The sequence below is a fragment of the Manis javanica genome, chromosome 6 (assembly GCF_040802235.1).
Source record: "Manis javanica isolate MJ-LG chromosome 6, MJ_LKY, whole genome shotgun sequence".
Lineage (NCBI taxonomy): Eukaryota > Metazoa > Chordata > Mammalia > Pholidota > Manidae > Manis > Manis javanica.
The window spans coordinates 52,100,024-52,636,353 of NC_133161.1; the positions used below are offsets into that span (position 1 = coordinate 52,100,024).

The window sequence follows — 536,330 nt, forward strand, 5'->3', positions numbered from 1 at the left end:
GATATCGAAATTCATTTCACTTCTTTTACTCTTTTTTTTAATGTAGTACTAAGGAATTTAAAATTGCATATGTGGCTTGCATTGTATTTTTTTTGGACAGCACTGGTTTAGAGATAAGGTGAAATATAGATGCCAGAAGAAACAGCGAATATGGTGAGAAGTGGTTGTCTTTGGGGAAGGAACTGGGAGATTGTGGAGGGGTGGAGCAGGGATTGCTGTTATTTATTCTAAACCTCTAATATCATTTGACTTTTAAAATTTGTGCATATATGACTATTGAATACAATTTAATTAATATATGAATATATATTTGGACAGTTTCCCCTGTTAGTCCATATAGTTTACCTAATCTTTTAGGAACTGTATAATATTCCATTATATAAAATCACTGTAATTGTCGTAATTAGTTCTTTATTTTTTTATATATACTTATACTGTTTCCAGATTCTTTGTTTACTTTACTATTTCAAATGTCCCTTTAATGAATCTCTCTAACATAGATCTTTCCCATATTATATCTGTAAGACAAATATCCAGAAGTGGGCTTCTGAGATAAAGGGTATATGCATTTAAAGTTTTGATAGACCTATGAAATTTCTCTTCTGAGAAATTACACCAGTTTACACAAACAATACCCGCTTCTACACACTTTGGTCAAAATGGAAATATCAAATTTTTTTAGCCCTCACTCTTTTGTTATTTAAGATGTTGAGCATCATGTGCATGTTTTATTGGCCATTTTTCCTCACTCTGTTCATGTCTATGCTCACTTTTGTTTTGGGTTTTCTTTACTTACATGATTTTTAAGAATGGATAGCTACTTTCTTGATGGATTCTGAGGGCTGTTGTAAATGGGAAAGATGTTTGTCCTCCTAAAAGAAAAGTCCAGAAGTGTCTGATGAGGAAACACGTAAGAATGTTTCTGTTGGTGACATTTCATAATTGTCAAAAAAAAAGTCATTAAAATAAATAGAACCACAGGGGTCCCAGGAACACAAACAACTAAATAACCCTTCTAGAATCATGATTGATTATTAGGGTCAAAAAGATTGTTTTGAAAGGGAAAGTAATTGTGTGGCAAGAAACAAATTGATTTTTAGTTTTTAGATCTGCACTACCTTTTTCCTGAACACTTTAATTTCATTCTGTTTTCATAATTTGTCTTCAGCCCTAACCTTATAAAAGTACTGTTTCATCCAGTCTGAGTATTTACACACCCACATATTCTGCTTTTATAAGAAACTTTGAAATGGCTTTCCTCCTCCACATTATGCTTCCCCTTTCCTCCCTAGCAGACAGCCTTCAGGAGCAGCAGTTGCTGCAGAGACGGGGTTCAGGCACTTGAAGATATGCATGGTCTACTGAGTTAAGGTAGAAGGACACACGCAGGTGTTAAGAGTCATCATCATTCTGCCAGGGGAAAAAAGCTATTTCTGACATAGCAGCAGCTAGGGATAACTTACCTAAATAACTTCTCTTTCCCCCAATTTAATAGTAATATGTCTGCATAAAAATAAAGATGAAAAATGTGTCATGGGGTGGAGAGTATGGGATGCTTGTGTAAGGTACTACAAAACCAAATTTTGTAAACGTACAAAATCAAAGTTTCCATTTTTTCTAAGTTCTACCATGATGTAATATGTATATTAAGTCCTTTCTTATTCCAGTATTATGTTACTCTTTGTTAACACAGACAAGTAATAGTATACAATCTAAAAAGAAATATCTCTTTCCATTGTTTGTAGACAAACAGGACCAAAAGCCTCCTATGATGTCAGAGAATACATGCCTTTGTCACTAAGGAGGTCCCTCCTCAGCCACCCCAGATAGCGGGTTGGATCCTCCCGCTCTTAAATATCTCTGCCACAGGGAGGGCTCCGTGACCGTCCTCAGAAAACCATTGTGTATCAAACCCTCTTGCAAGTCAGAGGGTCTTGCTTCACTTGGTTAAGGTCATTTCCTCTTCTATTCTTTATGCAAACAGACCAGAACACTATTTATAACCTAATAATCTGCCACAGGCTTCTTTTATCACTTCTACCCTGGCTTCTTCAAACTAAAAGAATCCTCCTTTGTAATACTTTTTTTTTTTGACATCTTTGAATGACTTAAAGCTCCTTTTTGACTTATCTTTTAATATGCACTAAAATTATTCTCCTTTGAGTGCTGAAATTTGCAACTGAGTGTTTAATTATTTTAATGTAAATAGTGATAAAAAGAAAGATATGGTCTTCTTTTGTCATTGCTGAAAACCTCACCCTTTTCTCTTCTGCTCCTAACCTCCAACCTCCAGCTCCAGCCTCCTTAACAACAACCTTTTTACAGGGTTTATAATAACAATTCAACAAACATTCATTGTTCCAGAAGTTTTTTTCTAGTGGAACACTCCAGAACAGAACAATCCATTGTTAACAACAGCCCTCTGTGAAAGTCTCCTGATCCAGGCACCAGAATTTTGTTAGGAAATCTGGTAGGGCTCATCCAGACACTCGGAGGATCCTAACTTCTGAAGACAAATGAAAAGTCGTTAGAGACTGAAGGAGTGTATACCATGGAATCAGAGCTTGATATAACTTACTATGCAGTTAACTCCAGCATAATTATGTACAACACATTATCAATGATTTGCACTAGGCATTGTTCCTCCTGCCTAAGGTTAGTGAATCAAGCGCTTATCCAAGGATGGTCATGAGAATTGCCTTCTTTCCATTCTGGTTTAGATCTCTCGTCTATGTTGCTATGCTTTGCTAGTCAGGGTTGGGTGGCCAAATTCTTGAAGAATTTTATTCTCATCCTCTTCCCAAGTTTGTTCTAGAGGTTTTGCCAACTGCATGGCTAAGGAGGCTTAGCCTCTCACCAAATGAGTGCACGGTAAGCCTGTTGCTTGTCACTTATTACTGAGAAATAGCTTGTCCTTTTCTCTTTATGCATGCCCTGTTCTGCTCTGTTCTTTTTTCCTCTGGCTATCTGACACTGTGCTCTGTCCCACTTTGGCTGGAAAAATTACTCCCTGCTTTTTTTCTCCCTTTTTCTTAGGAATAGATGTTGTCCCCTTAGTTACAGAACAGGTTCAATAAAGAAAATTTAGAAAACACCAAAAATCACAAGAGAAAAACTATTCATAAATCCACTACCCAGAAATCATTGTTAAAATTTTAGAATATTAATGTCTATATTATGTTTATATATACGTATTTTAGAAATATATACACATATATATGCATTTTAATTTCTATTACAAAAGAACTATACTATGCTTCCTGTATTATAATATTTAAAAATTTGGCAATATGTTATTTTCATCTCCCCATATTATTTATATCAAAATATATTTTACAACATTTTTGATTAATAGATTTTATTGTTTCAATTTTATGGGCACAGATTAATCATTCCCACTTTTCTGTCACATATAATATATTACAATGAACATGATTGCACAGACAACTTTGCACTCATTTGACATTTTCTTCCAAATAAATCCTAGAAGTGAAATTGTAGAGTCAAAGGGCATGCACATTTTAGAGGCTTTTGACAAGCATTGCCATGTTTCCCTTCATAAAGGTGGTACCAGTTTGCTGCCCAGGAACAGTGTGTGGAAGTAGCCATTTCTCAAGATTGTAGTCAAGAGAGGGCACTTAGCTTTTTAATCTTTTTCATTTCAATAGGTATAAAATGGTATCTCAGTTTTTAATATGGCATTTCTTTGATTATGAGTCTGAATATACTTACACGTTTCTTGGTCAGATAAACTTTTTTTGTGATTTGCTTCTTTATTCTTTCTTTTGTTCATCTTCTGATTTCTTTGTGTTGCCACATAAACTTTGTGTTGAGACATAAACAGTAACTTACTGGCAACATGAGTGGCTGTTAGCCTGGAGCTAGACTGTCTGGACCCAAATCCCATTCTATCTCTTATTGGCTGTGTAACCCTGGGTAAATTACTTAGCCTCTCTGAGCCTCAATTTTCTGATTTACCTTAGAGGGTTGCTGTGAGGATTAACTAATATATGCAAAGCGATTAACATACCGGAACACAGTAATTGCTAAATATCTGTGAGTTATTATAAATACTTAAGATAACCTATATATTAAGGATACTGCCCCTTTATTACACATGTTACAAATACTTTCCCCAATTTTTCTTAACTTTGTGTATTACTTTTTACCTACAAAATCAAATTTTCCATACTTTCTAAGTTCTACCATGATGTAATATGTATATTAAGCCCTTTCTTATTCCAGTATTATGTAAATGTCACCATATTTTCATCTAGTGTTTTGTTTACTTCCTCATTTGTTTGTTTCATTAAAATTTTTTGAATTATTCAACCAACATGGAATTAATTTTGGTAAATAGAGTGAGATCAGATACCAATATTAATGCTTTTAAAAATCCTGGTACTATTTATTGAATAATCTCTAATTTTCCTATTTATTTGAAACACCACTTTTATTATATGGTGAATATTTATATGTACTTGTGAGTTTCTGGACTTTGTACTCCATTTCACTGAGCTTGCTATCTCTCCTATTACCAATGCCAAATTATTGTAGCTTTAAAATTATCTTATTGTCTGGCAATGAAGATGCCTCCTTTGTTATTACTTCTTTTAATTTTTTTAGCTAGTACATCTCAATACCTTTGGAACAATTTTTTTCACATCTCAAACATCTTTTTTTAACAGAAATTTGAATTAAACATCTAATTATTGTGAAATGAATTGACATCTTTGCAATGTTGACTTTTCTCATTCAATAAGCTAATTTACATCTATTTAACACATATTTTACAAATTTCACTAACATTTTGTTTTGTTTTTCCACCAAAGCTCACATAACAAAAGTTTTGTTTTTTAAAAAAAAATATAGTCCTCTGTAATTCATTTTAGATTAATTCCTACATGCATTATGTTTTTGTTGTACCTTGAGAATAGAATATATTCCCACTATATATAAAATTTGTGATTTTTAAAATTTACACTGTGTATAGGGGAACCTTTTCTTTCTGTATATTTTGCAACTGGTTGTTGTACCAAACTGTCCTCTTTATACTGATAGATGTTATTTGAGATGTTTTTTACTAACAATCATATCCTTTGAATTTTATTTTTGTGGCCCCTTCTGTGACACATTTTTTTCTTGTGTCATTACTATGTAAACTTCTAAAACCTTGCAGTGACTATGAACATTTTTGTCTTCAGTTTTTACTGAGAATATTGGCTGTTCATTGAAGGTAAGGCCGTGTTTGGTGTCATGACTAAGAATAGATTTTTCACTGGGCAAAGTCATGAAGGCCTATCATATCCGTGATAAAATCATTTCACATTCCTTGTGGTTGCAATTACTCAAGGGTGGAACTCTTTTACCCTTTTGTGTCTAGCATGGCTTAATCTGCATGTATTATATGATCTAATTCTCCTAAAAGCCTTATGAGGAAGATATTGTTATCCCTATTTTCAGATGAGGAAGCCAAAATTCAGAAGAATATACAAGTTGCTTAATCCCCAATCACGCAGCTACCACATGGCAACAGTGGCTTTTGAGCTAATTCTACTTGTTTTCTTCCCAGTGTTTTATAAATGAATTCATAAACAAATTGCACCACTTTGTGAAATCCAAAAGGAATATAAAGAAATATGTAGTATTAACTCAGTAGCTCTCAAACTTTACTGTTCATGAGAAACACCTGGAGAGCCTTACAAATATGGATTCTGGGTCCCTACTTTCAGAAATTCCAGTTGCTAGGGGCTGGGCTTTGGAGCCCAGGGGTTTGCAGTTTTGAAAGAGGAAGTCCACAAACCCTCCTCTAAAAAACAATATAACTGTGTAATTAGGGCTATTGTGTCAGTCAATCAATCATATCTTGTAACTCTTTGGTGAGAACAAGTGGCAATCAGAATCTGCATATGCCCAGACCTAATGTAATATAACAAGGCACTCCCTGCCAGCTCTTCTAAGGGTCTATTCTTTTTTTATTTTTTATTTTTTATTTTTGAGAGGACACCTCTCATATTTATTGATCAAATGGTTGTTTACAACAATAAAATTCTGTATAGGGGACTCAGTGCACAATCATTAATCAACCCTAAGCCTAACTCTCAACAGTCTCCAATCTTCTGAAGCATAACGAACAAGTTCTTACATGGTAAGTTCTTACATAGTGAATAAGTTCTTACATGGTGAACAGTGCAAGGGCAGTCATATCACAGAAACTTTCAGTTTTGATCACGCATCATGAACTATAAACAATGAAGTCAGATATGATTATTCGTTTGATTTTTATATTTGATTTATATGTGAATCCCACATTTCTCCCTTATTTTATTATTATGTTTTAAAATAAAATGCTGAAGTGCTAGGTAGATGCAAGATAAAGATAGAAAGCATAAGTTAGTGCTGTAAGAAGGCAAGTGTAGATGATCCGGTCTGTGCCTATAGACTAAGTATTAATCCAAGCTAGACATGGGCAACAAAACATCCACAGATGCAGAAGATTTCTCTCAAAACGGGGGGTGAGATTCTAAGCCTCACCTCTGTTGACCCCCAATTTCTCACCTGATGGCCTCCCTGCGACTGTGCCTGTCTTAGGTTGTTCCTCCTTTGAGGAATCTTACCTGTCTCTGGCTAACCAGCCGTCTTCCGGGGCCATACAGGGAAATGTAAAGATGGTAAGTGAGAGAGAAGCAATATTCTTTGAAAAGGTTAGCTTTTTACTTCTTTGCAGATTTATGCCCTGTGGCTTCTATGCCCAGCACTTGTCTTGAGGTATCTTTACCGCTGGAAGAATTATGATACTCGGTAATTTTAAATATGAGGCACGAATTCTGCTAAAGGGCTATAATTAGGAAGGAGGAAGAAAAGCTTTAGAAGTAGCAGACAGAAGAAAACATGAGAAGATTGATGATTTCTTTGACATAACTTCTTGTAGAGTAACATAAGCATGTATAGGTTTTAACAAACTAGTAATTTGATTGCGTACACACATTAACAGAATAGGAATACAGATACATAACAAAAGCAGACCTACAATTACTGGCCATATCCAGTGAAACCAAGAAAACCAGTTAGGTAACCCAGGCATTTATGAAAACTTATCAATAATATGATGGATATTGTCTAACTGATTTTGAATAGTTTGAGAAAAATCAGACAAATTAAAACAACACATTCCTGGAAACTGTTCACATCCCATATGTTCTTTTAACAATAGATAGTCTATGGTAGCACGATTTTGAAGCACTGCAACTCGCACTTCTCCTAATTCTTGGTTGAGTTCCGACAATATAGAACTAGTCAAATTTGTTGTTTTACTGTATGCACAGGCCAGCTTAGATATCTCCTTCTGCATTCCAATGGCAAGTCCAGGAACCGGTGGGATGAATGCAGCTACAACTGCAACAGCGCCAGTATCTTTGTTGAAGCTTTTTGATGGTCATGTTCTGGAATGACTCTTCCAGAGGATGTTGATGTTGGAAGTTCTTCATATCGTATCTTAATTCGCTTTCTGGGTAGCCAAATTAGGCTTTGATCCTCTGTAAAAACACAAACTAAGGGTCTATTCTTATACAGTAAAGTTCTCCTAGATCAATCATCGCCTACTTTGTTTAAATCGAAGAAGAAACCCCTTGTCCTGGCTGAGTTGTGTGAAAAGTAAGTATTTTATTGAGTAAAATTTTGCTAACTGTATCTACTATGTTGAGGGAATGATTTTCTGAACCATCTTTTGCTAGGACCCTCATTTTACCCAAAAATAATTAAATAGTTTCTCCAATTTGTTTGTTCTTCATCTATTGCCACTTCAACCAAGTTCTTTTCTGGGATTCTCCCTTTTACGCATGATTTAAGCCTGTAAATTTGGGAGCTTTTAAAAGAAGTTAAGTAATTTTTCATTATTAGATTATGATTATAAACTAACCACTAAACCCTCAGTCTAATCAGGAAGAAATGCCTTGCATGTACATCTAGGACACGTATACTCTAGTGGCATACACAGATACAGACTGAGTACATGTGGAAATTATTAACTACCTGATCATAATTAATTACTCAAATTTGCCTGTGTTTCTTTGTACTACAATTTTCCTGTTAGAGATGAGATTTTATATACATGTTAGGTCAGGTCTCTCTTCCTCATACATGGCCCATATTTTCAAATATTAAATAAAAGCAATCATAATTTCTAAAATTATGGATGGGAATTGATTTTATTATGGTTTTTGGAATGCATACCCAAGGAGACAGTGACAGCAAAAGTTTTTCACCTGGTGGGGTTCACTGAGAGACTGTTTTCATTTACTTCAAAGGATATCTTATTTTGAAAAAATCTCTGACCACAATGTACCTTAATTCACAGGGGCCGGAAAGCAGGAGGTACCTGGTAGAAAAGGAGGCTTGGCAATTGCCCTAGCAGTTCCCAGCTTTCAAGAGGTTGAACGATTACAACTGAGCTCTTTATGAGACGCTCCCATACTGATGAGCTGATCCAGATACTCTACACAGTAGGTGCCCAGATGTCCTGGAGTCTAAAATTCACCATTAGAGATGATTTTTCCTGATAAGATAGTTCTCTTTTTGCAGTTCCTTGGGTAGATGGTTTAATTAGTCTCTGATTTCTTGATTTATCAGAATGACTTCTGCCTTGATGGGACCATCAGGGAGGAAGGTAGGGAAAGATGAACTGATGAGGGTAAAGATCCTAGAAAAAGTATGAAAAAACCCATGCTGGAGCCTGCCTAGTTTCTGTGAGCCAGCCTTTTAGGAATTGATGTCTCCGCTGCTTGTTTCTCTTGACTCTGCCATTCTGTGTCCCCTGAGCCAGATGGTCATTTCTGAGAGGTTTTCTCAAGTCCTGGAAGAAATCCTTCCAGGCTAATTAAGCTTTTGTTTCCTTCTTGGGCATATGTAAATTCTGATTGCCACTTGTTCTCACCTGGAAATTTTGAGGATTGTTCTTTGCAGGGGAGTGAGTGTAATGGTAATGCTTCTGCTGCTTTTTAGGTCACTCTGATCCAAGAAAATTTGAGGACACTCCACCCACAATAACATGTCATCGAATATAATGCAATTGCCAAATGGCTCCCACCCTCCTTTCAACTCTGCTTCTTGGCAGATGGGCTCATTACAGTACTTATCTTTTGGGGAAGAGCTAGGAAATGACTTCCTACTGATTAGTTGACACTTGGTCAGTTCATTAGTCAGTTGTCTACACATCAAATAAATAAAAATGCTTGAAAGTTTTTAAATATTAAAAAATTTTAAAGTATTAGTTTCTAAATAACCTTTCATTATCCTAACTCTATAAGTTGCAGCATTAAAAATTTTAAACCATGCTTATTCCACTATGGTGTAGCTTATTGCACTTAAAAAATTGTCACCTGAGGTTTCCTTTAGAATTTAAGTCCTTCCGTATCTTCCTTCCTTTCTTCCCTCCTTTGTTTCCTTTCTTCTTTCATTCACTAAAACTTCATTGCATCTCCTGCACTGTCCTTAAGGAACTCAGTTGGGTGGGGATTTGGAGGAGAGTCTTAGCCAGTTTTTTAGGGTTGCATAGCACAGAGGGCTGTTAAATACCAACAATTCTTCCCTCCTGAGAATAGAACACTAACCTTTAAGCTCATTTTCAAATAAAAAATCCCATTTCTCAAAGAGTAGCCTGCCCTAAATGAGTCATTTGTTTTTTGCCCCTTTGTTATCACAATAAAACAAAATTCATGAATCACTTGAGTGTTTTGCTGTCACCTCAAGCTGTCATCTACTCATCTGGGCCACTTCCCTAAACGTTTTGAGGTCTTTGACACCTGGAATCCCTATCCCAGCCATTCTCTTTGGGGAGCCGTAGTGGTCACATGGCTGATCCTTCCAGTGTTCCTTCTCTTGGAGACCTCCTCAGGTCCAGTGATCCTCTCACCATCTCCATTTCAGCTTTTCTGGCCCCACTTTGGATTACACCGTCCAGCGAGGCTGCTTCACTCATGAAGTCTTCATGGCCGACACCCTCTGTGATTGCAGCTTCTGACCTCCCTGCCCCATCACTCCTTCATTCTGCCAGCTCTTGGATCTCACTGGGTCCTTCAAGTCCTTCCGCTTCAAGTGGATCAGTCCTCTTTTGATTTCACTTTCTTTCCTGGGCAGCATAGACCTTACTGTGTATCCATCTGGTGTGTGTTGTGTGTTAGGACGTATGCTGTATCTATTGTATTTCAGATTATCTGTTTTTACTGATATAAAATGTATATGCAGTAAAATGCACATATCTTAGAGGTAAAACCTGAAAAATTTTTGCATATGTATATATCACCTATGTAACCACCACCCAGATCAAGATAAAGAGTATTTCCATTACCCCATAGAATTCTGTCCACCTCCTTTCCAGTTAATAACCACTGTCTAGTTGTAATCAGTATCATGGCCTTTAATTAGCAGAGATCAGTTTTGCTTATTCTTAAGATTTCTATAAATGGAGAAGTGTCTGCTTCATAGAAATCAAGATCGAAATAAATTGCTACTGGTCCCCATATGGTGAGCATTGGATTTTTAATGTGTTCCATTAGCTTCACACACACACACACACACACACACACACACACACACACACACACACACACACACAAACACTCACAGCTAATAATAGAGAGGGGAAAAAATCCTTTTCTCCATATGTTACTGAGGTTTTTGACCTTCCTCAGAGTTGTCTGTCCCTGGAGACCCTCCTCTATCACTCTTGGCATCTTGTGTCTTTTGGCTTGGTGTCTTGGTTCTCAGGTTGCATCCCAGAAAAGGAAAATAGTCCTTCTGTGTCTTTACTTCTCTGACTCCCTGCTTAAGAGGAATGCAACTGGGCCCAAACACAAACGCCTTTGGTTATGGACAAAAGATGCTTGTGGGGAGCCAAGCTCCAATGCAAACAGGGTTACATAGCTGCAGGGTAAGCATAGTAATACCTTGATTTGAGCAGAGAAGGAAGCACAGTAATTTTGACTGTGCATATTCCTTTAAGCCTTCCAACATAATAATGCACAAGGTATCATTGGTCCAACTTGTCTAGGGCCTATGTTGTATGAAAGAGAAATACAATGTCAGGATCCAGAGGAGTCAATCACATTTCTTGTTTATCTCAATCTGTTTGTAGTCTCCAGATGACTTTTTATGTGCTCCCAGAAATCCGCCCCTTGTCCTCTTTTCTCCTTCCTCCACACATTCTCCCTGGGGTATTTCATCATTGCTGTGGATTCAGCCATCATCTCTATGGGTGTGACCCCCACATATGTTCATCTCAATACAATCTTGGACTGAGCCCTTAACCCTAATTCACCCTTTCTGGATATCTCCACATGCATGTCCCATGGCATCTGAAAGCCTGTCCCAAACTGGTCCCAACTGGACACAGACCCTCCTCTCCTCCAAATCTGTTCACCCTACTGTAGTCTATGTATTGATAAGTGGAGTTTCCCCATTCCCTTGCTTGTGAGTTCTGCCTCATTAAGTTCTCCTTGATCTGTCCCTTCCTCTCTGCTTGTACTGCTACTTCTCTAGTTCAGGGCCCACCATCTCCTGCCAGATCATGCCTTAAGGCCTCCCTGTTCTGTTCCCTTCACCTGCCCTGCTTCTACTGCCAGGGGGATCTTTCCAACACCATATCCAATCATATCCCTCTCTTATTCAAAATGCTACAGTGACATCCCATTTCAACCTCTTAATTTTGTAGGCAAGACTTTCCTGATTTGGTCCCTGCCTGGACTTATCACTCTCCCTTCAAACTTGGAGCTCCAGTGATGCCGAACTGTCAGAAATTCTCTGACCATACTACATGCTATGTCTTTGTGCTGTGGTTCACTTTTCCTGAAATGTTCTCTTCCTATCATCCACATGGAAAGAGTAGGGTGGCCTCAATGTTATCTACTTTGTGAAAGCTTCCCTAATTCCCTATCCTTTAAGCATAGAGTCCTCAGTCCTACAGACACAAGGAAAAGAATTCTGCAAACAGTTTGAATGAGCTGTCGCAGCTCTATGGAGGCAAGCATTTTCCTGTATTGTAATTATCTCCATTCTCTATCTCCTTCCCATATACAAATTCCTACAGGGAGAGTGTTTCTTGTTCAGCCTTACTAAAACATGATGCTCAGAATCATTTGTTGAATGAATAAAGAGTGTAGCATTGTGCTGGGGACTTTGCAAATAAGTTGGGCATCATTTCTACTTTCTTAGACTTGTCTGTGGAAAGAATGATGAAGACTGGAAAGGTAAAATATTAAGCAATAAATAGCTATTCCTTGGGAAATAGTAACCTTGGGGTTTTGAATGATAGATTAAGGGCCTTTTAAGGTAGTGTGTGATGGGAGAGACTCCAGGAAATTACCTCCTTTTTCTGTGGAGACTTCACAATTGGAGCGGCTAGGCCTTCAGGCCCTGGGGCTGGGGTGATATGAGGGAGCCTCTTCGGGGTGGGGGTGGGGGGTTCCAGGCACTGGGTATGTTTTTGGAAGAGGCTCCTTTGCATGAGTAGAATGTTGTGAGGAAGGCACTTAAGCAGATTTGCCTAAGCAGAGGCAGGATGGGCAGCACAAGAGTCAGATAAGCAATGGGATGGCGAGATAATTCAGGGCACACTGTGAGGAGATTTCTTGTGTCTAGTTCCTTTCACCACTGAGGACAGAAATGAAGTCAGGAAAAGCTTACTCTGCCCACTTCCCACTATATATATATATGTGTGTGTCGTGTGTGTGTGTGTGTGTGTGTGTGTGTGTGTGTGTCACACACACGCTTACTCATTCACAAATTCACAGTATTTCAACTGAGAAAGAATGTGAAATCACAGTATCTGAGAAAACTTTGGGAAATTATTTGATGTCATCTCTGATGTTCATTATCATCCTCTGGATGTGAAAAATTACAATTTGTGTAAGTGCAGCTCACATTCATGTGTATGTATGTTCAGCTTGTGTAAAGCACAAAGCTGGCAAACTTGCTGATGGCATTATTAGCTTCCTGTAATATAAGTAATTGAGCACCAGACAGGTTAAGTGACTTGCCTTTGATCAAAGAGTAATTTTGGACAAGTTACTTAAACTTCCTGAGCCCCAGTTTTCTTACCTCTACAGTAGGAATGATAATACTATACTGAATATTGTACTATTATCGCCAATTCTTTCCTGCCCGTCCTCCACTGTGTCACAGCTATGTTAGAAAAGAGAGTCAGAGTAGGTCTCAACCATGGGTATTATTCCCCAGGGGTCTTTGAAAATATGTAGGACATTCTTGATTGTCACAGTGACTAGAGGGGTACACTACTGACATTTAGTGGGATAGATTCACTTTGACCACAGACTGGGTCCTGATGGGTCCAAGTCAATCAGGGTAAGCCTTCCCCTTTGCCACAGTGAGGGGTGGATGTACTCTTACCCATATGGAACTGCCTTCCAAGATGGGAAACTGTGAAGGAGCTCTAGGAATATAAAGAAATGTTAGCAAATGGCCTCACTGGTGTTAGAAGTTTGGCCCTTAATCATACCCTGCCTTGTACTGTTTCTACTGTTTCTGGTGGGATCATCTTGTCTACTCCTACTGTGCTGAGGGCAGAGCCCACATCTTCCAGTGCTTTATTCTCCATAGCATGAAATCCACTGCTTTGTGCATAAAGTATTCTCAATAAATAGTTGCTGAGTTCAATTGAATAGGTAGAAATTAGTATCTAGCTTAGAAGTGTGGATTTAGGAGAAAGTTTCTAGTTCCTATGGACACCATTGAACTGAGACCAGCCAAAGTACAGTTGGACTGGATCAGTAATTTCTTACACTTTCAGGGTTAGAAGGGACACCCTACTTTCCCATCTGTGCAGCAGTTCTGGGCATCTTTTAAACAGGTCGTATTGATTGTCAGTCAGGGACAGTAAACCGCTGCCTTTTTCCCAGAGGTATCTGGAAATGTGGTAGGGGCATTGGGGCATTTTGTGTTGTCACATGAGTGGGGGACATCTATGGCACTTAATGGGCAGGGGCCATGGATTCTAAATGATTTCAAAGCAAACGAAAGTTGTGCACAATGAAAAATTTTCGTTTCAGATGCCAATAGTTGTCCCTTTGACAAATACTGACAACTGGCACTCATATAGGAAGAGTAACTGGATGATGGTCACCAGTGAATAATGTTTACATGAGATACATTTCAATTCAATATAGAAAGACACTTTCTCTTTTTCTTTTTGTAGCCTTATTTTCCCCATATAAATATTAACAGTTAACAGAAAACTTCTATATATATTTGCACATTTAAACATTTTTGAACAAAAAAATCTATTTGCACATTTAAACATTTTTGAACAAAAAAGCTCACTTTGTCCATTGTTCTTTGCTTTTTTTACTTTACAATATTCCTTGGATATATTTCTATATCATCAGATGTAATAATAATAATAGTGATAGAAATAACAATTGCTAGTATTTATTCAATGCTCACTATAAACCGGGCACTGCCTAATTGCTTTATATATTATAACTCATTTAATTCTCGTCACAACCCCTTTGAGATAGGTACTGCTATTAACCTCAGTGGTAGACTGATCCCAAAGTTCCCCTCTCCCATGATCTCTGCCTCCTTGTGATCATACCCTTGTATAATCTCTTCCTCTTGAGTGTGGGTGGGATCTGTAGCTTGCTTCTAACAAACAGAATATGGCAAAGGTGATGGATGTCATTCTCATGATCACATAATGTTATGTAAGGCTCAATCTTGCTAGCAGACTAGCTTTGGAGACTCTCTTTGCTGGCTCATTGAAGGAAGTGGCTTTGTTGCATGGAACTGAAGCCACCTTCTGCAAACTGAGGACAACCTCTAGGATCTGAGGGTGTCTCCTAGCTTACAAACAGTAAGAAGCAGGAGTCCTCAGTCCTGCAGACATAAGGAAATGAATTCTGCGAACAACTTGAGTGAGCTTGAAAACAGATTCTCCCCCATTTAGGCTTCCAGATGAGAACACAGCCCAGATGGCACCTTGATTGCAATTGTATGGGACTCTGAGCAGAAAGCCCAACTAAGTCATGCCTAAACGCCTGACCTGTAGAAACTGGGATAATAGATGTGTACTGTTTTAAGCCTCTAAGTTTGTGATAATTTCTTATAGAGCAGAGGAATATAATCCAACCCTATTTTACAGATGAGGAAGCAAAGGCACAGAGGAGCTAAATTACTTGCCTAAGGTCATGTATGGCAAAATTGGTATATGAATCCGGGCAGAGTCACTCTGCTGGTCTGCCTCCACACAGAACTGTCTTATTCTTTAATCAACTGGAAGGTCTTACATCATATGGATAAACTATAATTTATTTATCCATATTCCTACTGATAGACATTTAGATTATTTCCTGTTTGTGTGTTTTTTTTTATTTGTGTATTTGAATGAAAGATATGCTGTAATGAACACCTACAATTTTTGCCCACTTTTATGAATATATCTTTAAAATAATCCTTATTGGTAGAATTACTGGACTAAAGGTTATTTGTATTTAAAATTTTGATAGAATGGCCAGTTTTCCTCCTAAAAAGATCATACCAATAGGGGGAAACTTTCTGTCAGAACTGCCCAAAACTGGAATGGGGAGATTTTTGGGCAAAGATGACAAATGAACCCACATTTCCAGTTCTTTCTTCCTCCCCAAACCACTTAACAAAAAAAAATTTTTTTTAAAGGCACAAACCTACAAGCATGGTAGAATGAAAGAGGAGGCTAAGCAAAAATATTTTGAAGGTGAAAAGTAGTTGGACAAGTAGTTGCTGACTTAGCAGACCTGGGAAAGGTGAAACCTAGGCGGTAGTGGGAAAAGTTGAGAATTCCCTTATCTAAACTTCAGAATCCCCTAAAGACTTTGGAATTGGAAGCACCATATATCTATGGAACTAGAATGAAGGGGGACTCCTAAAATCAATCAGGTGACTGATAGAAAAGCTGAGAAATAGTTAGAGTCCTGGACCCTTCCAACAATTCAGTGATTCTAGATCGTTGCCTCATCCCTACTCCAGCCTTAGCAGAAGCCTAGTTTTTTTCTCTGGAGATGATAAAAAGCACAGTCTTTGGACCAAGGACTCAAGCATAGTTAAAGACAGTTGTAGAGATATTGTCCAAAGACTCCCTGGGGCTCTTAGAATTCTGTCATCCAGAACCCCAGCTTCCAAACAGAACAGAAGAGTGTACTTTGGCGTATCTGACCAGCCCAAGAAGAAATACCTGATGTTTCTGATGTTGGAGGCTCTCAACAAACAACCCAGCTAGATTACACTGCAATAAAACCAAAATTGGACAAATACCTCAAAGGCCAGAGCTTCCAATTTTTTTTATTTCTTTTTTTTCTTTTTATTTTACTGAGGTACTTATAATAAAGTGCACAAGTCTCAGTGCATAGGTCAATGAGTTTTGATGTGTGTATAAACTTACATAACTCTCACCTAAGTCAAGATATCAAACATTCTCACTATGCTTTTTCTTTTTTCCCCCTCACCTATTTTACCAATTTTAGTCAGTTTTTTAATCCCTAGTTAATATGAGCAGAAACCAAGGAATACCAGACTTCTGAGAACAGCCTTTAATGAAAGAGACCAAAATAGTCAAATAAACAACTGGAGAAAGCTAACTCAGAAAGGAGGAAAAAAAGATATTTATGCAAGGAGAAGAATCCTTCAAGGAAAAAAAACTATTATTAATGTTTTTAGAGAAAGAAAATATTTTAACCATAAGATGAAAATAAGATACTGGAAAAAGCAATTAATAGAACAAAAATAGCTTAGAAATTAATAAAATGATACCAAAAGTGATTATTTCAATTGAAGGGTTGTAAGATAATGTTGAGGAAACATCATAGAAATTAGAATAGGAAGAAATGGTACATAGAAAATGGGGAGAAGACATAAAGATAATTAGAAGATCAGCCTGGAAAGTGCAGTTTCTGAATAAGAGTGTCTGAAAGAGGGAACAGAACAAACTGAGGAGAGGGAATCATCAACAAGGTAATTCAAGCACATTTCCCAGAACTGGGAAATAAATTCCCAGCCCGAAATTACCTGTTGAGTGCCCAGCACAATGCAAGGAGATAGACCCACACCCCAAGGCACAGCATTGTGAAATTTCAGGACATCTGAGACAAGGAGGCAATCTTTAAAATTTCAAGGGAGACAAAAGAGTTCACATACAAAGAACAGCTGTCAGAATGACCCTAGACTTCTCAGCAACACTAGATGCTAGAATACTTTTAGAATCAAGTGTGAAGTAGAATAAAGATATATTTAGTCTTGAAAACATTCAAAGATTTTACCACCCACGTAACCTTTCTCAAGAAGCTACTGTGATATGAGCACCACTAAAACAGTGGAGAAAACCAAGAGTGAGACAGGAGATGTAGGAAACGGGAGAAAGATGAAGGGAATCTCCAGATGATGGTGAAGGAAGTTCCTAGATGACAGCTGTGTACCGGCAGGGAGGCTAACCAGTTCGTGTTAGACTGAGCCAGGAGGCTCTAGAAGAGGCTTATTTAAAGAGGTGAAATGGCTAGAATATCTTATGTGTATGAATATCTTTAGAGGAAATTCAGACATTTGACAGAAAATCAGTTAAGTTCTGATACATACATTAAAATATGTATGTATATACATTAAAAGGCAAAAGCCGAGACTTTTTATTCGTTCCAGAGGATGTGTAGGAAAGGAAAAGCAACCATGGTTTACCTCATGCCTCAACTCTGGGTAGTGTTTAGTTATAATAATGTAAACACTAAAAAGTGATGATCTAACCAAAATCACTACATAAGCTATATTGGAATAATGAAATGAGAAGTGTATATTTTGGGTGGGAAATAAGGGAACAAAACCATCTAACATTGTGGATAGTTAATGGAGAATGCCGAATACTGAAAAAATCAAGAAATGATAATATAAGGTTAGTCATAGACACAGAGGTAAAATTTTCTAAAAGAATTATCTTAAAAAAAAAATTGAAAGTGTATGCCTCCAGTGAGGAACTTCTACTTTTCTTAGCTATCTTGTGGAACTATTCAATTCCTTAAATTGTGTGCATGTGTAACTGATTAAAAAATTTTTTTATAGAGTATGCTGCCTCAGAAGTCTTCTTTATCTCTGAAATGGTGAAAACCTTTTAGGAAAGTGACATAAATGTGACCCAGGCATCCTGAGGGTGATTAGATGAAATTTCCTTAGATTTTCTTCCTGCCTGGAGTTTGACAAGCTAATGATTTTCAGTTGTGCAGCCATTTATTTCCCATTGATCTGGGGAAAAGTTCTACCTTAAGCTGAAATATGGCTGCAGATAATTTCTACTGTTGGTTCTAGTTTTACTACTTGGGACACAAAAGACAAGTCCAACCCCTCTTCTTTTATTAGCCTCCCTGAAAAATTAGTAGATTGTCAGCATGACAAACTATTCCCATTTCACAAACCCATTTGCATGATTTTTGGTCTTCTCACATCCTGTTCAACTCCCTGTGATTACATTCCTTCTAAAGAGTATGTGTGTTCTTGCACATGCAGAACAGAACAGAATATTCCAACTGTGGCTTGACCCCAGGATGCCTCCTGGCTGTAGATCTTAGTGGGTAAGAATGGAGACTATAGAGCCAGCTAGTGGATTTGATCCAGCTTTGACACTCCTACCTGTGTGACTTGGAATGAGTAGTATAACCTCCTCTGTCCTTCATTTGCCCTCATCTATAAAATGGGGACAATACAGTATCTGCCTCACAGTGTTGTGAAAATTAAATGATGTGATACATGCCCAGAACTTAGAACAAAGACGGACGTACAGTAGGTATTCAGTGAATGTTAGCTATTAACTTGTTCCTTAGAATTGTTCTATCAGTGTAGCCCAAGACATCTATTAATAGAGAAAACAAACAACATATTTACTGAGTACCTGCTCTGTGCTAGATGCTGGAAATGAGGAGAGTAAGACCAGCCCCCTCTATGAAGGAGTCCGTAGTCTATCACCGTGTTGATTCACTGTGTTAATTAGGAACTAAAGTCCTTTACACTTGTTGTTTTTTCATTTTAGAAAAAGCATAACATTTGAAAAATGAATTATTTTATCAAAGGTATATATACACATTGTCTAGAAAGTTAAATAGTATTAAAAAGCTTATAGCAACACACAGTCTTTCCCTACAGCCCTCCTCACACCCCTTCAGTGCTCCTTTCTAAAGGCAACCACTTTTGATTCTTTAGGTCGTTTTTTCTGGAGTATACATCTTGGCACTTCCAAATAATATTCCTATATTATACTGGCTTTTTAGACGCTTTCTATTTGGTAGATAGGCATTCTACTCATATACTATCTTCCCCTTTGTTCTGTGCTCCACGCTCCGGATAATATGTTTTGATTAAATTGACTTATGTGCTTAACATAACTTGTCTATGTAAACACAGTCCACAGTTGAGCATTGTGCACTATGACTATTTCTTTTTTTCTGGCATTTCCTGAAATTGTTGCGTTTACACCCCCGCCCCCCCCCCATTTGCTTAATTGTCTTTATACCTACCTCCTAATAGACACAAGGTCAACCAACATTAGGCAATCTACCAGTCTCTTTTTTCTTGAATAGAGCCCCCATTTCCACCTTCCTCCAACTCTATTCTACCTGGGTTCAGTGCTCTCCATGCTGTTGACAGAAATGTCATCCTGGGGCCTCCCTTCACCATCAACCTTGGAATTCCCTGTTTTTCTCCCAAGTTGGATTCCTTGTTTCTTCCTCTTTGTTGGTTTATGATTTTGTTTTGGTGGAGAACATCCTCTAGTAGTCAGGCAAAAAATGATCCTCCCATTGTCCCCAGTGTTCTGAAATTCACAATAATGTTTCTGAACATTGTTCTGGGCCCTCAGTGTCCCTTTGAGGAAATTTGGAAACTCATATTTTTCACTTCTAAGAAATTCTCTTGAATTATTTTATTGATGATTTTCTCCCTATTTCTGAAACCCTTATTTTCTGTTCCCTCTTTCTGAAATTCATATTAATCAGTTAATGAAATCCTGGATTGGTCTTGTAATGCCTTCATTTTTTTTCTGTCTTTTCTCTCTGCATTTTACTTTTCTTTTTAGTAAACTCAACTTTATTTTCTGACCCTTCTTTTGAGTTTTTCAATATTACCATCATGTTTATTAATTTCTAATACCTCTTTTTTCCATAACCTGATTGCTCCTTTTTATAGTTTCCTATCCTTATTTTAAGGGTATATGATTGTCTATTATTTCCCTGAAGTTATTGAGTGACACTTTTTAATTTGTTTTAATTCCTGTATATTTTGTTTCCTCAAAATTTATTTTATCTATTTGTTTTGTTCCCTAGTTTTCTCTTTCTGGGCCTTCCTTACATATCTGGTAACCGTTGGATGTCTGTTCAAGATTAGAGGACCAAAGAGCTTGTAGATGGGGCTTGTTGACTGAGCTTCACTGTAGCATGATCTGGAAGAACTGTTTATTTTAGGAAATCTCTGATTCAGTTTTTTCTGGTCTTTTTTCTTGGGCTGGTAACATTTTCAGAAAGAAACTTTTCTTATCTTTTGTCAAGGTTACAAGTATGCTGCCAGTGTAATGGTAGCCAATTAAGGAAATAGGGCTTGGAGTCTCAGCATTTTGTGATCACTAAATGCCCTTGTTTGTGGTACTGTTCCCCAACCAACAACTGGGCCAAATGATCTCTGAACCATCAAGAGTTTCTTCAGAAAATAAACCTGCTATCTTCTCTGGGGTGGAGAAGAGCAGATACAGAGCAGGGGTAGGATAGAAGGCTGTAATTGCTTCTCAAACTGCCTTCACTTAGCTCTTTTTAGGTTTGTTCACCTTAATGCTCATTTTCTGCAGTATCTGAGACTGCCAGTTTCTGAGTCTTTGAGGACTTTGTACTGTAAATTTCATTGGTTTTCAGTTTTGTCATTGTTGGCTTAGAACTCAACATTCTATGATGTGCTAAGTTACTTCAGCCCTAACTATATATAGGCTGCATTATACACCAGGATTGCATTTCTTTTTTTTTAACTGAACTATAGTTGACATACAATATTACATGAGTCTCAGATTTACAACATGGTTACTTGACAATTACATACATTAGGAAATGCTCACCACATTAAGTAGGATTATATTTCTTCCTCTCCCTCCCTTCCTCTCTCTCTCTGTTTTCTTTATTTTCTCTCTGGATATTGGCCTTGCTGGATTGATCTTTAATTTATTGGCCTTTAATTTAAAAGAAAAAAAAACACCTTTTTTTTTTTCTCTTTTGAACCTCTTTCTCTTTCTTCTATTTTTTCTGGGAGATTTACTCAGCTTTACTACTCAACCCTTCTATTGAGCTTTTCATCTCTGCTATCATATTTAGAATTCCCAAGAGCACTCTTTTTCAAAATAGTGTCTTATTGCATGGATACGATATTTTCTTTGATCGCTCTGAGGAAACTAATACTACCTTAAAGCATTTTTTCTACCCCTTATTTTTTCATTTCGCCTTCATTTCTTCTTTCTATTAGTTTGTTTTAGTCTATTTCTCTCAAAGGTGTACCTTTTTTCAAATGTCTTATATTTAAATTTCACTTATTTTTAAGGGAGAAGTGCTGAAATGCTGGTTGGAAATTTTATGTAGGTAGGGCTTATTGGCTGGGAGGCTTTTCTGAAGAGAGATCTGGCAGTGCTCTTGATTTTTTCCACTGGAGGACCTTTAAATGTCAGTATATGCAGAGGGTGGGGTTAGGTTTCTTTTGGGATATTCAGTTTCCCCAGAGAGGAGTTGTCCAGTCTCTTGCCTGGAGGACATAAACCTGCCTGGTGGGTATTCTGATAGTTGAGACTTGGAAAGTTTGGCAAAAGGGGCGATGTGTGTGGGAGTGTGTGCACCTGCATGAGTCTCTCATCATCTACTATGACCCTTTCCCCTAACTCACTGTTTTCTGTTGGCATGTCACTCTGCCCACACCTGTGACTGAGGTCCCACCTGCAGCCTCGCTTGGCTGCTTAGATTCTTTTTCCTCAATAATTTTTTTGTAATGTCATTTTAATAGGTTTTGGGGAAATGAACACAAATCTTTAATTCTTTTAAGTAGAAATGGAGTTCTGCCTTTATGTTTATTTTTACCTACTCTGGCTAAACCATGTCTTCTTCCAGAACTTATGTAATTGTTTACGTGGAAAGTTACTCCTTTGGGTCTTGTTCAATTTGAAAGGGCATATGGGATTTTGATTCTGCCATTTAATATAAGAATGAGAGTGCTCAGGTGTTGGGCTAGGCTCCTTAGGATTCTGGATCAATATGCTAACTTCCGCAGGATAGCTGTGGGCAAGAGAAAGGGGATTGGCATAAGCAGCAAGCGTGCATGCTGTGTGTGTGCAACTCATGTGTCTGCTGAACTCACACAGCACACGCTCATCTTCATCTGGGGGCCCCTGGCACCGGGTGTGTGCCTTTGGATAGCTGTGATGTCTCTGTGGCTTTATGCTATGCTCTGCATTTGCTGCTACAGGTTGCCAGGTTCCCCTTTGTCCTAGGGAGGGTTTCTGAAGAAAGCAGAGGTGGTGCAACTTTTCCTTCTTAAAATCTTGCATGCAACTGATGGTTTAACAAGAATTCATAATCTACTTAACATAGTGGGGACAATAGGCAATCTGGCAATTCAAACTGCCGTTGCTGTTTGTGGGAATGGGAATAGAATTCTATTAAAAAATCTCAAAAACAGACAAATAAAAAGCTTAAAGCACAAATAGTTTACAAGCTCTATTTGGCCATTCTGGAACTCAGTGAATGACTATGTGAAAAATCTTTCTTAACTAGTCACCAAGCAAGAGATACCCTTTGTTAGCCTACCTTACAGTAACATCATGATTTTGAAAGTAATGAAACAACTTTTAAAAACCTGTCCTATAAATCATATTAAAGTGTAGAGGAGGTTTTTACTAATTCAGACTGGTCATCATCCTGCTGGTTCAAAGTGATCCATATTGTCAGGTCTAGGGTTTTCTTTTGAATAACCAGTGGATGCTTTAATGGAGCATGAAGAATTCGTTGTTCTCATCTAGAGCCCAGGAGGCTGGTTTGTTGTCAGGGCAAAGCTCGGGTGTTGTGGGGTGGGATGGGAATAGTGCCTGGGCAAGGCTGGCAGCAAGTCCTCAGGTCTGTGCCCTGTCTCCCTCATGTGTCCACCAGTCTCCATCTACAGGGCAGAAGGGAAGGGAATGTTGATTTACCCTGGACTTGGCAAAAAAAACATCTGCTAAGAGAATGGTGTTCATTTGGGAATAAAATATTTGTGACCCACAAGTTGCGTAGGTGGCATGTGGAGTTTTTATAACAGTTCCTAGGAAGCCATGCACTTTTACCCCATGATTATCCACAAGCATGCTATTTATTATTATTAACTTCATAAATGTTCAATGGACTTTTTTGTAGCAATGGTATTTATAGAATTCATTTTTAATGTTTTACTTATCTGTGCTGTAGTTTATACTTACGTAGTCAAAAAATCCTGAATTGTTTTTGTATTGCCAAATCCAACTACTATGACATCATAGCTTGCTAATATGTTTTCTAGACATAGGAATAAAATTTACTCCCAATAAATAGTATTGCAATTATTAATGTCCTTAGAACTTTTACCTTTTAAATAAAAGGTACGAATAACACCAGGATGCCTATTAATATGTAATTTCCTTCTCAGAAAAATGAACCTTTAATTTTAACTAAGGTGAGACAAAATTCCTTTATGGAAGTTAAGGGATGAAAGATACAAAAAAAAATGAGCCCCACTTCTCAGCAACTAAGCAAACTGAGCTGGAACTCCGGGCAGACTTGTACAGGCCGAAGCTCAGATAGAGGGCCCCTAGCTGTGGGCATCTTTGGTGAGGCAGAGAGGAGAAAGTCAAGTAGCAAGGATCCCAGAGCATGTGAAATGCTGTGCTAATTTATTTTTCTTTTTGTAACCATTTATCATGGTTCATTAGCCATTGCAAAATGAACCACAGTTCATTAACCACTTGCAAAAATTTATTTTTAATCTAACGCCTTCAACTTAATATTGGGAAAAAGAGTGGCAAATATAAGAAGTCCTCACAAACATCATGGAGCTTGATAACCAAGGCAAAGGAGTATTTCCTCCGCTGCCCAGGCCTACTCCTTCTCAGTGAATATCAGCATCATATAAATGCTGCTTTTTAACAACAAAAATGCTTTCTGCACTTTTGACAGTGACGTACTTCTTAGGACGCACACCAATTTGCTAGAGCTCAGGGCATGTTCATGGGAATGGATCTGGGCATCTGACCTTACCATTCACTGTCCGAAGTCAAGTGTGAATGGAGTCAATTGTAATAAACACAGCAGGAGAGGTAAGTGCTGAAAAGGCACCGTCACAAGTCCACAGTGGCCTGGACAAAGCTACCAGGTGAGGGACATGCTTGATTAATGAGCTTTGAAAATGCCAGTGACCAGCAGTACCCGAGAGCAGATGAAGGTACAGTTGGAAACTACACTTGTGTCCCAAATTCCCATTCACCTTTCAGTCTCGTAATCTTAATTACAGCTGCTGCAGTTGAGTGCTCCAGGGAGCAGAGGCTGCACATTCCTTTTCAGAGGAATGTCACTGTTGAATTTACTACATGGAAAACCCTGAAACCCCCCAGGGCCTTCCAAAGATAGGTGAGATTAGTCAGTGGTGACATTTACAGGGTTTTTGGTCCTCCCTCCCTCTTCTCAGGAATGACAAAAGTTTTTCTCCTTTCTGCTTAGTAAAATTATCTCCCTTGAGGATTTTCACCTTTGGTTAAATTCTATACTGGATTTATTGGATTTTATTGCAAAATAAAAAATTCTAAATTGCCCTAGCCAACTTGGAGAGGTGTTTCAATCATGTTGATAATGGAAAGGGCTAAATGGGAGCTATTAACTGCAAAAAATTGGGGTAAATTAGTGGAGAGTTGAAAGGACTGAATCCTTTCATAGCTGAAAGTATGAAATTTCTCAGCCCTCCATTTGGGTGATGAATTCCACACAGTAGAAACCAAGGAAATATTTATATAAATACAGCAAAATTCTTTTCTAACCACGGGAGTAGGTGTCCAGAGCTCACCTGTGCTTTGTACACTGATGAAATTTAACCACAGGTGACTGGCAACAGAAATATGCTAACTCAAAAAAAAACACCTAGTGAGAGTCAGAGCCCGGTAACCCAGGGTAAGACAGGGTGGCTCGTTCTGTTAGTTCATTCAGTAAATCACTCATGCATCCATCCAGCCATCCATTTCTCCTTCTTTTCCTACTGCAGGGCCTTTGGTGTCTTGAATGCTCCTCGTAGCACTACCTCCTAGTCTTCCTTCAGATCTCAGCCAAACTTCACTTCCTCAGGGAAGCCTCCCCACTGCCTTCACCTCCACCTCTCCAACAGATGAGTCAGGTTTTCACTGAACTGCTCTCTGTGGTATATGATAGACACTCAGTAAATATTTGGTGAATGAATGAGCAAGCTAATCTATTCATCCCTGCATTCTTTCTTTTGTCTCTTTATTAAGCCAAAGCTGTGTGAGAACCCTGGCCAGGTGTGCCAGGCTGGCAGGAGAGCTATCCTCTACACCTGAGAACTCAAACAAGCCAGGACCCACCCTCTTCAATACCTGAGGGAGCTGAGTGTGAGAGGGACTTCATCCTGGGTCTAGGAGTGGAAGGTATGGAACTAACCAGAAGAGAAGAGAGATAGGAAACTAAGTTTACACTGTGCCAAGCTCATGTGATTCTTAGAATCTGAAATCCTTTCCTGGTAAGGAAGCTGTGGCCTAGAAAGATTAACTGACTTACTTTAAAGTCACAAAATTGGTGAACTTGGTTCTCTGAGATTTCTTTGAATTGATTACATGTAGTTGTGGATTGAGCTATAGCAACCTGCAGTGTGTTTTGGTGCCTTGGATTTGAAGGGGACAAGTTATTTCCAGAGAAGGAAAAGGACCCAGAGTGTGGATCCTAGAGGAAGCATCTGGAAGACAAAGGGACCCCTCCGAGTCTCAGGGCTTTTCTACCCTGGGGTCGTGGTGGAAGAGAGGTTACCAGCAAACCTACAAGAAGAGCATTCTGGGAGGGGGCTATTCCTTCAACAGTTGATTTACCCATTGTAGAGTTTTAGCAAAAAGTAAACTTCTTATGACGGTGTACAAATTTCTGGGTCATTCCAGTTCCTGCACACTCATCCTATTTAACTCAGCTATTCCATTTAATAAGCAATCAATTGTGTATTTTTGAAGTAACTGCACCCATTACAAATCCCTTTCACAAACACTAGCTTGCTTGGCTCCATGACACTCTTGTGAGGAAATTGAGATTCTTGGTTTGCCCAAGAGTCCACAGCATGTTAGTGGAAGAACAATGGCTTGAATCTGGGTCCCTGACCCAGATACTATACTGTGTACCATAGGGGGCTCCAATGAAAGAAATGTTTCTCCAGCAGTCTGGAGACATATAGTGAAGTGTGACAGGGATTTTGAAAGTACTCAAATTTCATTTTGAATCATCAGTCTATGGGTCATCCTTCTCAGAGGCATGCTTTACTTCTCTGGACTTTCCTTACCACATACTGCAGCAGGGAACAGAGGTGAGCAGCAACCTATAAGGATAATGAGTGTTAGCAATCAATTACACAGCATTTACTATGTGGCAAACACCAAGTGCTCCATATACATTAGTTTGTTTAATCTCACACTAACTCTGTGAGATAGGTACTATAATGGTCCTCATTTCACAGGTGTGGAAACTGAGGCACAGAGTAATAAAGAAAATTAAGGTCTCACAGCAGCTTTATTACCTGAGGTCTGTCTTTTTTTTCTTTTTTAATTAAAGTATCATTGATAAACAATCTTATATTGGTTTCAAGTATACGGCACAGTGGTTCAACAGTTAGCCACATGATTAAATCCTCACCCCCACTGGTGCAGTTGCTATCTGTCAACATAGGAAGATGTTACAGAATCACTGGCTGTATACTCCCTGCTATTCTACTATTCCCATGACCAACTCATACTTGATTGAGAATTTTTGCGCCCCTTTATCCACCTCTTCCTCCCCAACCACCAATCCCAACCCCTCCCCCAGGGTAACCACCAGGCTTCTCAGTGTCTATGAGTCTACTGTTATTTTGTTCATTTTGTTTTGTTTTGGTTTTAGATTCCACAAATATGTGAAATTGTATGCTATTTGTCTTTCTCCACCTGGATTGTATCACTGAACATAATACTCCCTAGGTATGTTGTCACAAATGGCAAGATTTCTTTCTTTTTTATGGATGAATAATATTCTGTTATATATATGTACTACATCTTCTTTTTCCATTCATGTATTGATGGATACTTTGGTTGCTTCATTATTTTGACTATCATAAATAATGCATCAATAAACTAGGGTGCATATATCTTTTAAAATCAGGGTATTTATTTTATTTGGATAAATTCCTAGAAGTGAGATTACTGGGTCATACTGTATTTCTATTTTTACTTTTTGGAAGAAACTCCGTAATGCTTCCCAATTGACATTCCCACCAACAGTGTAGGAGGGTTCCCTTTTCTCCACATCATCACCAACATTCATTATTTCTTGTCTTTTGGATGGTGGCCATTCTAACTGCTGTGAGGTGATATCTCATTGTGGTTTTGATTTTCATTTCCCTGATAATTAGCTATGTGGAGCATCTTTTCATGTGCCTGTTGGCTATCTGTATTTCTTCTTTGGAGAAATGTCTATTTGGGTTATTTTTAATCTGGTTATTTGTGTTTTTTTGGTGTTGAGGTGAATGAGATCTTTTTTTATTTTGGATGTTATCCCCTTATCAGATAAATTGTTTAAGAATATATTTTCCCATACTGTAGGTTGCCTTGTTGTTCTATTGATGGTGTCCGTTGCTGTACAGAAGCTTTTTAGTTTGATGTAGTCCTACTTCATTTTTTATTTTGTTTCCCTTGCCCAAGGAGATTGGTCCACGAAAAAATTGCTCTTGCTTATGTTCAAGAGATTTTTGCCTATGTTTTCTTCTAAGAGTTTTATGCTTTCATGTCTTACATTCAGGTCTTTAATCCATTTCAAGTTTACTTTTGTGTATACAGTTTGACATTAATCCTGTTTCATTCCCTTGCATGTACCTGTCTAGTTTTCCCAACACCAGTTATTGAAGAGACTGTCTTTCTCCATGTCTATTTATGGCTCCTTTATCGTATATTAATTGTCCATACATGTGTGGGTTTATATCTGGGTTCACTGTTCTGTTCCATTGATCTATGAGTCTGGTCTTGTGCCAGTATGCCAGTACCATACTGTTTTGATTACTGGAGATTTGTAGTATAGCTTGAAGTTAGGGAGACTAACAGAGTGTAATTTCCCCAGCTTTGTTCTTCTTTCTCAGGATGACTTTGGCTATTTGTGGTTCCATATGAATTTTGGAATGATTTGCTCCAGTTCATTGAGAAATGCATTGGCATTTTGATAGAGATTGCAATGAATTTGTAAATTGGGCAGGATGGTGTTTTTGACAATATTAATTTTTCCTATATATGAGCAGGGGATAGATTTCCATCTATTTGTGTCTTCTCTAATTTCTTACATCAGTGTCTCAGTACAGTTCTTTCACCTCCTTGGTTAGGCTTATTCCTCAATATTTTATTCTTTTTGATGTAATTATAAATGGAATTGATTTCCTGATTTGTCTTTCTGCTAGGTCATTGTTGGTATATAGGAATGTAACAGGCTTCTGTGTATTAATTTCATATCCTGCAACTTTGTGGAATACAGTTATTAGTTTTAATATTTTTTTGGTGGAGTCTTTAGATTTTTCTATATATAATATCATGTAATCTGCAAATAGTAAGTTTTATATTTTCCTTACCAATTTGGATACCTTTCATTTATTTATCTTGTCTGATTGCCATGGCTAGGACTTCCAGTACTATGTTGAGTAGAAGTGGTGAAAGTGGATATCCTTGTCTTGTTCCTGATCTTTGAAGGAAAGTTTTCAGCTTTTTGCCTTTGAGTATGATGTTAGCTGTGGGTTTGTGATAGTAGCCTTTATTATGTTGAGGTATGTTCCCTCTAAGCCATTTTGTTGAAAGTTTTTTATCATGAATAGATGTTGAATTTTGTCAAATGCTTTTTCAGCATCTATTGAAATGGTCATGTGTTTTTGTTCTTCTTTTTGTTAATGTGGTATATCACACTGATTGATTCACAAATATTTTACTATCCTTGCATCCCTGGAATAAATCCCACTTGGTCATGATGGATGATCCTTTTGACATATTTTTGAATTTGGTTTGCTAATATATTGTTGAGGATTTTTGCACCTATGTTCATCAGGGATATTGGTCTATAATATTCCTTTTTTGTAGTGTCTTTGTCTGGTTTTGGTATTAGAGTGATGCTGGCCTCAGAATGAGTTTAGTAGTATTTTCTGTTCTACTTTTTGGAATACTTTAAGAAGGATGGGTATTAGCTCTTCTTTAAATGTTTGGTAGAATTCATCTGTGAAGGTATCTGGTTATGGAATTTTGTTTGTTGGGAGTTTTTAAATTACCAATTAAATTTCATTAATGGTAATTGATCTGCTCAGATTTCATATTCCTTCCTGGGTCAATCTTGAAAGGTTGTACTTTTCTAGGAATTTGTCCATTTTTTCTTGGTTGTCCCAACTTATTGGCATATAATTTTTCATAGAATCCTCTGACAATTCTTTGTATTTCTGTAGTGTTCCTTTTTTTTTTTTTGAGAGGGCATCTCTCATATTTATTGATCAAATGGTTGTTAACAACAATAAAATTCTGTATAGGGGACTCAATGCACAATCATTAATCAACCCCAAGCCTAATTCTCAACAGTCTCCAATCTTCTGAAGCATAACAAACAAGTTCTTACATGGTGAACAAGTTCTTACATAGTGAATAAGTTCTTACATGGTGAACAGTGCAAGGGCAGTCATATCACAGAAACTTTCAGTTTTGATCACGCATCATGAACTATAAACAATCAAGTCAGATATGATTATTCATTTGATTTTTATATTTGATTTATATGTGAATCACACATTTCTCCCTTATTATTATTATTTTTTAAAATAAAATGCTGAAGTGGTAGGTAGATGCCAGATAAAGGTAGAAAACACAATTTAGTGCTGTAAGAGGGCAAATGTAGATGATTAGGTCTGTGCCTATAGACTAAGTGTTAATCCAAGCTAGACAAGGGCAACAAAACATCCACGGATTCAGAAGATTTCTCCCAAAACAGGGGGGGTAAGGTTCTAAGCCTCACCTCTGTTGATCCCCAATTTCTCACCTGATGGCCCCCCTGTGACTGTGCCCATCTTAGGTTGTTCCTCCCTTGAGGAATCTTACCTGTCTCTGGCTAACCAGTCATCTTCTGGGGCCATACAGAGAAATGTAATGTTGGTAAGTGAGAAAGAAGCAATATTCTTTGAAAAGGTTAGCTTTTTACTTCTTTGCAGATTTATGCCCTGTGGCTTCTATGCCCAGCATTTGTCTTGAGGTATCTTTACCACTTGGAAGAATTATGATACTTGGTAATTTTTGATATGAGGCATGAATTCTACTAAAGGGTTGTAATTAGGAAGGAAGAAGAAAAGCTATAGAAGTAGCAGACAGAAGATGTAGTGTTCCTTTTTAATTTCTGATTTTGCTTATTTGTGTAGTCTCTCTTTTTTCCTGATAAGTCTGGCTAGGGGCTTATATATTTTGTTTATTTTCTCAAAGAACCAGCTCCTGCTTTTACTGATTTTTTTCTATTGTTTTATTATTCTCTATTTTATTTATTTCTGCTTTGATCTATACTATGTCCCTCCTTCTATTAACTTTGGGTTTCATTTGTTCTTCTTTTTCTAGTTTCTTGTGTTATGTGTTTAGACTGCTTATTTGGAATTATTCTTGTTTCTTGAGGTAGACCTGCATGAATATGTACTTCCTCTTAGAACTGCTTTTGTGGCATCCCACACATTTTGGACTGTTGAATTTTTATTTTCATTTGTCTCCATGTATTGCTTGATTTCTGTTTTAATTTGGTCGTAGATCCATTGATTATTTAGAGGCATGTTGTTTAGCCTCCGTATGTTTTCATAGCATTGTGTTCTGAGAAACTACCTGATGCAATTTCAATCTTTTTAAATTTATTGAGGCTCTTTTTTTGGCCTAGTATGTGATCTATTCTGGGGAATATTCCATGTGCACTTGAGAAATATGTGTTTGAGTAGAATGTTCTGTATCATTTTACTACTTTTGTTTTAACTTCATACTTGCTTCGTAAATAATTGATCTACTGCCTTTACTGTGGGTTTATTTTTGCTGGTGAAAACTATTTAGGCTTAAGGACATTTCCATCTATACAAGTCCCTTTAACATATCCTGTAATGCTGGTTTAGTGGTGGTAAATTCCTTCAGCCTTTGTTTATCTGGGAAATTTTAAATCTCTACTTCAAATTTGAATGACAGTCTTGCTGGGTAGAGGATTCTTGGTTGAAGGTTCTTCTGTTTCAATACCTTAAATATTTCATGCCATTCCCTTCTCACCTGTAAAATTACTGCTGAGAAATCGTCTGATAACCTTGTGGGGTTTCCCTTATAAATACTTATTTTTTTCTCTGGCTGCTTTCAATACCCTTTCCCTAACCTTATAATTTGTCATTTTAATTATTATATGTCTTGGTGTTGTCCTCCTGGGGTTCCTTGTGTTCCTTTCTGCACTTCCAGGACATAGGTGTCCATTTCCTTCCCCATATTGGGGAGGTTTTCAGCAATTATTTCTTCAAAGAGACTTTCTACCCCTTTGCCTCTCTCTTCTCCATCCCTTATTATGTGAATTTTGTTTCATTTGAGTTATCACAGCTCTCTTAGCATCCTCTCATTTCTAGAGATTCTTTTTTTCTCTTTCCTCAGCTTCACTGTTTTCCTGTTCTCTGATTTCCATCTCACTGTTTCGTCTATTTGCAGTGATCTATTGTTCATTCCCTCCATTGTATATTTCATTTTAGTTATTGTATTCTTCAGCTTTGAGTGGCTCTTTTTCAAGTCTTCTCTTTGTTGCAGTCCTCCCTGAAATTGTCAATACTTTTCCACAGATGAGTGAGCATATTTATGACTGTTACTTTGAAATCTTTAACAAGAAGACTGGTGATCTCTGTTTCATTTAGCTCTCTTTCTGGCATTTTATCCTGTAGTTTTGTTTGTAACGTTACTGTCTATCTCAGTCTGCCACTAATGGCAGTTTGCCTTAGCTGGGCCTTTGTGAACCAAGCAGCAGTGCTTCTGCTGGGATCACTGTGAGTGGGGCTGCCCTCTGCCTGCCATGTAGCAATGGTGATGCTGTTGGGATAACAGGGTGGGCAGGGTGGTTGTGTAGCTCTGGGGTCAGTGCATGGCACTGGGCTGGGCCACCCACAAGGAGGAAGGAGGGCTTGGAGCTGGCTCCCACATGTGCCTCCCAAGTTGAGCTGAAATAGGGCTGAGAAGGCTGTGAAAGCCACCCTCTGCCTGCCAGGCAGCAAAGTCTGACACTGCTGTGCTGGGCAGGCTGGGCTAGTGGGTCGGTGTGCAGGGAAGTGCCTTGTGGCTGAGCCAGTGAGGGGATGGAGCATTTGGGGTTCTTGCAAGCACCCCACCAGGTGGGCTAAGGGAGGGCTAGGAATGTGTCTTCCGCCTGCTCTTTCTCCTGCAGAGAGAGCTTCATCCAACCCTCACCCCTTTGGCTCCCTTCCTGCTGCTGGTAAGTCTTTCAAACTGCTGCCTCTGTGTGGGGTCCCAGGGGGACTGACAGAGCATTCCTGTCCTACAGAAGCAGCAGGAGTCTCAGTCTCCCAGCATGCTCCAACTCTCCTGGTGTCAAGCCCTGCTATCACCAAAGCCCTGTGCAAAGTGGACTTGTATTCCCAATCCCCAGAGCAAGGTGTGCAGAGGTCCTGAATCCTTATCCCCTCCTCACTCCATTCCTCTTCCTCCAGCCTGTGGGTTGGGATGGGGGGAAGGGCTGGGATCCTGATTGATCCCGGTTCTGCCACTTTACCCTTTTCTGTGTGGTCTTCTCTTCTTCCCCAGGTGTAGATGATCTGTTCTGCAGTCTTCAGGTATCTCCAGGTATGGTTCTATTTGCTGCAGTTGCTTCCTTGGTGTGTGGGGGAGGAGGTTTCCACCTTGTCTTCCTACTCTGCCTTAGTTTCCCCCCCACCTACCCCCACTGAGGTCTGTCTTCTCAATCACGACATTTTATTTTTAACCTGGCTTTTTATCTGTAAGATTATTAAGCCATTGAAGTACATAGGAAAGGCCTCAATATTGCATTTTAGAAAATATTCTGAAAACTGCATTTTAGAAAATATTTTGGAAACTCTGGGTTTCAAAAAAGTGCTTTTCTTTCTAAAGTAATTTTCTAGAAAATCACACTTCTTGAATAGGCAATCCATACACATGATGTTTGGAGGTTTACTTTCTCAGTTGTGTTTAAAGTAGAAAGATATAAGATATAATGTAGCAAGAGCCCCAGCTCTGGCCTCAGCTATGTCTTCTGTCAGGATCAAGTCACATCTGGGCTATCTGGCAAACTGGCTGGGCATCCACTCAGAAGTCAGAGGGTGGGTGGAGTTATCTGGGAGAGATGAATGCCTGAGGGAGAAGGAGCTTGGCCCCACATTTAGGCTTTGTGAGGTAAAGGATTCTGAGGAAGAAGTGGTGATTTCCTCAACTCACATGGCAGAGCCCCCCATGGAGTAATTTCTGAGTCCTTTGGTTTGAAGGGAACCCAGTAGGCTGAGGTAAAGCCTGCAAGGGCTGTTTCTTTGAATGTTCTGGAAGACATTGAGAACTGCTTGGGGACCCTCTCTTTTCAGCAGGCCGGGATAAGATGAGCGCCTCCTTCCTCAGCTCACCCAAGATCCCCCACAGTGTTAGCACCTCTGTTCCTTGGGATCAGTGATGAGGGTGTCACTGAGGCAGTAGTGCCTTCAGGGAGGTGGCCCCACAGTGGGTGTTAGAGGTAGTGCTTTATAGGCCAATCTCGCCGGGGGCTCCGGAGCAAGAGAGGAACAAAGCTCAACTCCACAGAATGGTAGCTGCACATAAAAAACACATATGGATGATAGAAAAAAAAAAAACCAAAATAAAATCCAAAAACACATATGGGATAAAATGTTGCTGCTTCTCTGCACAGGGCATTCTCTTGTCTTGATTCTTTGCTCATGTTGTTCTCTTTGCCTGGACTGTCCTTTTTCCTTCCCTTTTCCTGTCCAATTCCTGCTTATCCTTTAAGACATGGTCAGGTAGCTCCTATCGTAACCACTACTCTACCCTTGGCCACTATCCCTGTATGTCTGTCATTACCTGACTTGTATGAGAATTATCTGCTAATGGATCAGCCTGAGACCATGAACTTTTTCTGCTTAGGGATAGTTTTGATCAGTTTTGTAGTTCGTATGTCTGGCTTTTAATAAATACATTGAGGAAGTATAGAATTTCTTCAGGATGCTCTGAACTGCACTAGAGTTACAATTTGTCCTTGTAAAATATCCATCAGTGATAGTTTAGGCCATCTAATCAGGTACTTTGCAAGCTAGAGAATCTGCCTTTTGGTTGAGATTGGGGCTAAATGCCTGCTAAACTCTAGGTGATTTTGACTTAAAAGTGAGCATATCTGGAACAGACTGCCCTGGAAAATGAGCCACTTTGGCACATCACTGTGACCATTTAATTATCTTGCATATCCATCAAAGTACAGGCTATATTACTCAAGTTTGGGGTATTAAAAAAAACACAGTTGAGAAATCTCATCCTGTCTCTATAAGGGAACTGTTTAATAACACCAAGTTAAGATAGCTTGGAGAGAGAATCCACATTATTGTTATTTTTTTTCCCTCATACTATTTTTCTTTTTTTCCTAATGTTTTTCTCCATTCCAGCCATGGTGCTTTAAATAATTTGACATGGGTATAAGATTGGGATGTAGAATATGAGTGAATGTGAGGGGATAAGTAAATGCCTAATTGTTTCTAAGTGACAGAGAGGAAATAGACAATCACTGGTACACTTCCGGCAAGTAACCCTGTCTTTTTAGAAGATTGTCACAGAAATGAAAAAAAAAGTTTGAATTCTCTGAGTAGGTTCTGCTTTGTGTAGTTCCAACTAAATGAACTAAATTTGGACTTACAGATTACAAGTCTACATGTAATGGTGCAAGTTGAAGGTTTTACACTGTGTAAAAATGGTAATTTCCCCCCTTTGGAAGGCAAGGAGTCAGGAATGGGAGGGGTGGGTGGGGGAATCAATGTGTAGGTCAAAAATTTGAATTTAAGTGCAATCTTGTTAGTCATCACTTTCATTTCTGTCTTCTAGGGAAATCTGACACAGCTAGAAAGCAATGGAAAATACTAAGGGTTGCATCAAATGTTGAAGAGGAACTGATCATACTATGGAGATAAAAATGATTTATTTAAGGGGGATTTAAAAAAAGCTAGTTATTTTAAGGTAGCGGGCTTCTTTGGGGAAAGCTAACAAGGCTTCCAGAAGCCAACTTGTCCCTTGTTAGCAATGTTGGCACCAAGTTAGAATGAGGAGTGGATATGTTTTGAAGCTATCCCTTTTCACTTGGCACAGATATACCAGAGCAGACTGAAAATAAAATTTCCATCCCTTTTCAGGACGTTTCCCTCTAGAGAAGGTTCTAGACACTGTGGAACAGTGTCTACAAATAGATTTAGCATGGTTCAGTTTTGCCTTAATTCTGTTGGGTAAGTGGTTTTCTTTTAATCATTCTTAACTCTGTAATACCACTCTACAGCATTACTGTGTCTTGGGAGGTTAGAAAGGAAGTAAAAGATGTGGCCTCAGAAGGCTCATGAGGGAGAAACAACATAATAATGATAACTAACATTTGTACAACACTTGAAAACATAAAAATCACTTCCCATTACTTTACCTCATTAGTTCTCTCCACAAACACATCATGGCTTTACTATCTCTATTTTACAAATGAGGATGGTAACTTGGAGGAATTAAGGGACTTCCCCAGTATAGCATTTCAGTAAATGACAGAGTCTGAACTTAGAAATGGTATTTTGACTTTAAAGCTGTTTCAGACTCCATTGCAAACTGGCAATTATAGTCCAGTATCTGTATAAGTGCATGCTGATAAGGCTTCATGAATGATCAGAGCAGAATAGGGTTCCTCAAGGCTAATATTTTGGGGGAGGATGCAGTGCAAATGGATTTTGGAAGGGGTCAAAGGAGACCTTGCTGTGAGGAGAAGGGGGACAGGAAGTGACATGGGAGGATATCAAGGGCAGTAATGAGCTGGACTTGTGGGTCAGGGAAAGGAGATAGACCTTCCCAAGCAAAAGAGACATGGATGGGAATAATGAGACAAGTCTAAGGATGTGCATATAAGGGATAGGAGAAAAGTTAACCCTGGAGTTTTCTTTCCATTGCCTCAGGGAGCCTGTGGTGGAGGTTGCTATGAGCACTCCTAAGAACATGTTCTGCACTGGTGCCTCAATGGGTAGAAAAGGGGGTTACCAAATGAATTATATATAGAAGTTGTGCAAGGGAAGTTCTTATGCAAAATGACTAAATGTGCTCCATTGCCCTGCCTGGTTACTAGTAAACATAGCATATGTGCAAAATTTGATGGGAGTTCAAACATTGTCTCAGAGATTGCTCAGAGAATAAAATGAGCATAAAGTTGTTCTAGAAGACAAAGAAATTCTGGGTTACTTGCAGCAGTTGATGACAATCTGTCCCTCTGTCATAGTGGAGATAGTTTTAGCCATATCCCCATCAAGCATTTCTTATATCTTATACTGACACCTTAGAACTTAGGGGAGACTGGGTGACAGAGCCCCTCTCAAGGGAGGAACTGAGAGCTTCAGGGTGGGGAAAGAAGAGAGACCTTGTGCAGACCTGGATGATCACTACAGTTAGGTAACTTTCTAGCCACAAATCATTCATTAAATCACTGAATTCACAGGACCAGTATCACTGTATGTTTGGGTCACTTCAGTTATGCTGAGATCTGGGCCCACAGGGTTGGGGGTGGCTGCTGGTCAGATCAGGGAGACTTCTCTGCACAGCATCACAGGCACATGAGAGGACTCTAGACTCATGGGAGACAACCCCTGTCACCTACAGTGGTAGAGTGGGGATGCCTACAGAGTCTGGACAGGGAGCTGGGGTACAGAAGTTCTCTGCCTCTTCCTCTGCAGCTTCCAGGTAAGTCCCAGGGAGCACAGAAGAAAGAGGCATTCTAAGAGGTAGTGCCTGTCTGGCTGCACCCATTGTCTCATCTAGAGGGTATCTGCCTAATTTTAGCACAGGGTTTAGGGTTTGCTTATCCATTTTAGCTCTAGAATCAGGGAATGTGCAAGTTTTCTAACCTCTTAGCGGTTGATTTTCCTCTGTAGAATAGGGAGAATAGTAAAACTGGTAAAACCGTGGTGAGGAGTGAATAAGGTAATGCATGTGTTGCAAGTTGGGTTCCTTGGGACACAGACTGAGGTGGAGGTTTGCGTGCAGGAAGGTTATTGAGAGTTCTCTTGGGATCAATACTTTTGGGAAAATGCAGATAGCATTATTGGGCAGAGGGAGAAGTGAACCATGGTGCAGCTGTAAGAAAGCCTTTGCTAATCCCACGAGAGGCTGTGCAGCTGCAATAGCCCTTCAGAATTACCTGAAATTGAGATAAAAGGGGTCAGTATTGTGCCCTCACATTGATCAGTCATTGGATGTGAGCTGACCGCAGGAAGGGGGTGGGATTATGGCAGAGGGCAAAGCCTTGAGAGGGATTCCAACATAGCTGTTAGTGGCTGGCCCTTCCAGCAGGTAAGGGAATGGATGCGTGGGCCCCGAATGGCCACACATGCCCTGGGCAATGCACACGGACTCCCTGCAGTTCATTCTTTGCACCTCCGCTTCATTTGCTCCATCTGGTATGTTCTGGGAACAGCTCCTCCAGGATTCTGGTGAAATTTTTTTGCTGGGGAAACTTACAAGAGGAACTGGTAGAAAGAACTAGAGCCTTTACCACAGAAGCTGCTCTTAAAAGGCTGTAACTGATACTGTATGAGGAACATGAAGGGCAGCCACACCTTATCATTTAAATGGGAATTACTTTATCCCCTGTGGAAGCAGGCCACTAACAATGCTATTAATCTTTGTTGAGCCACTTAATCTTTGTAGGGTTTATGTCCTCCCATCTGAAGGACGTGTGTATTACCAAGGCCTCCAACATGTTTGCTGCATCATGATCCTCAGGTCCAAGTAACATACTGTCATCAGTAGAGTGGACCAATATAATGTTCTGCACGATGTCTAGGTGGCCCAGGTTTCTTGCACTACCTTTTGACAGAGAGAGTTATGACTGTCCCGGGGCAAGGCTATAAATGTGTACTGTTGCTTATCCCAAGCAAAATACTGTCCCTTATCTTCCTTTCTGATAAGAGAGGAAAAAGAATGCATTTTTCAGATCTGTGATTGCAAACTATGTACCTGAGGCAATGGTAATCTGCTCTAGCCAAGATATCATATCTGGCATAGCTGCTGCAATTGAGGCTAGTGCTTAATTGAGTTTGCACTCATCCAGTCATTCTCCAGGAGCCACCTGGCTTTTATAGAGGTCAGACTGGTGAATTAAATGGCAATATGATGTGGATCACCACCCCTGTATCCTTTATATTTACCATTGATTCCCTTTGAGATGTGATACTGTTTTCAATTTATTATCTTGGTTGGAGAGAAGATGGGACATTTCAGATGCTTCCACTTGGTTTTCCCACTATGATATATGGGGTCGCCCACTCTAATGGGGAACCCTGTCATTCAATGTCAACCTGTGTTCTATGTCCAGCAGTCCTCAAAATGTTTAGGATTTCCCCTTTTCTTGGCATACAATTACCTGAGTAAATGACCATAGATCTCTTAGGGAAGGATTGATCTAATCATTGCTATATATACTTACCACAGTGCTATAGGGACCTCCTTCCTAGGGACCTTGCCTCTCCTTCAGTCAGCAGCTTCTAGGTCAGAACACTGGCTCAGATCCAGAAATTGGGGTAAGGATCATGACTTTTCAGTGGGTTGCATGTAGTCTCTTGATCACCCAATCTTGATTTCTGTTGTTTGTGTAGATTGAACAATACCCTTATTGGCTTGCCCTAGAAATTCTGTGTTCTATTAACTATCTCCAAGAATTATGGCATTTGTGGCCAACTTGCTTCTGGTGGTTAAGAGTGGCTATCTGACCTCTTTTCAGGATCCTACCATCTCCATTGTTACCAGTAAGTCCAGTTCTGAAATAACATCTACTCCCAGCAGCCTGGCCCTACAGATTATGGGCCCTATAGAAACTTCTCAGTAACATTGGTGCCCCTCTCACTAGAGCATTCCTTGTCACTTTGGTGAACAGAGTATCTTCTGGGCTCCCCTGGAACAAACGCTTCTTGTGCATTTTCTCATCTTGGTGAATCTCCTTTAGCATGCCTACTCCTCTGAGCCCTTTGATCTCTACTTCCAGTGTTTTCTATGGCAGTTCTGGCATTCTACTTTACTGCTTTCTCCAAACATCTAGAAACATCCGAACATATTTTTAGGTTCTAGTTATATGTTTTCTTCAAACATATTTTCCCCAAACATCCTAGAAATGTCTTAGCACTGTCACCTGGGTTGTTAGATCCTCTGTCACAAATACAGTGTTCTAGTTCCTGCTGGCATGTGCTAGCTAGGTCCTACATTTTATTTGGGGGTATACTTCCTTCCTTTTCTTAGAAAACCCAGAACTTCCTCAACTGGGTTATGTTGTGATTTACCCTAGTTACTGTCTGATAGCCAAGGTGGGAAGTGGAAGTAGATCCAGAGAGGCTCTATCAGTTACCTATTGCTGTGTAATAAATTGCCTTACAAATCTAACATCTTAAAATAGCAAGATTTATTTCACAATTTCTGTGGGTTAGGAACTTGGGCATGGTTTAGCTGTGTGTTTCTAACTCAAGGTCTCCAATGAGGTTGAAGTCAAGATGTTGCCAGCCAAATCAGGGTCATGAAAGGAGCCAGCTAACAGGTTGTATTAGTCATAATTTTCTAGAGAAACAGACCAATAGGATATACATACAGGAAGAGATTTATCATAAGGGATCAGTTCATGCAATTATGGAGGCTGAGATATCCCATAATCTTCAATTTGTAAGTTAGAGACCCAAGGAAGCCAGTCTGAGTTCAAAGGCCTCAGAACCAGAGGAACCAGTGATGTAGATTCCAGTTCAGGTGTCAAGGTCTGAAAAGAAAAGAGTGCTGAGAGCAGAAGATTAATGCCCTAGCCCAAGAAATCAATCAGTAAGAATCAGATTCTTCCTTCTTCTACCATTTTGGTTTATTCAGGCCTTTAAAGAACTAGATGATGCACCTACAACTGGGGAGGGAAAACTGCTTTACTGAATCAACTGATTCAAATTAGTGTCAAATCAGAGCCAGTGCCCAGTAGTCCCTGAAAGATCTAATGATTTTCTTTTCCCCATTGCACATATACCCTGGTAGAAGGCTGCAGGTTCCTTTGCGGAAGGTCAGGAGGAAGACAAGCAGGATACGTTTTCAGTAGTGCTTCCTGGTACTCAGGGAGGCCCAGCCTTCCCTTCCTTTGAGGAGCTCCGAGTCTGCAGACCAGCTCTGACTGGGGAGTCAGTGGAGGGACCATGGCTCACTGTTCTTATGAGTTAGGTTAGACTTCTATTCTCTTGACTTAGAACTTTCTGCTTATACAAATCAAGTGGCAGTTTAGTAAGCTTCCTAAGTATTTCACTTCCAAGAACACTATCAACTAGCCAGTGCCGTATGTCTGCAATGGGACATACTATTCTCATTGCTGCTGTCCATTATAGTCGTCGTGCCCACCTTGCCTCTGCTGCTGAGTACTGCCACTTGGCCCCTGCCACCCCAGGGTCCAATTAGTCCCATTGCATTTAGGTTTCCTGATTGGGTGGCTGCATTTTCCACTGTAAAATCTGGCTTATAGAGAAGAGCAGTCATGAACCCCCTCATGGATGCTGGGGCTCCTCTCACCAACTTATTTCTCACAGTCATGGTAAAAGGTATGTCTGGACTCTCCCAGTATGGGTGAATAGGTCTTAAATGACAAATCCACTCTAACATTCCAATCTAGTATTTCAATCTCTTCTGTGTTAAATCAAGCAGGTCAGGACTTTCCAATTTACTCACTGTGGGACATCTTTTGCTCCATGTTTCAGCCAACCAACCAAACCTTTAGGGCCTTTTTAACTCCCCAAGCTGCAACATTAAATGCAGAATTTCTACTTAGTAAACCCATTTCCTACTTTATATTCCTTCCACCATTATCCCACACCCTTAGTATCCATTCCTACTAACTGTTCCCTTCATCTCTATCTGTACAAATTAGAAAACTCAAGTAGCTCTTTTGAAATATAAGTGCACTTCCTTGTGAGTCACATTTCATACCTCATCTTCAGGGGACTCTGGGACTCGTGTCTAGTTTTAAGTCTAAAAGCAAAAAAGAGTGCTGGAGGTGGGTCCTAAGGAAACTTAGCATTGCCTTTCATGGCAATTGCCTCAGGGGAGGCCAGCACAGTTTCCTTGGACAAGGCAGAGTTAATCCCCTCAGGCAGAGGTGGAAAGGCCTGTATTACTAATGGTGGGGACACCTTTTCCATTGGCAAAGAAGATTCATCAGAATTTAGGAACAATGTCCTTGGCTTCATCAGGGTCTCCCCACATGTCCCCATTCCAACTATCCCATTATTTCCCAACCAATGCTCTCACTTTAACAGTGGAGTCCTTGAGAATATGAGGGTTCAACTTGTATTGTAATTCAATCAGCAGGATAAGACATTTGATTTTAAGCAATTTCAGCTCTACAGCTATAGAAACTAGAGTTTCCTTCATAGCACACATAGAAGCTCTTAGGTCATTTATGTTGTGTTTGAGCTGGAAGTTCAAGCCCCTGAGCATTTTTCCACTTGTTCAGTGAGATTAGGAGCAACTGACCAATGTCATTATATTCATTAGGTTTCCAGCGATGCTTGAAAATATCATATACAGAGTCACCTACCTGGTTGCTTCTTCTAAGTACTTGACAGGAATATATGATGCAGGTATTTTGCATATCTCTATAAATAGTTTATGCCATGGACTTTTAGTGCTCTGTTTACTTCGGGAAATAGAATCATTAGCATCTTTAAATCTAATCAGATTAGAGAGCCAAATTCAGAAACCCTAAAACTAATTATTTTCAGTGTAATTCCTTGTTATTTAATAAAATGAGTATTCTTATCACTTAAGCTATGTTTGATTGTCTTCTGTCACCTGCAGCCAAAAGCATCTATCATAATTGATAGAGTAATGCCAACTGACCAGGGCCATTAAAGTATAGTTTATAAGGTGATGAATTGCTGATATAATTTATTCTTTATTATCAGCATGTAATTTACATAAATTAGCAGGTCTGTTGTGTGACATGTATGTCAAAATATCAGAACTGTCCAGAGCATGACCCACATTCATTCAGGCCTTACCACCTTGAACCACAGAGAACGTGCATTTTAACATTCAGTCCTTACTTTAGTAATCCCATGTTTGTTCTTTAGAAAACAAACCCCAAGAAGGGACTGGTATGAGGAAATAGAAGGCTGACTAAAGGCTAGACAGCTTCTTGTTTCTGACACTGGCCTGGATGTACTTGCACTAGGAAATGGATACGTGTGGATACGTGTAGCCCCAATGGAAATGGTGGGAGAGAGTAAGTTTCAGGAGAGGCAGTGAAGTGATAGGAAATGACCAGGTAAAGAATGTCAACCCGACTTGAGAGATGAACAAAGGAGTTTGGGAGCACTCCAGTGTTTTAGCCTTGGGTTAGATGCCCCCTGAATTCCTATGAAATGTTGCTGTTCTGCATGTGAGCAATTCTGACAGTGAGGCCCACCAACTTAGGCAGCCACCCCTGGATTTGGTGCTCTTCATGGCTAACACTTGTGTTTGTCACTGCGTTTCTCCACCTCACAGGTGAACACCTTTTGCGGCCTCTGTCCAGCTCATAAGCCAATAACCTCCCTGTTTTAGGAACTGATCCCTTTCCCTCATGTGGTCCACAGGCAGTCAGGGGGTGTGGGTGTAGCTGGTTGGTGCGGTGTGTGGATTCTGATTCCAGCCTCACCAGTTGTTTTCTCCATGGGGAATTTGTAGTCATGAAACGCAGGCATTCACTATAGTTTCATCTACAATGTGTAAACTTAAGAGCTGTGGAGTGGCCATCTTCTGCCCACAGTGAATACAGATAAACAAAAAAGGTCAGTCTGCAGAGAAAGAAGGACAGTTTTCTCCTTGCTTCTAGTCTGGGTCTTTCCCTTGAGCATATGTTAGACATTTTATCTTTGTTTCTCATTTGGTTGCCCTATCACATCCTGGCTTGCATTGGCATTACTGTTTTGTATATGTATTGCTTATCTTTTGAAGTATATTTATTCAAAGGCTTTTATTTCCATGAGTTAGGACTTGATCTTATTTACAATCAGCAGTCGTTTTGGATTCATCAACCAGAATGTTATAAATGCTGTTATTCGAGCCCACAAAGATAGTACTAGAGCAGAGACCAGAGGAGCTGTGACACCTGGGGTTTAGTAAATGCTCTCTCCTTTTTCCAAAGGGGCCCATCGTCCTCATGTGAGCAGGTTTTGTGCTTCACTGAGTATACATTTATTCTCTCTGCCTTTGTTCTGTTACAGTCTTTTTGTATAACCTTGCTCTTGCACTTTCTCTGGAAACTCTGTTGCCAAGAAACAGGGAAAGGCCAAAGCTCTTGATGTGAAACCCAATGCTAATAAGAGAAAGGGAGAAGAGAGTTGGCAGACATCAGGTGTGCTTTTAGCCTGCTTAAATCCACACCGGAAGTGATTTTTTAACACCAAGAAGATCAAGGAACTTGGGAAGGGTGCAACCATGACTAGGGTAGTAAAGTCCCTCTGTACCAGGAGTTTTACAATAGTGAAAGTGGGACTGGTGCTTAGTTGTTTGTTGGCTTGAACACGAAGTCAGCCTGACAGCGTCTGGTTTCAATTCAAGCATGGGCTTTGAATAGCAATGAAAAGTGGTTTGGGAACAATGGAAATTAACACATGTATTTGGTACTAGCATGATGGGTGTTTAGATTTTTATTTTTATCTTAAGTTATTATAATATTTAAATCTAAAATTACTTGGACATGAAACTCAGGCTGTCATATCCACATGTATGACTGGTATCCAACTAAATACCACAATTTTACATAATTTCTGAAATTGTTAAAATACTTAGAACAAATTTTTTTTTCTGGTACTATAACCTTCTCAGTGACTATCATCCCACTTTACAGTATGCATTAAAAAAATACATGAATCTGTCCATGAATGACTATCTAAATGGTAACTTAGAAAAGTAAATTTTAATGTGTACTAAATATGTATTAAGGTGCATAGTGATTTGGTTAAAATTTAGATTCTGATTCATTCCGTAGGTCTGGGTGAGACCTGAGATCCTACATCTCTAGCAAGTTTATAGGTCGTGCTTACACTGTCAATCTATGGACTGTATTTTGAATAGCAAAGATATAGAAGATTGGAGAGAAAGAGCTTCATACTGATCAGCATCCTCTGGTGTGTTTGCTTTTATGTCAAGTCAGGAGGCAGGTGAGCTAAACGGTGAATGCAGTAGGAGGTTTGGAAACTTGGGTCCTAGTTCTGACCCTGTCACTAAATAGTTCCATGACTTCCGGCAGTTAACTTACCCTCTTTGGACTTTAAATTCCAGCCCTGTAAGTGAGGAAGTGGGACTGGATCACGTCGCAAGCCGCTCTGAGGAAACCAATAGCTCCACAGAGATACAGTCAGGACCCCTCCCGAAGAGGGCGTGGGGCTAGTGTGAGGAAGTGGAACAGTGAAGGCAATGGAGAGGGAGTCATTATTCAGAAAGACTGGAAACAACCAGGAGTGTGTCTTGTAACTAAGAAGGTGGCTTTAAGAAGGATGCAGCTGTGGATTGTGTTAAGTGCTTATATTCAATTGTCACTCCCACAGTATTTAAGGCCAGCATGTTTCCCACTCCTGGGATTTTAACATATGCATTTTCTAAATAAGTCTGAAAATTAATTCTGGATCTGCCTTCTTACTGGTGGTATCTAGGGTACTTAAGATCATCCTTAATGGCAAAGGAGGAGGAAGGGAAATACCAACCTAATGAGTCAGGAGCCACCCAAGCTGTCCCACTGTCCCTGGGGTCTGATCTGCTCTCCCTCTTTCCCACTGGTTTCCCCAGTGGACATTTACCCCCAGGGCCTCCTTGGGATTGGGGAAGTAACTGACTCATTCAGCTCCTGCTCTTGGGCAGAGCCCCAAGAGAAACTGATGGCCAAAGTCTGACCTGGGTGAGGCATACCTGGTGAGCTCTCTCTATGTCCTCTATTTATTTCCAAGATAGAAGGGAGGGAGAAAGGAAATTTTTCCAGTGGCATATTTTTAAAAACCATTATAAAAGTGATAAAGACCGGTTCAGAACTGTTTCTCATCATCCAAAGCTGTACATTAGAATCAGTTGTAGTGTGGTAAGAAAACACCCACTCTCAGAAGTCCTGATTTAATTGACATGGATTGGAACTCAGGTAGTGTTTGTGTTTGTTTTTCAAGTTCCCTTGATGTTTCTAATGTGCAATGAGGCTTGAGAACCAGTTTAGCAATTAGGCTCAGCATGTCCCCACATCTTTGAGAGCATGGGTGGACAGTTTTCCCTGAGTCCAGAAATGCTTGGTGAAAGCCTGTGATGGATGTAGATTATTTTTAATTATCTTTAATGGGACAACTATTAAGTTAATTTTCTGTCGAAAACTGGTGTGCTGCCAGGCTTCTGCAGTGTTTCAGCCTCTGCAGTCCCAGGTGACTGATGGCTCTGTTGGGGGAGATGCAAGGCAAAACAGAGGTTTTTAGGTAGCAGGGCTTCGAGCTGGTGTTGCAGGGACCCAGCAGTGCTTCCCTAACTGCAGCACACATGCAGTATTTTAGCTAAGCATAAGCTCTCTGGATGTCAGGGATGGTGTCTGTCTCATTTTGCCAGATGATAGGCAAATATTATGGAATATTGCTGCTGTATCTTTTGCTTAGTAGTGGAATTCAGAGCCAGATCTCATGAACTCTGAGATTAGGTTCCACAGTGGGGCTCAAGTGTTTTCTCTTTCCACTACTTTATCTCTCATGGTTTTGAAGTGGATCTGAATATGCTACCCCTCAAAGTACCAATTTGTCATGATTTATTTTGAGCTAAAGACATTTAAGATTTCAAAGTTGCAAAAAGAAGCCTACCTGGAGTTACTGGGACTGCTTCCTTTCATTGACCTTCAGCAATTCCATATATAGTCTTAATAGTCTGTCATTGGTTTTAACATTGAAAATATCTTTCCCATTTTTTTTTTCATTTGTACTTTAACTTTGTCCATAATGGCCCTCATTGAACAGAAGTCCTTAATTTGTTTCACTTTGTTTGCCCTTTTCCATGCTGAACTATACTAACCTGTTTTACTGTCTTTGTTGTTTACTAAATGATATGACAGTGTCATGTTAGATGGCTTGTCTGTTCACTTGCCCCTCAGCTGTTGTACATTATTTTTTTCTGAACCCCTGTCAACTGTAAATTATATGTTTAGCAAAAGTTAGGGTGGGAAATGGCACCCTTTTGCTGTAATAGAAAACACTGCAGCTAATCAGGAACATTTGGAATGTCAAGACATTTCACTTAAGTCAGATGTTCACATATGAATACGATGTGTGGTTGTGCCAGAAGTCACATCTCCCTCACCTCGCAGCCTGCTTATGGAGCCCACTGAGCCCTCTGAAGGCAAGCAACACACAGCTCTTTGGCCAGCAATTTAAGTGAGACAGGTGTGTGTCTACTCTCATGGGGGGATTTTTAGGGGTGAGTGTTCACTGAATCATACAATGTGAGAACAGGAAAGGACCTTGGGGATCATCCAGTTCTATCCCCTCATTTTACAGTTACAGGAACTGAAATCTAGGGGAATAAAGGGGCTTATCCAAGTCATATAGCTGTCAGTGAATCGCTGACACTGAAACACAAACTCTTGACTCCTGTTTTGTGTATTTCCATTTTTCTTCCCTAAAAGGATGTCAGAAGTCACTTATTTTGGAGGGTTCTGGACCAGAGCTAGGACTTAATCTAAGAAATAAGTGGTGTCCAGAATTTGGATTTACTCAACTTCTCCAACCTTTTCTCTTGCCATTCTGGGTCAGTCTCCACCTTGATCGTCTACTGTTCCATGCTCCTCTTACCTTTAAGCCTTTGCTCATGCTGTGTTCATGCATGGTCATTCCTAGTATCCCCTTCCCTATTCTTTCAGTCCAGCTTACCCTTCAAGTGTGCATCCTTTGATGCTCAGTCCTACCTCTTCCGTGCCATGCTAACCAACGTTATTCTCTCCCTTCTTTAGACTTTCCTAACAACTGCAGACTATACGAGGTACAATGGAGGCTTGATCATAGACTGCTTTTTTTTTTCCTGGAATGTTTCTATTGTACAACTGACTGAGCAAGTCACTTAATGTCTTTGCCATTTAATGCCTCATTCAATTTACTCTCTAAAAAACAAAAAGAAAAAGAAAATGTGATCAAGATCATTTCTAAGGTTGCTTTTATATCAAACATTCTATGTCTCCATGAGATTTTAAACTACTCAAGGAAAAGAACTCCATCTTCTATTTCTCTTGTAATTCCTTTAGTCTAGTGGTTCTCAGCTGGGGACAGTTTTGCTCCTCAGGGGATACTTAACATGTGGAGATACTTTTGGTTGTCTCACACTGCAGGGGTGGGGGGTGCTATGGCATCTAGAGTATAGAGACCAGGGAGGCTGATAAACATTCTACAAGGCACAGGACAGTCTACCCCGCAGCCCCCCACCAAAATGGATGATCTAGCTCAAAGTCTCGGGCAAGACTGAGAACCCTATTTTATCTCTGACCCAACACCACAGACCCTGACTAAACCCTTTCAACTTTCATTCAAAAGAATCACCCGCATTAAAGGGATCCTGTTGGATATGGAGCTGTCATGGGCAGTGGGGGTGGGTGGGGGTGGGGGAGGATGCAGAAAGGAAATTGAGCAGTTATATAAAACTAATGCTAAGTCAGAGAAGAGAATCTAATTTCCCTTAATAAGAGGGAGAAGGGAGTATGATAATGAAGGAAATGTTGGATGGATGAAAACTGAGAGCTGAAAAGTTAGTTTGTAGGAGGTATTGACTGAGGAAAGTATTTTTCTAGACATAACTGCTTGTGATTGTGGTAAATAGTGGTAAAGATAATATTGGAACACATGAAGGAAACTTCTGGGAACTATAATTTATGTTGTCAAGAAGACTTGTGTTTATAGTATCTTCTATTTTTACCTTCCCTGGAAATGAAGTCTGTGTGATGAAAGTAGCGTTAATTTATATATGAGGCAAGGAAATTGGTTCCATGGACTCTGGGCTCTGATATGAAAAAAAGAAAAAGAAAAAAATTGCAGGCTCTCTTTCCAGACCTCTCCTCAGGGTTTTCTGGGGCTCAGAATGATGCGTGGCCAAGCACTTCTGAGGACTCCTCTGGCCTTGCCCCTGGCAGCGCTCCCAGCATTCTCCCGCATCGTGTCATGTCTGTCATTCTTTTAGACTGCAACATGCAGGAAAGCCAAGCTGTTATCTCTTTGTCACTCTCCCCTTTCCTCTCCTTCACTAAATCAATATAATAAAAAGCATGCTGGACATACAAAATAAATAGCTCCTCCAAAGTTGAGATTAGAGGGGAAAATCTCTGACCCAACAGCTCTCCTGAAATAGACATCATTATTCTCAATCTCTTATCTCAAGTACTTGGCAGAAGACTGCATTGTTTGTTAGTTCTCCCAGCTACCAGAGGTATTTGGCAAGGTTTCTGTTTGGATTTCATTTGGGGAAGAAATGCTTAAATTAAACATTAAAATTCATGAGAATATTTCAGTTCCTTGTTAACTCTTCTAATCACAATTGCTTCAAGTGAGGTGTTATTTGTGGCTCTTCACTGAGGAAAAGCTCTCCTGAGGGGAACTTCCAACAGTTCATTTCAGGAGCTCTCTGAGTCTGTGGTCAAGTTGGGTGCATTGTAAAACAGGCTGAACTATATGTGTTAGCAATACCCACGAACTGTCTTTTATAGCTCAGTTTCCTCTCTTTTGTCTGAGATTGTAAATTGGGTCCATAGAGAGTGCTTATCAGCCAATCATGCCTAAATTCTTTTCCCAGGTATTCTAGTAAAAGAAAAATCAAATAAGGGAATTAAAGAACCTCTTTCTCTTTTCAAACTTTCCTGTAAAGTCCTGTGGTAAAACATTCTGGGGCAAGGGCTGAATATCAGTGTAACCAGGTAGGAATCTACATACAGTAGAAATTTAATAATGTGTATTACTTCTACTGCTGTACTTTTTTGGCAGATGGATTCATGGCTATCTTTATAGAATGATCTGGAAAACTCACAGGAAGGACTTAAGGAAAGGTAAATCCTATAAGTGTGACTGCACATTTTGTGGCCCAGTCACTGTTTCCGTCAGTCTGGAATGTCGTTTTTGCATCCATTCTTCAAGGTTGCCTTTTTGAATGTTTGTCCCACTTCCCTTATATACCAACTAGCAGTGTATAAGCAACTGAGTATAAGAAACTTGAATTGCCACCATAAGCCCCTTTGTGATCAATGCATGTATTGGTGTGTCCCTGTCTGGGTTTTTTTCCCCTCTTCCCCCTTTTGTGGTCATTTAAAAACTGTGATGCCAAAAGAGTCTGGATGGCTCTTCTTTTGGTCTCTGGTTTTGCTTTCATAGATCTTTTATGCTGTCTTGGCTGAGTGCAGCTTAGAGTGGTTTTACAAGTAGCTACCAATAAGCCCAGAATGGGAAAAGATGAGTAAAAACTCTTACTCTGAAAGCAGGGTTGTGGACAGGGAGATCCCCTTTATACTTTATGAGAATGCGTGACTTAGCAAGGCTCTATTTAAAAGTTTTCTTGGTCCTGTATGGAAAGGAATGGCCCAGGTACTAGCTCTCTTCTTGTACTCATTAGGAAATTGTTTCTGCTTACCAATTGATTTTGAGTATCTTCCTGTAATTCTGTTCTTTCCCTGAATATGGAGGATAATTACTTTTTCAAATAACTTGAAGAAGCATGTAGTAGGCAGAATCCTAAGATGGGCCCCAAGATTCTGCACCTCCCCTTTCCATATAGATGCCCTGCATAATGGATATGCAAGACTATGAATGTGATGAATTTTACTCTTGTGATTTGGTTATGTTACATGGCACAGTTAACTGTAAGGGGAATTATCTGGTGGGCCTCCCTAATCACATGAGCCTTTGAAAGCAGAGAGTTTTCTCCAGCTGTCACAGAAGACAGAGTTGCAGCAGGAGACAAATTTGAGGTGTTGGTGCTGATCTGTGAACGCAGGGGCCACGTGGTAAGGAAGGCGGGCAACCTCTAAGAGCTGAACATGGTTCCCAGCTGACAGACCTGATCCCAACAGCTGTCAGGAAATGAATTCTGCCAAAAAGCAGAGAGCTTGGAAAAGGACCCAGGACTCTAGACGAGAATGCAGCCCCACCCAACACCTGGATTTCAGCTAGTTGAGACCCTGAGAAGAGAATCGAGTCACATTATCTCCAGACTTCTGGCCTATGAAAATTGTGAGATGATAAATGTATATTTTTTTAAGCGGCTTAAACTTTATATTTAACATTCACACGGCAATGGGAAAGTAATATGAAGAACGAAAAAGTCTCTGAAACATAAAAGCTAAGTAAAACCAACATTCCTATGTTTGGATTTAAACAAAGTTACTGCGATAGTTAATTATATGTTTCAACTTGGCTAGACTATTGTGCCTGGTTAGTTGATTGGTCAAACTCTGAGCTAGATGCTGCCATGGAGGTTGCATTTATGATCAATGACTTTAGGTAAAGGTAAGTGCCCTTCATTACATGGGTGGGCCTCATCCAATCAGTTGAAGGCCTTAAGAGCAAAAACAACTTAAAAAAAAAAAAGAGCAAAAACAGGTTTCCTAGAGAAGGAGGAATTCTACTAGACTGTAACACTGAAATCCTTGCCAGCACCCACAGTGCCATGAGCCAATTCCTTAAAATAACTTTCTTCAGATGTATCCTATTGGTTCTGTTTCTCTGGATAACCTTAACTTCTGGATGCAGTCATAAACTCAGGAGCCTTTAAGGACCACAGAGATGGATGAAGTGTGCTGGGGGTTAATTTGAAGACAGTGAGGTGTTTCAAAGGAAGCAGCTCACACACAGTGTCAGACATTGTCACCAGTAGACAGCACAGGCCTAGTACAGAAGCCAGAAATCTAGAATTTCAGACAAAATTGCCCAAATTCTAAGTGTAGATTACTAATTCAAAAATACATATTTTTAAAATATTGAATATATTACCAGGAAACAAGCAGACATATCCAGAATATGGGTTGTCCTATAAGACACACCATGTCGGTTTCCTTCAGTAAGTCCAAGTCATCAGAAAAAAAACCCAAAAAACTGCTATACAAATACAGAGAAAGAGTCAAAGAGACTCAGCAGACCTAAAAACCAAAGGCAATGAGTGTCTGCAGCTTGGTTTGAAAAAAAATTATCTATAATAGACATTTTGGGGACAGCATGGAAATCTAAGTATGAACTGGATGTTAAATAATATTAGGAATTTCTAGTTAATTTATCTGACTGTGATAGTGGTATTGTAACTATATGAGTGAAGTTCTTAAATTATTTTAGAGATGCATGCTGAGATATTTAGGCTGACTTGTAATATTGTTTGTAATTTACCTAACATTCTTTTCTTTCTTTCCACACACACACACACATTAAAATGTTAACAATGATTTAATCTACATACTGTGTATATGTGTGCTTATCGATGCATGCCTTGTATTTGTCTGCATGTTTGAAACATTTTATAGTAATTTCTTAAAAGCCACTGAGTTGAGTAAACTGCACATTGTATGTGGACCCCACTGGGTTCCCATTGTAATTGTGATTGATATGGTTGGGTCAAAGAATTACAAGTAATCTGCAGGTTAACTCGTTTTCCTTTCCCATGCTTCTATGAAGGTGGTATGGCTAGCCTATCATCTTCGTGTATTTATGTATGTCTCTCCCTCTAGATCTGAGTTTTCTTGGGCTGCAAAGGGAATTTATTCACCCATTTGTTTTGGTGTCTGTCAATACAATTCTGCTGAATGGATAAAGTAATTAAAGCCTGGGAAACTATACCAATAACAATGATGATAACTATAGCAGCTAATATTAATTGAGCCCTTAAAATGTTCCAGGCTAGGAACCTCAAAACAATCTCATGAACTGGGTTGAATTAGGTACTAATGTAGTATTAGTCAGTTCTCTTTTACTATGAAGAAGGTAAGCCTCCCATGGTCCCCCAATAATTGAAATTTGTTCAAGACCTCACAGCAGAAAGATGAGGCCAAGCAACCTGGCACCAGAACCCCCTTCAAATACAACTCCCCTTCATGCCTCTGAGGTCTCCTTAGCTGTCTAATACACAAAATTTCAGTAAAGTAAGTTTTGCCACATTCTGCATGGCAAACAGGGAATTCAGGAAGACCGGCCGTGAGAGAGAGGAGGCGGGACTGTGACGCACTGTGCATCTGAGCTGAGGGGCAGCGGCTGTGGGTTCCACACACAGCTGAGTGCAGGGGCCTGTGGGTGTTCAGTGGATGTGCGGGAGAAGAGGTGGACACAGGAGCAGCACAGGTCAGGTGGCCCTGGGTTCCTGCACGCTGAGCAGCCTGTGCAGGATGGCCAGGGTAGCGCTTCCCTTCCAGAGCCCTGGGCAGCCGCCATCCTCCTTTCCCCTGATGGCCCTGCCTGGCTGGGTGGGGGCACTGGCCTTATTGAGTGTCAGTGACTTCCAAGGAGAACGGCTCTTCTGTCTGCCAGGCCTCTCGGGGGTCTATAGCAGGTCATCTGATGAGGACCAGTTGTGCCTGTCTTATCACCCCCCCAAAAACCACTGCAAGGCACATGTTGAAATCATTTAGCACATATTCCTAAAAACATTAGTAAGTGGGGCAAATCTGTTTATATTTCTTGCTGTTGACTGGTCAGGAAAAATTAAAAAAATTTTTTAAAGAGTGTCAGGGATTAGGGTCTCCACACCAGGCTGTCTGTTGGAATTGGTCTCCTTTACCTGAAACCTCATTGCGGGAGGAGTTGCTCTCCCACAGTGGTCTCCTCCTGCTTACCTCAGGTCTATTTTACCACAAACATGGCTCATTGTGCCCATCTGTTCTGGCCCAGCACTGCCCTCCACCCCCCACTTGCTCCAGGCTGCTAGCCCTGCTAGCTGCATCCACTTCCCAGAGCCTGCCCCCCCAAACTCCCCACGCAGAGAGGGGAGGCCCAGGTGGAGATCGCCTTTTCAAATTAATAAAAATTTAGGCATTTCACACTTGGTTTGGGCTACACTATGTGGAAAGTACTATATTCACAAGTCCCAGGGAGCAGGACACAGACATCTTTGGGAGGCAATTATTCTGCATAACACAACTAGTGTTTGGAATAGATAACAACTCCTGAACATTATTCTCTTATTTGTTTGCTTGGAATATATTTTCAGATAATGACAGATCCAGATGATTCTTAGTTACGACCAAACAGTCCTCTTCAGTTAGCACCACAATCTCTCTGAATTGTGGTTAAATTTAGTTACCTGGTAACTTCAAAAGGTTTTTGCTTTTATTTATTTTACCAGAACTGCTCTTTCCAATTCCTAAACTTTAAACTGTTCTTCTACACTCTCACTGTAAATTGTCTTCTTGTATTTTTCTTTTTTTGCAAATTTTGGGGACAAAACTCATTAAGAATTTACTTGGATGAAATAGGAGTGAGTATTTACAAAACACATAATCTTGTTAAAAGCCTAATGAAGCCTGTCATTTAAATGTGCATTATTTGCCATTGTGTTTCAAGTAGCCAATTTTTTTTCTGAATAAAAGAGCACAGGAGCTTAAATTTTTCACAACAGTGAAGGGTAAAATAATATCCTTACAAAGGTAAAAAGCTTACTTGATGTTCTGACATTTTTCAAATAGGTTAGAATTTTGGAGTTTTTAGTCTTAACTCTAGATCAATTCCAACAAAGTTTGTGACATATGCATTTTTTTAACCTCACAAATTACAGTAAGGTTACATGGTAATATATGAAATATAAATACTTATTTTAATAACTATAAGGGACAATTTGGTATGAGACATATTTCCTTTTACAGAATATCTTACCTATTTTAAGAAGTGAAATGCAAGGTCTTCCATTTACAGTAAGCAGCAAAGTCCATACAAACAGGGTGGCTATTTGTATATTGGGGGAGAGAAGGGAAATTCCTGAGAGAGTTGCTTTTCCCAAATTGAGTATTAACATAAAATTATCTTTAGTTTATAAATTACTATTAACTATGTTTTTAGTTCAAATGTATTTTTCCCTTTCACAAATCACTTCAGTGGGATCTGAATTAATCCAAGTTGAAATGTTTTAGGAATATTTGGGAAAAATTCAGGAAATGGCCCTCAAACATTTTGATATGTATAAATCCAAGAGAGCAATATAAGGCAGATTATTGGGGGCCATGTGGACAAAATACTTCTGTGATTTTTTTTTTGAGAGGGTATCTCTCATATTTATTGATCAAATGATTGTTAACAACAATAAAACTCTGTATAGGGGACTCAATGCACAGTCATTAATCAACCCCAAGCCTATTTCTCAACAGTCTCCAATCTTCTGAAGCATAACAAACAAGTTCTTACATGGTGAACAAGTTCTTACATAGTGAATAAGTTCTTACATGGTGAACAGTGCAAGGGCAGTCATATCACAGAAACTTTCAGTTTTGATCACGCATCATGAACTATAAACAATCAAGTCAGATATGATTATTCGTTTGATTTTTATACTTGATTTATATGTGAATCCCACATTTCTCCCTTATTTTATTATTATTATTTTTTTAAATAAAATGCTGAAGTGGTAGGTAGATGCAAGATAAAGGTAGAAAACATAATTTAGTGCTGTAAAGGCAAATGTAGATGATCAGGTGTGTGCCTATAGACTAAGTATTAATCCAAGCTAGACAAGGGCAACAAAACATCCACGGCAGCAGAAGATTTCTCTCAAAACAGGGGAGGTGAGTTTCTAAGCCTCCCCTCTGTTGATCCCCAATTTCTCTCCTGATGGCCCCCCTGCAACTGTGCCTGTCTTAGGTTGTTCCTCCCTTGAGGAATCTTACCCGTCTCTGGCTAACCAGTCATCTTCCGGGGCCATACAGGGAAACGTAAAGTTGGTAAGTGAGAGAGAAGCAATATTGTTTGAAAAGGTTAGCTTTTTACTTCTTTGCAGATTTATGCCCTGTGGCTTCTATGCCCAGCATTTGTCTTGAGGTATCTTTACCACTTGGAAGAATTATGATACTTGGTAATTTTCGATACGAGGCATGAATTCTACTAAAGGGTTGTAATTAGGAAGAAAGAAGAAAAGCTATAGAAGTAGCAGATGGAAGAAACATGGGAAGATTGATTATTTTTCTGACATATCTTCTTGTAGAGTAACATAAGCATGTATAGGTTTTAAACTACTAATTAAATTGTGCACACACATTAACATAATAGGAATACAGTTACATAACAAAAGCAGACCTACAATTACCAGCCATATCCAGTGAAATGAAGAAAACCAGTTAGGTACCCTAGGCATTTGTGAAAACTTATCAATGATATGATGGATATTGTCTAACTGAATTTGAATAGTTTGAGAAAAATCAGACAAATTAAAACAACACATTCCTGGGAACTGTTCACATCCCATATGTTCTTTTAACAGTAAATAGTCTATAGTTGCAAGATTTTGGAGGACTGCAACTTGCACTTCTCCTAATTCTTGGTTGAATTTCGACAGTATAGATCGAGTCAAATTTGTTGTTTTACTGTATGCACAGGCCAGCTTAGATATCTCCTTCTTCATTCCAATGGTAAGTCCAGGAACCGGTGGGATGAATGCTGCTACAACTGCAGCAGTGCCAGGATCTTTGTTGAAGTTTTTGATGATCATCTTCTGGAATGACTCTTCTAGAAGATGTTGATGTTGGAAGTTCTTCTTCATATCGTATCTTAATTCATTTTCTGTGTAGCCAAATTAGGCTTTGATCCTCTGTAAAGACACAAACAAACCCTTTGCCCACACTTTGATATGACCTTTATACCATTGTGAAGAACCTATTGGTATTTCTGTGATTTTTCAGCCATCTTAAAACAGTACCTGGAATCTGCAGGCATCGAAATGTGTCCATTTATTAAGTGGAAATAATTCTTGTAAGGCTTATCTTCTTTTGCATTTCCCCCAATACTTCCATACCCCATAGACCCCCCACCAAACACAACCAGGAATGGAATGCTCCATTCTTTCTTCCACAGAAGATTGCCAAAGATAACCTCATTGGTCTGGAGTCTAGAATAGGAAGAGAACTGCTTAAGAAAATTATGGTAGGACCTTAGTTGGCACACAGTTGAGAAAGTATCACAGGTCTCTAAAACATGCTGTTTTTCCAACTAAGCTGTTTTGTTAACTAATTAACATTTGAACTCAGGGAAGATAGGACAAAAATAGGAGGGGTTTGTAACCTCTGCAGTCCCTTCTTAATCCCTTCTCTTTGCCCTGGATCCAGAGTAGAAATGAAAAATAAGAGACTGACAAATTGCCAATACTATTTTTTATTCACTCATTCATTCAGCCTTTTAGATTGGAGAAGGGATATTTAAGAGCTCTTTTCAAATACTTGAGAAGAAAAAAAAATTAAATCCCTATATTCACCCCTTACTGTGGTAAATAAATTCTAGATGAATGACAGATTTACACAAAGTCAACAACAAAAACCCAGAAGGATGCGTATTTTTATCATGGTGAGATAGGAGAGAACTTTCTAAGCATAACATGAAACCATAAAGTCCTAAAGAAAAGGGCTACAGATTTGACCGCATGAAAATTTAAAATGTTTACATGGCAAAATATGCACTGAACAAGTTAAATGACAAATGAAAATGTGTAACATGTATAGCATATCGAGTTTATATTTTTAATATATATGTAAAAAAAGAAAAAACCCAGAGAAGAAACACTAATAAGTAAAAAACCTGCTAATATAAAAATATAAATAAAAACAGAAATTTTGTATGTATAGATATAGATATACAAGTATACTTTTTTTTTGAAAATCAGATTCATCAAGATGAAGCAATCTGAAAATGTTGAACGTTTGATGTTGGTGAGAGTAGGAGGAAACAGCCTCAGTGGGAGTATTAATTCTCAAAATTTCGAAGGGAAATCTGATATCTCTCAAATGTAATAATGTGCTTTCCCTTCTACACAGTAATTTCCTTTTACCAAGAGATAAGAGCTTGGCAGGGATGCTGAAAGCAAGGAGCTCAACCCCTTCATGTTCATTGTCCCTGGAAGTGCCGAGAATCTGTGCTTAGAATGGAAGGTCACATCTGTTTTCTAGATGCAACGGTCATCCCTTTGCCTTTCATAGTTGAATTACACAACTGGAACAGACTTTTAGGGACAAGCCCATCAAGAGTGAAAATGCGCAGAGGCTGTCTGGTTTTGTCCTTAGTCATCAGGATCCCATGTAGATGTGGGATAGAATGAAACTTGTAGTGGAAAAACATGTGCCCTGGATGCTGGAATTGAGGCAGCATCTCTCTCTGCCTCTGTGAGGAGGAAATTTAGCAATTCTGATAAAAGTCATGTTATCTGAGTGGTTTGGTTAACACTGAGATGCCATTAGGTAACTGCAAATAATGCGCCATGTGGAACTAAATGCCATTCGAAGTTGGGGGAAGTGTGCATATCTTCAGGGCTAGTTTTACTCCTGAATAAACAAGATAATTAAACTTGGTGTTTTATTTGCTCTTATGGATTGGAAATTCTAAAATTCTATGTTCGTGATAGAGGTGTTAGCTAAGGCTACAGTGTAAATCACACTGTGATATATAAATGTATCAAATCAACATACACAATATTATATGTCAATTATATCTCAATTGTTAAAATCTGCGATGAGAAGTTCTAAAAATTCTATGTTCAGATGGGATAGTAACTTGTTTTGTGTTACAACTAAAAATAGAAAACACTATTGCCAAGAATTTTCAGGAGACTAAATGCCATAATATGTCTTTCTTCTCTTCTCATTTCTCTATTTCTCCTCCCTCTCTCCCTCCCACCCTCATCCACCCAACAGCTGCCCACAACCGCTTCTGTCCAGGCACACTTAGAAAATATCTACCTATAGTGGTTTACCATTATTAAAGTCAGAAGCCCCTCTCCTAAGATTTATATTCCTTTATAGGTATTAACCTAAGGGCGATGCAAACAACCATTACCCACCATTCATGTACACACAGGTGTAAATCCTTTTTGAGCCACCTCCTGAGCCTGGTCTTCTGGCTGCCCAGATGGTCAAACATTCCAGGCAAAGGAGCAGGTGAGAGGTGTATTCAGATGGCATTGTTGAACTTGTGGGCAGTCTGGCATCCAGTTTAGTGCAAAGGAAGCTTTGCTCTAGCATATTTGAATGTTTGAAAAAAGGCCAAGACAAAATATTTTAAGTGAGAGAAAATAATTTTAGATGGCTTATCTTCTCCAGTTGAATTAAATTGACTGCAGCTAATTAACTTCTTAAACTTAGTTCAAATACTGCACATTCCTCCTCTTTGATTCTGTCTTTATTTGACCCTTCTCCCCACCCCCCAATCAGTGTTACTTCTGGGTTTCCTCTGTTAAGTCACATCATCATGTTGAATAAACATAAAAATCATGCTGCTATTGTAGTGTTCTCACCTGTACCCCACAGTCATTGTAATTCTGTCTGTCCTAGTGATTGCTCCATGCTTTTGTCTTGGAGTGTGCTTTTGTAGTGTCCTTTCAGGGCCTGTGCTAACCCACAAGGCACCTTTCTGTGAATGAAGTAAAACAAGTGCTCCCTCAGGGGTAATGCAGTCCCAATCTCAGGACCATGGTGGAATATGAATTATATTTCATTCACTGTTTGCCCCCTCAGCCAGGTGCCCTTGTGCAGTGGACAGACCTTATAATGGTATGTGGTCACTCTGCCTCCTCCTACTTCTCTTGCTCTAAAGTATAAGAAAGATGGAAAGTTAGGGAGAACAATGTGTGTGGTGCAGGGAGGAAAAATTTATGCCAGTCAAATGCAATATTGGGCCAAATCTGGTCACAAGAACTGCATAGACTCTTTATGCATTCATCTTTCTTTTTATGTACTCCCAGTAGAATGTTAAAACAGCATTCTTTTGCTCTCAGCATTTTGGTTGAGGATCAAATATGCCAGCATCCCAAAGAGAGGTATTGGACCACCTATCCAAGCTATGCTTAGAGACTGTGACTTCTCTTCTGCTGGGAGTAGGCCCTGGCTCCTCCAAGTGATAGATACAATAAGAGTGATAAGAGATGCTATGATTGTCTTTGGAGGGACTTGTCAGTGGGGAGTTGTGTGGGTATGTGTGTGTGGAGAGGGGTTCTGCCATTTTCAACCAACTGTAACCCAGAAGCTCACAGAAAAGTTGTCATGTATCCCTGGAGTGTGGGGATCAACTAAAAAGTCTGCAGAGCAGAAATTGTCTCTAGCTTGCTGCTTTAGAGCCCTGGAGTGGATGCTTTCATTGGTAGTGAGCTGTACTTCCAGAGTTTGGTGAGCAGGGATGTTTCCCCTTGGTCAGATGATGACCCCATGGAAGGGACCAGACTGGGTCATTTTGTAATGGATTCTACCCAAAAGGACTGCCTGGAGGGGAAAGATGAGCCCCAACAGATGGGGCTGACTTATCAGAAACCCTGGGGCAGGAGAACAGCCTCTGTCTTTGGGGAATTCTTACCTATGATAAGTTTTTAAAGAATCCATAAAATGCTTCAGAAGGGAGAGAACGGCATTTAAATTTTGTACCCTGAAAGGGCACTAATGTTAAAGCACAATTCACCAATCAAATGGGGTTTTTCTCCCCCTTACCTTTCCGGCATACCAGGCTCCAAACCTGGAAAGGTCAGAACCTTGCAGGTCAGGCTGGGAGATAAGCAGAGCAAGCAAGAAGGGAAAAACAATCGCTCCTCCTCCCTCTGCCGTGGTAATTTCCTGCTGTGGGGTAGGCCAGAGCTGAGGCAGGGGAGAAACTTAAAATTAAGTAAATATTGGAGTTTGGTAATAGACTGGGTGCTAAACACAGTTGATGGGTTTTTATTACTGTTGTTACTGAGAGTAACTGGAAAAGCCATGACGTGTTCTGGAGGTTTTTTCCAGGAGTAGAGAAGTGCAAATTGATAGAATTAGTTTCATGGGATGATGGTGGAAAAGAACAATGTTGCTTTCTGCTTCCACCTTTCCAAGTTTCAGTTATTTACAGAGCCAGTTCTGTATTAAAACAAAGTCTTCCTTGCAGAGAAGTATGTAAATATTCTGGGTCCCTTCCTCCTCACCTTCTCAAGGATGTCAATCCCACAGTTATCTCCTTCCTCTTATGCATCATTAACTTCTCCCTCTCTGCTGGATCTTTTCCACCAGCACATAAAAATGATTTAATATTACTGATTTTAAAATAATGACGCCCATCCCCCTTAGTGACTGCTCTGTTCCCTGTTTCTCTTCACTGAACAATTCTTGCAAGAGTTAGCTAACTTCATGGTCTATGTTTCTTCATCTCTTATTCTCTCCTCAGCCCACTCCAATGGGCTTTCATCTCCACCGCCCACTGAGTGGGCTTTTATCAGGATCAAAAGTTCTCTATCTGCATCTTATTTGGTTTTTCAGCTGCTCTTGATATGGTTAACCAGTTCCTCCTTCTTGGGACATGTTCTTCTCTAGGCTTCTGCATTATCCACTTACTTATCTGGGCTATTCCTCCTCTGCCAGCCCCTGTCCTTGGCCTCTTTTCCTCTGTCCAAATTCTCTTCCTAAACCATTGTGCTTAGTCCTGAAGGCTTTATTGAGTGCGTATGCAACATATTTCCATCACTGCAGAAAGTTTTACTGGCCAGTGTTGATCTAAAAGGAGAAAACAAACGCTCTCATTTTTAAGTGAAGTAGATTTAAATCTGACACAACCGAAATAAAGAAAAAAAGCAGGAGTGATTGTATATTCATTTAGGAAAACATTTTTTGGTTCTAAGTGACAGAAATGCAATCAAATCATCGTAAGAGAAAAGCAAAGTGTTTGGCTGATATATGCTGAAAAGTTGAAAGGTACAGGGGAGTTTCAGGTGCAGCCTAATTGAGGGCTTAGCCAGTGTCCCAGGATCCTACTTTCTGCTCTCCACCCTCTGAGCTGGCTCCACGTTCAGCTCTGCATACTGTCTCCTCATTCCCGTGCCAGCAGCATGAAGCGCCCATTGTCGCAAAACCCAGTTAGGAGAACTCATTTCCTTCACAGCTGCCCCTGAATCTTGAGACTGAGTCTCTCTCTCTCTGTAGTCTCTCTTCCTCTCTCTCTCTCTCTCTCTCTCTCTCTCTCTCTCTCTCTCTTCCTCTCTCTCTCTCTCTCTCTCTCTCTCTCTCTCTCTCTCTCTCTCTCTCTCTGTGTACATACAGATCTTTTATAAGGAATTGGCTCATATAATCATGGAGGTTTATAAGTCTCAGGACCTGCAGGGTGCTTCAGCAAGTTTCAGATCTAGGAGAACTGATGGTTTAGTTCCAGTAAGAGGCTGGCAGGGTCGAGATTCAGGAAGAGCTGATGTTTCAGTTTGGAGCTGATAGCAGGGGAGCTTAGCTCTTACTCAGGGCAGGGTTGGCCTTTTTGCTCTATTCAGGTCATCAGTGGACTGGATTAGGACCCCCACATTAGGGAAGACAATCTGCTTTACTCAGTCTGCTGATTCAAATGTTAATCTCATTTAAAAAAACCTATCACAGAAACATCCAGAATATTTGACACAATACCTGGGCATCCTGTGGCCCAGTCAAGTTGACCCATAAAATCAGCCATCACAGTCTCACTGGCCCATGGTGCTTTTTCCACCTCTGAAACCCAAGTATAGGGTCATCTATATATGGGTTTAGAGTAGAGGTAAGCTAGTTCTTCCATAGGAAAATTGCAGGACTCTTGCCCAAGAAGGCAGAGTGGAAGTGAAGGGCAAAAAGAGAAGTCGTTAGTATATGCATTTGGAGGCTAAAATGAGAAAGAAACTAAAGAAACATTAATTGAGAGATTGTTATGCACTGGACACTGTCTCCATAGCTGATGAGCTTACTGAAAATTTTCCAATTTTAATTTCTTCAGCTATAGATTTACAATGAGCAAAAAGCATCTCTTTCTCATCGCCCTTTACCCCAACTAACAGTAAGAAAAAGTAAGACCATGTTTCAAAAGACATGAACTCTCCTTGCCTCCATGGGAATGAACCCGCTTTAAAATGCGGTATTTCTGATAAAGAGAGAAAATTTGCTGGAAGGTTATAGGTCATTTTGGAGATAGAAAATTCCTAAGAGCATTTCTCTACATTTTTTTTTCTTTTAAATTCCTGAACTATCTAGCTAAGGATAAAAAAATGTAGTGAAGTGAGATGGAAGAATTTGTGTAAGTATGATATGATTTCTTTCTTAAAGATTCACATTTAAATCTTTGTAAAAATAATTTTTAATTCTTTGTTTTTTAAAGTAGGTTTAGAACTATTCAATTTCTTAAATGCAGAACAATTCAATAATTAGAAGATTTAATTTCTTTAATGGGTTCAGAACTATTGGGATTTTTAATTTCTTTTTGCATCCATTTTGGTAATTTTTAAAAAAAGGTTTTATCCATTTCACCTAAAATTTTAAAATAAAGTAACATAAAGTTGTTCATAATGTTCTCTTTTCTGTTAAATGTCTGTAGTGATGATCTCTTTTTTATTCCTGATACTGGGCTTTTATGTTTTCTCTCTCCTTTTTTCTTGATCATTTTTACCAAGGGTTTATCAACTGAATTAATATTTTCAAATAACTAAATTTTGGCTTTATTTATTTTCTTTATTATATGCTTCTTATCTATATCATTGGTTTCTTATCATCAATATTCCTTTCTTCTATTTTCTTTGGTTTTAATTTGTCTGAGATGGGAATTAGGTTTACTGTTTTTCAGTCTTTCTTCCATTCTTCCCCCAATACGCACTCTGCATTGGAAATATGAACTTCCTTTTTGATATTGCTGTTTAATTTGTCACTTTCATTATCATTCCGTTCATAATGTTTTCTGTTTTTTCTAGATTTTTTGATCCTTGAGTTATTTGGAAGTGTGCATAATTTCCAAATATTTGGGGAATTTTTAAATTACCTACTCTTATTTATATTTTAATTCCATTGTAGTTGGGGAACATATTTTATATGGTTTGAATTTTTTGAAAACAACTTAAGACTTCCCTTAAAACCAGCACAGAGTATATTTTGTTAATGTCTAGTATTAACATGACATCAGCTGCCTTGGTCAGTGTCTACATGGTATATCTTTTACCAACCTCTCACTGTTACCCCTTTTGTATCTCTATATTCAAAGTGATTCTGTTGTTAATAGCATATAGTTGGATTCAGATTTCAAAAAAATTTATTCACTCTAAAAATCTTTTTAAAAATTTTTGATTGTTTGGCTCATTTACATAAATAGAATAACTAATATAGTTGGGTTTAAGCCCATCATCTTGCTATTCATTTGTTTGTTCATATGTTCTTTGTTCATTTATTCTTCTTTTTGGATCAATCAAAAGTATTTTATTAATTTCTCTACTCCATTCTTAGATGGTTAGTTATAATTCATGGCATTTTTCTTTTAGGATTTCTCTAGAGATTATAATATGAATCCTTGATTTACTATAGTTTGTCCTATTATTGTCATATATTTTATTTATATATGTTATATATCCCACAAGACATTATTAATTGATACATGAAAGTCAATAGTATCCTATTTTTACCCACATATTTACATGTTCTGATGATCTTCATTTCTTCTTTTAGTTCCATATGATCATTTTCTTTCATTGTTTTGTTAATGTGGGTCTGCTGGTGAAAACTCATTTTTATTTTTCTGCGAATTTCTTATTTTGCCTTTGTTTTTGTATAATATTTTAAGTGAGTATAGAATTCTACGTTGGTAATCTTTTCTTTTCATACTTTGAAGATAATATTCTATCATGTCCTGGTTTCTATAATTTATGATGAATGATCAACCTTTAGTTTTATTGTTGCTCCTTTGAAGTTAGCATATTTTTTTTCCTCTGGATGCTTTTAAGATTTTTTCTCAATCTCTGATTATTCAAAGTTTGATAAAAATATGTCTAAGTGATTACTGGAGCCAGGATGGCGGCATGAGTAGAGCAGTGGAAATCTCCTCCCAAAAACACATAGATCTATGAAAATATAACAAAGAAAACTCTTCCTAAAATAGAGACCAGAGGACACAGGACAACATCCAGACCACATCCACACCTGCAAGAACCCAGTGCCTTGAGAAGGGGGTAAGATACAAGCCCCGGCCCGGCGGGACAAGAGTGCCCCTCCCCCCGGCTCACAGCGGGTGGAAAGAAACCGGAGCGGTTTTTTTCTTTGGCGAGTGCTTTTTGGAAGCCTTAAAGGGACAGGGACCCCAGTGCTAGGGAGGCAGGGAGGCAGGACCGGTGAGCGGGTGCCTGAGACTGGCGCCTGGGGACAAAGAAAATTGTGCATTTTCCCCAATACTAGGGAGGCAGGGTTGCGGGACCGGTGGGCAGGGGCCTGGGGCCGGCGCCTGAGGACAAAGAAAATCACGTGTTTCTCCCGTTTTTTTCTTTTTGGCAAGTGCTTTTTGGAGGCCTTAGGGGGACAGGGACCCCAGTGCCAGGGAGGCAGGGCAGCAGGGCTGGTGAGCAGGTGCCTGGGACTGGCTTCTGGGAACGGAGAAGGTCGCGCATTTCTCCCTTTTTTTTTGGCGAGTGTTTTTTGGAGGCCTTGGAGGGACAGGGACCCCAGTGCTAGGGAGGCAGGGCGGCAGGACCGGTGGGCAGGTGCCTGGGACCGGCGCCTGAGGACAAACAATATCATGTGATTTTCCCTTTTCTTTTTTTTTTTTTTTTTTGGCGGGTGCTTTTTGGAAGCCTTGAAGGAACAGGGACCCCAGTGCTAGGGAGGCAGGACAGCAGGACCAGTGAGCGGGTGCCTGGGACTGGCGCCTGAGGACAAAAAAAAATCGTGAGTTTTTTCCATTTTTTTTTTTTTTCTGTTTCCTCTCTCATTGTTGCTGTTGTTGTTTTGGTTTGGAGAGTGCTTTTTGGAAGTCTTAAAGGGGCAGGACAGGACACTTAGACCAGAGGCAGGGAATATGGGTATCTCTGGGCACTCTAACCCCCTGGGCAATAGGGAGCACAGAGGCCACTTACGCAGATAAATAGCCTCCCGGCCGCTCCCCCTCCAATGGGGCTCCACCATTTTGGAGGAGGAGCCCCAGCCAGGCCATGACCACAGCAACAGCGGAGATAAACTCCATAGCAAACAGGCAGGTAGCAGAAGCCCTGTCTGCATACAGCTGACAAGCATACAAACGGGCAGGTAGCAGAAGCCCTGTCTGCATACAGCTGACAAGCATAAGCCACTAGAGGTTGCTATTCTCCCAGGAGAGAGGAAGGCCACAAACCAACAAGAAGGGAAGCTCTTCTAGCGGTCACTCGTACCAGCTCTGCAAACTATCTCTATCACCATGAAAAGGCAAAACTACAGGCAGACAAAGATCACAGAGACAACACCTGAGAAGGAGACAGACCTAACCAGTCCTCCTGAAAAAGAATTCAAAATAAAAATCATGAACATGCTGACAGAGATGCAGAGAAACATGCAAGAGCAATGGGATGAAGGCCGGAAGGACGTCACAGATGTCAGGAAGGAGATCACAGAAGTGAAACAATCCCTGGAAGGATTTATAAGCAGAATGGATAAGATGCAAGTAGCCACTGAAGGAATAGAAGCCAGAGAACAGGAACGTATAGAAGCTGACATAGAGAGAGATAAAAGGATCTCCAGGAATGAAACAACACTAAGAGAACTATGTGACCAATCCAAAAGGAATAATATTTGTTTTATAGGGGTACCAGAAGAAGAAGAAAGAGGAAAAGGGATAGAAAGTCTCTTTGAAGAAATAATTGCTGAAAACTTCCCCAAACTGGGGAGGAAATAATCGAACAGACCATGGAATTACATAGAATCCCCAACAGAAAGGATCCAAGGAGGACAACACCAAGACATATAGTAATTAAAATGGCAAGGATCAAGGACAAGGAAAGAGTTTTAAAGGCAGCTAGAGAGAAAAGGTCACCTATAAAGGAAAACCCATCAGGCTAACATCAGACTTCTCGACAGAAACCCTACACGCCAGAAGAGAATGGCATGATATATTTAATGCAATGAAACAGAAGGGCCTTGAACCAAGGATACTGTATCCAGCACGACTATCATTTAAATATGATGGCGGGATTAAACAATTCCCAGACAAGCAAAAGCTGAGGGAATTTGCTTCCCACAAACCACCTCTACAGGGCATCCTACAGGGACTGCTCTAGATGGGAGCACTCCTAAAAAGAGCACAGAACAAAACACAAAACATATGAAGAATGGAGGAGAAGGAATAAGAAGGGAGAGAAAAAAGAATCTCCAGACAGTGTATATAGCAGCTCAATAAGCGAGCTAAGTTAGGCAGTAAGATACTAAAGAGGCTAACCTTGAACCTTTGGTAACCACGAATCTAAAGCCTGCAATGGCAATAAGTACATATCTCTCAATAGTCACCCTAAATGTAAATGGACTTAATGCACCAATCAAAAGACACAGAGTAATAGAATGGATAAAAAAGCAAGACACATCTATATGCTGCTTACAAGAAACTCACCTTAAACCCAAAGACAAGCACAGACTAAAAGTCAAGGGATGGAAAAACATATTTCAGGCTAACAACAGTGAGAAGAAAGCAGGGGTTGCAGTACTAATATCAGACAAAATAGACTTCAAAACAAAGAAAGTAACAAGAGATAAAGAAGGATACTACATAATGATAAACGGCTCAGTCCAACAATAGGATATAACCATTCTAAATATATATATGCACCCAATACAGGAGCACCAGCATATGTGAAGCAAATACTAACAGAACTAAAGAGGGAAACAGACTGCAATGCATTCATTTTAGGAGACTTCAACACACCACTCACCCCAAAGGATAGATCCACTGGGCAGAAAATAAGTAAGGACACACAGGGACTGAACAACACACTAGAACAGATGGACCTAATAGACATCTATAGAACTCTACATCCAAAAGCAACAGGATATACATTCTTCTCAAGTGCACATGGAACATTCTCCAGAATAGACCACATAGCAGCTCACAAAAAGAGCCTCAGTAATTTCCAAAATATTTAAATTCTACCAACCAATTTTTCAGACCACAAAGGTATAAAAGTAGAAATAAATTCTACAAAGAAAACAAAAAGGCTCACAAACACATGGAGGCTTAACAACATGCTACTAAATAATCAATGGATCAATGAACAAATCAAAATAGAGATCAAGGAATATATAGAAACAAATGACAGCAACAACACAAAGCCCCAACTTCTGTGGGACGCAGCGAAAGCAGTCTTAAGAGGAAAGTATATAGCAATCCAGGCACACTTGAAGAAGGAAGAACAATCCCAAATGAATAGTCTAACATCACAATTATCGAAACTGGAAAAAGAAGAACAAATGAGGCCTAAAGTCAGCAGAAGGAGGGATATAATAAAGATCAGAGAAGAAATAAACAAAATTGAGAAGAATAAAACAATAGCAAAAATCAACGAAACCAAGAGCTGGTTCTTTGAGAAAATAAACAAAATAGATAAGCCTCTAGCCAAACTTATTAAGAGAAAAAGAGAATCAACACAAATCAACATAATCAGAAATGAGAATGGAAAAATCACGACAGACTCCACAGAAATACAAAGAATTATTAAAGACTACTATGAAAACCTATATGCCAACAAGCTGGAAAACCTAGAAGAAATGGACAACTTCCTAGAAAAATACAACCTCCCAAGACTGACCAAGGAAGAAACACAAAAGTTAAACAAACCAATTACGAGCAAAGAAATTGAAACGGTAATCAAAAAACTACCCAAGAACAAAACCCCAGGGCCGGACGAATTTACCTCGAAATTTTATCAGACACATAGAGAAGACATAATACCCATTCTCCTTAAAGTGTTCCAAAAAATAGAAGAAGAGGGAATACTCCCAAACTCATTCTATGAAGCCAACATCACCCTAATACCAAAACCAGGCAAAGATCCCACCAAAAAAGAAAATTACAGACCAATATCCCTGATGAATGTAGATGCAAAAATACTCAATAAAATATTAGCAAACAGAATTCAACAATATATCAAAAGGATCATACACCATGACCAAGTGAGATTCATCCCAGGGATGCAAGGATGGTACAACATTCGAAAATCCATCAACATCATCCACCACATCAACAAAAAGAAAGACAAAAACCACATGATCATCTCCATAGATGCTGAAAAAGCATTTGACAAAATTCAACATCCATTCATGATAAAAACTCTCAGCAAAATGGGAATAGAGGGCAAGTACCTCAACATAATGAAGGCCATATATGATAAACCCACAGCCAGCATTATACTGAACAGCGAGAAGCTGAAAGCATTTCCTCTGAGATCGGGAACCAGACAGGGATGCCCACTCTCCCCACTGTTATTTAACATAGTACTGGAGGTCCTAGCCACGGCAATCAGACAAAACAAAGAAATACAAGGAATCCAGATTGGTAAAGAAGAAGTTAAACTGTCACTATTTGCAGATGATATGATACTGTACATAAAAAACCCTAAAGACTCCACTCCAAAACTACTAGAACTGATTATCAGAATACAGCAAAGTTGCAGGATACAAAATTAACACACAGAAATCTGTAGCTTTCCTATACACTAACAATGAATCAATAGAAAGAGAAATCAGGAAAACAATTCCATTCACCATTGCCTCAAAAAGAATAAAATACCTAGGAATAAACCTAACCAAAGAAGTGAAAGACTTATACTCTGAAAACTACAAGTCACTCTTAAGAGAAATTAAAGGGGACACTAATAAATGGAAACTCATCCCATGCTCATGGCTAGGAAGAATTAATATCGTCAAAATGGCCATCCTGCCCAAAGCAATATACAGATTTGATGCAGTCCCTCTCAAATTACCAGCAACATTCTTCAATGAATTGGAACAAATAATTCAAAAATTCATATGGAAACACCAAAGACCCCGAATAGCCAAAGCAATCCTGAAAAAGAAAAATAAAGTAGGGGGGATCTCACTCCCCAACTTCAAGCTCTACTACAAAGCCATAGTAATCAAGACAATTTGGTACTGGCAGAAGAACAGAGCCACAGACCAGTGGAACAGATTAGAGACTCCAGAAATTAACTCAAACATATGGTCAATTAATATTTGATAAAGGAGCCATGGACATACAATGGCAAAATGACAGTCTCTTCAACAGATGGTGCTGGCAAAACTGGACAGCTACATGTAGGAGAAGGAAACTGGACCATTGTCTAACACCATTTACAAAGGTAAACTCAAAATGGATCAAAGACCTGAATGTAAGTCATGAAACCATTAAACTCTTGGAAAAAAACATAGGCCAAAACCTCTTAGACATAAACATGAGTGACCTCTTCTTGAACATATCTCCCCGGGCAAGGAAAACAACAGCAAAAATGAGCAAGTGGGACTACATTAAGCTGAAAAGCTTCTGCACAGCGAAAGACACCATCAATAGAACAAAAAGGAACCCTACAGTATGGGAGAATATATTTGAAAATGACAGATCCGATAAAGGCTTGACGTCCAGAATATATAAAGAGCTCACACGCCTCAACAAACAAAAAACAACTAACCCAATTAAAAAATGGGCAGAGGAACTGAACAGACAGTTCTCTAAAAAAGAAATACAGATGGCCAAGAGACACATGAAAAGATGCTCCACATCGCTAATTATCAGAGAAATGCAAATTAAAACTACAATGAGGTATCACCTCACACCAGTAAGGATAGCTGCCATCCAAAAGACAAACAACAACAAATGTTGGTGAGGCTGTGGAGAAAGGGGAACCCTCCTACACTGCTGGTGGGAATGTAAATTAGTTCAACCATTGTGGAAAGCAGTATGGAGGTTCATCAAAATGCTCAAAACAGACCTACCATTTGACCTAGGAATTCCACTCCTAGGAATTTACCCTAAGAACACAGCAATCAAGTTTGAGAAAGACAGATGCACTCCTATGTTTATCGCAGCACTATTTACAATAGCCAAGAATTGGAAGCAACCTAAATGTCCATTGGTAGATGAATGGCTAAAGAAGATGTGGTACATATACACAATGGAATACTACTCAGCCATAAGAAGTGGAAAAATCCAACCATTTGCAGCAACATGGATGGAGCTGGAGAGTATTATGCTCAGTGAAATAAGCTAAGCGGAGAAAGAGAAATACCAAATGATTTCAGTCATCTGAGGAGTATAAGAACAAAGGAAAAACTGAAGGAATTACAGCGGAATTACAATCCCAAAAATGAACTAACAGGTACCAAAGGGAAAGGAACTGGGGAGGATGGGTGGGCAGGGAGGGATAAGGGGGGGGGAGAAGAAGGGGGGTATTAAGATTAGTATGCATGGGGGGGAGGGAGAAAGGGGAGGGTGGGCTGTACAACACAGAGAGGACAAGTAGTGATTCTAGAACATTTTGCTAAGCTGATGGACAGTAACCGTAATGTGGTTGTTAGGGGGGACCTGATATAGGGGAGAGCATAGAAAACATAGTATTCTTCATGTAAGTGTAGATTAAAGATTAAAAAAAAAAAAAGAAAGAAAGAAAGAAAAGGGGGATTACTCCTTGATAGGATAAAACTATTGGTAAATCAAAGATCAACACATGCTTTAAATATCCTTAATGTTGATCACTTAAAGGGTGTCAGATGATCAGCTATATAGGTACTCTCTTCTGATAATATTCCTTTCTCTTAATAAAAAAAAAAAAAAAGCAGTTCCTGTGTGCTGACCTCCAGTGAGTTCTGCACAGTGGTATAGAGGGCATGTCAAAGTGTCGGCAAAGGGTCTGTTTGTTTCCATGCAGAAGATCAAGGCCTAGCTTGGATACCCAGAAAATGAACTAAGATACGATATGAGGAGGAGCTTCCGGCATCAGCACTCTCTGGAGGACTTGGGCCAGGGGATGATCATCAAAAAGCCCCCACAGGGATCTTGGCGATGGTGCGGTTGTGGCTGCATCCACCCCACCGTTTCCTGGACTTGCCATAGGAATGAGGAGGGAGATGTCTAGGCTGGCATGTGCATACAGTGAGACAACGAATTTGACCGGATCTGTACTGTTGGAACTCAACCAGGAGTTGGGAGGGGTGCAAGTTGTAGCACTCCAAACTCTTATGACTATAGACCATCTACGGTTAAAAGAACATATGGGATGTGAACAGATCCCAGAAATGGGCTGCTTTAATTTGTCTGATTTCTCTCAGACTGTTCAAGTACAGTTGGACAATATCCATATCATAGACAAATTTTCACAAATGCCTAGGGTGGTTTTCTTGGCTTCACTGGAGATGGATGGTAATTATAGATTTCCTTTGTTCATGTCACCGTATTCCTATTATGTTAATATGTGAGCACAAATTAGTTAGTAGTTTAAAACCTATACATGCTTAAGGTACTCTACAAGAGGATATGTCAAAGAAATAATCAATCCTCCCATGTTTTCTTCCGTCTGCTACCTCTATAGCTTTTCTTCTTCCTTCCTAATTACGACCCTTAAATAGACTTCGTGCCTCATATCGAATTTACCGAGTATCATAATTCCTCCAGGTGGTGAAGATACCTCAAGACAAGTGCTGGGCATAGAAGCCACAGGGCATAAATCTGCAAAGTAAAAAGCTAACGTTTTCAAACAATATGGCTTCTCTCTCACTTACTGACTTTACCTCTCCCTGTATGGCCCCGGAAGATGACTGGTTAGCCAGAGACAGGTAAGATTCCTCAAGGGAGGAACAACCTAAGACAGGCACAGTCGCAGGGGGGCCATCAGGTGAGAAATTGGGGATCAACAGAGGTGAGGCCCAGAACCTCACCCCCCCCCCACTGTTTTGAGAGAAATCTTCTGCATCCGTGGATGTTTTGCTGCCCTTGTCTAGCTTGGATTAATACTTAGTCCATAAGCACAGACTTGATCATCTACATTTGCCCTCTTACAGCACTAAACTATGTTTTCTACCTTTATCTTGCATCTACCTACCACTTCAGCATTTTATTAAAAATAAAAATAATAATAATAATAAAGGGAGAAATGTGGGATCAACATATAAATCAAGTATAAAAATCAAACGAATATTCATATTTGACCTGATGGTTTATAGTTCATAATGCGTGATCAAAACCGGAAGTTTCTGTGATGACTGCCCTTGTACTGTTCACCATGTAAGAATTTATTCGCTATGTAAGAATTTGTTCACCATGTAAGAACTTGTTCGTTATGCTTCAGAAGATTGGAGACTGACGAGAATTAGGCTTGAGATGGATTAATGATTGTGCATTGAGCATTGACCCCCCTATACAGAATTTTATTGTTGTTAACAACCATTTGATCAATAAATATGGAAGATGCCCTCTCAAAAAAAAAATATGTCTTAGTGTCCTTTTTATTTATCCTGCTTAGAATTTGCTGAGCTTCTTGAATCTGTGGTATAAAGTCTTACCAAATTTGGAAAAGTTTTGGCCATTATTGTTTCTGCTCCAATTTATTTCTTCTCTTCTGTTATTCTAATAAAATATGGTAGACCTTTTAATTTTGTTCTGTATGTCTCTCATGCTCATTCTTTCTATCTGTGCTTGAATTTGTATATTTTCTATTGTCCTGTCTTACAGTCTACTAATATTGCCTTCTTTTCTTTTGAGTCTGTTGTCAAATGCATCCAATATGTTCTTAACTTCAGATATTGTATTTGTCAGAGAATGTCTGATTCTTTTAGAGATTTTTTTTCTTTTCACATTTCCTATCTTTCCATCTATTTCCCCCCTTTTCTTCTATTTTCTGTAATATATTAATCGGTTAAAGTTCTTGTTTGTTAGATTCAATATCTGGATTATCTGTAGGTCTTCTTCTATTGTTTATCTTTTCTCTTGATTATAAGTCACAGTTTCCTGCTACTCTGCATGTCCAGTAAATTTTTATTGTTTGTTAGACATCGTTTATAAAAACACTGCATAGGTACCAGATGATGCCTTACACTAGAGAGGATTTCTACTCTCCCTTTTAGGCAGATAGGATGAGATATTTTTTTTATTGAGATAGATAGGGTTTAAGTTGCCACTTTAGTAAGACTTAGCCTACTTCTGGTTTTTTCCTGTAGTTCAAACAGAAAAGTGCCTGCAAGAACTATGTCTTCTCAGTTCTAAAAGACTGTGGTATTTAGTGCTGTACTTTAGAAGTTTTGAACTTAGCACTTTATCCTCCCACTCCTTGCCCATCACAACTTCAAAATCTGGAAGATGTTCTAAGGAGTGCCTGGGTATGTGTTTGAAAGGCAGGACCTCTTTCTTTAGTTAACCTTTTTTCTCCATAGTACTATGAAACTAAAAGGGATTGTAGTATGCCTTTTGGAATTCTTCAGCCAAACTTTCCAGCCTTCTTTGCATAGCCCTTGAACTCAGAAGATATCCCATGGGGAAAACCAGCTGTGTGTTTAGCACTTCTCAAGTTTCTAGTTTCTCTCACCAGCATGACTACCAAAAAACCTCTCTGGTTTCTCTTTCCTCACAAATATTCTTCTTACAAGCCAAGGCTAATTATTAGTCCATACTCAGAACTGTCAAATGTCCCCAAAGAATAAAACAACTGGTAATTTACATAGCCCTCATTCCTTCCTCATTTACCAAGACCCTTAAAAATGTTAATTTTGTAATCTCTATGGCACTTTCTAGTTGTTGCAATGGGAATTCTAGTTTGCCATGATCTACTACATTTTACTCAGAAACAGAAGTCCCCTGATCCCTATGTTTTGAGGACAAAGGCCCACCAATGTGGTTACAACTTCAAGAATTGAAAAGGGCCATGGCCTGCCTCTAGTACTTGGATTCTAAGACATGGAAGTTTACATTGGTGGTCTGAACTTGGGCTCTGTATTGCAGAGACACTGAGAAAATAGCATGGCCTTGGGTTCTATTGCTAGACTTGATGCAGGCAAGAAAGTTGTCAGATTGAACTATGGCTTTTGAATGGATTGTGTAAGTTTGCGGCAATAATCATAGCTAGCAATCAAAGTTGACTGAATGCTGAGACTTCTCCATGTTCTAGGCTATAAATTCTTATGTGGTCCAAAGGTAGGAAAGGAGTCACCCTACCATACCTTTTTGTAGGTGGTGTTTAAACAAGATGAAATTTGACTCAGAAAATTAAATAAACCTGTGCTCTGTTTCACAGAGGGACACATACTTATTACAATGCTTATTTGTAATAGTATGACCAGGTAACTGCATGCAAGATTGATTCTGAGCTGTGAGACTCTGAATATGAATTTTTATGAATACCTTAATAATTTTATTTTGATTATATTTATCTTTTAAATGTGTATATACATGTGCACAAGTTATACATATGTGTGTGTATATATGTATTTGTATGTATGTATATAATATATACTCTAATGTCACTTTTCACTGATTATTAATGTAATATGGGGATTTATGATTTCTTATTAAATTATGCTTTTAAATTATTCTTTTTCAAGAACAATATTGACAGTTTAAACTAGATCCACACATTTTATACCATGACTTTACTGGTATGGTTTCTTTCTTTGCTTCATGTTTTGATCAGTTGCCATCAAATTATTTCTTCTAGAAGATATACTGGCATTTTGTAAGTACTTACATGCCTGACTTTGTCTCCTGTTGTCTTTATGAATGAAAAATAATATTGAAATCCTCAGGTTGCAAAGTTTTACTTCCAAACCTCCAAAGCAGCAGTTCTCAAGCTTGATTATATGTTATCATCTTCTGGGAGCCTGAGTCCCATCCCAGAGATTCTGATTTAATTGGTCTGAGATGTGGCCTGGTTATCAGGATTAAAAACAAAATAAAACAATAACAACAACAAATAAGCTTGGGCTCCACTCTAGGTCAATTAAACCTGAATTTCCAGGAGTGGAGCTTGGGTATCAGCAAACTCTCTCTGCTTTGTGTGAGAAACTCAGGTTTGGCCTCCACACTGTCAGTTTCCAGCAGTGCTGATTTTATTCTTTATTGCTATCAATGTGGATTAGATTTTTTATTTTGTGTCTTAAGGTGTTTTGCAATCCTTTTTTACCTGTCATCTCTCTCTTTTTGTCTTATTCTACAGTCCGTGCTGCCTGATCTCTTCTTATAGCTTGTCCTTCTTTTGCTATGGATGTGAGTCATTTTACATTTTGTGAAATTGTTTTCTGAAATTTTCTGTTGCATTTGGTAGGAAATCATTTTTGGAGGCGTGTTTTTCTTCTCTCTCCCCAGAATGATGCTCCCTTTCCCTTTTTCCTTTTTTTTTTGGTGAGACCCGGTTTTTGTTGTTACTCTGGTTTTCATTGTAGATGCTTTCTTTTTTTTTTTCTCATCTTAAAAAAGGCAAAACTGATCTCATTAGCCCCACTCTCAGGCAATGTGGATGATAGGTGTTTACTTTTCTCAAATCCCCTTCTGTAGTAGAGTTGTAAACATTCCCATTTCCCAATTCCAAAAGTCTGGAGGTTTTCTCTCCACATTGTTTTGCTTTATGAGGAAACATCTTCGACTTCTATTCACCTGGCCCTTTCATACTCTGATGGGCACAATATGCTTAAAAAAAAACTTTTTCCAGCATCACCCTCACCACACCATTTTTCTCCATCATCCGCCCAGAGTGCTTTCCTTGTGTGGACCTGTTTTCCAGGAAGCTCTGCACCCACACCAGAACACATCTGCTTTCTCCTTGTTGGTTGTTTTCTGGGTTTTTCCATGTTTGCCAGATGGTGACATGGACTGAGGAGCATTAGCCACTCCTGAGAGTGACACCAGTGGGCCAGGGAATGGCTGGTGTGCTTCCTTGGGGGTTCCTGCCTGGTTCTCAGAGTCAGTGGCCTATCAGGGGGGACAGATCTGAAGTACCTGCCTGTCTTTATTCAGACAGATGAAATAAGTTGGGGTAACACTGAATGGGCTGTTTTCAATCTGTCTGGGCCTAGATTATCACTAATATAATCAACAAAGCAACATATGCAAGGTGAAGAACACTGTCAGTCAGCAGCTGGAAGAAGCTGCAGGAAGCGCTAGTGGGGCGCCATTTCAAACTGGAAACCCAGGCGGAACATGAGCATGGTAACTCCATAGAGGTGAGATCCAAGGGGGGACTAAGACAGCAAGTGAATAGGTTTTGCAGTTGTCCACGTGATGGTGTTACTGGGACAGTGACCCTGAGAAGAGAGAGGAGGGAGCAGATGTAAGAAACATTTCAGAAGTATCATTGCCAGGACATGGATCTTGAGTAGCTGGAGCAGGAAGAAAGGGGAAGAGCAGGCGACCAGCTGAGGACTCCACCTTCCCGAGTGTCTGTTGGCCAGAATAAAGAAATGCCTGTCTGGCCTTTTTAGAAATGGCATGTTAAGGTCAAAAGTAAACAACAATTATTATTTAGCTTTATCCATTCACTAGTAAGCATTTATTGACTGCTGCCATGTATCAGGCAATTTGCAAGATCCTGGGGATACAATATTTAGTGAAAAAGGACACAGTCGTTGCCCTCCCAGAGCCTTTAGTCGAAGCATCAATCAGTGCCCACGCATCATAACCTGGGGTGCCTGCGCTGCATGACCTGAACCCCTTCTATGAAAACATGACTAGGGAAAGCTGAGGAAAGACGGGGTGGAGGGCTGGGCAGAGTTCCAAACAGAGAGAACAGGTGACACATTCCTAAGGGATCCAGCTGATGGAAGAGCCCCAGTGTGGCGGGAACTCAGAGCAGGATCAGAGCAGGCTCGAGGAAGGCTGGGAGGGCGAGCAGGGCCTTGCGCGCAAGAAGGCGCCTGTCATGCTGCTGGCGCCGCACTGCTCCGTGCTGCAGTGCATATTAATATCGGTTTATCAGACTTGTGCAGAGGTGCTGATCTGGTCATCCTAAGTGAGCAAGAGGCTTTTCTATACTACCTATGCAATTCTATAATATATGATGATTGATAAAATGATTAAAACATTTTCTTCGTGTAAAGCTGCTATTAATATTTTATCTGGCTTGAAAGGTCAAAAGTGGCTCAATAAATCTATATTATAAGCTTGACCAAAGCCATCTCTTCCTACAAATCCAGTAGATTTTACAGTGAGGAAATCTCTGGACCAGACCTCATTTCTGGAAACAAGCCCATGAGCATTCACTCGTGCACCTGTGCTGGGCACGTCAGGACTTACGAAGCCTCTGCATCTCAGTCTTCAACAAATGCATGCTGGTCTGTGGCCACACAGGTGATTCCTATTCACCTATGTCTTTTTTTTCTCCCCATTTCCCTGCAAGTCTTATCTAACCTAGGTTAAGCCAAAATGGAAAAAATTATAAAACCCATCAGAAAAAAATAAATCTTGATCCTGTGCGGAAGCACATCAGATGTTTTCCTGATGGTGGTTCCTTGAGCATGGTTGATAGCGCTGTCAGAATTACTGCAGGCTGATTTTCCCCTCCACTTTAAAACTGGCTTTTCCCCCCTGTTAACTGATTGGTTGAATGATTGATTGGTTGAGCTTGACTTATTTCCTAAATTTGGGCCTTTATGTGAAGTTACCCCCAGCAGAAGTTCACTTTTCCATCTACATCCTTGCTAGACATCCCAAACCCCAGTACTTTTCTCTTAGTCTGACCTTTTAACCTTTCCCCCATCCCCTCGTGCCTCTCTCTGTCTCTGTCTGTCTGTCACTCTCGCTGTTCTCCGCATGTTTCTCGCTCCGGCTTTCTCTTTCTTCTAACCCCTTGCCCCCACTCTCTTTCTCACTCACGTTGTCTGCCTCTTTTTTTCCTTTACTCTTGCTCCCTCACGCTCAATCTCCCTCTCTCCCTCTCATTGTTTCTCCTGCAAGTTGTAAAATGACCTCACCACATTTGTAGTTTCACCTACCACCTGCACAGAGGTATCTTCTCTATATTTATAGCTTTGGGGCTCTTTGAGTTGCTAATAACAGAAACCAGCTCTGACTAGATGCAAAAAAAGAAGGGGAAATTTGTTGGAAGGTCACTGAAACGTCTCACAAAATCAAGTTGAATAATCATGAACAGAAATGGCTCTAGAGTCCACTGCTAACACATGAACTTAATACCACTAATTCCCAATCTCCTTGTTTTTCTATTCCTTGTTTCAGCTTCCTGGGAGAGGAACTCAGATACAACTGGGGATCAGTCAGATCTGTACAGGGGGCAGGATTGCATTATGCAGCTGAGACCACTTTCTGCCCAAGTCTGTTGAGCCTGTTGCCAGTGTTCGTAGCCTCGGCAGCAGCCCACATAGTTGTACACTGATATATCAATCTAGTGCTGGTTTTCTGTCTCTTGGAACAATAGACCCATTTGGATGAACCATAGCAGTGACTCATCCTCCCTCTCACACTCTCTCTTCCTCAGTGGGATTCACTCCCACTGAGATGATAAACCTCTTGCCTGGTCCTCTAGCTTGAATGCTGTCAACAAACCTTGACTACCCTCATCCCACACTACACATCCAGTAATAATATAAATCCAAATCAGTGTGTAAGGATAAAGAGAACCCAGCAAATCAGAAAACATGAAGCTCAGGGGACAGTTACAAATAAATTCACAAAGATTTTTTCAATTGGAATTGGTCTTTGGTCACAGTGCCTACAAAAGTTTACTGAAAAATAAGAATTGCCTAATTATTCATTTATTCAGTCATTTAAAAGATTTTCTGAGAACCGATTCTGTGCCGGTTTCTCCTGGAGGAGCATGAGGTGAGGAGCATTAGACAAGTCCCTCCTCTTGGCTCCTCTGGTGTAGCAAGGATGATCAGAAACACATTAAAGAGTCTCTCAGAGCGAAATGTCATTTACACCTGTTTTAAGTGCCCCAAAGGAGAGGTACAGGGACTATGAACACAGATAATGTGAGGCCAGGGGAGTCTTTCCCTGATGAGCTGATGTTTGCAGTGAGATCAGACAGCTGGCAGTGAGGGTGTCAGGGTGGAGAAATTGAGAGGGCCTTCCAGGCAGAGAGAGTAGTTGTTCAGGTGGGCTCTAGTCCATTTGAGGAACTGGGAATCATGGGAGAGCAGAGATGGACGAGGATCAGGGTAGGATGGGACAGCCGGCAGGGCCCGCCCTTGTGAGGTTACAGGTTACAGATTTTTGCTGAGAAGCCATTGAGGGCTTTTTAAGCAGTAGTACAACAGAATCAAATTCAAGTTTCAAAACAGTCATTCCAGCTGCTGTGTGGCAAATGAATTGGAAGAGCCTGAGAGAGTCTATGGACAAAGTGAGGCACACATTGAGTGAAATCTGGAAAAAGCTATTGTGAAATGTCTGCATAGCTGTAGGATTGGCAGAAAGCCAAAATTCTTTGATAATTTTATGGCTGTTTTCATTTTGAACCTGTCAATTATCACAGTTTAGAGGTTGTATGAATAAAGTAGTAATAACTTCAAGACAGATATGTTGAATAACTAGGATTTTCTCCAGGTGGTGAAATGGTAATATTGTGTATGAATCTAGGAAAACTCATAGGTTTCTGGCTTGAGAAATTACTCTGGGCCGCACCTTGAGGAATCTCAAGGTAAATGCTTGGTGTGACTGCCTATGCTATTCCTTATTTCTGTTTGAGAGTAGGTTATCTCATGAGAAGGGGCCATTCCGGTCAGGCTTTGTCTTCAATCAGTCAAACTTCTAACTCAGCGTGCATATTTAATTGATTTCTTTTGTCATGTACCATATTGTTGATAATATACCTTTTATTAATGCTCTTATTTTTTCTAAAGGAAGGCCTATAAATATCATATTTGGGGTATTGCAGGAAATACCAAATTTAGGTGCTTAAGTCATTATGAAAGTTATCCTTCAAAACTCTGGTAGTTTATGACTCACTGTAACTCAAGTTTATTAAAAACATATTGAGACATTTCAAAAGTAGCATTTGAAACATTGGCTATTGTTTATGATGTTGGGAGAGTTGGAAACAATCTGAGTATCCATTGCTGGAGAATGGGAAGGCAAAATGGGGTAGACACAGAGATTAGAAGGAGAGACTAGATGTCCACACAGCAAGAGCTGTGTTTAGTACACAGTTATGTGAATGGGGAAGATGGGCTTGAGTCTGAATATTTCAGACCCACAATACGATTTAATTCCCTTATGATATTTTAATAATTTATTTCTTTTCCTTCTTCCTTCCCTTTACCTTCCCTTCTCTCATTCAGTTAATGTGTTTTGAGTCTCAGCCACCATGCTTGGCACCAAGGATACTGTAAAGAACAGCATAGATGTTGTTTCTCCCCCAGTGCAGTGAGGAGACAGACAGGAACAAATAATCACATAAACAAATGTATGGGTATAAACTGTGATGAATTCCTTGAAGAAAAAATACAAGTTACTGAATGGAAGACCAGGGTAGGCCTCTTTGACAAAGTAACATCTGAACTGAGATCTAAAGAATGGTATTTCACCAGAAGAAACTGGGAGAAGAGCATTTCAGTCTGCAGTAATAGCATGTACAACAGAGCCAAAGAAAACAAGGCCTGGTATCTATGAGAAAATGAAAGGAGGTTGGCTGGCATAGGTGTACATTATGAGGGAATGTGATGGAGAAATACATGGAGACCAAGCCAGTACAAACCTTTTAGGTCTTGTTACTAATCTTAGATGTTAACCCACATGCAACTGGCATCTGTTGACAGGTTTTGAGCTGGGGAGTAAAATGACTTGATTGACATTATAGGACTATGTCTTTGACTGCTGTAAGGAGAAAGGATTTGGAAATGGAACAAGAATGGATGCAGGAAGAACCAATAGGAGTCTTAGACAGAGGGGTAGTAGTAATGCTGGAGAGAAGTGGGGGATTTGAGAGATAGTCTAATGGTAGAATGTACAGAACTTGGTGTTACATTAGATAAGATGATGAGAGAAAGGCAAAATCAAGGATAACTCCTAGGTTTCTGGCTTGAGCAATTAAATAAATATTGGTATCATTTACTGAGTGAGACAGGCTGGCAGAAGATCACATTTTCAAGAAAAGATCAGGAGTTCCATTTCAGACTTGTAAATATTCCTGTGTAGTTGTGCACAGTTGGTTATATGGGTCTAGAGTTGAAAGAGCAGTCAAGATTTGATAAATAAATGTAGGAGTATGAAAAACAGAAAACATCTTTAAGTCCATTAGAACTCATGAGTTAACCAAGAGGGAGAGTGTATAGTGAGAAGAGAAGAGGACTCAGGGTAAAATCCCGAGGACATACAATGTTAGAAAAGTAAGAGCTGGGAAAGGACATTGAAAGACAGAGTCAGGGAGAAAAATCCTAGACGTCATTAAAGGCAAGAGAAAAGAATGTTTTGAGAAGAATGTGGTTGCTAACTGTGTTGAATGATGCTGAGGTACTGAGTGAAATAAGACTGAGAAAGGTCCACTGAATTTTGCAACACGAAGATCATTAATGACCTTGATAAAAAGAGTTTGAAGGAGAAAGGAAGGACAAAGCCTGTTTCCAGTAGAATTCATTGTGAATAGGAAGAAAAGAAGTAGAGGTAACATGTATACACAAGTCTTCCAAGAAGTTAGACCATGAGGGAACATGAGAAGATTAGTTACTGTATTGGATACTCATGTTATTTCAAATACTTGCTCCACTTTTCACCCCAGCCCCTGCCTCAGTAAGCTCTGAGTAACAAACAGTCAACCAGCTTCCCAAAGGTTTAACTTGACAATACTTTGCCTTGGGCCCCTCCTACTTTGGGACTTCCTTGTTTTGTGGCTGGAAACTCCTGAGAGAAACTTTTCTGCATTCATACCTGTACATCCCAGAAGCCAGGGGAGATAACACCCAAGGATGAACCCTGACCGGAGGGCAACGGGAGCCGATGGATAAATGCCCTCCCCTTCCATCCCCTGGGTGGATGATTTTGAGGCACATTTCTTAAGTCTACCCAGAAGGACACATGAGATTGAACATCAGATGCCTCTAAAGGTGCTAAAAGAAAATATGCATCTATTCATTGTCTTTACTTTTTTCGCTTTTGGCCTCTTTCCCCCCATGTTAGGATACTTCTAGATAAACCACCTTTCTGTATGCTAGCTCTTGACTCATACTAGGATGTGATGGGAAGGATCCAGTAGAAAAGGAAAAGGACACAGAGAAGGGAAGGGATAATTAATGTAGCAGGTGAGAGGAGGTGGGACCCAGAGTACTGTGGAACAACTGGCTGTTTAAAGGAAGGATATTTCCTCAGTTGTGAGAGAGGAGAGCAGGTGAAGTGAATCTGGGGCAGATCTGTTTGTAGTTTTCAGATTGTGCAGATGAGAGTGTTCCTGTCTGTATTAGTCAGGGTTCAACCAGAGAAGCAGATTCAGTAGATTATAGATATAGATGATATAGATACAGGTATAGATATAGATAGATTTATTGCAAGGAATTGGTTTGTATGATTGTGCGGCAACTCCAAAATCCACAGGGCAGGCTGTGAGGAAGGGTAGGCAGTTAACTCTAGAGCATGGGCTGAAACATCCAGAGGCGGAATTTCTTAATCAGGGAAGCTTCAGTTCTTCTCTTAAGGCCTTCCCATTGATCAAATCAGTCCCATCCAAAGAATCTAGCATAATCTCCTTTAGTGAAAATCAATTGATTATGGATTTTAAGCACATCTTCTAAATTGTGAATTAATTGTGAATAGGATTACAGCGCAACCTCTTGATCAGTATTTAATTGAATAGCTGAGACTGTAGCCTAGACAAGTGGACATATCAAAAGACCTTCACACTATTTTTAGCCCTTGGAGCTGAATTATCAAATAGGAAATTTTGCAATGATGGAAATGTTTTATATCTGCATTGTCCAATAGAAGAGCCACTAGCCATGAAGACATATTGCTGTTGAACACAGTGCCTAGAATAGTTGAGAAACTGAAGTTTGAATTTTATTTAATTTTAATGAATTTAAACTTAAATAGCCACATGTGTCTAGGGGTTACTATATTGACATGCAGCTCTAGAGCATAAGGCAGGGTCATCAGTTGAGATATTATTAGCTAAATGTAGTAAGTTGGTTGACCAAAACTGACCCCTAAAAGCCTAGCATGTTCTCATTTACCCTTCAGTCTACACAGTGGGAATTTCTTAGTCACAGCTACCATCTCTGATATGGACCTTGCAGTCTGCCCATATTACAGTTTGCAAACATTAGCAGTAAACATGAGATTGTGATTCTAGCTGAGCAGCTCACCACACAAAGCAGGCGTGCATTCCAGTATGGAGCAAGTAATCGTTTCCTGTATGCACAGAGCCTCTTCCAGATGGCAGACACATTATAAACAACAGCAGTCCACATACTATATCATGTTCTCTGATTAATGGATTGCATTATATCTTATCAGCACAATGAAAACACATGTGGTAGGAGAAAGATTCCTTCTATGACAAAGAAAAACTCAGAGGTTTCTTGACAATAGAGAGCACACAGGCCAATTCTCTAAGCACAATGCAATGAAATTCACACTTAGCAATAACAATAAAACTATTTATATTTGGAAATGTAAAAATATTATTCTAAATAATTCTTGGATCAAAAAGAACTCAAAACTGAAATTAAGATTTGTTTAAATAAACTGATAGTGAGACTTCCATATATTAAAACATAGAGAACACAGCCAAATCCACATTAAAATGCTTTTCTTAGATAGCTTTAAAATGCCTTTTTAGAAAACTGGAGAAAAAAGAAAACAGATTCATTATTTCATTTCTAGAAGCTAGAAGAGCATCAAAATAACCCAAAAAAGAAGAACATAGTAATAAAAACAGAAAGAAATGTTGACTAGCAAGGGGGTATAGCTCAGGGGTAGAGCACTTGACTGAAGAAATGTTGACTTGATAAGTAAAAGCTAGAGTTTATTCTTTAAAATATTCCTATTTCTGGAATATTTTACATTAAATAAAAAACAGAAATAAATAGTTTTAGGCATGAGAAAATACAAGTAAGGATGTATGAAAATGTTTGTATGATTATAAATAATAGCAAATGTTTGTTGGGAGCTTTCTATGTCTCAGGTAATGTTGAAAAAACTATGGTTAAATAAACTATTTATACAATAGAATATTGTACAAGTATCAAATGGAAAAAAGTAAATCTACACCTATGACATTGAAAGTTGTCCACAACATATTGAAGAGTAAAAAAGGCAAGTTACAAAAGTGGATACACATATGATTTCATTTGGAAAATATATATCTACCTGTATGTATCTATACCGATACATGTATTTTAATATCCAGAACAATGTAGGGATAGAATTGAATCAGGAAAGAGACTTTCCCATTCTACTTTACCCATTTTTGTATTGTTTATTTTTTTTACAATGGGCATGTATTACATAAGCACATAGATGATACTTTTAAAACCACTGCATTTGTTAAGCAGTATCAGTTCCTAAGAGACTGCTGGTTGAACATTATCTCATTTACGGTTCCAAGTACGGTATGCAAAGCAAGTCTGCTGTAACATTTTCTCTTTTGCTTCATACTACTTATCACCGACACTTCAGTAAGAAGTGCTTTGTCCTGTACCTGGCGTATTTAGTGGTAGTGTTCTTCCAGCACAGTCCTGAACTAATGAATCTTCATAATGGCACATGTTGACCCAGGGAATGAAGACTTGTGGATCTCAGGATGCCCAAAGGGACCAAGCTGAAATAGGCAAGAACTGCAGGCTCATGACCCCAGTGGATGATGGCTGTGCAGTGGGACTGGGGCTGTGGCCGTCTTTGTCCAACAGGGCAGAGGCCTAGGGGGAGGCGGGTGTTCAGCTCCAGAATGACTCCACTGTAAAGTATTGTGGCCAGTCAGCCAGGCTTGGCACGCAACCTGTTTTATAACTTAGTCAGCAGATGTTTTTATTTTTCTTTATGCTGATTTCATATCTGACTATCTCTTGCTTCTGGCATATCCATTGTATTTGTTATATTTCTGTTGAGGATTTTTAAAGAATTTTGGAGATGGTCTTGACTTGTAATTCTTTCTGAACAGTAGTAGCAACTTTTGAAGTTACCAGCAAGCTATTCCTCCATAGTTATCTGCAAAATATTATTATTTACTTTATTGCTCATTCTGTGACTTACAGGCCTAAAGAATCTTGAGCTCAAAAGGGACCATTGGGATTAAATCATTAAACAAAGCTAATGGAGATCCTATAATGCTCCTGACCTCATTTAACAGCTCTTGGAGCTTACCCTCCTCAGCAGCAGTGCTCCAACTTCAGCGTGCAGCAGGATCACCAAGGGAGGTTGTGAAACACAGATTGCTGGGTCTTACCATAGTTTCTGACTCAGTAGGTCTGGGGTGAGGCCTGAGGATTTGCACTTCTGACAAGTTCCCAGGCTGCTCTAGAGAACCACTGCTCTGGTTTTATACACTATACAACAGAAATTTAATGCCAGCCACAAAGGCAAGCCTCATATATAATTGTAATTCTAAAATCCATATTATGAAAGTAAAAAGAAACAAATCAGGTTTAATCACATATTATTTGACCTAATAGATTCAGGATATTATCATCTTTCAACATGTAATCAATATTATAAAAGTTATTGGTGACTTACTTTACTTTCTTCTGCAGGATTAAGTCTTTAGACTCTAATGTGTATTTTGTACTCACAGCACATCTCATTTGCGGCCAGCCACATTTCAAGTGCTCAGTGGCTGGCAGCCCCATGTTGGACTGTGAAGTTCATATAATCTAGTGAGTTTTAGCCATTTTTCTGCCTGAGCACACTTAAGGGATATGATACATTCCCAAAAGTAATAGTGATTATTTCATTATCATTATTAAAAAATAATCACTAAGGCTACCTTTTCTGGAAAATACAGGCAGGCCAAAAATACAGGCAGGCTAGCCCCTCATCCACTTGTATTAGGGGCTGATGGAGCTCTTGAGAAGATGCAGCAGGTATACCATACCCAGTGAGAATACTGTAGTTTTGTCAAGAAGGTCAGTTCTAAGTGCAGCACAATGTCCTAACACCCAATCCTGTGGATCCATAGGAGAAATGGCTGAGGAAGCAGAAAGAACTGTGTCACAGTGCCTTGCAGACAATTAGGGCACCACCAGCATGGTTTGGGGATCTCTCTAATAGAGTGGGTTCCAGCGTCACAGGAGGGGGAAGTTGCATGTTCTTCCTACAGCTTACCAGAGAATGCTGCACAGCTTTGACATGGGAGGGGCTCCAGTACCCTAGGTGTGGCGGGAGCAGCACTGCCCAGACAATGGCAGAGCAGAGGGATGGCCTGAAAGAGATGCCCTTGTGCAGTGAGTACATTGGAGGAACTTTGGGAATATCTAGAAACACTTGTAGAATGGAACTAAAAAGGGGGTGTTGAGGCCCATATAGGCATGTGGGACAGAATCAGCAGTACCTGGTTTATTATCGTTAGGGTGACTTCATCATGTGGATAAGTTCTATAGGGATACAGAAGGTTAGCTAGGGGTGTCAGAGTAGGCTACATAGACCAGGTCAAACTTAATCTAGGCCTGGTGGTTTTGGATGTATGGAGATGGAGGAATTGGGTGGGACTTCAGGCAGAGTTAACAGCTTGGGAAAAGGCCCAGGTGTGTAAGAGGCATTTTGGCAAAAACAGTTTGAAGGAAGACAAGCAGAGCTAGGGCTGTAGAAGATGGGCAGGGCCAGACTGAGCACAGAACATCAGGCTTAGAATTTTGGTCTTTTCTTCATAGGAGATGGGGGAGGGAACCGTTGAAAGTTTTTGAACAGGGCAATGTTATGACTTGCTTGTTGTTTGGGGAAAAGAATTTGGTAGCTGTATGTAGAATAAAATATTTTGAGAACAGACTAGGAGCCAAGACCAGCCTTATTGTCCACAGGAGGGATAAGGAACTACCTGGGCCTAGAAGTGGGGTTGGGGTGGGAGCAGAAGGAAGGTTGAGAGACTGCAGAAGTAGAACAGATAGCAGTGTGCCTGGGAGGGCTGCAGGGGTAGGAATGAAGGAGGGAAAAAGAAGGATTGAAAGACAGATGTTGAAATGGGACTTGTAATCAGGGCAGCAAGGAATGAAAGGAGTAGAGATTGGGAGAAAGGAGAGAGAAGTGGGACAGAGAAACAGAGAGAGGCACTGGAGAGAGGAGAGGGGAGGAAGACACAGGTGATACCAGAGTTCTGAAGCCAGCAGCAGCTGTGCAATGGCGACATCTTTGACAGAAAGAGAAAAACCCTCAGAGGAATCTGGTTAACTCAGTTCAGATCTTGGAGTTGTCACCTCACTAGGACCATGCATTGAACTGAAGGCCCATGGCTCTGTTTGTTCTGACTGTGACCCTTTTCTGGTAGTTATTGGGAGAACTGTGGGCAGCAGAACAGATGTCCTTGGTGAGACAGTCCATTTATAAAGTGATAAAATATCCCTGTTCCTAGGAGACATATTCTGCCATGTTCTTCTGAGAGAAGGAGAGATACCTAACTCCTGGTCAGGTCAACTAATGTCCAGAAAAGATTTTTAATTTGACCCACAGCAAAAAATTAAATTTAATTTTACCCAATTTTAGGTTGTCCTTGGAGAGGCAGTGGCTCTCTGCCTCCCTGCCCAACCCCCAGGACAGCAGCATCCGCCCTTTGTTGTCAGTAGCCACCCAGGGGAGACTGCTGCCTGGCATCGTGGGCGCATCCCAGAGGCGGCCATGGCGGCAGCTTGGCTGGTCATTTCACACTCTCAGCCCCACGTAACACACATCAGCCAGGCATTCTGCGGCACTCCCAACCCACAGATTCGAAGCCCTGATGTAGAGAAATGGCTAGAAATAGTAGCAAGAATGATCTGCAGGGAAAAGTACAAGCCCTTCCTTGATACTGCTGAGCCCCCAAAAGGAGAAAAAGTACCCTATAATAAAAGGAACAGGTGAAAAAAGAATTTTCCACTTGTGCTTCATTTTGTCTATGGATGACCTTTAGACCATTTCATAATTATTCTTTGGCATGCCCTGTGAAATTGAGAACTTAAGGTATTAGAAAAACTCATTTAAAACCCTGCAATTTGTTTGCTAAGAAATTTACCCTTTTGTTTCTCCTGGGAGAAATTGAACAGCTCTGGACTGTTGACAAACATTCCCTTTTGCTGTCCTCAATTCTCCTGAAGCCAAAATGAGGTAAGTGAAATTTTCTAAGCAAATATATAATTACCCTAATTTGCATACTGTTTGCATAACTAGGGATACAGGAATTTTTCTGTGAGAGAAACCCAACCACAGGACGTTCTTGGATTTCATCTTGTATCTAATTTTCCTGCCGTAGACACACAGTGCTAAGAAAGTTTTCCCAGACATACCGTAATCTGACCACCCCACCATCCTCCAGCCTTCCTTTGATAACAAAATTAAATTATTCAAGCTCTCATCCTGCACAATAGTAGGAAATCCATTCTCTTTCAGAATATCTCAGAGGACTTCAAAAAGTGATTTATTAATCACAGCTTCTGAAGCCTTCAGCTTCTCTCTTCTGAATTTGCTTCAAGAATATAGTTCCTCCTTCATTTATCATGGCATTGCTAACACAACCTAAATCGCAATGATTATTCAGTTTCCTAAAGATGAAGATAGCAAAGAGAATTACAAAGCACAAAAGAAAAACGTAAGGCCCTCAAATACCATGATCCTTTTTGTGATTCCATTTCACAATGAGTCCTTTTTTCTCCTTTCCTCCCTGGGCTCCCGCTGGTCATTGGAATCCATTGTTTCACTCACATCTTCGCTCTTCCCCACCATGGCCCCAGGTCCCAAGTTCTGCTGAGGAAAGTGAAAATCCATTAATTAAAGCAAACTGATAGAAACAAACACTTCTCTTCCCCAGAAACCCAACTCACAACTCTCTGCTTTACAAAGATTCCTTTTTACTTTACTAGGATGAGGCTCACCTTTCTCCCCAACTTTCCCCATTTCAAATGAGCCTAGGTCTTACCTCAGACAACCAAAAATTCTTTTCAAGCCTTCCTAAAAAAACCGGTATTTTCCTTTAAAAATAAATCAACCACTTCCACCTAGCAACAGTCATAATTCGTAGGCAGATTTTTGCACCCCCAAAAAGCATTCTGAAATATTTACTTCTTTTCTGCTTACAACACCCTTATTTATATTTAATGGATGGGAAATAAAAAGAATGGCTATCTCATCATGGTCTGATTTGCATTTTGGTTATGATTAGCGATATGGAGCATCTCTTCATGCACCTGTTGGCCATCTGTATTTCTTCTTCAGAGAAATGTCTGTTCAGGTCCTCTGCCCATTTTTTAATTGGGTATTTGTTTTTTGTTGTTGAGGCATGTGAGTTCTTTATATATTTTGGATGTTACCTCCTTATCGGATATGTCGTTTACAAATATATTCTCCCATACTGTAAGCTGCCTTTTTGTTCTGTTGATGGTGTTCTTTGCCGTACAGAAGCTCTTTATTTTGATGTAGTCTTGCTTGTTTAGAGGGTATTATGTTCAGTGAAATAAGCCAGATCTACAAAGACAAATACCATATGATTTCACTTATTTGTAGATTATAAAAACAAAGCAAAACAGAATGAACAAAACAGCAGTATCATAGACACCGAGAAGTGACTGGCTGTTACCATGGGGAAGAGGTTGGTGTGGATGGGTGGGGAGAGTGAGGGGATTAAAGGTGCACAAAAATCCTCAATCATAATATAAGTTGGTCACGGGGATAGTAGTACATGGAGAATATGGCCAATGATTCTGTAACATCTTCCGATGTTGACAGATAATAACCACACTAGAGGGGGTGAGGATTTACTAATGTGGGTAACTGTTGAACCACTGTGTTGTATTTTTTGAAACCAATATAAGATTGTATATCAATGATACTTCAATAAAAATTAAAAAACTAAAAAGAAAAGTGCTATCTTTGGAATTCGAGAGAATCAGTAAGGACAAAAGAGCCAAGAAAGAAATTTATTATAAATATTATTCAAATTCTTTAAACCATGTGAAGGAAAATAATGTAATGGAAAAACTGCATTCTTGGGATTTAAGCAGATGACAGGCCTCCATTCAAGTCAAGTCTAATCACTGTTTACTCTGTGTCCTTGGGCAAATTACTAACTTTTGTAAAACAGGAATAAACATACTTATAATATATATTGTTATGAGAATTGAGAAAGCTTATGTAAAGGACTTGGTATATAGTAGAGGGCTCAATAAAAATTCCTTCTTGTCTCATTCCTCAGACTAGTTAACCGCTATTGTTCACTAATATAAACCCGTGCTTCCATTATTTAGGACTAACAGATAGAAGAAAATGTTCCATTAGGTAGTTTAGAAGCCAACCTATTGAATCTCTCACCTTTTCTCCTTTCTTCTTGTCCCCCGTCTTCTTGTTCCTCTTAGCATCTCTCTCACCTGCCTGGTTTTTTCTATTCGCCACCTCCATTTCTCCTTGATGTCTTGTACTCCTTGCTGCGTAATGGGAAGCTGTCCTTGGATGGAGCTAAAATATAATTTGTGCTTATTTTAATTATTGAATAGATATTATTGAATTTATGTTTCCTTTTCTTCTTACTCCAAGTAAAAATTTTAAAGTCATCTTTCAAAAAATGAAGAGAATAAATGAAGTGGTTTTTAAGCTCATTGATCTCAGTTGATTTGTGGGGGTTGGAGATGGAGGGTTGCTGGTTCTCAATAACAAAGAGGTTCCTTAGACTTGTTCCTTAGTTCCTTAAACTATTTTGTTGCCAGGCAGCTGCGTCTGGGAGGTCTCTCCCTGCACACGTGGTGAAACCTCAGCCTGGATGGGAGAAGGTTCTTGACTCTGAATAAGAAAGAATTCTCAAGCAGGTCAGAAGAGTGTAGGTAAGGGAGAAATTCATTAAAGTGAGAGTAGCAGAGAATGGCAGCTGCCTTGCAGGCAGCAGAGAGCAGGGAGGAGCAGAGAGAGGAAAGGGAAGTTCATTGTACTCCTGCTTGGCATAGGGCAGATCCCTTGCCAACTCCTAAAGCCAGGGTCACCTGGTATCCAGTGTCTGAATGTGGTGTGGAAGCTAAGTCACTACCACCCCAGGATTTGGGGGAGCCTCAGAGCCCTGGATGGAATGAGATCATGTTCTGAGAACTTCCCAAAGACAAAGAAAGGAGATTTTCAGGCAGGCTACCAAACTGCACGATTGTACAGCTGCAGTTCTGTCCAGGTCACCCAGGTGATGGGAACTTGCAAACCCAAATCAGAGTTCTCAGCAGCCCCTCCCTACTTAGCTGGAATAGCACAGAGACTTGTGCTTAAGTCTGGAAAATAGAATGAAATATCCAAGTGACAAAGACACCATTGGAAGAGCACAGAGACAAAACACAGTAAGTTGAGCAGTGAGGAGGCTTTATTTAAAAGTACATATTTGAAGAAGGGGAGTGCGGGCAACCTTAGGAGGCACACTTAAAGGTTTGGGGTTTGGAGTTTTATAGGGCCTTTGGGTAGGGGTCAGCATAAGGCATGATGTATACAGGTGATTCATAATTCCTTTGAAGTTTTGTCTTAAGAATAGGGTTATTTTGGTGACTGTGCTGGTCCAGATCTTGGCATTCTTTATCCACAAAAGTTCACTTATGCTTCCTAGGTCTATTAACGGTCCCAGTTACTTAATTGATTAAGGGAGGGAAGAAGAGGAAGAACAACCTATAGATTTAAGTTAAAGAATAAGCTGGGCCTTTTTTTGCAGGCTAAGTAGATTTTATAATGGCATGATCCTTGTCCCATTTCCCTTCTGTACCTCAACTTTGCTTCCTATTTTGTTTTATTATTAGTTATTCAGTAGTCACACCCACATACGTGGTAGAGCAAACAAATAAACAGAAAATCACAATCACTTTAAAATTATCCACCCAGGTGTTGAAAATCTAGGCATCATCCCTAATGTCTCTCCTTTGTTCTTACCCCACAGCACAGGGTAATGTACCAAAACTGTGGCCAGGCAGGACCCAAGCCCTTCCCCCACCCCAGATCACCGGCGGGAGGAAGAGAAACGGAACAGGAAGGGAGTGGAGGCCTGGGACTGATGAATACCTAGCTCTGGACATCTGTGCTGGGAGCACAAACCTACATTTCATGGTGTTTTCATGATACTCGTGTGATTACTGGGTTGGAAAGCTAATACAGGCAGAATTCCTAGAGAAACTGAGGTTCCAGCAGCTTGTGGAAAGCAGGGATCCATATCTGGCTGCTCTGGGACAAAAGCTTATACCTGTGCCCTCGGCCCACTGGCTCAGGCAGTGGAGACAGGCACAGCAGCTGGGAGGTGGGGAACAGCTCTTTCCTCCCCCAGGCACCAGTACCGCTCCCCTGCGACCCCCGACATTGCTTCAGGGGCTCAGCAGCTCCAGCGTAGAGCTTCTGGACACTAGAGGGCGCCATATACAAACATGAAACACCAAAGGAACCTGGTCCAGAGTAAAATTAGTGTAACTCCAGAGAAAGATTTAAATGACATGGACCTTACGACTCTTACCCCACAGCAACCTGTCAGGAAGTCCTTTTGGCTCTACTTCCAAAATAGATTCTGTATCCATCCACTTTCTTCTATTTCTATGGCCATCATTCTAGCTTCCTGGCTTCTCAAGAAGCCTCTGAAGGATTGCTCTTCTGTATTCCTCACCCTCAACAAAAATCTCTACAATAGCCAGAATAGAGTTGTTAGACTTAACAAATAAAAATATAGGACACCAGGGAATTTGAATTTTAGATTTATAAGGAGTAATTTTTTATTTATAGAAAATATTAAAAATTATTTTTTATACTAAAATATTATGCCTTGTTTACCTGAAATTCAAATTTAACGGGGTAGCCTGTATTTCTTCTGGCAGCCCTGAACTAGAATGGCTTCCCATTGACTTCCCACTGCTTCCCAAATAAAGGCCAAACTCCCTGCCGTGGTCTGCCAAAGCTTTTATGGACTACATTGCCTACTCTCCAGCCTTAATTTTACCGTTCCCTTGCTCCATTTGTCTTATTCGTTGTCTTCTTTTTCCTAGAACCAGTAAAATCCATTGAATGTGCCATTCCCTTTGCCTGGAATTCTCTTCCCCAGACCTTTACTTCTTGTCAACTGGACCTCATTTAATTTGTCTCCTCCTGAGTGGGCCTTCTCTGTCCACCCAATCCAAACTAACTCCCCCAATGATCTCTAGAACATCTTTTTTTTTCTTCATAACATATATTCCACTCGCAGAACCTCTTACCTATTACCCATCTCCCTCACTGAGCTCCATGAAATCAGGGAACGTGTCCAGCCTTTTTCCTGTTACATTCCAAGCATTTAGTCTGGTACACAGTAGGTCCTCAATAAATACTTGTTGCATGAATGGCTCTATCTGTCTTTGTAACAGTGCTCTGTCAATCCATGTCACTGAATCAGTCAGCATCACTATCAAACAGGCAGAAACAGTGACCCAGAGAGGTGAGATGACCTGTATTATTGCTTGTTGAATTGTATTTTGTACTTTTGTTGAGTCAACTGCACTGACGGGCTAAGGACAAAATTTCTGTGATCCACATTAATTGAAAAAAGCAAGTTACAAAATGTTATATGTATTATGACCCTTGTAATAGTCATAAGACAATAAATATTTGTTGAGTGAATCATGTTTTTCTAAACCATGCCTATATACAAAGGTCTGAAAAATGGCCTGAAGAAATACACAAATGTAATAAAAGTAGGTATTTCTGGAAATGATATTATGAATACTACTTTTTATTTTCTTTAAATTTTTATTTCATGAGAATATAATCACAATCATTTTATAATTAGAATAAACAATGAAACCATTTCCTTTTTTATAAGAAGAAAGCAGGTTTAGCCACAATATTGATTTGAAATAAAGTGCATTATGAAGAGTCCTGACTAAACTTGACATAAGCTACTCCATTTTATAAGTGACTTTATTTTGTAAGAGACAGGTCACATCAAGAGGAAGTTACAAAAGTTTAACCAACACAGTTACCAAAACTGGCCAGATGCTCCCAACCAATAGAAAGAAGACAACTCGCCCACCTGGCAGTCAAGAGTCAGTAAAGGTCAGGTCATATCTAGGCCTGTTCTGTGCACGGCCTGCTCTGCACATGACCCCATTCCTGTGTATAAAAGAACGAACTTGTACCTTGGGGTCTCCACCTGCAAGTGTGAGACCCCAGATTGCTGGCTACCCAATAAACGCTCTTGCTTTTGCATCCATGCATCTCCCAGTTATTTGGAGGTCGATTGCACGGACTCAACATTTGGGGGCTCATCCAGGATCACACTCCCCTAACTGGCAAATGTGCAGAGCGTGTGGGTAAGTGTGACTGTGACTGCAGTGTTTGATTGCCTGTTTATGTGCCGTGTGTCCTTGTATTTGTGCCGTTTATCGGCAGAAACCTGATCTGGTGGTCCGGGGACTAGGTGGACGCACTGTTTTTCCCCGCACCTTGGTGAGCAAGGAGACATCCCCCGCTCTCTTCTGTTTTTTGGACTTTTTTTTCAGTCTGGTGGGAGAAGGGAGGTCGCTCCCTGACGGAGTCCTTTTACGGGAGAGGCCGTCCTCCCACATCTGGTTTCTGTTTCTTTTTGGAGAGCGTGACGGAGCCCTTTTACGGGAGAGGCTGTCCATCTTCACCTGGTTTCTTTTTGGAAAAAGGCGCCCTAACATTGTGTTCTCTGTATGTATACTCATATTTGTCTGTCTTGTCTTCTTGTTTCTCTTTGGCATGGGCCACTCACACTCTACTCCCTTTACTCCTCTGTCTATCTTCATATCTCGCTTCAGTGACTTTCGAACCCAGGCTAAAAATCTTGGTCTTGCTGTCAAAAAGGGTAAACTTTCTATCTTTTGCAGGAACGAATGGCCTAAGTTCAAAGTCGGGTGGCCTGAGTAGGCATGTTTGGCCTCCCCACCATTTTCAGGACCTTGTATATGGATGTCCTGGGCACCCTGACCAGGTTCCTTACATCACCACTTGGCAGACTCTAGTGGAAAGTCAACCTAAATGGCTGACTCCCCTTCTTCCACCTTTAAAGACAACCCTCGTGGCCACTGCCTCCTCTTAAGCTCTGAGCTCCTCTAAGGCACCCCGCAAGTCGAATCCCAATCCCTCGGTTCCTTCAGCCCCACCTCTTTATCCTGTCCTCCTTCCCCCTTCATACCCCTCTTCAGAAGATCCATCCTTTCCCTACCTGCTGCCATATGGACCCACTCCTCTCCCCAGTGCTCCTGAACCTTTACCTATGGAAGAGGAACCTGACCCGGAGGACCCACCCATGTTGATTAGTCCTCCCCATACTCGCTCTCGAGACTGACAAGCTCCCAAGAACACCCCAGGCACAGTGGCTCTACCTTTGTGGGCGACGGGGCCCGCCGGGCCCCGATGGCCAACAGTTCTTACTTCATTAGCCTTTCTCTACCAGTGACTTGTATAATTGGAAAATGCAGAACCCCCCCTTCTCTGAGAAACCCAGTAAACTTACAGATTTGTTGGATTCAGTCTTTTTCACCCACCAGCCCACCTGGGATGGCTGCCATCAGCTTTTACAGGTTTTCTTCACTACTGAAGAGAGAGAGAGAGAGAGAGAGAGAGTCCTGACTGAAGCCCGGAAACTAGTCCCAGGGGTTGATGGGAGAGCAACCACGGATTTAGATATTATAAACATCAGATTCCCCTCGAGTAGGCCTGACTGGGACTTCAATATGGATGAAGGTAAGGAGAGGCTCACTGTCTACTGCCAGATTCTGATGGGGGGTCTCCAGACGGTGGCATGCCATCCCACCAATTTGTCTAAAGTAAGTCAGGTGAAACAGGAGCCCACAGAATCTCCTGGAGCTTTCCTTGAAAGACTGCTGGAGGCCTACAGGACCTATACTCCCCTGGACCCAGAAGCTGCTGAAAACCGGTCCATGGTAAGTTTGGCCTTTGTTATTCAATTGGCCCCAGACATCAGGCGGAAGTTACAAAGATTAGAAGGTTTTGAAGGAAAAAGGCTAGCAGAACTTTTGGCAGTGGCTGAGAAAATGTTCAATAACTGAGACACCCCAGAAGAGTGACAGACCAACGGGTTGGCTAAGATTTTGTTGGCTAATTTGTTAGAAGGTCCTGCCCGGAACTGAGAATTAAAAAGGCTGACTGAACAAGAGGGTCCTCGAGATCCCAAAGCCTCCCCCAAGTGCCGGAACCTGCTGCAGAAAGACCAGTGTGCAAACTGCAAAGAGAGAGGCCACTGGAAAAATGAATGCCCCAAGAGAGAAGCCAAGGAACAACCCAAGGTCCTCCAGATAGAAGGCTTAGATGACTGAGGGAGGTGGGGTTTGGCCCCCCTCCCCGAACCTTGGGTAACCCTGAATGTGGAGGGGAAGCCAGTGACTTTTATGGTCGACACTGGAGCAGAACATTCAATTCTTAAGAACCCCATGGGGCAGCCCTCCACGAGAGTGAGTACCGGCGTTTCCACCCAGAGGTAAGCCTGCTTCAATATGTAGATAATTTATTAATAACTGCCCAGACAGAAACAGAATGTCAAGCAACCACTAAAGATTTACTTATGACACTGGGAAAACAAGGGTACCAAGCGTTTGCTAAAAAAGCTCAACTCTGTTTAGAAGTCACCTACTTGGGATACAAACTCAAGGGGGGACCCCGATGGCTATCCCAGACCAGAAAAGAGACTATTTTCCAGCTACCCAGGCCAGACTGTAGACGAGCTGTCAGAGAGCTTTTGGGGACAGCGGGGTTCTGCCGCCTCTGGATTCCTGGCTTCACTGAACTAGGTAGATACCTTTTCCGGATGGGTAGAAGCCTTTTCAACCAAAAGAGAAACTGCTGTAGTAGTTGCCAAGAAATTCCTGGACGACATTATTCCAAGGCATGGCCTTCCTGCTTTTATTGGGTCAGACAATGGACCAGCTTTCATCTCTCAGGTAACACAGGGCTGAGCCATATATTGGGGACTAATTGGAAGCTACACTGTGCATATCATTCCCAAAGCTCAGGTCAAGTAGAAAGGATGAATCGGACCATTAAGGAGATTTTAACCAAATTAATCCTAGAAACTGGTGGTGACTGGGTGACTCTCCTCCCCTTCATTCTGTTCAGGGTCAGGAACACTCCCTGTAGATTGGGCATAACCCCATTTGAAATCCTGTTTGGCAGGCCTCCCCTGATCCTTCCCAATTTGCGAGCTGATCTGTTAACTGAGCAAAATGATAAAAACTTTCTTTCCTCCCTACAAGCTTTGTTTCAGGTCCAAGACGCCTTTTCAGTTGGTCCCCATGGCTAACAACTTTATTATCAGCAGTAGCAGGTCCCCTCTTACTTCTGATACTGGCTCTTACATGTGGCCCCTGCCTTATCAATGCCCTCCTCAAATTTGTACAGAAATGAATCTCCACCATCCAACTCGTGGTCCTTAGATCTCAATACAGGCCCTTGAGTAAGGAAGACCCTATTCCGTTACTTCAAAGATTTGAAGTAGAATAAAACTCAAGGAGGGAATGAAGAGTCCTGACTAAAGAGTCTTGACATAAGCTACTCCATTTTATAAGTGACTTTATTTTGTAAGAGACAGGTCACATCAAGGGGAAGTTACAAGAGTTACAAAAATTTAACCAACACGGTTACCAAAACTGGCCAGATGCTCCCAGCCAATAGAAAGAAGACAACTTGCCCACCCAGCAGTCAAGAGTCAGTAAAGCTCAGGTCATATCTAGGCCTGCTCTGCGCATGGCCCGCTGTGCACACGGTCTGTTCTGCACATGGCCCACTCTGCACACGACCCCATTCCTGTGTATAAAATAAGAACGAACTTGTACTTTGGGGTCTCCACCTGTGAGTGTGAGACCCCAGCATTCTGGCTACCCAATAAACACTCTTGCTTTTGCATCCACGCGTCTCCCGGTTACTTGGAAGTCAGTTGCATGGACCCAGCACATTAAAGGATAAAAACTGATGGTTAACAGAAGAGCAAATGCTTGTAAACATATGAAGATATGTCCATTCTCAGAAAAATACAAATTAAAAGTACTCATATACTGTTTGCACTCCTTGACAAAAAAAATCCAGAAGCACAACAATGTACTCCATTGACGAGGCTGAAGGGAAAGTAGCAACTTAACACATTGCTATTGGAAGTATGAAGTGATAACTTACATGAAGGTTAATTTGGTAATACTTATCAAAATTTCTATTGCATAAATCAGAGGTTGGCAAAGTACAGTCCATGAGTCAGTCTTTGTATAGTCCACAAGGTAAGAATGGTTTTTACATGTTTAAAGGGTTGAAACAAAAATTGAGAAGAATAGTATTTCATAGCACATGAAAATGATATGAAATTGAAATTTCAGTGTCCATAAATAAAGTTTTATTGGAACATAGCCAGGCTCACTCATTTATGTATTGCCTATGGCTCCTTTCACATGACAAAAGCAGAGCTGAAATTGAGCTAGAGACCATAGGCCTGCAAAACTTAAAATATTTACTCTCTGGCCCTGCACAGTAAACATTTGTCTATCTCCTAGCAGAAACCCTTGAGCAATAACTACAGCTGGAACAATTCATTAATGTATTTGGACATGTGCAAAATGAAATACTCAGCACAGTTTATAAAGCATATAATTAAGAATGACCGAAATAACCATTGTAGGACATTAAAGAAATTATGATACATCCACACCAAGGCATGGCAGTGGCTATAAGAACAGGACAAAGATTTGTTTTAGGTACCAATATGGAAAGATATCAAAGATATCAAAGATATCTTTAAGTAAAATAACTACATATATTGTAGGATTCTTCCATGTTGAACAACTCTGGGAGACACAGTTCACATTGTATTATATGTAAGTTGCACCCCATAGAGGTGTGCAACAGTAGCTTCCCTGATACTTATGTTATGAGTGTGTGAGTAGAAAGGGAACTTGTACTGGTACATGCTTACATCTGTATACACAACCTTTACTCTGAAAATGTTACATGAGATAATAATAATGGGTAGCTGTTAGAGAGGTGGGCACTAGACTAAGGGACAGAAGTGGGAGGTTTTTGACTATATCCTTGTTAACACCCTTCTTGATATTTAAACCATTGAATGTACAGCCTATTTAAAATTAAATATATTTTTTAAACGAAGAAGTATCTAGATAGTTGCTGGGTTGCCTCAGTCTTGCCTGAGCTCATTGATCTCCTGGCCTGAAGTGAAGGCAGCTGTCAGTCAGCCCAGAGCTGTCGTGTGCCTGCTCTGTCCTCTATCCTACCTGCCTTCCGAGCCTCTGCTCACACCCCACTGTCTCCTACAGTTCTTTCAGCTCCACTCATTGCCTCCCTGTGCTCCCATGGCCTCCCATGTGCTTTATTCTCTGTGCAGCTCCTGCTTTGCAGGGAAGCCCACTTTCATTCTAACAAATGGCTTCTCCCCTCCCTCCCTCTCTAGGCCTTATAGTTAATCTGGCTCTCAGTCTCCTGGGTCCCCTGCTGCCTTTTGCCAGGCAGTCCTCACCTCCTCCCAGACCCCTTCCTTTCCTCAGCAGTAAAGGGGTTTAGGCAGGATCTCTTCACTCTCCAAGGCCATTTCCAGGCTGTCAAAATCCAGGGGCCTTTCACTGTTTCATCTTTTGGACTCTGCATCACCCATCCACACACAATGATCCTGAGTCCTCCAGCCAGCTCAAGGCACCTCCACACAGCTTCAGCATTTGTTCTCCCTTCAGGCTATCCCACCTTCCCCACACATCCTCCTCCTCCTCCACAGTGCCTCAGGCCTCCACTCTCATTCCACATAACAAGGAAGCAGCACCGTCACCTTCTGGGCTTCCTCCTTCTAAAGCCCCTGAGGGCATCCCCCTCCCCCACCCTCTGAAATCCATATTCAGGCTTCTCCCTCTCTAATCACACCTCTCAGCTGTCTGCTCCTTCCTTTGTCAAGTCTGTGCTCCCCACTCTGATCACATGGAGAACTTGCTCAGTGCCCCCATCTTCTCTGTCAAACCTCCCACTGAAGCTGTCACCGAGTCCCAGATCTTCCCACTGTAGCATTTCCTCACCACTATCCCCTCCTGCACCTTCTATGGTGGAAGCTACAGACAAGCCCTATTCTTGGTCCTGCTGTCTGATTCCAACCTGTCGTGTGCATTGGCTTTTCAATCTTTTATTCTTTCTCTCTTATATCCCCAAAGCATTACTCAAAAGGTATTTCATCTGTACTTTCTCCTTTAACTCTAGTGAAGTGGTTCCCAAATCTTGCATTTTAGAATCACTGCAGGGTGTTTCAAAGTCCTGATGCCCAATTGAACCTCATACCAATGAAATCAGACTGTTTAGGAGTGGGAATCACACATCAGTGTTTTTGAAGATTTTAAGATGATTCCAGTGTTCGGCCAAGTTTGGAACCACTGCTGTAGAGTGTTCGATTCATGCTCACTCTTAAGGAGGCCCTCCATGTTGAACCTCAAGACCACCTGCATCAATAGAGCTTTAATGTCAGGACTGAGCATAAGACCATGTCTGTCAACATAATGGCTATACTTTCCAGAAAATTCTGTCCAGGAAGAAAGAGCTGTAAGCCAATAGGTAACTTCCCTATCTGCTCATCTGGTCAAACTGCTCTCTTCTCAGGACAGTAGACTGTTTACTTGAGCAAACGGTTCACTTGTCAAACAACTGTTTATCCAAGACTTGACCTTCACCTGGCTGGGTTCACCAGTACTGAGCTATGATGTCATGAATTTTGCTCAGTCCCAATCCTATCTCCCCTTAAATGACCCACCTTAAACCACTTGAACCCAGACTCCCAAACTTTGTAAATATCCTTCCCTTAGCTTTCCTTGATTAATATGTTTTTCTGTGGTCTTTTTAGGGAGTTGGCTTTTGATAATGTTCATTGACCCTTTATCTGCACCCATTTTTCTCTCCTTTAGGCTAGGATGAAGAGGCTTCCAACCTCAGTCATATGAATCCCATCCATTCCTGCAAATCCTGATCCCCTAATCATTCTTTCCTTTGGAAACTTCCATTCTGTCTAGGAAAACCACTCCTGTGTTTTCCTTTTTTCATGAACTTACAGACTTCTGACACCAGATGTTTGGGGTTTCCACCATCAAGTAATCCTATGCAATAGCAGAACTGTCCTATAATTTAATTCAATTCTGACACTACCTACCTGGAGTTAGCCTCAGATCCCAAATCAAGGCCTCAGTCCCACAAAACTGTCTCCACATCAGACACCAATCTCAAGTCTCAAATTGTCACCTGTACTTCTGACCTACTGGCTATAAATCAGAATTCTCACAACCCTCTACTTGAGTTCAATAGTTAATTTTATGTAATGGATCACAGAATTTAGGGAAACACTTACATTTACTATCTCTGTCCACATAATGGCTATTCTTTCCAGAAGTTTCCAGTTACCATACAGATGAACAGTTACATGAAGTGTTAACATAAGGCAAGGTGTGTGGGAAGGAGCATGGTGTTTCCATGCTCTCTTTGAGTGTGCCACTCTCCCAGTACCTCCAGACTGGAAGCTTTGAATCCAGTACTTTTGGGATTTTTATGGAAGCTTCATGATAGTGGCATCATTGATTATTAACTCAGTCTCCAGTCCTTCTCCCCATTCTGAATGATTTCCAAGCTTCTAATCATGGCTTGGTCATTCTAGTGAACAGCCCTTGTCCTGAAGCTATCCAGGACCCCACCTGGATATTTTGTGGGCTCATTTTGAGCCCATTTAGTGCTCATTTGAACACATTTTTTTCTAATGAGTTGTTCTTACAACAAAAGACACTGTAAGAGATTTTGGAAATTCCAAGGAATTTAGGAACTCTGTGTCAGAAACCAGGCAAAGACCCAATGTTGGAACAATAACAAAAATGTTCCTAGTGTTCTTATCATTTAGGAAGTTACAAGGATTTTCAGAGCTCTGTGCCAGGAGCTGGGGGCAGACACACACACACACACATGCACACTTACTATTTCACAGTCTCCCTTCTGACTCCTTTCTTCTAATCATCATGTGTGCTGAGGTTACCCAAACTGAATCTCTTCATTTGATCCCGATACCTCCTCTCATTACACATTAATGATTCTTTCCTGTCCAAATCCTCAAATATGTGAACTGCCACCACAGTGTCACCTTCCTGGGCAGCACATCTTCCCTGGCCTTCTTTCTTTGACTCATTACAAGCCTGAACCTTTTCTCCCACATCTTACTAATAACCTCTTTATGGCCACAGCTAATGGTCTTTCATCAGAGTTCCTTTTGATGACCCCACTAGACAGGGCACTATGACCTCATCACTCTCTGAGTCTCTTTTCTGGCTTCCATAACATGTCACCTCCCCGGTGTCACTCCCCAACTCTCCTCTCACTTTCTCTCTCTCCCCTTTTCTAGTTCCTCTTCCTTGTCCCACCTACCAACTGTGAGTGTCCTCTAACACCCGCCCCAACATCTACTCACATGCCCTCCCTGAAGGTATTCAGTGTCCTGGCTTCAACTCCCACTTCTGAGAACAACTTCTATATGGGTAATTCAAGCAAAGGATAGAGCAGATGCTTCCCAGACAAACACTCCTTAATCAAATGACTATGAGGATGAACATGTCATTTCCAGGGATTATCTCATAGGAACAGTTGGAATTGTCAGCAGAATCTGGAATTGGATGTGAGTAGGGATCTGTAGCCTGGAGCATCTTGTAAGACCCAACAGCTCCAGTCCCATGACTCTCAGTCCATCCCAGCAGCAATGATAATAGGTTACTGGGGAAATAATGAGTAAATTTCAATCTAAGGCAGCTTGATCTTAAAGATGGAGGTGGCTGGATCCATGCACCAAATTCTTTTCACCTCAACGCACAGTTTCATGTTTCTCAAAGTCCCTTGTTTAATGTTGGTGGAGGTTCACAGTGGACATTGGATGACTATAAAATAAGAGGGGGGGACAGATTATGAATGAGGGTGAGAAGAGGGACAAGGAGGCAGAAGTTGGAAGAAGAAAGGAGAATTAAAGGAAGGAGACAAAGCATTAAAATTTGTAAAAATTCTTCTTTCTCATAGATGCAAGTGCCAGGACTTAATTTGTCTTGGCATTTTCATGTTTTTTCCAGTATCCTAAATGAGCACAGCAGTAACTCCAGGTCTGCCATGGGAGAGGATGTACGGGAGATCTCATGACGACGTCATGTTCCAGGAAATTATGCCGTGGTCCCAGCAGCGGCAGCAACGGCAGCAGCTTCCCCCACATTCCTCTGGAAGGCCAGAGGGTTGCGTTGGGTTGTTTCAGGCTCTCTGGCTCAGCAGGCACTACTGAACGGAGCTCCTCTGCCCCATCTCCCGCCAATCCCAACTCCCAGAGCTGTCTTGTGGTCAGCGAAGTTAATGCAGTTGGTGCCTCTTAAGAAATATGGGACAGGAGGCTTGTGGAGTGCTGCCAGCGTGACAGTGGAGGAGCGTCACAGGCTCAGGGACAGGTGGCAGAAACCAGGGGCTGAGGAATCACTTACAGTCATGGAGGTTTCTTTCCCTCCTGGCCTTTGTCCACTGATGGGAATGAGATAGTGGGCAGCCAAACCACACAACAGGAGCCTAGAGAAAGACGTCTGGGGCAATTTGCACAAGTTTCCTACTTTAAATAATTACACAGTAAGTCAATATCCCAGGGGGCATTTGTTTATTGGCTGCCTTATTATTTTTTCTTTTTTAAAGCAAATCTCTTGAAGACACTTCATTAAGGCTTACATGCACTTCCTCGGGCTTGTCTTGGTCTTAAAATACTGAAGTCCCAGCATTCAACAGGAAGGAGCTGGCTTTGAATCTGGGAAGAAGGGTGGCGTCAGTGAGACAGTCGGCTGGCTCATTTGGTGCTTGCAGGTCGGAGAGAGGGTGCCGGCCTTTACAGGAGAGAGGTTTGAGGCATATCAGATATGCAGTCAACTAATGGGTTGAGAATGGCAACTGTTGGGAAAACTCCCGGTTGCTTCTCCTTTGAAATATGGCATCTATGTGGATTGTAAATTCTGCACACATGAAGCTAGGCAATGGTATGGTAATAGACTGGCTCTTTGGAAAGAAAAAAAGGTTGGGGGGGCGCTGGTTTATAATGTTCACCAATTCATGGTGTAAATACTCGGACTGGCAAGTTTCCAACTACCAATTGTTGGTTGATCTGCTCACAAAATTCCTGAATATTGAGCACTCACCTCTCCTGAGCTGGTACCAGCAGCTCCCGCCCTCCGCTGGCTAAGAAACAAATCCCTACTTGCCTCTTCAGGCCAGCTTTAGGACCACACACCTTTTCCCAGCCCCCATAAAGATTGGCTTTAGCTTCGCCACTTATTAGATTCACGCTCCTTGCAAATGTTTTTCTTTCTGCAAACTGCAGTTCTTTCTTTCTGCAAACAAGAGTTCACATGATACAGTAGATGCCGTTTAGAGTCTATGCCAAATCCAAACCACTTTTCTCTGAGAACTGCACCTTTCTCTCTCATGATGCCATATGTGAACTGAGAGACCTGTGCCTGTGGCCTGAGCTGATTAAATCAGGAGTGAACACTGACCTTCGGGGGTTCATTAGCTGGCCAGTGGTCAATCAGATCTCTCCTTCGATTGTTTGAACAGGCCTACCCTGAGCTTGGACTCAGGAGGGGAGAGAAAGAGATACAGACAGAGGAAATCCTCTACCTCCTGCTGTGTTCCTCTATCTCACTACTCTTTAGCCTGATTATTCACTGTATGTTGGAGCCTGAGAGATATTCCCCACTGCTTCCAATACACCTTCGTCTGGAATCCGGCCAATCTTAAGTTTAAGAACTGCTGCACTACCATTCAAAAGGGGGAATGTTTTTATGAGAAGGCATTTTCAGAACAATGGATGTGATTTTCTTCTCTGATTAATATATTACATTTAAGGCCAAAACATGATTTTTATTGATAAGGAAGTAATTTTTATAAGTAACTTATAAATGTATTACTTTTTAAAAAAGATTTTTTATTAAGGTATGATTGATATACACTCTTATGAAGGTTTCACATGAAAAAACAATGTGATTACTACTTTTACCCATATCATCAAGTCCCCACCCATACCCCAGTGCAGTCACTGTCCATCAGTGCAGCAAAATGCCAGAGATCCACTAGGTCCCTTCTCTGTGATACACTGTTCTCCCCGTGATCCCCCACACCATGTGTACTAAACATAATGCCCCTCAGTCCCCTTCTCCCTCCCTCCCCACCCACCCTCCAGCACCCCTTCCCTTTGGTAACCACTAGTTCATTCTTGGAGTCTCTGAGTCTGCTGCCATTTTGTTCCTTCAGTTTTGCTTTGTTGTTGTACTCCACAAATGAAGGAAATCATTTGGCATTTGTCTTTCTATGCCTGGCTTATTTCACTGAGCATAATATCCTCCAGCTACATCCATGTTGTTGCAAATGGTAGGATTTGCTTCTTTCTTATGGCTGAATAGTATTCCATTGTATGTATGTACCACGTCTTCTTTATCCATTCATCTCCTGATGGACACTTGGACTGCTTCCATATCTTGGCTATTGTAAAAAGTGCTGCAATAAACATAGGGGTGCATATGTCTTTTTGAATCTGAGAAGTTGTATTCTTTGGGTATATTCCAAGGAGTGGGATTCCAGGGTCAAATGGTATTTCTATTTTTAGTTTTTTGAGGAACCTCTGTATTGCTTTCCACAATGGTTGAACTAGCTTACATTCCTACCAGCAGTATAGGATGGTTCCCTTTTCTCCGCATCCTTGCCAGCATTTGTTGTTCTTAATCTTTTCGATGCTGGCCATCCTTACTGGTTTGAGGTGATATCTCAATGTAATTATCATTTCCCTGATGATTAGTGATGTGGAGCATCTTTTCATGTGTCTGTTGGCCATCTGAATTTCTTCTTTGGAGAACTGTCTCTTTATATACTCTGCCCATTTGTTAATTGGGTTATTTGCTTTTTGTGTGTTGAGGCACGTGGCTCTTTATATATTTTGGATGTTAACCCAATGTCAGATATGTCATTTACAAATATATTCTCCCACACTGTAGGATGCCTTTTTGTGCTGTTGATGACGTCCTTTGCCGTACAGAAACTTTTTAGTTTGATGTAGTCCCATGAGTTCAATTTTACTTTTGTTTCCCTTTCTCGAGGAGATGGGTTCAGGAAGAAGTTGTTCAAGTGTATATTCAGGAGTTGTTTGTCTATGTTGTCTTCTAAGAGTTTTATGGTTTCATGACTTACATTCAAGTCTTTAATCCATTTCAAGTTTACTTTTATGTATGTGGTTTAACAATAATCCAGTTTCATTTCTTGCATGTAGCTGTCCAGTTTTTCCAAAACCAGCTGTTAAAGAGGCTGTCAGCTCCCCATTGTATGTACATGGCTCCTTTATTGTACATTAATTGTTCATATATGGTTGGGTTTATATCTAGGCTCTCTAGTCTGTTCCATTGGTCTGTGGGTCTGTTCTTGTGCCAGTAACAAATTATCTTGATTACTGTGGCTTTGTAGTAGAGCTTGAAGTTGGGGTGTGTAATTCCACCTGCTTTACTCTTCCTTCTCAGAATTGCTTTGACTATTTGAGGTCTTTTGTGGTTCCATATGAATTTTAGGAGGATTTTCTCTAGTTCATTGAAGAATGCTGTTGGTATTTTGATAGGAATTGCATTGAATCTATAGATTGCTTTAGGCAGGATGGCCATTTTGACAATATTAATTCTTCCTATCCATGAGCATGGGATGTGTTTCCATTTATTTCTATCTTCTTTAATTTCTCTCATGAGTGTCTTGTAGTTTTCAGAGTATAGGTCTTTCACTTCCTTGGTTAGGTTTATTCCTAGGTATTTTATTCTTTTTGATGCAATTGTGAATGGAATTGTTTTCCTGATTTCTTTCTCTGCTAGTTCATTGTTAGTGTATAGGAATGCCACAGATTTCTGTGCATTAATTTTGTATCCTGCAATTTTGCTGAATTCAGATATTAGATCTCGTAGTTTTGGAGTGGATTCTTTAGGGTTTTTAATGTACAATATCATGTCATCTGCAAACAGGGACAGTTTAACTTCTCCCTTGCCAATCTGGATGCCTTTTATTTCTTTGTGTTGTCTGATTGCCATGGCTAGGACCTCCAGTACTATGCTGAATAGAAGTGGGGAAAGTGGGCATCCTTGTCTTTTTCCTGATCTTAGTGGAAAAGCTTTCAGCTTCTCGCTGTTAAGTATAATGTTGGCTGTGGTTTTGTCATATATGGCCTTTATTATGTTGAGGTACTTGCCCTCTCTACCCATATTGTTGAGAGTTTTTATCATGAATGGATGTTGAATTTTGTCAAATGCTTTTTCAGCATCTATAGAGATGATCATGTGGTTTTTGTCCTTCTTTTTGTTGATGTGGTGGATGATGTTGAACAATTTTCTAATGTTGTACCATCCTTGCATCCCTGGCATAAACCCTACTTGATCATGATGGATGATCTTTTTGATGTATTTTTGAATTTGGTTTGCTAATATTTTGTTGAGTATTTTTGCATCTATGTTCATCATGGATATTGGTCTTTAATTTTCTTTTTTGTGGTGTCTTTGCCTGGTTTTGGTATTAGAGTGATGCTAGCCTCATAGAATAAGTTTGGAAGTATTCCCCCTTATTTTACTCTTTGGAAAACTTTAAGGAGGATGGATATTAGGTCTTCACTAAATGTTTGATAAAATTCAGCGGGGAAGCCATCTGTTCCAGGGGTTTTGTTCTTAGGTAGGTTTTTGTTTACCAGTTCAATTTTGTTGCTGGTAATTGGTCTGTTCAGATTATCTGTTTCTTCCTTGGTCAGCCTTGAAAGGTTGTATTTTCCTAGAAAGTTGTCCATTTCTTCTAGGTTATCCAGTTTGTTAGCATACAGTTTTTCATAGTATTCTCTAATAATTCTTTGTATTTCTGTGGTGTCCGTAGTGATTTTTCCTTTCTCATTTCTGATTCTGTTTATGTGTCTAGATTCTCTTTTTTTCTTGGTAAGTCTAGTAGTGGTTTATCTATTTTGTTTATTTTCTCAAAGAACCAGCTCTTGCTTTCATTGATTCTTTCTATTGTTTTATTCTTCTCCATTTTATTTATTTCTGATCTCATCTTTTTTATGTCCCTCCTTCTACTGATTTTGGGCCTCATTTGTTCTTCTTTTTCTGGTTTCATTAATTGTAAGTTTAGACTGCTTGTATGGGATTGTTCTTCTTTCTTGAGGTAGGCCCGTATTGCAATATACTTTCCTCTTAGTACAGGCTTGACTGTGTCCCACAGATTTTGCACTGTTGAATTATTGTTATCAATTGTCTCCATATATTGCTTGGTCTCTGTTTTTATTTGGTCATTGATCCATTGGTTATTTATGACCATGTTACCAAGCCTCCATGTGTTTGTGGGATTTTTCATTTTCTTTGCATAGTTTATTTCTAGTTTCATACCTTTGTGGTCTGAGAAACTGGTTGGTACAATTTCAATCTTTTTGAATTTACTGAAGCTCTTTTTGTGACCTACTATATGATCTATTCTTGAAAATGTTCCATGTGGACTTGAGAAGAATGTATATTCTGTTGCTTTTGGGTGTAGAGTTCTGTCGATGTCTGTTAGGTCCATCTGTTCTAATGTGTTGTTCAGTGCCTCTGTCTCCTTACTTATCTTCTGTCTGGTTGATCTGTGCTTCAGAGTGAGTGGATTGTTGAAATCTCCTAGAATGAATGCATTGTATTCTTTTTATTTCTGTTAGTACTTGTTTCACACATGTGGGTGCTTTTTATTCTGTTAGTATTTGTTTCATATATGTGTGTGCTCCTGTGTTGGGAGCATATATGTTTCTAATGGTTATATCTTCTTTTTGGATTGACCCCTTTATCATTATTTAATATCCTTCTTTGTCTCTTGTTACTTTCTGTGTTTTGAAGTATATTTTGTCTGATGCAAGTACTGAAACTCCTGCTTTTTTCTCTCTGTTAGTTGCGTGAAATATCTTTTTCCATCCCTTCACTTTTAGTCTCTGTATGTCTTTGGGTTTAAAGTGAGTTTCTTGTAGGCAGCATATAGATGGGTCTTGTTTTTTTGTCTATTCATTGACTCTATGTCTTTTGATTGGTGCATTCAGTCCATTTACATTTAGGGTGATTACCAATAGGTATGTACTTATTGCCATTGCAGACTCTAGATTCGTGGTTACCAAAGGTTCAAGGTTAATTTCCTTACTATCTAAGACTCTAACTTAACTCACTTAATATGCTGTTACAAAAACAATCTAAGGGTTCTTTTCTTTTTCTCCTCCTTTTTCTTCCTCCCCCATTCTTTAAATATTAGGCATCATATTCTGTATTCTTTGTCTACCCCTTGATTGACTTTGGGGATAGTTAATTTAATTCTGCCTTTGCTTACTAATTAGCTCTTCTACTTTCTTTACTATGGTTTTATTACCTCTGGTGACAGCTATTAAACCTTAGAAATACTTACATCTATAGCAGTCCCTCCAAAATAGACTGTAGAGATGGTTTGTCTCAGCTTTTGCCTATCTGGAAATTGTTTAATCCCTCCTTCAAATTTAAATGATAGTCTTGCTGGATGAAGTAATCTTGGTTCCAGGCCCTTCTGCTTCATTGCATTAAATACATCATGCCACTTCCTTCTGGCCTTTAAAGTTTCTGCTGAGAAGTCTGATGTTAGTCTGATGGGCTTTCCTTTGTATGTGATCTTATTTCTCTCTCTGGCTGATTTTAACACTCTGTCCTTATCCTTGATCTTTGCCAATTTTATTACTATGTGTCTTGGTGTGATCTTCCTTGGGTCTCTTGTCTTAGGAGATCTGTGGATCTCCATGGCCTGAGAGACTATCTCTTTCCCCAGACTGGGGAAGTTTTCAGCAATTACCTCCTCAAAGACACTTTCTATCCCTTTCTCTCTCTCTCTCTTCTTCTTCTTCTGGTATCCCTATAACGTGAATATTGTTCCACTTGGATTGGTCACATAAGTCTCTCAATATTCTTTCATTCTTAGAGATCCTTTTCTCTCTCTGTGCCTCAGCTTCTTTGTATTCCTCTTCTCTTGTTTCTATTTCATTTATTGCCTCCTCCACCATATCCAACCTGCTTTTAATACCCTCCATTGTGCTCTTCAACGATTGGATCTCTGAGCGGAATTCATTCCTGAGTTCTTGGATGTCTTTCCATACCTCCATTAGCATGTTAATGATTTTTATTTTGAACTCCCTTTCAGGAAGAGTCATAAGGTCCATGTCATTTAAATCTTTCTCCAGAGTTATATTAATTTTACTTTGGACCAGGTTTCTTTGGCATTTCGTATTTGTGTATGGTGCCCTCTAGTGTCCAGAAGCTCTACTCTCTGGAGCTGTTCAGCCCCTGAAGCAATGTCGGAGGTCACAGGGGAGTGGGATTGGTACCTGGGGGGAGGAAAGAGCTGTTCCCCGCCTCCTGGCTGCTGTGCCTGTCTCCACTGCCTGAACCAGTGGGCCGAGCACACAGGTATAAGCTTTTGTCCCAGAGCTGCCAGATATGGATTCCTGCTTTCTGTAAGTGGCTGAAATCTCATTCTCTTCAGGAATTCTGCCTCTGTTAGCTTTCCAATCCTGTAATCATGTGAGTATCATGAAAGCACCATGAAATGTAGGTTTGTGCTTCCAGAGCAGATCTCTACAGCTAGGTATTCAGCAGTCCCAGGCCTCCACTCCCTCCCCCGCTCCATTTCTCTTCCTCCCACAGGTGAACTGGGGTGTGGGAAGGGCTTGGGTCCCACTGGGCCACAGCTCTGGTACGTTACCCTGTTTCGTGAGATCTGCTCTTTTCTCCAGGTGTGTGAAGTCTGGTGCTGTCCTCTTTCCTGTTGTTCTCTCAGGATTAGTTGCACCGACTATATTTTCTAATTGTATACGGTTTTAGGAGGAAGCCTCTGTCTCTCCTTTCACACTCCATATTTAATCCTTTCCTAAATATATTACTTTTATAACTTGCATGAAATACAATGAATTACCTTTTAAAAGATTTTTGTTTCAGTGGCCCAGGACTGACACTTTAAAGAATAGTCTGAAAGACTTTAAGGAGAAGAAGTGTGAAGAATGAAAATGCTGCCAATAAAGAACAGAAGTGGAAAATAAGCACCAGATAATTTCAAAATGGTAAAGGAGGGAAGGAAACACAATAGATAACCTGGATGCTCTGTGGTGTTCCATTGGAAAGGATTTCACAAAATGTGCCATTAAACACTGAAATGACTAGTAGTTTCTTGCATTAGGAAACAGCAGTAAAGACTGATTTACATAAGTACAGTAAACTTTGACTTACCTTCATCCTGACCTATTTACAGTTTTCCCTGTTAGCTTTGGAGAGAAATGGTTCAATAGGAATTTTTACTAAACATGATCTTAAACAGGCAGCTTCAGTGGTTAGGGCACACTTGAAACAAACATGCTTTCCTATGGAAAAAAAAATCATAGAGAGTAGATTGCAGGTTGGACAATGGAATCCTTAAGTAAGTTAACTGCAGTGCTGGTAAGAGTGCAGGTCTCTGGGAGGGTGGATCCCATGAGGTGACCGGCACTGGAACAGTTCCATTACTAGCCTTTAGTGGCAGCCTCTGGGCTGTGTTTAGGGAGCCAGGCATGCTGTGGGTATCAGGAAAGTAGGGGAGGCCTCTGGCAAAAGGAATGGGGCTCCCTTTGCAGAAGTGCAAACTGTAGGGGGCTAAGGGTGGAGGGGTTTTTGAAGTTGAAGGTCCAAATACCTGTATTATATGTTGGATAACCAAAAGTTGGGCACCGCCCCTGTGCTATCTGCTGCTGTGCCTACTGGGGCACCAGCCTCTGTGATGAGTGTGAAGGGCACAGTGGTTAGGCTTGCTGGCTCTGCAGTTAGACAGATCCTGGTCTAAACACCAATTTTACCAGTTACTTAGCTGCTGTGTGACCTTGGTCTAGTTGCTAAAACATGCTGTGTCTTCCCATCTTTATCTATAAAATGACAATGATGATAGTGTTTACTTGACAAAGTTGTTGTGAGAATTTAATGAGATAATATATGTAAAGCACATAACACACTGCATATTTAACATATATTAGATACTGTTTTTTGCCATTAGTCCCTGAGATACTCTAGTTAAGTGATTCTCATTATATTTGAAAGAGAATGTTGGATCATAGTTTAGCTAGAGAGGTTAATTAGCTAACACATATAAGAAGTATAAAGAGGACTTTAATGGTTGTGGAAAATTGCATCTACTTTGTTTTGTGAGTTGGTGACCCACAGCTCTGAATCTTCACAAAGGATCCCACCAAATGGAAGTCTTATTGGGAGCATGTTCTATAAGAATTTAGAAATTTTAGAGAAAATAAATATAGGAAAAAATTCCATAATAACTTATGCTGTAGAAGGGATATTTATTATTATAATGTTTATTTCCTTCCATATGAGTGCTGTTTGAAGGTAATAGAATTAAAAAGCAATGCAAAACAAGCCCTGCCTAATAGTGCAGGGAAACTGCCTGAATCTATTTAGTCATGTGTCTTGCTCTCTGACAGTCCCAACTGCTGAAAATAGTCATGGTTGTGGTTTTTCCCTTCATTATGCTGGATAAATACATATAATAAATTGCCCTTCTGGGCTTTAGAAATGCTTTGAAGGCCTGAAGGATTCCATCTGTCTGGCGCTGACACACGGTTTCCCAGGGCCCTTGCAGTGTGTGGGCCAAGCAATCTTGGTTAGGTGGCACTCAGCGACATGCTGGCAGCATCCGGAGTGGTTCAGAGAACTCTGCTGAAGAAGATGCATCCGTCCCAGGGATTTGGAGCACATCCCTGTGCGCTGCTGCTGACTGCCAGCTGGGAGATGTAAGGACATTATGCTGGTGGTCCCCATGTTCACTACAAATGATGCCATCCCAGTAACATGCCCTTAAAGTGCAAGTACTTACGGAGTAAGGGAACAAACTGCAGAAGAACATGAATCCTTGTGCCAGATGGATTTTGAGAGCTTCCTAGCTATTTCTCTGGGTCTGTGCTGGTTTGCTGTACTTCTGCAGGCACTACATGGGGCCCCCAGGAGTGCCAAGACGATGAGTTCAGACTAGTGAGACTGAGGCAGACAAAAGTTTTGGACTGTGGAAGCTAGGGGTTCTCAGTCTGGCAGGTTCACTTGCTAACATAGTCATGTGACTGGATGTAGAAGTATCTCCAGTTAGGGCCCAATCCAAGTAGTTTGTGAAGGAGTTTGTACCTAGAATTCCCCCCATGAAGCCTGCCTTTGAAGGCAATAACCCTTTCTACCAGCTCTCAGACAGACCCTAATAAGATGGAACCTGACAATTTTCTTGGTGTATAAGCCCTTTTAAAATGTACTCACATTTTGATAAGAAGCAATTGAAGACCTGAAGAGATCATTAGCCAAAGAAATATATCTTTTATGGTGGAACATTGGGTACAGTGATAACCAGTGTTGGGAATACTTTTGTTTGCACAGCCCTGCCTGGCAGTCAGTGACTCCCATTATTCTTATCTAATGGGACTAAATGTAAAATGGGAATGGCAACACCTGACTTTGGGGATTCACAAGGATACCTAATGACAAAAAGAAATAATAGAAATGAACTGTTTAAAAGTGCCGATTTCAGGGCATTTTATTGTGATTTTTATATGCAGCAATGCAGTGTTAAGAAAAGGTGAAGTTTTAGAGTCAGACAGATGTGAGTTCTGTCTTCTTTGTGTTACTTGTATGCCAAATTAGTGAACCTCTGTGAGCTTCTTTTTAATTATAAAATGGCAGCAATGGCCCCACCCCCTGAAATTTACTGTGGGAATGAGTCTCTGTTGTGTGCCCTTCATGGTGTGGGCACCTGGTTGGCGCTGATGAATACTGGCTCCTCTCACCCCTCAGTGCACCATACAAATGTGAGACTTTATTATCTACAGCAGGAAATCTGGTCTAGTCTCAGCTCATGGAAGGCTGAAGGACTTTTGAGGAGACATCTGAGGTACCCCACAGAGGACTGAACTGGAAGAAGTATGAGCTCCATTTCATTCCCAGAGGCTGAGGTTCTAGTCAGCCTCCTTGACACCTTTGGCTTTTACTGTCCAGCTACCTTATCCTTCAGGCATCCTTTAAAATGCCAGCTTTGAGTAGATGGAGTACAGACTGTGTTATTCCCTAATGTATCACCAGCCCCTTATATAGGGCCTGGGACACAATAGGGAATCTACAACGTTAATTAAAAACATGAAGAACCAGGATCAGCCATCTGGACTTGCATGGGCTCTTACACAAAGTGTAGTCTGAAACTGAGCTCCAAGAAGTCAGGATTGGGAGAAGGATTTGTGGTCACATACTAAGAACACCTAATAAGCAGATGGTATTAATGCCAAATATAAGTAGGATGAAATATTTCGGGATGATGTGTCCTCTTTTCCACCCTGTTTCAGTCTGCAAAAGTCATGTGTCTTGATATTTAGAGTTGAAGGAAATATGGAAAGCATTAGCTTAAATGTCAGAAAGGCAGATGCATGCCAGTACTTACTGACCATTTGGGAAATGGATCCAGGCATCTTTGATTCACCCAACAAACATTTATTAAGGGTCTTCTGTGTACCTTGCATTCGTCCAGGCATGGTGATATATCAGTAAATAGGATAGACAAAAATCCTTATCCTCATGGAATTCCATTGAAGTGTGGCAAAAGAGACAGTAAGCGAAGAGATCAGTAGCAAAGGTGGGTGATGGAAACATGATGAAGAAAACTAAAGCAGCATTAGGAGCTGGAGATGGGTAAGAGGTGCTTAGCAAGGGGGCTCAGAGGAGGGCCTCCTTGAGGGAAGCCTTGTGCACAGAGACCTGAATAAAGGGATCATGCCAATACCTCAAGGAAGAACACTCGAGGCTGAGGGAGGAGTGAGTGCAAAGAAACTGAGGAGGGGTCATGACTGGTGCATTCAAGAAACAGCAAGAGGGCCTGTCTGGTGGGAGAGTGTGCAAAGGGGAGAGCAGGAGGACATGAGTGTCCAGAAAGCAGGAGCCAGTCCTGGAGCACCTTTCAGGCTGAGGCCAGGACTTTAGGAGAGGATTTTGAACAGAAGAGTTGATTTCCATGTTGAAAGGAGGACTCTGGTTGCCCATCCTTTGAAGAAGAAACACTGGAGGCACAGGTAAAAGCAGAGAGAGCAGTTCAGCAGCTATTGCAGAAGCTCTGGGGGAAGTGACTGTGCCATGCGGATGGGAGAGGCAGAAGGAGTAATAAAGAAATCTGGGATATCATTTAGAGATTGAACCAACAAGCTTTGCCAATGGATTCAATGTAGCATTTGAGGAAAAGAAAATATCAAGGATGACTCCAGGAGTTTTCACCTAATGAAAAGGAAGTTTTTCCTGAGATGGGATACATAAGGGAGGAGCGGGTTTTGTGAGGGAAATGAAAGATTTGGCCTGGGACACTGTTACAGTCACCTATTGCTGTGTAACAAACCACCTCAAGACTAGTGACTTAAAACTACCATTTATTATTACCTTTCCTGTCTCTGTAGGTTGACTGGGCTCTGCTGGGTGATTCTCAGTTGTTTTTTTCTGGCAGTTGTGGTGAGACATCTGGGGCTCATTTGTATGGTCAGCAGTGGATGCTGACCATTAGCTGGGAGCTCAGCTGGAGCTGTCAACACAGTGCCATCACAGTGCCAGCACACGCTGCCTGGCCTTCAGACAGCAAGACAGCCTAGTGCCAACAGGGAACATTCCAAGCAGTTGCATTCCAAGAGAGCCAGGTGACAGTGCCAAGGGTTCTTAGCTTTACAAGCACCCAAATGTTACTTCTGCTCTATTTCACTGGTCAGGCAAGCCACTAAGGCCCACCTGTATTCAAGGGAAGGGAAGTAGGACTTCACCTCATGATGCAAGGAGCAGCAGGCATGGACAGGGGCAGGGTAGCTGCTGGCAGCCATCTTTGCACACTGTCTACCACTGATGCTCTAAGTTTGGGATGTGTATTGATGTTCAAGTCTGGAATTCAGGGAGCTGTTGGTTCTCTGGAAATTGGGCAGGAGATTTCAGAGGTCTTTGTTTAGACTGTCAGACTGGATGTTGTTAAATTAGAATCAAATAGTTCTCTTGACTTTTTTTAAAGTGACCTAGTTGGGACTATGTAATCCTGTTGGATATGTCTGTGGTAGCTAACAAATGTACTACATTCTTTTTTTTATCATCATTAATTATTAATTACTTAACATAATGTCTGATACTTAGTAAGTATGAATCATTATTGGCTATACTTAATAAGTGTTATAATGCCTGACACTTAATTTTTTTTCTATTACTTTTTTTTATTAATGTATTATTGATGCACTCTTATGAAGGTTTCACATGAAAAAACAATGTGATTACTACTTTTACCCATATTATCAAGTCCCCACCCATACCCCAATACAGTCACTGTCCATCAGTGCAGCAAGATGCCAGAGATCCACTATGTGCCTTCTCTGTGATACACTGTTCTCCCCGTGATCCCCCACACCATGTGTACTAAACATAATACCCCTCAGTCCCCTTCTCCCTCCCTCCCCACCCACCCTCCCGCACCCCTCCCCTTGGTAACCACTAGTTCATTCTTGGAGTCTCTGAGTCTGCTGCCATTTTGTTCCTTCAGTTTTGCTTTGTTGTTGTACTCCACAAATGAAGGAAATCATTTGGCACTTGTCTTTCTCCACCTGGCTTATTTCACTGAGCATAATGTCCTCCAGCTCCATCCATGTTGTTGCGAATAGTAGGATTTGTTTCTTTCTTGTGGCTGAATAGTATTCCATTGTGTATATGTACCACCTCTTCTTTATCCATTCATCTACTGATGAACACTTAGGTTGCTTCATATCTTGGCTATTGTAAAAAGTGCTGCAATAAACATAGGGGTGCATATGTCTTTTTGAATCTGAGAAGTTGTACTCTTTGGGTAAACTCCAAGGAGTGGGATTCCGGATCAAATGGTATTTCTATTTTTAGTTTTTTGAGGAACCTCTGTATTGCTTTCCACAATGGTTGAACTAGCTTACATTCCCACCAGCAGTATAGGAGGGTTCCCCTTTCTCTGCATCCTCACCAGCATTTGTTGTTCTTAGTCTTTTCGATGCTGGCCATCCTTACTGGTTTGAGGTGATATCTCATTGTGGTTTTAATTTTCATTTCCCTGATAATAAGTGATTGGAGCATCTTGTCATATGCCTGTTGGCCATCTGAATTTCTTCTTTGAAGAACTGTCTCTTCATATCCTCTGCCCATTTGTTAATTGGGTTATTTGCTTTCTGGGTGTTGAGGCATCTAAGTTCTTTATAGATTTTGGATGTTAACCCCTTGTCGGATATGTCATTTACAAGGATATTCTCCCATACTGTAGGATGCCTTTTTGTGCTGTTGATGACGTCCTTTGCTGTACAGAAACATTTTAGTTTGATGTAGTCCCATGAGTTCAGTTTTGCTTTTGTTTCCCTTTCTCAAGGACATGTGTTGAGGAAGAAGTTGCTCATGTTTATATTCAGGAGATGTTTGCCTATGTTGTCTTCTAAGAGTTTTATGGTTTCATGACTTATATTCAAGTCTTTAATACATGTCAAGCTTACCTTTGTGTATGTGGTTAAACAATAATCCAGTTTCATTCTCTTGCATGTAGCTGTCCAGTTTTGCCAACACCAGCTGTTGAAGAGGCTGTCATTTCCCCATTGTATATCCATGGCCCCTTTAGCGTATACTAATTCACCATATATGGTCGGGTTTATGTCAGGGCTCTCTAGTCTGGGCCATAGGTCTATGTGTCTGTTCTTGTGCCAGAACCAAATTGTCTTGATTACTGTGGCTTTGTTGTAGAGCTTGAAGTTGGGGACTGTAATGCCCCCATTTTTATTCTTCCTTCTCAGAATTGCTTTGGCTATTTGAGGTCTTTTGTGGTTCCATATGAATTTTAGGAGGATTTTCTCTAGTTCGTTGAAGAATGCTGTTGGTATTTTGATAGGTGTTGCATTGAATCTATAGATTGCTTTAGGCAGGGTGGCCATTTTGACAATATTAATTCTTCCTATTCATGAGCATGGGATGAGTTCCCATTTATTAGTATCTTCTTTTATTTCTCTTAAGAGTGCCTTGTAACAATATCCATCATATCATTGATAAGTTTTCACAAATGCTTAGGGTACCTAACTGGTTTTCTTGGTTTCGCTGGATATGGCTGGTAATTGTAGGTCTGCTTTTGTTATGTAGCTGTATTTCTATTATGTTAATGTGTGTGCGCAATTTAATTAGTAGTTTAAAACCTATACATGCTTATGTTACTCTACAAGAAGATATGTCAAAGAAATAATCAATCTTCCCATGTTTTCCTCCGTCTGTTACTTCTATAGCTTTTCTTCTTCCTTTCTAATTACAACCCTTTAGTAGAATTCGTGCCTCATATAGAAAATTACCGAGTATCATAATTCTTCCAAGTGGTAAAGATACCTCAAGACAAATGCTGGGCATAGAAGCCACAGGGCATAAATCTGCAAAGAAGTAAAAAGCTAACCTTTTCAAAGAATATTACTTCTCTCTCACTTACTGACTTTACATTTCCCTGTATGGCCCAGAAGATGACTGGTTAGCCAGAGACGGGTAAGATTCCTCAAGGGAGGAACAACCTAAGACAGGCACAGTCGCAGGGCGGCCATCAGGTGAGAAACTGGGGATCAACAGAGGTGAGGCCCAGAACCTCACCCCACCTGTTTTGAGAGAAATCTTCTGCATCTGTGCATGTTTTGTTGCCCTTGTCTAGCTTGGATTAACACTTAGTCTATAGGCACAGACCTGATCATCTACATTTGCCCTCTTACAGCACTAAATTACGTTTTCTACCTTTATCTTACATCTACCTACCACTTCAGCATTTTACTAAAATAATAATAGTAATAATAAGGGAGAAATGTGGGATTCACATATAAATCAAGTATAAAAATCAAATGAATAATCATATCTGACTTGATTGTTTATAGTTCATGATGCGTGATCAAAACTGAAAGTTTCTGTGATGACTGCCCTTGCACTGTTCACCATGTAAGAACTTATTCACTATGTAAGAACTTGTTCACCATGTAAGAACTTGTTTGTTATGCTTCAGAAGATTGGAGACTGTTGAGAATTAGGCTTGGGGTTGATTAATGATTGTGCATTGAGTCCCCTATACAGAATTTTATTGTTGTTAACAACCATTTGATCAATAAATATGAGAGATGCCCTCTCAAAAAAAAAAAAGGAGTGCCTTGTAGTTTTCAGGGTAAATGTCTTTCACATCCTTGGTTAGGTTTATTCCTAGGTATTTTATTCTTTTTGATGCAGCTGTGAATGGAATTGTTTTCCTGATTTCTCTCTCTGCTAGTTCATTGTTAGTGTATAGGAATGCCACAGATTTCTGTGTATTAAATTTTGTATCCTGCAACTTTGCTGAGTTCAGATATTAGATCTAGTAGTTTTGGAGTGGGTTCTTTAGGGTTTTTAATGTACAATATCATGTCATCTGCAAACAGGGACCATTTAACTTCTTCCTTGCCAATTTAGATGCCTTTTATTTATTTGTGTTGTCTGATTGCTGTGGCTAGGACCTCCAGTACTATGTTGAATAGAAGTGGGGAAAGTGGGCATCCTTGTCTTGTTCCCAATCTTAAAGGAAAAGCTTTCAGCTTTTTGTTTTTAAGTATGATGTAGGCTGTGGGTTTGTCATATACGGCATTTGTTGTGTTGAGGTACTTGCCCTCTATACCTATTTTGTTGAGAGTTTTTATCATGAATGGATGTTGAATTTTGTCAAATGCTTCTTCAGCATCTATGGAGGTGATCATGTGGTTTTTTGTCCTTCTTTTTGTTGATGTGGTGGATGATGTTGATGGATTTTCGAATGTTGTACCATCCTTGCATCCCTGGAATAAATCCTACTTGATCATGATGGATGATCTTTTTGATGTATTTTTGAATTCAGTTTGCTAATATTTGTTGAATATTTCTGCATCTGTGTTCATCAGGGATATTGGTCAGTAATGTTATTTTTTTGTGTGTCTTTGCTGATTTTAGTATTAAAGTGATGCTGGCCTCAGAATGAGTTTGAAAGTATTCCCCCTTCTTTTACTCTTTCGAAAACTTTAAGGAGGATGGATATTAGGTCTTCACTAAATGTTTGATAAAATGCAGCAATGAAGCCATCTGTTCCAGGGGTTTTGTTCTTAGGTAGTTTTTTGATTACCAGTTCAATTTTGTTGCTGGTAATTGGTCTATTCAGATTTTCTGTTTCTTCCTTGGTCAGCCTTGGAAGTTTGTAGTTTTCTAGAAAGTTGTCCATTTCTTTTAGGTTATCCAGTTTGTTAGCATACAATTTTTCATAGTATTCTCTAATAGTTCTTTGTATTTCTGTGGTGTCTGTAGTGATTTTTCCTTTCTCATTTCTGATTCTGTCCCTGTGTGTAGACTCTCTTTTTTTCTTGATAAGTCTGGCTAGGGGTTTATCTGTTTTGTGTATTTTCTCAAAGAACCAGCTCTTGCTTTCATTGATTCTTTCTATTGTTTTATTCTTCTCAATTTTATTTATTTCTGCTCTAATCTTTATTATGTCCCTCCTTCTTTATTATGTGCCTCAGACTTTGGGCCTCATTCGTTCTTCTTTTTCTGGTTTCATTAATTGTAAGTTTAGACTGCTTATATGGGATCGTTCTTCTTTCTTGAGTTAGGCCTGTATTGCAATATACTTTCCTCTTAGTACGGCCTTGGCTGCATCCCACAGATTTTGCATTGTTGAATTATTATTGTCATTTGTCTCCATATATTGCTTGGTCTCTGTGTTTATTTGGTCATTGATCCATTGGTATTGATCCATTGGCTTGACGTTGTCAAGCCTCCATGTGTTTGTGCGATTTTTCATTTTCTTTGTGTAGTTTATTTCTAGTTCCATACCTCTGTGGTCTGAGAAACTGGTTGGTACAATTTCAATCTTTTTGGATTTACTGGGGCTCTTTTTGTGGCCTACTGTATGATCTATTCTTGAAAATGTTCCGTGTGCACTTGAGAAGAATATGTATTCTGCTGCTTTTGGTTGTAGAGTTCTGTAGATGTCTGTTAGGTCCATCTGTTTTTATATGTTGTTCAGTGCCTCTGTCCCTTACTTATTTTCTGTCTGGTTGATCTGTCCTTTGGAGTGAGTGGTGTGTTGAAATATCCTAGAATGAATGCATTGTATTCTATTTCCCCTTTTAATTCAGTTAGTATTTGTTTCACATATGTAGGTGTTCCTATGTTGGGTGCATAGATATTTATAATGGGTATATCTTCTTGTTGGATTGACCCTTTTATCATTATGTAATGTCCTTCTTTGTCTCTGGTGACTTTCTTTGTTTTGAAGTCTATTTTGTCTGATACAAGTACTGCAACTCCTGCTTTTTTCTCTCTGTTAGTTGCATGAAATATCTTTTTCCATCCCTTCACTTTTAGTCTGTGTATGTCTTTGGGTTTAAAGTGTGTCTCTTGTAGGCAGCATATAGATGGGTCTTGTTTTTTTATCCATTCAGTGACTCTATGTCTTTTGATTGGTGCATTCAGTCCATTTACATTTAGGGTGATTATCGATATATATGTACTCATTGCCATTGCAGGCTTTAGATTCGTGGTTACCAAAGGTTCAAGGTTAACTTCCTCACTGTCTAAGATTTTAGCTTACCTCACTTAATGTGCTATAACAAACACAATCTAAGGGTTCTTTTCTTTTTCTCCTCCTTTTTCTTCCTCCTCCATTCTTTAAATATTAGGTATCATATTCTGTACTTTTTGTCTATCCCTTGATTGACTTTGGGGATAGTTAATTTAATTCTGCATTTGCTTAGTAATTAGCTGTTCTACTTTCTTTACTGTGCTTTTATTACCTCTGGTGACAGCTATTAAACCTTAGGAACACTTCCACCTATCCCAGTCCCTCCGAAATAGACTGTAGAGATGGTTTGTGGGAGGTAAATTGTCTCAGCTTTTGCTTATCTGGAAATTGTTTAATCCCTCCTTCAAATTTAAATGATAATCTTGCTGGATAAAGTAATCTTGGTTCCAGGCCCTTCTGCTTCATGGCATTAAATATATCATGCCACTTCCTTCTGGACTGTAAGGCTGAGAAGTCTGATGTTAGCCTGATGGGCTTTTTTTTGTATGTGATCTTACTTCTCTCTCTGGCTGCTTTTAACACTCTGTCCTTATCCTTGATCTTTGTCATTTTAATTACTATATGTCTTGTTGTTGTCCTCCTTGGGTCCCTTGTGTTGGGAGATCTGTGGATCTCCATGGCCTGAGAGACTATCTCTTTCCCCAGACTGGGGAAGTTTTCAGCAATCACCTCCTCAAAGACACTTTCTATCCCTTTCTCTCTCTCTCTTCTTCTTCTGGTATCCCTATAATGTGAATATTGTTCCGCTTGGATTGGTCACATAAGTCTCTCAATATTCTTTCATTCTTAGAGATCCTTTTCTCTCTCTGTGCCTCAGCTTCTTTGTATTCCTCTTCTCTTATTTCTATTTCATTTATTGCCTCCTCCACCATATCCAACCTGCTTTTAATACCCTCCATTGTGCTCTTCAACGATTGGATCTCTGAGCGGAATTCATTCCTGAGTTCTTGGATGTCTTTCCATACCTCCATTAGCATGTTGATGATTTTTATTTTGAACTCCCTTTCATGAAGAGTCATAAGGTCCATGTCATTTAAATCTTTCTCCAGAGTTATATTAATTTTACTTTGGACCAGGTTTCTTTGGCATTTCGTATTTGTGTATGGTGCCCTCTAGTGTCCAGAAGCTCTACTCTCTGGAGCTGCTTAGCCCCTGAGGCAATGTTGGGGGTCACAGAGAAGTGGGATTGGTGCCTGGGGGGAGGAAAGAGCTGTTTCCTGCTTCCTGGCTGCTATGCCTGTCTCCACTGCCTGAACCAGTGGACCGAGCACACAGGTATAAGCTTTTGTCCCTGAGCAGCCAGATATGAATCCCTGCTTTCCACAAGCAGCTGAAATCTCGGTCTCTTTAGGAATTCTGCCTCTGTTAGCTTTCCAACCCCATAATCATGTGAGTATCATGAAAGCACCATGAAATGTAGGTTTGTGCTCTCAGAGCAGATCTCCACAGCTAGGTATTCAGCAGTGGCAGGCCTTCTTCTCCCTTCCTGCTCGTTTCTCTTCCTCCCACTGGTGAGCTGGGGTGGGGGAAGGGCTTGGTCCCACCTGGCCACAGCTTTGATACCTTACCCTTTTCCGTGAGGTCTGCTCTTTTCTCCAGGTGTGTGCAGTCTGGCACAGTCTTCTTTCCTGTTACTCTCTCAGGATTAGTTGTATTAATTATATTGTCATATTATCTGTGGTTTTAGAAGGAAGCCTCTGTCTCACCTCTCATGCCACCATCTTTAATCCTCCATCTTGGCTATTACTTTTTTTGTGCTTCCTTATTCACATTCTTTCTAAACTGGATAGATGTCCCATGCTGTGTCTCAGCAGCATGGCTATATTCACACTGGGTTGATTGTCCCTGACATTACAGAACAGTTCAGATGACCCGTTTTTCCCTCTGACCCCACTATTAATGTGTGCATTACTTCTCAACCCAGACTCTTCTGACATATTTTCCGAGTCCATGAAATCTATAGGAATTAAACATCTTTGGATTTTCATATTTATCATAATCTTAGAGTAATCTGCGCACATTTTGGAACTCCCCAGCTAACACCTTTTATTGACATTCTCCATGCAATTTCTTAGGGGAATTTCCCTTAAACATATGGTCAAGCTAGTAGCAAGTAGAGCCAAAGTACATACACTCCCAAGTTTTGCAGTCATTCCATAGAGAAAGGCAGTGGGAGAATGGAATGGTTCACATCATTTGCATATGAACCTCTAGAGACCCCAGAGCTGGCCATTAATACATATTCACAAAGTCAATGTCTATATTGTGAAATCTTGTCTTTGTGTACACATATTAGCAATGGTTAGATAGCAGTAAATGCAGTAGTGAAAAACAAATAATTTTTTGATTAACAGTATTTTTTAATTTCAATATTTTATTTTGGAGTATCTTAATTGGCCTTTCAAGGTATTGGATCTCTTGTTAAAAGAAAGCTTATTTTTAAAAAATGATAAGCAATGATGATAAAAATAAGGGTTCCAATGATAGTCCAAGTTTGCACAAGTAAAATGAAACACATCAATGCATATTATACTAGAAAACCAAATAACTGCAACTCAATGACAGCAAATAACATCATATATTACTCTAAATTTATGTTGATCATTTGAATTTTATTGGCTTCATAGCATACTTTGTATTTAATTTGTGAACTTGATTTCATTTTAGAGTTGCATAAAAGCTATGAGCATAAGGCATTTAGACATCATTCATCTTTAAAAAAATTATAATTAACATGATTTAAATCAACACTAATTATTTGTAATATTTTTCCACTAAAGGGTTGCTTTATTACTCACATTTAATAATCACTGACTTGTGAATAAACGTCTGTAAATCCAAAAGCATTCTCATCAGATTCTCAGAGGAAGGTAAAGAAAAAAACCACTATGGGGCCCATTTTTTCCTCCCAGAGATGTTTATTGGCTTGTAAAATTTTGGTTCCCACAGCCTATATCTCCCAGTTGTTTTCTGTTGTTTGTTTTTTAAAGACTTTTTGTGTGATTGTTTTGTTTGTGTGGACCATGAGAGAAATTTGGTCCGAGAATATGCGAAGCTCTTTGCCTGCTTGGTGCCGTGTACTTGCTATGCCCTCTGTCTGGTCTAGAGCACCTTCTGTTGGCTTTTTGGATGGTTCATCTTCTTCATCTTCAGGTCTCTGCCTAAACATCCCTTCCTCAGAATGCCCTTCCATGATCTCCTCTGTCTAAAGGGGGTTCCTCTCGTTTTTCCCTTATCACCTTCTTTATTTCTTTCATAGTATGTACAGGATCTCTCATGATTTGAGATGTTTATTTTACTTGCCCACTTCCTGCCTCCCTCATTGGACTGTAAGAGGGAAGGCCTGCATGTCTGTCTGTTTGACCATTGGAGCATTTAGCACACTGTATGTATGGCACACAGTAGGGACCCAATAAGCACTGACTAAACTTGGAAGTACGGTGATCGCTGCATTTGCAACTTAGTGTGTTCTTGGAGACCCTCTCATCAGAAAGCCATGGTGCAAGTACTGAGGACTTATTCAGTGGTGGGAACCATCAGAGAGTGAATTGTAGGAACCAAGAGAAGGGCTGGGCATATTGGTTGTGCTGAACAGTGCAAAGCAGCCAAAAGTAGGGATCATCTTCCCAACGGAGTATAGCTTTGCTAAATAGTACAAATACTCACTCGTTCTCTTGAGTCCATGAATTGCCTGTCCCCATGGTTTGATGAGGAGGTAAGAGGGAAATAATGATTCTTTCAGGCCCTGTTCTGTCAGACCATGTCCAGGATGAGTGCCTTAGTCAGGATGAGAACTATGCAAGTGGATACTCAGTTGATGGAGTCAGTGATCAAAATGACTAACCTTGGACTTTTATCCACTGATCACAGAATGCTGTTGAGTTACATATGGGAAAAATTACCATTTTTCATTGACTCTTATATATATACTCCCCCACCTTTTACTGTCTCTGAAATTGAGCTGCATCTTAACAACTTATATCATGTCACGGTTTACTTGGTGGTCCTGTAATTTTTAAATGACACTTAAAACAATGTGTATCTTACAAATGATGCATTTGGGAGTCAGTAAAATAAGGTAACCCTCTCTATTTCTTTGAGGTAATTGGCTAATATTAATTTGCTGATTGAAGGAACTTAGAAGCACTTTACTAGGAGTAGGCCATTATAGTTGCATTTCCACGAAAAAATGACTACCAGCAATTCCTGTATAGTTACAATGCTCTCCCAGCTGAGGAGTGGAGTCTGTTTTCCCTCTGTCTGAATCTAGATTGACACTGTGGTTTACTTTTTCAACAGAATGTGGGCAAAGTAACACTATGTGGTTTCTAGGCTATGAGAGGACTTCTAGTTCCTCTGGAGAGTCAGCTACCTCAGTGTAAATACAACTGCTGAATGATGAGAGCCCATATAGAAGGAGAAGGGCGCTCGGAGAAGAAGGGAGGTGCCCCAGTCATCAGCCAGCACCGATGCCCTAAACACGTGAGTGAAGCCATCTTGGATCTACCAGCCCTAGATGATCTGCCTCAGACAATACCATGTGGGCCAGAGGTGAAGCATCCCCACTGAGCCTGGTCTGAATACCTAAACCACAGAATCATGGACAAGAAAATGATTTTTGTTTGAAGCCCCCAAATTGTAGGGTGTTTTCTTACATGGTGATAGATAACTGAGGCAGCAACAGAGTTAGAGTTTAAATCCTACAAACTGTTTTCTTGACTTCCCCCAATTTGGAACAAACTTTTCTCAAATAAAGAAATACCTTTCAAAGATATGAGCCTTAGAACAACTGCCCATATTTCTTCTAGATCAGGTTTCCCAGCACTAACAAAACAATCCATGGAATAACACGAGAAGTCACAGTTCAAAAAAAAAATCCTGCTGGGATCATTATGTCCTAAAATCACATTCCCACTCACAATTGTTTCTCTGCAATGCGATGGTGCTTCATTGAGTACCTGGGGCTCCTAAAAGATGTTTTCCCACATAACCCAATGTAAAACTGCATACACCAGGGAACCACCTCTAAAAATTTCTAATGCTCCTAAATAAGAAATGATTCTCAAGTCACGGCAATTTCATAAGAGAGCAAACTTTGAATGACAACTGTTCTTCAAGACCATGATTACTCAAAGAGATCTGGATCTGACAAAATTCAGAACTTCTGGGGCACAAGATATATCCCTGAAAGCAACAGTCGGGGGGGAAGTGCAGGCATATCTTCCGAGAACTGCCATTCAGAACAACCGACCTGACTGACCAAGCAGGATATCCTCAGTGGTGTGAGGCAGTTTCTCAATAGGAAGTGTGAAAATTGGGAACATTGCAAAAGAGAGGGCAAGGACTCCAAGAGATTAATATCCGGTGAGGTGTGAGAGGGAAACTTAAGCTACTTACTTTGCAGTAACAGCCTCAGAATGGAAAACTATTTTGGTAGCCAAGTGTGGAAAGTTAACATTAACTGAAAGGAATGTGAGTGAATTCGTGAATTTGGTTTTCCTAAGCTTATTTTCTCTTTCAGGCCAAATTTTCCTCTATTACTCCATAAAATATGAGTCTATGTGGGTTTCACTTAAAAGTAAACTACATTATCTCTTAAGCTCCTGTTACTCCTATTCCACAGCTTAATCCATGTGTGCAACCCAATAATGGTAATTGCTTAAACATTTCTTTAAAAGAAAACACAATACTTTCTCTTTAATGGAATACTCATTAAGAATGAAATATCTCCTGCACCCTTTGACTGGCAACCAAGGCCTTCTGCAGGGTCTGACTGGGGTTTTAAAACCTTCCATGAGTCCAAGTCAATCTGTCATCCCAGACAGTCAGTTCTACTCCATATGTAATCTGTTCTGGGCATCAGTCTACTGATGGATACAATCAAGACAAGAATCAGTACCTTCCTTAGTATGATTTAGTGGAGAGTCATACTAGACTTTGAATTGCTATATGACATCCAGGGGAGATGTTATCCAGAAAGAAAATCATGGAATGGAATCATTACCAAGAAAGAGCAAACCACAAAGGAAAGGAAAGTGTGGTGTTGGAAAAGTTCAGCCTGCCAGAAACCGCCGTATTTTGGTGATTTGCAATGAGGCAGAGAGAAAAATACTTTTCCTCTATAGCAACTGCAGAAGCACACTGACATTTTGTTGTCATTGCAAAAGCACACTGATTGACACCACTGACAACACTCTTTTGAGGCCTCTTAGTCTTTTCTCTGCACCCCATCAGTAGATCTGGAGTAACAATGCCAGGTCTTACAAGCCATGCATTAAAATCCTCATTTGAAGCTGAAACACCATCTTTGGTTTTTCTTCAAATAAATCTAGGAAAAACATCTCACAGTCTTTTCTAGCAAGGGCAGTAGGGGCATTCACACCACACCAAGTCAGAGACCCAAAGTTGAGTTTCCTGGGGTGTGACCCTTCTTCTCTCTTGACAGGAATACCTTAAAGCAGCTTTGGGGATAAGATGTAAGACGTCCTCATGACCTCTCCCTAGTTTTCAGCACTTCCCCTCACAGCATCTGAGTTGTTTTCACTTTTCTTTGTGATACTTCTAAAGGACCACCAATTAAACCTATTTCTAAAGAAGCAAATGGCCCTGGCAAAAGAGGTGGGGTGGTGGGAACACTGATCTCCCCTGGGGCTAAGCCCAGAGAACAGGGACAAGGTAGGGCTCAAGAAATCTTGACTACTGAATGTGCACAGGACAGCTATCTTGCTGGTACTTCTGGTGAGGCACCAGTTTGGATAGTGAGGCTGAAGAGAAGGGCAGCTGAGGTCTGGGGATGACGCTGGGGAAATCACAGACCCGAGGATAGGACAAGGCACTGGGAAGCACTGAGCATTCAGGGAGAGGGACCTTCTGAGGTAACAAAGGGTGCAAAAGGTTGTGGGGGGAGGGACATTAAGGTAAGTATGGACATTAAGGGGCATGTGGGGTACTCCTCTTCCTCCTCTTCCTTCCTCCTTCTGTGTCCAGGATCTAAGTCTTAGACTAGAACTACTGCTCCCCACACTTAACTTCTTGGTGGACTTCTTTTGTGTTTTTGGCATCTGTGGACTGGTCTCTTTAAGCTCATAACCTTGTTAACCATATTACATAGCTCAGGGCACATGATGTTCTGTAAACCAGAGGCTTAGAATAACAGCCTGTGGGCTGCTTTCAAGCGGAGGCTGTCTATACCTCAGCGAGCTCTGTGAGTCCGTGGCTACACCCAGAGACCCGTTGGGGTCATGACCCCTTTGTCAGCATAGGGAGCCACAGTTTGCTAAGCAGGGCTGGGCTTGAAACAGCTGGGCCATGAACCAGTTTCCTTTGTTTTCCTTTGCATTGTTAGTGGTCATTATGATTCAAATGACCTCGTTCTTCGAAAGACCCAGAAAAAAAAGATGGCAGAACAAAATTCACAAAAATACCTCCTATTCACTAAGGTTTTAGATAGATATTTTAATATCATTTATATCATTTATATAATTTTTAGTATCATTTATAAGTTAACAGTGTTTGGGTCTTCAGAGTTAGAAGCATTAAAAAAAACTATGGTACTCAAATATAGGTATTGGGTAATTGTATTAGTTTATAATTTATTTTTTTTTAACTTTCTTACTGCAAACAAAATAAATTTAGCAAAAAACTTATTTCCCAAATATGGAGGTAGAGTTAAGACTTTTTAGGTATGTTACATGATACAAACCAATTAAAAAATTATTTATATTATGGATTAAAATCTTTAGGTTTGAGTCTCCTTGTAACAATATTGGAGGAGGGCCAATCAGGGTATAACAAAACAATAAAACCACTAGTCCAGTGATTTTCAAAGTGTGGCCAGAGGACCCCTGGAGAGTCCTGGGTTCTTGAGGTCCACAAAGTCCTCTTTTCCAACTTGCTATTTTTGAAAGGCTGGATTTTCTTCATGTACTTCATCTGAATCAGCATAACTAACAGACTGAATGCACAAGTAGATAGGAGAGTCTAACTGTCTTTTCTGCGGTCAGACATTAAGTAAATTTCCAAATTTATAAAACAATGACCATCTTCTCACAATGATTTTGGGGAAGGAAATATAGTTAATTTTCATGAAAAATATTAATGTTAATATGTAAACAGTTATTAAATGAATGAACATGTTACAAAAATTTCTCAGTTTTAATTTCTAACATGGTAAATATTAATAGACATAAACTACATAAACAGAATAAGGCCCTCAATAATTTTTAAGAATGGAAGAGTCCTGATTCTAAGATGTTTGAGAACTGGGGCACAAATCCTGGCTCACTTTCTTCAAGCTAATTCTCTAAATTCTATAACCATCTAAAGCCTATGTCTTTAGCTGAAACTGGTTACCATCTCCACCTCCTTTCCACTTTCCCTCCAACAGAGGGCTCATGCACAGAGTAATATAAAAAATATTTAGCAACTGGTATGGCATGGAAGCCCACCAATCAGAATGTTCACCCACCAGCAAGCAAAGATGTGACTGAAAGCAACCCTGAGCTTCCAGGCCATCCCACCTGTAAATTCCATCTGCCTCCAAGAACGTGAAACTTCCCTCTCCCACCCAGAAGACTGTTCTGATCACAGGTGAATACTGTCCTGCTTAGCACAGCACCTGACACATTGTCAAGGCTCCACCAGACCCTGTACTGAGCCCACATTTCCCTGTCTTGAGTGCAAACAATTTGCCTCACCTAGCAGTGTCCCTCCCACCCATTTGGAAGAACATGAGGTAGGGTTTCCCAACAATGACAAGAAGGGAAAAGGTCACTAGCCACTTTCACTATTATCCTAATTTGCCCCGAGGAGACAGAGCTTTAGGTGGTCTAACATTGTGCAATGTCGTAAACACCTGGATCAGATTTGTTTAGGTTTAAGGAATGAGTGAAACGTCTCAGAGATCTTAATTTAACCAAACCACTTAAACCACTCCAGTTAAAACTTAGCATGCTCAGAGAGTACAACAGAATGACATTCTCATCAGCAATGTATGGAGTATATTCACATGTCGTTTTGGTGGGATGAGATTACGAGAACCGGGAAACCAAATGCAGGGGATTTCCAAAGGTCTGAGGCTAAGCCAATGATTGCCAACTCCGCACACTTAGATGGAGCTGTCCTGAAATATGTGCTTCCTTGTTCATGTTCTTTGCCTCTGACTTGCTCTTATGGGTTGAACTGTACACCCCAAATTCATATGTTGAAGTCCTAACCCCCAGGACCTCAGAATGTGACTGTTTGGAGACAGGGTTTTTACAGAGGTAATCAAGTTAAAGTAAGGTTATCTGGGTGGGTGCTAACCTGATATGACTGTTGTCCTTATAAAATGGTGAAGTTTAGATGCAGATACACTTTCGGAGGGAAGACAGTGTAATAACACAAGGAGAATAGTAAGTGACTATGAAGACAGCCACCCCCAAGCCGAAGAGAGATCCTGGACCAGATCCTTCCCTCACAATCCTTAGAAGGGTCCAATCTTGATTTCAGACTTTGCACCTCCAGAATTGTGGGACAATTAATTTCTGTTGCTTAAGTCTTCCAGTTTATGGTACTTTGTTACAGCAGCCCTAGCTCACTAGCCTTCAGGATTCTAAATTACAGACCCATTTTCTCTCAGGGGAGGGAAAATTCTCTCAGGGAAAGAATTCTGAGTTCTTTGAATAAGTGAGGTATAGACTCTGATAAAGTTCCAACAATTCCCTTAGCCCCACCTGTCTTCTGAGATTGGCCTTTCCCTCCACCTTCAGATGGAAAGGGGCTTGGAGGAGGGCAGTGTTTGTTCTGCTCAGTGGCGGGAACTAGGGAACTGGCCCGGCCTAGGTGAAAGCCAGGTCCCCGCAGCCTGGACAGAGCCCTCGCTAGGGCATCTTCTCAGGGACTTCTGCTCTTTAGCCCTGTCAGAACGTGACCCTGGTGTGTATTGGCTCCATGCACACTGGCCATTTATGCCATCTCCACTCTGCAACAGTGTGAAGCTACTCAGGGCTTTGATGTTGCGGCTGACCTGGGCATGTCCCAGTCCAAACTCACCCTCTTCTGCAGCTTCACACCCTCTTCTGCTCCCCACTTCTCCAGTGTCTTCATTCTTCTTATCATATGCTGATCAGAGAGTCATCTTCAGTCACACTCTGCATCCCTTCTGCTACATCTGCTTCCTTCTCACTCTGCCTTTCCTTGTGTGTCCACCACTAACACCCTTGGTCAGACCATTGGTACCCCCTGTGTGGACATTGGGTGACACTGTTTGGACACTAAGGATGTTTTAATTTGGGGTCACCTGGTACAGGATAGGGTAAAGGGCATGGGGAGGTCTAGAGGGAAGAGATGATGGTCAAGGATGGGCTGTAGTTTAGGGATCAGATAAGGCTAATTGGAGGATGGATGGGGGATGTGGTGAGGACGTCTGGTACACAGATGTCATGGTAATAAAAAGAGGTTGAAAGTTCAGTGGTTTGTTTTGGGGAATGAAAAAATCGGTATGAATACCAAAATGTCAACAACTACCACAGAATGTCATATCAGTATGTCATGGATCATTGCAGAAGCCTCCTCCTGGTCGCTCAGATTTCCTTCTTCTAATATTGTATGCACTACCACCATGTTTAAATATGTAATTTTGGTCAAATGCACCATTTCATTTATTCATATAGTTAACAAACATTTACTGCATATACTTCTCATGGCTGAGATTTGGCAGGAAGCTAGACTGACCAAGTCCTTGTAATCTCCTACCATCCTCTCTAATAATTCCTGCTCCAAATAATATTTTAAAGTTGATTTCCTAAGAAGTTAGTTACAAAATATATGTGTACACATGCACACACACACACGGTCAATATATCACTAAAGGTCCAGATACAGACTTTTAACTCATTTATTATAATCAAAATGAAGACACTAAAGAGTCATAATACTCAATGATTTCTGAGGTGATGGGCACTGTGCAAGTAGTAGTATTTTCTTTTGATGGCTTTTTCATGTATAGGATGAAATGGGAAAAATATGAGGACAGTTCCAAAATTGTAGGAATTATCCTGTCTGTTGGTCCTTACTTTGGTTTTCATTGTTTTCTTCTTTCACATTTTAAGTTTTTTTTAAGCTTGCTTTTAAGCTTGTTTTTCAAAGTTCATCCAAGGAGAACAAACTCTGTCGCTTTGTCTAGTATTCTTCTAGCTATTTAAGGTTGTCATACAAATAGCTTTCAATTTTTAACTTTGAAAGGCAAAGGTTAAGCCACTGCCTCCATCCTGCTCCCAATTCCCCTTGTTCCTCTGTCTCCAGGGCACCAGTAATGCAGGGCATCAGTACCCCTCTCCTTGCATCCAAAAGCAAGAAAACTTTCAATTTTCTCTCAATGGGAAGTTTTCAGAGAAGCCAATCAGTTTAAAATATGTGAAGTTACAAAAAGAGTAATCATACAGACCTCACACAGTGGTCAGAGAAAATACATTATAAACTGCTGGGTATTTTTTTAATTTGAATCGACTAAGGCAAAAGGTTTGTATTGGGCAAGCATAAACATCAGTGCCATCTGTGACTGCTTGATGTATCATGCTCCAAGCCTCCTTTTGACCATCCGCTTACTTGAGCAGACTTGGTGAGGTTCCAGGGGAGGAAATGGGGAAAAACCAGTGAAAAATGCCCAGTTTTCATTTTCAAGCCTCCTGAAAGAATTAAACTTGGCCAGACTTGTCTAAGAACTTTTGGAGGAATGCCTCACACATGACAAATGGGGACATCCTGGTTATACAAGTAGAAACTTACCTAGATTGTCCCTGGGGTCACAGGCAGGAGGGGACAAGAAAGAGACCCCTTTGGTGACATCTATACACACAAACATAAAGAGACATGGGGATAAAAAAATGGGTGCCTAGAGACATAGCTCTTATCCATAAAGCCCATAAAACCCCTTGCTTTCCCCTAGAGCCCTCAGGCCTCCTGTGCAGAGGTGTGCATGTCAGACATTCTTGCCATGTGGTTGTAAAGTCATTGTTTAGTGAAGGTGCATTACCAGGTGCAGGGCCCTGGACTGTGGACTTTGTGGGCATTGTCTGATTTAGTCCTCCTGGGAAACTGGGTCTATTCAGCCACAGTTGGTAGAGAAAAACACTAAGAGGCAGAAAAGTTACACAAATTTTCCCAAAAGCACAGACTGGCCTATTCATCTCCCAGCATTTCTTAAGCACCACCTCAACTCCTTCAGTGCTGTCAGTTTTGCTTTTTTCTTTGCACTTCCAGGTTTTCTGTACTGGACAGAATACGTTCAGAAACCTTCCTGTGTGCCAATCGTTCCAAATTCAGCAAGCCTTTCTTGAGAATTATCAGGAACTAGGTTTGTGCTAAATGGAGGTGAAAATATATGGCCTCTGCTCAGAAATAGCTCATTCTCATTCATTTGTTTACTCATGTCTCCAGCAAACTATTCCTAAGCACTTCTTTGTCCCAGGTACTGTACTAGGTACTGGGAATAAAAAGCCAAATGAGATACTGTATTTAATGTTAATAATGGCTGACATTTAATGAGCATTTACTGTGTGCCCTGTGAGCATTTACTGTTGTGAGCACTTTGTATCTACTCATTCAATCAATCTTCACCACAAAACTGCAGTGGGTATTATTAGCAAATCTTCATTTTACAGATGAGGAAACCAAGATATGGAGAGACAAAGAAACTTAATCTTCTGGGAGTCAAGAGTCAAACAAAATCAGTTTAAATACTGTGTGCTCTTGTGGGGAAAAAATGCAACAAAAAAATGTGTGTAATGCAGTGGAATTTGTGAGAATTGAGGTCAGTACATGGTCACTCAAGCCAAGGGGAATCAGTGACCAAATGTGCCTTTCCCAAGGTCCAGGATGGATATCTTGTCCTGAGTGTGGGCATGTGGCTCTTGGCAAGGCTAGGTCGGGAGACTTGCCAGAGTTTGCTGAGCTGGGTATTCAAGGAACAGAAATGGAACTAATACTTTATTTCAGCTTAATTTCAAACATAAAGGGCTGTTTCTACAACAATTGAAATTGAAGTCACATGGAAGAGTGGCTTTGGTAGTGTTTGCAGAGTCAGCTCATACTAGTAAGAATCCCATGATAGTTATTTTCCTTATTAAGTTTCAAATGTAGAGTACGTATGTAGTCATCATTCATTCCTTCCATAGATCTTTATTAAGAACCTAGTATGTGCCTAGAAACTGTTCTAGGCCTTTGGGATCCACAGTGAGCCCTTGCTCTCATGGAGCTTACACAGTGGGTGAGACAGTCAACAAACAGTAAGCATAGGACAATACCCATGAAAACGTTTTGCCAGTAAGGAATTAGAAGTGGGGCATGGGGATCTGGAGCTCAGATTTAAGTGGGGTGGCCAGGCAGGTCTCATGAGCAGGTGACATTGGAACTAAGTCCTGAAGGAGGTGGGAATAGCCAGTGCTAAGCTCCTGAGGGGTAGGCAAGGTACCTGGTGTGCTTAAGGAATGACCTGGAGGCCAGTATGGCTGCAGAGGAATAGGAGGTGAGGTCAGAAAGAAAAAGCCAGGCAGGGCCTTGCAGACAGCTGTGAAGCCTTTGGCTTTCTCTTTGAGTGGAATGGGAAGGCAGTGCAAGAGGTATTGAAGAGTTTGATTCTGGATATGTTTTGAAGCAACATATGTTCTGATAGATGATGGCAGGTCGGGTATCTGAGAAGGAAAGGAGTCAAAGGCTGCCCCATGGTCTTTGGCTAGAGCATCTGGAAGGATGGAGATGTTCTCTCTGTGATGGGAACTTTCTGTGGAAACATTTGGGGGAAGCCCAGGCATTCCTTCTAGACCTACAAAGCTGGGGAGGCCTGTAGACAACAAGATGGAGAGGTGAGCTGGGACTGGGAGAAATGGGCTGGTGTGCGGCAGAGAGGTCTGGACGGGGCTACAAGTTTGAGAGTCCTAGTAGCTATGGAAGGCCCCAAGTCCACATGAGATCACCAAGGAAGTGAGCCAAAGAAGAGAAGAGGACCAAGAACTGAGTGCTGGCCCATCAGTATTAGAAGGCTGGGGACAGGCTGTCGAGGAGACAGAAGGAACTTCTCGTAGGAGACAGAGAGCGTGCAGGGCCCTGGCGGCAGGTGGAGATGTGTGTCTAGGAGGGGTGTCCTGTCTGGCTGCTGGTGCACAGGGAGAGGCATGCTCCACTGAAAGTAATCTGTGCCTTACTCAGGGTCTAGGAGTCAGGAGTTAAGCAAAACAGTTTTGAGGTTGGAAACAGCTTCTTTTATCCTGCCATGAGGAGAAAAAGATAGTTTTAGCAGTTTGCATAATAGGATCCTGTGAGTTGGACCAGTGTGCACTCAGTGATGAATGGAGGAGATTTTTAGCAAAATCAGTTAGTCATTAACCCATTTCTTCATTTGCTGTGTACATGTGTTTCCTAGTCAGGGTGGAATTTGTTTAACAAAACATCATGGTCTCCATTTCCTCCAAATCCTTGCATTTAAGATCCTCTTGAAATGTAAGGTCATGCTATAGTGCACTCCTAGAAGTGTTTTCTTTTCATTTTCCTAATTGTATAGGAAGAAAAAATATATGTGTGGCCTGAAAGAACAAATGTGAAATTAAACCCGAAATTCTCCCGTGTTCACCGCCACCTTCACTTTCATACATGTCAAAATGTGTTTGTCCGTTGTCTTTGGCTCTTTGTGCGCCAGGCTGTTCCTCCCGTATTCTTGACTCAAAACGGCTCATTTGTTAAATGGTTCAATACACATTCATGCACCCTGTCCTGCTTTCTGCTTTGGACTGGATCCCAGAGTTGCTGGGTTTGGCTGCATCGCTTTGTGTACTTAAAGGAAAACCAAAGTCTGGTCCTGGAGAAACACTGGCAGGAGACACCAAGCCACCTGAAGGCTTATTTCCATAGGTCTCACAAGGTCAGGCAACCATGAGTGTGGTATTCGGAGCCTGCAGTCAAGCCCAGATCATATCGTCAGGGCCTGGGCTTTGGAAGTGCTGTCTGAGCCCACAGGCGGTCAGTCCATGCATCTGCTTAGTAGTCAGTGGCTGAGTAACTCCTATGTCCTACATACTTTGTTTCTTCACGAAGTCACAGTGTATTTATTTTACTATATTGAAGAAACCAGACATAACTTAAGAGTGAGCCATCAGAAGATAGTGGATGGGTTAAGGAGAGAGCACCAACTGTTGAGACAGGCTGGATTGGGTTCAAATCATAAACCCAGCCAAGGTTACTTTGAGGCAATCTCCATTAGATATGTTCCTGGAGGAGCTGCTGTGAGGATCACAGATGATATGTGGAAAATACCTGATACAGCCATTCTCACACAGCAGGGACTCAGTATATTGGAATGGTTATCATTATCTTGTATGGGTGAAGTAAGTATCCTAAAGAGACTTCCTGGGCAGAGGCTGAGGAACGGAAGGATCACTGCTCTGAAAGAGAGGTGGTGGATGTTCTACATTCAGGCTATTGTTCATCACATATTGCCATGGGCAGACATTGATGACTAATCACTGCCCTCCTACCACACTAGCCTCAGGGTTTCGGATCCAGGCCAACACCAGTTAACCAGTGTGGATAAAATGAGAGTTCCTGTGGCCAGGATTCTCACCTGGCTGTGGTTGACTAGCTCACTGCACACCTGTGGGCACCGCGTGGCTGTTGACTCTATAAAAAGAGCTCTGCCCAGTGCTCTGTGCATGACATGGTGGCAGGGCTGCAAGGCTGCAGGAGAGCAGAGGCTGGAGTGGTGGCAGCACCAAGGACCAAGGCCCAGAGGACGGCTGTGCGGGACGGCTGTGCAGAGAAGCCCAGAGAACAGCTGTGCAGACAGAGCGGCCCTGAGGCAGAGACTGGCTTGCTGCATACAGACTCGCTCTGAGTGAATGGGATTCTAGTGACTGACCTGCCACCTGGAAATAAAGTTGGGTATATCCCTTTCACCCCAAAGAGCATTCTGCTGTCAATTTTCTTTGGTCACATTGAATCCATAGCAAACTTGCCTGGGCTGAAACCCATTGGCAAGACAACCAGCATTGGCTTGTGAGATGTAACCCCTTTGCCACAGCTGTCTCCAGTAACAGGCCAAGAGAGGCACCTCTGAGAGCTTGTGTGTTGACACCTTTTGAATGAAGGGATTTCACTCAAAATCAGCACCCAGCAGTGAAAATCAAGTGTCTCTCAGCTGCACAGACAGCTAATAGCCTCAGAAGAGGGCCCTCAGCTGGAATATATTTAAAAAGAAGTTCAAAAGTCTCTTGACTCTCCCCTCAAGGACCATCAATGGGCCCTCACCATCAGTGCTCTGGGAAGGGTTGTCATTGTCACGGCCTCTGGCAGCTCAGCTTGCTGGAACTGTGTGGTTGAGGGTGTGGTCAGTGTCTCTCATGGCCTGAAACGTCCCAGGAAGAGAGAGCTTGGCCCCTGGGTCCCAGGGCAGGTGTTGCTTCCCTCCTTGCTCACCCGCCATCCAGATGCTGGGGAGACAGCAGGGGGCTGGGTCCTCCGCTTCCTCCTGCCACACCCCGCGGCAGCCAGAGCTGACAGGGAGGAAATGGAAAGAGTGTTCTCTCCGCTTTCCGAAGGGGAAGCCCATGGCTTCACTGCTCACTTAAGATCTCCATAGCTAAACGGCCTTAGCACCAATGATATCTGCTCCCACGCACAGGGCACTGCAAGTAGATGGACACACGAACACTCACCACGTGACAGAGGAATCCAGTGAGCACTGACAGCCAAGGAATTCTTGGTTTCAGTTTCCTAATTTGGCCTGACCTGGGCTGCTTCTGCTGCCTGGCAGACGAATCGGGATGCTACCCAGATTGGAAATATGTGCCGCTGTGGTGTTTATTTGCTGATGAAGCAGCCCAAGTCAGGTCCTTTGAAAATGATATTTCCTGGGACTGACATCTTCCCTGCCATGCTTCTCTTCCTAGAAAAAACTATGAATGAAGCCTGGTGCTTTTCTAGACGCTGAATGGATCCTTCTGAATTCCAGTGTTACAGGCATGTCAGCAAGCATCTATAATCTCAAAGCATCATTTATTTTAAAAGAGACAGGCTTAGGAAAGCAACACACCCAGGGATGAGCATCCAGGTCCCATGCATAAATAGTAGCAAAACGGCTTCCCTCAATCAAACCAGCCTCTGAAGCCATATTGTGAGAAGGCAAAGTGGGAACCCTCAAAACCACGTGGGGAATTTCCTTGCTGTCAAACCTGATTCAGTAAAACCAAGGAGGTAACACTTTAATGAGTCAATTAAGCAAGAATGAGATTAGATAAAATTGTAGTAGGTTCACTGACTAATCATGGAAAATAAGTAACTTCCTTGAAAAGAGCAATCACTGTTACTATCTTATCTAGATAGTAACAGTGATTGGAATCATACCACAGAAGCTCTCCACGTTGTTTTTTCCTAGCATTATGGAAATCTTACTTTCACACAAGGGATAACCCTCTGCTCTGTACCAAGAATCAGGTACAGCATTTCCCTTACATTAGTTCGTTTATTCCCAATAATAATTGTACACAAGATGTATTGTTTCCCCATCTTGAGGATAACAGAACAGATTCTGAAAAGTTTAGTACTGACTTCTGGTCACACAGTAGGGAATGAAGCTCAACTGTGACTGACTCCTGACATGATTCCAAAACCTGGCCTCTTAACTGCTCACCAACTAGCCACCAAATCAGCAGCTGCAACAGAGAGCAACTTCCATCAGCTGCTTTCAGTGACCTTGGGCTTCCCTTTATATGGCCTCCTCTTTCTCTAGGTCGGTGTTTGTCTGTCTTAGGTGCATCCTCACAATCACCCAACAGACAGCTGGTCAAGGTCCAGATTGCTGGGCTCCAACTTCAGAGTTTCTGACCCCTAAGGTCTGGGATGGAACCAGATAATTTGCACTTTAACAAGTTCCCAGATGATGCTGTTCTGCTGGCCCAGAGGGCTACACTGGAGGACTGCTGCCAAGGTTACCTTGCCTTTCTTTCTTGGGGCACAATTGTGTATTGGTTACACAGAGGTCATTTGAGCACATTCTTTCTTATTCTAATAAATACACAACAAACAAACACAGCTTCATTTAATTATCAGATGTTGAGGTTTTCTCTACTGCAAAAGTAGAGTCTTTTTTTTTTAAGTTATTGTAAAGATTAGCTAGATCCTGGTGGGCTGGTCCACACACCAACAACTTTTGTAGTAACTATAGTTTTTCCCTGCAAGTTCTGGCAAATAGATAACATGCTGCCTGTTTCAGCCTGAACCTATTTGGAAAGAGAATGTTTCCTGAGTTTTTGCTTCCAGCGTGGGCTCCAGTTGGAAACTCTTTTACGAATAAGCTGCAGTGGCTGCAGGCTGAGGGACAGTTCTTTCCCAGGCCAAGCTGCCGGGTGTGAGGCCTTGGCCTGGGAATGCTGTGAGAATGCTGGGTGGTCAAGGCTTCCTTCTCTGAGCCTGCTATGCTCTGCCTCTGCTTTCTACTTTTCTCCCCCAATTATTGTCAAAGTTATTTACACGCTCTAACTAGTGCTGTCCAATAGACATAGATTGTGAGCCATATGCAATGTAATTTTTCTAATAGTCACATTAAAAATTTTTATCTTCTTTCTTTTTCCCTACTGAGTCTTTAAACCTGGTGTGATTTTACACAGAGAGCATGTCTCTATTCAGACCAGCCACATTTCAGATACTCAAAAGTCTTGTGTGCCTAGTGGGTACAGTTTTGCATTTGGAACTGTTGTGATGTTTGACCCTAGAAAGAAACACTTTATAAAAGGAGAAATAACCAAATATTCATACCTAAGCATTGATTTTTATTTATTAAATGTACAGATGTGGGTAGCCAAAACACAGCTGTGCTTCAGAATCAACTGGGATATCTGTTAAAAAATATGAGAGTCTGTGTCTAACCCCAGATCAATGGAGATCGGTGTGAGGAGGGAGAGAGATCTGTATTTTTAATGAGCTCCTGGGGTAATTTTGCAGCATCCAGTCCAGGACTTTCCATAGAGGGTCATTTTCAAATTACCAGGCAGAGAACTATGAGAGCTCATCCAGGTGTCAAGCCAGAGATCAGAGGCCACACAGCATTCAGATCCTTTTTCTACGCACAGTGTATTTTACTCATCCCTGAAGTCTGATTCGTATGGGTATGTATTTTTAACAGATATACATTTTGATCAGTTGTCAGAATTAGGTTATCATCCAGTTTGTTGAGAAGTGCTGTTCACATAGCCATTTCAGCTAGCTCTTATGATTTAGGTTTTTCAGGGTAGAGGAGCCCTAATGCATAGAGATTTGTGTGCCTCTGCTGCCACTTAGTGATGGAAGGTGCTGTTGACACGTGCTGGGATGACTGTGGGTTTGCCCTCTGCTGGCAAAGACTGGTGTGGTTCATGCACAGTCCTGCAGGCGGTGGCCTGTGATCATGGCCAACTGCTGACACTGGAAAACAGTGGTTCTCAAAAGTGGTTCCTAGATCTGTAGCAACAGCATCCCTGGTTACTTATTAGAAGTGCCAATCCTTGTCCCTTATTCCATACCTACTGCATCAGAAATTCTGAAAGTGGATCCAGTAGTCTGTGGTTCAACGAGCCTTCCAGGTGGTTCTAGTACAGGCTAAAGTGAAAACCATTCCTGCAGCCTGTAATGATGGTTCCTGACTTAGAGGCATGGACAGTTGCCCCAGAGAAAAATGTGCAAAGGCACATACATTCAGGCTTTTGAAACCACTTTAGGAGAGTTCATAAACCATATGAAATTGGACCCCTGTTCCAAATCCTGTGGAGGTAGGGCTGAGGAAAGAGAAAGGGGGTAGAAGTAATTAATAGTACATCCCTCTTGGATATGATGTCAAGAAAGACACATTCTGGTTTAAGGATGTATGTGCTGATTAAATTGGATGGGTTTTAGAATAATGGTAGCCTCTACAATGGCTTTGCCTAGATTAGAAAAAGGTGACTTTACTCAAGTAAAATCATGTGTTTAAAATTTAGAATTTCTTCAATAAAAAAATAATTTCAACAATATTACAATGAGCCCAAAGTTTGCATTAGTTCTGTTTAAATTAAACTAACCAAATTGATAATCTAATAATAGAAAACCTAAAATTTTCATCAGAATAAATAGAAATTCAGTATCACTAGGATGTAATATTTTCTTTTAAAATAGTTACTTGCCTTGATTTCACAGAAACAGTATCTCTTGGCAGTTTCAGTGCTTACTTGCCCCCAATAGCTCGTATTCTATAAAGATAATTGTTATATCTGACAGTGTTTCTGTGATACTATAATCTCGATATAGTTTTTAAAAATAAAATGTAATTTTGAGAGGCTACATTCCCCAGTGAGTATAGTCCCCATAAGACCTCATTAACTTGCAGTATTCTAAAAGTTACAAAACTGTTTGGAAATTCCTGGTGAGTTATTGCTGTAAATATACTACAATGCCTAAAAGAGATTCATATTAGAATCTAGAAGCAATTTAAAGTTTTCAGTTCCTATACATGGTAACCCATCAATATCACATCTCTTACTATGTTTATAAGTTAATTTCAATAGCAAATCTGACCTTGTAAAGCAGTGGTATATAATTAAAGTAGCTTATCTCTATCTTAATTTTTCCATTTATATGTCATCTACAAAACTAGGATGTCTGTGATATTTTCTCAGTATTGTAAATCTTTCTTTTAATAGTGAAATTACTATATCTAATGTGGAAAAAAGAAATTGATTTTAAAATCTAGTTTGGGATCATAGAAGGCCTGATTATGGGTTTTCAGTTGAAGATATTCCTCCTTTTTAGGTTCTTTTTTCTTTATTCCTTTTTTTTTGATGGTGGAGAACTTCATGCCAGTTCTGCAAAAAGTTGGTAAGATTCTGCAACTTGTTGAACATCAGTAACAGATGACTGATAAACGAAATCACTGATTTTCTTCAAAGAGTTTCTTAATTCTCTTGATGCTGTTGAGAACGTTATGCACATTGAATTTGGGTCCTGCATCATTTGGCATGCATCATTAACTTAAATATACTATCTCAAATTATTACCAAGTAAATAAAAGTTAAAGTTGATATTTTCAGAAGTGTACCTTTGTCTTGCATTCTAAAGTCTTTAGCAATAAAATCATCAACAGTTAAAGTGAATATTACATATTACTCTTTTATTTCAATCTTTCCACTATGCCTTTGAAAATAGTCCCAAATTTGGGTTTCTTAATTATTTTTAAATGCAATTCTGTATCTCATGTAGCTGTAAAGATCTTGGGCAATATTTTAAAAACTCAAAGTATCAAAAGAGATGTTTGCTGCATTATTCACAATCTAGTGAATGCAAAATAAGAAATATAGAATGTCATAGAAGTATTTTAGAGTATTTTCTACTGCAATTGTGTATGTTTCTTACATATATTTGTGACATTATAGTATTCCTGGTCTTCAAATTTTGTTTTGTTAGATGTGTTTTTGTAAGTAGTCTGACAAAAACATGCAATATCCTTCTGTCTATTAGACAATATTTGTGAGGTCAAATGTGGAGAGAGGGGGAATAGATGGATTTGAGAAATGAACAAACTGGTGATAATTATTATCTGCTCTACAAAGTTTGCATTAGGACTATAACTGAATGTTTCTTAAAAACATTTCTTCTCTTATTCAAGATGATTTATCACATCTGTTATTTTTTCCCTTCCTCGGTTTTGTGTGTTTCGGCTCCTAAATGAAGTGAAGTATTATTTGGAGTTGATGTTTATTCTGCATAAATATGCTGCAATAATATTATCTGTATTTGCTGTGGTTTCACCAGATGAAGACAACACACATTATCACAGTCATGAAGTGTTGTGGGTGATTCCCTGATTGTTAGATATTGCTTCAAGTTGAATTGTGCCTATTATGTGTTTAACAGAAACTCACTGATATATTTTTCTTATTTTTATGTCATTGTTCTTCAACATTGACAGTTATGTACTTTCAACTAAAATTTCACTTTTAAATATGTAGTCCTGCCATTGGTGCATGTAGGACTTTTCATGGGATTTACTGAGATTGTGTGCTGCCTTCTGCCAGATTGTCACGCATCCTCACGCTTCAGGTTTTTAACTTATCCACAGAGAGCTTATAATAGGAGACAGAACAGACTATTTCAAGGAAGAATAGAAAGAATCGAGTAATTTTTTTCACACATTTGGAAAAGTTGGAGTGTACTAAGTTTCTCAAAACTTCCTACCTAGATGGTCCTTTGAAGGTGGAAATTACTTTTCAGAGGTGAATAATTTTCAGCAAGAGTGTCCCATTCTATTAGACTCAGATTATATGGTCGTATGCCTGGGTTAAAGAAAGTATGTTCAGGATAATGGTTTCCTAGCAGTTTTATTTCTTCCTGCCTTTCTTATTCTTCAGTATGACTGACACAGAGGTAGAAGGTGGCCACCTGTGACTTGTGTCTGCCACACTCTGTTAAAACAAGGACCTCTCAAGTTCCTTTCCTTTCCCTTTGTCATTTATTGTATTTTCTCTAAAAATATATTGAAACATCCAAATAATTTTCCTTCCTTAACGGTTTTCATTTTCTAGTTCCTTATCCTAACTTTAAAAATATTTCTAACATCTAGGGAAAAATAATATAATAACTGACTGTTTTACCTTGATATTTGTGATATCTTAGTATGTTCATGTATTAATAAAAGTTAATATTTATGCTGATGAAGTTTTCATTGCAAAAATTGCTGTCACACAACTAGTGGACCATTATATAATAATCTCTAGAAAATGTCTTTAAAAGACTAAATAGATTATTAGTGGAAATTTATTAATTATTATTCACTGATTTATCCCATGAAAAAAGTACTACAGAACTTAAGCAGAGATTCAGTAACACCATTTAAATAGAGCAACAAATATCAGGAGACATAAATTGCAAGATGGTGAGTAAATTTAGCAGGACTCTAATATCAAAGGACGTTTTTAAAATATGTTAACATTCTAACCAATCATTCTTATTAGCTCCTTGTTGGAAGCACAAACAAAATAAATCACAATAAAAATAATACAATCTTAAAGCAACAGGATTCTCCAAGGATGAAAGTAACCATGTGTAAGTAAGCTGAGGCAGAATGATATGAAACAGCTCTGGCAGAACCAGACACAGGTTAGGCGCCAGCTTCAGGGAAAACCATCTTGAGCACCGCCTGGGTTCTCAAGAGGGCCTTGGCTTCCACTGTTAGGGTCCTGAGGGGACAGTTCTCCCATTAACAAAGCTTGCCAGGATGATTCCCTTGCCTCTAAAGGCCCCTAGGAAGGGTGGGGTCTACAGTGTGGGCTGGGCAGGGTGGGCGGAAGGGAGGGGCAGAGGAGGGACAGGAGAGGAGATGGGGCAGGTAGTCTGATTTCACCTTCTCCTGACTTGGCCAAAGGCTAGAGCTTTCCCAGGCTCCTTGCTTATGACTGATGGACTCCCAGAAGGGCAGGGCTGAGAGCTCGCAGGAGCAAGCCCCCTGACTTACTCCTGTGTGAGGAGACCTGGCTCAGAGGGGCCAGTGATGAGGTAGAAGGGAAATACGTCCTGAAGATTTCCTTGGGTCTTCTCAGAACTGATTTGAGGTTCTGACAATGAGCCAAATACTGAAAAAATCAAAAGAAGAGTGCTTCTGAAAATATCTTTTTATTTTTCTCTTCCTGAGCAAAGAAAGTCCACATCCAGCTTTTCCTGACTTCCCATCATCCAGGTCACCACATTCTGATCTTTAGTCTCCAGCTTCCTAAAGGTGGTGACACAGCACAAGGAGTAAGAGCGTCCAAAGGTTGCAAGCTTCTCCCTCTTCTCTCCACCTGCCTTCAGGGAGACTTGTCCCACCATTCTAGTCCTCAGTCCTTTGCTTGACCATCACGGGGCTTCCTAATACTCTGCACATAGATAATAACTAAGAGCAAGTGTTTTCCTACTAAGTTTGATTGAGTGTGCCTACCTAGAATTCTGAAAGAAATGAATTACAGTATATATGTTCTCTGCTGTGACCAAAGCACTGGATCACTCTTTCTGTCCTGTGGCCTGCAGCCTTCTGTGTAAGAGGATAAGGAAGGGGATAAACCTGCAAACAGACTCATATGTCAATGTATCTGCAACGTGGACAAGGACACCTCGTGAGGGCTATGCAAACTGCCCCCTAAGATGAGGTGTGGAGGCTGCTTATGGATTTTGATTTCCATGAATGCTGATTGTACAGAATCCAGGTATTACAGGTACAGGTTCTCAATTTCCCTCATCACAGAAAGGTCAGAACTGCTGCTGTTGTTCTCACTACAAAATGAGAGTCAGGTGAAGGAAGTGCTGAGGGAGCTGTAGTCCAACTGGAGAAAGGAGAAGCTTGCCCTCCCAACATCCCCTCTTCCATGACAGTGATTTTTGCCACTGTTAAAATTAGGTCTTAGCAACATGTTCAAGTTGCTCTTCTGTGGACATTAGAAGGATGGGGGGCTTGACTACACGTATGAATTAGGCCAGGTTAGTCAATCCTATACTAACCAAAAAAAGTCCCAGATCTGAGTTACTTAACACAGAAAAGATATTTTTCTGATTAACCTAAAATTTAGTGGACTCAGCTGTTCTCCATTCTGTAATTTCACTTTATGGGGTATGTGTTCTATAAAGTCCCTCGGCAGGGGAACAGAGAATGGAAGCTCACATGGGACTGTTGAAAGGGCGTGGCCTGGAGCTTCTCTGCTCATCTCCCCTTGACCATTACTTAATCACATGGGCCCAACCTAACAGCAAGGGGGGCTGGAACACACAGAGGAGCCAATAATATGAGCACTACTCATACAGTTGTGCATTTGGCTTGACTTATGTAATTTCTGGGGTTTATCAGTTCCAAGTAAGGCACTTCCTCATGTGTCTCTGCAAGGCCAAGGCCATTGTGAGCCAACAACCTTCCTTTGACAATAAAAATATCCAGTGCATTCAGAAGCTTTTGGGGTATTGCTAGCAGTCATTCCCCACTTCTCTGCATGAAGACACCCCATCTAATCTGTGTATTGTTTTACAATAAAACTTTGTTCTATAATAGCTGCTGATGGTCGGAAGACTTGGGAGGCCTGAAACCAAGGTCACAACCCACAGAACCTGGCTGTCTTGCGCTCGCAGACTTCTTGCAGACTTTCATGTTGCCAAAGTAATGTAGTGGGAGCATCTTGAAATTGCTGTGCCCCCGGTCCCCAGGACCTAACAGGGTAAAAACCAAAACTAACAGTCAGACATACCTACGAGAAGCTTAAGTTAAAAAAAACTGGCAATGCCGAGTGTTGGTGAAGATGTGGGGAAACTGGAACCCTCATACATTACTGGTGGGAATGTAAAATGATGCAACCCTTTTGAAAACAGTTTGTCAGTACTCAAAAGTTAACCAGGTATTGACCATTTGCCCCAGCAATCCCACTAGGTATTAACCAAAGAGAAATAAAAACCTGTATTCATAACAAATGTGTGCAGCATTGTTCACAGCAGCTTTATTCATAAAACCCCAATCTGTAAACAACCCAAATGCCCACATGTGGTGAAGTTATGAACAGCCTGGTGTGTCTCCTTACCATGGACAGACTGTCCAGTGATAGAAAGGAGCAGGGTATGAAGACACAACAACTCGGCTGTATTTCAAATCATTCTGAGGGAAGGAAGCCAGGCTTAAAAGCCTGAGGTCATTTATGTGATAATCTGGAAAACAAAAGATTAGTAACAGAAAGCAGCTGAGGGGCTGCCTGGGACTGGGTGTGGGTGGTCAGGGAGAAGATGAAGAGCAAAGGGGCATAAAGGAGCTTCTAGGGTGCTGGAACTGTTCTACGGCCTGAGTGTGATGGTGGTTAAACGACTGTATACAACCAGCAAAATGTGTCAAACTGTACACTTAAAACTGATGAATTTTTATCTATGTAAGTAACACCAGACAAAAAAAGAGGCATGGAGGATAAGGTGACGGCCGTCAAAAATACTGACCAAGATCAAACTAACAAACCAACTCTGCCACAGCCCCGGGCTTGAATGCCTACCAGCCACGTGGCTGGACTCCAAGCCTCCTCCGGTTCCCCACCTGCCGAGGGTGGCGCGTTCACCAACTTTTGCAAATCCGGCTTGCAACTGCGCCCTCCTCCGGCCAAAGCCAGTGCCTGTATTTGAGGCAAAGCGCGTCTCTGCCGGCCTGCCTCTCTGAAGGCAGCTGCCGCCGGCTCGCTGCGTTTTTCCGGAGCCGCAGCTCCGGGCCTCACCTGCTAGGACACGGGTTTGGGCCCGCTACTGGCGGATTTGCACTGCGGCCTTAGTGTTGTGGGAGTGGATAACCTCCCTCCTCTCTCCTCACCCTCAGATCAGGTGCCTTGCTCGGTGCGGCACCGACGTTAAGTGTCCGCTGCGCAGATATGCTCCCACCTCATTCCCGCGCTAGCGCCCCGCTCCGCAGCCCCAGCCCCACGCCCCGGCTTTCTTTCCCCGTCGCCGAGGCCAGCAACGTTTGCTTGTCCTGCCCTTGCTGGGGAAAGGATGGCCACTACTCTGTCCCCTTTCTTACGCAGGCTGGCCCGTGCCCGCCCCACGGAGGCGGCCGAGTCCGCTCCGTCGCTGCCCGCCCCTTCCTTGGCTGGGGCTGCGCGCTGCCCACAGCTGTGCGGGATGGGAAGTGGCCCGGCTGCATATCCGCACGTTTCCCTGTAGGTTCACCCCCGACTCCCGCCAGGACACCGTCTGCGAAAAGAACTTGAAATGAAAATTGAGTCTGGGATGCCCTGCGTGGCTTCACTGGCCACAAGGGGGCGCCGTGGGTAGAGACATCGGGTCTGTGCCAGACGCAACTGTTAACTTTGGTTTTAAAAATTATTTCATTTTTAAAAATCTAATGAGTGCTCTTGGAAAACTGAATAGTAGAAGGATATACAATACATGTGAGTCTGTTCCGTTCTTACCCACTATCCGGAAGAAACGACCCAACCCGTAATTCCCTCCAGCCTTTTTCCAAACATGGGTAAGTGTCTTGGCCTGCATAAGCAAATTAGGCATACCTGTAAATCTTTTGTTTGTTCCTTTGATTTATTGTGCCCTGGGGAAGGACTCTTCTACCAGTGTCTAGAGAGCCACTTGATGCCTTAAAGCAGTGGTTCTCTAAGTGTGATCCGCAGGCCAGCTACACCAGCATCATCACGGAACTGGTTAGAAATACACATTCTCAGGCCCTGTTCCAGACCAGTGGAATCGGAACTGCCTGGCTGAGGTTTGCTGGTGTTTTAACAAAACTCCTATACTCAGGTTTGAGAACTGCTTGGGGCCCCGGGTGAGGGGTAGCATGGAGAATTTGCTCTGTTCCTTATTCCATTGTTTTGGTGTGCCATAATTTATTTAGCTAATTAAAAAAGATAAATATTTTGAATTGTGTTTTAAATAATGGATCTAATTTTAACACCATTTAAAGATTATTTTTACATAAACTGATGAAAGGAAAAAAGCCAAAATAAAGATACATTCTTAACTCCAAGAGAAACTTCTTGGTTTTCATACGGGTTTGTTTATTATTGCAAGACCCATGAGGTTATAGTGGTCAAATGTCTCAGGTTGATAAGCAGTTACATGTGTTATGCAAACACAGTTTGCAAGAGAATAAATACAATCCCCCAAAATAATCATTTATGTTAAAAGTTACAGGTCAATAGTCTTCACTGATAACTATGAAAACAAACCTCTGGAAATCAGGAAAGCATTTTGCTCTTTTTAGTGAGCTGACTCTGACAGAAATTCAGCTTCATTTGAACAAGATACAAATAAGTATAGACTTATTTTAGTGTTACAGTTATTAGTCGGTAAATATTCTCTAACTTCTCCTTCTTATCTCTTTAAGCAACAGATCACAGCTAACCAAGTGCCTCACTCGTCCAGAACAGTTAAACCAACGTCTTTGTTCAAAGTTTTCCTGATGCCATTGAAGCTTGTGGTTCATAGTTTCAAACCATAATTTTAACCAAGACTGAATCAAGGTATTTGTGTTTTCAATTGTCTACTTCACTCAGTTCTCTAAATAAAGGGCACTTAGACTGCTTCCGGATTTTGGCCTAACCAGTCTTTGTTTCAGGGGCATTATCCTGCATAAGTGCAATTATTGTGGACAATAGATTTTTCAAAGTAGAACTATTATGTCAAAGAATGCATTTTACAGTTGATAGAGTACTGCCGAATTATAATTTAAAGAAGTCATTACAGTTTACACTATATATTAAAGCATCCATTTTCTACATCCTTGTTAATATTTTGTATTTAAAAACATTTTTCTAAACTTTAAAATATTTTTTCAGTGTGCAAGGCAAAGAAGAATGGTTTCTTATTATCGTTATTCCGTTTAATTATGAGCCCCTGGATTCTTTATGTATGTTTCTTTCCCAGTTTTCTTTTGGGTTGTAAACTTTCCTTACCAGTTTGCAAGTGTTCTTTATGTGTTAAGTAAATGAGTCTTGTGTTATCTGTGTTGCAAATATCTTTTTTTCTTAGTTGTCTAGCTTTACACTTAATGCTTTCACAAGGAAATTTTTAAACTTCTTATAGTCAACTCTATTGATATTTGTCTTCATGGATTCTGGGTTTTTAGGTCCTCCTTTGAAAAACTTTCCTTTCCCCAATGAACAGAATAAAAAAATGCATATTAAAAATCCAAAAGCACCTAATTAGTGAGAATATAGTCATTCTCCATCAAGAATTTGCACCAGCCAAGCTGGACGAAGATGCAGTAGAAAACACCAGCCCTCCATTTCCCAAGTCATTGATCTCAGTGCTAACCTGGGCAGTTCTCAGGGATGCAGAGGGGTCGGTTCCACGGGACTCCCTTGCCCTTCCAGCCATAATGACCTTCACTCCTTAGGTCAGGGAGCTGAAGTGATCACTCTGCCAGTTGCCATCTTTAGCTATTCCCTCTCTGCATCCTGAGACCAAGGAAATAGCTGCAGTGAGTGTCCATGCAGTGAGTGGACCTACTGTGAGGGGGACTTGGGCCATGTGTGACACAACCCACCACCTGACCTCCAGGACCCCCCATTCTGCATGGTGCTCCAGGGTGACATTGCAGGTTTCTGGTGATTCCTGTTAGTTCACAGCCAATTTCTAATGACTCTTGGGAAGTTTGTGCATTTCTCTTTCTCCAGTCCCAGTTACGAGGGTAAATGGCCACAGTTTGCTCCAGGAAGGCTTTGGAAGCAAGTTCTTACTATACTTATAGCTGCATGATACTCTGTTTGGACATTCATTCTAGGGCTCTGTGGATAAAATGAAAGTTCTTGTTGCTAGGATTCTCACCTGGTCCTGGTGGGTTAGCTCACTGCACACCTGTGGGCAATACATGGCTGTTGACTCTACGTAAAGAGCTCTGTCCAGTACTCTGGGCGCTACACGGTGGCACAGCTGCAAGGCTGCAGGAAAGCAGAGCAGAGGCTGGAGTGGTGGCAGCGCCGAGGACAGAGGCTCAGAGGACAGCTGTCCAGGACGACTGTGCAGGCAGAGAGGCCCAGAGGATGGCTGTGCAAACAGAGGGGCCCAGAGGCAGAGACCGGCTTGCTGCATGCAGACTCACTCTGAGTGAACGGGATTTTAGTGACAGACCTGCCACCTGGAAATAAAGTTGGATATAACACTTTTGCCCCAAGAATGTTTTGCTGTCATTTTCTTTGGTCACACTGAATCCATAGGGACCTTGCCCAGGGCTGAAACCCATTGGCAAGACAAGCTCCGGGTCTGTGAACCGGGAAAGAGGTCACCCATCCCATTTGAAGTAAGTTTCTGCCCACCAGTCCACATTTTCTTTCATTCACCAATCCATGCAGCATCTGAACAGGCTACCAATTGATTTCATTTCTAAGGACACCATGATCTTGTAGTCACCGGCACAGATCACTGCATACCAGTCTGTGTCATGCCTGGCTTGCTGTGGTAATTATGCCCACCTTGTCCATTGCTTAAGTCATGCCATCTGGGCTCTGCCACACCAGGATTGTGTTATTCTACTTCAGATCAGGGAACCTGTTCCATGCAGTGCTCCCCAGGTCATCTCCTGCTGGCAGAGGATGGCCTCCACACAACTTCTCCAGGAGCTCTGTGCTGTTGTCCCATGACCAGTACACTTGCTTTTGTCTGGGATCCAGGATCTACCCATTGTGGTGCAAGTGGCTGTGTGTGTGGGGTGGGACTGGGGATAGGGGAGCTGAGCAGGTCGCACGGAGTAGGTTCATTCTGACCTCCCTATCTCTCTGCCCCTCTGCAGGGAAGCTCGGGTGAGTCACTTGGACTGTAGGCTACTGCTCAAGGCAGAACAGCTGCAGCTGAAATTAAGGTGCTGATCAGCTGACCTTAAAAGGAGAAGCTCCTGGTCATCCAGGTGATCTCAGTATAATCACAAGGGTCCTTAAATGGGGAAGAGGGAAGCAGAAAGCTCAGTGTGAGAAAGATGGCGGTGTGAGCATTCGACTGGTCGTTGGTGGCTTTGAAGATGGAAGAAAGGGGCTCAGGCCCAGAAATGTGGGGTGTCTGGAAGTGGTAAGAAAACAGATTCTCCCCAAGAGCCTCCAGAAAAGAATGCATGTCTGTCAGCACCTTGACGTTAGCCCAGTAAGACCCATTTTGACCTTCTGACCTCCGGAACTTAATAAGTTCCAGATAACACTGTATATCGTTTATGTTGTTTAAGCCATTAAGTGGTGGTAGTTTGTCACAGTAGCAACAGGAAACACATCCTTTATCACTGAATCCAAGTTTTAACCTAATGTCCCTCTTAGGTTTTAGAGTCAACTCATTACCTCCAGAACCTCGGGTTAGTATTCCCATGAAAACCGATTCAGCCTTATCAAGCCCTATAGTCTGTGGTATGCTGGAAAGTGTTTCACAGTCATCAATCCGGGGGGTGGGGTGGGGGACCCTGACTTACAGTGTTTGCTGATTTCCAAGTTGTAAATATTCTCATTGTTGCTCCATTCAAGCTATAAACATTTTATTACTGAACAAAGATTGGGAGGAGCTGCAGAATGGCCCCCCACTATGTAGTATTTTCATTATACAGATAGATGCCTTTGTACAGGTGGAGGCTATTAATCTCAAGAGCACAGACAATAGTAAAAGGCAGTGAAGATAATTAGAAGTGATGAATTTCAGTATTACCTTCATTTTCAATATACCTAATTCTAAGGTTATGTGATTTAAGTTTTAATAAGGGCTGTGTTTAACAAGTATCTCAAATTCTTCAATTTAATAATTGGCTCTCACAAGCCAGTTCAAGCTGGCTCTCGTCCCACGTCTGCACTGGTCCGTCACCCCTGGAATGTGCTCTCCTGCGTGCTCCCCAGTCTCTTGCTGCACAGACCAATGAGGTCAGAGCAGGCCTTCTGGGCTACGCTAGGATCTGATCCTTCTTGTAGGTGTGGAGGCACACCTTGGTAGGCCTTGAAAGGTTTTTATGCAGGTGGAGGTAGTCTCCTTGGATAGGAGGTACTGCCCCTGAGAGTGGGCAGACTGCAGGGGAGTTGGGGGTACAGAACCCTCAGCATCATCCACGTCTGCCCAAACATCCCCACCCCAGAACCCCGCTCCTGTCCCTTCAGAGCCTTACTTGAACACAGTGGTTCCAGACTGGCCTGCATCAGAGCCATCTGGAGGACTTGACAAAACATGGGTGTCAAGTCCCCTGGCATGTCCGATTCAATAGGCTTTTGGAGTAGCCCACAAATTTGCAGTTCTAGGTCCCCAGCTGACACTCTTGCTGCTGGTGTGGGACCTATACTTTGAAACTGTCTTAGTTGGAGAGACGTGGTGGGTTTGAATATCGTCGCGGTTGTGCAGCCCTGACAACCAGGTGTTGGGCCTGGCTCCCAGCCACACATGCCTGGGATGTGCGGTAGACCCTTGAAGTTGCCTTAGAGGCTGCTGACTTTGCAGTTCTGTTCTCAGTCGGACCTTCATGGCCTTCAATTTCTCCTTTCCCTCTGCACTTCCTCTAGTTCCATTAAAAAGAAGTCTATGGACCCTATAGTCTCCATATTACTATTACAGTTATCCTTTGAAGTGTAATCAACTACTCCAAAAGAGAATGGCTTAAGAAAACAATTGTTTGCTTACAACTAAATCTGTGGGTCAGCTGGTCACTTTTTAGAGGTCTGAGCAGCTTAACTGACACTCGATGGTCTAAAATGGCATGTCTGAGGGGTGGGATGCTGAAGATTCCTGGGATGGTGAGGGCCCCTCCTCACGTGGTCTCACCCTCCAGGAGGCCAGCACAGGTGTCCTTGCATGGTGGCCCAATGGCTGTCAGAGGTCACAAGAGAAAGGCAGGGCTCATGTGTACCATCACTTCTGCAGCTTCTGCTTGTGTCATGTTTGTTTACATCCAACAGCCAAAGGGAAGGATTGTTAAGTCCAGAAACAGGATGGAGAAATAAACTCCACCACTTCATAGGAGGAACTGCAAATCACGGTGTCCTTCCAGTTTCAATGGGGTGTAATCGACATACTCTATCAGTCTAGGGTGTATGTAGTGATTTGGTATTACAGAATGATTACCATAATAAAATTCATTAACATCTATCACCTCACAGAGTTACAAATATTTTTTCCTTATGATGAAAACTTTTAAGATTTACTCTCAGCTTTCCAATATGCAATGCCATATTGTTAACCATAGTCACTACATTCTGCATTACATCCCCAGAACTTATAACTGGAAGTTTGTGTATTTTGGCCCCCTTTGCTCAATTCCTGCAACCCCCACCTCTGGCAACCACCAATCTGATCTATTTCTATGAGTTTATTTCTTGTAGATTCCACATATACATGGAATACAATATCATACAATATTGGTTTGACTTATTTCACTTAGCATAATGCCGCCAGAGTCCATTCATGTTGTTGCAGATAGCAGAATTTTCCTCTTTTTTATGCCTGAATAGTATTCCTGTTCACCACCCCCACCTTGTTTTTGGTTTGCCACAATCCCTGTCTTCCCTGTAGCCAGGAAGGGCTGCAATCACTTGACTTTCTGACATCTTATGCTTGATCTGTACTTCATCCTTTGCAAGCTCTGGTGAATAATTCATGCAATCATGATGCCACCACATGTATGTCACCTGTACTCCATTTTCCTCAACAAAAAAGTTTATGAAGTCCTCAAATACATGAGCCAAATATTTCCACATTGCATTTTGAGGCTGCTTGTTTCCTAGGGCAACTTTCTAAACTAATTACTGGAACAGAGTCCTGGCAGACCAAAGATGGCATATTCACACTGGATACTTTGAGGAGCCTTTACTAAAGAGATTATTTAACATGGTGTAGATACAATAAAAGCAAATTGGTTGTGTCCTAGAGTTAGCCTTTGCAGAGATCTCTTTCATCCTAAGTCTGAAGGACAAGGGGACACAATTTCTAGAACCCAGAGAGGATAGCTATATAGGGGATATTGCCTGATCATAGCTGAAGCCTGCTCCAGGTGAGACATCCAGATCCTGATGACCTAAGGGGGAGGGCACCAGTGGATAAAAGCCTTGGGATCTCAGTTCTGCTGCCACCTGATCATCTGCTGGTGACTCCTTGGCCAATCCTAACTGATAGCAAGATAGAACAGGGCCATTGATGCATTCCCTGCAGGTGAACCTCCTAGGGCATCAACCAAGGTGGTGTGGGAGCAGTAAATGCCTCATCCTGAGCAGAGCTGCCCAGCCCTGCATCAGATGAAACAAAAGTAGTGCTTCTTGTGATAGCAATGTATAATTGTCACTCCAATTTTTAGGCCATGTTTATGTGCATGAACTCATCAAGGATGCATATCAGTTCTGAGTGGTGGTCCCATTTACAGACAAGGCAACTGGGTAAGGAAGTTACTCAGCAACTATAAAGCTTAAAAGTTTACATCTGGTAGGTAGAATTAGAACTCACTTGAGTTCTATGGTTTTTATCACAAATGCTTCTATCCAGTTGAGGCTACAATGCAAGCAGACTCTTCAAATTATAATTAATGCCTATGTCAGTTTTCTAGGGCTGCCGTAACAAAAGCCACATGAATGGCTTACAACAACAGAAATTTGCCTCAGTTCAGGAGGTGTGAATTCTTAAATCAAGGTGGCAGCAGGGTTGGTTTCTTCTTTTTTTTTTTTTTTTTTGAGAGGGCATCTCATATTTATTGATCAAATGGTTGTTAACAACAATAAAATTCAGTATAGGGGGGTCAATGCTCAATGTACAATCATTAATCCATCTCAAGCCTAATTCTCGTCAGTCTCCAATCTTCTGAAGCATAACGAACAAGTTCTTACATGGTGAACAAATTCTTACATAGTGAATAAATTCTTACATGGTGAACAGTACAAGGGCATTCATCACAGAAACTTTTGGTTTTGATCACGCATTATGAACTATAAACAATCAGGTCAAATATGAACATTCGTTTGATTTTTATACTAGATTTATATGTTGATCCCACATTTCTCCCTTTATTATTACTATTATTTTTATTTTTAATAAAATGCTGAAGTGGTAGGTAGATGCAAGATAAAGGTAGAAAACATAGTTTAGTGCTGTAAGAGGGCAAATGTAGATGATCAGGTGTGTGCCTATGGACTACGTATTAATCCAAGCTAGACAAGGGCAGCAAAACATCCACGGATGCAGAAGATTTCTCTCAAAGCCGGGGGGGTGAGGTTCTGGGCCTACCTCTGTTGATCCCCAATTTCTCACCTGATGGCCCCCCTGCGACTGTGCCTGTCTTAGGTTGTTCCTCCCTTGAGGTCTTACCCGTCTCTGGCTAACCAGTCACCTTCCGGGGCCATACAGGGAAATATAAAGTTGGTAGGTGAGAGAGAAGCCATATTGTTTGAAAAGGTTAGCTTTTTACTTCTTTGCAGATTTATGCCCTGTGGCTTCTATACCCAGCACTGGTCTCGAGTTATCTTTACCACCTGGAGGAATTATGATACTCGGTAAATTCGATATGAGGCACGAATTCTATTTAAGGGTTGTAATTAGGAAGGAAGAAGAAAAGCTATAGAGGTAGCATATGGAAGAAAACATGGGAGGATTGATTATTTCTTTGACATATCTTCTTGTAGAGTACCTTAAGTATGTATAGGTTTTAAACTACTAACTAATTTGCACACACATATTAACATAATAGGAATACGGTGACATAAACAAAGCAAATCTATAATTACCATCCATCTCCAGTGAAGCCAAGAAAACCATTTAGACACCCTAGGCATTTGTGAAAATTTGTCTATGATATGATGGATATTGTCCAACTGTACTTGAACAGTCTGAGAGAAATCAGACAAATTAAAGCAGCCCATTTCTGGGATCTGTTCACATCCCATATGTTCTTTTAACCGTAGATAGTCTGTAGTCATAAGATTTTGGAGTGCTACAACTTGCACCCCTCCCAACTCCTGGTTGAGTTCCAACAGTACAGATCCGGTCAAATTCGTTGTCTCACTGTATGCACATGCCAGCCTAGACATCTCCCTCCTCATTCCAATGGCAAGTCCAGGAAACGGTGGGGTGGATGCAGCCACAACCGCAGCATTGTCCAGATCCCTGTGGAGGCTTTTTGATGATCATCCGTCTGGCACAAGTCTTCCAGAGAGTGCTGATGCTGGAAGCTCCTCCTCATATCGTATCTTAGTTCATTTTCTGGGTATCCAAGCTAGGCCTTGGTCTTCTGCATAGAAACAAACAGACCCTTTGCCCACACTTTGACTTGCCCTCTATACCACTGTGCAGAACTCATTGGAGGTCAGCACACAGGAACTGCTTTTTTTTTTTATTATTAAGAGAAAGGAATATTATCAGAGAAGAGTACCTCCATAGCTGATCATCTGACACCCTTTAAGTGATCAACATTAAGGATATTTAAAGCATGTGTTGATCTTTGATTTACCAATAGTTTTATCCTATCAAGGAGTAATCCCCCTTTTCTTTCTTTCTTTCTTTTTTTTTTTTTAATCTTTAATCTACACTTACATGAAGAATACTATGTTTTCTATGCTCTCCCCTATATCAGGTCCCCCCTAACAACCACATTACGGTTACTGTCCATCAGCTTAGCAAAATGTTCTAGAATCACTACTTGTCCTCTCTGTGTTGTACAGCCCACCCTCCCCTTTCTCCCACCCTCCCATGCATACTAATCTTAATACCCCCCTTCTTCTTCCCCCCCCTTATCCCTCCCTGCCCACCCATCCTTCCCAGTTCCTTTCCCTTTGGTACCTGTTAGTTCATTTTTGGGATTGTAATTCCGCTGTAATTCCTTCAGTTTTTCCTTTGTTCTTATACTCCTCAGATGACTGAAATCATTTGGTATTTCTCTTTCTCCGCTTGGCTTATTTCACTGAGCATAATACTCTCCAGCTCCATCCATGTTGCTGCAAATGGTTGGATTTTTCCACTTCTTATGGCTGAGTAGTATTCCATTGTGTATATGTACCACATCTTCTTTAGCCATTCATCTACCGATGGACATTTAGGTTACTTCCAATTCTTGGCTATTGTAAATAGTGCTGCAGTAAACATAGGGGTGCATCTGTCTTTCTCAAACTTGATTGCTGAGTTCTTAGGGTAAATTCCTAGGAGTGGAATTCCTGGGTCAAATGGTAGGTCTGTTTTGAGCATTTTGATGAACCTCCATACTGCTTTCCACAATGGTTGAACTAAATTACATTCCCACCAGCAGTGTAGGAGGGTTCTCCTTTCTCCACAGCCTCGCCAGTATTTGTTGTTGTTTGTCTTTTGGATGGCATCTATCCTTACTGGTGTGAGGTGATACCTCATTGTAGTTTTAATTTGCATTTCTCTGATAATTAGTGATGTGGAGCATCTTTTCATGTGTCTCTTGGGATCTGTATTTCTTTTTTAGAGAACTGTCTGTTCAGTTCCTCTGCCCATTTTTTAATTGGGTTATTTGTTTTTTTGTTTGTTGAGGCGTGTGAGCTCTTTATATATTCTGGACGTCAAGCCTTTATCGGATCTGTCATTTTCAAATATATTCTCCCATACTGTAGGGTTCCTTTTTGTTCTATTGATGGTGTCTTTCGCTGTGCAGAAGCTTTTCAGCTTAATGTAGTCCCACTTGCTCATTTTTGCTGTTGTTTTCCTTGCCCGGGGAGATATGTTCAAGAAGAGGTCACTCATGTTTATGTCTAAGAGGTTTTGGCCTATGTTTTTTTCCAAGAGTTGAATGGTTTCATGACTTACATTCAGGTCTTTGATTCATTTTGAGTTTACCTTTGTATATGGGGTTAGACAATGGTCCAGTTTCATTCTCCTACATGTAGCTGTCCAGTTTTGCCAGCATCTGTTGAAGAGACTGTCATTTTGCCATTGTATGTCCATAGCTCCTTTATCAAATATTAATTGACCATATATGTTTGGGTTAATTTCTGGAGTCTCTAATCTGTTCCACTGGTCTGTGGCTTTGTTCTTGTGCCAGTACCAAATTGTCTTGATTACTATGGCTTTGTAGTAGAGCTTGAAGTTGGGGAGTGAGATCCCACCTACTTTATTCTTCTTTTTCAGGATTGCTTTGGCTATTCGGGTCTTTGGTATTTCCATATGAATTTTTGAATTATTTGTTCCAATTCATTGAAGAATGTTGCTGGTAATTTGAGAGGGATTGCATCAAATCTGTATATTGCTTTGGGCAGGATGGCCATTTTGACGATACTAATTCTTCCTAGCCATGAGCATGGGATGAGTTTCCATTTATTAGTGTCCCCTTTAATTTCTCTTAAGAGTGACTTGTAGTTTTCAGAGTATAAGTCTTTCACTTCTTTGGTTAGGTTTATTCCTAGGTATTTTATTCTTTTTGAGGCAATGGTGAATGGAATTGTTTTCCTGATTTCTCTTTCTATTGATTCATTGTTAGTGTATAGGAAAGCTACAGATTTCTGTGTGTTAATTTTGTATCCTGCAACTTTGCTGTATTCCAATATCAGTTCTAGTAGTTTTGGAGTGGAGTCTTTAGGGTTTTTTATGTACAGTATCATATCATCTGCAAATAGTGACAGTTTAACTTCTTCTTTACCAATCTGGATTCCTTGTATTTCTTTGTTTTGTCTGATTGCCATGGCTAGGACTTCCAGTACTATGTTAAATAACAGTGGGGAGAGTGGGCATCCCTGTCTGGTTCCCGATCTCAGAGGAAATGCTTTCAGTTTCTCGCTGTTCAGTATAATGCTGGCTGTGGGTTTATCATATATGGCCTTTATTATGTTGAGGTACTTGCCCTCTATTCCCATTTTGCTGAGAGTTTTTATCATGAATGGATGTTGAATTTTGTCAAATGCTTTTTCAGCATCTGTGGAGATGATCATGTGGTTTTTGTCTTTCTTTTTGTTGATGTGGTGGATGATGTTGACGGATTTTCGAATGTTGTACTATCCTTCAATCCCTGGGATGAATCCCACTTGGTCATGGTGTATGATCCTTTTGATGTACTGTTGAATTCTGTTTGCTAATATTTTATTGAGTATTTTTGCATCTACATTCATCAGGGGTATTGGTCTGTAATTTTCTTTTTTGGTGGGGTCTTTGCCTGGTTTTGGTATTAGGGTGATGTTGGCTTCATAGAGTGAGTTTGGGAGTATTCCCTCTTCTTCTATTTTTTGGAACACTTTAAGGAGAATGGGTATTATGTCTTCTCTGTGTGCCTGATAAAATTCCGAGGTAAATCGGTCCGGTCCTGGGGTTTTGTTCTTGGGTAGTTTTTTGATTACCGTTTCAATTTCTTTGCTCGTAATTGGTTTGTTTAACTTTTGTGTTTCTTCCTTGGTCAGTCTTGGGAGGTTGTATTTTTCTAGGAAGTTGTCCATTTCTTCTAGGTTTTCCAGCTTGTTGGCATATAGGTTTTCATAGTAGTCTTTAATAATTCTTTGTATTTCTGTGGAGTCTGTCATGATTTTTCCATTCTCATTTCTGATTCTGTTGATTTGTGTTGATTCTCTTTTTCTCTTAATAAGTTTGGCTAGAGGCTTATCTATTTTGTTTATTTTCTCAAAGAATCAGCTCTTGGTTTTGTTGATTTTTGCTATTGTTTTATTCTTCTCAATTTTATTTATTTCTTCTCTGATCTTTATTATGTCCCTCCTTCTGCTGACTTTAGGCCTCATTTGTTCTTCTTTTACCAGTTTCGATAATTGTGATGTTAGACTATTCATTTGGGATTGTTCTTCCTTCTTCAAGTGTGCCTGGATCGCTATATACTTTCCTCTTAGGACTGCTTTCGCTGCGTCCCACGGAAGTTGGGGCTTTGTGTTGTTGCTGTCATTTGTTTCTATATATTCCTTGATCTCTATTTTGATTTGTTCATTGATCCATTGATTATTTAGTAGCATGTTGTTAAGCCTCCATGTGTTTGTGAGCCTTTTTGTTTTCTTTGTAGAATTTATTTCTACTTTTATACTTTTGTTGTCTGAAAAATTGGTTGGTAGAATTTCAATATTTTGGAATTTACTGAGGCTCTTTTTGTGAGCTAGTATGTGCTCTATTCTGGAGAATGTTCCATGTGCACTTGAGAAGAATGTGTATCCTGTTGCTTTTGGATGTAGAGTTCTATAGATGTCTATTAGGTCCATCTGTTCTAGTGTGTTGTTCAGTGCCTGTGTGTCCTTACTTATTTTCTGCCCGGTGGATCTATCCTTTGGGGTGAGTGGTGTGTTGAAGTCTCCTAAAATGAATGCATTGCAGTCTGTTTCCCTCTTTAGTTCTGTTACTATTTGCTTCACATATGCTGGTGCTCCTGTATTGGGTGCATATATATTTAGAATGGTTATATCCTCTTGTTGGACTGAGTCCTTTATCATTATGTATTATCCTTCTTTATCTCTTGTTACTTTCTTTGTTTTGAAGTCTATTTTGTCTGATATTAGTACTGCAATCCCTGCTTTCTTCTCACTGTTGTTTGCCTGAAATATGTTTTTCCATCCCTTGACTTTTAGTCTGTGCTTGTCTTTGGGTTTAAGGTGAGATTCTTGTAAGCAGCATATAGATGTGTCTTGCTTTTTTATCCATTCTATTACTCTGTGTCTTTTGATTGGTGCATTAAGTCCATTTACATTCAGGGTGACTATTGAGAGATATGTACTTATTGCCATTGCAGGCTTTAGATTCGTGGTTACCAAAGGTTCAAGGTTAGCTTCTTTAGTATCTTACTGCCTAACTTAGCTCGCTTATTGAGCTGTTATATACACTGTCTGGAGATTCTTTTCTTCTCTCCCTTCTTATTCCTCCTCCTCCATTCTTCATATGTTGTGTGTTTTTTTCTGTGCTCTTTTTAGGAGTGCTCCCATCTAGAGCAGTCCCTGTAGGATGCCCTGTAGAGGTGGTTTGTGGGAAGCAAATTCCCTCAGCTTTTGCTTGTCTGGGAATTGTTTAATCCCGCCATCATATTTAAATGATAGTCATGCTAGATACAGTATCCTTGGTTCAAGGCCCTTCTGTTTCATTGCATTAAGTATATCATGCCATTCTCTTCTGGCCTGTAGGGTTTCTGTCGAGAAGTCTGATGTTAGCCTGATGGGTTTTCCTTTATAGGTGACCTTTTTCTCTCTAGCTGCCTTTAAAACTCTTTCCTTGTCCTTGATCCTTGCCATTTTAATTACTATGTGTCTTGGTGTTTTCCTCCTTGGATCCTTTCTGTTGGGGGTTCTGTGTAATTCCATGGTCTGTTCGATTATTTCCTCCCCCAGTTTGGGGAAGTTTTCAGCAATTATTTCTTCAAAGAGACTTTCTATCCCTTTTCCTCTTTCTTCTTCTTCTGGTACCCGTATAATACGAATATTATTCCTTTTGGCTTGGTCACATAGTTCTCTTAGTGTTGTTTCATTCCTGGAGATCCTTTTATCTCTCTCTATGTCAGCTTCTATATGTTCCTGTTCTCTGGCTTCTATTCCTTCAATGGCCTCTTGCATCTTATCCATTCTGCTTATAAATCCTTCCAGGGATTGTTTCACTTCTGTGATCTCCTTCCTGACATCTGTGATCTCCATCCGGACTTCATCCCATTGCTCTTGCATTTTTCTCTGCATCTCATCCCATTGCTCTTGCATTTTTCTCTGCATCTCTGTCAGCATGTTCATGATTTTTATTTTGAATTCTTTTTTGGGAGGACTGGTTAGGTCTGTCTCCTTCTCAGGTGTTGTCTCTGTGATCTTTGTCTGCCTGTAGTTTTGCCTTTTCATGGTGATAGAGATAGTTTGCAGAGCTGGTACGAGTGACCACTGGAAGAGCTTCCCTTCTTGTTGGTTTGTGGCCTTCCTCTCTCCTGGGAGAATAGCGACCTCTAGTGGGTTATGCTTGTCAGCTTTGCACAGACAGGGCTTCTGCTACCTGCCCGTTTGCTATGGAGTTTATCTCTGCTGTTGCTGTGGGCATGGCCTGGCTGGGGCTGCTCCTCCAAAGTGGTGGAGCCCCGTTGGAGGGTGAGCGGTCAGGAGGCTATTTATCTCCGTAAGGGGCCTCTGTGCTCCCTGTTGCCCAGGGGGTTAGAGTGCCCAGAGATCCCCAGATTCCCTGCCTCTGGGCTAAGTGTCCTGTCCTGCCCCTTTAAGACTTCCAAAAAGCACTCTCCAAACCAAAACAACAACAGCAACAATGAGAGAGGGAACAGAAATAAAATAAAGGAAAAAACACGTGATTTTTTTTGTCCTCAGGCACCGGTCCCTGGCACCCGCTCACTGGTCCTGCTGCCCTGTCTCCCTAGCACTGGGGTCCCTGTCCCTTCAAGGCTTCCAAAAAGCACTCAACAAAAAGGGAAAAAAAAAAGGGGAAAAACACGCGATTTCCTCCATCAGGCGCCAGTCTCAGGCACCCACCCACCGGTCTCACAGGGAAAAACACGCAATATTCTTTGTCCTCAGGTGCCGGTCCCAGGCACCCGCTCACCAGTCCTGCTGCTCTGCCTCCCTAGCACCAGGGTCCCTGTCCCTTTAAGGCTTCCAAAAAGCACTCGCCAAAAAGAGAAAAAAAAGGGGGGAAAACGCAGGATATTCTTTGTCCTCAGGCGCCGGTCTCAGGCACCCACTCACCGGTCCTGCTGCTCTGCCTCCCTAGCAATGGGGTCCCTGTCCCTTTAAGGCTTCCAAAAAGTACTTGCCAAAAAGAGAAAAAAAAAGGGGGGAAAAACGTGCAATTTCCTCCGTCCTCAGGCGCCGGTCCCAGGCACCCGCTCACCGGTCCCACCACCCTGCCTCCCTAGCAATGGGGTCCCTGTCCCTTTAAGGCTTCCAAAAAGCACTCCCCCCCAAAAAAAAAAAAAACCATTCCGGTTTCTTTCCACTCACCAGGAGATGGGGGGAGGGGCGCTCGGGTCCCGTTGGGCCGGGGCTTGTATCTTACCCCCTTCGCAAGGCGCTGGGTTCTTGCAGGTGTGGATGTGATCTGGATGTTGTCCTGTGTCCTCTGGTCTCTATTTTAGGAAGAGTTTTCTTTGTTATATTTTCATAGCTCTATGTGTTTTTGGGAGATTTCCACTGTTCTACTCAAGCCGCTATCCTGGCTCCGCCCTCTGGTTTCTTCTTAAGACTCTGCTCCATGCCTCCCTCCTGGCTCCTGGGGGTTTGCCAGCAGCCTGGTAGTCCGTGGCTTGTGAGTGGATTGCCCTTTGCCTTCATCTCCACATGTCCTCCCTGTGTACATGTCTGTCTGTGTGTCCAAATCTCTACTTCCTTTAAGGACACCAGGCCTATTGGATTAGGGCCCGCCCTGATGGCCTTGTTAACTTGATCATCTGCAAAGACCTTATTGCCCATTGAGGACACGTTCACCGGTCCTGGCAGTTGGGACTTCAGCATCTTTTCGGAGGACGCAATTCAGACCCTAACAGTGCCCTGTTATCAGACACATCAGCTGTATTTATTGAAACCTCTGTAGTGTTAGGAAGAGTCAATTTACCAGGCTTGCTTGTCCTGGCTCAGGAAATAGCAGGCTGGTGCCCCGCACTGCCTCTGCCCTGCTGGACAGCACTCAGCAGTGGTTTCCTTGCAAGCAACCTTTGGGATCATTGGCAATGCTGCTCCTAGGAGGCTTGGCAGGGCCTACGGGCAACAGCAGGTCCCCTCTTCTTTGTTAGAGCTGAGGGTTTATTTTAAATCCCCCACAGGGTCTCCATTTCAAGGTTGAATTTCATGTTGAAAGAAGGGTATGGTGCAGCAGAGCAGGGGTAAGGAGGAGGGGCCTCTGTTCAAACCCTCGGATTCCCACTGTCTGTGGCATGAAGCCTACTAGGTGGCCAGGTCATTCAGGGGCACTCTCCCTTGCTTGGGCTTGGGGGATAACAGATGGCAGGGAGGTACATTCCTGAAGGTTGTGGTTCAGATAATAAAGCTCTTCCTCCCCCCACCCTCCCAAACACAAACACAGAATGCAGGGCTCCACAGGAAGCGGGCAGAAGGAATCCGGCTCTGGGGAAGGATGGGTGGGGTGGGGTGAGCAGAGGAAATCACATCTGCTGGGTGAGCCAGGGAGGTCGGAGGCCACAGGGATGGGCAGCTGCTCCTGAGAGAGGGAAGTAAAGAAGGGCCAGGGCAGAAGGGAAGCTGAGGTCAGGGACCGTGCACCACCACCTGTTTCAGAGGTGGCTGGGGATTTATGCAGCTACAGCAGCTCTGTGGTGGCCCATGGGAGTAGATTAGACCCTTTTTATGTATTTCCAACTGCCAGGATGGTTATGATGAGTGTCCATTAATGGGGGGTGACGGGGGTGCTTCTGGGACAGCCCTGGTGTCAATTACTCAGAAGTATGGGTACAATTTGCTCAGTTTTATATTTCTTTACCTGTATTTTCCTGCCTTAGAAAGGCATTAGGTAAATGTATAACAAAATGTGCTGTAGTTTTATACCTGTTGTGAGAGTTTTCATACAAACAGTCATGTAATGGAAATTTCTCCTCAAGCTATTAGTCTCAGGTTTTCAGTTAGGTTTAGACCTGAGATTATAGTGACGTTTTAAGAAGCTCTCAGATCAATCAGATGTAAAGTCCTTGGAGCAGGAGTCATTTTCTCATTTTGCTATCTGCATGGCTAAAAGTCAAATAATGAGCACTTGGTAAATAAATGGTAGTTCTTGTTACCAAAGATTTCCCCCTGCCCCCCTGTGTATTTGTAGGGACAAACCAATAGTTGTCATGACACTTTATATTTATGGCAACAGCCTTTATCATAACTGGGCCTTGAAGGAAGGAAGCACAGGTTCAGGGACCTTTCCTGGGGAGTGGGGGGTCTGGGGCGCAAGTCAGCTGAGAAGGTGTGAGAGTGCCTCAGTCCCTGGGCAACTTGCGGGAGGGCCCAGAGGGGGGCCTGCACACCCACGTGGCCAGTTGGCTAGAAAGGAAGGGTGGGACTGGCGGGAAGGTTGGCGTGAGAGGGAGCGAGTGCAGCTGGCTACATGTTTTAGCAGGCTGACTCCTTGGCAGAGTGGAAGGTGGACTGGAAGGGAGGTGAGGATTACTCAAGATAGGAGGACTGGCCTAGGAGAAGTTGTAGATGCTGGAAGAGACTAGTCAGGACCTGAGCACGGTGGTGCCCCGGGATGGAAGGAAGCAGACTGGCCAAGCTTCCAGGAGGCAGGAGAGAAGGGTGGGACTGTGCTCGAAGCCTGGCTGGCTACCCCGGGTGGGGGGCAGCACCCTGAGGACATCAGGAGGGAGCAGGGCTACAGGCGGTGCAGGAAGGTCGTGGCGGGTACTGGAAAGGGGACCTTTGGGGCTTTGCACTAAGAAGGTGGTGATGGGCGGGCAGTGAAGGCAACAAATCCAGGCCTGTTCAGAGGAGGGGAGACCATCAGTGATGAGGTAGGAACACAGGTATCGGGGCCCAGTTTGGAAACTCTTGACCTACATGCTCCCCGTGGCCAGTCCCCTTGTGAAAGACTTGGCATGCTCAGCTAAACCCGAAAGGGCCTTCCCGCTGCAGAACTCACCCCACGGGGGTGCTGGGACACAGACAGGAAACCCTCAGTGGCTATTGGAAATGGCTCTTAGTTATTTGATCGCAAATGACACTCCCCCTAAGGTACCTTTTACTACAGTCTGTCTGAATCACAGCTGCATACTAGAGTTACTCAGGAGCTTCAGAAAACAATGATGTCCAGGACCCACAGGGATTCTGATCTAACTGGCCTGGGGTGCAGATTCAGCCCGGGGATTTTCACAAGGTAGGCAGCCTATGGTGGCGAACCTCTGAGTGTGGCAGACGCATATGCCAGGAATTATACTAATAGCTATGTACCTGCATTGTTTCATTCAGGCCTTTTAACCCAGTTCGCCAAGTGGGGTCTTTGACCAGCCCCATCAGCATCCCCTAGATACTTGTCAAATATGTAATTCTCTCATCCCTATTGAATTAAATCCTGGGGGTGGGGACCTAGAAATCTGTTTAATGAAGGAGAGAATCATCCCTAGTTGAGAACCACTGACTAACTCCATGGAATTAATCTATAATGGTGGAATTTGAGGTAACAGTAAATTATGTTAAGAAATGTATTGGGGACAGAAAAAGCCTCTCGTTGCCTCCCAAACAATACCCACAGGCAACTTTCCCACATTTCCTACTCTTTTAACTGGAGGAAAAGTGAGCACTTTGTACCCTTATCCTTCTACAGAATAAAAATCGGTTAAACATGGCAAAATAGAATCCTGGTGTGTACTTCCTTATAAGGTGACTCTCTTTCACCAAGTGTCAAGATCAGCAGGATTCATTTTGTCCTTTTCCCTCAATGTGAGGTATAGAGTTTGATGGGTTTTTTTTCTCAACAGGTTTTTTCTTTACAAGAGGCCAAAAAGCAATGCTCCCCCCACCATTCCTGGGCGGGCAGGATGTTTCTCATGGCACCAAGAGCTCCCCCGTGTGGTAACTTCTGAGATAACCTGGATGCTCTTGGCTTTGCTCCACTCAGTTTATTCCAAATGTGGAGGTCAGATAGGAGGCAAGATAATGCTGTCAGGGATCTGTTGGCTAACAGTCCTGACAATAGCAAAGTGTTACCCAACCTGAGTCCAGTTAACCTTTTAAGTGCCTTTAATTTCGTATCCAGAAGGAACTAGTAATGGGGAATGGGAAAAACCAAAGCAGGCTCACTGCTGTAAATGTTGGAGGGAGGCTCCTCTCCTCAGGTAACTGCCTTTACCTCCCTGAGGCAAACTACTAACCCCTGAGTGGTGGGGCTCGCTCAGCAGTTCCTGGTGCCTATCTTAAAGAATTTCTGGGGTTGTGCAAACACGAACATTAGCAAAAAGCTGGGTTTCTTTACTGCAGGACTTCTCAGAGCCTTAACAATACAGATGGTTGTTGGGAAGCTCCAGAGAAATAGCTGCAGTGAAAAGTCTGCCCCACACCCAAATACAGAATCTCCTTTACAAGTGATACGAGGCTGTTCTGCAGACCACATTCTGGGAAGACAGATCTAGTGGTAGCTGGTAAGGAATTCGTGATAACTAACAGTATCAGTGAGGACAGAGGCGATTCTCAAGTGTGGGAATATAGTTCCTGTGGCCTTGCTGAGCAGATAGATGGGCAACATCTTCCCTCTTTCCCTACTGGCCCGAATTCTGAAGGCTTTGATCCTGAGCACTTCTTTCAACCTCTAGTTTTCTGCTGGGCCGAAAACAGACAAGGGCACATCAAACAGCATGAGAAATCTCTCTAGCTGCTTTATGTACAATTTATGCTCTATCCATAAACCATCCTAGCATTTTATATTCTTAAAGCAATGCTGACTAAGACAGCCTGGAGCGGAGCTTAAATCCCAATGGCCTGGAAGGAGGGAACAGGGGGAGCAAGTGACGGCTCTGAAAGTGCCGCAGAAGGAGAGTACTCACCGGCTCTCCGAGACACACCGGGTGAGCCAGAGTCGGCGGGATCAAGTGCTGACTGCGCCCATCTGGCAGTCAGGGGATCAAGTGCGCTCATGTTCTGCGTGTGAAAGCCCTGCTTATGCACCTCTTCCCAGTGAAGAGGGCATAAAGACCCAGGAGCACTTCCCCAGTGTAAGGCCATCAAAAAGATGCCGACTTTTCTCAAGGGCCTGAGGCTTGCGGAGCAGTTTGTATGCTGAGGGGAGGGTGTTGTGGGTGGGTTGTGACCCCACCTGCATTGGATTCTGGCTGTTGGCAGCCCCTAGCACCCACCCAGCTCCCCGAGCCAGACCGGGGCCTTTGGTGGAGCAGTATGATAAGTGCATAATGCTGGTCCTCCTGCCCCATGGTGGGACTGCTTCTCTCATGCGCTCTGCCATTCTGGGCTCCCAGTGGGCCCAGGCAGGAGCCAGGGAAATTTTAGATAACCCGTGAATAACTTTTTAGTATAAGTATGTCCCATGAAGTATTTGGGCCATACAAGCACAAAAGTCATTTGTTGGTTATCTGAAATTTAAATTTTTGTCTGACAACCCCACCTGTACTCCTCCTGAGAGCATGCCCCAGTAATCATTTGAACAAGAGTCCCATCTCAAGCTTTGCTTTTGGGAACCACCTAAGGGAGGAGGGAGGGAGGAGGTGGGGTGGAGGGAAGGCAGGAGAAGAATGTACACAGTTTGAGCCACTCAGCACCTTTATTCCAAACTACCTGGTGAGTGGCCTGCAAGCAGCTTCCCTTGCCAGCAGAATTGGGAATCTGGGGACCAGACCCAGTCACATTTCTGCCTGGTCCATATGAGGAGCGGTTGATTCCCAGAGAGAACAAAGTGGCCACCCAGTCTCCCAGAGCAGGATTTGGCTTTCCTTGATTGGCCCTGATTAGGCATGAGATCTTGGTGGGAACAGAGCCAACAGATTTTATTTTACTTAAATGGTGCTTCCTTGCCAGCCCTCATGGACTACAGGAACGGCACTGCTAATGTAATCTCAGTGACCTGAATCCTAACAGCAACTATTTAGCCTCATTTCCTCATATTTCAACACTATGATCCTCTGGTTTTCCATGGCCGTGCTTGTCCAACGGGCACCGCCGCTTGGTGCACACGTGGCGCTGAGACTATGGTGGTCTGTGCCTGGCCTGTAACCCTGGCTCACCTGGGAGTCACATGTCTTACAAAATGCTTCATTGCAGTGTGCTATTTTCTAGTATAGGATGATTTCAAATTCTAATGTGCAAGTAAACCTGGGATCTTGTTTAAATGTAGGTTCTGACTCAAGTCAGTGGTGCAGCCTGGGATTCTGCATTTCTGACAGCTCTCAGGTGATGCCGGGTGTGGATGTCAGTGATCTTTCATTCAAAATGAGAAACCAGCCCAGACAAGCACGCAGGTGGCTAGTCATAGAGCTGGGATATAAACCCGGATAATCAGGCCCCAGAGACCAGTGCTTTACCACTAAATCAGGCAAATGGAGAAGCTGATTAGAAGGCTGGGCAGTCATATAGATGAATTGATGGGATATTGGCCTGGGAGACTCACAGAAACCATAGCAGTGGTCAGATCACCTGGGTTCAAGTCAGCTGCTGCCTCTCCCTGCATGAGCTTGGATGTCACTTGTAAGGCCCCGTGAGATGGGGCATAACAGGGACCCTCCCACACAGAGCTATGGGAGGGCTCCATGGCATAATGCATGTTAAACGCTTACCACTGAGCCTGTCAGAGTTAATGCCTAATAATAGTAGCCATCATTATTGATGTGGCCTCAGATAGTTGTCCCAGTGTGCACAAGGCGATGCGCTGTGGCCGCACCAGCAGGGGCCGGACCTGGTCCAGGCATGGACTGGAATGCAGACCTGTCTGCTTTTACTTGTCTTTAGCAGCTTCTGTTTCTTTAAGATGCATCTTCAGTGATTACATTTTTGTCTTGCTACTTCTGAAGGTCTGTGTAGGCATGCCGCAGCTGGCACCTATTAAAAAAGGATAAAGGCTTTTTAATGGGAAGCTGCATTATGCTCCAGGGCTCACAGGCAGCAGTGACAGTCCCTGTGCCATCCAAAGGCATGTTGTCACTGGGAAAATGAGGGGGAGCCGCAAGCCACCATGGTATAATCAGTCAGTGCAGACAGTGTACCCAGACTATAATCCAGCCCCGAGCCCTCTGTGCCTCAGTGGAACTGATAGCTTAATACCTTCATTACCCGCGTCCTCATGGCAATTCCCCCATCACTTGGCTTTACACTGAGTCTCCTGGGATGAGCTACAAAGTGCTGTAAACTCAGTCCATCCCAGCAGCAGGGCATTACCTGTATCCTCCACACGCTCAGGTGCCCGTGTTCTTGTGCCTTTGTGGGATAACTGGTCTCTATACACAAAAGGCCCTCCGAGACACTGACGAGAACATCTGGGGAGCACGGGGCCCCAGGAAGCAAACACTTAAAGACTCCAAAGAGAAGAAAAGTTCTGCATGTATGGGAAGGCTTGGCTTTGTATTGTTTGCTATGAGTGACATGCAAAAATTATGACTGTAGATTATGATTCTTTGGGGATTGGCAGAAGGTGAAGTTATTCTCATTTTTAAGTGTAAAATAAGTTATTACTCATGATAGCCAAGGTAGTGGTCAGATAAAACATTTTTCTAGATGTGCATTCAATAGTCCTCCTTTCTAGAACAGCCTTTATCATAGGACTTGCTGCCAGGATGGAGATGTTCTATATGTGCTCTGTGTAGTAGGGTGGCTCTTGAGCATACCAAATGTGGTTTGTGTAACTAAGGATAGAATTTTTAACTTGAGCTCCAATTAAAAAAATGTAATGTACTAGCCACACATGGCTAGTAGCTATTGTCCTGCACAGTGTAGTTCTAGAGAGGGAAAGATCTTTATGCATCAAAGCCTCGGGAAGCTAGCAGTTAACATATGGAATATTAGAAGTCTGAAATCAGCATGTTTAATTTAAAATACTGGCTGGCCGGCAAGTGGCTTCCCCTACTCGCCTGCTTGCTCCATGAGAGGTTACTCTCCCAGGAGGATACTATAATGAATAAAAGTATCTTACTTGCCTAGCAGAAAGAACTAGTTGTTATAGTTCAGAGGCTAGTAATGAACAAGGCTGCAAATTATAAAATATGACGCCCTATAATGTGACTTTCTGAGGAAAGGCAGAGTGTGGCCTTGGTGCGAGCAGTGGGACTACCTCCTTCCTGCACAGAGATCATGTTTTGCTCCCTCTCGTTTCCATCTGTAAGTCTGGGGAAAGGAAATCCCAGGGCAAAATACCTCTAAAAACCAAAATCAGTCAAAGGGAGAAAGAAAGTTTAAAACCCGTTTATTGCTCACAAACTGCAGTCCGGCCCATCTCTCTTCTCTACTCCAGCAGCAATCACCCAGCCCTCCCCCTCTCCTCTCAGGTACAGATAAGCCCTCTGTTGCCCAGGTAATCACCCATTGATATGGAGATGAACTTCTCCACCCCCTGAGGAAAGATGCAAATGCACTAAAGCCATACTTCTTTCCACTTCTGAATGCCTGTTGATATGCAGATATACCAAAGCCAGGCGAGATTTTCTGGAAATGTTACAATTTTACCCACACCATCATTTACCTTTTTCCCATTCCCCACCCTAGTTTATGATTCAGCCCCACCCAGGGAGAGGATTGCTTATTTCCTAGTGGAAATGTTAATAATGTAGCAAGAATGACTCTTAGTCCCCTTGAGAGTGAAGAGATGTCTTTATTTTCCTTATGCCAAATTGCCAAGCTAGTCAGGTTAAACCCCGGGCATTTTGGCAGGCAGCCTGCGGGGCGTCACACTCTGTTCTGGGCCTGTGGGGTGCAGCAGCAGGGCAGGAGTCCTGCTGCTGCAGAGCGGCCTCTGTTCCATCACGGCTGCCCCTTTCTGCCTGGAGGGCCCCTCGGTGAGCTCAGGTTTACAGAAACCACAGAGTGAAAGCGAAGTGATTTTTGTGCCTCTGAAGTGAGGAAGCACAGTGGCTTCACCTTCCTCTCAGAATTGAGGAGGGAAAAAGTTCAGAGAACAAAACCTGATTAGCCATGTTTTAAGGGCTCAACCTCAACACATGGCTAGTGCTACTGCATTAGACAGCATAGAAACAGAACATTTCCATCACTGCAGCCAATTCTGTGGTCAGCGCTGGTCTAGACCAAGCCCTGTGGTAAGATTTAAATGCATTAACCCGTGTAACTGTTACAACATGCCAGTGAGTTAAGTGGTAATAGTATTCCCATTGTAGGAGGAGGACTGAAGGCCCAGAGGGGCTTTGGGTTAACCAGGTACACAGCAGCCGTGTTGAGGATTCAGTCTCCGGCTTTTATTCACTTATTGCCTCTGAGCTTACAAGGCTCCTCACCTCGGTAGCAGCATGTGGCTGCCTTAGCACTGGGTGGAAGACAAATGCTCCAAGTACCCTGTGAGAGAGCATTGTGACAAGAGGGAGCACTGGGCTGCTTGTCTTCAAGCGGCAGGCCGTGTGTGAGAGCGGGCATCCTTCTCTTGTTAGCTGCAGGTCTCAGCACCCGAGAGACGTGGGAATCTCTGCAGTCTGTCCTCATTGCCTTAAAGAACCAAAGTTAAAGCCCAGACTTCTCAAACAATGGTGTGGTTGTTTGCCTCTCTGCTTTTCAAAACAGCATCAGTTATCTAGCAAATGGAAACCTAATTGTGACCCGATTCGGGTCTCACCAGTGTGTGCTGGATCGGGGCCTGTCTGCGCCGGAGTCTCAGCATCTCTGCTCTGCCCACCGTCCCGGCAGCCTCCTGTCCCGAGTCTTGCTGATTGAACTAGAGCTCTGGGCTCACATGGGCAGCACAGGACCCTGAGGGGGTGGAAAGGGGGCCTCTGTGTTTTTCTCTCTACTTTTTGGAAATCAAGGGGTCCTGAACAGACAGCCTGCTTCTCCCGAGACTGGTGGCTCATTAGTGGCAATCACAGGTCTAAATAGGGAATCTGAGAGAAAGCAGAAAGAACAAAGGAAGATTAAGAAGAAGAGATTAAAGATGTTGTCCTTTGCTTCATTTTCCCTCATTTATGCTCTGTAGGCTGCCCATTGTATTATACTGGAAGCATTTAAAAAGATTTAACTCTCGTTAATGTGCCACCAAGCAAAGAAAACAAAATTTTGCCTAGATGTGGGGTTTTAAGGGCAAATGCATGTGAGGATCTATATTTTGCTAAGAAGCCCCAAATCCATGATTTTAATGAGTGAAATTCTTAATATTTGTACTGTTCAATTTACAAAGTGCTATTTCATAGATGATTTCATTACTGGCCCTGGTTTATGGGTGAAATCATTATCACTACCACATGGAATAAGCAGAGTAGATGGTCATGGGATTTGGAAGCAAACAAACCCAGGTTCAGATTCTATCTGCACTGTACTGTAATCTGTGTGGCCTTGGACTAGACATTTGACCTTTCTCAGCTTCCTCAGAGGTTAAATGGCATCTCTTTCTCAAGACTGATGGCTGCCAACATATTCAACCACATTGTCCAAGAGCATCTGGAGGAAGAAAGAACTGAGAGGAATTGGTGAGAAGCAGAAAGGGATCAGTAACAAAAAGTTAGGCCAAGTTCAAACTGGGCAAGAAGATCGAAGACGAAATCTCATCCTGTAGTCTAGGTCAAATATATGAAAGCAACAGGTGACCTGAATGAGTCATACCTTGTATATCCCCTCCTCTTGAGTGCAGGTGAAACTGGGGACTTGCTTCTATACAACAGAAGATGGCAAAGGCTATTGATTTCACTCCCTTGATTGGGTTATATTATGTGGTGAGGGTGATGGATGTCACTCCCTTGATTAGGTAACTTGGCAGACTGGAGAAGGTGACTTGCCCTTTATGGCTTTGAAGCAGGAAGCCACCATGTAATAAGATGACTGCATGGCAGGGACTGTGGGTAACCTCCAGGAGCTACGAGCAGCCCCCAGCAAAAATCTAGGGCCCCCAGTCCTACAGCCACCAAGAGGTGAATTCTGCTAACAGCCTGCGTAAGCTCAGAAGCAGATTCTTCTCTAGTTAAGTCTCCAGAGAAGAACCCAGCCCAACTGGCAGCCTGAGTGGAGCCCCTGAGGCACCAAGCAGAAGACCCAGCCAGGCCATGCCCAGAACCCTGACATGCAAAAACTGTGAGATGATAAACGAGTGTTGCTCAAGCCACTAAGTTTGTGATAATTTCTTACAGGAACTAATACAGTGAGGTTTGGGAGAGACTCTCACCAGCTGCTTGAAGGGGGACATAAAGATCCAGCAACTCAAGGCCCCATGTGGAAGGCAGCCCAGGAGCCCATCCTGGCCACTTGTGGAGGCATGCAGCAGGCACACAGTATTGCCTTTGCAAGAAAGGGACTGGAGCCTCCATCCTTGGCACCAGGCACCTGTGACTCTTTAAACCATGCTGTTTAAAAGGCAGTTGCTACTGATGTCCTGCCCACGACCTACCCACTGGCTGACAGAGAGGTGGCCGTTAGAAGCAACGGCACAAAGGCCAGGCAGGAGGTCACTTCCTAGGTTAGTAGTGGGGATGAAATGAGTTGATGTACATACACCCTTGCTTTCAAGCTGAGAGACCCAGGCATACATTACTCTTCTCTTCCCATGACAGATGAAGATACTAAGAGACTTTGCTGGATAATCAAAGAGACAGAGATACCAGGGATAACAGTTCATTCAAAGAGTATGTGACTAGTTGTTTGGCAATCAGGAGAGGTTTCCAATTTGTATTCAGAGCCATAATTACAATCTCTATGTCATCTCCTAGGGCAAAAGTTCACACAGCCACCTGTCTGAGAATTAGGCTGCTCACTGAGATGGGTGAGCTATTGGGCAGAGGTGTTCAGAGCTCTCTAGTCAGTTTGAGGGATGCTTAGATCCTACCAGTGACTCAAAGCTCACAACTCCATTTCCTCGTTTGAGCTCACATCTGCATCATTCCAGCATCTGGCCTGGACAGAAGTTCATCAAGAGCTGCAGCTTGTAGACGATGACATTTTGGCTTATCTCTGATAAGTACCAGAGCTGTGTCACATCAGCTGCAGGACTGGTTCCCTCCATGAGCTGTCAACACACCATGCTTGACCTCCAGAGTGGCCATTGCTGGCCACACAGGAAGCTGGCCTTTATTGGTTTCCCATAGAAATGAACAGGATTAGAATCAGGGCCTTTAGACTCTAAATAAAGCTGTGATTCTCAACCTTGGATGCACTTTAGAAAGTCCCGGCTGTACCTCGGATGAGAAGTATCAGATCTCCAGGGATGGGTACCAGGCACCAGTATTTTTTTAAACTCTCCCGGTGATTTGAAGGTGCAGCCAAAGATGAGAATCATAGAAGTAAAGAGTTTTTTTAATGTCATCTTTAGCATGTAGGCCTGAAATTAATCTCTGGTTGTCATATGCTTCTGAATATATATTGTATATTTACATATATCTATGTATATGTATACACATATGCTCTTTGAAGGGAGATAGATCTGTATATCTCCCTTCAAAGTGATAGGCTATGAATTTAGAATCCCATAACTGTTCATATTACCCTTTTGAGTTTTAACAATAAAATCATTTATTGGTGATCGATGTGTATTTATATTTATCTCCTGCCTTTGGAGTTGATTCTCAACATATAGTATAGCCACAGGGATGGGCACTTTCTAGTAGGTCCTAGGCAGGTTTTTAGCAGTGGCACAGAACTATACTTTCCCATTGGCCTCTGCTTGCCATCAACTACATCACAGCTCCAGGCTCGACCTCATGGCATGACCTGGGCCCCCAGAACACCTGGCCAGCCTGCACCCAGAACGTGGGCCACCCGAGAGACTGCAGGACATCCATCCTAGGGATGTGGGAGCTAACACTTGGGTTCCCGTCCTAGCTTTGCCCCATAACCATTTATGGAACAAAACTACCATCTTAAATCTGAAGAATCCACTCTTCCCCCTGAGACCTACTGAGTCATCATCTTTGGAGTTAGGGGCCAGGAAATAGAACTAACATCAGACTTTAACAACCCTGTCTCCTACACAAAGGTTTTAGAATTACGTTGCTTCAGTGCCATCCTTGGCTATATCTCAGATTCTACATGGTCTCATTCCCCTTTTGCTGGTTTTTATAAGGAGGTTGGATGGTAAAAGTAGCATATATTAAAGGAAAATCCTGTGCACCTTCTTGGATTCCCTTGACTGTCTCTTTCTTCTTCACTGTTGTTTGGCATCTCACCCATCCAAGTTGCCTTCTACATCTAGACTGAGATAAAATACAGCAATTTGGAGCATGGAATGTGATTTTCTGAGAGACCAACAAGGAGCTGGAAGATTCAACTGCTGATCAGTCAGAAAAGGTCACTCAGGCTCCTCCCCCTTTTGCTCCAAGGCTCACTCTGAGGTGCAGTTTCTCCTTGCAAACCTTCTGGAAAAATCCCAATGTGCCCAGTGAACATGCTGCTTAATAGCTTGCTGTGATCAAGTTGCAACAGTCACAACTGGACTTAGGCATGTCCTCCTGAGGCCGGAAGCTGGCCTGATGCCCTGAGCAAGGAGAGTGAGGTTAGTTCTCTTACCCCAGAAGTCCCAACAACTGAGACTCAAAAGATAAATAGTTTCAATGTGTCGTAAACCTGTTAAAGGGGTTCCCATCTAGATGGTGTCTCTCTGGTATCTGGTTTTTGTTGGTGGTGGTTCCCTCTGCCCCCCTTGTTTGGTAGATAGCCTGTTCTTCCATTAGTCAGGAACATTTCCTTTTAAAGTAGTTATCTGCAGTGATTCATACTATCAGTATGCAAACATTTTTATATTAGTCAAAATTGGTCTTTACCCTGTGAGCCTACTGAAAAACCAGGAGCCAGTCCATTTGCTGTATGCTACCTAACACCTTCGTAAGGTGAACTATCTGCCTTTAGGTTAAAAAAAAAAAGTATTTAAACGTCTGCCTTCTGGAAAGATGGAAGATGCAGACAGCGGTGTGAAATGTCACCGTTTGGCGGCATCTTCAGATGGCAGCAGATGGTTTTTACTTCGTTACACACTGATAGTTTATTTATACACTCAGAGATGGGAGTGATTTTCCTCACAAAATGAAGCAACTGGCATTCTTAAGACCGGGCCTTGCAGCTCCTGTGATTCCTCTGCATTGCTTCCCTCACAAAATTCTAGAAAGGTTTGCAGACGTTCTAACAGCATGTGGCACCTCTGGGGAACCCATTTTCCCTGACCCATACTTAGCTTAAGTACGGTGGAGGCTGAGAAGGGGCACAGCCCACCAATTGGGCCTTGCTGCTCTTCAGGCGTTGAGCTGTGTGGGAGAGCGAGAGTGCCAGCTGCACTCGGTAGGAAATCCTGATTTAGAAGTTTGAAGAGGGAAAGAGGGGTAGAAATACTCTTCAGGATTCTTGACCCAATTTAAAGATGGAAAGAGGACCAAGGATATCATCTAGTAGTTCAAAATCTGATAGCCTGACCTTATTCTTGCAGCCAAAATTGGCTCCTTAATATTTTTTTCCTTTTGCCAGAGTAAGGGGTTCTGTGGGAGAAATGAGGGTTTTATGTTTTGGAGGTAATATTTTTATTTTAGACTCAGAAGAGTTGCAAAAATAGTGTAGGCAGTTGCTGTATATGCTTCACCCACTCCTCCCTATGTTACCATCTTATATAACCATGAAACATTTATGTAAACTAAGCCGTCAACTTTGGTGCCGTATCTTAAACTACAGACTTTATTTGGATTTCACCACTTTCTCTGCTACTGTTCTTTCTGCTCCAGGATCCCACATTTCATTTAGTTGTCCCATCACCTTCATCATCCTCCATCTATGACAGTCTCTCAGTCTGGCCTCGTCTTTAATGATCTTGGTACTTTTGAAGCACACGGGTCAGTGATTTTGTAGAATGTCTGTTGAGAAGGTTTATCTAATGTTTCCTCATGTTGAGATTAAGATTACATAGCTTGGGGAAGGAAACAGCAGAAGGCTGCCTTTCTTGGTACGTCGTACTAGGAGTACCTGGTCTTGATATGCATTACTGGTGATGTTAACCTTGATCTCTTGGCTAGGATGGTATTTGTCAGGATTCTGCACCACAAACTTACTGTTTTCCTCTTGTAACTATTAAACATGTGGAAAGATACTTAGAGAGTATGCAAATATCTTGTTTCTGCTTAAACTCTTGCCCCCTGACTGTAGCATCTCTCTGTGGATCTTGCTTTTGGCAGTGATTACTGTGCTGGTCTAATGGTGATTTTCTACTTTCCTCATTTCTTCCACATTTATTGACTGGAATGCTTCTGTAAAGAGGACTTGTCCGTTCTCAATCCTTTATTTATTCAGTTATGTATTCACAGCAGTATGGACTCACAGATATTTATCTCACTCTTCAGGTCACAAGCCAATCCCATCACTTACTCTGTCGGTCAAATGGTTCCAGTTCTGGCCTTTGGGAGCTCTCTCGGGTGGCTTTTCTGCTCCAACTTAGATTCAGCCAATTCTCCAAAGAGTCTTGGTTCTTTTTACTGGAGAATGGTATTGAACATCAAAATCTGGGCAGTGGCTGTCCTCATGTGTTCCTGGAGTGTTGCTGCCCCTAGTCTGTCTCAGAACACATTTATCTGTACCTACTCGTGTGTATGTGTATCTTCTAAGACCCAAGTCCATACTGATACACCTCTGGCTGCAGCCCAGCACCTGAGTGTTCTCAGCCTTCCTCCTTTCCTGATTTGTAAACTTTTTCCAACAGTGAGAAACTGGCTTTAATTATTTGCAATATATTTACTTGCTTTTTCTTCTCTAGTATACAAATAGTTCCAGAATTGTTAATCCTTGCCTCTGTGAAAAACAAATTTACCAACTAGAGTACAATGTGTGCGTGCAGTTACTTTTCACTTTAGTCTCAGAATCTAGTCAAAGGTTTTCCAAAGTGTTCTGATAGGTGATATTGTATGTAGGGTCACATGGTAGGTTGTATGAAAGTTTTAAGAACCTGCCAATGATTTTTCCAAAGAGTACCATTTTGCATTTCCACAAGCAGTATATGAGAATTCCAATTGCTCCGTGTCTTTGTCAGCACTTGGTATTGTCAGATGTTTCAAGCGCACTAGCCTCTTATCCTGTTCTCTGATCTATAAAATGAGGTATTTCCCCCAGTCAGTTGTATGAGAGTTAAATGGATCAGTATGTGTGAAGCATTCAGAATAGGGCTGTCAGATAAAATACAGGACATTAAGTTAACTTCGAATTTCAGATAAATCTTTTTTAGTATAAATACATTCCACATAATATTTGAGATACACTAAAAAAACAGTTATCCAAAATTTGAATCTAGCAAATAAAAATACAGAATGCCCAGTTAGATTTGAATTTTAGGTAAATAAGTATTTTTTAGTGTTAAAATGTCCCAACTATTACGTGGGACATATTTATATTAAAAAACTATTTATCCAATGTTTTAGGAGACCCCTTAAGAGGCTTCCTATTCTCAGGCCTCAGCATAGGTACAAAATGATCAGAGTGCTTTGCCAAAGGAATTTTCAAATATCTGTGAAGAAGATATAAAAGAGACTCAAAGCTTCCTGATAAGCTTGGGCTGTATCTTCTGCAGGGCATTCCCCAAGTAAAATTTGTACTGAAGGTGAACAAACAGACAAAAATGTGAACAAAAGAAGTGCACAGCTGGGTCCCCCTTATGTAGGAAGCGCACCCAGGGGCCTGGCACCGGCTCAGGAAGCAGCACATTACTAAACCCACTATCCTGATTTGTAATACAGTGAACTAGCTTGGGGCTGGCTGGCTTTTATTTTTTCCCCAGCAGATTACTTGGGAATTTCCTAAGGAGTTTCCTCTCAAAGTGACTTCCTAGGGTCTTCCTACTTGAAAGGTCGCTATCCTTTTGAATAAAATTGACAAAGGGAGACAGTCTGAGCCAAGGGAAAGGATCTTATAAATAAGGGTCTTCTGGAATGCTGGCAGGTGCTTGATTCAGTGGAAGAACCTGTAATTATATTTCCTCCTAAGTCTTTTTCAAAGACCAGGTAATAATAGCAAATACTTCCATTGCATTAACCGTGTGCCAGATGTTTGAAGCCCTTTACATTTATTAACTCACAAAATCCTCACAACAGCCCTATGAGGCAGGTGTTGTTATTCCCTTTTTTTCAGATGAGGAAATAGAGGCACAGGAAGGAAAATAATCTGCTTAAGATCTCATGGCCAGCAAGTGGCAGGGCTGGGATCTGGACCCAGGCAGTCTGTCTCCAGAATCTACACTTTGAATAATCCTTCTGTACAGCCTCACAGACTTGGGGGGAATTCCCTTATGCAGGTGTCTGGGGTGCAAAGGAAGTCAGTGGAACAAGCCCTCAGTAAACCTAGGACCAGTTGTCCACACATCAGGGGACAAAGAGAGAGAGATGTGCTGGGTAATGATCTGAGCCGGAGGTCTCCTAACTTACCGGAGAGGGGATTGTAGCTAATGGAGCACTGATTTCTCATTGCAGATGATAAATCCTGCTAATGGCATTTCAAACACATTGTTCTAAATTTAAATGTTTTAATATTAATTTATTCTAATACCACCTCAAGTGGATAATGAACAACACCATCAGCTGAATTAAAAAGGAAAAGAAAAATCATAGACAAATCCTTTCAAATTCTCCATTCTGGGAGTGAATCCAAGAAACAGTGAAAAAACATTCCACCAAAACCCATTTCTCTTTTTGGTTTGTTAATAATGATACACAAATCATAATAAGTATAAATGACTGTTAATTTTTAGCATTCTGAGGAAAGCAAGGGGTAGCTAGCTATTTCTCTAGGAGTTTGAGTTTTGGTCATTACACAGCATAACAATGATAATTATTACCAAGTATTTACTGTGCTACTGGAACTTTCTATGTACTTTGTGCAGATTATCTCATTTACTGCTTCTAACAGCTATGTGAACAGGTGCTTTTTATCCCCATTTTATAGATGAGAACATTGAGGTTTCAAGAGTTAATGCGATACTTCACTAACTCTTGGGACTGGGGTGTGTCTGATTCTGGAACCTGGGCTCTTAGCCATGGTTTCTCATGACATGGAAATTCTCCTTAGGAAATTCCCAAGTAATCTGCTGGGGAAAAAATAAGAGATGGAGCTTGTTTGCACCATCAAGGAAATTAAGCAACTATGGCAGAGCCTGAATTTTTTTCTTCTCCGAAGAGGGATAGCGGAAAGTGGAGCATGTGGTATAACCCAATGTAGAACTCCAGCTAGTGCACTCACTGGCTGGGGGAAGAAATGAGAACACAGAACACATTGAAATCACAGGAGAAACTGAAGCTGCCTCTCTCTAGACCTGCTTGTCAGCTTGCAGAAGTGGTAAGAAATTCCTCAAGGTCTCTGGATGCCGTAAGAAAGGTAGCACATGTAGCTGTCTTATACTGTGGAGCTGAAAGAGCAAGGAGAATGACTGTGGTTTTTTCATTCCCACCAGAATGTTTGACCTCCTGTGTCAGTTGTCAGTCTGTTGCCTGTCAGCTCCAAGTATTCTCTTCAATATACTCTGATAAAGGGCAGGGCTCCTTTAAGTGTTTCTCCTTTAAAGTGAGCAATAAAATACATAAAATTATACTTTCATACTATACTATACACACACAGATAAATACAATTTTATAAGTAAGTGAGCTTTTGAGCTTTAAGTCTTAAGCTTCTTCAGTGGAGGGTGCTGGAGGGACCCTGCACGAGGAATAGGCCCCTTGGGGTGGGCTGGGGGTTGCTGGTGGGGGCATGAGGATGTCTGGTGGAAGCTGTTTCAGGCGCAGGTCCAGAAATGGTTCTTCTGCAACTTTTCAACCTCAGCCTGGCACTATAGCCTCTCTGCAGCTGTCTCTAATGAGAACTTGAGGCCCCACTGAGCCCCCAGTACATGGATGCCCATTGTACACCCACCACCAACTCCCCTGGCCTGCACCCCCGACAGTGGCCTAGCATGTGCCTGGCAAGTCGGACCAGCTCCACTGCAAGCATCTCGGCTGTGTGGTGGGGGATTCTCCATCCAGCAAACCCCTTCCGAGTCTGTGCCCCCTTGGCCGCTCCCTCAGCCCGAGGGCGCCATGGAGGGCTTTCTTATGCCTTACAGTCTTTTTTCACAGTTAATAAGTCTTTATATTACATTCCCCCATTTAACCACTGTGTGATTTCTATCTTCTGATTAGACCTAAACCATTACACCTCCCACAGAGCACCTACCTGCACCAAATAATGCTCTTGTGGTGGGAAATCTGGGTGCTGAAACTAAACTTTTGGTATATTTTAAAACTTAATTCAAAATTTTTTATTTTGCTTATTTTACTTTTGGCTCTGAGGGTGGCTCTAGGAGCAAATTTTCCTCAATCTAATTCTAATTCAGGTTGTATAAGATATTTATTATTTATTATCAAGGAGAGGCTTTAGTGGTTATAAGTAAGATATTTCCAAAATATTAGCATATTGCACACACTACAGCTTTAAATTTCATTGCCTGCTCATCCCCCACTGGATGAAGTGGAAACTCCTCAGCATGATTTACAGTGCCCTCCATAATCTAACCCTTCCGTCCCTTTCCTTTTTATCTCCTGCCATTACAGCTGTGCACTTTATAGTCTAGAAAAATTGAAGTCCTGTAGTCCCCACCCCCATGCCTTTCCTGGCCTCCGAGCCTTTGCCTGTGGTGTATACTTCACCTGAAATGACTCCATCCTGACCCCATCCTACTCAGTAGTGTTCTGGGAAACATGTAACAACCATCCTTCCAGGAGGAAAGATCTTGGTTTGCAGGTTTTGCTGATTTCTGAGGTGTAAAGGTACATGCATTGCTGATTTCAAGTTACCGATTTGGTCACTAAAAGCAGAATTGAGAAGAAATATGAACTGGCTTTGTAAGCCATTGTGAGTGGCTTCAGCCTACCTTTGACTCTGCCTGTCTGCTCAGACAGCAACTCCTCAGAAGCCTTCCCTGATTACAGCCTGCTGTCTGCTCTCGTGACACCCTATGCATCTCTCTATCATTGCACTTTAGTACACTGACTTAAATTTTTCTGGTTTTACATCTGTTTCTTCCTCAGCCTCTGCTCCATGAAGACAGGGGCCACATTTTTTCCTCTGTGTTTTTGGCACCTAGCACAGTGCCTGGAACATGGTTGTCACCTGATACATGATTATTGAATGAATATGTATAGCTCCGCCTTGCCAAAATGTGATTTATTGTTTGTTTGTTTAGCTGGATTATATTGTCTAATGGTAGCAGTAAGCTTTATCCAAACACTCTATTGGGATGGCTCATCTGGACTTGTTAGATATGAACTGTGAAGGTTTGGCTGCATGAGAGTTTGGTCAGGATGGGAAGTGGCTGGAGGGCTGGTTTCTCCAGCCGGTTCTTTGTTGCACAGAATCCCTAGATTTCAGTGTGGAGCAAAACCAATAATTACAGTGCTGTCTAACCTCCTGTACTTTTCTTTTTCTAATAGCATGTCATTATATAGACAGGCGGAGACCTTGCTGTTGACTTTGCACTTTCTTTCTAAACCTCAGATTTGCATGGCTGGGAACTTTCCCACAGGTTTAGTAGTTCTATGTACTTGACCTAAGCCCTGCCAGCAGCTGCCAGTTGCACTCACGGGGAAAATGTGAGTTGCTAATGCAAGTTGGCATTAGCAAAATATAGTCAAAGAAAACTCAAATTCAAAAATAATTAAAACTTTCTTTGCATCTTGCTAATAATGTGTATCATAGAGTTGTAGGTGTTTAGACAGTTGAGACTGACTCACTAGTGAAACCCCACAGGCCAGGAATGAATTCCCTGGTCTACAGAGGAGTGCCTGGTGGGCACCCCCCACTGTAAGGCATCTACTCTCCTTACCTTGGTATGCAAGGCCCTCCACACTCTGGTCTGACCGTTTAATCAGTAAAACAACTACCACATATATGGCACCCTCAGGGTACAAAAGGGACACAATTGGCTCATTGTGGCTTTTCACTTAAAAGGATCATCTTTTCTCTGTCCTAATTCAACTTATGTTTTCTACAAGTTCAAAGTCAGGACTCCCTTTTATTGCTTTTCTCTCTAGAGTGAAAGAAAGTAAAGTGCTCAATGTGGAAAGCCCAAGTCTACCCCTCAGATCTAGGTTAAAACCACTCACTTTGCACCACCCAGACCTCTAATTGATGGATCCTCTGGGTTATTGCAAGGGAATTTATAGAAATCAGCCTTTCCTTAACACCTCAAGGTCAATGTTGAGAGAAGCCACCCTGCCCCACCTTGCTCTCGAGCCGGCGTTCTCAACCTTTACCTGGGACACTTAAAAAAATTTACAGCTGCCCGCTCCACCTCCATTCTAAGTCATCTGGTCTGCGGGAGGCCTACACACTGGTGTTAGTTAAGTCTGACACACAGCTGGAGTTAGCAAGCTCTACTAAGGGCTCCTACCCTGGGCTCTGTTGTCTCTTCCAGCCGTCCAGCCGTCCAGCCGTCCAGTACGACATCCAGTTATTAGATCTCTTCCAATCCCTTCTTGCTTCAAACCAGTCTGATTTTCCCTCTCTTACCTGTCCCCATCTACAGAGGACTGTTCCAGTTTGCCATTGCCCCTGCCTTAGGGACTCAGACCTTCCTCTAGGGTCCCATCTCTCCCCTTATTAGCCACCATTGGCCCCAATGTCAGTTAAAGGTGAGATCAGTAAAACAGCCTGTGTCTCTGTAGCGATCCTCCTGCCCCAGCCTCCCGAGTAGCTGGGTCTACAGGTGCGCCCTAACTGATCGCTATGGTGTAAATGGGAATGAACAAAAAACACAGACAACAGACAGACAGACAATGGCTGCTGCAGCAGCCCCGATGTGGCACAGCTCCTTTATTTTTATACTGCCTTTCTCAGACCTCAGCCAAATGCTATACATATCTTTCCCTACTCTGGGGGAACAGGCCAGAACATTCTGTTGATTTCTTAGGATCTGCCCAGCAAGCAGGGGAGGTGTTTGCACCCGTCCCCAAGGCCATCCTGTTTGCAGGGTAAGGCATCTTGGCTCGTTCGCGAGAACAAGATATGCTCTTGTGGGCAGATAACTTCCAAGGACTGCACCAGTTGTTTCCAAGCTGGTGCTACAGGTGCTTCCCCACTCTGCGTGCAGACATGGGGTAAAACAAAGGCCGTCCCCTTCAGTCTCCATACATCTAGAAGAGATTTTATTGCTGTGATTCAAACAAGACATTCAAGCAACATTCCTTGAGTGTGTAGGGCATACAAGTTCCTGGGCTAGTCTAAGGCTTACACAGGTGAGTAAGAACATTTGATTCCTGCTTTCAAGGAATTTAATGCTGAGAAGGAAAGCAGAGAGCCAGGCACATAATTATACAGCGCCATGGCAGGGAAGAGTGCATGCCTCTGGAGTGCGTAGAAGCGGCACTGTTCCACTGTTGATTTTTACCTAGCATATCTCCCTTGGAAACTGAATAGGACAATCTGATTCGATCTCACAGAAGCTTTCCCCCATAAACTCAAACCCTGAATCTTTTCTCCAGCTTCAGAAATCTTTGACTTCTGCAATTGAACTGGCAGAAGGAAAGCAGAACAATTATTTTAAAAATATTAGGATGATTTAAAAATACATATTTGTCTTCATAGGCAAGTGCAAAGACCAACTCCACAAGATTATTTCACTTGATTCCAATTACATAAGCACGTCACCATGTCTCTATAGCCACTGATATTTATCCTAAAAGAGACAGCATATTGGAAGATAGGGTATTATGATCTTCTGTCTCTATGGATATGTACAAGTAATGTAGATACAGACTGGGAGAAGATATTTGCAATATGCATATCTGATAATGGACTCATATCCAGCATATAAAAGCACTCCTATAAATTGATAAGAAAAAGACAAAAAAAATGGGCAACAGATTTGAATGGGCTCTTCAAAAAGAGGATTTCTAAATGTCCAGTAAGCATATGAAAATGTACACAACATCTTTACACCCCAAGGAAATGTTGAATAAAATGAAATACCATATCATGTTCACCAAAATGTCTAAAATTAGAAAGGCTGATAATACAAAGTGTTGGCAAGTATATGCAGCAATTAGAATTCTTGTGCACTGCTGGTGAGGTCACAATTGGTACAACCCTTTGTAAAATTGTTGGGCAAAATTCACTCTAGCTACATTTGCATCAACTCTATGACCTGGCTGTTCTACTCCTAGGCATATATCTGTTCCAATTACTGATTTATTGTCTTCAGCAAGAAGTTAACTATTTTTGACTGCTCTGTGAAAATGCATCTTTAAATATATTTTCCTTTGCCAGCTGGTACTGAAGCTTAGTCAGTAGAGGCTGCTGCTGAGAAATTGCAGGAGTTTTGCTTCCAGGGTGCTGCTCCTTGGGCTACTGCAATGTGTTTCTCCAGCGTCCAGCTCCTACAGCATAAGCAGCTTCTCTGCCTTGCACATGGCCTCCCTGGATTCTAGCTCCTACAGCACATATGGCTTCTCCAGTTCTGAGCCCCTGTGCTGCATGGTGGCCAGCAACACCTCACAGCTTGCAGCTTTCTTGGTCAGTTACTTCAGTCAGTTTTGTAGTAGAATGCCTCAGGTCTAACACTCCCTGTGAATGGCTTTCCTTGGTATCCTAGAAGATGGATTTCCAGCAACTTACAGAGGGCAGATTTCTGGTATGTTCTACAGGTGCAGCAATACAGTGACTTCTCTGCCATTTGGTGAGCCATTGCCATGCCTTCTTCAATAAGGTCGATATCTCAGATCATGCCCTGAGGTCAAGAGTGGCATGGAGTGGGTCTTCCTTGAGCACTCTATTCTCAGCCCTGGCATTGGTGACCTCTCTTCTTACCAGCCAATCCTTTGTTACTCTTGTTATAGTTAAAATATTCTTCATATTAAACTATTCATCTTCAAAATACCATGTGGTTTTGCTCTTCTGATTGGACTGGTAAGGTACCCAAGGGGAATAAAATACATCCACCAAAAGACATGCACAAGAATGTTGACAGAAGTTTTATTTATACCAGCCCAAACCTGGAAACCATCCAGATGTCTATCAGCAGCAGAACAGATAGATCAACTGTGGCATGTTCACAAAATGGAATACTACTGTGCGTGAAAGAGGAGGAAGCTACTTGTGGATGGATCTCACAGACAGTGTTGAGTGAAAGAAGCCAGATGCAAAAGTGTGCATCTGCAAGATTTCATTTATATGAAGTGGAAGAAGAGACAAAACAAATCTATGGTGACAGAATTCAGAATAGGGGCAAGAGAGGGTATTGACTAAGAAAGGGCACAGGGATTTGGGGGAATATTTGAAATATTTGTCTTGTTCAAAAGATAGTTACATAGGTGCATATTTATGTAAAAAGTCATCAATTTGTACACTTTACTGTATGTCTATTATACCTTAATAAAAACTGAACTAAAAAGGTAATGTCAATATAAGGTCATGTAGAAGAGCTGTGGGTACAGAAGTGTGTGTAGACAAGATCTCCCCTAGCTGATTCCCTTGGTCCCATCCATCTCAACAATGCTTAGCAACAGGAATGTGGTATTTTCCAATCATCCCCGGAGACTGGCGACTATAAATATGGTCCTGAACTCTGCAGTGTTCCAGGGGTGAAGCTGAGAGAGGTGATGAGAAAGCAAGTGATTTTCTCACGTCCACTGCTAGTTGTTGGTGGAAATGTGAATACCTCATCCTTCCACTCCCAGCCAGCGCACTTTCTGGCCATCATGTGGCCTTTGAGAGGGTATCTTTCTAAAGATGTTCGAGGTGAGTAATGGGATGTTTTACAGAATATGGCAGGGAGTTTTATACAAATATAGCCAGAAGAGAATGATTTTGGAAAAAAAACCCTATCACAGTTGGTTGGCAATGATGCAAATTTTTTTAATGTCTTGACTGCAGTGATAAAGACTGTGGGGGACTTGATGAAAAGGAGAAGTTGGTGCCAGTTTGGTGGCTGTATGAAATCATCTTGCTTCAAAATAGAAATATGAGAAATCAAGATAGATGATCCTCAGCTCCCTGCCTTCCTACTCTTCTTGGGCAGGCATCAAAGGACAAAAATCTCCAGTCACAGTAGTCTCCAAGGGCTGGTGTCAGGATGAGCCACCACCACAAAAACAGATAGGTAATTCTTCCCTAGGGAATCCGAGTTGTGCTTCCCAAACATGTGAGAGAACTGGCTCCCTTTGCATGGACACACTGAAGCCAGTCAAGAATTTGTGAGCTTAGGGGAACACTCTCAGTGCTGGACATCACTGTCATCAGAGTCATTTAGTTTTAGGTAACTTTCTTTTAAAAACTGCCAATGTGACAGGACAAAGGAGTTAGCTCAGAGTCTAGTGTAGAGTCGATCCATGCATTGATTCAGAGAGAAGAAATTAGAAATAATTTCTTCTTGGACTCATGCAATCCTTTAACTGTTATTTTCTATCCATGCTTGTGCCAGGTTGTTAACCTACTGTTTTTACCCACCAAACCTAACCTCTTTTGTCCTGCTTTGTCATCCTGGAGCTGGACTATACCCACTGCCATCTCTTTGGGGCAGCCGGTTGGCTGTTACTCTCTACAGACAGAGGGCACTGCAGGGCAGAAGGGCAAGGAAGGGTCACTTATTCTATGTGCTATTCCCTGTGGCACTGCCAGCCAGTTGGGGTGCAGAGGGTCTCGGCAGCACTCAGTGCAGTGGTGACAGCTCTCAGGGCCCTGCGATGAGCACACCAAAAGCCACACACCCTTCAGCCAAGTGTCTGTAGCTCCACCTTATAGGATCCTCCCCTACATTCCTAAGTTCTTCCACATTTCCTTTCCCCTCAGCCTTGGATAGTAGCTGCCTCCTAAGTTGCTACCTCTAACACACCGTACAGTCTCTTTTATCCCTTTTAGTAGTTAATCATCTTTCATCTGGTTAACAATTCTTTAACTAGATGTCCCCCGTTAGAATTTCTAATGGGGATTGTCTCCTGAGTGGTGCCTAACCGGTCCAACACGTGACCCTTCTGACTTGCGCAGGGGCTGTGGATGTACGTGTCCTAGTGCCTCTTATGGAGCCTCTGTGCATTTGGCTCTAGGGAAGCAGCCTTCCACCAGCGGTGTGTTAGCCTGAATATGTTTCAGGAATTCATTCCAGACCCTAGGCTTCCACACGCACTCTTTCCTGCAGGATGGGCCTGAGAACACACCTGCAGGGGGGATCCCACGGGAAAGGTGCTTCTTCCCCACCTCGCCTTCCACTTTCAGAAAGAGGGTACACCTCTCATTTCCCTGATCTTATAGTTTGCTGTCTAAAGTTATAATATATTTATGTTATTTTGAATAACTTTGTTCTAATAATTTTAATAATAACTTAATGCAGAAGAAAAAATTTAAAGGCTTAAGATCACAGGAAATGAAAAAACCATTTTGATTTATATTATTGTTACATAGAATTATACATTAAGAGCTTTTCAACCAAGAAATACATTACAATATGGTAAAATTGGGGAAATGGAATGGAAATATTTATTTAAGGAAGAAAAGGAACACTATCTCTTTTCATTGTTACAAGATCATATATTTTTATATTTTGGATAATAATAAATTTTTAATTGCTATGGTAACTATAGTCCTTTGGATACATATAAAAACATGCAATAACACTCTTGTTTTAAATGGCCAAAATTGACTATATGCCAGGGTTACATTCTTTGCAACACTTTAAGTACAGAAATAAAAACTTTCATATATTTAAACATGTAAATATTCTGTTTTTTTAATTTATTTTTTATTGAAGAATAGTTGACATACAATATATTAGTTTCAGGTGTGCAGTGTAGTGATGTGACATTTATATACACTACATAATTCTCATCATGATTAGTGCAGTTACCATCTGCCACCAAAGTTACTGCAATATTGTTGACTATGTTCCCTTTGCTGTACTTTACAGAAAAAGTTTAGATTTCATCTTTAAAAAGTTCAAGAAAGTTTAGATTTCATCTTTAAAAAATTCAAGAAGATACGTAGTTTTCCCAAATGGTTTTAGCAGGTACACGAATAAACAAAGTTGCCTTACTTACAATAAACTATGAATGAATGAAGACTAAGTGGATGCATAAACGAGTGAATAAAGAAGTGAATCGGCAATTGGAAAGAGTGATTTAGCCCTTTGGGGATAAATGAAAACCACATACCGTTTCCCTGCTCAGGCTCAATTTTAATCAGCTTCTCCTCTTGCTGGGCAAAATGCTTATGTTTCCCATTATGCCCTTGATTCGGGGCTCAGATCTGGAGCCAGGTCAGCCCAAGCATCTCCTTTGTCTCTTTTAGAATATCCTATGCCTGAATGAATGGCTATAATAATGCTTTTCCTTCAAGTCTTCTGTCTGATCTATATTTTGTCATCTGTGAAATGGATTTAGAAATTCCAAATCAGTGACCATTGGAGCATTCATTTTACCTTTTGGAGGGAAACAACCGTCACACTGTAGAATAACACGGGTTTGGAGGCAGAAGACCTGGCTGGACCCATGGGTTTTGCTGGCAACCAAATGCATGATGTTTATCAAATGCCTTTGTGTCTCTGCGCCTCAGTTGCCATGTCTGTAAAAAGTGGATGGTTGTAACTGTTTGTGAGCCTTAGATGAAACTGTGCATGTAAATGTACTTAGCACATGGCAGGTCCTCAGTAAATGCTGAAGCTAATGCTGAAGGACTAGCTGGCAGTGCTGCCAGTTATTCTGCCATGAACTTAACTAGTTGCCTCTCTGGGCTGCACACTGCCTCAGGTTTTGGTGATGTGAAGGACCTTCTAACCTAAATGCAAGTACGTGGAACACTTGACTGTTGCACGTGGCTGTTCCACTTCAATACCACAGATGTGGTCTGTGTAAGCTCCAAACTATAGATCACATGTGTTTCAGTCATTGTCTCAGGAGAGACATGTCTGCAGCCATTTCATCATTAGAATCTAGTGAAGTGGTCATTATCAAGTATTTATTTAGGGTCAATAAAACCATTATGTATTATATAAAAGATAAAACACAGGCAACATAGCTTCAAACCAGGGTGTTCCCTGAATCTGCTCTCTTATGAGTTTATAATATTGGCTCACATTCCAACCAACTGAATTACAAGCTTACCAGTAAACACACACATGAGGTGATTTCCTCACACCAGTTATGACAGGTCTGTCACCAAACTGGTGGTAGTTCACCTGGCTTTTTTTAAGCAATAAAAATTAATTGAGAAAGTGAAATTTTGTGAAAAGAACCTAATAATAAAGTTATAAGGTTTGCCTATTACTGAAACATTTCCAAACAAAGTGACTGTGGTTGCAGGGTTGAATCAGGTTCGACAGCACTAGAGCTGTTCTACACTCAGACACCAGTCTCTGCGGTCAGGATTGCTCACTGAGCTTCATGTATTTACACTAATAAGAGATATGAATTTCAGAATGAGCTTTTTAAAGCTCTCTGGAGGGTAAACCCTCAAGCCATATTTCTATAAAGATTAAGAATTTCATTCCAGAACCCAATTAAGCTAAGGAAATAACAGTTGCACAGACAGAGGAAAGTCAGGTTCCTGCAGTGTGCCAGACCCTGGCTCAGTGCTTTCCTGGGCATTGCCTCCTGACTCCTCACCGTGCCCCTGCTGGGGAGGGGTCCTCCCTTGCATTTCACAGCTGAAAACACATTCAGGGAGGTTAAATTTGGGACCACAACCCAAGTCCTTGTCTATCTGACTAACGTTCATATTCTTTCCCCTTCATGTCATTTCTCAGAGGTGGACACTAGAAAATAGGGGCTGTGGAGGTGATATCAGCATTTCTATTCCAGTAGGCCCAGCTTTGTGTTTCTCAACCATGCTGCCCTCGAGAATCACTATTCCAAAGTTTGGTCCTGGCTTTTAAGAAATCTCTCAGACGGTGTCTCTCAACCTTCAGCATCACTTAGAGGTTTGTTAAAACATATTGCTAGGTCCTGCCCCATGGTTTCTGATTCCTTAAACCTGGAGTTGGCCTGAGAACATGCATTTCTGACAAACTTTGTGAGCTGCTGTCTTAGGGCTGTTTCCCAAATGCAATCCCGACCCAGGGTGTGAAAGCCAGAATGAAGTATGGACTCAGATGTAGGTACTTGGGTCCAGGCCCAGACATATGGGATCAGTCTCAGTGGGAGGGCACCAGGGATTTGTCTATTAAACAAGTGTTCCAGGAGATTCTTCAGTTCACAGAAGTGAGAGAACTGTTGTTGATGGATATTTAAACTCCCTCATCTTGTGTACAACCTGGCACTTAAATTCCATCCCACTTTTTGAGTGACAACCCAGCAGCAGAACTCCATTTACAGCTGACCATTAGCCTCTGCTGTGACTTGTGTCTCGTTATTTAAAATGCCCCTAAGGGATCTCTTAGTCCATGCTTTACACATACATCCATGCTTTATAAATAAAACCAAAAAGAAGGAACTATTCACTCATTTATCTTAAAAAACTCCCAATTATCAAGTTTCCACCTCATCAGGAGAAAGAGGCTCCCCACCCACGTGACATCGGGAGGAGAGAGCGTTCTGTGGGGAGACTCCTTTCCTTTCTTCTCCTCCATTTCCTCCCCTCTTACCGATGGCCAGTCCCTGTCATCAGTCCCAGTGGGAACAAACCTCAGACTCTGAGTTTAGAGGTGGCTGGCCATTTGGAGACCAGCATTAGGCTGGGAAGTTGGGTTTCCGCCTGGCTCCTCAGAGCTGGAAAACATCCACAGAAAGTGCCCCTCAGAGGCTGAGGAAGCCTGCCCTGCAAGGATGTGCCCTGAAGAGATGCAGGTGCTTCCCTGGGCCCTGCCCCTCAGCTGCAGGCTCCCGAGGGAGGCCAGCTGCCTAGAAGAGTATTTACAGCCACCTCTGCCGGCAGGTTCCTGCCTGAGGATCCCGGTGCCCCTGGCTGACAAGAGGGGCGAGACTGGAAGGCTGAAGTGGAGACGGCCCAGCTGTCCTCCCTGAAGAGCTGCAGAAACCAGTCCCCCTTATCAAAAGTCACAAACACAATGGAATTTCAAAGGAGGGCAAAATAAAGGTCATGGGAAAAGATTTCCCATTGTTTTTCCATGGCTCTAAAATAAGCTGTTCGCCCACGAGAGCCCCACCACGGGGAGGGTCGGGCTGCCATCTGCAGAACTGGTTTGTAATCACTCTTGCTTGCAGTGAATGCAGAAGGTCCCGGAAGCTCCCCAGCGCCTGTTCCCAGTGCCAGCCCTGCTCAGAGGCCCTCCAGCTGAAACCTGCTTGCTTTCCAGATTCTTAACACAAACCTGTCTGTGAAACAATGGCCCTTTCTTCTTTCTCAGTCTCTCGTTTAGGCCTTTAGGTTACAAAGGAAGACTGATGTCACACAGCTCTCAGAGTGGCTACCTCATGCCGTGTGGACAACCCCGAGTTTGCTCAGATCACAGGAAATGCACACTTTGGTGGGGGGGCTATCTGGTTGTCACTTGGGTGGGGCAACAGTGTCAGCTCTCAAGCGGAAGAGTATCAGGGAGCCCATGGAATACCTTGGCTGGTTTTGCAGGGGAACACTGTATGGAGCACAGCTCATCAGCACTGAGTTTCTAGGTGAAATTTTTAGATCTCCGGGGAAAACCAACTAAAAGCAAGTGTTCTAGAAAGGGTTTCACTTCCTAACTGGCAGCACCTGGTCCTCGGAGCCACAGGTGGAATCCTGAAAGAGGCACAATCCATCCTATTCTGTCTGAGGCCCTTGCTTCTCCCAGGGTCACTGTGACCAGATCAAGCAGAGACCCCTCATAGCTGAACTGGGGACTCAGGCCATCTTCTCCATGAGCGTGGCTCGTGCGTCTACAAAGAATCCAGTGTCCCTGAAATCCTCACGTGGGTATCATTTCAGAAAACTTTCTGAAAGTGGAAGGGAATTTATATTTTAGTGTTCCTTTTTTTTTTAAATGAAGTAGGTGAGAGTGGCGGGCGCTTTCTGAGCCACCTTGCCCAGTTCTAGGCACTTCCTAGACAGTTTCTCGTTTAGCCCTCACAGCAACCCACAAGGCAGGGCGGCTACTCTCCCTCCTTCGAGGCAGAGGAAACAGGCCCTAGAGAAACTCACGTCCCCCTGAGACCACCATGGGGGTTGGTGATGCTGGGCCGTTGTCTGGCCACCGACACGCTGTTGCCCTGCTTCGGGTGCTGCTGGTGGCGGGGTGGGTAAAACTGCATTATTTCCAGAATCTCTCGCCTGGTCTTAGAGCACCTCCATATCAATAGGTGTTTCCAAGGGGTGGAGAGGAGTGGTCCATCTCCATATCAATGGGTGATTACAAGGGTGGGGGGAGCCACAGTATATCTGGACTAGAGAGGTTTGTGCAGTCCCTGTTTACAGCCAGGTTGTGAAAGACACGGGCGAGCACGAGTGGACAACTGCTTGGAAGCGATAAACGGTTTTCTCTCACTTTATTTCTGCTTCAAAGGTAATTTGCCCCAGGCTGGGAATTTATTCCCCTGCCCCCCAGGAGTTACACGCGGTAACTGTGTACAGTGTGGAAGGGGTGCAGCCACAGCAGAAGTTACTTGTTGTGGAATTTAAGATCTTTCCAGCCTGGTGGGTGGGATGATCATTTTAACATACAAAAGGAGATGCGGCTTAAGTTTCAGGCACACGCAGAGAGCTGCTCCTCCCAGGACTCCTCCTGGTCTTTCATTCACCAAGCTGCCCAGCCAGGATAGTCACCTATGTCTCGCTTCTTTGGTTATATCCCCAGGATCCAGAACAGCGCCTGACCTAGATAGAGTGTGTGTTTAATACCTCTGAAAGGGATCGATTAAATGAATAATTAGTTGAATGAGTGAATCAATGAACTATTAATATTGGGTCCTTGATTCCTTAAGATAACCAGAGAACATGACATTAGGGTTTTCTCTGGCTCTTAAGAAGGGAATGTCATTGAAAGGAAGGAGTGACACACAGCAGCAATTCACCGGAGAATTCCGCTTTATTAGGGAAAGGTGCTGGATTATATAGGAAGGGGCATGAGCTGATTGAGGTGCTACTTCTACAGGGCTGGTGGCTATTGGCTGGGTGCTGAGATTGGGAGGGGGGCGAGAGGTGATTGGGCTTCAGGTGGCGCTGGCGGGAGCCGAAGAGCCGGAAGAGAAGCAGGAAGTTCGCCATCTTACGGGTGGGGGCCCTTCATTCCCCCCTTTCTCCTCTATGGGGTTGTGGACATTGCTTTCTCTCTGACTGCTTCCTGCTGAACGGGGGTGGAGAAGGGAGTGAGGGCTTGAGGATTGGGAGGAAAGGGTTGATAGGACTCCCCACAGTAAGGACGAGTAGATGTGGACTTCTTCAGGTTGGAAATCAATGAAGGTTCTCTGTAACCGTAGGTTGAGGACTTGTTGATTCCAATGGTGCCAAGAGGATATGGGTGCTAGAAGCCAGGCGTCTGCGGCCAGTGTTTCCAGGAACTGTTTCCAGCGGGGAGAGGGGTCCATCTCAGTGTGTGGTGAGGAAGTTACGTGAGGGTGAGGGATCTTCTGTGGCTAAAAGCTGGTAGTTCCTGAGTAAAAGCTGGTTGAAAGTTTGATTAGAGATTTTGCTGACTTGGGATTTGATAAACTTTACTATACAAGGCAAGAAGAGACAGGCGAGAAGAATGATTATTATAGGGCCTGCAATGGGCCACAGCCAGGTGAGGAGGGGGTTTGTTAGTATTGAAGAGAATGGGTTGGAATTGGAAGCAGAGTGGAGGCTGGAGGCAAGGTTGGTGAGTTTGGTAATGTCAGTTTCTACAGTGCCGGATTCGTTGATGTAATAGCAGCACTCTTCTCGAAGGAAGATGCAGGTGCCACCCTTTTCGGCTGTAAGCAGATCTAAGGCCCACCGGTTTTGAAGGGTGACCTTAGCTAGCGAAGTGACCTGTCAGAGAGGAGCCGTTTTCTGTCTAAGGTAATGGACTTTCTTTGTTGAGATAGAAGGAATCCGAGGTAAGTGACAGAAGGGGAAGAGATTTGAGTTTTGACGGGGGATACCCGGTAACCTCTGGAAGCTAGAAGGTTAAGTAGGGAGGCAGTGTCAAGTTGAGACTGTTCCCACGACAGACTGCAGAGTAGAAGATCGTTCACGTATTGTAATAAGGTGGACTCAAAGTGATCATGATGAAACTGTTTGAGGTCCTGAGCTAGGACCTGTCCAAAAATATGAGGACTATCTCGGAAGCCTTGTGGCAAAACTGTCCAAGTGAGTTGTTCAGAATGTCTTGTGTATGGGTCCGTCCAGGTGAAGGTGAAAAAATCTTGGGAGGAGGGGTCCAGAGGGATAGAAAAAAATGCGTCCTTGAGATCTAGGACTGAGAAATGGGAGGCTGAGGCAGGGATTTGCGATAAAAGGGTGTATGGATTTGGAACCAAAGGATGGATGGGGACAATGGCCATGTTGATGAGGCAAAGGTCTTGGGCAAGGCGGAAAGATCCGTTGGTTTTTTTAACAGCTAATATGGGGGTACTAAACAGGGAGTGAGTGGGTCTGAGATAATTTTTGTTTAAAAGATCTTGAATGATGGGTTGAAGGCCTATGAGGGCTGAAGTGGTTAGGGCGTATTGGGCCTGGCAGATATACTGAGAGGGGGTCATGTAATTTAATAGAGGCAGGAGGACATAGAGCCACGGAGGGGCTGGTAATGTCCCAAACTTTGGGATTTACAGGGTGTATGAGGGCGGAACTGGAGCTTTCATTGGGTAGAGGGGGGTTGTCAGCTATGAGGGCCATCAGAAAGGGAGTACTGGGGGCTGTGGGAGTGGATATAGTTATGGAAACGTGGAGGAGAGAAAGGATGTCCTGTCCTAGTAAAGGGATGGGACACTGGGGCATAACCAGGAAGGAGTGGGAGAAAGGTATGGGATTGTCTTGGATTGTGCATAAAGGGGGTGGGGGGATTTTAATGGGAAAATCTGTTTACCTCCTACCCCGACTATAGGAGTAATGGCTGGCGTGGTAGGGCCCCGGTATTCTCACAAGACTGAGAAGGTGGCTCCTGTATCTAGGAGGAAGGAGATGGGGCGACCGTCTACTATTAAAGTAGTAGGAGCCCTGGGCTCCTGTTTGGTGATGGAAATGGTCGGGCGAGAAGCCCCCAGGCCCTGTCAATCTTCTTCTTCCAGTCCCACTATGGCGGGCTTAGGATGGGGGTAGTTCGTCCAGTCTCCCCTTCGGGTGTTTGGGCAATCAGACCCCCAGTGGCCCTTTTTGTGGCATCTGGGTCATGGAGTGGTAGGAGATCTGGGGGAGGGGCATGCCCTTGACCAGTGTTGTTCTTTTCCGCACTTGAAATAAGCTCCTGGGGGGAGCTTGTTTGTGGAGGGGCGCCCAGGTTGTGGTTTTATCAGCTGGGTCAACATCTGAAAGTTGGCCTGATCAGCCTTTTGTTTACGGCGTTCTTTCTCCTCCTCGCAGTTATGGAAGACTTCAAAGGCCACTGTTAGGATCTCAGTCTGTGGGGTAGTAGGGCCCTGTTCTAACTTTTTGAGTTTAGCTTTAATGTCGGGGTAGCTCTGAGCTAGGAATTATGTCACAAGGACATGTCTTCCATCAGGCGTTTCTGGGTCTAGGCTGGTATACTATAATAGGGCTTGAGTGAGTCTGTCTAAGAACTCAGAGGGAGTTTTCTCCCTCCTTTGAATTATGTCTTGGAGCTTTTGAAAGTTGACTACTTTATGAGCTGCCTTTTTCAGACCTGCTACTAAGCAGCAGGCGAAGATATCTCAAGAGCGGAGACCCACGGCGGTGTTATAATCCCAGTGTGGGTCTTGTTTGGGGACAGCGGTGGGGCCAGGAGTATAGATGGGGTCAGTCCTGTGGGTGGGCGAAGCCCCAAACTTGTCTATGCTCTTCAGGAAGGAAGGTATTGGCCAGAAGCATGAAAATGTCATGATGTGTGAGGCTGTAAGACTGGAGGGTCCATTGAAACTCCCTAATATATGTCATGGGATCGGTGGAAAAGGAACCAAGGCATTTTTCAAGTTGGGCTAAATCCCCTAAGGAGAAAGGGACGTGAATGCACACAATGCCTTTGGATTCTGCCACCTCCCGGAGGGGGGCAATAATTTTGGGAGGCCCATGGGACCAAGTCTGAGGGGGACTGAAGGGTTCTGGCTCAGTCTGTGGGGGAGAGACAGGAGATAGGGGCAAGGACGGAGGAGACTCCTGGGACTTAGTTAGAGTGGGGCTGAAAGACTCAGGCTCGATCTGTGGAGGGGGGGAAGGTGAGGGGGACGAAGGCAGAGGGGGTGAGGTGGGGGAGGAGATGGTGGTGGAGGAAGGGGGAGGGGTTGTTGCAGGAGAGGAGGGGGAAGGGAGAGGATGGGAGGCTTCTGCGGGGGAGGAGGTGGAGGCGGCAGCGAAGGTAGAAGAGGGTGGAGGGGTTGTAGGAGGGGGAGGGGCCGAAGGGGGAAGCCTGTATGGTGGAGGTTCGTCGGCTGGGTCAAAGGTAATCGAAGAGGGACTGGGAGTGTGTGGAGGGGAGGGAGACTGTTTGCAGGCTAGGAGAACTTGGGGCGGGGAACAGGTGGTGCACAGGCTGGGATTTTGAGCTAGGAGGCGAAAAGCTTTGATATAGGTAATCTTCCATTTTTTCAGGTGCTGGCAGTAGTTAAAAAGATCACGAGTGATGCTAGGATCAAGAGTTCCCCCTGTGGGCCATTGGTTGTTATTGTCTAGGGGGTATGTCAGCCAATCTTGGGAGCAGTATTTACGGAGAAGTTTTGGTTTTATATCAGGTGTCAGGGAGAGGGTGGCTAGATACTTGAGCAGGCATTCAAGAGGTGAACTTTCAGGGAGGGATGAGGAGGCTCCCATGGCTGAAGGACAGAGAAGGAGAGAAACAGGGGAAGACGAACGGAGATCCTCGGACTGGAGGCAGACCGCAAGGAGACAAAGAGTGTCCCCGATGATCCTTGGTGGTCTGCGGTAACTCGTATATGAGTCGGAATTTCTTAGGAAGTGTGGGTCATCACCCAGACTTCTCTAAGAAGGCAGAGTGCCGGAGTCACAAAGAACCTAGTACTAGGAATTTTCGGCGTAAGGAACGGAAGGAGGTGGGGGGGGAAGGGAGTGTTCTCATCCGCAAAGGAGTCACCTCGTTTATGGCTGTTGGAGGAGGGGCCTGAGGGTCCACCGCAGCCATGAAGGCCTGAGGCAGGGAGAGTTCCCTCCTCGTCCCTGAGCGTCAGGGCCTTGCCGGACGATCATGGTCAATGGCACTGCAATAGCTCGGGGGAGAGTGGCCCCCACCAAGGAAATTTTGCCTAAAAAGTTTCGGCATTAATGAAAGGAGCGGTGAGTGCGTTTATGACTGTCGGAGGAGGGGCCTGAGGGTCCGCCGCAGCCGTGAAGGCCTGAGGTGGGGAGAGCTCCCTCCTCGTCCCTGGGCGTCAGGGCCTTGCCAGACAATCACGGTCAATGGCGCTGCGATAGCTCGGGGAAGAGTGGCCCACTCCGGGGGAAAACTTACCCAAATGCCAAAGAGGAGTGGTGAGTGTGAGGAGCCAGCACCGGAAAAAGAGGATGGGGGCAAGCTGCTGCTGGTGTCGGGGTTGGGGGGGGAGGGGAGACGGGGCCCAGTTGGGGTGTCCCGTCTCCCGGGTTTCGGCACCAATGAAAGGAAGGAGCGACACACAGCAGCAATTCACCGGAGAATTCCGCTTTATTAGGGAAAGGTGCTGGGTTATATAGGAAGGGGCATGAGCTGATTGAGGTGCTACTTCTACAGGGCTGGTGGCTATTGGCTGGGTGCTGAGATTGGGAGGGAGGCGAGAGGTGATTGGGCTTCAGGTGGCGCTGGCGGGAGCCAAAGAGCCGGAAGAGAAGCAGGAAGTTCGCCATCTTACGGGTGGGGGCCCTTCAGTCATTTTCAGAGATTTGGGAAGTGTGTCAGTTCAGATCTTACAAGAAGCAAACATGGGAAATAGAATGAAAAGCGCAGGTTTGTTGCAGGAAACACCTGTGAAAAATAGAAAGGGAAGAAGTAGGCCTGGGTGAGGAAGGCCACTCTGCAGATCTGCTGTTGCCAGAAGAACTGGGAAGCACACGGGCTTAGCCCCTTGGGAAATGCCAAAGCCACTGGAGCGAGTCAGCTGCTATAAACTCCATGGCTGCTGGGGAAGGGCGTAGAGATTGTCTTGGTGTGACCATGGTTATTGCTTGTCTTTCTCCAGGTAATTTTTTCTCACCCAGTGTTTCTTCCACGTGGGAGTGCTGTGTCTCCATCACCCCTACACCTTTCTTTCCAACAGGACCTCTGGGTTCAGCTCACTGGGAGGCAAGGTGACCCAGGAAGCCATGGACCTCTCTCAGTATTCCCACATTCTGTCTCTCTGACCAATTTCCCAAAAAATCACTAACCAGTCTCCAAACTCAACAAGCCCAAACCTCACTGGAGTGTATTCCTTTCTATGACAGTTTTCTTTCCTACAGTGCCAGCTCTGTCAAGGGCACCATCAGGTCCTGCTAGTGAAATGCTGGAATGAATGGAATGCTAGCATTCCTGTTCCCTGGCACCCTTCGTTTCTGCCATCCACCATCTCCAAACCCAAGCGTTTGAGAAAGAGCTCTTCACAACTTCACTCCTGCCCTGCAGGCACCAGCTGGGGCCGGATCAGGAATCCGGAGCCTGACAGGGCAGGGTACACAACATCCTTGTCCAGCTAGAGAGAGCATCTGCTTATCAGGGTCTGAGTACACAGCCAGACTGAGGAGGTCTCTGTTATCAGCAGGGGCAAGGCACGTTTGTTTTCTTGACTCCCTGCATCCTGGTGGGTGGTGTGCTGAGTAAATAACCCTGTTTACTTAAGGTAAAGTCATTTTCCTTTGAGAAGTGCTGGTTCTAACTCCACAAACTTTTCAACTATGCTTTCAGCTGTGAACATGAAGTTGTGAGTTAGGTAATTCCTCTCACTGCCACCATTTTACTCACTATGGCTTCCGTGATTGCCGTCGCCATCTTCCTGTTGGTTCGTTCGTTCACACATCTGGTTTTTGTTTCCCGTAAGGCATTTACTGAAAGGGAGCCTCCCGAGGTTGTAGTCAAGGGCCTGGGCTCGGATCCCAGCTCTATCAAGGTGTAGAATGTGGGACCGTGGTTGAATTGCTTAACTTTCCCCACCTCTGTTTTCTCATATGTGAATGGAGGTAGATAGAATGCCCATCTCAGAAGTTAATGAGGATTAAAATTGTTAACCAGTGCTTGGTACATGGTAAGGTAATAAAGGGGTGCCGAGTCAATAACATCAAAACCTTCTCTCAGGGAAGTTCTGGTGGAGTGGGAAAGAATGATACATAAACAGTCATACCAAAGGCTGGTGTGAGCGGTGGCAGGGGTAAGCTTCGAACTTACCCAACCTGGGACGCTTTGGAGATACGTGGTGCTAAAATAATGAAAGTTACTTCGTTTTTGAAATTATTTATTGTCTAGGAAATCAGTTTCATTACAGTGGTAGAACTCAAAGTAGTTTTCTTCAAAAATAAATATGAAAAATAAAATTCTTTTTAAAAAATGGAAAACTGTATTTATAGAGCAAAATTTTGAAACAATTTTATATTAAGAAAATGCAAGAAAATACAACCACATTGAACATATTATTATAAAGAAATATATAATCAGTTTCTCAGTCATATCTGTCTGTATTGTAAATCCCTAACATTTTTGAAGGATGTATTTATTTCAGTGTCTTTTTATTTTTAATTTTTCAAGTTGACTGCCATTTTTACAGTTGCTTTTTGTGATGAATAAATTTGAAATTGACCTTCCTCTGTGGACCAAAGTAATATTTTTAATTGAGAAAATACTCACTCTAGAGGTGCTGAATTACTGAGTAAGCTCAGATCAAATGCAGCTAAACAGAGACTCGAGAAATATTCTCAGTTCTAATGTTTGCAAATTGGATTGTGTTACTATTTCAGCCCAAATAACTTCACAAGGTATGTCTTTTGCCCCCATTTAGAGCACCTTTTTTCAACTAATATTTTTACAAGGCATGAGTTGTCACATAATTTCTTACTACTTATGACTCTCTTGACTGTTTCACCGAAGTTAGATGTAAAATTTCAGACCTTTTCAATTATATTCCACTTGAGCACAGAATATAAATTGATCTAGTTAAAAGTAAGAGCTTCATCAAAAGATCCTCCCCACAAGTCAAAGTACTGTATACCTCTGAGCTCCCACAATTTAATTTCTTCATTTCCTCCTTTGTTTGGGTGGAGACAATTTCAGTGTGTCCTTCTGAAAGCTTATTTTAGATAATTACAATTCATAAAAAGCTTCACAGCCTGAATTTTCTATTGTGCTCCATCTATTGAGTAAGTTAATAAAATATTCCAATTCATTTTCATCAAAATGCAACCAACATTTAAGAAATTATTCCAAAAGAATTTAATGGTATTCCAGGATACATGGATTGATTTGCAAAATAATTATTCAAAGGCTCAAATATTCCCAAAATCAGATTGTTAATGGACAAGAGGGAAAGGAACACAATGTGTACTCCCAAGTTAAACTTTTGTTATTGTTGATGCACAGAGTTTGTTTTAAGTGGAGTAACTGGATACTTAATCTAAGCTCTGTCACAGGAATTTTGTACGGTGGTTGCTTTGTTTATATATAGAAATATTTGTAATTTTTGACAATGACAGTTTCTGTGTCATTTGTGGAATATCACAGTTGTTTGGATATGATCACGAATTATGTACTCCATAACAATTTCCAAGTACATTCTGCTCTGTAGCTCTCTTAATTTGGTTAGAACATTATTTTTTCTGTGAACCTAAGCTAAATTTGTATTCTTAATTATTCTGCAAAAACACATCTCATCTTCAGTGTTGAACTTCTGAACTGAAGTTTTAACAATATTCCTAACAATGTCAAATGTTTTACCTGAGAATAAACCTCCAACAGTTCTACTTTGATTTCATGAATTTGTATGGGGGGAAAAATCACACCATCAGTGGAATTTATCGATTTTCTATTTGAAGTATCTGAGCACTCTGATGTAAAAGGGTTTCATGCAGTGTTCAGCAGCTCTTCTTTTGCTAATGTCTCCAAAACATGTATGGCTATCAGTTTACAGACTTCGAATAAAAATGGGCAAAATTAATTGAAAAATCGCTTGATCTAAATGAAGAGTCTTGCTTCACAGGGTGATGCATAAACATACCTTCTGCAGCTGCAATTGGGAGATTGTCTTTTGGGGGCAAAGCCTTTGTAAAATACTTGTAATGTTTGAAGTAGAGGCTTGAACTTCCTCAGCAGATTTGTGGCTGGTTTTTGTGGGCCGTGATGTCACCAGGGCCTGGTGGTGTATGGTAAATGTCATCAAAGATTTTGTACAAGTAACATACTTACAACTTTATTGTCATGTGGAAATTCAGTACTTAGTTTTTCATTTAGCATGCACATTTTTTTTGTGCATTTGCTGCTGAGAACATTTATTATCAAGTAGAAAAAAGTATTACCACGTAGTAAAATAGTATTTTATGCCATATTATAAGTGAGACTGTACAGCAAGAGCAGTCAGATATCTCATCACACACTGTATTGCGGGACCACTCAGCCTCCTACTCTGGCGTATTTTACCCCTAATATATAATTCCCTTATTTTCCAGACTAGAGGGACTGGAAGCCTGGTGGCTTTGTGCATCTTTCAGGCCCCCAATGGCTGAGACACACCTGGCTCGTATACCAAATGGCCAGCAGGAGCAGTGGTGCCAAATATATCTCTCCCCACCTTCCAAAACCAGAAGGAGATAGAGATATTTATTTATTTACATTTATATTTACTTATTTCACTATCAGCAATAAGAGCCTTGAGTGCTGCCCTCAGAAGGGACATGTTAGTGATTACCTGCTCTAGCTTTCATCTAGAAAAGCTCAGGAAAAGAGACAGGCTATTGCTGGTCATCTTTCAGATTTAAGCACCCATTACAGTGAGACCCCTGTTTACCACCTGTACATCATGCATATTTACAGATCAGACCATGCAAAAAGCTAGAAGTTCAAAGTGGACATCTACCAAACTTACCCCAGGGCATTTAATGCAATCAGCACTAGCAGTATTTATAGAAAAGTAAAACATGTGGGACAAATGCTAAAAACTGCGCAGGATGCCAAGATAAACTAGGGCTATTCCAGGTGAAGCGGGATGTAGTTTCTCAACAGCTGTGAGTGAAGCAAGCAGGCATTCCTTGGGGAAGGACAACAACCAACAGCAAGGGGAGGTCAGCGGAGATTTCTCAGGAGGTAGAGTACCCAGGCAGAACTTTAAAAGATAGATTGGAAATTGTCAGGTAAAGTTATGAAAAGCAGTTTAAAAAATAGCTCTGTGTAATCCTTTTATTTATCTCACTTCCTCATCACAAAACCCTGTGAGTGGATATTACTCCAATTTTATGTTTGAGGAAACCAGGTCTTAGAGAGGTTAGGGAATGTGCCTGGGGTCCCCCACCTAGGACTTCGGGAGGCTGGGATGCAAGCAGAAGTCTGTGACTCCAGCACTGGGCTACCCTGCTGGTCCACCAATGGTTTTTCCTGTATAATGGCTCAGCATGAGCAATGGCATGCAAATTGGGAAAAATCCAAGTCCTGTTGGCAAAAACGGGTAGTGAGGGTCCGAGGAAGGGTGCTGTTTGGAGGCAGGTGCAGGCCCCGTGGTGCAGGACTTGGGATGCTGGGCTACCTTGGACTGAGACCTCAGAGCGCCCATCAAAGTTCCTCTTCTCCGTGCAGACCTCCTAGGGACTGTAGCCTTCACTGGCCCCCTCTCCCTACCTCTCCCTGCTCTGTGCTTCTTGCTTAGAGGTAAGCTCTAGCTAGGTTACTTAAATAGAACTCAGTGCTTTAATGAATACCGTTTTGTATCGTTTGCTCCCTGTTCTCTGTGGGTATTTAGTATCTCAAGCAAAAACTTCAACTTCTTTAAGGCAGAGACTGGTGATACCATAGGTTTCTGAAAAACCTTCCCTTGATACTAAGCACATGGGAAGCCTTCAAAAAAACTTTTATTGATAATAATTGTTATTAATAAATGGTTTTTGGATCACATTCAATTGATTTCTCTAATATACCAACTTTCTGGAAATTTGATGTTGAATCTGTTTTAATTTTACTGTTTGACGCTCTCCAGCTTAGTGCTGTCCCCCAGCTTGCTCTTTGTTTTGTTGTGCTTACTGCTTCCATTTTAGCCGCTTTAGCCTTATGGCTGCCCTTCCTACCTCCTTTCCTGCCCCATCTGAGTAACAGACATTCAAGGCCAGGTAAGTCCAGGTGGTCAGGCAGCTGACTCATTAATGACTCATTGACCATTCCCATTGGTGTGTTACTTGATTTTAATCTCCATTGATTACCCTTCACTGGTTTTGGTAAATCTGGCCAGATCTACATGGAACTAGAACTCTGAAACTGTGTTATGTGACATGGTAACCACTGGCCACACATGGCTATTTATATTTAAATTAATTAAGATGAAATAAAATTTAAAATTCAGTTCCTCATCACACTAGTCACATTTCAGGTACTCAATAGCCACACTGGCTAGTGGCTATTGCCCTGTTGGGCAGCACAGATTTAGAACCTTTCCTTCACTACAGAAAGTTTTATTGGAACAAGGCAATTGATTTGGGGCAAGAGTATTGAATAAATCAACAATATTCTGGGACCAAAACTGAGCAATATAAAACGAAGTTTGGATAAATGATTCTCATTCTGGCTTTGGCTTATTTATTATTTAATATAATATTAGTAGAATTCCCAGGGATAAAGTTATTTTGTAGCACTTACATCACCATTTGTTGAACTATCTGGGACTGCTACAAATCTGTGAGCTCTACCAGAATAGAGAATGTGTTTGATCTGTCTGTCTCCCGGGCTTGAATTTGTGTCTGGCACAAAAGGGGCTTAAAAACTGTTTGGGGAATGAATAAATTTAATTTTCTCTACTGCTAAATCGCTGTTAGGCTCACAGATTATATTCTGAGATGTACCAATTTTTTTTTGTTTTACCTATTTTTATGACTTCATTCTAATTCTCATGTCGTGAGACTATGAAAGAAAGAATTCACGAATGACATACAATTTCACTTGGCTAAAAATATGAGAAATGTATGGCTGGTGACACAGAAGAAAAATCTCAGTGGGGTCAGTGGAGGCCTTACATTCTGGAGGGACAGGACTCATTCATCTTCCTTGTGGACTTGAGAGGAGCTGGCCTGGGGCATCAGGACTTTGGATGGCCACAGGCGCCCCATCCCTGGGTCAAGGAAGGCAGTACAGACTCTGGAAAGTCAGCCTCCCATCACGTCCTTTCCCTGGAGAGGCCCTTTGCCAGAGCCCTGTGATGCTTATCTGAGCTCTGCAGATCTTTGGAATGAGGTCATCCAGGAAGTTGAATCCCTTTGATGAAATTATCTCTGCACCCTTGGCCCTTTGTTCTCATAGAGACTGCCCAGTGACCCCATGCTTCTTACGTGGTTGGAACAGCTGTTGTGGGGCGGAACGCCAGGTGCTGTGCGCTATGGGCTGTGTGTCCTTCCCCAGCTGTTGGGATGGGGTTCAGTGGGTGTAGTGTGCTCGCCCAGTAAAGCACAGCCACAGAGCTACAAAGGAGATGAGAGGAGAAAGGAGAACTTTATCTGTGCTGGGAATCCCTTGCACCTACACATACATATACACACATTCATGGTGACAAAGCCCAGTCAGTAGCTTTTCCTCTCCAGTTCATCTTCGTTGACAACCAGTTAGGCCAGTTCCAAGGGTTCATTCTTTCCTGAAGGGGTAGGGTTGGGTAACTTTCTGGAACAGGATTTCTTCACAGTCCTGAGCACATCAAGGAGCCCTGAGTATACTCCTTCCTATTTTATGTGAACACCTTGCTATCTTCTCTACCCAGTAGGAATATACCTGTGTAGTAGGCCCCAAACCCCTAACTTGTCCCCCTTTACCTATACAGATCCCTCCTCCCCAAACCTGGTTTGGCCTGTCCTTGTGCTGCTGTGAGCACAAGGGTCTCACCTCTCCCAGGGTTACAGTGTGGAGGGGGAGAAGGGGTTGGCAACAATGAGGGGGGATCCTTGTGGCCATCGCTAAAGTCTGGTCGAATAATCAGGAGGCTTGTGAAGTTGTACATTTCTGGTGGGCTATCTCACTCATTTAGGTTTTCTTCCAATCTGAGATTCCCTGTCTACTCACTCTTTCTCCCTTGTTTTTCTGTCTTCCATTTTCCAGTTGATTATTGAAATATGCTGTGAGTAATCAGCATTAGTTGGCAGGAACAAGCAGGTCTAAAGATCTTAGCCTGTGTCTGCCTGAGGGTGGGCTCACGAAACAACTGAAAGTCCTTTGCTGTCAGGGAATGACAAGAGCATTTCTCTGGGAAGAGAAAGGATTTCTGGTGTGTGTGTGTGTTTCAGATATTATTCATATCATACATGATCCGTAGCAGAAGGACAAGCTAGTATAGTAAACTGTCCACTAGAGGCCAATGAAGGGGTGATTTCTTATTTCCCATTGGTATGTGAGGAGGGCAGGAGTAGGGGTGACAAAGGGCATTTCCTGCCTGGTCTATTCTCCTTTCCTCCTGGGAATATTTTCCCAGTCTTCATTTAGATACTGTATTAGTCAAGGTCTGGGAAGGAAACCACAGGGTTTACCAAAGAGGCTAGTTAGTTACAGAGGTGGGGGCTGAATAGGGACTAACAAAAGATGATTGAGCACTAAGGGACTGAAGAGAACAGAACACCACTCCTACCCCTGACTGGGTGAGGGGGGCGGGCCACAGCCTGGCTGGAGCTGGAGCTGGGAGGGCTGGTCTGCCCAGGAGAACTGCTCGACTAGCAGAGCACAGCCTCTGTTAGAACCACAGCAAGGCAGAGAGCAAGCTGGGAAATAGTCACTCCCACGCTGTTCCTCCACCTTCTGATTTTCCATTGGTGTCAGTGTTCCAAGGATCACATCCAACTAGAAGCTGGAGAGCAAGGCAGCTGGGGTGACACATGCTCAAAAGTTTCCTCTGAGGGGATAGAACAGAGCAGACAATGGGTCTGGGGCTGGAGTGAAACAGCATAGGTGTCATGCCCCTTACACCAGCCTGTGTGCTCTAGAAGAGGAGACTCCACTCCAGAAACACAGCCCGAGGCTCTGATTAGCTAATCCCTCACTGGAATGTTCCACCCCACTGGTCACATGATCAAATTCAGGCTAATGAGCTAAAAGAAAAAATTTCTAGGGACTTTCAGACAGCAAGAGGTCACACTTCTATGAAAGCTACTGGGACAGAGATTTTTTTCCCCTTCTTGCTAGACATAAATGAGGAGACGTGCAGCCCATAGCTGCTTCTAACCATTTGGCAAACATGCAGGAAGTCAGCTTTAGGATAAAGCAGGTGCCATAGAAGAGAAGATAAAAAAGAAACTGTGTCTTTGATGCCATCACTGGGCCACTGAAACTCATGGTTTTTAATCACTGAGCCAATACCACATCTTTTTTATTAGTTATGTTAATTTGAGTTGAAGTTGCTGTTAGTTGCACCCAAAAGCCTCTTACCAAAGCACCAGGATTTGACCTGGAGCCAGAGAACATTTTCCTGTTCAGCACATCCCAGAAGATGGAGCACCACTGGGCCTGACAAGCTATAGTTCAATAGGGATAACTGTAATGTAAATGATAGGGAGACTAAGAACAGGGTCAAGTCCAAAATGCCTGAGAAGAGCTAGAAGCTGGAATCAGGGGTTCAGGAGTTCCACCGCCTGTATGGACAAGACTGGGGCAAAGGCAGGTCAAGAGCGCATGAGGAAGACCGAGTCATGATGGTGAGTGTGTCTGTCTGACAGGCTTGAAAGGCTGGGGGCCGGTTGGGCAGACAGTTTTAATGAGGTCATCACATTTTTAAAGCAGCAGGACACAGGTTTCTCCATGTTCTTTGAGATACTTGGCTGCAGAAGCACAAGCGAGGTGCTGTGCTCTCAGCATTACCTGCTGTGACTCAGGGGAACAAGCCTTTGGACTCAGCATGTGGGTTCAGTCGGAACCAAGTCAGCCACGGGGCAGAGGGAGGAGGAAGATGTTACCCGACTGGCACTTGCTTTGCTACAAGCAGTAATACGAAGTAGTCTTGACAATTTCTTCCTTTGTTAGGGATTTTAATAATTCCCCTCCTGGATCGTAAGATAAAGGTGTGCTCTCCCGGCAGTGCTGCTGGTAAACAGGAAGATAACGGTACTGGTACCCATTGTGTTTATTGAGCACTTAATATATATCTGGCTCTCATTCAAGCACCTGGTGTACACTAATTCACTTAATATTCACCACCTCTAATGAGAAAGTTAACATTGTTTTTCCCAAGTCACCGGAGTTAAATTTTAAGCAATAGGATTGGCTTTAGTTATTTGGTTCACCTTCTTTAAAAACTTGGAAATAATGTATATACAAAAAAGAATATAAATCAATACATGTATGTATTATAAAGAATAATAATGGCCATGTGTCCACAGCTAGTTTGAGAAGTGGTACTGTTGAAGACTGCTGTGTGTCATTCCCTAATCGAGCTCCTCACTTCCTTTGTCCCTGAGGTAAAGCATTTGCTGAATTTTGTTTTGATCATTCCTCTGGTTTCCTGTATGGTTTTCCTATCTCTAGATCTGCCCAACCTATGTCAGGACTTTTAAGCCCATCAGACAAACTTATCTTCTTAAACGGTATATTGTTTAGATTTACAAGTTTTTGAACTTTATAGAAAGAGTATCATTCTGTTTATATTCTTCTAAAATATGCAGCGTGGTGTGAGAGTCATCCATGTTGACAGGTAGCTCCGTTTACTCATTTTTCACTGCGATCCAGTTTCTCTTTTTACGAATACACCACACTTTATTTTTGCTATTGTGGGTGTTGGCCACATGGGTGGGGGGTTCTCACTGTTTGAAAGTTGTCACATGGACACTCCCATACTGTCTGTTGGTGCCCAATGAGCAAGAGTTTCTGCAGGGCATAAACCTAGGAGTGGAGTGTCTCATGTTAGGGCATACCCAGCTCTGGATAATGAACAGCTGTTTACCAAAGTGCTTGTGTCAGTTCCCGCTCCCGCAAGCAGCGTATAGGGTTTCTATTACACCACAGTCTTACTTACCCTTGCTACTGTCACATCTTTTTAAAAAATTTATTTTTGAGTATGTCAGAAATTATTTTTTTATTTCACATTAGTATTCAAATAAGATGCTTTACAATTGCTTGGTAAATCTCCTAGTCTCTCTTGCTATACAGGTTTCCTCTCGATCTTTAATTTTGTTCTTTACAGTTTCTTTGTTGAAGAAACCAGGTCATTTATTCTGTGTAGTTTTCCAGAGTCTGGATTTTGCTGATTGCATTCCAACGTGTCCATCGACATCTTCCACTGAACCCTCAATTTTTTGTAAATTGGTGGTAAGACCTAAAGAACTATCAGTTAGCTTTATTTTTTTTTTTGAAAAAAATACTTCAGATAATGTGTTTTGCTTCCATCCACTAGGAAGCATATAATACCCGGTTAACTGGTTTTTTACTATGTTAATGACAGCCATTAGTGATTATTGCCTAGATTCATTATTTAATAATGGTGTTAAAATATTAAAATTCTATCACTACCAATTTACTTCCTAGCTGGGATTCTTCTATAAAGAAATCTTCCTCATCAACTAGTTGGTATCCTAATTCACCGTTTGTAAACAGATTTGGTTTGCTTGATTCTTTCCCTTTTCAAAATAACACATTGGTTTCCAGCATCCTTTGGATAGGACCAGTGGAGTTTTAAAATGATCTACCATATTTAAAATATATTTAATATTTCAATCCATTGCCTCCATTAAACTTAGTGATGTTCAGTTGTCCCATCTTCAGCCAGTTGAAGCTTCTTTAAGTTGGCTTGGATATCCTTTTGACCCATCTGTGATACTCTTTAGCAGAGACCTAATTTTCTGGTGTGACAGGAAGTGCCAGGTTCATTTTACACATTTTATGTCACAGGCCTGGAATCAACCATTTCTCCATTATTCTGGGGGGTGGAATTGAAAGTGGCAACCTGAGCGCTAAGGGTTGTTACTTGCTTACTGTGAAAGCTTCCCTGGTGCTGTTGGGTTGATCATGCTGCCCTTGGTATTGTCAGGTTAAAAATAATTTTTTTTTAAATTTGGTATGTTCAAAATGATATTCTGCAATTTACTAATGAAACTGAGCGTCTTCCACATGTTGACTCACTAGCTAGGATTTTTTCATGGTGAAAAGACCCATTTATATCTTTAATTTGAGATAAGTTAAATTAAGAGATTTTCTAGTATTCAACTAACCTTGGTCATATGTATCTTACTGTTTATATACTGGTAGATTGGGTTTGCTAATATTTTATTTAGAATTGTTGCATTTATGTTCATGAATGAGATTCTTGCATGATTTTTCTTGTATGATTCTTGTCACATTTAGATACATTAGCCTCTTGAAGTTAATTGGAATGTTCCATCTTTCATCCTCTCTCATCCTCCTCCCCTTATTGCCTTCTCCCTCTTTCTGTCCTCCTTTTTCTCCTTCTTGTAAGAGGTTATATAATAAGAATGGAAATACTGTGATCCTGGAATGATTGTTAGAGTTTATTGATGCTTTCTTTGTGGGAAGAAAAAAACCCACAACCACTGACTGAATTTATTTAAAAGTTGTAAGAATAGTCAGGCTTTCTGCTCCTGAACTGGTGTTGGAAAGTGAACTTGTCTATTTTGTCAGAAGTTATTGATATAACACGTATGCCTCCAGTCATAGGTCTAATATGATGTCAAACTAAGTATGTCCACTCCTAAACCAGTGGTCTCCACCATTGCCTCTGCCTGAAGCTCCTTCACCCTTCCCCATTTCAGAAAGCCAACTCTATACTCCCAGTTAGTCAGGCCACAAGTACAAAGTCATATTTGATCTTCTCTTTCTCCGGCAACCCACGTCCAGTCAATCAGGAGGTTCTTTGTGCCTTTCCAGAGGCTGGCCCTTTTTGCCATCTCCATGTCACCGTGTGTCTTAGTCTTCTTGCACTCTGTCTTCCTGATGAGTGAATATTGGCTAAAGTCCCCCAGCAAACTTGGCTTTCCTCCTTTTTTAAAATTCAGAATTTTTGCTCTCACTTCAGTTTTGTCTTCTGAGAATATCCCTTACTGTCTTGTGAGATTAGTTATTCATTTCAACCAATTATTTCTTTATTTTATTTTGCATTTGAAGGAAGGATTTTGGATGATCTGGGTTATGGTATTATCGAATACGGAACTTTTCAAACTTTCCATTTCTCATGCAGTGCAGAGCAGCCCAGCAGAGTGACTTGTCCAAGGTCTTCCTGTAAATTGCTAAGTCCGAACCTGAGATCCCTCACCCAGGGGGCAGTACCTCACTTCATGCTCGACTGGAGGAATGCTTTCTTTTCTTCAGGTGGTCTAATTGAACAGCTATTTCTAGCCTAATGAGTATCCACATGAAGAAAGGGCAAAAAAGAGAGTGAGTGCCAATGGTCTCCAGTTCCGAGGAAGCTACATCAGCCACTGAGGGCTGCGATGGCCATTTGTTAACATGTAATGGGAAGTAGCTCTGGGAACTGTGGGTGATTTCAGCAGGGTAGGTTTTGTCAGAAGTTGCACCTTTCACTTTCTCTTTAGAAGTCATATCTGAAAGACCCCTTTTCCTCAGGATTTCTGCTCTGACCTAAAGCTGGGGGCCATCTGCCTTCAGTTTCTGCTGTGTGTGTAGGCCGCCTCTCTCATGGTTGTCAGTCAGAATGGAAACATTGGTACCTAGATAAATTGTACAACAGATTTAAAAAAAAATTATTATTCATTCTAGTAACATAGTGTGGCTGGAAACAGGCTCTACTTTAAGCAAGTAGCTGCAGGTTGGAATGCTCAGAGTACGATAAAAATCAGTTGAAAACTAAGTTCAGTCAATCAATCAATTTTGCTTCATGTGATGACAACTAACATTTTTTTTAAACCTTATTTGTCTCATTGAATTCACTGATTTGGGGCCTGAATTGACTTAATTGCATGGTGCTTTCTGATGTATGGTAGACAATGACTGCTCTATTGGGCTATGATCAAATGCAACAAATAGGCGATGAATAACAGTGGATGGACAGCTCCAGTTGGTAGATGGCTTGCTAAATATTTCCTTGCAAAATAAGACTGCTGCCAGCCTAGCCATTAGTTGGTTTAAAGAGCATGTGAATAATAGAGGATACAGCATTCTGTCCAGTGAATTAAATTTTAGTGAATCACATCAAATCACTGGGTCAGTTAATCCACTACCAGTTTTTGATAGATAAGGTTATGACAACCTTGGCAACAGACAGTGAGCTACTCTGGGCTACCTGTCTTTGGTCTTTGCTTTCAAGATTTTCTTTTAATAAACAGCATTAAATTACATTTTCTAAAAACTATACAAGTATTATTACAATGCATATTTGAAAATTCCACCTACCCAGAAGAGGTAACAGTTAATACTTCAGTATATTTCCTTCCAGTCATTTTCCACACTTTTTTATTTTTACTAATTGAGTTGATACTGTATCCTGATGTGACCTTTTTTTTCACTTAACAATTTGTATACTGATTGGTTTTTTTTCCACTGAATACGATGACTGAAGTATTTCCCATGTTATTACCAATTCTTCATAAATACTTTTAATGGTAATATAATATTCTATTGGATGAATATAGAATTGTTTACTTAAATATTCTCTTATTGTCAGGCTGTTTCTTATTATTTATTATTACAAATAGTACTCAATTGAGTATCTTTGTATATTAATATTTTTTCTATATCTTAAATTATTTTCTTAAGCTAGCATCGTATAATTATGGCAGAATTATTTAGTTAAAAGATACAGATATTTGTTTCAGGCTTTGAGATAAACAGCCAAATGTTTTTTCTAAAAGGATGTCTTTATTTATATTTAGTCCAAGAAGATACATGAGAATTTTTCTCACCATACCCAGGCAAGAATGCAGTATTACATTAAAAAAATAATTTGCAATTTTACTTGGTGAAAATTAATAGCTTCTTAAATTTATATTTTTTCTGATTATTCTTAGGGTTGAATATGTTTTTCTTCTGTTTATTACTCATTTTCTGAAATGGGCGTGAACTAGTCTGTTTTCATGCCCTTTGCCCATTTATATATTAGGATATAAACACTTTTTTCTCACATATGTGTGAAATTTTTATATATTCATTAAATTAATTTCTTATGTTAAATGTTATTGCCAGTTTATTCTTTGAATTTTTTAATTTTGTGTTTTGATGTATAAAACCTCTACATTTGTATGTAATCACAGCTATCATCCCTTTGTTATTTTTGTACTGAATTTAAGCTTAGGAACCAAAAATAGATGGAAAGTAAAATCATTAATTACAGTGTTTATTTTTAAAAAGTTATTGGGGTATACTTACTATAAATTCAGTTGTTTTAAGTATACAATTAAATGACTTTTAATAAGTTTACAGAGTTCTGCAAACCTCACTACAATCTAAATTTGGAACATTTCTATCACCCAAAAGAAACTTTCTGCTCATTTGCAGTCACTTCTCATTCCTACTCCTAGTCCTGGGCAAACACTAATCTACTTTCTGCTTCTATGGATACCCCTCTTCTAGACATTTCATATCAGTGGAATCCTATAATATGTAGTCTTTTATGGCTGGCTCCTTTTACTTAGTACAGTGCTTTCCAGATTTAGCCATGTTGTGTCATATATTAGTATTCATTCCTTTTTATGGCTGAATAATAGAACCAATGGGTGTACCACATTTGGTTATCCATTTATCCATTGATAGACATTTGGGTGGTTCTGCCTTTTGATTATTATGAATAAAGCTGCTATGAACATTCACATACAAGTCTTTGTGTAGACATCTATTTTTATTTTGCTTGAGTAGATACTTAACTTTTAAGAAACAGCCAATTATTTTCCAAAGTGGCTGTGCAATTTTACATTTTCATTAGCAACATTCCAGTTTCTCCACATCCTCACCAACACTTGCCACTGTCATGGTGTCTTTTCACACTGTGCTCCTTCACTTCCGTTTATTTTGTTTTGCTCTATGATGTAAGGTAAGGATTCAAAATAATTGCCCCTCATCCCATTTGTTTATATGTCTTTTTATTATATTAAATCCATAGTTCAATGAATTTTTATGTTTTTTTTCCTCCCAATACCTCCATTTCACATCCTTCAACATAAAATTTCATCTTTTTCCTTCTCATTCATACAAAATAAAAAACAACCATTTCCCTGAAATTTGATCATATGAAATGCTAGGTTAAACTAATGTGACCATTTAAATGATCAATGGCTACTTCAAATCTTTTTTAAAGTAGTGGGATTAAAAACCCCTTTTAAAATATCCTACAAATAGTACATTTATCCTTCAAGTATTCACTTTGAGTGTTCTAATGAAGATAACCTTCAAATATTTTGGGAACAATTATTCTGGAGTTGACCCACAGAGATTGTGGCATATCATTTTGGCTCTCCTTACTGGTTCCAATGTCTGTGGTAGGTAAAGTTTATTTTTAGGAAGAACATAGAGTCATTTGGAACCAAACATACTCAGAAGGATGAATGATTGTACTGAATCAGAAATATGGACTGCACAGCAATACCCATATAGGGTTGCTTTATCTGTGTGTTTCCTAGGAAACAACTCTAAAAATAGGGCTACCAATATTTTTAAGTGTTAATACTATTAAACAAGAGAATATCTGTAGTAACATCTTTAAAGATAAGAATGTTCAATTAGAAGTTCAAGTTCTAACATATTTGTTTAAAAACTTTGCCCACTATTTGATAGTGACATATAATTTCAAAGTTAACTTTGATAATTCCAAGTTCAAAATTTTATGCATACGGAAAATGTTCTCATAGGAGGTTCTGATGATGGAGGTAGGTATATATTGGGAGCAGGGGTCTGCATTTTGGTTGTAGACTCCCTACTGAGCATGTAATGAGTTTTTGGTCTCATTGGTGCTGTGTGTTGAACTTGAAGAATGTCAAGTGTATCTATGCTGGCTGTAGGCTTCCTTGGAATGCTAATGGTTCACGTTTCTTGCAAAAATTATTTGAAAAATCCTTTTACTTTTTGCTTTCTGAGCTTCCTCTCAATATATCTGTATTCAAAAAAAAGTTTTGGAAAGACAGCACCGAAGTTCTCCTGAAGGCTGACAAGTAAACTCTCAGAATTGAGTTGGAATTCAGGTGGATCTGCACAGCTGTGGTGTGAAGGTAAAGGAGAGAAACCCCAAAGAGGCTGACTCTACTGCTTTGAGGACAGAGTACAAGAGTACAGCTGGAGCAGCCTAGATTGTGACCTCTGACATGCTGTGTGGCTTCTGACACCTCGCTGGGCCTCTGTAACATGGGCACAAAATACAGAGTCTTTGTCTTACAAGGTATGGCAGAGTGGAAATGTAATCACACTCAGCACAGTGTGTGGCACATACTAAGCATTCAAATAACAGTACCTCTTACTGCTGTCATCATTATCAGTCTCCATTATCATCTTTGCAGGCCCTTCAGCACCCACCATAGTGCCTGTTCAATAGGAGTACCCTAAACAGTACCTCGTGGTACTATCATCCTTATATTCATCTTTTCACTTAGCACAGAGTCTGGCAGACAGCCAGTGCTCATTAAAAAAAAATATCCACTTTACATTGCTTGGCACAATTCATATTGGATATTCAGAAAATGGTATTTAACATCATCTTAAAATTAATCAAAATCTTCCCAATCTTCATTATGGGATCTGAGAGAGAGACAGTGAAGTGTGGTTGTTTCATGCACAGATGCTAGCGATAGATCAGTTGGGTTCCAATGCTGGTTGTGCCTCTTTCTTGGTATGTGACCTACTCTCTCGGTGCTCCAGTTTCTTCATCTGTAAAATAATGGCGCATTCCTCGTAAGGATTAGAGAATTTATACACGTAAGTGACTAGAACAATGCCTGGCAAATAGGGAAGGGAAAAAGTTTTAAAAGGCATAAGGCAGAGTCCCTCTCCTCAGATAAGCTCTCCAGTCCTCATGGATGATGTATACCCACAGGGCATGCAAGGGCATGAAGGAAAAGCCAATCGTGAAAAACTGAGCATAGAAACAATACTCAGGTATATGTCTAATAATCAGCAATCTGGGAGAAAAAGAAAATCCCCAATTTGTAGCTTTTCCAATTTTTGTGGTGCAAATATTCCTACCATGGCCAATTTCAAGCCCCTTTTGTGACATCACTGAATGTGGTGCTGGGAAAAGGTCACACAGTTGGTTTTTGCAGGCTGATATGAGTGGGTTCCAGTATATTCCTGGGAGAAGCTTTGAGATTCCAGAGGAGAATGCCACGTACTGGTGGTAGGGACTGGGTGCTTTAGAGTCCCACTGGTGGGAGAGTTCTACCTGGTTCTGGGGACAAGATAGTAGCCAGAGGGAGGGACAACTTTCTTTACATGGCCTCTGTTTTTTTTAAAAAAAAATCCCCTTATCACCTTATCCCTTAAATCTTACAGTAAGTCAGTTTCTTTCACCATTCAATCCCTGACCTGGCAATTGCCTGTGCACAGGACAATTATAAAGATGGTTCAGGTTTGTTGAGTTTGAGAGAGAAATGGGAGAGGGATGGGACCTCTTTGCCTCGCAATGTAATCTTCAGGCATCTCAGGAAGAAAGAGCCACACCAGAATCCTAGACCTAGACTCCCTGGGTGACTTTAAGAAAGCACTTAAACCCCCCTTTTCTCATGTTTTCAATAAGAATGGGTAGAATAATGGGGTGGACATTACTTCTATACAATAGCAGTTCCCTGCTGCCTGCCTCCCAGGAGCATCATAGGATCAATTTCCCGACCACATGACCAGGTCCCACCAGTGAATTGTGAGAGGGAATGAGAGTGTTACTTTTGAGCACAACATTTAAGTGCTGGCACAGACCACTCTTAGCTCTCTTTTCCCTCAAGTGTAAAGAACAGCCATGTTCCAGATGATGGCTGCCTATCAGTATAGGTCCTTCCAAAGAGATGACATGGGGTAGATCCAACAGCCGACTCCTGAGAGAGCAAGCAAGGAAAACATACTTGTGTTAATCCACTGAGGTTGTGGGGTTTGTTAGGAAGCACAGCCTATCCTATCCTGACACAAGGATCAGGCATGAGAATCAAATGCAATTATAAAAGTTGGATGGAAATGTTCTTATAACATTAAAGCACTCTACCCAAAGAAGGAATTAGCACCTCTAAATTAGCAAGTGGGTGGAACAATTTGACAAAATCCATTTTTGGAAAATTACTTGCAATTATTTCTTTGAAATAGAAATTGAACTCTGAGGAACTATGTCTAATATCAGGTCTCTATAATGGGCCAAATTTGCTATTAGCTTTCTTGATTCTAGGCTGGAGAGCAGTCAGCGGCAAGCTTGAAAATTTCTGGAAGTGTTAGTGGGGAGCGAAAAGTTGATTTATTGTTGTTTGGGAATAAGAACAGTGACCATGTAACAATAGCACCTCCTTTGGCGGGGACTAACAGTAAGAACGCTCATTTCTTGAGGGCCTGTGTGCCAGAACTTCATATATGAAAATGTCTAACTCCTGCACCATCTTGCTCCTGTGCCAGAGAGTAAAAACTTGTCAAAGTTCATGTAGAAAGAAAGCACAGAAGCGGGAGTTCAAACCAGGGCTGTTGTAGACTCTGCCTTAGTTAGGTTTCCAGAAAGAGTCCCTAAGATAAGAATTCAATTACAAGTAATGTATCGGCAGTGGGAAGTAATCTAGCAGAGGGAATGTGGCCAGTAAATGTTGCATTATTGTATTAGCTACTATGATAGCAACTGTAGTTTAATCCCAAGAAGAAAAAGCACAAAATTCACAACCCAGAATTATCCCACTCAAGGGCTGAAGGAGCTGGGGTATTTATACACCAACACCTGAGAGACATTGGTTGAGGGCTTCTCCCAGAGGCAGAGGGGCCTGCTGTGGTTTGGGAAACACAACCTTCAGGTGCAGAGATGCAGGGCAATTGGAAGTCATCTGGAATGCATGAATGTCCGAAGGTTGTGAGCAGAGCTTTGGACAGCATTTGCTCCAGACTCTAAAGCCTGATGTCTCTCCACCAGTCTATCCTGCTCAGCTCCCCCAGTCCCTGAACCAAGGTAGGCTCCTGGACACATCCCTCCAACCCCCAGGGTCCCTCTAAGGTCAGGGAAAGCCCCCTGTGGCTCCAAAGGGCTACATCTGGAGGCCACCTGGTGCCCAGCGACTAGAGGAGTAAGCTCTTGGATGCAATCACTTTAAATTGTGCTAAGGGAATTCACTTCCTAGGTTGGCTGTAAGAATTGTGTATATGCAGCACTCTTGGAACAGCATCGGATGCATAGTAAACAGACAACAAATGTTCATCTTAACAGTGTTGAGGACAGTGGATTGGGCAGAAAAGGATGGAGGGAAGGAACATCAGAAAGAGGATGGGAGAGAGGAAAGGAGTGACAATGAAAAGTTCTTGTCACAATGTATCATTCACAGGGCTGGTCTGTCCCCATCAACAAACTATTCTCTTTCCTTTTCTCAAGGTTTGGGGGTGACATGCTTCCTTATCAACGAGAACAGTTTGAGATAGCTTCCTGCCACATCTCCAGTTCTCATTGCCTCTCAAGGTTATGCTCAGTGTGTGCCATGGCTAAAATGAATGGTAAACCACCTGGGGCTGAAATATGCTTCAGAGCAGCCTGGGTGGGGCTCTTCAGATGGCTTCTCTGAATGAGCCTAAGGCCTGGAATTTGACGTTTGCTTATATGAGAATGCCAGTTTAGATTGTCCTGAAAGCAAGCACACACATGCGTTTAACTTGCAGGATGTATATAATTTTAGATATTCTTGAAAATAATTGCTCTTGATTAGGACAAATGGCAGTCAGCATTTCCTATTTTCTCTGTAAATTGAAGGAGAAAAGCAAAGCCTTAAATCACAGTACAGGTGTCCCAGATTAGATACCAGAGGAAATTTCTTTTTCAGATGATTTGATAAACCCTGGAATGGACTGTCAAGGGAAATTTTGAAGCCTTTTACTCCGAGAGCTTTTAAAAATAGGGTGGATTCTCATCTCCTGAGATGGTTGAAGCATAATGCTATCTGGAGCTGGCATAATGGATTGGCTTTGGGTGGGAGCCGACAAGAAAGGAGATATCTTTTCTACTGAGGTCTACTGACCAAGTATTTCATTTCACTTTTCACAGCATCTCAGCATTAATGATTTTATCTGACTTAAAAAGTCACAAAATTCATTATTTAAAATTGAGAGAATACAGAAAGATATGAAAAATATAAAGAAGTAAAAATCAAACAAAATCCTATAATCCAGAGGTAACCAAAAATGATTTATTTTTGGTATATATATATATTCAGACTTTTTATACATAACATATCTTCAAAAAATTATATACTACATGCTTTGTAATCCAGTTTTCCTACTTAGTATATTATTTATATTGTGTATGTGTGTATATATATATTTTAATGTATATAATTATATATGTAATGTGTATATATATGTACATATACATATATATATACACATATATAGTATGTATAATACTACTATTAGTATATATAGTAGACTCTTTTCCACATCAATAAAGCCACTTTTTATTACTTTTAGTAGTAAAGACTATCCCATAGTATGCATGGAGCAGAGTTTATTTGACCAATTTTTTTATTGTGGAGGTTTAAGTGGTTTTCCCTGGAAATCCTTGTACATATGCCCTTGTGGAGTTGTCCAGTTATTTCTTAAAAATAAATTCCTGGAAGTAGAATTGGTATGTTAAGGATATGCCTGTTTAAAATTTTCCTACCTATTTCTTGATTCCCCTCCAAAAAGGTCATATCAGTTTATATAAAAAATGTTTCAGAGAGTCTGTCTCTCCATTTTCGAAGTATGAAATCCATGTTCACTGGCTACTCTTAATGTTTTAATATATATATTAAATTATTACATATATAATACATATATTAAACTATTATAAATCCTATATAGAATGAATTTTCAATCATTTTTATTTATTTTGTTACTTGCCTTTTGTGTCCTTTATCCATTTTTCCACTGGGGTCCTAGAGAGAAAGAGATGATAGTTTTGTAGGTAAAGATGTATCGTAGATACATATGTATCTCTCTCTGTATTTCTATCTCCATCTCCATCATTTTCCAAGCTGTTTTTTAATTCTACTGGCTATGGATTATTGTACAGAGGTTTGCTACACAGAATATTATTCTTTGGGCTACATTACTTATAACTAGACTACAGTGACCTCTGGAGTCCTAGCCATAACTGTGTCAGCTGCTTCTGGACCAGATGCCATCTCAGTCACCAAGGAGTATGGGACAGAGTATGGGTAGGTGGGCAAGGATATGTGGACATGGCGAGTGCATATTTTATGGAACCAAGTCAGGATTCCTTGTCACTGAATGAAGTCAGAGCCACAGGTCTGGGCAACAGAACATGAACTAAGCCTTCAACACATGAAGTGCACAGTGGTGGGCAGAGCAAGAGAGAACGGGCAAAGGGGAGGTGAGGACAGTCCCTCTGTCCCTCCTTCTAAAAGGAGCAGCAACTCCCCTTCTCAAAACCCTGCCTCCAGGCCCTCCCCCGACATGCGCTGGGAGGTTTTACTCACCAGGGATTTTGTGGAGTCTCTCTTTTCTCTTCCTCTGGGCCCAGGAGAAGGGGGGCATGAACACTTTTCATACTTCGTGACATAGAGCAAGGGAGGCCTAGGTGCACACGGCCAGAGGGGAAGGACCTCTTGGTGGCGGGGCGGGGGGGGGGGCGTGCGGCAGGACCCGGCTGTGGGTACAGGGGAACTAGAACTTGACATCATGCATTGTCACAAAGATGGAGCTTAGTTCTTCAGACTTCAACTCATCTCTGCGCATTCTTTGTTACCTTAGCTGTTCTGGGTTGCAAGTTTTGTGAGTTATTGAGAACAGGATCTTGTAAAATCCAGATTCCTTACATGGCCTGTAGGGCTCTCTACAGTATCACCTCTGCCACCCCTCCTGCCCCATTTCCTATCCCATTCCCCAGATCATCTATCCGCTTGTTCCCTGAACATGCCAAGTTCATGCTTTCCCAGGACTGTCACACTTGCTATTCACTTTACCTGTAATGCCCTTCTCCACACACCCACATAGCTTACCCTTTCCTTCCTTCAGGTCTCTGCTCCAACATCACCTTATCTAAGTGGCACGTGGAGGTCCTTGGCAGGCAACTGTATCCGGGAAGTCTGTCTCAGATATCAGGTACAGAAACCAGGGAGGGTTCCTGAGACGGACCCCAGGCCTGGGGCAGGGCTGACCAAAAGGATGGAGATGAGCCCAAGCTTTAGCAGGATTCAAGGCTAAACAGCTCACCAGGGCAGAGAGTTGGCACAGGGGACCCAGGAGAGGATTCAGTAACAGACTGGATTCCCTTTACTCCTCCAGCCCACCTGGCCAATGCTGAGCTGGTCCCACCCACAAGCAACATTTTCCCTCGGTCCCCAGACTCTTTCTGGGCTCACACTCATAGACCCACTGCACCAGCATCCCAACTTGCCCCCGTGCCCCTCATTCCTTCCACCTCCCTGCTCTGCCCCCTTCCTTACTGAGACTCACATTCCTCCTTATCCCATTCTGGAAATTCTCCTTTCTCCTCCGGGTGTACTGTGGGCCCTGACGCCCGGAACTCAGCCAAGCCTGTGGGGCAGCACATCCATTGAGTACACCCCAGCTCTGGGAGCTGGCTAGGCAGGAATGCCGTGTAGCATTAGAAAGAAGACTGGAAATTAGTTAAAAGTGCTAGACCACAAGACCAGAGCCAGGCTGTGAACAAGTGTGGGAGAATTGGACAAAAAAACTTCAGAAACCCCTGCCTCTGCATGGGCTTGTCCCAGAGAGGGTGGCCCTGTCCTGAGGCCGTGGCGAGATGGTTCCAGGTCTGGATAGAGGGCTGAGGCAGACAGGATGGTGGGCATCTCCCAGCTGTCTGAATCAAACAATGCCCACTGTGTGCCAGGCATGGTGATGAGCATGGGGGATCTGAGATGAATCTCTAGGTAGAAGCTTGGGAATGGGGGAACCCAGGCATCAGCATGTATTAAAGCTTTCCAGGTGGTTCCAAAGTACAGCCAAGGTTAAGAATCACTGAGTAAAGCTGCATGGGAAGAAGCTGGCATTTGGATCTTTTGAAAGCTTCCCATGGGATTCTAATGTGTAGACATTACAGAGCATTCCCTCTGAGCAGATGTACCCCTGTGGAGGTATGTGAGCCTTCCTCTTGAGTTCCTGGAGCTGTTTGCTGAGGTATGGTTCTGGTGAGTTTTCGCCCAGTGAAGCACTGCTATAGAGAGGCTACCAGTCCTGTATCTGTTTACATTTTCAACCCAGCAGTCCAAAAGCCCCTACTGCCCAGATCCTCAGATCCTATCATTTTTCTTGATTGTTTTCTTGGTCTTCCCATGGTCCTGCTGGGCTTGGCTTCTGTCCCTCCAATCTTGCATATTCCTGTCCCACCCTCTTTCCTTGGCCAGCACAAGTAGGCTTCTGTTTCATGTAACCCAAACTGGCTAACTAGAATAAGGGGTAACTGCATTTCTGGGTGTCGTGGATAACAAAACTCTGAACCTTACTCTCTTCAGAGGCCCCCTCCCCACAGACATATTTAGTGCTGCAGCAGATCAGCTGCTTCATACTCTGGCTTTGTGGGGGAAATACAAACTGTCAGCCAGACTGTGGAGTCAGCCTAACACAGGCTTGGATTTTCCTTTGTGGTTTGAATGCCACTCTCCTGGAGTTGGAACAGGATGTTGGCTCCCAGGAAATCCCACATCTTTTTACTCACCAAGTTGGGGAGATTTTTTATAGTCCAAAGCAGACAAGCAGCAATTTGCTGCCAAGTATGGAAGGGTGGTTCTGACCCCTGGCTGCACATATTAGATACATCTGAGGAGTTATTAAACCATCAGTGCTGGGTCCCACTCAGGCCACTTAAATTAGGAACTCTGTGGGCACAACCCAGGCTTGGTTCTTTACAGATTTTCCCAGGTTTTTTAATGTGCAACCAAGGTTACAAATCACTGATCCAGGAGAGGGAGAGGATGGTGGGTAAAGGAAACCAGTATTTTCTGAATATCTGCTATGTGCTGGGCAATTTACCTAGTAGGAGCTGATATTTATTGAGTACCGACTGTGTGCAAGACACCATTTTAAGGGTTTTGTATCTATTGGCATTTATAATAATCCTCTGAAGAATTGCCTCCATGTTTCAATGAGGAAATTGAGGCACAGAGCATTCACAGCACTCATGAGTGATGGAGCTCACTGGAGGGGAATACTCTGATCCACAAAGTCACTCAGGGACCCAGGCTGAATGAGGTACATCTTGTAAATTGTACCATCTGAAAAAAATGTGGCCTTCTCAATCCCTTGGACCAGGGTAAACAGAGATGGGATCATTATACATGGACTTTTCACTTCAGCTGGAAGTGACACATGTCATTTCTGCTCACATTTCACTGGCTAGGAATTAGTCTGTGACCCTGCCTAGCTGCAAGGTGTTTGGGAAGTGTGCACAAAAAGACACAAAATTTGGAGTTGGACCTCACACTCAGGTAGTTTCACTTGAATTCCTGTGCTTTTTCTACCCCTTCAGTGACTAACTAAGCAATTGGAGGGATAGCCTCTACACCATTTAGCATTTATTTATCCTCGAGGGCACCACCAAAGACAAAGTGCCACTAGAAATTTCTGGGTAATAAATACAGATAATTGTATTACTTTTATGAGTATGCTCATTAAATCATTAGGCATCTAATGCCATGCTTGGTGCCTAAAAATAAAGGACTGATTCACTGTGGGTTGCTAATATATGTAGCTTCAATAAAAGCAGTTACCAAGTAGCACAGCTCCTGTACACATAAGACTACATTGGCACTAATGACAGCTTTTTGCCGTTTCTGGAGCTCTGCCATTCCAAATTGCTCCAGGTACAGAGTTGACAGTTTGGAGGAAAGTGTTTTTCTCCCTCGTCCCTCTGTGATCAGCCATGGCTATGGTTGTTTGTTAACCCACAGCATGACCAGGAGTAAGGAATTCACTAAGCTGGGAACTCCACAGTTATAACATAAAACTTGGCAAGTGATGGAATTGCTCACCTTACCCAATTGCTTGTGGTCTATTGTTTTGATATCTCAAAACACAGGACATTTTCCAAACTGCCAGCCATATTGATGGGAAAGAAGAGCATGCCCGGGGCTTGGCGGCCCTTACGTTTGCCTTCAGGGGAGCAGGTTGTCACGGGTTCCCAGGAGTAGGCCTGAAGGCCTCACCTCTGTCCAGTACCTCTGGCAGGAGTGCCTAGGGTGGCATGCTGAACCCAAAACAATTATATATTTGTATCAAGCAATAATAAAAATAGCCATCATTATTGGGCTTTAACTCATAGGCCAGGCACTCCTGTAAGCACTTTAATTATTGATTTTTTTAACCCTCCCAACAACTATCTGGAGTAGATACTGCCGTTATTCTTATTTTACAGGTAAGGGAGCTTAAGGCACGGGGAGATTAAGAAACTTGTCTAAAGTGGCAGAAGCAAGTTTTGGAGGCAGGCAGAATGACTTCAGAGTTTGGTTTCTAACAAATAAAGAAAGGAAAAAGGAAATGTAGTTTTGAAGGGGGAAAAAATTATTGACAAGATTAATTCCTTTGCCATGTTTCTCTTGGTAACTTCTAAAGGCCCAGCATGAAACTGGGGTCACCTTCCCCAGAAGATCAGACCCAGGCTCTGGCTGTGTTCTGCAGGGATCTGGGACCCAGACTGAGCTGGTCATTGAAAACACCCAGGGAATTTAAGAAGGCTGCTCTTCAAGCCCTCCTCCGAGCTCCTAAAGAGCTTAGGCTCCTAGAAGTAATATTTTATATTAAGCTTTCTTGGGTGTTTCTAATGGCTGGCGGGTTTTGGAGTCCCTGCCGTAGCAGAGTCAAAATGGTCCCGAGCGCAAGGTTAGGCCAGAGTAGGCCTGAGTGAAGGAGGGGGCCCAAAACCAATTGCCCTTTGTGTGCAGTGGAAACATATTTTAAAATAAACTTTAGGGCTAGCTTTGAAGGGGAAGGAATTGGTCCCGGTTCAGTATGGAAAATGAGTTGCTGGGAAGGTTCTGGTCATCATTCTGCCACAGGCATCCTTAGTGATGGGCCTGAGGTCCTTTGAAAAATATCTTTTATTGTTTCTTTTTATACCATGTGCACCATTGTAAAAATGCAATTAGTAAAAAAGAAAATTAGAAGTACTGGCATTCCTTCCTAGTTATATCGCTAACACTTGGGAGCATAGAATCGCTTACTGCCCAATAGATACACTTCCGGTCTCTGTATTGGACAAGCTAATGACACCATCCTTTTGTCATCTGCCCACCTGTGGCCTCAGGGAGGCACCAGGAGGTACCTTGTTCATTCAGGAATGAGGGTTTGCCAGAGCTTGAGGCCCAGAGCTGCCTCTGAAGCGCTGAGCTAAGTAGGATCCACGGAGGCCTGTGCAGTGAAAGGATGTGTTTTGGTGGAGCTGCCCGCTGGCTGCCACAATCACTGCCACATTAAGCAGTGCCACAACCACTAGTGCCAGCTCAGAATCATGTGTCCATTCTGGGCAGAACCTTGAAGACCACCTGGCGGCCCTTTTATAAACAAGGAAACCGAAGGGCAGAAAGGTGAAACCGTCAAGCCCAGCTATCTCTCTTGCCTGGCTGTGTTCTGATATCTCTGAAACACAACTGTCATTCTGACAAAGGAATTAGGTGATTCCTAAGGGACCTGATTAATGAATGGGTTACAAAAAAACAAATGGGCAAAGCTCACTGGAGCTTAACTTTGTATAAATCCTTTATGACTACTGGCTCACCTATTTGTATAATCTAACTGTGGCTTAATGGGTAAAATCCATTAATCAGAGCCAAGAAAAGTTGCATTCCTACAATTTTTTTGTGGCAGTACCCCCATATACAACTTCCTTCCTTCTAGTAAGAAAGGAAGTGTTTCTTACTAGATCTTAAGTCTTGAATCTCCCCTTTAATGTGACTGGTTAGGTTTTGTCAACCTGGAGCTCATAATTTTGGAGGATCTTAATAAAGGCCATTTTAATAGAATTACTTAAAAAATATTGGTGGTGTACTGCAGTGGTTGGAAAACATTTTCTTAAAGTCATGTAGTAAATATTTTGTGAGCTGTGGAGTCTCCGTTACAATTACTCAACTCTGCAGTTGTACAAAAGCAGCCGTAGGCAACATATACATGAATGAGCACGACTTAAGTTCCAATAAAACTTTATTACAAAATTAGGCAACCAGCCTGCCAAACTCCTTATTTCTTGAATAATTACAGTCTATCTAAAATGTCTTGATTATTTGATGAGATGTCAGAAGAGAAATCACTGTATCTTTAGAATAAGTGTGCAGACCTAGTCATCAAAAAAAGTTAACTTTGTTATAAAAACTCTGCTTTTTCTGCTTTTTAATGACTTCCAGAATAATTTTTTTGCCAAACATCTGTGTCAGGTACCCCTTATGAATATATTCATAATGTGGGATGATTTAAGCTCTGACTACACAGTTCCTGGGTCTCTTCAAGACAGTAAAGCAGATGGAGGATGGAATACCAACTACAAATGCTAAAGTTTCTGTCATTATTTAATCAGAAAATGCTTGCAAAGTAGCTAATTTTTTGTAGAAATGTATTATTGTTGTTTTCTGTATTAGTTTGAAACTCATCACCTTAAAATTTAATGCCTTAAAACAATAATTAGCTCACAAGTCTGTGGATCACCAGGTGGCTCAAGTGGTCTAAGCCAGGGCCAAATGACCTAGACTGGGCTTGCTTGTGGTAAACAGTCAGTGGGTGGGGGATTGGCTGCTGGCTGGCCTAGCATGGCCTTACTCACATGTCTCTTGGTTAGATGGCTATCAGCTAAGGCCATAGGGGGTGGGGAAGGGGCCACTGCTCCTCATGGACCTCATTCTCCAGCAGGATAGCCTGGGATTGTTTCCTTTGCAGTCCTAGGGGGCCAAGATTGAGAATGGAAGCATGCAAGGCCTCCTGAGACCTCACTCAGAACTGGCACTCTCTCAATTCCACTCTTTCTCTTGACTTAAGCCAGTCACAAGACCAGTCTGTATTTAGGAGGTGGGGAAATAGATTCTACCTTTAAAGAGAGGAAAGCAAAGTAATACTGCAAAGGTGCAGGTCTGGGGAGGAGTGAACAATTGGGCCATTACTACAGGCAATCTAGCAGAGTTTCTAAGAAAATATACAGAATATTGTTTTTTAAAGGTAAGACAAGAAACCCTATTGAAAACATCATTCACATGGTTGTGATGTAAACAACACCAGTGGGACTGGTGTCTATTTTCAGAGTGTTGAAGCTTATTCTTATTGTGGACTGAGTCCAGACCACGTCTCAGGTTGTATTTCTGTCCACCTCACAGGTCTGTCCAAATTCCAACATTTTTCCCAGTGTGTGCAGTTATGTTCTGCCTTAAGAAAGCCTTGGGTATGAACACTCAAGCTGTCAAAAGAGAAATTAGGATGTTATATTCTTTGATTGACAAGAATTCTTTTATTTTTAGCAGAAGGGTTTATTATAGAGTCCCTTGAAATAGTTGAGTTCTGTATTTACCATGTAATTTTCTTCATACGAATTTGGTATGAAAATTTTCTGGGCGCTCCTAGCATGTGAAACATGACACATCCATATTCCTCTCAGGACTCCTTGCAGAGTAAGATGATTCTCTTATTTTTGCTTTTCACCATGTTTGTATATATAAGCCCAAAGCTGCAACCATAGTACCCCTTCCCCCACCTGGCTTTTTTTCCTTTTTAGGAGTCAATCCATATTGGGGCTGGGAAAAACACTGGACAAAGGGTTGGGAGATATGAGTTAGACAACAGTGTCTATCACTACATGATTCTGTTTACTGACTGTGTGTCTTCTCTGGGCCTCAGTTTCTTTATCTGTAAAGTGGGGCTAATGGTACTTACCTCACCAATTTCACTGGCCAGTAAGGATCAATGAAAAAGTAGAAGTGAGCTTACCATCAGGCTCTCGAAGACCGAACTTAGAGCACTTACATGGCTTTCTTCCAAATAAATATTCTTTCTAAATAAATATGCCTGATTTTATATTCATAGTTTTGAACCTAGCAGAGCTAAGAAAAAGAAAAGACTAGGAGGGTCCTTAAAATTAAAAAAATGTATAGTAAATATAAATTTGTATTCATATTTATTTATTTATAAACAAATAAAAATAATAAAAAATTAAGGTGGGTTCCCCAAAATCTGACATGTCTCCTGAGATAATACTAAGGAAGTGCTTCCTAAGGACTGTATAATTTAGAGCCTCCAATTAAGTGCAAATACTGCTGCAATGGGTAGCACACAAAGTCTTATCTGTCATTTATAGGGAGAAAAGGGAAAGCATAGAGTGTGAGACCCTACAATGAATGGGGGAACCCAGAGAGAGAAAGCAGGGTGATATCCAAGTGAGACACAGGCAATGACCAGATGGGATGCCACCACAGTCCTCGGAGTCTCTGGACACCATAGTTATTGGGTCCTGGATGAGGTCCATAGGTAGGGGGGAAGGGTTGAAAAGTCATACACCAAAATGTTGACAGAGCATTTATCTTTGGATGGCATGAATATTTTTGTTCTCCTTTTTTTGTTTGTATACCTTCCTCTCAATTATAAAATAGACATAAATTCTGCATCAGAATGATTTTTAACATTCAAAAAAGATTCTACATTTCCAAGCAAAGAGTACAGAGAAAATACCTCACACTCTTGGACCGAAGCCAGACTGAACTGCTTAGAACTTGGATAATGTTTCAGATGCAGACCCTTTTACTGGGTGATTTTGTATTTCCAGATAAACATATCTATTTGGAAGAACCATTTTCCTCCTTGAAGTTGATTCAGGCTAAGAGTTTTTAAAGCTATGTAAAATTGAGTCTAGTTTTCTTATGGACGTTGTAGAGACCATTAGGATAGGAACCTTTACCAGATCTCATTCAGTGTAATTCAGTTCATTTCTACGACCACTATTTACTGAGTGCCAGAATGCGGGAGGCACCAAGCTGAGTAAGGCTTGATCCTGGACCCCAAGATGCTCAAAGCCGAGTGAGTGAGATAGGCCGGAAGGCAGGAGCTGCTGCTGTCCAGGCTAAATGCTCTAGCTCTGTTAACTGGCTGGGCTAAGTGCTCTAGCTCCATTATTAACTGTTGCTGCCTCAATCTATTGGTCTTGACCCCAGAGACAGAGAGAATTTTGGACAGCACTTCCCATGTAGGGCAGCTTCTCTCAATAGCTGTTCATTAAGCATCACCACCAGCACAGATGCAGATCAAATTTAGGCTTCTATTCCACACCTGGGATTTTAAAACCTTGGTCCTAGTCTCTGGCTCTCCTGGGGAGACCTGTCCTGGAGCACTGTGTCCCTTTCAAACCCACCAGCATCTCCTACTTTGCTTCCATCAGGTTTCAGTCACGCAAGCATGGCACTTCCTTCCTTAAAAACAGGGGAATGAAATTCAAAATACCTGTCTGTGATTTGCCCCAGTTTCTTCTGATTGCCCCAAACATCCACTGCACTAACCCTCCTTTATCCGTACTTATAATAAGTCCCATGAAATGGAGACACAGAGGGTGGAGGGAATGCAGAAGAAATGAATTCTAACTGGGAAGGGGTATCTGAGAAGGCTTCCTGGAGAAGAAGCTGTTTAATCTGAGCCTGAAAAGATGGGTGTGATTTCAGAAGGTGAGAGCCAGGCTTTCTGGTGGTGGGCTCTCCGTAAGGAAAGGGCAGGGGCTAGACAAATGGAAGGTGGTTTTGGAGATGGTAGATTGGAGCCGGATCAGAGATAGGTGCACTGCTCATGGAGAGGTGTGTCTCAGGGGAGGGAGTTAAAGGTGGAGAAATGATTTGCAGCTATTCTGCAAAGGATCTTGGATGCCAATCTTGGTAGTATTTAATGTATTCTTTGTGCATTGGAGTAACCCTAAAATATGGTTGAGGGGGAAGCATCCATGGAGTCATGTGTGCTGACAGCACAGAATCCTTCTCTGAAAACCTTGCCACACAGCGTTTATTCTTAGTTCCTGTCCATAAAGCAGCTTGCCTAGAATGAGGTCTAGGAGGTTACGCTCCTGCACTAGAACTTCGTAATCAGCCCCCAGAGGCCTGTGAAAGTATACTTTCTCAGAGCAGACACTTATTTCTTCCTCTTGTGCTCTACAAAGAAATGTTTATTGAGCCAAGACAAGATCCACAGGAGCGTGCTGGTAAGCCCGAAGGCACTGCAACATCATGACAATCTTTACAATCTATCCATGTCCAATTTAAACACAGGAATCCAGGAATACACAGCAGGCAAAAGGAACATGTGAAAAGTAGACTTCCCATTATTTTGTTGTGAAAAATACCAGGTATTCACTCTTGCCAAGAACCTCTATCTCTGGACAGAGGAAGTCAGATTCTGCTCAAGGAGGCAAACAGGTCTCAGGGAAAAAACACATTAGAGAAATAATCCCTCCAGAGTCATTCTGAAAATTGCCTTTGCTGATCCATGTTGGAGAAAACAAAGGGCATTTGATGAATTCAGCTGAACAAAATCCTGGAAAACTATCTGAGTCTTAAAAAATTTCAAAGCAGAGCTTAAAAGCATTAGTTGGCCTTTGTGAGTTGGAAAGTAATATGCATGCACACGCACATACACATGCACCGGGGCATCCATGTCTTAATGGTGTCATTTTTTGTCACATAGTGTCTCTAATCTAGAGTAGTATTATTTATTGTTGATTTCCAGTGGGGAGTGGGAAGTGGAGGGCTAGTGAGAGGTGTGAATTTTAAGACTCCAGGAGTGAAAGGAATCATGTGGTCTTTTTTACCCGGAAGAACCTGAGTCTCTTATGCTTATTATTGTTGTAAAAGTGGAAACACTGAGTCTTGTGGATGGGAGTTCATCTTGAAATTTTATGGCTACATCTTATACATTGAACAAAGACATCTGAAATACATTTGGGGGGCATGTGTCCAGGGGAACAAGCAGAATTCTTACTATTCTATATTTATCTGCTGTGTGTTCTCTGTTCTTGGAACAGGTCACAAGAGGGGCAAACAGAGTGTATAATTATCTACTCCATCCCTCCATAGCCCCTGAACTTGCCTCAGCACACCTGTCCAGGCTGTAGTACAGATCTTATGTCCTGTGGCTTAGTGCTTCATGAAGCCTAGAGATGGTGGACACTCCGGCCATCTCTCAGCTGGGCCTTGCGGGGGCTGACTTGCCTGCTGCCCTCACAGAATCAGCCTAGGCAATGGCTGCTGCAGCAGAGCAGCAGCTGAAGGCCTAGGACCCAGGTGAGGCAGAGAGCATCTGAGGAGGCATGTAAATGGGTTCAATACAGGGAGGAGCCAAAGATAGTTACACTGGATTTTTATAAAGACCTGCACTTCTGGCCAGATTATGTAACAGTCTTAGGCAGGAGAGAAAATTGTTTACAATGTGTCTCTTAGTTGGTTGGATTTTGGGTGTATCATCCTGTTTGAGCACACAGGCAGGCCCTGTACCCAAAAGTATGAACATAGGCAATTATTTTTAAGGCCTTGTTGTTCAATGTCCTCACTTGTTATAATGGTGTACTATCAATGTGTCTATATTCAGAGTCTTACCAGGGGCTGTTTCAGCCCAAGAAGGGGGCTCTGCCCAGAGCAGTCCTGAGATGCTGTTCTAGAATGTATCTCAGCACTGAATTTTTTTATTTTTTTAAAATTTTTATAAAGGTATGATTGATATACACTCTTATGAAGGTTACACATGAAAAAGCAATGTGGTTACTACACTTACCCATATTACCAAGTCCCCACCGATACCCAATGCAGTCACTGACCATCAGTCAGCACTGGATTTTTAATGGACATTTATTAAGGACCAGACCCTGTAAGAAAAGACAGGACAAGTTGAAGAGCACACAAAGCCTGCTTGTAGGCCCTCACTTTGCAGAGGGAGAGGCCCTCGCTGGCTTCCCTGATTCACATTGAGGAGGAAGCAGGGTTAATCTCAGGGTCTGCAAACATCTGCGCCTTGAGCGGGCCTCACTCTCTTCAGGTGTTTGCTTGATGTCACCTTCTCAAAGAGACCTGCCCCGAGCCCCCTATTTTTAAATTGCTGTACCTCTGATCCCCTCACCCTACCACTGCTTTCTTCTCCACATTTTGTGAAAGAACATTGATTCCTTGTTAGGAGCTAATACAGGGATCTGGGGTTACATCTATCTGATAAACCTCTGTTCCTGGGCTGGGAACACAGAATGTTTCTCTTATTTCTGTCTTATCTGATCACAGTGCCTACGATTGCATAGGTGCTCAGTAATGTTTATTGAAATTAAATTTAGTTGGTGATGACCTTGAGTCCCTCCTTTCCCAGATGTAGAAAGAGCCCTAATGCACAGTGTTTCTGTCTTCTAGGATCTGGGTGTCTCCAGACATAGCCATGTGGAGTGGAAGGCTGGTTTGGGGTGGAGGTGGGGTTGATTCTTGTTCTTTTTCCCCAAATTCCTCCCTAGTGAGTTGCCCATGTCCAGGCAGATGCCTGCTGCCCTGGCTTTCCTTGCCTGTCATCTCTGAGTCAGCCTGATGTAATCACACCCCTCCTGGCCAATTGGGTCCTAGATCTCCACTATCAAAACATCATTTGCATCTCTCACCTCCTTTCTGGGTTACCCAAGATAAGCAATGGGAGGAAGTAAAAATAGGACAGAAGAGCCAGGAGATTCCTGGACGAACTCTAATGGGTCACCAGGTCTTCCTGGGCCAGGTCACATCTTTGCTTCGTGCCTGATGGTGGGTTCTATTTTCAAGAGTCAGCAGCCTGCAAGCAGGCAATGTGAAGAGTTGCGGCAGAAAATCTATACAGTTTTTTCAGTTCTGGAAGACTGACAGGAGATGTTTCCAGCCACTTTTTGCTCTGTCTGCAGCTTCTAGGAAGCATGCAGAAAGTTTGTGGACTGCACAGAATCTCTTTCTGTGGTTGTCAGGTGAGAGTTTTTGTGTGGAGATGAAGCCCTTCTCAGTAAATCCATTCCCTGTAGCCCCGATGGGGCCTTAGAGGGGACGTCTGGTGTTAGATAGTCCTTTATCCCTTGTTATAATTGGGAGATGGAGGCCAAACATCTTGAAAATGCAGTGTTGCCTCCTGCTGCTATCCCTCTGGGAAAGTGTCTTTTTGGTTAGAGTCGGACCAAATGGAATTGCACCAGGGTGGGAAGCCAGGTCGGGAAATCCAGGTCCTCTCGATGGGAGAACTCCCCTGATACCAGGATTCCCTTGCTTCAAGACTTTGACTGTCATGGCTTTCAATGCCGGCTGGCCATTTGGACAGTGGGCAGCTATTATGGGGACCCAGATTCCTTTATTAGCTCCTAATAGGTAATCAGTGTATTGTGAGAGAATGAGGAGAAGAAAGCTGTGGGGGTAAGGAAACTAGATAGCTGGTCCAAATCACGTGCCCTCTGCCTTCTTCTCAAGTTATCTACTTTGCCAGGACATTTCCCCTACCTCTGCCATAAAGCTCATCCCCACCCCTATCCCTGCCAGTCCCTACACACACTTTCTCTAACACCAACAGAATAGGATAGGAAGTGGTCATAAACTCCAGCTGGGGTCCCAGCAGAAACGTGTGAGGTTGTCATTACCTTCAGGTTCTGAGTCATAAAAGACTAGGGAAGTCAGGTCCTCACGATTCCATCTGAAGCTGCCTCCAGGTGCTGCTTCTCCTCATACTCAAGCAGAGGTATGGCAGGGCTGACCCACTTCAGCATGAGGCTGGGATTTCTTGGGGAATCCCACCACCATTGGGAAGCTCTACTTGGTCACCATTTTTCTCAGTGAAGGGTTGCATCACTGGGATGGGAGGGGAGAGTAGGCAGCAAGGTCGTGGGCCGGCCTAATTCTTGCCACGGCCTCAGTGCAATTTAGCACACCCGTGTGAAAGCCAGTGTTGTTATCTGACTGAGCACGAAGGACTGGTTAAAAATGAGAAGAGAAGTAAGGAAATATATCTGGATGTTTCTACTGATGTTTGGATTTCCATTGTATCTTGAACTGGGATATTCAACCCTATAGTGTAGATTCAAGTGGATATTGGCCTGTGATTTGGTCTGGTTCATTGGGTTGAAATTAATTTTTTAAATGTCTCATGTGCTAGCATTAACAGAGACTCCCACCTATTATCATAATTGTAAGTTATAAGTGCCTGCTGTGTCTGGGAAGTTAATAGGCACAGTGCAAACCCAGGGTTTGCTGTCTATTAATGTTGTTGGCTATCTATGTATCATGATCATTTCCAAGTATTTGTCATGGCTTCTGTGAACTGCCTAACAGCCCGCAATAGGTAGAAATCACAGTTATATAAATACGTCTCTTTCTCGTTGTTGCCCTGAACTGATTTCAGTTCTTGATCAGGAGGTGTGTTCAATGTCATCTGCTATGTATTTCCCATTAGCTCTTTCTAAAAGAATTGGCTTCTCAGTGAGCAGTGTTCGATGATATCATCTGTTTGAAAATGTATGTTCACCCACTTCAGGTAGAGAATATTCCTTCATAACAAATGTAAGTATATGAAAGCCAACTGAAAATGCAGGAACCGTCTCACTGGTATTTATAGTACCTTGTCTGAAATGGCCAGGTGTGTACCAGGGGTTCCTTGCATAGCCTGAGAAGGATTAGGGAGAGTATTCATACTTCATTTGTTTGCCTCTCCTTTGGTGGAAGCTCCTGACACTATGATTCCTCAGACTGATGTCTGGGAGAAGAAATACTGAAGGATGAATTCCATTATGCCATTTACTGACATCCTGTTTAGGCTCAATCTGTCCCTGTAGGGGATTCTCTACGGGGGAGCACATCTGATGGGAAATAGATTCTGTGTTCCCAATAAGTCAACAAAGGTAATCACAAGTTCTGAGTTTGGTAATGGAAGTTGTCAATTTGGGAGCCAAAAAAACTGGACAGATTCTGCTCTTCCTCTAGGTGCTGTGCTCTGTGAGCTTGGCAAAATTTTCAAAGACTGGGTTAATGTTCTATAACTAGAGCTTTATCCACATACTGAAAATTATACTGGATAGAAGATCTGAATTCAGACCTCAGTTCCACCAGTCATCAGTTTGTAGCTCTCTTAGCCTTCAGCCTTCTTGGTCATAAAATGGCAATAACCATAGTCACCTCCTGAAAACACTTTGAAAACTTATGGCAGACATTTGAATGTAAGCCATCATCATCACCATTACAGTATGCCCATTAGCTCCTTTTCTTCCCTTTACTTTACTTTTACTTCCTGTTACTTTAAAAACTGGAGCAGTGTCTTTAACAAGCCTAGTGATTTCCTGAGTTGTTTTTGTGCTTCCCATTCCCCTTGCCTGGTAGAGGTAAATCTTCTGACAAGCCCAGGGAAACCACCCACCTCAGGCCCCTTTTAGAAATAAGAAGCTAAGGCAGCAACTGGTCTTTCTCAGAAAGGTTGAGGGATTTTTTAACTGTCAGAATCTGCACTTTTTACCTGCCTAATAATATCTTTAAGGTGGATTACTAATTACCTAGTAAGGGTAATTAAGATAAAATCAGCAATAACATCTTTCCTTGAATTTCCAGAACTGTATGCAATTTTGTATAGTCTTAAAAACATCTCACCCAAGGTTTGCATTCATTACTTAAACAATATAAAATAAAATATAATGTTCTTTTATTATTGCTTACTTTGGGAAACTAACCATTCTAATCCAGCCTGAATGCTTTGCACACTTATGAAGTCAAAGTTTCCTCACTTCATCATACTGGATTTGGTGAGTGATAAGGCATTTCACTGGTCTCTGCCCTAAAAATGTGTAGGCATTATGGTAGGAGGTAGTGATGTGAGTCAGTGACCTTGACTTGCAAGGGTTGGACAGCTAGAAGGAAGCACAGGTTCGGTATTGCAGGAAGATCACCTTTATCTTGGTTATTACAGATCTTTAGGTCTTAAAGATTTTATCAAGGACTTGAAGTTCAAGTCCTAGTAAGTATGGAATACAGAGTCCTAAATTTAGAGCTGGAAGACACTTTAGAGATAATTAAAACTCCAGCTCGCAAGAGGGTGGTCCAAGGACTGGCAGCATCAGTATTGCTTGTGAGCTGGTTAGAAATGCACAACCTGCAGGCCCCGTCCCAGACTACTGGGTCAGAGTCTGCATGTAACAAAATCACCAGGGGACTGGAAGGCACATTCAAGTTTCAGATGCACTAGTCCAGCCCACTCCTCTTATTTGATAGGTTACCGTACTAAGTTACAGCATGTCTAAACGACATGTTCAAGAGCTTACAGCAGGTTACTAGCAGCACAGGAACCATCTCATATCCTAATCTGGTTCCTAGATCTGTGAATTGGAATAACAGTGAGTTATGGTCCTGATCCCAAAATCACGGGCAGGATCTCCCCATAAATGTGCAATAGTGACATCAAGCAATGAGGATTCAAGAAGTCCATTCTCAAGCTTGTTTAAACTAAAATTTCCACACTGTTTGTATAAATGGGTTTGTTCTCACCGAAGTACCACAACTCTCCTGATGGCAGTTTACTCTGATTGCAGATTGATTACTTAGGTGCTTTGAAAATGGGAACTGTTGCAAGACAGCAAAGAGGAATGTCACTTTGCGTCCACTGCATAGGGTAACCTGGCACCGTGTTGAGATGGGCCACCTCAGGGCCTTCGCTCTTGCTGCTTCCTTGGCCTGTGATGCTCCACCTCTGCATGTGCCCATGGTAGGCTCCATTTTATCATCCAAGCCTCATCCTTGGAGAAGCTTTTCTCTGTCATTCTGTTTACAGTCACCTTCCCTCCACATCCCATTCCTCTGAGTCACACTCTATCCTGTTGTCTTGTTTTATTTTAATATGGCAACTATTAAATGAAATTATGTAGTTTAATGATGTATTATCCATCTTCCCTCCCAAAGCATATATATTGGATGAGAGCAGGGACCTGGCCTCACACACAGCTATGTTCTATTGATCAACAACAGTGCTTGACACAAATTAGGTGCTAAATGAATGAAATAGTGATTTAGAACAAAGTTTGCCATGTTCATGGTGAGGATAATTGTCAATAAGAGCTAACATTTACTAACTTTAGAAATGTGTGCTACGGGCTTTGCATACATCATCTAATTTAATTTTTTTATTTAAGTTTCCAAAAGCAGGCACTAGTGTTGACTGTATGGAAGTTGTGGCATTAAATGTCTCTTTCTAAAACTGACTGAAATCTGGGCTTGATTTCAGGGCATTTACCTAAAGGAAAGCACTGCCTGGTGTTCTGCACAAAGTGGTCCACACTCGCTGAGGACCTAAAGGGTGCAAACTGAACTGGCGGGACCAGGGAAATCACTACACCCAATACTGTGTCTTGGTCCCCTTGCCAAGTTTCCTTTGAGCACATGGACAGGGACAGTCAGACTTAGAGGGATGGCTTGGAATGAAATGTCCTGATACACTTTTCTGAGTGATGATGGAAAGGTTAACTCTTCCCCATTACCCCTTGCATGACCTGAAAAATAATTTATAATGAAAAATAAATTGTTCATTGAGAAACAAGATGCCAACCAGAGGTCAATCCTTGATCCTTTTTCTTTTCACAAAAAAAACAAAGCAAATAGGCCAATTTTGGTCTCAGTCATCAAGTACATTTCGTGGTGCCTACAAAAAGATAAAGGGCGATAAATTTGCCCTCAGGATGGCAGCTCAGTATTTCTGCTCATTTTTCTTCCTAATTAAAAATATCCCAAAGGGCTCAGTCCCCTATTCCACTCTCCATCTTGGTTCCCACCAGCTCCATGTATCCATACGAGACAGCTGTACCCAGCTGACTCAGTGGGGCTGGGCTCCCCAACCGATCAGGAAGTCAGCCAAGAAGGCATGTCTATAATGAGAAGCAGGAGGAGGAAGAGAAAAACAACTTGAGTAAATGCATTTCATTCCAGAGAAGAGCTTTTTAAAAAACTATTTAACATTTGAAATTCTATTATTATTTTTGGCAGCACATGTTGAGTCCATGTCTCTTTTTGGCTACTTTTCTAGTACTTTATGTATCTGGAAGCAAAATTTGCAACTGATTTCAGTAACACTGGGAAAGATTTCTCAGTGTAATTATAGAAGGTATTTAAATGCTATCAAAATGTTATATTGTATACTCACCAAATAAGAGGCATGGTTTTAAAATGACCATATTAAAGACCTATAATATAATTGGTCTATATGTCCTTGACATAGAAACGCCTTAAGTATTAGTCATTGCAGAATTAACTATGTAACTAAAAGGTCAAAAAATCCAGTCAAAATTACCCATAAATTCTGAATCAATTACCCAATGCAAAAAAACAGAAGGATATATAATACTGTGGGTGGTCCCTCCCATCACATGGTCAGTGGTAGGGCCTGGTCTCTTCATTTTAATAAACTTTCATCAGGGAAAATTTCAAATATACACAAAAGTAGACTATGTATCCATCATCCAGCTTCAACAATTATCCATGAATTGATCCTGTGCATTGATGGTGAGAAGAGGGGATAATGAGATGGTCCTTGTGACAGCCAGAAAGGCAAAACGATTATCTGTCATGGTAGGAATGGGTCTATAACTCGTTTGCCATATTAACTATTTGAAGCTGTACATAAAATAGGTAGTTTGCAAACTTCATGCCAACTTCTGCTTTAGGACATCAGACAAAAAAGTTTTTAAGTTGCATTTATGATCTGAAATGAGCCCATCATTGTTCTAGATGTTGTGATGAAAATAAAGCAGTCATTAAAATATTAGAATGGTAGACAGTTTCTGTTTGCCCTCCCACATACCACCTTCCCAGGAGCCCACCCTAGCTTGCATCCTGGGAGGCTGATCTGTAAAGGCTTCATCAAAAGCCTCCCTGCCTTCTGGCTTCTGCTGGGTTGAACCAATGGGTGGCCAGGAGAGGAATACCAGCAGGACACTGGAGAGTGGGAAGGTAAGTGGAGTAGGTACAGGCTCATATAGGATGGGAGGCGGTGCTTAACTATCCAACCAACAAGGTTTTTATTGGTACGAAAAGCAATTGTCTGCTCAACCTCACGAATCTGCAAGGAGATGCAAACCAAGCCACACCCATTAGAACAGCTACTATGGAAAAAAACAGAAAGTAACAATTGTTGGTGAGAACGTGGAGAAACTGGAACCTTTCAGCATTGCTGGTGAAAATGTAAAATGGTGCAGCTGCTGTGGAAAATAGTATGGTGGTTCCTCAAAAAAATTAAACATAGAACCACCATATGATTCATACTCAAAAGAATTGAAAGCAAAGACTTGAACACATACTTGTGTACCAGTGTTCATAGCAGCATTATTCACAATAGCCAGCATATAGAAACAACCTGATGCTATCAATGGGTAAATAGATAAACAAAATGTGGTATATCTACAAAATGGAATGTTATTCAGCCTTAAAAAGAAATGACATTTTGACACATGCTACATCATGGATGAACCTTGAAGACATTATGCTCAGTGAAATAAGCCAGATACAAAAGTGCAAATACTGGATGATTCCACTTGTATGAGGTACCCAGAGTGGTCAATTCACAGAGACATGAAGCAAGTGAGGGATTCCTAGGGGCTGGTAGGAGGGGGCATTGTGGAGCTATTGTTCAGTGACTACAGAGTTTCAGTTTGGAAAGATGAAAGAGTTCTGGAGATGGATGGTGGTGGTGATTGCGCAATAATGTGAATGTACTTAATGCCACTGAACTCTACACCTAAAAATGGCTAACATGGTAAATTTTATATGTATTTTACCACAATTTTAAAAAAAGCATTAGGTGGGCTTTGCATTTCACTTATAAAGGAAGACATGAAAACTTGGAGGAGTGCAGGTGTACAAGATTAAAATAGGCTTCCCACTCCCAGTAAACCCAGGCCATTAAACTATTGAATTTCATACAAAAAAAGTCCTCCTCCTCTTCTTTTAAAAATGAGAACCTATAATGTATATTGACATGTTCTCTGGAGGAAGGTGAGAACCAGAAAGCTGGCAATATGGAGACCTTCTGCAGGGAGTTAGGACAGCCCACAAAGAAAGGCAGAGAAGGAAGGGCAGGTAACAGAAAGGCTGTGATCAGACTGTCACCACACCACTTTGAAGGGGTGGTCTGATCCTTCTTATCACGGAGACCTACACACTTGATTAGTAGCTACAACTTTATGTTATTTGTAGAGACCTGGCCATCAATATTGGTCCTGACACTGATTGTTCTAAGCAAAATTTTGCACTGAAAAGGAGGCTTAATGACCCAAGTGCATGAGGAGTTCTGTAAATTGTCTCTTCAATTACAATTTATTTCAAGGGTGAGGCCTAAGGATGATACTGAAATTAGAAAACCTGAGTTTGAATGAGAATAATGTGCAAGTGATTTATAACAGGAAGAACAATATACCCTTATACATTTGCATATTAGTTTTCTGCAGGTCTGAGATTCATGACGGCACAGAAGGGGTCCGCAGTGGTTCTTAGATATGTTCTGGTGGCAGAGCCTGGGTGTCATGCTGAAGCCACTGCATGTTTGTGTCTCATGTGCACAAATTGTGGTTGGTAACAACAGTTAAAAAGTTTTTGAAGAAAAACTCAAAGTTGGAAATACAATGTTCACTAACTTTATTTTCTGCACATTAGGAAAAGGCAAGCATTAGTTGGATTTTAAAATTAGAAAAGTTCAGATATGCAGATTAAAATGTTTCTGCTTTTGCTTCTATAATCTCTCCTTTGCCAGCCAGTATTTCTGTGAGTCAGTTACATCTAAAATGAAAATCTAACTCCTTCGAAAAGCAAACCCAGATCCTAATATCTATCAGGATCCCAGGGCATTTCTTTCCACAGTTGATTCTAACTGCCTGCTTATTCCCACTTCCCAAACCCAGACTCCTAATACACCCAGTTGAACTTTATCTTCTAACTTCATTCAATCAAAAATATTTATTGAGCACTTAACAGGTACAAGGATTATATTCTGGTTTCTTGGGATAAATTAGTGAAGAAACAGATAAGAATCTCTGCCTTCTTGGAAGCTTACATTCCAGCACACTTTGAAGGTAATTCACTGTCAGATATTAATGGATAAAAGACATTGATTTCTAAGGGAGGTGGGATCCATTCAGTACTGCAATGTAGAACTGGTTTCTAGCTACTGCCTTTCCATCACCATATCTGATGGCAAATAATTTGAGTAAGGATTATTAAAAGGAAATATTCTTATGAACTCAGTATGGGTTTTGAGTTTCTCTGACATTTGGACCCTACCCCAGATGGGACAGCTGGGAGCCGGATAGAAGTTACGGGCTAGTAACCCTTAAGAGCAAAGGTTAAATCAGAGCCAGGAAGTAGTTCGTCCAGAGTAGTCAGTGCTAAAGAAACTTCTCCCCCTCCACCCACTCCAGGCAGTATACTAACCATACATTGCTTGTAAATTTTGGACATATATTTTATTTCTTCGCACAGAGCTCGGTAATGACAGGAAAACTAAGGAGTTGGGGTATAAACAAAGCAGAATGGGGAAGAAGAGGGGAGGAGGATGGAACAGGCTAGTGGCTTATAGTCCAAGCAGTGTCACCAAGCATGAAGACAGAAATGATTTAATGTCTCTCATGTTGCCTTCCAATCTAGGCCAATCCTTTTGAAGTATAGTACAGCCTTGAGAACTTTAAAAGACTCTTTGCAACTCAAAATCTGAAAGTGTTAGGTAATGGGGGAGTAGCGGCTTATTTCCTTTAAAAAAATGCATTAACATGTAAATATTAATGAATTCAGTAAGTACCTTTTGAAAAGCAAATAAGAAAAGTGAGCTTGTATATTTATAGCTTTTACTGCATGAAAATTCTGACTCATAAGTTAAGACTTTATTTTTTAAATTAAAATTGTTTTTTTGAGATACTTTAGATGCCGTGTATTTTTTAATTTAAAAAGATGTAGCTTATTTTGTAGATAGTTTTTTCAGGTAGGAGAATACTATTTGGTACCTCTCTTGTGCCCATCATCTAAGATCTAAAAAATTTGCTGTTCATTAGGCCAGCTGGGAGGAGAAGTTATAATTTCCTTGGCTTTCTAAAAAAAAAAAGACAGTTGACATTTTGTGTCTTTTGAATGTGGGTGGGAAGATGACAAACAGTGGAGCAAGGTCATTAGGCCTCTTTGCAAAAGTTGGTTAAACTCTGGAATGTGTGTTGGGGATGGAGGCAGAAGAGAAAATTTCTTAGCAGAGCAGCCACTGAGCAGAAAGGCCAGTAACTGACTGCTGAAGTCCTTCAAAAGTGCTTGGATTCTGCAGGGCATTGAAACAGCTTCTTGGTCAAGGCTAAAAAAAGATCCTAATTGGGACTGACAAATTAGTTATCTCCTGTGTGAAACATCTTCATTGTTCTGTTTAAGTGAATTTTGTTATGTTTCATGTTTTCCTCTTTGATGCATTCTAGACTTTTCTTTTCATGGACCTTCTTTAATCCTTATAACCACTTCGACTTAAGTAGTAGACAGTCTCTTCAGCTATAAACTTGAAGTATAACTATTCCCCAGATTAAATTTCTTAACCTTTGTTAGCAATAAATTGGAAAGACTGCTTGTCTGTCTGCAATGCTGAGATGTGTGTAGATACAAGTCAGATTCATAAAGAGATGGAAAGACAGAGTTGGCCTATGTTAGCTTATTCTGAGAAGATTGAATTCTGTGTGTGTGTGTTATTTTTTGGTGGGGGAACAATGTTCAGATAAAAAAATTACAGGTCCTCCATTCCATTTACAAGTTTGGGAAATGGGGGTGAAGGAGGTACTGATTAGGAACAAAAGCAGTAAATTATGGGCCATCAAGAACTTTTCGTTAATTAGCAGAATTACCATTGGTATTGGTCTGGACCCCATAAAGGCCACTTAGGAGACAACTGTGCCCATGCTAAAGCCCTGTGCTGCAGTCCCTTGACACCAACCTCCCGAGAGCTTCTACCTTCTGGGCTAGTAAAACAGATCCCTCCGTCAATATCCTGCAACAGATCAGTCCCCTTTTTAATTCACTACTGCTCCCTCTCAAGATCCTCCCCTACATATACATTAGGGATGTCCTAAATTTAGGGGGTGGGCAAATAGTACTGATTTGAATAGTACATTAGTAGGCCACAGAGGCTTTCTAAAACTCTTTTAGAAGGCTTATGATATCAACATCATTGTAATTCAAACATTACTGTAAATGTACATATAAATCCCTGGTTTTAGTTTGCCATTTATTGCCTACTCTCATATTGGAAAAGTATCAAATGTTAAAAGACATAGTGCTTCTTTTTTTTTTATTTCAATTAAGGTATGATTGATATATACTCTTATGAAGGTTTCACATGAAAACCAATGTGGTTACTACATTTACCCATATTATCAAGTCCCCACCCAATGCAGTCCATAGTGCTTCTTTTTAACAATATAAAAAGCAACATGAATGTTCATGACAGCTGAGATTAAAAGCTTTGGTCAAGAAAAGCTTTATAACATTTTGTGGGAATAATGATTGGTCAAAGTGGAGTACTTTCCCCTTGAGTCTAATGCAAAGTAATTGCCTTGAACACCATTTACCTTGCAAATTGCTGAGATTCCCTGCTCACCCAGACCTCCACATCCTGAGAGCTTGGGAAGCCTAAGGGTTGTGAAGACTTATGAACCAAACACACCCTCCTACATAGTGCTGTGATATGGGAATGGAAGCAGGAACTAAGGTCCTGTTAAGTTTTTCTAATTAGTTGGGAGGTAATGGAGTTAATCCGGCAGCTGTTGTGGGTAATAGCATGTTCTGACTCTTTCTTGTCTCTTTAGGGATAGGCCTGTCTGAGTTTCTATCTTCTGAGCAACCCCAAACCTTGGCTGCCTTCACTCACAACCCAATATAGCCAATGTGTGACTGGGAATGGCTGGCCACAAATTAGCATGTGAGGATTTATTGAGGGGTGGTAAGTAGAGAATATGCCGAGTGCGTATCAGAAACATTGCCCCATAACTCAGTTTGACACCAGGGCTTATGAAGAATTCAGGGACCCTTTTGAGTGGCATAAACCCTGTTGTGTTTTATGTGTGGCAAGCTCTTGTTAAAGAATTGTATCTTTCTTGAGGAGCTGCTGTGACACACGTGTTGGGAAGAATGCATACACCAAAAGTTCCCCCCACTTTTGATAAAACAATCAACTGTCCTTTTGCCCTAAAAATTTTGAGATGTAACTAGAAACTATAGATAAACACAATCATAGATGAATCTGAAAGGATGGTGTTGAAGGAAAATGGGTTTCAGCAAAAAAGAATAAAGTAAGATTGACAGCACAGTATTGCTTATGTATATTAAAAACACAAACACCAATGCCGTTGCACATTTGATCAGGGTGCATGCATATCAAACACTGAAGAGTGACGTGCCTGTGGGGAGAGGACTGGGGATTGTGAAGGGAGACTAGAGTTGAGTGGGTTACATAAAGTAAACTAAGCAAGGACCCGGTATGGAGCAAGGATGCTGTGCTGTGAGCTGAAGAGAATAACTGATGCTCAACTTGAGGGTCGAAGATAAAGGCAGAATAAAACCTTGTGGTTCCTGTGTTAGGAGTGAGGACAGAGATAAGAAGGGAGGTCCCTGAGCACAGGGAGTAGCAAGGGACCCCACTTAGGTCATGCGTCCTCTCCATCTTGCCCTCTACCAGGCTTTCCAGTGGAGTCTGGAGAAGAGGCCATGCCATAGGGCAGGGGTCAGCAAACTGTTTCTATAGAGGACATATGGAAGATATTCTTGTCCGTGTAGGCCAGATGGTCCCTGTTGCAATCACTCAGCTTGTTGCTATAGTGTAAAAGCAGCCATAGACAATCCATAATGAATGGGCATGGCTGTGTCCTAGTAAAAGTTTATTTAAAAAACAAGTGGCAGGCTAGATGTGGCAGGCTGTAGTTTGCTGACCCTTAGCATAGGAGCTGGACCTCATCCATTGGCATGGCCTCACCTCTTAACAGAGGGCCCAGAGCAGAGCCTCTAAGATGATTCTGTCATTCCAAAATATGACCTATAAGGACAAATGCAAAGGCACTGGGCTTATTTAAATTCAGAGAAAAGGAGCCTGAGGTCCACAGGGGCTTTCATGATAAGAGAATCTCAGACACTCTGAGCATACGCTGCTGGGATAAATAATCCATGGGAAGTTCACATCATTTTTCATTTGATCAAGTCAAGAGCATGTTTCATAAGCAAATGCAAATGTTCAGGAGCTTTACTGAGTTTGTAGCAAGTGGCATGAATTTACATTCTCCTTCTCCCGGAACTGTATAAAAAGGCTCCTACATAAAAAGGCTCAGACATCCAGGCTTAGGCCTTCCGCCACGCTGGACAGGACGCTGTCTAGGCAACAGCTGAACCCATGCCTGCACCTTGTATTAAGGGAATGTAAGGCAATAATAAAAGCCCTCAAAATGGTCATTTCTAGATGAACAGACTAATCAAGCACTATAGATTCAAGCACAGTGGTCATCAGCGCTATTTCACATAGCAGCAGGAGGAAGCAAACACATCAAATGCCTGGACTGCTTCTCACCTCCACCCTTGCTTCTAGTTGCTAATTATTGTCTCTTGAGGCACCTGCCCCATTTTGTCCACCCGGCCTCTTAGGCTCTCTTTCACTACTGAATCCCCAGCTGTTTTCCAGCAGAGAGACAGCTTCTTCTGGCACTATACCAGATGTGGCTGACATCTTAATTCAGCCCTGTAACAGTACGCTTCGCCATGACCATCCATTTGTTCCAAGTTAGATTTCCCTGGTACTCTATTTGACTCTATACTTTCTTGCTATGGCTCCTCTGCCTTACTCTCCTGAGAAGAGGCTGTAAGGCAGAAAAGGACTCCTTTAAAGTCTGTATGAATTAGTGTCAGTCATAACATTCACCCACAGAATTTGCCAAAGAGTCCATGGGTCAAGAGAGAGATCAGGAGAATCATTAGCTAAGCACACTTGTCTGTTGGGGCCCATCAGAATTTTACCCCAGGGCCTGTACATCCTGACGATGACAGGGAGGGCACTCTGCAAGCAGACAAGTGGACTTGGGGAATTAATAGTCAGAGTCTCCATGGACCTATTATTCCCATGTCTGGTTATAGATCCAAAATATGGCAATACTGAAACTTGCTCATGAAGGAAGTACATTGTGTTAATTTCTAAGTCTTGGGAAATCGCCCTCAGTCTGGTTAACTGTACCTGATCTGAAAGTTTACTGGTAGAGGAGATGCAGAAATGTTAATCCAACTGCATCCTTCCTATAAATAAATGTTACCTCAATGATTCAAAACAATGCAAAAAACTGTTCCTCAGAGCACACCCACTGAAGCCTTGAATGCTCAGTAACAGCGACATTTTTATTTCCAGTGTTGCACAGGGATGAAGGGAAAGACTCACATGACCACCGAGCTCCTCTGTCTCTCCCACTCTCCCCAGGTCATCCATGACTGTTTTCTCGGTGCTACAACTCTGTCCTCTTTGCCATCCTTCCTGTATCTGGACCCTGCAGGCCAACTCCCTGTGTAGCTTCTGCACCTTCACAAATCTGCATTTCTCTAGAGGAGGAAAAACAAGGGTGCCTTCTCCTTTCCAGACACAAATATGGCAGTAAATTCGAGCGAGACACAGAATTCCTTCCACTTCTGGTGAATGTATGGGGCATTTTGTTTGAAGCGGCAATAGACCCACCTTTAATTAGTGATATAGAGGGCCAACATCATTGAGTGCTTGCTGTGTGTCAGGCACTGTGCTGAACCCTTTGTACATATTTTATCCTCACAACAATCCCATATAAGAAGTAGTAACTGAATATTCTTTTAAATGGGAAAACTGAGGTTTGCTAAGGTGGGTGGCTTGATCAGGGGTAAATTTGAAACCAGAGAGTCTGGTCCCTGCTTTCAGCCTCCACACTATAGTAAGGAAAGGGATAGAGGAGGTACCAGCCTGAGTCCAGCCACTTCACGGTTATACAACTTCTCATGGGAGACCGTTTCCACGATCCCATGTAGGATTTACTGAAAGCAAACTCAAAATACCTCATGGGTTAATCTGGTAGCCCACACCTTATCACCCTCCTCCCCTTATCATGCAGTCGGTCCCTGTCTGTCCAGGGAATATAAACTCAGGTTATTATTAGCTGAGGAATAATTATGAATATACATATATATATATATGATATTTCATGTAAATGTTAGAAGTATTAATACCTTTTTACTGTCCTGTATCATGTTTAAAGTATTCTCATAAAAGGACATTTTGATGCCTACCATCTAATCTCTTAGAACAGAGTTCTGTTTAGATTTAATGTGCACGTGGCATAAATCCTTAGTACGATAGAGATTGATGTGGTTTGTTTGTTTTCCTAAGGAGGAATGTTTGTACCTGGCCTGCTAAAGAGATGCCACTGACCCATTTGCAATGGAGCATTTTTCTAGACTACTTTCTTGGTACCTGTTTTGAACAATGACACATGTATGAAATAGCCAGGCTGAGTCTGGGTTGTAGAACTGCTTTTGGAACAATGCAAGAGTAAGCGTCCTACAGAAGACCTTTCCACTAGCATTTTTGTCCAGTGGAGTTAATTATCCAAAAACTTATACACTGACAAAACCCTGGAACAACAGTAGCAATAACAAAAGCTAAGCTTTACTCAGAGCTTTCTGTGGGTCAGGGGCTGTGCTCAGCAAATCACACATATTAGGTGGTTGCCGTAGACTTGAGCACACCATTATATGGACAAATGAGGAAACTGGGGTCCAGAGAAATAGATGACACAGTGAGGAAACTAGAAGAGCCAAGATTCTAACACAGGTCCTATTGACTGTTATAGTCCTCTGAATCAAGCTGGTACTCTGCCAAGTGACAGAGTCCCAGCTGCGACAGGCACCTGGCAGGCAACTTAAAGGAGTGAGGTCTGCTGGTGCCAGACAACAGGAGTGACAGGGCTGTACCAGAGACAGTGTAACCTAGCAAAAGAGGAGCTGCCTCTCACATGGGGCAGATGTGCAGTGGAGGGTGGCCAGGACTTTTGATTTGTCCAGGGTGACAAAAACTGGAGTTTCAAGAGAAATCTCCCATTTTTAAGATGTTGACACCTAATTTAATTAAAGTGCTCTGCATGTCAGCAGCACACACCTGCAGTTCCTGCTGAGCCCGCACGCCTCCATCTTCTGCCTCTGCTGCATTGGCTTCCACAATGCTGTGTCTCGATTGCGAAGTACTTCATGTCAAATATCAGCCTTCTATATGGAAGTGCTCCTGGATTCTCAGCTCTGATTTTCTACTGAGCTCATGCTGTAGAAGAATGCAGAAAGAGGAGGTGAACCATCCATTTCAGGGTCCCAAACCACTTTTTCCAGCGCCAGTGCCAACTGCTCCCTCAAGCTTTTCTGCATCTTCTCTGCTAGGATTGATGTCCCCTTGGCCTGAGTTCTTATGAGGCTCTGTTGACACTACAGCTGGTTGTGTTCTACATATCTACTCCTAGTACATCTCTCCTCTCTCCCCTATGTGGTCAGCCTCTTGGGACAAGCACACTGTCTTACTAATGACCCCATCTTCTCCAAAGCCTGAACTCAATGCTTAATAGATTTGCCTTTCAAGTATTTACTGAATTAAATACAAAAATTGCAGTATAGTTGATGCTTGTCTTTATACTCTTATTAGTTAGGAGACAGAGTCAGTTGCTTTAATAAAGAACTAAAAATAGAGCTACTTTGCCTCTTTAAACCTGTTTTCTCATCTTTTGAGTGGGAATAATTACCTAATCTATAGGAATCCCTTAATAGTGATTTAATCTAAATAATGAATGTGCTAAATACGTTTTGTTACTATCTGAGTCCCCCCCCACCAATATTCACATGTTGAAGCCCTAACTCCCAGTACTTCAGAATATGATTGTGTTTGGACACAGGGCCTTAAAAGAGGTGACTGAGGTCATACGGGTGGCCCTAATCCAATCTGATTGGTGTCCTTTCAGAAGAGGGGATTTGGACATACAAGGGACCCCAGGAAAGGGCGGCACAGAAGAAGGACCATCCAAAGACACAGGGAGAAGGTGGCCACCTGCAAAGGAGAGAGGCCCCAGGAGAAACCAGATTGGCTGTCACCTTGACCTTGGACATACAGCCTCCAGAACTGTGAGAAAATAAATTTCTATTGTGTAAGCCACCCAGCCTGTGGTATTTTGTTGTGGCAGCCCTAGCAGAGAACACATGCTTCTTGCTTTGGGCATTTGCCTCTTTTTAGTCATTCAACTTCAGAAAATAAGAAATGAGCATCTGATTGAAGTAAATGACAGAAAAATGTACTTTGGGAGAAAGGCCATCTTTACCAAAAAACTCTTGTCTTCTGGACTAATACCTAGGAGATTGCTGGGGAACACCTGTGTGGCAGATCCTGTTCATGCCTTGCCCACATGCCCTCAGGACTCACCCTGTAGCACACACCAGGCAGACTTTAAACAGCCAGCATTGTATTTGTGTGTGTGGAGGTTTTTTTCTTGGTGCCTGTAACCTACTCTGTCAGGGCTCAGTGCAGACAGGCAGCACCAGGGAATTGATGCCTCAGGACTGATGGGAATTGGAGTATAAATACCCCAGCTTCTCACCTTCAAGTGGGTAACCCCAATAGCTCTACATTGCCTCCAGAGTTCTCCGCAGGATGCAGCTCCCTGAGTCCTTGGGAATATACCTTTTATTGGCTCCCTTCCTATTCCTGTTGAAGTTTTCCATTCCTTTACCACTGTTCTGGAAGCATTTCCTACTCTTTGCTCTAGAGTTCTTATTTCAGGGTGTGATTCTGGGGGAACAAGAACTGAAACAACCTGCTTTCTGGCTATCTATGTGTGTATATGAAACTTCCAGAGTTAAAGATGCTGCTGTGGACTTGAATTTAAAGAGCTGACACTACATTGAATTCTTTACAGGGTAAGTAGTCCTTCCACTGGTGATGGACAACTTCCTGCAGCTTCTCCTTGCAGGGAACTGTGCCTTGTGTAGATACCTTTGCATCAAATCAACCTCTCTGCATTTTTTCTTCCATAAATACAAAAGCCCAAACTTTTCTATGCTTATTGGTTATTTGTTTTACATCCACCCTCACCTGCTTATTGGCTTTTATTAGCTTGTGCTCTTACATCACATGCATATGTTGGGTAGGTGTGTTTGCCTCACTGTTGTATGATTTTAATAGGTTGTTTTGTGGCTGAGCCAGATATTTCCTTATGGGATTGCTACAATAACTGCTGTGAACTTTGATTTGTCCATGACTAGGGGTGAGGAGATTGATTTTGAATAGGAATTCAACAGACTGTGACAGAAGGAAACTTCTTAGGAGCAATGCAAGCTGACCTGTGTTCAATAAAACTTCCCCCAAAACAGCACCACTGACCTAAGCCTGTTCTTTACTTACAGGCTGAGGGAGTGAAGGTTGAAAGGTGTAGGTGGTCTCAGCAACTATTGAGAACAATGCTAATATCATCCACATTCAGTAAATTTCAGCATTCTGGGCTCCCGCAACCCTCTGTAAACTATTTACACCTGCACCCCATGGCTGTGGCATGAGGGCAGATCTGGCGTAAGGCTCCAGATGAGGGGATCAGCTGAGCCTCACCTTACGATGTGTGTCCCTTCCTCAGGGTTTTGCAGGTAAAACAACTTATTTTTGCCTGTTTGGGGAAGCTTTTATCATAGAAGCCATTTCTTAGTTGTATCTTTCATGAATCTTTTATTTCAGTGCATAAATCCTAAGAAGCATTGCTGCCTTAAAGGACTTATAGGAAACAGTTGGGGGTCCAGTGTTTAACAAGCAGTCAGTGCTACTAGGTCTTCTGCACAGGGCTGAAGGCCAGAACCACAGTTTTGAAGGGCTGTGGCTGACTCTCTCCATGCTTCCCAGCCACCTTATTTAGTGTCTGCTCATTTACTAGTAAAAAGGAAATAATAAAAGTGTGTAGCACTCATATTATTCTCCATCTAATTATCTAGTAAATTCTTCCCTATTAATTAATGTATTACATGGAGGGAAGATTTCAAGTAGCTCTGGGTAAATCTACTAGCTCATATAAATCCACCCATTACATCCAAATGGACTTCCTTTAAAGTAGGTCATTCTGTAAAATGACAAGGGTCTTAATCCTTCAGTTTAAACATGTTTTGTAATTGGAATATTAGCTTGGCCCTAATGCAGATGGAGTTAGCAATGAACTGCAAAAACAAAATTCCCAGAATCTGTTTCCTAAAGTTATTATTTATTTATTTTTGTTTTAATAATGGTGAGTGAGTTTATCAGACTGAAGATCTGACATCATCTTATTATTGTAGAGAAGGGCTCTGAGCACCAAAACTCCACTTGGCAGCTCATCAACAGTGCATTGCATCTTTGCCTGCATCTCCCCTGTATCATCTTGCTGGGTTTTGCTTCTGCATGTTCACCTCCTCCTTTCCTCTCCACTCTGCCTTCCCTAGCCTAAGTTGCCATCACCTCACCTGGTGGCACTGTAATACTTACAAGCTAGCCTCCCTGAACTTAATTCTTGATATTCTAGGCAACTCTGCCTCCTATTTCCTGGCAACCAACCCAAAATGTGGCTGCTCCACCACGTCCCTTCCCAACTCAGAAACATGCCATGCTCCCTATGGCTCACCATGTGCCTTCCAGGGTCCTCTGCCTGGCTTTAGAGGCCCTCCATATTCCAGCCTGTCCCACACATCCCAGCATACTCTTGTTTTCACTACTCAACGTGTTTTGATTTCTGCTTACCATAAAAAAACCGATTGTTTCCAGGGCCTGTGGTTATGGTTGTACATGTGCAGTTTCAAATGCTGAAGGGCATTGTTCATAGAGATCGTCACCTCAATGCTTGCCTCTAACATTGGTGTTAGGCAGCCCTAGTCATTTCTGCTTCTGTCATTTTTTCCCTTACCATTGCTTTTCTGTTTAAATCCTTCTCATCCTTCAAAATATACCTTAGCTATGATGTCTTCCTTAACAATTCCAATTCTCAGTTTTCTCCTCCTCTGACATTCTGGAAGTCTTATAAGCTCTTGCCTTCAAAAACAATTTCTACAAAGACTCCCCAGCTACAAAGGACATGAATCATTTTTTTTATCCATCTTTCCATCTCTGCAGAAGAACACAGTAGAGCTTAGCAACTACTGAATAGTTTTCCCTGTTTTCAAATGTGATTGTTTTAATTCTCCCAGTTTCTGAACCTCTTGAGGGAATGGATGCTTCCATCCATATATGTAGGTAGCATGGTGCTGGGCACAGGCCTGGTGTTCTAGAAATATTGCTTGATTCCTGGGCATGATCTATGATTAAACCAGAAAGAAAAAAGAAATCACATGTTGATATGTTTCCGAAGATAAAATCTATATTACCTCTAGTTTGATTACAGAGATACCTAATGTGAACCAAAGGTGTGATCTTGAAGCAATAAGGCCCTTCCCAGAAAGATGTCAGAATTGTCCAGAAAGAAGAAAAAATTAATCAACCAACATATTGCTTTAAACCAACAATAGTAAGGTAGACTTCAAGCAAGGCAGCTGCAATTAGTTAGAACAGCGAGTAACTATACAAGGTTATTAATATGCAAACTGGAAGGCAGAAAAGCTAAAAAAACATAATCTCTGCCCTCTTGTTAGAGATTGAAATATTATGAGGATTACCTGTTGTCATGGCAGAAAGTATTCTAAATACATATCCAGCAGTAACTAGGAAGAGTCATAACTTCTCTAGTAAATGCTCTAGGAAACACAGCCACAGAATTCCATCATCCCATCTGTCTTTTTCTTCTCAGGGAGGATCTGCGCTGCCTTAGAAAGACAATGCAAAACTGAAACAGAAAATAGAGTTGCCTCCTGCAAATGCCTTCTTTTGGCATTTTCTCTTTCAGCATTTTACCTCTCATATCTGATCCTATGGTGATGGCCACTTCTTTAGGGTATCTTTAGGATTTGAACATAAATGGAAACGATGGATTCCCATTTGTTTTGCCCCTCCCCAGACTGCCTTTAGTCACTCCAAAAAGCTCTCTGACAGTAGATACTGGTCTACGCTACACATACCAGTGCAGAGTGTCAATCTTTGCTCATTTTCAAGTTTATTTTTTTGTGATGGGGGGAGTGGAGCGGGGGAAGAGGAGTTCAGTTTGTCCTAGTTAGGTGACCACTAAGAGAAGGAGTGATCCTTCAAGCTGTAGTTGAATTCATAATTAATGCCTTGGTGTTATTGGGCAGCTCACATCTGTCTTTGTTCTTGGCTGTCTATACCTGCCTACACTTAGGAAGTTAGGTTCTAATCCAAATGCCTTAGGTCTTAGAAGATTCTGTTACTAGAATACGTCTTTTGAAAATCTGGTGAAACCTATTTCTCTTTTATCAGAAAAGCACACAGACATTTTCCATATAATTTCAGGAGGTGCCTGGCCCTTCTAAACCCTGTGGACACCAGACTGAAAAGAATGATAATCTCTAAGATGCCTGTACTTCTGACTGTGCAGCACATCCTAAGTACTGTGCACAAAATAGCTCATTTATTCCCTAAAATAATCAATCACAGGTTCTGTGATTTTCCTCATTTTAAAATGAGGGAACTAGGGTTAAAGATATGGACTTTCAACCTCTCAGGACTGGTAAAAGGCAGTGAGAAGATTTGAATCCAACCAGTCTGCCTCAGCATCCACCATGTTACATGCCACTTGTTTAAGGTTCCTGGATTGGGACCCATAAGGAAAGATGATAAGCAGTGAGTTATTAAAATACCCAATGCTTCCAAATCTTTTTTATGATTTCATGGACTCTTGATTTCATTCCTTCTTTTCTTCTAATGGCTACATTATAATACAGATCAAAAAACCACCTTGTCTGTATACCTTGAGAAAAACTATTAATACTCTATAAAAAAACATAAGACTGATCCTCTGTAAATAAATACGAAATTCTGTTGTTACCATTGTGTATGGTATCCAAGAGAATGTTACAAACCTACATATTTGAAAGGTGAAACATTATCAGTTTTGATCTGGAATAATAAAATTACAATTCCATGTAATGCCCACCAGGCAGAGGGCAATACTATAAGCAATGGAGAACTTACACAATATTCGGAGGAGTGACATCAGTCCTTGGGAAGTTAACAGCCAAAGAGGAGTCACGGATAACAAATATGTAGACAACCCAGTGAACTGTGACCCAAACTGGCTCATCTTGAATTGCCTGGTGGACTGAGTCAGATTCTCTCAGTCCCAGCGCAGGTTTTCACATTTTGCCAGGAATAAACAGAAACTTTATGACTAACAGCTTTTCTTCTAAATCAACAGACATAAAAAAGCACCTGTAGATGAAAGATATCGTTAGCAGCTCTGTTGTAACAGTTATGAATTATCACCCCTTCAAGCTTCTCTTACTCTAGGTCTTTCCCTACCAAGGGACCAGGACATAGGGAGAGAATCGGATGAGTGTCCCATTTTAATTTTCTAAGAAAGTTCTTCATTGATGCTCTTACCAATATCACCTCTTTTAAGTAGGTTTATTTAGAAGTAGAGATTGATATGTTTTTGTGTTTCTTTTTATCTGGGCTTGATATAAAGCTGTAGAATAGGAAAACAAATTTTAAGGTTGCCTAGAGCACCTTCACAAAGTTTGTGTGCTTGTAAAAATGTGTGCAAATTTCATGTTAATATCCAATAAATGTGTACTTGTGTGTGTGTATGTGTGTGTTTGTGTGGAGATTATTTTGATTAAATTCATTGTGGAATTTCTTAGGTTAGACCAAATTTGAACATAGAATAGATGAGATTTATTAATGAGAGATGACATGTTTTTATAAATTGCCAGGTGCTTTCATAAACGTTATTTCCTTTAGCCTTTATAACCACCATGCCAACTGGTATTTTATAGATCTTTTTAATAGGTGAAGACACAAGCTCAAAGAGGTGAAGTGCTGGGTCAAGGCCACAGAGCTAATAAATCAATAAATATGGGACATGACCTGGGTGTTTTGACTCCACATTGAATGTTTGTTCTACTTCCCTATATAAAAGATGACGATGTTATGTTTTGACGGTTGGCAGTAAAGAAAGTGCTTCAGGTGTCTAAAGGTTTGGAATTTGCCTTGAGAGGGAAAGTTGGTAAAAATCATATCTAGGCCACTGCTTTTGTTCATCAAGTTATGCAGCATCCCTGGGGTTCACTGGGGATTGATTAACAGCCACTCCAGCCACATGGAGAGTTGCAATTTAAGAGGCATCTCTTTAGGTTATATTCTTCACATATATCTTGTCTAATCTCAGCAAACTGATAGTACAAGTATTACACAGAAAAGAATATAGAGGCTCAAAGAGGTCAAGATATTTAAGGCTACATTACTAGATGATTGAAAAATCTGCATTTGAACTCAGGACCATCTGATTCCAAAGCATAGGTCTTTCCATTTCACCACCTCAGGTCCCTACAGTAGCCACCTTTTTGGAAATCTCTAGTTCTGTGTTTGGGTAAAAGTGGTACTAACTCAATGAAGGTAGCTGGACAGTGGGCAAGGCAGAAGGCTTTTATAGCCTGTTCATATCTTTTTCCTTTCTTATTATCAGAGATAAATCTTTTTCTGACCAGGCCCGGTAATAGTAATTCTCAAGTTTTTTGGTCTTAGGACTCCATCATACTCTTAAATTATTGAGAACCCCAAAGAGATTATGTTGATATGCATTATATCTATAGATAGCTACATAATTAAATTTTAAAACAAAATTCTAAAAATACTAACTTATTTGATAATAAACAAATTATATTTTACTGAAATTATGTTATGAAAATAACTTTTCAGAAAAAAACAAAATTAAGTGAGAAGACTGGCTTTGTGTACATTTTTGTTAGTTAAAGTCTGGCTTAATAGAAGCAGCTGGATTCTCATACCTGATCCTGCGTTTTGTCTGTTGCAACATCACAAGCCTGTAGTCTCTGGAGAACACCAATGTATACTCATGAGAAAATAAGAACAAAAGGGGCAAACAACATTTTAGCATGACAAAGAAAACAGTTTTAGCCTTGTGGAATTCCTGCAAGGGTCTTACAGATGCCCAGAGGTTTCCAGACCACCCTCTGAGAATAGCCGCCCTATAACCATTTCAGTCTGCACTTGGGCAGGTGAAATAACGGTGTCTTTGGGCCATAAGGAACATTACAGGGCACTGAGTCCAGTCATCTACTAATGGAACAAAATCCCATGAGGTCCAGTGTAAGCCCCCATTTTGCAAGGATAAGGACTATTCCATGTTCAAAAGAACTTTAAAAGGATAGAAAAAAAGCCTTTATTATGTTGAGAGGTAACTTTTTCTCTGTGGTTTCTCTGTTTGGTCGTAACTCTATATAGAATGAATCCAACTCCTCTTCTATATATTCAAATATTTGAAAACGACTCCCTTTTGCACCTTGACTGCTGTCATCTCTTCCAAACTACAGCCCTTTTTTTTTTGTAGTTATGAACCTTGGAGACCTTCCTGCTCTAGCAGGAAACTCTAGCTCTTCTTGGTCTCTAGTCCCACATCTGTATCTTCTTTCTAAGATCTTCAAAAGCCAAGTTGAGCTCCTGTGATGTTGCCAGAACCCTCTAAGGTAGATTTTCTCATTGTACTTAGCTTGGGTCAATACTACTAATGTTTAACACTGACAGGGAGAAATGTATTATTAGAGGCTTTCGTCTTCTGGCTGGGCATGATCTTTGACACCTTGTTTCCGTTCCCCTCCCTCTGTCATCTTACTTCAGCTTCTGCTCTCTCCAAGGCATCATTTCATCTGTCTTTTCCCTTCTACCCGACTGAAAGGCAGTGCTATTTGTGCAGTGCTTTAAAGTGCAAACAACTTTACAAACATCAGCTCATTTAATTAGCACAGAAACTTTGTACACAGAATGCACTGATGCAAATGGTATAAGGAAAATATAGAAGTTTTCATTAACCCAGTCTTAAGGATTACCATTTTAATATGTCATGCCTGGGGTTCTGTAACCTGCTTTGCTGGCTGCTCAGCTTGTGTCTCCCTATTCTAAAGCACTCTACATAGTGAGGCTAAAATCATCTTCCTTCCCTGCTGATCTGAACATGCTACCATCTGGACTCCATTTATAGCCTCCCTTCAATCTTGGGATAATGTATTTTCCTATGACTTTTGAGATTCTGCATCTGCTAAGATCTCTGTCTTGCTTTCTTCAATTTAGGATGGCAGCATTTACTAATCATGATTTTGTTCATTTGTTCATCCAGCATTTGCTCATGCATTCATTTGTTAATTTAGCATCTACTATGTACTAGTCACCACATTAGAGACTAGAGGGGAAGACAAAGAAGAATAATTTCTGCCCTCAAGGAGTTATAACCTCACAGACAAGCAAACACTTAATTCGATTACAAGACAGACTGTGATAAGGGAGGTGGTTAAAGTAGATAGATAGTGGTAGGTGAATGCTTAGGTTTACCTGAGGAAGGATGAATTGCTAATGTGAAGAACAGGGAAGGCTTCTAGGAGGAGGTGTTGTTTGATCTGTGTAAGTATGAGTAGATTTCTGTATGCAGAGCAGGGAGCATAGGACAAGACTGGCTTGACTTTCTTGCTGTCTGCTGGTCAAGTTAGTTTTCTTATTGCCCTTTTCCTCTGTCTTACTGAATTATATTTTCTTCTTTCTTTTTCTTTTTTCAAAGTGTCCTAAATACCAAGGGCTTGGAAAACTTTCACACCTGACTTAAGAAATTTCCAGGACGGTAACAGTAAATAGCATATGAAAAGGCAGAATAGGCAGATTCTGTTTCAAGATTCTGAGTGGAATGAACAGAAGACGAACGAACCAGGAATGGCACCCATCCTTATCAGCCAGTCTCTGTCTGGAGCCACCAGTGCAGATAGCATGAGGAAAATGTATCACCCTGGAGGGGATATTTCCGTGATGCACAGTGAGTGATGTGCTGCAAAAATAATAGCATAGGTTTTTCATGAACACTCTGATGGCAGATAGTTCTATTTATGATTCTTGAAAACTAAAATAAAATGAGTCAGGTTTAACATTTTTAGGTTTGAAACATGTTTCATTATTTTGCTACTTCTCTTTCAATTGTATATTCAATCCATAAAAAATCATAAAAATAGTGTTAGTATCAAGTACACAGTTACCTGACATCCTTAGTAGAGGCAGTATGGGTGGTACTGGGCTGCTTGTGCAAGAACTGCCTTCAGATCGCCTACTGCTCAACCTTGGCCACTGGGAAGGTTATGTTCAATCCGTTTTGATCATTACATACTAAAGTGCTGGCAGATTTGAAGAGGGAGACAAAATTGTATTCAGATTTTCTATTTTTGAGAACTGGTAAAGCAATGCAAGACATTTTAAATGGAAGAAAAGTTAAAAACCAGGAGATATTGGGCAGGGATGGACTCTAAGGGAGACTCATCAAAATCCTGATAACCATGTTGTTAGGAGACTCATTGGCGTGACATACATTTTGTACATTTGTTAGGAGACAATAATAGGCACAAGAGGCCTATTTTTCCACAGTGAGCGGAAAAACAGAAGGGAAAGCCCAGCAGATAGTTGCTTTCCTTGGTGTTCTTGCTAATCAGAAAAGGTAAAGGAGGAACAGCCATGAGAGTCACTACTCCAGAATCCATACAACTGGGAATGGAAACTCACCTGTGGTGTGGTCTGCTGCGCTTAGGAAGGGGAAGACTGTGCCTACCCCCCTTCTGTCCCCCAAGCACCTGGGTCTGGCACCACCCTTTACTCACAGCTGTGGACGTTGGCATATCTCTCTCCAGGCCTTTCTCCTGAGCTCCAGCTCATCCTTGGTCTGTCTGTTCACTTGGGCGCTTTCCAGTTCAGTCAGTAAAACCCCTAAAACTAGCACCCTTACCTCCCTAACATTTTAAAATCTGGAGCCATTTTTTAAGTTTAATTTTTTGAATTCACATATATTTATTTATTTATTTTTATTATGGTATCATTAATATACATTCACATGAGCAACATTGTGGCTACTAGATTCCCCCCATTATCAAGTCCCCCCCACATACCCCATTACAGTCACTGTCCTTCAGCATAGAAGATGCTATAGAGTCACTACTTGTCTTTTCTGTGCTGTACTGCCTTCCCAGCACCCCCCTCCTATATTATGTGTGCTAATCGTAATCCCCCTTAATCCTCTTATCCCTCCACCAATTCACATGTATTTTTAAAAAAACAGAAGATATAAGAAGTTATACATGAAAATCTCCTTTCTTTCCTTTTCCCAGGTAGCCAATTCAGGCCACTTGCAAGAAATTTCAAGTGTCTTTACACACATACAAATATGAACATAAATGTCCATCCTTTTTATTCATGAGGGAGTATGTTATTCATACTTTTCTGAATCATGTGTTTTAGTCATCTATTGTATAACAAATACCTCTGAGCTTAATGGCTTAAAACCATTCTCTCTCGTAGTTTGGTGGGTTGATTGGGTTGCTGAGGAGTTCTTGCTTCAGCTTCTCACTGAGGCTGCAGTCAGATGTAGGCTAGTGCAGGGTCATGTGAAGGCTCAGCTGGACTGGGTGTCCAGAATGGCTTACAAGTGGCCGCAATTGATGCTGGTTGTTGGGTGGGAGTTCAGCTGCCAGAGCATCCCTGCATGGACTCTCCCAGTGGCTTGGGCTTGTGCAGCAAGGATGCTGGTTCTGAGCGTAGGCACCAGAGAACATACATTCCGAGAGAGCAGGAAGTGAAAGCTACTGGCCAACTAAGGGCTACTTACACAACTGGCACTGTTACCTCTGCTATATTCTATTGGTCACAGGGCCAGCCCAGATTCAAGGGGATGGAGAAAAAAAACCCATCTCTTCATGGTAGAGAGGCAAGATCATGTTGCAGAAGCTCTTGGAGGATATGAGATACTGTTTTGGTCATCTTTGTAAAATATTCTGTAACACCGTCTGAAGTACTTTTCTACTCCACCTAACACAGGCCCAAGGACTGAGGAGCTTTCTTATGCAAAGTCTGACATCTAATCTCCCTGCTTCCCCCAACCCCACTAATTCCGGCCCCGTCTCTTTGTGGCTTGTTAAATGTCAGAGTTATCTCCCATTATCTCTCACTGCAAATAGCCAGTAAAACTTGTATTTTCATGTGATAGGTATTTCTGTAAACTTTAGCTTCGATGATATCATTTTCCTAAGTAAAAATTGGCTCTGGTACCCTAGTGGTTTTGTTCAACCTGTGTGATGTTGGCATATATAAGATTTACTTTTTTTGAACTTCCAACATTTCAAAATTGGAGATTTTATGTTAAAATCCAGATCAAGCTCCTTTTGAAGAGCCAGGTTCTTATATGTTGAAAAATTCAATTCTTCAACTGATATGCTCTAGATACTGAACAAAAGGAAAAACATTCAGGTCCTTGAAGGACTTACATTTTTGTTATGGGGAGGCAGACAATAAACAAAATGAATAACTAAAATCTATAGAATGTTAGACAGCAGTAAACTATGCAGGGCTAGGAAGGAGGTAGGAATAGGAGTAGATGGGAAGTGCTGCAATTTTAAATCACATCATCATGGGAGGACTCAATAAAATGGAGACATTTCAGTTCAACAATTTAAGGAGCAGCCCCCAGTCTCTCTGCTGCCTGGCTGTAGCTGTTTCTGTGGTCCTTTCGCTTCTTAATTTCTGGGACTTGAATTCACTGCCATGTCCTTGGAAGAAGGAAGTCTTTGTGGGAGGGCTTAACTTCAACATCCATGAGCAAGCTCTGGAAGACCACTTCAGCAGCTTTGGGCCTATTTCTGAGGTGGTCATTGTCAAGGACGGGGGTACTCAGAGATCCTGGCTTCATCACCTTCATCAGTCCAGAGCATGCCTCAGATGCCATGAGAGCCATGAATGGAGAGTATCTGGACATTGCCAGATCTGTGTGCATCACATGGGCAAGTTGGCCCACGAAACCAGAGGTAGTGCCTTTGGGCCCCCCGTATGTTTGCAGCTACTCTAGAGTTGGTGCGGACCAGGACTATGGGAGTGGCAGTGTGACAGTTGACCTGGAGGATCCAGATCTGGATGTGGAAGGTCCAGAGGCTCTGGTGGCAGAAGCCAGGTGGTTATGACCGCTACTCAGGAGGAAATTATAGAGACAATTATGACCACTGAGAAGAGGCATGCACACCTAATATACATGAGAAATAAAACAACTTGTGGTCCAGGATCATCCTTCTAAATGGCTGTGTTTGTAAAGGTTTTTGGAGCTGCATTGAAACATCTGGTTTAGTACCTCAACTTCTGTTTTGAATTGAGTTCCCAGGGTAGCTTGCTACAGACCTTTTGGAAAGCTCCATGTGTTTTAAAGTTTTTTTTCCTCTCATTTAATGACAAATTCTGGGACATTTGTAGAGTCTGGGTATTTTTCCTTTTCCCAGTTTTTGAGTTGGGGCTCTCAGGATTATTGGTTCTGGCAAAAAAAATATTTGGCCAGGCTGATTTATTTTTTTAAATGTGCATCTAGGGACATTCAGAAAACCTGTACACAATGTTTATCATAGTTAGGAATAAATTTCTGAATAAAACTACAAGAAATCAAGAACACGATTACTTAGAGGTGTTTTTTACTCAAGATCACCACCCCAATTTTAATAGAAGCTTCTTAAAAATATTTGTGAATGTCATTTTTTTTCATACTAGAAAAAAAATTCTGTTGTGCCTCATGTAGTGTTTAGGATGTCCTGCATAGAGTTGATAAAAAAGCTGAAACCTGAAAACAAAACAAAGCAAAAGACAAAAACAAAAACAAAAACAAATTTAAGGAGTACAGGAAGGGAAACAACGAATTTCTCAAAACTTGCTTTCTAATAGAGTAACATAGCCACATGTGGCCATCTAAACTTAAATTAATTAAAGTTAAATAAAATAAAAAATTCAGTTTTTCAGGCACACTAGCCACATTTCAAGTGCTCCCATGTGGCTAGTGGTTATAAAACAGATATAAAATTTTTCCACCATTTCAGAAAGTTCTGTTGGGCAGCACAGCAGAGGAAGAGTATTCCACGGAAAGGATACAGCAAAGGTCCTGGGGTGAGACATCGCTCATACTGAGCTAAACAGTGGCATTGGTTCTCTATTTACACATTCCTACTACTCCCTATTGTCTGTATTACATCAAGAGGCTGGCAATTATCGTTTGCCACCTTAACCCAAGCCAAATTTCCAAAGGCCTTACTGATAACTGGGTTTTAGTCCCTGGATCAGTGCCATAGAATCTATGGGATAAAGTCTAAACTCCTGCCTCTAAAGGTATTATGAAGGGACTTTCAGTTGGTGTTTCAGGAGGAAGTTTGCAGTGTGGGCTTGCATTCTGGGGCTCAAGGCAATAACTGATTACCAACTGGTGCCGACTTATTTCAACATATATAAACTGGTACAGTCTTATATGGTACATCAAGTAGGATTTTGGCCTTGAGTAAAGATGTATGAGAGGTATTTGGAAACTGTACTCGACTATAGAGTTTATTGCAGAGCCCTTTCCAGTAAACACAGCTTAAGGTGACAAGATTTAAGGCCTTCTGCAGTGTGTCATCAGCATTCATTCTTACATTTTCTCTTGCTTCTCCATTATGCTATCCCTCTCTCTTGCCAGTATGACACATTCAGTGCCCAGTAGGTTCTGTGTCATACCACCTTCGTGTTCTTCTCATGGTTTTCCTTCTTACTGGAAGGATCCTCATCCTCCCTTCTGCCCAAGTGTGCATCTTCTGCACTCAGCCTTAAGGCACAACTCAAACTCCCTTCACTGACTCTTCTTTGCCCATCCTAGGCTAGAAGCATTTCTCAGTCCTGTGACCCAGAATGCTCATTATCCACACTCACTTGGCAATTACCAAGAGTACAAAGCAGTATCTTGTTTTTTTCTATGTTTATCTTCTCCTGGGCCAAATCTTAAGTTCCATGAGGGCAGAGGTCATTTGTTTTTCCTTACATGGCCCTATTTCCATATACATGTGCCAAGCATTCTATCATGTGAGGGGCTGAAGGTACAGTGGTAAAGCAACTCAGGGCACTGACATCCTTAATCCTTATTTGCCCACTTAAATTTTTGACATGAATAAGATTATGCATTTCTTGCAAGTCTTAGGCAAAGATGGAGACCCAGTGTCCTACTGATAGGGAGTCAATGCTCTAGCTGGCCCTAGTTGAAGACAAATTGGGCCAGGGATGTGAAGATGCACAGCCATTTGGATTTTAAGGCCCTGCTACAATAATTTCAATCTCAATACCCCACTATGTCTAGCTCCTGGAGTGGTGTAAACAATGATTCACACCATGGTAGCCCTTTACAGTTCACCAAACACATTCATCACATGCATGAGGCTTTCAGGGGAAGTCAGGTTCCAACATGTTAACAGAGATTCACCTTCAGGTCACCAGGCTTGCTCCTATTTTGCTAAACACCGATCATAACCAAGAAAAGTTTTCTCCCTTTATCCTTTCATGATTAGTGTACCAAAGAAGGGACAGTGTAGGGGCAATACTGTCACCATTGAGAGCGGAGGGCAGAATACAGTCTATTTTGAAGTTATGGCAAAACCGGTTTCTAGGAATAGCCACTATGATTTGGGGCTAGGCTGTGCAAAAAGTAAGGAGGCGTTGGGGGATGAAGGAGTGCCCCAGACTTCCTGGTTCACTTGGTTGAAGTTCAAATCAACCTTAGTTGTTACGAAAATGGAGAGAAGCAGGTCTTTTCCGCCCAAAGGGAATGGGGCGTTGGTGGAGGATTCTGGGAATCCGTACCTGTAGATGGGCCGGTGCGCAGGTGTCCTGCCGAAGAGGGCCCCGGGAGTGGCTGAGCGGGGGCCAGGTCCCCGGCGTAGGTGAGCCGCTGGCGAGGGAGGGGCGGGGGCGGGGCCGGGCGCACCTGGGCCGGGAGGGGAGGTGCGCGGGGCTGGGCCTGGCGGGGGCCGGGCGCGCGCCAATGGGCAGCGGCTGGCAGCGCGCCCCGCGCCCGAGCCGCAGTCGCGCCCTCTCGCTGCCTGGCTAAGGCGTGGACGGCGCGCGGAGGCGAGCGCGGGGGAGAGGAGCTGCCGGCGCCGCAGCCGCCGCCAGGGCATGAGGATGGCCGTGGGCTCCGTCAAAATGCAGCCGCCGTGCGAGAGCCCGGCCCTGGCCGCGGCGGCGGCAGCGGCGGACGGCGCCCTGCGCCGCAGCCCAAGCTCCCGAGAGCCGGAGCGCGAGCAGCCGCCGGCGCCGCCGCGGCCGCGGCTGAAAGACCTGCCGGCGCTGCTGCGGAGCGGGCTCACGCTGCGGAGGAAGCGGAGCGCCGCCGGGGGCCGGGTGAGTGGCCCTGGGCGGCCAGGCCCGAGTGGGCTTGGGCGGCGCGCACGTGGAGCCCGCGCCCACCCTCCCGGGCAGCTGAGGAAGGCGTCGGAAGTTGGGGAGGCGGCGGGAGGGGCGCCCTTGTGCCAGACTGGGTAGAAAACGGGCTCGGGACGGCGGGGTCGGTGAGTGACCCCCGGTGAGCCACGGTTTCCCGTCGCCCAGGTGCGCCTGACTTAACCCAAGGGTGCGTGGATCAGGCTGCCGGACCGTGGGCACCGCCGGGAAAAGGGCCGTTTGCCTCTCCCCAGAGGGAAGCTGCAGGTGTCCGGTGCCTAACAGTCGGCCAGCCCTGTCCCGGCAGCAAGCTTCAGGCCCCACGAGTGGGAGCTCATATTGCAGGAGGCATGAGACTTGTGCGCATGTTTTGGACGCCCCGTTGCAAGCTGTGGGCATGGGCACGGGCTCCGGCCGCCGCCACCGCCGAGGGGGGAGACCCGGGAGTTGGACGTTCTAGCTCCTGGGTCCCGGAGTCTCCAGCACTTGGCATTCGGTAACGCCCCCTTGAGCAGGAGGGTGCACGGCCCCCAGGATCGTAAATATTGACTTCCTGATGGTGTGTTCGGATATAATTTCCTGGTGAAGGAGTGTCCTTCGTTGGGTTCTAAGTGCATCTCACAGCCAGAGCAGGTCAGACATGTTTTGTCTGTTAAGAGAAGCGGGATGGCCTGCTGATTCTCTCCTGGGATCTTTCACAAGCCAGTCAGCAGGCACTGACCTGGCCCAAGGGATCGACTTACTCAGGTTTCCCTGCTCACGGGAGCTTTAGGGCACCTTTGGTGGGTTCTACTAAGTTAAAAAAAAATTGTCATCATTAAAAGGGCTTTACTGAGAAGTTGCAGCAATGTAGATTTTGGGGGGCTGTTATTTGAAGATGAAGTCTTGGGTTGTCTGCCTTAAAAGACAACCCTACTGGGGGACTTTCAGCTCCTTCAAAGATAACAGGTTTATGGCTGTTGAGAGGAAGAAGCAGAAGTCTTGTCTTGGTGTGGCTTCCATTGAAGCAGGGAAGGGTCTGAATTGATGTAGTCTTCAGGCTCTCTAGGCTGTGTTCTTCCTTTCCTAGGCATTCTCCTTCCCATGTAGGTGTACTGTACATGATCAGTCTCAGAAGGATGTTCTAAGGAGGAGCTGGGTGTGTAGGATGTCTTAGAGCTACTACCAGAGGGGTTTAGGAATTGCCTACAAGTGACCTTAATGTGTGGCATACAGGATTGCCTTCAAGGAAAGCCAGGAAATGTCCCAAAGGTGTGATAGCTAAATAAACACAAGAATCAGAGTTACAGACTTTGCTGGCATCTAGGGAAAAGTAGGTCAAATCGTGTTCCTATTATTCTTGACAGTTACTTTTTTCATGGCACAGAATATTGAAGACATGAGGGCAGCCAGGCAATCTGTGAGGAGAATTGCTGAGGGTTTCTGTATAAATAGATCTGTGTGTTCATCTGTATAAAGGCTTGTGTTTCTTGCTGCCTGTGATGATGTGTGCCTTGCCAAAATACATATTTACCCTTAATCTTCTTTATTATTTTGAAAGTGGTTACTTCAAACAATGTATACTTTATTAACCCTTCTTTGATTCTAATACCGTATTACTTCTCTTTGGGACATTCCAAACACATTACACAAGTGCATGGCCAGTCTTTTTATTGGGGGAAGATTGCCAAATTTTCCACTGTTGGAAACCCATACTTTTCAACTATTTTCTCCTCCTTTGGCTTTGGAACCATCTTTGTGATTTTGGAACCTTCCCTAACAAGGAGGTAGGAAAGAATTTGAAAGAAAGAGAAACAGTAATGTACCTGTATTATCTTATCAGGCTGCCATAACAAAGTACCATAGACTGGGTGGCTTAAACGACAGATACTTATTTTCTCACAGTTCTGGAGGCTGGGAAGTTCAAGATTAAGGTGCCAGCAGATTACGTTTCTGGTGAGAGCTCTCTTCCTGTCCTTACATGACCGTTCCCTGGTGCACATGGGGAGAGAGAGTTCTCTCTCTCTTCCTCTTCTTGCAAGGCCGTTAATTCCATCATGGAAGCTTCACCCGTATGACGTGGTCTAACCCTAAATACCTCCTATGAGTTGCACCTCCACATACCATCACACTGCAGATTAGGGCTTCAACATATGAATTTTGGGAAGACACAAACATTTGGTCCAGAACAGAAGGGGTCTGAAGGAAAGAGGAAAACATAGTATGTTCCAAACCTGCTAGTGACTTGCAGGCATCCAGGGTCATCTTGTTCCTCCTTGGTTAGGGCAGTGATGCTAATGCAAACAAATCATGGGTAGATTTTTCTGTGGACCTTTGGTTTTGTACCTTATGGGTCATACCTCCAGATTACAGCTGAGGGATTGTAGGGATAAGTCAACACAAATCCATTACCACTGGTAAAACAAACAAACAAAAAGACCCAAAAGAACAGCTTTGTGCATTACACAAGTTGGTAAGAAAGTTTGTAATTTTTGTATTGACCAAGATTTGATTTAAAAATACTTGTAACTCTCATCCATGCTGCCTTGGGCTCCCACAAATATGAACAATCTGGCATCAGCTGTCATCAGGTAAGCTCTTTGTAGGTCATGTTGCCCAATCCAGGCTATTTCTTAATTAAGCTGATATTTGCTTAATACTACAAATACATTTATTAACAATTTTTGGTTCCTTGGCTCAGTCACTTATATTGAATTTGAAATGCAAACTGATTAAGACTCTGCACCGCTTTGGGCTAAGTAGGGAACAACTAAATTTTGCTTTGTAGGAGGACCCTAGCTAGTTACCTCCTAAAAATTAGTGGTAAGATAAGGTATGGCTTGAATTCTCACGAAAGCGCTTTCATCATTTTTTACAACATTGTGTTATGGAGCTTACAAGAGAATCATATGATAAATACCCATGCTTCAACAGTTCCTACTGTTTTGCTAGTTTTGTTGCATTTATTTCCCTTTCCCATACTTTTTTATGAGGGCTGGTGTATTTTAAAGCAAAATCCTAAGCATCATCTCATCTAACTCATAAATATTCCAGTTTATGTCTCTGATAAGGACTTTTTTTCTTAAAAGAAATCTGTAATTTTTATGCCTTTTTCACACCTAAAAATATTAACAATAATTTCCTAATGTAATTCTCATATTCAGATATTCTCAAAGATATCTTTTTACTTGTGATTTGTTGGAATCAGGAGCTAAACAAGAGCCACACATTGCATTGGTTGGTAGGTTTTTAAACCTATTTTCTTTAGAAACAGTTCTCCTACCTTCTTTTTTCATGCCATTGATTTCCTGGAGAGAGAGAGCAGGTCATTTGCCTGTAGAATGTCCCACTTTCTGGACCAGTTTTTACTTACGGTGTCATTTAACAATGTGGTGTCATTGCTTCTCTAGTCTCCATGTCTCCTATAATCCGGCAGTTAGAATGTAGAAGCTTGATTAGATTCAGGTTCAAAGGCAAGCATCCTTCCTGCTTGGAGCTGTGTAAATCTGTTACATCACCTCACAAGACACACGATGTCTGGATGTCTGTTTTTGAGATGTTGAGATTGATTAGTGGGTTCAGGTAGGGTCAACTTACTTTTCTACATTTCACCTAATGATTTTAGTATCACTACATGTTTGTAGCCTAGATCCATTAAATCATGGGCTACAAAATGGCGATGATCTAAGTCCATCATTCCTCTTGCATTTATTAATAGGGATTTTATCTATAAAGAACTTACTCTCATGAAGTATTTGGATCTCCTGAAATTCAAATTGTGTAAGCAAGACAGGGAAAAGGCTTATTTTTTTCCTTTTATCCATTTTCTGAGTAATGATTTGGGGCCCTAAGAACCTGCCATGACAATCAATGAGTTTTTCTTTTCTAAGTATCATTAAGAACTTGCAGATCTTTTTGTATTTGTTTCAATCCATTGCAGTCAATATTCTTTTGGATGCTCAGTTCTTTCTTTCTACTGTATGCTTTTTACAAGACACCAGTAGTCTCTGATACCATTCCTACTTTCTGGCACAAGATACTGTAAGCTTATTTTGTCCATGTCCTTCACCAGATCTAAAATCAACCATTTTCCCAAGGAGAACTGATTCTTTTTCCTTAAAACTATTCATTTCCTCCAATTTTTGCCTCTCAGTGGTTGCATTATCTTTTACCACGGTTGTAAGCCTTCCATCTTGTTTTTCTTTTTAAAATGTTTCTCATCAGGCTGTTTCTAAGACTGTCATTTTCTCCCCCTGATAAAATAGCTAACTACCATTCCCTTTTACTATATATACTGTCAAAGTGCTGGGACTGACTTATTTTAGGCTTTGGCTGCTGTGATTTTTTTCAGCAGTGTTCTACCACTTTCTTCATCTCCTTGAAATCTGTTTCATTCACAGCAGCCAGAATGATTCACCAATTGTGCCAAATTGAGGGTTCACCAAAGCCAGTTCTCCACTTGTGGATTAGTCTTCTCTCCCGTACCTCGTCTCCTTAGCACCCTTTGCTCAGGCAGGGTCCCTATGGCATCACCAGGGCCCTTCAAACCTGAGAAACTGGAAGAACAGCTGGTGGCTCTGTGCATGAGGTTCTGTCTTTTTCCTTTACAGTCTCTATGCAGATGATTCTCTCTCAGAGAACAAGGTGGCCCATTTCCTTTGTCCAAGCTGGCATGTTTGAGGTGCCTTAACCCCTCTTCTCATGGAAATAAAACTTTGTTGATTGAGAAACACATACTGCTGCAAGTTATACCGGCTGTGCCCAATTTATAGTCATTTAAACACATATCTTACAGGCAAAGCATGTAATTTGTTCTTTGTATTTAAATTAAAATCAATGGCTGATACTTCATAGTACTTAATTATGTGCCCTGCATTTTCTGATATGAACTTCATTTAACTCTCATGGCAAGCCTATGAGTTAGATTCTATTATTTGCATTCTGTAGATGAGGAAACTGAAACACAGATGTAAATTACCCAAGATCATGGGCCCGAGTAGGAGGGAGGGAGGGAGGGAAGTATGAATCTAGCCAGTCTGGTTCCAGAGTCCATGCTCTGAATTGACTCTGGTTTTCCTCAAATGCACTGTGGCAAAGGGTCTGTTTATTGTAAACTACCATAGCCTTACAGTACCTGCGAATATTACCTTACTGCTCTGAGAGTGGTCAGTAAATGCTGTTATAATCCTGAACTTTTCATTTGAGCACACAGAGGCTTGTGATAGACCTATGGGTGTGGGCCCAGGCGAGAGAGGAAGTATTATGGTTTTAGGTGAATGGTAACTAATATTTACTATAGTTGAAAGTAGTATTCAGTGTGTCATAAGCAAAAATTACTGAGGCTCACCTTGATCAAGGCCAATCCACACAGCTTGTGAATTAGCCTGCTTACTTTTTTCTTACTGCTTGTAAGTAGCTTGTCAGAAGATAAGGGCCGTTAGGGGAGGCATGCATCTTCCAGGGCAGGTGAATCAGATCAGCTGGCAAGGACAAATGGTGGTCTTTTTTGAGAAACATTGACTTCTTACCAGCTCGAACTTTGATAGTGTAAAACTATGTTGTTGATCATGGCTGCTAATAAAGTAAAACTTCATGAGTACCACCTCTTAAAGTCTTTATTTGGGAAATGGCAAAGAAATTATAGATTCATTTATTCTACTTCAATTGCATGTCAATCCTAGCAAAGAATCTCAATGGCAGGTTGATGCTGTATTTCCTTTTTTTCTCTCTCCTCTCCCACCTCTCCCACAAGCTTTGGTTGCATAATTAGATCAGAGGAAAAGAACATGTACTCTGGCTTCAGACACGGGGTTTGAATGGCAGTGCCGTCTCTCTGGGTCCTTGGATGAGCTATGCTCTGAGCACTTTGAGCATCAGCTCTTCCTCTGTGATGAGATGCACCATGGGGCAGGTTTTTCTGAGAATAGAAGCAATGGATGAGAAGTTTTGGGCACCTTGGAGCTTAAATTTTTCCTTCTCCAGCCAGATGCTTAGTCTCAGCAAATGGGTTTTTATAGGCATATTTATAGAAATCCAGTAACAGAAAACCTTTGCTTTCGTATGCAATGTCAGAGTCCATGTTTTTTTTTTTTTTTAAGAAACATGATATACTAACATAGAGTGAATGTTTTCAGTGCTATCTAAATCCTGGTACCATACCGAAACAGCCTGAGTTTCCCACTTGCACTGTTTCTTACTGTTTCTTAGATTGACTTGGCAGTAATTGGTAGCTAAAAATAGACAGAAAGGTGGGAGATAAGTCACTGGTGACGACTTTGAGTACTTGGGATTTTTTTTTGCCTCAGTGTTACATAACAACCCTTGTTAGGAGTACTGATAATTCCAGTGATGATGTACGATCTGAAAGTAGTTCATGAGAAGTTTTAATGTGAGGGCAAAATAGTTAAGATCAATGACTTAATTTTTTTGTGGTGAATTATTATGATGATAAATCATTCATAAATAGGTATGGGAAAGGGTAAGTCCATAGACACCTGTTGTGGATACTGGCATGTCTTTATCAGAAAAAAACTTTACTAGTCCCCTAAAGGGAGGAAGTATTTTCACCTATGAGGAAACTAGTCCAGAGAGGTTAAGTAACTTTCCCATGGCCACCCAGCTAGGATAGCAGAGGCAGAATGGAGCCCAGAACTGTCTCAATCTAAAATCTGTGGCCTTCCCACAAGACCATTTTGTCTGAGACTTTGATTTAATTACAACATGTGGTACATTGATGCATGAGACATTTCAAGTCAGTCCAAAACACGGTCCATTTCTTTCTGGTGTCTTCAGTAATGGCTTCCAGGATCAGTCTTTAAATACCCCCAAGTCTGGCGCTGGTTTGAGTAGCAGCTTTCTGTCATCTTCCAGCTATACCAGCCATTACACAGGAAAGAAGGTTTGGGATGACTCATCTCAGAGCCATTGTTTTCTCAGGAGGTTTGGAAGCCAGCTAGCTCCATAGTACAAGTGTACTGGGAGATTTATAAAGCAGGCAGGCTCTTTTAGGGTGTGTGTAGAAGACTGCAAGGAGAAGGAGTTTCTCCTAACCCAGGATTTGCATCCCTGATACCCATGATACCCACTTGTTTGCTTTTTAAGAACCTTCAGATTAGGAAGTAGGAAGTGTGCATACCTGTCAAAGTAAGCAAACTCGGTTACAATTGAATAAAATCATTGTGAATACACAAACATACTTTACTTTCAGTTACAATTGAATAAAATCATTGTGAGTATATAAATGTACTTTTTTTTTTTTCATTTTCAAAGTGTTTTGATTGTTCCAGACCACAAATAGTTTTAAGCAAAATTAAACTTTGGTATATTTTGTGTGATTACCTGAAGTAAATGGCTCTTTCAATATGGATCTCAGGCCTTTTTGAGAATCTAAGGATATCACCCCAGAAAAATGCACATGCACATGTAATTTTGCATCTCATTTCAGAGGGCTTGTGGATGTTCTGAGGCCTGTGTCACCATAGACCCTTGGATAAAAAGCCCTTTCCTACCCTGTCTTCTAGATAGTACACCATGGTTCCATAATTATTTTACTTCTTACCTTTTCATCCTCTAAATATTTAGCGTAGTATCAAGCATTCATTCAGTTGTCAGTAAATATTTCCTCAAATTAATGTATTTTATCCATGTTGAATTAGAAATTGTTTGCCTCTGAACTTAGCCATAGTAGGTGGTGCTGGTAGTGGTGATAACTATTATTATTTAACAACTCCTTATATAACATGGTGTTGGGGTTGTTTGAAGTACATTAAGAACATTAACTCATTTGATTCTCATAACAGGCTTATGTGGCAGATACTCTCCGTGCCTCCTCTTTTTTTCCCAGAGAGAAAAATGAGGCACAGAGAGGCTAACTAAGATGACTGAGGTCACCCAGTAGGTGGAGGAGCCAACATCTGTGGGTTCCATATTATGAGATCTACCTATTCTGCTATATCATCTCTCTAAATAAAATTATTAATGTATTTCCTTGAGTTTCTTTTGTTTTTTTTTTCCACTTTAAGACTTTGAACTAGGGATGCATGTTACAATTTATGTGGCCATTTAATGGGATACTTTTTTTTCCCCTGTAAAGCTATTATTATTGGTGGTATGACTTTAAAATTTTGGTATCTTAGAATAAAGGAACTATTACAAGTAATGTTTTAGTTTTTTAAATACAGATGCATAATGATATAAAAGTAAATCACAGTTCTAAGATGGTGCATACAAACAATCCTTATCTGTTTATGAAGTATGAAAAATATGAATTAAGATCATATTCACAGGTAATGATATTGCTTAAGTAGTGATTTCAGTGTCAGAAGAGAATAAAAATAAATTTTTCCTACAAAAAGCTTGAATAGCCTCAGAGTAATGTTGAAGGTCAGTGAAATTGAAACTCTCTTAAGTGAAATTATATAGTTTATTATTGGTTTCTTCACAGATATTTTTAAAAGTCAAATTTAAAAGTTAAACTTCCCATATACATTTCTTATTTTTTAAAACAAAGAACGATGAATATACCCAAATGACAACAGATTTAGACTTGCCTTTGAGTCACCACTTTGTGTGGTTAGTTGGAAGATCTTACCTTCAGTTAACCTTTTTTGTATTTTACCTTCTTTGTTCTGGAGGCACAGTCTTCTCCTTTTTAAAACACTTTTCTTCTCAGTTTGTACTTTTTTGTGTTATCTGTAGAAAAAACATAATTCAGGATTTCTAGTAGAGGCAGAACACACCTTTACGGAAGTTTAAGAGTCCTCAAAGCCAAGGCCTCTGCAATCTAGCTGGTTGTCTTCCTGTATTTTTTTCTAACTGGTCTGGCAACTTGGCTCCAGCTCCATTGGTGGTTTTGTTGTTCAGTTGAGTTTGACCTTGTCACATCATTTACCTGCAGCTGTTAAGAGGTGTACATGCAAATACTTGTGATTGCCCAACATTCATGCCTTTGATGCTGACTGTAAGTTTGTTTTACTCTCTTGCGTTAGTATTGAGGGAAACAGCTTATCACTTCTGCTTGGTCTAGCATTCTAAATATTGACTGTAATGAATAAATACTACAAATGGTTCACTCCATCATATTGTGCTGTGAATTTATATGTAGGTATGAAATCTTTTGTAGAAAAGAAAAAGTGAGGGACGATGTGTGATAATACATTTTAAAAAATTAGGGGCAGTATTATGCCTATTTCAATCCATTAAAATAAAATTTGGCTTTGGTGTAGTATAACATTTTTCTATGTGTTTGTCACTGGACAACTGTGTGTCCTGAAATAAGTCAAATAACCTTTCTGAATCTCTGTCTCTAAAATGGAATACTGGTGTTCTATCCTAAGAATCAGTGGTGGGATAGGGGATCAGTTGTAATTTCTTGCTTCTTGTCTGACTTCAGGTCAGAGAAGTGGTCCTTCTCCATAGAGATGTCAACTCAATTCCTAGAACATTTGGGGTTTATCTTAGACAAATGGAAATATGGACCATTAATATTTGCCACATCTCTTGAGATGAGGAGGGAAAAGGTAATGCATTAGTAGAAAGAGTATTTGAAGATGAAGAGTCTGATTAAATCAAGAATATGTCATATTGAAAGTGTACAAATACCGTATCTATAAATCTGTTTCTAGAAGATAAATTTTTTGGCTGTAAATGGAATTCTGGGAGAGGTGTCAGAAGAGAACCTGTGACAGCCAACCCTTTGATTCTGGGGAGATCTTACCAGGTACCTTTATCTTCTTTTAGATAAGAGGTTTCTTGTGATTTCTTATCTTCACTGAGAGTTCTTTCTTAGCTCAAATTAGCATGAAATATTTGTTTTCCTCTGCTATTTCAAATTACCACAAATCTTCAAATAGCACACTTTGAAGCATTCAAATTTCCCACCTCTCTTAGCACATAGCTCCTTTAAAAAAAGCTGCCTACTCATAATCTATCTTGAACATATCATGAGGTTAGAGCTTGGAAAAAATGAGCAAATTCAGTTCATCAGTAGTTAGCTATTCTCTCATTTCTATAATCCTTTTCATTTACAAGGTGTTTTCACATACACTCTCATTTTACTGTTTTCATAACTCTGGAATAAAGTATTGGTCTTATACAGACTAAAAGGCAAGGTGCTGAGCTCTTCTATAAGCCACAACCTCACCATCTGTGAAGCAAAGATAGTATCCACCTCATAGATAGAACCAGGTAAATTAATAATCACAGCACTATTAAGACAGAGCTAGTTAGTTACTTAGTAAGTGTGAGCTGCTGCTTTTGTCATTGATGCCATCATCATCCTCATCATCACCATCACCACCACCATCACCATCACCACCATCACTATCATCATCACCATCACCCTCACTGTTACCATCACCACCATCATCATCACCATCACCACCATCACCATCACCCTCACCATCATCACCATCACCATTACCATCACCATCAACACCATCATCATCATCACCATCATCACCACCATCACCATCATCACCATCACTGTCAACATCACCATTACCATCACCATTACCATCACCATCACCATCATCATCACCATCACCATCATTTCCTGAAACGACAGATCTGAGGGATTCCAAGGTAGGATAAAAGCTCCCTTTTAAAAGCTGAAAGAGATCTTAATAGGTTACGTTGATAGCAATTAAGTAAGAAAACTGAGGCTCAAACATTGGTATATTGCTGAAGGTCATAGTAAGTAAGTTAAGAGAGTCAGGGGCTCCTTAGGCTGGGTTCTACTTAGTCCCAGGGTTTCTGATTGGTTGTCTATGGATTTTCTTCCCAAAGCTACAGGGGGACTTCTCAAAGTGTAGCATACATGAGAATCCTGAAGAGTGTATTAAAACACAGACTCCAGGAGCGCACTCTTAGAGACTTTGATACAGTGCTCTCATGGATGGGGCCTAAGACTCTGCATTTCTGTCAAGGTCTAGGAGGTGCTGATGCTGTGGTCCATGGAGCACACTCTTGCCACTGGTCCAAAGGGGCTCAAAAGTTTGATGACCTTTGTCATCAGAAAATCACTGAGGCCAGCAGTCAACCTGGTTTTCTGTTTGCCACCGCCACAATGGAAGGCCAAACCAAGACAGAGGAAGAGGACTAGGAGAACTTCACTGAATTAATAATAATAGCAGCTCTCCCTTATAGTTTCCACAAAGCGAGTGGCAGTTAAAAAAGAAGTGATGAGCATTTGGAACGTAAAGGGCCCATGACAGCTGTGCTGATTATTTTCTGTTTGTCCATCCCATGTACTTTCTTTCCTTTTTTGGTTCTAGTTTGTACCTTGGAAACTGCCCTCTGTGGATGTTCGTCACTAGGGCTTTCTTGCCATCTGACTGGTTTGGGCTAAGTTAGTGGAAGGCCAGGAGGAGGGAGAAGTCAGGCATATCTGTCCCTTCTGCTTCCTCTCCTCTTTAGCCTGCTGCTGGTAGGACTGCTACATCTGTGACCAGCTACCCTGGGCAGTTCCCTCAATTGCTTTGGCTCTCTGCAGCCTTCAGTAAAGCTCTCTTCCCCTAGTCCCTCCAGTCTGTGGCTGTTAAAGGCTTGCCATTACTAACCCCTGTGGGTCTCTGAATCTTTCCCATGTATCTTTGATAGGCTCTTTTCTGAAAGGACCCTTGTCTCTTTTCTGTAGGAGCCCAAAGAAGAGCAGTGTTGGGAAGAGTGACAGTAGAAGGTGTAGCCTTGCTGAGAAGAACCGCATGAATAGAGTAGGCATTGGGGTGGCTGAGGCCAGGAATCCTGCCCAGCCCCTGAACTTCAGGGGAAGGATAGAGGGTGAGGAGTTGAGGGAAGGGGTCTGGCCTCTAAAGTGATGCTGGGTTTAACCACAGAAGATCGGGCAGGTCCGTGGCAAGATGCTGTAACTGTGCTAGAATGTGACCCAGGTGCCATTCCTGTATCATTACTGCACATAACCTTGGGTTTGGAATCTGAGGGGCATTTACATGAGGAACTTGCATCCTTTCTCTTCAGTTCCCTTGCAGTCTTGTTTTTTTTCTAACTCTGACTGCGTCACAGACACCCTTACGGTTGTTAACCTACACACAGGAGTTATAAGACCTTTATGTGGTACTTTGATCTTGGTTAAGTTTTGTCACAGTGTATTGAACATGTTCTGAAATGCCTGCCAAAACTACATTCACAGAGTAACAAATAGTTGAATAGAATAATTACACCTTGGGTTCCTTTGCCCATGGGTTCCAATGATGGGTGTGTCACTAAGATAAAAAAACATTTTTCACAGTCTGGTGTTCAGCCAAATCTTCCAGAGTAACCTCACCATGAAGCAGGATTACAAACACAAGCTCACACCAGTGCTGTGTGTTAATAACTTCTTCTCTGTTGAAATGTTATGTCCAGGTTGAAGCTACTTCACAGCTTTTGTAGATAACTTTTAAGTATTAAGGTTGACCACTAACATCTAAATACCTTGTCTTAATGAATGAAATGTTGAAAGAGAAAGCAGGCCCTCAATCTCAAGTTTTCTATTGTTACAATTGTTTCAGATGAAGAAAAGCTCTCCCTGAGAAAATATGAGCTCTAGAATGTTTTCAATTCTTCCAAGTTTTCGTATATGTATATGTCAGAAAACATGAATGTGGGAGGGAGCTGAGGGTGTGCCTTCATGCAACTGAAGCAAATCATGACAAATCATCTCACGCTACTGGGCAGATTGAAGGCATAGGAGCTCTTTGTTTTTTGCTCTGTCTCCCCTCCTTTCTGGTCATGTACCCCTCAAGCTTGGTAGCTGGGCACCCAGGGAAGACAAGCCACAGGAAGCAGAGAGGAGAGGAGCCCTAACGTGCCAGGCAGGGGGGCAGCCACTCTGGTGGGGGCTGCCTGGAGTGATGATAGGGGGCACTGCCTGTTAGTGGGAGCTGACCAGAGGGGCTCTCGGGCAGATGACTCTGGTGAGAGGGTTGGCATCCTGTTCGGGGAATAAGGAGGGGGTGTGCACAAGTGGGCGCAGCTGGGTCTGGGGCTGAGGATGTTCCTGCTGACCCACCTTGCTTCCATCTTCCATCTGGAGTGCAGGCACCCCTGTCTGCCTTGCTGGGGAAGGAGCCCTTTTCATAGTATCTCCTCTGGTTTGGCCCCAAGAAATCTCTGGTTAGCCTTTCTCCTCGTTTTGGAATACTCATTCCCTTTCTCACTTCCCCTGGAATGAGCTATTTGTTGGGGTTTGGTTTCCTTTGGAATCAGCTTGTCTTATTGTCTGCTCTTCTTGTTTCATGGCCCTCCTATTTCTTAGTCCTTTACTTCTTACCTGGCCCCCTGCTGAGGGCTATTTCATATGGAAGACAGGAGACAAAGTGGATTAATGATTTTGTTAATCGTTTTTTCACTGCAGGCAGCTTCTTGTAATGCATCATCTACCCTTCAAATCCCTGACTGCCATCTGGTACAGTCATCCCACTTCTGCACTTAGTGCTGCTGTCTTTTCTTCCTTCTAAAAGCCTGTGTCATGTACATACTCTCTGATTGTCAGCAAGGATGGTCTAGGTTTTGCTGCAGTAACAAAAGTACACCAAACTCTTTGTGGCTTAACCCAGCAAGAGTTTACTTCTTGCTCACAAAGAGACCGTTTTGTGCCCTGGTGCTCTCCAGGTAACTATCCTCTGGGCGGTGTCTCTGCTTCTGTCTTACAGCCTTTCCATGCCATCACCTTCCACAATAATTGCACCCATGGAGAATTCCAAAAGGGCAATTAAATGCTCCTGCCAGAAGTGACTTTTGTTCACATCTCATTGGCCAGGGAAGATCACATTACCTCACTAATTTCAAGGCACCAGGGAAGTACTTGTTCTCTTCTTAGGAGCATTGAAAGAGAACAGAAGCATAGGTATTAGTAATGTCTACCTCAGGCATCAGAATCTGAGAATACAGAAGTGAATAAAGGCATGATCCTGGTCATGGAGTCCAGAGGGAGAGATAAACATGTTAATGGTATTATAGTATAGTTTTTCTGTACAAATTACTAAATACATAGCATGATAACTACTATGACAGAATAGAAAGTACTTTGGTAGGACAAAGTGGGAGAATCTGCTCCCTGGGCCTGGAAATGGGAGGCTTTAGAGTGGAGGTCACAGAGGGCTGGGGTTTATTTGTCCACCAGTTTTAGAGCTGTATTACCCTGGTAAGAGTGTTGTCTGATTTTATTTTAGGTGCTACATAACATCTAAGCTAATAGTTTGGGACACAGCTCCTAAAAATAGGCTTATCTCTTCTTTAAGATCTCCAGGAAGAAATGAAAACAGTCTGTCAGCAACAGAATAGATCTGTTTTTCACATGAAATGCAACATACAAATAACCTTTCAATGAAAACTTGCAAAAACTACTTTTACTGGCAATTATGCTACTGACAGCTCTTTGATCTCAAAAATTAAACTTGCTGTTACAATGTGAAAAGAACAAAGCCAAGTGTAAAATATCAATCAAGGTTAAGTCATTAGGCAACAAAGGTGGCATATACAGTACTTTGATTTGCCAAGAGATTCTGACATATTTTACATTGCATGTAAATGTGAATAGTGTGTTAACAATGTGAAGAATTTGCTTAATAGACAAAAGAAAAGAGCCTTGTCCTCAGATCTAACAAAGCCATATTGCTCTCTTTTACTGCTGTAGCCCCACTGGCCTTCTTGCTCATCCTCCACCACACTGGGCATGCTTCCACCTCAGGGCCTTTGGACTGTTGTTTTCTCTGTCTGAAACCCTTTCTCCAGATAACCACTCATCTGCTGAAAGCCTTTGCTCAAAGGTCATTCTCTTAATGAGACCCCTTCACCACTCTATTTAAGATTATAATGTCTACCTTCTTCTTATATCCTATTCCTATTCTACCTGCTGGCATAAATAGTTGATAATTATTTATTTTGTTTATAATGTCTTCCCCACTTGTATGTAAGCTACCCAAGGGCAAAGATCATTGTGTTTCATCCATAGTCAGTTAGACCACTGCTTGGAGCTTAGTGAGTTCTCAGTAATAATTGTTGGACACATGGGGGGTATTTTTCTCCATTAGGGTTCCTCTAACTGTACATGAAGTTGTATACTTACATACATTTCTTTATATAAACCCTTACCGTGTTTTAATTCATTACGTATTATAATATACCAGCTACCATTCCCTAGGGGAGCAAGACTGAGGACCATTTAAGGAGCTCATAGTCTGGCAGAGAAATTTACCTGATTCTGCTTATAATATTTAATTAGATTCCGCAAGCATTCAATTGCTTAGTGCTGTAACCATTGAATATGATTCCTAAATTCTAGAAGCTTATTCTTTTTGAGTGGATGCCAGGACTTAAGATTTAACTCTCCATGTCATGGACTTTCATAGAATACCACTTCCCTGAAGTTGCTTGGTCCAGTTCAGCAGCTCTCAGCTTTTTCCTTTGTAAAGAGATATCACAGAGTTGTGGCAGCAGTTGCATGCTTGCCTGTCTCAGGAATATGTTGACATCTTGGCCAACAGATGGATTATTTTTCCCATAGGAGTTCCACCCAAGTATACATGAAGCTGCTCTCCATCTCTGGTTTGCCCATTCAGGAAAAGATGTTGTTCTAGAAAGCCAGTCTGCTTTGATTAAAATAAAATTATTCATAATCCTCAATAAAACTCTTGTGGCATATAGCAACTAAGTAAAGGGTGTCATGGTGGCTCATTTAAGAATAATTGATTTATACAGTATATAATATGAGGAGAAAGGATGTTGAGCTTGATTAGCAGGATTTAAGGGTACAAATGAGCAGAGGTAGTATTTGAGGCCAGGACTCAAGTAGTAGTCAAGACTATAGTAGGTAGAGAAGGCAGTAGAGTAGGTGAGAGCAGAGGGGAGCATGGCATGTCATAGGGTCACTGAGGATAGGCCAGGCTGGGGCAGAAGTCCAGGGTATAAGGGTTGGGTCTGTAAATTGAGGGAAAGTGATAAGTGATCTTGAGTTTGTCTTTGTGTTAATCTTGTTATCAGCAATAAAAAGTGTCAAAGAAAAACTTGTATACTTTAGAGGTGGTCAGGCTTTGTATTTAATGCCCTAGAAAAAATGTTTTAAAAAGTGAGAACTAAAATGTGACTTTAGACTTCTTTTATTTTGCTAAGTAAGAGTGTAAAAAAACCCAGATATCTTATACTTCATAAGAAAAGGCATTTTAATACAAAAGCAAAAAAGAATACAACCCCCTAATAAAGGACTGTTCTTCATTCAATACCTTTAGTTTTACAAAATACGACATTGTCCTCATTCTTATTGTTTCTCACGTTGACACTTGGGAACCACTTCATGCAATACACATGTGGGCTTTGGGGACAGAATAAAGTTGAGAGTTTATGTGGATGTGATCTAACAGATGTATGAAGTCAGTCACCATCAGTTGAAAAAGCACTTCTTTAGAAAGATTAGTCCAAGGTGAGTGGTGTGCAGAATGGAGGAAGGATTGGTGGAAGGCAGAGAAATCACTGAGGGGGTTGTGGTCTGGGTGACAGGCTAAGGGCCTAATGTGAGACGGAGGTGTTGGGAATGAAAAGTCTGAGGGTTTGGGAAGAGGGGATGTTAAAGATTTAGTGATTTTCTCTTTTCATGGGCAGGTAAGAATCAGCCAAGGACTCGAAATAATTTCTTGGTGTTGAGAATAATGTAACTGTCAGAAATATGACCAAAATTAGTCTTTATTCTATAAAGGCCTATTAGATTCCCCAGACTCTTATTTAAGACATGAGAAACAGAGCTTGTTATATATATAAATGTTACATTCTCTGAGTTTAAGTCTGCTTATGTGAGGAAAAGAGGGAAAGGGGATGCGTTTTAAATGACTAAATGGTGGTACTTCTCTTTAGAACTCTTCTTGAAGTTTCAGTGGCTCAGGGAAGGAGCACCAAGTGGCAGCGTGCTCCCGTTCTGGCGGTCCCCTCAGAGCTGGCACTGCCTGGTGGCCTCCAGGGAGATGGATATGGCTGCTTCCCTCTCCCCTCTCCTCCCCTGCCTCCTGATGCCTTGTTCTCAGGCGGCTTCTTCTGCTCAGGGCCAGGTCTCTATCCTCCGTGCAGGATAAGCATTGTGCCTGCTGCCCTCAAACCCAACCTTGGGTTAGGCGGAGAGAGATAGGGTGGAAGACAGCCCATGTGGGAAGAGAGGCAGCTGACTGGAAATAAAGGAGAGTGTTTATTTCCTTTAATCACTTCTGACTTTGCCAGTACTTAAATTTCTCTGTGTGAAGTCTAGGGAACTGTGGCCTCAAGATACTCATAGCTGCTTTTCTTGGTAGACTCAGATAGAAAATTGTGAACTTCCGCAGCTGACCACAGGAAATCCCCCTGCCTTCTGCTTGAAATTGAGAATAACAAACACTGCTATTTCTTGCTTTTGTAAATTTCACTGATAGCTGTTGCTTCCCAGTAAGGTGAGGATTTAGCTCATTTTCTTGATAAACACCCACCCCCCACCTTGTCTCCTTCTCTCTTCCCAGTGTTCTTTAGGTACTTGACTTGTTAGTGGGCCAAGAGTACGGGGTTGGCTTTTATGTTCATGTAAGCTTGTCTCTTTAATTGGGTTTGGGGCTGAGTCAGTCAGGGGTCTTGATTGCAAACCAGAGAAACTAACTCTGAAATTACTAGAAGGATGTTTAAGTGCAGGTCGGCCTTCAGAATTATTGGAAAACTGGAGAGAGAGGCTTCCAAAGGGGCAGGAACATTTCCAGAGAAGGAGCCACAGAGTGTAGGGAATAAGAGCGCAAACGCTGAAACCGGCCAGCCTGGGTTTCTCTGCCACTCACCAACTGAATGACCGTTGGCAAGTTACTGAACCATTCTGTGCCTCCAAGGATAGTTATGAGTAACGTGTTACTATTTGTAAAAAGTGCTTAAAACTGAATGTTTGGTAAGTATTTATTTCTAATTGAGTTTGTGTATATATAGTGGCATTTACCTGCTAAATATAATGCAGGGTTCCACGCCCACAACCACCTTTTTTGCTAGAAGTACTTTTCCTTTATTTGCCAACCTTTGTTCAAGGGCCTGGCTTCAGTCCTTCATGGTCCCCTCAGAAACATGGATTCTGAAACATTATTAACAATAGAAAACACAAAGATCAGTCTGTATATTTGGGGCTTTAGGTTTACTCTATTTTTAGGGACAGTATAGTCAGTTTTTTTCTGCCACTCTGTTTTGTTTTGTTTTGATACCATGTTTTCATCATCATTATTAACATCCCTTTTACTCTTTCCTCCTGTTATGTTGGTAAATAAGAAACAGCCAAAATGGAAACTCTTGTAGAAGATAAACCATCCTACCTCTATGGAGGTTTTAGGAGTGCCTTTCTTTTTAAAATATAGCATTAATATTTAAAATTATTAACATGTAATAATAGAAGTTGTTTATTAATATCATTACTTTATGTTAATGTTGAAAGTTAATATTTTTAAAAGACAGGTGATTTCAGCAATACATATTCCTTTTCCTCTTCAACTTGATTAAAAGAAAATTAACATCTATCCATTCTTTGTTGAAACAGTCTTACTTTTAGGTAAGATAGTTAAGAGGGTTGGTTATTCTGGCAAGCCAGAGCATAGTCTACTTATAGAGAAGCTTTACTTATAAAAAGAAAATCAATGACTAAGAATGTCCCATGTATTGAATATGCTCTTTTGGTTCTCAAGGTTAGTTACTCTCTGTTTCCACATAAACACACACATACTATCTAGGTATATAGTCTGCAGTTCAGACTGATTTTTGAATATTAACTTTTGAATATGTAAATATTGAAGTACTTGAATATTTGTTGAATATTTTGAAGACTCAAGTAACTAAAAAAAAAGTAGAAGTCTTGTTGCAGACAACACAAGAATTGTAGAATCATAACGAAATGTTAGCATTTAATATGAATATTTATAAAGTAATGAGCTCAGAGTTTATCTCATTTGGCAGGCAATCTAAGGGGATGATTGAAAGTGTTCTGTTTCAGTTATCTACATATAGACATACTGTGTAGCATGGGTCACCACCTAAAATGTACTTACTGTGCATTGTAGTCAAAATTTGAAAGGCAATGATAAAAAAAAAATTCTATTGCCTCGTCCTGTTGTGTCTCAGACACAGAACAGTGTGAGGCAGAGAGATGGTGGCTGAGGATTAATGCCTAGCGTGATGGTCAATAGGATGGAGCATGTGTGTCAGTATTTATTGCCCATCTTGAGATCCATAGGGTGTATGTGAGAGTTATGTGAAACACATTGCCTGCCATGAGTCATGGAATTAATTTGTATTTGGCAAGATTTCAAAAATGAGTTTCCTTATTTGAGTTAAATATAGTCAGTAATAAGAACTGGGGATCGATTTTTGAAAACCTTTTGTTAGCACTGCATCTTGACTACAGAAATGTGGGTGAGGGAGAAAGTGCCTTGCCAGGAGGAAGTTCTGTTCTCTGCAGGTGAAACAGTCCTCATTTTAACCTTCATATTTAAGGCTTAATTTATACTGATGACTCTTGTGCTGCATTTAAATATATTTATAAAAAGAAAACATGGGCACACAATTGTGTTAATTAACTCCTGGCGCTTATTTGCTTGTGATTACATTTGTAAAATTGCCATTTAAAACCTCACTGAAGTTAAGAAGTAGGTTTGACAGGGCATTAAAACTCTGCACAGGAAACTGACAAGCAAGGTTAGAAAGTGCTCCTAGGGGAGAACCTTCAGTGTGGGTCCATGGCCTTCAGTGTGGGTCCACGGGTTTCAGTGCCCTAGGGGAGAACCTTCAGCCTGGGTCCATGGCTTTCAGTGACCTACGGGAGAGCCTTGATCCTGGGTGCATGGCTTTCAGCGTCCTAGGGAAAAACCTTCAGCGTGGGTGTATGGCTTTCATTATATGGCTAAGCTTTGGAGATTATCATCTTTAAGTAAATTTGGATTATCAGAGTCTATCAGATATTGTTTAAAACTTTAAATAATTTTAATTGTAAAATATACATAAAATTTACCATCTTAATCCTTTTTAAGTATGTGTAGTTCAATAGTGTTAAACACATTTAAATTGTTTTGCTACCAGTCTCCAGAATCATATATGGGTTTAAATCCAGAAGAGTGTGAAAGTTTATTTGTAAGTATGCTTTTACCCCAGGAATTTAGCAATATTTTAGTATTCTAAGTTCTTCCTTTGCTCAACAAATGCCTTCTAATTCATGACTTTTGAAATAAGTAATAGAAAAGCAGGAAATCCTTGATTATTTGCTCACTGCTGTCCCCTTTCTGAAGATATTCCTTCTTTTTTCAAGTTCTTGGTCAACTCAGTACCCCTTGCAATTATTTTTAAAGGAGTCTTGGCCTTTTATTCCAAGGGACACACATAAAACCTGTAACTGCTGGGGGAAAGTCCTGGGGCAAAATACCTTTGAAACCAAAATCAAAGGGAGAAATAAAGTGGGAGAAACCCATTTATTTCTTACAAGCAGTTCATTTCTGCTTGCCTGTGTCTCTTGCCACCCAGCTGCAGAAGAAAAAGCCCCCTCCCTCATCCAACCTCCTGGTCCAGATAAACCCTTGCTCGCCCCTGTAATTACCTATATGGAGATGGACTACTCCTCTCCACCCGCTGGAAACACCTATTCTATGGAGATGCACTAAAGCCAGGTGAGAGATTCTGGAAATTTTGCAATTTTACCCACAATACCAAACTCAAAACTGAACTTCTCTGGGACTCATAGCCTGGGGGAGGTGCCTATCTCCTTAAAAAATGGAAAAGATTTCAATCTTGTGTTCTTTTACAAAGATTTGGTCCAATTCAGTTTTATGTTCCATCTATGCGTTTTAAAATAGTTTTCATTTTAGCTTAGGAACTACTTTGAAAACAACTGTCTTGGTGATCTATGTGAAAAAGTAGTTTATTGAATGTGTACTTAAGGACTCTTTAAAATCTGTTTTCCTCCTGTGAATTGAGAACTTTGTCCCTATCTGCATGTTGAAGTCAAGTACTGACATTTCTCTTATCTTGAACTGGAGAGTCGTCACTCAGGACTCAGGAGCATATGAACTGGACAATAAGAGCCATGAAGCTGGGATCATAAATTCTTGCTTAAATTCTCTGATGAAGCCAGTGCCCTATACAGGAGGATCACAATGAATAAAAAAAAATTAATGTGTAGTTTGCATATCTGAGAGTAGTGAATGTAATACCTATTCTCTGGGACAGAGAAGGAGTTTAGTTTTCACTAGAAACTATACTGACCATTGAGCTTTCATATCATATATTAAATGTAGCTGTCATGTTCTAACTCATTTTGTATCTTGAATTCTTCCTGTAGAAACTGCTATCTAATTTGGCTGTGTACAGGCAATTAAATTCAAACAGTGGGAACCCCAAAATTATTGATATTTGGCTTTGGGGTATTTACTTCCTGAATTGTTTTCTTTAGATATTGTTAGCTCTGAGTATTCAGAGGCTAATGGCAAGAGAAAACTTGGAAAGAGAAAGAGCTACAAAACAGACACTCTGAGCACTGATGCTATTAGAGTAGGTGTTTTGAGCAGAGCCTACTTTATATCCTTTAGCTACCAAGGGCCGTGTAGTGGAGGGCTGCCCATCGCTTTATACTTTGCTGTGTGAAATGTCCCCACTGAGGTGTCTCATTGTGCTCTGTGTCCTGCTTTCTCTCATGGAGGGCTCCTTCGCCTCCCTCCATTGGCCTCCTCCATGCTCACGTCACTTTAGGGCAGGCTGAGATAGTGGCTACGTGGACCCATTGAGTAGAGAGGAGGAATATGTAAAAACAATCTTCCTAGCAGAATCTTTGACTTTATCTTTTCTTCTTGGGTCTTCCCCTAGAGGTTTTTCACACTCTCCCTGAACCCATAAATACACTTATATGAGAGTTAACTTAAATTTAGATTTCTTTCTGAGTGTAGACATGTTCTTAATCCTTTGTATATAGTCATCATTTTCACCTGTGTAACCTTGCTTTTCCTATATAGGATTGGAGGTGGAGGATAGTGGTATAAATGGAGGTTTTATCTTGCTTTAAAAAGTAGCTTTTCTTTCTGGTTATAAAAGTAATATATTTGATGTAGAAAAACTAGAAGTTTGGCAAGATAGAAACAAAGTCAACCAGTAGGCAATTACACAGAGACCATCACCCTTAGCAATTTGCTATATTCTCATTTGTTTTTGAAGTGTGTTTGACCTTACATTGTTTCTTCAATGAATTTTTTTACTTTTTTTTTCACATTTCACCAAAATACATACTATGAATTCCTTAAAATATATATAATGTCTGCATAATATTTCATTATGTGTTCCTGGATTAGGACAGCAGGGAGGTAGTGTGGGTGGAGATGGGAAATGGAGAGAACATAGAGTTTGTAGATAACCAATGACTGTAAAACCGTTCTAAGTGGTAAAGATACCCTAACAGAAGATCTCTTTCTTTGTCAGTCATACACATTGTGTGGGTTAGCTCCTCAGTCACCGACTTGTGGAATGTAGGGCACTTACTAACTTTAGATCTTTCATCTAGAAACAGATTATCAATGATAACATACTTGAAAGGGGCCTCATAAAAAATCAGGGTTGTAATTGACTCTAGCTGGCTGAATACAGTTAGAAAAGTTACTAAGTTTGTTACCTAATTTTGTACAGATAGAAAGCAGAAGGTGCAGCTGAAGGTGTTTAAAAGGAAGTTTGATTAAAAGTAAAAATTGAGGGAGCTCTAAAAATGGAACTGCATATGAAGTACCTCTTACAGTAATTACTACAGCTTAGAGAGGAGGGCTGCATACAAAACACCTGAAGTTGCTTTTGGATCTTATATAGCAGAGTACAGATAAATTGGAATATGGATGTGACTTTCCTCTTAGATGGTGAAAAACAGTAAAGAGAGAAGGCAAAATATGTCCAGGAGGTTTCGAGTAATCCCAGGCTGCTTTACCAGGGGATTTAGTAGTGATCATGTTTGGCCTCTTTGCCTTCTTATTCTTCTTGGCTGTATAATGTTCTGCCTTGAGAGCCAAGGGTGGTCTCTGCTTGACCTCCCCAACCAAGAAGGTAGGGAGGCAACATCACATCTAAACTTGATTAATATATGTACTTAGAGTCATTGGTAAGCAGGCCTGCAGGAGAGGTTTAGAGGAGAAAGTAGCTCCTTGTAATTGTTATTTGGAGGTTCATATGCTCTGGATAGGCTTTTTAATTTACGATTTTCCCTTAACACCAATAAATGTGCTTTGAGATGGTAACAGATGTTTATAAAAATAGATAAACAGATTTTTAAAAATTCCTTAGATGGTTTGAGAAATATTGGATTCAACAGGTGTATTTACTGCAGGAATTCTTTAACATCTTTAATATACTCAGGTGCATTTTTCATCATTAAGGAAGGAAAATAGAGTAAACATCATCTTCAAAACTCATTTTGCCCACATAATTCTTTTTTAGGAGGACCTCTGTGGATATCTTGAGAGGCTTTTTATGATTTAGAAACATTTATGGCAGAAGCAGGATTTTGTATGTAGGTGAATGCTTTTCAAACTTTGCTGTGGTGTGATCCACCTGAGGATCATGTCAAGTGTCATCTGGTTGAGTGGGTCTGGGTTGGGACCTGAGAATCGCATTTCCCAGAATGCAGTGCTCAGGTGATGTCCAAGCTGGGGCTCCACAGACCCCACTTGGAAGAAGGATGTGACAACTGTTGATGACTAGCATCTGAAATTAGCTGAAATAGAGCTAGGTGGTTTTAGAAGATTCTAGAAGCCTGTATTGCAAGGCCCCTATTGAGTAGGGGGAACTGATTGGCAGTTACTGGTGCCTGCTATGGTGAAAGGGGGATTCCCAGGGGGAAACCAGAAAACTGGAGATGAATTCCAGAACATCTGAACGCCACTCTGGTGACCTGAGGGGTACGTGCTGTATATCTCATACTGGTTGAAGGGGTCACTGGTTATGTTTACTGGGGCTGTCTTGTGCCTTTGTGCTAGGTGGAAAGTTGGGGGAGGAGGGAAACCTTTTGAAGAAGGACTTGTGAGAGAAAAGAAAGGATATCTAGGCAGGCTAGAAGAAATAAGTTGGTGGGAAGACTAGAAAGAAAGTGTTTCAGTGGAGGCAGAAGGAAATCTAAATCGGCATCAAGGAACTGAAAATGTTAAGCCTCCAGCCAGTGCAAGAAACGCATCAGCAGTTATGCAGCACAATACTGATGAGGCTCTGCCTTTTCTAAAGAGGGAACCTACAGAGAAAGTGATCCTGTTTTAAGCCCTCCACTTTGTGGAATCTGATTTCAGCAAATTGAGAGAAGCGATAGGATGTCATAACTGGAAACACTAAAAGGAAATACACAAAAGATGTGGATAAATTTCTGTTTTTATACTGTTACTTTTAGAACATATCAGAAAAGTAGAAGGTAATGAAAGTGGTGTGGCTACAAAGTGAGCTTGGATTTTAAAAAGATAAGCACAGGAGAAGAAGGAGGGCATGTGACTCAGAGTAAATAAAGTTTCACAAGCTTGTAAGACTCAAGCACCAGCTAACTGAGAGCTTGTGAAATAATTAAAGGCCAACAAAACTTAACAATTTCATGTGTGATTGGAGCAAGAAAAGAAAAAAGGTGTAGGCCTACTCCTTGTGGCTCTGTTTTGAATGGTAATGTTGTTGACTGATGTTGACCAGTGTTGACTCAAATGGTAAGATGTTGACTGATGAGATGACACTATTCTTGTCTCCATCAAGAGATTGATTTTTCAAACTGGACTTACCCAAGATAGTCAGTAATAGAGTTCCCAGCTGCTGCTATAAATGACTAGAGGGTAGCTAGATAAATGACTTTCCATGATACTGAAAGCCTACACATGGGGTCACAGCACTGCTGTTAGGATTATTTGCAAATTGTGGAGGATCTGTGTCATAACTCAGTATTACAAATGTCATTAATTTTATACATTGTATATGTGAAATCATAGAGTGCTAAGGTTACTATTGATCTTCTCAAATTCTAAAATGAATTATTAACTAGAAGATTTGGGAGTGCTATGGGAAGGTAAGCAGTAATAACCACAAAACAGTGTAAATTTAGATTGAATGAAAGGATTTTCACTTGGCAGTGTACAGGTAAAACTTTTGTTTTACATAAGAATTAACTATACCTAGAATTTTACATGATGGTGGTGACAGGTTGTTACTGTTGACCAAAACCCGTAGAAATTCTGTACCTATTTGGGAATGGACAATGTTACCAAGAACCTATAAAAGCTGATTTCAAGGTAACTTTTTCAGACTCCCAAGTATGGGAAAAGGGATCTAATCTTAATGTGTCAAGTGGATAAATGAAACAGCCTATGTCCAAAAGACACTTGATGTGCAACCCCTGGGAATGTTGCCAGTAGGAGATTCTCTTTCCCACAAATCCTATTTTCTCTTCTGACCAGTGGGAACCTTGAGAGGCAGAAAATTCTGTCAGTGCTCCACAGGCCTTGCTTTGTCACAGGCATCCTGCCATGTCCTAGGGATGTGGATGAAAGAGATCAGTATGTTACAGCGTGGTAGGGGAGAGCCACATTCATGTACACAATAATAGGAAAGTTTGCTGAGTGGTCAACAATGAGAGTTAACTCTCATTGAGCACTTATTCAGCAGGCATTGTTTTAAGCACTTCACATACTGAAAGTCACTGGTTCTCAGAGTTCACCAGCATTCTCTGGGAATTTGTTAGAAATACAGATTCACAGGCCTCATCCCAGACCTACTGAACCCCAAACCTCTGGGGATGGGGCCCAGCAGTCTGGTTTCATAAGCACTCCAAATTCATGGTGCAGTTTGAGAACCACTGCTTGAAGTCATTTAACCCTTACAACAGCCTTATGAATATATTTTATTTCTCTCATTTGGAGAGATGGAAACAGAGGCCTAAAGAAGTTTAAAAATTTGTGTGAGGGCAGAGCCAGGATGGTGGTGTGAGTAGAGCAGCAGAAATCTCCTCCCTAAACCACATATATCTATGAAAACATAACAAAGACAACTCTTCCTAAAATAGAGACCAGAGGACACAGGACAACATCCAGACCACATCCACACCTGCGAGAACCCAGCGCCTCGCAAAGGGGGTAAGATACAAGCCCCAGCCGGGCAGGTCCCGAGTGCCCCTCCCCCCAGCTCCTGGTGGGAGTAGAGAGGTCTGAGCGGGAGGGAGAAGGAGCCCAGGACTGCTGAGCACCCAGCCCCAGCCATCCGGACCAGAGCGCAGACACAGTGCATGCGCGGGGCTCTGGATACTAGGGAAACAGGGCAGCAAGAACGGTGAGCGGGTACTGGAGGCCGGCACTGGAGAACAAAAGAAAAGTGAGCGGCCACCTTTTTTTTTTGTTGTTGTTGTTGTTTTGTTGTGGTGCTTTTTGGATGTCTTAAAGGGACAGGGTCCCCAATACTAGGGAAACAGGGCAGCAAGACTGGCGAGTGGGTATCGGAGACTGGTGCCAGAGAACAAAAGAAACACGAGCGGCCACCTTTTTTTTGTTGTTGTTGTTGTATTGTTTGGGCGAGCACTTTTTGGAAGTCTTAAAGGGATAGGGACCCCAATACTAGGGAAACAGGGCAGCGAGTCTGGTGAGTAGGTGCCCGAGGCTGGCGCCGGAGAATAAAGAAAAATGAGCGGCCATTTTTTTTTTTTTTTTTTTTGTGGTCATTGTTTTGTTTTGGCGGGTGCTTTTTGGAAGTTTTAAAGGGTCAGGGCGGGACACTTAGTCCTGAGGTAGGGAATCCCGGGATCTCTGGGCACTCTAATCCCCTGGGCTGCAGGGAGCACGGAGGCTCCTTACAGAGATAAATAGCCTTCTGGTCGCTCCCCATCCAACGCAACTCCACCACTTTGGAGCAGCAGCCCAAGCCAGGCCACGCCCACAGCAACAGTGGAGATAAACTCCATAGCAGCCAGGCAGAAAACAGAAGCCCTGTCTGCACGCAGCTACCCAGCACAAGACACTAGAGGTCTCTATTCTCCCAGGAGAGGAAGGCCACAAACCAACAAGAAGGAAAGTTCTTCCAGCCGTCACTAGTCCCAGCTTTGCAAACTATTCCTATCATCATGAAAAGACAAAATTACAGGCAAACCAAGATCACAGAGACACCAGAGAAGGAGACAGACCTAACCAGTCTTCCTGACAAAGAATTCAAAATAAAAATCATAAACATGCTGACAGAGATGCAGAGAAATACGCAAGAGAAATGGGATGAAGTCCGGAGGGAGATCACAGATGCCAGAAAAGGAGATCACAGAAATGAAACAAACTCTGGAAGGATTCTAAGATGCAAGAGGCCATTGATGGAATTGAAACCAGAGAACAGGAACGCATAGAAGCTGACATAGAGAGAGATAAAAGGATCTCCAGGAATGAAACAATATTAAGAGAACTGTGTGACCAATCCAAAAAGAACAATATCTGTATTATAGGGGTACCAGAAGAAGAAGAGAGAGGAAAAGGGATGGACAGTATCTTGGAAAAAATAATTGCTGAAAACTTCCCCAAACTGGGGGAGGAAATAATCGAACAGACCACGGAAATACACAGAACCCCCAACAGAAAGGATCCAAGGAGGACAACACCAAGACACATAATAATAAAAATGGCAAAGATCAAGGACAAGGAAAGAGTTTTAAAGGCAGCTAGAGAGAAAAAGGTTACCTATAAAGGAAAACCCATCAGGCTAACATCAGACTTCTCAACAGAAACCCTACAGGCCAGAAGAGAATGGCATGATATATTTAATGCAATGAAACAGAAGGGCCTTGAACCAAGGATACTGTATCCAGCACGACTATCATTTAAATATGATGGCGGGATTAAACAATTCCCAGACAAGCAAAAGCTGAGGGAATTTGCTTCCCACAAACCACCTCTACAGGGCATCTTACAGGGACTGCTCTAGATGGGAGCACTCCTAGAAAGAGCACAGAACAAAACACCCAACATATGAAGAATGGAGGAGGAGGAATAAGAAGGGAGAGAAGAAAAGAATCTCCAGACAGTGTATATAACAGCTCAATAAGCAAGCTAAGTTAGGTGGTAAGATACTAAAGAGGCTAACCTTGAACCTTTGGTAACCACGAATTTAAAGCCTGCAATGGCAATAAGTACATATCTTTCAATAGTCACCCTAAATGTAAATGGACCGAATGAACCAATCAAAAGACACAGAGTAATAGATGGATAAAAAAGCAAGACCCATCTATATGCTGCTTACAAGAAACTCACCTCAAACCCAAAGACATGTACAGACTAAAAGTCAAGGGATGGAAAAACATTTCAGGCAAACAACAGTGAGAAGAAAGCAGGGGTTGCAGTACTAATATCAGACAAAATAGACTTCAAAACAAAGAAAGTAACAAGAGATAAAGAAGGATACTACATAATGATAAAGGGCTCAGTCCAACAAGAGGATATAACCATTCTAAATATATATGCACCCAATACAGAAGCACCAGCATATGTGAAGCAAATACTAACAGAACTAAAGAGGGAAATAGACTGCAATGCATTCATTTTAGGAGACTTCAACACACCACGCACCCCAAAGGATAGATCCACCTGGCAGAAAATAAGTAAGGACACACAGGCACTGAACAACACACTAGAACAGATGGACCTAATAGACATCTATAGAACTCTACATCCAAAAGCAACAGGATATACATTCTTCTCAAGTGCACATGGAACATTCTCCAGAATAGACCACGTACTAGCCCGCAAAAAGAGCCTCAGCAAAATCCAAAATATTGAAATTATACCAACCAATTTTTCAGACCACAAAAGTATAAAAGTAGAAATAAATTCTACAAAGAAAACAAAAAGGCTCACAAACACATGGAGGCTTAATAACATGCTCCTAAATAATCAGTGGATCAACGAACAAATTAAAATAGAGATCAAGGAATATATAGAAACAAATGACAACAACAACACAAAGCCCCAACTTCTGTGGGACGCAGCGAAAGCAGTCCTAAGAGGAAAGTATATAGCGATCCAGGCACACTTGAAGAAGGAAGAACAATCCCAAATGAATAGTCTAACATCACAATTATCGAAACTGGAAAAAGAAGAACAAATGAGGCCTAAAGTCAGCAGAAGGAGGGACATAATAAAGATCAGAGAAGAAATAAACAAAATTGAGAAGAATAAAACAGTAGCAAAAATCAATGAAACCAAGAGCTGGTTCTTTGAGAAAATAAACAAAATAGATAAGCCTCTAGTCAAACTTATTAAGAGAAAAAGAGAATCAACACAAATCAACAGAATCAGGAATGAGAATGAAAAAATCACAACAGATTCCACAGAAATACAAAGAATTACTAGAGAATACTATGAAAACCTATATGCCAACAAGCTGGAAAACCTAGAAGAAATGGACAACTTCTAGAAAAATACAACCTTCCAAGACTGACTAGAGAAGAAACACAAAAGTTAAACCAATTACGAGCAAAGAAATTGAAGCGGTAATCAAAAAACTACCCAAGAACAAAACACCCAGGTTGGACGGATTTACCTCAGAATTTTATCAGACACACAGAGAAGACATAATACCCATTCTCCTTAAAGTTTTCCAAAAAATAGAAGAGGAGGGAATACTCCAAAACTCATTCTATGAAGCCAACATCACCCTAATACCAAAACCAGGCGAAGACCCCACCAAAAAAGAAAATTACAGACCAATATCCCTGATGAATGTAGATGCAAAAATACTTAATAAAATATTAGCAAACCGAATTCAAAAGTATATCAAAAGAATCATACACCATGACCAAGTGGGATTCATCCCAGGGATGCAAGGATGGTACAACATTTGAAAATCCATCAACATCATCCACCACATCAACAAAAAGAAAGATAAAAACCACATGATCATCTCCATAGATGCTGAAAAAGCATTTGACAAAATTCAACGTCCATTCATGATAAAAACTCTCAGCAAAATGGGAATAGAGGGCAAGTTCCTCAACATAATAAAGGCCATATATCATAAACCCACAGACAACATTATACTGAACAGCGAGAAGCTGAAAGCTTTTCCTCTGAGATTGGGAACTAGATAGGGATGCCCACTCTCCCCACTGCTATTTAACATAGTACTGGAGGTCCTAGCCATGGCAATCAGACAAAACAAAGAAATACAAGGAATCCAGATTGGTAAAGAAGAAGTTAAACTGTCACTATTTGCAGATAACATGATATTGTACATAAAAAACCCTAAAGACTCCACCCCAAAAGTACTAGAACTGATATCAGAATACAGCAAAGTTGCAGGATACAAAATTAACACACAGAAATCTGTGGCTTTCCTATACACTAACAATGAACCAATAGAAAGAGAAATCAGGAAAACAATTCCATTCACAATTGCATCAAAAAGAATAAAATACCTAGGAATAAATCTAACCAATGAAGTGAATGACCTATACTCTGAAAACTACAAGTCACTCTTAAGAGAAATTAAAGGGGACACTAACAAATGGAAACTCATCCCATGCTCGTGGCTAGGAAGAATCAGTATTGTCAAAATGGCCATCCTGCCCAAAGCAATATACAGATTTGATGCAATCCCTATCAAATTACCAGCAACATTCTTCAATGAACTGGAACAAATAATTCAAAAATTCATATGGAAACACCAAAGACCCCGAATAGCCAAAGCAATCCTGAGAAAGAAGAATAAAGTCGGGGGGATCTCACTCCCCAACTTCAAGCTCTACTATAAAGCCATAGTAATCAAGACAATTTGGTACTGGCACAAGAACAGAGCCACAGACCAGTGGAACAGACTAGAGACTCCAGACATTAACCCAAACATATATGGTCAATTAATATTTGATAAAGGAGCCATGGATATACAATGGCGAAATGACAGTCTCTTCAACAGATGGTGCTGGCAAAACTGGACAGCTACATGTAGGAGAATGAAACTGGACCATTGTCTAACCCCATACACAAAAGTAAATTCAAAATGGATCAAAGACCTGAATGTAAGTCATGAAACCATTTAACTCGTGGAAAAAAACATAGGCAAAAACCTTTTAGACATAAACATGAGTGACCTCTTCTTGAACATATCTCCCCGGGCAAGGAAAACAACAGCAAAAATGAACAAGTGAGACTATATTAAGCTGAAAAGCTTCTGTACAGCAAAAGACACCATCAATAGAACAAAAAGGAACTCTACAGTATGGGAGAATATATTTGTAAATGACAGATCCGATAAAGGCTTGAGGTCCAAAATATATAAAGAGCTCACATGCCTCAACAAACAAAAATCAAATAATCCAATTAAAAAATGGGCAGATGAACTGAACAGACAGTTCTCCAAAAAAGAAATACAGATGGCCAACAGACACATGAAAAGATGCTCCACATCACTAATTATCAGAGAAATGCAAATTAAAACTACAATGAGGTATCACCTCACACCAGTAAGGATAGCTGCCATCCAAAAGACAAACAACGACAAATGTTGGCGAGGCTGTGGAGAAAGGGGAACCCTCCTATACTGCTGGTGGGAATGTAAATTAGTTCAACCATTGTGGAAAGCAGTATGGAGGTTCATCAAAATGCTCAAAACAGACTTACCATTTGACCCAGGAATTCCACTCCTAGGAATTTACCCTAAGAATGCAGCAATCAAGTTTGAGAAAGACAGATGCACCCCTATGTTTACCGCAGCACTATTTGCAATAGCCAAGAATTGGAAGCAACCTAAATGTCCATCGGTAGATGAATGAATAAAGAAGATGTGGTACATATACACAATGGAATACTACTCAGCCATAAGAAGAGGGCAAATCCTACCATTTACAGCAACATGGATGGACCTGGAGGGTATTATGCTCAGTGAAATAATCCAAGCGGAGAAAGAGAAATACCAAATGATTTCACTCATCTTTGGACTATAAGAACAAAGGAAAAACTGAAGGAACAAAACAGCAGTGGAATCACAGAACCCAAGAATGGACTAACAGGTACCAAAGGGAAAGGGACTGGGGAGGATGGGTGGGTAGGGAGGGATAAGTGGGGGGGAGAAGAAGAGGGGTATTAAGATTAGCATGCATTGGGGGGTGGGAGAAAGGGGAGGGCTGTACAAGACAGAGAAGACAAGTAGTGATTCTACAACATTTTGCTATGCTGATGGACAGTGACTGTAAAGGGGTTTATGGGGGGACCTGGTATAGGGGAGAGCCTAGTAAACATAATATTCATGTAAGTGTAGATTAAAGATGACAACAAAAAAAAGGAAAGAAAGAGAAGGGGGATTACTCCCTGATAGGATAAAACTAATTGTAAATCAATGATTAATGCATGCTTTCAATATCCTTAATTTTGATCACTTAAAGGGTGTCAGATGATCGGCTATGGATGTACACTTTTCTGATAATATTCCTTTCTCTTAAAAAAAAAAAAAAGCAGTTCCTGTGTCGTGACCTCCAATGAGTTCTACACAGTGGTATAAAGGGTATATCAAAGTGCGGGCAAAGGGTCTGTTTGTGTTTATACAGAGGAAGAAAGCCTAATTTGGCTACCCAGAAAATGAACTAAGATATGATATGAAGAAGAACTTCCAACATCAGCACTCTCTGGAAGAGACATACTGGAAGATGATCATCAAAAAACCTCAACAGAGATCCAGGCGATGCTGCAGTTGTAGCTGCATTCATCCCACTGGTTCCTGGACTTGTCGTTGGAATGAAGAAGGAGATATCTAAGCTGGCCTGTGCATACAGTATAACAACAAATCTGACTGGATCTATACTGTTGGAACTCAACCAGGAATTAGGAGAAGTAGCGCTCCAAAATCTTACAACTACAGACTATCTACTGTTAAAAGAACATATGGGATGTGAACAGTTCCCAGGAATGGGTTGTTTTAATTTGTCTGATTTCTCTCAGACTGTTCAAGTACAGTTGGACAATATCCACTATATCATAGACAAATTTTCACAAATGCCTAGGGTGCCTAACTGGTTTTCTTGGCTTCACTGGAGATGGCTGGTAATTATAGATCTGCATTGGTTATGTAACTGTATTCCTATTATGTTAATGTGTGTGCGCAATTTAATTAGTAGTTTAAAACCTATACATGCTTAAGTTACTCTACAAGAAGATATGTCAAAGAAATAATCAATCTCCCCATGTTTTCTTCCATCTGCTACCTCTATAGCTTTTCTTCTTCCTTCCTAATTACAACCCTTTAGTAGAATTCGTGCCTCATATCGAATCCACCGAGTATCATAACTCCTCCAAGTGGTAAAGATACCTCAAGACAAATGCTGGGCATAGAAGCCACAGGGCATAAACCTGCAAAGAAGTAAAAAGCTAACCTTTTCAAACAATATGGCTTCTCTCTCACTTACCAACTTTACATTTCCCTGTATGGCCCCGGAAGATGACTGGTTAGCCAGAGACGGGTAAGATTCCTCAAGGGAGGAACAACCTAAGACAGGCAAAGTCGCAGGGGGGCCATCAGGTGAGAAATTGGGGATCAACAGAGGTGAGGCTTAGAACCTCACCCCCCCCTTTTTGAGAGAAATCTTCTGCATCCGTGGATGTATTATTGCCCTTGTCTAGCTTGGATTAACACATAGTCTACAGACACACACCTGATCATCTACATTTGCTCTCTTACAACACTAAACTATGTTTTCTACCTTTATCTTGCATCTACCTACCACTTCAGCATTTTATTAAATAAAAAAATAATAATAATAATAAAGGGAGAAATGTGGGATTCACATATAAATCAAGTATAAAAATCAAATGAATATTCATATTTGACCTGATTGTTTATAGTTCATAATGAGTGATCAAAACCGAAAGTTTTTGTGATGACTGCCCTTGTACTGTTTACCATGTAAGAACTTATTCACTATGTAAGAATTTGTTCACCATGTAAGAACTTGTTCGTCATGCTTCAGAAGATTGGAGACTGACGAGAATTAGGCTGGGGGTGGATTAATGATTGTGCATTGAGCATTGACTCCCCTATACAGAATTTTATTGTTGTTAACAACCATTTGATCAATAAATATGAGAGATGCCCTCTCAAAAAAAAAAAAAAATCAGAGCCACTCAAAAAGGCAAGAAGCAACCCAAAAAGGAAAGAAAATGCACCACTGAGGATATTCAAAAGAGTATGACTCAAGTTCTAATGGCAATTTCAAAAAAAAAGATTCAAAATGCTTGGGGCAATATTTGACATTACTCCATGGCTGCCAATATGACTTACTGGACAGGACAATACTCTCTTAGAGTCAAACATTCTGATTTTAAATTGTTTCCATTGCTGGATAATTGCATCATTGATGCCATGTTAATCTATCAGTCAGGAATACTTAAAATCCTTCAACTACCTTCTCCCCCTCCAATAAAGTACTTCATGGAACAACAGAGCAATAAAAAGAACACTGTTGTTTAATTTATTAAACTCTTACTTACTATTTGCAAAATATTGTTAAAAGTTACCTCTTTTCTGGGCCCCAGTTTTCTTTTCTGTGAAATTCATGTTACAAATTGTACTTGCCCAATTAATTACTAAGCCTTTCAACAAATAGCATATCGTAGTCTCTTAATAAATGCTTGTTCTCCTCCTTAAAAAAAAAAAAATTTGTGTGAGGGCACATACCTTTTAATTGGTACAGATGGGCATTGAATCTAAGCACTGTAAATTCAGAGTCCTGCTCTTAACCGCCACACAAGGGTGTCTCCCTGGAGAAGACGGTACTGTGCGCAGGCGAGGGGGCCGTAACTCCAGAAGGTGCAGAGAATTAAACAAGGTAGTAAAAGGGCTGGATTCTTTTTTCCTTTACAAACATTTAATGAGATTTAACAATATGCAATGAATCATGTGAGATATTGTGGACATTTATAAATGAGCAGAATATAGACCTATCTTTAAGATTTCTATAATGAGTTAAGGGAAATATAAATGTGAATAAGTATCTGGAATCTAAAGTGTTTGGGAAGTACATAAGAAACTCTAATGGGAGATTTGAGCATCTGAATACATTTTAACATACACTACATGAAAACTTCAGTGTATGAGGAGAAAGGCAGAGGGAATACTATGTATAATATTCAGATGTTTGAAACAACGTATTCTTGGATTTACTGGTACTTTTGAATGTTTGACCCTTAGCATCAGTTTTGTGTAGTCTAGACTTGTCTACCTTATAGTATAGATTGGAACTTCCTAATTAAAACGAGAAGTTAGTGAAACTAATTGCTTCTTTTTTGTTTGTTTTAATCTCTAGAGCCAAATGTTGTTTTAACCTACTTCTTGCTTTTATGTAACATGTAAGTGAAAATGGAAATGTGCCTTCAACAGTTTTGGAGGAAATAATCTTCAAGTGCAGTGGGAGATAATTTGGTTCAAAATGAAAAAAAATTCTTATCAGTAATTGGTTGAGCACTGGAACATATTGCTAGGGGGATTATAGAACAGCTCCTGCTTTGTAAAATTTTATAATCTAGATGAAGATTGGTAAACTTTTCCTGTGAAGGGCCAGATAGTAAATATTTTTTGGCAGGAAACAGCCAGAGACCATATGTAAACAGATGGGCACAGCTGTGCTCCAGTAAAACTTTATGAAAAACAGGTGGCAGCTGGGTTCAGTCTGTGGGCTGTAGTTTGGGAATCCCTGATGTAGATAGAACCCCAACTACCTCACACAGTTTAGATGAAGGCTATGAAATGGGCCAGCTGCCCTCAGGATGTCCTACCTGGTGCTACATTTCTGAGGTTCTTAGTTTAGTGAGAAATAAAAACTAGAACTTGTTTCCTAACTCTTCCTTTTGCCAGAAGACTATATGTTTTCACTGTCATTGTTTTGCAGCTTTTTTTTTTTTTTTTTTTTTTTTTTAGGAGAGCAAGGTACAGGCTTTTATTTAGAAATAAAGTGAAAGGACAGAGCTCCCAGCTCATGCCAGGAGGGGACAAGAGAGTCCCTGTTTTGCAGCTTTTAAAAATTTATGTATAAATGAACAAGAAACATTTAAGAGACTAATTTATTTCTAGAGCCAAAGAAGGGAAGAAAGGTGGCTACTCCAAGGTGTATTTCTTTTGCTCATTTCTGACTTGCCAGTAACATAGTAAAGGAAACGTCTTTCCTCTGGAATGTCCATACTAAGTGACTTAACTGAAGTGTTTAGTTACAAAGAAATAACAGGTATTCAAGTGTATCTTTAAGTTTTAAAAACAAGCACATACAATTTTCAGTGTATAAAAATATACTCAGTATTTACTCTCCGTACTTGACCAGGTCAGACAGAGTTGAAAAATGAGGGAAAGGAAGGGTTGTGGGGTGGAGTGGCAGAGGTGGCCCTGGGCTTCGTAGATTCTGAGGTGGTGATATCATGCTTTAGCCACCGGGCTTGGGAGTCTGGGTCATCAGGCAGTGTGATGCTGGGAAGAAGTCACCACTGGATGGTCAGCCCCTGCTGCGCACTGTCGAAAGTCCTAGATTTAGAGAAGGTGTAAGCACCTTGGGGTTTTCATGGCTAGCTGAAGCATACACATGCAAATAGAGCCAAGTGGAGTTAGGTTTTACTGGCAAATATAGACAAGTGCCAGAGCATTTGGGGGAAGAGATTAATCATGGAAGACTCAGGATTTGGGTGTTTCATGCAGCAATTGCATTGATCAAAGGAAGGGCAAACTGGAACTGCAGAGAAATACAGGGCGTAGATGCCATGGCAAAGGCCTAGGCAGAGGTGAGAATGTACAGTATTGCCTAGAAAAGCTGCATGACCTGCCAGCTAGAGCCGAGAGTTTGCAGGAAAGAAATGCAGCAGGGACCATGCAGACACCGAGGGTATTGCCTGCTCGGGTAAAGACTAAAGACATGGAGCATTCTGAGCACTCAGGGAGAGCAAAATATGTTTAAAGAACTGTGTTATTTTTTATTTTTTATTTTTATTTTTTTTGAGAGGGCATCTCTCATATTTATTGATCAAATGGTTGTTAACAATAAAATTCTGTATGGGGGGGTCAATGCTCAATGTACAATCATTAATCCATCTCAAGCCTAATTCTCGTCAGTCTCCAATCTTCTGAAGCATGACGAACAAGTTCTTACATGGTGAACGAATTCTTACATAGTGAATAAATTCTTACATGGTGAACAGTACAAGGGCATTCATCACAGAAACTTTCGGTTTTGATCACGCATTATGAACTATAAACAATCAGTTCAAATATGAATATTCGTTTGATTTTTATACTTGATTTATATGTGGATCCCACATTTCTCCCTTTATTATTATTATTATTTTTATTTTTAATAAAATGCTGAAGTGGTAGGTAGATGCAACATAAAGGTAGAAAACATAGTTTAGTGCTGTAAGAGGGCAAATGTAGATGATCAGGTGTGTGCCTATGGACTAAGTATTAATCCAAGCAAGGGCAACAAAACATCCACGGATGCAGAAGATTTCTCTCAAAACAGGGGGGGTGAGGTTCTGAGTCTCACCTCTGTTGATCCCCAATTTCTCACCTGATGGCCCCCCTGCGACTGTGCCTGTCTTAGGTTGTTCCTCCCTTGAGGAATCTTACCCGTCTCTGGCTAACCAGTCATCTTCCGGGGCCATACAGGGAAATGTAAAGTTGGTAAGTGAGAGAGAAGCCATATTGTTTGAAAAGGTTAGCTTTTTACTTCTTTGCAGATTTAAGCCCTGTGGCTTCTATGCCCAGCATTTGTCTCGAGGTATCTTTACCACCTGGAGGAATTATGATACTCGGTAAAATCGATATGAGGCACGAATTCTATTTAAGGATTGTAATTAGGAAGGGAGAAGAAAAGCTATAGAGGTAGCATATGGAAGAAAACATGGGAGGATTGATTATTTCTTTGATATATCTTCTTGTAGAGTACCTTAAGCATGTATAGGTTTTAAACTACCAACTAACTTGCGCTCACATATTAACATAATAGGAATACAGTGACATAAACAAAGCAAATCTATAATTACCATCCATCTCCAGTGAAGCCAAGAAAACCATTTAGACACCCTAGGCATTTGTGAAAATTTGTCTATGATATGATGGATATTGTCCAACTGTACTTGAACAGTCTGAGAGAAATCAGACAAATTAAAGCAACCCATTTCTGGGATCTGTTCACATCACATATGTTCTTTTAAACGTAGATAGTCTATAGTCATAAGATTTTGGAGTGCTACAACTTGCACCCCTCCCAACTCCTGGTTGAGTTCCAACAGTACAGATCCGGTCAAATTCGTTGTCTCACTGTATGCACATGCCAGCCTAGACATCTCCCTCCTCATTCCTATGGCAAGTCCAAGAAACGGTGGGGTGGATGCAGCCACAACCGCAGCATTGTCCGGATCCCTGTGGAGGCTTTTTGATGATCATCCCCTGGCACAAGTCCTCCAGAGAGTGCTGATGCCGGAAGCTCCTCCTCATATCGTATCTTAGTTCATTTTCTGGGTAGCCAAGCTAGGCCTTGATCTTCTGCATAGAAACAAACAGACCCTTTGCCCACACTTTGACATGCCCTCTATACCACTGTGCAGAACTCATTGGAGGTCAGCACACAGGAACTGCTTTTTTTTTTATTAAGAGAAAGGAATATTATCAGAGAAGAGTACCTCCATAGCTGATCATCTGACACCCTTTTCAGTGATCAACATTAAGGATATTTAAAGCATGCGTTGATCTTTGATTTACCAATAGTTTTATCCTATCAAGGAGTAATCCCCCTTTTCTTTCTTTCTTTCTCTCTCTTTTTTTTTAATCTTTAATCTACACTTACATGAAGAATACTATGTTTACTATGCTCTCCCCTATATCAGGTCACCCCTAAAAACCACATTACGGTTACTGTCCATCAGCTTAGCAAAATGTTGTAGAATCACTACTTGTCCTCTCTGTGTTGTACAGCCCACCCTCCCCTTTCTCCCTTCCCCCCATGCATGCTAATCTTAATACCCCCCTTCTTCTTCCCCCCCCTTATCCCTCCCTGCCCACCCATCCTCCCCAGTTCCTTTCCCTTTGGTACCTGTTAGTCCATTTTTGGGTTCTGTAATTCCATTGCTATTTTAAGAACTGTTCTTTTTTTAAAAAATAAGGTGATTATGTAAGGAGGTGTTTTAGGGAGATTAATCTTATTTGCATGATGGTGCCAGAGGCCAGAGCAGGCAGGGAGGCGAGTGGTGTCCTTCTGTGGTTCAGCCTAAGATAATAATGTTTGGGTGAAGGCTGTGTAGCTTTAGCAAAGAAACAGATGCTGTATTTTGAAATAAGATTTGAACATTTTTTGAAACTTTTTATGTGGGGGAGGAGGCCAATACCTTTTTTAAACTTTTCATTTTGAAATAATTTTAAACTTAAATGTTGTCCAGATGGTACCAAGAGAGTTCTCTTATCCCCATCACCCAGCTTCCCCAAGTGTCAGCATTTTAACCACAGTGCACTTGTCAAAACCAGCATTGTACTCACTGAACTCAAATGCAGACCTCATTCAGATTGTGCCAGTCACCCTGCTAAGGACCTTGTCCTCGTCCTGGATCTCACATTGTCTTTTGCTGTGTTTCCCTTGGTCTCCTCCAATCTGGTCTCCTCCAAAATCCCTCAGTTTTGCTTGCTCTTTGATAACCTTGACAATTTTTGCAGCATACAGGCTACTTACATTGATGGATGTCCCTCTGTTTAGAGTTATCATGTTTTTTTATTCAATGCAGGTATGCATTTTGATAAAAATACCATAAAACTGCCTTTCTCAGTGTATCTGATCAGCAGGCAAATGGTGTCAACATGTCTTGTGATTGGTGATAACCTTTATCACTTAGTTAAGGTAGTATCTGCCAAGCTCCACTGAAAAGTTACTATTTTTAGCTCTGTACTTATTACTAGCTCGTGGATAGACACTTTGATACCATGCAAATAGCCTGTATCTCATCACACCATTGTCTACTAATATTGGCATCTATTGTTGATTGGCTCATTTAGTTCTGTGGTGTTTGCCTCATGGTGATACTCTGTTTTCTTCTTTTTATTGCATGTAGTAATTGAAATTATTCTGTAATAAAGAGCTGCTCCTCCCACCTCCCCCATTTATTCAGTCAATTATTCATATCATTATGGACCCAAGGGTATTTAGTCTATGGATTATAGTGCATACTTTCATTATTTTGCTGCTCAAATTGTCCCAGAGTTGGCCAGTGGGTACTTCTTCATGTTGGCTGCAGTGGAAAGAATTCATCTTGGAGTCCAGTGACAAGGTGAGTTGATATTACAAGTAGGGAAGTAATGAGCTTGCTAATTCAACTGTTGTTCTAAAATATTTGGTTACTTGATTCCTAAACTTTAAAGGCTTTTCTGTGACTGCATTAACCAAAGAAGCCCACCCTGTTTGGCAAAACTATTCTCTTGTTTATAAACACAGCAAGAAGAAAGACTGAGTAAAATTTAGTTGATGCTTTGAGGTTTGTTTCTATTGTGCCTATTGTGTGTATTCTCCCAGAAGCTGCTGGTTCTTGCTGATTTATCTTCCTAGTCAGGCACGATTTTGAAATATTTGAAAGTATTCCTAGAACCCACTTTAATTTTCTACTTTAGCTTTTAGGTGGGGCAAACATGTTTATACTAGAAGAGAGTCCTTTGATAATGGGAAGTAAAAATTAAGTTTAATGCTGGGGATGCCAGTAAAGGGATATGCCCTTTCAGAAGGTATGCAGGTGCTGTGCTGCTCTGCAGACAAGCAGGTACCTTGGCTTGGGATGGGGCAAAGAGAAAACACCACATGCACAGATGCAAGGGGGATTTTCTGAAACACTGGCTCTTTGTTCTACCCAAGCCAGACTTAGAAGCTCAGCCACAAATCTCAGTGCTGTTGGTCAAATGACTTGTACCTCTACTGTGTGCTGAACTCAGCCAGGCATGTGAAGCAGTCAATGTTTGAAGAGCACTTCAAGTCCCATAGCTGAGGTGGATGATGAGAGACTCAAATTGCCAGTTTCAACCACTGATTTTTACAGTTTTCTCCAACCTGGCTGCCCATTAGAACTACCTGGGGATTTGGCCAACACTGCCCAGGTTCTGCTCCCAGATGCTGCATTCCTTGGGTCTGGGATGAGATGTGAGCACCTGTTTGTTTCTTCTTTGGGCTCTCAGACAGTTCCAGTTGACAGCCAGGATTGAGAAGCACTGGATCTAGCAGATACTATTTGTGATTTCTTAAAGCAATGAGATGCACTTATTTGTCCTGTTACTCTCAAATTGCAGTCTGTATTGTAAGACATATGTGTGGAGCAGGAACCAAAGGTAGTCATGGGTTGCAAACTCAGGTGACTTCCTTAACTCTCTTTGTCTTCTGCCAAATAGGACTAATAATAGTACTTACCTCATAGTTTTTCAAGGTTCATGAGATGTGTTGTGTGTAAAGTTCTTAGTACAATTTCTAGCACATAGTAGAAACTCAGTTATTTTAAAAATACTATTTAAATAATTATTTTATTATATGAATAATTTGTTTATATTTTAATAATGTGCAGCAGATCACAGTAGAGTAGTGGCTTTGTAATCAATCATTTTTGTTTTAGTGTGGGCTCTATAACTTTCTAGGTCTGGGACCTTAAGTGAATTACTAATTTCTCTGAACCTCAGGCCTCTTGTCTGTAAAAAAAAATAAATAGGTGGGTGCAGTTACTGATATGGAAAAGTGATTAAAACAAGGTGCTCAGTAAGGTGTTGCCACCTTCCCTTTCATTCCATTCCCTTAGCACATCACAAAGCAGTAGAAAAATATAATTTTGAGAACATCATTAAGTTTGCTGTGGCCCGTCTATGTTGAGGAGACAAATGCCTTTGGGGTTGTGGCTGACTGTTGGGAACACATCCCTTAGAGACCTGAGGAAATGGTCGTGGGCCTGAATTGTGACCAGAGCTTCAGAAAGAGAGCCATGGTGCCCTGCCCTGTACCTCCGTTTTGGCAGTCTTCCCTAATGCACTTTTGTCTCCAGTTTGCATTATGCCTAACTTGTGATGACTGTGTAATACTGGAGCCGACATACTGGCTGGAATTCTGCCCTTTTAACCATGTCAAGCTTTGATTGAGCTCTAAGTATATCCTGGGGCTTACAAACGACCCACAGTCTTAAGAGCTCTACTTGACAGTCTACTAGATCATACCCTTTATTGTTTTAGGATATAGTCCTCTTTTAACATATGTGTTCTCCAGTTATTTAGGAAGCTGTGTAGTTTCCTAGGATTGTAAGAAATCTATATAAACTTATTCCACTTTAATATCTTCATGTTCTACTTGATCACCTGGAATGGGAAAAGAACAACGGCTGAAGGTGGCAGAACGTTGTATCATAAACAGAATTCTGAAGTTATCAATAAATTTCGTAGTTCTTGTTGTTTCTTGTTTGTACTAGATCAGGTCACATTTCTGTGCTGATTGAAGTGATTCAGTCTTTCTCCTTTCATTTCTCTTCCCTTTGTAGCCTGAGTACTTTAACTCAATGTAAGGCAAGTATTAAGGCATATCTTTTAAGAGCATGTAACAAATGTGCCTTAACTCTATTATATAGTTGAGCAAGATATTGTCAGTGACTCTGGAATGAGTTCCATGCTTGATTCATAGATCAATGAAGCTCATATGACCCAGCTTCATAGACTATTATAGTGTAACTTTAATGGACACCTAACCTAAAAAAGAAAAGGTAACATGATTGCTAACCAATTATCCTTTTGAGTTATGCCATTATTTTTGTCTGGAAGTTCATTTGTGAATATTAAAGGGTTGCAGTTTTCTAATACATGTTTAAAATGTGTGGTTTGCCTAGAATCATTTAGGGAATCACTTTTCATGGTTCATTAAAATGGAAAGGAGAAATAAATTTGAATTAAAATCTAATTTCATTTGTATTGTTACTAGTCTTCTCTCTGGTATGTATGTGTCTTTCAAGAAAGAATCTTTGCATCTAGCTTAAGTAGTTCTAGGAAGTTGGGAATAAGGGGGAAAAAGAGTCATCATCTCATCTTGGCATTATACTTATGAGATATTATGTTAAGAGCCATTTAAAAGAGGACACCCTGCATCAGTTGGACTATCCATTCAAGATTGCAGAGTAAATTGATAGGAAATCAGGATTAAGAAAGAGAATTAATGGATTTAAAAGTGTTGTTTAGATCCTGTGTCTTCTTGTAAATGAATTGCTAAATGAGGGATGATATCTTATCCATATGTTTGTTTCTGGAAGCTCCCAGAGTACCTGGCAAGGAGCTCAGTAGGTGCTTCATAAAAGTGGAATGAATGGGAGTTGCCATAGGAGTGATTAGCTGAAGCCCTGGAATGCTGAGAGGAGACAGAAAACCAAGGGATTCAAAGATGGTAGGAAAGCAGCTAGTAATGGTATGTTAGGGCACACATAGTGAAATGGAGAGGAGTAAATGCTTCAAGGCCAACTTGGGATGCTCTCTAAGTATCATCTCCCAGGGGGCTGTGAGAGCAATGCACGAGGTGAGCAGGACAGTGATTCTCAGGCTCCTGTAATTCAGCTGGTGGTGTTGTCCTGGTAAATTATATAACAGTCCTTTTCCAGTGTCTATTTAAAATGAGATAATGGAGGGGCTATTCCTCCATGTTCTTTTCCCTTTAAATCTTTGAGTACTTGTTATTTTTGGTCAATACGAACAACAAACATAAGAGGTCTCTAAAATAGTACAGAGTTATGGTAGTTATTTTAGGATTAACAAATTGTGCTTTACAGAGTTCTACAGAGAGCACTGTGGCTTCCCGGAGCTCAGCTGAGTCTGAGAGCTGCCATCCTAGGGTGTTCATGAAATAAAGCTCCCCTGGGGTAAGGAGAGCAAGGGCTTCACAGGAGTTCCTGACAGCAAATCTGGCTACTGTGATCTGTAAAAGGCAGTTCTTGTTAGGTTGCTCTTGTTGGGTCCCTGTGGGCTGCGAGTTTATCAAACACTGTTATCCAGTCAGCATGGAAGAACCTCTTGGCTTTATTTAGTCACCTTACCTGTCTTTTGAAACAAGCCATTCACGGGGAAGTTTCTGTGAAGTGGAATTGTGTGAGTGTAACACTAGTGTTGGGACAGCCAGATTTAGGTTGGCAGAGAGAAAGGAAGTGGTTTGCTTTCTCTTGTAAAGTGCCCCTTCCCAGTTCTTTAGAGCTTATTTCCACCTAAAAGCTTTCTTTTAACCTAGATCATGTGAAGTAGTTGCTTTTCTGAGCTGTTTCAGGCAATTAGGTGAGTAATAAAGATGGTCAGTTCTGACCTGCCATTTTGATTTGTAAAATTCTGTTTAGGAAAAAAAAGGTCACTTAGCATGATGATTCATCTTGCTAAATTATAAATTTGATGAATATAAATTATAAATCTGATGCATACACATAAATTGTTCAGTGTATCAATAAATGAACACATTACCTAGGCTCAGGCAACAGAAGGTCTACAAAGGGCCCATTGGGAGTGTATATACTAGACCAGAAGGGGAGGGGTAGAAGTTTTATTTTAATACATGGGAATTAAAAATGGCCTGTCAACCTTATAGATCTCATTTTCTTTGAAGCCATTGCAAATTTTTAGCAGAGTGTACCAATTGACATGTCTGGATAAAGAGCCCATATAATCATTTTAGTTTAATTAGAAGATAAGTAGCATGGGAGCCATGTGGAGCGGGGAAGAGGCAGAATGGGAATATTCTGTCATGAAGTTTGATGGAAAGTTCAAATGCTGGAAAGCCATGACTGGCAGGGTGTGTTTTGTAAATTAAGCAAATGTTTCTAAGAAGTGGAGGCAGAAGACTAAAAACTATAGGATTTCAGAAGACGGCAAGCCTTGGAATAGAGGTATAAAGAGCTTTTAAACATAGGTTGGAAGCTCAGTAAATGTTAGTTTCGCTGTTCTTTTTCCTATGCTGCACTGGAACATGATAATAGTTTTCTATTGTGCTTGAGCATATGTGGGTGCTGGTGTGTTGTTTCCCGGATTGTTAGGTAGGAAAAATTAGCTCCTACGATTCCAATCATTCAGTGAATTCTAAACGGATATAAAGATATAAATATCTATAAACGAATGAATAGAAAATCAAACATTTTTGTGCAAAGTTATGTGCTAGATGCTGTGAAAGCAAAGCAATATAAACTGCCAGTGATTATTGGGGGCAAATGCACACACCGAGGGCCAGCAATGCAGGGCACCCAGGAGCTGCCCCGTGAATAGTACGGGAGATGAAGAGCTCCAAAGAGGGACGAACCCCAGTATACTGGGGCAGGTGGGAGGCGCTTCCCCCAGGAGGTGACTGCTCAAGCTTGGGCTTCAAAGTATGGCAGAATTCAGGGAGTATCAGGGAAGATGCAGGGCTTTCCGGTGTGGAGAATGGTGTGAGCGGAGGCCGGTATGAGGGGCAGGTCCTTCTGAAGAGTAGATCTAAAGAGGCTATGTAGGGAGGTGGAAGGAGATACTAGAAACCTGTTGGAGGCAGACTCTGGTGGGCACAAGAGGCAGGCTGGGGGCTTTGGACTGACTTGGACAAGTAACGAGAGACCCACTGTAAGTTGAGGGGGCGATTTGGGGACATTTGTTTAGTTGAGGTTTGGAGGGTGGCTTGAAGGGGCATGACTAGAGGTCAGGCAAGTCTGTTGAGGAGCTGAAGCAGCAGTTCAGGTGTCTGGTGATGAAAGCCTGAGGGAGACTGGTGGAAGTGGAAATGAAAGGAAAGGAGAAATGGAATTGAAATCACAGTGAGAATAAAGGTCCAAGTATGAAAACATCCTACTCTTTCTATTGCACTTAATAAAGTTGTACCTTCTATAGACTGGGTGCCATTAAATGAATGAAATTGGAATGAATGTTGATCAGATACTTAACGCTGAATGAGAATCAGAACATTAATCCTCTGTGACCCATGACTTGAGATTTCAGCACAGTTGTTGGCTTGGACTATGACTGGGGCTGTGCCTGTTACATATTTTGTGCCCTTATGATACAAAGATTTCTGTTTGATTCTAATTTTTCCCCTTTTCTTTCTTTTAAAATAGACTCTATCAAGAAGAATTTCCAATCCATACCTCGAGCACACACCTTCCCAGGTATGATTCTTTTCTCTCTACTGTGTTTTCTAAAGCAATGATTCACATATCCCCATGTAGCATTCTCTCCTGACAGCTATTCCGTTTGCTCCTGATCATGCCACCTCCTTCACCTGGGAATGACACAACCAAAGATGTTGGAAATGCTCTGATAATTGTATCATGGTGCAAGATGTTCACTATGTAGGAAAAAACATAATTTTTCTCATTTTCCAAGTCCTTTACATGAATGTATTGTCAATATGGCAGAGTTCATATACAGTAAAAATATTTTTAATTTTCTGTATTGATAGAAATGCTGTATTTTAAAAATAGTGAATGTTTTACACAGAAAGCTGCAGAAAACTGTATAAAAAGGGATTACTTACAGTTATTTAATAGTATGCTCATTGAATATCCCTGAATTCTCATTGAAAAAAGATAGGGATGCCTTCATTGCACTGTGTTAAAGAATCAGTTGATAAAGCGTTGTGTTTTTTAGAATAACAGGAGACTGTGAACTTTGTGAGGTCATGATTTTTTGATCTTGTTCATTACTATATCCCAGCATCTAAAATGGGGCCTAATAGCTGCTTATTAAATGTTTTTTGAATGAGTGGGTAAATGAACATTGATACCCTGTCAGGACTAGTTAATTAAGTGTCAGCTGACTTGTATCTCTTTTTATGGTAACACTTTCTGTTATCTGGCTTTTTCAGGTTTTTTAAAAATAGTTTTAACATGTTACAAATAAATCATTTTGTCCTCATTTTCTTATCAAGTTGTCTTTAGGAGGTGATAACAGGAAAATTAAAGAAGTATAAGGATGGAGTTGACACGTGGGTCAAGTCATAGTCAATGCATGATCAATTTGTTTACTTTGAGAGAAAATACAAAATGTTTTGAAGGTACAAAGTTTTGTAGGTGCAAAAAGAATTTACCAAGAAATGAGTAACAGATGTAAATATGCATCCCCAATATATATTAATTTTCATGGACCTTTACTTATGGAGACAATTTACTTTCATTTAGCATCCTTTGTGAAGCAGCATTGCACTGTGGAGGAAGGTGCCAATTATAGACAAAGGAGGTAGTATATAAAGTGGGACACAGATACTCCAAGAGTCAGAGATGCATATTGGTGAGTTAGAAGATGAAAAAAAGAAGTTAAGTGAAATTTTTATCTGCTAGCTGGAATCATGAAATAGGTGAAACTAGGATGCTTGGAATTAATCATGAACTCTGCAGCTGAGTGAAGCTTAAAAGCAGAGCGGACAGCAGCCTGCTATCAGATTTTTGTCATGGCACAAGATGTTCAGTAGATAAGAAAAAATTATTTTCTCATCTTCCAAGACCTTTACATGAATGTAGTATCAATATGGCAGAGTTAATATATATTCTTCAGTTTGCTGTACTGATAAAAACACTGTTTTTTAAAAACAGATATTATACCCTGAAAGCTATATGCAAAAGGAGATTATAGTGAGAGTACTTAGCATTTGGAAAATAGTTACTGTAGCTTAATAGCATAAGTGGACCAATAACAAAAATAAAATAGGTAGTTGTAGGGCCTGTAGCTATGTAGGCTAAAATATAAGTGTTTTAATCTTAGGGACTTTGTCATGATTTTTGATACTTTGTGTGCTATGGACAGCTTACAAATTGTCACATTATTGTCCTAAATTTACAGTGAATGTTTGTCTTTTCCATTTAGATTTATGGAGAGAATTCTTCTTGCGCAGGAAGAGCACTGAGGAATATTATTATTGTTCAGGCAGCTGACCTGATAAAGGACAGAGTTAACCTCAAGGGATTTTACAGGTAACACAGTTTTCTAACACCTTGTCAAAAATTCCCTTTGAGGGAAAACCCAAAAATGCGTTAAAACTATAACCTTGATCACAGAGATGGGCTGTATTGGTCGAAGGAGGGTTGGTTTGCTCGAAGTGTCTATTTGGCATACTTGTGGTGGCTATTCTCTTAGTTAAGCTTAGCTGAGTGTTTGTTGACAGTTGGACTTCTGTTTTGGAAGCTGATGTGGAATCCCAGCCCCAAGTGCAGATGAACTCCTGGGAGAGTCACTTACTTCCTCTGAGATGTGATGTTTTGTAATATTTTTACTGGGCTGGGACTTCAGTAAACATAGGTCCCCTCTCCAGGGACCTCATCTAGGTTCAGCGAGGACTCTCTGGAGGTCCATGGGAGCTTCTACTCTAACTCTTCAAATGAGGTGTGCCACTTGCTTGGGTGCTGCAAGAGGCAGGGGGCAGACAGGCACAGGGATGGTGTTTCTCTGCCTTGGCTAGTGAATAAGACAGAGGTATTAGGATAAATGGATGGACTGGTCAATTCCATGTACAGCATGGTCACTTGGAAACCTTGGAACACATGTTTTCATTTCATGCAGCCATTAAAAAAAATCAAAAGCGAATTATCAGCTTTTTATTTTGCCAAGTAGAGGTAATAAACCACACAAAACCATGCCAAAAGAAATAACAGAAACAAAAAGAGGAAAAACCACTACCATTTATTATCATTGTTCATTCTTATTGGAATGAGATTACAATACCATGAAGAATAGAAAGAGTACTCAGAATAAATGATATCCAAAAAGTAGGAAAGATTCTCAGAATAAAGGGTGTTTCTTTAAAGTATCTAAATTTAACTTGATCAGAAACTCATTACAATATTCTTGTTTTTTTCCATTTGCCACAAATAGGAAAAATTTCATTGTCTCAGCCCTGGATTTCAGGGATAATGATTCCCAACCTATTTCAGGAAGAAAACCCTCTTTTTTTGATGCATAAATCCCATAGAGTAAAATGCATAAATCTTAAGGGTACAGCTTGATGAATTTTTAATTATTATACACACTTACATAACTATTATCCATATCAAGATATAGAAGACTTTCCTATCCCAGGTAATTCCTTCATACCCCTTCCTAGTCAGTAACTCTCCTATGCCACCAGTTTCTTTCTCATCAGAAACTTGGCAGAATCTGTATTCTTGGGCACCACTGAGCAACTACACAGTGCAGGTGGTGGAACTACAATGAATTAACACTTTCAAACCCCATAATTAATTAATTACAGTAGTATTTACATAAGTTTTAAACAACATGACATAGGTTAAATATGATCTCTTCTGTTAACAAACACTGCTTTTGTTTATGTGGGCTGATGAACCTCTTGAAAACAATGTCTGAGGTCTTTCCTCCATCCCTTCCTCCCATAAGGGATTCAGAAACCACAGTCTGTGAAGCACTGGCTCAGACCCCAGGCTAAGTGGACACGAGGAGAGGATATGCTGGTCATTGAGCTGTTTCCTGTGGAACCTCTTCTTCTTTTTTAATAAATGATGTTACCAACTTCAGACACATCTGATTTGTGTTTTGTTTTTTAATACTAAAACTGTATGTCTAAGTCTTTGGGTCTAGTTGTGAACAGGCTCCTGGGATTCATTTTAGCTACCACGTAAGGCTGTGTGTGAGATCTCTGATCATTCTCAGTTTGTTCTTTTATGTGGTCTCCATGGAATAGATTGAAAAAGAAATTTGGAGCTGTACATTAATTAATTCATGGAAAAGAGCCATTCATCCAAGTTGGAACATATTTAGGGTTTAGTGGGAGTAGAATGGGGAGAGACCATGTGTTGCACTATTTCAGATTCCCAGTGGTCAGGCCAGAATCTCCTGTCTTTTATAATTTAAGGACTGGTTAATTCTCTGGTTTTAAAGATAAAGTGCTAGTATGATTGCCTAGGATGGGTAATTTTCATTGGTCTGGTAGTTAATTGAGGTAAAGCGTTTCCTAGGTACCACATGAGAATTACTTTCAAACCTTTGAAATGTTTTCTATTCCTTTATTCTATGGGAAAAATCATATAGGTTTCTGATACTTCAAATAAGTCTCTAAATACCATTACCCCCTTTACATTTGAGGTTAGGGTTCTGTCTGTCATACCATGAATTAGTTGGTAAAAATGTAACTGGACACAGAAGGAGGCCAGGAGAAATCAAATTTCCAACTGCAACAAGTAGGATGTTTTGTTAGATGTAAATGTTTTGTTACAGCAATCACATTGACCTCCTAGCTAATCACCTCCATATCACAGTGTTCCTACCTAATATTGCAACTGTAGTTGGATCTACATGTACCCAAACAGTTTCTGTATTCAGCACAAGAATGAAAATATACTGGGAATAAGAACTGCTGTCAGTATGCAGACTGCTCCCTTCCAACCATCTCTTTTCTTCCTCATTGCTCTCCCCAAGTCCTGTGGATTTAGGGACCTTTACTGGATCACTGCAGACCTGGTCAGCAAGTCAGGGGAATATGAGCTAAATGCAAGAGAAGGTCACCTCATTTTGTTTGCTTTGTTGGTATTCGTAATGGTGTTTATCTTTATACTTAGTGGTGCACGTGGATTGCTAAAAGGGATTGGAAACATAACTTGATAAAGTTGAGGGTGGGGGCTGGAAAGAGATCGTGTGCAACTGAAACAGCAAATTAGTTATTAACTAATTTGTCATGGCAGTCCTGTATTTTAGCATATCCACTCTGCCCGTCCCCCAAACAGGGAGCCTTTCCCAGTAAGAAGGCAGAGCTGGGGACCAGGGCTTTGTGGCCACCAGCATCATGTGGGCTCACCTAGCTGAACTGCATCGGTAGCTGCACAATTAGCAAAATCCCCCACATCTTTTGCTTTAATCCTAAACACAGTTTTGAGAAGCTCAGGTCTAAGAAGCATCTTCTCTCTCACCTATGATCAAACAAACATACTCATGCATGGAGCCACCTTTTGTAGTTTGAAACTTTAGTTTGTTTAGTAAATGGTTGTGTACTATTCCAGGTGATGTCAGACACTGAGAGGAGACTTGAGGGGGCTGTATTGTTCCGAGAATAAGGATTAAGATGAGACAGTATTTAATCCAGGCAATAAAATTGCTTTAGAAGCCCAAAGATGCTGGCTAACCGACAGCGGTGTTGAGGAATTAATTAACACTTTGAGCCTTTAACTTGGAAGGTGTCCTATAGAATTAGAAGTTAATATTGATTGTTTGGTCTAATTGCCACTTTTATTGCAATCTAGTTTCTCATTTTGTTTCCAAGGACATCCATTTATTTGATTGTTAATCTTTGTAATGTCTTAATACTAAACTGCAACTCAGCATGTCTGGTATTGGCTTAACTGCCGTTGAGAATCTTTTGAATAGTGACATTTCATCAAAAAAAGTGAAGTGACACTTCATCAAAAGCTACAAACTTTGTCCAAACTTTGTCTCTGCTGAGAAAAATTCACTACCCTATTTTCCTTCATTCTAGAAAATGTAGCACCTCAGATCATTTCTTCATATTGTTAGTTATTGTGTAATTTCTTGATTTTGTGACTATACCAATCACAAGAGATAGGCAATATTTTTCTGCTTTAGGAATACAAATATACATTGACATATTTTGGTCCTTAAATACAAAATGTAGAAAAGATAACTATTTGCATGATAAATGTTTTTTTAAAAAACATTTTGATGATTTTTTTTCACAAAGGAGAGTGGGTTTCAATGAAATTTCTGCAAGTGAAAATCTTTCATTTCAGAAAGTTTCTTCATAAAGTTATGAGGCTAATAAAGATGGAAAAAGTAAGTGAAATACTGCTTATACAGATTGGAGGTATTTGAATACAGTTGTGTATTTTAAGACAAATTACAAAGAATATTATGTGTGTGTATGTGTGTGTGTGTGATTAGTGGAATCCATCACACATGTGGGTTTATGGGTTTATAATCTAGGTTACTTAACTAGATTGCTTAGATTATAATGAAAAGATTAATAGTCAAATTTATTTGAGACAAATTTTAAGTTAATCTGTTTGAAGAGTAGGAAACACAACTATACTATTCACTGTGGTCCCAACTTTTTCTAATCATTTTGGAATTATTTTGTTCTCAAAGAGAACATGGATAAAAAATCTATAGATAAATTATAAAAATTACAGATAAAAATCTGTGAACAGTTGAACCAAAGTTTATCACCAACAACTTGAGACACTTGTCTTACCAAGGCAGAAACATTATCTTTATATAAAGGACTGCTACGTACATGTCCTTCATTTATTCAAATATATGTATTTTGAGAACTTACTGTATACCTGGACTGTTCTAGTTTTTGGGGTTTAATAATGAGCTTTACATAGTCCCTATTCTCCTGGAAATCATTCTAAAGTGAGGAAAGCCAATATTATTAATTTGTAAAGATGTATAATTACTGAATGATAGGTGATTTGAAGAAGTATAAGAGGATATGATTCTAAGTTTCCTCAAGGAAATGATATTTGAGCTGAAATCTGAAAGATGTGTAGAGGCACATGTCATTTACTCTTGTTGTTGTTTATTATTCTGAATTGCTTGTTTAAAAAGTAAGTACATGAAAGGAATCATATTAAATACCAAATTTTTAGCAAATGAGTGGTAACAACGTCTCACTGTAAATGGCTTTGCTTTTGTCTAGGAAAAGCTGTGTTGGATCAGAACTGGTAGACTGGCTTCTAGAACACTGCCCTTTTGTTCAATGCAGATCTATGGCCATAGGGATCTGGCAGCTCCTATTGGATATGGGAATTATGTCATCAGGTTAGTATTACATGTTTTGAAGGCACAGAATCATTATTTTATTAAATTACCAGATCAAAATGTACTTGATTTTCTGGAGGATGTTATAATCTAGATGGAAATTGTTTTAGCAGAAATTGCATTCTCTCTTAATTTACAAATAAATATGACAGGTTATTTTTAGATTGCTATTTCTCACACCTTTTATAAAAATGACTAAGTACTTACTGATTCACGGACTACTACCTGTAAGAGTTTTTCCTTTACCTCCTCCCTTCTCTACTCAAAATGCTGCTCACAATTTTTTAAGAACCAGTGACATCTTAAGTTGCTCTAAATCTGTGATTTATTTTGCTATACTTAGAATAATCATCAGAAACTGATTTTACGAGTAGAATGTGTATGCCATTTTAAGTAATCATGAGCAGAGATATGACCTATGAAAATAAGCTGTTTAAACAGAACAGAAAATTGATGTTAACTAGCTACTAAAGTAGTTGGCGGATGTTTCTTTTCTTAGTGGAGCCTGGGGAATTGAAGAAGTAGAAGTCAAGCAACCTGGATTCTTTGCCTCCATCACACAGGTGCTGGTTGGTCAATGGGAAGCCCTTTTTTTCCCCTGTAGGTAATAAATATTGTGGGTCAGAGAAAAAGGTTCAGAAAGGCATAGCCCAAGTCTCACCGTGAAAGAGTCATATAGATGGGATTGTGGCTGCAATCTTAGTGCATCAATAATACCTAGCATTTGATACTCTTATGTAGGAAATCAGTTAACTGTCTTTGAGGAAAGTTATTGTCAGCTTGCTTGTGAGGTTCAGTTTTCCAGTTAGCAAAACATTTCGTGTTAATATGTTTTGGGAAAATCTCCAGTTCTCGATTCCTTTTGAAACTTGGGTTTCCCAACTTGATAGTATTGACATTTTGTGGCAGATAATTTGTGAGAGGCTGCCTTGTATGTGATAGGATGTTCAGCAGCATCCCTTTCTTCTGCCTACCAGATGCTAGGCACCTCCTACTTGTAACACCAAAAATGTCTCTGAACAATGCCAAACTTCCCCTGGGGGCACAATCGCTCCAGTTGAGAACTGCTGATCTAAAACTTGTTGTACTGTATTTGTGTACCAGTTAAAGTAACTAATGTATTAGTTTGCTTTGGGACACTAAAAAAAAATTTCTCCCCACCATTAGAATTGCTATAGACTTCACCTGTCCCTGAAGCAGAATTATAAAATCCATGTGAATATGCTGGCCAAAGCATCAAGTAATAAAAAACACGTTGGTCAGTAAGTCCTTGTTAATTCAATGGGATTGTGAACATGATTGGACTTAGAATATGCAATTATAGCCCTGCCCCTGGCTTCTACCTAATAATTAGTAATGCTTTCAATTTATTATTTGGTTTATGACTCTTCAAATAATATGGTTTAAAAAACTGATCCTCACCTTTTTTTTGTTTCCAACAGTGGACCAGAACTTATACTTTCAAGATACCTATGTGTTCTATCAGTTTTCATCTGATGAATGTAGCTACTTGTACTGTGAATTTGAAAGAGAAGAAGAATGGCAAAATGGTGTCAAACTTTTACTGCAACTTGTGCCTCTCATTCCTGCCAGAGCTGGCATCTGTGAGCTGTAAGTAGAGGTTATTTTGTTCCATTGTAAAATTACTCTCACGTAGAAAATATTTACTGTGCGCTGTTCTTTAAGATCATAATCTCCCTTAAGAGGGAGTTGTTCTCTTCCCATTTCTCAGATGCAAGTTCAGAAAGGTAAAATAAATTGCTGAAAATTAAATCCAGATAATTAGAGTCTGAACTGGTGTTTAAATCCCAGAAGTTCATGCCTCTCCAGCTGCACCACTCTGTTTCTAATTTAATCATCGCTATATGAGTAGATTATCTAAATTAGGTTTAAACATGATTAGCTTACATTGGAGTAAAATAACTGACATATTATCCACTATCCAAGTCGTGACTTTCCTAAGAAAGAGCCCAGTAGACATTTCTGAAAATAAAATCTAGAAAGAACATTTGGCAAATTAAGATGTATGAATCATTATCACATGAAGATGCTGAATCACTATGTGATAAAAATGAATTAAAAATCATTAGAGAAAGTTTGGGAACAGGACTTGAGTCATGATGTGGTGATTCTGACATGCCTTTGTTTACCCAGAGCATTAATGATAAGCATATTCTAGTGTAATGAATTGCAGCTTGAAGATTTCAGCTAGTAATTTGGACACATTCAGTTTTCAATACTGTTGACTCTGTTCTATGAGATTAGCAGGGCAAGTCATGTTACCCTCCTCTCATGGGTAAGAAAGTGGGTTCAATACCTGCAAACCTAACAAAGATGACTTACTCTTGTTAGAAAATAACAGTTAATACTGAACAGTTAACACAGGCTTTTATAAAAGAAATGTGTTAGAATATTAATGAGACACTGTGCTAATAGGTTGATTGTACAGAACACAGTTTATGTCAGGAATGATCTAAATGCTTCATATTCATTATCTCATTTTCAGATGAATTATATAAGACAGTTACTATTATAATCCCTATTTTACAAGTGAGGAAACTGAGGCATAGAGGACAGGTAATCTGTCCAAGGTCACACAAGTGGTGAGTAGAGTGTTAGGGTTTGAAGCCACGTCTGTCTAGCTCTACTACACATGATTTTAACACCTGCTAGAGTGTGTTCACAGGAGTTACGGGGGTCATTCTAGCTTCTCCTTCTCAGACTTATAAACAGAAAGTATAAAAATGTTAGACTGACTCTGAAGTGACTATGAATTCACCACCACCACTGTTGATAGAGGACCTTGCAGTGATAAAGCCAAATTTTGCTATAATTCATCACTCGATTGCCTAAGTGTAGAAAATGTTCTTCAGTGAAAAATGCTTTTAATATAGGTCAGAAGTTTCCTGAGGAAAGTCAAGGAGCATTTCAATAAATAACAAGATTTCTAAGAAGGAGTGATATGCTTTTTAAGCTCAAGTGGCTGCGACTTGCTTAACTCTGTGGGACTGGCAATCCCTAGCAGTTCTTTTAACCACTTCCTGTCCTGAATGCAAGATGGAAGTATGTGCAATCCCGTGGGCGTACCCAGCTTAATGGGGCACAAGAGCAGCTGAAATAAACTTGCAGTATTCGCAATAAACTCATGATTTAGTTCAACTCTTTTCTCTGAATTGGAAAACAGATAGGAGTGCCAGTGAGCTAGATGACCTTGTAGGGAAACCATGAGTCCACTCTAGTAAAGTGAAAATACTTTAAAATTTGGTTCCAAATGTTAATTCCAAGTTACTTGCATTCTTTTGTCACACCAGTCACTGAACACAAATGTCAAGCCTCTGGACTTGAGAATCACTGTCACATGCCTTGTGTGGCAGCAGATTTTTTCTGTTGGTGTGAATATGCACTTTGGGAGTGGTTATTCCTCTGGGAGCTGTAGATCTGTCTGTCCCATATTATAAATAAGTACTAACTATAAAAAGATATTAAACCACTGCAAGTCTTTTCTGGAGAGAGAGAGGAAATATATATATATATATATATATATATATATATATATATATATATTAGAGATATAAGCAAACCTGTAAGCTATGTTGAAATGTTTTTAGCCAAATTCTGGAAAGTGAAGGTTTAGGTTATCCAGACTTGGAATAAACTATGGTCAGAGAAAAGATGCTCAGGGACATTGCCCTCTTTCATTTGTGTTATTACAGCCCTTCCTATGGTTCAGTGCATAAGACCCTATCAAATTCTGCTCAAATCTCCACTCTTTCTAACACTCATGCCACACCCATTTATTCTCTCATGCCCCTGTGGTGCCCTGTTCTTTCCTTTGCCTCTTTCCTTGTCAAATTCTACCCACCCCTCAAGGGGGAGCCCAAGTCCTACCTTGACCACAAAGCTTCCATGATGTCTCCAGTCATTGGTCTTCTTTCAGTAACTTACTACCCTTGCTGTTTGCATAAAAAATTTTTCCATTCTTCTATGCCATTGTTAGCCCTATGTTATTCTTTCTACCTTCCTGTCCATTCATTTTATCCAATCATTTTTTCCTACTGAAATGCCCTCTGATATCCTTTTAATTCATTAACTGATATTGTCTGCTCATGAGCTGAAAGCCCAGTCCTGTGGTCCTTTTAATAAAACCCTTTTGAGATATGAAGGCTAAGGTCTTCAAATGTGGATCATATTAAGGTCCTCTAATTTGCAGTCTTTTTTCTAAGTCTCTTTAAAATTATTTGAAGAAGCCACTTAATGTCTGTATGTAAACACAATTCTGTTCTGTACAAATACATTTTTAAAAGAAAAAAGTGGATTCTTTTTTTCCATTAAAAAAATATTGTTGAAACCAGGAAGGAACATGAAACTATTACAGGTTTCTAGGCTAATTTGAGGAAGCAGAATTCCTATTCTATATAAAATAACCTTTATATCCAAACTGAGTATATAATTTGAAAGAAGTGAGTGATTTGGTTGTTAAGAGTACAATCTCTGGGGGGAAAACTAATAGTCACAGTATCTTGTTCAAACTGAAAGCCAAGTCATGTTATCTAGAATGTACTTTTTTTCTAACTTTTTTTTATTGGGTTTGGGGTGGTTAGGAATGCTGAAGTAACAGTGTAGGGAAAGGTAATCTAATAATTCCTTCAGGACTAATAAAACATTTCTCTGTAACACTAACTCACTTGAGAATTTAGGCTGTGAGGAAGCTTGGCTATTTTAATTCAACCACAATTATAGCAGCTCCCAGCTTGCCAGGGGTGGGAGTGGTAGTGTTCTGAATACACCGAGTCCATGAAACTTGACTACATAAAACCATATTCTACCCATTACAGGGCAGTTAACGTTTGTGCTGCTATTAAAGGAGCTGTAGAGGATTGCTAAAATTTAACTCATGCTACACTGAGACAGATAAGGGAGAAAGTAACTTTGTTTTTCTCTAAGCAATCTGTTATTATCTATATGAGCCTCTCCCACTGGATAGCCAGAGAGAAGGAAGAGAAAGAAGCTTTATAATTGCAGTCTAATCCAATAAGCGTATTCTAAAAATGTAATTTTAAAAGTTCCTGTTGTTAGCTGTTCAGCATGTTTTGGTAAAAAGGTTCAGTCTGTCTGCACCCTCTCTGCTCCTCAGCAGTATAGCCTCTGGGTATGTGGTGGGGAGTGTGGCCTCTTGGCTCCTGTCAGGACGAGCCCTTTCCCACCCCCACCAATCTTGCCCCATGGATGGGCAGCCAGTTCCCTAGTGACCCCTGAGGTAGAACTGGGGTGTTCTTCTGGCATTTGCTGTGGAGCCTGGGGCTGGGGTAAGTGGGGTCTGTCTCTCAGCTTGATTAGTGCCTGTTGGTCCTTCCTGGCTGACGTGCCCTCCTGGAGGTCTGCTCGCATTATTGGTGCTCCTGAAGTCTGTCTGCAGCTTCCACAGACATCCCATTCAGTCACTTGACTTCTGCTAAACAGCTCCCTCTCATTGCATCCCAACTTGACTTTTCCTGATTCTAGTATTTTTTTTTTTAAAGAAAAGCCCTATTCATTGTTACTGTTTTTGAGCAGTGTACTTAATTGGATGGCATGCTAACCTTCAGATTCCTTACCAACCAACTGTAGGGAAGTTCAGTCCAGTGGGTTAAGATGAATTTCTTAGCATTCATGATTCCATATTCTAGACAGAGAAGCAGAAGGGGGCTTGAGAGGTGGAACCTTGTATACAGCAGGAAGTTAGGAAGACTGGTGGCATGTTGAGGCAGAACAAGACAGTTTGACGTGGCCGGAGGAATGGGTCACAGCCAGTGAAACTGAGACTTTGAGAGGGTGGGGAACAAGGCTCAGGTTGATTGCAGAGAGTCTGAAAATCCTTAGGGAAGCCATGTATGATCTCTACATTAAATATTAGCTATATATAGATGTTGCTGCTCAAATAAATAAAACTCTTTGTTACTTGAATTCACTGTAACATTTTTGTCATGTATGTACTTAACCAACATATACAGAGTTTATGGGTCTGTGATCTGTTTCTGTTAAAGGGGTCTCCCTACCTAGAAAGTGGGGAAGAACTGGCTCAATTTTACTAAGCTGCCCTAGCAGTGACAATAAAAATGGTAATAGTGGTAAAGTTAACACTTACATAGCACTTAAAATGTACAAAGCATCATTCTGAACATTTTACATATAAAGATTCATTTAATGCTTACAACAACAGTTGGAAGTTATTGTTCCAGTTATACAGATGAGAGAACCGAAGCAAGACAGGTTACATAACTTGCCAAAGGGACAGGCCTCTGCTTGGTGGCAGCAGTGTACAGTGAAGGTGAGCATGGAAATGACTTCTGTGATGGTGTTTTCCAACATGATATGCTTCCAAAAATAAAGAGGTATAATCTTAGATCTACTGAATTAGGAGTGGGATGGAGAAAGGAGAGATGGGTATCGGTATTTTTTATAAAGTTCTGAAAGTGAGGCTAATATACACAAAGTTTAAAATCTGTTCTATAAAGTTAGCCTTACAGAAAGATCTCTGTTAAATGATAGGAAACGTGAAAGTTAATGTAATCAGAGCTTCAATTACTACATAAAGAAGCCAGATTAATATTATTAGGACATAAACAAGATTTTATCGCCACTTGGCTGACACTTCTGAAATTCTATAAATTTAGCATCTTAAACATTTGTATCTGAAAGGGATTTCCTAGATAATTGGATTTCCTTTTCTTAATTTTTAGGTAAAGTAAAAGATTAGGGAGCAGAGGGTCTTGGAAAAGACAACCACTTGTCATGAATGCTTTATTGAGAGACTTATTCAACAGGTGTTTGCTGCCTATCAGGTTTTTGTAAAGTATTCTGCTTGGCCCTGTAAGGGATATGACCATTTGTAAATAATGTAAGGGCTTTTATGAGCCCAGCATTATTATGACAAACTTCAGAAAAAGAAAATGAATGTAAACACAGAAATCTTTCTCAACACATAGTAAATGGGATCCAGCAATATATAAAAATGAAATACATCATGAAAAAGGGGAGTTTATCTCAGGAATACAAGAAAGGTTCAATATTTGAAAATCAAATGTAATTTACCAGATTCACTCTAAAAAAGAAAAACTGTATGATAAACTCCATAGATGCATAAAAAGCATTTGAAAAAATTCAATATCCATGCATAATAAAAATTCTCAGAAAACTAGGACTATAAGGGAACTTCCTCAATCTGATAAACCCTATAGCTAACATCATACCTAACAGTGAAGGGCTGAATGCTTTTCCACTGAATGCTCCAAGATTGGGAGCAAGACTAATACATCTTCTCTTACTATTTCTCTTCAATACTAGCCAGCTCAGTAAGGCAAGATAAAGAAATAAAAGGTATAAAGATTAGAAGAAAAAAAAATAGAGCCATCTCTCTATTTTTACATGGTAGATAACATCATAGTATATGTAGGAAATCCCAGGGAATCTGCAAAAAACCTATGAAAACTAGTAAGTGGGTTTAGCAAGGGAAGATACAAGGTCAGAAGGGACAAACTCAATATACGAAATACAATTATATTTCTATGTAGAAATACTATAAAACTTACGAAATACTGTGGAAAACACTATGAAATACTTAGGTATAAATCTAAGAAAATGTGTGCAAGAGCATATGTCAAACACTTTGCACGTCTCATGAAAAAAATCAAAGAAGACTTAAATAACTAGAGAATCTATCCATGTTCATGGATTGGAAGTCCCAGTATTATTAAGATGTTAATTCTCTCCAAACTGACCTATCTTCTCAATGGCAGTTGTCTCCTGATCTGTTGGCCTCACCATACACCTGCATAATAATAAAATCTACATTTGGAAATACTGGCCTCTACATAGGCAGCGCCCTGGAGCTCAGTCTTCCAGTCATATATTTAATATCAACTCCACAGTGATGACTCCCAAAATTCAGGTCTCTTTCCCCCCTTAGCCATGCCACACTACCCTGTCACCACCACTCCCTTTAGCCTCCTTTTCCCACCTAACTTTTCCTTTTCTGCCTGATACGTGTAAGCAACATGAGAAATCCCTAGGCATCCATAATTTCTGAAATGGTGCTGGATTAACATCTTCTAATTGTGGAGATCAACTTTAGGTCTGCCATTCCTATATTCCAAACCCAACCTTTGTATTCCTGACTTTTCCTAATTAGATTCTCATTTTAGGGTCTTTGGAGAGGAAGAAATACTGGATGAGTAAGCAAACATGTTTTTAGTACTTCTCAAAAACATTTTTCATGATGGAACTTGGCATATGTTTTGTATTAGGATCATAGGTGAAGAAAATTTCCATTTATCACTTTAAGTTGTTTGTGAAAAAAAAAGCTATGAAATCAGTTGGTCTTAGGCCTGTTATTATTCATCACCCCCTCTCCCATGGAAACACTAAGTTCTTCAAAATTTCCATTGTTTACAGACAAGGCTTAGTCCAGGTGTGGGAACAGATTGCTTATCTTCAACAGAGTACATCAATATTTAGTATTACAGGAATTTTAACCAAAATTGAACTTTTAGGTCTTTTTGTGCTAGCATTTGAAATGTAGCTGTATAATTAAATATTAAGCATTAATCCCCAAATCTTCAATATAAAAAGTGAAAAAGATAACAGTAATAACTAATTTTACCCAATTTTAGATGAATATGTAACTATATACTGTGAACCCTTAATGAAACCTGACATTTAAATTTATTACTGTTTGGTGAATTTCTTTAAGTGTATCATTTTTATATCTAGATAGAAGCATATCTAGTAGCCTGGTACTATGAAAAATTGTCTTCTCTTTGAAAAGGTTAAACAGGTGTTTGTATTCATGATATCAAAGATCTTAGGAAAAATCCAATTCTCATTCTTCCACTATCCCACCTTTTCTTTTTATCATAGGAATTTGCTTTGTTAAGCAGAACAGATATGTTCAGAATATAGATGTTATGGAAAGCTACAGATGGGACAGTACTTGAGTGTCATATGGCACCGTCTTCATCCTCCTGGGGTCAGTAGGTATTAGATGTGGTAGAGATTGAGTCTGTGCCCCTTGAAGAGCATTCTCTCTTCTGGCGTCTAGGACTTGCTGGCAATGATTTCTAAGGGAGAAAAATTTCAAATCTGGCCCAGAAAATAATTCTGAAAGAGGAAGTTCCTGAATAGCCTTCCCTGCCTGACAGTCTGCAGGGATGGAACAGGGGCTGTGGGTCCCAGCCTTCCTTAGAGACTTCTTGTTCCTGCTTTCTCAGTCTCTCACCCTGTTGGCTCTTCTCCTTCAGCAAACAAATGGTTCAGTCAATCATAATAAGAAACCAAACTTCTGTTTGATTTTATATCTTGTAATTACTTCTCCATCTCATTTGCTCCATCCATCTCCTGTTGCTGTTTTACAGCCAAAGTTCATGGCCTTCAGCATAAAACCAAAACTTTAGCAGTAGGAGACGAGGCCTTGACTGGTCTGGCTTTGGCTTTATCTCTAGCCATTTCCTGCTTCCTTGTCCTGGAAATCCTGCACAGTTTCAGGGTCACTCCTTATCCTTTATCACCTTGGATGTCACTTTTCCCAAGATGCCTCTGACAATCACAGATCAGGCAAGGTGACTCTCACTTGTGTTAGCAGAGTATCTTAGAGATAAATTTTGCTGAACCCACTGAATATTTTTTTCATATATGTACATGCTGTGCATCTCCTAGTATTGTGGGATCATGCTTGAAAGATTTCTGTATAGCTTCTCTTGGTTCTGATTTATCCCACACCCTAGAATTTCATCAGCCTCTAGTGGAGGTAGTCTGAAGCCCACCCAAACAGTTGTGTTTCCCTCAAGTCCGTCCAAACCACACGGTACACAGTAGGTCAACATCAGCTTGGCTTCTGGGGATGACCGTGGGAGGTAATGGACAAACTTGCCTGACATCCCCCAAGGCCATCCTCTCCCCTGTCAGAATTCTGATTTGGAGAACAGTGTGTTTTGCACCCTCATTAAGTCCTAATCTAGAATAACTCTGTTTAATCTGAAGGTTGATGTGTGGTATATGTGTAGAAGGCACTCAGAAACAAATGAAAGCCCCTGGGATGTCGGTAAGAGCATTTAGCTGAAAGCTGACTGAAGACACATCTCATGTTGTTGGGTTCCTCTGTAATTGTGCAGTATACCTGTGCCCAGTATAATGCTGGCTCAAGGGTGCCTGAAAGGTCATGAATAACACCTCTGCTTGGTTGTCATATGCCAAATTATGTGCAGTTTTCTTGAACTACTTGACTCTAAATATTTGTCTGTTTTATGGATGCATTTAACATATCTTCCTGTAGGAACAATGTGCGTAGTGGTAGCTCTTGGCAGCCCACATATGCTATTCAATATTGCCACAGATAGACAGTAATCATGCATTTGAAAGTTGCATCAATAGACAAATGTAAAATGATATTATCTGGGTAATATTTCTATAAGAGAATACTTCCAGCTGTCCACCATGAAATACCTCATAACCTCTTCTATTGTTGAAAAGGAAGTAGAATTCTCCAACCTCCCATATGGGGGGCCTTGATTGGTCTTGAATCTTGAGGTACAAATGTTTCGGTCACTGCTTAAGGAGTGTGAGTTTTACTCTTATATAGACAGGCTTATGGCAAGCTTTATTTAAAAAAAACTTTATTGGAATAATCTCAAACCTATTCTGCTAATTCTCATCAAGGAATTCTTACTAAGAGAATTCTGGGAACCCCTGAAGGGATACCAGTTAAATCCAGGTTGCAAGAAATTATGCTGGGCCTGCCTGGTATGAAACAAATTACATTGCCCAGATAATGGCTCCTGTGTACTGCCGCCTAAAGCTCTTTATTGGAACTCAGCACCATGTGACTGTTTAGTCCTCTCTGAGCTGCGAGTTTGTGTTAGGAGACCTTCTCAGGTGGGGAACTTCCTGCTTCTCTGTTGCAATCTGAATTGTCAAACAAGTGGTGAGGTTGTAAACTAAGTCTGTACTAATTCTTTCTTAGGGGAAGATGAAGAAGTGGGGTAATCATTGTGTTGCTGTTATTTTATTAAGATACTTTCAAAGTTAACAGCTCTTTGGTATTTGATATAAGAAAGTCTCTCTTATTGGATGTTAGGGACTAGAAGTTCATTGAAAGGAAGTACTACTGCAGGGAGCTGGGATAGTGATGGAATGGCTAAGGGAAATAGCTCTTGAGTATAAGCAGGGTCTTTGAGTTGAACTGACTGTGGATAACACTAATATCTTGTGCAGGGGTTCGTAGAAGAGCATTCTTTGAAGTTTAAGTTACTCAGTTAATTTATTCAACAAGTATTTATTGAATGCCCTATTACTAGATTGTTTCTAAGTGTTGGGAATGTGACCTTGAACAAAACAGAAAGAAATCTCCTCTTTCATGGAGCCTACAGTCCAATAGGGAGGGTAACTTTATAAAACAGATTTGTGTTGGTTTAAAGTAGAAAAACTTGATGAAGAAAACTTGATGATAAAATAGGAAATGAAGGATGTAGATATGAGTCAGGAAAGGCCTCTCCAAAAAGTTGACAGAGACTTGAAGGATGTGGGGAAAACAGCAGTGTAGATGTCTGAGAGCAGTGTTCTAGATCAAGGGGACAGTCAGTGCAAAGGCCCAAGGCACAATTCTTATTCAAGGCAAACAAGTATGGCTGGAGCCTAGTGAAAAGAGTGAGAGATGTCAGCCACTGTAAAGACTTTGGCTTTGTACTAAGGGAGTTGGGGAGTCATTTCAGGATTTTGAACAGAGGAGAGACATGATCTAGTTTACATATTAATAAGACCACTCTTATTCCTGGGTCCAGGTAAGAGGTTCTGTGGCTGGGACAACAGTGGTGATAGTACAGGTGGCAAAAGTGGTCAAATGGGTGATATACCTTGGAGGTAGAGCCAGCAGAATTCCAGGATAGATACAGTATAGAGTATGAGAGAGCAGGGGTCAAGCATGGCTTCCAGCTGGAAGGGTGGGGTTGCCGTTATTTAAGGTGAAGAAGACTGTAGGGAGGGCAGGGGTTTGTTTTGTTTTCAGTGGGGGTTGGGTGGAATGAAAATGTGTCCTGTGAGTTCCTTAGGGGAACAGGACTAGAGGACTCCAGGCTAGCCATTCCTGTGTCCTCACAATGGCAGCCTTCAATATTGCAGACTTCTCAAACATATAAAGACGTTTACCCCAGCATTAGGACTCAGCACTTTTTCTTGGAGAATTACTGGGTCTGGCTTGGGCTGTTGGTATGCAGAGACCTTGAGAAGCAGCCCTGGGAATTCGTAGAGGGTAGTGCCGTTGGACCAGAGCTTCCTGCTGGCAGGAACCCTCGGGGATGGGTCTTCCTTCCTGGGGCCACTCCTTTTCTCTTCTCTGTCTTAGGTTATTTGTCACTGCCATTACCTGCTGGGTCCAGCCAGGGTTTCTTTGCTTCCCTTTGCTAACCACTGCAAGCCACACTGAAAGCTTCCGTCCTCCTCTCTTGTTCACTGAGCAGCACAGCCCCCCTAAATAATAATAGAAAAATATGCAAGCATGACAGTTGGTTCTTCTCTTTATTCTCCCTTGTCCTGTTTCACTATCTATTTGTAAGAACTTTGTCTTTACTGGGTTGCACTAATGTGTATTTACATACAAAAAATAATCAGAATTCATCTATCTCATTTTGTAAAAAAATAAAAATTGCTGGGGAATGAGAGTCTGGCATTTCTGGACATTTTGGCATGGTTGGGGAGGGGCTACTGCGACGAGGAGGCAGGAGAGTCATTAGTTGTTACCCTTCTCTCTTCTCCCTTTTCAAGCTCTCCCAGTGTCTGCCTGCTGCCCCCATTCCTGCTCTTAAGAACCTCCTTTATGCCAGACAAGTTGCAGGTGCCTGCCGGTTCAGGGGGGGCGGGGCACATTAGCAGGAAAGGAAGAGTATTTGTGAATTCTAGAGCTTTCAGTAGGCAGTGGGATTATCCCAGAAGGCTTGGAGATGAGCAGGACCAGACAGGGATTTTAGGAAGATGATCCTGGTATCTATAGGAGACTGGGCACTGGAGAAGCCAGAGATGAAGAAGTTGGTTAGAAGGTGGTTAAAATAATTTGTACAAGAGAAAGTGAGGGCCTAGACTATTAGTGAGGCTTGACAGGGAGGGAACCAAAGGAAAACAAAGGCTGAGGATGGGGAGTGAGGAGGCCCTGTGACCGGCAAAGGTGGGTGGTGCAGGAGGGAGGGACTGGCCACAGGGTGACCATGGAAACAGTGAGGGCAGGGAGCGAGAGGAGGTCAGTGCAAGTTATGTGAGTTTGAGGAGCCTGTAAGATCCCCACTTGGGTGAAAATAAAGTTCCTGTAATTGCCACCTAGAGCTACTTTGAAAACAAATGGAAAAACAAGGTGAGCTTGGGGGAGATTCTGGGGCTGAAGAAAGACTTGGAAAGTTCTGAGCATAAAGTATGGTGAGTGAGGTGATGAAAATGGGATATGGGCTTCAGGGCAGCTTTCAGGAGAACATCTCTTTGTCTTTCTTACACGTATTTCCTTTAGAAACGTTTTTGTCAAGGCACGTTTGTGCTGGAAGAATGATGAAAGGTAGTTTTGCTTTTGAGCAGGGAGTAAATTATTTGTCACTAACCCAGCAGCTGCTCAGCCATTACTCATGAAATTGCCATTATCAGTCACATACACAGAGCTTCCCTTGGAATTTTGAGTTCCTTTAGCTGTTTGCAGAAAATACATTCATGACAGAATCTGCACCAGTGTGATATACCTTGTGCCCATTAACTAATCCTTCAGGTATCCGCTGGGGTCTGAGAAACAGGAGATGGCACGACCTGCCTGAGCCTCACTACAGACACACACAGAGCGTCAGAGCCCCTGTTTAGTGCTCTTGCATCTAGGGTGTTTGGCTCTACATTTCCTGTTAGATTCGTTCAGTTACCTCAGCTTAATCAGATAAACCTGGTTTGGTGACAGGTTATAATGGGTTGCACATCTCTTCGCAGTATAACTTCTTGTCTATGGAAATCTTGTGAATAGAAAATTTTAATAAGCTCACTTTTTGAAATACTCATTATAAAGGTAATTTGCTTTTTTGGGAATATGGTTAAGTTATAATACTTAGATCCCATTGTTGTGATTGGTCAGATTATCATTTATTTTTCAAACACTTTGCTGCACAAGTAATTTGGCAATATCAGCACTACTTCATACCTGTATTGTGCAATTCTCGTACAGGCAGTAGTTTGTAATTCATTGCTCTGATTTAAAGGGTATGGCCTTTTTCTTGTAAAGGGTTTAATAACATTTATGGAAACAGAAAGTCAATGCCAGAATTGATCCGACTAGCTTTTTGCTACTTAAAGAGCTTCTTCTTAGCTCTCCTAGGAGCTGGGAGAAGCCCTCTTGCCCCACAAGGCTAGTGCTCCAGCTGGCCCATGGCAGTTTCTGAGATTGAAATCAATCAGTGGACTGCCGCTCTGGTAACGCTGCTCTACAGGGTAATTACCACCAATCTCTCTAAGTCCACAGAACGTGTTGAAAGGGAAAGCTTCTGGAAATAGATCTGGAAGAAAATTACATATATTCATTTGGCATTGGTTGAATTTTTTTTTTCTTTGACCAAATCAGGGGAAAAATGTAGTTTTATAAGATTTGTTTCAAGAAGTAGACAATTTATAATGTTAGTATATACATTTTCAGGTAAAAATGTTGTAATGAATTACATGAGAAAATTTGCCTAAACACAACAACTGATCTTATACTATGTAATGTATTATATATCTCTATAGTTAATGTAACATACACATAATTTTCTTCACTACTCAACTGGGCTATGGTCTCTTTAAAAAGACTCACGTGCTGCTTCTAGTTTTGTATTCCTCACAATTCCTGTCATAGTATTAGGCCTATAATAGACCATTTCACAATAAATCTGTTTTGGCTGAAACTCAAATGTAGTGGAAATTTCATGTTTCATATTTTCACAATTTGGATTTCATTTAGACCCAGAGGGAATTTCAGTACTTACCCACCTTATATTTGTATGTATTTATACTTTGTGCATGCCCATATTTGTAAATCTGATGTGTCAGGATTAATCTGTGGTATCATTTGGAGAACAATACTTAAAACTCAGGATTTAATTGATGTATTATAAAGAGGTTCTTGCTAATTGATTTTGAAGGAACAGATGGGTTGCAACACAGTTGTGCTCCTGTAGCATTATTAATGCCACGTTATTTGTGTGAGTACTTATACTAATGTATTAAACAATAGTGCTGTCATTGCTGTGTATTGCCCCTAACTTGGTAAATAAATTTGAGCAACCAAAGCTGACGAGTAATTCATTCTTTGTTTTTCAAAGATCTCATCAGAAAATTGAAGACTCTGAGGAAAGCAGCGATGAAATTCTTGCTCGTCTTACATCTGCGGTAAGACAATTTCCCTGCCCAGGGGCATGTAAATAATGACCCAGGGTCTTTGAAGGAAGTCGCTTTGGGTAGTGCTATAGAAAGATGCTCGTCCTATGGTGGCTCATCATGGTGGGAGGCCCAGGTCAAGACAAGTGGAGACACTGGCATTGACTTGCTATACTTTAATGCATCCTTTCCTGAAAGATCATAGATATTTCTGGTGGAAAGTTCCTGGAACCTTAGCAGATATGTAATGTCTGATTTTTTTTTTTTATGTACAGTATGACTTAACCTAGGAAAAGTTGTGACCTGCTGCACACAGGAGGAAAGACTGTTTCATTAGGGAAAAAAACTACGTCAGCCTACAAAAGGCCAAGTTGTTGGTTTTTAACGTATTAGATTGCAACATTTCCATTGTTTTTATTTTTTAAAGCAGCTAATCGAAGTTGCTAATTGCCTTGTTGGTTGAAAACTCACGCTCTTCTTCATAGAAAAAGCTAGCTATGGCTGCTAACCGGTGAGCTGCAGTTTTGGCAAGGTCTAGTAATCCTATCTCTCAGTCTTTATCCATTGGATTGGCTTTCTCATAACTTCCCTGGCCTTCCCAGAGATTTTTTAGCTCTGCTTTAACCGTGTTATTAAAATGGTACTTGCTGAAAATCATGCTGGCTTGGGTTATGTATGTGGATGAAACTGATCTTGCACAGTTTTATATACCAGGTCTTCGCATCTGGTCACAGCTCAAAGGTTAAAAGTTGCTTTTCCTATTTTTTGGAATGAAGCTTAGAAAAGTTATTTTTGACTAAATACAGGGACTGGTTTGTAAAACTTCATGTGAAATGGAATCTTGACAGCATGTTAAGAAAGAGTAATTAGCATGGCCTTTTCAGTTTATTTATTTTTAATTTAAAAATTTTCTCTTAAATGAGGTATAATTGACATACATTATACAGTTGACCCTTGAACAATGTGGGTTTGAATTGCACAGGTCCCCTTTTATGTGGATTTTTTTTTTCAATAAATATCCAGTATCTGTAATTGGATGTAAGCCAGCAGATTCTATGGGTGATGTGGTCAGTAGAAATGGAAAAATGTTGTTTGAGAATCAAACCTGAGACCTTGATATTATTAGTGTCACACTCTAACCAACTGAGCTAACTGGTCACTCTCTGGACTAAAGAGAAACACCAGGATCTGAAAGGAGCAGAGATGCTGAGGCAAGTGGTGCCAGAGAAAGGAGCAGGAAATCCTTTGTCTCTTCAAAGTGTGCCCCTCCCAGCAGGGGCCTGATCCACCTGTGGGCAAGTGTCAACTAATTCATCCTCTGCTTGCTTTCTTCTCTGTTGGACATACAATCCTAACATTTATTTTCTACATTTTTTTGCATCTAAAGTTAATGGACTCATTTTATATACTGTAGGCTATTAGTGGTTCAGTTTTTGGGGAATCAAAATTTTATGTGGATTTTCTATTGCACAGGGAGTCAGTGCCCTAACCCCCATGTGGTTCAATGATCAACTGTATTAGTTTCAGGTATACAACATAATGATTTAATATTTGTTAATATTGCAAAATGATCCCCACAATAAGCCTAGTTAACATCTGTCACCATACATATAGACTTTTTTCTTGTGATGTGAACTTTTAAGATTTACTCCTTTAGCAACTTTCAAATATACAGTACAGTGTTATTTACTGTAGTTGCCATGTTGTCATTACATCCCCATGACATTTTTTATGACTGGAAATTTGTACCTTTTGACTCTTTTCACCCATTTTGCCCACTCTTCATCCCTGTCTCTGGCAACCACCAATCTATTCTTCGTTACCTATGAGCTTGGGTTTTGTTTTTAAGATTCCACACATAAGTGAAATCATATGGTATTTGTCTTACTCTCTGACTTATTTCACATCATGCTGTCAACGTTCATCTATGTTTTAGCAAATGGCAAGATTTCATTCTTTTTTATGGCTTAATAATATTCCATTGTGTATACATACCACATTTTCTTTAGTTCCCCATTCATGGATGTGTAGATTGTTTATATATCTTGGCTATTGTGAATAATGCTGCAATGAACATAGGAATGCATATATTTTTTAAGTCAGTGTTTTCTATAGTGGCTGTACCAATTTACATGCCTACCAACAGTGCACAGGGTTCCCTTTTCTCCATATCCTCACCAACACTTGTTTTTTCTTGTCTTTTTGATGTTAGCCACTCAGACTGGTGTGAGATGAAACCTAATTGTGGTTTTGATTTGCATTTCCCAGATGATTAGTGGTGTTGAATATCTTTTCATGTACCTATTGGCCATTGTATGCCTTCTTGGGAAAAAGGTCTATTCAGATCCTCTGCCCATTTTTTAATAGAATAGTTTTTTGTAATTGAGTTGTATGAATTCTTTATCTCTTTTGGATATTAACCCCTTACTAGATAAATTATTTGCAAACCTCCCATAGGAGATTGCCTTTTCATTTTGTTAATGGTTTCCTTTGCTGTATAGAAGCTATTAGTTTGATGCAGTTCCTCTTGTTTATTTTTGCTTTTTTGCCTTTGCTTTTGATATCAAATTAAAAAAATCATCAACAAGACCAATGTCAAGGAACTTACCACCTATGTTTTTCTCTAGGAGTTTTATGGTTTCAAGTCTTACATGTAAGTCTTTAATCCATTTTGAGTTAATTTTTGTGTGCAGTTTGAGATACTGGACTAGTTTCATTCTTTTGCCTATTGTTTTCCCAGCACCACTTATTAAAGATACTGTCCTTTCCCCTTTGTTCCTTTGTTGTAAAGTAACTGACTGTATATGTATGGGTTTATTTCTGGGCTCTCTTTTTGTTCTGTTGACCTATGTGACTTTTTATTGCCAATACTATAGTGTTTTGATTACTACAGCTTGGTAATATGGTTTGAAATCAGGCAGTGTAATGCATCCAGTTTGTCTTTCTCAAGATTTCTTTGGCTATTCAGGGTCTTTTGTAGTTCCATATAAATTTTAGGATTGTTTGTTCTATTTCTGTGAAAAATGTCATTGAAATTTGGTAAGGATTGCATGGAATTTGGTAAGGATTGCATTGAATTTGTAGATTGTGCAGTTTAAAATATTGACCAAAGAGGAGTGCTTATTGTGTGCAAAATCATAATAGCTGTCTGTTTTTTAAAAAACCACTCATTATGTACCAGATATGATGTTAAACATTATGTGTGTGTGTACATGCAAACATACATACACATTCTTTACAACAGTGCTATGAATTAGGTGGCATTATCTGTATTTTGTACATATGAAAGTTTGTGGAGGTTAAGTAACTTGCCCAAGGTCACCCATCTAGAAAGGAAAAAAAACAGGATCTAAACTGAGAATTTACTACTTCCTAATCATGTTCTCTTAACTACTATGCTTCATTTTTTCATAATGCAGTATAGTTATTGGGATAATTTCAGAAGTGGGAAAGATACATACAATGCAGCTCCTACAGCCATATCAGGAAGACAAGTATACTTAGAAAGTTAGCATAAAAAGTGATTGTCAATTGAGCATCAAAAATATTGGCATATAGATAGCAAATTCATGAACAGTAACAGAAAGGTTCATTGAAGAGACTGTACTTGAACCACCATTGAAAGCAGTTAGAATTTGGACAGGTGAATTCTCTTAAGTAACCCCTCTAGCTGTAGGGTTTATGGTGTACAGACAGAGAAATGAAAAAGTGCAATTGGGAAATAGTGAGAAGACATACCTGGTTAGGGAAGGTCTGTGTTAAGAAAACTGGAAGATTTTTTGAACAACCTATGAATATGATGAAGTAGATTATTAAGAAAGAAGATGACTGAATGGATTAAAGACAGAACTGTGAGACTTGAGATAGAAATCTCCTCCCAAAACCACATATAATATGAAAATATAGCAAATACAACTAATCCTGAAAGAATGACAGGAAAGACAACAACTGTCTGCCTACATTTGGGGAAAAGAGAAGATCTCATGGAAAAGGGTAAAGTAGCAAAGTTGTGATCTGGCAGTACCCAAACCCTTCCCCCACCCCAGCTCACTGGCAGGTGGAAGAGAAATGGAGCAGGGAGAGGGTGGAGGCCTAAGACTACTGAATACCCAGCCCTGGAGATCTGCTCTGGGAGCACAAACCTACTTTACGTGGTGCTCTGGAGGTTAGTGGGGTTGAAAAGCTAAGACAGGCAAAATCATAATAGCCATCATAGAGACTGAGATTCCAGCCGGTTGTGGAAAGCAGGGATCCACATCTAGCAGCTCTGGGACAAAAGAAGGCGGGCACTCTGAGAGACTTCCCAACAGTGAGAGGGCTGCTAAGGGGGCAAGGAGTACACAGAGTTTGTTGCTCAGGAGAAAGGTCAGGTGGACAAAATTGTCCTGGTGCACTCAGCCCAGTAGGTTGGGAACTTTCAGTAGCTTCAGGCACTCCAACCCCATGGTGGACAACTCAACACTGAGACCACCTACTGAAATATACAGCCTGCTGCTCCTTCCTCCTGGCTGGCACCAGCTCACAAGCCTGATGCCCCCTGGCATTGCACCAGGCCAGCCAGAGGGCAGCCCTGCCTATGGCAGCTAGAGGGGCATAGCATATATGCTGCTCCCTGCATGCTCAGCCTGCTGGCCCTGGCAGTGAAGGCAGGCACTGCTGCTGGGAAGGAGGAAAGAGCTCTTTTCTCCAGGCAGGCAACAGCACCCCTTGCCTGCGACCTCCGCCATCACTCCAGGTGCTGAGCAGCTCCAGAGAGTAGTGCTTCTGGGCACTAGAAAGCGCCACATACAAATATGAAACGTCAAAAGCACCTGGTACAAACCCAAATCCCACAAACAGCAGAAAGAGGGCCAAATGAAACTGAAATCACCAATCTTCCTGAGAAATATTTCAAAATAAAAATCATAAACATGCTCACAGAGCTACAGAAAAATATTTAAGACATCAAAGAGGAATTCAAGAAAGAGACAGAAACTTTGAAAAATACAGTATCCAAAATGAAACATACAATGGAGGGATGTAAAAGCAGATTAGATGAGGTAGAGGAGACAGTAAATGAAATAAAAATTAGAGAACAGGAATACAAAGAAGCTGAGACATAGAGAGAAAAAAGACTCTAGGAATGAAAGAATATTAAGAGAACTGTGTGACAAATCCAAATGGAACAATATTCACATTAAAGGGGAACCAGAAGAAGAGAGAGAAAAAGGATTAGAAAGTGTCTTTGAGGAAATAATTGCTGAAAACTTCCCCAATCTGAGGAAGAAGATAGTCGCTCAAGCCATGGAGGTGCACAGATCTCCCAACACAAGGGACCCAAGGAAGACAACATCAAGACATATAATAATTAAAATGGCAAAGATCAAAGACAAGAACAGAGTATTAAAAGCAGCCAGAGAGAGAAAAAAGATCACATACAAAGGAAAACACATCAGGCTATCATCAAACTTGTCCGCAGAAACATTACAGGCTAGAAGGGAGCGGCATGATGTATTTAATGCAATGAAACAGAAGGGCCTCCAATCAAGAATACTCTACCCAGGAAGATTATCATTTAAATTTGAAGCAGGGATTAAACAATTTCTGCTGAGAGAATTTATCCCCTACAGACTGTCTCTACAGTGTATTTTGGATGGACTACTCTAAAGGAAGTGCTCCTAAGGCTAAATAGCTGTCACCAGAGAAAACAAAGCAACAGTAAAGGTAGTAAACCAGTTAATTACTAAGCAAATGCAAAATTTTATCTGGTACCCCAAAAGTCAGTCAAGAGATACACAAAGAGTACAGAATATAACACCTAATATATAAAGAATGGATGAGGAAGAAAAAGAAGATAGGGGAAAAAAGAACCTTTAGATTGTGTTTGAAATAGCGTACTAAGAGTTAAGTTAGACTGTTAGATAGTGAAGAAGCTAGCCTTGAACTTTGGTAAACACAAATCTAAAGCATGCAATGGCAATGAGTACATATCTGTCAATAATTACCCTAAATGTAAATGGACTGAATGCACCAATCAAAAGATATAGAGTTACAGAATGGATAAAAAAACAAGACCCATCTATATGCTGCCTAGAAGAGACTCACTTTAAACCCAAAGACATACACAGACTCAAAGTGAAGGGATGGAAGAAGATATTTCATGCAACTAATAGGGAGAAAAAACAGGAGTTGCAGTACTTGTATCAGACAAAATAGACTTCAAAACAAAGAAAGTAACAAGAGACAAGGACATTACATAATGATAAAGGGGTCAGTCCAACAAGAGGTTATAACCATTATAAATATCTATGTGCCCAACACAGGAGCACCTACATACGTGAAACAAATACTAACAATAAAAAGGGGAGATAAAATGCAATACACTCATTTTAGCAGACTCCAACACACAACTCAATCCAAAGGACAGATCAACCAGACAAAATAAATAAGGAGACAGAGGCACTGAAGAACACATTAGAACACATGGACCTAACGGACACCTACAGAACAATCCACCCAAAAGCAGCCGGAAACACATTCTTCTCAAGTGCACATGGAACATTTTCAAGAAAAGATCACGTACTAGCCACAAAAGGAGCCTCAGAAATTCAGAAGGATTGAAATTGTACCAACCAGCTTTTCAGGCCACAAAGGTATAAAACTAGAAATAAATTATGTGAAGAATACAAAAAGCCCTCAAACACATGGAAGCTTAACAACATGCTACTAAATAATCAATGGATCAATAACCAAATAAAAACAGAGATTAAGCAGTATATGGAGACAAATGAAAACAGTAACACTGCAAAATCTGTGGAATACAGCGAAGGCTATGCTAAGACGGAAGTATACTGCAATACAGGCCTACCTCAGGAAAGAAGAAAAATCCCATATGAACAGTCTAAACTCATAATTAATGAAACTAGAAAAAGAAGAACAAATAAGGCCCAAAGTCAGTAGAAGGAGGGACATAATAAACATCAAAGTGGAAATAAATAAAATTGAGAAGAATAAAATAATAGAAATTATCAATGAAACCAGTAGCTGGTTCATTGAGAAAATAAACAAAATAGATAAATCCCTAGCCAGACTTATCAAGTAAAAACAGAGAATCTGCACACATAAATAGACTCAAAAATGAGAATGGGAAAATCACTATGGACACCACAGAAATACAAAGAATTATTAGAGAATACTATGAAAAATTATATGCTAACAAATTGGATAACTTAGAAGAAATGGACAACTTTCTAGAAAAATACAACCTTCTAGGACTAACCCAAGAAGAAACAGAAAATATGAATAGACCAATTACCAGCAATGAAATTGAATTGATAATCAAAAAGCTACCTAAGAACAAAACCCCTGGAACAGATGGCTTCACCGCTGAATTTTATCAAACATTTAGTGAAGACCTAATACCCATTCTCCTTAAACTTTTCCAAAAAATAGAAGACGAGGGAATACTTCCAAACTCATTCTATGAGGCTAGCATCACTCTAATACCAAAACCAGGCAAAGACACCACAAAAAAAGAAAATTACAGACCAATATCCATGATGAACATAGATGCAAAAATACTCAACAAAATATTAGCAAATCAAATTAAAAAATGCATCAAAAAGATTATCCAGCATATCAAGTGGGATTTCTTCCATGGGTGCAAGGATATTACAGTATTTGAAAATCCATCAACATCATACACCACATGAACAAAAAGGACAAAAATCACATGAGCATCTCCATTGATGCTGAAAAAGCATTTGATGAAATTCAACATCCATTCATGATGAAAACTCTCAACAAAATGTATATAGAGGGCAGGTACTTCAACATAGTAAAGGCCATATATGACAAACCCACAGCCAACATCATACTTAACAGCAAGAAGCTGAAAGCTTTTCACCTAAGATCAGGAACAAGACAGGGATGCCCACTCTCCCAACTTTTATTCAACATACTACTGGAGGTTCGAGCCATGGCAATCAGACAACACAAAGAAATAAAAGGCATCCAGAATGGTATGGAAGTTTAACAGTTACTGTTTGCAGATGATATGATATTGTACATGAAAAACCTAAAGAATCCACTCCAAAACTAACTGAATTCAAAATTGCAGAATACAAAATTAATATACAGAAATCTGTTTTATTCCTATATACTAGTGATGAACTAGCAGAAAGAGAAATCAGGAAAACAATTCCATTCACAATTGCATCAAAATTAAATATGTAGGTATAAACCTAACCAAGGAGGTGAAAGACCTATACCCTGAAAAGTACAAGACACTCTTGAGAGAAATTAAAGAAGACACCAATAAATGGAAATACATTCCATGCTCATGGATAGGAAGGATTAATATTGTCAAAATGGCCATCCTGCCTAAAGCAATCTACAGAGTCAATGCAATCCCTATCAAAATACCAACAGCATTCTTCAATGAACTAGAACAAATAGCTCTAAAATTCATATGAACCACAAAAGACCCTGAATAGCCAAAGGAATACTGAGAAGGAAGAATAAAGCTGGGGGGATTATGCTCCCCAACTTCAAGCTCTACTACAAAGCCACAGGAATCAAGACAATTTGGTATTGGCACAAGAACAGATCCATAGATCAGTGGAACAGAATAGAGAGCCCAGATATAAACCTATACATCATAGGGCCAATATGATAAAGGAGCCATGGACATACAATGGGGAAATGACAGCCTCTTCAACAACTGGTGTTGGCAAAACTGGACAGCTACATGTCAGAGAATGAAACTGGATTATTGTCTAACTCCATACACAAAACTTATCTCAAAATGGATCAAAGTCCTGAATGTAACTCGTGAAACCATAAAGCTCTTAGAAAAAAACATAGGCAAAAATCTCTTGAATATAAACATGAGCATCTTTTTCCTGAAGGCATCTCCTCAAGGTAAGGGAAACGAAAGCATAAATGAAGAAATGGGAATGCATCAAACTAAAAAGCTTCTGTACAGCAAAGGTCATCATCAATAGAACAAAAAAGCATCCTGCAGTATGGGAGAATATATTCACAAATGACAGATCCGATACGGGGTTAATCCGATAATCCAAAATATATAAGGAACTCACACAACTCAACACCCAAAAACCAAATAACCCAATTAAAAAATGGGTGGAGGATATGAACAGACACTTCTGCAAAGAAGAAATTCCGATGGCCAACAGGCACATGAAATGATGCTCCACGTTGCTAATCATCAGGGAAATGCAAATTAAAACCACAATGAGCTATCACCTCACATCAGTTAGGATGGCCAACATCAAAAAGAAAGCAACAGCAAATGCTGGTGAAGATGTGGAGAAAGGAGAACCCTCCTCCATTGCTGGTGGGAATGTAAATTAGTTCAACCATTTTGGAAAGCAATATGGAGGTTACTCAAAAAACTAAAAGTAGAAATACCATTTGATCCAGGAATTTCACTCCTAGGAATTTACCCAAAGAAAACAACATCCCAGATTTAAAAAGACTTATGCACTCCTATTTTATCACAGCACTGTTTACAATAGTTAAGATATAAGTGTCTATCAGTAGATGAATGAATAAAGAAGATGTGGTACATATACACAATGGAATATTATTCAACCATATCAAGAAGACAAATTGTACCATTTGCAACAACATGGATGGAGCTAGAGGGTATTATGCTCAGTGCAATAAGCCAGGTGGAGAAAGACAAGCACCAAATAATTTCCCTCATTTTTGGTGTATAACAACAAAGCAAAACAGAAGGAACAAAACAGCAGCAGACTCACAGACTCCAGGAAGGGACTAATGGTTACCAAAGGGAAGGGATGAAGGAGGGCAGGTGGGGAGGGAGGGAGAAGGGGGTTGAAGGACATTATGATTGACACACATGGTGTGGGTGGGTCACAGGAAAGACAGTGTAGTACAGAGAAGACAAGCAGTGACTCTGTGGCATCTTACTACACTGATGGACAGTGACTACAAATGGGGTGGGGGGGGACTTGATAATATGGGTGAATGTAGTAACCACAATGTTGATCATGTGAAACCTTCGTAAGAGTGTATATCAATGATGCCTTAATAAAAAAAAAAAGATGAGTTGGAAGTGGGGAGACCGATTAAGATGCTGACGTCAACCTAATTTACGCTTTTTGTGGGAACCAGAAGAAAAATGAATTCAAAACCGAGCACAAAGAATTTTTTTAAAAAAATCAGTAGGACTGGGTACAAGTAGAGGAGGAGCCAGATGAATAAGGTTCTAAACTTGCATGAATAGAAAAGTAAGGATACTTTTAGGAAGTTGAGTAAAATATGTGGAGGGAGAGATGATGTATTTTTGGACTTATTGAGTTTGAAGAGGTAGAAACATAAAAATATTCAGGAAACACCCGGAGACATGAATCTGGAACTCAGAGAGGTCAGGAATGAAGTTATGGGAACCTGTCACAGATAGGTGTTGATTGGAAAGCAGAGTAGAAGAGGGAGTCTTGGGAGCTCCTGCAGTCAGAGGGCAGGAGGAACTGGTAGGATGGTGAGTGGAAGTGGAAATAACTGAACAGTTTATTCCATGAAAGTCAAATTCAAGAGAGCCTCTTGAAAGGAGGAATGGACAGCAGAGTGTTTGCTATATATTTGGTTGAAATGATCTTCCTGGGAAAATCTCTAAGCTAAAAGACTGAATAAATTGAGGGAAGGTGCTGGAGTAGTGGTATTTAGGAATTTAAATAAAGGGCAGAGGAGAAAATGTCATCTCTCAAGATGAAAATATCATCAATTAGTTGATGGCTGATTGGTCAGAAACAGTGAAAATATCATTGAACTGAGATTGAGGACCTTAATTCTTAATTCTTCCAACAATGTGCCCTTGGCCAAGTTGAGTGGTTGGACTAGTCAAAACCTTAATTCTAAAATTCCTTCATTCATTGTATATGCATTTATGAAGGTTGTGCTTTAGCTTTCCACAGTGCAGTCATGCCTTTTGGTAATGGTATGAAAACTTTGTTAACTAGGTGTGAGCATCACACTTCAGAAGACAGATACTTACATACATCACTCAAATAACAGTGCTCATCTACTATGACCCCTAAATGCATTATAGGAAAGTGAAGGTGACATCCAAAATGCAGAGTTACTAAGTGTACTTTTCAAGGTCTGTGTTGTTTGGGGGGCACAGTGGTCTCCAGCAGTACAATTTATCATGCTGTCTTGTTTGCTTACCTCTTTTTGTTCAAACTTGGGAGCTTTATATGGCTGGCTTGAAAAAATTCCTCTTTTCTTTAACCCCTAGTTAGTCCCAGCTTCCTTAACTCCAAAACCTTAGTCCCAGCTCAGGTTAATCAGGTAAAAGGTATGTCACCTAAGAAAATAGTACCTGAAACTCTACCCTGGAGGAAACACAAGTACATTTTCATATTGAAGGAACGTGAGAAGACAGGGTATGTGTAGAAACAAAAATATTGATAATTCAGTCAGATTTACAAATTTATACAAACATGAATGATAAAACAGATATTCTGGCCATGTTTCTGGTGATTTTCAGGAAAGAGCCACCCTCCCAAGTGCCTGATATTCAAAAACCTAAACAATAAAATCCTGTAAGAAATTTTTAGCCCAGGGGAAAAAGACTTGGGCCATAATAAACTTCTTCTATTGTAGAAAGTCTGCAGAAACACTCTGGGTATTATTATGTGGAAATAGATTCCCTGTTGTACATACATATGGTTTCTGCTTTAGCACCTTAGCTTCCTTTCTAGTATCTTCTGACCCTGCCCATTTTGTTAATTTGAAAATCTTCTCTTTTTCATTTACTATGAGTCTCTGTTCTGATAATGCAGTTCTTAGCTGCATGGCTAGGAACGGTCCTTGAATGACACAGCTACCAGTTCCCATCCTTGAAGTTCTGTGCATTATTTTATTTAAACATGAATTGTTCCACTGTTCATGATAAAAAAAAGAGTATTCGGTATTGATGACACAGCTTTTATGTATTTATACAGTAACCCAGGGTAAACTAAGTATAGGGAAGGGGTTACAGTGAATTAAGTGTTGCTTTCAAAGCCATAGTTCTTAGGATGTAACTTTAGGAAATAAGCTAAACTTTGAGGCATTGTAAAGAACTGAGAGTGCTTGGGAAGCATCCAAAGACAAGAAATAGAAACATGAACATCCTTAAATAGGACATAAAAATTGATTCTGGACTTCCAGGTTATTTGAAAACAATACCCCAAACAAACCCTGTTGGGATATTTCTCTTTCTTTAGGCTAAATTTTCATGATGGAAATTGTAGAGGTAAGAAAACACAAACATCTTGTCTGAAAATTTGTGGTTTTTGTTCAACAGTCTAATCATCAAACCACTGAAGCAGTGTTATTTAGGCTAAGTTACGAATTATTTATATAAGATGCCTATTTGGTGGGACGGTTACGTTGGTGGCACTTATGAAAGACAGAGGGCATGTGGTGTGGTATGCTGCACTGCTTGGTCCAGTGAAGTCAGCCATCACTTGGATGGTGAAAGAGAACAGTGTTAAGTGTCCACAGTAAAAACCAATCTGGTGGTGTTAGGGGGAGAGTTTGTGGCCATATCTTGAGAGATGAGTTCAAATTACAAATCAAGTGTTGAGAATTTAGGAAGAGAGATCAATGGGGATGAGAGCAAAATCTGATGCTGTGGGACCATTTAATGAGACACTCTCATGCCCTTGTATTCCTTCTCAGAGCTGATTTAGTTTATAGTTTTCACCAGTTTAGATGTCTCTGTTCTCCTCTTACTCATTTTCTTCAGTTCATCCAACTTTAATGTAATACCTCTGCTTGTGATGCTTTTAATGGCATTTTCTAAATGCTTCTCTTAGTCTTCAGGTACATTATCGCTCCTCTGAGAAACCCCACTGAGCTAAAAAAATCTTACTTGTCAATCAAATCCAAATGATAAAGTAAGGTATCTGCTGTCAGTTCTGTAGAGCTGTAAGATCTGTAGAAGGTCTTGAAGCAAATGAAGCCTCAAGAAGCAAACAGCCATGCCAGGATATATAACATTTGGTGAAAGTGTTAGAGAAAAAGAAGCCTGCTATGGGATTTCTTTTTGCTCCCCTCTAGGGAAAAAGAGATGGTCATAATTGCTGCCCTTGGGTCAGCTTCACAAAAACGTGTTTCCCTGCTCAGTGCTTAGAAATTGTGTTGTAACTATTGGTTTTCCCATCAACTGTGAACTGCTTCTCTCATGAATTCTAGCATTCTTTCTAGTTCAAGTCTTGTTCTCACTTTTTCACCGTTTGGGATCCTATTTTATAGGTAAAATGGATCTGATTTTACTCTAATTAACTAAGGCCTGCACTTAACTTGGGCCTTTGATTCATCTCCCAAGTTATCTTTTTCTTAGAGAGAGTTCTCTTGGGAAATACTTGTTACAGAGGCACAAGGAGCTAGTCCTAATGAAGCCGATTGTCCTGTGTCACTGCGTGAGGATGCTGTGAAACTCAGAGATACAAACTCTTTAGGATTCTCCGTCTTGTCAGCTCTCTCTTCTGTTGCCTGTTGTCGTAAGTTGCTTTCACTCATTTAAAACTCCCCTCCTTTGCATGTCTAATCTTTCACCTGAAGTGTCAGTCCTGTTCTTAAATGTGTCTTTCACAGGACTCTGTTTATTCCCTTTATGGTTCAAGAAGCATATAAGGTGGCTAGGATTCCTTTAATTTTTCCTTCTTGATGAATCTACAAGTGGCATTGATACTTTGGAGAAGATTCCTTTTTGAACAGTAGTATCTGCTGATAACAGCAGTGGTTTTTGTAAATGGAAACTTGCAAAATTGGTACTGGTTCCTGAAGCAAAAATAGCATGGGATTTGGGTTTGATGAATCTTTAAAAAGTTAAAACTTTAGTCTTACTTAACAGATTCTAGGCTAAGTTAGCATGGTCTAGAAATAATCGTGGGTTGGTGAAAGTGGGAGAATCTGTCACATTCAGTACATGATGAGCACAATGCAGTAATGAGTTTTTACCACGCTAAGAAATGTGTTTTTTAAAACTCTAAAATATTAGTTTCCACTCACCCATTTTCCTGGCTATCCTCATCTTCCTTTCTAGAGAATGGAGAGAGATGGAATGTAGTTAATCTCCCTTTTCTTAGTCTATCACAGACCTGAGTGAGCATGTTAATTCAGAGAAGAAAAGTAAGTCAATCCCCCAGGGAATGACTAACTTTCTGTTTGGCTGCCACAGGATCATGAACATTTTGTTGCATTATATTTCTTATCTGTAAGGAACGTAAAAATCCTACTTAGAATCCTTAGCCTGGCTTCAAATCTTCCAGTGGCTTGAGAGCTGCTGTGTGATTTGGGAAAGGGCCAGGCAGATTGAATTTTAAGAGAAAGTATCTAGTAAGGCCCTAGAAAGCAGATCTGGTTTCAAGAATCATTTTAAAAGCACCAGTGGAATTGCAGCACATGTCTGGCACAGTATTCCCTGTTCTTGTTGTTCATAAGGAGTCATAGGACTTGTCGGCACCTTCTGTTATTGTTTTTAGGGCCTCCCTCATCAGTGCCCAAGGGGCCTCAGGCTGTGGACATTTGGAGGTTCCAGGACACTTGGAGAGCTGGTTAAAGTTCCTTCAGTTTCCCACAAATAGGATCTCCCAGTGACCTTCACAAACTCATAGCTGTTCATACCCAAACAGGCGGCTGAATGGCATATTTCTATCCTTTGTCAATAAAAAAAAAGCTTTTATGGTCTATGCCTATTGTGTATCAAATGATTTTCTTCTTCCTGGGAATAGATCCCCAAATACCCAAAGATATAGATGTACACATGTGCAGTTTTTAAAAAATTAATTACTGTCATCATGTCTATTTCCAAATAAATCATCTGCACCTACCCCAATTATGTGGTGAGCTAGTTAAACTCTAGTCTTGGAAATTTGGTTTTGGTGAGCAGCATGATGCAGGCTGTTATGCCTACTAAAACGAGTGCAATGGGGGACGTGTCAAACATCTGTTCAGAAAGGTGTGAGTGTGTAGAACCCACTCAAGAACAAAACATATCTGTGAATAGAAGAGAGTGTGTGGAGTGTGTGTGTGTGTGTGTGTGTGTGTGTATACATTTATTATCTCTTCCCAAGATGAAGAAAACTACTTTGATATGCAATACACATAGCAAGTGTAGACACTTTTAATTGACAAGGAATAGAAATATTTCACTCAGCTTTCTAGACTTGGTGGTGAGCTGTCATTACTGTGGATTATACTCTGTAGTTTTCTTTATTTTTATTTGACACTTGGATTGTTTAACTTGAACATAAAGACTTTACAATTTAAAAAACTCCAGAATATTAAAAAATGCCCATAATGAAAACATCCAGAAATAGCTCATTATTAACACTTTAGTTTTACTATTTTTTGGATATTTTTCTCACATATCTATTTTTTTAATTTAAAAAATGACCTTTTTATTTTGTGGTCTGTACTTTTCACTGAGTATGTTTTCAGTGCTTAAAGTACCTCCTGTAGCCTTTATAATGGTTCTAGAGTGTACCATTCACAGATTTATCATTATCCCCTGCTTGTGAAATTGGCGGTTATTTTCTATGTTTTGCTCTTATAAACAACACAGAGATGAACCTCTTTGTGGGAAAATTATTGAAGAAACTTGCTTGCAGATGTTAATTTGTCTGTTGTTGATTTAAGAAGACCAAGTAAGAAATGGACAGGAGACTAAGAATGACTGGCATTTGCTGAGTGCCCACCTTGGGTGGGCTTCCTGCTAATGCCTTACATGCACTGTTGCATTTCCATCTCACATGGCGGGGTACACTATCATTCACGTTGGAGAGATGGTGCATTTGAGACAAGAAGTATTAATTAAGAGTCTGCATTAATTGAAAATAACAATTTAGGGCTCAGAAACCAATTTTCCACATTATCTTCACTTAAATACTTCATAGTTACTGAATAGTTCTCAGCAGGTTGGAATTGAGATTTGGTTATAGAAGTCTCTTCTTATTTGAAGAATTTTATGAAATGAGGCCTATGAAATTATGTTAAATAACATTTTAATTTTTGACCTGTTAGGAATACTGGTAAACATGGCTTTATGATTTAGCTATTTAGAAATTTATGCAAATTGGTTATCAGGTCTTCTGGTTCCATTGTATGAAATCAGAGGTACGCTCTGATTTTATAGCAGGTAAATTATGTTCCAGAATTAGACTGTTAGCAAGTTACTATAATTTCCTAAAAAGGTGTTGAGGGACAGATTTTCAGGAATGCTGGGCCGATCTCCATTAGTATTCTCTAGATAGTAGATAGAATGGTCCTCCAAAGACGAGTACATTACTTGACACCTCCAAATATTACATTACACGACAGAAAGTACTTTTTGGATGTAAATAAGGCTGCAGACCTGGAGATGGTCTGCATGGACGTAGTCTATTCACATGAGGCCTGAAAAGCGAAGAACTTGCTCTGGCAAGAGTCAAGGAAAAATGGCAGAAGGGAAGGTGAGAAAAAATTCCAAGTGTGAGAAGGATTCAACATAGCATTCCTGGCCCTGAGAAGGAGGAGCCCATGTGCATGGACTGGAGCAAGGCCTCGAGGGGCTCAGGGCAGGCTGCCAGGTTCCAGCAAGGAAACAGGCACCTCATTTCTAAAGACACAAGGATTAGATTCTACCAGGTACCTAAATGAACTTAGAAGCATTTTCTCCACAGAGCCTCCAGTAAGGATCGCAGCCCTGCCTCTGCCTTGATTGTGGTCTTGTGAATCCCTAAGCAGAGGATCCAGTTGAGCCACAGTGTACCTGGACTTCTGACCTGTAGAAATATGACATGATGAATGGATGTCATTTTAAGCCAATAAATGGGTGGTAATTTGCAATGGCAGAAATAGAAAATTAATACGCATTATTTCTTGTTGTATACAATCCCTTGATTCATAAAATAGCAGCTAACCTTTCAAATGTCAAAAGCTATAAGGTCACACTAGTTAAGTTGATGATACCACTGAAGTTTCAAAGTGAATTTCTAAAACTTTCCATCACACATTTATAAAAGCTTCAGAAATCTGTGGAAACCTAAAAGTTTATTTTTAAAGTAAAATTGGAAAGTACAAGCACTTTAAACACTATTCACAATTCTTTTATGAAACATACCCATCCCTTATATGTTAATTGCAGTGGAGGAGACTAGATAAGTAGACTATAATAAGAAGAGGCAATACTGGTTGTCAAGGAGTTTATAATTTAGATGGGAAGAAGGGTCTTAAACATATGAAGTATTAGAATAACTAGGGCCTAGATATTTAATTCTATTATAACTTACTGTTAATATTAACTCTGTTAATTATAATAATATGATGATGATAATGATAGCTAACACTCAGATAGCACTTACTCTGTGGCAGGGACTGTTCCAGATGTGTAAGGTATTAACTCATTTAATTTTCATGACAGTCCTGTGAGGTAGAGGAATTTGACTCATCCCACCAACTGGAATCCTAGGACTTCTCTCAAAGTTGGCATTAAATGAATGATTTCCTTCTCCTGTTTTAGGCTTTTGAATCTTGAGCTCTGAATCTTGTACTTCAAGGAAGCCCTTTCATGTTAGCAATTTTTACAGATAGAACTTCTGGTTGGAAATGGTTGTTGATCTGGTTTATAATATAATATTCCTACAAGGTTCTATAGGAATCTACTCCTATAGACAGGAGGCCCTACCATAGAAGATCCCTACAATGCCTGAGATGTAACTGGTGTTATAGTTATGCTGTCACTGCAGCTTAGAACCTTACCTCCAAAAAGCACAATGATTGAGAAAAGGCATTTTATCACGTAAGGAATGACATGTAATATGGAATAAAAGGCATGTTAAGACATGAAGTCTGTAAATTATATTATGTTAACTTCGTTTAACTTTGTTAAATAAACCATATCATGTAAAGCCATTTGAAAGGTCATTTAAATGTGCTATAGATTGAAAATACTCTGGGCTTATCAAAAAATGGAAAAAGTAACTTGAGACATTAAAATAGAAAATTTAATGATGTAAACATAATCAATGTTTTATTTCATTATTATAGCAAAAGTCAGAATATCCAATATATACTTGTTTCCTTAAAATACATTTCATATGTTTAAATTTTTATTTGTTAAGAAATTGACATTGATGAGCAGTTAGGATTTGCAGGAAATCACTGATTAGTAGTGCGAGCAGCTTTGAAGGCTGAAATGGAAACTGATATTGGAGTGTAGACAGGGAGGATTTTGCACACATACTCACTCTTCTGAGAAGATGTCAGTGTCATTAGCTTGCCTTTTCACATTTCTTTCAACCAGCACATCTGTAATTTCTCCTGTTCTTTGTGCCATGAAATTTGCAAGATTTTCACAAAAAATGGCCTCTGACAGTTATTTTTATCTGTTCTGTTAAGATTTGCAGCACCTCTATCTCTGTTGGGTGGATTAGATGCTACAGCATCACTGACTGTTCAGCTGCAGACTGACAGATACCACCACCCACAAGAGGCCCAGGCTCCTTGCTTTGATCAGTGAATATTTTGTAAATGAGGTACTCATCAAACACATCTTTAGAACAGTCCCTTGGAATGGGTGTTTCTGGTATTTACTTTCCCGTGTAAAGCATCTTCTGCTGAGCCTCATGTAGCAGACCATGTCTGCTATGAGCAGCTCTGACTATATGAAAGTTCTTAGAGCTAAAACATGCGTTTTTGCAACTTCTCTCCATGGGTCTGAATTTTACCTTCAGCCTTTCAAATATTTGAAACTAACGATCATGTTCCCTCATGTCTCCTCTTCTCAGCAGCAACTACAAATACACTTCACCTGTGTTCTTGATCACAAGTATATGTACCAGGAGTGGTACCAGAACCAGGGTCAGAATGGTGAATAGAGGAGAGGAGAGGATGGTGAATTGATATTAGTGGCCTCATAATCTACTACTGGAGACCCTGCTAAAGAGGAGATTTCACTAGTCTGTGACAATGTTATTACTGAGGTACAGGTTAGTGATATTGTAGTATAAACAGGGAGGACTTCACACCATCATGGAAGGTGGGTGGCACTCAAGAGTAGATGGTAACTAAGTTGGGGCATGAAGTAAGTGCCAGCCAAACAAAGTGGGGAGGTGGAGAGGCATTCCAGCCAGAGAGAAGAACATGTGGAAAGGCCCAGATCAAAGAAAGAGCATGGCCCACTCAGAGAATTGCAAGTGTTCTATTTTAGTAAGGCTGCTGCATTGATTTTTTTTTGGTAAACATGGATTTTGAGAGGAGGACTGGAGATAGAGATCATATTGAAAGCCAGATCAGAATAATACTATATATATGCAATGTTAGACATTGGACTGTGTCATGATATCATGGCGAAATAGTTGAAGTTTTTTAGCCAGAGATGTAATATCATAAAAATTATATTTTAGGATGATTAGTCTTGCTGTAAAGTAAAGAATGATGTTGTATGAAGAGAGGTCAACTGGAGACACAGTGTGAGTGAGAAATGATGGGCTGAGCTAAATCAGGGGTACCGCATTTCTTGGCTTGAGATGTGGGGTGCATGGCAGTACCATTCACTGACTGGGTATGTGGGGCATGGAGTTGATTTATGGGGGCAGGGAGAACTGGTAAGAAATGATTTCACACTTGGCAATGTTGAGTTTGAGCTATAGTGGCGTATTGAGGACTGGGAGGTGGATGGATATGGGGCTCCTAAGGCCATGGAGATATAATTGAAGCCTTGTGAATAAATGGGATTACCTAGGGAGAATGAACAGAAAGAGGTCGGTCAGGAGAGCTGAGGACAGATCACCAAGGATCATCAAAATTTAAAGATACAGGAAAAGGACAGCCTCAGGAAAAGAGAAGTAGCAGTCAGAGGGGGAAAGGAATACTGAAAAGCATGTGGTGTTGTGGATTCCAGGGGTTCAGAAGAGAATGAGTAACAAACCTTGCAGAAAGAAGATGGTATGTGCGGACTGCTGCATCCCTCACATCCAGCCTCAAGATGGGGGCTTTGCCCTCGTTGTCCTCCCATGGGTACCGTCTGCTCTGACAGTGAACCTAAACAGACGGTTCCGAACCAGATGCAATCCAGGCATTAATCCTCTGGAGTCCATCATATTTTTGTGACCCGAATGTCATCCTTCTAGTAATATTTTTACAAACATTGTATCCATTCAAGTAATTTCATTTACATTGTTAGTTTATACATGCTTGGGATCATTTAAAAATGATCAGATCTTTTAAATATGAACCTCTGTCAAAGGCAGATGTATATACATGTAACAGACTTGAAAGCCTAAGTATAGGGCTTTATTACAGTTCATTTTGTTACTTTCAGGCCACTTCTCTATTCATATCACATAAGTTACAATAAAATGATTAGGCATGTCTATATATATTCAACAAAAAGTCTGTAAAGAGATTTTAAAAATATCCCTAATAGTCTTAAATAGAGTAATCATAAGCGTATGATTCGCGCATGCTTAACACACATCTGTGATGGGTGACAGTAATTACTGTGAAAACAACTGTTTATTAAACTATTAGGAGGAGAGCAGGAGTGTGTAGACAGATGTATAAATAACTTTCTTACTATTCTAATTATTGGTTTCTAATTATTGGTTTTCTAGTAACAGGTAAATCACAAGATTATCCATATGTCAGATTTGTGGCAGTATTAGCTCTTTAGAACAAAGTAACAAACTTGGAAATAGAAAAACAGGCCTGTGAGGAACAAAGAAGATTGTTACTTAACTCACAGGTATTTTTTTCATAGGGCAAAAGTCTAGTCATCATCACTGCTAAGTTTGTGCCTTATCTAAAAGTGCATTTACTTTAAGAAGCATTTTTTTTTCTAGAATTCTTAAAATCCTTACTGCCTTAAGATTTCATAGTGGTTTAAAAGTGAATATACTTGGGAATAAAACAGGAAAGAGTATTGGATGTTTCTCTTTGCATTTAATTTAGGAAATTGAGAAAATAAGTTTTGCGTTTTAGGAAATTTTTGAATTGGTGATTTATTCAAAATTGTTGTAAGGACAACCCTCTGGTTAACTAAGACATTTAGCCACTGTTGATCTGCCCTTCCCAAAAGACCATCATTCTCTCCAGTTTCTCGCTTTGTTTTAAGGGCCTCTTCCTCCAGGAAGCCTGCTCATCTTCTCAGGTAACCTTTCCCACAAAGATGCTCCCTGACATTCTGAGTTTGTATTTGACATTTTCTGTTGTTTCTTGTATCTTGGCATTGATGCAGAACAGCTCTGTGAACATAAGATTCTGAGGCTGAAGGCACCATTGAAGTGCCAGAGAGAAACAAGACAAAATGCTAGAAATAAGACTGACTCTTACTTTTGTTGAATTTCAGAGCTGTTTTGTGAACAGCCCTGCTAGTTATTGAAGATAGAAAACCAAAACATTGTAACATGTGTCTGATGGGTATCCAGGGGAAAGGGAAAAATTTGAGATATGTTTTGTCAGTCCCTTAATTATCCTCTATTTAGATATTCACAAGAGCAAATATATCCTAGGCTACAGATGAGTTTTGAATTACATAGAACTTTTTATTTTGACTAAGCTACATTTTAAAGTTTAAGCTTTTTATAAGCATCCTTGCAATTTTCCTTGTACTTGAGCAGATTGTCAAACTGCTGAAGTAGTAATTGAATCTTATCATTTGATTGGATCATAGCATAATTTTACACCTAAAACACAGTGAAGGCCATTTTCCTTTACAAGTGAATTAAATTAGAAAGAAAATAAAAAATAAAGACTGTCAGTTGAAATGATTATAAGATTAAAAGGCTGAGTCTTGGGGAAACTAAGAAATCTTAGTGAATAGAAAACAGTGATTCTGGACCTTGGGTACAAACTAGAATCAGTTAGGAACTTTTGAAACAACAGCAGAAGCAAATACTGATGCCCACCCCTCTTCTCCAGAGATTCTGATATAGTTGGGGCTCAAGTATCAGCCGTTGTTGAGAGCTCCCTGAGGGATTCTAATGTGCAGTCAGGTTTGAGAACTGCCAAAATAGGTGAAAATCCAAGCTATTTAAAGAAAGCATTTCTTAGTAGACTAAAAGTAGTGACTACACAGCTATTTGACAAGAGGAAAGATGAAAAGGAAAGGAAAGGAAACTTTCAGTGCACAGGTAGTGGGGGTTGACATTCCATTATTCGGTTCTGAAATATCAAAGCTCTAAAAAACAAATTTTTCATGACTTGGTAACAAAAATCTAACATATTTCGTGGAAAACCTGAGATGTTTTATAGTCTTCCTTTATCTCATTTGGTATGAATAATCATACATTTCATTGCAGAAATATTAATATGCCTGATTTCTAACAACTTGTTGCCTCCGACCTTGCTGAGGTGTGGTATAGATATGGTAACTTTCTAAAAATGTAGAATTTTGAATTCTGAAATACCTCTAGCACCAAGGGTTTCAGGTCGTGGTAGGGCAGGGTTGTGATAGGGAAGGCCAAGGTAGAAAGTACTTACAGTTTGATTAAGAACAATGTATTGCCTTTGATTACTTACACAGTGGCTCAGCACCTGCACTGGGTGCTGAAAACAAAAACAATGGCCAATATCAGAACGTGTTTCTTGGCTCTGCATGTACACAGTTCTCAAGCCTGATCTGAGAAGGGGTTATCATGTCAGTCACATGAGAGAAACTAAAATTAGCCAACAACACGAGTAGATAAAGTAGAGAAGTATTCATTGTCTTATAAAATACTCTTTAGCATAATAGGCTACCCCCAAATTTCTTGGTTTTCAGCAACACATAATTTATTATCTCAAACAGTTCCGGAATGTCAGGCATTCAGGAACATCTCATAGCTGGATGGTTTTTGCAGAGGGTCTCAGGAAGTTTCTGTCAGTATGCAGGCCAGGATCTCAGTCATCTGAAGGCTTGACGGGTGCTGGAGTATGGTATTTCTTTTTCAATGCCAAGTCCCTTATTAGAACTTAAAGAAAATTCTAGTTTCTGCATTGATCAGAGTTTTAGTTTTCAATATAAACCTAACAATTGTTTGCAAAGGAGGCCTTGAGTCCTTCTAATATGTTCTGTAGATTCCTGCCGAGAGTAGCTTATTCATGGGGAATGCTCTCTTTTGATTTTCATTGCCTTCTTTCAGGGAGCTTTTTCCCTCCCCCAGGTCCTTTTTATGTTCTTGTGAAGTTTCCTGTGTGCCCCTCTATGGAAGATCAATGAATGAGTGTTGATTGCCCTGATTAACACCATAAAAAGACAAACAGGTCCTGCCTCCATGGAGCTTCCATCCAGAAAGACAGGCATTAGTCATACAATTGAAAATGATTAAATGATCGCTCACGTGCTTAAAAAGCAAAACAGAAGTGCTGTGAAGGTGCTGTAGGAGCATATAGTGGGATCTTAACTTAGTTTGTGTTTTTGCTTGATCAGTTTATTAAGCTGGAAGACCCTACCAAACTCAGCACTGCTACCACCTTCAAACATCTGAACACACACCCTTTTAAGTTTAAATGATTGTGTCCTGAAGAGGAGTGAATTTTCTCATTATGGAATTTCTATTGCTACTGAGCATAGATTTCCCAAAGATTATCCTAATGTTATCTTTTTCTTTTTTTCATTTTATCTTTGAAAGTGACTGTGGTTATCCTTTTTGTCTTGGTTTTATATACGTCTTGAGAATGCTTTAAAGAAAGGATTTCAGCAGTCAAAGTGTGTGGTGTAGAGAAGAGAGCAAGCAAGCAAAAATCTGGGCAAATAAGTGGGGTTAAAGGCACTTACGATTCTAAAGGTTGTCTTTTCTATTTCCATTTCACCTACCCTTGAGTCAACAGCACATTCTGTTGTGTGGCATGTTCTCTGAAATGGTTGCTGTAAACCTGTGACTTCAAGTGAACATTCACTGTGTTTGAGCAGAGGTCCAATCAAGGTCCAATTAAGCCCGAGTTGCCTAATTTTTTTAATAGAATTTCTATATAAAAATTTTCTATGTAGAATCTTTGAGGGATAAGTAATATATAGTATCTTGGCCAAGGTATCTTGCCTGTTTTACTAATTTGTTATTTGTATTATTTCTGAATGTTTTATAATTATATTTTTGAGTTTCTTCCCATCATCATGGCAAAAATACCAATACTTACAATGTATACTTTCTGGCAACTAATTTCTGTTTTAAGTAACTGTTACAGATTTTTGGCTTGAAATTTCTATGCAGAGATTTTCCATGTTACTAAGAACAAACAAAAACAAAAAAGTGGCAGCTAACTTAGCTTTCATTGCAGTAGTTCTTACTTTTGGTTGTACATCTAAAAATAAAGTAATGCTTTTGATGGCTGCATTTGTCTCATTCTAATTTGATTTTTCCTCTAATATTTTATTAGGTGCAGAGAGAGCTAGCAGCTGTTATTGCTTTGAAAGCAAGGAAGTCTGGTGAGTAGTCATTCATGTGGCTGGACCAAGGTCCTAATTCTTTGGGGATATTTCACATATATGGTAGTGAGCAGCTGAGTGTAGCAGGAAGTTCTGGTATAGAATGCAGAAAACTACCACTGTTTTTAAAATCATATATCCTACCATCAAAATAGCAAAGGCTGTTATATATAGTTCTTTAAAATTTTACTGCCTAGCTTTAATTTGAAGGGAAAATGAAATTAAAAATTAAAAACATCTTTGTAATCCACTGCAACCAACCATGAAAACAGTCATAAGTATCCAAAAAAAGAAAGCAAACCTATCATAATGACAGAGGAAAATAAAAAACATAACATAAAGGTGGTTTTTTTCAAGGATTTCTATTTTATTTCAAAGTAGTTTCATCTAAAAATAATTGTGTAATGACATTTAACAACAAGCATTTTACATAGGACTGATTGCTTGGTTCGGGTTCCTGATACTTGTAGGAAACAATCTGTGAAAGTGAAATGTGGAAAGGAAACGTCAGCTTTCAAATACATTTTCAGGAGAGAAAGCCATACTCCGCTGAAATTCAGTCTGAAATGGAGACTCACTGAGGTAGAACGACATTTGCTAAGAGAGGAGTGTCAGGTGGAGGCATCCTTTGCTCTTCAAAGGGAGGTCAGTGCTGAATGCAATGACAAACAGAAGGGAGATCCTTCTTGGATAATGTTAAACTGGAAGAAGATGTTTTAGGCAGAAGGACTATGACAAAATCAAAGAGGTGAAAAACATGAAGAAATAAATGGAACAGATATGTCTTACAGGCACAGACCATATATTTTTACAGCTTTGTTTTTCCAGTTTGAATTTGCTTTTCTCTCAGTTACTTTCTGAACCAAATATCCTTTAGTATGAATTAGCTTACTGTATTTATACTTTGTTCATTTGGATGATGTGGAAGACACAAAGACTAGGTGCTGTAAGGGGAAGAAGAGGATGCAAAGAACAGCAATATTGACTCACAGGGTATTAAACAGAGAGGATGGCATGAATAGGGCTCCCCAGGGACTGGCATTGGGTTTGGATATTTGCATAAATGGAGGCCAAGATGGAAAAGAATGTCATTATAAAGGTTGTAGAAGGGAGGGCATGAGGGCTTAGACCTGAGTTATGTTAGAGTTGATCTTGATTCCCAAAGTCAGAAGAAGATAGAACTTATAGGTTATACAAGTTGGGAAGGCAGTGACTTGGAGGATAGGATTTGGGTTTTTTAATTTTCTGAACAAATTGATAAAAAAACTTATAGTGTGTCATTGATGGAGAAAAATATAACAAATAAATATAGACAGGGTAGCTGGAGAAGGAGTTGTTAATTTGCACAGAGTGATATGGGAAGACCTCTGAATGGAACATTTGAGCAAAGAGCTGGAGTCAATGTGGAGATGAGCCTTGTGGACATCCAGACAAGAGCAGCTGAGCAAGAGAGTGCGGAATGCATTAGAGGATCAGCGAGGAGGTGAGAGTGATGGGAGCCAGGTGAACAGGGCAAAACGAGGTAGGTTTTGGATGTCAGGCTAAGTCACCCTTCTGAAGGTGAAGGAAAATGAAGAAGGGTAAGCAAGACATGTACTCATTAGATTGTACAAAGTTAAGATTGGTGTGTGAAGTCATTTTATTAAGCCTTGATGTAAGTTAATGTGTCTCTTTTCCTTACTTGATTTGTGCAGCTTGGAATGTGAACACAACTTCGGCAGCTTCTCAGAGACAGAGTGGAGATGGTCTTTCACACATATGTTAATGATGGGGACATCAAGCTGTAGTTTTTCTGGAAAGCAATTTTTCATTGCATGCCAGTATCCCTAATTCTATAACTCAGTAAATACATGACTACAGGTCCAGTTATAGGGCATAATCAGAGATGCATGTGAAGATTCAGGTAGAAGGAATCTATTACACTTTTTTTTTACAATAACAAAATAAAAACAATCTTTAAGCCCCCATAACAGAAAAATGGTGAAATGGATAGATCAGTGTAATAGAATGTTTAACGGCTTTTAAAATGATTTTTGAAAATTAATATTATAAAATGTTCAGTGGAAAAATGTATACAATGAGTATGTGTTACTTCTCTTTTCCATAATAAAAATAGTTCTGCTTTTCCTTACTATTATATTATAGTACAGCATGCTTATTGGAAAACATTGGTGATAAATGAATGTATGAAGAAATTGAAAAATCATCCATTATCTCACTAACAGAAATAACCGCTATTAGTTTTCTCTTGAATGTTTCCAGACATTTCTCTAAAATGTGTAGATATTATTTTATTATGTGTTGATAATGCATATTTTATAAAAGTGGGATCATTTTATATGTGTGCTTTTATTTTGAGACAATCGCAGATTCACTTGTAGCTGCATGAAATAACCCAGTTTCCCCCAAAGATAACATCTTACAAAGTTATAGGAGAATATCACAACCGGGATATTGACACTGTTGCAGAACGTTTCCATCACCACAAGGATTCCTCATGTTGCTCTCTCACAGCTTTTGCTTGGTACATTTTTAGATACCTTGTGGTTTTAGTTACTATTGGAAATGAATTATTTTCTCTCTCTCTCTTACTTTTTAGTTGTCCTCTTCTCATTCTGTGATGGTTTCTCAAGGCTTTGCTTTTTACAACACTTGTAAAAAATATACTTTGCTTTTTAGAGCAGTTTTAGGTTTGCAGAAAAATTAAGCAGAAAGTAGAGTTATGTCTGCTGTTCCCCTCAGCGCACATACATGCACACACAGCCTCCCCTACAATCAGCATCTCAGAGTGGCACATTTACTACAATCAATGAACCTACACTGACAAGTCATTATTGCCCAAAGTTCCTAATTTACATTAAGATCTGCTGTTAGGACTGTACATTTTGTGAGTTTGGACAAAAATATAATGATATGTATCTATTATTACAGTATCATACAGAATATCTTCACTGCTCCAGAGTCCCCTGTCCTCCACCTGTTCATTCTTTCCTCCTTCTTACCCCTGTCAACCACTCATCTCTTTTTACTGTCTCCATAGTTTTGCCTTTTCCAGACTGTCATATAGTTTCATTTATATAGTATGTAGCCTTTTTAGATTGGTTCCTTTATACCTGCAATATAAGGTTGACTAATAGCATTGATATTTGGCATTCTTATTTTCTCCTTGGTTTTAACTAAATATAATATTTTTTATTAGAAAAGCAATGTGAGTAAATAAGATTGCTTTAGAGAAAAACAAAAACATTTCTCTCCCATACCCCAAACAAATTTGGGAAGCAATCTAGGGACAAACATAACTGACAAGTTGTATATTACAATGTTCAAGAATCCAGATATGAAAGTACTAGGGATACCTACCTGTTTCACCCTACACTCTCACTGCTTGAGTTGACATTGAAAGTAGATGAAAGATAACAATGGCAAGGTGCAAAAGAGCCTGTTGTAGGTATTGCTTTTATTAATTCTTCACTAGATTCTAATTTGGCACCTATTGTTTGCCAGGCAGTGTCAGGTATAAATATGGCCCCTGCTGTTTTTAAATCACAACATATGTTTCAAAAATAAAAAACATTACTGAATCACTGGCTGTCTGAAAAGGAAAACATTGCTGTGTAATTAGGAGGTGATAAAATGTAGAGACATTAAGCGCAGCCTTAATTAAATAGAGTTCCAGCTGCAGAATGGTATTTTCTGTGTGCTTCTTATTGTTTTTTTTAAACTATTTTAAGTTTTTTTAAAGGAAGAAGAAAAATACCCTGGTATACATCTAATAAAAATAGTATTAAAATGATAGTTGGCACATCTGGGCTTGGCAGAGTAATTGATTAGCTTAATATCTTATGTCTTTCAGTAAAACTGTTAATTAGGGCTCAGGTGGTCATGCCAGATTTATGTCTCAGTGAAAAGGGTTATTAAAACAAGAATCAGTATAAAGAAAAAGTTTTTGGTTTCAGTTTACCATACAACAGAAATAAAAGTAACTGCCAGTCAATAGATTATATAAATGATTGAAGGCTCTGGCTTAATAAAAAATCCATTTTGTTGTAATTTTCTAAGAGGCCATTAGGATGTACCTTTAAACAGTTTTCTTCTCTAAATGCTGACCTTAGTGAATGTGAATAGCATTTTAAGGCTTCACAATATTTACAAATATTAGCACAGATATTTTGTTGAATTGCTTATTCTACTGCTAATGTTAGCTGATTAGAGTTTGCTGAGATGTGTTTTTTCCCTTTTCCGGTGAGTCCACACAGCCAAAGCACTTTTAGTTCCCATTGTCTTTAGATCATATGAAATTTAGGCCATTGTAGGTTTCTATTTCTAGAAAACCAGAAATCTCATATTGGTAAATCTCCTTGACAGTTTTTTATTTCACTCTCTCTGCTTAGCCTGTAGCTAGTTGAGTGCCCTAAAACTAAGTACTTAGGATATTAACGTTTGGAAAAGAAGGGATTCTAGGCTCTGTTTTTGCCATTAAATATCATTGTGGCCTTAACAAAGTGATTCCAGCTTGTATTTTGAGGGGACTGTTGTAGAATCTGGTAGTGTTGGAGATGCCTTCTACTTCTAATATTTAATTATAACAATAAATATTTTTATTATTTACTTTCATTATCCTTAATGGAGTCACAAACTTGTGAATATTTCATTCAGGACTCTGTTAGGTGCAGCTGACAGAAAAACAAACTGAAAACACAAAGGGGATTTATTGGCTCAAAGAACTTGTTGAGTTAATCAGCAGAAAGAGAGAACCTCTACCCTGGTAGGCCCAACAGGAGACTTGGTGGGGACCTGCCTGGAAGGATGCAGTGCCCACTCTGGAGCAGTGGAAGCATAGGGGGCCAGCGTCAGGGGCAGAGGGCAGGCCAGCCCTACATGGGACACTAGGACAGGTGAGGCTCTTCAAAGAAAACCAGCAGAAGGGGAATGGCTCTCCTCAGGAGGAACCGTTTGGATTGTCTCAGTCTCAAGATTTAGAGGAAATATCATCCCTGAGGTCACTCAGGCTAGAATGTCTGCTGCCTTTAGAATGCAAACCCAGGGTTTCTTAGGCCCAGTCTCTGGTTTTTACAACTATGCTTTGTCCCCTCCCTTCTGGATTATGAGAATAAAGTTGTGATTTGTGAAAAGGCATTCCCATTTTCCACAGTTGTTCCTGAAATGGAAAAGAACACAGTAAAACATGTAAACTTTTCAAGTAGTAGATAGCTGGATATTTTTTTCTCTTTCCAGGATACATTAAGCCAGAGATTTAGGTTAAAGTGTTATTTGTGTACCAAGATACTTTATTATTTCTTTGGGATATTAAATTACATATAACATAAAATAGTATTAAGTGGTTTCACCTGTTGTGTTTAGTTTTAGCTTTTTATAAACACTTTTAATAGGCTAGAAAGGATGATAAGGGAGCCAGTGTTTTACGTGGGAGTTGAATCGTCTCTCCTTATAGATGTTCTTGTTGATTATGTCATCTTTGAATCCTATATTCAAGCTTAAATAGGCATTTGAATGCATGTGCAATTTCAACAACCTGGTTACTGCTATTTGCCACTCATTGAACTCTATGCAGGTAACACATTCAGAGAGGCAACGCTTGCGTCTGGTGATCATGGCAGCCCAGCCGGATGTGGTGAGGGTCTTTTATCACTGTGGAAGTCTGGCTCAATTCTCAGCTTTGAAGATCTGGTCATAAATACTACTTTTTAGGAAATGGTAGCCAATTTCCCTTAAGTGTACACACACATACACGTATTTATATGTATATATGTGTGTGTATGTATATGTAAATGTAAGAATGTAAGATTGGGGGAAATCAAATGTTGACAGGAAGCTGTGGTATGATGTTTGAGGTCTGACAAAACTGAAAAGACATTTTCTCCTTCAGGGCAGAAAAATTCCAAAGAGAAGATATTCACATCACTTTGTCATGAGAAATGAAGTAGATTGAGTGATTATTTTTAACAGAGAATAAGGCTTTTCCTTCTGCACATTTAAGAGAACAATAACCATTAAACCTATGGAATTTCTCTGACTTTCATGGTCCTCTAAATTTTTACTTCTATTCTGAGTTGACTGATTCTTTTAATGTAGTGCCGTGTTTGACTTGACTCTCATTCTTTTGTAAACACATTGCTCAGGAGAATATGTGATAAAGTGGGATTTTAAAGTAAATATTAATAATAAAATTAAGGGCCAGCAAAGACAGCCTCACATGCTTGTATAATTATTGCTATCTGAAACTCTTCCTACCTTTCTTGTTTTCTGTGGTAATTTTTTATTGAAAAATTTGAATGCTGTTTAAACTAGAAGCTATAGGGATCTTCTCTTGAGTGTTTTGGTTTTTTTTTTTCATCTAATCTCTGAGTGCTCTAATAATGTGAGCTAAAAAATACTAGTTTATAGAGGCTGAAGTCTGTTGGCTGTATTTTAAGTAATTAAGATATTGTGCTTAGTTTTTAGTGATATTTTTAACCACTTAAGTTTTTCCAAGTCTTTCACAGCCTGTCCTAAAAGGATAGACCTTGTTCTCTCAGAACTGATATTTCCACATGGCTTGTTTTTTGTCCTTTTCTTCTCTTTTGCTACCTCCTAGATGCTGTGCTGGCCAGTGGCCATCGCTCTTATTTGCAGGCAGCACAGAACTATAGTGATTGTCTTATAACTTCACTGAATGTGTTATTTAGCATTTGTCAACCAAGAGGAAAGAAATAGCATGTGTTTTCCCCTAAAATAATCAACACAACATTCTGGTCTTCTTGTTTGATTGATGATCTAGGATGTTTTTCCCTAGCAGAGAGAGCTTTGCCTAACACCACGCTGATTGTTGAAGTTTGTAAAATGTCTCTCCTTTTCTGGTGCTATAATAACTCCTTGTTCTGACACTTACAGAGACTGTTCTTCTGTCCCTGCTTTCTGACAGATTTTGATCATTCACATCCCATCTCCACCAGGGCATGTTCTTTTCAGATCAATTCAATGGTTGACAAGTTGTATCTTACTATTTTTTTAATGCATAAAAATAATGAGTCTTGGAGCAGTAATTGTGAATGCAGTGTAAAGTTAAAGGATATTTGAAAGTGTAAAATTCTTACAATCAAGAAACTAATAGCATTGGTAAATCCCGGGAACAATTGAAAATGCATGTACCACATGCTTTGTAAATTTTTCCTAACTCTCCCACTGGGATACAGAGAAAATTGCCTTTAAAAAAAAATCCCGTGACACTGTCTTTTGTAATTAGAGCTATTAAGCCAAAATGATAAATAACCATTCAATGGCATACTATAAAAGAAAATAGCCCTTTGCCCCGATTGCTCCTGAACAGCAAGAGATCTGAGGAGTATCAGAGCATACAGAATTGGCTCCTTTAACCCAAGGATCGTTTAGAATTTAGGAAATTAAAAAGCAAAGCAAGATGATTCTTCAACATGGTCATGTCCATTAATATAATAAATGAAAATGATTTGCTAAGGAGGTGAATAATTACAATCACAACAGAATATACTCCTGAATGCAAGGATTTTGTGCCCTTTGTTTTCAAAAGCATGCTGCAGGGTACCTCAGTGGCAGTAGGTAATGCTTATAGGGCTCAACAGATAAAAGTAATTATCCTGGGAGCTTATCCCTGTTTTAGAGAATCAGATAGTAAGAAGGAGCTCTGTTGGCCCCTGTCCCCAGGGATTAGAGGGCTCATGGACCAGGTGTTTTTCTGGGCTTGTGTGGTCCAGGATAATGATTTTACATCATTCAGATTCCACCTGTTATTGCGTACATTTTATAAATGTTGCCAAGCCTTGAGGAGCAGTTTCCTGAGGTTTGGAGCAGAGAAGGTAGGTATAAGGCAGTAAAGTGGCATTAAAGGAAGAATCGAGTTTTCTAATTGAGCACTGAGAAACAGCTTAGAGCATGGCAGCTGCTGGGAATGTATTTTTCTGTGAGGAAACTAGATGAGCATAATGAGTGTACTCTGTGCATAAATTGAATATTAGCTCTATACCCAAGGTCAAATGAAAGTTAATGACCATTTGCACACCAGAGATCTGAAACCCACATTTTACTTCTTTCTCAGTAATGACAGAAAAGGAGAGCAATTTATATTTAAATTGATTTAAATTTCAAAGCATAAACACAGAGGTCTCTCTGGTACCCTTTCCTGTCAGAAAAAAGTTCCTGTCAGGGCTCGACTTTCATAAAAAATTTAATCCCATCCCGTTCCAGCTCCCCAGTGTGGACAGTTTTTGTTTTCTGTGGAACCACCCCGTTCCCACCCTGCTGCGTTAGTGACACCAAACCAGAAGCCAGCAACATAACCAGGGCCACTTTCTTTAATGATTTAGGTTTTGCATTTGTTGAGCTGATTAGCTGATTGAGGCAACTAATGGGTGTTTTTAATACACTGTTGACTGGGCAGCTTCTCCCAGAGGCCTGCCAGCTCCTTTGTTCTCTGTCTTCTGGGGAGTGGGAGCTGCTTCCCAGATGAACATATGATATATGCCACCCAGTGTCTGAAGGCCAGCTCTGGAGGCTAGTATGCTAATTACCAAGGGCCCTGAAAGGATGTGCAGCCACTTAAAGCCTTGAGTCTGACTAATGCTTTGTGTATGAAGAAAGGTTTACATTGGAGAGGTGCATGGGTGAGGGTAGGGAGGTGATTGATCTATAATCCACTCTCAGAATTTATAATTCTGTGGTGGCCTCTCTATATACCCTTAAGGTACAAAACAAAAGCGATCTGTAGATGATTTAAAATAATAAATATTAAAATATCTAAGGAAATCTTGTAAGGAGAAGATGATTAGATAATTAAATGGAAAGCTATGTTAATAGCCACATTCATCTCTCTTTTGAGCTAAAATATGCCTTAAGTAGAATCCTTGCCAGATGCTGTTTTTATAAAGTTATGAAATCTGCAGTCTGATAAACACACTCTTCTACCAAAATCCAGCAGTGATGGACATGAAGTCAGATTATTTGACTCCCACACTGGTCTGTGTTCATCCTGTTAAATCACTGGGCTCCTTCAGCCTCAGTTTCCATTTTATATAAAGGGAAGAGGTCTGGTTTGGTCGTTGGCTCAGGAGCCCTGCTGGCCTCCCGGTTGCGTCCTAAGTACCCAGTGCCGGGCAGTTTTCCCTCTCTCATTGCACATTGTTGGCTAGTCTGTAAGTGTATAAGAATAACTGCTGATAATCTAATTTGCTTTCCAACTTCTATTTCACTGACCGTTTCCTTGGTGAAACTAGAGAGCTCCCCTCGACCCCACCTCCCAAGGAACATTTTCTGCTGTCATTTGTATTGACAACTAAGAGCTATCAAGGGAAATCTTTGTCTTGGTCATATGACCCCACTATCGTCCATCATTCATCATATTAAAAGTCTAATTGTATAAACAGCCATGAAAATGGAGCTGTTCTGAGTAAAGCAAAATGACATGAATGCAATTGTGTATGAACACAGGTGAAAGTGTACACTGTGATTCAGCCAAATTCTACCAGAATAAGTGATGCTGTTACAAGAAAAAGTGAAATGCACTTCATATACCATTCTTTCCATTTCTGTAACACGTGCTTAACATTTGAGAATCTCTAAATCAGACACTTTCTTTGTAAGTGGATAAACAAGTCTTGGTTCTAGCTATTTGCATTCTTCATGTAGGTTATAAAACTACTGCATTTTAATTTTGCATGTAGTGATTGAGATCGGTTTTTGGAATGAGATCGATGATAGAAATTTTGACCCTGGAGTCAACAAAGACTTGTGCAACTTAAGCTTTAGCAGTGCGTTTTGACATGAATGTTTTTGTTTGAAGATGAAGAAACAGAGATAGATAGATACTTTAAAGAATAAAGAAATTTTGACCCTGGAGTCAACGAAGACTTGTGCAACTTAAGCTTTAGCAGTGCGTTTTGACATGAATGTTTTTGTTTGAAGATGAAGAAACAGAGATAGATAGATACTTTAAAGAATAATCCTAGGTTTCTTTCTGAGCAGCAGAATCCTTCCTTGACTACATAAAACTTACTTTTTCTTAAGCAGTGGTCTTCAGATTCAGTTTGCAGAGCAGCTACTTGCAGCCCTTGTAATAGTGCTAATTCCTGTCCCACCCCTACTGGGTTTGGATGGAGGCCCTGTTATCTGAAGTTTTAACCAGCTTTCTTCACCCCAGTGTGATTTAGATGCCACACTTTGGCAGACACATTCCAAAGTCAGTGTGGTGTGCAGCTCAGGGAGTGGGCTGGTGTTTTATGAAGGATACTGGTCTAACGAATCAAGCCTGGGGAAGGGAATCAAAATGTTATTTATACTTTTGCTACTAACTCATTTACTGGAATTGCCTAACTTTCCACTGTTTCTCTACCTGAGTAGAGAGTTGTTATGGGAATGATAACAATTATAAAGTTCTCATGGCATTGGCAGGGAATTATTATCAAGCTTTATTTAGTGGGCAGACTCAAGGATTAGCAAATATTCTCACCAAAACTTCTATACTAAACTTAACAGGAAGACATTTTTGGGAGGAGTGGTGTACACTGGTTGAAAGGGGAACTGAATCTAACCCTGGCTCCCAATAAATGTACCTGAAGCAAAGCCATATCCTTGTACATTGTGGGCAGATCCCAAGTCAGTGGAACTGAAGGGCTTGTCTGGTTCTTCTTTTGCCGGGAACTGGCTAACTTCTATCTATCGAAGGAGCAAACATTTAATAGAAATGAAGCATTCACTGTAAGACCTACTAAAATCAACAAAGGAAGTTTATACCTTATCATGTTATTGTTTTCTGGTAGAAAAATGGCAGAAGAATTTGAGATTGAGGTTATCTTTATGTCCTTTGGGACAGATGGCAGCTTTTAGAAATGTTGTCTGTTTTCCTTCACTCGAACTGCCGTCGGGAGCAAAGCATGACATATACAGTTGCTATCTTAGTTTTATGTGTTTTTAGTTTCTTCACTTTGATTTTTAGTTTTATTTTTGTTTATTTAAAAGGGTCGTTTCTATATCATATTTCCAAAGGTACAGCTAAGGGCAGGTTCTTTTCTCTAGGAGGGCTTACACAGCCAACACAAATTTATCACGTATTAGTTAAGAAAACAAGTTTCTCCACCCTTCAAATGGGGGGCTTCAAGGGCAATTGCAGATTGTTGAGCCCTGGCCAAGAACCTCTCTTGCTGACAGTGGGAAGCGGGTATTGCTCCCGCAGCCTGTGTCCCCTGGGAGTGGTTGTCTATCTTGTCTGGTCAGGGAATGGGCACATTCATTCATCGGGCCTCATGGTGGTCGAGCAGCACACCTAGGCTGTAGGCGGGAACAGTGGGCACCTCAGACCCTCCAGTCCTCTCACACTTACCAAATTCAGGCTTAGCATTTGTACCTACATCCAATGTATTTTAAGTTGCTTCATTCTGGTAACATTAGACCTACATGAGTCAACTAATTTCAGGGTTAGCCGTAACCAAATAGACAGTTTCATCAAAAGATCACATTTATATGAGTGGTTTAGGCCCCTCCAAGGGAATTTTCCTGGGAACCTGCTCTAGTGCAGTTTTTCATTATCTTGGCATTTTAGGAAGACAGACAAATAAAATAGCCTTATTTTTTATATGAAAATTTAAATACATGTATTTTTCTTTGGGAGGAAGTATGACTCAGTGCCATCTGCATGGATGTGAAAATGGTTTGGGCTGATAACCAATGCCGGATCAAAACCTTTCTTTCCATATATATTCTGACTTGGTTTTGTTATCTGGTAATCTTGTGGGATTATTTTATTTTAGGAACCATTAGAGCACTTACATTGATTCTCAAAAATGATAATATAACATTCTCAGAATTGTTCACTATTCTAAAACTTAAATGAGAAATGGTGTGTTCTTTATTTTTGACAACTGTACTGTGGTCTTCCTGAGCTCTCACCTACTTCCAGGGAGCAATATTTTAGTTATTTCTGATGCACACTCCTGCTGTGATGAATGGTTTGTTCAGGATGTTGTTCTCGCCCGGGCCCAGTTCAGATCTCCCTTTTTGGGTTGCTCAGTCCCTGACCTGTGAGGGTCACTGAGCCCCGTAGTGCTCCTGGGTGCTTTGGTGTTCTCTGTGGAAGTGCCTGTGCCAGTCGCTGCTGCCTCTGGTTGGCAGTGGCATTCAGGCCCACCTTGTTTAGGTGAGGTGTCTGTGCTGTCCTGGCCTTGCTGCCCCACGTTGCCTCTTGCTGGGGCTGTAAACCCCACTGCTTCCCTGCTACATGCTCCATCCAGCCTTTGGCCCTTTGCAAGGGTCAGTCAGCTTCATTGTAGGCCACTGTCCCCAGGACATGCAGAAACTTTTGAGTTCTTTACAGGCTTCCCATCCTGGGAAAGAACAACCCAGGAAAAATAGAGTGTGTGCTTCAGTCTGCCCCTCACCTGCTCCTAGCTTTACTGTGCTCACTGCTGGTTCTCTGTGAGCATGCTGGCATCCGCATGAGGCTGGGAGTAGGCCTCAGGGTCTCTGTGTGCCAAAGCTGTGTGTAAACCCACCCTCCCATCCTCTGTGTCCCCTCCTTCACCCACCTGACCTCACCCTCTCAGAGGGTGGATGGTCCTGGGAGGATGGGGTCCACAGCTCTTACCTTCCATCTCTGCCGTCTCTTTACTCTTCTCCTCCCCACTTCTCCTCACGTCTGCTTGCAGCAACACGGGAACAGCTCTGAGCTTCTCTAGCCATTACTTCTTTGAGGGGAACAAATCTGTGTCTTAGCCATCCCAGGAGAGAGGGACTTGAGAGATTTCTAGAGTTGGTTCTTGATGTGCAAAGGAAGGTAAGTTTCTCTCCAGATTTTGCTCTTTCAGGGTAGAATTTGTATTCTACCTTGGATGTCAGAATGCAGATATTAATGAGTGGGTTTTTATGTTCCTTATCTTCCACTCTACTCCAACAGTGTATAGATCTGATTAGGAAACAGCTCCTATTCACAGGTGAAAATGCAAAAGAAAAAGCACATTACCATGTTTTCAAGTATATAGTAGCTACCCTTGATTAAGTACTTTATATCCATCCCCTCTTCCACACACCCTTCTGTGGGTAGTGGTTATTATCATCCCCTTTAGCAAGTAATGTGGTTGAAGCTTTGTGAGTTGACATAACTTGACAAAGATAATATACTAGAAATATTGTAGTAATGGTGCCATATTTTTTTTTCCAAGCATGTAATAAAAGGAAATCCTTTGAAATCTTAGCAGGAAGATTTAAATGAGGGTTAAGGAAGTTTTTTAAATGAATGCTGGCCGCCTCTTGGGCTGCCCATCACACTTTGATTGATTGGACCATTTGGTGTCTCTGCTTGTATTTGCAAACACAAGGACTCTGGCGGAATTCTTGGTGGTTTCTCTGTATGTTTTAGAATTCCACTGTAATGTCAATAGTAAGATATAGCAGTAGAATTGCTGACAATTCAGGAACAAAAAATACTTGTATGAGTGACAGAAAGTTGTAATGTTATTTTTTAAATGTAGATTGCTGATCTGCCATAAAACGTTAGTTAACAAGGGTATCAGTGTAGATCTGACCTGTTGTGTTTTCTGCTTTACAATCTCAAAGGCAAATTTGTAAAGCTGTGAAAAGCAAATCAAGATACTCTGGCTCAGTTCTGATTTAGCCACTTTCTATGACTTAGTGGCTTGTAGAGGCCCATTTTCTTATTCTGCAAAATGGAGCTATTGGCACATGACTCTGGGGCTTGTTAGGAGTGGGTGGGGGGAGTTAAATGAGACTGCATGAAGTATGTAGCTTTGTGTTGGCACATAGTTAGGCTCAGAAATCATTTTTATTCCCTGAGATAAATCTTTTGTATTTTAATTTCTGAGAGAAATTGCATAAAGTAGTGGAGTAGTAGAGTGCACTAGGATCTTTTTAAATGAATGAACATCTTGCAGTGGCTGAGCATTGTAGCTTCTCAGTGCTTTTATCATATGATTATAGCAGATTGGCCTGAACCTGTCCTGTCACCAAAACACATCCTTGAAAAGCACTTGAAAAATTACAGCTTTTGTTGAAGAAAAATTGGAGCTAAGCTTACTTGATTTTTGTCAGTGAGGTTTAGTTTAGTTGGATCGTGTACACACCATCTTTGCATTAAAAGGAAACTTCTTTTTTTCTGGTATGTTTCCTCATAAGAAGAACAACCGAACAGGCTACTGCGCTCAGGTAGTGATTAGCTCTTTATTTTCTGAACAATGCGGCAAATATTTATGTTTGAATTAAAGGATTTGACACAGGATACACTTTGCTCTGATGACATTATTGTTTTTCTCTGTTGAGTAACTTTCCGTTGACTATATATGTATGAAGTGTTACACAAAAGAGAACAATATAAAAACCTATTAAGTAGAGGAAAGGCAGTTTGGAGGGTCTCAGCTACTAGACAAAGGTGTAAGAATTGAAATGGAATCCTCTCTGCCTTAGGGCAGGATAAATCATGCAATCAGCGAGGCAGCAGGAAAGCTGTCCAGAGCCAGTTACTCAGTGGCTTGAGCCACCTCCAGCCAAGTGTGCAGAGCCTCTGTGTGGAGCATCTGATGGCAGAGATGGCAGTTTTTAAGCTACCTCTGATTTTAGCTCCCTTGTTATCCATGTATTATGTTGTTTTGAGTGCTGTGAATTTCCAGAACATCAGCACACCTAAATTCAAATGTCAGTAAAAGCAATACATTTCTGTCATGCAGAAAAGCCTTTATTACTTTCTCTATATAAATCCATGGGTTGGGAGGCATGGTGAGAGTTGGAGGGGAAAGGAGTCTGTAGGAGCTCTTAAAAATGACTAAGTCATTATGGCCCTGACTTTCAAAGGGACTGACATCCTAATAGGAAATTCAAGTCAATTCTTGCTTAGACCGTTTGCAATAAACCTCCCATTTTCTTTCTTTTCACTCTCACTGCTATTCATTTTACACAATTTAAATCTTCACAGCATCTTGGCACAGATAGAGTCAGATCTGAGTACTTACCTGTCTCTTCCACCTTGTTCCTGTGTAATTCTGAGCAAGTTATTTAGCATTTCTTAGCCTCACATTTCTCATCTGTAAAATGAAGATATTCATAATAGCACTTTGACATCCAAAGAGGAATGTCACCCCTGTATCTGCCCTAAAATATCACCAGGGTGTGTGATCTCATTCAACTCAGACTTCTATATATGAAATGAATCAAATAACTGTTAAAAATATAAATGGACCCTACTTTGGCCAAGGAAGGTGGTCGTTATCTACTGGAAATTTGTTAATGCTCCTTGCTGGGTCCAAATATCTATGAGTACTTTGTCAGTGAACATGAACAAATTGCTGAGACCCACCCTGGGGCCCCATCAGCTTACATACAGACTTGCTAGCTTTTGGTTGGCAATTAGTGATCATTCTGAACCAATCACACATGGGTATTGCTGGGTTCAGGCAACATGAATCTTATATGTGTACACAGTTCACCTCTCTCATTAGTAAGAGTATTGCAAAAATTATGTGTGAAAAATTAAGAATGTCAGAAAAATTAGCAAATCAGGCAAGTAAAAAGAAGTAAACTGCTAAGTTTCAAGAAATGGTATTCACCTTTTATTAGTAGAAACTAAGTTTCTAACTAACACTACTAAAAAACTACTCAATACATATTTAACAAATGATGGCATAAAGTAGTATTAAATTATTAACTTGTCCACAGTGGCTACATACTTTAGTCCAGCCTTGACACTCCCTCTACCAGAGGGATATGGGGAAGATTAAATGGGATAATACACATTGAGAGCATATTTCTAAAACATAGAAAGAGCTCAAGAGCTGTACATATTTAGCATAATGATGGTGAGATTTTCTTTGTTTACATCACCTCACTTGCTAGTAAATGACCTCCAAGCTACTCAGCCTAACATCTAAGCTGGACTAACTTTTCCAGTAATACTTTCTAGTGTTTCCCAACAGTACTATTCACTGGCCCCATGTCAGAGCCCTTGCTTTTCCCCACCTTACCTCTGTTTATGTCAGTTCTCCACTTTGACTACCATTCCCTCCTCATCTCATCCATCTATCAGAATCTACCTTTTCCTTGAAACCTCTTTGATAGTCTTACCCTCTCCTCAAACTGGGTGTGTGGTATTTTATTCTTTTTGTATCTGCCTTGCAATTATTACTTTCTGAATTAGTGACTCTTGTCCAGTTCAACAGACAATTGCTTTGCAACAGAATGTTCAAGAAATTATTCCAGGTACTTGGAATAAGAAAACATACTAGAGTATGCTTTCCCCTCGAGGAACTCATCGTGTAGGTTAGTAGTGACAGACATCTGTGTTGCTGGCTTTAAAACACTAAGGTAGGAAATCATAAGTGTACAGAAAAATAACCTTCTTAGGTCAAGAGGAAGGACTCTTCTAGGACCTTGGGTACAAATGTTGAGGATTCAGAAGGATTCTCACTGAAGAGATGTTTAAGCTGGAGAGCCCAGGGGACAAGAATTTACCTGGTGAAGATGGAGACCAGGATATCCCAGGCTAGAAATGAAGCAATGTGGGAGGTGCACCTGGGGAGAAAGTCTGAGACCCAATGGCCTGGCATTCAAGGCCAAGTTGAGGCTGTGCCTGAATGTTGGCCAGAGTTTGATAGAATAGGGATCACAGGTGTCAAAACTTTCAAACCTGCCCATTCCTGGGCTTAAGCCCACCTGCATCAGGAACACTCGAATGGGGCCCTGGAGCCTCCATTGTATTGAGCTCACTGCACAAGTCCCCTGTTCTCTAGGCTGTGGGGTGGGGGTGGCATGATCACATTCGCCTTTGGAAGTGGAACTCAGGCAGCTGTCTGGAGAAGGCACTAAGGGAGAGGCTGTGGCAGTGGCCCAGGCAAGGTGTGGCCCAGGCAAGGTGTGAACTGTGACAGTGGCAGAGAGAAAAAAGGGTGGGAACAGTTCAGAAGGAGAAGTGACAGGCTTTAGTGAGAGATCCGTGTGAAGGCTGAAGAGAAGGAAGAGCATATAAAGAAGCCTGGTGGTGAACCAAGCTAACACAGAGGGCAGGAGCGGGAGGGGCTTGTGGAATGCAGCGGAGAAGATGCGGCGACTGAGGGCCTCTGGCTCTTGCTTTCTTGACAACGGAGCCTGTGGCTCTGCACACAGCATATACATGGTGGTCTGCTGAATGAGAATATTCAGTGTGGAACTGGAGATACGGGCCTGGAACTGAGAGAAGAGGGCTGAGATGGAGACGCAGATTGTGGAAGAAGCTGCATAACATGAAAGTTGAAACTTCAGGAACAGATAAGATCACCCAGGAAAGAGGCAGAGAGAGAAAAGACAGCCTGCAGGAAACTTGTGTTTTCAGAGGGTCCAAGGATGAGGACCCAGAAAAGAGAATTGTGAAACAACAATCTCAGGTTCAGCTGGCAGGCAGAGCAGATTGGGACTGAGAAAAGACTGTTGGGACAGAGGAGACAGTGTGGTCAGCGGCCAGTTTTCAAAGCTAAACTCAAATGGCACTGGATGAGCTACAGCACTGTATGGCATGCCTTGAGGGTGAATACGGACTGCCATTTTTCAGAAAAACATACAGTGACGAGATGAAGATTGCAACTGCTTTTTCTCTTACTCTTTAAATAATAGAAAAGATTTGGGCATTTTGAAGCACTGGTGATCCTATGTGATTGGTGATTCTAAACATTGGTAACCAAAAGTGGATATCCTCTGTCAGCATTTCCTGCTGTGAGCTCATCTCCATCATCTCAGGGAATGTGCTGCTTGCTGAATGTAAGATGGAGTGTTGTTGAGGGGCCTCCTAGAATAATAATATTGCCTCTCTCAAGGAATGATACAAAAAAATAGCTGGTTTGTTTATTTTGAACTTTTTGAGGAACCTCCATATACTTTCCACAATGGTTGAACTTATTTACATTCCTACCAGCAGTGTAGGAGGGTGGGGGGGACTTGGTGAAGGTGGGGAGCCTAGTAAACATAATGTTCTTCATCTAATTGTAGATTAATGATAACAAAAAAAATAGCTGGTTATTTAGAGAATAAAGAGAACTGGGTTCTCCCTTTTGGAGCCTGGAAACACCTCACTGTTTTCCTAACACGTTTGTGTCCACAACCCTTAGAACACACAGAAGAGCCCAACCTGGTACACATCTCATCCACGTTTGTAAAAAATACTTAATTTTACTAGTGGGACATTTGGATGTTAAACTTTTTTTCTTATTCTTCCTATTGTATTCTCTTCTAGTTCATTAAAAAAGAAAATAAATGAGAAGAAATACTGGTTGAGACTCATATGAGTGGAGTTGTCATGGTGCAGCTTGGCCAGGACTGTATGGCTTCATCCTGGCCCCGGGGAGACTTAGACTGCCACGGATGCATGCATGTCATAGGGGAGGGCTAGGAAGGTTTACTTAACCTCACCTGTGAGTAGGGCTGATTGTACCTGCCTACCTCTTAGGTTGTGTGCACATCCAATGGGTCCCTTTACGAAAGAGCTTTCTTTTTGTAAAAATGCTGCACAGGTGAAAGGTTATGTTACTGCCAAAACTTTAATTCTTGGCAAAGTATTCAATGAATTATTTTTCTTAACTGTATTTTTGTGATTCTCACATTGCAATTCAAAATGCTCAATCCCAGTCATAAAATTTTTGATTGGTTTGTAAAATTAAAAAAAAAATTGTTTGGCTGTTTTTTTTAAGGATGCTCTCAACTTCAGTCATCCAGTGCTTTACGATCGTTGTGCTTAATGCTCTGTTAATGCGGCTCTTAACCTTTATAAAATTGATCAGCAGAAGCTAAACATTGTTTTGAAAGGGTGTCAGTCTTGTTTGTATTTAAATACTAATATTAGAGTTATTAAGAGTTTTCTTAGCAACCATCCTGTAAGTCAAGCAGAGAGAAAACCTGTTGTCCCAAAGGCAACAAAGAGGTGTTATCAAGGCCTGAAATCCTTGGAGGCTGTCAGCAGTAGCTCATCTGGTATGGCTCTTGACTAATTTGCAAATAAATACATTTATACTAAGTACTCGTGTGAATTAGTGCCAATTAATCCACATATATCCCTAGTTCTCATGCGGGCTCTCATGTTTACTACTCAAAACCTGCACTTTAGATCTTGTGCTTGTGGCTTTTGTTGTCGTAAGTTATTTGCAAAGGCCTTTTCTTGCTTTTAGACTCTGTGTTGAGAGATAAGGGCATGGTTTGTGTTGGCAAAGAGTGAGGGCTCCAAGTCTCCCTTGGCCCCAGAGCCTGTCATTCCTGTGTACGTGTTCCACTGGAGGGAACTGTCCCAGAAGCAATATTTGCATAGGGAATTTTCCCCAGCCTCCTCTTAACTCTGATCAGATAAAAGAAAAATTGAGCTACAAAATCCAAATAACCGTTTCCTCCTCCTTCCAGTGTGAACTGCACTACCAAGAGGCATGAAGAGAGAAATGGTCTTTCTGTGTATTCCTTGACATTAATCTTCATATTAAGGGGTCAACAGAATGTTTCCTTTTAGATGACTATGTATTTCAGACATGGTACTTCCTGTGGTGAGCACAAATTCTCAGAAGTCCAGGATAAGTTAAGTTTTTGTCCCCACGTGGTACATGTGAACCACTGACTAAAATGCATTCTTGGAACCATAATTTTTCAGTATTTCCAAGAAAATGTCATTTATGCATTGGAAAAGAGCACACTCCTTTCTTCGTCATCAGGGTGCTGAGGTTAACAGTCCACCAAAGTTTTGAGAATGTCTCTGTTGCACGGATTGAGATAGATGGCTGAGTTACTTTTGGGAAGTCCCTTACATTGCTGTGTTTCTAATTCTCACTCAGAAAACTGAAGTGTAATGCTAGGCAACAAGATTGAGGTCTTCAAAGATGTGACAAGAAATGTAGCATTGCTGTTGGGGATAAAGTTGGAAAGCATATCCCAAATATGCTTTTATGTTAATCTCTTCCTCCTTTTGTTCTATTTATATGTACTAAGAATTATGCCTAAATCTCAAAAAATAGCATTAACTCTCAATCCTGAAATTGCTTTTCATTGTCTTGAATGTACTATGTTACAGAATAAAAAGGTAAGAAAAAGAAATGGCTTAATGTCAGAACCCTGTTGTTTTAAAAACAAAAAACATGACTTTAGGAGGCAAAAATATTCCAAAATTTAATTTTCTTCATTTTCATTAAAACTGAAACTTTAAAGAACAAACATTCAAATAAAGCATAAATTAAGTCCCAGGGTATGACTGGTACCTTTATGTGAGGTAAACTGTCCCATGTTGTCATATCATCAAATTGTCCTGCAAGAAAATCACTCCCCCATTGTAAGATGAGGAAAGACATGTTATTTAAATTAGTTAATCGGAATTCCTTTCTTCTACAGCCCATTGCATTTGTAAGTGAAATTTACAATGTTATTCTATATTTTACTTTTTCCTTTGCATTCTTGCCTCTCATTTTTCAGAGAGAACATTAGTGGTTTTCTTTATTCTTAAGTTTCCTCCTAATCAGTAACAGTAGCAGCAGGGGACCCCCTTTGAACAAGCATGAATGGACCTTTTTGAAAATAGAAGAAAAGCTTCTGCACACTTCCGCTGTTCCTACCTTGCCTTTAGATGCTCAGTGGTTGGAGTTTTCCTATATATCTGGAGAATTTAATAGAATTTCCCTCCCCTCTTTTGTCATAAATAGTTATGAAAGAAGTAGTTATATAAGTATGTGTAGTCAAGTTGTGCCATTTTTGATCACCTGGGGAAGAATTGTCCATCCATTAGTTGTTGCAGAACCCATACTGTGTGCACAGAATTTTAGATGGGCTCCATGGTGAGCACCATACAGTAGGCATAAAGGGCATACAAAAGCAAAAGGTACATGAAATGATATTTTAAAAAATACAAAGTAGAGAGCATAGTATTTAAAAGTATATAAAACAGTGGAAACCAAACCCATAAGTACAGTGCATGACCTCACTGTCAGCGAGATTGGCACGTTTTTGCCTGCTTTTGATGGAAAGAGTGAAAAGAATAAATGGTAGGTAGGGCAGATGCAACTTACTCTACGTAGAAGTCATCCATGATTGCTCCTTCTCCCTCATCTCGCTCCCCACCCCCCATTCAGTTCATTGGCGCGTCGTGTCCATTTTTTCTAAAAATAATCAAATCCTCTGTGTTTCTTCAGCTCATGGCCACATCCCTGGTCTGAGCCATTGTCATCTCTAGCCAAGACATTACCAACAGTCACCTAACACCCTCCCTGCTTCCTCTCTTCCTTTTCTTAAGTATATTCTTCACGAAGAAGCCAAAAGAACTGAAAACATACATTAAATCATGCAGTTCACAATTTTAAATCCCTTCCCAGTGGTCTTAGCTAAAATCTGAACTTCCAGTGGTCTGTGCTGTCTCCTGGTTTGTCTCACATCACTCTCACCTGCCACCATGGCTCCTTCCCGATCCTCAGGTCTCAGCCCATATACCACTTCTTCAGAGAGACACCAGCCCGGGTCCCCTCCCTAAAATGACCCCCTCCAGCTTTCTGACCTTTATTTATCATGACCTTTAATTCCATCTTATTTTTTAAAAGTTAGTATAGTTATTATTACTGTTGTTATTAGTTAATAGTAGTCGTTGTTCATTGGCTATCTCCCCAACTAGTGTGTATATTTCATGAATTCAGGGGCTTATCTGTCTTGTTCACAGGGACAACCCAAGTGCTCAATAAATATTTGTTAAAGTGAAAGAGCAAACTGTTCAAAGAGGAAAATAATCAAATCATTGTGCTTCGTGTTGAATGTCAGTGTGAAGTCACAGATTGAGAGGAAGCTAGAGAAGTCAAGGAAGACGTTCAGTGATGAGTAGAAAGTTCAGACTTGATAAGTGATCCATAGGCCAAAGCATGGACTTGTTATATTTTTTGAGACCGATTGTTTTAGCAGACATGCGCATGCTGGCTTATATTAAGCAGAGGCTGGAATCAAGAGCTGTGTGTTAGGAGGTTATTGCACCAGCACAGAAAGGGTGACAAGGATCTGGATGGGGAGAGGCCATGGAAATATGAGAAAAAACCACAGTTTAGAATTTTGTGCTAACAGTACACTGAAAAGTCCAAATATAAAATATTGTTCTTTCTTTACTATAGGACACTAAACTACCAACCAAAAACCATACCGTCTAAAAAAAAGGTTGCTCCGAGATTAAAACTTGAATCCTTCATCTGTGTCAACTCCGCTTTGGGTGAAGCACAATACTAACATGATAATGTGAGATGGGTTTAGGTGAAGAGAATTGAGATCAAACTTTTCCACTGCCATTGACTTAATAAATGAAATAATATACATAAAAAGTGCCCAGGGCTATTAAACTTTTCATCCAAATAATAAAAAAATACCAATATTTGTATTTTGTGAGTCTACCTAAAATTTTTTCCTGCCAAATTGGTACTGAAAGAAAGTGACCTGAAACTGTTTTCTTATGATGCTACATTTGTTTGTTTTTTTTAACATTCTTTTTTTTTTTTTTTAGCCCTTGAACAAGAGGAGGAAAACAGTGACAAACACATACCTGTGACAGAAGCAGAAGGTGCTTCAGACTCTCAGGTACAATAAATTGTGTGACAGTCCCTCATCCCACCCTCCTGTGCTGAGAGTGGTGAGATAGTGGTGTTTGCAAATGACACAGGTTTTGCCTTTTATGTTCTGTAAATAGTGATATTACTAGAAACAAAGAACTTATTTTTGATACAGGTTCATTTCACAAGAAGGGCCCTAAATTGCTAGTCACATTGGTAATTTGATTCATGAGGGAGGGACAGATAGGGAGACATGCTCCACTTCCCAGGGAAATCAAGAGAAGTAAATGAAGAACCAGGAGAAACCACTCTTAGGGCACATCACCTGCTGGGGTCTGCTGGGAGAATCTGCGAGCTGACAGTACAGCAGCCAGCCAGGGCTTGGCCAGGCAGGGGGAATGCCTCAGCTGCCAAAGCTTCTGTGCCAGGCCCCCGTATGTAATCCGCCACATGGGAATGCTTTTGGTAGCAACTTACCTCCAAATACGACTGCAGCATAAAAACTTTGGACACCCTAGTGCTATTAACTGTTAACTTGGTGTAAAGTCTGAGCATTTAAAGATTCTTAGTTTGGTTGACCCATTCCACTTCACCTGTAAAGTTCTAAATCTGTTGATTCTGGTGAAAATAATCACATTAGCTTTTTTAGTCAAGATTACATAGGTTGTAATGTTTCAATAAATTTATATAAGGAATTGTTTGGGATTGTTTTGCTATGGTAATATTGAAAATGCTGCAGTTCCCTGAAATTACATTTCAGGCTTCTAAGCAAACCTGGGCAAGGATCCCCCAACTTAGTGTATTTGACATTTCCTCCAAGATTTCTTAAATAATTAATTATTAGTAGGACACATGTCTTTAAACATAAATTGTTATTTTTCATTTGTTTTGAATTTTTCTGTGGGCAAAACTCTTTTTGAGGGCAATTTTGTTCCTGTATATCTCAAAAAGATCCACAGACCTTACTTCAGCAACAATGATATAACAGTGATACAGGATATACAGAAAAATGAAACAATGAAACCGGTAAATCAATAATTAGATCAGAACAGAGTCTACTTAGGTTTGAAAGGCAACAGCTAAGTTCACTGAGAGGCATAATTATGAGTGTTAAGGCCTAGGCTGTGTAGGAAGGAAGGCAGCTGTCACCTCCTCCGATGTGTCTCAGAAGGCTTAATGTACCTCAGGAGAGGCACCAGTTTTATTTGTTTGATTCTGCCGGTGCATCTATACAAATGCTCTGATAAAATCATTGGTAGTTCAAGTTGTATGAACTTAAAGAAAACTTCCAGAATTTTTCCATCAGCTACCTAGGCAGCATTAAAAATAAGTGCACGTGTGTGCTCATGGGTATATAAATGGATGCAATTTACACAAAAATCTATTAATTTGAAGTTTGATGGATGTACATGTAATTGTTTGGGCACCTATATGCCATGCTCTCTGGTATTTCACATTATTTTAATCTTCACTCCAGAGTATATTTTAACAAGTTAAGTAGAAATTATTTTCTCATTCCTTCCCTTAAGTCATGAAATATGTCTCTATGGGATAAATGTACCTAGGCTGTAAAAAACTGGGTATATAAAGGGTTAAGATGGCCACTAACCACAGAGAGACTGATCTTGTGCACACCTTTCCTACCTGCCAGAAAACTCCTGTTCTTCTCTCATATGTTGCCTCCCTTCTTCCTTTTCTCACTAAAACTATCATTCTTGCCTCAGACACTCTGTGTTTAATGCAGTGATGTGTGGGTGGAGTGAAGAAAGCAGGTACACTTGCATGTGCATCCTAGCCCTTCTTCCTCATAGCTGGTGCCTTTAGGCAAGTTTTTTAGCACCTAAACCTGTAAGTTCCTGTAGGGTAGCATTTGTGTCTTTCTCATCAGAGTGCCCCTGATGTGCTAGGCAGTGACTAGCATGCTTGGTTTCCATGTCTGTAAAGTGGAGATTCTGTGAAGCTATCAAGAGGTTGAAATGAAGCAACATTAAAAATGCCTGCAATCCCGGCCCATGGAAAACTTTGAGTAAATGTCAGGCAGCAGGCATGAGGTGTAAGCGTGCCCTTTTGTGTCTTCCAGGGCCAGACTGCCTAGGCTCTTTCCCTGGCTCTGCCACAGTGACCGTGCGCATGCTACTCTACTGTCCTGGGGCCTATATTTCTTTCTGTAATAGTATTGAGAATTAACACTTGGACAGCACTTCATATATGCTAGGCACTCTTAAGCTCTTTGTTTTTATTAACGTAGTTAAGCCTCACAACAAACTCTTTGAGGTAGACAGTATAATTACCACCCCTTTAGAGATGAGCTGCTAAGTGGTTGGGCCAGGAATCAAACCGAAGCAGTCTGGCTCTGACATCCTTGCTTTTAACAACCATACTAACATCTGTAAGATGGGGATAGTTGTTAGTTTGGCTTAAGATTAAATTAATACATGTGAAATAATTAAAACAGTAGGGCCTGGCACATAGTAAGTACTCAAAAAAGTTAGCCTGTCTGAGTTATTATCATTATCATGGACATCTATTACAGTGCTTTTTGGTTTGAATATTTAGGGCATGTAGCATGGCTGGGCTGCAGTATTACTCTCTGTCTACCATTATGGTATCTTCATACACATAAACGTGCTAGGCCCTTCACTTTTTTAAAAAAATTAAGCTGTCCTTGATATACAATCTTATGAAGGTTTCACATGAGCAACACTGTGGTTACTACATTCACCCACATTTTCAAGTTCCCCCCACATACCAAATTGCAGTCACTGTCCAGCAGCAAAGTAAGATTCTATAGAGTCACTACTTGTCTTCTCTGTGCTATACTGCCTTCCCTGTGCTCCCACTACATTATGTGTGCTGATCATAATTCCCCTTAACCCCATTCTCCCTCCCTCCTCACCTGCCCTCCCCATCCACTTTCCGTTTGGTAACGGCTAGTCCCTTCTTGGAGTCTATGAGTGTGTAGCTGTTCTGTTCCTTCAGTTTACATCGTTGTTATACTTCACAAATGAGTGAAATCATTTGGTACTTGTCTCTCTCCACCTGGCTTATTTCATAATAATGAGAGCATTATACCCTCTAATGCCAACCATCCTATTGCAAATGGTAAGATTTATATTATTTTTATGGCTGAATAATACTCCATTGTGTATATATACCATATATTCTTTATCCATTCATCTATTGATGGACACTTAGGTTGCTTCCATATCTTCCATATCTTGGCTATTTAAATAGTGCTGCAGTAAACATAGGGGTGCATATGTTTTTTTGAATCTGTGATCCTGTTTTCTTAGGATAAATTCCTAGGAGTGGAATTCCTGGGTCAAATGGTATTTCTATTTTTAGTTTTTTGAGGAACCACCTTATTGCCTTCAACAATGGTTGAACTAATTTACATTCCAACCAGCACTATAGGAGGGTTCCCCTTTCTCCACATCCTTGCCAGCATTTTTCATTTGTCTTTTGGATGTTGGCCATGCTAACTGGCATGAGGTAATACCTCATTGTGATTTTAATTTGCATTTCCCTGATATTAACGATGTGGAGCATCTTTTCATGTGCCTGTTGGCCATCTGAATTTCTTCTTTGGGGAAGTATCTGTTCAGATCCTCTGCCCATTTTTTAAACAGGTTATTTGCTTTTTGGGTGTTGAAGCTTATGAACTCTTTATATATTTTGGATGTTAACCCCTTATTGGATATGTCGTTTACAAATATATTCTCCCATACAGTAGGATACCTTTTTGTTCTGCTGATGGTGTCCTTTGCTATACAGAAGTTTTTAGTTTAACGTAGTCCCATTTGTTCATTTTTGCTTTTGTTTCCCTTCCCTGAGGAGATGTATTCAGGAAAAAGATGCTCATGTTTATATTCATGAGATTTTTGTTTATGTTTTCTTCTATGAGTTTTATGGTTTCATGAGTTACATTCAGGGCTTTGATCCATTTTGAGTTTACTTTCATATATAGAGTTAGACAGTAATCCAGTTTCATTCTCTTACACGTAGCTGTCCAGTTTTGCCAATACCAGTTGTTGAAGAGGCTATCATTTCCCCATTGTATATCCATGGCTCCCTTATTGTATATTAATTGGCCATATGTGTGGGTTTATATCTGGACTCTCTATTCTATTCCATTGATCTATGAGTCTGTTCTTGTGCCAGTACCAAATTGTCTTGATTACTATGACTTTGTAGTAGAGCTTGAAGTCGGGGAACATAATGCCCCCAGCTTTATTCTTTCTTCTCAGGATTGCTTCGACTATTCAGGGTCTTTTGTGGTTCCATATGAATTTTAAAACTATTTGTTCCAGTTCAGTGAAGAATGCTGTTGGTATTTTGATAGGGATTGCACTGAATCTGTAGATTGCTTTAGGAAGGATGGCCATTTTGACAATATTAATTCTTCCTATCCATCAGCATGGGATGTATTCTCATTTATTGGTTTCTTCTTTAATTTCTCTCATGAGTGTCTTGTAGTTTTCAGGGTATAGGTCTTTCACCTCCTTTGTTAGGTTTATTCCTAGGTATTTTATTCTTTCTGGTGCAATTGTAAATGAAATTGTCCTGATTTCTCTTTCTGCTAATTCATCGTTAGTATATAGGAATGCAACAGATTTCTGTGTATTGATTTTGTATCCTGTAACTTTGTTGAATTCAGGTATTAGTTCTAGTAGTTTTGGAGTGGATTCTTTAGGGTTTTTATGTACAATATTATGTCATCTGCAAACAGTGACAATTTAACTTCTTCCTTACCAATGTGGATGCCTTTTGTTTCTTTGTGTTGTCTGATTGCTGTTGCTTGGACATCCAGTATTATGTTGAATAAAAGTAGGGAGAGTGGGCATCCTTGTCTTGTTCCCAATCTTAGAGGAAAGCCTTCAGCTTTTTGCTGCTAAGTATGATATTGGCTGTGGGTTTGTCATATATCTCCTTTATTATTTTGAGGTACTTGCCCTCTATACCCATTTTGTTGGGAGTTTTTATTATGCATGGATGTTGAATTTTGTCAAATGCTTTTTCAGCGTCTATGGAAAGGATCATGTGATTTTTGTCCTTCCTTTTGTTGATGTAGTGTGTATGATGTTGATGGATTTTTGAGTATTGTACAATTCTTGCATCCCTGGATTAAATCCCACTTGATCATGATGTATGATCTTTTGATGTATTTTTGAATTCGGTTTGCTAATATTTTGTTGAGTATTTTTGCATCGATGTCCATCAGGGGTGTTGGTCTGTAATTTTTTAGGGGGGGTATCTTTGTTTGGTTTTGATATTAGAGTGATGCTGGTTTCATAGAATAGCTTTAGAAGTATTCCCTCCTCTTCTACTTTTTGGAAAACTTTAAGGAGGATGGGTATTAGATCTTAAAATTCAGTGGTAAAGCCAACTGGCCTCGGGCTTTTGTTCTTAAGTACTTTTTTGGTTACCAATTCAATTTCTTTGCTAGTAATTTTTCTGTTCAGATTTTCTGTTTCTGTTTCTTCATGGGTCAGTCTTGGCAGGTTGTATTTTTCTAGAAAGTTGTCCATTTCTTCCAGTTTATCCAATTTGTTAGCATATAATTTTTCATAGTATTCTCTAATAATTCTTTGTATTTCTGTGGTGTCCATAGTGGTTTTTCCTTTCTCATTTCTGATTCTGTTTATGTGTGTAGACTCTCTTTTTTCTTGATAAGTCTGTCTAGGGTTTAATCTATTTTATTTATTTTCACAAAGAACCAGCTGCTGGTTTCATTAATTCTTTGTGTTGTTTTATTCTTCTCAATTTTATTTATTCTCTAATCTTAAGTATGTCCCTCCTTCTACTGACTTTGGGCCTCATTTGTTCTTCTTTTTCTAGTTTCATTAATTGTGAGTTTAGACTGTTTATTTGGGATTGTTTTTCTTTTCTGAGATAAGCCTGTATTAAAATATACTTTCCTCTTAGAACTACCTTCACTGCATCCTACAAAAGTTGGGTGTTGAACTGCTGTTTTCATTTGCTCCATATATTGCTTCATCTCTGTTTTTATTTGGTCATTGATCCATTGATTATTTAGGAACATGTTGTTAAACCTCCACGTGTTTATGGGCTTTTTCATTTTCTTTGCTGAATTTTTTTCTAGTTTCATACCTTTGTGATCTGAGAAGTTGGTTGGTACAATTTCAATCCTTCTGAATTTACTGAGGCTCTTTTTATGACCTAGTATATGATCTATTCTGAAAAATGTTCCATGTGTACTTCAGAAGAATGTGTATCCTGCTGCTTTCGGGTAGAGTGTCCTGTAGATGTCTGTTAGGTCCATGTGTTCTAACATTTTCTTCAGTGCCTCTGTCTCCTTACTTATTTTCTGTCTGGTTGATCTGTCCTTTGTAATGAGTGATATGTTGAAGTCTCCTAAAATGAATGTGTTGCATTCTATTTCCCCCTTTAATTCTGTTAGTATTTGTTTCATATATTTGGGTGCTCCTATGTTGGATGCATAGTATTTATAATGGTTATATCCTCTTGTTGGACTGACCCCTTTATCATTATCTAATGTCCTTCTTTGTCTCTTGTTACTTTCTGTGTTTTGAAGTCTATTTTGTCCACTACAAGTACTGCAACTCCTGTTTTTTTCTCCCTATTAGTTGCATGAAATATCTTTTTCCATTCCTTCACTTTAAAAGTATATGTCTTTGGGTTTGAAGTGAGTCTCTTATAGACAGTATAGATGGGTCTTATTTTTTTATCCATTCAGTGACTCTGTGTCTTTTGATTGGTGCAGACAATTTACATTTAGGGTAATTATCAGTAGGTATGTACTTATTGCCATTGCAGGCTTTAGCTTCATGGTACCAAACATTCAAGGGCAGCTTCTTTACAATTGAAGTTAACTTGCTTATTATGCTATTACAAACACAATCTAAAGTTTCTTTTTTTTTCCTCCCTTCTTTTTCTTCCTCCTCCACTCTTTACATGTTAGGTATCATGTTCTGTACTCTTTGTGTATCCTGTGACTGACTTTTGGGATAGCTGATATAATTTTGCATTTGCTTAGTAATTAATTTGTATACTTCCTTTACTGTGGTTTTAGTTTCTCTGGTGATAGCTGTTTAGCCTTAGGAGCACTTCCATCTAGAATAGTCCCTGTAGAAGTGGTTTGTGGGAGGTAAATTTCATTAATTTTTGCTTATCTGGAAATTGTTTAATCCCTGCTTCAAATTTAAATGATAATCTTGCTGGGTAGAGTAGTCTTGGTTAGAGGCCCTTCTGTTTCATTGCATTAAATATATCTTGCTACTCCCTTTTGGCCTGTAAGGTTTCTGTTGAGAAGTCTGATGAGAGCCTGATTGGTTTTCCTTTGTATGTTATCTTTTTGTCTCTCTGGTTGCTGTTAATACTCTGTTCTTGTCCTTAATCTTTTCCATTTTAATTATTATATGTCTTGGTGTTTTCTTCCTTGGGTCGCTTGTGTTGGGAGATTTGTGTACTTCCATGGCCTGAGAGAATATCTCCTTCCCCAGACTGGGGAAGTTTTCAGCAATTATTTTCTCAAACAGACTGTCCTTTTTCTCTCTCTTCTTCTTCTGGTACCCCTGTAATGTGAATATTGTTCTGTTTGGATTGGTCACACAGTTCTCTTAGTATTCTTTCATTCCTAGAGCTCCCTTTTTCTCTCTCTGCCTTAGCTTCTTTGTGTTCCTGTACTTTAATTTATATCCCATTTACCATCTTCTCTACCTCTTCTAATCTACTTTTAAATCCCTCCATTGTATGTTTCATTTCAGCTGGTGTATATGTTAAACTTTCTATCTTTTTCTTGAATTCCTCCCTGAGGTCTTGAATATTTTTCTGTAGCTCTGTGAGCATGTTTATGATTTTGAAATCTTTCTCAGGAAAATTGGCAATTTCAGTTTCACTGAGCCCTCTTGCCAGTGTTTGAGGGATATTGGATTGAGCAAGGTTCTTTTGCCTTTTCATGTTCCTAATGAATAATATGGAATAATAACTCTGTGTAGGTGGCACCCTCTAGTGCCCAGAAACTCTACTCTCTGGAACTGCCCTGCACCTGGGGCATGGTGGAAGTCACAGGTGCATGGCCCTGGTGCCTCTTAGGAGGAAAGAGCCCTTTCCTGCTTCCCGGTCAAAGTGCCTGCCTCCACTGCCAGCACCAATTGGGCTGAGTGCACAGGGGGCACCTTCTGCATAATGTCCCTGTAGCTGCTTTAGGCATCGCTACTCTCTGGCTGGCCTGGCGTGATAGTGGGGGCAGCAGATTTGCGAGCTGGTACCAGCTGGGAGGAAGGAGCAGCAGGCTGTGTTTTGCAGTGAGGGTCTCATGGCTGTGTTGCCAGCCAGGGCAATGGAGCAGGTGAAGCTGCTGAAAGTTCCCAACCTGCTGGGTTGAGTGTGCCAGGATGATTTTGTCTACCTGTCCTTTCTCCTGAGCAGCAAGCTCTGTGCAATCCTTGCCCCTTTAGCAGCCCTCTCACTTTTGGGAAGTCTTTCAAAGCTCCCACTTTTCTTTTGTCCCAGAGTGGCCTGTTGTGGATACCTGTTCTCCACAAGTGGCTGAAATCTCAGTCTCTCCAAGTATTCCACCTGTCTTTTCTTTCTAACCCATCTAATTTCCAAAGCACCATATAATGTGGGTTTGTGCTCCAGAAGTAGATCTCCAGGAGTTGGTATTTAGCAGTCCTGTGTCTCTGCTCCCTCCCTTCTCTGCTTCTCTTCCTCCTGCCTGTGAGCTGGGATTAGGGGATGGCTTGGGTTCCCCTGGATCATGGCTTTGCTACTTTACCCTTTTCCCTGGGGTCTTCTCTTTTCCCCAGAAGTAAGCCATCTATTGCAGTCTTCTTTCTGGTCATTCTTTCAGGATTAGTCATATTTGCTGTATTTTCATGAATATGTGGTTTTGGGAGGAGATTTCTGCCTCACTTCTCATGCCACCAACTTTATTCTCCACCCCCACACCCCGTCTGGGCCCTTTACTTTTTATAACTCTTTATGTAGGACTAAAGGATTAAAGAGTCTTTGTCAAAATGCACTGTGTCTTTGCCAGGTTCTAATGAGATATTCACAAGTAATTTATGATATGTTGAACTTTGGAAATTCTTGCTTTGGTCCAAATGGCCATTGACCACTGGATGCAGTAATATTTTTCAGGGTCTCCTATCCCCCATTTGTATCAATCACTTAATACTAAGTGATATTAACAATTATATACAGTAATTGCCAAATATTTGATGATTAACTTATCAATAGCTGAAGTGTGTTTTCTTATTTAATATACTGAAAAATGCTCTTATTTAAGGCTGTGATAGCTGTCATACAAAACAGATGATCTTTTAAATCCTTTATGCTGGATTTATTAGAATTTGCTTATGCTCTTTTCTCTATTTTTGTCAGCTTTGATGCCCTGCTTAGCTACAGTATGGTCAATAATATATTACAGATATGAGTTGTATTTTCATGTCAAAACAAGATAAAATATTGGTATCCTTCCCTATTCTAGTCCGCAAATTTAAGGAATCAAATATATGAAATGAATGAACCACTTACTTCATCAACTATGTAAATGTATGATACTGTATTTTTAGCTTCAGCAGAGGAAATAATTATACAAGTATAATAGATTAAGAAGGTATTTGAGGGAAATAGCAGTTATAAATTCTATGTCCCTGTGGGTACTACCTCCTTCCCTGCTCCCAGCATGCTCTGGAAGGAGCCAGTATCACGTGGTGTTTGTATAGGATGAGTCTGTCCAACAATGTGGTGTTTTAACACATATAATCCCACAAAGGGGGACCAGAGAAATGAACATCATCAAACTTGCATTGCCTCCCCTGCACAGTGAGGGGCTAGGAGTCGTTGAATGGTTTCACAGGCTCTGTGATGCCCCAGCATGGTGTCTGAGGCCTGTCTTAAGTCAAGCCCGGGGCATAGTAGCCTCACACATTCCATCATTTGCACTTTTCACTGTGGATGCTTCTTTGTTCTTTCCACAGTTATCAAAGGGCTTTTTTCTATCCCTCACAGAAAGACATTTTTTATAGTTTTCTTTCTCTCTAAAGAATTGGAAAAATTTAATACTTACCACCTGTTGTTGATATCATTATTATTACTATTATATTTAGTGTGAATTTCTTCTGAATTTTCCTGGACATCATTCTTAATATTTCTTGTTTGGGAAATAGGTACATATATTGAGTAATATATCATCAACGTTTTATTCTGTCATTTGGATTTTCTGTTTAAAGTAGCAAAAAAAAAAACCTAATTTCTGAATTTCTATTCAAGATTCAGTTGTTATAGAAATTATTTCTGTAGTAGTCAGTAAGAATTTATTTGAATACCCTGAGTTTGTATTGAATAGTATTCCATTATTGCGAAAGTGCTTTCTTGAAAGGTGTACTCTTTCACCCTGGTTTCCCTTGCCCTGATAGCCATTCTTACATGATGTTATTTCTGTTTTAGAAAAAGTGGTTTTTAAACTTAAAATAATGCAGAAAATGTTCTTAAATGTAAAACTGTGGTTTCACCTTTTGTCATAAAGGTTGTTCGTTTATCATCCTTGTAAGCTATTATTCCTAAGGGAGTCTTATCCAAATTTCATTTTAGCACTGAAACAATAGACCCAACATTTTCTATGACTCCATTTATAAAGGAAACAGACTTTTCACTTACATTCATAGCTTCTCTCAAATAATGCAAAACATATGCATAGCTCTAATTTGATATTACAGAGATTTTTATTTTCAAAGCAGATCTTGAAATAAGGCTCTTAAATAACTTCTGATGGCTGTACATCAATCGTTTATTTTTTTTTCTGGCATAACAGTGTGAGATAAACTGTTTATAATTAATCTCACATAGATAAATTAAGTAGTCCAAGAATGTGAAAGTCTACATCAAGGGCTGTTAGTTATCTTGCTTCTCCTGCCATAACAAAACTCCCAAAATATATTAATAAATCCTTGGAGTTTTGAATTAAGTTACTAAATTATGGGTCTGTGAGAGAGATCCCGAGAGAACATCTGGTTTAGCCTGGTGCTTCCAAAGAGGACTACCTGGGAAATGTGGGCATATCCCTGGGCTGGAATTCTCTAGGGGATGAAGAAGCATTCAGAAGCCTCCATAAAAGCTTTTTTGATAGTCATCATATAAGGCATCCTATAGAATTGATCATCTTGTGAAAATGCATCTAGAAATTATGCAGAAACTAGAAAATCAAAACAGCAATATTCCTTTTCAAATTATAAGATAATTTAATTATAAATGTGAAATAATTAAGTTGCTCTGCAACCCATTTTTGAAAGTAATAGTGTTTTGTGTTTATAGTACATCATTTTGCACTCAAGTATCTGGTTCCAATAAAAACATATCTCCACATGAAATAAAAGTCTATATTTAGGATCCTAAGCATATGATATTGAGAATGTTTAGAGTTCCTTAAAAAGTCATGTTCATGTAGACTTTTTAAAAAAGTGTCAAGTTCTCTTAAATTTGCTCAGTTCCATCCTTTTATTACTAATGATATTTATTATCAGTTGTATTTTAAAATGGGATGCACAGACAGAAGGAAAAACTTTCCAAATTGGAGTCTGTGGGAACTTAGCTCAGTTCTTTTTTTGCCTGGGTTGGTGAGAAGAGGTTACAGGCTCCATCCCACGTGCCAAATTAGTTAGCTCTGAGGTGCTTTTCTCCTTTGTACCATCCCTTCCTGGCCCCAGTCCTACACACGCCCCCTGTTATACAGGGCGATGCACTGGTGAGCAGAGAGAAATGAGCACTAATCCATCACACGACTGAATCAGCAACCATGGAGCAGGCCCTGAGGTGGCACAGTCAGGAGCATCCTCTCTCCACTGGCAGGACACTGTCTGAAGCAGTGAGCAGTGAGAGGATGAAATGCATGGAGAGAGAAGAAATCCTAGATGATCAACATAAATGAGTATTTTCAGTAACAGAAACTTACTCCTTTAAGTATCAAAACATTTAAAGAATGTTAATCATTTGTATGTAGATAGAAATTCCCCAGAAAGTTTCCTTTCCTTCTTAGTTTAAAGGATACTTAACACCATCAATCCTTTTACCATCTCTAGTATTGATTAAAAGAGCATCTTCAAGATCAGCCCATTCATTTAGCATTATCTCAGGTTATGGGCTTACTAAAATCCTGACAAACAGTAATGTGCTCTAAGGAGGATGGATAGGAAAAAGGATCTAAAAATACAATCAAGTGGGCTCTTAGTAAAGCTTGAGTCTTATTCTACTCCCTTGTCCAGTTTCCTCTTCTCTTAGGTCAGGAGTTGACAAACACAGTCTGCTCCCTGTTCTTATAAACAAAGTGTTACTGGAACACATCTGTGCTCATTCATGTACAAGTTGTATCTTGCTGCTTTTACACTTGAACTGCAGAACTGGATAGCTGCACCTGAGACAGCATTGCCCACTCTGCCTAGAATAGTTACACTCCGGCCCTTCACAAAAAAAGGCTGCCAGCCCTGACACTGAAATGACTGTTACATGCCTTCCTTTCTCATACCTCCAGCATCTTCCCCTTACAGCCTTCACTCTAAGCTAATAACTGGATATTTTTTCTGGGAAATAGAAGCATTCAGAAAAGAATTGCCATGTGTTCACACACCAAATACATCAGTCTACCTTCACATTTACCCCTGTACTTCGCCTTCCCTCCTGTTACAGTGAGTGACATATTCACACTCAGGTTTCTGAGAGTAGAGCTTTATGCTCACCTTCCTACTCAAGGACATTACTCCTAAAAATGTCCTCTCTCCCTCCTGCATCATTGAATTTTCTCTCTACTGGAGGATTCCTAATAAAGATCAGTATGCTGAAATATCCTCACCTTAAACAAGCAAACAAGCAAAACTCCCTTCAGCATCGCTCTTTTGCTGGTGTCTGTTCGCTGGAACAAAACACCTCAACAGAGTCGACTCTCATTCTCTATTGAACTAAAGGCTAATAATAAGGGTTTTTTCCCTACCACTATTTTTCTCGGAAGAAAAAAAGATGCTGTGCTCAAAGTCACTGATTACTTTTTTCAAATTCAGTATTAGCTTTTTTGGACCCTCCTTATGTGATAATTCAGCAGCATTTGATAGGTTTTCTCTCCCTCCTCCTTAAAACACCTTCTTAACTACTCAGTCTTCTCCTCCTGGAGCCACTGCTTAGTCTTTCTTCCTGGGTACTCCTTATCTTCCCAATATGACACTGAGGTCCTGGGTTTCTTCTCTTCCCTGTTTACATTACTGCATTGGTAACCTTACTCATTCCTCTGGTTTTAAATACTGTCTGAATCTGGTTTTAAGTACCACCCATGTATATCCATGCAATCTATACACTGCGATGACTCCCAGATTCCTTTCTCCAGCCTGGACTTCTCCCCTGAACCTCCCCTGGCCACCCAGCAACTCCACGCAGACTTCTAGTAGGTATATTCCTCCCTGGATCTTCTTCCCCAGTCTGCCCAGTTGCTCTGACATCCCTAACCTGCCAGTTGCTCGGGCCACGTATCTTGGAGACAACAAAATCTCCCCTACCTCTGAAAAATATCCAGATTAGAACCACTCCTCACCAGTTCTACCACTATCCCAAGTTCCAAGCCATCTCTTCTCTGAAGACCAGTCTCCTAATTGGTCTCTTAGCTTCAAGTACCTCTCCTCACCTGAAGTATTTCCTCAACCTAGCAGATAGAATGATCCTGTAAAAATATGTCAGGTTATGCCAGTCCCCCATTTAAAACCTCCTAAAGGATTTTCATCTCATTCAGAAAAAGAATCTGAATTCCATATTCGGCCTACAAGGACTCTACACGATCTGGTCTTGCATTGTCTCTTGGACCAATCCCAGCAGTCTCCCCCTTGCCACCCCTGTTGCAGCTGTGTTATCTGCTCTTCCTTGAATATGCTGAAAACACTGAGCCTCAGGGCCCTTGCACTTCTGTTCCTCTGCTGGAAGCACCCTTCCTTACTTCTTTTAGGTCTCCACTCAAATGTCATCTTATTAAACAATTCTTCCCTGAAATGTTCCTATCTTAATCACACCTCCCATCATTCCTCTGCCCTCTTACCCTGCTGTATGTTCCTTCCTGTCACATGTGACCATCTGCTATTTCTTATCTATATGTTATATAATCCATAGCCCCTATTGAATGTGAGCTCCATGACATGTGGGACTATTTTGCTATTGTTCACTGTATCCCTAGAACCTATAGTAGATCTGCACACATGATCATTGCTCAAATAAAATCTGTTGAGTGAGTGAGTGAATGAATAAAATAAGGAGCTAAAAGAGTGTATATGGGAAATACTGAAAGGAGAATATCATAAATATTGGTTGTTATTTAAGGATTTGAAAGAATATCATGGTGGATAAGAAACAGACTTGGTTTCAGTTGCTTTAAAAGGCAAAGCTTTACTTATGGGTTCAAATGCAGTGGTTTCAGGGTTTGTGTAGTTCATAAGGGACTTTCCAACAATTCTGGCTCCCACCAGAGCACAGGCTATCTATCTTAAGATAAACTGAGATCCTGTGTAAGGAAACCTTGGAAACTTAAATGGAAGACCACTTGCACAGGATGTCATAAAAATCTCTGACTTTGGGAGAGGGATTCCATGGACTGTCGTATGGGGATCTGTGATTTGGGCTACTTCAAGGATTTTTTGGTTTTCCTCTTAGTTGTTGGAGAAATTGCTAGATAAGGAGATGTCGTTGCCCATGGGGATAAAGATTTAGTCATTGCTTTGCATGAATGGTTCCATTTCTCTGATTCCCACTCAACAAAATGGGTATCTTTAGTGCCAACGGTTAAGACCATGAAGCTGATTTCACTTGCCAGTCCCTTCTCCACATTCAGTCATGTTGCTAACCTACAGACCAAATTCTGTAGGTTGTATTGGGTAAAACTAAGATCCCATAGTTTTTACTGCTCTTGCCAAGAGTAACTTCAGATTTCTTTATTAGATCGGCCTCTAATATGTCAGTAAGAACCCTTTGTGAAAGAATTTGAGCCGAAACTGTTCATAATTTGTACATTATAACGAACATTTTTTTCGAATCAAAGTCTTAGATTCTTTTCCTTCATATTATTACTTTGGTATAATAAGAAAATGTGATGCTTTATGGATCATTTACAAGCCCTGATAAAATTTTGAGCTTTCTTTTTCCAGTTTACTTTTTATAAACTTTTTTTTTTTTACCATATTTCATGTAACATTGGAGGTATTTTGTTAGTAATGCCCCATAGTAACTTTCTAGCTGTAAAAAAAAAGATCTTGTGATCTTGTTAACTGTGTATTTGTACATAGAATAATCTGGTGAAGCAAAAGAATTAGGAGAGTTGTGCACTGTTATTTTTAGTACTCTATCACTTCACCCCTTTTGTCAGAGTGGTTCCTGGCTAACTTTCCCATGAGTTTTTAACCTCTTGTTAGGCTTTGCTTATGTAACAGGAAACAGGCTGTCAGGAACAAATAGTGGCATATCAGGAGCACAGTTTAGTAGCAAATGATTTTGCCTGCTCTGCCCTGCCCTCACTTAAAGGGGACTGGTAGATGATCTCACCTTTCAGACTCTTGGTTCGGCCTCCCTAGATTAAAATAATACAGTCTCAATTTGGGAAAGGCAAAAGATTTTACCAAGACATGATTTAGTCCAGGCAACAGAGAAGATGAGCTTGTCATAAGGTGAACTTTGCAGTGGTGTCATGTCCTGGGACTGTGGATTTAAGTATATCTTCGCTTTCTCTCCAACTCTTAAGGCAGGGGTGATGTGCAAGCTTCAAGAGAGAGATGATATCGGACGAATTGAACTGGTCCAGAAGCTGGCAAGAGAAAACTATCAGTTTCTGCAGACGGACAAAAAAGAACAGGAGAAATCTGAACACGTAAGCCCTTTTCCTCTTGGGGATGCAGGTTGGAAGGGGAAAAAAATGCTTCTGCTTGGCTATATGTTTGAAAGAATCTTTTATTTTAAATTCTCTGTATTTTTCCCACCCCAAAGCATTCTCCTTAGTAAAAAGACAGATGCTCATAGCTCTAAGCCAGTGGTTAATGACACTGGGTTTATAAGTGAACTTTTGTCCAAAGTAAGTCATGTAGAAATATAAGAACACATGTAAACAAATATGAATGCATGCCTATTTATGATCCTGATTTGATGGCTTTCAAATTTGACTTTAGAAATTTCACCCCATCTGGTAGTTTATGGAATATATTTTGAAAGAACATTCCAATGTATTTCATGTTTAGTACAAGAGTGGATCCAGTTACCAAACAAATGTATCCTAAGTCAGTAGAAATAGATAAGAGCAGAAGAACAGATTACAGATGCTCTGACCAAGTGGGATAATCAGAAGGGAGTTTTCCCAGTATCTCATGAATGTTTGTGTTCCAACAAGAGTTATATTGTTTGGCTAGAGTTAAACTGGAGGAAAGGGACGCTCTGCTCAGTTCTGAAAGCAGTTATTCAGATTGTGTCCTAGAACTGAGAATGCTGCCGTCATGCTGGGAAAACAATGGAACCACTTTCTTCTGCTACACGTTGTTGTCTGTTGACTTTTTTGTTGTTGTTAAGACTTCACTCTCAGTGCTGAACTCTCCAGGATTGCTCATGAAGGGGAAAATTCCTCGGTGCTCATAAACATGTCTTTCTCTGACTTTAGTTTTTCCTTGGAATTTTATTTTCAGCTCTTTCCAAGGGGGAAAAAATTGCTTCATGAGTTTTCTGCTTCAAGGGCATCAATACAAATGCCAGGGTTTTACTGAGCAGGAAAGTTGGTGAGATGTTCCAGGATGGCAGGCTGTTTAGTTAAACGTAACACCTCTCTTCTGACAGTGCTATGTCAAATTTAACAACTGGTGTCTCAAGGGGGAGAGTAATAAGGAGTTTCAAAGCCTTATAACTGAACTGTTTCAACAGTGACAGTTGACTTTAAGTGTGAGTGGAAGGCTCAGGAGCTTTCATTTCATTTCACTAGGTACTGTTGAAAAGTTTAGGAACTTTTTAGGTTGTTAAAAGCACCCTGAAGGTTGACTTTTATCAAAGAGTGACTCCTAACTTGTGCTGTGTCCTTAGAATATTTGAATATCCTAGTAAATGGCTTAAACTTCTCAACAATATTCCTTTTGATGGATTTTAATTAGAAGAGCAATGGTTTTCAGATGTTATATTAATTCTAAGATGCACATTTCTCCCACATTTTAGCATGTCTTAAGTCAGACTATGTCTTAATGATTGTTGATATGAAAACATGCCATGGTTTAATTGTGGGCATTTTTCTTTCCCAGTGGCCCTTAAAATGAATGGTATAGTTTACAATGGATTACATATTTGATCCAGTGGACCAGCCACAGCCTTCCACTGCGGGTAGGGCCTGATCTTTTAAGAGCCAACAAATAGTGAAATAGCGCTTCGCCGTGGTTAGAAATCACCAGACTTATGCCAGCAACAATGTTATGCTTATTTAAAAAATATCTGTGTTGCCTTTGCCTTATTTTAGTTCAGTCTGAAACATTATAATTACAGCTAATGAGAATATAATGTTATCCAAAATATATAATAGAAATCTGAACTTGGTGCTGTCAATAGCAAAGACTTCTAACATGAGACAGAAATTTAGTGGTAGACACTCTGCAACTCTGTTTATGGTTATCTAATCTGTTATCTTTAGTGTTTCATTTTTAAGACTGTAAAAGGAACATGAAGGTTTTTTACTTCTTGAATGAATGTCATAATATGGATACATTAACAGCTCTGAAGTGTTTGTGCTCCTGGGAAGGATGGTGTATAAATAAATATTGGAGTTATGGTCTTTTCCTAGGTAGATGTTGCCTACTAACACTTAAAGTAAGGAGAGGTGAATATTAAGGATCTCTTCCTTAGAAATAGATTTAAACCCAGCCATTCTGTGACCTCCCTTCCACAGGATGATACCAGTTAAACTAATCAACCAGGTTATTTATATAGTACTTTACTATATTGATTACTTCATACTAGATCCTTACACATTTTTACAATAATTAATTAGGAATAAAAACCTTCTGGTAGATTATTTTACTCTTTTATGTCATAAGCATTTGCGATATGTCCGCCTTTGCTTGCACACTGAGTTCACAGCGTCCGTGAGATGGACACAGCATTTTCATTTTTCCTGCCCTCACTTTCTTCTCAATAGCAGTCATCTGCTCTTGCTCATGAAAACTCAGTTCTAACACACAGCATGTACAGGGGAAACTGCAATTGACTTAATGTAAACCTAGGTCTGCAGTTTCCTCTCCTTGTTGTAACAGTAACAATAATGACCAAACCCTGGGGTTACATGCAGATTTCCTTTCTTTTATGAATTTAAAATATCTCATCTACCATTTATCAGAATCCAAGTTGCCTATTAAGTCATTCTTTTTATCAAGCTACATTGCTTCTCCAGTTCTAGAATACCACATCCCTTTATATAGGTATGTGCCCAAATGAGAAAGCTACTTAAAGTACAACTGCATAGAAAAATAGCATAAAGCTTTAATTACTGGTATGTCTTGTTATAAATTGAAGAGGCTTAGAGCTTTCTTTCTGAGTAGGCATTTCTAATGGTTTCTTGAACAGGCAAGTGCTGTAATTATAAATGCATAAAACTAGGGAAACACTTCACTCTGTGCTTTCGCCAAGGTGTTTCTAGAATAAAAATATTTAAATGTATAATTATCACAAATTTCTCAAGAAGCATTTGTGTTTCCTATTTAATGTTAATAAGCTGTAGGCAAAGTTAACCAGCACTCATTCCTAAGTGTTGAAAATTAGTATGTGAGAACCTTAAGAAGGGAACAGAAATCGGCTACTTCTAAATATTATGATAGTGGGATTAACATTTGGTCATTAACTCTTGAAATAAAATACCTCTTGTGTAGGTGTCATATTTCCCAGTCTTATTTCTGTGATAATGTCAGTTGAGGAAGAGGGCAGCTATCACCAAATGGAGACTTTTGAGCTTGACCTTGAAGGATGACTAAGGATCCCAGAAGGGCAGGGCAGAGAAGAGCCTTTAAGCAAAGGGACTAACAGAAAGACTCGTGACTAGAGCCCTGGGTGATTCATGAGGAATTAAAGCGGGGGTGGGCTGAAGGGATGTCAGAATTCAGGTGTGTAAGAGCTTGTAAGCCTCTCCAAGGGTTTTAGACTTGCCTTTCTGGTAAAGGAAAGCCATCAAAGAAGGGAAGTGGCATAACCAGATATGGTCTTCATAAGCTCTTCTGGCACTGGTTTAGAGGAAGAATTGAGTTGGAAAGAGGAAAGTGTTGGAAAGAACCCTTAGAAAGCTATTGTAGTGAGTCAGGTGAAAGGTGTAAGTCTGAACTAGGGTATAACTGTACGAAATGAGAAGGCCACAGAGGTTGAGGGTCATTTAGGTAGTAAATTGGCAGAATTTGATGACTAATAGTGGTGGGGGAGGGAATGTATATGTGATTTGATATTAAGCAATTTTTAAATTTTTATTAACTTTTCCTTGGTTTAGTGGTAGACATAAGAATGTTCTGTTTATCACCAGAATGGTTGGTCCCCTTTACCAAAAACTATATTAAATATTCATCTTGCTCTGTTTTCCTAGAGTAAGTTTCGGGTGTCTGAGATTTACGCTAAAGCACACAGTGTTTGTGTCATTGACAGACTGTTAGATGGGTTTCTGGCTAGCAGTATGGGGACTACATTGATGTTCCTAGACCAGACCCTTTCCAGATAGCTTCAGCAGGCAGAATCTCTGGTAGTCTTGAATTAATGGGATTATTTAACCATAGTTTTGGCATCTTTTTTAGCAATTCCTTCCTCAGAATTAGCTGTGGTTTTAGGAATGCGCTTCAACCCATGTGGTCTGAGTTGGTATTACTACACTGTTATTTTAGAATGATAGTCCTGAGAAGGAGGAATGACTAGGACAGCTGCGAGGGAAAGGCACAGAACAATTACATGCTGAAGGGATGGTGGTGGCAGATGCCAGAAGGAAAAGGAATGTGAAGGTGTTGGCTTCGTTTGAGTCCTAACTTAGATCTGAGAAGCATACAAACTTCATATTTCAGAGTCAGTGAAAGAGCTGTATTAAAGTATCTATCTAGATGTGGGTCCTATTTTCTGGACTACAAGTGCACTGCTTACCAGAAAACCGAAAAGCTTATATTTTCCTGGAATGTGGCCTATGCTTTGTAGTGCATTAACTTGTAGAGTAGCAATGCCAGTAGTGGCCCCTAAACTCACTTCCTGATTTCTAAATTGCAGAAATGAGGATCTATGGAATGGATGTGAGACCCTTGCTAAGCTATACTTTCCCTAGGGACCCTGTCTGTATCCCTCCCTCTTCCCACCAGCTTGCTTTCTTCTGTTCCTTTGTTAAGTCTGGGACCCACCCTACTTCCTTCCCCTTTTAGAACTCCCTTATGAAATATGGGTGGGAAGGGGGTTTTGCATATTCTGAAATTGAATCTTGGCATAGTCTGCTGCCCGGGTAGGGTCCCTATCACTCAACCTTGACCGGAATTTCCCTTTCCCTGTTTCCTGCAGCCTCATCCTGGAATTCTGCCTGCGTCAAAGGGATCGTTGTTCAAGGATTACTAGGGTAGAAGTAGTTTGGGGTATTGTGGCTGCTGTCACACTTATTAAAAGTTGGTTTCTATTTTTCCAACTTTCATTCGACATATTACATTATTTAAAAAAAAATCTGCCTATAAAGCCAAAGTCCTCCTTTTACTCTTTATGAAATACTAAGAGGGAAAAGTGGCTTTATCAGTCTATTCAAATGTGCATTATACATCCAGGCAAGTGAAGTTAAGAGCAATCATGGCATTATTCAAAGTTTACCAGTAATTTGTTTAACCAAGAAACTATTTAAAGACAAATAGAATTTTATAACATTGTTGCTTAGTATTAAAGCCAGAATTCAGATGTAATAGGCAATTCATAAGATATAGTAAGTTGCCCACCTATATGTAAATAGAGAAATTGCTATGTAGAAACCATGTTATTTTTCTTAATAAGAAAACCTTGACTTTGTGTTGGTTTGGTACTAAAGTAACTGTTCATAGGAAATAGACTTCCTTGAGTGAGCAGTTTTATTTCATTTTTAATCAGGATTAATATAGCCACAGAGTAACAGAAATGTGATAGAAATGGTTCTTGCCTCCAAGAAGTTTACAGTCTGGTTGGGGAAAAATTCGTACATGGAAAATAACCATTCAAGAGAGTATTTAATGAAATGTTGAAATGCTTCCATAGCATTCAGAGGAGGGAAATGCCTCTGGTAAATATACTTCAAACTGCAGCAGTTCACATGCATCTTCACTCAACAGCAAGGTTTGTAAGTTTGGTTCACTTCATGTGCTCTTCGAACTTGGGTTTGTTGATTTTTTTTTTTTTTTCTTCCAGAAAAATGGCAGTTAGGCTGCCAGTGACAGTCCGTGATATGCTCGTGCTGTCTGGTGGAGCCATCTGCTTATTAGCTGTATTTTTAGGTTCTACAAGAAGCCCATTGCAAGTCCCCACCTTTTTAAAAAATTATTTTCAGCATTTTTAAAGAGAGAGAAATGTATTATTGTATTCATTTATTTTTCTGAAAATATTTCAAGTTTATTTTAAAAGATCCAATTAAGAAAATTGATACTGTCTCAGTTTGATTTTCAAACTTATGTTCTCAAAGGATCTTGCATTCTTGTGGAACAGATGCTGCTCCCTAGGCTTATTAAGTTCTTATTCTTGTAAAATATAAAGAACCATACCATTTCTAGTATGTCTGAGAAATCCTTAAAGTGAGATATTGAAAAATAGATTATTGGCCTTTGGCTTTTGCTCCTCTCACTGGTATATCTCATTCCCAGAACCCTGGTAACCTTACATCCTGCTTTTCTTTACCCCCATCAAGGTCTGATATCTGCATTAATATAACACTTATTAGTTGATGGATTGTTATTGTTGTCTGATCAGGTAACACTAGAAATTGTTGGTGATTTGGTTTCACTTGGGTTTATAATGGATGCTTTAAGGTAAAAAGGTAGGGAAAAGATGCCCAGATGGACAGTCCTTCATAGACAGACAGACGGTTCTTCGTGACAGTGGGGCACTGCTAGCATGGAGAAATAAACACGTGAAGCGATATCAAGGGGTAGGGAGACATGGGTACCAATTCACAATATTCCTTGGTTCCCAGGGAACTGTCCTGATCCATCATGCTTTTGGGGAGCTAACACTGCAGGAAATTTAGAGGTAAATGTTAGGCAGGGTGCTATGGAAGCTTGTCACAGGGAGCTCAGCTGGTCTAGGGAGACATGCACGTGTCCCTGAGCAAGACACAGAATCTGAAAGGTCAGACGAATTATTGAGAGTGGGGGAGAGGAAGGATGGAGATTTCAGAGGAGAGAACACGTGTGATGGCATTGAAGGGCCTGATGCAGCTCTAGAGGCAGAACCTTATGACTGGAGCACTGTGGGGAGTGGGTGGGATGGGCGGATGGCAGGGGAAGAGAAGCAGGCCAGGTGGAAGAGGCACAGGGGCCAGAGGATGAGGGCCTTAGAGGCTTAGCCCAAAACTGTGTGCTAGGAGCACTATCGAGCTCACATGAAGAATTTAATAAGCAAGAGAGAAAAGAGATGTTAGATTCAAATTTTTGAGATTCCCCTGCTGTGTTTGAGAATGGGTTTGGAGAAGAATGGGTCTCACCCACTCCCCTCAAAGCTTTCTGACTTTCCCTTCCCCAGTCCTCTTTGTTGGCTTTACAGGAAGCAGTAACCAGCGTAAATGTTTTAGGATTTACTGTGAGGAGCTCAAGTCCAAGGACCTGTGAAGACAGAATGGCCAATTATAGCTCAATTCTAACTCTAGCTTTGCCCTAAAATCTACTACATGATATTTTCTTTAAAATGTTGACTTTGATTCTGTCTTGTTTTTGTAGAAATGAGTCTTGAGCTTGCATGTAATGTGAATACTTTCTGTTAATAAACACCATGCAGGCATATATATTCACTTGAAATATACTTACTCTGCTGTATATTGCCTCATGCTAATTTAGCCAAAGTTTGCTGATATCTGAGTGATTCAAGTACTTAAGTTGATAAAGATGAGGAAAAGGAATTTATAAAAGATTTCCATGTAGTATGCAAAGAAACTTTTTTTTCCTTTTGGAATAGGATGTGGGTGGAAAGGAAAAATTCCATCTGGCATACAGCAGCCCTGAATGTTGTTTTAAGATAGCAAAAATAGAAGATTACTGAAAATATCATAACAGAACATAACAGACTGTAGACAAGTGTACAGTACATATTTCTCTAATAAATCGTGTTAAATACCCATGTTTTACTTAAGACATGACTATGTTCTTGTCACTACATAAAAATTTGTCTTTAATTTTTTTAAAGTCCACTCCATTACTGAAGTAAAAGGACTGTTGTCTTAGTCAATGCTATGGCACTTGGGCTTTGGGAACAGGTTTAAAACTTTTTTTGTTTTTGAATATTTACCTCATATAAAAAAAGTGGAGAAATAAGATACGGCATGTGGGTTCATTTATTGTATATTTATACATAATTAAGTGAACACGACTCAACAATTTTAATGAACCATTGTAAACATCCTCTTTGTTCAGGTTCCAGGAATGGGTAGGCATGACAGAGGCAAGCTGAGTCAGAATAAAGGATTAGGGGCTTCTCAAGATCCAAGAAATACATAAAGGGAGAGAATAATGGTGATAATAAGACAATTAAAATGTCAGGAAGTGGTTTGAGGATAGGGATTTGTGAGGAGGCTTATGAAAACTTTATGAATCATAAAAGCATATCTTGGTGATGTCAAAATTGGGGTTGGGGTGGAATGTGTGAAGGTAAAATTTTTGCCCCATGCTATCAAATAGGGAAGAAAATATTACTTTATACACTTGATTCTTTAAGGCTTTTAACCAAATTTTGCCTTGGCTAAGATTTATAGAGGTAAGACAAGCTTTACAATGATACTCTTATGAATAAAGAATTCTAACAATCCCCAAATGTTGCAGTGCATAGTACGTAGTAAAATCCCAAACCGAATTTTATGATTGATGGGAGCTATCGCTTTCTCCCTGTTCAGTCAACTTATTATTGTAAGTTGAGGGATTGTGATGATGCATTATTTTTTGCAATCAATCTGAGTACTTGGAGTTTTCCTCTGAGAGTCGTAGGCATTGGAAAGAACTTAAGATTTCATATGTCTTGATTGTTTGGGTAAGAAACGTTTCATTCAAAAGTGGGTACCTGGTAAGTAGTATTATAAAGAGTTTCCTCTGAAACAGGCAATAAATACTATATAATTAATTCTGTTAGAAATTAGTTAATCACAAGAAAATGTTAAAAATATTTCCATTGATAATATTCCTCTGGTAAAACAGATACCTTTTAACCTCTGTAATTGGAAGCAAAAAAATCATTAATAAAAATAGTAATTAATGACATCCTTCAAGTTTGTTAGAGAAAGTAACTCAGGCTTTATGTTTTCCTCTCTATGTGTTCCTGGAGTTATATTTTATGGGCCCCTAAAATGAGGCTAGCCTGATCAAAATGACCTTTGTCCCAATAAAATATTTCTGTTAAGCTGCTTCTTCTCTATGTCTTAGCAGATACCCCATTAGAAAATTAACACAGCAACTCCTGAAAGCAAGCACAAACAATTCTGTCAGCAAAAAATAGATGGGATCTTTTAGTGTTTCTCATTAAATACCCAAAGGGAAGTATAGATCTAAAAATGATCTCAGTATTAGTACAGTACTCAGGTATAACTCCAAAAACCTGGGAACCAAGAGGGTAATTGAAGGCATGGAGAATATACTGTCTCTTCTAGTAATTTGTATGACTGGATTGTACAAGCTGTGAGTGAGTAGAACTATAGAATGTAAGGTGGCGGAGGAACACACATGGCCCAAGTGAGAGCTGATTTACACCTACAGGTCTGGGAGAAGGGATAAGTCAACAAGGTGGTGGAAGGGAGGATTTTGAGCTTAGATAACACAGAATTCTGACCAACCCTTAATATCCAAGCGAAGAAACTCTGGAACAGTTGGAACAAGAGAGCCAATTTTATTCTGATTGTCTTTTAGGAATAAACTTTGAATGCCAGTTTCTTGTGGACAGAAACCTTTCATGACTTGTTGAACTATTAAATACCATTTCCATTGTAATTTGGCAATCAAGTCTGACCTTTATCTAAATTTTAAGTGTGTCCCATTTCCATTGCAAATTAGTAAGTCTCAAATTCCTGTCCTTCAGTATTACTCATAATCTTGGAACAAGCAGATGATCTGCACAGACCTGAGAAAAGTTGCACCACACCCTGGAAAAAGCATTATTAACAAAGACCGTAGTGGCTGCTTATTCCCCTGTGCCCCACCCTTTGTGGTTTGCCATTTTTGCATCTTTGCTCTGACTTCTACTTTTATGTAGCACACCTAGCCACTCTACAACCTTTGAGAGCTTTGTTGGCCCCCTTCAGCCCAAACCTAAGTTTTGAAACTGCTTCAATCCAGAGTAGAAAAGCCAGTAATGGTGTCTTTTACTTTGAGGGATAGAGGATGGCAGGCTGTAAACATCTCAGTTTGGGGGACTCTAGAAAGAAAGGAAGAGTTGGGTCACACAGAACTGGGGAGACCCAGAGTGAATGGAACGCGTACTCCTTAGCTGAATGCCATGACCCACTGACATGGGAATCACATCATTTACTGAACTGCACTGAGGTCTTCAGACAGAGGCCAGCATCCCTCAGCAGCCAGATTCTTAGTTTCTCTACCATCAGCAGCTTACTTGAGATTCTCATGCTTGAGGTCATAGAGATGATTAGAAAGAACTGCACTTGATGAAGCTGTGAGGCAACCAAACTATTTTGCTTGCTGCTACCAGTAGTCATTCAGCCACAACACATAAAGCCAACTTTGTTGAGGACCTCAATAATTTCTAATCTCAGTAGATTAGAAATTTCTCCTTTTTTATATAAAGCAAATTAGAAATTTCTCCTTTTTTAACTTTCTTCTTTTGTATATAAAGCAAAGTTCTAAAATATCTGGCTACAGTTAATTTATTCTTGCCTTCATTCATTGAGAAGAGTATTTGCTGAGCACCTACGAAGCCAGGCATCACACAAAATAGAACAGAAACAGAAATAAGCAAGATCTGATTTTGTGCTACAAAGGTACCCCCATTTGATGAGGGGGAAGGATGAGAAAACAAAGGCAGAACAGTAAAGAAGAGCAATATGCAGACAGAAGAAAGGGGTTACTTTGAATAAGGTGTTTATTTCCAGAGAATTGAGGCATTTGCTAAATTAAACATCATCTCCCTGGGTTATGTCCAGGTAAGGTCACAAATCATAAATGGCAAAGATTGTAAATCTCAAATATAAAGAAAGTTGCACATTGTTGGCATTTATTATTGCCCCCTCACCCTATTTTTAGCTACAAAATATATCTTTCAAAAAAAATAGTAAATTGTGTTTAGTTCTTGACCTGTTTCACTGACTGAATTTTTTTTTTAAAACAAGCTTCATTCTTGAACAGGTTTATAAGGTGTTTCATAGTGGAGAACAAGGTATCAGACAACTTCCTGGAATTTATAGCATATTTCTGTTAGGTATTATTTTGTTTAAAATTGTTCTAATTATAAAAGTAATATGTGGCTTTTGTAGAGAATTTAGAAATAATAGAAAGATAAAGGAAGAAAAGAAAAATTTAGTGAAACTAACCTTGATTCCCCCTAACCTTACCTAGTAAGAAGTTTTCCTTATGCTTGATAACATACTTCATTTACTTAACTACCCTTTCATTTGGGGGCAAATATGTTTTCAAATTTTGCTGTTATATATTATCTGATATGCATACCTTTACAAAATCTTTACCTAAGTTTCTATTTCTTGATGATAAATTCCTAGCTGAGTAATTACTACTTACAGGTATGAACTATGTTAATCTCTTTTATATTTTTGCTCAACTACTTTCCATAAAGCTTGTGCCAGCTTTCACTTACATCAGCAGTACATGAAAGTACTTGTTTTGTAATGCCCTTACCCTCACCTCTACTCTCATTTAGTACTAGGATTCTTAGGAGGAGAAACTAAGTATTTTTGTCAGGCTGATAGGGGGGAAAGCAGAATGTTGTTCAAATTTATGTCTCTTTTTCCAGTGAGGTTGAATATTTTCAGTTTACCACTATCCACTATCAACCTTTTGGTCTTTCTTCCGTAAATAATATATTTACCTCCTTTGCCCATTTTTCCATTTGATTTTTCTTATTGATTTGAATAAGCTTTTTATATATGAAAGATATATTTGTCATATTTGTTATATGTAGTATTCCCCAGTTTGTACATGAACAAAACTGCTGATCCATATTTTTAAATTTTAAAAATTGCCTTTAAAATTACAAAGTCCTTTCTTCTATTTCTCTTAAAATTGGACTTTTTACGCAGGTCTTTAATGTAGCTGGGTTTTAGTTTTGTAATGTAAAAGTAAGATAACTTGATTAGCTATCACATACAAAATTTTTCATCAGCAAATTTACTATTATGTTACCAGCATTTTAAAAAAATCCATCTTATTTTGAAGGAATTGAAATTCTGATAACAATGTTCCTCCAAATTAAATATATTGAGTGCAAATTTAGTATCATTATCTCTCCGAGCTTCAGTTTTCTCAATTATAAAGTTAGATTAGAGATCTAAGATTTCTTTTAGTTCTATAATTCCTTTCTTAAGTTAAAGATCCCTCAAATTCAACATTCATACTTTTTGAGTGTTGAACATTTGGGGGGAAAATGTCACCATTCTGTAGCGGATACCGATTGATTGCTCAGGAGGCTCTGAGTAGCCATTTTGTACTCTGATTGAATATCCCGATCAATGCCAGGAATCATTCTGTTCTTTTATGTTCTAAAAATACTGCTGTAAATAGAGCTTCTAAAAATTTACTCTTTGTGAAATGGTGTTGATATGGGGCAGATGGCTGATCTAGCTTTTCTCACTATAAGGATGTCTGCTATCAGGGTATTAAAGCAGTATTTCAAGTCAAGTCATTAAATATTTGGAATTGTTTTCCTGAGTTCAGAATGTCCTGAAGAGGATTGAGATATGAAACTCCAAAATAAAGACAAACTAAAAAAAGCTCTAGATCTTACTGCCTTGAACTCTTAAAAATAACAAGAAAATGGCCTAGTTATTTATACTGGCTAAAGCTCATAGTGGCTAACCACTATCCACAGCCTAGCTCCAAACCACCGCTTTTAAAAAGTGCAAATACATATCTCTCTCATGTCTCTCTCTCTCATAAAGAATTTCCTCTTTGAGATCAATCCCCATATTTTATTTGAACTTTATCCCCAGTGTGAAGCATGGGGCTTTCAATCAATAATTGTGATTTAATCTCGTAGAGAAGGCAGTTGTGAGTGATTCGAAATGTTTCCTCAGTTCAAGTACTCAAACCGTATCTGTGCAAATCCAAAGTTGTACCAGCTCCAGGATTCCAATTTATTGGAGATTTATCAAAGTTTTAAATTAAAGGTTCTGTGCCATGAGGAATTAACCTGCAAATGACAAGCAGAAAAGACAGGGGTGTTCATCACCAATGGTGAGTTTGTAACTGCCGACAAGCCTTTGGGAGAACTCATACTTGGTAAAGAGTAGACACAAACTTTCAAACTTTGAAGAGTCACAGTTTATGGAGCAAGGATCTTAACTGGGTAAGTTTGTTTATAAGGATTTTTATCCTCTTTGGCACCCCAAGTACACATTAATATTCAGGAAAATAGGAAATTTTTTTTGTCTGTATTATCACTTACATAGTTCCTTTTCTTGCTAGTCCATTCTTCTCTTCTCCCCATACCCATCCCCCAAAGGGGGGAAAGAGTGGTCCCACAGAAAAAGAGGAAGAAAGACCTACTTTACTATGCATTCAAATTAATTTTTGTCTTATTTTAACCTTCCTTCTTATTTTTGACCTCCTAATTTTCTTTGTTTGCCTCTCAAATAGTGTTAGCAATATTTCATTGCATTTTAAATTCTCATCTATTTTAAATCAATTTTCTCTGACTGTGCAATGAATCAGTCTTAACCCTTCTCCCAGTCTTGTTTTAAACTGTGCAATGAAGCTTCTGAGATGGTTACTGCAGACACCAAATGCCTGCCTCTTTAAAAATGCCAAGGAATGTACAAAACATGAAAAAATAAGGGTGTTTACTTAAGTTGCTTTGTATCTCCTTGCTCCCCTGCTATGCTATCTAGCAGTTGCTCTGATAGCTAGGAATTTTTCATTTTATAACTTACATAAGTTTCAGGCTGCCGTTTTTCTTACTGCTTTACCCTCTTTGAACTTAGACATTCATTTATGTGTGCATAGGCAGGCACACATATGTAAAAGCACACTTATATACATGCAAAAGTGAGTTGGAATTTTATTTGGAATGCTGTTACTTTACACTCTATTTTTATTTTAACTTTATTCCAGCTTTAATAATGTGTGATTGACAAAAGTCATGAATATTTAAGGTGTACAATGTGATGTTTTAATAAGTATATACATTGTAAAATGATTACCATAATTAAGTGAATATATCCATATCTCACATATGTACCATTTGTGTGTGTGTGTGCATGCACACATGTGATGAGAAAATTTAGCATCTACTCTCTTAGCAAATTTCCAGTAGTCACTTTGTTTTTTTTCAAATTTAAATTATTTAAATTTATTAAATTTGAAGAATATTTCTGCTGGGTCTGTTCAGAATTAAGAGATAGCTTTAAACAATTTCAGTTTATAAATTAAGTTTTTCCTTAATCAGGAGGCACTTCCAGACAGAATTAAGTTGCCTATAAAGGGAATTTGGGAAGAGAACAAGTCAGAGCTGACTATCAAGTGCCTCTCTAAAAATCTATATTATCCTCTTATTATTCAGATTTTAAAGGTTTCTCTAAAACTGCCACTGCAAATTATTCAAACACCAGGTAGCAAATATATCTGCAACTAGAATGTAGAAACTTGGAGTCACGATTTAGCATTGGTTTTCATCCCACCTTTGGGCTGTTTAGGAAAAGTGTCGATATTGTTATTTTCCTTTTAGAATAATTTTGCATATATGTCACACATGCACACACATATACACACACTTGAAATGATTGGAGAACTCTTGGAAACTGGAAGGTATTTCTGTGTAATATTTATATTTGTCATCTCTATAAAATCTAGGAAGCAAGGTTTCAGATATTTTTGGTATTTTAAAATCTTGGTAACGTGTATTTTGAGGACCATTGCGATATTCCAATAAGTACTTTTCCCTAGCACTAAGTCACCTCAGCTTTTTGCAAATCTCAGAGTGACAGAATCTGTCATGAACATGCCATAGTCTGCATGGTTGTCACAGATTGATGGAATTCACTTGTTTCAAGTACTGACAAAGTTTTTCTCCAGTGACCCTAGTTGACAATTTTTTCACCTTTCTTCCTCAACATGTTAGGAAATGCTTAAGGAGCTAATTAATAATTTGAAGGCATCCTCATTTCTACTGAATCACCTTCAAATAGGCATCCATCAGATTGCCTGCACACAAGGCAGTGCCCTCAGTGTCCTTTGACCTAGGCTCCTTGATTCCAGAGAAGCCATGGGGTGTGTCTTGGGGACTTCCCGGCTCAGCTGACTCCCTGTATATTCCCTTGGGTCCACTCACCAGGGTAAGTATAACTTGGGAGAATTAGCCAAATGAAGCAACTGCCATATCTGGAACAGAGGGACAGCAGCAGCAGTGGAATTCAGCTGCGTCACCCGGTGACCGTGATGGACATGTAGCCTTATTTTCTGCTGCTGGTGTTTTATACTTTAGACTTTAGACTTGCTGATGCTAAAAGATGCTGACTACTCCCTGGCAGATGACCTGGAACTCTCCCCAAAGTCTAGCAGCTTATGAGGCATCAACGAACTCTTGAAGGTTTGTTTTTAAAATGTTCAGAGTCAGGGGTGACTTGAATTTCCCTCCTTTTAGATTTTAGCCTCTAGACGTGTCTGGGTGGCGTCTTGGTGAGTGAGACCTAGGGTGGAGGGTGGGTGCGGGCCAGGGAAGAGCAAGCCCGCGCTACCGTGAGAGCAGCCCAGGTCCTCCACTGCTCTTCTCCTCCACCAGAAGGGCTTCGAGCCTTCTTTCCCCCAGGTTCAGGGAGCCCTGTGGTTAACTCCTATGATGGCCTCTGGCTCTCATGATACATACAGCACCACAGGGAGGTTTGCAATGCAACTGAAAAAATATGATGACATTATTTGAGTGTTCCTTTAAATGTGGATGTAAACATGAACAAAATTAGTAAAGCCATGATACAAGTCCAATTTTGTATACCATTTTGGTATTGCCATACTAGATGTCATACAGGTGCCATATAGTTTGTATGGTTTTCTGCATCCATTTATTGAGGGCTTTTTCCATGTCCAGCACTCAAAATGGGGTCAACAAGGTAGGTATTATCCCATTTCACAGGCAAGAAGACTGATGCTAAGAGAGACTGAACAACTCGGTTAAGACCTCCCAGCTAGTAAGTGGCACATCTAAGATGGGAACCCAGGAAGCTCTGTCTTCACTTTGGCAACTGTCAGTTTAATTTGATTCAGATCATAAGTTCTTTGGACAGCTGCCATCATCGACTTTACTTTTTGTACTAGGAATTGGTTATTACCCATGAAATAGAAGTGGACCATCTCCCTTCCTTCCTTCCTCTTGGTGGAAGGGAGCTTGGCAAGGTGTGTGGACTGTTAAATTATCCAGTCACTGGTGTTTGAAGGGTCGTTGGGATGGGACTATGCTAGACCTTTGCATACACAGTCTTCTTTAATGCCTCTGTCTTCTCAGTATAGTTTGAGGCCTCCTCTGCAGCTGTGCACCCAGCCTTTCTCTGAGGACAGGGCTCACCCTGGATGAGAAGTGGCTCACAGACCCCAGAGTCAGAAGCCGGCTCTGTTCCTGCTGTGGCTGAACTCTGCCCGTTCATCAGATGCTTGACCTCCATCTGACTTTGCCACCTTGGTTCCTAGCGATCTTGGTTCTAGATCTTGACTTTTGGTTCTTTAGGCTTCTAGCTTGAAATTCTCCTTTCTGCCCGGGCCTGCACTCTGGCTGAACCTCTGCCTCCTTGCCTCACTGACCTCTCTGTCCTTGATCATGGAGCATTTTGATGTAGAGTATCTGTGCACTCATCCATCATTCACCAGGCCAGTCACTCAACAGGCACCGTTCTTCTGATGAAAGGTGCAGACAAAGAAACAGACCAGGGCCCTGTTCCTGTTCAGCTAACATCAGAGTGGACTTGCCCTGACCTTTGTTCTCTCTCCCCTCCCCTCCATCTCCCCCTGCAAATCTGGTCATCCACCAATAACTTTTATATGAGAACTAGAGGGGGCTTTCCAGGAAAGATAATAAAATTTAAGCTTTTATGATAAAAACAATAACACTTGTATGATTTAATAACAACTCTCAAGGGTCACATGGGGAGTGCTGAGAGGGAAGCAAATTGTAGGATCTGAATTGCAGTCAGTTGATGTAGATATTAGACAAGAAAGAGTGTTAAAACCATAAAGCATGCAGGAATTAGATTAAGTCGGGTGGGGAAATGCTAACATACTTTAAAGCTACTAGATTCTTGAATTGCTTTCCTGACAGCAAGATGGACTACATGACCTATGTGGGAGCATCTAAATTAATGATAAGTTGACAGAAGCCTCTCTGGAAACTGAAAGGGCAAGTGTGCCAAACTGTCTCCATTCGCATCCCCTCTTCCATTCTTGCTCTGCTCTGTGCTGGTGGGCAGTGAGTTCTGATGCCTCTGGCCTGGATCTCCCAGGCTCTTGCCTTCCACCTCCAGATGGGACTTGGCCCGTGGGAACTGTTGTGGAGGTCAGGGTGTTTCTTCCCACTTCTGTCCTGCTTCCTCCTGCATTTCTAGCAGTGGCCAGAATGAGAGAGCCTCTCATTTATGTGTCCAGCTCCACTGGGATCCTGTGCTCACTCTTACCTCCTTTTGTCCCTTTAAGCCCAGGGGTAGTTAAGATCTCCCTTTTTGCTAGCCCTTGTTTAGTTATCTCACCATTTTTTGATTAATTTCCTCAAACCTACCACACTTGTGTTAAATAGTCCCTTCATTAAATACTTTCAGAACCTAGCTGAGTGTGCCTTCTTTTTTACCAGAAGTCTCCATCAGGTTAATACAGCATATTGAAATATACTTGGGGTATATTTTGACTTCATAATAAAAGATACTGACTTTATATTACAAGATATATTACAGTCTATCCCCACCTCTTCTGCCCTGTTAACTAGCTGAAGTTGGTCGCAGAATCAAATTCCTAGGCTTTTCCTCATTTCAGGGTTCTTAGGCTACTTGTTTTACATGATAAAAATGTTTAGAGGCAGTTAAGATTTAATAGCTATATCATTCTTCTCTAACGGCCGGAGCTTTCTATCCAGTCATGTTTACTGGTTTTCTGTGCAAGTTTGATCATGTTGCATAACAACTTTGCTTTCATACCTACAGAAATCCGTCTTTACCTAGATTTTCTAAGTTTGGGGATGATAAATCCCATTAGTCCAAGTTAGGCTTTAGTTTGAGCTATTAATCTTACTATGTGTGGGACTTAAAAGAGGAACCCATTATCATTATTTAAGCACTGTCTTTTGGCCAGAGGAGCCCGTACAAAGGTGCATTTGTCAGGCCAGCACCTCGTGGTCTGGTAAACGTAAAGTCCTGCTCACCTTGACATGCATCTGCTTACTTAATCTCTCTCTGACTGTATTCTCTTAAGGTTGATCTTGCTAGCAATAGTCTTTTACCTTTTCTTTTTTTTTTAATCTGTTAACTTTTTTTTCTCCCCTGTGAAGAAAAAAAGGAACCATGAGGTACTTTATCAGCGAATTCTATGAAGGTTGTTCTCAGACAAAATTGTTTTTTGGCCAGAGGAGATTTTTTTCAGATAAGTATTCCAATTCTGCTGTACCCACATCTACAGCACAAGAACAGATATGGGCACCAGTGGTTTGGTTTGCTAAGCTGTGTGTAAATTTCTGCAGTACAAGATGAGAAGAGATACCTATCTGCTAAATCACATGCCGCTTTCCTATTTAGGAAAGCTAACAGTTTGGGCTTCTGTGAGGAAAATGGAGTTGAGACAGCTGAACTTTCTAGAGTCTTGGTGTTGCAAAAAAAGCCAAGGTCATCTTGTCTATCCCCGACTCTCACTGAAGAACCATCTTTGCTTCTTCTATAATGTTGCTGACAGGCTCCTCTCCAGCTGAGAGGAAGCTCATTCTACCACTTCTGTTGTCAGTTTTTCCTTAAATTGAGCCTCTATCAGCCTCCTTTATTTAGCCACCCATTAGTGGAAGGTCATCTTTCTAGAAAATCACGAGTAATCCTATGGATCCCTCTCCCCTAGGCAGGGTAGCTCAGAGAGTGGAAATTACCCATTAGTTTCACTGTCCCCATCTTTGCTTGCTTAGATACAGGTGCAGCTACCTGAACTGTACCTCAACAGGGCATGTTCTCAGACTAACTTACAGCTCCTGGGTGCAGGTCCTGTGTGCCCTGTCAGCAAATTTCTGTGCCTACAGGTTCATTACAGCTCAGTTTGGTCTTTTTTTTTTTTTTTTGCATAAAATTAACTGTACATATTTCAGAGCATACAGTTCAGTATCTGCCTAGTGCTTGAGCCTATCAGGCCCAAGGCAGGTTATGCACAAACATCCCACCAGTCCTATCCTTCATGTCTCTGTGCACCCAAGTTGTGTGGGCACAGGGTGCCCGCAGACTTGCAGACTCTGCTAACCCATGTTGTGTTTAACTCTGTTCCTACCAGTGCTTCTTTTCCCCTTGCTGGGTCTTAAGTTCTGCCCCAGCCTGAGCTCGTTTAGCTGTGGTCCTGCTACCGTGCTCAACCCTTGGTCAATCCTCTTTTGTAATTCAGTATCTTGTAATTCTATCCCAAACCATATCAGCCATCTAGAACTAGAAACTGGCCACCCTAGTAGTCTGGAGCCACACCATGACTTAGAAACGCCTGTTGCCTGACCTACCAAGCAGGCTGGCCTGATTTGGCCTGTCAGCACCAGGGTAAGAGTTGTAGTCTATAATGTGTATCACTGACCATCTTTAGGGGGCATCTGTGCTTCTGGTTAAGAGCTCTGGATGGGGAAAAAGAGGGGGCACAAGAAACACATGATTCCCAGTTTCCAGTTCAGTCCACAGTTTGATCTGTTCATGCCCACCCTTTCTTTTGTGTGCTCTGGACTGAGGGACAGTTAGTGTATGCCTTCCTAGTGCTGTGTTAGTTACATGAGCTCTTATCTGTTAGTTGCACAGGTGCTTAGTTTGGTAGAACTCTGACAGACAGAAAAAATAATTGTAAGACTCAAGTTCAAATCACAAATATGTCATCATATGAGCCTGGTAATAGAAAAGTGGCTATGTGGAGAGGGTAAAGGAAGCCTCGCACTAGAGTGACCTATGAGCCATGTGCATTCAAATTCTGCCTTTTAATGGTAATTCACTTACTCTCTTGCTTGTTCATTAATTTGCATGTTCAATAAACTTTTACCAAATGAATATCATGTGCCAGGCCCTAAGCTGTGTGTTAGGAAGAGAAATAGAGGCCACAGTCCCTGCCCTCAGGATGTCATCATTTAATAGAGAACACAGAGGGAACAGATGACTAGAGGTCAGTGTGATAGGTGTTGTGGCAGTGTTCTTTAGGCATGTCATCTGGGTAGAGGATGTTAGTGGCAGGAGACTTACCAAAGGAGTCTCCTTAGGTAAGCTGATTAATATGTGTATGAGTGTATGAGATGGTTTGCACTTTTTGGGGTTCAGAGGCTTGAGTGAGACTGAGGACTCTTAGCTGCCCAGAAAAATGTGCCTACATAAAGGATTGTACATACTTCCAGAGGGTTCTCTGAGTCCCTAAAGCCCCTCCAAGTACCATAGTTAGGCATTTGTATAAGAGTTTATGCTCCTCGAGCAGCCAGGGACTTGATGCCATGGCAAATACCAATGGGGGCTTTATGAAGTACTTGGAGAAGAATATTTTCCATTATCTGATCATGGAAAATCAAGCAAATAGTTGCAACAATTCCAACAGGCCTGAGCAATCCCTTAGTAATCATTTTTTTCTTGCTAGTGCTAGTGATAAGTGAAAATATAAATGCTGTCAGAAACTTGGTTCAGGACAGTACAAGTTAAGACCTACTAAACTGTGAGCATCAATTCTTCATCTTATTTTAAAAATATTTTTTTATTATTCTGTATGTATTTTCATACTAAAAATGCCTTTCATGTGAATAAAAGAAAAAAGTTGATTTAGAAATACAAATGCTGATCATGATGATGGAACTTAATTTAAAGTAAGTCAAAAGTACTGGTTCTATTATTCATTTAGAATTCATAGGCAAGATAGCAGTGTAGCCATAAAAAAAAAACATAAGTCAGAAGTCCTCACCCAAAGAAAGAAGTAAAGAGGAGAAGCAGGGAAACCTTGGAAGCCCTTCTATTTTCACACTCCTGATGGGCTCTATTCAGTAGTCCTGTGATTCTGTTATCAAACAACTTTCCCTCTTACCATATATCCTCCCCCACTTTCCGCTGAGAACACCTGGGTTTTTTTGTTTGTTTTTTGGTGCTTCCTGTCCTCCCCGACCTCCCCACTCATCCCAAAGGCAAATGTGTGAAGAATCCATCTGAACTGGTTATTGGAGTTTCTTGCTCTTTCCACATTGCCTTCAAGAAAGTAGAGAAAACTGGTTTCTGCAGATCTGGGGGCTCAAGTGTGTCTTGGGGAGAGGCAGGGAAGTTCTCACCGAATGTGTACAAACCAGAGCAGAGCGCCCAGGGCAGAGGCCTGAAGGAGCACAGTGCCTCCTGACAGTAGGCCCTACTGCCACTTCACCGTCCATTTCATTGTCATACCTGCAGAAGCCCCTTCTGGCCTCAGGTCTGTGCCACTTGCTTGGCTCATCTTTCCTCCGCCCATGCCTTCTCAGTTTCCTCAGTAGCTTTGTTATCTGCTTCTGACCTCACCATCTTCTAAGCCTGATACCCTGCTGTCGCTTTCACGAACATTCCTGTGCATGACTCTCTCATCGCCCTGACAAAGAAATGCTTTCCATCCTTGACTATAATGACCACCATCACCGCACCACTCCATGCCAGTGGCAACTCCTGTCAATATCCTCTGGCCAGAGACCACTGAGAACACACGTGTGTTGCGTAGGTTGGGTGTGTTGCTTGTAGCCGCGAGGGAGACCTCACCCATGGGGAACCACGAGGGCAGCTCGGGGTAAGAGGGTGCGTGGAGGAAGGACTTCCAGACTTGGTTTGTTTTAGGTGATTTTTGGAGGGTTTAAGGAAGCAGGGCTTTGCTCTGGGTTAGATACTGTCAAGAAAGCGGGTAACTGTCCAACTGTTAATCTTAAATCTCACCTCCAGGAAAGGCAGATCAGAGCAAAGCTGGAGCTGTGATTGGGAAGGAAGCAGCAGTCACTCATTATCTGGGCTTTTTGGTATTTTCTGTTTTGGCCGATGTCCATGCTTTGTATTCAGATAGGATTACCAAGTTGCCACGTCTTTGTTGTATTCTATCATGGGCACAGAGTGGTCTTGTCTGATGTTGATTTTGTGCAAAATCATTGACTTTCAACGGCAGAAACACCAAGGCCCAGCTGTGGCTGCCAGGCCAGCTCCTGGATGTCAGGGGCTGCTCTTCTCTTGCTCCGTCTTCACCACTCTGAAAGGCTCCGCTTGAGGTTATTTGCCTTCCTGATCAAAGCCTCCACCTGCTCCCTTCCCTGCCTGCTCCTTTACCTCCTGTGGGGACTTGTCCTCACCCCCGCTGTGTTTCCCATGTATCAGCTCCTCTTCTCCTAAACCAGACAGACACCATAAGGTGAGGAGCTGTTTCATGATGTGCTGCCAGCCACCCAGGTGCCCTACCCTCATTACCTCCTGTTGTATCCTTTGCCAGTCCCGTCTGGGCGGGCCTTTCCATTCCCTCTAAGGTTTCTGAGCACTTCAGCAGAAAAGCAGAAAACCAGGAACATGTGTTTTCCACCCTCAGCAGTCCACAAAGCCTGCCTGGCCTTCCTTTTTTGCATAACTTGTTTATCACCTGTTGTAACCCCTGAAGCCGTTTTTTCCTATAATACTCTCTTTCAGCCACCAAATTTGCCCCGAAACTCCTCCTTCCCAAAGATGGTCTCAATTCCCACTCTACTAAGAAGATAGAAGTCATTTTATATGTTCACTTCAGCTTCCTTATTTTCTACTTTAATGTTTTTCTAAGTCTGCCCCCCACCCTTGATCGCTGGATCCTGTCTGCAAGGGAGAAATCTCAGTTCTTTCAGAGCCTGGCCCCTTTACTTGCTCCTGATCCCATCACCTCTTCCCGGCATGCGCCTCCCCTCACTGCTCTTCCAGCCAACGCAGGCTTGTCACCTGACTCCTTCCCTTCATGCTGAGATTCCTGGGATGTGGTCGTCCCTGTCTGTTCACCTCATCCCCACTCCCTCATACATCAACACTTCTCTTCCCACCTTTGGGCCTAAAGTGATCTCATTAGCACTGTTTCTTAGACTTACCACCTTTGTAAACTTGACAGCATCAGGCAAGTGTCTTCCTTGCATCTCCCAAGATAGCACCTTCCAGGTTCTCCTGCTCACCTTGCTTTCCCTTCCTTCTAATCTCTGTAAGTAGGTTTCTTCCATGGCTGTGATCCCCTCCCCCTTCCTCCTGCTTTCTATAGTTTTCCTCCTGTATCCCTATCTTCATTGTTCTCTTTCTCTCCTGTTCCCTCTTAATAATCTCATCTACTCTTAAACTTGAATAATTCACAAATTTGGCTCTGCCCTTGGCCCTTCTCCAGAAGCCTAGCTCTTTATTTCTAACTGCTGAACTAAACATCTACAGCATGATGCACTATCAGTTCTAAAACATCAGCTGTCTGAAACCAGATTCATCAGTCTCACCAAAACCAGGTCTCTGTACAATTTTGTGCCATTTAATGGCACTCCCATTCTCTGTCACCCACAGTCATTTCTGACGATCAAATCCCAGGGGGTCTTTCCTTTGCTGTCTGTTGCATTTGGCCTCATCTTAGGATGCTTACCAAGTTAGACTTACACTTTTATGGAGCCTATTAACTTGTCATTTAAGAACACAGTCCTTGTCTTACACATCTTTGCTTGCCACTTGGAAGCCAGCACAGTGCCTTACCCAGAGGAGACCCTCACTATTGGTTGAATGAATGACTGTGAATTAAGCATTTTAAGACTTAACTTGCTTTTCATGAACTATTTGTCATTGAACATATTTTCCATTGTTAGTTCTCTAAATACTTGTATTCTTAACAACGTAAGCACCAAAATAAAGTTTCATACCCAGAACTTTAACCATGGTATTTCTGTTCTTTTTCAGGAAAAGCAATTAGGGAAGGGTATATGGGTTGGGAGACCCAGATATAATATCTCAAGTTATTACATTTTCATGGCAATTTTAGATAACTTAAGGCTCCCTTTATACATTGATTTTTTCTGCTTCTTCTCTTCTTTATTTTTTAACAGGTTTTCCAAATGGAAACTATCACTATGACATAACACGCCATTGATAGTACATCAATATGATTCAGCTATTCCCCTGCCCAGCAGTGTGTGGCTGCTCCGTGCACAGCCCTGTAATACATATTAGCTGCACAGACATTACAGAAGCCCTTCCCATCCATATGTATGTGCATGGCCTGGAGAAGTTAATAATGCCATATATCACGTGCGTGTAGAATGTAAAATGTACTTCAGAATGACAGCAGCTTCGTATAAAATGAGTATTGGCTTACGATGAGAGGAAAACCAGGGAAAGATTTTTGTCCTTTCAAATCTCCTATTTGCTGAATTATTGTTTCTGTGTGTCTCAGTATTCCAGACCAAATTTTGCCTTTTTTTTCCCCCCATCAATCTACAGCCCTCTGTCCAGCCATCATATTTTACTTCCGTCACATGGATAACAAAAGAACCCATTTGGAGAAATGACAGATAACAATTACACATTGGTATTCATGTTACAGGAGTCACACTGTGGTCCTCAGGGAATTTAACAATGAATATCCAACATTAATTGCCACAGTAACTGCGTGTCTGACCTTGCTGAAATGTAATACATCAGTTTTACATAGTAAAATTATTTGTCACTAAAAGATTAAAAAAGAATGATCATAAAATAATACTGCTGTTTAGAATGACCAATATCTTTTGTTTTTAGGAAAATCCTGGAGACTCAAGAGTTAGGTCTCTACATTTTCTTAGCAATCAAGACATCAAGGGTTGAAATCATAATTTTGTCATTGATTTGGTTGCAATTATGATAAGATTAGTGCCTTCCTATTCTTATGAAAGGTAAATAAAATAAATTGACATCCCTGATAGATCTGTAGAACAGATTAATAAGGCACAATGGACATAATACTTTTTCTCTGTTGGGGGAGAAAATACTCTTTTTTTAAGGTTTATATCTAATTACAGGTAGGGTTTTCTGCCAGTAGCAGAAACATGCTAAGAATTCTAGGACATGTGTCCCTTTTCAGAGAAGTGACATCATTTTTAAGGTGAAACCTACTTAGTATCAACTTTTCTTGCTTAAATCTTTTGCTCAAATCCTCAAAAAGACAGAAGTTAGATTTTCTTACATGCAGTCTACAGTTCTTTTTTGCAGGGCTGCTTTTCACTTAGTGGGTGTTGCACATCACTTACTGGGAATTTCACACTGGTGTTCATTGCTCAGGGTCACCTCTACACTGCTGGATCAGCAGGGAGCCTGACCCCAACAGAGTCGTGTCAGCAGCCAGGCTGGCTCTGAGCTGTGGAAACTGCGTTTGCAGAAATGAATGATTGTTCAGCTTTCTCTCTTTTTAAAAGGGATGGAGGTGAAGACAGTCAGTGCGCTCACCCATGACATCCGAATTTCAGCCTTGATGAGGCTCTAACTAGATCCATTTTTGCTTGTAGTCTGGCAAAACAAGCACATGATGCATTGGAAGGCCAGCTCATGTCTGAAAAAGAAAAAACATTAACTGAAGGATAGAGTGGGTAGTTTTTTTGCCCACTTTTTAAAGTAAGGCTGTGATGTAAATGAATGATATGTGTCTACTACAAGAACTTAATATGGCTTGCTCATTGTTTTTAGTAAACACTAAAATGATGTGTTATATGACTTTCCAGTTTTAATATACTTTATGTTAAAAAGGATAGAAGGCATTAAGTAGGTAAAAGAGAATACACATGCAATCAGTATGTTGTATTTTCTAAAAATTTGAACTGTGGATTCCTTAATTCAAGCCGGTGTAGTTTTAAAAAGGAACACTGAATCCTATCCCCACTTTTATTTTTTCCTATTTCGTTTCAAGTATTTGTGTTTTCCTAATGCTTTATGTGTCCATAGAACTTGAACCTGGGCACTGAACCGGTCCTAGAGGGAAATTCTGGACCCGACTCCTAATTTATTCTGAATCTTTAAAGAAATTATTGTGGAAAGACACTCGAGAAAATGCAGCTTCAGTTAGCTCCTTCCTCCCCAACCCCCGGTTTAAATTTTTCTCTGCTTTTTCCTTCTTCCATCCACCGCTGCCGACCCCAATTAAAGCAGGATGATGAGGTGACGACGGTTCAGGTTACAGAGCAGGAGCGGAGCGTCCTGGTGCTGAAGAAAGTGCGGAGCGGCGGCCCAGCCCCGCCAGCCGGCAGCGCGGAGAGTGATTGGAGGTGAGTTTCCCCCTCGGCACGCGCTCCTGTTTCCTTTCCCCGGCCTGCCTTCCCTTCTCTCGCGCCGTCTCCCTCGCCCTCTCTGCCTCCTCTTCCCTCCCTCCCTCTCTCTTCTCTCCGCCTCCCAAGCGTTCTAGCTGACTGCAGAGCTCTTGGCAGCCAGATGGACTCAGTTCCCGGGGAAGGGACCGAGATGGCAAGATCTTGTAGCATTTAGGGGATGCCTTTGTTAGTAGCCGTTCACAATGGGCAGCTCCCGGCTGAGGGTCTTTGACCCTCACTTAGGGAGGAAGGAATCAGCGGCGCTCTCAGACCGAGAGCTGCCCTTGCCTACCTTCGATGTGCCTTATTTCAAGTATATTGACGAGGAGGATGAGGACGATGAATGGAGCAGCCGCTCACAGTCTTCGACCGAGGATGACTCGGTGGACTCTCTGCTCTCTGACAGATACGTGGTCGTGTCCGGGACTCCGGAGAAGATTTTGGAGCACCTTTTGAATGACTTGCACCTGGAAGAAGTCCAGGACAAAGAAACAGGTAAGGCAGGGGAGTGTCTGCAGCCCCCCAGACTCACAGCGGCAGCTGCCCTCGTCAGCGTCCTGAGGGGCCGGGCTCCCGCTGCCGCCTCAGCGGGGTGGGCAGGAACAGCATAGGCTTTGTGCACCTCCCCCTCGGCCTCGTGCTGTTTTGTTGAAGTCCAGTAAATGGACACATGCGGATCCAAGCAGCTGCCTGGGAAGTAGCTGTACAAAAAAAATGAACCAAAAGCAGGTATTTTTGTTTCTTTGGCAATTTTCATCAAATCTCACCTAAAGGCAATGGCAAGAAGACAGCATTCAATAGCCAGGGTTGAATGGGAAGAAATATAAGGGGTGGGGGTTAGCAAGTATTCACCTGGCTTGTGGGAAGTGCCGAAATGTCGGACAATTAATGCAACTAACTCAGCAACTATAAGCTTAGCAGCAACTTCTGCCTTTTTTCAAGTGGTTTACAAACTGCTCAGAGCAAGCCCTGCTGTGCAGAATATGAATGCTTCTCAGATGAGAAATTGTCATTCACTGAAGTCTTACTAAGCAGAGTTTTTGTCCTCTCTGTTTAATCTGGTAGCAAAACACCCATTTAGCTATTTCACCCCTGCATTTTGGAAATACCACCACTGCATGTACAAAATGACCCACCCATACCTCCTTTATCACAGAAGGGCAAGCACTTGCTTCTCTTAACCAGAATTTGTAATCTGTTCCAGCCTAGAGCTGTTATTCCAGTAGTATGCCTCAGGCTGTAGCCTGAAATCTGTAACTTGATCCCCTGACTCAAATGCACTTTTTGCTGCCATCATAGCCCCTGTGAGTCCCTCAGTTTGCAGTATACTGACTGCATCAGTAAAAGGTATTCATAGGTTGAATTAGTGCAAAGTAACCCCTCAGATTTTTCTGAAGCAGAAAGGATTGTGAAATGACAGCTTAGGTGAGAGCCAGAGTTCCCATGCATCCCAGGAGTTTTTTCTGAGCCTACATGATGTCTGGCTCATATTTCATTATAAAGGACATGAAGAGAAACAAAGATGTGTGTAATATGTAAGCAGGTTTAAAAAAAAAGAATGACCTGATCACATATCCTACAGTGATGTTATTGTTTGATCTCAAAATTCAAATAAATATCTTATTGTGCATATGTTTCTGGGGGAAAATCAATAGTTGTCATTTATATATAAACAAGCTAAGAGAAATATGTATTCTTGGGGCATTTACTAGGTTGCTTTTATATGTCTATTGATGAATATTTTGTGCATTTGAGCACTAGTTCCATGTTCTGCTTCATCAGATATAATCAGTGGAGCTGCACATAATTTTCCATGTACTGCTTTACACAGGTGGTTTGAATAGATTACAGACTCATTACCTGCCATGAAGAGGACACCTTTAAACATGGGTAGATGTTTGTGGGGATTGAATGCTTTCTCCTCTTTAATAACACCATGATTCTATGCTGTAAGACTTTGTGTCTGTCATATAAATAAATGTAAAAATTATTAAAGCCAATATTAGGCCTAACTAGATTTCTTTTTTCTTTCTTCCTAATTGTCATTAGTTTTTTGAGAAAGATGGCCTAGGTGCCCACTGACAGGTTCCCACTGTTTAACACAGGAGTGAGAATTCACTCAATAATGATTACTATTACTAATGCCAGGAGTTGCCTCCTGCTGGGAGATGGTGTTTTTCGTGGTGTCTAGTGACTTGTTATACTGACCCAGGGATCAACTATGTCACATTAGCCACATGCTCAGCAAAGCAAAGAGGACCAGGACCTCGTGGCTTGGCCTCAGCAGGACAGGAAGAGGCTCCTATGGGTTAGCCTTTCTTCATTCCTACTCATTTCCTGTAAGTTTGCAGAGGATACGTGTGAAACTTCACATTTTTGCAGAGACACTTGAGAGAAAACATAGTAACATCTTTCTTTTCCTTTGGTTAAAGGAGAGTTTTGTGTAAATGAAGAAGTCAACTTTAGAGAGTGATTGATGTGTACATAATAGGAACACCTAAGTGGAAGTCACATGCAGTTCTCCAAAACTTCACATATAGCATTTGGAGAAAATACAGCAGAAAAGCCACTATGTGTTTTTTGTCGATAAAATTAAAAGATATATCATAAACATAAAATAAAATAATAAATTTCATGTGCAAATTGAAGGAAAAGTGGTTTAGTTCTGGTGTGAATACTTAATGAATGACATATTTAAAGTAATTGAGGTCCCTTGACACTGACAGAGGTGAATTCTAGTTGTTTATTATGGTCACACTGGCAGTCCTCATTATAAAAGGCCTGTGTGTGCAAGAGCTTAATAGAGTCGCATAACCATATGGAAGACAGATGGAGGAAAATGAGAAGGGGCTGCAATAAAAGTATACAGCAGCGTTTTTATGTTCTTCAGTGCCTCTTTTAGGGAGAGGGAGCCATATGGGGCGGGGTGGAACCATATGGTGGTCGTCTACATGGCCCCGATGGCTATGAGAAGGAAAGGGTACATGGGGGGAAAATAAATGGTCCTGGGGACTGGGGTGGACCTGTTCTGGGTTCTTACATCCCTGTACCCACCAGAGGCTAGGGAAAATGGGAAGATAACCAGGCAAGAGATGTAAGTAATTTCTCATCTCATTCCCACAGAAGTCACTTTGTTGTGAAAATGCAGGTGCAGGACCAAACAGAAGAGACCTCCTATACTCATAAAGGACAAGTTGAAGTGATTACTAACTGATGTTAACGTGCAGATGGAAAAATAAGTTTAGTTAATTGAGTGGAACAGGAAGAATGCCAGGGTTGTTGTGATAAAGTATTCCTGCTGCTACCTGAATCAAGAATAGAATAGAACAGTTTGTATGGAATTCTATCAACAAGTCAAACTGAGTTTAAAAGCAAAAATAATATTAGAGATGCTTAAAAGCAACCTATTAATGATTTTCCTGAATGATTAGATACACACAACACTTAGCATGCTCATTTTCATAACCCCCTATGTGCATACCTTTCCTCTCTGGTAGTACCAGGCACAAGGAGGCATCCAGCAAATATCTGTGGAATGAATGAATGAATGAATGAATGAATGAATACACTGTTTAAAATGGAAAAGCTATTTGAACCTGGTAACTAGATATGATTTGTAAACATGGAAAGCCGTCTATTGAAGTTGTTTTCAAAGATTTCCTTTTCTTTCAAGGTTCAGCTTCTGACCTGAAACATTTGAAATGTTAGAGAAAAATCAAGCAGTTCTTTTATCTTCCCAGAAATAGGGTAGACATCATTGGGCATTCCCAGCCCAGGAGAATTACAAGAAAGGCAGGCAGGACGAAAAACAAGGCGATGTGAGTGGAGGACCTGGAGCCATGGAGGAGAGGAGCCGGAGAACTTTCTCCTGCAGCTGCTAGGAGTTAGGAGCATCATTCCCCTTTCCTCCTCCCCGATTTTTAAATTGTAGTCTGTTCTGAAGGGGCTGCAGTGGTTGCTGCCCTCTCCCCTACCTGGAAAGGATAAAGTACATTTTATTTAGAGATACTTCTGTTGGGAATAATGATTTCTGTTTCAAAGCAGGCGGAAAACTATATATCAAATGGATTATAGAGTAAAAAACACCTTCTTACTGATTTTCTTTCCTAATCTGCATAATGACAGGTCTACCTTAGGGAAAATATGAGAAGAAATGCATTATTTGCTCCCTCTTTTTTTCCATTTCCTTATTCTTCATCTTTTTGAAGAAAATATACTTATGATTACAGGTTCTCAAAAGAAAAAGTAAACAGAATAGGATAATGAAACTAGATGAAGCCTACCAGCTTATTCTTATTAGGTTTGACCTACTTTCTTCAAGGTATGGCTGCTATTTTTACTTCATGACACCGTCTCCAGTATACTGTATGAATGAGTACTCATTATACCATGGACATGGCTGCTGTGATCATGTCATGGATGCCCCAGGATTGATGGTAGGCTCTCTGCAGCACCTGGCAGGTTGAGCCTGTCTCTGAGGAAGTGACTCCCTTACCTTTGTAGTGAGGCAAAAACCTCTGTGGAAGTACCTGGTTTATATTATAGGAGTGTTTCACTTAATTGATAAGAGTCTAAAAGTTATTCTCCATCACCAGCTTAATGGCTTTTTTAGAGCATTGCATTGTCGGAAACCTGAGTATCACTGGGCCTGGCACCTCATTTTTTTATTAACATTTTAATCTTCTTGTCTGCCAGCACCAAGCCTGTCAGAAGCATTTAATCCATATTTCTTGTGAAGAAAATCTAAGAATGCTTTTCTCCTGATCACTGGAAAAATAGAAGACAATTTAGGTGAATTTCTTCCTTGATTTCCTTGCCTTTGAGAATGTCCGGAAAGATGTTTGGTGCCTCTGTTCCAGGCTTTGTCCTGCAGAAGGCAAGACCTTAATTACCCTGTAGCAACGTGGCTTTTGCAGGACTAAAACTTTTTGAGGCTAGGTCACAGAAATTTTTTTTTAAGGTATCATTGATGTACAATTTTATGCTCAGGTTTCACGTGAGCAACATTGTGGTTACTACATTCCTTCCTATTATCAAGTCCCCATCACATACCCCATTACAGTCACTGTCCATCAGCATAGTAAAATGCTATGGAGTCACTACTTGTCTTCTCTGTGCTATGCTTCCTCTACCATGCCCCCCCTTTGTAGTGAGGCAATATTATGTGTGCTAATCATAATGCCCCTTAATCTCCTTCTCCCTCCCTTTCCACCCACCCTCCCTAGTCCCTTTCCCTTTGCCAACCCCTTTGTCCATTCTTGGGTTCTGTGAGTCTGCTGCTGTTTTGTTCCTTCCGTTTTTGCTTTGTTGTTACAGTCCACAGATAAGTGAAATGATTTGTTACTTTCTCTGCCTGGCTTATTTCACTGAGCATAATACCCTCTAGCTCCATCCATGCTGACAAATGGTAGGATTTGTCTTCTTCTTATGGCTGAATAATATTCCATTGTGTATATGTACCACATCTTCTTTATCCATTCATCTACTGATGGACACTTAGATTGCTTCCATTTCTTGGCTATTGTAAATAGTGCTGCAATAAACACAGGGGTGCATATGTTTTTTTGAATCTATGATCCTGTTTTCTTAGGGTAAATTCCTAAGAGTGGAATTCCTGAGTCAAATGGTATTTCTATTTTGAGTTTTTTGAGGAACCTCCATACTGTTTTCCACAATGGTTGAACTAATTTACATTCCCACCAGCAGTGAAGGAGGGTTCCCCTTTCTCCACATCCTCACCAGCATTTGTTGTTGTTTGTCTTTTGGATGTTGGCCATCCTAACTGGTGTGAGGTGATATCTCATTGTGGTTTTAATTTACATTTCTCTGATGATTAACGATGTAGGCACAGAAAATTTTAAATTGTAATCTGTCCATGATTTTGTGCAATTAATAGGCATGTAAAATTATCTTGTATTTATCTTTCCTTTTTCTTTTTGTAATGTCTTGTATTAAATAGACCAGTGGATCTTAGCACATTAGCTCAGTGCCCATTAATAGCACATTGGATGCTTTAAAAAAATACCAAGCCAGGGCCCCACTCCAGAGATTCTGTTTCAGTGGACCTGTGTTGGGGCCTAAGCCTTACTGGCTTTAAAAGCTCCCTGGATGACGCTAATAGGCAGCCAGGTGTGAGAGCCAACACTGACATTGTCTTCCCCACCCCTTTTTAAACCATATTCCAAGTTTCTAATAGCCACAAATATGTATTCGCTGCTGAGAGTTAAGGGCATCATTCCCCCTTCCTCCACCTCCCCTTCCCTCCCCACTCCCTCTCCAGGGCTTTATGTCCAGCCTTTTGTCTACTGGTCCCTGCCCCAGAGCCTCTGCAGCGTGAGAAATTCAAAATTCACCAACCTGCGCTGCTGGTCCATCCACTGAAATGGTTTTGAAAAAGGAAGCAATCAGAGACAGAGGTACTGGACACACAGCTGTTTTATTTCTCAACTCTTGGAATGAGGAAGTGATGATATAGTGAACAAAACCCATTTGGGTTTTTGCCAGGGTTCTGTCATGCTACAAAAATCTCCAGTTGGTCCTTAGGTCTCCCAGCCAGGAATGCTTACTTCTGCAAGAAATAATGTTTTAAGGGAGGAGAGAATTCACATAGCAGAGTAAAAAGGGTGCTAAGATGAGATTCTGAAGCCTTGGGTCCCAGATCTGGGCTTGAATCCATTAGTAATCCAGCTTGAAACCTTGAACAAGTCATATATAAGATGATCTCTGAAGTGTCTTTCATCACTAAAATCCTTCGATTCAAAGGAATCTATATTAATCTCTTTCCTTTCCAAATATGTCACAGAACCATGGAATTCTACATCTAGAGGAGTGCCTAGGACTTATATAGACAACCTCCAGAACCTTGTGGTCATTTTATGCCAAAGTCACCATCACTTAGCCATTGTACAAGGACTTAGGTTATTTGGTCTAACTTCAAGTTACTTTACATTATAGCTACATTTCTTTGGCCTCATAGAGCAGTTAGAATGTTGATGGAGTAGGAAGCTCTGCGGCCATGCCTGTGATGATTTGAGTATATGTTTGTATATAACCTTTAAGTTCGTTTGAGAAATTATGCTATAATGTTTCAGAGAATAGCTTTGATTTACCACCTACTAGTAAAACCTATTTACAGAGTTTTATTACTAAGCCATTTTGGGATATTCAGAAATAGTCTGTTGCCAAAGAAAAGCAGTTTTCCCTGTGATGAAATATACTACATCCTATCTCTTATACTAGCCAACCCCCATAATTTCTTTACTTTTAACTTTATACACTGTTTCTGTAATATAACATAACAGTACATTTTTAATTTTTCAACTTCTAGGTACACATGAATAAAAATCTTAGAAAGATATAATTCTTTCATTCCACAAATATCTTTAACCTATTATGCAGGCACCGTCCTAGATGGGGAGATCCAGCTGTAAACAAAACAAACTCCTTAGCTTCGTGGAGCTTCTATTCTATTTGGGAGAGTCAGGCAAAAAACATATAGGGAAAGAATGGATATTAAATGATGAGTACTAACTAATCAATAGCATTACAGACAGTAGTTTAGAATAACAATATCACATGACTTTAAAAGTAAAGAAGCTGCCGGATATTTTCATGTGCTTAAAGTATTTTAGAGAATTAACATGTTATAGTCAACAAAGTTCAGAACCAAAGGAAATAGACTTAATTGAAGACAGAAAAAAGAAATAAAAGAAGAAATTGAAGTAGGTATAGCTATCCCCTGATGGTATTAGCTAGGGCCAGGAGTCATGGAATCTGCATCCAAGGAAATGTTTGACATTAGCCTTTCACCATCTTGACCTGTGAATGTAGCTCTCTCAGAGACAAATAACAGGACTCCGTTGCCACTTGAGGTCTGTTTCAGCTTTATGAAACTGTCACTTTTAAAAATTAGGTTAATTTTGTTTGCATACATGCTAATAAAAAAATCAATGAAAGACTAAATTCATTAGTGCCAGCTGCTCTGGATGTGGCTTAGATGCAGATGCAGAGCACTGCTGTTCAGTGAAGGCTTGTGTTTCCAGATAAAGTGAAGGCTCGAAACAGCTATGCGCAGTGACAATGGAAATTCCCAAAGTACTGTTGAGAGACAGCTAGGAGTAAAGGTGCTTGCATTAGAATCTGATTTCTGCTCTGCTCTGTAATCTTTGTTCTATAGGTTGGGCTGTGTTGGGGTTGGGGTTTGGACAGTTAGTTCCCTTAGCTGCTCTCCTGATTACTAATACAGAGAATGTAATGTATTTGCTGACCATAACTGAAGCATAAGGAGGCTTTATAAATTAATATTGACAAAGTAATAATTAGAATTGTGTAAATTCTTCTCTCAGTTGCCCCATTTACTTATGACAGACCTACCATTCAACTCTAGCTATAAACCCCTTCCGGATTTGTGAGCCAGGATTTCATTACTCAAGACACCACTCCATTTATCTAAACTTCCTCTCCATTAGATGGAGTCTTGTACAGGATAATTATCCCCATCTAATGGATATAGAAGCTAAGGTGGGAGAAGTTTACTAAACTGCTTCAGAGAAAGAGTGATCATTTGACTCTGGAAATGAACCCAGCTTTATCCCAGACATTTTTTTCTAGTGACTTCCATCCTAGAAAAATCATGGATGAGAAGTGTAAATGAAATAAAAACCTACCATTCAACTCTAGCTATAAACTCCCAATCAGGTGCTTCAGTAGCCACTTAAGAGCCATCTAATCTCTCACACAAAGACCTGCTTCTTGGTTTCCAGCTGTGAGCAGGATGACCACTGGGTGAGCAAAGGCTTCAGGAAGGCTATAAAGAAAACAGGGGCAGGGTGGGGAGGGACTGTGAGGAAGAGGTCCTAGTTCCAGCTGACAGCTCACATGAGAAGTGAGTAAAAGTCAGATTTTGACTGTGAATTTCATTTGAGGTGTTCATCATCTGGTCTAATCTTTTCACACCACCTTTGAACATGCAGTATTATGTATGATAACAAGGGAATTGATGCTGATTACTGCCAGTAGATAGTGGGTTAATTAATACTGTTGTTCGTAATGAAGCAAGGTGAAATGAAGTGAGACAGAGCTGAAGCATAAGGTCATTAACATATACTGATTAATAATGGAAATGTGGAAGTTTTCACTATAACATAACCAAGGGGCAAAGGAAGATGTTTAAAGGATAAGAATATAAGTAGGAGTTCAATATACTTTTCAGGAAAGCAATCCCTAGAATAAGGAGAGATCATTGGAGTACATTTTTTTATTGCATCATTTTTGTATTTACTCCATATGATCTCTTCTAGTACTTTGAGTTTGAATGTATCTAGAGCACACTAGAAACCAACTGAATCATTGTATGGCAGTTTCAAGAAGATCTGAAGATAGGGGATGGAAAATGAAATACATGAGAGGCAAGAATTATCTTGGAAATTATATCTTAAGCCTCCTGACTATAAGGATTTTGATGAACTGGGCATCTTAACAGGAGTTTTAGACTTTCTTCTTTGAATCCTTTGAGGAAAACATCAACCACCATCTGATGGGTTTGAGTGAAGGTCTTCTCCAAGTGTCTGGAAGTGAGAGGATCTTTGAAAGTTTCTTCCAGTCTGTGGTCCAAATAACATACACGTGTGACACTTGTTTCTGTAAAGTCAGTCCTGGTGATGTCCTCAGCCCCCTTGAGCTAAGAGGGGTTTCCTGGTGTAAACTGAAGCTGGCATGGCAGACTTAAAAATGAATGGGCTTTTTTATTTGCTTTATTTCCTGTGTTTATATTTTATTGCTTCCTCTGAAATGCTTTCCCTCTACCTCCTATGCCAAATTTAATACTCATCTTTTTCGATAGACAACTGTGAGGAACTGTAGGTATTTCTTTCTTGGTAGTTTAGTAGGTTGCTAGTTTCTTAGAATGTCTGGAGGATAAATTAGTCAAAATAATGAAATACTGTGGTACACTGCGAGTTGCCATAAGTGTGTATATGAATTGTCAATTTTCCAAGAATTAGGATATATAAAATCACAGTCTGTTTTTAAATATAAAACATAAAGGCCCTATTTAATAAGTCACAAAGTTCATGTAGAATTCTGAGTTCTAAAAGTCTTTGGTTTTATTATATGAATAAGATAATGGCTTAAATCTATACATAGTCTCGTTGACATAGGATGAAGGTTGCTTTTGTGAAACATAAATCCTCTGTTTATCTTGTCTTTTTTCTCATAAAAATAAATGGAGAAAGATAACAGCTTCACTTAGTTTCTCTTTATATTCTGTCTGCCTAATATAGACCCTGCAAGATTGATGGCTGCTACTTCTATTTCTTTTCTATCTCTAGTTCTATAGATTAGTTTCTGAGTTAGTTTGATGCTAATTGATTTTTGTTTTTGTAAATTTTCGTTTTGTTCCTTTAAAAAGAAAATGCTGTTCTCAATCTTAAAGCTTTTTTAAAATTACCATATATTCTCAGTGAGTTTTGGGTCTAGTGACATATTTAGTACTATATTTTAGTAGAAACACTTGTGATTTTGTCAGTGTCCAGCGGTATTTCCAGAAACTTTTATATGTCTGATGTAAGTCAAGCATTTTTGGAGCAACAAATTGACAAGAGCAACAGATTCTGAAATTCATGGAGACAAGATATTAGGTTAATAAAGAGTATGACAGTCTAGTAATTTTAGCAAAACCATTGTTTTACTGTAACATCAGCTACTGAATTTACTTGAGACTGTATTTAAGGCAGTGTCAAAGGATGAAAAAACTCTTAGATCTTATGTTATCTCCCCAGTTGATGGATTCAAAGTGAGATCATCAGATATCCTTGTCTGTATTTTTTAAATGCTGTGACATCCCTCTCAAGCAAAATTTAGCATCCTATCAAAAAAAAGAAAAAAAAAGTGATTTTTCTGTGTAAGAGTGTGTGTTTCAAATAGTCTTTTAAATGTGAGAAATAAATGTTAGTGGATGTCAATTTGTTGATTATAATCACTTCATGTTAATCTCTCAGTGTGTATCAATCACTTTACTGCTTCATTTAAAGGGTGCAATGCCACAGAATTGCTGTATTTGACAAGCATATGTCTGCAAGGGATATTCTTGAGTGGGAGAATTTTTGCCTTTATCATACCTATAATTGAGCTTTTCTTCATTTCTTTTTGCAGTCTTTCTCATAACCTTCCCCTCCTATTTCCCATTATCCTCATTTTCTGCCCTTAGGGCTTTCTTGCTCTACAATTGAAACCATTCTTTATTTTCTCTTTGCAGCTTTTGCCTTGTATTTAAGGCTGCTATTTGGCTGGTACTCCTTCCCCTAAATCTCAGAAACAAATATGAAATGAGAATTGTTAAATATGGGTGAACAAAAAGTGTGGAAAACTAAAATATCTTATTGTAATTCCCAAAATAATCTAAGTAGTGACAGAAAATTATTTTCAAAGCAATTCTGTATCCTTTTCTGCTTCAGACTTAACCATTCTTGTCTGTTCTCTGCATACCGGACACTAAGTGAATCTTCTAACTTAAAAATTTTTAATCCTGTAAATCAGCCTCACTTAGTATGAAGATGCAAAGTACGAATTAAAATTGCCCACTGCATACCTGGCTGGCTATTTCCACTTAAATTCTTGTATAAAAATGAACATGTTTTAGGTGAATGGGTGTATGTAACAGTGCTCATGAAAGATAGTAATTCAAATATTAAAGCATCTGGTATTTTCCTTCTTAACATGTCCCTTTCAATGTGCCTTATATATACTTGTTAGGAAGAGGGATTTACATTGTGCTTAGAGCAAGTTAGGGTTTTTTTCCCCTAAATTTTCTTCTTGTCTTGATATCACATATTTTGTTTTTATGTAGCAGAGTTCTAAATACCATAAATCTAGTGTCATGTGTTCTGTTAAGGAAAAGGTGAAGATATTTTCATCCTGATTTTAGATTTTCCCTAGAGTTAGACATATAGAGCATGACCTCTCTTGTCCTGGCTCAGTTGGATTTAAATTTGAAGGCATTGCAAGCCCTTTCCATTTACCACTGATAGCTTTTGTAGAAATATTTTAGCAAGCTGCAGTTCTGCCAGCGCTGATTGGCATAGAGCAAAGGCTGATCTCAGAATTATGACAGTTTGTTTGACAGTCTCTTGGGCAGAGATTTTGTTCTTTTAAAACAAAAAACAAAAGCATGCAAGCCAAAAGTGTCTTCATCAGAGCATTCTAGAATCTGCAGTAGTGAGATCAGGGTAAATTACAATACTTATCTCTCCTTAAATGTACTTTTTTCCTGCTTTTCATAACTGAGAAATGGGAACCAGACCACAGTGCTGATTATGTGTTTGAATTCCTAAAATTTTTCTGTGTATATGTTATATGTGATTAGGCATGGCTGCATATAACAGAAAAACTCTGGTGATACTGAAACAAGATATAAATATACTTCTCTGTCACACACAAAAAATAAAACTTGAGAAATGTAATCCGGAGCTGGTAAAGCTACTCTGAAATCAGCCAGGGCTGAGACTCCTTCCAGCTGTTTGCTCCAGTGTCCCTAGAGTTTGACCTTCATCTCATAAATCAAGATGAACCAGTCCAGATAGCAGAAAGCCAGGACACACCTGTTAATCACACACAGCTTCTGCTTTTATGTCATGAACCAGAATTTAGTTGTGGCCACATCTAGCTTCAAATGAAGTGGGGAAATATATTGTTTGGTTTGGTTTTAAAATACCTGGGGAGCAATAAATATTAATATTAAATTATTTAATATTAAAAATAAAATATTGTAAAAATTTAAAAATATTCTAGGTCCAAGACAAATCAAAGTTTGATTCCTAAAGAAAAAGAAAATTGCATGCGATTTTATAAATGGAAGCCTACGTTAGTTTGTTTTGATACTTTAGACCCGAGGCCATAATGATATATTTCTGTGTCTTCAAAGAAATATAAACATACTGTGATTTAAAGCATTGTATAATTTTTCTAAGCTTGTGGTTTGGTTTTTCAAAGTGGTTTAGATTATTTTTTATTCTTTAAGCAAGTGATTATTGACAATAATCTGATTTTTTCTTAACATAGAAGGTTTCTCCTGTCTAATTTGAGCCGCTGAATTCATGTTTGAGAAATTTACACTTTTCACTCCAAAATTCCCCTACAAGTTGTTAGAAATATTTTTCATAAACATATACTAAAACTTAAATTTGTTTTTGTAAGAGTAACTTACAGTATATAGTTGTATAAATTATATTCTTGGTGATATTTTAGAATTCATGTGCCTGTTACATACCTGCTGTGTGGATCAAATCACTGTGAATCATGTGATTTCAATGCTAAGAAAAAAGCCTAAGGCTGTGTTGTTAGGGATGTTAGTAGTAAGTGCATTTAAAACAAAACAGAACTGACTTATTAGAACCATGTGTAACAAAGGAGTTCATCTGAGTGCCTTAAGCCAAATAACAAAAATATCTTAGCCAAGGGCACTAGTTACATATGTTTAATGGCCTGTTTACCCAGATATTGAACTGATAAACATAGGTGATAACTGAGGTCAGGGACAGCCATGGCTTTGACACGAAAGTCAGTTCTTTTGATTTAGAAAAGAGTGAGCAAAATATAATGTGACTAATGATCTTCACTCTCTGTAATGTTTAATATGGAGAAGTTGATCTAGAAGGAAAGGAAGAATTTAATGGTTTGGCCTTTATAAGAAATTGTCAAATTTCTGCCTTTACATTTCAATTTTTAAAAACGTAAGTATGTATAACTGGCCATTAAAACATATTAAAAGCGTTATGAATTTGTGGACTATCTTAACCCTTCCATGTGGCTGTCAGTTCTACCTTTAGAACAGTAAACTGGCAGATCTTTTATAGCTATTTACTATTTCTAGGTGTTCACTAGAAAATAAAAATAAAATTTGAGTCAAGAATAAAGGAACTCCATTATACTGATATAGATGGAAAACAGCTTCATGGGGGCATTTTTGGTGATTCAAGTCAGTAAAAAGACCAAGTTCCTGTATCTATGACATTTCTCCCTGTCCAAACCCAGGGTCCCGTGACTTCCCTGCACTTCCTAACCCCCACCATGGTGTGGACTGTTTGGATCCACACCCTCAGGAGAGCACAGTGCAGTGAAAGAGCCAGACCTGGGGCTCAGCCCACCTTGGGACCTAGGCCCCTTATAACATGAACTTGCAATAACGTGGTGGTTATTTACCTTACTTATCTAAGTCTCAATGTTATCATCCCACAAAAGATTACATGACCTACCTCCTAGGGTGGACATGAGTGCAGATCATGGTGGTACAGCTCATGGTACTGTCTGTAGTATGTGGTCAATAAAGGGTGGCTGTTTTGGTTGTTTTCAAATGAAGCAGCTACTGTCTTCCCTTCCCTTCTGTCCTTGCCCACCCAAGCCATTGCTGGCTTCCCAGTCACACCAAAACACAGAGTGTGGTTCAAAGCACATTTGGGCCTCTCTAGAGCTAACTAACACATGTGTACCGGTGGGGGTGGAGGTGGGGTTTGCTCAGACATTCACATGAATGGAATATTCATCAGCAGGGGGCCTATAGGCTGCTTTTGTGGTCCTTCAATGATCCCACCAAGCAAATTCCAAACCCCTGTGAAAGCTGAGATCTGATCTTACAACTTGGTCTTCTCCATGGCAGAGGGCATGGTGCTCAGTCCTAAATGACAGGTGTTCAGTCAATGGTGCAGCCACGCCTGCAGTTCGCTGAACCAAAAGTCTCCCTTTTGCCTGTGTGAGGAAGCCGCTGTGCTATGGGAAAGAGTGCAAATGGCCAGTGTGGAAAACAGACAACAGAGGTGTGCCTCCCATCAGTCACTGGTTGAAATATTTGTCCTAGAAATATTTTTAAACATGGGAGGTACATTAAAGGAAGTTTTCTTGTACTGGAAGTTTTCAATTTGTGTAAGAATTTGTGCCAGATTATTTAGAAACAGTCTTAGTTGTGTTTATTAAGTGTGTGTGTATGTTTACTTTAAATTAGTAAGTTTGTAGACTATCATTTTAGGTTTGTCTAGTTATCATGATAATTCTTAGCTTTAAAATAGACAGTTGACTATCCATTTTTAAACTTTGAGGAAAATAACATCTCTCGTATCCCTACAATTTCTGTTAATCAGAAACAAAAATAATGAAATTTTACCTGTCTGCTAATGATTCACAGTGACCAAGGGAAAAAAATAACATTCAGAATGGTGATATATTTCAAGTCTTAAAAGAAGACTGATATTAGACATTCTTTTTTGGTACTTGGGAGAAAAAATACCATACCTTAAGTTGATTCAAGGATTAGAGTTATTGTTTGAAATAACCATGCACCAGACTTTTAAGATTTAATGTTTAATATTATCTTTGTTTCATGAAATTTTAGAATGTTTAATTGACAAGCACTTGGAAACCCAGTTCACATTTTAAGAATGCATTGTGTGGTATTAATCTTATGAGATGGAGCAACTCAGAGAGGTTGGTTATGTTAAGCTATGTGAATCTTACAACCAGGCATAAAGATTTGTTGGTAGATGATAACAGATTGGTATTAAAGGCTTCATAGCCAGGACAGTCCCATGTCATAGTCTAGAGTGTTAAAAAAATGATAATTGCATTCATTATGAAGAAATTTTTCCTCCTGGCTTATTTGTGAGAGCAACTGCTTTAGCCAATCAGTGAGCTCTATAGCTGCAAGGAGAGTCTTTGAGGGAAAATGGTGTTATAGATGGTGTGAGGGCTGATTATCAGAATAGCCTTAGTTTTTGTCCGTCTAAGTAGAGGACGCCCCTACCATTTTCCAAGCGACATCTCTCTAAAGCCATCAAATCAGGGACCATCCACGCACTAAATTCACCTTTGAATGCTCAGTCTGATGATCCTCCTTCCTGCAACTTTTGACACTTATAATCTGCTGTCTTTTCCCATCCTTCTTTCTTGTTGGCTTCTATTCCATTTGTGTCTCCCAGTGCTCTTATTTCTCTTTCCGCTCTTCCTTCTTTAACTCATCATTCTCTTACCAATGGCCAAATGTGAACATCTATGCCAGCTCAACCCTCAGGCCCTTGCTTACATCTTCTTGGATTGTATCTGAGAATTCATGTTCTCAGCCATCCTCTCTGTACAGTAGTTCCCATAATCTTCCTGATGTCTTGATCAAGCTCAGGTCTTTGATATTTTTGCCCAGTAGCTGCACTTAAAGTAACCTTAGGGAACCCAAGCTCAACATGTTCAAAAGTAAACTCATGCTCCCTCCCCTTAGTCTTCCTATATCTATTGCCTTTCCTGACGGACCAAGTAAAATGTGTCTTCACCAATTCTCTCAGAAGTTCAGGGGTCGTCTCACATGCCGCCTGTTTGGTAAAACCTTCCCTGGCATATCAGATTCCTCCTTCATTCCCTGTGATGCTTGAGCTTGGTGCTGCCCCATCGAAATGTTACCTATTTAGTTCATTCCTTGGGAATGCCTATCTCAGCTCCCTAACTGATCAGAGCCCCAGGCCACAGCTTGCTCTTATGTTTCCTGTCTCTTAACCCCTAATTCCTTAGCAATGCCTTATATACAGGCAGTTCTCAATACTCAGGTTTTATTGGTTAACTGGTGGCACTTAGAGAATTGGGACAGGACCTAAATATTTCTTTATGAACATAAAGAACAGTCAGTACTTATTGAGTGCCTGAGGCATTCAGTTTCTCTGCCAGATGCTTTAGATATTACTGTTCAATTCTGACTACAAACATACTAGTGTAGAGTAGATGTCCACTTTATAGACAACTAAGGCCCAGAGAGGTTAAGTTCTATACCTAAAGCTACCCAGGTGGAAATCTAGCTCCCTGATTCTCTTTGCCTCCTTTATGCTGTGTTCTCAGCAGGCTTGGCAGACACATGCATGAGCCATGAATAGGTTATAATTATAATTGTGCCAAGACACTGGGAGCAGCTGATTAAGACTAGGACAGTAAGAGATGATGCAGCCTGTCACTTCTCTTAACCCCAGGGTGACTTGCACCCCTTGTGTGGGGAGGTAGGCAAGACCTGTGTTTATTACTCCATGGCCCTTCTAGTGACATTTTTAAAAGGCAAGTATGTGAAACATAATGTAGCTAAGAACACAGTACCTGTTGTATTCAAATCATTCTTAAAGAAAGAACGATGGGATTCCAAAACCAAATTTTGCCAGGCAAAAAATAGATTTCATAAATTGAAGAGTAAGAGTGCCACCCAAGCCCTATGTATGGTAAATTCCTGTCATTAAAGGGGTGGCTTTTAAGTTTTGATATGGATACAGCTTTAAATGAATAGGCATTTGTTATATAACCAATACCAAAAAATAAAAGTAGATCTCAAGATTTGGAAGTTTTAGAATGGCAAGGCTGCACTATGGTGAAATTGCAAAAATATGCAGGAAGTGAGTGAATTTAAAAGTTATGGTAATCACTGCATTTGAATTCATTAATATTGCTTTCAGAAATGTAAAATACACTAAGAAACATAACTTTTAATGGTATAGCACTTTCACCTATGATTCAAACATGAACATTAATTTTTTTCTTTGTTTGTGCTTACTCAAATTACATGGTACATTTTGGCACTGCTTCTCAAAAAATAATGATAAATTGTAACATTCCAGGGTGAGAAATGGGCCTTTCAAGTAGATTTTTCTTGGCTCCTTAAAATAAAGATTAAGTAGAACATATTTTAGAGTGTCTTAAATTCCACTGCATCTGCACTAGAAATACAGGTGAAACAAAACTGCTAACATTACTTTAGGGAAATATAAGTTAGTTCAGAAATGTTAAATATTCACATTACCATACTTAGATTAAATGGCAACTAGTAAGCATTTGTCTGTCAAAATTCTCGCTTTCTTGACAATATACTTTTAGAGAGAAAGAAAAAGCACTAAGCTTAGACCTTTTGCAATATTTAGATCAGTTCCTCTAATTTGACTACATTTACATAACAGAACCCTATAAAAAGGGTCTGTACAAAACCAATTACTTTTCCACCTTGATGCAACTCTAGGATGTTCTAGAAACACTTGTGTTTTGGGGAAATAAAATGGAAATTTTTAGTGCTTGTTACACTGAAGAAATAATTTATACATAAAAGAAATATACTTTCAAATAAAATCAAATATTAAATAGACAATTCTTTCCTTATGCCTTAAAAAATAACAGTAACATATCATAGGAGAAAGTTCTATATTAAAATCATTATAGCTAATCATAGACATGAGTTTAGAGACACTTCTATCAAGGCTTTAGATTTTTACCCTACATTGATATATTTTATTTCAAGTTACATAGTACTTAAAACTGTAATAGTCTTTGCCTTCCAGTTTATTATCAGCATGTTACTTTTACACTGCAAGAGTACTTGCTGTATTTTAAAAAGCCATCACATAAATATTCTTTCTTGGTTTTTTTTTGGCAGGGGCAAGGGTATTTCCACAAGGATGGCTGAGTATTTTTATCAGTGATCAGCCAAGAACTTGGAATAAGATTTAATGATTGATTTAGTGAATAGAATGTCAAAGAAAATTTTGCGTATATTAATATGAGGGTATTCACAAAGTTAGACATCAAAATGAATACATCTTTTTATTCAAGGTGTTAGTGTATATGGCACCTATGAATTTGTTTAAATGAAAGATGCTTTTATACACAAAGGTGCTTTTCTGCCTAGAGTCTTAAATTACTATTAATTAAGCACTATATAATAGATAATTATAGTGTCTTAATGTACATGCCAGTGGATTTCCTAGTCTTCTAAATGGCAATTGTTGGCTAATAGTCTTCAGGGGATCATTTATATAGCCATTGTGGTTCTAAAAATACCTCTAAATACCAATGGGACAGCCTTTTTTGAAACATGGCTATTATAAAATGCATTTTTATTTGAAGTGTGTCATTTTGATTATATCACTTTCATGTGCAGCAAAAAATACCAATGCTAAAGAAGAATAAAGGAAAGCTCTTTATATATAGCAAAATTTCAGAACAATATGGTAGTTAACTAGAGAAAGATTCGAGTTAGGAGCATTGGGAATCTGTTCTTTTCATTAGGATTTTCAGCTATTCTGTTCCTTATGATTTGAACTGGAGATGTTTTTATATAGCCTCATTGTTTTGATTTTAATTAATATTTCTATGACAGAGAGACAATTAGGTAAATGCTATTGAATATTAAATATGGTAGTAGCTTAGGGGGAAATAAGCACTTCTGGGTCAAAGCCCTTAAGAAAATATTGTCATATGTGAGCTGATTAATTGAATTGAATGTCAAATGGTTTTGCCACCATCCACCACTCTCATAGTCACCCAGTTCATTATCTAAGGCATTTCAGAATGGAATGACTGGTTATGTCAAAGTTAATGGCATTCTTCTTAATCTTGGTTACTAATGGAGTAAATCTTGATTAGAGAATAGTTCCAACCTCATTAAATTAACTAAATGTAAGAATATCCCAGAGAGTCTAAACCTGTGTGTCATATGAAGCATTTAAATGTTGAATGTGTGAGGATCTCAGGGCTACAGATACCAGTGATACAGAAACCAGTGGTTTCTGTATTTTGTTGGCTCCGATCTATAAGGGCCCATTGAGAACCCTAAAATAGATTCTAGGCTATTCTGTGGCCCTTGCTAACTGTGCCTAACATTGAATGCAAAAGACTCGATTTCTAATCAGACCCATGAAGTTGAGGATTTTCATCAACCATATATATATAGTGCAGAGAACTATTAGAATATGTGAATAATACTGTTCATTAGTATTCCAGAGTGATAATTTTCAAATTGTATTTCAAAATATCCTAGGGGTTCAAACATTCTGCCATTGTTTGATTTTAATTTATACTATTTTAAAAACTAACAAAAGACATACAGAGTTTCAAATGTATATTCCAAACTTTTCATCAGGTTATCAAATGATTAACTTGTCTGACCAGGTTAACTGGTTTTGGGGCAAATCTCAGAATAAAGCTTTTGCTTTTTTGTGCATGTATTTGAAACTATATACTCTTTTCTGTCAATTTGGAAATTATATTGTAGGTCAGAGTTTGCCTGCACCTTTTGTAAATAAGGACTCTAGTAGTGAGCTCCCACCTCTTCTGAATGCAGGCTGTGCATGTCTCCTCATACTAAATTGTCCAGTCTACCACTTCCACAGTTTTGTTATGCCAGACTTAATTTATGCCCAGCAAGGCCCAGACACATCTGTTTGAGTATGTGCTTCTTCCGTAAGGTAATAGTAAGTTAGACTAGTGAGAGTTAACATATTGTAGTGCAAACAACATTGTAAGTTCAGGCTTATTTTACATCTTATGTGCCATTTGTCAAATTAAATTTTTTAATAAGGAATACTGTTACTTATAAATGAATATCTTCGAAGAAAATTCCCTTAATACTCTTCATTATCATCTCTTGTTCATGTTAATTAAAGGCATCTTGCAATTAGAAAGCAAGATTTTTTTCTTTTTTAAAACATTCCCATTTGCAACCACTTACCTCTGTGAATCAGGATTATCTTGATGTTCTGTAGTGAAACAAAACAGAAATAAATTAACCCCTGCAGTTGATATAGGGCTGAAGATATCATTTACAACCTCATATCAATTTGTGTTCATAAACATAGCCTTGTTTCACACTGATCAACTTTTAAAATAAATGTTACTGGTTATTTCTAAAAATTCTGGGAATTTTCCACTCTTCAACATAGAGCTGTAGAGCTCTATACTAGGCAGTTCTTTCTTCTTACACACATATAGTATGTAAATCTTAGCATACATGCTATTGAGTATACAAGTTCATCATTCTTACATTACTGTTTCAAATACCTAAAAATTAGATGTCCAGAATGTAAAAGATACAAAAATCAAGTCATATAGTAAAATGAATTTCAAAATCAGTAGATTAGATAAAGACTATTTACTATTGTAAAATGAACTTCAAATTAAGGGGATTAAATAAAGACTATTATAGCAAAAACTCTACCTTGAGTTCTGAATATAATCTTTTCTACCTATTTGGGAATTATATTGGGGGTCAGAGTTTGCCTGTTTAGCAGTTACATAGTACATGCATGTTCAACTTTCCCAAGAACAGTCAAGGCTAAGAGGCAATAAAAATGGAACCAGAAAAGAACATATTGTGGTACATTAAACTGCTCTCCATTTTTTTTTTTGAGAGGGCATCTCTCATATTTATTGATCAAATGGTTGTTAACAATAAAATTCTGTACAGGGGGGTCAACGCTCAATGCACAATCATTAATCCATCTCAAGCCTAATTCTCGTCAGTCTCCAATCTTCTGAAGCATAACGAACAAGTTTTTACATGGTGAACGAATTCTTACACAGTGAATAAGTTCTTACATGGTGAACAGTACAAGGGCATTCATCACAGAAACTTTCGGTTTTGATCACGCATTATGAATTATAAACAATCAGGTCAAATATGAATATTCGTTTGATTTTTATACTTGATTTATATGTGGATCCCACATTTCTCCCTTTATTATTATTATTGTTTTTATTTTTAATAAAATGCTGAAGTGGTAGGTAGATGCAAGATAAAGGTAGAAAACATAGTTTAGTGTTGTAAGAGAAACTGCTCTCCATTTTTAACCGGACTTAGCTCTGTCTCTCTTCACTGCAGTAACAAAATCACTCACTGCTTTCCCTACTTCTTACTGATGCTTTGTCGAGAGATAAGGGTGAATGGCCTTGGAACCTGATATGTGTCCTTTGGGTTTTATTATCCATTGTTCTTGCCCTAGACTTCAGTAATGGCTTTAGAAAGCCTTAATTTATTAGAATGTGCAGTCTTCTTTCCTGGTAGGACTTGAGTGTATACCTCTGAAATATCATAAATTTTATTTTTAAAAGCACATTATTTATGCACTGATTTTCCATAGCATCTTTACCCACAAATATAAGTGGTATTTTAGTGGGGAAGAGAAAGATGACAAAGGTATGTTTAGACAGCCTTGCACCAAAAAAATAATCTCATTGCTTGAGGTTTTCTATGTGAGGAGTTTTGAAAAATCTAACTTTAATAAATGTGTTTTGTGGCTAAAATTCTCCTGTCCTAACCCCTCCCACTCCTACCACCATTTGTCATATTTCTGCTGGACACATTGTTCAGGGGTCTGGATGAGCGGTTGCCCTTCTTGTCACTGCTTTGCTTACCTTGTGTGTGTTTTTCTATCTTTGCAGAGACCCTCCTGGATGACTTCCTCCTGACGTACACAGTCTTCATGACAACTGACGACCTGTGCCAGGCGCTATTGAGGCAATATCCTCCACTAACTTCAGGCTGCTGTGCCAGCTTCCTCTCACACATGTCTTCCCACTAAGAGTTAACTGCCTTTCTTAATTTACTCAGGCCCTCAGTAGAGTGTGGGTATGTTAAGTATTAATGCAATTATATCCAATGTAAAAGATGAAATGAGACAGAATCAACAGGGGGAACTGGAAATGCTATGCTGCTGTTTTTATATTCTGTGTCATGGGTAAATTGTACTATTTATGTTCTCTTCAAACCTCTGTCTCAAGACTAGAAATCTGGAGGTAAATTTGGCCTCATGGGTAAACCCCAGGGTCAAGAGTTTGAGGGGATTGGAGAAGGGGATCGGTCAGTTAGTGCCAGCATACTTCGGCAGAAAAAGGACATTTGTGATAACAAGTTTTGGGCAAATGAGCCCAGGAGAGACAAGCTATTCCCCAGCACTGAAGGTCTGAACTGACCCCTGCAACCAAGTCTCATCTTTTCAGAGCTGGTGGATGTGCTTAGGAGGTAAAGACCAGTTAAGGAAGCATTATGATTTTATATGCTAACTAGAAGAGATGCACCAGATGAAAGGCCAAAAAGCCTAGTCTAGTAAACACACTCTATCTCCAGGCGGGCTTCTTGCCTCACAGTGTTTAAGGTGCTTCAGAAGCATTTAAGTAGTCTGTTAACTATCCAGACCAAAGAGTCTACTTAAGCCCACATGAGAATTTTTAGGAAGATGGATAATTTTCGCATATCCCTAAGTTTTATTCAGCCTTAATGGTAACAGTCTTGATATTACTCTTTTCCTGTTAAATAATTGTTACATTTCTCCCTCACTTTACAGTATTTTCCTGCTTAAAAGAATATCTTAAAGCTCCATAAAGGGATAGTTGAAGTAAAATCTCTCTTAATAAATATATAAACCAGCAATGGTGATTACTTTTAGTGCTTTACTAAATCATATAGCCACACAAAGCTACAGACACTTTGAAACTTTTTAGAACCAGTTTATGAACCTGGTCTTGAAACATTATTAGTTTTGAATTGGGAAAATCTCAAAAACAGATTTCTTCCACAGCTTCCAAGTGGGGTGTTAAAGACATTTAGCAATAAATACAAGGTTTTCAATTCTCCTTCTTTAAAAGCATTTTGGAAAAATACCTATGAGCAGATTTCTTCTAAATTTTAATGCTAACATTTATGAAAGAATTACCATCTATTAAATAATATAGTTTGTTGGATAGCAAACTATATGCCTTCAAGCTACTCTTTTTAAATATGACCCTAATATTATTTGTGATTATCACTGAGTAATTTAATGTCTCATAGAGTTTCCCTGAAGAACCTCTAAAACTGCACCTGGATATAAACATGTTTTAAGTCTTCAGCTTAAGTCATTTTCCTCGGTTTACTCTTGCTCTTCTCACTGCACACCTTACTCACCCTATGCATATTCTTGTCTTCCTGCCTGCTTAGATACCTGTAGATCCTTTGGAAAGTGTGCATTAGCATATTTTGTGAGGCCAAGAATAAACAGATCTATTCACATTTTTATTTTCCACAATGTAATGTTCTTTCTTAACCACTTGCACCTATTCTGCTAAGAAATACCAAGGCAAAGAAGAAAACTCAGATGTTCCGTGTCGGAAACGTAAGGTCTTACATCTTGTTTCCCAGTGGATTGCTCTCTACAAAGACTGGTTACATGAAGATGAACATTCAAAAATGTTTTTAAAGGTAATACAAGACTTCCAGCGATTCTTTGGTGCCAAATGACTGATTTTATTCCAGTAATACCTTTCAAAAATCTCATTTGTAGTTGCACTCTTTTAATCGATTCATAATATTCAAGTTGTGACTCAAAGCATTGCTTAGCATATGATACTGAGTACATAGAAATTTTTATGAAAAAATATAGAAGGCAAGTTTTACATTCACTAATGTAAGGTGATTTTATGTAAGTCATGGGAATTTTTATTGCTAATGAAATAGTTAAGGAAGGTAAAATACAACTTACTTTAAAAACTTGATACTATTTAACACACTGAGATTCATTATGAGTTTGAACTAACCACTATCATATATACAATATTTGGATAATGCTATCATTTAAAAACTATATTGACAATATATATGCTATGAAACTTTTTCAGGATATGATATATTTTGAGAATTTTAAGGAATAATAACTTATAAAATAGATACTAAGCTAGATTTACATTTGGAATTAGATAAACTGATATATTTTTCTAATCATTAATAGGTTGCAGTATCTTTTCAACACAGGTAATTCTCTGGAGATGATTTGTAGACAGTTGGATTCTTTTGGCCAACAAAACCATGTTAGCTATGTAGGTTAACACAGAGAAGGGATAGAATGGAAACTGAGCAGGGAAGAGTTCTATTTCAGAATAGGCCAGTGTTTAAACTGATTTTGCCTTTCATGAAGGAAATCACTTTGATTTTAAAATTCAGATGTCATTTAAACATCTAATTAAAAGCTGGTTTAGCCAATTCTTTGACTAAACTAATGTTTTTAAAACAAGTGGGTAATTTAATTCAACAGATTTTTTCCCTCCCAAATAATTATGTGGATATTATTTTTAAAAATATAGAATAGGCATGGAAATCTTGAATAGCCAGCCAGATATCTCTAAGTTTCCAGCATTCCTTTCCTATAGCCCCTAAATGCTTCAAGAGAACCTTGGCAGTTGAGTAAGGGACTAGGGGTTGGAATCCTACTCAGGATCTCATTAGTACCTGGTTTAACCCTCTGCATTGTCCTGAATTCCACCTGTTTCCTTGAGCACATTAACCATTGTATATATGAGTCTTCATCCTCACAAAATAGGCATTAAACCACTTCAGCTGCCATTTTGCTTGTTCCCCAGACCATATACAGAAATGTACTGGATGATGTATATGAATATCCAATACTTGAAAAAGAATTGAAAGAATTTCAAAAGATACTTGGAATGCCCCGTCGTCAGTAAGTATTTCATTTTCCTTATCACAGGCAATACAAGAAAGCAACAGCAAATGTGATAGATTTTGGGATGTCTTATAAAGTTTATTTTGCACATTCTGAATCTGGGAGTCCCTTTGATTCCTTATCTTTTCTAATAGTAAAGATATTTTTTTTTAATCCCCAAATGAACACTAAGTCAAGCTTATTGAGTTGTTGTTTTTTAACACTGTTCGATATGACCATGACAACCTGGGTGCATAAAAAACAATCATTTTATATATTATTGTTTAATTTTAAAAGTGTAAATATTTAACTTGTCATTTTGGGGCTTTTAGCTATTTCTAATGGGATAGGAAGAAAAGTTTTATGAATACATCCCAGCAAGTCACAGAGCACTTTAAAGGCTCAATTTTATGGATCCCTTGGGGTTCTTTATCAAATTAGAAGGATTAAAGCAAACCATTCACTCAGTGGCTTTTGGCATGTCCACATATCCCTGAGGTAGCTCTCATTAGTCTTTCAAATTGCCAATACCTGATTTTGCTCTGATTTACCACCCATACTAATTTTCCTAAGTGAAAAACATCAAGCCATTATTTAGCTTTCAGACATAGATGCAGAGCTAATCTGAGAGGAAAAAACTGTTCTCTAATTAACTATAGTTTCTACTTAATAAACATGAAATATACCTGTTGTCAAGTTGTGAAAAAAACTTCTGTTAAGATTTCAGCAGTCACAAATACACTTCTCATAGAAAATGTGAGTTCAGGCTTTCCAGATTACTGATTTAAGATTTAAAACCTGACTTAATTTTAGCAAAGGGAGATCTTATTGCAAATTAAATGTCTATATAAATTAATTTTGGGGAGTAAACAAATCATGTATAAGCCTTAGTCCTCAGTCAGGAAAATCACATATTTAGAAATTCAGAAATGAGATACAAGTTAGGACAGTGTGTCAGAAATGAATGTTGTGAGTTTTGATGGCCTTTTGCTGTAGTCTACACCATAAGAGTTTCCATACCTTAAAACCCGTATGAAAATAGGGACAAATAAATGAAAAAAAAAAGAAAGACAGCTTTTACATCAAAATAATAATCCACATGAAAGTTAGTCTGTACAGTAAATCAGGCCTTGTTACAGTTGGGAAACTTTAATTCATGGTTTAATACACTTAAATGAACTAAATACATTAGTGGAGTATAATACATCCCATTCAAAAATACACATAAAAGTGGAAAATAATAGATTAAAAAAAGAAAACAGTACAAGACATGAGTCTTGCCTCTTTGTTGTAAGATGATGAGATGTCTTTAGATTCTGGAATAAGGTTTGATCTGGGGACCTGCAGAATGTTCCTAGTTCCACCACAGAGAAACACCCTCTAAAAGATGTACCTTGGCTGACCTGTATTCCTATCTGAGTAATAGTAATTTCATCTAAAATCATTGAGTACTTGAGAAAACTTAAGAGTTTCTGTGGACTGAATAAATCCAGTTCTTCCTTCAATGTTCACTTTCTGTGGGTAGAAAGAAAAATATACCTGTTGGACAAATAGCTTCTTCTCTTGTTGATTCACTTGAAATTCAGAGCATGGTGTCAAGTATTTTATACCTAGTAAACTTATGAATACTGTGTTTTATCTTTTTGAGGAGCAAAAACCTCTGCCCAGTGCCTGAAAATTAATCTTCTGTGACATTAACTACATTATTCTGGGTTTGGGACAAAGACTGACTTCTTGTCTTCTCCTTTCAGCACTGTAGATGAATATTCACCACAAAGAAAGGTAAGGCAGACCCTTTTCTGTCTGAAATGGGGTGATCTGGTTTGGAGACCCTGCCTTGCGTCACCTGACCTTTCTTCAATATTGAAGTGAATACTGCCTCAAGCGGAGCAGGGCAAGGGGGGCCGCCTGAGGCTGCAGCTTCTCTGCGCTTTCCTGTTTCACTTCAGTTTACCTGGGTTGCTGGTACAGATCTCATTGCAGCCTTGTGCCCATGATTTTATGACATTTTGCATATTTTTGTGGTACATTTTGGAGTCTCAGAATTTCCCCAATATCCCCAGAGTGATACATGTTTGAATTCTAGACATCTATGCAGAAAAAAAAAATCCAGGCAAGAGTCATGACTGTAAGAGTAAGGAAGTCTTATAAGAAAAAGGTTTGCATTTTTCAACCCAACAGAAAGAGAGATGGTAGCAAGAGTGAATGTGTTTCCCCTCCAACTTGCAGAGAAATTGTAAAATGCAATGTCAGGCACAAGTTTTATGGAAGTTGATATTTCAGGTTGGATAATCATAATGAATAATGTATCTATTTCCCTTGAGAAAGGTACTACAGCAGAAACATGAAACCATCTCAAAGTTGCTTTATCTAAAAGCAAGGTTGTTGGGATAGGGACACATTGTCTTTCCCGGGAGAAGAGTCTGTAGATATTTGTAGTAGCCAAGAGATTGAGAATCATGCCAATGTTCTCCAGCGTGTTGCAGGGGATAATTATAGGGGCTTTTTGCCTGTTGTGGATATTGCCCAAGGTCTGTCATGTTGCTCAGAATCTCCAGTTCCACAGGTACTAATGAAGCAACTCCCAGTTTATTCCTGTAAGATTGGTTGGGTGGATTTCATGTCTTTTAAAAAAAATTTTTGGCTAACTCTTTTGGAACATATTGTAAACAGCTGTGGTTTTCCAAAGGGCAGGGATACATTCATTCATTGTTCTCTTTTTCCCTTCTCACAGAATAAAGCCCTTTTCCACCAATTCAGTCTTAAGGAGAACTGGCTCCAGCATAGGGGAACTGTGACTGAAACAGAGGAAAGTGAGTATGATTTTTAACGAGGGTTTGGGGTAAGTGGAGTAGCAGTCAGTCGTCCTTTCTCCAACATTAGCTCATCAGCCTGCCTTTAACCATTTCCAGCTACCATGCTCCTCTCCCAAGCATGTTAGCATCAAACGTGATGGTTTTTATTTTCTCACTTTGAGTGTCATAATTTTCTTGATCATATACTAGTGTCACAGGGACCAAGGACATTTTTAATTTGGGAAGGACGGAAAGGAGGCTGCAAGGAGCCATCCTGTATTCTGGCGGAGAGGTGTAAAATGGCCTGGAAATGCAACCTTTTTCCTCTTGGCCCTCTTTTCCCAGCTTTTTCAGCCCATTGCCTGTGACTAAGTGAGAAGTCCACTAACGCCACAGTAGAGGGCATTAGTTGAGTCAATCCCTGAGATTTGAGAAGAATATCTGGAGAGAATAATGAAAGGAAGGATGTGCAATTGAAATTCCTTCAAGGTGAGGCCGTGCTGGGCATTGCTGCCCCAGTCAGGGCCCGCGAGTGCTGACAGGGCCCGTGACCCACCCCGAAGAGGGCTGCATGTCAGAACAAGGGGAGGCACTTGTTAGACCCCTGAAGGTGCTGACTGGTGCAATGGTATTTTATTGTGGAGCAGGAAATGGTTTCCTCCTGTTTGCATAAAGGTTGAGTCAAGTGCAGAGCTGGGAAACACTTAAAGCAATTTAAATGTTTCATGCTATTGTGGCTTGGTGACTTTCTCTTTTAATTCACCTTTCAATATGTGCTGAAATTCTAAGGGTGACTGCTTAATATTTGCTCAGCTTCTGGAACACTTAAATAACAAATATCACAAAGATGCTGCTTCTGTTCCATAGTGTTTGTATACAGTGCTGCTCACGATGGGACTCTGTCCTGTCCTAAGTGTCATCTGTACCACGTGCAGCAGCGAAAGGAATTGTCTGACCTCCTGGTCCCTTAGTTGCTGACCTTCCTTGCCCATTTGTCTTACAATTTAGTTGTGTAGTTTTCCAAGTTGAGTCTCAAAGACTCTGAGTGCTCCAATACCCTGAGCCCCTTTTTGTTAATCAGTTTATTAAGCAAGCTGTAGATGGTCCTCACAGTTAGTGGTTTGTAGACTGGATCTTTGCCTTGTTCAAAAATTCCATTTTTCCATGCTAGCAAAAAAAAGCCTTTTTGTCTCTGACAAGCCTGTTGGCTACATAGAAAGCAACTATTTGTTCGATGCTGTTGTCTTAGTGTGGCGCACCCAACCACACCACACACAAGAGTGCTGCCGGTGCCTCCTGGCGGCATCTTTACTCAGAGGTTTGCACATACAAACTCAGAGTTTGTCTTTTGCTTTATTTGCATTTCTGTGGAAACATTTCTGGCTTTATTTTTGCAGTGCCATTTAAATTGCATATGAAATATCTCTAGGAGCTGCTATACAGAAGAGAAGATCTAAGTATATGTTTTCTCTTTTCTAAAGAAGCTAATGTTTTATACATTCAGAGTAGCTAATATAAGAAGCAAATAATGTGTTAATTATCTCCATTACTGTTAAAACAGTTTCTGCTATCAAATCAGAATAAAATTTCTTTCCAGGACCCATTCACCGTGCTAGTGATAATGCCCTAGTAATAATTATGTACACCGCAGACAATAAAAAGGAAACTAAAAAGGTAGAAATGTGACTTCTATTTGGAAACCAAACTCATCACCACCTTGATCAAGGGGGTCATTCTTGAGTGATTGAGAAGGCTGAGCATAGAAACCTCAGCACATGATAGATTTTTCGATAAGCTTATGAAAATTCTAATAACGAACTGATGTTCTTGATTGGGCCACTCTGGCTATACAGGAATGGAGTGTGCAAGATATCGCTCTCTTTTCACAGTGTGGGAAGCCTGGGAACTGCTAATGCTTGTCCCCCAACTTTATAATGTGTGGGCAAGCACACATCTGTATGCATATACCCTCTCCACCCATGAGCATATGGAAGTATGTAAATCTCACTGAGGTGTTTTATACTGAAAAGAATGATAAAGTGTGTGGATGTTTGATTTGAGAAAGTGTGTACCTCATGACCACAGTCCTGTTTCCTAACAACTCTTGCCTTTTGCAGTTTTTTGCCACGTGTACATAACAGAGCACTCTTACGTCAGCGTGAAGGCAAAAGTTTCCAGTACAGCCCAGGAGATCCTGAAAGTTGTAGCAGAAAAGATCCAGCATGCAGAAGAGGAGCTGGCTCTAGTGGCCGTCACATTCTCTGGGGGTAAAAATTATTTTCTGTTATTGAGCATCAGTCTTTCAATGGATCTCCTCCAAAAGGAGGGAGTTGACATTTTTGTGGAGTAAATGTGCTGTTCATCTCTTGTGGGTCCCACAACTGGATGACAACAGTGACAATAAGAGGCTGCCTACCAGACGTGTTTCCATGGTAACAGTTGGATACTGTTGGACACTGAATTTCTTCCCCTAGAACTGAATAGCAAGCCATGCCAGCATTTTCAAATACATTATAAAGCTTTTCATATTTTGTGCTCTAGATAAGCCTTCTATTTTCATATTTAAATTAACTTGGGAAATTGCTAAGGGATGAAATTACTTTAGGAAGAAAAAAGACAGCCTTGAACTAATCATATTGCTGGCTGACAATTTAATACATAAAGACTCCTTATTGAAGGAAATACAAAACTGTGCAATAAGCTGAGAGCAGTGTTCCTTCAGGCAGATGTGGGGAGTGAGGCCTGGTTATAGCTTTTCCTTCTGTTGGGCCTTATTTATCCTCAGAGAATGGCTTATTGTCTCTTTTGAATAAGATCACACAGATTACAAGCTGACACTATTGATCTATGTGACCTGAACAGATCCCTTCGTTTTCACTGGAGACTGTCAGATCTCAATGTTGCTGGCCTCCTTTTTGGCTTATAATCTTTATTTAATATCTCATTAACCCTGAGAAAAATATAAAGAAAGTGACTTAGCATCAGTAGTTGAAAAATGGGAATACTGTGTGAACAAATCAACCAGACATGGGGCAGGCAGGGGAAGGGGAGCAGATAAATGGAATTCCTGTTTACCCTTTGTTATCATTCTAGAGTCAAGAGAAGAATATCAGGATTTCACTTAACCTAGGTAAAGCATTATGTGACAGAATATTGCTTCTATTGCTCTGTTACACAGGTGCAGGTAAAATGGTCCTATAAGCTACTCAATGACATTTGCAAACAGATATAGTCTTCTCCCTGGTTTTAATAAATGAGAGTTTCTTCTCCCCTCACCCAGAGCCCTAATTGTGCATCTCATTAAAACATTATCTAGAAAAAGCAAAAATGTGAGAAACATATGGACCAAAGAGTGGTTGAATTTTTAATAAAGTATTTCAGGCATTCCAGATGGATACAATAAATGTATATTATTTTAATTTTAAGTGACCAAAAATATCAAATGATTCCAAACAATAGTAAGCTTCATCAAACGAACATTTGCCTCTCCAGACAGTACTATTACAGAAAGTGATCCCTGGGTCTGCACTTAGACAGGAGGTGCTGGAGAAGGAAGGACCCTGAATGAACTTGGTAGCACAGAGACCCACCTCCCTGGGAGGCTGACTCAGCCAGCTCAAGGCCAGATGTGAATCTGGAAATTAATGAATGCCTCTTTTACTACCTAGTATCTATTTGATGGCCATGAAATACCGTTTTTACACTCTATTAAGTTAGATTCATCAGGGAGGGCAATGGCATTCTAATGTGTATAGACTCATTGCTAATCTTCACTAGAAATATCAGCTTATCTCTTGAATTATCCCATAGATTTGGAAATGTGCCATCATTTTCCATCAATTAGCCTTTTGTCTATTAAGAACCTTTCTGCCTGCAGCTTAATATCCCCCAAATAATAATGCTTTTATGAAGGAAAAAAAAGACCTTAATATATTCCTTGCTCTAGTTACATAATTTTCAATAAATAATATAAATGCTACCTCAGACTGAAATGACAATGAGATCTGTTGTTTTCTTTTTGTCAAAAAAAGTTTAAAGATGTTGGCAGTTTTGTAGGTTGTGTGGGTTTTTCTAAAAGGACCCTCATAGCTTTCCCTAGGTTTCTAGCTGTTTGGTACTCAGGGAAGGTATATGCATAATATAACAGAAACCCACCCAGTTATTCAGAGCTTCAAATTCTGTTAACTTTAATCTTTTATAGTATAGTGACAAACCTGAAAATAAGGGGGGAAATGTTTCTCAGCAAGTAGAAATATCACTGTCAGAAAGCCCTGGGCTTTTATTCTGTAGCAAGTGTGAAATGGCTCTCATAGGTTCAGATTTAAGGTATCCATGAGCACACAGAGGATTGTAAGGAATTGTAGCTAAACAAAGAAAGAGGAGATGGAAGAACTTCAGAGCTTAGTCACATGGGACCATTTACTATACATGTCAACAGCCTGACATGATTGTACTATTGATCTTAATAATGCTGGGCCATTAAGAACATATTAGATTATTATTTGTGTACTTTGTATTAAGCAGAAATGTTCAAAACAAAATTTTGCCTTTGAACTGATTAAGTTATATAGAATATTGCATTTTTCAACCATGCTGGATAACTGAAGGAGAAGCTAATTATGTTATGATGGAATAAACTTGAGTATTACTTTAGTTGATTCCCATCTGTGTGTTCGAGTTAGGAGGAAGACATTTTTTCTAAAAAAAAAAAAGGTTATTGTGTTATAAGGTAGCTCCAACTCTCTCAGTAGAAAAATGGCTGAAGCATAGGAACAATTTGCAATAAAGGAAATAGAAGAAGAATATATGGAAAATATTCAACTTCACTGTAGTCAAGAAATACAAAATAAACTGAGAATCTGTTTTTGGTTTTAGCAAAATAGCAAACTTAGCAGAAGTAATGATCAGTGTTGGTTAGTGTGAGAATCAGGAAGCAATTTGGTAGTGTCAAAACCTTTAAAATACATCCATTCCCTTTGACCCAGTAATTCCACTCCTAGGAATCTATCTTAAAAACATCATCTAGAAGCAGCCAAAGATTTATGTACAAGGATGTTGACTATAGTTTGTATTAATGCTACTGTAATAATGGATCCCATCTATTAAGCCCTTGTTATGTGCCAGGCTCCATGCTAGTATTTAAGCATATATTTCGCCTTCTAATTTATATGACTGAAAGAAATTATAAATTGTTAAATGTTCAAAAGTAGGGAAGAGAGACAATGATGGTATAATGGGCTGTTATATAACCAATTAAACATGACGTATAAGTAATTTTGACAAGTGGGTAAGTCCTTATAATAAAATCAGAACATAAATCATATATGGAATAATAGCAAATATACACATATATGTATCCATAATAATTATGGCTTCATATGTGGAGATAATTGCAGCTATATGTATGTATGTTTACATATATACACATTTACATAAAGATCAGAGCGAAAATATACCCAGCTATTTTACATTAACAGTATTACCAGTCCCATTGATTAGTTATCTTAGAGTGAAGGGATTATGAGTGAATTTTACTTTCTTCTCTAAAGTGTCCTGTGTTCTAAACAATGACTAAGTATAAGAATCACAAGAGGCTTCCACTTCATGGTCAATGAGCACCAATGTCACAGTTCCATTGCTGCGATTGTATAGAGGATGCAGAACTGAATCAAATCTACTTTGCATCTTATTTACTCATAAATATTTTTGTCAAGTTTCACTCTTTAGATGTACCGTGTATGCCTACTGCTGTTCTTGTGTTTCTAATTACATTTTTTTTTTTTTCATAAAGAAAAGCATGAACTTCAGCCAAATGACTTGGCCATCTCCAAATCCCTTGATGCGTCTGGTCGAATATATGTCTACCAGAAAGACCTAGCTGACACTTTGGTAAGGACCTTCAGCCTATACTTAAAGCATATACTGATACCTATACAGACACCAATGTCAGACTAAAAGCATATTTTTGTATATTTTATAATGCATGTTAGAAAACTACACTGAACTGTTTCTTCCTCTAGCCAACAATACATGTGTCAAATAATACTACTTCTACAGATCAAAGAGAGGCACAACTTGAGGAATTCTAAACTCCTAAGTCAAATCTTGCTTCTCTCTGAGCCCCTGAAAAAAGGGATCTGAGCAAGCTGACACTCTCTCTGATGGATCTTAACTCCATGCCTTCTTTTTGGTGGATATCTGGAAATTAGGCTGAGAAATGCACCCTGCACAGATTTAAGGGAAAGAGACTCTGTGTCCTTTGTCTCAGACCATTTGGTGCACTTTGAGGGTGCCAGTCCCATGAGGAAAGGGTGGATTACCAACCTTCTCTGGGTGAAACAGGCTTGTAACAATAGGGCACCAGGTGTCATTGAAGAGTAAGAGTTTGAAGAAATGTAGAACACACACTGTAAGTTATTTTTAGTTTAAATTTAAGAACATTTACACCAAAACTGATGACTTGTTTGTGTTGTTAAATACCTCAGTCTTGTATCTGTACATGATGTAATTCCATCGGTGAAACGGGAAGGACTAGATGCTGCATCCCTGAGTAAACAACGAGATTGGTTGCCTGCACCCCTCCCCACAGGGAGGACCATCTAATGTGTCACTGCTGTGGACCTCCTGATGGTGGCAGAATGCCACGCCCTAATCGTCCCCCTCGCCCCCTTTCCTGGGCCACACGTATATCCCATGCAGACTCCTATGTGCATTCCCAGAGCTCACTTCTGCCACTGTCCAGGGCCAGCTCCAGAAGAGTAGATGGCAGGCCTGAGGCAACGTCCTAATGGAGTAAACAGGTGCCCCGCAATATGTTCTGAGAGGAACCAGACTCCATCCTTTCCTCCAATGTTTCCCCCACTCCAACTTTGCATGCCAATGAAAATTTCCCCGCTGGAAATGTAGCTTTATGTATGTCATCTCCAAAAGATTTCAGTTGAAATGAAATATTATCAGAGAAGGAAAACACGTGAAACCACTAGTACCTGCTGTATGTCATGTAGATTAGTTCATCCTCTTGGAAAGCAATTGGAAGTGTTTCTTGGAGAGGACGCAGGGTGACCCAAATAACCTGTGGGCAGGGCCACAGCAAGGGGCATATTTAGGGAGAAATTAGAGAGATAAAAAGCCAACTGAAAAAATTCTTACACCTCCCAATGAGTAGGCAGAGTTCTGTGTTATTTCCCAGTTCTTGGTTCTCCCTTTGGATGTTTCCAGTGCAACTGGGTGTCTGTCTACTGCCAACCTAACCAGACCCTGAGACACGTGGGCTTCCCCGACCTCAGCACCTCAGTCTGTCTACAGGGATTCATTCAGCCCACCCTTAGCGAGCCCTCAGGTGTCCCACTCAGGGACAGTTTGTACCTTGACCTTCTCTGAAGAGAATCAAGTCTGTGGAAAAGTTCTGTGAAGGTCTTTTTGTCATTTGCTTTTTTCTAATTAGAAAACCTTTTCATAAATGTAAAACTTTCTAAAATACAAATAATGGATTTTTCAGTTTAAAAAAACAGATTAATATTTGGAATCTTCTATGTGATTTATTTTTCCTGCTATATCATTTATTTTTGCAAAGTCCCATTCTTTCTTTTTCCAAGTCATCAACTATTTTAACACCATTACCTAACTACTCAAGTCCAACCTCTCAAATGGGAGAATTTATATTTTAATTAGAAAATATCAAATATTTTGAAAAGATGCCAGATAATTTTTAATAAATTTAACAGGAACAATAGATTTCAAGATGTGGTGACTTTCAATAATTTCATGCCAGATTTTAAGGAAATACTATTACCAAACTCATACCTATTTGCGTGGAGAGAGCAGTAGATACCCACTCATCCACCATGGGGCATAAAGGAAGTTACTTCTATTTTTTTATTTCTTGTTTAAATTATTATTGCTCTCCACAGGCATTTTAGTAAAATTTGTAAATGTGTGTCTGGAATGAGACTTGTTAAACATATTTCCTGTAAAAGCCATGTCTGACTTTATTGAAGTGCACCATGACATTTCTTTTGTTTGTTTTTATACTAACCCTGCTGGCACATTAATTCTTCCCAGAAGCCAAAGTGATTTCAGGGCTTTCGCTTTCATTATGCTGTCTGCTGGGCCAGTGTTTTATAATCACATTTGTGCGTGCACACGCAGGGAGGGGTAGGGTGGCAGGCTAACTCAGGGAAGTGTCATTGATCACATTCCCCTGTTTCCAGTGCTGTTTCCTAAATTGGCTGTAACTCACTGAAGGTGAACAGACCAGGGAAAATATTACACTGACACACTATTTTTCTAATCTGGGCTTCTCGTGCTTTTCTACGGCCAGCCAATTCAGTGCCAAACACTTGGGAATTACTAAAGATCTTGTTGCTTCTGTCAATTTAGAGCCCGTTAGCTGAAAATGAGGAATCACAGCAAAGGTCTGTGAGGATTTTGGGAATGAACACTTGGGATCTTGCTCTGGAATTAATGAATTTTGATTGGAGTCTCTTCAATTCAATTCACGAGGTAAGTAAGAAGATGAAAGACAGAATAAATGCTAGTGCTATTTTTAACTGTGAATTCCTTTTGAAGAATATTTGTGTCTGACTAGGTTTTGAAGATCGAGCATCTGATGATAGAGTTATACTTAAGATACCATGACCCAAAAAGATATTTTAGGGACTTTAAATATATTGAAAGATGGACCCAAACCCAGGAAAATCAGAATAGATGGTCAGGCTTTATTTGCTCTTAATCTAATCATAAGTTTGTATAATGTAATGTAGATGTGCTATATTTTTATATGTATGAATACATGTGTATATGTATTTTATATGTATGTATATGTAGGTATGAAACTCCAATGGGGTTGAAAAGCCTTTTTACATTTGATAACTTTGATATTGATATTTTAATTTTTTCCATGAAGTTTATAGTAGTTACACAGAATCATATTTATATATATACCTACACAACATCCAGTCTATTACTTAAGAACATTCTATTGATGTAGACTATGCTGCAAGACTTTAAGTCCTTTCTTTAAAATTTTGAAATATATTTTGAATTTTCATGTCTACTAGCCTCTCCCTTGAAGACAGCTTAAACATTTATAAAACAATAGATTTGGGCAAATGTTTCTGACAGTTAATGAATGGATTGAGCCATGGAAAAGCTCACAGGAACCAGGAGATGAAGAATGAGAAAGCTCTGTGCACCCATATGTTCCATTTGCTTTGCCATCTTAGTGCAATTTTTCAGTACAAAACAGCCATTCCTTTTGAAGAAGGAACTCATGCCCAACTCAGGGAACCCAGCTTCACTTTCATTTTGGAATGTCTTCTAAATGTCCTCCTGTTTTCTCATTAGAAAATTCCAACATTATGATCTGAAGTTGAGAAAGCAAGTGAACTCATTCAAGCTGGATGAGTTGGGAGTTTGGAAATGTTAATTGTATGGGATGTGTGCCTGCTTACGTTGCTTCTACAGTAGGAGAGCACCAAATACTTCTGTAAAATACATGCATACTCAGCCCTCTGTTTAAAAACAAATCTCTATTGCTTTGCAGATGATCAGTCTGTATAAATAGTTACTGGTCTTAGATGACTGTGTAAATTTTGGACCTGGCACCAATCTCACTCTGTTTATTCAGCAGTATCTTGTATCAGTGGTTCTCAAAGGGCATGGGTACCCAAACCAGCATCAGCACCACCTGGGAACTTACTCAAAATGCATATTTTTGGCCCCATCACAACCCCCACATTGAGTTAGAAAGTTTGGTGAATGGGGTTCAGCAGTCTGGGCTTTAACAGGCTTACAGGCAATCCTGATTCATATTATAATTTGAGAACCCTTTTCTAGAGAATCTACCTGTGAGGGTCAAGTGTGCATATTAACAAGTACTAGTGATACTCATTTTCATCAAATTTGCCAAAACAAGTTTAGGGAGTTTGGATTTGATTCAGCTTGTGATTTAAACTTTAGAATGTCAGATTTTCATGTAAAGGCATCATCCTTACATTCTACAAATATGTGTATGAAGTTTCTAGGTGAACATTGCTTAATGAGGCATCTCTGAAACTAAACTGTTTAAAATTTAATATATTATTTGTTATGTTCTCCTAATATGATATGAGAGTGGCTACCTGAAGTAGCTCTTAGAAATGGATCAACTTTTGTATCAACTTCATTTTGAATGTGCTAAAAATAAATGCTGGAATGAATACATTTTCTTTTAGCAAGAGCTGATCTACTTCACGTTCAGCAGACAAGGAAGTGGGGAGCACACAGTGAACCTCAGTCTACTGCTCCAGAGATGCAATGAAGTCCAGCTCTGGGTGGCCACGGAGATTCTGCTCTGCAGCCAGCTGGGCAAGCGAGTGCAGCTGGTGAAAAAATTCATCAAAATCGCTGCTCAGTGAGTTTCTAGTGGTGAAAAGTGCAATTCCTCTAATCTCCTTGAGAGAGTACCTTTTTTTTCCTTGTGATGATAACAAGGGTTGGGATGTAAAAGTATAATATTGAGTTAAGTCGCCAAATGATTGAAAAGGTCTGGTCTTGAATATTTATGTCTTTGAACTTGAAGTAGTTATAATTTAAAGTAAATGTCAAAATACCAGACTGAAGTGCTCTGCTCTCTGCTACAGAACTAATAAGCAGGCAGTGCATATAGCCCCGTCCTGCAGCCAGATCACAGTGTGGCTGGGTAAACTACCGTGGGCTAGAAAAAGGGGTAAGATGATGAGAGGCAGTGAGAATATTGAAACTCAAGGACATGCTGGGATTCTCCTCTCAGCTCCTTGATGCCCACAGTATGAACTTTGCAAACTCTTTAGCATGCCCTCCGTTGGCTGGTCACACCTCACCTCTGCACCTCACTCACTGGGTGCACCCCTTGCTGTAGCCACTGAATGGCTGTCTCTTCCCATGCACTCCATCCTCCAAGCCTGGCTTTGCAAAGAATGGCCACTTCCACCTAGCAAATTGCTGTCATTCTTTAAGACCTAGATCAATTGTTGCTGTCGTCCGGAAGCCATCCCTGACTTTCAAATGCAGGGTCAACTCCTCCCTACCCCTACCCCCCAACCCCACGTACACACACAGAATTCTTTCTTTTTTTTAATCTTGGCTGTTTATATGAGATTCCTTCACTGGGCTGTGTTAGCCTCCAGAGGACAGGAACCATTTCTGATCATTGAACCTGGGGTGCCTGCTACAGGACTTGGTAAATAGCAGTGACTCAGTATATGTTGGTTGAATGACATTTCAGCAACTTGCTGGGAGCATCTCATAAAATACCAGATTAATATCCTGAGACTGCTCTTGGGACAGCTGCCCAACAGAAGCAGGCAGTGTGAATCAAAATCATTTCCAGTTTCTTTTGCCTCCCATCTTCCCATTTTCTCTTTCATCTTTTATTTTAAAGTTTTTATATCAAACTTTCTGTATACATGTCAGTGTAATATATTCAGGAAATAGGTATTGATCACTCATTATGTGTGCAGATCCATGCAAGGTACTGTGGAAAAATCAGACTGAGCCTACACCCAAACCCTGACTTTGAGAGTTGTAGTCTGCTGGGGGATACTTTATAACTCAACTGACTAATGTGCAAAATAGAACAGAGAAATGCCCTATTATAAAATCAAATTCTATTGGGAGTTTTATAGGGGAAGCTCTTAAGTGGGAAAGGATTAGAAAGACATTTGTGGAGGAAGTAGCATTCAAGGCTGTATTTGAATTCTGGGTGGAATTTGACAGGTAAGAATTCAAAAGAACACACACTCTCCATGAAAGTCAAGCTCATTAGAGAAGCAGAGAAGCTCATTGGAGGCTGAGAGCATGTGGTCAAAGGAACCTCCTCCAGATTGGCCAGAGTTGAGGGAACTTGGGGGAGATTGATCTACAGAGGAAGACAGAACCCAGTTGTAAAGGATATTGAATTTCATTTGGAAGAATTTAGACTGAATTGAGTAGGCAACAGGGATTCATGGAAAGTTTTTGTGCGGGAGACTGGTGTGATCAGTGTTGCCCCTCAAAAGGCTTATCTGAAAGTAGCACAGAGACCACACTTTAGCTGGGGAGACCCAGAAACAGGACACGTTGTTTAGGTAGCTAGAGACAATGGAGTTACCTGACCTGGTGTTTAGTGGAACTGGGAATGGAAGGAGAGATAGATAACTCATATGCCTAAATCTTGGACTGCTTTTATGGGCAATGCTTCTTTTTAAATTTTATTTTATTTGGCCAGTGCATTCCATAATAGCCTGTGAAATTCCTAAGGTGGGGCTCTTTTAGATCAAAACTTTCTTATAAATGACAGCTACTTGGAGAAACAGAACATTAATGTCTCAAGGAGTAAAATGACACTGCTCAGCTTAGTTTGCAGTATAAGATAATATCTATCCTCAGGGAAATGAAATATATTTACATCTCCATAGGGCCCTGTGCTCTGCAATTATTTACTGTACTGGTCTCTACCCCTAGCCCTGGGAATAGAACGCCATCAGAAACATAAAGTCAAATTCCTCATAATCACACTAGCACGAATAACCAAGGGAAAAACAGTAATTTCCGTGATCATGAAGCGTCTTCCCTGCCTAAGGCATTCCATTTGCATATTCATGTTTCCCTTCCTTCTCACCATCCCCTCCCCCACCTCTGTGGATTGAGTGGGTTTTATTTCCTCACACAGACAAAGGAGTGTTTGCAAAACTGGAATGTTTTAGTGTCAGACAGCCTGTTCTTATCATGGAGTGAGTGAACCATGGCCACGGAGGAATCCAGGCTGCAATATTTGTACTGTATCGATTTGTTTTCTAGAGAAATCACTTTTTCTTTTTACAGATTCAGATATTAGTTATATGTGGGATTTTTTTCATTTTGAGCATGACTCCAAAAGAGATCTGGACCATAAAAATTTTTGATGGGGAGCTAAAAGGAAAAAAGATGAGAATTATATCTAAGATTCCATTTAGCTAAATCATACTGAATAAAAAGAGGAATAATAAGCCTTTTTATAATAATAATTAAAATAATAATAAAACTATTTCCCCCAAATTGTTTTTTTTTCAACTCTAGCAAATGCTATCTGAAAAGCTTGCAGTATACTAGGCATTTGGGAAATGAGCAGAATATAAAAATGAAATAGACAAATACTCTAGCCTTAAGGAGCCTGAGGCCTAGCGGGGAATGACAGAACCAGTGGGGCCTCCGCCATGTAGTAAGTGGGAGGACCTGGGAATAAGAGGAAGCCTGCAAACCAGGTGCTGCTGGCACAGGGATGGGATAGTTCTCTCACTGACACAGGAGCCTCGCTCGACAAGGAGCCTGGTGCTTCAGATCATCACATCAGAAGACAGAGCTGACTCAAGTCTGTTCTGGCTGGTATGAACTTGCTAGAGGTGTGCTGAGACAGGGTAAAGTGAAGGAAGTAAATGGCAGAAAGGAAGCAGAGTCACAGTATTGATGCCTTTAGGCACCAACGATCCTCAAAAACATGGATTTCTAAATCATAGACCAAGAAGTAGCTTGTTTGTTTGCTCATGGAATATACCAGGCAAGGTCCCCCCAGGAGAAAGTCGACAGAGACCAGAAGAGGCCAGTGAGACTGAGTATCAGGTCCTTTCACCTACTGCAGACAGTCAGAAGCTGGGCAGGAGACCTAGGAGAGGGAAGGACCTTGCCCATGGAGACAGCAATGAGGGGCCTGCAGGACTGGGTCACCCCAGATATTGAAGACATTAGGTGTGAAGACAGCAGTGCCTTTCCAGGTTCCACTACTAATGAGAAGAGAACTTCCAAAGTGCTGCCAGGTGTGACCCCACTGCCCTGGAGCCCAGGAGCAGCTCTGCTTGGGCAGAACCCAATCCACAAGGCTGGCTGTAGGAGAGGCCAGTTCAGGCAGGCCCTGCCAGCGTACACAGCCAGCTGGGTGTATTACTCTTTAACAGCCCAAACCGTATTCCTGGTTCTGAGCCAGGTGCTCTTATATGCAACCTGTGCAGCTGGAACTTGGTATAGTTTTTAACGTGTGTCAAGAACATTTAAAATCATGATAGCTTTTGACCAATCATGTAATGACTGGAGGTCTAACTTAATTAAAAAAAAATGAAGTAAAAAGTTTCATATACAAAGATACTCATTGCAGCATTCTGTATTGAATTGAATTGAAAATAATTTCATTGCCAACAATAGAGAATGAGTAAACATATTATAAAATATGGTTTTGATGAAGTGTTATATATCCATTAGTGGTGATAGTGATGACAATACGTACTATAACACATTTGAGTATATAACTGAAAAAGCAGGCTACAGAGTTACACATGTACTGTTCCCAAATTCCATTTGAGACAATGATGGGGAGGTCATGGAAGAGACGGCATCTGAGGGAAGCTAACTTAACATTCACTGGGTACTTTTCATGCACCTGGCTTACTGCTAAGCACTTTCATATCTTTTCCTATTTAATCATCAAGCTAGGGTAATTTCTTCATTTTAAAGACTTGCCTAAGAGAAATTGCTTTCTAACAAGACCAAAACAAAGTAGGGTGTGGAATTCTCAGGCCTTTCTGGCCTGGAAGCGCAGCCTCCCTCTGCCACACCAAGCCCCCTCAACTGGCATTGAAAATTAGTGGAATTTTAACCAGTTATGTCAAAGGGCATGACTGACATTGTGCAGATGGATAACCTTGTGGACTGAATGGAGCCCAACATGATGTGACTTTATTTTGCATTTTATTTTCTTTTTTTCCTTTAATGAGGAATGTGGGACAGTATCCAAATAGTATATGCCATACTTTAAATATACATATGATATAGTAGCTACTTTGTTGGTAGCAAAGAAAATATATCTAATGTAATGAGAGAGGGAATGTAGGCCTGTGAGGTGAGAGGGGATTGTCTCTGTCAAAAAATGAAGATGGCATACTGACTGAAGAGATGGGACTCGGGAGCTGCTACCATGCGTGTGGTATATATACAGAAATGAATTTACGAATATTCAGCCTAAATGGTAAATGCATTCCAAAATAGATTTAAGAGAAAAAAAGGGAGAACAAATCTTTTGAAGCATCCAGAACATATCAAGAGCCCAGATCTTTTCCTGAAGGTAAGGATGAGCTGAAGCACTTGGAATGGTCTCATTTGTAGTAGGAGCAAATAGAAAGGCTGCCCCAGCACGTGGAGCGAGGTCAGCCCTGCCTCAGGGGTTGAGCAGAGGTCAGGGAGGGGAGGTCAGCCCTGCCTCAGGGGCTGAGCGCTGTGCAGCATTCTCGTTTGCAGTCATCTGGCAAAAGGACATTGCCTCAAAGTGTCTTCTGCTTTCTTTTATTCCATAGCTGCAAAGCCCAGCGAAACCTGAATTCTTTCTTTGCTATTGTGATGGGGCTGAACACTGCTTCTGTCAGCCGGCTGTCGCAGACATGGGAGGTGAGCCTTGGGGGTGAGCTTGGGGGTCCACATGGACAGGAGGATTGGGGGGCAAATGAAACTGAAAGGGGACGGTCAAACAAAAAGACTTTATTTAAAATAAGTTGATTGAAATGGTTTAAATGAGATAAGAACTGCTAGAAAAAAAACGTTAAAAAGTAATGTTTAAAAGGTGCCTTGGCGAGCAGGGGATGGGTGAAATAGGTGAAAAAAAAAGTAACATATCAAGTTGGATTATTTTGATTAAATAGTCTTCTATAAATATATGAAAGAGATAAAAATTATAAACTGTTCCATAGCTAGAATGAGTTTTCTGCTCTGCTCCCATGGTAGTGGGTTACAGTTCCATGTTGGTCCTTTCAAAAGCTCCCCTGCATGGTGATGTGTGTCCAGAGCAGACTTGCTGAGATTCCAAAGAATTTAAGCTTCCACTCCTTTCACCTGCAGGCTCTGGGCAGTGTGTTCACATGGATGATGTATGTCTATGAAAAATGTGCAAAAATGTGGTGATTTTGCATTCTGTTTCTTAAAGAAGGCACACAGCATGTTATACGTTTCAGCCTCCCGGGTGCTGGTGGTGCTGGTCAGTGGTGTGTGAGGAAGGCGCTGGGTTCTCGGGTGGAGAGGCCTACCCAAGTTAACTAGCTCAAGTTCTGAAACATGGACTGTAAGGGGATATGTGGGAGAACCTGAAACTGGGGCATCCCTCACTTTATCGGGTAGAGATGTAGGATCTTCTGCTTCTCCCATGGCCCTTTTACCTGCTTTCTGTGGACTTCTGTTTCTTTCTCACTCTCTTCCCTTCTGGCCTTTGACTGCACTCCACATACTGTTTTTCTCTCATCCTTTCTCTTTAACCATCTTGTCTTCTCCCTCGTGGCTCTAGCCTGCATGTGCTCACTGCAGTCCCCTTAGCCTCTCTCCAGTTACCATTCTCTTCATGGTCCCCCATTCACATTCCTGCAAGAGAGAAGCTGATAGGCCAGCTATCTTTCTTCTTACATTAGATCTCAGATTAGGTCTCTGGGCAATTTATGGATTCACTTTCATATCATCAGGGACCATACTCCGATGGAATGCACTGTGGTGACCGGAGGGTCAGGATCAGTGCTCCTTAAAAGGGTTCAAAAGAAAAGGAATGAAAGGCCAGCCCACTCTGGTTAAGCAAACAAGACATGCATGCACATCATAAGATTAAAAGAGGTGGGAACAAATGCACAGTTGATCAGAGCAGGAGGAAAACAAATGGCTAGCGTGGGTGGGAGAGGAGTGGAATTTGAATTAAACCTGAAAAGTTTTGATTTTGCAAAAATTGAGAGAGGAAATTCAATTAAATTCAAACAGCATACATTTCATATGCATATTGATTGCCTACTATGTGCAGGGCACTGTACCAGCACTTATGGCATATAAATAGTGGGCCAAATTAGGACGGAGTGTGCTCTGATGAAGGAGGTCTTGAACCAATTGCAGGTGGTCCCAGAAAAGGAAGAGGAGAACCTCGGGGTGGCTGAGAAGCTTTGAGCAGCAGGGCCTTGGAGGTCAAGTTGGGAGTTGTTGGTGAGCATTGGGGTGGGCATTCCTGGCCAAGGTGACTACACTGTCTCTGGGACTTGAAAGGGACCACCCTATCCTAAATAGGGAATATAAGAAAAGAAGTAGGTCTGAGAAACTGCAACAGAGGTCAGCAAACTTTCTGGGTAAAGGGCCAGATAGTAAATATTTTTAGGCTGTGTTGTCCATATAGTCTCTTTGGCAGTGATTCAGCTCTGCCGTTGTAGTGCAAAAACAGCCAGAATTACTATATAAATAAATGGAGATGGAAGTTTCCAATAAAACTTTATTTACAAAGCAGGTGGTTAGCCAGATTTGGCTCTTGACTGACCCCTGAAATAAAACATTTTGGCTTTACATATGTTAAGTGTGAGGTGCCAGTGGGACCTTCATGTGGAATGTGCAACAGATTAAGATATACAACTCAGAAGAACAATTGGAATCATTTGCAGAGGTCTACATTTTGTCTTTTCTTCTTCAATTTGACCCCCATTCATTAATACATGTGTGTGTGTATAACCATAGTTTCCAAACACATTAAGTTACCTGTTTGTTATGACAGACTGAATCCAAATGAAACATTATCATATTGGGAAGTCCATATCTAACTAACTTAAAAGTTTGAATACTGCAGGGTTTGCCTTATTATTTTGATTTGTTTTGAAAACAGAAAATCCTACAAGTACCCTGTAGAACATTGCTGTTAGTGTTAATAGCTGGAATTTGTTAAGCACAGCCATGGACTGTATACTTTATGAGTTGGCTCCCTATCAGTCAGAGAGTTGGAGGTTTGCCCCAAAGAACACAACTGGACAGGGGCAGAGTAGGAATTCAAATTAAGACTGACTTACTACTAAGTCAGTAGGGAAAACATCAAATTTTTCACTTAATCATGTTCAAGTCAGACAGGAAAGTTCCAGGTCCTTCTTCCTTAGGCCTGAATTTCTTCTTGGGTGGATGACATATTGCCATCTACTGTCATTTTATGTGCCACCTGCTGCCGTGGTTTGATCTTTACAATATAGTGATTCTCCCCATTAAAGTGCAAGCTTTGTCATTTAGGGTTTTCATGGCCTTTCACTATTTAGGCATTTGCTGTGAAACATAATCATATCATTTTTACAAAAAATATCAGTGAACATTATTAGTCCTCAGTAAGACAATACAAGAAAATGAGAGCATTCATCAAAGGTAGCATATGTAACTGAAATCAAGTTTTTATTAAAAAATCACCAGTGTGTGGAATGTCTAACTAGCTAGATTCCTTAACCATGTGGTTGCTAATTTATTTTAAACTGTTTTTAGCAACATTCCCAAGGAATATCGCATTAAGGAATGATGAAAATTGCATAATAAGAAGCAATCAGGGTAGAACCAGATGATAGAGGTATTTGTGTTCAGAAATGTGACACATGTAAGTAAGCACAACTTAATGTCTTAGTGCCTCTCAAAATAACTGACTTCTTTGGCCTTTTCTTCTTTGTTTTTTGTTTATTTGTAGAAAATCCCTGGGAAGTTTAAGAAACTCTTCTCTGAACTCGAAAGTTTAACAGTAAGTAATTGGGCCAAAGGGGACTTACTCTTTTAATTAATTGCTAGTGTCAGGTTGCATTCTAGGTTTCAGTGGTGGGTACCTGTACTCCCCCATGTCAGGTGGCCTAGACCAGTTCACTTGCTCAGGAAAATGTAGCTTTGCTTTTTAGGGAGTGAAGCAAGTTGACAGTTAATACTTGTTCCTTTCCAAGGAAAGAAGTAGTGAGAAAGGTCCGTTGGGTATGATTTTCAGAAGGCAGATTTTTATATATAGTCCATTTCAAAGCCTACAAAATAAATTGGTATGAATTTAGTAGGCAATCAGTGTTTTATGCATTGTCCGTTTGTCCTTTTTCTTTTCTCTCTCTCTTTTTTTTTTTACCATTCCTTAGGTTTAGATACAAAATGTAGAGTTTCTTTTCAGAACACAACGAAAACAGTGTCCTCTTGTTTTCTCTGCATTGTCTGCATTATGAGGACAGTTTTTCTTGGCAGTCTACCTCACAAAAGACTTTTGGGTCACCTCATGATAGAAATTATGCAGAGGAAGCTGTACTTAAAGAACCTATTTGAGGAAAATAATAGAGCAATCAAAAGGTGTCTCTCTTTTGCAGTCGTTTCCTATTATTGTGAACCAATAACTTGACTTTCATTCATTGCCTAGATTTCCTGCCCTAATTTAGTGAGTTTATTCTCCTAGGAAACCTTTATCTACTTCGTTCAGAGGAAGAACCTCTCTATATCTAAATCGTGTCCAAATTGTATAGCAAAAGTGGATTTAGAATTGTTTCGATAGCACATTGATTTTTCTTTCTCTTTGTAATCTGCTTGATTCGGCAGGATCCTTCCCTGAATCACAAAGCATACAGAGATGCATTCAAAAAGATGAAGCCACCCAAAATCCCTTTCATGCCCTTATTGCTTAAAGGTAACAGTTTTTCAGTCTTTTATGCTATGTAGTTCAATCTTCCAGAAATGTATCACTCTTAACTACAGAGGGCAAAAAAAAGGACTTTCAGTTTATTTCTTTAAAGTAGTTTTGACATTCAGACCTAGCTGTGTTTGCCTGTGATTGTTTTTCAATGTTGAGTTTTTTCCATGATACCCAAGATACTTAATTGTACTTGAGCAGACATCAGAACATTTTCACCTGACTCACAAATCTTGGCACTGGAAACTTGTGTCCTTTTATTTTACTCTGCTTCTAAGCACAATCTTATTTTCTATGAGTTTACAATCCACTTAATTCAAGCAAAACTAAGGCTGACATAAACAACCCAAGCAGTAATCAATCAGTCATGCTTTACCTCTGCGAACTGTATTTCACAGATATGGCCCACAGCCTGCTGCTGTGTGGAAAATACCTTTGGTCAACACAAGCAATAGAGTGCATGGAAATTATTGGTGGAGAATGTACTTTCTTATTTCAGGAGTGGATTCCTTCAGGGAAAGTATGTGATGGCTCCAAATTAGTCCACTGACTTCTCTTCTGTAGAACACCAGATAATTCATCATGTAACATGTTAATTAAATTTACTGAGATGTCAGTGGTCTCTTTCAAACCAAAACGATTAATGAAAGGAAAGTTCTTTTTTCATTTGGACCACAATCCTGACATTTAGTATATATCCTACCTATCTGCTTTCCAGGGAAAAAGGATTTGGTCATTTTTCTCAGCTGTATTTTGATTCTTTCCAAGGGATTCTAAGGGAATACTCTTAGATGGCCACTCCCCTTCAGAGGCTTATAAATTCTGCTTGGTCAAGCCCCACTGACCGGACCCATAAATATGATTCTGGAAATGAGCTTCCTAGGAACTGGACTGATGGTTGGCCTGTCCATCCTCCTCGTGACCTCTCCCTATCGCCAGCCCCAAAGGCAATAGAGCTAATATTCCTCTTTGGCTTCTTTCAAGAACAACCAGAATTGTTGAGTTGCTCTGTATCTCTGCAGCTACTCATTTAGTCTTCATCAAGCATAAAGCAAGAATCTCTGTGAAACAGTAATGTATTAGGACAGTTGAGAGGCACATAGATGCCTCATTCAAGCTGAAAAGATTCTGTTAAATGTAAATAGATGAAATATGGGGAGATTGTAATGCCAGTAGAATGATTTAAAAGTTCATTTGATTCTTCATGTTTATTTCCTTTAAACATACTGACTTTTATTTGCAAAATACCTTCAACTAGAGACTGGGGGTGGTGGGTGGGAAGTAACAGAACCATTCAGACACAAGAAGAAACAGGAAATTAGATCAGATCTGGCAAAGGAATTGATTGTATGAAGAAAAAAATGTGAAACAATATTTTAATGTGATGAGAAATCAGTTGACAGTGTCCCTTTAACTTGATTAGATATGAGCAGAGCTTTCAGCTATATATTAGTGGTTTTCCCAAAAAAAAAATTTAATGCAGTCAAGTGTCTCACACTTAACATCTTAGCCAATTTTCTGCTCTACTGAGTTTATCTAGGTCTCTTTGTTGGCAGCAAAAAATATTTCCCTTTTTTCTACTGAAAATACACTCACTCATTCACTCTTACAAATTAAACAATTTTTCCCTCTTTCTATTAGATGCTTTCTTGAGTTTAGATAAGCACTTATTTTCCTTTATCTCAATTTTTTATCCATTATAGAAATAAACATCATTAGCAAGCTATTGTATTTAAAGTTACCATTTTTGTCTTAAATAATTTCCAATGGAAAATAGTATGAAAATTTTAAATATGAATATATCATGCCTGAGATAAGACATTTTGGAAAAAATAAACATTAACTGTTAGGCCTCTATTAACTGCAAAATTATTTTAAAAGTGCAGTAAACTACTTTAGAGCAACCAACTTCTTAATGAGAACTCCTTGCATCCCCCACTTTTTGTCTCCTACTTTGAGTTACTATTAGAGAAAAAGGACCAAATCAAACTCCCTGGGTGTTAGAAGGATTAAGCCTCCTGTGTGTCATTTTTTGAGATAGTCAGTTCCCCAGTAAGCATGCGGATTGTCAGGTAGACACAAAACCTGAGGATCTTCCCAACCGTCAGCTTTTTTGTTTCCCAGATGAATTTCTTGCCTTTGGACTTACTGTCCCCAACTCCGTAGTAAATAAATAGGGCTCAGAAAGTGATGACTGGGCATCCCTAAGTCAGTGCTGGGGAAAGGGCCGGCTGGGCAAGAGGTCAAAAGCAGCTGCGTAGTCTGCGTTGTGAGGACACGGTGGTCCCTTCCAGGAGAGTGAACCATCAGCAGGTGTTTGAAGATAAGCTGGGGTCCTCATACGGATCTTAGAGATTATTGTAGATTTGTGGGGGTATTTAAGTAAAAGCCATGTTGGGGCTCTTTTATGTTTCTTCCTCCTCTTTTATTTGCCCTCTCTTCCAATGGAGTCATTTCATCTGGTAGTTCTGTGACGTGAAGTGTTTGGCGTGTGTTCAGGTGTCTCCAGGTGAGAGGGACCCGGCAGGTGCTCATCTCCTGCACTCTGAATCTGGTGAGCGTCCTGAACTGATTCACAGCCCGTGACTTAAGTTCTGGGATCTCAGTTTTTTAGCTCAACTGCCTATTGGTTTCTCTGTCACCTTCCTCATCGCATACCTGCCACTCAACTGCATCAAAAACTTAAGCCACTTGAACCGCCTTCTCCTGGGCAGCCGCCCTTCCATCCTCTCTTCTCTCTCCACCTGGTCAGACACACCTTCCCTGCCTTTCCCTCATGCCAGCATTAGCCTAATGGCCCCTGCCCACCCTCACCGGCTGACCTCAACAAGTCCCTGGGAGCTGAGGTAAAGTGAGACCACCCAGGGAGAGGAGAGACGTCAAGCTGGAAAGATGATGCAGAGCGGCAGCCACAGACACACTTGAGAAGTTGCAGAGGTTGCCTGTGTACCATGAATTCAGCATGTGGACTGTAATGGGTTGTAAGGAATGTCCAAGTCCTTTCCAGAGAGACACAGCAGTGAGAGGAGACTGGGTCCCCAGGCCAGAGTCCTGGCTCTGACCCTGAGAGCCTTGATCAGGGTCGCTGTGCATGGTCTTTGGACCATAGTTTTTTCACATTTTTTCCTGCTGGGGCTTTACCTTATAGTCTTTTGCCAGGATTAAATGAGTTAATGCCATGTCTGATGCTGTTAACAAATACAGGCTGTCATCGTCATCACCCTTCATCAGCGTCCTTGGGAACACAGGGAGGTGCTGACAAGCCTTGTAGCACTGGGGAAATGAACCAGTGACTCGGAGAGGACATTTTAATCTGAAGTCTCAGGGAGTTAGGAGAAACATGCTTTTAGATGCTGTTTAATGGAGATAGAGTGCACATGTGCTGTATTTGCTCTACAGAAAAGGTAAAAGCTAACTGTGTTGACTACTTTTTTCCAAGTATTATGTCAGAATGAAAGCTTGTAATTCTTTTCTGAAATCATAATCATAAAAGATAATAAAGTAGCCAGAGAATTTGTCTTGTAGCTATGTAATTGTGAATTTTTTTCCTATCAGGACATCAGTTAAGAAAAAGGGAAGGAAGAAAACTTAGGAGTACATTGCGGTTTGTGATGGAAGCTATGAATAGGGAATGCCTTGAGGAACCAGTGTACAGGTTTCTCATGGAACTGTGTAACCGGCATCGCCCCCTGGTGGGCAGTCTTTCTTATAACTAATTCCTAAACCTCCATCTCTTGAGGAGGCACTCCTGTGTTTATTGCAACCAAAAGGAGATTTTTATTTGTACATCTTCTGGTGTTTAATGCAGAGAGTCTCAAACCAAATGTAACTATCTCTGAAAATGTGCCTTCATTCAGCTTTGCTCATATTATCTTTGTCAGGGATGTTTTCTTTCTACCAGCTAAATAGGGTCAGAAACCTTGACATTTTCAGACCTGTCCCTCTCCTTACTCACTTCTGATACATAATCAGGCACTGATTTTGAGAGCCGAAAGTCTAAACGTAAACTTCTAAATCTTTTAGCATCTCAAATAAAGTAGGTCCTATGCACTTTGCCAGGATTCGTGTAAAAGCAAGCACACAAACATTAAAATTCTGTTGTTACAGGGCATTCGGTTCTTTTCTGCTTAATGTTTGCCTAAAAACATAATAGATTGGTTAAGTTATAGACTAGGGTTAGCTTATATTATGCAGGTTAAAGTCAAACACTTCATTGTCAGTGTAAAATATTTACTTACATTGATGTTATATTTTTCCTCCACTATACATAAATCATGCCCCTTCACATTGAATACTATGCAGATTCAATTTCAAGTTGCCTTATCAAATGCATGGAAAAATCTGTAATGTTTAAGAAAAATTAGTAAGTTGCATTGCATCTAGACCTCTTCAGCCTTGACTCATAATCCATTCTTAATGGTACATTTATCTTTCTGTTTTTAATTTTCAGATGTAACATTTATTCATGAAGGGAATAAAACATTTTTGGATAATCTCGTCAATTTTGAAAAGCTGGTAAGTATATTTCATTATTTCTCCATTTTCCCCCTGTACAGGAAATGTCTGCTTCTCTTTCAAGGAACAAATGGCTAATGCATGGTGATTTCCAAAAGCTTATTTGCTGCACGTTGTGCATTGTGAGTAAAATGCATTCCAATTAAAAATAAACATGCTAGCAAAGATTTGAAGAACCAAATATGAAAATCTGGCTTTTATTTTTGAAAATGGCACTCCATTAATTAACATCAGTGGGTGAATGTATGTTACTGAGCTAGAAATAAAACTGTAAGGTTCCTGTTGGGAGGAATTCACACTCACTTAAGTGAAGCTTAAGCCTTTCTGCTTTAAAAGCATCTCACTGAGTCTCAGAACACACTGCTCCCGTGGCACAGGAGGAGCTTTCCTTCTGGGGAGATGTGCCAGCTCCCAGTGCCCAGCTTGGATATAAAGGAATTTATAGGGTCTGCATGTGAGGAGAAAGCTACCCCTGTATTGGCCTGTGGACAAATGGTGCCACTGTGGAAGAGCAGCCCTGGCCAAGTACCTTCGCTGCCCACACCTGAGGTCCCAGAGCAGTCCTTTCTTACAAGCTACCAAAACACCTCTTCCTCACTTACGTCCAGGACTTCCCCAGGTGCTTTGTCCTGCAGTGGGCTCCTGCAAGCCTCTCTGACTAGCTTAGGGTGGAAGAGAAGTTACCTCTGAGAACTGAGCAAGTATCAAATAGGAGTCCCAGGTGACTCTGGGAAGAACAGGTTCATCTGACAGGTGAACTTCAGCATCATAGATTAGACTGTTCTTCACGGTTAAAGATGATACCAGTGACCTCTGGTCATAGATCTTGACCTTTGAGTGACTTTTTCAGTTAATGGTGACAGATGTGTATGAACTCTTGGGGAAACTGAGCCCCTTTTCCCTGTGAGACCGGGTCAGGTGTTTGAGAGGGGCTGAATGAGGCAGGGTCCACGGACCATGACCGAAGCTTAGTACAAACTGGTGAGCCCATGTGGGGCTTGATGTCCAACCTTTGCCTCCGAAGTGCTCTAACTGTCTGGTCAACTCGGCCCGCATGGCATAAGGTGGCAGAGGACTACTGTTCTACCTGAAGACCCATGCACCTGGAATCTGGAGGGCAGACACTGGAGTATTTTGCCAGGGTGCCATTTCAATCTTCAGAGATTTGTTTGTGTCATTGTGCAATGTTCTAAAGGTCACAGGGCACCTATTTGTAACCAAAGGCTAGATTCTAGACTGCACAGGTTAATCTCTAGTGTTTGGTTTTAATGAAATGACTGCAGGAATATGAAGCCTTTGGTCAATATTTACTTCAAATCCCAGCCAACACATCTGGTTAAGAATGCCAAATAAACTTTGGAAAGCATGTATAAAGATGTGGGATGAGGTGTGGCAGACCAAGTGGGATTTCTCTGTAAATATCTAGCAACTTTCCCTCTGACTAAGTCAGAGGGAACACGGGAGAACAATTGTGCTTTTGTAAACTGACTCTTATCTCTTGTGAAGGCAAACTGGAGCCTGGCCTTTTTCCTGAAGTGAACCAGTAGTTTAGTTAAGCTGTTCAGGTCATTTGCCCTCAGCTAGTGCTACCAAACTAAGAGAACAATTTGACAGGCGCCAAAGGGAAAGGACTGGGAAAGATCCCTACAGCAGTCTTCCCTTCATTCTGCCAGCATCCCAGGTCCCCTGCTTTCCACAGCAACCCAGTGGAAGCCCTTTTCACATCAGTGAAGGTGGATTAGGGTCTTGCTGTCAGATGTGCCAAAACTTTGAACTAACCATTGGTAATGAACCAAAGAAAGTCTAACTAGTAGTCCTTCTAGGGCCAATAATTGTCTGTGCCCTTAATTCTTTAAGAAAGTATAAGGAAATAACATAGCATAAATAATTTTACATTCTAAATTACTGAAGAGAGTTTTTATTTAAAAGGCAGCTACAAAATAAGTACAGTTGTGCATATGCCCAGTGGGCCTACAGGACACACAGGCACCCATCAGGTGCCCGCTAGCACATCACTTCTAAAGAGAGCAGGTTTTGTACCAGTGAGTTCCTGGGCTCCAAAACAGATGGCACTGATGATATCGCATGCTTCATGCTGAGCCCTCTTTGCACAGAGAAAACAAGGTGAAGTTAGAATTTTTTCTAGAAAGACAAAAGTCTGTTTTACAGTGTACACAGCCCTATGTTATACTTGGATGCTGGAGAATGAAACTGAATTTCCTAGTAGAGCCAGTATTTTCAAGGATGTTAGCACAGGACAGGGTTTCACTTAAGCTTAAAACAGGATCATCTTTCACAATAATGAACTAATAGAACCTAACTGAATTAACTTGTGAAGCCAATTCTTCATGATGGATATTAGCTCTTCAAGTCAGCTAGCAAATAATTCAGTGTATTATCTTTATATGGCTGAAACAGGCCAACACATTAAGTCAGACAACACGAAGGCCCAGAAGCACCCACTGGGTTTAATAAGATTTCCATTGTTTTCTGTGCTGCCTCAGCAACTCTCAGTGTTTCAGTCTCAAACTATTAAATAATGAAGACCCAAATGCTTTCTCCTTTTTTTCTCTCTGTCTCTCAATGTCAAGAGCATCATCTTCTACCATATCTTCCTCCCTGTCCCTTTAGAAACCTAAAGGTGAGGATCAGGACTCAGGTTTCAACGCCTCATGCCCTACTGAACGTTGCATCGGCTCCAGCCCTGCACGAGCTATGCAAATGGCACACGATAGAAATGAGTGTGACACCATAGCTTAAAACAACATGAGAACAGTCCTGGCGCTAGTGGTAAAATTTGGGGAAGTAAATATAACAATACACTCATAGACATGAGTCAGGTCCCATTTCCTTTACAAATGCAACTTACGTGACTGCTATAATCACCATCCTATTTAATTTTCCACTCTTGAGTAGAAATACATTAGAAACACGGTTGTGAGAAAGACATATAAAATAAGCCATATTTGAATAAAGTTTCCATAGTCCTGCCAGATTTTAAGTAAAAAAGAAAGTTTTAATATTAACATTATTCTTGTAGCAATAATTTATTGAGGGTTTGCTGTGCACGGATGAGCCTGTCTTCAGTGAGTATGAGCAGGATGTGAGTGACAGTCCCTCTGTGGATGCTTAGAGGGTCAGATAATGGATAATGCTGGTTCTTCAATAATAGGACGATGTTTGGATGTTGATATGGAAAAGAGAGCGGGTTTTGTAGATGTTCCAGATGATGACAGTGATATTGGAAGATTAGTCTGACAACTGTGAAGGAGGACTGTTGGGGAGAATGGTCTTGTCCTAAATGCTCTCTTTCCTTCATCCTGGAAAACTAAAAAAGGTGAAGCCAGAAGATTGTTGCAATACACAAGTCTGAGGTGATGGGATCTTGTCAAAAACCGTGTGACTTTAAGGAGACTTTTACTAAGAGAACCTAACTGAATTAACTTGTGAAGCCAATTCCTCATGATGGATATTAGCTATTATCTTTATCTGGCTGATACAGATCAGGGAGAACTGTAAAGAAAGGAATTAAAGCATAATACTGGAGACTCTAGGAGGGAATGTAAGTCAAAAAGAAAGCAGTTTCTGCAAAGATGTGGGTGTTTTAGAAACTGTCTTTTATGACTATCTAATTTCCTGCCACCATTTGAGATACTTGAGTCTTTGATTTCCCCCAAAATTCTTGCCTCCATTCAACAAGTCTGTGTGTCACCGTATGATGTATAGTAGGTGCTGGACTTTAATTGATTGTATTGAGCATGGATTACAGAAGAGTATTTAGTTGTTGTCTTTAGAAGCAGTGACTCCCAAACCTGGGTGCACAGGTTCTAACTGAGCCCTGGGAAAACCCACTGTGTGGCAAAGCCACAGTCCCCACACCCAGTCCGCCTGTCCAGAGCAGCTTAGGCTTTTCACTTCTGGGAACATTTCGGCTTCTCTCAGTGAAGACTTTTCTGAGATCCCCCTTCTGAACTTCAGAGGTTCCATTCTCAACATTCCCACCATTCTTTGTACAGTACATATCGGCTCTGTGTTGTCATCACTGTGGTGAGCTCTTCTCCTGTAGGCCAAAGCCCATTGACCACTAGACAGCTCTGTCAACTCAAGTCCAGCTCCAAGTGTAGCTCAGCTTACGCCCAAGGGGGTCCATGTCCCTCCATCCTAGCAGATGCTGCCATGCCAGCAACATCCTTTGAACCTTCCATTGACATGTTCCCTGCTCCGCCTTTCAGCATATGATTGCAGACACTGTCCGAACCCTGAGACACTGCAGGACTAACCAGTTTGGTGAGTAACTGAAGCCACATGGGAATGTAGCTTTACCATACATTGGTACAGACTGTGACCGTAGCACAAATATTTGGTGGTAATCAATTTAAATAGATTGTAAAGTATAATATGCATATTATATGCATAGGCTCTGTTCTCTCTCTGTTTCACCAACTGCATGTTTGGGATGCAGAGGGAGACAGGATATGGCAGCTTTTTATCCTCTCACGGCAGTGGTTTACACTGTACAGAGTGACTACCGACCATCAGAAGCTCCCCACCTGACCCCTAACCCAGAAGTCTTGTTTTCTGGCCTATGGCCTCAGAATTACCCGTGGGCTTATCGGGGTGACCCTGTCTCTAACCTCCTTGCTCGGAGCCTTCCTGGAATAGGAATATAGTTCATAAAAGCACCAAAAGCAGCCTTCCAGAATCTGTCCTCCTCTCCAACAAAAACTTCCTGTCTGGAGCTGCCTTTCACTGAAAAAGTATTTTTCTGAGCATTTTGTATACTCCCCACTGAGATGAATGTGTGTAGGATTATTTGTTTCTGAGTCTCAGGCATAATTTACATTATGTTTAAATGGTATTATAACATTGCAGAAAGGAAGGAAATCAATTTTATTGAATCCAAGGAGCTTTCACATGGGCAGTGGAATCCTGACAACAGGATTGGTGATTGGCCGATGGGGATGATTAGCCTTGTGGGCAGAGCAGAAAACAGAAGCTCAGAGCAGTTCCATCATTCTGCCCATTTTCAGAGCAAGTCTGCCTGACTGCCTGGCCCATACCCTTACCTTTGCCTTGTGCAGATTCTATAGATATAAAGGATAATAACAAAAAAATAGGAAGTTGAGTTTAATAAATCAGTCAATCAAAGGTGACCTAAGTAAAACTTTGCAGAGTAATACATCCTCACTGCAAAATAATTTTTTGAACAATGCAGATGTTTATATAAGGTAGAAAAATCCAAGTCCCACTTCCTAAGGATAGGTGCATATGTTTAAGAACTTTTTTCTCTCTGGGCTGATCTTGGTTGGCAATAATTATCCTCTAACAAAGCAACTGAACTTCTGCATGAATTACAAAGTTTATGTTTGAAAGGGAGAATTATAAAGACGGGACCTGATTTTCTAAATATTCACATCGATTAATACCATTTGATATGTGTTTATATAACTCTCCATTAAGTACCCAAGTACAACACAGTTACAATAGCAACAGCAATAATAACATTGTCACAGAGAATCATTCAAGTGTACAAACATGATGTTACTGATGAGTACTGGGTTATGAAGACTCAGCAGATTCTAAGACATTAGTCTCACTCACCAAGGAACTCTGATTTATATACACTGCAGGTGTGGACAGGAAGGTGCCCTGGCTTGGTTGGCCGTGACCTAGTCTTATGCCTCCCATCACCACAGAATAAGTCTGCATAGCACAAAGCAGAGGAAACAGTTAAATAACTATCAGGCTTGGTCATGTTCTATACTTACATATCTTTCAAAATTGGGTTTGGCACTGAATTATCTAAGTTCATTTTGACAGTTTACACAGGCATAGTAAGAAATGCCAGCATTTGGGGAAAAATAAGATAATATTCTCTGGTAGACCTTTAGTAATGAGTTGTTAGAGGTCCACAGAGGTGGGCTTCCTGTGCCAACTCACCCCTAATGGCTGCCTTTTCAATGAATTACCTGGTCTAGACTGCTATCCCATGTAAGTACAATTTGAGCCACATTTGTAACTTAAAATTTTCCAGTAATCTTATTTTAAAAGGTTTTTAAAAAAACAACTGAAGTTAATTTTGATTTATTTGACTCAAATATCCAAAATATTATCATTTCAGTGTGTAAAAAATACTAAAATATTAATGAAAAAGAGTAAGATAGTTAAGCCATTTATAAGTTTTGAAGTGCCATGCAATTATGGAACCATTCATCATACCATCTTTTTTAAGGCCAAAATACTGACAAAATTATCATTGTACTACCATGTTTCCTAAACCACTATTTGCTAAACCAAAAGCAATCTCATCTTTGAGTTCCAGAGAAGGTATGCTCCACGAATGCAGCTTTTTGGTCACTTCCAAACAAGTGGGATGGTAACAACTCTAACTCCTGGTGCTTTTACTTTTTGAAACTAGGAAGGCTTATTTCTATTAAATTTAAGAATACAAGCCACCCATGCTATACAAGCCTTAAATTATAAAACTTTTTGTCATAGAGGAGGAAAAAAAAGCAGCTTTTCACCAAGAGAAAGAGTTGCTGCATTAAAATGCTCAGCCTGCGCTGGGCCCCTTCCTTCTGTAAGCTGAGCTCCAGCCTCACACCCTTCTTCTCCCTGCAACTCCTGAAGCGAGAGGATGTGCGGTCACCACCACTGATGTTTGCGGTGCCTCACTATGGCCCAGTTTAGCCGTCTCTGGGTGCTCTGAGGCTTGTTCGTGTTGGTGTTTGTGACCGTGGGAAGCAGGCTGGCCCCGTCTCCCGGCTGCTTTACCCCTGGTTCCTTATCGGAGCTGTCACCAGCATGGCACATATCTGGTGCAGTGCACTCAAAGCTCCTGGAGCCCTTTGATTCTTGAACCACTTTGGAGTTGGGAGTGGAAAACCCTCTTGCCTTGCCCTTTGCCAGGTAGACAGAGCCCATCCACATCCCTCTGGGAACTTGCTTTGGCTGTTCACCATACCTTAAGTTTAGTTCTGTGATATCTGCTCACTCAGTTGGTCCCTTAATTTTTTTTCTCTGATACATATGGACACCAAAGGATTATACAGGGTCTTAAAAAAGGAACTATTGCATCCATGTGCTCACTAGATTAGCAGTGATTTCTAACAATTCCAGACTGAGATGTAAGAGCCAGTGAAAGCCATTTAAATGAGCCATTGCTGTGATGTGGACCTTGGGAGCTGCATGGCCTGGGTTCCTGTGCTGCTCGGTGACTCACTTGCTGTGAGTCTGTGATGTTTCCCTTCTGCAAAGGGGGATGACAACATAATCACTAAATAGTATACAATGTTAGATATTAAATGCTGTATGAATGTGGGTGAAACAAATACCCTGCCAGCCTAATAACTGACCCGAGGATCCTAGTCTGGGCTGAAAAAGCATCATCACTATTGGGATAAAGAGAGCTCTTGTGGAGCTCTTCGTGGATTCTGGCTAACAAGCCCACCTGATAGATTTACTCTAAGCCTTAATGTAGGGCTTTACTGGTATTAGCATTTCTGCACTCATGAGATTGACTATCTTTTTTTACTCCAAAAAACAGGAGGTGACGTGTCTCCCAAAGAGCACCAAGAGTTAAAATCCTACGTTAATCACCTGTATGTCATTGACAGCCAGCAGGCCCTGTTTGAGCTCTCCCACAGGATGGAGCCTCGGGTGTGAGTCCTGCCGCCCCACCGCCTCACGTCCCCTGTAATGGCAGCACTTTGAGCTATGGGAATGTCAGTGCCAAGCATGTTGCTTTCCTGTGAGGAAAGAAGTTGCTGAGTTTTATCAGTGTATCATAAGGCATGCATAGGAAAGCCAACAGAAGTGTGCTCAGGAAGTGACATCAGCCACCAGACACAGAGAGAGGCCTCTCGCACTACTGTCGGAACGAGCAGGCAGAGGAAGAGTCAGAAGCATTCTCGAATGGAGAAGTCTGGATCAGCAATGTGGTCACAAGAAACCAATCCACTTTTCAATTTGAGGTGTGCCTACATCAAGACAAGAGAACATGTCTTATCCTACAGGGACTGACTATTTGACTACAAGTATGCATTAAACATGGAGGAGATTTACTTTGCCTGGGAGTAGATCCCTGTTTATAGGCTGTCAAAGAAGTTGCTCATTTGAACACTTAAAGACAGTGATGGCATCTCTAGGTTTCCTGGAAGAAGGAGTGGTCTCTCAACACAAACCGTGACATCACCAAAAGCCCCTTATGTTTAGAGAATCAGGACCAACAGCTGGCATCCATGCTCTGATTTCCAAAAGTGAAATGTCAAGGCATGCATATCTTTGCATCCACAGTCATGTATCAATATATGCTTGCAGGTGAAATTCATTTCTGCACAACTGATTCACAACTATAGGCAAGTTAGGCTAAGTTGCTTTGCCAATAAGGAAAAACAGTCTTCTTTAGGAAATTGACTCGTTTAATTCCCAGGGATTTTTCTTCACATCTGCAAGTTCACATCTCTTTTTGGGAACAATATGATTCTTGAGAAAGCAGAGTGCCTGACACATTGTAGGCACTCAGGAACTACTTACTGCAGTAACAGAGTCACAGAGGTCTGCATTCTCGTGCCTGATGATGCTCTAGTGTTTTGCATGCCTCCAGCAATCTCCCTGCCTGCAGTGTGGAAAAATAACAGCCACCGCAGGGAGGTTAAGTGGGATTAGACGTGTAAAGCACTTGGCACTCCCTAGAGAAGAGCAAAGTATGAAGATAGTGATGATTGCCCATCTTTCAGCAAATGAAAAGTACCCCAAAATAGCCAAATGTCTGATTTATGTTGGACACTTACAAGTGCTGTAGTCCATCTCCCAACCAAGGCAGGAAGCATTTCTATGATTTTTTTTTATTCAAAGTCTCAGAGTCATTTAAGTCTTTTTTTATTCCCATTTTTACAGATTGAGTCTCCTACAGTAAATAAGACCTCTTTATATTCTCAAGAACTGGTTAAAGGATTGCCCTAGACCTTCAAATGAAAAAAGAAGCCTATGGGATACAATAATGAAATCCACCCCTGCCAGCTAGACAGTGTCCCATTGCTAATACGAGGTTCCTTCATCATGTATTAGGTCCATTCATTTTCCCACTCGTGTGAGTCCTGGTGCCCTTCTCACCACTCCTGCTGTTAGTTCCTGGGCACCCATACAGAGGCTTTTCCTTTTTATCAGCACCTCATTCCTGATGTGTGGCCCAGGTTTTCTGGCTCCTTTATAGCAGTGCTGTTTCCTGGGCTTAGGAAACACACTGAGCTTGAGGGATCATGGAAGGAACCACATGGAGAAAATTCTGACTTTCAAAGAGACATGTTCTTCCCCAACATGTAAATCTTCAGATAATAAACAGGATTTATAGAAAAGCACCATCAAGGGCTGGTTCACTGAGAGAGATGTTCCTGGCTGCTGGGCATGGAGTGAGACCTGCTGGAGACCGCAGCCATCAGAAACGGAGAAAACAGACCTGTGTCCCAGCTGATCAAATGCTGGAAAGCTCTCCCCTTGGAAATTCCTGGGGATAGCAGGGACTTGAGGCACAATCTTGAGTCCCTGTCGTTTCTCTGTGTGGGAAAGTAGCAATTGGCCAGTCCAGTCATGGAAAGCCATTTTGACATTGTCTGTGTTTTAAGTTTAAATTTTTATTCACATTTTTACTCACTCCATTGCTCCAGTTAGAACATTACCTCTTGAGGACTAATTTTCAGTGGACAACTATTTCAGCATAGCACCTGCTGCTTAACCCCAGTTCAAATATGTACATGGCCAACCGAGTCCACCCATGCGTCAGGTGTAAGTACACTTTGATGTGTACTCAGTGTATCCCACATGGCGTGGGTGGACACAGGGCATGGAGAAAATAGTGCTGTCCACCATTTCCTCCAACTATGGCCATGTGGCTCTCAGGGCAGCAAAAGGAAGGGAAGATTTTGTTTAGTTTGCATTTGCTTTTCCCTCCCTATTTTCTGAAGGTCAAAAATCTCCAAATCTTTCTGAAATAAAACAACTGTCTCCAGAGACTTCCCAGGCAGCAGCTCTCAGATATTTCAAAAGTCCTGAGAAGACTCAAATCTGGAGTTAAAGAATTCAAGGCATACTTGTGGAAATTGGATTTAGCTCAGGTGAGGCTCTTTCTAATGATTTGAGCTGTCCAACAGTGCACGGGCTGCCGTGGACAGACACTGCTCCCTGTTCATAGGATGGGCCATCTTCCCTCTCGAAATATTGGTCAAGGCCTCTTGAAATAGGTTTTGTGCTGGCTAGATGGTGGCCTAGAAGATATCTGAGCTCCTTTCCAGCTCTCATAGATTTTTATGATCACATACGATCCATGCACTCTGAAAATCTCCTGTGATCTGCCACCTTCACCAGCGAGCATGCACAGGCATTTCTGAATGGGTTCTTTTTGCTACAGCACATCTCTCAGCCCTGTGGGTCTTTGGATCAGCATTTCCAGTGAACCTGCCCTGCTTGGAAGTCAGCACAGACTTCCTTTAGGCAAAATTTCTGAACAGTTTTTTCCATACACATAAGCAGATACTTAAGGCTATGGGTGTTTTAAAGTCACTCTGTGTTATAATCTGCTCAGTTGCCAAAGGTGGTTCTGAGAAAAAATTATAGCCTACATTCAGTTTATTCTAGTATCATTAATTATATTTAGAATAAATTCATTTTCCTGGACCCCTGTCCACATGCAAGTCAAATAGAGTGTGCACTGAATTCAGAAGCACAAGGTTACAGTAAAAACCCACACCTCCCAGGTGGCAGGGAGATATAGCACTCATGTTAGCTAGCCTCCAAGTGGGGAGAAACCGTTGCACAGAAGAGGGGGTACTCGTGACCTCTGATCCCCAGAGCAGGGCTTTCGCTGTGGCCCCGTTATTTGTGACAGCTTACAAACACCACGGCTCCCAAACTTCATGTTCCTACATGGTTACAGCAGATCCAAGCTTCACAGAAACTGGGCACAAACATTAAAATGGAGATCAGGTCCACTGCAGTTTTCTGATGTGGAGTTTCTTTTAAATGTTTCAAAGACATGTCCTTAAAATTTCAGCCTGCTTATTAATGAGTGGGCCGTTGTGCTTAGAACAAGTAGGGGGAAAAAAGTTCTTAAAAATTGCCAAAAAGTTAAATGAAAATGTGCTACTGTATAAAGCAAAGCTGTATATACTAAACATTTTTTAGCAGAGTAATATTTATTTGCATAGCCTATTTATTGTATTCGTATTACACTGTTATTAAATACTGAGATGAAATCCATGACCTGCAGCAAGGACTCTTGCCTTGTAATGTATCGTTCATTAGGACTGAGTGACATTTTCAGCTTGCATTAACAATTAGAAGATAGAAAACCCGCAGTGGGGGTGTCTACCTAACTTCTCAGGGACTACACTTTGTAGTTTTCCATGATTATAAGAGCTGGTAAATATGAAACATTTGTTGAGTTACCAGAATTGCCATTAACAGTATTTTCTTTCTCATGTTTCATGCTTTCTGCTTCTGTATATGACTGTGCTGTGTATTTATCGAAGCTAGTAAGCAATAATTTATATGTAAAAATGGCCAAGCAATATAAGGTGAAAACTTATATAAGTCACTGTTACCTTATCTTGTATTTTTGAGTGTTTTTTTTTTTAACTGCTTTTCCAAATATAAGATTATGTTAAATTCACACCTCATAGCTTCTGTGTCCATGACATGTGTGGGCTGCGTAGCTTGTGTTCTGGCAGCCTTATGCTCAGTTGGTTGGAACTCAGAAGGCATTTGCTCACTGAGAGCTACACGTAGGGGAGGAGATTCCCAGGCAGCCTGTAGAAGCCTAAATCACATGCTGCCGTCACATAGTTGGAGAAGCTAACGACCCCATGGTGGAAATGACATCAGTGTTCTCATCCTGGGATTTGAGGGACCCAGCAGCCCCTGTACCCGACTCTGCTGGAGTAGGAATAGGAACTCTTCCTTCCTATGAACCCAGATCCTGAGGGAAGCTCCGAGCCCTGGTGGTGATGCTCTAGGCCTAGAACAGAGGCCTTGGCAGCAAAGACTATGGGTGTAATGACAAAACAAAGTGGTAATAATGATGGTCCAGGCAGTGGGGAGACCAGCTGTGTGTAAATACCCATGCACCCTGTGATAGCCCATGTCGTCATTCAGACTCCGCTCTAGCCCTCCCTGCCAGAGGGCTGTACACTCTGCCCATTGACCCCAAGCCTGGCCTTTGGCAGGTGGAGATCCCTTCTTGCAGGAGGATTATGTATCTCACCTTGATGAACTCAGGAGTCGCCAAATGTCTTGCTCTGTCCAGTGAAAAATGGGGAGAAGCGGCCCTGTGCAGCTGCAGCGTGTAAACCAAAGCTGTACAGGGTAGCCTGTGCTGCCGTCTCTCTGCCGTGAGACCTGCAGTGTTCCGGGTAAAGGAGCCTCCGTTCGGCTGCGTCTCCAGCTTGTGAAGGACACGTAATCAAGTGGGAAGTAAAACGTCATCATTAGAAGCCACTGTGGTTTGGAGATGGTTTGTCACCTCCACAGAATTTAGCCTAAGCTGCTTAATAGTGTCCCGGGGCGCTTCTTGCTGGATACACTGCCCTATCCCTCAGTCCCTGCGTGGGCCGTGGTATTGGCTTTGCATAGTACTTGATGGGTGGGACCTGTTGTCACACATTCATGTGAAGGACTTACTTTTATATGGGAAAAGGTAAAGGAGATGATTTCTGGGGCACTTAATCTCCAGGAAGTGGCACTTCTGGGAAACAAAGGAAAATGGGGAGAACAAAGGGGGCATTGCCTCTGAGACAACTGGGAGCAGGGGGAGGAGGACAGTGCACCTGCCATGCGGTGCTGCCCACAAGCCCTCCTGCTGTTGGGGCTGGCAGGAGCCGTGCACGCGAGGAAGGGAGAATGGGCGCCCCAGGCTCCAGCTTCAGAAGGCACTAGGCAAAGACGGGGAATGTCCGGTGTGCTCAGGGTACTTGGGGATTTTCTTCATTGGCATTGCTCTATTGGGAAGATGAACAAGGCTCCTGCAGACATAGTACGTGATGGATGAGACCGGTTCATAGAAGCCGGTTCTTGTGCAAATTAGCAAACTTCAAAATAAACTTTCTGGTCGTGACCCTGGTGCACCAGCTACAAAATCATATTTCAGAGCTCCATGTCTGCTCTGGTTCCTCTTTCAAGTCTTCTGGATCCTCAGTGAGCCATTGGATACTTGCTTTCCATTCACTACTTTAAACAGAGCAGAGTCCTAAAACTTTAGTCCTGCTAATCCTATTCCTGAGGGCAGCCCAAGTATCTCGTACCTGATAGAGAAGCAGCCAGCTCCCTTCCCAGCACAAGCCCCACCCAGCAGGGCAGACACTGCGCACAGTGCCAGGGCCAGCCTCCTGCCGCTCGGCTCTGGGGACACGAGCTGAGATCCTGCTCCAGCCACACTCAGCTGGGTCAAGGTGCAGCTCTCAATTTTGTTTCTCTTAAGTCCTACTGTGTCTCCCAATTACATATCCTTCCCCTTGGGCTGGAGGTCTTCCAGGGCTTGGATTAGGGTTGTCTCTGGTTAATGGTCGGGGCGTTTCTACAGCAAGGTCATTTTTCTCCTTACCACAGCGGTCCCATAGGAAGCCCAGGCAGCCCACCTTCTGCCTCATGCCAGGCTGCAGGTAAAGGAACTTCTCAGCCCTCCCCACATAGCACTTGCACTCCAGGGTGAAACTAGGGCCGGGGGTGGGTGGGCATGGCTCCAAGGCCTCCCCTGCTGCCTAACTGTACCACCTCACTAGTTGCTTTCTGCTTAAACTGCACGGCAGATCTCGGTGAGCCTGGGCATTTCCCCTAGGAAGAGAAGAACAAGCCCCATCTTGTGGACTCACCCCCCAATACCTTGGGCTTTCCTAACATCCCCAGGTTTTCAACATGAAAGTGGGGAGGGTAGAAAAGCCAAGCACTCCTGACTGGGCTCTTCTTCCCTCAGGAAGACCCTAGGCAGGCCCAGCCTCGGAGCTTTGCCGGCCTGCGATGCCACCATGGTAGGTGGTAGTGAATCCTCCTCTCCCAAGGTCCCTTTCCAGCTCAGATGGTCAGAGGTTCCCAGGTTGTCTATGCATCATTAGAGGCTGTAATTTCTAGTTACAACTTGAGGGAAAATAATCACATTCTGAGTCCTTCCTTGCAACAGCCACTTGAAGTATCTTGGACACCAAAACCAAGGAAAAACACAGCAGAGAGATGGACTCCTCAAAGGCAATTAACCCGCATGGGAGACGTGAGGCAGTGGCACTGAGTTCTACGGCAGCATGGCTTTCTGGTGTCTCATAACTGGGAAGTCCCTTGCTCTGGGGCCACCTCACACCGTGGGTGATGCCAGCTCCCAGCCAGGTCCGGGCCATGGGCACTATCTTGACTCCCCACCCAGCACCCTGCTCATCAAGTTCCCCACCAGCTGCTCCGGCCCGCCCATGCCCTGGCTGGCCTGACTGCAATCACTGCAGTGGCCTTCTGCACAGTCTCCTTCCCTCTGTCCTAAATTCCCCCCATATAATCTCCAAACTGCCCTCAAAATGTGTTTTCTCTAAAACACATATGTGGTCATGTTTCTCTGTAGCTCAGAATCCTTCAACAGTACCTCCCATGCTGTAGAACTAATCATCAATTGCCTACAAATTCTCCACATTCTGGCTTCTACTTACTACCTCTCCAGGGCCAAAGAGATGGGTCAGATACCCCAAGAGACTATTTGGCATCCTCTTTAAACTGATATTCTGCATGTGGAGATTCCTACTGTCAGAAAACAAAATTCATCTAAGTAAATTCAAAGATCTAAATGGTTTTATTAAGCGATTCGTGAATTAGGCAGCATCCCCTCCAGCAGATAGAAGTGCTCCTAGGAATTGTACAAAATGAAAGGTCTTATAGACATGAGGGTGGGGGAAGTTACTAGCAAAAGAAAAGGGGTTCTTGGGGGCAGATCGCTTTCTCTTGGGGGCAGGGGTCTTATGCAGATGACCCCATCTTCCTTTAGGGCAGATGGAGAGGCTCAAGTGACAGATGACCTTATGCAAGATGCTGACCGCAACATTCCTGGCTGACTCCATTTCCCGGGGAGGTTGAAGCTGTAGTTGGGTTTGGGTAGTAAGCCCTGGTTTGGAGACGTGGCCTAGCAGCAGTGACCCCATGCTGGGCCTGTGTGTTTCTTTTTAACACTTCTAATGAAAAGGCCTGGTGAAAATAATATGCACCAAACATTTGCTAAATTAGTAAGAGTATGTGAGGCTTATTTGTTACTTTCAAGGTGTTGAATCTTGAAGCCAGATTGATAAGGATACACAGATAACTGGGGTGGGGACCCCCTAACTGGAGAAGCCTAGGCCACCACAATTGCCTTAAGAATAATGAGTTCTTCCCCACCCAGGATGCAAACAGAACTAAAAGCAGCCTACAGAGCAGGTGACAGCTGTGTTGGGAGGCCTTTCAGATCCCTCCCAGCCCCTGGCTCTTCAGAATGCTGGTGCAGAGCTGTGACTACTAGAGCTAATTGGCTGTTCTGTTTTGTTTTAAGGAAGTGACTTGCCTGATGTGGGAAATAAGAACTGTTCAGGCTGCTTTGTATTCAGTTGACCCTACTGGCCTCAGGCTAGAAGGGAAAAGGCAGGGGGGTGGGTGCTGGGAGAGAGTACCTCGCCTCTTCCCTGTCCTGTGCCTGTGCTGACTCCACACTCCTACCAGAGGCCATGCCTGCAGTGGATAAACGAATATGGGCCCTGGAATCAATGCAGCAGGGCCTGCTTCTGAGGACCCTTAAGCTACTGCCTTCCGAAGGGTAAGGAGGGAACCAAGAGGATTCAGCTGTCCAGTCTCTTCTCTGCCCCCTGAACACCTTGTGCCCAGGAACCCTTCCCTACCTCCCAAGGGAGGCTTGTCCCACCCCACACTGAACCCCCTTGTCTCCACCGGCATTTCTACAGCAGGTCCCACCTGTTAGCCGTTGGGGACCCACCCTGCACTGCCTTGCCTCCCACCCAGCGTGGACTACTCCAGGGTGAGGAAAGGGTTAACATTGTAACCTCTGAGGCTGGACTGCCAGGTTCAAGTGAGGCTCAGACTTTCAAGAGTTGGGAGAACTGGCAGAAGTTTACACCTTGATCTTAGCTACTGTTTCTGCACCTCATAAAATGAAGGCCAACATGCCCCCTACCTCACAAGGTTGTATGAGAAGCAAAAGGAGAAAATGCATGTAAAGGGCTAAATACAATGCTGCTGCACCATCTGCACTCGAGTGACAGCTCTTTAGATGACATGATTGGGATGATTACCAAAGCTGGATGTGTGCCAGCAGATTCGCACCCACCACCTACTACGGGCAAACTGCTGAACGTCACCCACCGATATTCTCTTGATTGTCAAACAAGATCATTAGTGACATTTTTGCTACAGGGCTGCTGGGAGAATGACACGGAGTGTGGAGTGTGCATGTGAGAGTCCTCTGCACTTGCTGAAGTGAGATACAGACTCGAGATTGCCTGAAACCCTGAGCGCCTCGCATGACACCTGGACCAAACAATGACTCCCTAAGTGTTTGCTGATCAGTCTGAGGATATGTACATATAGCCTCCAAAGTTGGGGTAATACTAATGTCAGCATTACTACATCAGCACAGGAAGAGAAAAAGCCAGTCAGCCCTTAGGCCTGGTCACATCTGTTCCTGGGCCACAGCCTCTATGGGGACTCACTGAAGCTCCCAGGGGTTTCCTTGGCCCCATCCAGCCCTGTCCCTGGTGTCCCTCCTCTGCTCGGACCACAGGCCTGGGAACTCCAGGACAGCATAGCACCTCGCGAGCATCAGGCTTCCTGGTGACAGCACAGAAGCATCATAATCCTGATCTGAGACAGAGACAGACAGGACTCTCTAGTTGGGTCCGCTGAGGTGCGGGGACATTTTCTTCGGTTTCATTTAGAGTCAGCAAGCACTAGAGGGCAGAGCGCAGACTCTGAGCCCTGGCCTGAGCTGAAGTTGTCTCTGTAAGGCAGAAAAGCAGGAGAGGCCAGGTGGAGGGACAGCTCCTGGGCCTGAGGTTGCTCTTGCCCAGTGTTTTTCTTCCTTACATCAACCAGTAACACTTTCTCTCTCTTTCATATGTTAGTGAACTAATATTAGTCTACAACAGACTGCATCAACTCCATCTAATATATATTTCTTGAGCACTTACTATGTGCCAGGTACTAGTCTAGGTGATGGGAAAACAGCCATGAACTTAACAGAATCCCTTCCTACATGGAGCTTGGGCTCCAGTGGAGAGAAAGACAATAAGCAAGCCAAGTAAAGCATGTAGCTGTTCATCAGGTGATAAGCAGTTTCTAAAGAGAAAAATGCTAAAACCGGGAGGGGGATTAGAGGGTGCCAGGAGGGTGGGTGGAATGTTAGGGCAGCTTGGGAAGGACTTGGCTGTGGTTTAGTTGTCTTAAAATTCACAGGTTGAGGCCCTAACCCCCAGGATCTCAGAATGTGGCCTTATTTGGGGATAGGATCTTAACCAAGGTTATCAAGTTAAAATTAAACCATCATGCTGTGGGCCATCTAGTACGATGTGTGCTAATAAGGATGGTAGATTTGGGGCCACTTTCAGGGAGAAGGTTATGTGAAGGTGGACACGGCCATCCACAAGCCAAGGAGAGAGGTCTGGAGTGAACCCTTCCTCACAGCTCGCCAAAGGAACTAACCCCGCCACCTCCTTACCCTCAGACTTTCAGCCTCCAAAACAATGAAACACCAACTTTCCGTTGGTTTGGCCACCCAGTTGGTGGTCCTTCATTGTGAAGGTTCAGGACACTGATGGAGGCTGTACTGAGGAGACTGGGAAAGAGGGAGGAGCCGACCATGCAAACACCTGTGGGAAAAGCATCCCAGGCAGAGAGAACAGCACGTCACAGATCCTGAAGATGCACCTAGACTTTAAGGACCAGCAAGGAGCCTGGTGAGCTGGAGCCAGTCGGCAGGGGGAGAGAGGCAGAGGAGCCCAGGATAACGTGGCCGGACCACACAGAACCCGGTGTTGCCTCTAACTCAGAGGAGAAACCACTCCCAAGTCTTCAAGCAGAGAATGACATGATCAGATCTGAATGACATGAGATCACTCTGGCTGTCGAGTTTACAGCAGAGCAGAGAGGGGTAAGGGTGGAAGCAGGGAAATATGTCAGGAAGCTTTTGAAATAATCCATGGGACTTCCACCAGGTGGTGGCAGTGGGGGCTGGAGGGGGTGATAGCATTTGCTAGATGTGGAGTAAGGGAGGAATCAAGGCTAACCCTAAAGATTTTGGCTAGAGAAACTGGAATGATGGAACAGCAACTAACTGGTCTGAGAAAGACCAGGGGTGACAGGTTTGAAGGAGAATATCAAGAGCTCAGCTGGGGACACACTAAGTTAGAATGTCCACTAGACATGGACTGGGGCCAACAGGAGTTTCTGTACACTGAGTCTGGCTTGTGTGCTAGATACCCTGGCCCTTTGACCCCATCCATTTCTTGGATTTTCACCAAGGTGAAAGCTGGGGTGCTGTGTAGGATAGTCATGTGCTTTTGGTTGACTTAGGCTAAATAATGAATGATCCTTCAGACCTCCAGGTCCATGTTCCTGGCATTCCCAGCACAACCACAGAGAAGGACTTTGACACACAGGCTTCTCCCAGTTCCACCAAACATATGCCACCAGCTGGGCAGCGGGTCGTCTTGTGGGGCCACCGACCAAGGATCCTGAGTTTCCACTCCCAGCCACACCTTCAACTTTGACATCACAGATTTGTTCAGTGGCAGGCTTCTCATTCAGGCTTTTCCCAGAAGAAATGCAGAAATATGAGCTACACTTGTGTCATCAGATTCTGGGGGCTGCAGTTAGCCAAGAGGAAACGAGGTATACCTAGAACACAGGCAGAAATAAGTGCTCAAAACAAGCTGTTGAAGGAGGACTCAAATTGTCTATTTGCCCAGCCAAAGACAAACTTTATCCTTTGTGGGAAAGAACCCTCTTTTATCTGCAGAACTATCCTGCGTAAAGGGAATTTTTTATCTACAAAGCGCTCAGCTTAACACAAGGGGCACATTCCATGCTTAATGCAAACTTGCTGGCAGGAGGCCTTTGGAACTGTTCTGACCAAAATGTGAGACATCAGCGACATCTAGTGGGCATGTGGTGATCCTGGGCAAAATCGAAGTCGGTTAGAAATGCGTGTTCTTGCAGCCCAGCCCGTGTTAACTCAAAGGACAAATGGGGCTGGTAGAAGCCTGGGGGCAATGGATTTGCTGGCGCTTACAGGCCAGGGCCCACGGGGTTGTTGTTCTGTTTTTACAGTACAGTGGAGCACCTTTTCCTAAAATACAGAAATCAAGGGAATGAGAATGTTGACACCTGAAGGGGTCAGGCAGGCCCTGTAATGTGTCTCCTAAGGGGGTGAGGAGGGAGGAGGCCAGGCAAATCCTCACTCCTCCTGGCTCCCGGCTATTGGCCCTCAGGAGAAAGTGAAAATCCCCAAACATGGTTTACCAGGCAGCCCGTCATCTGACCTCTGCGTCCTTCCCCAGACTCTCCTCACTCCTCGCGGGGTGCTACTCGCCACCCCAGCCCCCTCCCCAAGAGACACACACATCCACTCCACTCTGGCCGAGCTAAACCTTTCTGGCGCGTCCCGGCTCCCGGGTCTTCGGTCCGTTCTGCAGCCGGTTCTGGAGCGCGGACTCCGTCGGCACTAGGCGGCGCTGTGCTGACTCCGGGCCCCACGTTCCCTCCCGGAGCTCCCCGCGCCCTGGGTTGGCTGCCCGGCCCTCACCTCCTCTCTGCTCTTCACTTCAGCGACTGTCCTGAGGCCCAGACCGCAGCGCCTCCAGGGGAGCGGTGTGGGCCCCTCTGGCCTGGTTGGATCCCTTCCGCCGAGTGCCTCTGCCCCCAGGTTTACCCTCTCCAGTTAAGGCAGAGCCTGTGCGCTGCTGGCTTGCCCCTGGCCCTCAGCTAGTCCAGGAGGCCCCTGAGGCTGTCTTTTTACTGCTGATCTGTCAGCGTTCTGTCACAGAACCAGGCACACAGCAGGTGCTGGTGTGTTTGCCGGGAGAGCTAAGGTAACCCTCATAGACCAGGTAAAGGGCATCATTTACTGCACAGAACGCGGAGGGAGGGGACTCGGCAGGATTCTCACCACAGGGCGCGCTCAGCCTGCCTCAAGTCTGCTGCTTCCCAGGCCATTTACAAGCATCTGGAACATTCCCAGATGCGGCCTCAGTGGGCGGCCTGCAGCCTGCCAGACTGGGGTGGGGACACAGGAATGCAAAACAGATCATTTCCTTCCCTCCTCCCGTTTTCCCCATGAAAGAGCCCTGATGACGTATCTAAAAGGAAAGACGGCCAAGCCATCAGCCTTCCATCCCTCAGCCACTCCGTCAGCCCAGAAGCTACCGCCGGTCTCCTCGTGCTGTTTGGCCTGGGCAGAATTCTCTGGAAAGGCCAGAGCCAACGTGCTGAGAGCAGTCAGAATCCCTGGGGAACCCAAGCTGCCCACTGTGCACTGAAATTCTCATTTGCCTAGGGCTGAGCTCCTCCCAATCAAAGAGGTCAGTAAAGTCTGGGGACAAAGCACAAACAAGGCCTGGAAGCCAAGAGACGCCCATAAAGACGGAGACAAATGGGCTTCTCAGAGCGGCACAGGCAGTGGGTGTGGGCAATGCCCCTTCTCTGGCTGGCAGTGCCTGGCTGCTTGATCTCCAAATAGTCCTTCCATGTTGAAGATGACGCCAGGTTGGTTTAGACCCACGGCTCGACTGTTTCGGAGTGGGAGTGAAGAAGACTGACAAGAAAAAGGGCACACTTTTATGACAGGGCTGTTTTTCTTTTAGAAAAAGTTCCCAGTCTTAGGGTCTTTTAAATGGTGCAAATCCTGGCAATTCAATGCGGCTTAGCATCTTCAGTTAAATGTTTAAAAGAACAGCTCAGTCTTCTCCCACTGTTTGCTCTTTGGTTTATTTTGCTCAGTGCTTTAGTAGAAAGATCCCTGGAATGGGAATCAGGAAACCTGAGTTCTGGTTCCTGCTCCACCTTCTGCCCAGAAGTGTGACCTTGGGCAAGTCATTTATCATCTCTGAGTCCAATTTTCTAACATTCAGGGACTGTGCAGAATCACAGGGAGGGAGAACACACAGCTTGGTCTGTTCACTGTTTTGATTCTATAGTGGAGAGTTCATCCATTTTTCCATTCATTCACTCATCCATAAAATATTTGATATATGCAGGAATCATGACTGACATGAAGATACAAAACTGAATAAGACATGGTCGCTGCCCATCTAGGCATCAAGCCATGTGGAGAGAGTACTGATTTTCTGAGGTACACAGCCACATCCCAGAACTAATTAGCCTGTGAGCTTAGATAAATTTGTATAACTTCTTTGAGCCTTAGTTTTCTCATCTGTGTAATGGGGTCATTGTATAGAGTGACCAACCGTCTGGTTTCCCTGAGACTCAGAGTTTCCTGGGCCACAGGACTTTCAGATCTAATACCTAGAAAGTTCCAGGCAAACCAGAATGAGTTGGTCACCTATGTGCCCGGCATCTTATAGCTGTTCTAGAATGCAACCCCTCTATGTGCACATGTGCCCATGCAGAAACAGCCACACACACCATTCATGCACCTCAGAACATGGTGAAGAAGGAAAAAGAAAAATATGGACAAATAAATGTGATACGGCCGAGGCAGCACATGGGGAGCAGGACTGCTGAGAGCAGCCAGGAGCCACCGCAGAGAACAGGAGCCCAGCAGCTGTGTGTTGAAGGGAGCGGCAGGTTTTACCCAGTGAAGAGTGTGACTGGAGTTCATCCTAAGCATGAAACTTTGTAAATGCATGAAAGTTTAACAGCTTAGCACTCTGAAGAGGTATTCTGCATAGTTAGAACTAAGCAGGTAAGGTCCTAAAGGTAAGTTTCATATTGGAAAGTTCTTTGTACTATTCTAAATGGCTTGAAATCATTTTTAAGGTTTCTAAACACTTTCAGTGAATCATCCTTCTGGTGAAAAAAGTTGAAAACCCGCACCTTTCCCAATACACATATACTTATGTATAAGTAATGCACGTGTATTGTGTAATAAATAAGTCACACAAAACCCAGAAATGTTTAAAGATGAGATAAATACCAATAGGAGTCCATTTTCTTTCTATGCTCCAGTGAATTATGTTGTCTTCTTCCTTGAATACTCCCCTCGCCCCTTGACCCCGCCTTGGGAGAGCACTGTTTAGTCAGTGAAAACTCAGGGAAGGTTTTAGTTTAAAGCAAAAAACTGACATGATCAGAGGCGATTTTTGGAAAATGACTCTGGCTGCTTATAGAAGGGAGTGGAAGCAGAGAGGCCAGTAGGAGGCTATGTAAAAGTCCAAGAGGAAGGTACCAGTGGCCTCAACTAAGGTGGCAACAGAGGTACACAGGGAAGGTGACAGGTTGGAAGGCATTTCAGATATAAAATCAAGAGGATATATGACTGAAAATGAATTGAATCAAATAAATATATGAGTGCATACATCATGCATCTTTAAACATGTCCACAAGGGAAGATGTACCCTGGAGCTGCATTAAATTTTAATGACATTTTTGTTCCACACTCCAAGCATGATACAGAGAAACAGTCAATGCTGTATTATGATTTGTGTGGGTCCTAGACACTTTGCCTTCGTGGGCCCCTTCCTCCATTAAAAATAATACTAAAAAACATGTAAATATTTTATATCTAAAAATATATCAATAATTTATAAATATATATTATGAAAGCATGTTTTAGGATTGCATTGGTATACAGATGAATATAAGGAGTATTTTATTCCTTTGTTTATCCAGACTTTAAAAGAAATTAAAATACTTGCATGGGTTCGTAAAAGTATGATGGGACTTAGGCACTATGTCTGCAGTGCCTAAAGAATGAGCCTGGCCTGGAAAGCCAGCCCAGGAATTTTGACAGCCTGGATTCGGGCTGGATATGAGCACGGAGCGCCATCTAGTGGCTCACAGGCTCACAAGACAGCCGAACTGCTTCTGCCCTACTGAAAAAATCTGTAAAACTGTCATTCAGAGGTCCCAGACCAGATCCAAATATATGTCAGCTGGTGAAATTACAGTATACACATAGATTGAAGAAATATTTAGCAATTAAGAAGTGGCAAACTACTGATAAGCCTAATGAGGGTGAATCTCAAAGCATAATGCTAAGTGAAAAAAATTAACCCAGTGACTACATGATATATACAGTTCACCGCTGAACAGCAAGGGAATTAGGGGTGCCAACCCCCCACAGTTAAAAATCTTCATATAACTTTTGACTCCCCCAAAACTTAACTCCTAATAGCTACAGTTGATTATATGGTAGTATGTGATAAAATAGTATCTACATCTATTTTAGACATTCATGACATCCCTTTTTCTTAATTTTTCCAGTATTTCTAGGGTACATAGTTCATCTGTGAGTTTTATCAAATTGTCAAAAATCTCCAAAAAATTTTCCAATATATTTATTGAAAAAAAATCCATGGGTATGTGGACTTGTGCTGTTTAAACCTGTGTTGTTCAAGGGACAACTGTATTCAACTAATATGAACTCTAGAAAAGTCATAATTATAGAGACAGAAATTGGATCACTGTCAGGGGCCAGGGGCTAGAGGAATGCATTGGCTTGTCTGAATGTGTCCTCCCATAATTCATATGTTGAATCCTAACCCCCAGAGTTGCTGGTCTTAGGGGGTGGGCTTTTGGGAGGTGATTAGGTCATAAGGGCAGAGCCCTCAGGAATGGGGTTAGTGCTAAATAAAGGAGACCCCAGGGGGCTTGCTTGCCCTTCTACCATGTGAGGACACAAAGCAGGTGCCAGCTGTGAGCCAGGAAGCAGGCCCTCCCCAGACACTGACCGTCCTGGTGCCTTGATCTTGGACTTCCCAGCCTCCAGAACGGAGGAATAAATTCATGCTGTTTGCTCTAGCAGCCTAGGCAAAGACTAAACTGACTATTCTTCATCATAATTATGGGAGTGTTTATACTCCTGTATACGTTTCTCATAGCTCAACAAATTATACATCTAAAATTGTTAATTTAATCATTTGTATATTATTTCTTAATAGAGCTAATTAAAAACACAATAGCAATGTGAAGTTTCCAGAACAGAATTAGAATCTCTTAGAGATAAGGCCCCAAAGCCTTAGGTGATATACAGCGCAGTCTGAGTTGAGAATGACTGCCCTGTGCAGAAGGGACATTAGCGTGAAGGCCGGCTTCACTGAGGCATCTCACATGGTGAAGTATATACATGCAACGTTCTTCAGTTATGCCTCCCACTGGGCCCTGTTAACATCAGGTGGCTCACCCTATTTCTCTGGCTGACACTTCCTTCCCAGTCACTGTGTTCCTGTAGGAGAAAGTCTAATCCTAGCTACGAAAATGCAGCCTGCTCATTTTTTAAACCTCACTCTCATGTATAGTATCACCCCTTTCAGGGCAAGGATGGGTCCCAGGTCTGGACCTGCAGAACTGAGAGGGGATGGGGATGCTGTGCTCCCCCTGCCCCTTTCTTTTGTCTGCACTTAACCTGAGCAGGGGAGAGACAGGCTGCAATTCAGGAGGCTCCCAGACCACACTCACAGAACTCAGCAAAGTAAATCACACTGTTGGCATAGACATAGATATCTGGCGTGGCCCAAGGCTCCATTATAAACAAAGATACTCTTATCAGGCAGGACATTGCAAAGGCTCAGAGGCTGCCTCCCAGAAGCTTGGGAGGGCCAAACCTTTCCTGGGGCCAGGTGCAGTCTTTCTGCACATAGGCCTGTGTATGCCCACAGCAGGAGCCGGTCAACCTTACCGGTCTAGCTCTGGTCTACAGAGATTCCACGTGGTGACTGGTGGCCCTGCTGGAGGATGTGAGGACTTTGTTCCCTAAATGCCCATCTCCATTGTTTTCCCAGCACCATGTTGTAACCTCTGGAGTCAGAAGTGAATCTGAATCAGTAGTTCATACCATCCTGTTACTGTGGCAATACATACCATTTAACATTGAATTCAAGACATTCCTGTATTTGAAAATATATATCCATTTTTCCATAATGCAAGCTCCAGCTTCCTCTACTGCCACCCTCTCACGAGCAAAACCAAATTCATCCCATTTCAGCTCTCTTCTGTCCCCAGCACCAAAGTTGACCCTAGGCCAAACTCTACATATCCAAATCTATTTAGGAACTTGGCAGAATAAAAGAGCCCTTCATCATTTTTCCATGATCCACCTTCAAATAGGCGCTTGTGATTATAGATAGCAATTTAATTTCCTATGTTACAATTACTTCATTACGAGTCATCCACGATGTATGATTCCCCTTTCCAGCTGATCCTCTGCTGCTTCCAACATGCCTCGTGAACTATGGTCTGGTGTCTATTGTGATGGCCGGCAGGAGCACCAGTGGGCTTTGTTGAGTGTTTACAGAATTTTCTTAGGTTCTTCTTAGTATTAGTGTCTGTCTATGATATTGAGGTCGTGCGATAATGTTGCCTGTGTTGTATTGTTTGTCTTAATAGCTTTGATTTGCTTTCAATAAGTATCTTAAGGGAATGTCATTCATTTAATAGCTTCTGCAGATGACCTGTAGAGTTTCATACATTCCGAGTTTCCTCCTAAAATTTGCCGAGCACGTAAGTATCATGGAGACATCCCTGCCTGTGTGACGGAGCACAGCAGGCACACATGTAGGAATGGGGGGCTCTGTCTCCTGCAGGCAGGGCATGCATCCAGTGAGGAAAGCACAGGGACTACCACAGGCCAGCTGAGCCAGAGGTGGTCCCAGAAACATTATTATGATTTGAAGGGAAACAGAGTTAATGGAGAAAGACCCAACTGCTCAACACTACATTCTTTCCAGAACTTAATTCCTGGGCAGGATTGAAAGAAAGTTCAGTAATGAGCAACCATGGAGTTACTCATGCTACCCAGGCTTGCATCTGGAGTGCTGAGTAGCTTCACAGAGGTGTGACCCATGCAATCGCACAGGGCCCTGTGCTCAGAAGGGCCATTGCTTGGGGTATAATGTTCTGTTGCTTCCATCCTAAAATCTTAATTTTAGTTTTGAACATGTGTGTTGTGAGTGATGTCTGATGAGACAGTGGAACAAGTGCCAAGGGCTTGGAGCTCACCCCATGAGCTTTGTCTTTGGGTGTGCCTTCTGAGTTTGTGTTGCAAGCTGGATAGGATGTAGTGGGTAAAGGAGCTCAGGGAGATAGGCCATTAGCATGAGGTGTACACTTATCTGGCCTGGGGTTACTGGTGCTGTAGCTGTAGGTGTTAGAAGCTAAGCTTTCCTCCGGTGTCCTTGTTTTAGCCTCGCCTGTTGCCTTTGGATTTCCCCAGAGACTTTAAATCCGAGATGCATGGTGCTCAGCTGTGCTCCCTGCTCCTACATAGGAGCCTGGTGACCTGGAAGGCAGCGGGGAGGGGAAGCAGTCCAAGGCCCCCTATTAAGCCACCTCCCCTAGTGAGCTTGGGCTGTGACTTGCACAGGAACATCTCTGTTTAGTATTGTTTTGTTTTTTGCCCCCTTAGGTGAGACAGGGAGGCGGGAAGGGGCTGGAGTTGGGGAGTTTCCTTGTCCCAGGGCTCTAGTGAAACCATTTCCCTGGGGGCAGGCCTCATTAGGAAGAATGGAATTCCCTGTGTGTATTTAAGAATGGCTGTTTTCCTCACCCCCTTTCAGACGCAGGTGGGGATTTTTTTCTGCTCTTTACCAGGAGAACCTGGCAGGGCTCCTGCAGGTACCACTCACAAAAGTATCTGGACTTTTAACTCTCAACCTTCCCCACACTGGGCCTCCAGCAGCCGTCAGTTACCCCCTGGTTTTCCTACACAGGCTTGGGTTTCTGCGGAGGTCCTGGTTCCTGCTTCTGCTCCAGTAAGTTGTGATTCTGCTTGTCTCGCAGTTTTAAAGGCAGTGGGACCTCAGGTCTCTGAGAGATCTAAGAGGAGTTGTTGATTTTCACTTTGTTTAGCTTTTCTTGTTATTGTGTGGATGGGAGAGACAATTTATTGTAAGCAAGTTTCCCTACACCCTGAACTGGAAACTGGAAGTCTGGTAACACACTACTTAAAATTTTCCTTGCTTTAAATATGTGGAAAGCAATATGGTTGTGGAAAGGAGCACGGGCTCCGGAAACCTGGATTGTTTCACCAGCTTTCCATCCTCTCCTGTTTCACTTGCCACTCATGGGGTGGGCCCCCAACCAGCTGCCATCCTCAAGAGCTTGTTAGAAAAGCATCTTCTCAGGCTCCACCCCAGACCTCCTGAATCAGAATCCACATGAAAACCTGATCCCCAGGCAGTTCCTTGCATGTTAAAATTTGAGAAACTCTAACTTGAAGTTTCTTGAAATCTTTGAGCATTAGCTTATTATCTCAGTTCCCAGACTGTGCACTGAGGCACCCTCAGATACCACTGTGAACTCACAGGGGCTCTCTAGGATATTTTTAAATTTCAGGGGAAATCCAGCAACATGTGTCCTATGTTGTGTGAACCACTAGCTTGAGACAGCTCAGTTTCAACATTAATCACTACATTCCTTTTGATTTTTGATGGTGTCATATCAATGAGAAAATATTAAAGTCATGTGAACATAAATATGGGATGGGAAAGGAGGTTGCTGTGTCCTGATTCCAAAGTCTGGGAAGCTATGCAGGGCCCAGTAGGTGCCAAGGTTTTAGGATATCAATACATATTAAACTTACATTTGAACTTGACTACGATAAAAATAGCACTGTTAGGTCTTTCTTTTCCTAGGCATGCCAGTATATAAAGAGTGCTGTGAACTGAGAAAGTTTGGGAACCTTGGTTTTAACATTTCATTAATTACCTCTCTCTCACTTGATTTTTGGATATAATGAGATAAGTTACAATAAATTTCTGCCCACTGAATGTCGGTTCACTTCACTTTGCCCTTACTCAATCTGCTACTTTTCCTGTTGAACTTCACCTGCATTCTTTTAAAGACATGTGCAAATCCACCATACCAAGGTCAACAACCCTGCTCTACAAGCAGACACCAGGCCATCCTCCATTTCCCTGCTGCACAATGCCTACATGTGTATCACTTTATTGTTTACAAACCACTTCATGTATTCTTTAATTTTCACAACCCTATGAGGAAAGCCATTTTAAAGAAGGAAAACTAGAGCTCTGAAATTCAGAGAGGTTGCATAGTTGTACAAGCTCACACAGCAGTCTTTTGCTTCCCTAAAACTAGTGCCTCTTACTTCCCTTACTGCCTGTTGGGGAAAGGAGGATATTTGAGAACTGGGTGGGGTGTGGGTAGAGAGCTGTAAACTTTGCAGCTGGTTGGAGTGCTATCTTCCTGCTGGAGCAGAGGCCTCGCACTGTTCTACTGAAGTCAACTAACAGTTGGCCAATCCATTGTATGTTGGAACCCAGTAATTCCCCCCAACTTGCCATGGAATTGCACACAGGTTCCAGGGCAGAAGTAGCAGTCAGCTCAGCCTGCTGGGATGACTCCCTTTGGCACGGAGCAGCTACTTCTGAGAAATGACTATCTCTCAGATAATTCCTACTTCCTCAGTGACTTGAAAGAAGTGGTGCAGTCTTTAAAATGGAAAAATGCCTTGGGACTTTTGTAATAGCCCATTCCCTTGAAAAGTCTGGCTTGACAGCTGCCTGGGAACAGACTCTTACAAAATGGGCTTCAAATTCCCTATGCCAGGCCTGTTTATGAGGGGCTGGCTAGAACGAGGTGGATCCCGGATTGCTCAGATAACACGCACCTGTCCAGCTCCTCGCCTCCCTCTGGTGGACTAATAGAGGGAAAGAAGTGGCTTGCCTATGGAAGGCAGGCTGTTGTTCCGAGGTGGCACTATCTAACGAGCAGCCGGATAACTACGCGGACAGTCAAGGACAGGGAATTTTCAGTTCTGCTTCATTTATTTCCACTTCAGGTGATTTAATGAGCCTTCCACATATACACAAAGGCAGTTTTGGAGAGTGTGCACAGTTCAGGGGCTTGGTCATGGACTCTGGTCCCTGGTACAAGGACTCTCATGACTGGGAAGGGCTGGGGCATTTCATGGAAGGCAACGGAGGCCTCCACAGAGAGCTTTAGGGACCAGGAGAGCTGCATCAGAGCTGAACACACCACTGCCTCTGGATCCCTCATTTGGTCCCTGTCCAGATCAGGGGTGACCAGAAATGATGGCCATCTGTCTGCTGTTTCTTCGCCTCCGGCCAAGGCTGAGTGGGCCTGGTGCATTCTGCCACTCCTGCCCACCTGGCCTCAGGCCATTGGGTGGAATGTCCTGCTCTGTTCCTTTTCCTGCTTCTCAGGTTTAATCCCTACTTCAGGAGGTAGTGTGCAGAGTCACCTGCATTCACTTTGTTACTGCTAATAAAACCTAACCTTTACTGAGAGACCACGGGCAGCAGGCACTGTGCTTCGTGCCCCCTCCCAAATGCCCCGGGTCAGTGGGTTAGGGCTGCCCTTGCAAAGTACCACAGACCAAGTGGCTTAAACAACAGAAATCTCTGTCTCACAGTTCTGGTGGCCAAACCCCCAAACCAAGGTGTGGGCAGGCTGTGCTCCCTCTGAAGGCCCAGGGCAAAGAAGGCTACAGGTCTCTCCGTTTCCGGGCGTCCCATGGCTTATGGCTGCATGCCACCCTTCTGCACAGGGCATGCTCACTGTGGCTACCTTCTCCCAGTTTCCCCTTTAGTTAGGAACTCAACTAATTACATCTGTGATGACCCTCTTTCCAGGTAAGGACACATTGAGGTATTAGGAGTTAGGATTTGAATATAGGAACTTGGGAGTGGGGGTCACAATTCAGTACTACCCCCCACATGCTAACAAATGAAAAACTGAAGCACAGAGAACTTAAATAATGTTCTGTCTTGCCAATGGGTTTCAGCCCCGGGCAAGTTCACTCTAGATTCAATGTGACCAAAGAAGTGGTAGTAAAATGTTCTTGGGGTGAAAGGGTTATACCCAACTTTATTTCCCTGGTGGCAGGTCAATCACTAAAATCCCGTTCACTCAGAGCGAGTCTGCATGCAGCAAGCCAGTCTATCCCTCTGGGCCTCTCTGCCCACACAGCTGTCCTCTGGACCTCGGTGCTGCCACCACTCTGGCCTCGGCTCTGCTCGCCTGCAGCCTTGCAGCTCTGCCACTGTGTCGCCCAGAGCACTGGGCAGGGCTCTTTATATAGAGTCAATAGCAACGTATTGCCCACATGTGTATAGTGAGGTAGCCAACCAGGGCCAGGTGAGAATCCAGGCCACAGGAACTTTCATTTTATCCACATCTTCCCAGCGTCACCCTGCTCGGGAGTTGACCAAGCTGGGATTTGAATCTGAAGCCCTTTACCCCAGGCAGTGGTTTTCAAACTCTGGGGAGAACCACTGTCACCTGGAGGGCTCATTAAACTTGGGCTGCTGCACCCCACCCACAGAGTTTCTGGTGCAGGAGATGTGGGCTGGAGTCAATGCATTTGCATTTTTAATAGGTCCAGGTCTGCTGCTGGTCCAGACCGAACTTTAAAAACAATTGCTCTAGTGGGTCTAAAGCTTCAGTGTGCCTAAAAATCAGTGGGAACTTTTGTTTGTTCTTTTGAGCAGATCCTGTGGCCTACTCCAAAAAATTTTGGTTTAGTAAATTGCATGGGACCCAGAAATCCGAATTGTTGATGAGCAAGCCGCATTATTTTGAAGCAGGTGACCAGTGGACACACCCTGAGAAGGAATGTGTTTCCCCAAGGTCCTTAGTGTTGATTGCACATTAGAATCACCTGAGAAACTTTCAGACATACTGAACTGATGCCTGGAATTCACCCTTCAAGATTCAGGTTCAGTTAGTATGCGGGGGTGACTTGACCCACTGGGTTTTTAAAAAATGTCTTATAGGTGATTCAAAGGTGCAGACAAATTTGAGAACCACTGCCACAGGCTCAAGCCTGGTAAAGGGCCACCAGGGTGGGAAATGTGGATGGGGTTAGTCCATGGAGCTGGGAGGCCCCAGGAGCTCCAATTCTTTCCCAGCACTAAGCCTGAAGGGTCCTCCTCATTACTAAGATCTTTTGCAACCCAAAAGCTGTATCTTTGACCAGAGAACCAAAATGTTCATACATTCATGAAAGGCAGTGTGTGCCCGGTGAGCGATGAGGACTCTGGAGCCAGGTTTCCTGTGTCTGATCCCAGCCTCTACACTTGCTGGATGTGTGACTTTGTGCACATTACTTATGGGGTGCCTGGCTTTCCTTATCTGAAAACCTTGCCTCCCAGGGTTTTTACCCTAGGTAAAGACCTTATAACAGCACCTGGCACACAGCAAGCTCCAAATTAGTGCATATAATCATTCACTGACAAGTAAGTATTTAGCAGCTTCTATGTGCCCAGCACTTGGATAAAACTGGGTATAAAATGGAATGAAAACCTTGATGAGGTCTCTTCTCCTGCTGACCGTTCTGGGAGCAGGTGCTAACAGATAATGCAAGGGTACTACTCAGTCATTTCTATTTCAGAATCCCCAAGATGTCCAGGGGTGCCCTCTTAGGGTCTGCATGCTGGTGTCCCCACTCCTCAAATTCAGATGTTGAAGCCCTAGTCCCCAGTGTGACAGCATTTGGCAGGGGGACCTTGCCAGGTAATTAGGCCAGAAGAATGGCACCCTCACTAATGGAATAGATCTCTTGTAAGAAGAGACAGGGCATTTACTTCCTCTATCTGCTCTCTGTCCTGTGACGGCGCAGCAGGGAGACCTCCGTCTGCAAACGATGAAGAGGACTCGCACTAGAGACTGACCACGTGACACCCTGATCTCTGATTTCCCAGCCTCCAGACCTGTGAGAACTCAATTTCTGTTTAAGCCACCCTGGCTGATAAGTGTTACAGCACCCCGAGCTAAGGCATGCCCTTAGTGAGGGAGACCCAAAATCAAGACCTAGGCTTCCAGGCAGTACCCTTGGGGCGTCCCTTAGGGGCCAGGAAGGATGGAATAGGAGTGGGTGGACTGGAGGAAAGTGTGCTCGCTAACATTCCTTTTCACCAATATGCTGCCCTCTCTCTCCGTTCTCTTCTCAGATTAAACCTGCCCTAGAAAGCTTTCTTGCTGTCTCTCCTTTGCTCTCCCTCTGTCCCTCTTTATCTGCTCCCCTGGAAATTTCGTACTCTGGCTAGTGGTTCAGATTCTGCAAGTTAGTGCTTGGGGAGTGGGGATAGGGTGGACCGGAGCAGGGCAGAGACCCCCACACACAGCGGGAGGGGGCGGGCCGTGGCTCCTGGCCCGGCCGGCAGGGAGTGTCACGAGGACTGAAGCGGCGTTTCCTCTTGGACCCCGCGGGAGGAAACGCGGGGGCCCCTTTCTGTGAGGCTCATTTCACTCCCAGGGAACCACTCATCGTCTGTCGGGCACTGGAGGGCGCTGGTCCTTTGGTTTCGGCAAGATCCCTCTAGCCCGCTCGCCTGCAGCGGGGCTCCGCTCTGAAATCCGGGCCCCCTCCCCAGGGCCCTCTTGGGCAGCAGGCGCTGCGTCCCTTGCCCTGTGCGGTGCACCTCCCAAGCCCCTTTCCCCGAGCGGCCGCCGGGATGCTTAGCTCGCAGCGCCGTCGCCGCAGCGCACATACCCGGTTGCCTCAGCAGGTGGCGCTGTGGCTGGGAACGTGAGCGTGCCAGACGCTTGAAGGCTGTGCACAGCCCGGCTTGGCCTGGGAGCGCGGGGTGGGGAGGGGGGTGGCGGGGAGGACGCTAAACCAGCTGTAAATAATCGCAGTTCCCAAACGGAGTGAAATGTCCCCAGGATGAAAAATTATTCCCATCAGTGTCTGAGCCCCCTGCACCTGCCGCGGTTGAGACAGAGGGGCCTTTCTTGCAAAGCATGGGCGAGGCCTGCATCAAACTCTTCCATGACCAATGGGGTCCTCGGGTCCTGGGGTCCTTTCTCCCTGGACCCACCTGGAGCCTGCAGAGGGACGGTCCTTGAAAGGTATAACGAACCCCTGAGAAGTTTTAAATGCAGATCTGGGCCCTCACCCTAGAGTTTCTTATTTGAAACTAGTGGGACCCTAATGCCCAGGAGCCTGCATTTTAAACAAGTGCCTCTGGTGTCAGAATTGTTGTAGTCCCTACTTTGAAAAACACAAAGTAAGAAAATCAGTGGGAGTAAATCAATATCCTGGAGATTTGCCAGGAATCTGGGTGTGATTTCAAGATGTTTCGTCAGGTAATTAGAAAGTTATGTAAGTAGTTTGACCTCAAAAGGGCAGAAAGTATCCGTTTTTACCATTCTTATGTCTACATTCAAATCTGATTACTACTAACTCCCTGCTACTCTGCTGAACCCTTACTTACCTCGTTATCTCATTCGTGCCCACAACTTGATGGCATCAGTCTCTCTGTTTCCACACTGTGACACTGAGACTTTGAGGTTAAGAAACTTGCCCAGAGTTACTCTGCCCTATTGTGTTAGAGTGTTGACTCAACCCCAGGTCCGTTTGGTCCCCAAAAGCTTTGTCATCCTCTGTGTAATCTGTATGAATGAATAAGGGAAGTGTGGGCTCTTGGTCTGTCAGTCTGACCCCCGATACGATGATATAAATTCTGCACACTTCAGATTGGAACTGGTTGCAGAAAATGTACTAGAGATCTAACTTGGAGGCCACTGCATTCCCAGTTTAGGGTCTCCCCAGCTAGGATACTGTGGCCATGAGGACGGGAACTTTGCGGTGTGCACTGCTAAACTGTCAGTGCTGGCATTTGACAAGTACTTGGGAATAAATATTTATGAATGAATTTTGAATTCTGGTTTTTGGTTCTTGGATGTTTCATTAAGGAAATTAGAGTGGCAAACAGCTGTGGGGGAAAAGCTCAGCAATGTTTTGTTTTTACTTCTGCATGTCAGTAGGTGTTTGAGGTTCTTCCTTCTACTCTCTAGGGTCAAACATACGAAGAGCATAGTTTCTGAAAGGAAAGCACACACTCCCTGAGCAAGGGAACCCAGCTCCCTCTCCACCACTGCCCACATTCACATCCTGGGCCACACCTTGAGGAGTCCACCTTGGATCAGCACACGTCCCCTGACCCGGCCTGCTGTGGAAGAGTTTTCACTGGTTTCTTAACATGCAGACCTGGAAGACTAACATGAGAACCCATTAAAGAAGGCCATGGCTAATAAAAATGGACCCCAAAGCAGAAGTTAGTATGTCTTCCCATCCTTTTTTCCTGTCAGCTGGGTTAACGGGCTTGGCAAAGACAGAAGGAGGTTCTTGGGCAAGATGAAAGAGAGAGGTCGCTGCTTTCATTGTTGTTTGGTTTGTTGGTTTGTGTTGTTCTGAAAGGTTGCTTGCCAAAGATCAGATGGTGGTTATGTCAACATCCTGGGTAATGCTGGGGCCCAAAGCAAAGCTGGAATTGCCTGGGGTCTGAACAGAAGCAATTCCTACCTGCTCAGCTCTGCCTCTCCAGTCCCCTGACCCAGCAAGCCGCCCTCCCTCCCACCACCACCATGTGCCTCTCAGCGTCTCTGGGCCTGAAATGTAAGGCAACAGCTGCATCTGTACAGACAGCCGCCATACAAAAGATTTTTATCTACACAAATGTGTGGCAGCAACTGAATTTAGTTCTCATTACAAGATAAGGATTCTGTCATTGTTAAAGCTTTTTCTGTTTCTGAAAGAAATACCCAAGTTAAGCTTTTTCTGTAGCAGAGGCATAGTCATAGTACAGACAGCTAACAAAGCTGAAGGTTCAGAGGTCCACAACTGTCATGAAGCAAACAAAGCTGGTGGTGCAGAGGTATGCATTGTATGGCTTCTTTCATGGTCCTGGGCATTACCTAGGAATGTGTTCACATGTCACATGTGTTTGCAGAATTTAAAAAATAAGATATTTTAACTATAGTCAATTGCAATCACTCCCTTTTTCTACTTCAGCTTTCCCTCTAATAACTTCTTGCATCTGGTGGTATTGGAGGTGGCAAGGCATATTTTGGGATCTAGCTAAGGGAAAGTTGAATTGCAGATATGTTCAGTTTGGGTTTTGCGGGATATATGTATTTGGTTCCCAGTTATTTCACATAGAAATAAGTTGTATTAAGTTATGCTAATTGTCCCAGTGTGGGAAGGGCCTTTATGAATAGACCTGCATCCACTATGCCTCCTCACCTGGCATTGTAAAACAAAGGTGCCCAACACCAAACTGTGTAGGTAAGGAAAGAGCAATAGGTTTGAAATGTACAAAGACAGAAACTGGTCTGTGTAAAACTTGTGCAATCATCAGAACTTGAATATAGAGGTATATTTAATACTCACTGAAGCTGGGACAAAGCAGAAATTGTATCCTGGTGGGGATCCTAACATTAAAACAAAAAAGACTCGTAATAGACCACCACCACAAGATGGAGATCATCATGACAAACTGATTCATAAGTGTCTTCAATTTATAGTATTTAAAATTATTAGTACCTTAAAATTATAAGACTGGTATTTGAAAAAATTTTAATGGTGGTTTTAATAAATTTGACAACACTCTTAAAAATTTATAAGACATTAAGAATAGTGAATTGCTTCTATTTGATATTATAAAATGTATTATCATATAAAAAGTACACAGCCAAATATATAGGAAAAAATGGTGGGCTGGTCAGTCAAATAATATCTACTCTGTATAGTATATTTATAATTTTAATAATTATATGTATAATTCATAAAAATGCTTTGTTTCTGGATTTTGTGATGTTTGTGATATTTGTTACCTTTTAAAAGATTTAATACATTAGAGTAAATCACCATGATAAATCTAGCTCCCATCTGTCACCAAAGTTGTTACATATTGTTAGCTATATTCCCTACGTTATACATTGTATCCCCTTGTCTTATTTATTTTATAACTGGAAGTTTATACCTTTGACTGTCTTTACCCATTTCACCCATTTCACCCATTTCACCCATTTCACCTGGCAACCACTGGTCTATTCTCTGTATCTGTGAGTTGGGTTGGTTTTGCTTTGTTTTTTTCTTCTTTAAATTCCACTTACAAGTGAGATCATATGGTATTTGTCTCTCTCTGTCTTATTTCACCTAATGTAATGCCCTCAAGGTCCATCCATATTGTTGTGAATGATAAAATTTCATTCTTTTCTACAGCAGAGTAATATTCCATTGCATATATATATATATATATATATATATATATATATATATATACACACATTTCCTTTTTCCATTCATCCGTCAGTGGACATCTAGGTTGTTTCCACAGTCTTGGCTGTTATAAATAATGCTACAGTGAACATAGGGGATGCACATATCTTGAATTGGTGTTTTTGTTATCTTCAGATAAATACCCATTAGTGGAATTCCTGGATTTTATGGTATTTCTATTTTTTTAAAACTCTTTGAAGAACTTCCTTACTGTTTTCCATAGTGGCTACACCAATGTACATTCCCACCAGCAGTGCACAATGGTTCCTCTTTCTGTATATTCTCAACAACACTTGTTAATTCTTGTCTTTTCAATAATAACTATTCCAACAGGTGTGAGGTAATAATCTCATTGTGGTTTTTATTTGTATTTCCCTGATGATAAGTGATGTTGAGCACATTTCCATTTACCTGTTGGCCATTTTTATGTCTTCTTTGGAAAGAAGTCTATTCAGATCCTCTGCCTATTTTTTAATAGGATTGTTTGTTTTTTTGCTATTGAGTTAGAGAAGCCTTTAATAGCTTCTGGCTGTTAGGTCTAATCCTATGATTTATGATGATACCACAAATTATATTGGAGTAAGATTTGCAAGTATTTTCTCCCATTGGGTAGGTTGCCTTTTCGTTTTGTTGATGATTTCCTTGGCTGTGCGAATGCTTTTCAGTTTGACATAGTCCTGCATGTTTATTTTTGTTTTTGTTGAAATAAATAGAACAAAAGAGGGAGAAACTGGGGAAAGAAGGAAGAAGTGCTGAAATTCATGCTGAGCAGGTGGAAGTGGGCAAGGAGAAGGATGAAGCCCAGTAACAGCTGCTAACCAAGGAGACACACATAAAGCCAAATATTAGGAAAGTGTAGAGTAAAACAGACTAAACATTTTAGAGGGTTTTGCTAACACTCTGCCAGGCCTTTCCTAGATGGTAACTGAACCATTTGTTTAAATTAAGTCTTGCTTAAATTATAAGGAGCTGAGCTAATTTTCAATGTCAAGAATTCCTGGAACAGAGCCATGGGAGGTGGGAGAACTTACAGTGCTGTCGGGTGGGGAAGTGGCTAAACACTTGCCAGCTGAGGATTTCTGGGATCCTTCTGGTATTCACTCATGTTTAAAACAATAGCCATCTTACAAAAACCAGCCACTTTATCATGATTGTTGTGCTGAGGCCCAGTCCCATGAAATAGTCAGAGCTTTAATGGAAAACTACTTTTTCAAAATTCCCTGAAATTAATGTAATGGAGAAAGAGTGAAGGCTAGGGTGGGAGCATGTTGGGTGGGTTTCTCCCCCTACTTCCTTTTTATCCCCTTTCTACTTTTAAAGTTCTTTGGATTAGAAATAATTTTTAAAACAGATCAACCAACAGGATTAAAAAGTAAGGTAAAGCTAAAGCTGACCTTCTCTTAAAGTGTCCTGAACAGTCACACACAGAGATGAGAATTTCCTGACGTTACAAATATAGAGTCCTAAATGTTCATATTGATGGCACAGGGTTTAAGATGCGCTATTAAAGAAGAGTACAGGAAACATGCTTAAAAAGAGCAGAGATCACTGGGTCTAGTGTGAACATCCATAAAAGAGAAACACTCCCTGGATAAGCACCAACTGTCCAATTCCCCTTCTTAAAACTCTGAGCTCCTTTGCCCCCTGAAAACAGCTCTTGGGGCTGTCCCCAAGTCCTCCCCCACCTCACCCGCATCTCCAGATAATCCAGGTTCTTCAGGTGGCTTCCTTCCCGCCCTCCTGCCCCAGCTGTGTCTTTCAAAAACACTTAGAGTCTGCAGCCAAGCTAGTTTTCTTTTTAACTTCAATTTTTATTGAGAGGTAAATTAGGAGTTGGGAACAATCCCAATGTAACTTTCCTAATGCCATCACTAAGTGGACACGGGTAATTGCTTGAAAGCTGTGGCCACCAGATGACAGTCGGAACAGAACAACCCATGGTGGCCGGCAAACCTCCTAAGGGTCAGCCATTCCACTCCGCCCGCAGTCGATTGCTGTGTGCTTTACTGAACCTTAGATGGAGAAATTGAGGCTTCCGGATCTGTGAAATTTGGATCAGAGCTACCTGAACAGCTTAGCTTCACCACTGGCTTTTCTGGGCTAAAGGGATGAGATTTAAAATTGTTGAAAGCTAATGATGATGGTGTCTAACAGAAAATTACTTGCAATGTCCACATCATGTTAGATTACTTACTGGGGGCTGTTCACACAGCGCTGATGACTTTTAGAGTATCTTCGTGCTGTAGATGTGAGCATTTCGGCTCTTTAAACTCCTGCAGGGCATATAAAGGCAGCGCAGCGTATTGAAAGGAAATTGAACCCAGTTCCAGGCGTGCCTCAGTTGCCTCCCAGCAAACAACGTCATTCCATCTCTGAGATCCTCAATAATCCATCTGTAAAAGGTGAACCACGCCTTATTTACTTGAAAGAGTAGAGACAGAGATCAAAGTGATTTAATGCTGTGAAAGGATTTTGAAATTTTAAATATAAACATAAATAGAGCCTATTATACAAATGAAAGATTCTCTGCACATCGTACCTTTCATTACTGTCTGGTGCTCCCCAGGGGTATCTCAGCTGGAGAGGAGCTCTGCTGTGGCATGCCTTAGGTTTTGTGATGGATGAGATGCCTTCACCTTCAGTAAAAGTCAGTACTCTTTGCAGGCTTTTAAAACTGGAAGAACCGCAGGAGTCTTTGTCACAAGTTTGCCCTGAATCTCCACCGGTCCCATACAAAAGCAAAGTGATTGACAAGCTATGCAGTGACGATGTGTGTGTGGTGGGCTAAAAGAGCACAAATTAATGCACAGAAAATCTTAGCCAGCTTGCGGAGTTTTCATTGGCCCTCCCAGTTTTTAATAATAGTGAACTAAGTGGCAGGGAAGCTTACCAACCCCCTAACCAAATGAAGTAATGTCATTCCTACTCTGTGGCAGATTGTCCTGGCTTACTTATTTGTTTCTATTAGGTTGTTATTAAGCCTGGTTGTAGTTTCCATTAAGCTCTATCTTAACTTGCTTAGCTTAATGCTTTGCAAGCAGAAGGGCATCTTTGTTTCCTTACAGTTACATTTTCAATATTGGGAAAAATATTCCTCTGTGGGATAAAATATGAAAGTGATTGCCAGCAATAGGAAAAAAACAGACCTCAAAACCTTCAGATGGGAAAATTGAGGAGTTAGAAAACAAAAAGACCTAGTTTGTTTTTGTGTTTATTTATTTTTTCAAATCATAAAAGCAATATGTGCTTATTGTAGGAAATACATACAAAGAGTACAGAAAAATAGAGACAGAAAAACACAGCACATAGGTACCTTGGTTTCAGTGTTTTTTCCCCAGTGCATTTTCCATAGCACAAATAATTTGTTTATTCATTTGTTAATAATATTTGTACCTCTGTACCAGACACCGTGCTAGACAGGCTCTTTTTTGTAAGATTCTGGTGAGCAGGATAGTTTCACCCAATTTCATATTTGCTTCTTCATTTATCCCAAGGTTTCTTCCAGAGATGCTGTTTTCTTTATGCATTTGTGAGTATTTCAGGGGTCATGTCTGCAAAATTTGTGTTCACTTGTCTTCCGCTGTGGTTTGTTAACTAAAAATCATGTCATCATGAAAGTCTCTGTCCATTTGTTACTTAGGTGCCAGTCAACGATGGATGAGGCCCACTAATTCTGACAATTATCACTGCTTTCACCTTTCAAATTTTTAAAAGAAGGAAGTATCCCGTGATTCTATCCTAATCTTAGGTGTAGGCATGTCTTTTAAAGCTATGGGGTCTAGAAAATGTTAGGAGACCCTGCCGGTTCATTATTTTCATGACTGAAAGGCAGAGACTGAATGCCATTGTTTTTATCCTTGCTCACACAGATTGGAATTGTTTTCTACAGCCTTTTCTCAGCCCCAAAGACGCTGAAGTGTTGAGGGATCATCTTTCCTGTTAATATATCTCTACAAATGGTGAATGTAAAAAGAGAATGAAAGAGAAGTATTTTTCCTCTGAATTATTCAAATTTAAGAATATTGATACAGATCTACCTCAGCATCAGTAAAATGTCTCTCCCTAGGATGTGACAAACACCCCCACTGCCAGTCAAAAGTCAGTTAACTTCCCACTGATTTAAGTGGCCTTCCTAGGCACAGAGGGGATCTTGTTTTCCTTTATGACTAGGCCTTCCCTCTGGCCCTTTAATGAAATGGTCTCAACATTTGTATGCAGTCAAGGGAGGCATGAGGTACACAACCACTTTGAGATCCATCCTGGGGAATTTCAGAAACCATTTTCTCAATATTTTTCAAGTCTTTCTCTTTTATCAGCACAACAGCAAGTTTTCAGATCAGTTTTTCAAAAATGAGTTACATCTGCTGCTTTTCATTTAAGTATTGAGATGAAAATTTCCTTTGTCTAGATGATTCCCTGATAAATTTTTTGAGAGGTTTATAGGCTTTGGTCACTCATTTTATTTAGTTCAGGATGGTAATAAAAATGCTTACAAGGCAAAAGTGTTTCTCCCACACAAGTGATCATTGGAGATTAGAAGTATGGCTATAGGTATACAGACATACACAAATACATACACATCTATATGTCAAAGAGAAACCAGAGCTGGACAGTAGTTTATGAGGTCAAAACAGATTTTATTCAGGACTATTGTGATAGGGGAAAGAGACCTCAGTATGGAACCAAGCTCAATTCTGAATTCAGCATGGGCAGGTGGGAATTTGTAGTTAAGGAGCAGGGTTAGGGTCAGTGGGTGGAAAATTACTCAGCGGAAATATCAAGGGTAAGGAGATTTTTTGCTAAACGAATCAACAGGATTTTTACTGAAGACTGAACTGGGTGATCAGGCATCACCTGGGGGGTAGGGGTAGAGGATGAGGAACTGCTCAGGTATGGAAGATGGAGGATGGAGGACTATCAGTGACCTTAGTTCTTGTTAAAACTGGATTTTACAAAGAAGTACCCAGGGAGAGGTTCAGGAGGCTAAACTTTGGCCAAGCAAGGAATCTTTGTCTATACTGTGTGTGTGTGTGTGTGTGTATACTCATATACATGTATATGTATATAAACAATATATATGCATATAGATGTGTATATAATATATATACACACTATATATACAATATGTGCACACTATGGTATATTTCTTTGTGACATATACTCTTTGTGATAAAATATAATGGGTTCTTAAAATTTCAAGTCCTTAATGTAAAATCTCCTAGGGCAGTGGTTCCCTTGTGTGAGCCCATGGACCGTCTGCATGAGAATAACCGGAGCAAATTTTCTTTTAAATGTAAATTCAGGGGCTTTAGACCGCAGATAACTGACTCATATAGGCCTGGGAATCTATCTTTCAAGCATGTTCATCAGATCATTTTCATGCCCAGTTACATGTGGAGCCTCCTACCTAATGCAATGTATTTGCCAGTCCATATCCCATGCTTATTTTCTACAATAATACCCACAATGACCACCACTTAGTTACTTTCATGTTTCAAGTACTGCAGTAGGTTTTTCCTCTGTATTATCTTGATTTAAATGCACATATATTAAGAACTTATTATTGCATTGACTTTGAGGACATCTGACCCAAGTCAAGAGGTTTTCTTTAGCTTTAAGGGAATGTTTGTTAAACTAGACAGCATATGAATGCCTTTATTAAAGCCTGCCTCCCTTTACTTGGTTTTCTTTGTTTAGGTGAAGTGCTCAGAGTTGTGGTAGACTAAAAAAGCCTCAATACATAGCTAGAAATAATGTTGAAATGAGAGAAAGTGCATTGTCAGAACACAAAGGAGTGGAGTGGAGGGCAGTTTGGTAGGTGAGCTAATAGCCTATCTCTTCAGGTGCACTATTATAGGTCCTTTGTGATATTGAAAGTATGCCTGGTAGATACTTCCATATTTTTTTTCCTTGTTCATTTCATTGATTATACAACTCTGCTGGTTTGTGTTGTTAGAGCTCTTAGTATATTTTATTTAGGTAAAGTAATTTGCAAATTTATTCATTCTTAAATATAAGCTCTATTCCAGAGACCGATTTCAGGGTATGGTCTTGATCATTTCTGAAGACAAACCAGTTTATTCAAGGTCACATTGGTTGCTAATAGAAGTAGAATTAGAATCCTTAAGTTCATCCTTTCACTCTCCATTAATAACACCAGCGTGATTTTCAGGCCTAGCACATAGTTGCTACCCAGCCCCTGCTTGCCTGCTCACCTGTGCACTCTCTCCCCATGTTGGAGCACCTGCACAACCATGGGAGAGGCCCCCGAACCTTAGTGAATGGCCCCGAAAGGAGAAGACACCTCAGCAAGGCTTGACAAATAATACGTTTTGGTCAAAACAGAGAAATCCTCAATTATCATTAATAATGGAAAGATTCTTCCTACCTTCAGATTAACCAGATTCCTAAAGGAAATAGACAATTCAAATCTTGTATTATAAATATCAAGTCCTTGTCAATCTCTCAGTTTTTACTAGCATAACAAGCCTGGATGCTTGAGAGAGTGAGAGGGGCTTCTGTTAAGAATTACACCAAATTAATATACGATAAAGGAGCCATGGACATGCAATGGGGAAAAGACAGCCTCCTCAACAGCTAGTGTTGGCAAAACTGGACAGCTACATGCAAGAGAGTGCAACTGGATTATTGTTTAACTCCATACACAAAAGTAAACTCAAAATGGATAAAAGACCTGAATGTAAGTCATGAAACCATAAAATTTATAGAAGAAAACATAGGCAAAAATCCCTTGACTATAAACTATGAGCAACTTTTTCCTGAACACATCTCCTTGGGCAAGGGAAACAAAATAAAAAATGAACAAATAGTACTACATAAAACTAAAAGCTTCTGTACAGCAAAGGACACCATCAGCAGAACAAAAAGGCACCCTACAATATGAGAAAATATATTCATAAGTGACTTATCCAACAAGGGGTGAACATCCAAAATATATAAAGAGCTCACATACCTCAACACCCAAAAAACAAATAACCCAATTAAAAAATGGGCAGAGGATCTGAACAGACATCTCTCCAGAGAAGAAATTCAAAATTCCATATCACTAATCATCAGTAAAATGCAAATTAAAACAATGAGATATCACCTCACACCAGTCAGGATAGACAACACCCAACAGACAAGAAATGCTGGCAAGGATGTGGAGAAAGGGGAACCCTCCTACACTGTTGGTGGGAATGTAAATTAGTTCAACCATTGTGGAAAGCAGTATGGAGGTTCCTCAAAAAACTAAAAACAGAAATACCATTTGACCCAGGAATTCTACTTCTGGAAATTTACCCAAAGAAAACAAGATCCCTGATTCAAAAAGACATATGCACCCCTATGTTTATCACAGCACTATTTACAATAGCCAAGATATGGAAGCAACCTAAGTGTCCATCAGTAGATGAATGGATAAAGAAGATGTGGTACTTATACACAATGGAATATTATTCAGCCATAAAAAGAAAACAAATCCTGTCATTTGCAACAAAATGGATGGAGCTAGAGGGTATTATGCTCAGCGAGATAAGCCAAGTGGAGAAAGACAAGTACCAAATGATTTCACTCATTTGTGGATCATAAGAACAAAGCAAAACTGAAGGAACAAACAGCAGCAAACTCAGACTCCAAGAAGGGACTAGCAGTTACCCAAGGGAAGGAGTTGGGAGAGTGGGTGTGGAGGGAGGGAGAAGGCGATTAAAGGGCATTATAATTAGCAATCACAATATAGGTATGCACATTGTCACGGGTAAGGCAGTATATCACAGAGAAGACACATAATGACTCTGTAGCATCTTACTATGCTGATAGTGACTACAATGGGGTATTGGGAGAGAACTTGGTAATATGGGTAAATGTTGAAGCCACAATGTTGTTCATGTGAAACCTTCATAAGATTGGATATCAATGATACTTTAATAAAAAAGAATTGCACTAGGACGACAGGTACTCCTGGGACTGCCCTAAGCCGATGGTGTCTGCAGTAGTAATGTAAGAAACACCTTTGCCATCACCATCTGAGAATATTATATTAGTCTGTTCATGCTACTATAACAAAAATGCTATCAACTGGGTAACTTATAAGTAACAAATTTATTTCTCACAATTCTGGAGGCCTGGGAGTCCCAAAGCCAGATGCCAGCAGATTTGGTGGCTGGTGAGGGCCCTCCTCCCTGTTCATAGACCCTTTTGTGTCCTTTCCTGGTGGGAGGGATGAGCTAGCATTCTGGGGCCTCTTTCCCAGTCATAAGGGCACTGATCCCAATGATGAAGGTGTCACGCTCAAGATCTACTCATTTCCCAAAGTTTTCATCTCCAAATACCATCACCTCATGGGGTAGGATTTCAACATATGAATTTTGGGGGGATGCATACCTTCAGACCATAGTATGAGGTATCAGCTCTAGTCTCTGACAGACATAGGGCAAAGGGGACACCCTGCCTCCCAAGGCTGGATCTGCGAAGTGCTCACATCATTAAATTTTAGAGTTGAGTAGGCTTCAATAGGTCTAACTAGTCACCATGTCCTCTAGTACTATGACCTTAACACGAATCTCTTTAGTGAGTCCTGGGTCTTCCCCAGCTATGTCACCATCCCAGGGAAAGGCAGGGTGCAAAGCCTCCTCAATGGCACCATTTTCAGTGCTGATTATGACCATCCACTGTCATCACCACTGCAGCATCTCGGCAGTCCCAGTGGGGTGGGGTGATAGCTCTGTGGAAAATAAACCTCTGTGAGATCGAAAGTGCCCTTTAATCAGCAAAGTAGGATTCTCAGCCCTTGGTTGTCACTGGATACATCCTAATCATATGTCTGACCATTAAAAAAAAATTCTTTCCAATCCACACTGGAGGTGTGAGGGGACTAGAGCTTCAGGGACACTGAGATTTCTGTCTCCAAAACGAAGAAGTTCCACCATACGATATTATTAGAGAGGTTGGAAGAAGGGGAGGTTTACCTATCTCTTGGGAGCTTCTTTAATCCCAAAATCAAGAAAGTTTCACTCAACTCCATCTTCCTTCTTACAAAGTTTCTTCTCTTAGTCTTTCAAATGTGGAGGACAAATATTTAAATAGTCTTTCAGGAGTTTCCAATCCTTTTTGAGAACACACCAAAATATTTCTGACCCTGAACCTTTTTAAATAGACTAAGAAACTCACATGCAATACACATGCACAAAGTCCCCTATATTTATGCCTGTATGTATAGCTCATCTCTGTACAAACAGATGCACACAAACACCTTTTATCTTGATAAAGAAAGCACATTCTATTCATAGGAAAATAGTTGGGTCAGGCTTTCTGGGCTTTTTTGTTTGTGCGCCACAGGATGCCTGATAGCGCTGCAGGGGCAGGCAGCCTATGTCACGCCAGCCACCTACAGCCTGCGCAGTGCCAGAGGCAGAGATGAGAGCGCTAATTAGAGGGTGTCAGGAGACAGGCGAGAAGGAAGGGGGCAAAAAAAAAAAAAACCTATAAAACTTTCCATGAAGATGGAAACTAGAGGAGGGTGGGTTTTTTCCTTTTTATTTTTGGTAGGGATTCTCTGCTTTGGACCTGTACTTCAAAATAGTACTTTCTCCCTCATTCTGTAATTTACAGCCAAGATCTGGGTTCATGGAAATAGCGGCCTTATCTTTTCAGTGTTGCTGACATGATTATAATAAACATTTTTTCTATCTGTTTGGAGTCACACTGATATTGTGATGGACCCCTCCGCCCTATATGAGCCACTGCTGATGGAGTTAGTATTCGAGTCCTCATGAAGGTTCCCCAGTTTTTTGAAGCTGATTTTATATAATCCAGCACCCACTATTGTTCTGAGGGCCATTTGTAACGTTGTCTTTTCATGGATGTACATTTTTATGTAAGTGGTCCAACCCCCCTCACCTTGGATGGTTATGTTGGTAGACAAAGTAGGTATTGCCTTACAAGCACATTATTACAATGTTACTAATAAATTTCAATGCCTTCTAGTAACAAAGATGGGGACTGTAAATGTTATCCATATACTTGCCATTTTTCTGGATCAGGTTATTGCCTTTTTTCTCCCCACCTAGAGTAGTTATCTTTTCCAGGTAAATCTTTCACAACCTTGCCTGAATATTAAAATCTGGAAAAATTAAAAAACACCTGGTGTCAGAGTCTCACTCTAGACCAGCGAAATTAGAATCTTTGGAGTAGATCATGCAGGCATTGGTGTCTTTAAAATTTCTTCGGATGATTCCAATATTCAGGCAGAGTTGAGAGCCACTAGCTATGTCCTCATAATGTGACATCTAAACTTCTGGATATCTGTCAGCAGATCTGCTTGACCCCTTCTCTTCTCCCTTGGACTAATGCCACCAGTGCTTCATCGGCCTCTTTTTCATTCTTAATCAGATCACCACGGCAGCCAGGACTAGGGAAGTGTGAGTGAGGCATCTAGGGCACAAAATTAAAGACGACACCCACTCTCAGGGTCCCTAGATGCCTCTCTTGCTTCACCTGATTTTCTTGGGCCTGAAAATCAGTTGACCTTCCAAGAATCTTGCACTTACTTGCCTTTAAGATAAAACTATTTACTTCCTTATATATCTCTCCTCATCTCCATGTAAGCCTACCTGTACCTCATTTGCTCATCCTATTTAACAAATACTGCTTCAAGGAAGCAAAAGACATCTTTTAAAATGGTTTTTAGGACTGGCACTGAGCCATAATTAAAAACACTATATTCTTTTCTTCAGAGGTACAAATTTTTTACCAAAATATATTATCCTGAGTAATTTCCTTCACTTTTTTCCAAGTGCAAATTCCTGCTCAACGGACCAAATTTCAAATTCTCATTCTATTTCCGAGAAAATGATGTCATGGAGTTCCAAGGGCTTTGTACCATTTATTATACATTGACACTCTAACACCATCTTCTAGGGTGTGGTATTGTTTAGCTTTCATGGTGATTAAATGAAATGATCGATTCCAGATGGCTGTTATAGACATGGATATCAAAATAGATGTCAATTTTGTGAAATTGATTTTATATAATCCAGCACCAACTCTCTTTCCAAGGCCATTTGTAGCCTTGTGTTTTTCATGAACATACATTTGAACTCTTATTTCCAACTGCCTACTGCACGCACCTTCAGCAGGAGGCCCCACACCCCATTCTTGATGATACCCTACTTTCTACCCCACTGCATCAGACCAGAATCCTAACACCCTCCCATTCACTTACCCCTCCAACCAATCCAGTTTTCATTCTACCTTTTCATTCTACCACATAAGCTGTCTTTGCATAACTAATCCCAGCCATTTCCTCATCTTTCATGTTCTCTTACATCTTTTAATCTTTGCAAATGTTGCCTTCTGCTCAATGAGTTCTTCCAACTCTTGTCAGACGCCTGCATGGTCCTCCTGACCTAGTTAGTGGCCACTTCCCATGGGAAACTTACTTTGAACCCTGCAGAGAGTGAAGCCCTCAGTTCTAAGTCCCCATAGCCCCTGGTGGATGCCCACCTCCCCTATAGCTTTTATCATAATCACTGTAATTGTGACTATGACCCTTTCTGCTCCATGAAACACAGGATTCTATGAAGACAAAAGCCATTTCTTGTCTATCTTTGTAGCCCCAGCCTTTAAGCCAGGTAAAGTCAGCTAACAGGTTTACAAAGGATGTTTTTTAAGTGAGAGAAGAGCAAAGTGGTGGTAAAGAGTAAGGACTCAGGAGTTAAACTACCTGAAATAAAATACTGCAGTTATGTGAATTCATTACTTGCGAGTTGTGTGAATCCAAGCAAGTTACTTGAATTCCCTCTGCTACGAATCCCTTGTCTGTAAATTGATCTAATAATAGGACCTACTTCATGATATTATCATAAGGAGTAAATAAGCTAATAACTTTAATGCACCTTCTAAAATTCTATGAGAATACCCCTTTTCTTGTTTCCCCCTAGCAATTGTATATATGAATTCAGGAACTATGTATAAACTTGAAATCACCCATGGCACATAACTCAGTGTAGTGAAGCTATTTCGGAGGATGATTGTGAGGGTGGATGAATTACCAAATGTAAAGGACTTAGAACAGTGCCTGATATAAGTGCTCAGTAAATGTTATCTCCTCCTCCTCCTTCTCCTTCCCCCGCCCCTTTCCTCCCTCTTCCTCCTTTTCTTCGTTCTTCTTGCCATTACCTTCCCCAATTTCTACAGTAACTCCTCAGTGTTAACCTACTTAAGTCTCAAATCTGTAGCCCCAGAATATGACTGATAAACCTGCATCTCCTTTATAACCAACATTTGCTACCTTGGCAAATGCCGTTCCCTTGCTTGACTCAGTATTCTTGGCAAATCCCACTGTGTTTGTTTGTTAGAATCCACTCATCCTTTAAGACCCATCTCAAATGTTAATTTCTTAATAATACATTTTCTGAATCTTCTAACTATGTATAAGCTTTCTTCTGAATGCTCTATAAACTTCATTTGTCCTTATTATAATTTTTATTTTCTTCTAACATTTATCAAGTACTTCCTCTGTGCCAGGCTGTTGCTAAGCATGAAACACATGTATCATGTCATTCAACTGCAGGAAGGAGGTTTAAGTAGGAAAGGATTCAGACAGAGACAGCGGGGGTAGGTGGGTGGGGCGTGGCTAGGGCTTAGGCTCCACCTGTGCCTGGGTGTGGCTTTGACCATTTTTGCAGAAAGTAACCCAGGTTATTATTTTCCTACGTGGCAGAATAGGACCATTTATTTTGGTCTTGGAGAACAGGAATTGTGCTTTACCCATCTTAGTAACACTGTTGGATTCTCCCAGAGGAGGACGCCGCCCCAAATCACTCACGAAAGACGTCTCTTGATGCAACAAGCAAGAGGAATTTATTCAGGAACCAGCTAGCAGGGGTCCAAGTTAGCCCGACGCAGCGGGTCTCAACGAGGACCCCGAATAGTCTAAGCCAGAGGTTTTTATAGCATAGCATTTTCAAAAAGACAGTATTTTCTTACACAGTGTTTTAGCAAGATAAGCTTGGTATGCATGACTATCCGACCAAGGTTAGCAGTCTGAAGGCCGCAGCTGCCCACCACCTGGTGTTCATGATTAACTTATTTGAGGTTAGCTAACTGAAGGTCACTACATTTAACACTGGCTGACTAATTTGTTTTTTTTCAAGATTCTAATAATTTTCCTTCTCCTAGAGGGTGGTGTTTAACCCTTTAAGATGGCTGTACTTATGCACTTATGCTAACTTTTGATTTTTCAGATCCTACATTTCCCCACTTCTCTTCAGGGGCATTCCAATCATGGAATGTTTGTGTCTCCTTGTGGGGTGAGTGAATGATATTGTTGCCTCAACATCAGCACATGAACGGCACTCACTCTTTCTCTAACAAAAGTTATCAGCCGATTTAGTATGCAGGGTCCTAAAGTGAGGAGCAACACAAGGATGAGTAAGGGCCCAGCCAGAGTGGATATCAGGGTTGTAAACCACAGGGACCTAGTGAACCAAGATTCAAATAGCCCTTGGCTGGCTTCTCGTTCTTTCTTTCTCTGGTCTAGCCTTTCCCTAAGCTTTGACATTGAATCTCTTACTATTCCGGAATGGTCTGCATAAAAGCAGCACTCTTCTTTTAAAGCTGCACACAGTCCTCCTTCTTTTAGGAACAACAGATCCAGCCCTTGTCTATTCTGCAAGACTACCTCAGAGAGGGAAGTCAGAGATTCTTCAAGTTTTGTAATGGATTGCTCTATGGTCCTTAGGTCCTCATCAATAGCTGTCCTTAGCCCGTCATAATGTTGGTTCCCTTGGACAATAGCGGCTGCCCCCGTTCCCACTCCGGCTGCGACACCTATCCCTAACAATACAGCTAAGGTCAGCGAGACTGGCTCTCTTCTATATCTACGCCTAGGTTCAAATTCAGCTACGAACGAGAGATCATCATGATACATCAACCTGGGCACCAGCTGGACCATGATACAGAAATCACGGGAAGAGTTGAAGGCAGAAGTAGAGACACATGGGGTCACTCCAGTGTTACAAGCCCACCATCCCTCGGGAGGAGGGACTAGATACTCATGTTCACCTGAGGAGGTTACAGCTATGGTTTCATTACACAAAGCTTTATGGGTGGGGGGAACTGTACCTAAACATCTTCCTCTTCCAGTTACTTCAGTCAGGGTTAGTTTCCTATGGCTCCCCCAGCTACAGATCTCATGACGGGTTGTCCTGTTAAAACTGCCCAACAATCCTAATCCTTCATAATAAAGCGGCCCAGAAGAGAAGCACAACCAACAAGATTCAGTAGTTTTAGGATTGGTGGTGTTCAGAACTTGGAAAGCCCCTTTAACGAGGTTAAGGAGGCGTTGCCCGGTGCTAGAAAAGGGGGTTACTGAATCAAGAGTGAGGACGGGGACAGCAGGAGTAATGACAGGGTCTACTGGTTGAATTAGGGTTTGCTTCGGGGCTGGAGTTGGAAGGCGTGGTTGATCTTGTAAAACAATATTCGGTCCTACTGGGACGGCCGGAAGGGTTTCGATTTTAAGTCTGATAGTTAAGAGTCCACTTGGGTAAGGGCCGACCCAGGCGAAACGGCCCATATCAAGCTGAAAACCCCAACTTATTCCAGTCACCCAGGACTTTTCATTTTTGGCCTGTTCTTGGTTAAATTGCACGCACACTTGGGGTACCCTGTTGTCAGGGTCTCTGAAAGTGAATTTAACTAAATCTCGATTCCCGACTGCCCACTTCCGAGGCCCATCATTAGAGGTTACACAACTCCAGCTTTTGCAGTAAACACTTTCTAAGCCCCCACAGGTTTTCCAGTTATTTCTTAGATTGCCAGGGCAGGCCCAGAACCCTTGTGCTCGTCCTTGAGCAGTGTTAACGAGTGCCCGTTTTTGTAGGATATGGTAATTGTGTTCCCTCCCTTGCATAAGCCCAAAAAGCTACCTGAGGTCAAAGTACAAATCTGGCCACCACGTGTTTAGAGGGGCACTGTGTGCAGTTTCATTAAGGGTTTTACCAGTCTGTCCATCTGTCAGGATCCATGTCTGCCTATAGGGCTGATGGGGGTTGGGGTTCTGGAGGGTTGGAAGTGGCAGAAACATCAGAATCGCTAGCAACATGGTTCTTTCTATATAGACAGAGTTTAAGGGGGTTATCAGTCCGAGCTACTAGCCAGTCCGGGTCCGGAGGGGGTGCCTTCTTCAGATGTGAAGCGTGTATCCAGGAAGAGACACCATCTACTTTCACGGCTGTGGGAGTAGTCAGGAGGACGATAAAAGGTCCCTTCCACCGCGGCTCGAGGTTTCCCGTCCGGTGTCTTCTCACGTAGACAGGGTCTTCCACCTGGAACTGGTGAGGTACTGAGAGGTCTCCTGGCCAATAGGCTTCCTTAATGGAGGCCCACACCTCTTTCTGCATGGCTTCCAAGGCTCGTAACCTTTCAAGCAGAAACTTATTAGTTGTACATTCGGGGAATGTATGAAGATGAGCTGATTGGAGCGGGGCTGGGACCCCAAACATTATTTCAAAAGGCGTTAGTCCAAAGCGGCCGGGAGTGTTCCTGACCCTAAACAGGGCGAAGGGAAGGAGGACTAACCAATCACATAAGCCAGTCTCTATGGACAATTTAGTCAAGGTCTCTTTTAGAGTTCTGTTCATCCTTTCTACCTGTCCTGAGCTCTGGGGCCTGTATGCACAATGCAATTTCCAATCTGTCCCCAGGATCTTGGCCAATCCCTGACTTACCTGGGCAACGAAGGCAGGTCCATTATCGGAACCGATTACCTTGGGGATTCCGAACCTTGGAAATATTTCTTCAAGTATCCTTTTAGACACCGTCTGAGCTGTCTCAGTTTTGGTGGGGAACGCCTCTGTCCATCCTGAAAATGTGTCTAGGAAAACTAGAAGGTATTTATATCCATACGCTTAATTTCAGTGAAGTCAACTTCCCAATAGGCTCCTGGGCGATCTCCTCGAAGTCTCTTCCCGGATATTGCTTGATTTTTACTCACGTTCACTAATTGGCAGGGAACACAATTTCTTACAACCTCGTCAGCCAATTTTCCTAATCCAATAACATGATAAGGGGAGTCCCAAACCAGGGTCTTTAGGTTTTTTGCTCCCAGATGTGTCAATTGATGTAATTGCCTTAAGTATTTTTCTGCCTCTCTCTGGGGCAGAACAACTTTCCCTTTTTCAGCCTTATATATCTCGTGGGGCGAGGAATTTTTGAACCCTAATTTGTTTATACAAGCAAGATCTTCAGGTGTATACTGGAAGCTTTTAATGTGGGTGGCTTCCGGATACACTTGGAGAGGTAGAATGTTCATTCCCTGAGCCGCTTGCTTTGCGGCTTGGTCTGCCCTCTGGTTTCCTCGAGCTATTGGAGAATCATCTTTCTGATGTCCAGGGCAATGTATTATCGCTACTTCCTTAGGCCTATGGATGGCATCTAACAAATCTAAAATTTCTTGTTTGTTTTTAACATCTCTCCCGGCAGAAGTTAACAGCCCTCTCTGTCTATAAATAGCCCCGTGTATGTGAGCGGTGGCAAAAGCGTATCGGCTGTCAGTGTAGACGTTAAGTCTCTTACCTTCTGCCATCCTTAGAGCCTGAGTCAGGGCGATAAGTTCTGCTCGCTGTGCAGAAGTGCCCGTTGGGAGTCCGCTGGCCCACACGATCCGGTCATCATCCACTACTGCAGCTCCAGCCATTCTCTTACTATCCATGATGTAACTGCTCCCGTCTGTATACCAAGTCAGGAGTCCCGGTCCTCCTAAGGGCTGATCTTGTAAGTCCCGGCGGGTCCCTGTCTCCTCGGCCAGGATTTCCTGGCAGGTATGAAGCACTTCCTTCCCCGAATCGGGGAGCAGAGTGGCCGGGTTTAGGATGGCAGGGGAGGCAAACTCCACACGATCACGATTCAGGAGTAAGGTTTGGTAGTGAGTCATTCTGGCATTCGACATCCATCTCTCGGGTGGTTGTCGGATTACACTCTCTAACGCATGTGGAGCAACCACAGTGAGTTTTTGTCCCAGTGTCAGTTTGTCATAATCTTTAACCAAGAGGGCCACGGCCGCCACTACTCTCAAACAGGCAGGCCATCCGCTACTCACTGGGTCCAATTTTTTTGACAAGTAGGCGACAGGTCTCTTCCAAGGTCCCCATTGTTGGGTCAACACTCCTCGAGCCACTCCGCTTCGTTCATCCACAAAAAGGACGAACGGCTTAGTCACATCTGGCAAGGCCAGAGCGGGTGCCGACAGGAGGGCCTTTTTGATATCATCAAAGGCCTGCTGTTGTTCAGGTCCCCAAACAAACGGGGCCGCCCCTTTGGTTAGGGGATACAGAGGGGCGGCTAAGGTGGCATATCCGGGTATCCATAGTCTACAAAACCCTGCCGTCCCCAGAAACTCGCGAACTTGGCGCGAAGTAGTAGGAACCGGGATCTGCGTCACAGTCTGCTTTTGGGCTTCAGTAAGCCACCTTTTCCCCTCTCTCAGGGAATATCCCAAATAAGTCACTTGTTGTTGGCAGGTCTGTGCTTTTTTGGCAGATGCCCTATATCCCAATTTAGCAAGTTCAGTCAAAAGGGCTCCAGTGGCCTCTTGGCAAGCTTCCTGAGTAGGGGCTGCTATCAGTAAGTCATCAACATATTGTAACAAAGTTACCTGTGGGTTGGAGGCTCGGTAAAAAGCCAAGTCCTGATGCAAAGCCTTGTCGAAGAGGGTAGGTGAATTCTTGAATCCTTGTGGCAAGCGAGTCCAGGTCAATTGTCCAGTAGTTCCTGTGGAGGGGTCTTTCCATTCAAAAGCAAACAGCAGTTGGCTACTCTGGTGCAGGCGCAAACAAAAGAAGGCGTCTTTTAAATCTAAGACTGTATACCAGGTGTTTTCCGGGGCCAGAGAGCTTAACAGGTTATAAGGGTTCGGCACAGTGGGATGAATGTCCTGTGTCCTCTTATTAACTTCTCTTAAATCTTGCACTGGTCGATAATCTCCTGTTCCCGCTTTCTTTACAGGCAGCAAGGGAGTGTTCCATGGGGATTTACATTTTACTAATATCCCCTGCTCTATGAGCCTCTGGATATGGGGCCTAATTCCATCTCTGGCTTCTTTACTCATTGGATATTGTCTCACAGTCACTGGTAAAGCTGAGGCTTTCAATTCTATGACCACCGGGGGCTGGTTTACAGCAAGCCCCATACCCGCTGTCTCCGCCCAGGCCCCTGGAAACTGGTTGAGCCACCTCCGCCTAACTAGGGAGGGTTCCAGTTCCTTAAAAAGGCGGTACTCGTCCTCCAATCTATGGACAGAATACTTAGGCCCAAAGGTTTTTTCTCTCAATCTGTCACTCGGGCATCTTCAGCCTGAAAGGATATCTCTTCCTAACAGGGGTGTGGGGCATTCCGGTATGACAAGGAATGAGTGGTTTACTTGTCCCACTCCTAAGTCCACTGTTCTTTGGGTAGTCCATGCATATTGTTTCTGGCCCGTGGCCCCGAACACCCAAGACTTTTTGCCAGAAAGAGGGCCTCTAGCTTGGGTCAGTACAGAATGTTGAGCACCGGTATCCACCAGAAACTCAACGGGTTGCCCCTCCACCTTCAGGGTTACCCTAGGCTCGGGGAGGGGCTCCGAGCCCCGTCTTCCCTAATCCTCATCCTCCAGCAGAGACAACGCTTTCTTCGGATGTCCCCGCGGTGGCTTCTTAGGGCATTCTTTCACCCAATGCCCCTTTCCTTTGCAGTATGCGCATTGATCTTTATCCAAAGGAGGCCGGTTGCCCAGGGGCCCTGCCTTACTAGTTCTACCACTAGAGGGCGGGCGTCCCTTATTTTCTACTACTGCGGCCAAGATCTTTGTTAAATTTCTCTCATGCTTCCTGTCCCTCTTTTCCTCTTTACTTTCTCTTTCCTTTTCCTTCCTTAGTTCCTTCTCTTCCTCAGTCTCTCTCTTATGATAAACTTTCTCAGCTTCTTTCACTAAATCCCTCAGTGACATATCCTGTAAGCCTTCTAGTCTCTGAAGCTTTTTCCTAATATCAGGTGCTGATTGCCCGATAAAGGCAAGAGCCACTGAAGCACTGTGCTCCTCAGAAGTGGGGTCAAAAGGAGTATACCGCCTGAAAGCTTCTATCAAGCATTCTAAGAACACTGCGGGTGCCTCAGCGGCTCCCTGACTAACCTCTCTTACCTTGGCCAAATTGGTGGGGCGCCTTGCGGCTCCACGAATACCTGCCACCAGAGCCTGGCGATAGATGGTTAGTCGCTCCCTACCTTCTGGAGAATTAAAGTCCCAATTGGGTCTGGTCAGCGGGAACCCCCTCTCTATGTCATGAGGGAGTTGTGATGGTCATCCGTCAGTTCCAGGCACGTTTCTCCGCGCCTCCAGAAGGATCCTTTCTCTTTCTTCCATGGTGAAGAGTACCTGTAAGAGCTGCTGACAATCATCCCAAGTGGGTTGGTGAGAGAACATCAGGGACTCTATCAGTCCCATTAGTCTCTGTGGTTCCTCTGAAAAAGGAGGGTGGTTAGCTTTCCAATTGTATAAATCAGCAGAGGAGAATGGCCAATATTGCAAAGGTTGGAAGGGCGGCTCCCCCTCTTCCCCAAGGATGGGAACTCCATAAGACCGGAGAGGAAAAATACCCAGTGGGTCCAGGGTGGCCCCTCGGCGGCGCCGAGTTCCCTGGGCAGGTCCTGGAGCCGGCCCTACTGCCTCGTCATCAGGGACTGAGGGGGCCGGGGGTGCCGGGGCCGGAGGTGCCATAGGGGCAGGAGGATAAGGAGGGGGATCATCAACCATAAGCAAATCTTGAGTGTCAGGGTAAACTTTAATAGTTTCTTTTCCCTTGCTCTGGGGTTGGGTCTGGGCAGCTAAAACTCGAGGGCCCGTTTTCTTCTGCACCCAGGGCTTCACCCAGGGCGGTGGATTTTCCACCAACTCTTGCCAGACCACGATATAGGGTTGCTGATCTGGGTGTCCTTGAGGCGAATCCTGGAAGACAATGGCTTTTACTGCTAATAAAGTGGGGAGATCAAAAGTCCCCTCTGAGGGCCACCCAACATTGAAGGTGGGCCATTCGGAGATACAGAAAGTCTGCCATGGTCCCTTTTTTACTTCTACTGACAAGTTATGCGCTCTCGCTCTGACTTCCATCCAATAATCTAACATCAGGCTAAGGGGGGTCGTCACTGTCTGTCCCATTGTCAGTAAAACAATAATCAGGCACGTAAAAGACACAGAGAACAAAGACACACACACATTAGACACACAGCGGCCGCTTTTTGTTTTTCTCAGATTTTCAAACAGAAACCGAAAGGAATCAGAGGGTTGATATTCCCGGCGCCCAAAAATCAACCCTATCTCATCAGGTTCACTTTGCCGGAAAAACAGACGAGAGGCCACCAGGCGTCCCTGGCCTTCCACTCTCCCCGAGGCGTCCCCCAGGGTTGCAGCCTGCGGTGCTCCAAGTACGTCTACCGACCGCAGTCTCGACCCCTTTACGGGATCAGGACGACTGCCAGACAGAGGGTACCCTTTCAGAATTCCGACCCCTTTACGGGATCGGGACGGCTACCAGACAGAGGGTACCCTTTCAGAATTCCGACCGGTCTCACTGAAAAACAGAAAACAGAACACAGACAACTCAAGGCGCCACTAACCTTACCTCTTCCTCCAAGAACGGCTTCGGGAGTGAAGCAGGGTGAGCGCACAATCCCGGAAGAACCCCCAAAATGTTGGATTCTCCCAGAGGAGGACGCCGCCCCAAATCACTCACGAAAGACGTCTCTTGATGCAACAAGCAAGAGGAATTTATTCAGGAACCAGCTAGCAGGGGTCCAAGTTAGCCCGACGCAGCGGGTCTCAACGAGGACCCCGAATAGTCTAAGCCAGAGGTTTTTATAGCATAGCATTTTCAAAAAGACAGTATTTTCTTACACAGTGTTTTAGCAAGATAAGCTTGGTATGCATGACTATCCGACCAAGGTTAGCAGTCTGAAGGCCGCAGCTGCCCACCACCTGGTGTTCATGATTAACTGATTTGAGGTTAGCTAACTGAAGGTAACTACATTTAACACTGGCTGACTAATTTGTTTTTTTCAAGATTCTAATAATTTTCCTTCTCCTAGAGGGTGGTGTTTAACCCTTTAAGATGGCTGTACTTATGCACTTATGCTAACTTTTGATTTTTCAGATCCTACAACACCTCTAGTATGGGAATGGTATATTGTGCAGTGAAGCAATATTTTTTTTCAAATTTAATGTCTCCTAGCTAATGCATATAAATTTTACTAAATCTTAACATTAGAGAAAACATGCTTTTTTCTCTGATGCACCAGCTATCTCCTCTGTCAGTAGGAAGATCCTCTGTCTATGCTGCACAAAACACAGAAGTACACAGAGGTCTCTTTTTGATGTCAGAAATAAGCTTTCACTCTATTCATTTGCATTTGTTGTTATTTTCTTGTACTCCTGGTCAGTGCAAACTATGCTGCCTCTTCCTCCAATGAGTCATCTATATTTTTACACTCAAAGAATAGCTGGTTGATTATTAAACCACGAGAGGGATTGTTTGGGAATCAGGGCATCTCCAGAGTGATATGTAAATTGCTTGAGGAGTTTGACTCCCCAAAATACCCAAGCACACGATATATTACTTTTGGAATAATTTCTAATGCACATTAATTCAATTAAATCAATTAAATGATTTCTAACATGCATTAATTAAATTAAATTTCTCATTTCTTAATTTTTAATTAGCCTCTGTGAAATGTTAAGTATGTTGACATCTAGGTGCATTTTATAGAACTTTCTGGTTAGGTTGGTGTACCCATGTCTTCTTTCCCTCTTAGCCCTATTCTGTGTTCTGGAAGGCTGATCTGAAATCAGTGAGTTTGTTCAGTTTCTGGTTCCAGTTGGTTTTGGCCAAGGGTGAACAACAATAGGAGGATGGAAGGAGGGAGGAGAGCTATAGATAACCATTCCCTCCTCACTGCCCGTTGAAGCCTGGGGGTGGTAACAGCCCCTGGGACACTAATCTTGCAGACTCCTTTATTCTGATGACATCTTTGTGAATACTCCCTATATCAAACTTTCCTCAAATTCCCAAACTTGGGTATTCCATTGTCTTCTAGATAACTGATAACCCATTGTTACTGCATCACATCTTAAAGTAGTCTAGTCTCAAAGTTCAGGTGAGCAATAAAAGACATCCAGGTGCAGAAAGGAGTCTTTTCAAATCTATAACAAGTTCCGATTTGAGGTCCTACAAAAGCTCTCAAGGAAAAGGCCCTGAATGGGGAGAATTTCCCATATGGTCCCCACTGTTTCTTCCCAGAATTGGATCCAGAGCCAAAATGCCAGTGAATTCTGGACACGATACCTCAAGTCAAATCTATATTTACTTAGAGGCTACAGATGCATTGCAGCAGGTTCTGAGCAGAAAATATTTGTCTAAAGTGAACACCTGGAAGCCAAAAATGTGTGATCAGAAAACAGAAAATGTCATTTTTAAAAATGGGGAAAATGAATGTAAAGTGGAAGATTCCATTCTGTCCATAACTATGTGGCTGGGTCTTCTGGACTCTTAGTCTAATCTGCATAGACAAAAATTGCACAGCAATCTGGAAGCTTTAAAAAAAAAGAAAAGAAAAAACGGCAGTAATTAAATGACAAAAAGCTATATTCAAATGAAATTAAGGGTTTGACTTAAAGCCATGGGGGGCATCTCCTTTTGTTTCTTCCTATGTAGCATTTAAAGGAGAATGAAACAAAAGAGCTTTCTGGAAGTGTCTAAGCACTGACTTGTAGCCCCAGCCTGAGCAGAGGTTTGCTGGTTGGAAGTATTCTATGTGCCCAACACGTCCATTTTATGGCTTTTCGTTCCATCCCTGTGCTTCATGTAAGAGGCCCGGAGAAGAGGAAAAGGAAGATGCAGCTTAGTTTAGTTCTTAGGTTTAGCTGTCATATCAGGAGACTAACAGATCCATTTTTGACTGAAATGGGAGTTACTCTGACAATAATAATTATCATCGGAAGTACTTTAGATACACAAGGAACACCTGTATCTATGCCCACCATATAGATACGGGTGCCAATGCAACCCTCACCCATCCCATCCTCCCTACTCTGTCCAGAGGTAACCACAGTTTTGATGTTGATTTTGCATTTTCCATCTATTTTCATACTTTGAATATATAGATATGTATTTAGAAATAGTATACATAATAGTAGTATTTTGCATGTTTTTAAATACTAGATAAATTATAGTATACTCTGTGGTGTTTTCAAGAAATTACCCATGTTGCTCTGTGGACCTCTAGATGCATCCTTTTAAATGCTGTGTGCTATCCCACTATGTGAGTGTACACAATGGTTTATTTCTTCATTTTCCAGTGTTTTAATGAACATACTTGTGAACAACTTGTGTAAATCTGTGAGAGACTCTCTAAAATGTATACTTTGGGAAAAAATGTTGGACTATGTGTCAAGTACACCATACACTTCCCTTGCCCATTGCCGTGTCATCTCCAAAGTGACTGGATACTTTGCTTTCTGACCAGCAGAACCTGAGAATATTCATTTCTCTTCACCCCCATCCTTGTCAATAGTTTATATTATCAAACATTTAAAGTTTTGCTAATCTAATGGTGGTTTTATTAGTATTTTCCTGATTACTAGTGGGATTGGGGTTCCTCTCCAGTGTTACTGTAACTTCACGTTTTCTCTTTTTCAATGATCCTTTCATTTCCTCTTGGCCCTTTGTCTTTTCCTAATTGGTTTGCACTTCTTTATGCTCAATTCTCATCCTTTGGCAGTTACATGAATCAAACAATTGTCTTAGGAGGAAGTTCCAGGTTTTTGCTATGTTTTTATAAGTGACACATCATTATTTCAGGACTGACACTGGGCTTCACCAAAGTAAGATGGAAACCCGTTATGATATCTATTCCTGAACATGGTAGCAGAGCAAGTCACAGTCCTTTGTGGATTTGGGGCCTGAGTGAGAGCTCCTGGGTATATTCCCAAAGCAGGGAATTGGGAATCTGTGGGAGAACGAGTCACAGCTCCCACAGCCAGGGGAAACCTAGAGATTTTACAGGAGGGCGAGACAGAGAGGTTTCAGAGAAAATGTGGTAAGTGGTAGGGAGTGGTCTGGGCTCTGTGGGGACAGGATGACTCCCTAGTCAGATGGCCTCTGATGGCTTCTGGGATGCAGAGAGGGATGCGTCCTCATTCCTGACAGCCTGCCCAGTGCCAGCGTGCCAAGGTGGGTGGGCAACGAGGAGAGAACCCAGAGGACATTCCAGAAGGAAAACCTCACCCTCAGCTGCCATCCCCACTACCAGAGACACTAACTTTGCAGTGATCAGCCAGTCAGGGTGGCTGAAAGTCCCAGCTGGGCTACTCTCTTTGGCAGTGTGATAACTACGTGGGGCAGGAAACTAGAGTGTGGATCAGTCACCAAATTGTAATTTGACTGGAGATTTTCAAACTTTGTTTTATGCTGCCTCCAACCTACAAGTAGCAAATAACAAAACTGAATAGTCTGCAATTGACCTTCTTTGCTTTCCCTTCCTATCTACCTAGTAGAGGTTGTATGAGTGGCAAAATGGCTCTCCGATAGCTGGAGGCAGGTGGAAGGAAATCC

General features: G+C 40.9%; 1 protein-coding gene, 4 long non-coding RNA genes and 1 pseudogene across 9 annotated transcripts; 4 read left to right on the top strand and 2 right to left on the bottom strand.

Moving 5' to 3' along the window:
• Positions 1–102,809: 102,809 nt before the first annotated feature.
• LOC140850086 (uncharacterized) lies at positions 102,810–127,095 on the top strand. Of its 3 annotated transcripts, none has more exons than XR_012132830.1 (4): positions 102,810–103,004; positions 103,584–104,118; positions 111,497–111,631; positions 126,487–127,095. It is a non-coding gene; the product is annotated as an uncharacterized lncRNA (long non-coding RNA). The 3 variants fall into 3 exon arrangements; XR_012132831.1 differs by having other exon boundaries at positions 111,510–111,631; XR_012132829.1 differs by lacking the exon at positions 126,487–127,095 and having other exon boundaries at positions 111,497–111,803.
• A 21,217-nt stretch (positions 127,096–148,312) lies between these two features.
• Positions 148,313–151,923, top strand: LOC140849895 (uncharacterized). Its single transcript, XR_012132254.1, has 3 exons — positions 148,313–149,170; positions 150,038–150,173; positions 151,436–151,923. It is a non-coding gene; the product is annotated as an uncharacterized lncRNA (long non-coding RNA).
• Positions 151,924–239,814: 87,891 nt separating this feature from the next.
• Positions 239,815–255,103, bottom strand: LOC118972908 (uncharacterized). Its single transcript, XR_005062040.2, has 4 exons — positions 254,961–255,103; positions 250,426–250,584; positions 248,689–248,846; positions 239,815–240,136 (listed from the first exon to the last, which is right to left on the bottom strand). It is a non-coding gene; the product is annotated as an uncharacterized lncRNA (long non-coding RNA).
• Positions 255,104–262,844: 7,741 nt separating this feature from the next.
• On the top strand, positions 262,845–263,780 carry LOC108409922 (RNA-binding protein 3 pseudogene; annotated as a pseudogene).
• A 2,475-nt stretch (positions 263,781–266,255) lies between these two features.
• RAPGEF5 (Rap guanine nucleotide exchange factor 5) lies at positions 266,256–487,133 on the top strand. 3 transcript variants are annotated; one of them, XM_037022017.2, is made up of 26 exons: positions 266,256–266,622; positions 312,678–312,728; positions 314,422–314,528; positions 319,217–319,338; positions 320,781–320,949; positions 334,677–334,743; positions 359,086–359,134; positions 381,621–381,694; positions 397,412–397,537; positions 423,329–423,447; positions 423,896–423,984; positions 445,702–445,780; positions 447,352–447,496; positions 448,651–448,748; positions 450,482–450,512; positions 451,465–451,543; positions 453,643–453,792; positions 457,317–457,414; positions 459,905–460,027; positions 461,740–461,918; positions 466,843–466,933; positions 469,989–470,039; positions 470,861–470,948; positions 475,402–475,466; positions 479,699–479,753; positions 483,013–487,133. In XM_037022017.2, the coding sequence occupies exons 1-26, from the start codon at positions 266,398–266,400 to the stop codon at positions 483,129–483,131; spliced, it is 2,649 nt and encodes an 882-aa protein (XP_036877912.2). In that variant the 5' UTR covers positions 266,256–266,397; the 3' UTR covers positions 483,132–487,133. The 3 variants fall into 3 exon arrangements, with proteins under 3 accessions (XP_036877912.2, XP_036877922.2, XP_073094811.1); XM_037022027.2 differs by having other exon boundaries at positions 423,332–423,447; XM_073238710.1 differs by lacking the exon at positions 266,256–266,622 and adding an exon at positions 306,548–306,893.
• LOC140849896 (uncharacterized) lies at positions 419,478–423,906 on the bottom strand. The gene is made up of 3 exons (XR_012132255.1): positions 423,782–423,906; positions 422,636–422,738; positions 419,478–419,565 (listed from the first exon to the last, which is right to left on the bottom strand). It is a non-coding gene; the product is annotated as an uncharacterized lncRNA (long non-coding RNA).
• Positions 487,134–536,330: the final 49,197 nt, after the last annotated feature.

Bases quoted from the DNA above. Each gene is read 5' to 3' on its own strand.
- RAPGEF5 (XM_037022017.2), top strand. From the start codon at position 266,398: ATGAGGATGGCCGTGGGCTCCGTCAAAATGCAGCCGCCGTGCGAGAGC. The intron at 266,623-312,677 runs GTGAGTGGCCCT...CTTTTAAAATAG, and splicing joins GGAGCGCCGCCGGGGGCCGG to ACTCTATCAAGAAGAATTTC. The intron at 423,985-445,701 runs GTAAGGCAGGGG...CTATCTTTGCAG, and splicing joins AGTCCAGGACAAAGAAACAG to AGACCCTCCTGGATGACTTC.